Below are 576,716 nucleotides of genomic sequence, written 5' to 3'. Positions count from 1 at the left end.
ATACACCTATATATTTATAGCCAATTGATTTTCAACAGGGCACCCAAGTCCAATCAATAGGGACATAACAGTCTTCTCAGTAAATGGTAATGGAAGAACTAAGTAAATGAAAGAGGACTCCTACCTCACACTGTATACAAAAATTAACTCAAAATGGATCAAAGGCCTAGGTAGAAGAGGCAGGACCATAGAACTACTAGAAGAAACTATTAGGAAGCATTTTCAAGATCTTGTGGTCAGAAGTGTTTCTCAGACTCCACACCCAAAGCACAAGGAGCAAAAATAAATAAATAAATAAATAAACAGATAAATAGGAACACCTCAAAATTAAAAACTTTTGTGCTTCAAAGGACTTGGCCAAGAAAGTGAAAAGGCAGTCTACTCAATAGAGAAAATATCTGGAAACCACATATCTGATAAGAGTTTAATAAGCAGAATAAATAAAGATATTCTACAACTCAACAATAAAAAGAAAAAAAAACAATTAAAAAATGGTTAAAAAACTTGAATAGATACTTTTGCAAAGAGGAAGTACAAATGGCTCAAAAGCACATGAAAAGATGCTCAACATCACCAGCACCTGCTAGAACGGACAGTATTTAAAAACCCCAGAAAATTATAAGTGTTGGAGAGGAATGCTTATTCTCTGCTAATGAATGTAGGATGTAGAATGGTGCAGTCACTTTGGAAGGCAGTTTGACAGCGCCTCTGAAAGCTAAGTATAGAATTGCCATTTGATCCTGCAGTCCCACTTCTAGGTACAAACTCAGAAGATCTGAAAGCACGGGCACAAACGGACATTTGCACATTTATGTTCAAAGTGGCAAAGTTTGCAATTGTCAAAGATATAAACATTCAATTGTCCAGTGACCAATGATGGATAAACAAAATATGGTATATACATATGATGGAATATTATTCAGCAGTAAAAAGGAATGAAGTTCTGAAGCATGCAATGGCATGGATGAATCTTGAGAACATTATGTTGAATAAAATAAGTCAGAAGCTCAAGGGCAGCTATCATATGAGCTCACTAATATGTACTGATTATAATAAGTGAAGTCATAGAGCTAAAACCTAGAATATAGGTTACTAGGAAGTAAAATGAGGGCAGAGAATAGGAATGGATGCTTACTGTGGACAGAATTTTTATCTAGGTTGAATTTGAATGTTGGAAATGGATTGAGGTGATGGTAGCATGATATGGTGAGTGTAATTAGAAGCACTAAATTATGTATGTGATAGTGATTGAATGGGGAGGTTTAGAGTGGAGTATGTCGCCAGTAGGAAAGCTAGAGGATAGAACATGGGACTGCATAATACAGTGAACCCCTGGTGGACAATGGTCATGATTAATAGTACAGATATAAAAATGATCTTTCTTGAACTAGAACAAATGTAGATCACTACTATAAGGAGTTAGTAAAAGAGTTGTATATGGGAAAAAGTGTACCAACTGCAAAGTAATGGACTGTGGTTTCACAGAGATGTTTTGATATTCTTTCATGGTAGTAACAAATGTATCATACCGATGCTAAGAGTCAACAATAGTGGAGGATAAAAAGGATGGAATTTTTTTCTTTTGAGAGTAAGGAAAATGTTCCAAAGATGATTGTGGTGCTGAATGCACAAACATCACAGTAATGATAAAGTGAATCATTGTCTGTACACTTTGGATGGATTGCATGTGTGAATATATCTCAATAAAACTGCTTAAAAATTAAAGAAAAGCAATCACATACAATTCAGTGCTTTTAATCATAGTCACAATCTTGTGTTAATATGGGAAATTTTGAGTTCTAGACATAAAATAAAAAGTTCAACAACTCCAGTAAAATTTGCCACAATATGGTTCAAATTCAATATTTAACATTCATATTTGTGTGTGTACAGTTAGGTGTGAGTTTGTGTTGGTAGTATGAGTGTGTAGGAGTTTCGAGTGGCATGACTGTGCACAAGTGTGTTTGTGTCTGTGATGCATGCCTGTATGTACAAGTGGGTACAGGAAATTTGTAAGGTGTGTGGGTAAGCGTGTACAGTGATTGAAAGGAGACACCCCCATCCTACCCAAGGGCCTCAGCGGGAACACTTCCACAGCCACATTCCTGTTCAGCCTAGGGAGGTTTAAATTTCTCTCTTTTCACATGTCTGCAGAGTTACTACAGGGCCTAATTTGTACCAATGTGAATGAAGTCAAGTAAGCGCCTTCTTCCAGATGATTTGATAAATGAGACTCCATCTTGCTGTGACTCGTAGCTTCGCGCTGCTGTTACTGAAGAAGATATTTCTAAGGAAGAAGAAGGAGGCTGTTTATTACAAAACAGCTCAACCAGAATGCTCTGTGCACCTGAGAAAATAGTCTCAATGGGAACATGTTTCTCAGTTCAGTGACTTTTTCCACTGGCCGCGATGTGAAAATGAAAGAAAAGTAACATTGGTCTTGCTTAATATTCGGTGCAAAACACGAAGGAGTGACTTTTGTATCGATGGCGAGATGAACTGTCTCTTCAGGAAGTGAGAAGCCAGTGACTCTAATGTCAACTTTTCCTCCTGTTTCTGGTCCAGGTTCCACCCATGTTATATTTTCCATCTCATTCGGTAATGAGCATATGTTTTTTCCTCAGTGTCCTAGGACTGATCTTGCACAAAACTCTACAATTTGCTTCAGGTTTGCAAGAGATAGTTAGCTTTTTTTTTCTTTTTCCCTCTCTGTTTCATGCTATTTACGAAGTACAAAGGCAGTGATTTATTGCCTTCCTCAATATTTATCAATATTAATGAGAATGGTACGTGCTCATTGAATCCGGCACTTATTTAAGTTGAAAGAGAATAAAAACAGTACCATTCCTTCATTCCTTGATATCAAGGTGATTTTGACCTTGCAGAGAAAGTGATTTGCCTTAATTGCCTTAGTGAAGTTTTTGAGAAAGTAATCCATTTCAGATATATTCTTGTTAATATAAATAAATGAGGCTGAGTTCAGATATTCCATTATTTTAGCTGCATGGTCATTGTCACTATATTTTATTAATATTTCATTATAAAAATACATACCCATTGCAGTAATTTAAATGGTATAAAACTGTACTATCCAGTCTGGTAGCCACTAGCCATATATCATTACTGAGCACTTTAAATATGGCTAATCTAAAAGTTGAGATTGCTGTAAGTGGAAACCACAATGCATTTCAAATATTTTATATGAAAATAATCAATAACTGATAATTTTTATATTGACTACATGATGAGATACACTATTTCAGATATATTGGGTTCAATAAAACATGTTAAGATAAATTTCACCTGTTTCCTTTTTACTTTTTTAGTACAACTACTAAAATTTTAAAATTACACAAGGCTCATATTTATAACTCACATAATATTTCATTGGACTGCAATGGTTTAGAAGAATTTAAAGTAAAAAAAAAAAATCAATGATCCTTTTCTCACCTTTCCCCATCCCCAATCCTCTCCTGAGAGTTAAGATATTTCTTCCATATTTAGAAACACACTTGCATACATAAAATCATAAACTTTTTTTTTTTTTGGCATGGGCAGGCTCCAGGAATTGAACCTGGGTCTCCGGCATGGCAGGAGAAAAATCTGCCACTGAGCCACTGTTGCCCATCCCAAATCATAAACTTTTTAAACGTAAAAATGAAATAAAATTATACTTAGAGTTTTATAATTTGCTTTATAAAGTTCAGAATATATCATGGAAATCTTTTCACATATACACACTTTTTTCCCCATCGATACATAGAACAAAACAGATTTGCCAAAGGGTGCTATTTAGTGGCATCACAACATCTCCCTGAGTGGCCCCACCTGGCAAAGCGTGCTCTGTTTCTGTTGTGCTCTGCTGGGACCTGGGTCCCGTTTCACTGCAGGCACAGAGACTCAGCCACTTTGTCACTTCCCTTCCACAGAAGCTTGCCCTTGATGGTTCCTCCAGCCCTGGCTGAGTGGAGAACAGCTTTCCTTGCAATGCCTCTGCCTTGCCTCTGCTTGTCTTTTGTATTTTAAGACTGCCTCTTAGCTAGCCTGGAGTATTAAAGCTTCAGAGATGTTTTTGTTTTCAGACAAGATATCCACTATGGGAGTTTTTTGTTGTTGTTTTTGTGTTTTTGTTTTAGCAGTTTACCATTCATGCATGGGGCAGCATCCCACATTCAAGCCGCATGTGGAAAGGAGCGCCACCCAGGGCTTGGAAAGGAGGAGTTTCTGTAGGGCAAGTCTGAAACAGGAAACATTCTGATTGGCTGACCTTAAGTTTCCCTTTTACTTGGGAAGGGGTCTTACAAAGCGGGGGGGCAGATATACACTGATTCGTATGATAATAGCTTTTCCATGCTTTAGTTATCTCTACTAGATGGAAACTGGTTTATTACCAGGTGTTGCTTATCTGCAATGTCTGTAGGGTGTGTTCTGTTGTTCCATTTTCTCAGAAAACCCCACAGGTCCGTTGTTTTTTGTCTGCTGGAAAATCCTTCTTGGGAAGGAGTCCCTCCCAGAAATGCCCAATGCAGGCAGCCCATTTATTTCACTTAAGAGAGACCTTACAGTAGCAGCCACTGGGGGAGTGGTTCCAAATGCTAAAAATATAAAGCTAATCACATCAGCTAATATTATCACATCTGCTGATTAAATAAATGTCTCCTGCTTAAGGGAACTTGTATCTAAATATTTAATAAAAACAATCATGGAGAAACTTTGGACTCAAAATTTCGGAAATGAGGGTGAATTGAAGGGATTTTACTAAAAATAATAGGATTACATGAAATTTACAAACTTTGAGATCTGCATCCCTCTTGAAGCTCGTCTCCAGTTTTTGGCAGCCTACCTTGCACTCTAAAAGAAGTGAGACTGGACAATTACACTTTGGGGAATTAACTAGGATTGAAAACGCTGGAAGTAGGAAGTAATGAATGACTTCCACTGCAAGCCCTAAGACTAAGCAAGCCTACTACATCCTTGGTATTTAATTCAGAATTGAACATAGTAAATAGTAGTGATCCTAGGGTAATTTTTGGTTTCTATAGTTTAAAAATCATGATTTCTTTAAATATTTAAGTAATGCAACTTTATTAAAACACTGCTTTTGTCCAAAACAAGTTTCCTATGAAATATCTCTCCTTGCATATAAAAGCAACTAGAAGTTGACCCAATGTCTTGTCTGCTTCATACCATCTAATTGAATGCAGGTTTCCTCTTGGATGAAGCATGTTAGAGTGTTTGCTTTGGTCCCCAAGGCAAATGTTCAAGGACATTAAGTAATAAAACAAGATATAGGAGCAATTAAAATATGGATTTTAATTTATGAAATATTAGGAAACCAAGTTGAATGTTTATTATTGCAAACACTAATAAAAAGTTAATTGTGCCCTTTAGCAGTTAATTAATGCACAATTATCTTAAAGTGTTACTGTTTCTTCTGATCTAATTATAATTATATTGAGGTATTATAAGAAAAAAACCTCCAAAGTGTCTACAAAATAGCTTCATAAAAATCTGTATGCTTTGCTTGAAATGGAAGCCCTTAGCTATGTAAGTAATAGTAAATGAGTTAAGATTATACTCCAATTACTCTATAAGAGTTGATCATTTAAAATTAGTGTGTGCTGGTTGCATACACTTAGAGAGCTTTAAAAGCACTGCAATACATTAAAAGTATTACTTTCTATTGTACCTTTTATTCAATCATAAACTCGCATGTTGAAGCTCTAGCATTTAGTTCAATAGATGTTAAACTAATGCACTGGAATTATGTAAATCTGAGTAGTATTATCTTCATAACAACAGTTTCTTTTTGGAGTTTCCAAAACTTGAAAATACTTTATATGTAAAATATTTAAAAGTACTCATTTACTCTTTATAAGAAATGTAACTGCTACTATTACCATCATTCCACATCTATTCCATGTGAAGTCAGAAGGCATAACCCTCCTAGCCCAGAGATGTATTTTCTCAATTATTAGAGCTTCCAGTCTCCTGAGCTTTTATGGGGACTCATTATTTAGGCATGATTGAAGGGATCAATTACCATGTGACTGAGCTAAATCTGCCCTCCCCAAGGTCAGGGAAGTCCCGATATGATCTGGCTCAAAGCATCACTTGGTTGGTCTTTCTGGTGGGACCAGCCCCCATCCTAAGACTGCAGGTGTGGCTGGCTGCTCCCTGCCCTCTCTATAGCAAATGAACTAACAGGCATGGCCTTGGGTCCACCATTAAGACCAAAGACACTTCCATCACAGAAGTTTCCAAATATTCAGAGGTTGCTTCCCCAGGAACTGTAGACAAAGATCCTCCAGGGTTCTCATTATACCACAGTTAGCAGGTGCATTAATTAGCACAGTGCCAGCACATGGTTCATGAAATGCAAGATTTTATTACGACCTACTGCTGCAATTCTGAAAATGAGCTATGGCTATGTAACAGAAGAGCAATCCATTGTCCACAATTTCAGTATATTGTCAAAAGTTCACAATGAGGAAATAAGCACCCTAACTAAATATAAATAACTCCAAGTTCTGCATCCTGCCCCTTATGACAGAGGTACTCTAGCAGTGATGGAGGATATAGAACTGATGACTCCCTTTCTCAAGGCTATTTTTGGTCATACATCTTAGGGCAGGGGTTGCTCTTTACCCTTTTGAAAACGAATTGCTTTCCTTGCTTCTTCTACCTCTGCTCAGCTCATGTTCAATTACCTGCTAGCTCATTTAAAAGTTCAAGGGATGTGGTAAAAGATCTCCAGCTTATCAAATGCTCACTTTGCTACCCAGAACTAAGTGGTGCTGGAATTGGGACAATTGGACAGAAGATGAGCAGAAGGACATATGAGAGATCGGAGACAAACTATAAAGTATGGGCTGCTGTGGGAGTTTTACAGTTTCTCTGGCAGGAATTTGAAAATTAGCATTTATTCAAGATCTGAAAGTAAATAAATCACAAAATGTAAAAATTTAAGACCAGAACAGGAAATATTTATGGATATTACAGCTCCCAAGTTAACTGCAAAATTTACTAACCCTAATCCTAATTTCAGGATTTACTACAGGGCACTATTAAATACAACATAATTTTAAGGATGTTTCATGGCCTCAACTTCAGAATTAAGTTCAAGTGCATTTTTGGTTTTATAGTATAAGCTTAACCATGAAGAATCACCTTAATGAAGACTTTTCCAAGAAATATGAAAAAAAAATAAGAGTAGCAAATAAAAACTCAAAGAAATTTTATAGTCTTTTATATCTGCACACCACCATTTCTTCCTCTTTTAGTACCTGCCCTTCAGGTTTGCTCTGCAGAGTTGTTCCTTCCCCACCATTTTACTTTTGGCTAGTGGTTGAGCTCATGATCCAAACTCAGCCCATCTGACAGTCACTGTTCTGGGAATGTGAATCTTGAACTCAGAGCCTCTACGGCTAAAATGTAGTTGAAGCTCATTCACTGTGACTGCAGTAACCTAACACGACTACTGCTGGTGACCCTGGGATCATCTTAATTTTTCAGTGTTTTGATGAAAATACTAAACCTGACTGCACTGTATGGCAGAAAGTTTTATTTCTGTAGGAGGAATGCTCAGGTCTCACATATTTTTCTTGACTTGGTACGGAAATATTATTTTTCTGATAAAATATCTAATTGGAATGGAAATATTATTTTTCTGATAAAATATTTAATCTGCCTAAAATGTTTATTTCTCTAGACTTTAGCTGCCTTTGAGCATGATTTGATTTCTGTACACGCCAATATCATAATATCCTAGATTCTGAGCATTACTGGGTAAGGTTGGACCCATCCCTTTATTTCAGTATTTTTTGGTATGGTGGGGAGGGGCAGCAGGGTATATTTAGTTCTTCTTTGGGGAAAGGTCTGTCAGTGATCGGCATCATTTTGCTACCTTTCTCTAGAAAAGAGCACTGATGACAGATATTTTACTAATTTTTTTATTAATAATTCCAAACTAATAAAAGGTTATAAAATAAGGCAAAGAATTATATGGACTCATAGACAGATCCACTAATTGTTAACATTTTCCCCATTTGCTTTATCATTCTCTCTTCATCTCTCCACGCACATGCACACACAGACATATACTGCTTTCTCAATCATTTGACCATTTAGAGAGGTTAGCAGATATCATGCCCTTATATCTATAAATACTTCATTATATATTTTCTAAGAACAAGCACGTTCTTAAATAACTACACTATTTTTATCAAAAGCAGAAAATCTAATATCAGTGCATAGTATTATTTAATCCTCACTCTATAATCAAGTTTCACCAATCACCCCCCAAATGTCCTTTATAACTATTTTCATTCTCAGCCCAGGATCTAATTCAGGATCACACATGACATTTAGTTGTCGCATTTCTTTAATCTGCAACAATTCCTCAGCTGCTTTTTGTTTCATAACTTGGAAATTTTAGAAGTATACAGGCCAGTTCTTTAAATTTCTCAGATATTTTCTAATGATTAAACTCATGTTACGCATTCTGGGCAGGAACATCACAGAAGCAATATTGTATTTTTCTCAGTGCATCGCATGAGGAGGAAATGACATCAACTTGTTTTATTGTTGGTGTTGTTCATTTGATTAAGCTGGAGCCCACCAGGTATTTCCACTATAAAGCTACTATTTCCCTTTCTGTAATTAATAAGTAAGTTTTGGAAACATTTTGGAACTATGGAAATATCATATTCCTCATCAAACATTCATCCTCTAAAATGGCAGATGTTTTAAAAGCTTATATATAAATACTTAGATAAATCAACATGGCATGTAAGCAAATGGAGTCAAGTTTGATCTACTTGTAAAGTAGATCATATGGGATAATTAATTGATTGTGAAAGCAAATTTATCCAAAGCCAACACATTATTTCAGACCATTGCATAAAGGTAAACACATACTATGCATTTATATAATACACAACAGTATATGAAAATGTAAACCATCTTCAAATTGTTTAGTAATTTTGATGCCAGGATTTTAGAATATTACATTTTTAGTCCTCAGAGAGTAAGATATGTAAGACAAGAGGAAATGGGAGGGAGGAAATAGTTTAAAACTGACAAATCTGAGCTAAGAGAACAACCAAGGTCTTTTAATTGTAAGCCCTTACATCTTCTCTTAGATTATTTTTGTCTTTTGCTTGCTATATATCTAAGTAAAGGCATAGAAAAAAATGCCTCTCTGTACATTCTGCTTTTTAAATGATCCTAAACTGCCTGGAAAGAGTATATTACAGAAAACTGTTACAATATAAAGGGCATTTTGTGAATTTCCTTATTTTACAGGTGAAAAAATGAGGCTCAGAAGTTATCTGAATAAATTAGTTATATAGTAGTGGGAACGATTCTCAACTCCAACCCAGTTTTTTTCCTATGAGATGACCTTGTCTCTTAAAGACATTCACTTGATTACAACTCAGGATTTTAAAAAACACTGGGCTGAATTTATAGTGGTGTCGAGTATTCCTTCAGGTACTTATTTTAAATAGTGTGTCCTAGGCTCTGTATTATAAAAGCTTCTTTACTGGGATAAAGGGGCACAGGTGAGACCATTGTGACATATTCTTAATACCACTATTGATTACAATGATCTCCCTTTTACATGACGTATTTTCTGGTGCTAAGGGAAAATGTACACTCTACTGCTTGCTCCTTTTAATGGGAAACTGAATCCCCTGTATCTGTCATACAAAATCCTAACAAGCTTCCACAAATAGACACAGGCCACCTCAACTTCTAGTATTCGCTTCACTTTAGGAAAATCTCTTATGTAATCTTAGTTATTCCTTAAAATATCATTTGGCTTATGGCTGTAGAGCTCAAGATCCCCTCTGGAATCCAAGCACTTGTGAGTCTCTCCAAGTCCCAGTGATATACAAATTTATCTTTGAAATTGCACCAGAATAAAAATTTAAAATCCATATTTTACTAAAGCAACATTACTCCAATCATTTACCTTATACTCAATCTTTTCGGAAAACTGAAAGCCCATAGAGAGGAATCTGATTACAGTTTGTATCTCTTCTACTTTTCCAGTTGGATGAGACTTTTATAAATGTCTGAGCACCACTACCAATAAGGGTTTGTCATATGGTGTCAAAATGGTCAAACATAAATTTTATTTTGAGCTGAGCTTTAGATTTACTTGATTTTTGTTTTCTGGCCCCATTGGATTAAGTCTTCAACTCTATAGTTATGGTAATATATCTTCAAGTCCCATTTCTAAATCCACCAATAACATTGCAATCCAATTCTGCAAAAGAAATTATTAGTCAATGCTTATATATTAATCATTCATAAACAATAAAAATAAAATTGAGGGCAGAACACAAGTTGCCTCAAAGTATTGAATCAGCAAACCATCTGAGAGATTTATCATCAGGATTTACAATTATTTTTTCCTGATGGAACTGAGACTTGCCTTTTAGAATTAAAGTGAGATCACCTTTCTTGGGTCTTATAACCAAAAATGTATATTTTTGAAGTCAATATTTGGTACATGAGTTACATATATTTAGTATGATTTTCTCTTTTTATTTTCCTCTTCTGCATTTTTCCAGAGGTCTGTAAGAACAGAGTTCTTTTAAATACAATTATTGCATTGGTATTGTTCATTTATCTGAGTTTATTTCAGCCCTTAAAATTTCTGAAGGATGGATAAGTACCTTAAAAATAAAATATTCAGTGAATAAATTAAATCGAATAAAATCACCTGCGAACAAATGCCAAGAACCTAAGACATGCTAATCACTACTGATCAAGTTATATAGAATCGCGCTGAGATAAAGATTTTTAATGCTCCAAAGCACACCTTTCTTTTAACGAACAACATTACCAAATTTACAAATACCACACACATGGTCAAAATTCTTTGACTGTCAACAATGGAAAAATAAACCAGACTTTGATTTAATGAAAAATATATATATAGTGAGTTCTTATTTTCAAAGTCTAAGATGGATGGATTTGGCTTTAGAAAGATTGGGATCCTGGAGTTCAGACCCTGCATGTATGTCTTTGCTTTCTGTGCATCACTGAGCTCTGCTATTGGTTTCTTGCTCTCATTCCTGGGGTTTTCTCCACAATAGTCTGAGGAGGGACCAGCTCATGTGTTCACTGATCCCAAGAAAGATAGAGTGAAGCAAGCTCTTTCAGTATCTGTCAAAATCTCAAACGCGTTTATGTTTGGTCATATGCCCGCTCATGAGGCCAATAAGTGTAGAACAAATGGCGAGAACACTAATGGAGCCTGGGTTGGGTGGCCGTGATTTTTCCCAGAGGACACAAAAGGCATTGTGATGGACAATCCCAGCTTGGTCACATGGGATAAAGAATGGGCAGTTGTCCAATTGAAAGAGGGGGGACTGGGCAGAAAATAACAAAAGATATCCACTACACTCCATCTGTGATCTTCATTAAAAGCTGTATACTGGTTGCCACCTTGTTCTCATTAGAGTTTGTCATAGGTCTAAAAATGTGTCATTAGAATACCACGCCCCCCCACACAAACACACTCCCACACCTTACTGGGGCAACTGGCATTGGAGTCTTCCTTGAAATTGTGGTAGATCATGCAGGAGAGCTCGAGAGGGGCTTCCTTGTAACTGGTGGATTCCTCAGAACAGAGATCTTCAATCTGCAGAGTAGGAGCATTTAACTCGATAATCTCTACCTTCCATTTCTTTTAATGAGTCCCTGTGTATAGGGCATATGAGCCTGGGGGAATAGATCTTATCATCATCTCCTATCCTCACCCTCCCATCAGGGATCTTAAACCACCCTTCATAAGGGTATTGAGGAAATGACATGACTGTCAAGAGCTCACACCATGGTTGATTGACCTAAGGTTACACTGTCCCACTCTCTTCCTCATGCAGGCCAGTTTTTATAGCTTTTCAATTTTCCAGTAAATGTGAGGGTGAGTACTTCATATTCCCTGGCTCACTCAGCAAACGGTGAGTCTCAGCCCAGTGCTTTTCTCCTTTTCAACACTCATTCGATTGTACAGGAGAAACTTCTTGACACACTACAATGAATATGAAAACAACAGAGATTTTTAAAGCCTGTCCACCTGTTTTCCTTTAGCCTCTTTTGAAATTTCTTCTGTCCCCAAACTTGTAGGCAGATATGAATTTGGCAGTTGCTATAAAAATGGGAAATTATAAAACACACTGAACTACTCGTGACAAGATTTATCTTTGAAATGTATTTTCTCCACATTCTTTGCTCCAAATTAATTATAACTTCGAACATTTGGGTAGCAGATAAATTGACAGAAGGCTTTGCTCCCTCTGGTTGAAATGATCACAATATAGTGAATAGTTCTTCAAATTGTGTGACCCCAGACTGTGATAAGTAGAACTGTGCTTTTTATAGCAGAAAAGTACAAGCACTTCAAAACATCTTGGCAGTTTTTGAGACTGTCACAGTTGCATGACACCAATGGAGATAACTAATAAGAAAGACTTCTACTGAATGGAAAATATGAAGTAGCTTTAAAAAATTGACATTTGATCTTTGATAAGGCAGTCAAGCCAACTCACCTGGGACAGAACAGTCTCTTCAATAAATGGTGCCTAGAGAACTGGATATCCATATGCAAAAGAATGAAAGAAGACCCATATCTCACACCCTATACAAAAGTTAACTCAAAATGGATCAAAGATCTAAACATTAGGTCTAAGACCATAAAACAGTTAGAGGAAAATGTAGGGAGATATCTTATGAAACTTATAATTGGAGGCGGTTTTATGGACCTTAAACCTAAAGCAAGAGCACTGAAGAAGGAAATAAATAAATGGGAACTCCTCAAAATTAAACACTTTTGTGCATCAAAGAACTTCATCAAGAAAGTAGAAAGACAGCCTACACAATGGGAGACAATATTTGGAAATGACATATCAGATAAAGGTCTAGTATCCAGAATTTATAAAGAGATTGTCCAACTCAACAACAAAAAGACAGCCAACCCAATTACAAAATGGGAAAAAGACTTGAACAGACACCTCTCAGAAGAGGAAATACAAATGGCCAAAAGGCACATGAAGAGATGCTCAATGTCCCTGGCCATTACAGAAATGCAAATCAAAACCACAATGAGATATCATCTCACACCCACCAGAATGGCCATTATCAACAAAACAGAAAATGACAAGTGCTGGAGAGGATGCGGAGAAAGAGGCACACTTATCCACTGTTGGTGGGAATGTCAAAGGGTACAACCACTGTGGAAGGCAGTTTGGCGGTTCCTCAAAAAGCTGAATATAGGATTGCCATACGACCCAGCAATACCATTGCTAGGTATCTACTCAAAGGACTTAAGGGCAAAGACACAAACGGACATTTGCACACCAATGTTTATAGCAGCGTTATTTACAATTGCAAAGAGATGGAAACAGCCAAAATGCCCATCAACAGATGAGTGGCTAAACAAACTGTGGTATATACATACAATGGAATATTATGCAGCTTTAAGACAGGATAAACTTATATGTAATAACATGGATGGACCTAGAGAACATTATGCTGAGTGAGTCTAGCCAAAAACTAAAGGACAAGCACTGTATGGTCTCACTGATGTGAACCGACATTCGAGAATAAACTTGGAATATGTCATTGGTAACAGAGTCCAGCAGGAGTTAGAAACAGGGTAAGATAATGGGTAATTGGAGCTGAAGGGATACAGACTGTGCAACAGGACTAGATACAAAAACTCAAAAATGGACAGCACAATAATACCTAATTGTAAAGTAATCATGTTAAAACACTGAATGAAGCTGCATCTGAGCTATAGGTTTTTTTTGTTTTTGTTTTTTTGTCTGTTTGTCTTTTTTTTTCTTTTTTCTTTTCTTTTTTTTACTATTATTATTTTTATTTTTTCTCTATATTAACATTCTATATCTTTTTCTGTTGTTTTGCTAGTTCTTTTCCTAAATCGATGCAAATGTACTAAGAAATGATGATCATGCATCTATGTGATGATGTTAAGAATTACTGATTGCATATGTAGAATGGAATGATTTCTAAATGTTGGGTTAATTTCTTTTTTTTCTTTAATTAATAAAAAAAATTAATAAAAGTCAACATTCAAGGTACCTTATATTGTGCTCACCTTAAATAGTGTCGATTTGTGGTGATTTAAAGCTTGCTTGCAAATAGACCCCTGTGACCAGAAAACTTGGGTAAGGAGAAGGATCTTCTGAATTATTAAATGTATCATTATTTACCTCCACTTTTCCATATCCCCCTTCACATGTATGTTCCGGAAACAAATATTAATCTTTTGTCTAACATAAGTTTTAAATATCTTATTCAGTTTTCCATGCATCATGTAATTTTAAGGTGGTTTTCGTATAGCTATTTTTGGTTGGTATAAAGTCAAAGAACTTAATTTTTCATCTTCATAGTTTCAAACTTCAGTGTCATCTATAGGAATTCTACTCTTCATCCAAGGTTCTAAAAATATTCATCTGCTTTCCATGTCAGTTTTCTTTTAACATTATTATAATTCCAGGATTGATTGCGACGTGAGGTAAGAGATACAAATTCACGTTTATGTTTTTTTTTTTATGATCAGCTTTACAGTATCAGGGACTCGGACATCCTATCGCAGGGCCTGACAGTGTGTGTGGCACATGGCAGGCATTCGACAATTGTCAAATAAACAAATAAATGAAATGTATCTCACACCTAAGCTCCCTCTGGTATATATGAGTTATAAACTTGCAGATTTATAATAATCTGGTGAATATCAAACTAGAGAGCTGAATTTCAAGAGCATTTGTAATATTTGGTAAGAAGAGTTGCTTTTATCTAAATTCTAGCACATATGTACATTTTAAAGGCACTGTTTTGAAAAGCCACCCTTGGCTAACATGTTCTTAAAAGACAGCAAGGGTATGTGGCAAGCTTTTGAGTGACAATTTTGGGTTTGAATTCTACTCTTCCACTTCTTTGTTTTGAAATCTGGATTCAGTCACTGTTTTTCTAGTCGACTCCATTTTTTCCATTTTTGTTTCTTTTGTATGCTGGGCATAGGGGTCACATTTCATTTTTTTTCCCCATATGAATCACCTGGTATCACAGCACCATTTGTTGGATTTATTATTATTTATTTTTTCTTTTTTTGAGTGCATGGGTCAGAATTGAACCTGGGTCTCTTGCATGGCAGACGAGTGTTCTGCCACTGAACTACCTACGCATCCCCGTTTTTTCATCATTAATGTGGGAATAAAAATGCTTACCTTTCAGGATGATTGCAAAGATCACAGTACTGGTTTAAGCAAATCCGTTAGCGTAATACTCACCACCAAACAGCTATCCTGTTAGGGAAATTACCCTTTCCAAGTCGACGCTAAGCATCCTTCTCAAACTCTCAGAATTCGCGTTCTTTCCTTTACTATACATTAGCTTGCAGATCTTAAAATGTGTATTCCCTGGGTAAACTTTTTACGTAGGTCATTTTCCATCTCCAGAGTGTTTACCACACTCTGATCTATCATTATGCAGAGAGTGTAAAGAATCTGGCTGAGTTAACCACATGCACAGCCCGTGGAGTTACAGGGGAATTGCTATCAAATGGCCACACTACTAATGCAGTTGCAGGCAACTCTGAACCACGCTACAAATCCACACATACGTCTGAATCACCAGTTAAATAACTGCTTATCTTTATTCAGTATTAGAACATTCAGCAAGGTTTAAACCTGGCTTTTGGATTGCCCTATTTCAGTGAACCATTTGTATGTTCATATGTTCACATAAATTGAACTAAGCGGTTCATATGATACTCTCGTGCCCAGGGAAAAGACTGAGTGAATTACTTAATGGTCCGAAGTATAACGAAAATCTAAAGAAACTAATCATACGCTGGATAGCAATGATAGAGTCACTGTGGAGAGGACGTGCCAAAGAAATAAATTATGCACTAAAGCTTCTAAAGCTTTTTTTTATTCCTCTTGTTCCACTCCATGAAAAAAGGGCAAGTTTATATTATACTATAAAAAGCATATTGTAACTGGGAACAAACAATATGCTTACACACTTTCCATAAAAGGCTCAGCATGGTACTTCTTACATAAAATAGAATTATCTTTAGCAAAGTAATGAAATACAGTGAAAAGAAAAAAAACTGTCATCAGGAGTAAAAGATGCTGACTGAATTTCTGTCGCTTTCATTGCTCTAGATGTCAAATGTTAAATTTCAAAAGGAAATTTGACAAGATTAAAAGCTTCCAGAAGTAACTTAGGCAAACTAAGCTAGTCTTCTGCACATCTTACAAAAACCTCCAATTCCAAGCAAAATGTGGAGCCAGTTTAATTTTCATTTTCTGTGGCATTTCCTTCCCTTTTCAACTAAGTGTCCTTTCCTTACACATACTCAGAAACCCTTTCACTAAATGCATTTTTTTGAGTGGTAATTTGTTCTATTGCATTCAAGTTAACTTTTCCACTGAGAACTGGATGACTCTGCTTTCCTTTTTTTCATTAATAAGTTTCAGATCTTATCTTAATAAAGATTACAAGCCAAAATGGAACACTGACATGGGAAGAAATTCACAAGCATTTTTCATTCGTTTTTATTCTCTTTGGAATAAAAACAATAGGGGAGAGTTGAGAAGAATTAAAAAAAAAACAATTTTATTTGCAGAAATAATACTTGTTCATTAATGATTGTCAGATTATGACTTTTGTTAATATTTTACTTCATGTCCTTATTATTTATCACATTAATTCTTTAAGAGTTGTCAGAAAAATCAGTGCAGTTTTTTTAAATTCAGAAGATCAATTTAATTACAGTGGGATTTTGTGTCTCAACTTAAGTATTAAGTATTTCCAACTGAATTATCTGCAGTTAGTTACTGTATATAACTGGAAGAGTGCTTAAACAATGAACCACATGGGTTGAGTACATGGTTAATTGTAAACATAGGATACGTTTACATTGTATTCCTGTTATCTTTGCATTAGCCTAAGGATAAAGTTCACATATAGACTCCTTTTTATTAGAGAAGTCCATAAAATACAGGATTCCCATACACTAGCCCACCAACCACTTGCACTGGTGTGGAACATGTCACAATTGATGGTAGCACATTTTTGTAATTGTACCATTAACTAAAGTCCATGGTTTAACTTAGGGTTCATGGTTTGTGTAGTGTAGTTCCATGGATTTTGTAAAAAATGTTTCCTTCTGTTACCATCTATACCATCTAACATTTCCTCCTTTAATCACATTCAGTATGTATTTCAGAGCTGTTAATTGTTTTCAATGTTGTGCTACCATCATCATTATCAATGACCAAAACATTTCCACCCCTCCATACAGGAGCTCTGTATATTCTAAGACTTAGCTGTCCATTCCTTAGTACACTCCTGACCTTCACCCCATGCCCTGGTCATGTCCATTCTAGAATGTGACTCTATTAGTTCGCTCATTCTGATTGTGGTAAAATAGTACAAACATGCAGTATCTGTCCTTTGCTTTCTGGCTTTTTCACTCAGTATAGTTTCTTCAAGGTTCATCCCCGTTGTTGCATACATCAGGACTTAAATCCTTTTTACAGTTGAGAGATACTCCATTGTATGATTGTACCACATTTTGTTCATCCATTCATCAGTGATGGACACTTAGATTGCTTCCATCTTTTGGCAATTGTGAATAATGCTGCTATGAATGTTGGTGTGCAAACATCTGCTCAAGTCCTTGACTGCAATTTTTTTGGGTATATCTCTAGTTTGGGGTGTATCTCTAGTCATTGCTGAATTTTATGATAGTTCTATACTTAATTTTCTGAGGACCAGCCAAGCTGGTCTCCACTGCCGCTACACCATTCTATATTGCCACCCGCAAAGAATGAGCGTTCCTATTTTTCTGCATCCTCTCCAACAATTATTATTTTTTTAATAGTAGCCATTCTAATGGATGTGAAATGTTACCTCATTGTGGGTTTGATGTGCATTTTCCCGATAGCTAATGATGTTGAGCATCTTCATATGTGTTTTCAGATTATGTGAATATCTTCTTTGGAGAGATGTCTGTTCATGTGTTTTGCCTATTTTTAAGGGGTTAGTTTGTCTTTTTGTGGTTAAATTAAAAATTTAAAAAATATATTCTGGATAATAAACCCCTATTAGATATGTGATTTCCAAATATTTTCTCCCATTGTGTAGGTTGTCATTTTACTTTCATGATAGAGTCCTTTGGGGAACAGAAGTTTTCAATTTTTACCTTTTTTTTTCCCTTTTGTTGCTGTGCTTTGGGTCTAAAGTCTAAGAAATCATTGCCTAACACAAGATCCTGAAGATATTTCTGTATGTTTTCTTCTAAGAGTTTGAAAGTTCTAGCTCTTATATTAAGGTCTTTGATCCACTTGAGTTGATATTTGTACATGGTGAGAACAAAGGAGATCCAGTTCTCCCAGCACCATTTGTTAAAGAGACTCTTTTTTCCCCAGTTGAGTGGCCTTTCCTACCTTGTGAAAAATCAGGTGGCTGTAAATATGAGGGCTGAGGTTCGAGTTCTCAATTTGATTCCATTGGCCTATCTGTCTGTCCTTTTGCCAGTACCATGCTGCTCTGGTTATCATGACAGTAATAAATAAGAAGTTTTAAGATTGGAAGTTTGAGTCCTCCAACTTCATTATTCTTTTTCGAGGTGGCTTTAGCTATTCAGGTCCCTTTATCCTTCCATATAAATTTGATGATTGGCTTTTCCATTTCTGCAAAGAAGGCTGTTGGAATTTTTATTGGGATTGCATTGAATCTATAAATTGCTTTAGATAGTATTGTCATCTTAACAATGTTTAGTCTTCCAACCCCTGAACATGGAATATCCTTCCATTTATTCAGGCCCTCTTTAATTTATTTTAGCAATGCTTTGTAGTTAGCTGTGTAGAAGTCCTTTATATCCTCGGTTAGAGTTATACCTAGATATTTGATTCTCGTTTCTTTTGTGAATGGAATATTTAAATTTTTTCTCCAAGTGTTTGCTGCTTATGCATAGAAACATTTTGGGTATTGATCTCATACCCTTTCACTTTGCTGAATTTGTTCATTAGTTCTAGGACCTTTGAATTTTTCAGTATTTTATGTTTATATGATCATATCCCAAATAGGGAAAGATTTACTTCTTTCTTTCCAATGTAGATGTTATTTATTTATTTACTTATTTATTCATTGAATGTATTTTTGCCTAATTGCTCCAGGAAAAACTTCCAGTACAAGGTAGAATAACAATGGTGATTGTGGCATCTTTTTCATTTTCCTCATCTCAGAGAGAAAGCTTTCAGTATTTCACCATTAAGTGGGATGATAACAGTGGGCTTTTCATATATGCCTTCTATCATATTGAGGAAGTTGCCTTCTATTCCTAGTACTCTAAGAGTTTTTATCAAGAAGAGGGGCTGTATTTTGTCAAATGTCTTTTATGCGTCAATTGAGATGTTCATTTTTCCCCCTTGCATTCTGTTAATGTGATATATTACATTAATTGATTTTCTTACATTGACCCAACCTTGCACACCAGGTATAAATCTCACTTGATCATGATGTATAATTCTTTTAATATGCTGTCGAATTTGATTTGCTAGCATTTTGTTGCATCTATATTCATATGAGATATTGGTCTGTAGTTTTCTTTTATTATGGTACCTTTATCTCATTTTTGTTTGAAGTTAATGTTGACCTCACAGAATGAGTTACAGAGTGTTTCCTCCTCTTCAGTTTTTTTTTGGAACAGTGGGAGCCGAATGAGAGTAAAGTCTTGGAACGTTTGGCAAAATTCCCCCATGAAGCCATCACGGCCTGGAATTTTCTTAGTTGGTAGGTTTTTCATTACTGATTCAAGATCTTTACTAGTAGTTTGTTGTTGAGATTTTCTATTTCTTCTCAAGACAATTAAGTAGTTTGCGCATTCAATGAATTTGTCCATTTCATCTAGGTTATCTAATTTATTAGCATAAAATTGTTCATAGTGTCTTTTTACAGTCTTTATTTTAGCAAGATTGGTAGTAATGTTCCCTTTTTCATTTCTGATATTTGTTATTTTTTTTTCTTTGTCAGTGTAGATAAAAGATTTGTCGATTTTATTCATCTTCTCAAAGAACCAACTTTTGGCTTTATTAATTCTATTGTTTCATTTGTTTGTTTGTTTCCTATTTCATTTATCTCTACTCTAATAGTTGTTATTTTCTTCCTTCTGCTCATTTTGCATTTAGTTTGAACTTCTTTTTCTAGTTCTTCCAGTCTTGAGGCTAGGTCTCTGATTCCAAGAATTTCTTATTTTTTAATGTTACCATTTAGAGCTATAAATCTCCCTCTGAGCACTGCCTTTACTACATCCCATAAGTTTTGGTATCTTGTGTTTTCATTTGCATTTGCTTCAAGACATTTCCTAATTTTACTAGATTTCCTTTTGAATCCACTGGTTATTTTAAAATATGATGTGTAGTTTCCACATATTTACAAATTTTCCATTCCTTCCTCTGTTATTAATTTCTAGCTTTATTCCATTGTGGTCAGAGAATATACATTTCTGATTTCAATGTTTCTGAATTTATTGAGGCTTATTTTGTGATACAACATGTAGTCTATCCTTCAGAATGAGCCATGGGAACTCAAGAATAATGTGTATTCTCTCTTCATTGTGTGCAGTGTTTTATGTATGTTTGTTGGATCTAGTAAGTTTAGTGTATCATTCAAACTCCATACTTTCTTATTGATCTTCTGACTACATGTGTTATCCTTTACTGAGAGTAGTGTGTTAAAGTCTCCTACTATAAACTGTCAATTTCTCCCTTCAAATCTGTTAGTATATGCTTCATATATTTTGGGACTCTGCTGCTTGGTGCATGTGTAATTGTAATTGTTACATCTTCCTGTTGAATTGTCCCCTGTATCAGTATATACTGACCCTCTTTGTCCCTCATAACTGTTTTTGATTTAAAGTCTGTTTTATCCAATATTAGTACAATCACCCCAACTCTCTTTTGATCACTACTTGGATGGTATTTTTTTCCATCCTCTTATCCTCAACCCATTTGTGTCTTTGATTTTGAGGTGAATCTCTTGCAGACAGCCTATGGTTGCATCAAGCTCTTTTACCCATTCTGTCAATCTCTACCTTTTGACTGGAGAGTTAATCCATTTATCATTGGAGATTTTTGAAAAGTAGATTTGATCATTTAACTTTACATCTGTATCTCCTACTCTATATAGCATAGTGTCATGCATATAATGGGACAACTATTTGTTGAATGAAAGTATAAATGGAATGAATGAATATGGAAAACACAAAAGGCCTTGGTTACTTTGACAATCTTTGATCCAAACTAACCAGTATGACCCAGTATATCATTCTGTGGCTCCATCATTTGACAACTACATTGCCAGAGAAAACAATGAAGCTAAAGTGCCATGGGTAATTTCATATACTTTTTGCTCAGAAAAGCTATATAAAACTTTGTATCTTTACAATAACTCCCCTTTAATTTAGCTAAGATCACTATATATATATAATGTGTTTTATTATTCATTCTCTTCTTTCATGAGCCTAACTAAAACGCCTTCCAAAAAGTGCACCATTTCTTGATCCAACAACAAAACAATATAGGAATGAGCTGTAACTTAGCAAACTTTCTCTTTTGGAGAGTGGATAAAATGGACATAGTAGAATTGTTAGTAATTCAAACTTTTGAGATAAAAATATACTTGTTTGGGTAAGCAGACTGGGCAAGCATTGTGAGGATTATCAAAAAATACATTAAGGTCCTGGAGCATGTGACAACATGGATGGACCTTGAGAACATAATGCTGAGTGAACTAAGCCAGACACAAAAGGACAGATATTATACGATATTAGGACAGATTTCACTAATACGTACTAACTTGGACACGTAAACTCAGAACCTTAAAATGTAGAATATAGGGTACCTAGAGATAGGCAGAAGCTAGAGAAGGGGGAGTGATTCCCTAATATGTACAGAATTGTTAATGAGGTAGAACTTTATGTTTGGGAATGGATAGAGATTATAGTAGGTCGTTATGGGGATTATAAGTAATACTGCCATATTGTAGGTACATTTGATTGAAAGGGGTTATTTTAAAGTCATGTATGTCACCAATTAAGACTGCAAATATAAATGGCTTCTTGCATGAACTACTACAAATTTCAAAAAAATAATAGAGGGAATTATGGAAAAACATAACTACTGTAAACTATGAACTATAGTTAACAGTAATATTTTAATATTCTCTCACTAGCAGTAACAAATTTACTACACCTGCGGTTTAACAATAAGATAAGGGGAATGGGAAGATATGGGTTTTGTTTTTCATTCTTATTTCTGTTCTGGAGTAATGAAAATGTTTTAAAATTGATCATGTATGCACAACTGCGTGATGATACTAAGAGCCAGTGATTATATACTTCAGATGGTTTGTGTGATATGTGAATATATCTCAATAAAAGTGAAAAAACACATTAAATTTCATTTAAACTGAATTGCAATATCCTTTGTGGTTTTCTTCATTACAAAATACATAAGGTTTCAGAACCATCTTCAGCTTCCCACGTGCAGCCACAGTGGTGCCTGGAGGAGGCTGGGTGCCAGGGTTGACATGATGTTCTTGTCCCCAGTCCATGCTTGGTGAGACTTCCTGGTGTCCACATAGAGACAGGACCTTGTGATCCTTATTACCTGAGTAATATGAGCGTCCAGCATCCAGAAGCAAGAACTGTTGATACCCTGGTTGAGGTGCCTTCCCAACACTTTCCTCTTCATGCAATGTTGAGATATTGAAAGTCTTGCATCTGTTGGTTTTGAAGTGAAGCCATAGTCTCGAGGCTGAGAAGTGCTCCTCTGAGGGTCCTCTGCAGGTCAGTGGATGCTCCAGAGCCCTTGTCCTTGTAGTATCTGTCTGTTTTACTCACTGCAATTCCAGCTGTTCCAGACCTGATATTCGACCACTCTCCCCAGATGGGATTTGTTCCTCATCTTTGACATATCACTGAGATGTCAACCAAATGTGTTATGAAACAGGTTATAAACTTGTAAATGACAACTTCCCTTTCAATAAATACAGTAACAACAAAGAAGGAAATAAAATGTCATCATACCTTTGGCCACCTCCATACCTCACCAGTAGGCTTGATCTGAGCCTTGACCCTCCACACCTACAGGGAGAACTTCGGTAGGAACACTGTGTCCACCAGGACCCAAGACTGGGAACCTGATCTAGGAAAGGCAGGAAGCACGTTCAACTTCTCAGTACCAGAACAGAGGAGATAAATAGAGTAGCTGAAGTTCATTTCCAGTCAATCTAGGTTAGTTTACAAGTTCTAAAGCACAGCTGTTAATAAGAAACCCCTAGTAGCCAGACTGCTTCACTTCATACCCAGTCTCTGACATTTACTAGCTGTGTGGTTTTATTCCAAGTTACTTAACCTGGATGAGCCTCAGTTTTCACATCTGCAAAAGAGGGGTATTAATAGTGTTCTAGTTTGCTAGCGGCTGGAATGCAATATACCAGAAACAGAACGGCTTTTAAAAAGGGGAATTTAATGAGTTGCTAGTTTACAGTTCTAAGGCCGAGAAAATGTCCCAATTACAACAAGTCTATAGAAATGTCCAATCAAAGGTATCCAGGGAAAGGTACCTTGGTTCAAGAAGGCCGATGAAGTTCAGGGTTTCACTCTCAAGTGAGATGGCACATGGCGAACACAGTCAGGGCTTCTCTCTCAGCTGGAAGGGCACATGGTGAACATGGCATCATCTGCTAGCTTTCTCTCCTGGCTTCCTATTTCATGAAGCTCCCCGGGAGGCGTCTTCCTTCTTCATCTCCAACGGTCACTGGTTGGTGGACTCTCTGTTTCATGGTGCTGCAGCATTCTCTGCTCTCTCTGAGTCTCTCTCTCCAAAATGTTTCCTCTTTTATAGGACTTCAGAAACTAATCAAGACCCACTCAAATGGGTGGAGACATGTCATCCCCTAATCCAGTTTAACAACCATTCTTAACTAAATCACATCATCCAGGGAGATAATCTCATTATAGTTTCAAACATACAGTGTTGAATAGAGATTATTCTACCTTTATGAAATGGGATTTATATTAAAACATGGCTTTTCTTAGGGGGTATACTTCCTTTCAAACCAGCACAAATAGCATCTAGGTCAATGAGTTATAAGGAAGATTACATGATTTAAGATTTTCAACTTAGAAGCTGCCTGGCCCTGATTAAGAAGTATACAACTCTTTAATTAAATGAATAGAGTAGAAGGAATCTGACTTTTCTTGTCCCAAATGCATGGTATGGGAAGATATTCATCTTATATTTATTTAGTACTACAAAAAAAAATAACTCCATAAAGTATCACTTATCTGAAAACAATCACATGTTATTCTTTCAATGGTTCAATGGGGACAATTTTGTCATCTGGGGATGACTGCCAATTTCTGGGAACATTTTTGCTTGTCAGGACCCTGGATGCTACTGGTCTCTAGAGGTGGAGGCCAGAGATGCTGCTAAATATCCTGCAAAGCACAGGAGAGCCAAGATGTCAATAGTGGCAATGAGAAATTGACCCACCTATAGGGTCTACGTTGCTGAAATTTACTTCTATAAGCTTTGAATAATTTTATCCAGGTTTGGCAGGATTTTTTTTAAAAAAAGTATCCCACATTGAAAGCATTGTGAACATAATTAAATACAGAATAATTGTGACTATCAGAATGTTAATGGGCCCAGTCTGTGTCAGAGTTGCCCTTCTGTCTACTGGCACAGGTCTCCTTTCTTTCTTTCCTGAAATGCAAGTTAATACCGTGAGTTGTCGATTCTTATCTGCTATGACCTGTGCAAGCAGAGGTTTGAGCTGAATCGCATGGGCACCCATGTGGCAATGGCTGGAGGACTTTGTTTTACATGATAGTGTTGTACGTACAACCTGAAATGTCAAGATGAGTACTTTCTAAAGACAAGCACTGAAAACCTTCTTATAAACTCTTTGATAACGCTAATAATTTAGTAGCAAATTTGAGTTATGATGGTATGAGAGGGCTGTATAGAAAGAACAGAAATGTATGAAAATGGCCAAAGCATCACCCATAAAATATTTGTATTTCCTGCTGGTGTCAGCCTTGAGACCAGCAGTCTGCTTCTATGGTGTCCTGAGGCATCCTTACTTTCATAAAATTATCCTAGGACTAGTAATTGTTTTGGTCTCTGTCTTTTCAACTAAAATCTGTGGGTATCCAAGAGATGGAGACAGTTTATTATAGTGGAAAGAGATGGGGATCTTGGTGCCAGGAACAAAGGGCACAGGAATTTTATCTGTGATGGATAAAACTGATCTTTCTTCTCTGACCGAAGTAGGGCATATCTACTGATTCCAACCTGGAGCAGTTTTCACCACCCCAGTAGACTGGCTATGACGGACTTCTTCCCCTACTCTTGTGGACTCTGGGCAGTATAAGTGACAAAGAGATTACGTGCCCTTTCTGGACCCTTTATTCTGTACAAATAATACATAGATCATTTGCTGAAAGCTTCTGTTGTGCCTTGAACCTTGTGTCCTCACGACAAGCCATGGTGGGAAATGACTCCACACTGGATAACATGGTCAGGGTTCCATTCTAGAAGGTGAGTGTGATGAGTGTGACAACCATGTGAAGGAAGAACTGGAGGGATGCCAGACTAGGGGCAGGGAGATGGGTTACATGTTCGTGATACTAACCCAATGTGATTAAGGCCCAAACTCGGGCAGCTGCAATGAAAATGGAAGAGAAGAAATGGGCTGAAAAATCAGTATAGAAATAGAATTGCCAGACCTTGGCCATCAATAACAGGTAGGAAGTAGAGAGTAGGGCTGGGAGCAGGATGTGAGGAGGGGTGTGGAGGTGCCTCTGAGAGGCTGCCGTTAGGGGAAGAGGTGAGTGTTGACACCTCTCCACAACCAATGGAAATCAGGCAGAAGGACTTAGGGGAAAACTGCCAAGTTGAACGTTCACGGTGACTCCAGACATGACTGTAAACCTCACCCTCACAGAAATAACAAAGAAACTGAACGTCAACAACTTTGTTGCTTAACAGAAATGTCTGGGCTAGAAAAAAAATAAATACTGACATCATCAAGATACAGTAGTGAATAAAGTTGAGAGTTGTTAATTGACTTGTTCACGTCCCAAATCAGTGTAAGGCTGAGACTTAAGTCTCCTGACTTGACTGCAATTCCACATTAGACAGACTCCACCTTTCCAGGAACACTGACAAAATAGAAGTCTATGGGTAGAGTTGCGTTGCACCTTCATATTGCAGATATATTCGAAATTGGCATAGCTGTTGATCGTTTTTAAATTTTAACTCTAAATAACCCTATTTTATATGCAGCAAATGTCACATTTTATCTTACCTTGTTTCACAAATGCTTCGTAATTAAAATATTGCCTTATGATTATTTGTACTTGTAATTTAACATGAATGCAGTTCACTTCAGTAGAATAGTATTTAAATTTTTAGAGAAAAGAACACATTACTTGACACATCTGATGCTGTCATTTGTTTATCCGAGAACATTTCTAAGACATTTGTGGGAATGTTGGGGGCGGGGTGGGGGAGGTGTAGGAAGCAGGATGTGGAAACTTGGCCTTAAGCCTGAGTCTGATCCACTTGGAAGAGCTTCAACCCCTGTAAAACTTAGTGTCTCTGCATGAATGGAAATCAATTCAATTGACTTTTGAGGAACTTGTTCCTTTGCTGCATTTTGAAACCCAATACCAACTAATGTTCTAGAAAAAGGTCACTGCAAATACCAAAAGAAAAAAAAATTGGGTTTACTTCATGCACGAGGATCATACACTTCCAGATATCTTTAATTATGCAAGTTTTTAGTAAAATTTAAATTTTTCATTTAATCATGAATCTATTAATATACAAGTGCTCACTGTGTTTTCGAGTACTAAGAAATCGGTTCGTCCACAGATGTGTGAAGGATTTAAATGACCAGCAGCTATAATAGCTTTGCTCTTTTTCCCTCATGCATCTATAGTATGTATTCTTATTCCCCAGAGGACTTAAACAGTGTTTGTGAACACTGTAAGAATTAAACATTAAAATTCTCCTAAATCACAATGACAACAGGATAAAATATCTGCAATAATCCTGCTCACTAGATTAGGACAATATAACTTTCTTTATTCCATTAAAAATAAAGAGAAAACTCAATAACTAATATCTGCATGCATAAATTTATGTCCTTTAGTTTTTTTTTAAGTATTTACTCATAACTCGTGGTATTTTTTTAAAAATCAACTTAAGTGCTTATACTGTAACAATTTCAGGCTCACTAAGTTACTGTTAGGCATCGCTGTTTTGTGACTTCTTAATTGTGGTTATAAACATAATACAAACATATTTGCACATATATTGTGCTCTCATTTGGTAAAAAAATTAAATTTTAAAAAGCAAACAGGAAATGAAACATCACTTGGCCATTTATATATAAAGAAGCAAAATCCAACTGTACATCAGGATAAACTCTGGTAACCAGAAGACACTCACATAAGGACATGTGGTTTATACTTTTATCAAGTTAGGAACATATTATCTTCAAGTCTCCTTGGCATGAGAGGAAGAAGTTTCAATCAGCCCTAGAGAATGGAAAGTTCATGGCCCCAAAGTTTCTGCTGGCAGGACTGGAAGCTGTAGAAGCATCCAGGTATATAAAAAGAAGGGCTTGTCTTCTTCATGGTTCTCATCATCCCATCTCTCCAGGATAAGGCAGTGGATGGTTTGTTCTTCCTGTTAGCCAAAAGAACAACTTAAGAAGTCATTTTCTTGCAGAGTAGAGGGTGATTCTTCTCTTCTGAAGTCCACTGACCAGAACTGAATCAACAGATTATCCTGTCCCATCTGGCTGAGCCTCATTGTTTTTTCTCTTTTCTAGGGTTAAAACTATTAATCCAACACCTCTTTCTATTAACCAATGAATGGCTGAGAATGAAAGTAGAAAGAGGGAAAATATACTAAAATATACTGAGTGCTGAGGAGAAGCCAACTGAGCAAGGCATGCTGCACATTTCAAATTAAGGACCGTATTTAATCTTCATAAAAACCCTCTGTGATGAGCTTCATATCCATTTTACACATGAAGAGAGCTAGAGCTATGAAAGTTAAGTGGCATATCTAGTTTACACAGCTAATGCTGGGGACAGCAGAAATTCAAACCCCAGAAAATCTGGCACCAAAGTTACATCTTTTATGTGCGTGTGTGTGTGTATGTATATATATATATATATATATATATATATATATATATATATATATATATATATATATATATATATAAAAGTCACATCTTTTATGTGTGTGTGTGTGTATATATATATATATATATGCACTTTTTTTAACAAACACTACAAATAACTTTTATGCATGCTAGAATTTGGAAACAACAGTCCTTGTGCCTTTTTCCCAAACTTGGTTGTATGAATGTGATCAAAACTTGCATGATTGAACTTAACTCCCTTCTTTATCTAGGCTTGCAGCCATAAGCACTGCTAGTCAGTGACTGATGCAGCAGCTAGCTCTCTCGGTCAGTCAACACATGAACTACTTAATTTAAACAACTCATTCCCATCTCATCTATAAGGGATGTTCAGTTTTATCTGCAAGCCAGGGCTATCTAACTTTTGGCCTTCATGTGAACTTCATTGACACTCTTGTCAGTTTTAATAAAACTCTGTCCCTGTCTTTACTCTTGATTCATTCAATAATGACAAAGATACCACACGTTGCTACTGACCATTCTCCTTCTCTATCTGGAAGTATTTCTTTGGTTGTCTCTAAGCCTCATCATGAAGGCTGTGCTAACCCAGGTTACTTGCAAGGGCTCCATGATCTCCACTGAGTCACAGAATTTCCTTTCTGCAGTTACTCCCTGCAAGCTATATACAAATATTTAATAGCTTACTCTTCTCATACTTTCCTTTCCTAAAACTCTAGGTGAAATGCTTTGTATGCTTATACTTATTAACACTGCTTGAACTCAAAATACAATTTTAACTTGGCTCATTCTTACTTTCTAGACATTTATTAACCTTTGTATGTCTTAGATGAATTTATATTTAATTTGTCATAGAGGAAAAAGACACAGTTGTCTCATTTATACAAAGATCTGCCTAGAAATATTTTATGAAAAGCATCGAATTGCAATAAACACCACCAGCACTCCTAATAAGTAAAAGTTGATATGCAAGAATCATACAAACAGGACAGTTAGTGTGCAAAAATATTTATGAAGAGAATAAGGAAACTCATAGAAATATATTAAGTAGGCCAAACAGATATAAATTCTCCCTAAATTAAAGATTCAGTGCAAATTTAATCAAAATCCCACCAGGACTCTCTTGAACTTTGCAAAAAAAAGCCTAAACTACATGTGGAAGAGCAAAAGGAAAAGGATAATATTCTCCTGAAGAACAAAGAGGATTAAGATACTTGCTTTATCATCTATCAATAATTTTATAAGACTACAGTAATTTAGACAATATAGCACAATGAAATAAAAAAATACCTGCACATGAAAGAATATACTTTAGACCACTAGGAAATAATACAATATTCTATAAATGATTATCGAAATACTGGTCACTACAATGGCAAAAGTAAAACTGAATTCACACTATACAACATACCAAAAATAATTATTCTAATTGATAAAAGGCTTAATATGTAAAGCAAACATATATAAGAATTTTTAGCAGGGCATATAACAAAATATCTTAATGTCCCTGATAAATAAATTGGAAGTTCTGGAAAATACTCATAAATACCATGAAAATGTATAGAATCAATAAAATGAACTAAAAAGTTCATAAATTCAATTTAAAAGTTGATGAACCAAGAGCTTAACAATGGAGATCATATTGCATATAGCCAACCAAATATTAGAACACAGGATCTAAAAATAACTCTTGCTACTCAGTAAGAAAAATCAGCACCCCAAAAAGAAAAAATGTACAAATTATATTAGTATTTCAGTAAGGAAAAAAAAGGAACAACCAATAAACATATAGAAAGGTCATCTGCTTGTTTACTAATTATGGAAATGAAAATTAAAACTACAATATGACGCCACTTCTAACCAACTAGGTGACATACTAAATAAATACAACCAGGCAGACAATAGCAAATATTGGAAATGATGTGAACAAGAGAAACTTCATATAGTAGTAGTGGGAATGTCAAATTTCACATTTTTCTTAATTCCCCACAATTTCATTCCTAAGCTCATACTCTTAAAGTTTTACATATACAGCAATGTTCGTAGCTCTCTCTCTTTTTTTTTTACATGGGCAGGCACCAGGAATCCATCCCGGTGGCAGGCGAGAACTCTGCTTGCTGAGCCATTATGGTTTGACCAATGTTCATTGTTTTCAATGGAAAAAACATATAAATAAATAGGCCATTGACAGAAGAATAGATAAGTGAATTCCTGCATACTCATTTAATGGAATACTCAACAGGATGAAAACTTGCATTGTATAGCTGCCCTTATTATATGGAGAGATCTCAAAACTATAAAGCTGAGCAAGTCACAAGACTACACAGAATATGCATCTTGTACATAAAGTTCAAAAACATACACAAATGACAATTCCTTTAAGGGCCCGCCCATAAATGCTTAAATCCATAATAATTCAAGAAATGAGACAAGCTATTCAAAACTGAGATTGCCCTCGAGGAGAAAGAAAAAGGCTATTTTTGGAAAGGGTATTTGGGGGACTTAGTAAGTCATGGTAAATGTGGTTGGAACACAGAAATTCGTTGTTAAACTTTCCATATCCTGTATAGACACTCTCTATATTATTTGATCTGAATAAAATGTTTTGTAAAGAAAAGATACTTTTTAAAATCCAAATTAAACCTAAGCCATAGGTTTAATTTCTAACATTTTTAAATGTTATAAGGATCTAATCAAAGATTGTGCTTGAAAGTAAAATTAAAATCATAGAACACCCTTAAATATAATGATGTACTAATGTTAAGTCACTGCTTCAACAGATTGATTTTTTCTCGGTAATTGAGGATTGGGCAATGGTACTCAATGTTTATTAAACTGCTTTCCCCAGCACTTTACACAATTGTTTAATATTTGAATAGCTGTGATTAACAGATCCATTTTACATATGAAAAAACAGGGACATGGAGGAGCCCAGATTTGAAACCCAGCAGTCCCTGTCCAGAGTGGCCTTTGGCAATCCCTGCTAATTATCTTTCTTCTTTTTATTAGCATCTTTAATTTCAGACTGATGATGGCAGAAAAATATCAGACTATGTGAAGGAGTAATGTAAATAGATACATTAAACTTCCAATCAGAATACAAACTCACAAGCGCTTCCACAATTTCTTCAAGTATCTATTGCAATTGAAGTATTAAATTTCCTTTGAATCATTTACTAGGTCCCCTTATCCAGGAAAGAAACATTTTTCTATTTCCTAAAGAGTGCTTTCTCTTACTTATTTGCCTTGATACTTTAATTATTAATTATTTAAATTACACTGTAGACTTTTCTACATCTGACTGTTATACAAATAAGAACAACTTGACTCCTTGTTGGATATGTGACATTATTTCAGAAAATATCCTAGATCAAGGAATTCCTTTTTAGTAAAATAAAATATTTAAAGTTAAAATAAACCCTAGCAGCTACACAGAATCAATAGCATTTTTAGTATAAAACAAGTTTACGTACTATCAAATAAAACTAGAAAAAACAGAGAAGCGATAAAACATGTATACCAAGAACATTAAAATAAGGGCCATTGTTTCAATGAATCCCTATCTTAATTTAACAGCTTATTATTTTACTAGTTCAGAAAACTTCTCCCTATTGTTATGGCATATTTGAAATCTCTATGATTTAGAAACTGTTCCACTTTTGAAGTCTTTGATAAATTCGCTGATCTCTTGATACAAACAGGCATCATGATATTAGGCAATGTACTAGCTAAGTGTCATTTCACAAGTTACTAAATTACTCTGTGCCTCAATTTCACCTCTTTATTATGGGCATAATAATAAGAATCTAAAGTCTAACACTGTGCATTAAGCCTCAAATTTGAGGTTATTTTAGCAGCAGGTGTGACATTTTAAGGGAATATTATGGTTTGTTCTACCTATTATATTTCCTTTGCTACCTTATTATATTTCTGACTTCATCATTCTTTAGTTAAACCTTGGAGTTATATTCCATGAGGCTCCAAATAGGCCACAAATTGTTGGCATAAAACTCTGAAGCCTTGGTAAAAGTCTTCACTTGTTGCAGTGATAATTACGTTAATATATGTGTGCATGTGAATAAATACATAAATATATGGTAAACATGTGTGTATACATACACACACACACCTATCTATGTCATCTGTTTATCTAGTCCACTGTCAGATTTTCATAACTTTTTAAACAAGACAAAGAAAAAAACAAAATTTTTATATGTAAAACTCTAAAATTGGGATCAGGGAAATTATAAATTGGAATGGGAAGACACCTGGGTTGGGGCACAGAGGTGAGAGGTTAGGGACCAGGAAAAAAAAGAAATTAGACCCCACTGCTAAAACTTGACTAGTTGAAGCGAAATAGAACAGGTGGTTATGATGATGAATAGCAATAATCTTATCAAAGAGGAGAAAATATATAATCTCTTAAGAATGCAGAAGCAGTTATAGCACTTACATCTAAAGGAAATTTTTATGGGGCAAAAAGGGGACACTGTGAGAGCTATGTTGAATCTTTTTTTTTTCTTTTTGACAAATCTGAGTGAGTAAAGTACATCTTTGCTTTCCTTAGCTTTCCACACTCTCCCCTTCTCCTCTTGCAATGTCACTAATGTCCAATGCATGTATAACTGCCTTGACTAAGCAACATACTGGCCTCAAAAATATGTCCACATTCTAATTTCCAGAAGCTGTGAACATGTGACCTTACATGACTAAAGAGACTCTGCAGTTGTGATTAAGTAAAGGACCTGGGATGGGGGTAATATCCTGAAATATCTGGGATGTCCAATGTTATCACAAGGGTCCTGGAAGGGAAAGAGGGAGTTAAGAGAGTCAGAGCCAGAGGAGGTGATGTGACAATGGAAGCAGAGGTCAGAGTGAAATAACTGCTGGCTGGAAGATGGACGGAGGCACCAAGAGCCAAGGAATGCAGGCAGCCTCTAGGAAGCTGGCAAATACAAGGGAACCGATTCTCCCCTCAAGCCTCCAGAAGCAATGCAGCCCTGCCAACATATAGATTTTAACTCCCTGAGGCCCATTTTGGACATCTGCTCTCCAGAAATGTAAGAAAATATGTCTGTGTGGTTTTAAGCTATTAAATTTGTGGCAATCTGATATAGCAGCAATAAGAAATTTAGTACTGCCCTAAACTTTAGAATTCCTTTCTGTCCTTAAAACTGTGGGAAGGTTCCTAGATTTGACCTTCGTCTTTTCTTCTCAGCCATTTTGTGAAATTTTCCTGTATTCTGTATATATATATAGATATATAGATATACATATACATACATATATTTAATCTCTAGAATCTAATTTTGGATGATTTACCACCCCTCCAATACAGCACTCCAAATATTAATTTGTCACATTATTTCTTAAATTAGGACCCTATTAATCTTTCAATCTCCATCAATAGCACCACCACTTTCTAATCATTAAGGTCAGTAGAAAGAGCAAAGCACGTGTCTCCCTCTCTCCTGATAGCAGCTTCTGTTGCAAATCAAGTATGGATTACCGGAGAACCGGTGAGAGCAGTATTCTGTGAAGGGATTGTGGGAAAATGTTGCAATATAGAGAAGGATATTTGTGAGTATTAAATGACATAAAAATAGAGAAAAATAATAGCCACTTAATAACTCAGTATTATTGCCTTTGTACACCCATCCTAGTATCTCTACAAAACAGATTTCTAGAGGTGGCCTGTTATAAATATGCAAAGAATATGGGCATCTGGCAATTGCCTAATGATTTGCATTACTGAGTTCCCAGGCATTATTTTATAAAATGTTTCTATGTTTATGCCATAATTTTATTGCTCAGATTATGTGAGCAAAATAAATTTGTATCTTCCCAAAAGATTTTAGAGACAGATTCTATGTACTAAAGAATTATTCTTTCTTTTTTCAGTAAGATTTTAAAATAAATCATTCAAATGAGCTCTGCAGCATAATGCTTTTTTTTTTTTTAAGCTTATTATTTTTTTCACAAGCCCATGCTTGGATAGATACTTTTAAAAGATTGGAGCAGCTGAAAAGTATACAGGAACAAAACTGAAAAGAAAGCCTCTGCCAACCTCTGCCATGATTATGCCAACTTAATGCTGGGGTATCCAAAGGGTATTGTTAAAGGAAAAAAAAGCATGTAAGTATTAATTAGACAACTAATTCCTGTTTCTGCACTGAAATTTTTTAGTTCAAGGTCGTTTTCAAAGTTTGAGCCTATTAACTGCTAATTTTAGTCTTGAGGGCAGATTCCAGAAACTGGGGTTTATTGGCCAATGACTAACATTCATGACATTAAGTTGATCTACCAGGAAATCAAGTTCTCGCAGTTACCCAGCAGTAAGAGCTTCTGAGAGGTCCCTGTTAGTTTCCACGATCTAAGTGCACTGTTCTCGCTCAGGACTTTCTTTTGTTCTTAGGCAACTGATAACTAATAAGGTCATTTGTAAAAAACCATTTGGTTTCTGAATAAAGCAAGACTAACACATTTCATTATGATGATCTAATAATTTGCTTAAACTGTCCAATTTCCAAGAGTGATCTGCGCACAGTTTTAGCCATTTTCTGAAATTAGATAGCACTGAAACAATCATGTCAAGGGCTGGATAATTTTTAATAAAAATGATCAGAGCAGTTTATGAAATATTCTATTTTATATATTATGGTAACTAACAACATACTCAAATCTGCTGCTAATTTTTTTTTCAGAGCTTTAGTTAGCTCTCACAGATTATTTTCTCCTTACTACAATTCTGCATGAAACATCAATTATTTCAAGAAGTCACTGCTAGTAATGACAAGAAACAAGCACTGGAAGAGAATGTGCAAGCTGCCAAGGGTTTAAGGAGCTTTGGATGGGAGCTCGTTACATGTGAAGCTGAGATTTGGAGCATGGAAATACATGGTCCCGGATGGCTCTTCCTTCAGGGTGCTACTGACCCACTGGATGTGTGAGCTGAGGGACTGAGTCCAGTAACATAAAGTTCCAGAGGGAGGGAAGAGGTCTGACATTTACCCAGTTTCCATTATGTGTATACTACTGCAGATAAACACTCCCCACACCTCCTTCTACAGCTCTTACAAAAACCCCATGAAGGAGACTTTGTGTCCCTCTTTTAATTCGTAATGAGAAAACTGCAGCTCAAAACTTGTCCAGTAAGTTTTCCAAGGCTGTGGAGCTAATGAGAGCTGAGCTGCGTGCCTAAGGCAGGTAGATTCAGCGGGCGCGCTCTGCACTTGACAAGCTGTTTCCAGATTTCTCCCACAAGCTCCGTGAGGCTGTTTGACACTTTGACTTGGCTGTCCATCATTACTATGCCATTAACATGTAATTGCAGCCATGACACAATAGATCAAGACTCACATTTGTGGCATGTTTACTATGTGCCAAGCACTGGGTTTAATTCACGTTTTATAAAAGTTATCTCATTTAAGCTAATGACCTGCTTTCCTTGCCTGTGTTTCTGTCGATCCTTCTCAACCTGAGAGAGAACACCTTACTGACACCTTCATCAAATAATTTCTCAAGTCTGATTAGGGAGGGACAGTGATGTCGGATCTGTGATGAAGGAAGTTCAGTTTATTTGAAGGCTACAGCTTACAGCTTAATAGCTTAATGAATTACTTATAAAAGTACTTTGTATGGACATCAAGGATGAGTGTAGCATACTTTCTTCCATGTTTTCTTAAAAAGGAAATTCTACCATTAAGCAGATTTGGTGGGCCTTAAACTAGGTGGAATTGGGTAAGTTGTGACCATTATAGCTTTTTCACTGTTTCAAGGTACAACCTTATGTAACTCATTTCATTTCTTGATCTTCCCCTAATTCTGCCATCTACTTGTGGCTGCTTCTCACAGCAATCATATAAAGGAGTGAAATCATGCATATAAATGTTTATCCAGCCTCTAGTATTTTAGAATAACCTCTGAGGAATAAACTAGTACAGGAGGCGTTTCCATATAAGAAAGAAGATTCCTGATATTTTCTTCTGCACCCATTTAAGCTAAGTGTCAAGATACCTTAGTACAAACTTAGAGAACCCAGCAAACATAAGTAACTGGCCTGCAAAAGAGTCTGTGCTGGTTTGAAATGGTATATGTGCCCTGGAAAAGCCATGTTTCAATCCTAATCCCATTTTGTAAAGGCAGCCATTTCTTCTAATCCCTATTCACCATTCTGTGTTTGAAACCGTAATTAGATTATCTCCCTGGACATGTGATTTAATCAAGCGTGGTTGTTAAACTGGATTAGGTGGAGGCATGTCTCCACCCATTTGGGTGGGTCTTGATTAGTTTCTGAAGTTCTATAAAAGAGGAAACATTTTGGAGAATGAAGGAGATTTGGAGAGAGCAGAACAACATAGCCACGAGAAGCAGAGAGTTCACCAGCAAGCAACCTTTGGAAATGAAGAAGGAAAACACCTCCCGGGGACCTTCAGGATGGGAAGCCAGGAGAGAAAGCTAGCAGATGATGCTGTGTTCACCACATGCCTTTCCAGATGAGAGAAAAACCCTGACCCTGTTCACCATGTGCCTTCTCACTTGAGAGAGAAACCCTGAACTTCATCGGCCTTCTTGAACCAAGGTATCTTTCTCTGGATACCTTTGATTGGACATTTCTATTGACTTGTTTCAATTGGGACATTTTCTCGGCCTTAGAACTGTAAACTTGCAACTTATTAAATTCCCCTTTTTAAAAGTCATTTCATTTCTGGTATGTGGCATTCCAGCAGCTGGAAAGCTAGAACAGAGTCTTTCATGAGTTCCTACAAAGAGTCCGTAGAGATTTCATATTGGTTGAAATCAAAATGAGCAGAGAGAAGAAATAAAAACAGGGTCCCCCACTAAAACATATATTCCACTGAGGAAATGAGATTCATCCACACATTCAGAAAACATGCTGTGCTGGTTTGAAAGGATTTATGTACCCTAGAAAAGTCATGTTTTAATCCTGAACCAATCTTGTGAGATGTGACTCACCCAATTGCAAGTATTAACCTTGGATTAGAGGGAGATGTGACTCTATCCATTCCAGGTGGGTCTTGATTTTTTTTTACTGGAATCCTTTAAAAGAGGAAGCATTTTGGAAAAAGCTTGAGAATGAAGAGGGCAGCAGAGACATGAGAACCATAGAGTCCACTCACCAGTGACCTTTGGAGATGAAGAAGGATGATGTCCCCAAGGGATCTTCATGAAACAAGAAGCCAGAAGAGAAAGCTAGAAGATGTTGCTATGTTCATCATGTGCCTTTCCAGTTAGAGAGAAACCAGGAACTTCATCGGCCTTTGAGTGACAGTAACCTCTTGCTAGTGCCCTTATTTGGACACTTTTATAGACTTGCTTTAATTGTGACATTTTCATGGCCATAGAACTGTAAACTTGCAAATTACTAAACTCTCCCTTTTAAAAGCCATTCCATTACTAGTATATCACATTACAACAGCTAGCAAACTAGCACACATGCTTTGGCAATCCATCATGTGTTGGGAACTGAGCCATGGAAAGCACACAATCCCTGGTTCCTGCCCTGATCAAGGTGGCAGGGCGAGATGCCTCAGGGCTCCAGTCCAACACAGAAGCTTGGAACAACTAGCAAGGGCTGGCAGAAGTGTCTTTCTCAAACAGTTAAAGAATTGCTATAGTGGGGTAAGCACCAGATCAAGAAAAAAGGTTGTAGGACATACTGTACCATGCCCATCCTGTTTCCCAGGGAAGAGGGGACATCTGTATTCATTGTAAGTGAGGTCATTGAGATGAGAAGAATGCCCAGACAGGTCCAGGGAAGCCCCTATGCGTTGGCCTGGAACTGTTCTCTAAGCTCTGTATTGATTAAGCCCTGGAGAATAGCATGCGCAGAGGTCAACCTGCGATTTGCAGAAGACTGGGAAAAGTGTGGGCAACTGTGGAGGCCATACCACAGCATGGCATGCAGTACGATGGCAGGGCACCAGCAGCCTGTACCAGCCTCCCAAATGCTGCTCAATTATTCATATGTGCAAGTGCATACACTTTGAGGTATAAGGGGAAATGCTACAACACCGTCTTGATGGAGCAAAAGGTAACAAAGTGTTGTGGTCCTTCAAGTATCCATAAATTAACAACATAATCAGGGTAGACCACGGTGGCTCAGTGGCAGAGTTTCTGCCTGCCATGCTGGAGACCCGGGTTTGATTCCCAGTGCCTGTCCATGCAAAAATGAAATAAAAAACATAAACAATTGGCAGAAAGAAGGAAATCTTATAGGAACTGGCATCTTCGATACAGGAAAGCCAGGATGATAAGGGGTCTGGGATGCATAGAAAAGCATACTTTCTTCATGATTTGTGACTTGCCAATGAATATCCATTGCAATGCCAGAACCTATATGGAAGTGGGAAGAATTGATTCCAAGACACTTAATGATGGAATCTGGAATGTGACACAATGAGAACCACCTTTGTGACTCCTTTCTAATGGCGGTATCCAGAGTAGGGTATCCAAATGCTCTTCCCAACGGAAAATAATTGCTGGTACACTTGTCCCCATTCCAGTTTTATGTTTTCTGTATGAATGTTTGACTGCCATTTGCAATTACTTCAGGCTGTTTAATCCCAAGTCATCAGTAACTAGAATAATATACAGACAAACTCCACATCCTTCCCGTGGGGGAGAACTGAGTAGAAACTTTCTCTTGGATCTGTGAATATTTTATAACGTTTCATACACAAAGGTAAAGAATAGGGTGAAGTTCTCTTATCTCTCCTCATTGTAACAATGCTATACTCAAAACATCATCAAGGCTCCATTAAAAAAGAAGCCACAGTAAGTGGAGTTCCAGCAAATGGAAGTATAGTGTAGTGTAATAAATAGCATGTAACTATAGATTTACAAAGGAAGTAAGGGAGAAGAAAAGTTTTGATGAGTAGAACAGCGGGACTTCCTATAAGTTCCCTGATGCTGGGAACTTTTTTTGTGCTCCAATTCATCCAAATGCACCAAAATATTTGCCCTACGAAACCTTTTTAATATTTTCAAAAGTGCATTTTTGGTTCATCAATGCTGATACATGTTTACCTACTCATGTGGAAACTAAGGCCAGACCATTAGAAAGACAAAGTTATGTGTCTCTTTTTATATCTGAAGATGTTGTACAGATCAATTTTGTCATCCTCATTTCTGTTTCCAGGGATATAGTAAAACTGGCTTCAATAGTTCTCATGCTCAGCCAAGACTTCCATGGTTTAACCTGTAGAATTGTTCTCATAATAAAGAGTTCACTCTGTATGCTTACTTACCCTTACTTAAAGTCTCCGATGGATAATTATTTACCAGCTTTTTTTGTTTGCTTGTTTCTTATCCTCCCTCATGGGAAAAATCTAGCCTGGAATCACTGTTGCAGCAGTAAGTGCAAATAATAAACAAAGATAAAACTTCAAACCTCAAAACACTGCCAAGTTCTAAGCTAATTCTATCCCAGGAGGAAAAACAAAACCAAAAACTATCCTCAAAGTGAAATTAAATATCATGCTTCAATATTGACCTGAAGCTGGCTTGAAGATTTGTGTATTTGCCCCATAAGCTTTACTTTCACAAACATGGAAGAATACTAGTAAGAAAAAAGTGCTACTGAAAAACATTCACTCTCTAACCTAATATGATATTATGATACATCTCAAATCTCTTTGCTGTTATCAACCATATTTCCAAATTTGAGATATACATTAAACAATCTTATCCTAGATTTTTCTTTCATTTTTTGCAATATTATAATTAGATGTCTCTGAGAGTCAGAAGGATATGCTATCTGCAATCATATTTTGTTATTATTATGAGCTTCTTTGGGGAAGTTAAACATAATATGCATTGTAATTAACTAGGTTCTCCTTAGAAATTGAATGTAATTGAAAGAACATCAATACTATTTAGCAGATGGTAGCACTACTACATAGATGTACTAAAATACCATGATAAGCTCTTCTGAGGTGTACTTTGCTTATCATTAGACAACTTTCCTATGCAGTCTTGGTTTCTTAGGAGTTAAAACGTAGCCTAAAAGAATCTGTGCTTACACCCATGCTATAATACAATTACTGGTGCATTTGAAGGCATACCACGGGATGTGAAGCTGGCGAGAGTGAAGTAAAGAACTTGTTATTTATGTCACTGATGGCAAAGTAATGATTAGCTACCATTTCTTTATTTGATGTTTTGTAATTGATCCATGATTTTTGTCAACTTTTTAATCATTCCAGATTCCTTAGGGGAAAAAGCACATTGTACATAGGTTCCTTGCTGAGAAGTGAAACTACAATTGCAAAACCCTCTGGCTATCCTTGTTCTTTTATAATTCTTTTAGGTACTCAGAATTAAACTTTGTGTCTGACATAGGATTCTGTATTCAGCACTGCACATTTGTGGGAGGAAACTTTGATTGTAAATGGGGAAAAAAGGAATACTATTCTTATAATAGGATGAGTCTTCCATCAACCACAAGTTTGAGAACTCAGGTCTGCCCCATGTCCAGTCTCTCTCTATTAATTAACTTTACACCACATTCTCTGATCAACTCCACAATGAAACATGGTAATTGTAGAACTTTCATGGGTGATTGGTCTTAAAATTTCAAACCAGATAATAAATATTGATGAGTCCACCCCAAAACAATTTATTTTAATGATCAGAATTATTAATTAAACTAGGAATTTCTGTATTTACTCCCATCACCTCAATCTAATATTTTGTTCTTCTTCTTTTTTTGTGGTTTTACAGTGTGGGTAAGAATATGATTTGTACATGTGAGAGTGTGTGTGTGTGTGTGTGTATATATATATATATATATAAGGCATCTATACATACATATATATATATATATATATGGATCTGTGTTTGACTGTAAAACATCTGTAGACAACTCAAGGTTCTGTGAAATATGTGGCATCATTTATGACTCTACACAAGTTAATGTTTCATAAAGTAATTTCTCTCCAAACACAAGAAACATGAAGGAATCAACTTTGGACGACCCAGAAATCTGCTGCTTTGGGAATTAAATTTTTAGGAAGAGCAATGATTATATTTTACTGGTACCTAAACTTGAGCCAATTTAGCACTAACTCAGCTTCCTCTTTTCGCAGAAGGGGGTTGATAAATGAGCTTTAGCAGGATGTTACCACGTCACTCCAGGAAGGTAACCAATCAAACTAAAGAAGAATAAAGGAGAACTCTAAACCCATGCCTTCTAGAAACAAATCTATGGTGCTGATTTGAAAGTAATATCTGTGATATATGGGTTTTTGTCTTCTCTATTTATTTTTACCTTCAATTAAGAGTGAGATTTGACTCAAATTTATGTGTAGGTACACCCTTACATGAATAAAAGCAGGTTATACTGTTGACGGATTCGTGTCTCAGAAGGTGATCTGAAATGTTGTGTCACTGACAGTTATGGGTCAGGAAGCAACTGAGAAAGCAGCTACACTTATGGAGGAATCATTCATTTGTATGTTTGCCAGTGACCTTCGTTTATATCAGAGAAGAAAAGAAAATATTAGGGTCATCACACAATCTCTCAGTTCTTCTCTGTGAGTTCTGGATAAGATCTCCTATGCTAGCCATCATCAAATCATCTCTTCAAGTTTTCCCTTTTCATCCTATTGTGCAGAGATTTGCTCTTCTCCTAGGAGCTCTTTTGCAGAAAGCTGGGCAGTTTCCAAACCTGCGCCTCACTGAACTCCTCAACCCAGAGGACAAAATCCAGTGAAAAAACTTGGTGTACAAGAACACATTCCTTCTTTATACACGTGTTAAGGACACAGTTGGCATAACTACATGATGTGGTTGTGAAAAATATTTATTTTAATTGAATTGTTCATGCTCTACTCTATATTTATTCTCAAACTTCTAAGCCCAGAGTGATATCATCTCTATTTGTAGCCCTTTCTTTCCCTTCCTATATATTTAGCCATTAATCAGCAGTCAAAACTGCATCTCAAATCTTTCTTTGTATTCCAGATCCCAACATGCTGGTTTGGGGCATTACCCTCAGGAGGTTGGAGGGCCAGGCTGGCCTTCCAGTTGGGCAAGACCTTCAGAGCTTTTAATAACTTTGGGATATTTGAAAGTTACCTAATAATTCATTTATTCAATGTAATATTTATTGGGCAGTGATTGGCATATATTGTACCATGTACTGGGAATAAAATGAATAGATGAGGCATGAAACTCCCCAAAGCAAGTTGACTTAGGGGAAAAATGTGTCATTTGACATTTCAATATAAGATTTATGATGATAGAGTTGGACATAAAATTGGTGAGTTGGGTTTAGAGTACTGGCAAGGAAGAGTGGAGCAGAATGGGTAGACAAGATGAGGCCTGTGAGTCTTGCAGGGCATGGGAAAGAGATGCTTAGGGCAATGGCACCCAAGAGGGATCCCATAATGGTGATGGGGTTACTATAGTGGATAAAAATGATAAATAAGTATGACTTATTTTAAAATGCTGCTAGTTTCTGTGTCTATGCCTCTAGCCTTGCCTGCTCTCTCTGGTTCCTTTAGCTAGGAAATCCCAGGGAATGCTGAACCTCAGAGCAGAGCCCTTACGGGGTTCTCAGGACATTCCCTCTGTCTTCAGTGGTGATGTGAACTGGACACTAATAATTGCTGCTGATAGGCACTATGGAACAGTTGTCAGGATAATGATGTCCTCAGAAGCGACTAGTAAGTTTCACCCTTATGTTCTTTCACTATGAGGATCCACTTAAAATAACTCAAAGAAGGAGTGCACAGGTGGTTCAGTGGTAGAATGCTTGCCTTCCATGCAAGTTCGATTCCCGGACCATGTACCACCACCCCATCCCCAGAAAAAAACCCAAAAAACTCAGACTTGTTTTTAAGTAAATGAAGCAGTTCATCTGTGGGCATTCCATCTGAATTAAAAAGGACAGTCAGAATCCAATAAATCCCTATTTTTTCCCATGGTTTTCTCTAAACTGTAGTAGGATAAAATTGCATTGCTTCAAACTCTATCATGGCTTTACCAGAGAAAATGCTTTCAGCGTAAGCTTCTGAAAAGTTTGCTGGGGCTCAAGAGAGTATGCCTGTGCATATGGCTTCTCTTTATCACTCCCAGAACTGCCACTGGATTTCCATTTTAAATTATCCGGGATGCAGAGATCCCATTATTTCTGCACTATCACTTCTTAAAGATGTGAAATAGCTCTCATCACAGCTCTAAAAATAGAGCACCAAAAACAGAAGTAATGAAACCACAGGCATTTTGAAGTCAGGAGAAAAAAATTAAATGGTTTATTCTGTTCTTAATAAGGGCTATGTAAAATGTTTCCTATGAGATTGGGATCTATTTGTTAAGAAGATACTTTAGCCCATATCTTTTTTTTCCTCCTCACTACAGTTTATACACATACACAATATTTTTGTTCTTATTCCTTCTATTTTCGCAGATACGCATTATCTTGTTTCTACTCAACTTTTGGTTAAGGAGATCAGATTATTTTTCAACATGAAATGTTTTTCATGTATTTTTCACAAAGGCAATCAACTCCATTTGTATGACTGAAAATATGGCTAAAAGAGGCAATATATTTTAAAAATAAACTGTGCTGTACCCTATCCATATTCTACACAACTGTGAGAGAAGACTCTTTAAAACATATGAACATAAATATATGTATATCTATGTGAAGTTAGCCATTTAGAAAAGAAAGCTGCTATTTCAGAGCCAGGTCTGGGGAGGCGGTACTAGAAGGTCACTGCATAGAGTCACTTCCTTCCCAACTCTGCTACCAGCAGCCCTGACAGACCCAAGGGGAAGAGAAGTAAGGGAACGCTAATAGGGAGAAAAAAAAAGACACATGAAAGCAGGGACAGGTATGTTCATGCTTGAGCGATGTGATGTTGGGGTGATGGGAAAAATAATCTGATCAATAAATAAAAACCCTTAAAAGTTAAACTTTTTAATGCGTGTCCTATCTCACCTCAGACCCAGTATAAAAACGACTATTAGAGGCAAGGGGGTGCTCTACTTACTTTGTGAACCTCGACGGACCATAAATTATGTGGGAATAGAATAATGTTAAAATTTGAATAAATATGTTCAGACTTCTAGAAGCCTGAAACCTGGGGTTGAAAGCACAAGACTCAATTTACATAATAAGACATGGGGTGGGGTGGCGGGCTTGGGTCCTTACATAAAAATTTTCCTTTAAATTGTTTAATGGCAGTAAAAGGGGAGGTTAGGAGAGGGGATTTGCGCTTACTACGATATAGTTTGCCAGGTAGTAAGTAAAGGGCAAGAACTTGGTGCATTATTTATTTATTTATTTTTGCATGGGCAGGCTTGGGGAATCGAACCCGGGTCTCCGGCATGGCAGGTGAGAATTCTGCCACTAAGCCACCATTGAACTGCCCAGATACATCATTTTTTATGTGACATTTCATGCTGCTCTCATGAGTTACCATGCCCACCCCACCCACCCTTAAATCCCCTATTGACCTAAGAAAATATGGAGAAGATAATGAAAAGTCCCAAGAAGCAAACCTTCTTTCAAGACTGTGACTTCTTAGTGGCCAAACTACTAGTACCATTGTCTGCCTTACTGATTTTAAATACCACGTGACTTCTTGGCATGCATCCCTTTCTCCAAATGATCATTAAATAAACACAGGTCTGTGTGCCCTCACATGTGTGCAAAGAAAACACATTTTCTAGGGAGAGTAGTATTAGTTGCCTAAAGGCCAAGTAAATGAACAAAGGTGTAAGAGGATGGAGACATTTCCTGGAGAAGAATTGATGGAATAAATGAATGTCAAAGCTTGTATCAATTTATTTTGACACAAGTGATAACATCCTGCTCACTTCCTCATTTAAGCTGCTGCCTTCTCAGTTGTATGAACCAGAGGGTTACAGGTCTATTTGAAAGGGTAAACTATACACCAAAATGAGAGAAATCCACCAACCACACATTGGGAGCAGGACCGCCATTTAAATTATCTGCAGTGAAAGTGAGATGGTCCAAGAGGTGCTCATTGACCATCAGCCTTCAACTGTACAAGGCTAAGGAGGCTGTGCAGAAGCATTTATACCTATTAACACTAATGCAATAAAGAGTTTGCATCAAATATGCCAGCTGTACTGGCCCACCCTTGCCTGTGACATATCAAAATTAAAATCAGAAAAGAATTAAGACTTTCATTCTTTATTGTGCTTTACAACAGATGGGGCTATATCTTTACAACTACATCTAAGTCTATATAAAATTCCCTCAAGGAATACTTTCCTAAAAACATATTAGAGTTCTGTGACTAATATTCAGATGCAAATTAAGGACTTTAATTGTGTCATGCTCTGAAAGCAGCTCAAATATTTTTTGACCTAATTGATTTTGTGCATATGGTAACAATTACAAAAGAACTATGAATAACTGCTTCCAGAGCTTTCACTACTTTTCTTTAAAAGCTATACATTTTAATGTCATGGCACTTGGCAAATTGTCTTTAAAGTTTTTCTAAGATAACTTACAAATATTTGTTCCACAATGCTATGGAACAAATGATGTAATATCCTCTCCCCAATCACTTTAAAACTGGGTCTGTGATTCTACCTGCAAGGAATCTCCAGAAATGAAATGGCAGACATACTTTGAAGCCCTTTCTCCCACACAAGGATTTCTCAGAGTTTATGAGGGATTTCCTTGGAGAAAACGTGTGGCGGGTTTGTCCTAAGTTCATGCTGTGACTCTGACCCTATCGATTGTGATGCCTAACCCTGATTGTTGCTATTGAATCCCAATGCCATGTTCACCTACCATGGAAAACAAAAAATCGAACAAATTAACCACAAATGAAAATGCGACATAGTATTGTATATTGCTAAAATATGGATTTTAGCATATTGTACTGTAGCCTCTTGGCATTGGCCTTTATTGCCTTACTTCTGGGAGTTTGGCATCTGGTCTGTGACCTTTACATGCATTCATTGACCACTCTTTCCTCTTTCCTATTAAACACACATTGGGCAATATTCAAAATTTATGGGTGTCTCTTAGATAAGGTATGGGCTAAGGGCAGATTTGATGGCATGTTTTTATATGTCCCCCCCTGGGACACTGCAAGTTTTAAATAAAATATTTCTTTTACAAATTAATATTGGGATATTTTTTACAAATAAAAATCAGGGTTTCAATCAAGGGATTGGAGTGGGTTAATTCCTATCTCTCTGTAGTTGTAAACTCCTCAAGGAACAGAATTGTGGTTCAGAATCTTTCATCTTTAATGGAACCCAGCACTTGTTTCTGGTAGAAAAACAAAAATACCAGCAAAATCCAAGACAACCAACCTTAGCCACTCCCTTTATAGGTACAGAACTTCCTGGGATAGAAAGAGGGAAGAAATCATAGCCACAAGCACACCAAAAAATGCAAGTAATCTGCAGAGCACGTATTTTGCAAATCTTCAGTTGTGTAAGTCAGTTTGTTAGGTGTTGCCTGATGTGTGCTCAGCCTCTGTTGTCTTTCCCACCTGGAATCATCCTCCTTGCACCTCTGGGTGCTGTCCCGGGAATGGGATCTAGGGAAAAACCCTCAAAAGGAGCACATGCCCATGTGAACTTGGCTAGCCTGGGGGCACTGAATATTGAAGTGATTCCAGATTCTATGCATGCAGTCTCTTCCAACAGGGAGTTAGGAGGAAGAGACAAGAGCAAAGTAGTTATGCCACCAAATCATCACTGTCTTCCTTGGTCAAAGTTTAAATTAAAGATTCTGTTCTTGGAGTATGTCTCAGTTGCCTAACCTGTAACAACTGAGTAGATGTATTTATTTATAGAATAGTGGGAACGATTAAATTAGATAATGTAAACCAGTCATCACAGCCAGGTACGTAGTAAGTGCTCTTAAGGAGTAGCAGAAGCTTGAATTTAAGAGACCATTTGGGCTGCTAGAAACATCACGTTTATGTTCAGTTGAATTAGGAGCCATCTGTATACTATACACTTTGTTAAATAACTAAAATTGCAGCAAATTTCTATAAGATTTAGAAACTGTTATGACAAATGTGTTTTGTCAATTAATTGTAGAAGGAAAAAATCCAAGGATATGCTATCTAAATATTTGCTTTTTAGAATATGGCGAACTCAAAAAAGGACATTAAAGTTTTGTCCTAAAAATATTTATTATGCATATTTATATTTTATTTGTGTATATCATTGTGTACATTGTGCATATTTATTGTCTATAAGTTTGATGAAGACAGAAATACATGAGAAATATGATATAAAGAAGACACGTAACTCATTTTGGGTTTTTTTTCCCCAACATCAAGGTGAAAGGGGGATATTATTAATCTCTTTAACTACCCTCTGCCAAAAATGATTTATTACCTTATATTCATATAGCATACTCTCAAACTCTGTGTAAGTATACTATTCTCAAATATAAAGTAAATAACCTTTCCGTTTTGTCATACTATTTCACCTGCAATGGGAAACTTACATTCTTTTCCATGAAAAAAAAGTTCATGCACACTGTGGGGCTACTGGAAGATTCTGAAATATGCCTGTGTTTTTCATTTTCATTCTAAGAGAACTGTGATTCTCAAATCCCCTAACAAACTTTTGCATCCAACGAGTTGACTCTTTTAAGTAGTGAGTTTAGATTCTGACCATTTTAGATTCAAACATTAAAGGAAGAGTTAATTGAGGCCCTAATTCTTACAGAATATAGAAACTGACCTCAAATTAAATTAATGATGATTAACTTACATTATAGCACATATCGATTAGTCCATTAACTGGTCATTAGCTACTATCTGTTTAGACAATTTATAAGGTAAAATTTGCATTTATAAGACAAGAGGTCAAGAGGTCTGCCAATGCTACATGCAAAATGCCTATGTCTAAAGCTTTTGATTTTTAAAATATTTTTGAAGAACAATTTTGCATCCTCACCTTGCTCTACAGTTGATGACTTTATGAGGTAATCATTTAATTGCAATAACAAGTATTCTACAACTTGCTACTCTCCAGAAGCAAACGCAAGTTCTTTAGGGATTGTACTTCTTATTTTATGGTCTGTGGTATTACTTTTTGGTATCACTTGGCATTACTGGTTTCATGTATTCATCCATCACTTTTCTCCCTGAAATGGCTAATGCCACCCCTACTTCTGATCTATGTACAATAAGAGAGTATCTGAGTACTTGAAAATCTTGCTTCCCAAGTGGTTAAAGCAGTAATACAAGTTTATTTTCATTTATATTGATTAGCAACATCACTAGAACACAAAAATTTAGGTGGCCTGGTTTGTGGGAATTATTTGTCCTTGCTCCTAATGTAACCATTCATGATTTCCTTTTATCCATTCATGACCATAGCTTTCTAAAACACTCTGCAGAAATTCAGGATGAGAGAATAGTCACATTTACTTGGTATGTGAATTGAGGAATTACATGAGAATTGATTGAGTAGAAACTTATGAACCGAAATATGATTGGAATCAGACAGAAATAAGAAGTGTTGACAAGGAAGTAAGGAAATGGGGGAAACTCATATATTGCTGATGGTATTATAAAATAATTCAGCCACTTGGAAAAGTTTGGCAGTTCCTTATAAACATGCATTGACTACATAACCCAGGAATTCTACTCTGACGACTCCACTCAAGCAAAAGGAAAACATATTTCTACATAGTCGTATGCTTATACTAGCATTATTCACAATAGCCAAAAAGTGGAAATAATCCAAATGTACATCAAGCAAATGTTGTTTCATTATACATGGAATACTGTTCAGCAATTGAAAAGGAACAAAGTACTGAAACAAACTGCAATATGAATGAATATCAATAACATTATAATAAGCCACACACACACACACAGACACAAACAGATATTCAGAGAAGATGATTCTAAAAATGGTTTGGAGTTAGACTGATAGACTGATATAAGTGTTGATAGAAAGAGAGGAGTCATGGATAATGTCTACAGTTTGGTCCAAAGAAGAAGGTAGGCATTGAGCCCATTAAATGACACAGAGTGAACTGGGAGAGATACACCTGGAGGCTAGCAGTTAGAGGCACCTAATAGAGATCCAGGTGAGAAGTCACCTAGATAGTTGAATGAAAGAGTCTTGAGCTTTGGGGAATGATCAGGATTGGAAATAGAGAGAAGGTATTTAAAGTAATAAGAATTGATTTATTCTCATAGGAACAGTATATGTCAAGAGGAAAACTAAACTTAGACACCCATGTTAAGACAAACCAGCATTTGAAGGTCAAGAAAATAAGCCAACAAAGGAGAGGTGAGAAGGAGTGGAAAGTGAGGCAAAACCAGGGCTTCAGAGTGAATAAAGCAAAGAGGAGAAGTTTTAATGGAATAAAACAGACTGAATATACCTATAAAAAGAGTAGAAAACTGCTACATTTATTTTAATTGATTAATGTGTATTTAGTTATTTCTTACTGGTAAATACATCCTGCTAATTAAGCTTTGCATTTTGACATTATAATTTAGCAGCCGTATTTTCTCCATAACCATAATGATGGTGCCATAAAGTTGCATCTTCAGGAAATTAATTAAATAGTGAGACATGTTAGAGATGGGTTCATTTCCAATAAATAACCCCAGTTTTAGAAATGAATTATCATACCCAATGGTTATTATTGCAAGTGCTTGAAAATTCCAAGTAGCTATATCCAAAAATATCTCACCAGTCTAAAGCTTTTCAACAAGTTATCAACTCCATTATCTACATAATATATTCGAGAAAATGTGCGAGTGTGACATGCAGCAATTCCTGCAGAGAGGAAAAAGAATAAACGCTAGTCTCAGATGCACTGTGGAGTCTTTTAATGAAACAATTTGGTTTGAACGTTCATCAATTTAAATTTTTTTTCATGAAATTCTGTCTCAAAATGAAAACCACTGAAGTTTTAATCTTTCCAAGGCATGGATTTTTAGTTAGCTGCTATCTAAACATGAAATCAAGCAATGACCGTGGCTCAAAAAGCCAGTAAACACATATGCTCAGAGGAAAGAGACCCGGTCTTTCCTTTTGTTCAAGTCTTTGTTCTCTGTCTCTGGCATAGAATGTCTGGAATAATTTGAGCAACCAAATGAATAACAACAGTCTCTTATTATAACTCAAGGCTAAAAAGCAGATCTGAGTCCATACTGACATAAGTAAACAAATAAATAAGTGTGGGAGAAAGGATGTATCTTTCTTAAGGAAGAATTCCAGGTAATATATAGAGAGATCTTCTCCCAGACTCATAACTTAATTTCCTTCCCTGCAAAGAATACAGAAAAATAGAAACTCGACAGTGAAGAACCTGGCAATGCACAAACCTAACTTTATCAATGAAAAGTCACGGTGATGTCATAACCCCCTGAAATGATGCAATGACGTGGTTCTCTCATCTCTCCAATAATCTTCCCCAAAACCAGTAATCCAATCTAATTATAAGAAAATATCAGACAAATATAAATTGAGGGTCAGTCCACAGAAAATCTGAACAGCACTGTTAAAAACCATCCAGGTCATGAAAAACAAGGAAAGTCTGAGGATCAAGAGGAGCTTAAGGAGACCTGAGGACTATATGCAATGTGGTATCCTAAATGGGATCCTAGAACAAGAAAAAAAATCCATTCAAAAATTGGTGAAATCCAAATAAAGCCTATAATTTAGTTAATGGTATTGCACCAAGGTTAATTTCCTGGATTTGACAAATGCAGCAATATTAATGAGATTAATATTAGGAGAACTGGTGAAGGTCATATGGGAACTTTCCACATTATATTAGTAACTTTTCTACAAATACAAAACTATTCAAAAATAATAAAGTTTATTAAGTCTCCCTGGCAACGTGGGATATGACTCCCAGGGATGAGCCTGGCCCTGGCACTGTAAAATCAGGGAAAAGAATTGTAACAAAAGAAGATAGCAGCAGCTGAGTTCAAATAGAGTTGAGAGGCTATTTTGGAGGTTACTATTAAGCAAGTTTCAGTGAGATATTGTTATTTAACATGGTTTGCCCAACCCCAACCAAAACCAGTCCTGCCAGCCCTAAAGAACATCAAGGGCTCTATCTGGGTTTCTACCAAAGTTCCATGCACTGTGATTACTTTCCAGAAACCTACAACCTCCGGGTGGGTTCCTAGGACAGATAAGTCCTGAAACACAGAGGGGCCAGCTTTTCTAGAACACGAACCAGTTCCATTCTGCTTCTCATATTATCCATAGCCCTTTCCAACATGAAAACAATAAAATGGGCATAGCCAAAATACCCCTAAATATTGGGAGAAGAATCAGAGGAGAAGGAGTTGTAACCCAGAAGACAGGATTTAACAAATGAATAAGACTGTTGAATCATTATATTGATATTTCTTTTAGTCTCCAGTGTCTTGGTGCAGTTAGAAAGAAAAACCTAAATTTGTGGCGCTGTAACCCATACCAAAGACTGAAATCTGATATATAACCACTTGTTACAATACACTTTGAAATGTATTGCTTTCTTTGTATATATGTTATATTTCACAATCAATAAACAAAAACAAAGGCCAGGGATTTGAAAGCTATTGCCCAATATGGACTGCAAGTTTTATAAATAAAGTTTCATTGAAACACACACACATGCAAGTTTATTAAAAGAATATGGCTCTCATGTATTATAAAAAATGCTGTTTGGCAAAATAAAACTTTAATAAATGCAGTATATATAGTATAAAATAGTATTTTTAAAAACATTAATATTAACAACCTATAACGCCAGACTAGTTATGGTTTGAAAATATTATGTACCCGAGAAAAGCCATGTTTTAGTCCTGACCCAATCTGTGGGAGCAGCTGTTTCTTTTAATCTTGATTCAGTACTGTGGGCTGGAACCTTGATTAGATTATCTGCACAGAGATGTGATACACCCAATTGTGGGTGTGACATTTGAATAGATTGAGATGTGAGTCCACCCATTCCAGGTGGGTCTTAATGATTAGTTGACTGAATCCTTTAAATGAGGAAACATTTTGATGACAGTCAAATAAGGCAGAAGTCTCAGAGCTGACAGCCAGCAGCTATAGACACCTGGAGAATAGTTGCATCAGAGTCAGAGACACAGATGTTTAGAGATGCTTGGAACCCAGCAGATATCACCATGAGATGTTGAGCAAGCCAGAACCTAGAGAAATTTATGGGAAGCTGAAAGATGAAAGCCAGCCCCAGAGAAGCAAAGTGAGGAACCCCCACAGGAACGGAGGCTGAAGGCAACAGAGCTCAGGAGCAAGGGACCAGCAAGATGCCAGCCACGTGACTACCCACCTGTCAGAGAAGTTTCTGATTCACTGATCATCCTTGAATTAAGATATCTTTCACTGGATGCCTTAGTTTGTATAGTTTCATAAGTTTACAACTCATAAACTTGTAACTTATTAAATTCTCCTTTTTAATAGCCACTCCATTTCTGATACATCACATTCCAGCAGCTTGCAAACGTTGGTATATTCATAACTCGCAGGAAAATGACAAATGGCAAACTTTGAATAGAGGAAAAGTATTAAATATCAAAAGTAGAAATTATCCCCCAGAATAATATCAACCAGAAGAAGGAAGAAGTTTGTGGCTGGGAAAGCGTGCTCACTCAATACAAGAAAATGGCTTCCTTTAACAAATAGGAGTAGTATAATTATTTCAACTCAAAATGCTAAAAATGAAAGAAAAATCCATATAAGTGCTGTTATTAAAATTAAAATCTAGAAAATCATAATCATAATTCCTAATGTTAGGTTCTGTGGAGCCAAAGCCTAATCGCACCTGATTTATTCAGGAACTGCTCTTTAGGGAGAAAGAAAAAAAAAAAAACATACTGTAGCAAGTTAGGAAAGGTGAAGAGTCACGAAAGGATGTAGCCTCAGGTGAAGTCTAGGTTGGCTTGAGCAGATGACAACGCTGGAGCATAAATCACCTTCACATGCTGTCCCCACTTCAGAGCAAGGAGCTCACCCATTCATACACCCGATATCAGGAGCGATTGGTTGTTGCTTCACTTGGCATGTCACAATGTTCCTGACACGGTGGCGCCTATGCTGAAGGGCTGGTCTCCGGAGAAGGGGAGAGGCTGTAAGCTGAGCACAGATAGCACTCACAGCAGCAGGGCTACCGATGCCCCGGGGGGACTATGCAGGACACCCTCGCTCTCTGGAGACCCTCTCATCTCTCACATGAAGTTCCCCCCATCCAGACACAGCTTCTCCAAGATACTAGTTGGCCCCAAGGCTTAGGTTATGGCAACTTAGAAGAGGGTTCATGGGACAAATTACAACCCCTCTTGCTACAGTGGGTCCCAAAACTGTAACTGATACCCATTACCATCTTCTATTTTACACTTTTTATTCTCCCTTCACTCAACCAGCACTTCTTGTTGCCCAAGTGGCTTGTCTGGCTGAGCGACCCAAGTCACCAAAGGGTCTAAACTCTTGGTTGCTCTGCTTTATCGTCATTGGTTGTAGTACTTACCCATTTATCATTAAACCCAGGTATGAGAAGCCCCCAAATATGCCCCAGTAGACCATCAAAGACCCCAATATAATCTCCCCTGCCCCTATTATGTAGCACCAGTCCTATCTTGTCAACCCATTTCTGAGCTTGCAGTGTCTATTTCTACTACAGACATCTCCTTACCATGAAGTCTGCCGAGTCATACAGCCCAAGAAACAGAGCTGCCTGTGCCTCAGCCTTGCCCAGCAGCAGCAAATTTCTTTTGCTCAGGACTACACTAAAAACCAGAAGTCTTCCACATAATCTAATCATAGGTCAGAGGAGATTCCCTAGTGTGCAGCAGGTAAAATCTGAAGAGGTTTCATCAAGCATTGTGCTTCTTTCCTAGTTGCAAAAGGAGCTACGGCCAATAACTCATCCTATATATTTTAGGGGATCTTCTGACAAGCTCCTGAATCTTTTTTAGGGTTTATCTCCTACTCTCAAAGCATCTACAGTGTTTGCTTCTTCTTGCTCTTTGGATTAATATGACATCGTCAATATGGACCAAGCGCAGAATGGCCAACATGTCAAGACACCCTCAGTATGTTGTGATGATGGACGATGGAGTGAACTTCCTGGCAGAGGCAACCATCATGAACTGAGGACAATTTCCAGAAAAGAGAAGCCAGATGTGGCATTAGTAGCCAAAACCCAGAGCGGACAGGGGATGGGTGCACAGGCTAGTGTGAAAGGGACCCGGAAGGGCACCAGTTATGCCTACTCTAAATACCATCAACAAAAAGAAGCAAAAAATGATAAAACAATGAATCCACAAATTAAAATAGAGACAATATTTTAGGCAAATGACTAACAATTAATTCCACATATTATCAAAAGGAGAGAGACCATTTATTTGTGAGTCAATGAGCCATGATAAATCTCAGTTGGTTTCACTTATATTAATGCTTGTAGGACGTGGGTTGCATATAGCATCATTTTAAAGCCAAGAACTGGAATAAAAAAATCAGAGATGAGACAAACATTTGCAATAAAAAACTGAAACAATTCAATTTTTATTGCAAAGATTTTGTCTTGAAAATCCCTCTGCACAGATAAACTTATATTGTCAGAGTCATGTTTTAAAGTGGCTAAAATCCAGATCAAACACCTTTTTCAAGTTTAGACCAAAAACAGCCATGATGTCTAAATCACTGAAAGGACTGCTGGCATCCACCTTATTGGACATCAAGATCCAGCTTTGTGGATATTCTATTTGTAAATGTGAAGAGGATAAAATATAAAGGTGAAAGCTGAACTGTGCACATCTTCGTCAAAGGATACAATGTGGGTCCTCAGTAATGTTAGGACTAATGATTTTTACAGTAGTTTGCTGGCCACTTTGGTGAACTCATCAGACAATCTTTAGGAGCCATACTGAAGTAGGGATTTTGAGCGCAATTACAAAGAACAGGGCAAAGCAGGACTTGGTGTAAATGCTGGGTCACGGTAAGTGCTTTGGCCCATGGTAGATTGGCAGATGTGCAATTGTACAAATTTGAGCCTAGGCCTTTTGACACCTGTGGATTTCCACTTGTCCTTCTGTGACTCTGCCTTTGACCTGTGAAGACCACACCCCAGCTACGTCATTCAAGCAAGATGTGAGGCATGTGGAGCAGAGTTGTCCCGGGTATCTCAACCTGAAGCAGAGCTCCTCAGTGGAGCCTAACCTAGATCAGCCAAACCTCAGTTGACCTGCAGATCCATGAAAATAGATGGTTATTTCTGTGTGATTTCTAGATTTGGGGGTCATTTGTCTTGCAGCAAATATCAGCTAAGTCAGTCAAATTTGCCCATAGCCATTCTCCATACTGGTCCCTTGTTATGGATCTAAATTGCCTTTGTCCTTTCTTCTTTCTCAGCAGACCCAGACTCTGTTTAAGTGGCAGCAGCACCACTGGGCATATAACCAGCTTGGGACATATGTCCTCTACCATCATTTCTATCTGCCTAAGCCTTGAGCCTGGATGTGGCATCACGACTAAAGAATGGGGCTCTTTTCCTGGTATAAATTATACCTAGCCCTCCACAGGAATCAGTTGCAAAGTGAAGTATTAAACTGAAGATTTAATACAACACAAAAACTAATTTCCCAGCCTTTTGTCTGTGTGGAGACTGGGGAGTGTATAACTTTTAATCAGTTCCTATGAGGCCCGTGTAGGACATCTTGCTGTAGGCTCTAGAACACCTCACCGCATTTAATCTTTATAATAAATGTTCACATGGGTATTATCACTCTCAGAAGAGACCCAGAACTCAGAGAGGGTATACTATTTGCCAAAGGCCCATCTGGAGACTGGTAGAGATGAGTTGCAGACCCCCAGCCATCTGGTTCTAAGGCCCATTTTTAATTCATTATACTAGTATTTCTAACTCCACCATGATGCTGTAATGATTCAAATTTACAGAAATCTTTAATACATTGACTTGCTTAATCCGTATAACAATTGAGATAGAGGAGGACATATTGATCTCCAGTTTCTCTTCTAAAATGATATATATTAATAATGCATCACAAAATCTGGTTCCTAATCATTAGAAACAATAGTGATCCTGTTTGCTACTGCCAGGGCTTAGATCTCCTCACTATTGTTATAATATTGTTATTCTATAAATGGAAATAAAATATGTGAGAAGAAAATGGCTTTTTAAGGTGTCATCTTTTCAAACAAGGCTTCCTCTGCCCACCTAAAGAAATACCGCAACCTTCTAATTTTTTTCTATCCCTGAATTCTATTAATTTTTCTTTTTAGAACATTTCATTTATTTTACAATTGAGTATTGTTCACTGAATGTAGAACCCACCAATGTCATATTTTCAAGGATTTTAATTTGGTTGTAATAAAGGCAAGATCCCAATTTTACCTAAATTCTATACATCAAATAAAGCTTGATCCATCAAATAAGGCATACCCTTGGAATCTAAGGACAGAAAAAGCATTCACAGGCCTATATTGGGGGCTGTTTCTGGAAATGGGGATGATGTTGGGAACTGGGAAAACTCCCCTCCCTGCCTTGTCCCACTAGTCTTGTGGCTCTTATTTCTGCTTCTCTCTGGGCAGTCATCACACTCTCTGCTTCTCTGTATGTGTGGAATTGCTAAGGTTACCCACAATGGCAGCTCAGCCCAAAGAAAGAACACCAGATTGGCCACCACCATTGATCAGGTTGTAACTTCCCACGTGCTCATCCATGACCAAGTTGGGGAAAGGGGCAAAAAAGCACAGAAAACATAGGAATGACTCTTCCAGGGATTGTGGGCAAGTGAGTCCTCTACAAAGAACTATGAGCAGGTCTGACAATAAGAACATCCGAAGTATTTTGTCACTTACAATGTGATTCTCAGTTATTTGAATGAGCTGGAATAGACCCCAATAGATGATGTCCATTTTCCCTTTCTCACTTTACAGAGCAGGACACCCAGACCTTGAGAATTGTTGAGTGTCATTAATGTTCACACATTACTGAGCTTTGACTTCTTATGAAACTCACCTAAATGTCCTTGCAGCTCATAGATCTAAACTACCTTTGTCCCTTTGTTAAATAATATGAAAAATAAATTTTCAAAAATAGCTTTAGCCTTGAGATACAGTTTCATCAATAAATGCCTCTACCATTTCTGTCTTTGGAAGACAGATTCCCTCAGGTTTCCTCCATGGTTTAAATGAAAGAGTCTTAATTTCTTAATTGGTGAAAAAGTTTAGGAAAGTCAGCCAAATAATACCATAAAAGAACTCCTAATTAAGAAAAGGCAAGTGATAGCAACCTCAGACAAATGTATCAGAAGGACATGAAAAGTTATAAGCACACCCCACACACAACAGGTGAACCCTCAGATACTCTTACACTCCCAAACATCATTCTTTTGTGAATAAAATCATTCAAACATGGTATCTACATAAGTTTAGTTTGATTTTTTTCAACAGATGAGCAAAAATAACTGTTATGTGTCTCTCATTGGGATGCACCGAATTAAATTTCATTTCCATTTCTTCACTTTGTTATACATATTCCCTCTTTGGCACATATATACCCCTACTTACGTCTTAACAAAATCATGAGGGACACTTCAAGAAAATGAAAGGAAAGATGCTAAAATAACTTGCACTATATAGTCCTTAACATAAATCAACTTTAAAAAATTGTGTCCTGAAAAAAAAGCAGTCAAAAGCCTTAATGTTAATGCTACAGTGCAATCTGGAGAAATTGTTAGTGGCTAAACATGAACTCCACAGCCACTGTTTTGCTTTAATAGATCTTTGTACAAGCATCAAGATATTTCATTACCAATAGGAGAGTCCTATTTTTGTCCTCTGTCACATATTACTGGACTCTGAAGTTGTACACATACTTCAATTTTAGTTTACAGACACTACAAAACTCAAAACTAACCAGATGCAGCATATTAAATCTGTAGCTTAATATTTTTATGACAAATGAAGACATATATGATTATTAAGTTCACATTTTATCAGATAACATGAAGGAGTTTCCATGTATCTGTGATTTTGGTTATGTTACCTAATCTTCCTGAACTTCAATTTCCTTACCTGGAAAACATACTAACCCCAAGAGTTGCTGGCGGAGATGAATAAATTTCAGTGTTCAAAAAGCTTAGCCCAAAGCCTGGTATATAGTAAAATGGTCAACACAGCTTGCTGTGGTTATTGCTATAATCAGATTAGCATCAGGATATTATCATGAAAATCAAATGCTCTCCAGCAGTCAATATTTTGAAAGACTATTAGTTGTTTCAGAATATCACATTTGGAAAACTAATAAAACTAATTTGCTTTTTTCCATTTGGTGAAGAGCAAGTTTTAATCACAAATTAATGTATGGTTTAAGATTACTTGGAGGGCATCAACTTCATTAGATGTTGAACTCTTCCACAACGCCATGCGCTGCATTTACACACAGTAGATTAGAGGACTGAGTTTCTGCAAAGCGACCCATATAGCCGTAGTAAATGATCCGTCCACATTTTGAGTCATTGGTATAATGAACTTGCCTTGATGAAATGGTACTTCATATATCACTTAAGAAATTTAACAACACCAGATAAGCATCTACCATTTCCTTTCATTCCTATAACAGACTAAACATTGATTACACACCTCTAAAATGTGACCTTTTCTTCTCATTTGCATTATTCTGTGTTCTGTAAGGAACATAATACGTGAGTAGCTTGAAAAGAAAAATATTGTCAAAACAAGTGGCTACTTCATCTTGCTCTCCTTTTTTCATTTTTTCATGACCATCTTTGACTTGGATAACAAATCACTTCAAACACCCTATCAGCACTGGGTGGCCAATCAAGGACTGGTGGGGGGTCTGTATTCATTACACTAATCATCAACATCTTGATGATTCTCTCTCAACTAGATTCAGTGCATTTCTGACTTCCATTTTGCTCACTCCCATACTGAACGGCTATTTCATTTTTATGTACATATATATAATCTACCTCTACGGAAGTTTCAAAACTAAATAAGGCTGGTTCCTTTGTAGCATGAGCTACAAATTAAAAGCCTATCATTTTAGGAAAATAGCAAAACAATCATAAAGAAACCAAACCACCAAGTAAAAATCGACTCTGCAAACTTCAGAAAATGTCCTCAGCTACCTTCATTAATAAAATCAAAGAGAATCTAGTCTCAATGTGCTAAAAAATAAACAAAGCTTTTATTTATAGGCTAGGTTATCTTTTGTAAAGTGTACTATTCCCAGTCCCCATCCTACTTTTATAATGCATGAGGAATGTTTTCTGTAAGCAAAATTGAAGACACAGAGCATCATTCAGTAAATTGAGATTTGATGCCAATAGCTCTAGATACATCAAGAGTTTGGAGGCAACTAAATTCATGTAAAGTATATGACTCATTATTATTTATGTACATATAATGATTTGCTATCATAATCAGAAGCTCTTTATCCAGCTTTATTCTTCTTTAAAAGAAGAATTTTAAAAACTAATTAGCATATGTTTCTATTTGCTTGTGCATGCTTAAAATACAGAGGTACCAGATCAAACAAAGAGAAGCCTGTTCTTTAACTGGCTGAGAAGAGCAAGGCGGCATTATGTCTTCTCAATAGCCACCCACAGAATCAGAAATGGAAACGCATACTTCTGAATACTAGGATTCAAATTAGGACTCCTCGCTCTCTTCACATTTCTGGCATGTTCCTAACAGGTGAGGCAGATGCTTCAAGAGCTGGGGTTCTCAGTAAAACTCTTTCCATGTGTCAATCAAATGTATAACAAGACATGGAGAAGGGTTTTTGCCAATAATACTCCAGGGCATTGTGCTTGGCACAGATTAATACAGCATATTTTTCAAAGAACCAGCATCGAATTTGATGGGTATTTGGGCCTCAATTTTTAAAGATGTGTCAGGGTACTATTAGCCCTTAACTGCTAAGTAATTCTTTCATGTATTTAATGATAGCAATAAAGAAACAAAATAAATGGCAATAGAGGGAAAATTCATTCTTACAGTAGGATGTCAATTCTATAAATGTGGAAAGAATATGGAAAACCATCACTTTGAAGTCAACATAGTATGGCTGATACAGGGAAGAATCAGCAATGGTTGTGTTCATAACACTAGTATAATTGCTAAATAAAAGTTGGTTTGAGACCAGGACATTTATGCAGTTTCATATTTTCTCACTACTGACCAATTATTCATAACAAAAGAAACACCTTATCTAAATTGGCCCTCATATGCATTATCATTAATGGGATATATTGACAGCTGGTGCCTCCTGATTGGCTACCCAAAGAAGGACAAAATAACACTTATGTAGTACTCTGCTTCTCCCACTCCCCACCAATTGTATAATTTGAGATGACTCATAAGGAAAGGTTCAGATAAACTCTGACGGACAGACCACAATACAACCAGGTTGTATTCTTCAAAAATGTCAAGGTCATGAAAAGCAAAAGAAGTCTGAGAAACTTCCAAATTAAAGTCAGCCAAATTACAGCAATAACAAACCCATTGCAACTAAATGTACACTGTGATCTGAATTGGATATAGGTTTGAAATAAAAATGTTGCTATGCATACAGTAGTGGGGCAATCGGCAAACTTTGACTATGCAAGTAAACAGATAACATTAATCAAAATTTAATTTTCAGAATTTGACAATTTCATTGAGGTTATGCAAGAAACTGTCCTTGTTATTTGGCAACACATGGTGAAGTATCATGATCTCTGCAACTTGCTACCAAATGTTCAGCAAAATAATAATAATAATAATATTGTGCGGATAGAAAAGGGAAAAAGCAAATGTGACAAAAACGTTAAATAATAGGTGACCTGGACTAAAAGGGATATGGAAGTTCAAAGTAATTTTCTTGCAACTTTCCCTAAGTCTGATTCCCTTTCCCCACCAAGTTAAAGAATCGACTTAAACAAAAACAAATAACTTTTTGTTAAAATAACTTTTTTGTTTAAGCAATGAGAAGGCAAGTTGATGAGCATATCAGGTAACCATTTAAAATAAGTTAGCTTTTCATTCTATGATCCACCAAATTGGAAGATGCGGAAGGAATAGTAATTTGTACACTTTAAAAATAATAATGCCACCTCTGATGGTGACACTAAAATGGGTCATTCAATCTGAACTACATCCTGCTCCTAGCTAACGAAGCCAAAAGCAGCAACTATTTCTCAGAATCCCTTGTAGATGGATAGAAGAAATGCTACTACGGATGGCTGGCAGGGTTATGGAAACAGGGAGTTTTCTTTGCTGAATCTTTACTTGATGTCAACTCCCCAGCTTCCTGGAGGTCAAGAGGCAGCAGCAGCAGCAGCGCCTCCGTGGCATGACTTCCCTGGATGATATGAGAACTTCATTTGTAAATTCTCCACTTGCCTGTGTGTGAGTTACACAGCAGCAGCAGTTTCTTGCTTCCTCTCACGCTCTGGGGGCAGCATCACAGGTAGGCAGCGCTTCTCGGTGTTGTCCGTAAATCAGCTGTATCGCCAACACAATGCTGGGGACTTGTTAGTCAAACCCAGACCCACCGTAGGAGAAACCGGTGGCATGGCCCAGCAGTGTGTGTTTAACAAGCCTCCAAGTGATCTTGCTGAGTGCTAACCTAACCTAAAGAAGCACTATGGACTGTTTTAGGACTCACTGAGGACACCTGAACCAGAACCTGGGGTTTTCAGCGTCTGCATTGAATCTGTAAACTCCAAAATTCCTGTATTAAATTTCATTCTGTTAAAACCAATCAATCAGCAGCCAACCAAGCCATCAATCAAATATATGATCTTTGCTTATAGCAATTGTATAAAGTAGATTATTATTTTCCTATTTTAAAAAAACAACCTCAGAGTTTGCTAGCATTCAATTACCAGATACCTAAGTAAGCCTGGACTCGAGCTCTATTCTTTTGTTCTAACACCATACACGTGGTTGGCCAATAAGGAGAATATCATCAAGTCCACTGTGATTCCCACTTCAGCACAAGCCTGTCTTAGAATAGTGATAAAACGTGTGCGCTGGAAGTAGAAGAGCATGGCAAGTACAGCAGCAGACCAAACGTTAGCACTGGGTTCCCTTGTAGGCTATTGTTCAGTTTAGGATACAAACAGTCAAGCACATGAGTATCACTAAATAACTGGATATATCTGTCATGACCATCTATTCGTAGGAGTCACGTATACTCTGGAGGGACTCTGGCTATTCTTCATATCTGATGGTCAAACCATTTGCTTTAATTTTAAAAAATTAAATTGCATATGTTTAATCAATAAACTAATATGATTTAAAGTGAACCAGCTGGTTATTTCTAAAGACTATTTTTAATGAATGTCAACAAATCATTTCTCAACAGCCTTTACAATTTGTTGCTGAAATAAAGAAAATTAAAACTTAAAATGTGTGAGAAGTGATGTGAAAATAGCACAACTTATTTGACACCCCCTCCCCCCAATGTGGTTGATTGGAAAAATGAACCAAGAAGCTCTCCCTTTCTGGGGCCCAAAAGAAAGGCAAATTCAACTAAATGAAGCATTCATTTTATACCAGACACTGTATTACTTGGAGATGGAAAATTGAAAGGCATTTAAGTCCTTATATCCTACCCCTCCCATCTTCCCATCGGTTCAGAGGTGTTTAATTCCCATTTTATATGTGGTTTCTATTGGTACTAGATATGTCAGGATGCAGTGGGATGGGAAAGGGAGTAAATACTTTGAGACTCAATGCACCAAGATAACTGAAGCGAGGAGATTAAATAGATCTCAATATAATATGAAGACAGAACTCAAAAAAGCATTTCACTGGTCCTTGACTAGACCTTGAGCGCTGGTTTTGATGTACAAGTCAGTTCAGTCCTCATGATCTCCAGTAAGTGACTCCATGAGTCCCCATTTAGCATGGAAGCAAAAGAGAGCTCTTTCTCCATATTCATGCAAGAAGGTTTTCTAGCTTTATTCAGGTTCAGTGCAAATGGTGGAAGCTAATAACTTGATAAACATGAGCACGTATATTCTGACCTTGAATCTGATGACTGGCAGGCTGGTGGTCAGCCACAGCTTAGCTCCTAATATCCACATCTGTGCCTTCCCATGTTAGCCTGCTTTTAATTCTTACATTCATTAGGTATGATCAGTGTGATTTCCCTCCTGCAGACAATTCATCTGTATTGAAAATTGTTAGTAATATCCTAAAGTCCAACAATATTATCGTCACTGGAACCCCCACAGCCTTCTGATTCATTTCTGCTTTATTGAACTAACAAGCTGGGATGTAGGGACATCTGCAGCTCTCAGTGACGTTTATATAATCAGTGCTGACTTTCCCAGAGGGGACCTCAAACTATTAAAGGATTGTAACAGATTAGGTGAATCTGATGAGTGGAGGTGAAAGCACTTGCTTCATTTGTCCTTTTTGTTGCTACATGCAATATCAGGAATGCCAGCATTTCTTTGAGCGGGTGGCTTCATATCAGCATGATAGGCACATGAATATATTTATACACATTCATTTTTCTCTCCAAATATAACACACGCTCAAAGGACTTGATTCTTGTTTTTCCCTAAATTTGCAACCCTATACAATGTATTGAACAGTACATACAATGGATGCACGTCTGAGGAGCTTTGGAAGCAAATTCAGTTGAGCTGGAATTTTGGTTTTCCCATTTACTACAGTGTGCCTTTAGACAAGTTTCTTTTCTCCCAATACCTGTTTATTCACTTATGAAATAAGAATAGCAGCAATCCTTGTATATAACAAGCTGTATTCAGTGAGAATATGGATTATGGTTCTGTGTACACTAAACTCAAGCTATGGCTGGAGCAAAGCATGAAAGTACTTTCTGTGGCAAGAACGTATGCCTTAGATTTTATTATGAGAGAAATAAATGGATTAATATGTAGTAAATTCAACTGGATTAAATATGTAATAAATGCTTTCTAAATTATATTTTGCATATTTGAATCATAAAATCAGCAAATAATATCATTTGAAATATGGTCATTTATTTACTTAACTGTTTTTGATTGATGGTGACTCTTTTCCACTAAAAGTTTTTAGGGCTTTATTTTTGGACGTAAGAGTGTGGTAATTGAAGATTTCTGCTATGCTGGGTTTGTTTGTAGCTGACCCAACTGGGCACCAAGAGACTCTCGGAAAGTTAAGTACAATTTAAAAGGCACATTTTGAAGGTATCAGAGAGCTCACAAGACATCAGAACTCCAGGAGCCTGGGGAGTAGGAAAACACGATGAGGGTGAGCCCAAAATTCTACACAATATATTTAGTCAAGGATTATTAAGAGCGTGAGGTGAGATGTAGAAAAGCTGAGCAGAAAGCATAGCAGAGAATAGCAGCTACCCAGTGTTCGGGGACAATCTAGTAAGTAGCAGAGTCAGGGATGACATGTCAGGGATGACATGTCAGGGATGACATATCAGGTCTTCTAAGGCTGCCAGGACTCCAGGAGCCAAACCCTGGAGAGGAGGGAACAGGAGAGAAGTGAACCTGACTCTGACCAATTTCCCTCTTGAAGTTGTCCATGAAAAAGGGATCACAGAGTGAGAGGCTGAGAGGCAAAGATTGGCTCCCAAAGGTCTGAGAAGATACAATTTTTTTGCAGGTTCATAGTACAGGAAATGGAAAACGTGATGTTTCGGTCCAGGAAGATAAACAACCTGTAAATGACTGCCAGAAAATAGACTGGGAATTACCAAACCTGAAACCCACTCCTGGAGCTGTGTGATCCTTCCTTGCACACAGCGATGCCCTAAATTAACTGTATGCAAGAACCCAAGGCCGGTTTTCCTCAGAGAAATATAGCATCACCAAAGGCCACATTTTTCAGGCAAAGCAGACAGCATTTAATGCAAAATTAAGAGACTAACAAAGAAACAAGTCCAAGAGAAAAACGACACCATTAAAAACAGATCCAGCAATCACCCACATTTTGCAGTAAGAGAAAAAGACACTTAAAATATGATTCATATCAAGAAGCTAGACGATATGTTGGAGGAAAAATTGAAGAACTTTTATTCATTAAGACACCAAGAAGAGAGTAAAAAAGACAAGCCCAGGACTGGGAATACATCTTTGCAATATATAGCAAAGGCATATCCGGAATAGTTAACAACTTTAACAAATCATACTTCACAAAAAGAAACACCTAGTAAATCAATCAGCAAATAAAAAGATGCTCAACACCATTAATCATCCTGAAATGCAGATTGCATTACAAAAAGAGTGGATAAAATTTAAAGGACCACAATGTCATGATGGTGAGGATGTAGGAGAACAGAACTTGCGGCTTGCTGGTGGAAGGGAAAGTTGTTCCTAGCACTTTGAACAATCCTTTGACCCCATCTAACAAACGTGAATCTCTTGTTTATTCCACAGCCCAGCAATTCAACTACTATGGCATATAATCAACAGAAATGCACAGAAAGTTGTTCACTAAAAGACATTCAGGAATGTTCACGCTGGCATTATTTATAATACTCGAAACTCCAAATACCAATCAATCATAGAATGGATCATCAGTGCTATATTCATAAAATGGGAGAATATAGAAAAATAGCCATAATTTAACTGCCTCTACACAGAACACCCATGTTCCGTGGTTATTTTGCTCATACACACACAAAAATAATGATTACAAACAAAACGTGAATGTGCTGTGTTAGTATATTTAAATAAATTTTGAATCCAATAAAAGTTGATCATCAGGATTATTTTTGGTTGGGGTTTATGATCATAGTAGCCAAGAAGCAGTTTCTATAGTCCTGAGAATGTGCTATTTCTTCACAAAGATAATGACCAGGTGGGTGCATTCATTTTAACAGCATCAGCTGGTACATTCCTGCATGCGCATTTTCCTAGCATCTAACATGGGGAATTAGTCCCTGAGAACGCTTCAAGTTTGCTTTTGTGGTTATTATTAATTTACAATGGACTGAACTGAGCCACGAGTTTTTGCAGCCTGCCTTTAAAAGTAAATGCCATTTGTTTTCGGTCTATCCATGCTTTATCTCTTTCTCTTCTTACCCAAAATATAGACTGCTTTATAATCCCAACATTCTTAACAGAGCACACAATAGATGCTGCTGTTTCATTCATCCATGTTTGAGAACTGTTTTTATTTTTATATTGAAGAATTAGTATATGAATTGGATTTTTGAATATAGCCAGTTACGCAATTGGTTTTTCCAGTTGCTTGAATTATGCCATCCTACACTGAAGCTTTCCATTTGACTACCATTATTCATTTCTTCTACATAGGAAGTTTTTTCTTCTATAGAGAAGTTAATACATTCTACTAAAATATTACTGTTACTTATTTGCTTGTATTTTTAGATCTTCCAACAATTTCACAATGCTGTAGCTATCCTCTTGCTTTGCAACTTTCCCAACCATTACTGTAAAGTTCTGACCTACTTCACTATCGACATTTTGTAAGAAAAATGTGTTTATGCTAAATAAATTATCTTTAATTGCCAGCAAAAAAAAAAAAAAACTTGCAAAATGGAAGATACTATTGCCTTGTTCTGTAAATCAGGATCCAGGATGCCATATTTGGATCAGATTAACTCTGCATGCTGGTGCCTTGTCTGGGGAAAACAAGTGAGACTCAGACCTTGAAAAACAGCCAGTGAGTTCAAAACTTTACAAATAACTGTGTGTCAACACTCCATCAAATTTCTCTTAACCTTTAAAATCTGAGGAAGGGACCTTGGCATCTGATGATAGTAGAATACCTTGTGTCGCACCACCTTTCACACTGAGAACAACTGCAAGAAACAGAACCAAAACAAATAAACAAAATAGAAGATGGAGAATTACCTTTAAGGCAGTTAGTATTTGCAAAACTAAGATTTGTGAAAGAGAAAAACTGAGACATGAGTCATGCATTTGGCCCCATTCTCCACTCGAGGCAGTGCCAATTGGGAAGCTAGTCATTAAGAGACTTAGAAGAGAAGAAATCTCCACAGTCCTGTGGGACTGAGATAGAGGAGCAAAAAGAGAGCTCACAGCCACCCAAAAGGAGGGGACTGGCAAACTCATCGGGCTTCCTGATGAGTGCCTGAAGGATTCCACACTAAGTCAAAAGTGAACCAACAATCAGCACTCACCAATACTGGGAGGAAAAAACAGTTTAAAATCTACTCAATTCCCATGCGGATTTAGGTAGTTTTCCCCATATTTAACTGTCTATCTAAACAGAAGTAAATCCTTACCTCTATATTTTCTCACTTAAATAAATGGAATCCAATAAATTATAACTGGCCATAAAAGACAAAAAGATGTGACTGAGGACCAAAGGAAAGCGAGAAAGCAGAAAGTGGAAACACATATAACAGAGATGAAATGAAAGCATAGATCTACACCTTGAAAAATAATTAAAATGTTCAAAGTATTAAAAGACAAGACAGTATTAAAAGACAATTTGACAGAGAACTAGAAACTCTAATAAAGTATACAGTGAAATTTCTAGAAATAAAACTATACAATAATTGAAATCATTTGAATTGATTAATGGCAGTTTAGACACAGTTGGGGAGTGTGAAGGTAGATACATGAGAATAAAAGTAACAAGAATGAAGCACGAAGTGAAAGAAGTATAGACTATACCAAAAAGGTTTTAGAAGAGATATTGGACACAGAGAAAATTCTGAATAACTGTAGTCCCAGAAAATAAAAGAAAGAGAATGGGCCATAGCAACACCTGAAAATATAATAGCAAAACATTTTCAAAAATTATTGAAAGACATTAAGCAACAAATGTAAGATGTACTACAAACCCCAAGCCAAATATATACCAGGAAACCAAACCTGGATGCTGCAAAAAAAATCTTAAAATCTCAGAAAAAATATCAACTTCATAAAGGAATTAAGGATGATAAATAGCTGGCTTTTCAACAAGGAATAATGAGATCCAAAAGGCAATTATTTCTCAAAAGTGCTAAAAGAAAATAACATCCAATACAGAATTCTATATCAAGTAAAAACATCCTTCTAAAATGAAGTCAAAATAATAGATTTTTAAATAAAATCTGAGCTCATCTCTCACCACAGACTTTCACTAAATAATTTAAAAAATATCATCAAGTGTTCCCAGGCTGTGTCAGTTTCCAAGGATTTATGTACCCTAGAAAATCCATGTTTTAATCTTAATTCAATTTTGTAGGAGCAACCGTTTCTTTTAATCCCTATTCAGTACTGTATGTTGGGAAACTTGATTGGAGACAAGACTTGCCCAATTATGGGTATTAACTTTTGAATGAAGGGAGTGGTGACTCCACCTATTCCACGTGGGTCTTAATTATTTTACTGGAATCCTTCAAAAAAGGAAGCATTTTTGGAAAAGTCCTGAGATTCTGAGAGAGACAGAGCCTGCACAGCCAGAGACCTTTGGAGATGAAGAAGAAAAAAACCCTGGGGAAGCTTCATGAAACAAGAAGCCTGGAGAGAAAGCTGGCCATGCCACCATATTTGCCATGGGCCTTTCCAGTTGAGAGAGAAACCCTGAGCGTCATTGGCCTGTTGGAAACAAGGTATCCGTCCCTGGGTGCCTTAGATTGGACATTTCTGTAGCCTGGCTTTAGCTGGGACATTTCCATGGCCTTAGAACTATGGACTTGCAACTTCATAAATTCCCCCTTTGAAAAGCCATTCTATTTCTGGTATATTGCATTCCAGCAGCTAGCAAACTAGAACACAGACCAAAGGAAGATGACACGTAACGTCAGCTAATATAAGCAGAATAGCAAAAAGTGCAACTGAAAGGATAAATGTATGGGGAAAAGTAAGTGATTCTTGATTGCACAGAAAAACAACATCAAAGTACCATGTGGAATTTAAAGTATGCAATCATTTATTCAATACCAACAGCCTAGGAGTCATGGAGAGGGAAATGTGCTCCAACAAGGTTCATGCTTTGACCCATTGGTAGCAAAAGTACCAATTTAAATTAGACTTCAATTAATCAGGAAGACATGCTATAATCTCTCTAGTAGCTTCCAAAACAATAATTTAAAAACGTATATACTAACCTACAAGCTAATAGAGGGGCAAATGGAATAATAAGAACTAATAAATCAAACTCAAAGTCTGAAGGCAAAGACTTGTGAGCTGGTGATTTACTTGAGGATGTGGTCCCAGGGAGGAAAAGGACACATCAGGGTTGAGACACCAAAGGGGTAAAGCCACTCTAGGGATAATTACTGATGTAGGCATACTGATGGGCTATGAGGCTCCACCTTTCAGGACTGTCTGAGGAACCTTAAAGAAGTAAACTTTCCAACTGTCCACCATCCTCCACCTCATTGCTCAAGGTGCCCTCTGGTTAGCTCCTCTGCACCCTTGGGCTCCCCAGCTGTCTTGACTTGTAGCATCTAGGAAGCTTCTGCTCACACATTGTCTTAGCATCCCTCGGGCTGCCGTCACCAGGTAGCACAAACTGAGTGGCTTGAAACAGCAGAAGTGTATCGTCTCACAGTTCAGGAGGCCAGAAGCCTGAAATCAAGGGAAGAGTCTGTTCCCTGCCTCTCTCCTGGCTGCTGGCCACCCTTGGATTTCTCTGTCTCAGGAACCACGTGGTGTTCTCCCCTCTGTCCGCCAGTTTCCTCCTCTTTTAGGGACACCAGTTATACTGACTTAAGGGTCCACTCTGCTCTAGGATGACCTCATTTTAACTTGCTTAATTCCACCTCCACTGATCCTACTTTCAAATAAGGTCATCACGTTCTCATGTACTAGGGATTAGGATTTTGGCATCTCTTTTTGGGGTACACCACTGAACCCATACCAGGTAAGAGTAAGAGAGACACTGTGCGTGCCTGACTGCACCTGTGGAAAGCTGCTCAGTCTTCATGGATCTGGCCTCTGAGCAGCAGCTGGGGAAAGAAGTGGGGCTAAATGTGGAATAGGGATGCCACAGGCTGTGTTGTTCAGTTCCAGGTGTGAGTTCTAAAGAGCTCTGAGCCTGGATTTTCAGATCCCAGAGATCCTGTGAGCTACTGATTATTCTTTCAATAAACTGCTTTTCTGCTTAAACTATCCAGGCTGGGTGTCTTTTGCTTGCAGCTACAAATCCTAACAAATGGGAAGGACAACACTACAAATATTCAGGCATCAGCTCAACTTCAAATGACCAAATATTTAAAGGGAAATCAAGAAATAATTAAAATTCCCTAGCAGAGATCTTACAAGAGACTACAGCTCTAATTAATACTTGAATCTCATGGTAAAAGTCTGAGGACTCTTAAACCCTTTGAAAGCTGTAAGAATAAGTTATCAGTGAAACCAATTTTCTGAACTAGCACTATTCAGTTCAGATAATAAAAGAGCATGTTCTAGATAGTGAAAGGAAGATATAGTCAAACATCAGTATAAGGAAGGCAACTCAGGCTACAGAAATATTGTCATGGAGGCTCCAATCCAAAATGTACTCAGGCTTAAGCAATATATCTTTAAAAAGAAATATATATCTATATTTTAAAAGCCTTTTCAGACAAGAAAGCAACTTGAAAAATAAACACTTGGTTTGGGGTGGGGGTAGTTTTTCCAAAAAAAATTAGAGGAAAAACATGAATTTTTTCCCTCTGTTTCAATTGACGCTAAACTTTGAAATGGAGAGAGAAAAATACTTAAATGAAAAGATGTAATTAGAGCCACTTGCCATTTACTAATAAATTAAATGTCCAAATTGATAAAATAGCAATCCCATTTTTAGGATTATTAGGTACTAAACTAAAAGAACCAGCAAAGCAAAGTTTATGATAATTTAGGGAAAAATAAATTTCTTTCAGGAAGACTGGTGTTAGGTAGGCTCTACCACAAATGATAGCTCGTGAAGACCACAAATTAGATGGAAAATTAGACAAAAGGGCAACTGCGAAAGGTAACATCATTTAGACTACAGCATAGAAGGCTAGGTTTAGGGAAGAAATACTAGCAGTCTTCAACTATTTGCAAGATTGCCATGTGCAGGAGAAAGTGTCTTTAGATCATTTATGCAACAGAAACCTCTCTCTTCACCCAATTTCTGAGAGTCATTTTAGTGTCATGCTACCTGTGAAATGTACACTCTCATTCTTTCTTATTTCTCTCTCACCTTGAGGTTGGATTTTGATTATAAGAGCAATAATGCAGTGATGATGCTGGACGTGCTATAGCCGCGGAGTCGGCAAAGAACGAGACATACATTTGTAATCCAAAACAGCAAAGAAGGAAAACACTTCATTGCTTTCACGTGACAGTCTTAGAACTCACCAGACTGAGGATAAATCCAGGAGAGTAAATGCTTGTCTTTCAAGTAGTTACAATTTCCGTAATACATGTTACCCACATCCCTTTGGACCATTTTACTTTTCGTTCGCCCTCATCGCGCCTGATGTGGGCTACCAGAAATGCCAACCCATCTGCATCTCAGATGGGAAAGTAGTCGGTCCATCCAGGAAAAAAGGAAAATGTCAGGAAACCCAGAATGGAGGCTCTTAAACTGGGCCCCCTGTGGTTTTATCGGGTACATTTTTCTGCTATCTTTGGTGCTAGAGCTTCCTGATAATATTCCGATCATGGCTTCTGACTCATGTGGTATGCTAATTGACTTGTCAGCATGCAGGGCCCACTGCAGGGGTTTCTCAATGGATGGTTCGGTTTAATTATCCAGAGCACCGAACATATCATGACAAAGGGCCGATCTTGATATTCTGATCACCCAAAGGATGATTCCAGACCTGTCTCAGACCAGCATTTTCATGCTCAGCATTGAACGCTTTGGTCAATTATAAATACTTTTAATTGTTAAAATGGGAAGTTTTTAAAATAGTTCAGCCTGTGTCAAAGAAACGATCCAAGGTAAAGATGGCTTGTTCCAAGGCCTACTGCAGCAGGGGAAAGGGGCCAGAAATCAAGTCTGAACTCAACTACACTGAGATCAAGGACTGCAGGGTTTTTGAGGGTTAGGGGTAGGCTCGTGGAGGAGCACTGGACGATGTCATAGGGTCTGATCAGTGCAAGTGAAATACTGAGTTTGCAATGAGGACCATTGGCTTCAAGATGTTTTCTTTTGCAGCAATTAGGCCACCTGGCCATGGGAAGAGAAGGATAGGGAGATAAGGAACTCCCCAGTTATGCACCTGGACAGGGGCAAGGAAAGGGCTGGGGTGAGAAGGAAGTCAGGGACCTGGAGTCAGAAGAAGCCTGTCTAAAGTTTGGTCAGGCTAAGAGGAATGGAAGGCAGTCATTGGTCACCAACTTTGTTCTGGGCTGGGGTGGGGGTGGGGGGATTAGAAATGCATAAATGAACAAACTAGGTAGAATATTCTGCTTTATCTTCTAAATAAACTCTTAGATTTCATTATTTAATCCCACTTTAGCCATTATTTTTGAAAGGCAATTACTTCTACCTTTACTTTAGAAAATTAATATCTGCATTACTGAGGGGAGTTTCCCCTGAAAAATAAAATATTCTCCTCCAAGAGGGGAGATAGGTAAGCGCAGTGGGCACCTGAGCCCTTGTTCCAGCTGGCTTGAGCTGGGCTCACCTCTCCTCTAAGCAGCTGTGTGAGCTGAGGAAAATTAGGTGGATTCTGGATGCCTCCATTTCATTATGTGTAAAATGGGGATGATGTGCTATCTTGTTCTAACAGTGAGATATAATTTGCACATAAAGTGCCAAGAATAGTGCTTAGAGGAGTGGCCCTCAGATGTGGTGTCTGGACCTGCACCCCAGCATCATCTGGGGTTTTACTAGCTGAGCACATTCCCAGGCCCCAGGCCGAACCCACTGGTGCAAAAATCCTGGGGGTGGGGCCTGGCGAATTGTTGGAATAAACCCTCCAGGGGATCCCACTGTTTGCTAGTTTGAGAAAAGCTGCACTGACAGATACTGACCTTCCCTAGCTTCTCTTGATGCATGTTAGTTCCAGAAACCATTCGCCCACTTCAATCCCTACTCTGATTTCCTACAGCCAAAATGTGTAACAGCAAAAGAAAATATTTACGGATAAACAAAGTTTTTCTTGCCAATGGAGTCATGTCCCCCAGGCTTATTTTTCACTTGTGGGAGCAATGGGTAGCTTAGAGGTAGTTTCCATAGCAACAGATATTCTGCAGAAAGAGGAAGAAGAATATCGAAAATGCCCATGGAAATCGCAAAGATTTTTTTGGAAGAGTGTTTGAAATGCCTTAAATTGGCATGTTGGCTCTCATGCTAAGCACAGAGGTTATGGGTTATTTAAAGGGCTGTTGTAAGCACCTGAGGGCCATCGCAATCCTCATTAAACTTCCTCTAACCATAAAGACCTCTTTATTCTTAAAATGAACACGCTGTGAAGGAAGTCATTGCAAAACACCCAGACTGTGACACGCATTAACCTCCTATATCAACAGCATCTACTTTCACCAAACTCCAATAAAATGCAGGAATTCTCAACGGAAGCACTTTTCCTTCCGCGATAAAGTTTGTGAACCCATAAATCAAATCACTTTCCATCTGCACAACAAAACCTGAACCCAATTGATTCCTTCCCCACATTTTCATTGTGCTCCAAACGAGTAAACTCTCCATCAAGGAGTCTTGATAACAAGGGGTGGTCACAGGAAATCAAGAACTCAGAAAATGTGAGCCCTGCTCAAGAATCCTCTGCTAACAGAAGCCAGCAGGTGTGCTCCATATTTTGAGGCAATTCAGCTATTATGGATGTCTGTAAATGGAATGCTGGCCTCATCAGAGGATCCTAAAGCTTGCCCTGTTGAATTTTTAAGCCACCTCTTAATGATCTGTCCCCAAGGTGTGGAGCCAGGAGAACTTTCTTCAAGTCTCAGCTGTGCCATAATAATGAACCTCTCAGAGGTCTCCTAACACTTCTGTAAAGAATTAAACTAAGCTCTAAGGGCTCTGTGACACTTCCCCACTCCCACAGCTCCCCACGCCAGAGGAAAGGAAGCTGGATGTTCACAATCAATGACTATTGACTTGGGGAGAAAAAACTAAGGAAAAGATTCCTGATCCACCGTCTACTTTAACTGAGTAGCAGTCACTCTATAGGAAGCAAAATAAGGCAGCATACCGAGTTCTCCTCCAAGGATAATTTGTATTGGGCAGGATTTTGCTTGTTATGCCTGTTTATGCAAAGATAGCTTCAGAAACTTTGAATTGAGGTGACTACCCTAAGTGCTGTGCATGAAGCTGAGAGGGACCTGCAGAAGGAAAAGGCAGCAGCTCCTTTAGCAAGGGCTAAAGAATATAAAATCTGAGACTCACTGTTGTTTGAGGGATGGGATTTGACCCTGTTCATGTTGAAACGTTCAACGAAACCGTTTTTATAAATTTTCTGGGACTTGCTCTGGAGCCCATACTGCTGAGTGTAATCCCTGGCAGGTAGAGGATGAACCCACGAAATGATTAAAAACTAACTGGGTCAAAACAATCATTTCTGCCCATTCGAAAGTATCTCTTTCCATTTAGTTCTGGTTGCTTGGGAGAAAATGCCCACGTTATTTAAAGCCCTTTCACGCTCTCTCTCTGCAACATGTATTTCCTTTCTTCCTTCTTATTTCCAAGAAAGCTGCCAGGTAAAGAGGGAGACTTGCACATTGTAAGGACATGTGTGAAGTCCCTCCCTGTTCCCTCTGGTGTCCCCTCTAAAGTGAATGATCTGAAGATACTTCTGGAAAACCTGCTATGGGGTGTGCCTTAGAGCAGCTAATCCTGTCCATTAATTGGTGAGGGTATCACAAGGATACCCACCGCTGGGTCCTAGCCTTTTGTCTCCCACCCCCTGCAGTCTCCTTGTCCTCCTCTGAGGCGTCCAAAGTCCTTGCTCTGAACACATGAGAACTCCCAGCTGTTGTACTGACAATGCCACATGTGGGGCCTTGGGCTCAGGGCACGATTCCAGGAACTTTATTCAGAGATCCTCCACACTGGGCTTTCTGGGGCTTTCATGCCATTTGGAGAACCACATAGAGGCTGCACTACTACGGAGGGGTCCGTTACAGTTTCTGCCTCTCACACTCCCCCTTAACCAAAGGCAAGAGGCATGAAGTGAGCTGGGTCCTCTCTGCAAGCCCAGGTCAGGACGCCGCATCTCCGCTACCACCAGCTCCCGCTCCATATTCCTTCAGCACAGGGCACCTTGCCTTCTCTCGGCGCATCACCGAGGCTTCCCTAACAACCTTCTCCCATCCACCACTCTGCCCTGCATTATTACTCAGACCAAATCGTCATACTCTAAAACCTCCTGGTTTAGCTCTCAGAGTGAAAATGACAAGTTCGGCATTTAGTACACCCTGTTCTGACAAGCAAAACTCATTCATCTGTCAACAACTATTACATCACTATGGACTCAAAATATTTATTTTGAAGGGCAAAAGCTGAACACCAATCCTGTCTCCTTTCTTTTAATAATCCCAGTCCTTTCTGAATCAACAGCTATCTCTGGCTAAGTAGAGGGAAGATATGACAAAAATGCCCCCAAAGAAACACATATTAATACATTTCAGAAAGTATCCTCTTTATCTATGAAATCCCCAGTTCTTTCTCCCTGACACCCTCCTTGGCCGTCCCTTCCTTATGGACCCAGGCTGCTCTGCCATGACACCCCCTTTGCTTTAAGCCTGGACTTGAGAGTGCTTTATCCACATTTCAGGTAGATAAAAGTTCTAACAGGAAGGTGAGTGAGCTATTCCTCAACCCCTAGGGATGAAGATGGTGGGGGGGGGAGGGTCAGGTGGTGACAAAAGCACTGAGAACTCACAAGGTTCTATGCCCTTTACCTGTCCCCCTCCTAGGTACCACCGTTACCCACATCAGAGAAAACTGAGGAATCAACAGGTGAGATAACTCGGCCAAGGGCACGCATCTAGCAAGTGGTTGAGCTCTGATTTTTCATAGATACACAGTTGGCTAGTGCCGAGGGAAGGATGGCAAAGAGTGGCGACACATGAGGGAAGGAAAGCATGTACATTTCTCACAAATAAATGCATTTTTGTTTCCTTTTTTCCATATAGTAAAAAAAAATCCACTAAATATTGCAGGATTAAGTACTTAATTACCTAATTACTACCTTCCATTGGTGTTTACCCGTTTCAAGCATGAATATTTTGGATAAAACAAGATATTCATCAAAGGAGGAGCTTCACAGGTTGAAATGGGGAGGGTGACGTAAAGTCTGTGGGTAATCAATTTACCTCTTCCCAGGGTAACTCTGTTGAACCTAATTCTTTGCAGAATTCAGTACGACATCCCTCTTCCCTGCAATGTCCTCCTCGTTATCAAAAAATCTCCTAGATAATACATCAAAATGAGATTTCCAGGATTAGACTGAACCGTAAAGACCATCGAGGTCAGTTTTGGCCTTGATGGGGGCTGGGTGGTGGACACTCAGAAGTGGGCTGCGGTCCACCTGACATCTTGAAGGGCCACTCACCTTCCACCTCGTTCGGCCATCCAGGGATCCCTAAAAGCAGAGGTGCCACGTGGCAGCTAGCGCCCACAGTTCTTTGTTTTCCGAGGGCACGTGTTGTTTGGCTGGCACAGTGTTTTAAGCCTTTGATGTGCTGTTCTCCAATGTCTAACCCCCTCCTTCCCATCTTTATTTACCTGAACTGGCTGGTCCTGGCAGCCTTTCTATGGCCAGCCTCCACCCACAGCTGCTTCCTGATAAATTGGAAATTGAAATCTTGGGGTGTCGGCTCATACGTACAAGCAGCCCCCAGGCTCTGTGAGGGCAATAATTGCATCTTATTCACAAATACATCCTTGACCTTTGGTATGCTGCTTGGAACATAGTCAACATGCTACGAGTGTTGTCTCGAATTATTAATTAACTAATGGGACTAGGCTATGCTCTTATCAATTGATTTAAATACCATTGCATTAATTATCCTGAAGAAGCAGATGTGTTCTTACAGGCTTAATTTACAAGAAGGAAACCTTCTCGAACAGCACAGGTCTTGCTTTAAAATCTTAAGGTGGAGCTTGGGGGAGAACCAGCAGGAGTGTTTAGAGATGTGGTGAACTGTGGAATCAACAGCTTGCTCAGCCCAATCTGGAGTACTCACTCCCTCATCCGGTTTGTTAAAGATGTTTTTGGCAGCTTTGACAATTTGTTTTACATTTTAAACAGCAAGCCCACTCACCTTCCATTGTAAACAAAGAACTGTAATCACTTAATTTGGTTGTTGAAATGTATCAAACTTACAAAACATCTCCCCAGTACACAAGCAATTTTGACACAAATGTATAACTTAAAAAAATCAGTTTTCCTTATTTATCAATGTAATTCCCTAGAAACAGAGTCATCATCTGCCATTGTTTTTCTGTCATTATAGTTGAAAGTGACATTATAGCAAGCGTTTTGTTTTTTTTTTTTAGGCCCCTTGGGAATGTGGAGATAGTCACAAAACAGCATAAAATACAGTTCCTTAAAAACTAAAAATGCCAATATTTCATGAATTATTTGTATTACACCTAGCCATAATTAACAATAGAGGTGCATGAGTTAAGTGCCATATTTTAAAGATAAGTAATGCTTTTAACCAATCAATGCTCTTTGAATTGATTGTAACAACTGGATGTTAAAAATAACTTCTAATTACCCAAAGGCTAAAGGCAAGAAGCAATTTATCAGTTTGAAGTCATGTTCAATTTTTGTACTTCCTAATATACAATTGTGCCTTTTGTATTTGCAGTGATATTTGGATGAATGAATTCTCAAGGAAAATTGAAGGTATTGAAATGTGTGAGATATCTGGGCACTCCCATTATTTTGATATCAGAGTTAGCCAAATAGGGACATGACTCTGGTGAAAAGCATGCCCCTCTCATAACAGTATCCATTTAACATTATTATTATATCACTCCTTGTTTTCTAAGTTTTATATATCTTTTCTCAACAATTCTCAGCTTTTGCATACCAACCAACCCATATCAGACTTTACAGCAATTAAACCCAATTTTCCCACAAACCTAGTGGGTGATAAGGTAATTAAAAGGCCAGAACCAATATTTAGAATCAGGTTGGCTAGATTCCAGTGTCTGTGATTTTTTTCTCCTTGCCATATTGCTTTATTATACAAATCATTAATTCACTGTTTAGGTAATCATATCACAGGTAAATTATGCATTAAATATTTTAAACACTCTACACAGATTCACCATTTCACCATGTAGCAGATCTCACAAATGTCATTAGAAATGAAGAGATAGTTATGTTCTTTTTGTAATCCCCTATCATTTTAATTTTTTCCAGTAATTTAATTGCCACTCCTGGGAAAGCATGGTCTTTCCTATAAATACCATGGAATCACAGTGACACTATTGATCTCCAAAACAAATTTTCACTAAGAAGAAAATACAAGATTGACCCCAAAAACTCATCTCCTTTCTTCAGTTGGTATAATTGCTTAAAAAACAAACAAACAAAAAAGAGCACCAAAAACCTCATTTGCAATTTAAAGTGTGTTTCCCCATGGTTCTGATTCTCTGAAATGTCATATTCAGAGGTGCTCTATTTCATTCAATCCGATGGCTTTTCATAAGTAAATTCATAGGGATTGCAACAGTTTCTCAAAAAGTGAATTGAGACAAAATCCCTGATTGCATGGGACTGGGGTTGGGGAGCAAAGTTTTCTGAGATTACATTCAAAAGTTCACATGGGCATTCCAAATAATGACCATCCCAAGTATCCAAGAGGAGGTGAAGAAATCCTAAATTCTTAATCGCACGCCTGCACCATTCGGAAAGCATGGCTGCGTTTAGTGCTGCTGGGTCATCCTTACATCTCAATGTTAATGGTTTCCAATCATGAATCAGCACTTCCAGGTGATTTCTTTTCAGTGCTGGGTTAAGAACAATGATCATTCTGGGGTCCCTGTAGGAGCCTGTCCTCAAAGCCCTCCTCAATGCCCCCTTTCCCCTTTTGTAAGTGTAGACTTACCCTGCACTCTGCTCCCTACCTTTCCTTTCCTCTTTCTTCTGGCTCAGCCTTTTTGCCCATGATATGCCATCCACTTGAAGGATACCCCTTCCCCCTCCCTTGGTCTGAAAAATTTAACTTAAATGTTACTTCCTGGATGAAGTATTACATAAACCATGGCATTATATTACATGCTCCATTATTTGTGCTGGTAGTATTGAAAACATGGTTGGCAGAATCTCTTTCATTATACATGCAACGGTTGTAATTAAATAGTGAAAAGCTTAATGTCTTCCTCCACGGACAGAACATAAGCCCCTTGCAGGAGGTAGACCATCCATGACTTCCCATCGTTACATGTGTTTCCACCATCAAAATGCTCCTAATGAAATGTTTACTTATCTCACTGTCCTCATCAACATCCGCCATTACACTCTGAGCTCTGTGAAGATGGAACTACCTTTTCCATATTTTCGTCCTTTTGTCCTGGAGTATCTTATGGCCATTGGCACAGAGTAGATCCACAATGAAAATGTAAAGAATGAATGAATCTTGAATTCAACCCCACTCTGACTGTCTCAGTTCAAACCTTACTGATGTTCCGTTAGAGTATGGAAGGGTTTCCCATTTTCAGCACTTCTACCTTTGGGGTTGGATAATTCTTTGGTAAGGTGGGAATGGAGAGGGAAAAAGACTGTCCAGAGTATTATAGGATATTTAACAACATCCCTGGTCTCTGGCTACTAGATGCCAGTAACACTTCTCCCACAGTCCTGACAATCAAGAACGTCTACAGATGTTGCCTAATGTTATCCTGGCATCAAATCACCCCCTTGAGAACCACCAGCTAACATAATGGTCTGATACTTGTCTTCCTCTACTCAGTATCTGTCACATTGCCGCTGCTGAAATCTTTCTAGACTTAAAATTCCATTCATGTCTCTACCTTACCTAAAGACCTTGCACTGGGTTACCATGTCTGCAAAATTTACAGTTTGCACTGTAAATAATGATTTTGTCAAAAGCAAGTCTTGCAATGTTGGGACCGCACAGTCTCTGCCATGAATTGCCACACTGACCTTCAGCAAAGGCATTGACCTCCTTGGATTTCAAATCTCTAATTTTAAAAAATGGGAGAGTTGATTTGTAATAGTTTTCTGACTTAAGAATTCTCAGGTTCTTTGCATTATTCTGTTACTCACACACATTAATACTGCGTTCAGGCAACACTGACTACTTAGGTCTTTAAAAAATCACATCCATCTGCTCCAGGGTGGTTTCTAAAAATTCAGGGTTTGACCTAAGTGTCCTTCTTCTGAGGTACCATAAACCCTATGCAAAACTCTGCACACCATATTATTCTGAAAATAAAATAAAATAGAATGGACTATAAGCAGTATTGTTCTATGTTGCTTTAAAAAAACAATCTTTGGGAAGCAGTTCAGCGTCTTTAACCATAATTTCCCCCATCTGTACATTGGGGATTATAATGGATCTCATGTGGTGGTTGTGAGAATTAAGGAATTGACACAATTCCTTTGGCAACTAAGGGCTTGGTAAGTTCTACTGTATTCCACTAATTCTAAGACACTTTATATAAAGTGTGTATATATATATATATACACACATATAAATATTTATATATATATGTATGTATCTTAACATACCTCAAATTGGGATATATCTTGGAAGCAGTGACAAATGTGTTTTAATCTGCAGCCTTTTCTCTTCTTTTAAATTTCCTCTTTTATATTGACATACAGAAGATTCATTCTCCTTATAACCAATCTTAGTATTATTATTACTTTTTCAGTACACACATATGAGTTCACAATGTCCAACAATATAGGAACTCTATTTAATATATATTCATTCAATTACCTGTTGGTGTACACAGATGTTTCGGTGATGTGTAGACACATCTTGTTCTACTTTATGGAAAAAAGTAGTTTCATTGACCTTTCTGGGAACCAGCAGAGCTCACTTCTGGTTTATTAGCTAGATGGTCAGATTTAAAATCTCATCATAAAATTACCCTAGTTTGCATAGAATGTTCTTCAACTGTAACATTTAATTAATATTGTAACTCATCAAAGATGCCGTGTAACAATATATGTCACTATGCTATTTGACCAATCTCAAAGGAATACACAGTATTCAGATTTCCCATACCAGAGAGAGTAAGGTCTAAAGATGCTGCATTAGAACCTACAGCTATCTTTGTTTATTTTTCCCTAGACTGCTAATTATGCTCTCAAAATATGATTAGTTGAAGCAATTTGTATGCAAAGCCTATCGCATCATATAATGACTTTACATCTTTGTCATGTGGGTGCTCCTCTCATGCAACCTAACTTAATAAACCATCATCAGGAAAGATTATCTGTGCACACAGGAGAACAGTGAATGAAATTTTCTTTGGAAATGTGTCAAATTCAGAAACAAAATTAATGCTATTTAAAAATCAAATGCAATTTAATCAGAGTAGTAGTCATTCAATGGCCAGTAGCACGTCTCACTTCTGGCTGAACAATAGCATCACCGGGGAGCATTTAAGACATAATAATGGCCTCACCTTATACAAATTAATAAGAATATCTGAAGAGAAAATCTATGCATAATAACATCTTTCAAAAGCTGCTCAGGGGATCCTAATATGTAACTAGGCTTGAGAAGCTAGATGAGGAAGAATGGCATTTTCAGTGATAAGTTAAAAAAAAAAAACAAAAAAAAAAACTACCAACATATATAATAGTGCCTACTTTCTGTAGAAAAGGAACCTATTACCTGTGGAGTTAGGTTTTGAGGGAGACAAACTAGACTCATGTTTGCTGACTGGATCAATTGCTTGTTTAGTCTGCTCAAGTAGGAGGATTCAACCTTGTGGTTCAACTTTGACAACTCTTGAAAGAGAGAGATTCTTATATGTTCCCAAGAAAACTGAGTAAGCAGAGCATTTCTGTGATAATCCTTATGTCTGTACATTTCCAATAGTTTTTTTGTTTTTAAAACAAATAATGGCAAATAGGCATCATGTTGGTAGATATCCAAAACACAACAAGCCTTGGCTCATAATTACTGGATAATACTCATGATAAATCTCTGTTATAAAAACTGGTGTAAACCTAATGTTGATATAATTTCAGCTCAGAGAACAGAGGGTGAGTGAGGGCTTAAAGAAGCAACTGAGGAAGTAGGAATGAAAACATGTATAATAGATCTTGGATTTATTAAGAGGAGCCATATGGAAACCACATGGCTGAGAAAATATGGAAGCTATTTTACTCTGATATTAAATCATCTGGAAATTTACCACTTCAGACTATAGATACAAATATTGCCATAGGAAACGAATTTAATTTTATGGTTTCAGGACAAGGGAGAAATTAAATAACATGCACACTTACCACATTTTTTTTTTTTTTTTTTTTTTTTTTTTTTTTTTTTAAAGGAAAGACAGAGAGAAGGAAGGAAGGATAGAAGGAAGGAAGGAAGGAAGAAAGGGAAACATTTTTAAACATTTTCTTGTTTTATTGTATTCTGTTTCTCCGTTTTTGTTACATGGGCTGGGGCCGGGAATCGAACCGAGGTCCTCCGGCATAGCAGGCAAGCACTTTGCCCGCTGAGCCACCGCGGCCCGCCCTTACCACATTTTTTGAAATACCCAAAGCAGGAATGAGAACCAAAGCCACTTACCCTACTTCTCCAGATGGCATTGAAAGTCCAAGCACAGCATTTGTTTTCCTCTTGCTATCTGCTGGAAAGTAAGGAATGGAATCATGACATACATTTTCTACAGCCACACTGTATAGAGTACAGTAGATATATATATATATATAGTATAACATACCCTTAGCAATTGTACAAAAACACATACTTACAAAGATATACTTCTTTTGACCATTCAGAAGGAAGGAAATGTCTCTTTATGACAAAGGGGCAATACTGATTCTTTGTGGCATATTTGTCTCTACATTTAACTACCTCAGCACATTGAATATCTGGGGGGAAAGGCTGATCTGACCTGACCTCATTTCCTCCCATCAGCCCCTTCTGCTCCAGCCTCAATGGCCTTCCTGTAGCACTAAAATCATAGCAAGTTTTCATGCACTTAAGGGGCTTTGAACTTGCTAGGTTATGCCCTTACTGGTTCCTTCATGTCATTTCAGCTCTCAGCTCAGACACATGCTCTTTAGAGCAACCTTACCTACTACACGATCACTTTGTCCTGGTTTTATTTCATCCCAGCATTTATCACCTTACAATAACCTAGTCTTTTAGCTGGTTTCCTTGTTTAGCCTCTCTCCCCCAACTGGAACATGGCTGCCAAGGAAACAGGCATGTATTCTGTCCTACCCACCCTTGAATTCCTAACAGCACTTTCTGCCACGTGCATGCACCTGAGTAAAGAGGGCTCTCCTGCTGTGGTAGATTGTAAAATAACTGCAGTTGCTCCCCTCCCTGTATCCACTCTCTTTTCAATGTGATTTTTGCAGCTACTCCCCTTGGGGATGAGACGGGGACATGGAGGAATCTCCCCATTGCCTGAATCTGGGCTGACCTTATATCTTGCTTTGGCCAACAGAAGTCAGAGGAAGTAATGGTGTTCTCAATCTTCACCTAGGATTCAGGAAGCTTTGCTCACTTATACTGACTGTCAAATCCCAGGACGCCCTGGAGAAAGAGCCTGAGCTAGCCTGGTGGAGGACGAGAGGCTCCGAGGAGGAGAACTGTGCCCCAAGTCATAGCCAGACAACCCCTGGGCACAGACTGCCTGGCTGTCCACAGATGTCAATCTCCAGCTGGCCTGTAGACTTGGAGAGCACTATAATAAGTTGTTTAAAATGCCAAAGTTTTGGGGTGGTTTGTTTTACAGCAGCAGACTGCTGGCACAGAAATTAACAACTAGAAATTGGGTGACGCCCCAGCAAAAACGTAAACGTGACATTTGGAAGTAGCTGGATAAGTGCTGGGGAAAGTTTAGTCAGACCTGGGAAACTGTTGGCCAAAATTTTATTAGATACTGGAAAAATGGTGACCATGTTTTCTAGTTGCAATTGGTGACACTGTCACCTATGGTAGCTACAAAATAGAGACAATGTGCATAACGAATTGTAGGTCATGACAAGTTGTTTGAAGCAGAAATAGAAAATGTCACTTGATCTCTGTTAGCTGAATGTGATAAAGTACTGCAAGAGAGAGGCACTCATGGTAGGTCAAATATATCTGAACAAAAACCAGTTCTCATAGACTCTAATTTTGGCCAATCACAGCTGACATGCCTTGTGAGGGAGCTGTAAATGCTCAAATTGACTGAATTTTGTTTAATTTCGACATCTCATCCATCACTTTTGCTGACTGATTAAGCAATCATTTCATTTTGCATTCCAATCTTTTGATAATTATCCTTGAAAGCAAGCAAAATTATTTAACATGCTTTCTTGTTTCACACACACTTATGACTCTTTACACTTTAGCCTTGAAACTGCATTTACAATTTATATAATTTATTTTCACATAGAGTTTGGTCTGCTTACTTTTTACAAAGTTTATCAAATAGCGTTTTTGTCGGTGTTGCTTATTTGTTTGTGTATGTGTTTGGGGGGACGATTGCCTATTTGCCCAGTGATCTCACTCGGCTAAGGCATCTAAATGCACCTGACCAAGCAGTCCCTTGTTGCCTTTATGGAAATATGCCAAGCTACCCCCAAATTATCCCTAGCTTGTTTAGTGCTAGAGGAATTTTAAAGAAAAATGCATGCTCAAGTGTTATTTCATAAACAGCACCATTAAATTACATAGGCATTATAGAAAACAAATGATCATCTCAAAAATGGATAAAAAATATCGATTTAGGGTAAAGATGGGGGAAACACATGGAATGTAAAGCTTCAAAATGATGCATTTTTAATGTTTTGCCTATTTTTATATAACTCTGCTGCCCATAGATGTTCTATATGATATACACTAACGTATTAAAGAACTGCCTTTTGGGGGCATTATCATCTGTATAATAGCCCTTCAAAACTCAAAAAATATTTAAGAGCATAGAGCTATGAGAAAATATTTTATCTATTTAAATAGACGTGCTGAGTATACTATAAGCTCTTTTAAAATACATAATTACATTTTGTTTCCCTGAAACCAAGAGTTGATATTTCTGAGACAATGGGTTCATATTTAGGTGGATGGATTTCATTGTGTACACACTCACACCGAATGTTTAAGATTAAAGATATTTCTGGCTATTTTAAGAAATGAAACTGATTTGCTGTGAGGATGCCTTTCTATTTTAAATGTGCATATTTCTGAAAGGTGATCTTTAAAACATCTAAATAGTAATATCCATAGTCAGTTTTTGCTGGCTGATATAAAGCAGATAGTCGAACCTAGTAGGCTATTTTTCTCAAATATACAATAGATGTGCTAGAGAAGAATGTGGTTTCATCTAGAGGTAAAACTTTTTTGTACAGTATTTGTTTTGTTTGCTTGTAATGGCAAAAAAATTGCTCCTTCCTTTAGAACAGTGTCTCATTTACAATAGTGCCTGGTATATAGTATGTGCTCAATAAATATTTGCTGAATGAATGAATAAGAGGGAATGTCCAATCTTGTATGACAGACGAATGAACTATGAAAGACAAATAATAATGTTAAATGTACTAAGAATAAAGGAACAACACTAGAAATGGTGCTCGGGAGGCTGGGGCTGCCTGGGTTCTAGTCACATAGAAATCAAAATCAAAGTCAGTCCAAAACCATTGGCTTTGAGGTGGGCCACGGTGGCTCAGCAGGCAGGGTTCTCACCTGCGATACTGGAGACCCGGGTTCGGTTCCCGGTGTCTGCCCATGCAACAACAACAGCAAATCACTGACTTTGAACAAGTGTCTCCACTTACCTGAACCTCAACTTACTCATTTGTATCGGGAAGATCAAACTTCTTTGATGAGAAAATTCTAATTTTTGGTATAATATACCCTCTACAGATAGGATTCTTGTCAGATTTTATTTTTAACTCAATCTTTTTAACATTTTATCACATTCTATTTTCTATTTACTTCCTTTCCTAATGTAGAGTCTTCCTTTAACATGAGGATTCTAGTGTTCAAGTTAACACATATTTCAAGTATTTAGGCCTGGAAGAAACCCTGACAGATACTTCTTCCCTCTATTTATTTTGCATAAGGACTGAAACTGATAGTCTGAATTCTTCAAGTTCCCACATTGCATCGATGACAAAGTCAAGACTTCTGGTTTCCCATAAAGAGGAGCTCTTCTTACTTTCTGCTTTACTAACTCAATAGAACCAATTTTGTTATTTAAGATTTAGTTCACACTTTGCTTTCTTCTTGCTATTATTTGCTTTTGAATGCAATATGTTGGCAGACCTATTGCCATTCAATTAACAATTACCATCCTAGCAGAAAGAATCAAAAACACTTAGGAGGGGTGTATTATGGTTTTAATCAGTGGTAATTTAAGTTTTAAAAAAGTGCAACAATCACCAGGAGAAACTGGTGATAAACAGGTTTTCAGCATCTAAGTTAGGCTACCATCCAGGTGATTTTGAAATGTTTTTACCATAGCAAAATGTACTTTAAATTCTTAATTTTGTGCCTGTTACTCACAGGAAATCAAAGAAATAAAACTAAAAAACAGAATTTTCTCTCATGGTTTCTCTCTTCAACCACATACATTTCTTTGTTTTGCTGATATGGGATCTAAATCTAGCAAACGCATCCACTGCTTTCATTAATGTCAATATACTTTGTGCATTTTTCCCTGGTAATGGAAGTAGATTGCTGTTTCACACTTAAAACGTTTACCAATGGCAGCTATTTTCATGAATCCACAGCCAGACACCATGGGGAATGCTACTTTAGTCTCTAATCATGAGCTGAATCTGTCAAAGAAAATGATTAGCAGCAGCTGGGAGCAAACATTATTTGCTGCACGTGGTAGAGTCTCTGACATGCTGCCAACTGATCACAAGTGGGATTCGCACAATTCTTGGGACCAACAAGAGCTCAAGGAGAGTACCTAGCCATTTACAAAGACATCATATTTTCCAGCTAGCATTATTATTAGAACTGGACATCATTTATTACTCAATGTAGTGGACTGAAATATACATCCGAGTTTGGACACGGTTGTCTGCATTCTGGTGGGCACAGGCCCAGGGTGCATAAGACCTTTGAGGATGTTACTTTAGTTAAGGTGTGGCCCCACTGAATAAGGGTGGGCTTCAATCCAGATCCCTGGAGCCCTTTCTAGGCAGAGTGAAAGTCAGATGGAGAGAGAAGCCAGGAGAGTCCACCAAGTGCAATGCCACGTGATAGAAAAGCCAAGGAACAAGAATTGCTGGAGCCAGCTGCAGGATGCTGCAGTCTTTAGGGAGAAAGCATCACCTTTTTGACACCTTAATTTGGGACTTCTCCTAGCCTCAAAACTTTGAGCCAATAGTCAAATGGTGCAACCACTGTGGAAGGCAGTTTGGCGGTTCCTCAAAAAACTGAATATAGAATTGCCATACGACCCAACAATACCATTGCTAGGTATCTACTCAAAGGACTTAAGGGCAAAGACACAAACGGACATTTGCACACCAATGTTTATAGCAGCATTATTTACAATTGCAAAGAGATGGAAACAGCCAAAATGTCCATCAACAGACAAGTGGCTAAACAAGCTGTGGTATATACATACGATGGAATATTGTGCAGCTTTAAGACAGGATAAACTTATGAAGCATGTAATAACATGGATGGACCTGGAGAACATTATGCTGAGTGAGTCTAGCCAAAAACTAAAAGACAAATACTGTATGGTCCCACTGATATGAACCGACATTCGAGAATAAACTTGGAATATGTCATTGGTAACAGAGACCAGCAGGAGTTAGAAACAGGGTAAGATAATGGGTAATTGGAGCTGAAGGGATACAGACTGTGCAACAGGACTAGATACAAAAACTCAAAAATGGACAGCACAATACTACCTAATTGTAATGTAATTTTGTTAAAACACTGAATGAAGCTGCATCTGAGCTATAGTTTTTTTTGTTTGTTTGTGTTTTTTTTGTTTTTTATATATGTATTTTTTAATTTTTTATTATTATTTTTATTTTTTTCTCTATATTATCATTCTATATCTTTTTCTGTTGTTTTGCTAGTTCTTTTCCTAGATTGATGCAAATGTACTAAGAAATGATGATCATACATCTATGTGATGATATTAAGAATTACTGATTGCATATGTAGAATGGAATGATTTCTAAAGGTTGTGTTAATTTTTTTTAATTAATTAAAAAAATAAATAAATAATAGGGGGAACAAATGTTAAAAATAAATTTAGTTTAAAGTGCTAGTGGTAAATGAAAGCGAGGGATAAGGGGTATGGCATGCATAATCTTTTTTTTTTCTGTTATTGTTTTGTTTCTTTTTCTGTTGTCTTTTTTATTTTTTTCTAAATCGATGCAATGTTCTAGAAATGATGAATATGCAACTATGTGATGATATTAAGAATTACTGATTGTATATGTAGAATGGAATGATATCTTAATGTTTTGTCTGTTAATTTTTTTTAATTAATAAAAAAATTTTAAAAAAAAGAAAAAAAAAACTTTGAGCCAATAAATTCCTATTGTTTAAGCCAACCCATGACATGGTATTTGTTTTAGAAGCCGGAAAACTAAAATAATTCACTGTGTTTTATTCAGAAATTAAACATGTCTTATATTTCAATTGAACCTCAGCTCAATAATAAGCAGTAAACCACTTAATCAAGCATCGATCAATTTCAACGTGGTTCAGAGTAGTATCACCGTTGACACATGAAAGAAAAGATAAAGATGAGTAATGGGTCATGAAAGCTTGACTTCAGTTATAAACCCAAGCACTAAATAGTTTGTAGTCACCTGAAATCTTTGGTCATGTATCTTTCATCATTTCCACCCCACTCACTGTTTCAGCTCTCATCCTTCTTTCTGTTCTCTGAACTCCTTTAGTAATTACATTCAGTGCTTTAATTTTTAATTATGTGCTGCATTGCCTTCACAGAACAAAATTATAGCACATGAAAGAATCTTGCTAATCCTCTAACCTAACTTCCTCATCTAATAAAAAGTGTCCCAGAAATGGTAAGAGACTATTGCTACACCACACTACTAATATAGAGAAGAATAGGACCTAGACTAATCTAGGAATCTGCAAATTTGGGGGTAACTCCTCTCCCCAACCAAATTGTAAGGTCCTTGTCCACCTGGCAGAAAACTGCACATAAAGCAGATAATCGGTCAATACTTTGGCTGATTCTCCTTTGCCCTAAAGTACGTTCAAGTTGTAAGAAGAGCTGGGAAAGGCAATTTCAGTAGACATTATTCTTGTCATAAAACCCAATTGCAACAGTATACACCTAGAACTCAGATTTTGGTTTCTAAAACCATTCACCAATAAAAGGAACCAGAGCTTTTTGGAGAAATGCTGATTCTAGGACTGGGGATGGACATATATAAGGTGAGCCTAGAGTATCTTGTAATGTCAGAAAGGAAGAAGTACTAAAAACGAACCAAAATAAAAAACAGCAGAAGAGGGAGAAAAAGAAAATTACATTGAAGGATATATAAAAGGGACATAGGAGCCAACTGTCACAATTTCGATGACCAAAGATAGAAAGATTTGAGCAATAAAATAGTTGGATTTTATAACTTGTTGGCTCTGAACCCAAAGTACAAAGTAAATATCCATGAGTCCATTTTGATACAAATATTACATTGAGTAAATAAATGGAGAGATAAATCTGTGCAGAAAATTCCAAATAATTTATAGGAACTCTGCTGCCCTCAAGAAATCGGATTGTAAATCCCAACTGTTTAAATGTGGGATTTTATATTGCCTTCCATAGTTAACATAATGATTTCCTACCAAAGATTACAATGTGCAAAGGGAGCAATTAGAACAGCTTTAGAGGCGAGATGACAAACCCAACCTCAGCCGAGTGATCAGGGAAAACTTCAACAGTGAAAAGTCATGTTGACAGGATGTACCCTTGATAGGATGTGCTGAAAATGGTGCTTTACCTCTGTTTTATTCCCACCCACAACATACAATACCAGTCTAATCTCACGAAACCATCAGGGAATCCCCACTAGAAGGACATTCTACAAAATCCCTTAAACAAACCTAACCAAAATGTCGAGGTCATCTAAAACAAGGAAAGTCTGAAAACTTATCACAAGCGAGGCACCTAAGGAGACACGCTTAAGGGGGTGTCCTGATGGGATCCTCAGACAGAAAGTGAAAAATTAAAGAAATCTGAAAGAAGTATGAACTGTAGTTCATAGTAATATCTCAGTCCTGGTTCAATAAATGTGACATATGTGCCAAAAGCTTATAAAATGCTAATGATAGGGGAAATTGAGCATAGGATATAGGAAAACATTCCATACTCTGTTCATAATTTTTTTGTACATGTAAACGTATTCGAAAATATGAAGTTTGTTTTAAAATGGCAAAACATTTGAACAGTTTACAAAATAAAATGAAAATTGCTACTAAATACATGTAAAGATGTTCAATCTCATGAGTTATCAGAGATATGCAAATTAAAATCACAATGAAATGCCATTATACTTGACAATGCCGTAGGATGGTGAGTGTACATCACAACTAGAACGTCCATATATTGCTGCTCGGGTCATAAAATTTTACACCTAGGAAAATGGATTGGGAGTTACTTACCTATTTAAACACACAGTTTCCCTAAGACCCATCAATTCAACGTCTATTTATTTACGCAAGAGAAATGAAAATATACGTCCACACAAAGACTTGTACACACATGTTCATAGCAGGTTTAGTAAGAGCCCAAGTCTGGAAATTAGTAAGAAGTTTCTTATAAATTGTACTCAGGATTGAAGTGATAATTACATGTTGTCCTAGAAATTTTGCTATATGCATTGCCTTTCAGAAAATCAAATTTATATTATAACAATATAAAAACACAAAGATGAGAATTTCATGTTTTCTGTTGGGTTTGATATCATTTATTCATATCTTAAGGATACCTAACCTATTTTTAAATAATTTCTTCTTATACATTTCTACTCTAATTATCCAGCCATGCTCAATAACAGTGAAATGACTTCCTCAAAATCAGAAAAAGTACAATTTCTTTCAACATTCTCTTCAGCTCCTGGGGGTTCAAGTAAGATCTATTTCAAAGGATGCTCCTTGTGATTACCTGTTCTGTGGGGCATTTGAAAGACTTTCTAAGTCAGAAAATACCTTGCACTGATGGAAAATGGTTAGATACATGGTGCTGTATTATTTATACTTTTTATTTTATAATTTTATAGGAATATATTGTAAAGTTAATACATTGTGTTTAGTTTCTAATAATGCTATAATATTTACAATTGTGGCTGTTTTTATAGTCACTCTAAGCAATTATATAGACTTTACATAATGAATGAAAATATATAGAATTATTCAGTTATTTTTGTCTTGCTAAAGCAAAGCCTATAAATAATGGTTTAGTATTTCATATTTCAAACCAAATCTGTTGCCTTACAGACATGTTTTCATAATATTTGAGTAAAATAACATTATTATATCCACGCAATTATCAACTTTTAATTAAAAAAAGGTTTTGATGAGTTCTCTCACATTTTTATTAACACTCATGTAAGCCTATATCTGAACTTAACTGATGCCCCATATATTTATATTGCTAGTGACACTTTGTAATATTTCGATGGCTAATATTTGGCACTGATTTAAGATTCTGGTTACTGGCAATGAACGTAATCCATGAGACCTGCTTCTTATAGAACTGTTACTAGAAGATGTATTACTTTATTATTTAGATATTATTTATTGCATATTTCAAACTTTAAATTGTTTGAAGATGGGAATTACTTTTTAAAAATATCCTCCCACCTTGTCCTGCAGTCAAGCATGAGTAAATCATTTCTTGGCAGCAGCACAAAGAGAAAATAAAGGTCATAAGGGACACGGTACAGTTATTTGCTGGAATCAAACTGGTCTACACCATAGTCAAGATGAGTGCACACCTACAAGGAGAGCCTGAAAATGAGTTGCTTTCTTATCAGTGTAGTTCTTGTCATTTGGAAGTCAGGATGTCCTTAGGAACACTGACAGGGTCTCTAAACAACAGAGCCAGAGCAGAAGAAAAACACATGACTCCAAATTAATAAATTTCCATATCCCGTCCCCTTTCAAACTCAGGTATAACACCCTCTCCTTACATTTGAGCAAGGTGTGGCTCTAGGGTGCATTTTTTATCTCTCTCTATTTTTCTGTGACTAATCCAGCACCAAGCTGTGCCAATTTTAACTTTCTAAATATCTCTAGAAAACTATCCACAACTCTGTAGCTACAATCTATCTCTTAGCTCACATTACTCATTCCCTCTGAATTTCCTACACTGGAGGCATCTCAAACTGCAAACTCAATCACCTGATCCACCTCCTTAAAATAGGGACTAAATGCTCAATGGGTCAAAGGATAGAGACTACATTGTTATCACGGTCTGCAAAGTCTTGCATATTTGCCCTGTTTCAGTCCACTCTGTCTTCCTGCTTTCTGTGCTCACCAGTCACACTGCTATGTTCTCAGTTCTGCATCTGGGCCATGCTCTCTCCTTGCTACTTATAGACTGCATTATGGCAAAGATAGAAGCAGGTAGATTGGTTAGCAGGTTACCACAAATGTGCAGGAGAGAGGTATTTGGATTCTGGGTAGGTCCTGAAGGCAGAGCTTTCAGGATCTGCTGGTGGCGTATATTGGATTTGTGAAAGAAAACTGTACTGAGATAACACCAAGGATTTGGGTCTGAGCTACTCTAGAAGAGAGCTACCATTTACTGAGATAGGAGAGAAGGGGAGAGGTACAGGTTTGCAGTGGGCAGGTTTGAAAAGGGAATCCAGAATTAGTAATAAATTACTTTATGAAAACTGTTTTCCTCATAGGCAAAAGCACATCAGCATAGCGTTAAAAGCTCATGAGCCAAAATCACGCTTATGGGATTCTACATTGAATTCTTGATGCCACACTGTAAAGAATAAACATTACTTATTTAGTGGTAATTAATTTTAAGTCTTTAAAGTTGAATTACAAAGGCAATAGAGGGCCTGATACTTATTCCTTTTTTTTTTTTATTAGAGAAGTTATAGGTTTACAGATCAATCATGCATAAAATGCAGGATTCCCATTCCCACCAACAGCAACCTGCACTGATGTGGAACATTTGTTACAACTGATGTTAGCATATTTTTATAGTTGAACTTTAATTAAAATCCATGGTTTAACTTGGGGTTCACAATGGTAATATACTTCCATGAGTTTTAGAAATTTTTTTATTCAGTTACCATGTATGTAATCTAACACTTTCCCTTTTAATCATATCCAGATATGTATATTTCAGTGATGTTAAATGCATTCACAGCGTTATGCTACCATCACCACAATCCATCACCAAACATTTCCATCATTCCAAATAGGAATCATGAACATTTCAAGCCTTAACATCCCATTCCCTAGGTCATCCCCCCACCCCAGTTCTCTGGTAACATATCTTCAAGATTCTGACTCTGAGTTTGCCTATTCTAATTGTTTCTAATCAATAAGGTCATACAATGTTGGTCCTTCTGTGTCTGGCTTATGTCACTCAGAATGATGTCTTCAAGATTCATTCATATTGTAGCATGTGTCAGGACTTGGTTCTTTTTTATGGCTAATATTCCATTGTATGGATATACTACATTTTACTAATCCATTCATTGGCTGATGGACACCTGGGTTGCTTCCATCTTTTGGCAACTGTGAATAATGCCACTATGAACAGCAGTGTGCAAGTTGATCTGTTTGAGCCCCTACTTTCAATTCATATGGGTATATGCCTACTATTGGGATTGCTGGGTCATTGGTAGTCCTAAACTTAGCTAGCTGAAGAGCCACCAGACTGTTTTCAGGAGGGTATGCACCATTGTATGTTGTCACCAGCGATGAACAAGTGGTCCTACTTCTCTCATCCTCTCCAACACTTATTTTCTATTTTGTTACTAGTAACCACTGTAATGGGTATGAAATGGTATCCCATTGTGATTTTGATTTGCATTTCCCTGAAGTTTTCTTGTGCTTTCTGGCTATTTGTGCATATTCTCAGGAGAGATGTCTATTTAAGTCTTTTGCCCACTTTTAATGGGTTGTTTTATCATTTTGTTGTCCAGTCAAGGAATTTCTTTATATACTTTATTGGATATATGGTTTCCAAGTATTTCCTCCCATTGAGACGGTTTTCTTTCACAATAAAGACTTTTGAGGAACAAAAGTTTCTAATTCTGATGAGGTTCCATTTATCTGTTTTGTGTGTGCATGTGTGTGTGCGCGCGCTTTGGGTAGAAAGTCTAAGAAACTATTGCTTAACACGCGGTCCATTGTTTTCTATGAGTTTGATAGTTTTAGTTATATATTAAGGTTCTTGATCCATTTTGAGTTGGTTTTTATAGATGGTATGAGGTAGGGCTCCTCCATTTTTTTTTTTCAAATGGAAATCCAGTTTTCCCAGAATCATTTCTTAAAGAGGTTATTCTTTCCCAAGTAAGTCTTTGCCATCTTGTCAAAAATCTGTTGGAGATAAATGTGAGGATTGATTTTTGAGCCCTCAATTCTATTCCATCGGTCTATATACCTGTCGTTGTGCTAGTACTATGTTGTTTTGATTACTGTGGCTTATGTAAGAAGTTTCAAGAGGCTTTAGTCATTAGGACCCTGTGCCCTTCCATATAAATTTGATTGGTTTTTCCATTTTCGCAAAATTCGTTGTTGGAATTTTTGTCAGGATTGTGTTGAATCTGTAAGTCAATTTGGGTGGAATTGAGAACTTAATATCTTAATGACAGTTAGTCCTCCAATCCATGGACATGGAATGTCCTTTCACTTATTTAGGTCTTTTTAAATTTCTTTCAGCAAAGTTTTGCAGTTTTCTGTGTACAAGTCCTTTATATCCTTGGTTATATTAATCCCTATATATTTTAGCTGCTATTGTAAATGGAATTTGTTTCTTGATATCGTCTTCCTGTTGTTCATTGCTTATGTGTAGAAACACTACTTATTTAGGGATGTTGATTATATATGCTGACCCTTTGTTGAGTTCATTTATTAGCTCTAGGAGCTTTGTTGTGAATTTTTCGGGATCACTGTTAGGGGATATCATTTGCAAATAGGGAAAATTTATGATACTAATTCCTTTTGATGGGCTAATATCTACAGTTTTAAGTGGTTGTAGCAAACACAGTATTTAGTTTACCATCTGTGGTAGTTAGATTCAGTTGTCAACTTGGCCAGGTAAAGGCACCTAGTTCTGTTGCTGTGGACATGAGCCAATGGTACGTGGACCTCATCTGTTGCTGATTTACATCTGCAGTAGATTAGGAGGTGTGCCTGTTGCAATGAATGACATTTGACTTAATTGGCTGGTGCTTAAATGAGAATGCAACATAGCACAGCCCAAGCAGCTTGGCATTCCTCATCTCAGCACTCGCAGCTCAGTCCAGATCTTTGGAGGTGCAGAAAGGAATCACCCCAGGGAAAGTTATTGGAACCCAGAGGCCTGGAGAGAAGGCCAGCAGAGTTTACCCTGTGCCTTCCCATGTAAGAAAGAACCTCAGATGAAAGTTAGCCACCTTTCCTCTGAAGAACTAACAAAACAAATCCCTTTTATTAAAAGCCAGTCCATCTCTGGTATGTTGCATTCCAGCAGCTAGCAAACTAGAACACCATCTCTCTTGATTATGTTGATTTACTGTAAATAGCTGGGTGTTTGTTGAGAGTATCACCACCTCATACTTTACTAATTACAGTGAGTATCACTATTTCATACCTTACTTATTACAGTACTTCCACACTGGCCTGTCTTCTACCCTACAGTTAGTTTTCACTTCTAACCCAATTTAAGGAAATAATCCCTATTTCCTTAAACCCTGCTTTTTTGTAGATCATGGCACTAATAGAATTCTGGGCTTTATTTTATAGGTAGAGCTAAGTAGGGCATTTATATCTGCATAGAACACATCTTCTGCCTATTTTCAAAAATGTGCAGTCAACTTTTTTTTTTAAAGCAAAACGTTGTTTTGGTTTGCTAAAGCTTCCTAAATGCAACATACCATAAATGGGTTGACTTTTCCAATGGAAACTAATTAGATTACACACTTACAATTCTAAGGCCATGAAACATCCAAATTAAGGCATCAAGAGGAAGATACTTTCTTGGAGTAAAGGCTGCTGGCATCCGGGGTTCCTCTGTCACATGGGAAGTTACCTGGCAACGTCTACTGGCCCTTCTGCCCCAAATCTCTTTTAGTTTCGCTGGGCATTTTTCTTTCAGTTTCTCTGCACTCTCTCCAAAATGTCTCTGCTTTTTATCCTCTCATAAAAGACCCCAGGAAGGGGATTAAGATCCACCTTTTATGGGCTGGGTCACATCTGCATGGAAACAACCAAAGCAAAAGTTACCACCCACAATAGGCCTACACCCCAGGAATAGAGTAAAAGAACATAGGCTTTTCTGAGGTATGGAACAGACTTAAGCCAGCACAGATGCCCACCACATCCTCAGGATACCAAGCATGACACCACCTTAAAGTTTTCACTACTATTACCCTCAACACTTTCAGGAATATCTTCTCCCACTTGCATCTCTGACACCATGCCCTTACCTCCAAACTTCAGTCCTTTATCCTCAGTGAGACTATCCCCCTGATATCAAACAAGGGCCATGAATTCTTTTGCCCAATGTGCTCAATAATCAATTCCTGGGACATCGGGATTTCAAAGAGAGAAAGTGTTTATTTATTAGTTGTGCAGTAGGAGAGCAGATGGCCTAACAATCCAAAATCTGCCTCCCCAAAGTGCAATAATTCTCATAGTTTTATTAAAGAAAAGACAGGCAGGGTTTAGGATAATGAACATTGTGGCCCCAGGTGATATAATTATAGGTCATCTTATTTAGCATGCACAGATTGATTATATGCTTAGTCACAAAATACGCAAAAAATAATGGCAGAATGAAGTATAGTTGACTTGTACATTGAAGTCTAATCTATTGCACTTGTCAGTAATCTATAATAGATTAACCAGTTTGGTTAAATCCAGTCTCTGTAATCAGATAACTTTGGATATGCTGGGGTTAGCTCTGGGCTGACCCAAGACTCTTCATTAATAAACATTAGGGGCTGTCTTTAGCTATTACAAGACTCTAAAGTTGAAAAACTGGATAACTGGGTACAAATGAAGGTTAGTCACAAGGTTTTTACAATCACAGGGGCAGAAGATAAAGGTTGTGCAATAATTTTCAGAGATCAAGGCAGCCAAATTACAATTTAGACATTTCTGCTTTGAAATTCACTAGCACTGGTAATATGACCTACGAAATGTGATAGCACAAGTTGGTTTCATGGAAGGGATGAAGAGTTCATTCTTAGAAATGCTGAATTTGAAATGCTTGGAGACATCCTCACTGATATTTCCAAATACGTCCCATATAATTAAAAGGAATTCAAGGTATTTTTCCTATTTCAGCCTGGGTTGTAGGTAGAAAAGAAAGTCTCTCATATTTATAAGCACACGCATGTCCTCATATATTTCAGGGGTTTGAATTCACACTGTAACTTGGAAAAGCTCACATTGAGCAGTAAGTTTAAAGCTGTTCACAATTGGTATCATACCTGCTACCTTGCAAAAATTAATAAGATATTTGCAAAAAACAGAATCACTCCATCAACCCACATCTGAGGATTTTTCAGGATGGCTTCACCAGGATCAGCTCATAATTCAGAATTATAAGACATATGAGGAATAAAAGGCACATTAGCAGGAGTTTCCAGAAAAGGAATAGCAGATTCAGTACCCAAGAACTATGCAATTATTGGATTTAACTATTGAATTACTGGAAACAAAATTGTTCTTAAGGTATAAATAAATTAAAGAAGGATCAAAACATGAGAAAGGAACCAAAAATGTTATTTAAAAAAGGTAAAGCAGAATAGATCCTGACTTAGGTCTACAGCTCCAACAGTGAAGATATTAGAAGGCTTCAAGTCTTCAGTTACAAGAAAAACACTGAAAAAATTGAAAGGCAATGAGTTTTCTTGGATATATCAGAGAATTGAGTGTCAGGAGACCTCCACCCCAAAATGTGAAGAGAGATGAATAGAGAAAATCATAACTGAAATCAGCTTATCTGGAACAGAAGCTGCTGGAGGCGTACACTGCGTTCTAAAAGGGGGAAAAAGACAAAATACAAGAATAGATGGATTATGGAAGCAGAGAATGGAAACTCTAAAAAGAAAAATACAAAAGGAAATGCTAGCAATCACAAGCAACTTAATGTTAAAAGAAAAACTTTTCAACAATGATATATTCAGGATCTCACAGCTTTATTGAGTGATTCATGAATCAAGCAGCATCCCATTAAAAAACTAGAAGGGAGCTCCCCCAAGAGGATGGGAAGAGAAGCAAGTAAAAAATGTTCTGAATGGCTGACATTGTTTCTATTTTATATAGGGGGTTCTTACAAAGTGGGGAGCAGATATATATTGATTAGTATGGCATGCTTGTCCATTTTAATAAGCTATTGCTATTGAACCTAAAATGGTTTATTACCAGGTATTTCTTATCTGCAATTCTGTAGGGTGTGTTTCTTTTTCTCAGAAGGCCCCTGCAGGTCAATAGTTTTTGCTTCTAGAAAAGCCCTTTTTGGAAAGGGATATTCCTCTCCCCTTTCAACACCTAATACAGCTGACCTTTTTTATTTATTTACTTTTTTTTTCACTTGACAGAAATGAAGAATGCCTCTGATAGTTTCAACTCTTGACCACACATGCACAAGGAAAGAAAAGTAGCTGGATTGTATATCAGTAGACAATTCCCAACTAGAAATGTAAAAAGAAAAAAAAGAAAGAAAGAACAGAATATCAAAGAACTGTGGGGCAATATCAAAGGTAGACATAAGCTTAATAGGAATACCAGAAGGAGAGGAAAAGTAGAAAAAATAAGTGAACAGTAGTAGAGACATTTCAAAATTAATTGCAGGCACTAAAGCCATGAATCCAGGAAGCTCAAAAAACACTAAGCAGGATAAATACCAAAAAATCTATAACTAGGCATGTTATAGACTGAAGTATGTTCCCCTCAAAACATACGCTGAAGTTCTCATCCCTAGTACCTCACAATGTGACCCTACTTGGAAAGAGGGTCATTACAGATGGGATTAGACAAATTAAAATGAAGTGATATTAGTGTCGGGTGGTCCCTTTATCCAATATGATTGGCGGCCTTATCAGAAGAGGAAGCAGACAGGCAGAGGGGAAAATGCCAGGCAATAACTGAGACAGAGAACACCATGGATCGCAAGCATCCAGGAGAGAAGCATGGGACAAATTCTTCCACAGAAACATCAAAGGGAATGAGGCCCTGCTAACAACCCTGATTTGGAACTTCTATTCTCTAGAACCATAAGACAATACATTTCTATTGTTTTCAGGCACCCAGTTTGTGGTATCTTGCTATGGCAGCCTTAACAAATTCAGGTAGCACATTCTATTCAAATTGGAAAATAGTAAAGACAAAGAGAAAATCTTAAAATAAGACCGGAGGAGAGGGGGGTCTTATGGTGGTAGAGGTGTCTGCCTTAGCGACAGAGGATCAATAATAAGAACTACAGCCGACTGCTGGTCGGAAACCATGAAAGCAAGCAAAGAGTGGAGTGAAATATTGAAAGTGTCAAAAGAAAAGGAATTACACCAACCTAGAATTCTTTATTCAGAGAAAGTATCCTTCAAAAGTGGAGGAGGAATAGACTTTCTCAGACAGACTCAAAAGAGGGAATTCTTCCACAGCAAGCCTGTCTTGTAAAAATGGTAAAAAAAAAAAAAAAAAAAGTTCTTCAAGAAGGAAAATGGTATAGGTCACTAATTCGGATCTATGTTAAGAAAAAACAAGCACTGGAAGAGATATAAAGTAAAATCCTTTATTTTTCATATTCTGAATTGATCTAAGATAGGTGATTATAGCACATGGAGAAGTGGAATGAAAAGCAGTAAGTTTATAAGAAAAGGGAAGGAAGAATTAGGGATACCCTTTCATAAGTTACCTGGACTGCCACAAAGCAGTATAGTGTTATTTGAAAGTAGACCCAGAGTATGTGTAAATGTATATTACAAACTCTAAAATGTATTTTGCATACCACTATAACTTAAAAAAAAAAGACTAAAACATTTGGGAAATATGAACTTCTGAGGCATGAAAAAAGAAATCATTGAAATTAAAAGCTAAAGAGATGAGTTGAACAAAAGGTTAGACACAGGTGAAAAGAGAAGTACTGATTGGTTTATTAAATCTGCAGTTGTAGCATAGAGAGTCAGAGAGCTAGAAAGTGTGAAGGACATATCAGGCAGAGTGCAGGCTTTGTCTCCAGGGAAGACTTACAAGAGCCTAAGGTTTAGAATGTAACGTATCTAAGACTACGCGAGTGGCAGAAGCAGTACCTTGGCCCATTCTGGCTGTGAAACAGGCGAAGAACCCAGGCCAGGTGGGAGCTGAGCAGACCTGAGGAGACTCATAAATAGAGTCCAGTACACTTTGATTATGCACCAATTTGAAGAGACCACGATATATTCAACTGAAGACTTACAACGTGAAGCTTAGTAACAACTGAGCAAGCAAGCACGTTGGTAAACCTGGCAAAGCATAAAATACTTAGAAGATATAAGCCCAGGTTATGACACTAAAATTTGGAAAAATAATTACCATCTGCATTATGACATAATTATGGATTCAACTGTATTAGGCCTGAAGTATTTCATTCCTATTTTCACTGGTACAGTGTGAATTTTATGATGGAGTTTTACTGTATAGATGGTCATGAAGAGCAATTAATTGATTTTCAGATTCATATCATACTACCAATATTAAATATTTCAAATTATTTCTCAAGTATTGAATTTATATAGAAATATTAAGGCATCTAGCTCTAAGAAAGAGAACAAGTATATGAATGGTTTAAATGACATTTTTCTAGTGAGACAGTCAATCCTGTTCTGTGGGAGGAAAGCTCTCTGATCAGCCTACACATTAGCTAAACTCTCTGGACTCTGTTGCCATGATATGCTTCTACAGGAATTATGTTTGCTGACTTCTTTGTTTTATTATGTTTTATTTCTAATTCAGCCTAAATACTTACAGGGAAAATATGCATATACCCCACCCCCACCCCACCCCCAAAAAGAATACCAGACACCTGGAATAAAACATCTGTGGCAAACTTTCATACAGGTATTAGATCATTTCTAGATTTAATATTGTATGGCCAGAGGCAAAATGAGCATTTTCTTTGTGCTGGATTCTTCAGATACGCATTCAAGAAAAATGATGTTAGAGAAGAATGATTGCTACATTCAAGAGAGAGTTTCTCTATTACATATTTGTCAAGATAATCCGTTAATGAACTATCTGCTTGTTTTCTAATGTAGCTTTTATCATTTAGCAAATTTCTAGGAAAAAAGGTGTAAAAAAAGTTGTATTAAAATTTTAATGCATTCTAGTGCATAGATATTTGATTCTACAGCTGTGATGTATAGACTGATTATAGATGATGAATCTAATATGTGGATGGATTCCTGCATGTCAAGTAGTATACATGACACCTCAGGAATGTAAAACCTGTGAGAATCCTTTCCACAACAAGTTGAAAAGACCTTGAATCTGGAAATGTCACATAATACACAAGGAAAGACAGTCTGGAATGCTCCATGCTGCATTATTTTGGGGAGGAGAAACATTTTGATAAAATATTTTTCTTAAATTGCTTTTTATATGAAAAAAAATACTACCAATTACTGTTAGAGAAAATGACTGTTAGAAACAATGACTTATGCAAATCCTTTTTTCCAATTTCTTGAAATTCACCATTGTCTTCTGAAATTAATCCCCACATCCTAAATTATTAATTTAACCTAATATAAAAAAAGATATTCAGGCCCATCTTTGACTATAAACTAAGTAGACAATGCTGCAAGAAATATCTAGGTTTTACCACATTGTGTCAATTTGTCTGAACAGGTTGGGAAAATCCTGAGCAGGAGACGAGTCACAATATAAGTATTGCTAACAGATCTAGCTAAATATTTTAGAGAAATTCATGGATACAATGATATCTGGGGTGACACTCAGTCCTGTAGAGGCTTATCGTCAGTGACCATAAATTCTAAGTAAACAAATGTGAATCATGGTGAAACACAAAGAACCAAATTAGCCATGCAACTAACAGTGGCTGCTAGAAAACAGGCCTGAGCCCAAAGAAACCAGATTCTGTGAAAGCAAGACTCAAAAAAAAGTCTTTGCCAGGACTTTCCAGTGTCACTTACCCTTCGTATCCTCTGTGCTTCTGCCTACAGGTGTGTATTCAAAGTTCTGGTGACAAGTGTGAGAAGGAGCAGCTAAAATGCAGCAGTCTGCAAAAGCTGTGAGTGGGTCTCAGTTTTTTTTAACCTGTTGCATAAACTTGTGAACTCTTAAAGAGCAATTTGTAAAGCTTTCAGTGGCACAGTGAGATAAAACTAACAGTCCCCTAATGAATTGGAAATCAATAAAGCATTACAAATGGAAATACCTTCTTGTTAATATGATATAATTGTGAAGAACTTTTAGGCATTCAATTACTATTTAACACAAAGCCTGCAAGGATTTAATTAGGACACCCTCACCTAGTTGAGGTCAAGATTTGTTAGCATTGGATGTCTAATTAGCTTGCTTGCAGCTATCTGCTTTGAAAACTCCCTTGATAAAATCTTTACTTTAAAGATACTTTCTCCCAATCCCCACTGCAGCCTCCCGCCATCTCCCACAGTACAGACAAGAGTAAAAGCTGGTAAAATCCAAAAAAGCCAGGATCTGGGTTAATAATATTGTAGTACTATCAGATTACTGGTTTTCACAATATATTATGGCTATATATGATATCATCTTTTGGAGAAACTGGAAGAACGGTACTTGGGAGCTCCCTGTACTATATCAATTTAAAAATAAAAAGCTACTAAAAACATATCCCTATCTTCCAGAATTACAAGACAGAATTTGAATAACCCACAATTTTCTTTAGCGGATACAGTGATTCTTTTAGACAAGAATTGGTTTCATGAAGTTAGGCCAAATTAATATGGAATTTGAAATAATTCATGTAAATTCTGGCTCAGTTGATCCAAAATGAATTAAGATGATATGAGTTCAGGGTAGCACATTTAACATATCTTGGAGAAGATTTTCCTGGTTGTTTATATATCTAATTTACTTTAGGTCAGATTATGCTGTTTCAACATGCAGGTATAAAGCATCAGCCAGAATTAAAATCTAAAATAAACCCATTAAATTAGTCTTCTCTGCCTAAGGGAACAAATAGCCTTTATGTTCTTTGAGATTAAGGTGTCCAGAATTATTTCAGTGAAAAATACATTAGAAGAAATGATTTTATAACTGGCCAATAAGAACCAAGGTAGATTTATTGGTGTACCATAGCTAGAGTCTCTTGAAGGAATGATGAGCAAATTTTGCCTCCTGAAACTCAAATGCCCCAGCGTGTTTCAGAAAACAAGGGGCAGCAGCCACATACATTTCACAACTGCTCATGTACAATATGTATTTCTACATTAAAGGATACGATATGTATATTTTCATACTCAGCATACACTGAGCAAAATTTGGCCTTGGGATGCTTTCCAAAATCTTTAAACAATGACTTTTAAAAGAAGTGTCCTATTTGTCATATGACAGAAGTTACTGGCATAGAGGGAAAACGTATGCTTTCTAATTAAGTCTAGCACCAACAAGCCAAATTAGAAATGTACATCTCACATAGTCTAGGGGTGGTCATTTATAACATAGGAATTGGTCACTGACTTTAATAGTGCCAAGCTCTTACAAGTTTACTAGGTGCTACCATACTCACTTTGGTTATGTTTTGTTTTGTTTTTTCATTTATAAAATTTTGCCTTCAAAGCAATGCAACATATTGCCTCTTTTTTTTTTAAATCACCCATTCAGTTGTCATTTAGCTGTTGCTTCAAATGATATTTAAGGATCTAAGACACTATGGTAATATTTACTTTAAGTAGGAAAGCTTTTTGATGGTCAATGGAATTTTCAGATTGGACAGGAAAACCTGTCAAAAATCTTCTCCCAAGTCTCCACGTGCTCTCGTGCCCTGTCCGTATTTCCTCTGCCTATTCCACTACTGCAATGGGGATAGCTTACTAGAATCATCCGAGGCAAGTGGGTCATGGTGAGGGTAGGTTTTAACAGAGAGTTTCTAATATGTTCATTCCTGCTTCTGTGGGCATAAGTGGGTAGCTCGGATTGGCAGCAGAATAGTTAAAAAGTTACAGTGCTCAAGCATTCACATCTAAGTCTATTTGTGTGATTTGTTAGAATTGGATACCTTTCAATATTCTTTTCATATTTCACCCATTTCAAACTCCAACAGCCTTATGATTAAGTTTACTGCAAGCTATACCAACTGGCATTTTCCCTATTCTATGCCTATAACTCTAACCACCTCTCCTCTCAGGTATTTCCCTTTTCACATAAAGACTCCAGTTAATTCTATGTTTGCATTTATATAAGACAATAAAGTTGGAAGGGAAGACATAAGAGAAAGGGGAAAGTTAACTTTGATAAAGAAATGAAAGTAGTACTCTTATGACTGAATGATTTTTCTATTCATTCACCAAACATTTATTACTAGTTATCACTGTTGAATAAGGATATGCCAGAAACTACGCTAGGAATATTTAGTACCAAATGCCAATATTTACCTTGCTATCCTTTGGTAGAGAACTGTAGTCCTTTGCTAATCGAGTGATTTATCAACAAGTCCCACCTCTTGTCCTCTCCTCCTGATTTTTAAAACGCAATCAGTAGCTATTCCACGGATCATGTATTTTTAGATATAAAGATGAAAGAGGGCGTGCAATGGTGGCTCAGTGGCAGAGTTCTCGCCTGCCATGCCAGCGACCCGGGTTCAATTCCAGGTGCCTGCCCATGCCTAAAAAAAAAAAGATAAAAGAGAAGGGCACACTACAATATATGTTATTTTAAAATAGCATTACCCAGCGATCTTGTCAATTTTATAAACCTATTCAAAACTGGCTCTTCGGTTTCATTTTGAAAGAAAACTAAGGCACAAGTCAAATTACAGAAGTGAGGCATTAATCATCCTCGTCAAGGGGCCTGATACCACCTTCTCCAGCAAACCTCCGGCACTCACAAGATTCAAAGACCTTTATTCAGGCATTGCTGTCTCCACCACCAATAAGAGAGGCACAGGGAGAAGGCTGGGTCTGGGGCATCTCTGCCCCAAAGGGACATATTTCTTACTATCTCCAGTGGAGAGAAAAGGGAAGAGAAGGATAAAGGATTAAAAGTACAGATTCTGGAGTATACAGAGCTCAGTGGAGTTCTGGAAAGAAGTTTAAAGGCTCAAACCAGGAAGAGAGTCGCCGGGTATCTTAGATATCACTAAGATACTAATGGTGCCATTAAAGTACAGTGAATTCTTCCAGGTGAGGAAGAAAGAAATTAAAAATAACTTGCAGAACACAACCAACCTCCAGCACCATTCCAGAGGTGTCCTCAGAACTGGGGATTCAGCCACTAGCCAGGTGCTGCCAGGCAAACTGGGCTGCACCTTCCCTACACCACAGTCTGCAACTCTCCAGACACTGGGGAAGTACTCTGGAGAGTGAAGTGAGGACTCTGGAGAGAACAAGTGCCTTGAGGTAGGAGGGTGACTAAAGGCTGGAGAAGCCCACCTTTTAGGGAAGGGGTGACAGCAAGCTGGATTCTGTCAATGTACCTTTTCTCCCTATCCATCTGTGACAAAGTAGCAGTGAACCCCTTTCCAAAGTGTAGACAGTTAAACTATGTCATACTCTGGAAGACACTATGTGAAACACATTCATATAAATGCAATTCTTTCCCTTCAGAATGAATGGGCTTTAGCCAAGTTGGCATCATGGAAACAGCCATCCTGTTCTAACATATTGTCCCAACATAAAGTCTCCCAGCTAATTTGTGGAGATATTTAATAAGCATGAGGTTATTGTCATTATAATTGCTGTGAATTGAAGTCTCCACCTAGAAATGTAGTTTCACTTTGCAGCATTTTTTTAATTGCAAGATCTCAATGCTGTGTCTGAAGCTGACCCAACTCCTGGGAACTTTTGTCCTCTCCTCGTTTGCTCAGGACATTAAGAAGTATTTCTCGGGGGTGAAGAGGGAGTGTTGCATTTCACACTTACCCAGTAAGCACCGGTGTGCATATTGTGTATAGGTATTATGTGTTTGAATAAATAACAGGTTGAATTGATTCTACTCTTAAGACCATCCTATACGTCCCTTTGGCAAAGGTTTTAGATATATTCAAACTTAAGAGCCTTCAACAGGACATTTAGGAATACATCATTCCATGACAGAACCATTTATCAGCTCATTAATGTATCCCGAGTTGATCATTTCAAAGGATAAAATGTCAGAGTTCTTCAGTTTTTTTCTCTCCAATCATATTTTTTGCATAATTACTTTTTACTACACTTTATTTTTAGAAGAGTTTTAGACCTACAGAGAAATTGTAAAGATAGTACAGAGAATTCACACATAGCCCACACTCCCTTTCCCCTATTATTAACAGGTTATATTGGTGTGGTACATTTGTTACAATTACTGAGCCAATGTCGATACGTTATAATTAACCAAAGTCTACATTTCAATCAAATTTCTTTAGTTTCTAATAGCCTTTTTCCGTTGCAGGATCTCTTCCAAGATACCACGTTATATTTAGTCGTCATAGCTTTTGATTGTGACATCTCTCAGGCTTTCCTTGCTTTTAATGATCTTGATGGCTCTGAGGATGCTGAGCATTTCGTAGACTACTCCTCCACTGGGATTTGTCGGATGCTTTCTAATGATCGGATTGATTAGATTATGTCTGGGAGGAAGGGACCACAGAGGTAAAATGCCATTTTCTTCACTTCATATCAAGATACCCATTAAATGACTTATGTTAACGTTGCCAGTAATCACCTGGCTATGGAGGTGCCTGACATTTTTATCATTTAAACTTACTCTTCCCTCAACCTCCTTAACATGCTGTCCTCTTTGGAAGAAAGTCACTAGGCACCGCTATGGCTAAGGGGTGGGGAGTTAAGCTCCATCTCCTTGTTTGTAGATTATCTACATAAGCTATTAGGAATTCTTCTGCTCAGATTTGTTTTTCTTTTCTTTCTTTTTTTTTTTGCATGACCAGGCACCGGGAATCAAACCTGCATCTCCAGCATACAGATTTATCTTTTATCTCAGTTGTTTATTTTATAAGTCAGATAATAATCCAATGTTACTTTATTTTACAGCTCCCACTCTTCCAGCTTTGGCCACTGGAGCCCTTTCAGGTTGATTTCTGTGTCCCTTAGACATATCCAAAAATTGGGGGTGTTTTTGTTGGTACCTTGTCTTACTTTCTGGCACTACAAGATGCTTCCCTTGCTCCAGTGCTAGAATTAGTGATTTCTCCAAGAACACCTAGTTCCCTTTTCAGAGAATATTAGGAAGCCAAGATCGTGCTGTTAGGTGAGCTTCTTGCTACTGGGGTGTCTTTTTTTGTAGGCTCCTTTAGCCTACAGAACAGAGGTGTGTGCATATATTAACCTGTACATGGACGCTAATATATATATATGCATATTAAATATTTCTATAACATGTATCTATACTAAAATGAATAAGTTCTTCCTAATGTCCCAACTCCAATTCATTACCACATGGATCATTTTGCCTCGGCACCTTGCTATCTGTTACCCTCCTCCAATAATGAGATCCTGAATCCTGCCAAATGCCTTCCACCTGCTTAACTGCTCAATACCAGTATACTTGATGGAAGTATCAGAACTGTTAACCTGTACTCCCATAGGAAACAACTTTACTAGAGTACAACACTCATGTACAATTACTTTTGCACTTAATTTTATAGACTACTCATTTCCAAAGTTACTTAGGTCAACATCTTCCCTCATCCCTCTTCAATGAGGTTGTCCCATAATTTGGGATACAGTTAAACTGTTTTATTACATTTTCCATTCCATTCTGGAATTCCCCTGACATCCTAAATAACTTTCTTTTATTGCATACAGTGAAGTTCATTCTTTATGCTATAAAGTCCAATGGGTTCTGACAGCTGCACAGTGTCATGTATCAAAATTACGTTATCATAAAGAATAGTTTCACCACCCTAAAATTCCTCCTTGAGCTTTACCTATTCAACCACCCACCCTGTCAGACCCTGGACAACTGCCGAGTTTTTTTGTTTGTTTGTTTACTGTCTCTATGGTTTTGCCTTTTCCAGAATGTCATATATTTTCAGATTGACTTTTCTCACTCATTAAGACGAATTTAAGATTAAGTCATATCTTTTTCTGTGACTTGATAGCACTTTTCTATTTATCAGTGAATAATATTCCATTGTACAGATATACCATCATGTGTTTATCCATTCACCCAGTGAAGAATCCCTTGGTTACATTCCGTTTTGGGCAATTATGAATAAAACTGCTATGAACATTCCCCTTTTGGGTTTTTGTGTGGACATGTTTTTAAATCAGTTGTGTAAATATCTAGAAGTGTGATCAGCGGATCAGATGGGGACACGATGTTTAGCTCTGTAAGCAACTTTCAAACTGTCTGACAAAGTGATGTCAAACTCTCTGACAAAGTGACTTTCATTTTTCTTCCCACAAGCAATGAGCAAGTATCCCTGTTCTACTGCAGCCTTGTCAGCATTTAGTACTGCCAGGTTGTTTTTTTCTTTGGATCACAGCTATTTTCATATGTATGTGTGTAGAATTAGACCATTGTTTCCATTTGCAATTCTTATGACAATTGACATAGAACTTTTTTTTCGCGTTTATGTCCCATCTGTATATTCAATTTAGTGAAGTGTTAGGTTTGATAAGATTATAATACTAGGATTGTTTAATTTTTGAGTTTTAAGAATTGCTACAAAAATTATTTCATATTTCGAAAACATTTTCTCCATGTTTGTGGCTTATCCCTTAACCCTGTCTTTTGCAGAACAGAAAGTTTTAATTTTAAGAACGTCCTACTTACCAATATTTTCTTTCACACATTAGGTTTTTGGAATTGTACCTAAAAGGTCATCACCAAACCCAAAATCACCTAGATTTTTAATTTTCTTCTAAAAGATTTATAATTTTGCATTTTGCATTGCAGCGTATAATCCATTTTGGGAAAGTTGAAAGCTCTCTGTAGTTTTCTTGCTTTTTTTTTTTTTTCTTTGCCTATAAACATCCAGCTATAACAGCACAAACTGTTGAAAAGACTACTCTTTTTCCATTTAATTGCCTGTATTATTTTACCAGAAATCAGTTGAATATAAGTATGCACGTCTATTTCTGGGTTCTATTCTGTTCTGCTCATCTACGCTCCATCGCCAGTACCAATAATACGATTCATAGTGTGCCTTGAAACCCAGGTAATATGATTTCTCCAACTTTGCTGCTCTTCAGTATTGTGTTTTCTATTATAGGTATTTTGCCTTTCCACATAAACTTTATAATAATTTGTCTATCTCTACAGACTAGCTTACTGTAATTTTGATGCAACTGTATTAAATCTATAGATTTGGAAAGAATTGTTTTCCTAACAATATTGAGCCTTTCAATTTATGAACATGGAATATCTCTTCTCTATGATTTATTTCATTTGATTTTTGTAGTCATCTGTATATAGATCCTTTTTTTCTGGGGGGGGGGGGGACAGAGGGGCACATGGGCCAGGAATCAAACCCAAGTCTCCCAAAAGGCAGCAAGCATTCTACCAGTGAACCACCTGTGTACTTGGTATATAGATCCTTTACATATTTTGTTAGATTTATACTTAAGTAGTTTTCTCAGTGCTATTGTAAATGGTATTTTCTTCAAATTCCAATTGTTTATTGCTGGAATATAGGAAAGCAGTTGATGGTTGTATCTTGAGACCTCACTATAACTGCTTCTTAGTCCCCCAAAGTTTCTAGTTTATGTATGACAGACAAGCCATATACACACAAAAAAGATAGTTTATTTCTTCCTTCTTCTGTGTATGTTTTATTTCCTTTTCTTGTCTCATTGCGCCAGCTAGGATTTCTAGGACAATTTTGAATAGGAGTAGTGAGCAAAGATATCCTTGACTTGTTCCTGATCTTAGGGGCAAGTGTCCAATTTCTCACTATCGTATGATATTATTAGAGGTGTTTGTAGATGTTCTTTATCAAATAAATACATCCTTATGTTAAAAAATTAATGATTTAATAAATAACCTATACCTCACCCATAAGACAAAAATAATTACCCAAAAAGGATCACAAAGTAAATGACAAACATAAAATTTTAATAATCCTAGGGAAAAAATCTGTATGACTTGGGTCTGGTGATGAATATTTAGTTAAAGCATCAAAATCATGGTCCATAAAAGAAAATTGATAGGTTGGACCTTAATCAAATTTTTAAAGAGAAATTTATTCTGTGAAAGACACTCAAGAAAATTAAAAGGAAAGACACACACAGGGAAAATATTTGTAAAATCCACATTTGAAAAAAGACTTGAATTTATTATATAATGAATTCTTAAAATAAAAAAGAACCTATTTAAAAATAGAATAGCTAGAGAGACAATGTACCAAAGATGACAGATGTATGGCAAATAAACACATTAAAATGCTAGATATCATCTGGTATTAATGAATTACAAATTAAAGCCACACAGAGTCTACACGCTTATCAGATAGCAAATATCCATGGATTGAGAGAGATAGGATCTCTCTTTTACTGCTGATGGCAATGAAAAATGATATAGCAACTTGACAGTTGGCAGTTCAGCACAGATTTAACATATTACCCAGAAGTCATGCTCCTACATTATTTATTGACTGATCTTGAAACTTACTTCCACACAAAAATCTCCCTGCAATCATTTATAACAATTTCATAGTTGCTAAAAAATGGAAGAAAGATACCTTAATTGAGGAAATAATTTGAGCTACAAAGTAAATAATATAGTATTCAGTTATATTCCAAAGCACAAAAGATACAAGGCTCATACTGAAAAAAAATAACTGAATAAATGGATTAAGAGATACAAATCTTCCTTACTGAAATATTCTGAATAGTGCACGTAGAGGTAGAGCTTAACCACCCCTCTACCCCCTCCCAATTTCATCAAGCATGGGTGAGACTTAGTGACTTCCTTCCAAATAGAGTAAGGAAAGGGAAAAACAATAAAAGGTGCAAACCCAAGTCATGAAAGCTAGTGTCATTACTGAGGACATATCCATATTATGCACTCCTGATTTGAGGGTTGAAAAGGACATTTTTCCTCAGTGGTATTCTCCAAAATGCATGACCTCAAACTAATCAGGGAAAAACAGAAGGCAATCCCAGATTGGGGACGTTCTACAGGATACTCCTAAAGTATCCAGTACTCACATGATAGACTGAGAAACTTTCAGAGTTCAGAGAAGATTAGAAGACCTGACAATTAAATGTAAAGCAATACACATGGTTTGGATCCTAAAAGAGAAAACGGACATTCATGGGAAAACTGAGAGAATTCAAATGAAATCTGGACTTTAGTTAATAGCAATGTTCCAGCGTTGGTGTCTTACTTTTGATAAATGTACAATGGTTATGTAAGACATTAATCATGGGTAAAATGGGGTGAATGAATGGTTTAGGGAACTGTCTGCAGTTTCTTTACAACTTTTCAGTATATCTAATAGTATTACAATAGAAAAAGTTTCCTAAAAAAAAAAAAACCTGTTTCTGACTTAAAATAAAAAATATAATCTCTTAAGGAGAATACGTATATTCAGCACATGATAAATCAAACAAATACGCACTGAATGGAATGATTCTTTAGATTTCAAAGAACAGTGTAAATCAGATACCAGAAAGTATTTCTGACCTTCAAAACTAAGGAAACTATAAAAAGATTCAAAATTCCATTATCTTTACATGAACCAGGTTATCAAGCAGAATTTCTTTTATTGAAATGAGAAGGTGTTCCGTATTTCTTTCCTGAAATATTTAATTTTGCAAGGAAGGGTGTTCTTGAACTTAATTGAAAAAAAAAAAGACTTAAGATGTACTAAATCCATTAACTATTGATGTGCTTATTTGTTCTTTCATTCACATTGAGTGAAACTTTGAGAAGAAAGATTTTTTTCCAGGGTAAATAGTCAACTTTAAAGACATTAAAAATTGGAAACAAACAGTCCAAGAAAGCTACAGAATCTGGCTCATAAGGGGGGTGCAACGAGCACGGGAACTGAACATTGCCCAATCTCTCACTCTATATTACAGACATAAAAAAAAATCGATATCAACCAATGTTTAGACATACACATTATGTAAATGTAGATGTACAGAAACCATAACCCAGTACACTACATAAAAGTATGCTCTCTAATACAAGGACAATGCTAATTAATTTCTTTGAATTTTTAGTACCCAATAAATAAAACATAGTTCTGACAAGTAGAGAGGATATGTAATAACAAATATTATTCTGTGATGAAATTAGATGATCATTTGAATTACTTACACTGTAGAAAAAAGTTATAATATTCTATTTGGAAAATTAAAATTTATCTGTAATTTTTCTTTCTCATATCGATATTCTAGTATTTGGCATGAATTGTTTCTCATTAACAAAAACCTAAAAATGAAACCAGAACAGCTGGAATGCTGCCTCAAGAAATCTCTGTAGCAAAAATCAAAGGCTTGTATTTGAATTACTCAATGTAGTTTACTAATTATTATAGAACCTCTAAATTCACTTAATTTTGAACAGTATGAATTGCAACTTTAAAAATCCTCTGTGTCGGCCCCGCAGCAGCCGAGCCGCCCGCCCTCCTTCTCCCCTCTCTTTCTCCGCCGGCCCGCCGCGCGGCGCCCAAGCCCCGCAGCAGCCGAGCCGCCCGCCCTCCTTCTCCCCTCTCTTTCTCCGCCGGCCCGCCGCGCGGCGCCCAAGCCCCGCAGCAGCCGAGCCGCCCGCCCTCCTTCTCCCCTCTCCTCCCCCTCCTGCTCCGGCTGCTCTCCAACCACCACGGTGCCCTCTTCCCCCGCCTTCACCGTGCTCCTCCGCCACCAGCCTCGACAGCCTTGCTGCCCTCACCTTTCCTCCTCCAGCACAGCTGCTGGGGGAGTGGAGATAATACAGATCAGCTCCCGGAACCACGAGGGAGATCAAAGGGACAGCGTACCCCATCCTGGAACGGCTGACTATCTGGGAGAACCAGCTCCGGTGAGATCACCAAGGGGCACGGGCTTTCCTGGGTGGGACGGCAAGCGACCGGAGTCCCTCCCTTCCACCTTCCCGGGCCAGCTGGTAGAATTGGACAGGCGGTCCCCTTAGGCCGTGGCGGCTGGTGCCCCCATCACACGAGGCCCCTCGGAACAACTGAGATAGTTGGGTCGGAAATCCCCAGACTGCGGAGAACAGTGACCGGGGGATCCCTTCCAAACACGTGACTCCCCCGTCGGCTGGGAACAGTGCACTCTCCCGGGCTGCGACAGCTGGCGCCCTCCCGCCACGCTTGGTGCCCCGGGCCGACTGGCTAATTTGGCCGGACGCTCTCCTGTGCTGCGACGGCCGGCGACCCTCCCCGCGTTTGGAACCCCGGGCCGGCTGGCATTCTTCCAAGACGCTTCGGCTGCCGAACCTCCCCTACGGCGAGAGTTTTCCAGAGCTGAGGGACCCACAGCAACTTTCGCTGGTGGAACCCACAGACAGGCGTGTGCCATGAGCGCCACCTACTGGGCAGGATAGGAAGAACAGAACCCAGAGATTGCACAGAAAAATCTTTCAACCTGTGGGGTCGAAAACCCGGGGAAATCTGACTAAATGCCCAGACGCCAGCAGAAGATAACGGATCACGCTCAGAAAATTGAACACATGGCCCAGTCAAACGAAGAAACCAATAGTTCAAATGAGATACAGGAGCTGAAACAACTAATGCTGAATATACGAACAGAAATGGAAAACCTCTTCAAAAACGAAATCGATAAATTGAGGGAGGACATGAAGAAGACATGGGCTGAACATAAAGAAGAAATAGAAAAACTGAAAAAACAAATCACAGAACTTATGGAAGTGAAAGATAAAGTAGAAAAGATGGAAAAAACAATGGATACCTACAACGACAGATTTAAAGAAACAGAAGATAGAATTAGTGATTTGGAGGATGAAACATCTGAATTCCAAAAAGAAACAGAGACTATCCGGAAAAGAATGGAAAAATTTGAACAAGGTATCAGGGAACTCAAGGACAATGTGAACCGTACAAATATACGTGTAGTGGGTATCCCAGAAGGAGAAGAGAAGGGAAAAGGAGGAGAAAAACTAATGGAAGAAATTATCACTGAAAATTTCCCAACTCTTATGAAAGACCTAAAATTACAGATCCAAGAAGTGCAGCGCACCCCAAAGAGATTAGACACAAATAGGCGTTCCCCAAGACACTTACTAGTTAGAATGTCAGAGGTCAAAGAGAAAGAGAGGATCTTGAAGGCAGCGAGAGAAAAACAATCCGTCACATACAAGGGAAACCCAATAAGACTATGTGTAGATTTCTCAGCAGAAACCATGGAAGCTAGAAGACAGTGGGAAGATATATTTAAATTACTAAAAGAGAAAAACTGCCAGCCAAGACTCCTATATCCAGCAAAATTGTCCTTCAAAACTGAGGGAGAAATTAAAACATTCTCAGACAAAAAGTCACTAAGAGAATTTGTGACCAAGAGACCAGCTCTGCAAGAAATACTAAAGGAAGCACTAGAGTCAGATACAAAAAGACAGAAGAGAGAGACATGGAGAAAAGTGTAGAAAGAAGGAAAGTCAGATATGATATATATAATACAAAAGGCAAAATGGTAGAGGAAAATATTATCCAAACAGTAATAACTCTAAATGTCAATGGACTGAATTCCCCAATTAAAAGACATAGACTGGCAGAATGGATTAAAAAACAGGATCCTTCTATATGCTGTCTACATGAAACACATATTAGACCCAAAGATAAATATAGGTTGAAAGTGAAAGGTTGGGAAAAGATATTTCATGCAAACAACAACCAGAAAAGAGCAGGAGTGGCTATACTAATATCCAACAAATTAGACTTCAAATGTAAAACAGTTAAAAGAGACAAAGAAGGACACTATATACTATTAAAAGGAACAATTAAGCAAGAAGACATAACAATCATAAATATTTATGCACCGAACCAGAATGCCCCAAAATACGTGAGGAATACACTGCAAACACTGAAGAGGGAAATAGACACATATACCATAATAGTTGGAGACTTCAATTCACCACTCTCATCAATGGACAGAACATCTACACAGAGGATCAATAAAGAAATAGAGAACCTGAATATTACTATAAATGAACTTGACTTAACAGACATTTATAGGACATTACATCCCACAACAGCAGGATACACCTTTTTTTCAAGTGCTCATGGATCATTCTCAAAGATAGACCATATGCTGGGTCACAAAGAAAGTCTTAACAAATTTAAAAATATTGAAATCATACACAACACTTTCTCGGATCATAAAGGAATGAAGTTGGAAATCAATAATAGGCGGAGGGCCAGAAAATTCATAAATACATGGAGGCTCAACAACACACTCTTAAACAACAAATGGGTCAAAGAAGAAATTGCAAGAGAAATTAGTAAATACCTAGAGGCAAATGAAAATGAAGACACAACATATCAAAACTTATGGGACGCAGCAAAGGCAGTGCTAAGAGGGAAATTTATTGCCCTAAATGCCTTTATCAGAAAAGAAGAAAAGGCAAAAATGCAGGAATTAACTGTCCACTTGGAAGAACTGGAGAAAGAACAGCAAACTAATCCCAAAGCAAGCAAAAGGAAAGAAATAACAAAGATTAGAGCAGAAATAAATGAAATTGAAAACATGAAAACAATAGAGAAAATCAATAAGACCAGAAGTTGGTTCTATGAGAAAATCAACAAGATTGATGGGCCCTTAGCAAGATTGACAAAAAGAAGAAGAGAGAGGATGCAAATAAATAAGATTAGAAATGAAAGAGGAGACATAACTACTGACCTCACAGAAATAAAGGAGGTAATAACAGGATACTATGAACAACTTTACGCTAATAAATACAACAATTTAGAAGAAATGGACAGGTTCCTGGAAAGACATGAACAACCAACTTTGACTCAAGAAGACATAGACGACCTCAACAAACCAATCACAAGTAAAGAGATTGAATTAGTTATTCAAAAGCTCCCTAAAAAGAAAAGTCCAGGACCAGACGGCTTCACATGTGAATTCTATCAAACATTCCAGAAAGAATTAATACCTACTCTCCTCAAACTCTTCAACATAATCGAAGTGGAGGGAAAACTACCTAATTCATTCTATGAAGCCAACATCACCCTCATACCAAAACCAGGCAAAGATATTACAAAAAAAGAAAACTACAGACCAATCTCTCTAATGAATACAGATGCAAAAATCCTCAATAAAAATCTAGCAAATCGTATCCAACAACACATTAAAAGAATTATACATCATGACCAAGTAGGATTCATCCCAGGTATGCAAGGATGGTTCAACATAAGAAAATAAATTAATGTAATACACCATATCAACAAATCAAAGCAGAAAAATCACATGATCATCTCAATTGATGCAGAGAAGGCATTTGACAAGATTCAACATCCTTTCCTGCTGAAAACACTTCAAAAGATAGGAATACAAGGGAACTTCCTTAAAATGATAGAGGGAATATATGAAAAACCCACAGCTAATATCATCCTCAATGGGGAAAAATTGAAAACTTTCCCCCTAAGATCAGGAACAAGACAAGGATGTCCACTATCACCACTATTATTCAACATTGTGTTGGAAGTTCTAGCCAGAGCAATTAGGCAAGAAAAAGAAATACAAGGCATCAAAATTGGAAAGGAAGAAGTAAAACTATCACTGTTTGCAGACGATATGATACTATATGTAGAAAACCCAGAAAAATCCACAACAAAATTACTAGAGCTAATAAATGAGTACAGCAAAGTAGCAGGTTACAAGATCAACATTCAAAAATCTGTAGCTTTTCTATACACTAGTAATGAACAAGCTGAGGTGGAAATCAAGAAACGAATCCCATTTACAATCGCAACTAAAAGAATAAAATACCTAGGAATAAATTTAACCAAAGAGACAAAAAACCTATATAAAGAAAACTACAAAAAACTGTTAAAAGAAATCACAGAAGACCTAAATAGATGGAAGGGCATACCGTGTTCATGGATTGGAAGACTAAATATAGTTAAGATGTCAATCCTACCTAAATTGATTTACAGATTCAATGCAATACCAATCAAAATCCCAACAACTTATTTTTCAGAAATAGAAAAACCAATAAGCAAATTTATCTGGAAGGGCAGGGTGCCCCGAATTGCTAAAAACATCTTGAGGTAAAAAAACGAAGCTGGAGGTCTCGCGCTGCCTGACTTTAAGACATATTATGAAGCCACAGTGGTCAAAACAGCATGGTATTGGCATAAAGATAGATATATCGACCAATGGAATCGAATAGAGTGCTCAGATATAGACCCTCTCATCTATGGACATTTGATCTTTGACAAGGCAGTCAAGCCAACTCACCTGGGACAGAGCAGTCTCTTCAATAAATGGTGCCTAGAGAACTGGATATCCATATGCAAAAGAATGAAAGAAGACCCATCTCTCACACCCTATACAAAAGTTAACTCAAAATGGATCAAAGATCTAAACATTAGGTCTAAGACCATAAAACAGATAGAGGAAAATGTTGGGAGATATCTTATGGATCTCACAACTGGAGGTGGTTTTATGGACCTTAAACCTAAAGCAAGAACACTGAAGAAGGAAATAAATAAATGGGAGCTCCTCAAAATTAAACACTTTTGTGCATCAAAGAACTTCATCAAGAAAGTAGAAAGACAGCCTACACAATGGGAGACAATATTTGGAAACGACATATCAGATAAAGGTCTAGTATCCAGAATTTATAAAGAGATTATTCAACTCAACAACAAAAAGACAGCCAACCCAATTACAAAATGGGAAAAAGACTTGAACAGACACCTACCAGAAGAAGAAATACGGATGGCCAAGAGGCACATGAAGAGATGCTCAATGTCCCTGGCCATTAGAGAAATGCAAATCAAAACCACAATGAGATATCATCTCACACCCACCAGAATGGCCATTATCAACAAAACAGAAAATGACAAGTGCTGGAGAGGATGCGGAGAAAGAGGCACACTTATCCACTGTTGGTGGGAATGTCAAAGGGTGCAACCACTGTGGAAGGCAGTTTGGCGGTTCCTCAAAAAGCTGAATATAGAATTGCCATACGACCCAGCAATACCATTGCTAGGTATCTACTCAAAGGACTTAAGGGCAAAGACACAAACGGACATTTGCACACCAATGTTTATAGCAGCGTTATTTACAATTGCAAAGAGATGGAAACAGCCAAAATGTCCATCAACAGAAGAGTGGCTAAACAAACTGTGGTATATACATACGATGGAATATTATGCAGCTTTAAGACAAGATAAACTTATGAACCATGTAATAACATGGATGGACCTAGAGAATATTATGCTGAATGAATCCAGCCAAAAACTAAAGGACAAATACTGTATGGTCCCACTGATGTGAACGGACATTCGAGAATAAACTTGAAATATGTCATTGGTAACAGAGTTCAGCAGGAGTTAGAAACAGGGTAAGACAATGGGTAATTGAAGCTGAAGGGATACAGACTGTGCAACAGGACTAGATACAAAAACTCAAAAATGGACAGCACAATAATACCTAATTGTAAAGTAATCATGTTAAAATACTGAATGAAGCTGCATCTGAGCTATAGGGTTTTTTTTGTTTTTGTTTGCTTGTTGGTTTGTTTGTTGTTGTTGTTTTTTACTATTACTACTACTTTTATTTCTTTTCTTTATATTAACATTTTATATCTTTTTCTGTTGTGTTGCTAGTTCCTCTAAACCGATGCAAATGTACTAAGAAACAATGATCATGCATCTATGTGATGATGTTAAGAATTACTGAGTGCATATGTAGAATGGTATGATTTCTAAATGTTGTGTTAATTTCTTTTTTTTTTCTTTCCATTAATAAAAAAAAATAAAAAAAAAATCCTCCGTGTCATTTAAATGAAGAAAAATATGTAGAGAAAAATGTGGTAAAGCATGTACACTTTTCTTTCTTAAATATTTACACTCCTTTCAGTTAAGAATGAAAAAAGAACCAGCTCAGGATAAGTTGGAAAACTGAGAAAACATTATTCTGCTTCCTCATGTATAATCTACTCTTCTACTAAAAGAGTAAATTTGGCATTCTTCCAACTATCATGAAGATTGTCATGAAATTCTTGGACATAGCATTTAAAATTCAATTCTGGACTTCCAGAAAAATGAAGGAATAGGGACACAGCTGCTGGACCTATTCCTGTCCCCAAAGAAAACAGTCAGAAATAGTCCAAAATCAACTGTTGTGGAGCTTTGGAGACCTGGAGAGTTTGATACCACATCCAGCAAAGTATGGGATGAAGAGACTGAGAATGCATGGGCAGAGAAAGAGTAATTGCAAGTCCCCTGGTGTCCGTCCCCCACCTTTGAGGGAAGCAGCAGCAGCAGGTGGTCCAATCCTTGACTGGGGGGCTGCTGTGGACCAGGATGGCCCCTGCCTCAAGTACTGAGCCAGAGAAGAGGATTCCACTGTTCCAGCTCAGCTGGGTCAGGTGCTCTAGGTGCTAGTGTTTCCATCCTATCAGAGGCAGAACTGGCAAAGGGCCAAAACAGCCTGCCTTTGTATGGCTGAGGGGAATAGGTGGCTGAACAGTGCCTTCTTCTGGGCATGCAGGAAAGTTCAGTCTGGTAATGTGAAAGGGGGAAAAATGCTCTTTTGAGTCTTCGCAACTCTCTCCCAGGGCCCTCTGAATCTGGTCTGCACCCCTGCATGGGTATCTGATCCTGTTTTGGCTGGGAAATACTGATGAACCAATTGTCAAAGAAGAGCCTTAACCCAAACTCAGTCAACAACAACATCTGAACAAGAAAGAGAAAACCACCTTCAGAATAAACCAATCAAGATAATCAGAAGTCCAAACATCAGCAAAATCACAAGCCATATAAGAACTAAAGAAGAGACGCACCAGTCAAAGGAACAAATTAAAAATTCAGGGGAGATACAGAATCTGAAACAAGTAATCAAAGATGTTCACAGGAGTCTTCTAAATCAAGTTACAGGGATGGTTACAGAGATAAAGGACATTACGAAAACACTGAGTTAACCTAAAGGATATGAAAGCATCAGAAGAAAAATCTACAGATCACAATAGATGAAATTAAAACAACACCTGAGGCATACAACAGCAGATTTGAAAGGGCAGAAGAAAGATCCTTGAGCTAGAAGACAGAATATACAAATTCAAACACACCAAAAAAATAAATAAATAGATAATAAAACAGAGAAAAGAATGTAAAAAGTTGAGCAGGGTCTCAGGGAAGTGACTGATAACATGAAGCACAAAAACATGCATCAGAGAAAGAGAAGGGAAAAGGGCCAGAGAGATTATTTGATGAAATAATGTCCAAAAATAGATATCCATATTCAAGAAGAACAATATACTCCAAACAGAATAAATCTGAATAGACCCCACTCTAAGACACATACTAGTAAAACTGTCCAAACACCAAAGATAAAGAGAGAATTCTAAAGGAGCAAGAGAAACACCACCTACAAAGGAAGCCAAAACACTAAGTTCTGATTTCTCATCAGAAACCATGGAGGCAAGAAGACACTAGTATGACCTATTTAAGATACCGAAAGAGAAAAATTGCAAGCCAATAATTCTTCACCCAGCGAAGCTGTCCTTAGAAATTAGGGAGAATTTAAAATAGTCACAGATAAACTCAAACTGAGAGAGCTCATTAATAAGAGAACTGCTCTAGAAGAAAAACAAAGGGAATTCTGCTGGCTGAAAAGAAGAAACAGTAGAGAGAGCCTTTGTTTATAGAACCAAAGATTAGGAGTAAAGGTGAATTGGTTTGCTAAAGTTGCCAGAATAAAAGAGACCAGAATTGGAATGGTTTTTAAAAAGGGAACTTATTAAGTTGAAAGATCACAGTTCTAAGGCTAGTTTTAAAAAATGTCCAAACTAAAGTGACCAGTAAAAGATACCTTGGGTTCAAAACAACCTCCATGAGATAGCCAACATGAAGCATCAGGCATGCACACCAACGAAATGTTTCCACAGTGTCCAGTCAACTGAGACCTCTCCTGTCCCATTTCCCCAATTCCTTCCTGGACTCCCATCCCAGAGGAGCCATGGCGAGCTTAATGAAGTCATGGTGGAGGATACGGGAATCAGCACCTGTTGGGAAGGCTCACAGAACTCCCTTCCCCCCAGCAGAGGTTCAGTCTGTAGTAGGCTCACACCGAGGAGCAGGAGGAAGTGCAGCTGTCAACAATGGTTCAAGGTTCATTAATAACGGGGACTTAGCATTGAAATGTCTAAAATTAGACTGACTGCAATTACGTTTATGGTTTTTAAAAAATTATCTAGTAGTGACTAGGAAAAAAATAGGACCTGCTTGGATTATAGCATAGCAAAAGTGATATTTAGGATCCTAGAGCAGATTTTAAAGGATCAGAACCAGATCTTCATTAATTGGTTTTTTAAACATATGTCAAGAAGATTTGCCTTTTGGCAAGTTTGTTATGACGGATGATGAATGGATTTGCTCTGAACTATGTGTTTTAGTTTCCTAGCTGCTAAAACAGATACCATACAATGGGTTGGCTTAAACTATGGGAATATATTAGCTCTTGGTTTTGAGGCAAGGAGAAACCTGAAACCAGGGCATCAGCAAGGAGATGCTCTCTCCCAGAACACTGTGGCTTTCTGGGGCTGGTCGCCAGCAAAAGTTAGTCCTTGACTTTTTCTATCACAAGGCAGCAAGCATTGCCTCCTTTCTCTTCCGGGTCCCAGTGATTTCCAGCTTTTGGATCTTCCTGTGGCATCTTCTTCTGTGTCCCATTTCCTTTCTTTTAATTACTTCACTCACATTAGATTAAGGCCCACTCTCCTTCAGTGTGGGTACCTGTGCTGGTGTGAAAGAATTTACGTGCCCTAGAAAGGCCATGTTTTAATCCTGATCCAATTTTATGGGAGCAGTCTTGTTTCTTTTCATTGCTATTCAATCATGTAGGTTGGCAACTTTAATTAGATAATCTTCACAGAGATGTGACACAACAATTGTGGGAATTAACTTTTTGATTAGATGGGGATGTGACGCCACCCCTTCTAGGTAGGTCTTTATTAGTTTACCAGAATCTTTTAAAAGAGGACGCATTTTGGAGAGAAGAGAGCCGGGAGAACAACAAGAGCCCACACAGCCAGAGACCTATGGAGAGAAAGAAGAAATATGTCCCTGGGGGGAGTTTCATGAAACAAGAAGCCTGGAGAGAAAGCTAGCAGATGTCACCATGTTCGCCACGTGCCTTTCCAATCGAGAGAGAGAACATCATCAGCCTTCTTGAATCAAGGTATCTTGATTCCTTAATTTGGTGCCTTAATTTGGACATTTTTATAGACTTGCTTTAATGGGGACATTTTCGTGGCTTTAGAACTGTAAACCTGCAACTTAATAAATTCCCTCTTTAAATAGCTGATCTGTCTCTACTATATTGCATTTTGGCAGCTAGCAAACTGGAACAGCACCCTTAACCAATAACCTCTTCAAAGGTCCTATTTATAAATGGGTCACACCCACAGGACCCGGGGTTGGGACTTGAACATGCCTTATCATGGGGACATGATTCATTCTCCAACCCTGTGTTTCTTGATAGATTTTTCTCTTCAAATAATTGTGAATGGTCTGTGGAGCAACAATTCTTTAAAATAAGTAAATCATTTTTACTGTTTTATTCTCTATGTGGGAATCTGACTGTGCCATGCACATGTACAAACTTGCAAAGCAAAAAAGAAAATCTTGATTCATAGTTCATAAAACAAAAATAAATAATTTCAAATACTACTCTCAAGCTGAAATCTCTGGGATGATAAAACATTTTGAACATGGAGCTAGATTTTAAAAATTAATTTTTATTTACACTCTATCCCCATCAGACAAAAACTCCCCTATCCTCTGGTAGCCTCTAATCTACTTGCTATCTTAGACCCGGATTTTAGCAATTACTTTCATTTATCAGTTTGCCATTTGGCAAATAATGAAGAACAGTAACCCCCTGAAAGGGAAAACTAAATTTGTAGAGTCTGTTCTGCTCAAGTGATGTGGCCACTACATCACTTTGGTAATAAATTTGTAGAGTTTGTTATACTCAACTAATGTTGCCATTATGTGACCTTGATCATTAACTGTCGTAGCGTTTGTTATGCTTAACTAAGGTGGCCATGACGTGGCCTTGGTAATCAATTGTTGTAATGTGCACTGTAGCTGGGAGGACTGGCTAGTCTCCCAGAAAGAGATGTTCTTTGATAAAAAGAGTTATCTAGGTCCCAGGAAACTTCTCTCAGGCCCTAGCCAGTTCCCAATGGACCACCTGTGCCCGGTCTTGTAAGCTAATTGGAATCTGGCCACTACTGTGTAAAGATACCATATAAACTGCATACAAGCAATTAGACTAGAGAACCTCACAAGAGAGAGAGGCAGAATCTTTATCAGGAGAGAAAATGCTCTGCTGTGGATTTTTGCCGGTCAGACCTTGAAAGCCGTCTCGGAGATGCCCCAGCACTCCTCCTCGGGTGTTGATGCTGGCCCATCTGGGGATGTAACTACTTCTCATTTCTAATCATCTTTTAATTACTTTCCTAAAAGCTCTGTTTTTATAGAACTGAAGTCTGTGTTGTCTTTGAATCCGAGTCTATAAATTAAGTGGCCACAAATACCATGTTGCCTTTTGTGCAACACCCATTCCCCCCCCACAAAAAGAAAAGTATCATGACTCAGCAGTTCATGTTTTGCTTCAACTGAGATGATATAGGTTTCATTTCTATTACAGGTTAAATTGATTCTAATTACCTCTTGAGGGTATGGATGAGAGCACGGGTTCAAGTGTAGGTTTCTATGAGCAGGTAGTCAATCTCACTCATTCACTTTCTGTCATTGGCATTTACCTATAACCTGCAACATCTGCAAAAATGAGGTGGGGGAATTTTATCCCCAAACATGCCGTTTACATTTGGTATAACCTTGAGTGTTTTCCACCAACCGGCATTTTCAATCTGTAAACCCCAGGAAGGCTTACCTAAGAGCCGTGGGAACTCAGGTGATGGCAGTCCCTCCTCAAGCATAAAGATGCTAAAAGTAGTGTGAGCGAATAAAAGCTCTCCTGGAGGAGCCCAAAGAGCAATGATGTTTTGAGGTTGATCCTGAAAAGCCACCATTATGGGATTCTATTGCTATCCTTTATGTCCTGGCTCGTGGGAGGGCAATATTTCCACAATTTGTTGCAAAAAATGATTACCCTGTCACATAAAGAGGATTATGTTGTCAAGTACAAAATAAGCAGCAGGGCCAGCAAGAGGGATTCTTAAGACACACACACACACACTCCTAAAAAGTATGTACTCATTTGTTCAAGACACAAATTAGTAATAAATGAAAAAATAATAAATGATATGCATGCATTCTAGAGGCACTCTTTTCCAAATTGCTCTAGTTTCCGTTGAAGCAGCATTATCAAGCTAGCCATCAAGCATTATTTGCTGACACGTGCTCTACCCACCTTGGCACAGCCATATTAAAAAGCAGCCCGAATGAGATGTCTGCAAAGTGTGTCTAAGCTCGCAGATTCTGCTCTAAGCGCCAGCAAGCTGACGTCGAGGCCTGGCAGTGGCATTGAGCACGGAGGACTGCCTGGTTTGGGAGGGCATGTCTGCCATGGCTCTCCTTGTCAAGACCCCCGGAGATAACTGCCCCCACATTACACCGCAATACCTGTGGACAGTGACTCCTCGCACAGTGCTCCCCTCACCCTGCCACCCTGCAGGAAGAGAACAAGGCTCCCAGCGCCTCTAAGGGTCTGCAGAGAGAGGCTGAGAGCAGAGGACACCTTTCCTCTATCCTCCCTATATACGTGCCTTGGGACGTCCTTCTGGTCTCTTACGATTTCACTCAGCAGGAAAGGCGTCTTTCTGCCTCCATTCCTCCTGCAGTTCACTGACCACGGAGAACTTGCATGAGGCACTGCCCACGGGGTGGCCTCGCGCCCCACAATCCCAGCCATCCCTGGGGGCTGAGGTCCAGGAACCTGGAGATGGTCTCCATAGGACCAGGCTACCTTCCTCTCCTCAGAGATGTCACAAGATTCAGGCTTCTCCCACTTCTTGAATTGCTTTGCAAAATAACTGTGAAAAACATCTGTGACAGCCCATCAGACTATAGATTATAGGAGAAATGTTTAACCCACAGAGGTAAGGAAGGGCTTAAAGATGGGTGGTTCACCCATGTGGAAACTGTGGCAAACTGGCCCCAGCTAGGAAAAGCTGACTGAAGTATTCAGGGCTTTTTTGAAGCAATATTTAAATGATTTCAACCGAGTTGGCTACTAGTTATAGTTTGTGTACTTGGAATCTCAGGTTTGTGAGAAGCATGCAAATTCAAATCACAGCAACATACTGCAGAAATAGTATTGAATCAAGAAAGTAGTCTCTCGTGGATTGTCCCTACTGATCAATCTTTCTATCTGTACAACTGTGTCTTGCTGTATTAGTCAGGATTCCCCAGGGAAACAGAACTTAACGATTACTAAGAGCTTAGTTTGAATGATGTTTGTTTGTTTTAATAAATAAGATTCTTAACAGCCATTTCTACAATTGTCATAAGCTGGAAATAACCCAAAATGTACATCAAGAGTAGACTAAATTACTTTATCCCCATAATGTATATACCACTCAGCCATATTTATAGCTCTATAAATATAAGCATAACATAGACGAATCAAACATAATATGCAGCAGAAAAAAAAGCCAGATGCAAAAGCAAAGGGATGATGCCATTTTTTTCAAGTTCAAAAATAAGAACATTGATTTAGGTTGTAAAAAGTCAGAATCAGGGGAGAAAATGCCTGGAAGGGGACATTAGAGGAGCTACTGGAAGTAAGGTAATGTTTTGGTTTACTAAGCTGCCAGAATGCAAAACACCTAAGATGGATTGGCTTTTAAAAAGGAAATTTATTTAGTTACAAATTTACTAATTTGGGAAAGCACAGGGTAAACATTTGCTGGGCTCCTCTCCCGGCTTCTGGGTCCAAATGACTTTCCCCAGGGAAGTTCCCTTCTGTATCTCCAAACATCTGGGTCTGAGCCGGCTCTGAGCTGCATTATGCTGGGCTGTACTGAGTTGTTTCTCTTTTTCCTGACCTCTCCTTTTAAGTCTCACTCATTGTGGAAGGCACTCCCCTTAGCTGACTGCAGGTGTAATCGACCACAGACAAATTTCACATGCTGATGATTCAAGTCCACAATGACAGAACAACTGGCGACTACCACCTGGCCAAGTTGACATCTGAACCTAGCTACTACAAGTAAGAGTCTATATACTGATCTTGAGCCCGATGACACAGATGTTTACTTTCTGGAAATCATCAAATTGCAGAAAGACTTGTGTTCTCTTCTGTATGAACATTAAAATCCAATTAAAATATGATTAACAAAAATTGAGGTGCAAGCCCACTCTGTACAAAGTTCTGATTCTGAAACCTAGGATCAATCCTATTACCTTCTCTGGCCCTGTGCACAGGCCAGTAAACAAGTCACTCATTCTAGTAATTATGATATACTTTGAGGATCATTCAATTTAATAAATACCATAATTTCAGAGGCAACTGAGGTGCTCCTTTGGCTGTATCATCCTGTGCTGCTGTTGAACATACAACAGGATGCTGGTCCACCTTTCACCAGGCAGCTGTACATTCTCAAGTCAGACAAATCGGATGGTGTCAGGGCATCTCTAACAGCACGGATCCAGGATCCTACTCCAGAAGAAGAGAGTTTTCTTTCTTTCCCTTCCCCAGCTGCATTGGTCCATCACCTGTGCACTGAAGGCAATATGGTTTGTTGCCTTTCCCATAGGGACTTAAGGTTTTTGTTTCTTAGGGCAGAAAGATCCAGAAAGGACTCTAAGCTTTTCCTGCATGTGTGACCAAGCCTTTAACCTCAGACCTGTACCATCATAGGGGAGGCAAGCTCTAGCTTTTCTCTTTTTCATCTCTCCAGAAAGATCTGGTCAAGTCTGTGGAGGAAAGCCTGCAAATGAATAAAAACTGCCTCTGCAGTTGCCAGGGGTTCTATACTTTCATACCAGCCAGTGCATGGACTTGAGCAAGTCATTAAAAATTTCAGGTGCATTTCTTCCACAATCTGTCACAGATAAGTCATCTCTTATTGGAAGTACATGACTTTCCAATTTCAGGCAACTGGTGGTGGCCCTGCAACTATGGATCTGATAGTTGCTTTTTTGGCATGGGCAGCCTCTGGGAAACGATCCCGGATTTGATAGGTTTTTGAGACAGAGTGCAGGGATCTGGTTCCAGCTTTCTACATTTGAAGCAGAAGCCAGAAGTACCTAGAAATTGATTTTAATTTGGAGTTTGCCCATAGTTATACACACGTGGCCTGGAGTCATGTTCAAATCTTAATACCAGCAACTGCAGTGCCCCAGGACTGTGAAGCTGATCGATATAAAACTACAAGCAACATTACCTGTTAGAGAACTCAGAAACTAGATACATTTCTTTCTTCCAAGCTTCTCATTAAGCTTATCGAAAAAGATTGAAAAAGAAAGGCAATTGAGGGGGGGCAGCAGGGAGGCTGTGTTTCGTAATAGGAATGGCTTTAATATGTTAACGCCAATTGTTTAGAGCTATTTTTCATAGATTGAATGGAAGTGACTATGCATCTACTGAGCAGTGAATTAATTACCAGTCCCAGGAAAGATCATGGGCAGGCAAACACCTGGCTAGCCATCACCCTCCCCCTGGCAGAACTTCACATACGCAAGTATCTATCAAACTTCCAGGAGCCTTTAAAATTGATAATGCACATAACCTATGACCAAGTCTGTTTTCCTTCTTCTTGGCCAAGCTGCCAGCCTTACCCCTATTGGCCCCCTCCCCTAGCCTAACAACATTGAAACTACTCTTGCAGCTGTGGACAGCAGAGAAAAACAATTTCAACTGTAGAGAGAAGAAAAGAAAAGAAAAGAAAAACCAACAACTTTCAGTCCCTAACTGTTGTCAATATCAGTCTGGCCGCTGACCCACCCCCGCCCCCTTCTCCCACTCACCCAGGCTACCAGGTGCCCGAGATGAGGTCTCTCCTCCTCTCTTACAGCTTCCAGGGGGCCTAATTACTGCAAAGGAAAACATTTTGCACCAGGTGCTCCTACTTGCAACATCAGTAAATCCCTCATCCATCTTGGCGGAGCCAAACTGTCTTAAGTGCAACCCCAGGATATCATTCAAGCCACCGCAGTGAGCAACCCCTTTGCTATCTTCCTGTGCTTTTCCTCCAACCCACTCCCAGCCCTTAAAAAATTTTCCGTCCTCTGTTTCCATGGAATTGAGTTCCCCTGGCTCTCTCCTGCTATGCAGCCCCTGGATAAAGTCATCTTTGTCTGTTTCATATTCTCTGGGACAGTTTTTTCCTTGATACCTTCAATTCAGTTAGTCTATTTTTTAATATTTTCCCTGTAGCAATTCTCAGCCCTATGTAAGGAGACATATAAAATATACTTCTTTGTGGTAGTTAAAAATTTTTTAAACATTCGGAATAAAACTTGGCAGCAAATTAAACGAAAGGTAGGCAAATTGATACATAATATGTGGAACACACATGCAATGGAAAAGTGAATAAGTGAGATATAAATCAGTTAGACATACCACAGGAGGTAGCAGTAGAAATTAGCAAGATATGAATAATATGCACACTAGGATGTTTCCATTAGGTACATATGAATGCATATTTGTGGATAAATATATTCTGGAAACTGAGATAAATGTGAAGTTGAAATTTGAAAGGCAAATAAAGGAGCCAGGCACATAAACTAAGTGGAGAAACCATCGTAGGGAGAAAGAAAAGTCAAAGCAAAGGTTCTCTACAGGAACAGGCTCAAACAAGAACGGGACAAAGAAAAGAGGGTGGGAGATTGGCTTGAAATGACAAGGTAGGAGAGAAAGGTCTGTGCTTTGCTTAGTAAGACAAAGTACAGACGCTGCTTAAGGCAGATACATAGGACGCCATGACAGGGTTTAATGCAAGGGATTTACATGACAAAACTTGTTTGTTAAATTTCACTCTAAACTTTTTAAAAAGAAGTCAGAGGCTGGCACGCTAGGTTAGCATATAAACCCAAGCTCAAAAAACGTTACTCTAAGAAAACAACATTATTGTAAAAATAGAAACATCACAATTTCTAAAAAATAGTTAACGTTTTCATTAATCACCTTCCTAGCACTTGGTGGAAAAAGAAATACTTCACATAGATCCAAATTGGTAATCAATAAATTCCCACTTTCATATTAAATATTTCAAAAGATGGTTGGGTTTGGGTTCTCAAGTCTTTTAGAATACTTCTTAGGGTTCTTAAAATGCCATTTTGTTGTTTGTTTTTCAAATCGGACCATATTGTTAAACTTAGACACTTTAATAATCTAATTCGGTAAACTAAATTTCACTTTTGAGAAACCTTTAAAAGAAAATATGTACTTATTGAGAAATACAGAAAAATTCAATGATTCTAAGCATTATGAAGTTAACTTTTCCTGATAAAAATTAAGGGCATGATGTCCACAAGTCATATATTCTGTATTTTTGGCTTTCATGTATAACTCATTTCTATTGCTAGAGGTATAATCTTAAACCAGTGACATACCACAAATTGACAAATCATTTTCATAAATAGCCCAGCACTAGTCCTTTAATATTGCCTTAGAGAATTACAGCTTACTGTTCTCAGAAAAAAGAAAAACAATGTATATTTGGTACAGTGTAGTTATCTTGTTTTCTTTTTCTTTCCTTTTCGCCTACCAATGAATTCACACCTTTAAAATGCACAGTTCAGTGTTTTTTAATATATTCACAGAGCTGCGCAACCATCACCGTTATCTAATTACTGAATAATTTCACCACCCAAAAGAAACCCTTAGCAGTCACTTCCTACTGCCGTCTCACCCCAATTCTAGTCAATTGCTAATGTACTTTCTATCACTATAGATATATTTTTCTGAACGTATTTTATGAGTAGAGTCATACAATGTGTGGTCTTTTGTGCCTGGCTTCATTCACATAGCATAATGTTTTCAAGACTCATCCATATTTTAACATATATTGGTGCTGCATTCCTTTTTTTAGGGCTGAGTAATAATCCATTGCCTGCTGTGTTAGTAGGCTGCTGGAATGCAATATACCAGAAATGGAATGGCTTTTTTAAAGAGAATTTGATAAGGTTCAAGTGGACAGCTCTAAGCATATGAAAATGTCCAAACATTTTCCATGGCTCTCTCCAGGTTCTGGTTGAACATCTGCTGGGCTCCAAGCATCTCCAAACATCTGCATTTCTGTTCTCCAAGTGTCAGCATCTGTGTTAGCTCTGCTCTGAAGTTTCTGTCAGTTCTGTCATTTCTGGTTCTCTCTAATTTGTTTCCTATTTTAAAGGATTCCAGTAAATTAATCAAGACCACCTGAAATGGGTGGAGTCACCTCTCAATCTAGTCAGAAGGTCATACCCATAATCTAGCATGCCACACCTCTATGGAGATAATCTAATCAAAAATTTCCACCCTACAGTACTGAATCAAGGCTACAAGAAATGGCTGCTCCCACAAGGTTGGAGCAGGATTAAAACATGGCTTGGGTTTTAGTTTCTGTGGTACAGGATATTTTCAAACCAGCACACCTGCATACACCAAAATTTGTTCACCCATTCATCAGTTGATGAATTTGAGTTGTTTCCAAATCTTGGCTAATATGATAAAAGCTGCTATAATATTTATATACAAGTGTTTTACATGGATATATGTTTTCATTTCTGTCAGGTATATCCATAGGAGTGGAACTTCTGGTCGTATAATAATTCTTTAACTTTTGGAAGAACTGCCAAACTGTTTTCCAAAGTGGCACAAATTTATACTCCCATCAGTAATGAATAAGGGTTCCACTCTCTCTATATCCTCACCAAAACTTGCTACTTTCCATCCTTTTAATTACAGGCATCCTCGTGGGTGTGGAAGGATTTATCATTGTGTTTTTGATTTGCATTTCACTAACAGGTAAGTGTCGAACACCTTTCCCTATGCTCATTAGCCATTTCTTTGGGAAAAGGTCTATTCAACACATTTGAGCTTTAAAAAATTGCATCATTTGTCTTATTGTATGAGTTCTTTATATATTCTGGGTACTAGAACCTCAGATAGATTACTATTTTCCCATTCTTGGGCTGTCTTCTCACTTTCTTAAATGTATCTCCTGAATCAAAATTATTTCTAACCCTTGATGCATTCTGCTTTATTATTTTTTGTTGTAGCTTATGCTTTTCATGTTATTTTTAAGAAATCATTGCCTAGTCCAAGGTCATACAGATTGCTCCCTATGTTTCTTCTCAGATATGCCAGTTTGAAGTTATTATGTGGCCCAAAAAGCCATGTCCTTTAATCCTCACTAACTATTGCTGGGTGGAATCTCTTATTGTTTCCATGGAGGTATGACCCACCCGATTATGAGTGGTAATTTGTGATTAGATGGTTTCCATGGAGATAAAGCTCCACCCATTCAAGGTGGGTTTGCTTACTGGAGCCCTTTAAGAAGGAATCATTTTGGAAAAAAAGCTTTAGATCAGAGAGACACACACAGCCAGAGATCTCTGGAGATGTAGAAGGAGAACATCCACAGGGAATCCTTGTGAAACAAGAAACCAGGAGAGAAAGCTAGCAGACACAACCACACGCCTTTCCAGCTGACAGAGGTGTTCTGGACCCATCGGCCTTTCCTGAATCAAGGTATCTTTCCCTGGAGGTCTTTGTTTGGACATATTCACAGCCTTAGAACCGTAAACCTGCAACTTACTAAATTCTCCTTTTTAAAAGCCAATTCATTTCTGGTATCTTGCATTCCAGCAGCTTTAGCAAAATATAAGAGTTTATAGTATTTCCTCTTATTTAATTTTGTGATCCCTTTTGTGTTAATTTTTGTTGATGGGGAAAGATTGATGTCCAACTTCAATTTTTTGCATTGGAATATCCAGTTGTCCCAGTACCATTTACAGAAAACACAATTCTTTCTCCCATTGAATGGTCATGTTACCCTCCTTAAAAATCAATTGGCCAAAAATGCAATGGTTTCCTTCAGCGCTTTCGAGTATATTCTATTGATCTCACCTCTATCCTTATGACAATATCACACTATCTTGATCACTGGAGCATTGTAGCGCATTTTGAAATAGGGAAATGTGGGACCTCCAATGACCGTTCTGTGCCCCTTCCATTTCAATTTTATTCATATTTCAGCAGCAGCAGCAGCAGCCACAAAAAAAGGCACCTGGATTTTGATCTGAATTATGTTGGATCTGCAGATCAGTTTAGAAAAGATTGCTATTTTAAAAATATTACATACTTCAATCCATGTACATAAATATCTTTCCATTCATGCAAGTTTAACTTCTTCGGTATTTTGTAGTTTTCAATGTACAACCTTGCATTTGTTTTTCATTAAATTCTTTATTATTTTCAAAGCTACTTCAAAAGGAATTGTTTTCATAGTTTCATTTTTGGATTATTCACTGCTGTAGTAAATAGAAACCCAATTGAGTATCTTGCAACTTCGATTAACTTATCTATGAACTCTAATACGTTTTTGTGGCTTCCTTGGGATACCCTCTATACACAATCATGTCATCAGCAAATAGATATCATTTAACTTCCTCCCATCCAGTTTGGCTACCTAATCACATCTTTATCTTGACTAGTAGCTCTAGCTAGAGCCTCCAGTACAACTTGAATAGAGGTCGTGGAAACAGACATCATTGTTCTATTCCTGATTTGAAGTGAAAGTTTTAAGTTTTTCATCACTGAATGCAAAGTTAGTGATGAGTTTTTCATTAACACCCTTTATCAGGTTAAGGAGTTTCCCCCTATTCCTATTTTATGTTTCTATGTGGTTTTTTTCCCCCTTTCATGAGAGGGTGTTGCATATTGTCAAGTGCTTTTTCTGCTGGTATTTCGGTGATCATATTTTGTCCTTTATTCTATCAACAAGGTGTATTATATGGATTTATGTTCATAAGTTGAACCAACCATGCTTTCTCAGGAAACATTCCTTTTGGTCATGGTGCATAATACTTTTTATATGTAGCTTGATCTGGTTTGTTAGTATTTTGTTCAGGATTTTTGCACCTGTATTAAGAAAGGATACTGGTCTACAGCTTATTGTTTTTGTGGTGTCTTTATCTGGTTTTGGTATCAGGATAATAGTGGCCTCAAGTATTCTATGCTCTTCTATCTTGGGAATGGTCTGTGAAAGATTGGTGTTCACCCCTCTTTAAAAGTTTCCTAGAATTCTCCAGTGAGGGTGTCTTTATTTGTGGGAAGTTTTTGATCAATCAATGTCTTTCAGATATTCTTCCTTGAGTCAATTTCAATAGCATGTATCTTATTTAGTTATTTATTTTTATTAATTAAAAATTAACAACAAACAAAACAATAAGATATCATTCCATTCTACATAATCAGTAATTCTTAATATCATCACATAGTTGCATATTCATCACTTCTTAGAACATTTGCATCGATTTAGAAAAAGAAATAAAAAGACAACAGAAAAAGAAATAAAGTGATAATAGAGAAAAAAAAGTTATACATACCATGCCCCTTACCCCTGGCTTTCATTTACCACTAGCATTTCAAACTAAATTTATTTTAACATTTATTCCCCCATTATTTATTTTTATTCCATATGTTCTACTCTTTTGTTGATACGATAGATAAAAGGAGCATCAGACACAAGGTTTTCACATTCACAGAGTCACATTATGAAAGCTATATCATTGTTCAATCACCATCAAGAAACATGGCTACCAGAACACAGCTCTACATTTTCAAGCAGTTCTCTCTAGCCTCTCCACTACATCTTGAACAACAAGGTGATATCTACTTAATGTGTAAGAATAACCTCCAGGATAACCTCTCAACTCTGTTTGGAATCTCTCAGCCATTGACACTTGGTCTCATTTCACTCTTCCCCCTTTTGGTCAAGAAGTTTCTCTCAATCCCTTGATGTTAATTCTCAGCTCGTTCTAGGGTTTTTCTCAGTCCCTTGATGCTGAGTCCCAGCTCATTCCAGGATCTCTGTCCCACGTTGCCAGGAAGGTCCACACCCCTGGGAGTCATGTCCCACGCAGAGAGGGGGAGGGTGGTGAGACTGCTCCTCATGTTGGCTGGAGGAGAGGCCACATCTGAGCAACAAAAGAGGCTCTCTTGGGGGTGACTCTTAGGCCTAAATTTTAAGTAGACTTGATCTATCCTTTGTGGGGTTAAGTTTCATATGAACAACCCCCAAGACTGGGGGCTCAGCCTATAGCTTTGGTTGCCCACACTGCTTGTGAGAATATCAAGAATTCAACTTGGGGAAGTTGAATTTCTCCCCGCTCTAATCATTCCCTGAAGGGGGCTTGCAAATACTTTTCCACTCATTGATCAAATCACTCTGGGATTCATTGGGGCATCACTCTGGACAAACCAACAAAATCTCATGTCCTACCTGAGATTCCAAGTACTTATGACGTTCAATCAAACTATCTACATGAGTTATATTAGGAAATGCTCTAGTCAAAATATAAATTTTGAAACAAACATTTTTTGCTTTAGGCTCACACAGAAGGTGACATTTTAAAATATTAATTACCATCTATTTTCAGCACCCTGCAATAATGACATTCCTTTATTCTTCCTCACGCAAAAACATTTTTAAAATTTGTACAATGTACATTTCACTATTGTTATACACTCTAGGCATTCCTAGATTATACCATCTAAATCTTTAACATCTATCTTTCATTCTGATTTCATTTATGTCCCCAGCCCTCCTCCCTCTATCATTCTTACATGCAGCTTCATTCAGTGTTTTAACATAATTATATTACAGTTAGGTAGTATTGTGCTGTCCATTTCTGAGTTTTTGTGTCCAGTCCTGTTACACAGTCTGTATCCTTTCAGCTCCAATTACCCAATATCTTACCCTATTTCTATCTCCTGATGATCTCTGCTACCAACGACATATTCCAAGTTTATTTACTAATGTCGGTTCATATCAGTGAGACCATACAGTATTTGTCCTTTAGTGTTTGGCTAGTCTCACTCAGCATAATGTTCTCTAGGTCCATCCATGTTATTACATACTTCATAAGTTTATTCTGTCTTAAAGCTGCATAATATTCCATCGTATGTATATACCACAGTTTGTTTAGCCACTCGTCTGTTGATGGACATTTTGGCTGTTTCCATCTCTTTGCAATTGTAAATAATGCTGCTATAAACATTGGTGTGCAAGTGTCCGTTTGTGTCTTTGCCCTTAAGTCCTCTGAGTAGATACCTAGCAATGGTATTGCTGGGTCGTATGGCAATTCTATATTCAGCTTTTTGAGGAACCGCCAAACTGCCTTCCACAGTGGTTGCACCATTTGACATTCCCACCAACAGTGAATAAGTGTGCCTCTTTCTCCACATCTTCTCCAGCACTTGTCATTTTCTGTTTTGTTGATAATGGCCATTCTGGTGGGTGTGAGATGATATCTCATTGTGGTTTTGATTTGCATTTCTCTAATGGCCGGGGACATTGAGCATCTCTTCATGTGCCTTTTGGCCATTTGTATTTCCTCTTCTGAGAAGTGTCTGTTCAAGTCTTTTTCCCATTTTGTAATTGGATTGGCTGTCTTTTTGTTGTTGAGTTGAACAATCCCTTTATAAATTCTGGATACTAGACCTTTATCTGATATGTCATTTCCAAATATTGTCTCCCATTGTGTAGGCTGTCTTTTTACTTTCTTCATGAAGTTCTTTGATGCACAGAAGTGTTTAATTTTGAGGAGCTCCCATTTCTTTCTTTCTTTCTTCAGTGCTCTTGCTTTAGGTGCAGGTCTATAAAACCGCCTCCAATTATAAGATTTATAAGATATCTCCCTACATTTTCCTCTAACTGTTTTATGGTCTTAGACCTAATGTTTAGAGCTTTGATCCATTTTGAGTTAACTTTTGTACAGGGTGTTGAGATATGGGTCTTCTTTTATTCTTTTGCATATGGATATCCAGTTCTCTAGGCACCATTTATTGAAGAGACTGTTCTGTCCCAGGTGAGTTGGCTTGACTGCCTTATCAAAGATCAAATGTCCATAGATGAGAGGGTCTATATCTGAGCACTCTATTCGATTCCATTGGTCAATATATCTATCTTTATGCCAGTACCATGCTGTTTTGACCACTGTAGCTTCATAATATGCCTTAAAGTCTGGCAGCATGAGACCTCCAGCTTCGTTTTTTTTCCTCAAGATACTTTTAGCAATTCGGGGCACCCTGCCCTTCCAGATAAATTTGCTGATTGGTTTTTCTATTTTTGAAAAGTAAGTTGTTGGGATTTTGATTGGTATTGTGTTGAATCTGTAAATCAATTTAGGTAGAATTGACATCTTAACTATATTTAGTCTTCCAATCCATGAACACGGTATGCCCTTCCATCTATTTAGGTCTTCTGTGATTTCTTTTAGCAGTTTCTTGTAGTTTTCTTTGTATAGGTCTTTTGTCTCTTTAGTTAAATTTATTCCTAAGTATTTTATTCTTTTAGTTGCAATTGTAAATGGAATTCATTTCTTGATTTCCCCCTCAGCTTGTTCATTACTTGTGTATAGAAACACTACAGATTTTTGAATGTTGATCTTGTAACCTGCCACTTTGCTGTACTCGTTTATTAGCTCTAGTAGTTTTGCTGTGGATTGTTTTGGGTTTTCGACATACAGTATCATATCATCTGCAAACAGTGATAGTTTTACTTCTTCCTTTCCAATTTTGATGCCTTGTATTTCTTTTTCTTGTCTAATTGCTCTGGCTAGAACCTCCAACGCAATGTTGAATAATAGTGGTGATAGTGGACATCCTTGTCTTGTTCCTGATCTTAGGGGGAAAGTTTTCAGTTTTTCCCCATTGAGGATAATATTAGCTGTGGGTTTTTCATATATTCCCTCTATCATTTTAAGGAAATTCCCTTGTATTCCTATCCTTTGAAGTGTTTTCAACAGGAAAGAATGTTGAATCTTGTCAAATGCCTTCTCTGCATCAATTGAGATGATCATGTGATTTTTCTGCTTTGATTTGTTGATATGGTGTATTACATTAATTGATTTTCTTATGTTGAACCATCCTTGCATACCTGGGATGAATCCTACTTGGTCATGATGTATAATTCTTTTAATGTGTTGCTGGATTCGATTCGCTCGAATTTTGTTGAGGATTTTTGCATCTATATTCATTAGAGAAATTGGTCTGTAGTTTTCTTTTTTTGTAATATCTTTGCCTGGTTTTGGTATGAGGGTGATGTTGGCTTCATAAAATGAATTAGGTAGCTTTCCCTCCACTTCGATTTTTTTGAAGAGTTTGAGCAGGGTTGGTACTAATTCTTTCTGGAATGTTTGATAGAATTCACATGTAAAGCCGTCTGGTCCTGGACTTTTCTTTTTGGAAAGCTTTTTAATGACTGATTCAATTTCTTTACTTGTGATTGGTTTGTTGAGGTCATCTATCTCTTCTTGAGTCAAAGTTGGTTGTTCATGTCTTTCCAGGAACCCGTCCATTTCATCTACATTGTTGTATTTATTAGCATAAAGTTGTTCATAATATCCTGTTATTACTTCCTTTATTTCTGTGGGGTCAGTGGTTATGTCTCCTCCTCCATTTCTGATCTTATTTATTTGCATCCTCTCTCTTCTTCTTTTTGTCAATCTTGCTAAGGGCCCATCAATCTTGTTGATTTTCTCATAGAACCAACTTCTGGTCTTATTGATTTTCTCAATTGTTTTCATGTTCTCAATTTCATTTATTTCTGCTCTAATCTTTGTTGTTTCTTTCCTTTTGCTTGCTTTGGGTTAGTTTGCTGTTCTTTCTCCAGTTCTTCCAAATGGACAGTTAATTTCTGAATTTTTGCCCTTTCTTCTTTTTTGGTATAGGCATTTAGGGCAATAAACTTCCCTCTTAGCACTGCCTTTGCTGCATCCCATAAGTTTTGATATGTTGTGTTTTCATTTTCATTTGCCTTGCGATATTTACTGATTTCTCTTGTAATTTCTTCCTTGACCCACTGGTTGTTTAAGAGGGTGTTGTTGAGCCTACACATATTTGTGAATTTTCTGGCACTCTGCCTATTATTGATTTCCAACTTCATTCCTTTATGATCTTAGAAAGGGTTGTGTATGATTTCAATCTTTTTAAATTTGTTGAGACTTGCTTTGTGACCCAGCATATTGTCTATCTTTGAGAATGATCCATGAGCACTTGAAAAAAAAGGTGTATCCTGCTATTGTGGGGTGTAATGTCCTATAAATGTTTGTTAAGTCTAGCTCATTTATTGTAATATTCAAATTCTCTGTTTCTTTATTGATCCTCTGTCTAGATGTTCTGTCCATTGATGAGCATGGGAATTGAAGTCTCCAACTATTATGGTAGATGTGTCTATTTCCCTTTTCATTGTTTGCAGTGTTTGTCTCAAGTATTTTGGGGCATTCTGGTTCAGTGCATAAATATTTATGTTTGTTATGTCTTCATGTTGAATTGTTCCTTTTATTAGTATATAGTGTCTTTCTTTGTCTCTTTTAACTGTTTTACATTTGAAGTCTAATTTGTTGGATATTAGTATAGCTACTCCTGCACTTTTCTGGTTATTTCTATGGAATATCTTTTCCCAACCTTTCACTTTCAACCTATGTTTATCTTTGGGTCTAAAATGTGTTTCCTGTAGATAGCATATAGAAGGATCCTGTTTTTTAATCTATTCTGCCAGTCTATGTCTTTTGATTGGGGAGCTCAATCCATTAGCATTTAGTATTATTACTGTATGGGTAGTAATTTCCTCTACCATTTTGCCTTTCGTATTTTATATGTCATATCTAATTTTCCTTCTTTCTACACTCTTCTCCACACCTCTCTCTTCTGTCTTTTCGTATCTGTCTCTAGTGCTCCCTTTAGTATTTCTTGCAGAGCTGGTCTCTTGGTCACAAATTCTCAGTGATTTTTTTGTCTGAAAATATTTTAATTTCTCCCTCATTTTTGAAGGACAATTTTGCTGGGTATAGAATTCTTGGTTGGCAGTTTTTCTCTTTTAGTAATTTAAATATATTATCCCACTGTCTTCTCGCCACCATGGTTTCTGCTGAGAAATCTACACATAGTCTTATTGGGTTTCCTTTGTATGTAATGGATTGTTTTTCTCTTGCTGCTTTCAAGATCCTCTCTTTCTCTTTGACCTCTGACATTCTGACTAGTAAGTGTGTGGAGAGCATCTATTTGGATCTATTCTCTTTGGGGTGTGCTGCTCTTCTTGGATCTGTAATTTTAGGTCTTTCATGAGAGTTGGGAAATTTTCAGTGATAATTTCTTCCATTAGTTTTTCTCCTCCTTTTCCCTTCTCTTCTCCTTCCGGGACACCCAACACACGTATATTTGTGTGCTTTATATTATTATTCAATTCCCTGAGTCCCTGCTCATATTTTTCCATTCTTTTCCCTATAGCTTCTGTTTCTTTTTGGATTTCAGATGTTCCATCCTCCAGTTCACTAATTCTAACCTCTGTCTATTGAAATCTACCATTGCAGGTTTCCATTGTTTTTTTCATCTCTTCTACTGTACCTTTCATTCCCATAAGTTCTGTGATTTGTATTTTCAGAACTTCCGTTTCTTCTTTTTGTTCATTCCTTGCTTTCTTCATATCCTCCCTCAATTCACTGATTTGGTTTTTGATGAGGTTTTCCATGTCTGTTCGTATATTCTGAATTAATTGTTTCAGCTCCTGTATCTCATTTGAACTACTGGTTTGTTCCTTTGACTGGGTCAGATCTTCAATTTTCCTGGTGTGATTTGTTATTTTTTGCTGGTGTCTAGACATTTAATTACCTTAATTAGTTTATTCTGGAGATTGCTTTCACTTATCTTACCTAGAGTTTTCTTCCTAGATGAGTTTGTTGTCTATCTGTTCTTTGACCTTCAGCTCAGCTTTTTCTGGACCTCTAGCTTAGGTTTTGTTTAACAGAGGGTAATTTTTCAGTTCTTGTTTTCTTGTTTCTTGCCCTGTTTGTAAGGTGCCTTTTCCCTCCCCACCCTTAGGAGGGTCTACATAGGTAATATAGTCTCCAGCCAGGTTTTCCAGGACTAAACTGGACTCCTATCAGGGGGAAGGAGTCACCTGTGTCAGTTTTCCCTGAGGGCAAGACCCAGCAGGTTAAAAGACTTTCCTGTGAAGTCTCTGGGCTCTGTTTTTCTTATCTTGCCTAGTATGTGGTGCTTGTTTGCCTGCAGGTCCCACCACCAAAAGATGTGGCACCTTTAAGTTTGGAAGGCTCTCCCTGCTGGGGGCATGGTGCAGACAGAAGAGAGGTTGTAGGCTGGTTTTAATGGCTTCAAATTGCCAAGCCCTGGGTTCTGAATTCCTTAAGAGAGGGATTCCACCTGAGTTGGGCTTCGCCCCTCCCCTGGGGAAGGCCCAGGCAGGAGACAGCCCTGAAAGCAGTCCGTTTCTGCCTATGCCTGGGGCAGTTGCAGCCTGAGTAGTTCTGCCGCTGAATCCAGAGGCAGCCAAGCCTCCATAGAGACAGCCACAAAAACCTCCATTTCATCCCCTTTCCTCTTTTTTCAGTTAGCCCAATAAGCGACCTCCGCCTTGACCAGGTTTGCCTGGTTGGGAGCCTATTTTTAGTCATCAGAATTTGTTAATTAATGCGACAATTGGTGCTTGGTTGGACTCAGTCCCTGCTATTGTTAGAGTGTCTTTCCTTTCCCTCTGGGAAGCCGCCTGTGGGGGAGGGGTACTGGGCACTGGCCGCCACAGCTTGGGGAACTCACGATTCTGGGAGGGGCTCACAGCCAGTCCAGCTCGTCCAGACTGGGGTACACTGTGTGTCCGGTCACTATCGTGGCTCTGGGAGCTGTTCTGTACTGTTTCTGGTTATTTAGTAGTTGTTCTGGAGGACAAACTAAAACATGCACCTTGCTAAGCCGCCATCTTGGCCCCTCCTCCCAAGCACGTATCTTTCTTGAAATGTATCCATATCATCTCGTTTGTGGACCTAAAATTGTTTTTACTATTCCCTTGTAATATGGGAATAGGGCAAGGTAAAATGTCATGAGCCTCTCTGTTCTTATTGAGATTCAGCCAGTTTCTTGAATAAACACTGCTTGAGCTGTTAAGAAGTCTTTGACTAATTTCCAGAGTTCTGAAAAATTGATTTTAACAATTTTTTGCCACTCTTCTCACTGATTTTATGGCAAAGATTTCTCAAGTTCGTCCTCCATCATTTCTACTAATGTCACCTCTTGTCACATATTGACTGAATTAAGAACATGATTACAACCCTTTTTCCTACTTTTCTAACAGTCATGTTGTTCAACCAGAGCCTACTTTCCCACCCTCTTTGTTGAATAAAGTGATAGATGGTATTGTCTGTGACAAATGCTAAAAAAAAAGAAAATCATAGTATTTCCCTTGGTCAGACTTCAGAATTTGGCACATTTGATCAAGAAACCATAGAAATGGGATAGGATTTGGCATCTAGAGTTTTGAGTGGGCCAGCCATCTCAATTTGTGCAGGTTTTCTCTTTTTCTATAATGAAACTGTATAAAATGCTTTTGAGAAATAGTATAATTTGTCTTTTTTTACTTTCATTTTTTTCTAAGACCAATGCAAAAATGAATCAGATTATGCAATTAGCTTTATGATTCTCATGACATTTCCATTAAGAGACTTTTTTTGTCCTCATGAACTTTAGACTTCTTCACTTAAGACTGCACTTAATCTTTTAGCATCTTAAAATAATATGAACTGTTCCTTCTGGTCTTGACTTCAAAACAGTGGTCCAATCACTGAATGTTTATTTACATGCAATCCAAGTAAACCAAGCCTTTTCAAAGTCTCTGTGGAATCTTCATGATTTTCAAACATTCTCATAATGTGCATCTGGTCTTAGGACCCAATTGAGGTAAATGATTTCTGTCTTTCTGAAAACTATTTACAAACAAAACAATATTTGAAACTGTTACACATGAAATAGGCTATCCATAATCTCATAACAGTGTCACTTTTCAAAAACATTTTCCACAAAATCACTCAGAAACATCTGCTTTATCCAAAGTATATTCTCTTTGACAGGGTATAAATATTACTGGGAAAATTATTTTGAAAAATGAAACTCTTGTGTAATGGTGTTGAATTTTATTTTTGCTCAATCATATCTTTCTCTATGGTTCATTCTTACTCTAAACTTGAATTGTGAATTCAAATTTGAATTTGAATTATTTTAATTTTGGGTATGATTAATCATTTTGAATAAATGTCAATGCTCATCTGAAATTTAAGGATGCCTCCAAATACCTGTAGCCTCTTCAAGGCCTTATGACAAGAGGGGAAGGCTGAGGGGATAAAACAGAATGGAAAGAAAGAAGTAAGAAATTACGGTTATAATGCCTTACTTTTACAAGTTTTACAGGAATATGCAAATATCTTGAATGATTCTAAGGGCCTTGGATGCTGCTGGTGCAACTGAGAGTTCAGAAGCTTAGGTATCAAATAATCTGGGCCCCAGGCTTTTCTTCTTACTAATAGATAACAGAAATTCCTGTGGCCTCTTTATAATATGAAGAATAGTCTCAATTCAGTAAGGGATCTAGTAGATAAAATATTAATCAGCATTTCCATTGTTATTGACCCCTTCCTCCAGGTGGGGTGATAGAGGTGGAAATCCGTGCATGTCATGGGAAGGGGAGAGGGACACTTTCTATATCGCTGACCTCCTTCCCACATACAAGCTGCTGCTTTTGATGCTGATTAGATTTAGGAGATTTAGGGAAGAAACTTCAGATTTGAATTTTAGAGTTCAAAATGGTGGGAGAGCTCTTCCTTAAGTGGCACCATTGTAAATTGACTTCATTCTCTTTGGGCTTAGAAAAATATTTAAAGCAGATTCTATCTCTTTCACACATGGGTCTATGGATTCCTTAGAGCTCTTGCCCCAACACCCGGTGGTTGATGCTTTCCCCACCACCCACCATCCATTGGCACTCCCCTCTCTTGGGAAATTCACATCACACAGACTCTCAGTTGGGTTCCATCTTCTTCCCAGATGGTTTACTTGTTTAAGTGCGATATGGATCCATGATAAATATCACTCCCTATAGGACCTCACCTGGTTCATTAAAGACATGTATGCATCCCAAAGGGGTGTGGAATAATCCCTGGGAAGTCACCTTTCTTTGCTCTGCCTTCATATTCTTTTCCCCTTTGACACCCCCAGTTTCCAATTATAGGAGTCAGATTCCATTTCACCTTCCCCGCTAGAGAGCATTAAATGAGGTTTCCATGTGGCTCCATTGAAGCCTGGCTTTCTATCCTTGAGATACCCTTTGCACACACATGCACACATGCATATGTGCTTATACCAGTTTACTCCTTCCTCTGGTGTGTTGATGGGTGGGACACATGGCATAGATTTCTCTAAAGAAATCATCTTCACAAAAGTCTTTTCTGTATATTCAAAAATTCTACCCATTTTTGACACTTGAACCAATGGGGGAAGAATCAGTTCTTAGCACATCCTTTGGACATTTGCCCCTTGATCTGAATCGCAACTCACTTTATTATATAATGTCATTTATATCTGGTGTCTAAATCAAAACTTTCTAAAATTACAAGTTCACAGAGTCTGCTTAATTAAACAAAAAAGAAAAGTAGAACCTAGCAGATCAGTTGGTCTTGAATCCACCACTAAATTTGGAAAAACAGTTATGATGTTGTGATTGTTAAATCAACCAGTCAACCAATCAATAAGACTCCTTCCAGCTTTCTAGAGTAGCTCATTAGAAATATAAGTAGAAAAAACAAAACTTGTTTTTCATAGCTCTTCCACAGCTTAAATCAGAATAATTGCAGGAGCTAATTCAGGTATACATTTTTACTAATATTCAAATAGGATTTCTTCTTGCCATTTCACTCCACCCTCATCTTCTTTATCCATCCACACTTACAGAAACATTTCTTTCTTTTGGTGCTTTGTTCTAACTATCCATACTGCTAATTATTTTTGCAAGATTCAGAACATGACTAAAATCTAATCATGCCCTATCTCCATTTACTGTTGACAATCATCTTTCTCCACACTGCCTTCAGGCTTAATAGAAAAGGCAGATTGAGTTAATGAAAGTCACAAACTCTGAACAAAATAATCATTTTCCACCCTTTGTGAATCTTTAAAAAGCCAGTTTTGTCTGTAATAACTAAGGCCAAAAGAGGCTTTGTGCTTTATTCAGCATCTTATTTTCTTCCCAATCTAAGCTAATTTTTCTTAAAGTAACTACCATAAACAGTTCTCACTTATGCGTGAGTTACATGCAATGTTTCAACTGCTTGACAGAGTGGAATGTCTCTGTAACCCCCAAAATCTAGACTAATAAAATATACCCTCTCCTAGATAAGACTCTGCTAGGAATCTCTCTTGTTCACTTCTTTCATTCTTTTTATCTCCTCCAAACAGTCTTCCTTACTAGTTTGTTTCCTTCTAAAAAGATAATTTTCTGGATTAAATGACATTTTCTAATTTTACCTATGGACTCAATATAAACCAATAACTGCCTCCAAATATTCATTCTTTTATTGCTAAAAAATAAAACCCAGTATTTTATTTACTTTTTTTTTTTTTGCATAAGAGACACCTCAAACCCAGGTCTCCAGCATGGCAGGCCACGGCTCTGCCTGCTGAACCATCATGGCCCACCCAGACCCAGTATTTAGTTGTACACATTGCCACAAATGCTTTCCCTGCCTTGTCAATTAGGTGCAAGCTTCAGTAGCACATTCTTCCTGATGTGTAAGGGGGAAATGCTAGGTGATAATTAAAAAAGCAAACACACAAAACTTCCATGGGAGGATATACCTGCTTTAGAACCCTTCTTCCTTCCAGCTTGCTAGAAACTCAGTGTGGTAGCTGGAGCTCTAGCACTCATCTTAGTCATAAAATCACTTTAATAATGGAAACTGTGGTCCATAGCAAGGAATAGCTTGTTATAATTTTTAGAATACATTTATAAGTGGAAACTTGATAATCCTGCCTGGGCATTATAAAAAATACTTACTCAAACCAATAGCCAATATTGTTTGTATGAAATACTAACATAATTTATACTGTACCAAGGATTGATAAGAGTGCTTGTTATCTAAATTACTATTTAAGGTTCTTCTGGAAATTCTACACATTTTATAAAGAAATGATCTAAAAATCTGGTATAAGGAGATAAATTATTATTTAAATGTGATCATCCATCTTGAAAATGCACAATTATTTGAATAAATATTAGAACTTGTAAGAAAACCACTAGCTTTCAAATGACAAAAATAACTTACCTATTAATTTAGAAGATGAACTATTACATTCATAATAGCTACACACATTCAGTGTCTAATAAAAATTGGCAGAAAATAGATCCTTTGTGAACAAAAATACATTTTTACAGGGAATATTGCAGCTAAAACAAAACAAAATCACCTCTATGTGCTGACAGCTCCCAAATTTATACCTCCAGTCCAGATCTCTTATTTGTGTTCCAAGTTCTTATACACAACTGCCTGTCCAATCCATCATCAGTTTCTCAAAAATAATATGTGCCAAACTAAGTCATATTCTCCTAATTAAAGTGGTTCTTTCTTAATTCCCATTCCAGTAAATCATACCAACATGCTCTCGCATACCAGTTGTTTAAGCCTGAACCCTGGCTGGCACCCTGAAGTTCTCCCTACCCCCCAGGTGTCCCATGGCCCACTCTTTATGAGTCTACCTTTGAAATAAGACTAAAAGCTGTGTCAATACTGCTTTAAACCCAATCCTTCTGAGAACTGATGAGAGGGTTGGACCTTCAAGTAATAGCACTAGGCAAGTCAGTGCAGAAAAAGTAAGATGCATCTAGGAAGGAATGGCTTTAACATTTAGCATTTGTGGCTAAAAATGATCGTGGAAGTGGTAGCAAATACTGAAATATGAGATTCAAGATAATCTTTGGTACCGTCATATTCATGTCAGAATTCTTTCTAACAGTAAAAATCTGGTTGCAACCTAAAGATTTATCAGAAAGGGATTAATTAAATTATTGTATACCCATAGTCCAGAATACTCTGCTACCATGCAAATCAGGTTGTTTAAGCATATTTAATAACATAGAGAAGTATCTTATCATTTTGACTCAAACAATTAAGTATAATCATCCAAAATATTCCTTCTAAAGGTTTTAATGAAGATTCAGTATAAAATTTTAAAAGATATCTACTTGCCTAGCATTTCATCAGTCAACTCATAGTTGCGAACCCACCCCTAAAGGAGAATTTATTCTTAATGGAGAATTATTTCCTCTCCATGTTCTTCTTAGGAGCTACCATTCACTTTGTTGGGTTCTATTATAGATCTTTCATCACTTCTTCATGTGCATATATGTTTCTCCACTGGACTCATAAACATGGAAGAAAACATTTATGGTCCCTCTGGACCAGTTTTGTCTCATAGAAAACCTGATACTATTTCCATTCAGGTGTTGCTCATTTGTGACTTAGAACTCCACTAATTGAATTACCTTTAAGGGACAGTCTTGGAATTCCCTATTAATAGTATAAGTTTGTTTTTGTTTTTTTTTTAAGCTTAAACCATCATTAGAGATAAATGAAACACCAAAAAGAAATCCTGTAAAGTGATTAATTATATCTGATAATTTTTGTATTGCAAAGTTGTACCCACATTTGAACCTTATTCTTTGTGTTTATTACATAGAACACTCATCATTCCCATGTTAAAAGACAGAAAATGTCCCATAGTGCATTTCTGACCATAAGCAGCTCTCTACTAAGCCACCACTCCCTCACTTGCAAGAACCTCCTCACTCATCGCTCTCCTGCTCTTCATGCTAATTTCATGCTGTTCTCCAAAGAGAAGCTTAAGGCACATTTTAAAACACGAATCCCATAATCTCATTTCCCTTCTTCATACCCGTCAGAGGCTCGCCATTGTTCTTTGAATACAAACCTAAATTTTTAGTGGCAAGGACCTAGGGCTCTTCATACCAAAGAAATCTGCAGACCTCTGCTATCTATCAGAACCACAGCAGTCTTTGCTCTGTAACCTTTGGAGACCACCACTTGCTTGCATCAAACATCACTCTGCTGGGAAGACCCTTGGGGTCTGGATACTCATGAAGCTGGCTGAGGATTCCTGAGAACACTTGGAGACCCTTTCCATGTCAAAAGTGTCCCAGCCTCCTCTCTTGTGTCAGAGATACCACTGCTCACATACTCCCGTGAGTTATAAGGAATGAAAGACTAGAGAGAAAAATAGGAAATAGCAGTTCTCAACAGAAGAGATCTCTAACCAGAAAGAAAGAAAGACAGCTCTACTAAAGAGATTTTTGACTGCTTGCTCAAGCAAGTAATCTAGTTTTGCCTTCATGTATATAAAAGAACAGTTTTAAATGCAAATCGCCAAAATAATGGTGGGGCATGCGCATTATCCATCTCAGCATTAGAATTTCCCAGCTGCTCTTAGATGGGGGATGGATGGCAGGGAAGAGCATAAAGTTGGAAGATTTGCGAGTTCATCCAGGGTTGTTCATACAGTACAAGAGTATAAATTGGTATGAAATTGTTGTGAGGCAATTTTCCATATACTTCCAGGGTACTAGAATTGTTCATTTACTTTGACTCAACAGTTGCTGTTAGGAAATATTCTTTTAAATTAATCACAGAGGCAAAAGAAGAAAATTATTTATCAGGGTATACATAGAAGCATTACTTAGAAAACTTTGCAAATACAATTCTCATTAACTCATAATCTCAGGTGCACACACAATAAAACTGCTTTTCTGAAGTTGAACTTTATTTCTATTTTGAGCTTCCATTCTACCTGACACTGTAAAGATAATCATTCAATCCCGTCTCCCACTAGCTCATCCTCCACAACTTCCCTAGTGATAAATCCAGGTTCTAGCTGCCAAGTTGTTGGGAAGAGAAGTAATATATCCAAGATCATTATCAGCTATTCCTGTAGTATGGTCTAAGTCCCCTCATTCCATGTTGGTTGACAGCCATTGGCCCAAAGAGGTCGCCGCTATTTCCCCCAAGTCCCAGAAAGATCACTTTAGTGTCACTAATTATCAGTCTTTGCCACTTCAGGGCACACTGGATATCATTCTTGTTTTATATCATCCTGGGCTTCTAGAGAACTTATAAAGGCCCAAGGACTTGATGGCACATGTGCATCTCAGCCACTGCACTATTTATGGTCCTACAGACTTGGTCATCTTTCACCAGGACCTAAGCTTTAGCATCACAATGTCAACATTGTTTTTGTTTGTTTTTTTGTCCTGACTTTGACACAGTAAACACAGGAAGCTCTAGTGCCCATACAGGGGATGAAGGGCCAGAATTGCCATAGGCAGTGGTGAGCTAACATAACTTTTGTTGGCAGATTCTGAGCCTCTCTTTCCATCTCTGAGTTGAGTGCCATCCCGCTGGTAGTTTGAAATCAACCATGTACCAACCATGTTTCAATATTTGTATCATGAAAACTAGCCATCACCACAGAAGAGGACTTTTTTCGTTTCCTTTTGAGAGCCAGTTTACCAGCATGCCACTGTTGACTGGAGAGAAAAGTAAAGCAAAAAACAACTCATTAATAGAGTCAAGTATTATGCCACAGTCATAGCGAAAACTGAAATGCCCAATAACTGAAAATGAATTATTTAAATTGTTTGTTCCATGTGATGAAATATCATGCAGCCTTAAAATCTTATTTTTAAGGAATATATAATAACAAGGGGAAATGTTTGTTTTTATATTACGCTTAAAACAAAAAGAAAAAGATTCAGGTGTACAAAATACCTGTTCGTGCAAAAAATAATGACAAGAATTAAGCAAAAAATGGTAAACTTTTTTTTTGCATGGGCAGGCACTGCTAAACATTATTTTAACATGAGTGGAGGATGTGCATATATTTTTCCTTATTTTTTTCTTCTAAATGCAGCCTAAAGTTTCTACAATGGAAGCAAAGACTCTTCATAGCAGAAACAAACCAAGATTCCTATATGTCTAGGAGTAAATACAAATACTGCAGAGACTTCAAGTAAAATGAGACTTGAAGAAATTCCCATAGTTTGGGCATTTACAAGATGATTAAATACCTTCTCCAGAGCATTTCAAAGTGAAGTGATGTGCATGGTGTCAGTTTGCTGTAGATTAAAAACTAAAATAGGAAGCTAAATATGTTAGCAAATTTAATCCCTATTTCTAAACAGCTTGGCCATAAGAAGAAGTAGAAAGATAAGGCAGTAGCTAAATGGCCACACAGGCTAGGGGAGAGCTGTCCTTGTATATTCAGTAGGAGAAACTAGAGCCTACTTGGAAGCTGGGTGGCAGTCAGGAGAGCGGAGAACATCTTGAGCATGGATTAAAGACCTCAATTGCCTCTGTGAAGCAGACAGACAGACAACCTCAGAGTTCAGTGGCTGGTGGCAGGGTAGGTTTTTGAGGGGAATAACAGGACATAAAATATCTGCAGTGATGCACAGCCCAGGTAGGAGAATGACAGGCACGGCGATACTGCCCGGCACCTCAGAAGCCCACTGGGCTCATGGAAAGTGTCATGACACCAATCTGCTTGAATCTGTGAACATTCATCACTTCTATGGAACTCCAGTGACAAAGAAGCCGAGAGAAGTGCGCTGGGAATGATCCTTTATAAAGGAGTCCAGGGGGAGCCCCCAGGTGACATAACTGATGCCATCTCCACGGGGGTGTCATGAGCTCAGGTCATCAGGCAGCCCTGGATGCCTTAACCGCTGGGACATCTAGTTCATCCTTCCTTAGTTGGCAGGGATTTACTGTAAACATTAATCAGGGGGTAGAGTCCAGGCTACTCTGCTTGTTATGTGTATTTTTTTTTCAGTTCCTCATAATTCTTGGTACACTCAGAGAAGCAAAAGAGCACAGAGTCAAACAAACAAACAAAAAGGGCTGCTATTGAGTACTGAAATTAAGGTTATTCAGATGGAGCTGGTGAGTTTTCCTTAAGACCTGAGCAGATAAAGGGGGGTTTCCAGAAAGAAAGCGAACCCTAAAAGCTCTAATCTTGTTCCTCAGGGAGCTACTTGTCTTCTGAGCACCTTCACCATTACCAGGCGTCATGTGCAGTATGAGCAAACACTTAGGAAGTCTGGAAATTGAGTGATTACAGGAAATAAGGTAGAAGGTGCATAGCTTGTAAAATATGTAAATGTGTTTTCATTTGTAACATACAATAATTCACATAAACTATAATCAGGATTTTCCACTCGCATCAGAAATAAGACATGACCTTCATTCCATATCATCAAGACATTTACTTTGAATCGTAGGTTCCACATATATCTCCAAGGCTGTCTGGTTCTTTCTAATGACACAATCAAAGGTGTTTAGTGCATCCATCCATAAGAAGCTATAACCAGTCTTGATGATATGTCAGGCCGGTAGCTATTAAGCAGCGTCCAGATATACTATGGGATGGATGATGGCCTTGAAAGTATGAGGGGCTAGTACAGCATGCTATATATAATTTGCATTATAAATCAATTCTTCCATATCAATTTATGGGCTTTTCTATACCCCTTCTGTGATTTAACCAATAATGGACCCCTTGTGTTTTAAACAATAGACATATTCTGTGAATAAAAGTAATAAATGATGCATCAAACAGGAGAAAAAGAAAATACTACATACCCTTTACTGTATTCAAATCAATGTCGTAGCTTTCCGCAGATAGCTAGGACATTTCTCAGAAAATACCCCTAAAAGCAAGCACTTCTTAAGAGAATTTAATGATGGCAATATTTATCAACACATGCCGTGGCATTTTTCTAAGCACTTTATATGTATTATCTTATTTTGCCATCTCCTTAATCCTATCACATAAGCATTAATGTCACTGCTTTAAAGAGAAACTCTTATGCTAGAGCCTGCCATCACCTACCCACCACCCCACACAAGATTTTATTCTTCGTTCCAGTTTTAATAAGGCAAAAGTGTTAAATATTATAGTGTTCAGGAATAATCAGCCTTTTTATCCATTTAACCAGTAGGATTTTTTTTTTGCTTTCTCACATTATATTACAGAGCTTCTTTATAGCTGGAAGCATATTACAAACCCTAAATTGACAAGCAGCAAAATCTTTTGGTTTCATTTCTAATGTTTGCATGTCAATGTCATCAACTGGATGATAAAGTCAACCTGGTATGTCTTTTAATACAGAACAAAAATCTTACCAAAATTTGTTAGCCCTAAATATTAAAAATAAGAACATTAATACATATAACATTGACCATAAAAATGGTATGGTATTCTGTTTAGTTTTGATTTGCCTTCAGTGGATTCATCTACTTTCTGAAGTTTCATTGAATTTTAAGGTCCATCAATACAATTAAACGCACACATCATTTTCTAAGCACCATTAAACATAGCCATTGCCACTGTTGTTTTTTAATATGTTTGTAAGGAGAAACTTAAAGAAATATATTGCTTTGGTTGTTTTTTATTAAAACTCAGCATGCCATTCCCGAATCACTCTCCTGAGGAGTCCACGGCCAATATGTAACAATTTAGGCTTTAAAACAGTCTTGCAAATACAAATTAAATCTTGTCTTGCACAGACTAGAGGAGTTTTATCAACATTCTCAGTAGGGGACAATGAAGTTTATCTAAACTGGAGAAAAGTAACTAATGGACCTGAAAAATTAGAATTGACTCATTATTCTGAAATGTGGAATAATTTCTCTGAAGTTTTGTGAAGCAAAGTTACACCCTTTGGACCCAACCCAGTATGTCTTCCCCTACAGCGGGAGCTCAATAGAAGCCTCTTAGCAGAATTCCTCAATGCAACTAGTCTCCACTTGTATTCTGAAAGAAAGAAATATCTAAAAAGGAAGCTTTTCCCCAGAGGCCATTCCACAGAGTCATCATCTTTTTTTATATGTTCTTATGTGCTCTGAAAGTTCCCCTTGACAGAAAATAAAGCCATTGCTCAACTCCCTAGGACCGTTCATGTGCTGGTCCAAAGTTAACACTGAGAGTTTTAGTTTTTCTTGATACAAGAACTGTCAACTGTGTCTCCTTGCTACCTCACTAACTTGGCAGTCAACTAACCTGACGTAGATTCCAGGTCTCTCACCATCATGTGCTTGATTGGGGAAAATTACTTAAATTCTGTGAACTTCAATACTCAGATAAAAACATAATGCTTAATTCAGAAGGATGTTTGAAAGGATTAAAGTAGATCATGTTGAACTAATGTTATTTGTAACATATCATAATTACCTATAATTGGGAAGGCTGTAAAATAAGTCCCAACTTATAAGGGACAGAAATGCAAAGTTGAGGTAAAAAAATGAAAATGTTACACTGAAACAAAAATATGTGTTTTGACAATCAGGATAAAAGTGAAAATGATGATTTCTATTATAAGGTTGTCACAAATCATATTTTAAAAACTGGAATGTTGTTTTATTTCATATACAATTCAAAATTAGGGCCCTAAGTTATATAAGTTTTGGATAACTGGAATTAATATGTATTTCACATTCAAGTCAGCGAGAATGTGTTTTTAAAAGCTATCAAAGATTAACATCAATAGAAGTACAGGCACATCCAAGCAAAAATGTGAAGAAATACAATAGCTATAATTCCCCTGAAAATGAAAAACTATAATTGCCTTACACATATGGGCAATAAATACTATCTATAAGGGAATTACTCTCTGTCAGTCATTAAGTGTTTTATATGCATCACCTCATTTGATCACTCAGCCAACTTGATGATGTTTGTAGTGTCATCAGCACCATTTAACCAAGGACAAAACTGAAGTGCAGTGAATGTAGATGACATGTCCGAAGTTGCAGAGCTATTTCATAAGAAGCCAAACTAGAATTGGAACCTCACTCTCTGTTTAGCATGTGCCATCGGTCTTTAGAAGAGCTCCCTGCCTCTGCTCCTTCTGGTCTAGGGATGAAGCAGTGGTGTTCTATACTGGCTTGTAAGAAAGAGCCAATTGTTAAGTCATCAGGAATTTTGAGGGAGCTGTTAAACGCTGTTTAAAATTGGCCATAGTGGGGATATTTACAACAGAGAAACCAGAAACTGCTTCAAATTAGGGACTCCCTTTCCTCACCAGTACAAGTTGTTAAACATTTACCAGCATACTCCTGGATGAAGGCTTTCTGCCGTAGCTAGACCACACGTATGTCAGTGTCCTTTGAGTTTTCCATTATGCATGTCCCGACATTGTATTTCTTGGTTAGCCACACTTCACAGTCACCTTTTTTTTTCCTGCTTGGGACATTTAACCAATATTTGAGCTAACTGTATCTTATTCTAGATCTCAATATTTTAGGGGATGCTTGAGAAAATTGAAAAAGGGAAGAAATCTTTCAATCAACTGAATCTGAATTGCCAATCATCACTAAATTAAGTTTTTCCTCCTGCCACTGTCTGTTTTTTTTGCCACTGACTTTTAAAAAGACATTTTCTAGAGGAGACTCCTTTTCAGAAGTCAAGGTACCCTTTTCCAGGGAATCATTGAGAACAACGTCATCTTAACTTGATCTTAAATTCTGGAGTGATCATTGGGCTTGATCACTGGGTGTCTATAACAACGTGGAAAGCTATTGCTTTTTCTTTTATACATTGGCAGTTCATCTTTCTTCTAGGCACCTACAGGGTTATTACTTCTAGCATGAGAACGTAATTGCACTTGATGTGTATATAGATTAAAGCCACAAGTGTTTTTTATAGGGCCCCATCATCAATTTCCATGGCAGAATTTCTATACTGTCCAATATTCTCCACCCAAATTATATAGTGAACACTATCCAACTTTTAAATGCATGCTTTATGACCCACAGTATATTAACACGGATTAATCAACCAGTGAGAGACACAGGAGTTGCATATTTTAATAAATTAAATTATAAATTTATAATTAATAAATTAATGTTCCAGTCCATTAAAATTAATCTTCTCATCTAAGGAAATGTACAGAACGAGTACAGACTAACCTGTGATAAAAAGATGGCAAAAATATATAATGAAATCAATTTGCAATGATCTAACCACCTTCCTCTTTCTTATGCCCCTTTCCTTAAGATAAACTGGCTTTGGGAAGCATATACAATTAAAATGTTTCCTTAGTATTAGCAGAAAAATGAGGCCTTACAGTAAATTTCATATGGTTTTCAGTCATAAACACAGCAACAAGAAGATGGGAGATTTATAAGAGAAGAAGGTATAGAAAATTTTTTTCAAATAACAACAGTAAATAATGAATTTGTATAAACAATATGACCAAAAGCTGAGATTTGCTTAACTTAGTAATTATATAACTACTAAGTAAAATTGAGAAACCCAGGCCAAAGATCATTTTAAAAAAGCAAATATGAGAAATTTTTTTCATTAAAAAAACAAAATAAAACATTGCTATCAAAACTTAACTCTAAAGTCCCAAGACTACACATTTACATCAATTTCTATTTTATTCCTTTTGAGCTATAACTTTGAGAAAATGTCTAAAATATTGTTTGGCTTTGCTTTTTTTTTTCTTCCCATTCTCAAGATGCCGTATACACTTTAAAGGCTAAAAAAAATCATAAGCATGTTCACTAATTCTAATGTTATTCTCACATCCTTCTAGCTTTTATTGATGGCTAATTTTGATATAAACCACCATCTTTCCAGAGTAAATCCTTTTTAAATTCTCTGAAAAGCAAGAGACAGCTAACCAAACTGCACCATAAAATACAGAGTAGAAATAACACCTAGGATTGAAATAATATCTTCATTAGGAATTTTTTCTATTTTACATTTGATAATCTCTGTAAAAAAGAGTGTATTTTTAATATTGAAAAATTTAATGTACAGTTCTATCTTTGGGAATTTTGCTCTCAATAGAACTGATTAGTTCTACTGAATAAATCTATGCCTCCTTCTTGTATAGCAAGAGATATAAACTTTATTTTTCTAACATTCCAAAGCAAAAGGTTTTATCACAAAGGCTAGTGTCACACTTTTTGCAGAACAAAATGCATTCATTAAATTTTGTCTCCTGCACAATGAATCCGTTGTGTACATGTTTTCATCTATCTCAGGCCAAACGCTGGTGTACCCCAAACCCCACCCAAGATGGCATCTGTTTCTCCTCTAAGTTGAGATTAAATTTAGAATTACAAGTAGAATACGATTTCATTTTAATCTAAAAGTATTTTATTTAGGGATTAGATGTGTCACCAGTATAAGATGGCATATAACATTTAATTAAATCTCACATATGAGTACTTGTTAATTAATCTACAAACCCAATTTTATCTTTATTGATATAATGAATGTTATGCAAATAGAGTTATTTATTCTGAAAATATGTTTAACTACACTACTTCAAAATATTCAATATACAAAGCTACTCCTACAATTATGGTATTTTTACTTATCGACAGCAACTTGGTCCAGGAAAACCATGACAATTATATCATAATTATACCTAACAATTAGAGGTGTTTTGTGTTTTTTTTTTTTCATTTATCTTACTTAGTGTGTCTTAACATCATGGTGTGGATGGTTTTCAAACACATTAGGGAAATCTGGTCATGGTTGTGAAAGTTTATTGCAAACTGGTCATTTCGTTTCTAAGCACACCCATTGCTCACTCCTCACTAACACGCACCCTGTATTTCAGGAATTTGCTGCATTTTCTGGGTAGGGGTAGAGATCGGGCAGATCTGGGAAGACATGGAAGACGCCCCTGGCACACTTCCTGGTGCCGCCTTTGAGCCGTCCACAGGTAAGATTGCAGCCAGCCAGTGATCCCTTTGTGGGTGCCTGCCTCGTTCCAATGGGGAAAGACTGACTTAGAATCCTGTTCTCTAGAATGTGTCCCCCACATCTGCCCTACCCCCAGATTTGCCCTCTAGGTAAAAGCAGCCTGAGACAAGGAAAGCACTAAAGAAATGATTTAAGTTCTGTCAAGGAATACCAAGGAGAAGAAGTTCTGTTTCCTGCAAAGTAGAGTAAGCATCACAACTCCTGTGAGCAGCGAAACTTCTAAGGCCACCAGCAAGCACAAGCCCAGGACAAAACAAAGACCCAGAGAAGACAGGGGGGAACCTACACTTTGCATTCACCTTGAGCTGACCTTCCTGAAAGAAGGGCTGAATTCTGATGGAGAGCACCAGCTAACACTGAAGCCAACTTGCAGAGATGGTGAAAGGTATTCTTTTTTGCTTAGGTTTACACATGGTTTTGTCAGCTGCTGATACTCAAGAAAATGTGTCATATCAGCAGTTGAATGCAAACTCAAGGAACAGACATCTCATGGAATAAATCCCACAGCAGATACTTCAAAATATTAAAATACACCATGTGCAAGAGTATAAGTTAAAAAAAAAAAAAACAGGTGAGTGTGGTCCCTTAAAAGAAAGAGGATAAAAATCGAGAAAACATCAATAAAGACAGCCAGACTGTGGACATACCAGACAAAGACTTACAAAAATGATATTCAATACGCTCAAGGAGATTCAGAGAAAGAACTTAAAGGATATCAGCATAATAATGAACGAATAACATGAGAATCTCAAAAACAGACAGAAAAATTTAAAAGGAACCAAATAGAACTACTGGAGTTGAAGACCACAATATCTAAAATTTAAAAATTCTCAGGAAGGTTTTGACAGGAGATTGAAGTTGGCAGAAGAAAAACAATTAGTGAACTTGAAGATAGGACAATTGAAATGAGTCTGACTGAGGAGCAGAAACAAAAAGAGTTACACAAAGCAAAAATAGTCTAAGAGACCTATGGGATACTAACAAGTAAAACAATATATGCATTATAAGAGATGCAGAAGGAGGAGAGAGAGAATGGGGAACAAGGAATATTCAAGGAATTATGAATGAAACTTCTCAAACTTAGCAAAAGGCACAAATATGCTTATTAAAGAAACACAGAGAACACCAAACAGAAAAAAACTTGGAAAAAAACATATGCCATCACCTACTGGTCAGACTGTTGAATGCAAAAGCCAATGACAGTGTTCTGAAAGTGATGAGAGAAAAGCAATGTGTTAGGTACAAGGGAGTCCCAATGAGATTAAGTTACAAATTCTCACCAGAAACCATGGCAGTAAGAAGGCAGCAGGTTAAACTACTTGAAATGCTTAAAGAAAAGAACGGCCAATCAACAATTTTATATCCAGTTAGACTTTCTGTTAAAAATGGAGGAGAGATTGAGACATTCCCATATAAACAAAAGCAGAGGAAGTTCAACCTCCAGACTTGCTCTATAAGCAATGCTAAAAGGAGTTCTTCAAACTGAAAGGAAGGACAGTGGTTCAAAGCAGCATAAAGAATAAAAATTCTACTAAAGGGCAACTTTTTGGGTCATTATAAATACAGAACTAACGTATTTTTTATTGTTGTTATATAACTCCATTTCATACTTCTTACTAGGTGCTAAAATGCAAATTGCATAAAAAGTTATGAAAAAATCTATGGTTTTGAGCATATAATTTACACAGATATAATTTGTCACAAGTACAAAAAAGGTGGGGGAATGGGGGCATAGGAACAGCATATGTATATGCTATGGAATTCAAGGTGCTATCGAGTCAAATATGACTGTTATATATTTAGAATGCTCAATTTTAATCCCATGGTAACCACAAGGAAAATATATGAAAAAAATATTCAGAGAGAAATAAGAAGGGGCTTGATATGGTACAATACAAAAAATCAAATAAATAAAAAAACATGCACGAATCACTAAGTGAGGGACAAAAAAGGTATAAGATTTACAAAGACTAAATAGTGATTTTAAGTGTAAATGATTAAATTCTCCAGTCAAAAGGCAGAGAAGGGAAGAATAGATAAAAAAAATTCATGAGTCAAGTGTATTCTGTTTACAAGAGGGTCACCTTAAATTCAAAGTAGGTTGAATTTAAATCTACTTAAATTAAGTAGGTTGAAGGTGAATGGATGAAAAAAATGTACCAAGTAAACAATAACCAAGAGAGATCTGGGATAGCTAAACTAATATCAGATAAAATAGACTTTACAGTTTTTTACTGTTAGGAGGTACAAAGACAGTCATTATATACTGATAAATCAAATCAATAAGATGACATAAAAATTATGTATATGTATGCACCTAACAGAAGAGACCCAAACTATATGAAGCAAACACTGATAGACTTGAAGGGAGAAATAAACAGTCCTATGTTAATAACAGAAGACTTTCATACACCACTTTCAAAATGTATAGAATATCTAGACAGAATGTCAATAAAGAAACAGAACACTTGAGTTATATCCTAAACAAACTAGACCTAACAGACACATAAAATACAGCACCCAATACCAATAGAACACCTTCTCCGCGAATGCACATGGATCATTCTCCAGGACAACCCATATCTTTAGGGCACAAACAAGTCTCAAATTCAAAAATACTGAAATCTCACAAAGTGCTTTCTCCGGCTACAATAGAGTGAAGCTATAAACCAGTAACAGAGGGAAAAATGGAAATTTATAAATATTTTGAAATTAAGTACTCTGAAGTAACCAGTAGATCAAAGAAGAAATCACAGGGGAAACTAGGAAATATCCCGAGGCACCCGAGATATTTGGTGCTGCTTGGGTGCTGTGAGAGAAGGAAGAAGAGGAGGAGAAGTAATAGTAAGGATTTTTTTCAGCCATTTGTGGTAATAGAGGAGGATGCTTAGAAGAGCTTGTAGCAGCAAGGAAGTTTGAGCATGATAGTCAGGTTCTAGGAGTATTTTGAGGAAAATGATGAAAAGTTATACAGACTATTTGAAAGGGATGCATGAGAGAAAGACAGGAAACAAGGGTGTCTGAAGATTTCGAACTGAGCTATTAGAATGATGGATTTGTCATCAACTGAGATGAATGAATGCAATGATATAAATTACTGTACAGCAGTAACGAGTTGTCCATTTTATCAAGTAACAAAAGGCATCTTTGCACAATATTGGCCTATTTTCTTAAAAAATTTAAATGTAAACTATCAGTGATATGCTTTTATATAAAGCCATTGAAATTTCATCATTATTAAAACATAACAGAAAAATTATAGAGCATTTAATCAAAACAATTTCAATTAACCAAAAATAGCTACACAATAAAACGAAACTCCTTAAATTTCCACCCTATGAAACAATTTTGCCCAATATTTGCCAAAGGTTGCTGAAATAGTTTGTGGAATTGCTATTAAACTTCACATGCTATCAGTGAAATTACTGTTTTACCCTTTCAATTGCATTTAAGAAATAAGAGTATTTTCTGATGCTCACTTGACAGGTTTTGTGAAATCACCGAATCAGATACTTCACGGCAAATTCTTCACTATGAGCCCTTATAATTCATCAGAATAATCACAGAAATAATAAGAATATATTTTAAGTAGAAATCATTGATTGTGATTACATATGGTTAATTAAAATCATTGAAGTTTTAGATTCTAATCTAAATAGTATGGTAATTGAGATGACAAAACAAAAATGGATATACACCCATCCTTAAAAGGTAAGGTCAAAACTCTCACATGTCCTAATTTTCTTCCTAGGGCATGTGATTTAGTTCAGATCAGCTGAGGGATTTTATATAATTCTGCTTTGAAAAACGACTTAAAATTATAGCAAAAATGTTTAAAGCAAATTGAAAATCTTGCTTGCAAAACTTTAACACACATATGCACATGTGATTTCTAATCATAACTATGGGATAGCTAAAAAAAAAAGAGGATAGTAAGCGTTGTTAAGAGATTTTAAAACTCTCTAGATGTGGATTTGTATAGGACAATTAATACAAATGTTAACATATATAACATATATGCTATAATATTAGAACATTATAAAAAATTTACAGATGCAATTTAAATATATATTTAAATTATGTATGCATGAATGAATGTGTGTGTGTCTGTGTCTATTGCGCTAGCTAGAAGCAGCACTATTTTTAGAATTCCTAAAATTATTTCTATCCATGTATTTGATATTTATGACATCTTAATTCTAGTTTGCTTTTTAAATGCCTTCCATCTTTTAAAACAGTTTCTATGTAAAGACTTTGTGTATCTTTACACTTCATCATAAATCCATTTCTGTGCAAAGTCTTTACATATCATAAATCCAATATTTACAAACCTATTACTAGTTGCTAACATTTGAATCTGTTGGCTCATTCCTGAACCTGCTTTGTCAGTAGATGAATATATGTTTTTACATTTTTCATTAAGGAGTATAGAATTACGAACAGTTTGATATCAAGTGGTACCAAATACTTATTCCATCTATAACTAAAATGCAGATCCATTCAAGTTAGAGAACCTGCTTCTTCTGTGTAATATTAAAATATTTTCATTAAGGTATTGCCCGTATTTCTTTTCCTGGGAACTCTCCATACATACATGTTGTAAATTTTTCCTTGTTTATTAGTTATAATTTAACTTAATTTTTTTTCTAGTTTTCAGTGCCACTTTACGATGTATGTATAGGAAACAAAACATGTATATACATTTACATTTTAAAGTATTTTATGTTTATTGATTTTCTACTAAGCATGGTTTTACATATTTTATAGGGTATAGGGAAGTAGGTTTACAAATTTATAACATCAAATATTTTTTATGGTTTGAAAACATCCCACTCCAAGATGATTCAAAGTAGATATTGATGAGGAGAATGAAAACCCCAAGGTTTAAAAGATATTAAATTTTAAAAGCATGAAATTTTGTTTTTGTCCTACATTAGGAAAGCTATTACATAAACAATTAAATACAAATCTTGAAAATATAAATATCTTAAAAATAAAGGGAAGAGAGATAGTGAAATGGTTGCCGGCAAAGGAATAAAGATCACACTATGTGCTTTCTCAGTATGGCAAAGTGGAAAGGGAATGGCGCTGGGCCTCAGACCCTCATCTATTAATTGCATATTATTGAGCACTTAACCTCTCTGCTTCTTAGTTTTCCCATTAATAAAGCACGAGTACAACCTACTGTTTCCTATTCATGTTTGGAAGTCTCCCTAGGTCTTATAAAAACACTGAAATGGGTCTGTGAAAGTGGAAATAAACTTTGCATTCAACCCTTTCTTGTCACTAGAACCTCATATCATCTCTATGACAACTGGAAAGAAAGAAAAACAAGTCTTCAAAGCATAGGTTAACCCTCTCTTCCCACCCAAGATAAAGCAACCTCAAGCACATGTGCTGTGTAATTGTGCTTATGTGTATGCATGCACAAATTGACAAGTACAGCTTTTCCATAAGCATCTAAAGGCTCTGTTAAAAATGCTTTAAGTCGCACACCTGTGTGATTGTCTGAAAAGGCTTTAGCTATTGATGTAATTATCTAGGTAGAAGAACAGATCGGCTTTGCTGAATTAACGGGCTTCTAAACTCCATCTCTAAGTTTTTATCATTTCAAGGCTGTGTTGATTAAGATGTAGAAAGGTTTAAGTTTATTCAAGTTGGGATAATGAAACACTGACGTGAATAGATTGTTTATCCCGCAGTATTTAGTATTTCCTTCCTTTTCTTTCTCTGGGTTCTTTTTAATTCTTTTTCTTTACTCCTTACGTTTAATATGCCATTTTACAGAAAGTATTCATAGACTGTTTCAGAACCACACATGTAGCCATTTTATATTAATTGCAATATTTTGAGATTATAGTTTCATTATCTTTGAACCTGTTTTTGAGAGAGTAAAATGGGCATAACCAACACAAACTCTGGAGGCTTTGGCACACTATTGAGGTAGAAGTGCTATGCTCACAAAAAAAAAAAGAAAAAAAAATGATTCTAACAAATGGCATCCTATGAGTTCTTTTTCTCTTTTTTAAAAAATGTATTCTTGCATGGTGTCCTGAAGCGGTTACATTGAATCATGGTGTTGAATTCAGCTTTACAAATATATTAAAAGAAATTGTCAGGCATTTCACTTCATCTAGAAATATCACGAAAGGAAAAAAATTAAACCTTCACTAGCCAGTGCTGCACAAAGAGCAAAAGTAATTGAACCAGTATTACTGCTTTACATTTGACAAGCACAAAATTGTGCTATCCCTGAAAAACAAACTATGCGTAAACTTACTTGTACATAATTACCGTTGTATGGGTTCCTTTCTAGAAGCTATCATGTACCACAGTAATATTGAATAAGCACCTCCCTGCCTGAACATATGTTGTGTGCATTGTTTAAATATTTAACACCTGAGACACTGATGGTGAGTAAACTTTTGCTCTAGGAACCAGTGGAACGAGCCCCTTCGCTGGAACCCAGAGGTAGCAGAGGCTGCTATACAGGGTCAGGACCCACTGTCACCTTTGGATGAAATGCAGTGCACTTGCCTTGTGAAAGTTCTTCAGTGTTGATTGTGGTACGCATGGACCATGGGCCAAATGATTCCCAGTGTCTCCATGCACAGGAGGCAGTTTGAAAGTCACTCCTAACACGTTTTATGATAATTGTGAAAAACATTAAGTGGGCTTTTGGTTATCCAGAAAATAATTCTTTATTGTTATTTGGCAGGATAATTGCCTGTCCATCATTTTCCTGCAAATCAACAGACTGAATTTTGGTTTTCAAAGCAAACGATGAGGAGGAAAAAGGAGAGTTAGAAGATAACTAGATCAGCTGTTGCTTTGGCTTTAGCTCTTTGAGAGTTAATGAGATGGCAAGTAAAGCACTGGTTCCGTGACAGTCAGGGATTACCTGAGCATTATTCTAGCTGTATTTTTGATTGCCATAGATAGTAAGAAACCATTTTATATACTATTCTGAAATAGTGGAAAACCTTTTAAATCTTAATTATTATGTAAACAGACTATTCACCAGTTCCTCGGGTCCCTGCTGCTCGGGCTTTTCTGTGGTTCTTTTATAAATTATTAATAAAGTCTGTGCATTCAGAGAAAATATCAATGTAATTAAATTAAAGGGGGCTTTCTACACACTCCTCTTAATACTTTCACTCTTTAATAAATACTCTTCTCTATTTTATTTCCATTATGAGGTCCAAATTCCAGATCAAATAAGAGCAGGAATTAGCTTCTTTTATATGGCAAAATGACAATAGCTAAACATAGACATACACAGTCACACACACATACGCACACGTACACATACATTTAATTCAGGTGAGTAAGTATCTTTAAGTTAAATGCATTAGATTTCTCTAGTTCTTCTGCTTGGAAAGTTACCTTCTTTATCACAGTGGTTCTTCTAATTCTTCTATGTGTTGGCTGAAAATGTCAAGACCCTGGAAGGAGTCTGGACATGCTTCTCCATTTGCCACAGAATGTTTTATTGATTCAGCTATACAATTTTCCTTAACCTTTTGACGGAAGTGGAAAGATAAAATCAAACAGGCAACTGAAACTACATTGCCAAACTGAAGGTAGAATTTGGAGTCCCTTACCTGCATAAATGGATATTATTTTTGTAAGAGCATGTTTGAACTGCCAAAAAAAGCTGCTTTTTAAAACATCTGCTCTTAAGTTGCATACTTTCATGGCATTAAATATTTTCTTCAAATATATCGAGAACATTACTCATACAAAGCCTTAAATGATCATTAATCATAAAACACACTAAGCTTGTTGAATATGAATGAATCCTGTGGATTTATTCTATGCTCTACTTTGCTCTTTAAAAAATATTTCCCTTTTCAATGTAACTTTGGCTTATGAACATCATAACTGTTCTTTTCTATTGATATTTGGTGAACTGTGAAAACCTTCGCTTTAATATTTGGAGTCCCTTTCCATGAATATATCTTACGGGAATGTGTATTCAAAAGTTATATTTTGCATTTTTTTTTCAGTATATCTAAGGCCAAAATTTTCATATTTTCATTTTAAAAAGAAAGGTTAAATCTACTGCATAGAGTAGATAATGCTACTACTTTCCTCACCAGGAAATTATTTTGGCATATTACACACATAATGATTATCTTTTTCTATTACCATCCCATTCAGATTATTGCCAGTCAACTGATATAATCATTTGCCTTCACTATCTTTCAAATACTATATCCAGAAAATTAGGTTTTTCCCTTAAATCACTGAATGCAAAATAATGTTGTTTTGTTAAACGTCTGAATTTAGATTGTGACGCATAAAAAATTCAATTTTTAGAAAGTACTGTTAAATCTAAATTCACACAAAGTAAGAATTTTCATTATGCTTGTAGAAATTTTCCCTTAACTCTTTATTATAGTCACTTGAAAATAATACATATAGCTGTTAAGCCAAAAGTCAGGAAAAAAAGGAGCTGATATGCAATTAACTAGCTTTTATTGGGATAGAATTCTTATAGCTGAGAAACACAAAAAAAGTAAAATAGGGCTAGGGCTAGTATTAAAGCACCATTAAAATATTATATTAGGTGTTTAAAAATCACATAATTGCAATGCCATTTAAATGCTATTTATTATGCAAGGTTATAAATTCACCCCCAAACCTGATAATTATTGCATCTAAAATTACAGAGCAATTTCACTTATGAATACTGATATGAAATTTCTAAAAAAAAAAAAAAAAAGAGAGAGAGAGAGAGAAAACTGAATTTAAAAGTACATTAAAATTGTCAGGATCAAGTTGGGATTATCCAGGAATGCAAGGGATTTCACTACTAGACAACTCATTAATATAACCCAGCATATCAATAGAGCTAAAGAGAAAAATCATATCTCACAGGGACAGAAAACACACTGGAGAAAACTCAATATCCATTTCTGATACAAAAAAATAAAATAAAATGAACTGAATTAAAACCTCAGAAAATTAGGAATTGATTGGTGCCTCAAAAACACGTTACTTATTGAAACATTCAATCCTTTCTCACCAAAATCAGGATCAAGAAAATGACCCCTATGATATCTAGTACTATTTAATATTGTATGTGGGGTTTCAGCTAAAGCAATCGAATAGGATAAAGCAATTAGTCGTACAAAAATGAAAAGGGATGAAGCGAAGCTTACTTGCATTTGATATGATTATATATCCGGAAACCTCAGAACAGGCCTGACGCAATGGAAAACTGAGGCCATGATGCACGAGAGAAAGATCATTTCTCAGTTCCCAGAAGGGTGGGGTGGGGGGGCACGAGGAGTCCAAGGAAGCTCCAAGGGCTCGACCAGAGGGCGGGAGCACACAGGCAGCAGGAGACTCATCGGTTTGGGCCTTTGGCAATCGAAGGGCTTAGATTTCCTTTGGGAGTCGAGGACTGCCTAGTTTAAGTAAAGGGAAAGGTACTGGGGACCCCAGCGCCATGGGGGATGGTTAGTTTGTTACTTTTGTCACAGCTCTGGGTTGGGGAGGGAATGGTGGCAGGGGTGGAAGACACAAAATGGGGGAAGACAGTGGGAAGGAGACACTTGAGGGGGCGAATGGTGAGGGGGCGAATGGTGGGGGTGGTGCAGATGTAGCTTCCATCTCTGAAAAGTCTGTGCCCCACGGATAGAAAATGGCTTAAGGCCAAAGGCCAGTGTTGAGGCAATTGGCTTAGCCAAAGTGAGAAGAAAGCTAAGCCGTAGGTAAAACATTTGACAGGACAACTTTCTATTCAGTTTTCCCTGTTATTCAGATCTCATGTTATTGTGGTACATTTGTCACAATTAGTCAACCAAAATTCATATATTAACTACAGCCCATATTTTACTCATATTTCCTGAGTTTTTACAAAACGTTCCTTTTCTATTTCATCATCCTATTTAGAACACCACATTACATTTAATCATCATGTCTCTTTAAGCTCCCCCTGGCTGTGAATTCCCACATTTTCCTTGTTAGGAGGGAAGGGAGGGAGGGAGGGAGGGAGGGAGGGAGGGAGGGAGGGAGGGAGTGAGTGAGTGAGTGTGTGAGTGTGTGAGTGTGTGTGTGTGTGTGTGTGTATTTTTTTTTAAGTAATTGAAGCTAAGGGCAACATTATATTTGAAGAGATCGAGATTTCTTTTGCCATCATGTGATACTCAGAAGTCTTTGTGTATGTTTGAAATGCTTATGATTAAAAGTTCTAAAACAAACACCATCTTACTTTTATTTCTTTATTCCCTGACAAACTGTTTGCTGGCTCAGAGTTCATAACTTTTCAGACTGAAGAAGGTAGGGCAGTAACTTGACAGGAACACCAACAGAAGTTTGCCTTCTTTAGAGGGTAGTTAGAATCCTGGAATGTTTTACCAGCATTCTCCTCCCCCATCTGATGTAGCAGATCCTGCTAACAGGGAAACCTGCTGGAAAGATGCCACTGATACAGCAGAAAGAACACACGGCTTGGACCTAAACAGATTTAGCTAACTTTTTGTGTAACCAAGTCATTTAGTCTCAATAAAAATCTGCTTCCTTATATTAAAACTGCAGTTATAGTAGAGTTAGAGTATAGTAATCTAGAATAACCTTAGATTTTCATTGGATAACATGCATATGTGCCTGGTACATATTCGGTGCTCATAATATTCAATATTTGTTGAATAATTTTGTGCCAGGCATTAGGCTTACTGAATTGGATTCACTACTCCATTAATTACAGAACAATCTTTTCTGTTTCATTTATTTAAATTTTTATTAAAATAAAGACTGAGTTAGCTCTAAAATTTTATCACATTTCATCTTGATGTGAGCAGAACTTACTTTCTCTAGGAAGGATGCAATGTTTTAAATTACAATTGTTTTTTGACTGCTATAATTTTAGTTTCATAGCATTTTGTTAATTTCTATATCCAGCATATATAAATAATATGAATACCTATGAGATCATTCGATACTTCAGATCATTTAGTGATTAAAAAAACCAAGTTGTTTCCATTTTATTTCGGTGGTTGTGAATACCTATAAGACTCTTATGGATAATGTATTTTATTTGCTGAAAAGTGGACAAGATTGGGAGTCAGCAGTTTTAGGTTATGATTTTGGTTTTGCCAAACTTGAAAATGTCATGTCTTCTCTCAGGGACTCGGATTCTTCTTTGGTAGCAATAAAAATATTGTGGTCTTAGCATGAATATCCTGGAAAGAAGCCCAAGGACAGACAGTTACATGCAGGAGGCAAGATGTGGGGCCTCTGCTTTCCTGTCAGTGAGGCATTGTCCACAGGCAGCACGCTGGGAGGGGGCCTCAGCTTGAGGAGACAGTCTCAACTGAAGGGGACAGCTGCTTGCTGTTGGCAGCCAATATTCCCAGCAGCTGAGATCTAGGTATACTGGCCCTGAAGTAAGCATCTGGACATATTCCCACAACATTTGAGTCCTTCTGTTATTCTTGAATTTGTTATAAATAAGAACAAGTCAACATTCTACTGAAGACATTTAGATATACTTCTAGTGCAATACAGAGAATTGCAGACTCCTGATCAATGAAAACAGGAGTATATGGTAGAATTGTCTCTGTCCTCAGAGACAATTCCCTGCCAGGAGAAGACCCCCCATGAACTCCTGGGCTGGAGATCATCCTGAAACGTGTATACCTTGTAGTGACTTGATCTCAGCTCTGATCCATTCCACTGGCTGGGCCCATCATGCTGGCTGTATAATTCTGAACATTTTTAGCTGAAGTAACTTCTATCAGCATCACAGGTGATTTATGAGGGTGGACTTTTTACATGGACATGTTGAAGAGCTGTCAGATTGTGTTGATTAAATAATCAAGATCAAGAAGCAACTTGCTGGTTGAGAAAAAGACATTAAAGCATACAACCTTGGAGTGCATCGGCAATTTATCAATTCCTCTATGCATTAGTTTAGTATCCTAATTAATAAGGCAAAAAGGATAATAATAGTACCTACCTCATAGGGTTTATTTCAAGTATCGTATGAAATTAATTCACATAGGGCAGGTAGCAATGTCTGGAACGTGTAAAGCACAAAACAAACAGCTACTAGAATATCCTATGTAGATAACCCATATATGTGCACTGTAGCATAATATTCTAAAAAGAACTCTTCTTATAATTTTTTAATAATATTAGCACATAATAACACAGTCATACTCAATATATTTTATACAACTCCTAAACCGAAGGTGGTGTCATCACAGAGGGTTCAAGAGATTAAAGGATGAAGCCTGAGATGAGATTTACTTTAGACCCCTCTCTACCCACCACACTAAGACATGGGGTGAGGTGGGGAGGGGCTGAATGTTGAAAGAAGGGCACTCAAACCAGCCTGAAAGACTAGTAGTTTCAGAAGAAGTTTGAATGAGAAGGTGACAGCTAGACTGAGTTTTGATGAAAGGTGTATATTCTACTACCGCTCCATCCAATTACCATAAATTCAGAGGCTTAAAACAATGGATATTTATTATTTTATAGTTCTGGAGAATAGAAGTCTGAAATGGGTCTCACTGGTATAAAATCAAAGTGTAGGCATGGCTGTGATTCCTCTGGAGGCTCTAGGGGAGATGCATTTCCTTGCCCTTTCCAGGTTCCAGAAGGCACCTTGTATCCCTTGGTTCAGGACCCCTTCCTTCGTCTTCAAAACCAGCAACAGCAGGTGAGTCCTTCTCCTATCACATCATTTCTCACCAACCCATCGGCCACCCTCTTCCACATTTAAAGACCCTGTTAATTACATTGGGCTCATTCAGAGAATTCAAAATAATCTTCCTATTTTAAGATCACTTGATTAGCAACCATAATCCCATTCACAATCTAAATTCCCCCTTTGGAATGCGTGGTAACATATTCACCGTTTCCAGGGATTAGAATGTGGTCATCTTGGGGCTCATAATTCTGCCTACTGCTGGTGGCTAAATGTTAGTCCGAGGAGCAAAACAAGAGCAAGGAGGAATGCAGGCACTGACAGCTGGACCTATTTTTTTTTAATTCACAGTGATACAGATGAGAACACACACACTCACACACAAGCATAATATTCTCCATAGCAAGCCCTTTCTAGACCAGGTGCTTAAAGTCTCTTGAATCAAGTAATGTTATGAAAATGCTTTTTCTCTTTATCTCATTGTAAGTCATAGGCTATAATGAAGTAAGCTGATTTGCAAAAAAAAAATGAGAAATTGAGGACTTATTTTTCTCTTTGGTCTGTATAGTTTACTACTTACATTCTATTAGCATTTACGTCCAGTCTCATGTTCTTTATGAGACTTTACCCACCATCCTTACCAGAAAATGCATACAGAAAAAGTAAAAACAACACAATATTCAGCTTCCAGATTGCTGACAAAACCTATTTAAAGAGGGAAATAGAAAAGAAAGAGGGAAAAGAGGTTGTCTTTGGCATATCTGAACTAACACCTTCCCTGTTATGGATTTCATTTTTAGATAGGATTTTAGGGTAAAAACAGGATATTGTTGCTTTTGAAAAAACTCAGGATGTGGGGAGTGTTAAATAATAGTTTACAAATCTATAACCACCAATGCTAGACCCAAATCTTAAATTTAATTGCTATTGATATTTGGTGTGCATCTTCCTAGATATTTTATGTGTAACGTGCACACATTGTTTTTACACTAATTGTTTAAAACTCATTTTCTCATTTAGAAAGAGGGTCAGTGGGGAAATCGCTGTGAGTCACTGAACTACAAGTAGTTACCTACACACTCCTTCCTTTAGGAAAAGATTTTCTCTGTTACTTCCTTGACTAGATATTGACTGGCCCTTTCTTCTATGTATTGCTTCAGGTAGACCAGTCATCTAAAACATCTGGCCTTCTTATCTATCATCTTCTACCAATTTTTGCCAACTCTGTGAGTGAAATTCCCATGCCTTTTCTCCATGTTACGGACCAAGTTTTCAGCAAACTCAATTGCTTTTTTATCTTTAGTAATTTGTGGATTTTTTTTTTTAATTTCTACTAAAATATCCCAGGGGCATCCCCAGCAAAAAGGACCCCATGTGAATTCTAGTCCATGCTTGGCCACTACCTAGTTTTGGGCCAGGGTTTTCTATTTTCTCATCTAGAAAAAGGACTAATGAGGAGACCACTGTTTTTCCAGCCACGTTATGAACACAGGTTCTCTGGATGCCTCAAGGGCAACCCAAGAGTGAGGATAAGGATGAGGGAAAAAAAGATGAAAGGAAAATTACCTTAGTTTGCTTGTATTTTACAGGTGAAAATAAGACTTTGTTTTTCCCATAATGGGAGAGCTAAATTTTTATCTCTAGAATATACCCTAATTCTAAAATTCTACATCACAATTTCAAGAAGACAATAAAGAAATTCCCTAGGTAGAATATAGCTGTGGAACTTGCATAAAAGTATATCAAGCCAAATCCTAATTTACTACTCACTTTCATTATAAAAACATGGAAAAATCTATATGATACTCTCTGCATTTCAGTAGACTCAACTGCTTTTAATCTGATATTTACATGAACAAAAGTAAATATATATGAATATATTTTATGACTGGAGCACATTTACACCACTGAAGATATCTGTATCTCTTCTGGGAACCTCATTCTTTTTTCTGTCACCTATTTTCCCACCCTTTGGCTTTCTTGAATAAGAGTCATTTCTCTCAATCATGGCAATATACTGGATCAAAACTCCCAGAGCTAAGTTTCTATATTTGTTTTTAGGTGTGTTAGACTAGAGATGGTGGGAAAAAAACAAGATAAAGTAATTACCGAGTTCACGTAGCTAGATCCCATGCCATGTGTTTGGATGTGTGAGAGACTGTCTTACTGCACTGCAAGTATGCCTCTAGCAAGTTAATTAATCTCTAATGCATCCCTATTTTCAGAATCTCTAATATGCTTTTAGGAGAGTTAAATGTTATATAGTTTATATGTTAATTACTTGGCACAGTGCTTGGCATATAGTCAACTATAATTGGCTGATAACATTGAAAGGTATGCTTTCTCTATGTCAGCCCAAGAAAGTAAAAACTTACCATTCAGTCTCAAATTTTAAAAAGAGTGTATTTGTTTCAAATTATCATTGCTGAAAAAGGATCACTCAGAACTATTTAGGTGTTCCTACATCCTACACTGTTTAATATTATATAAAGTTCATGAAAGCGTATGTTTGCTCTCATTGTTTAATCATGGAATATATAATCCAGGCAAAATAGTATCAAGCCAAAGAATACTATGGGACAGATAATACTGTGTTTCTGAAGCAGTAAAGAAGAGTGAACAAACACAGTGCTGAAACTTCTCCTGTCTGGCACCCTCAGCAGACATGGCTAATATCATCTCTGTTTTGTAAATGCTCAGTGGCATTAGGGATTAGTTTCAGCAAAACGTTCTAAGCAGCTACTAACCAATCAACCACAGGTTCACACCTACTACAGTGTAATGTTATGAAAGGAGGCACATAAGTACATAAAAAATTTTAAAGGGTATATTTCCTTCAAATAAAAATAATAGAGCATAAAGGAGTAAACTAAAATGTTGATTGTGCAACTCGAAATACCTTCAGGAAAATACTTCTGAAATAAATCAGCAGTATAATAAAAAGAGGTGTCTGGAAAATAAATGAGATATTGAACTCATTTTTTTAAATCTATGATTTAAAAGAATAATTATGCCAAAACAGAGAGCAATTATGAAGCAATGAAGATTCATTAAAATACATATTAATCAAATACAGAACTTGGATGTGCATGTAAATTAATAACTAGCATGGAATGAACTTATTTAATATTCAAAGGTACAAAGTAAATTCCTAAATATTACAGTTGTATTTAACTTTCCTCAAGCCCTAAAAACAATTCTTGTAAACTATATTCTGATTTTCATAAAATGAGAATATAATTTCCTTTAAAGATACAGTTTTATAGCACATTTATCTAGTTGTTAGGCATTATACTAGAAAAGCATGATAATAGAGAGCCAGTAAACCTCAAAATAAATGATGCACTCATTTTCAAATACAGAATCCCAGAATACTGAGGCTAAAAACATATTTTTAAGAATTAACTGATAAAATCCTCTTTAACTCTTGCCTTTGTTCTTAATCTTTGTACTAATTCCCTTCATCAATTGATATTTTTATCTTACCTAATATGTATTTCTAGTAATTATCCGATATGTATTTTTAGAATAGGATAAGATATAAAAACAATAATTAAATTATTCTTTCTCTCTTTTTCATATTAAAATGAGGTTTAGACAGATCACTTGACTCAGCCTAGCACACAGCTAGGGAGTAAGAAATTAGGAGGAGGCCCTGCGGCCCTGGGCTTTTCGCATAGTTTATCTTCTGTCAGTTTGTATCTTTCAGTCAACAGGGAACTTCAGCAAACTATGTGCATACATTTTTCATCTATAAAATAAAGTCACAAATGCAAACTATCTTAATACAGAACACATATTCGTAAATAGATATGCATAAAGAAAAAGACAAGTTTCAAGGAAAATTACTTACAAAAAAGGTTGCTAAAATTAATTTTGGCTAAATTGATTAGGAAACCTCTTCTATACAATTGGACAAATTTATAAAAATAGGATAAGTACCATAACTTATAGCTGCATTGAAAATAGATGGAGTTTATATGAGGTCTCCCTCCAACTATGTTCCTTGAATCATTCATTAGGTTTTTTGTTTTCGTTTTTTTTTTTTTTTTTTTTTTTGCATGGGCAGGCTCTAGGAATCAAACCCAGGTCTCCAGCTGGGCAGATCAGAATTCTTGCCACTGAGCCACCATTGTACCACCCACCGCTCATTAGTTTTTTATTGTTGTTGTTTTTTAAAACACGGGCAGGCACTGGGAATCGAACCCAGGTCTCTGGCATGGCAGGCAAGAACTCTGCCAGTGAGCCACCGTGGCCCTCCCCACTCATTAGTTTTTAAGTATGTTAATGGTTTTTCGATGTAAAAGGGGACTTTGGTCAAATATATTTATAAAATACTTGGTTAAAAACCATTATCTATGTTCCAATGTTATATATGAATTCAGGTCCTTTAGCATGTGGACATGCTCCACGGGTCTCCCAGAGCCAAGGCTGACAGCTTTGTTCTGTTCCATTAGGTCACCAGGCCCATTCTTTAACAGAAGATCTCACGAAAAGCTGTGTTCCTTGGAAGATCTGTACAAGATGATGTTTTATATTATATTGTCTATATTCATCATTTATTACACAACGTGCAATGTATGCATTTTGTTTCATAAGAGGGATACCCAAACAACTTTAAAGGATGTGGATGTGCAGGGATAGACACACACTCTCACATGCATCTTCTGGATTGAACCTTTACTTTCCTCCAGAGAAACAAATCCCTTGAGTAGGTTTATTTTTATGATAAAAATGTCATTTCAATTTGCCCTCTGAACACAATAGACATTTCTCAAGGATGAATCAGATCCTGATTAATAGTGAAATATTGGAGGGCATTCTTGACTCTCTGCTTAGAAGGTGAAGATTTACAAGCATACTACAGGTAGAAGCATTTACTTGTGCTCCAAGGTCTTGATTGTACACTTCAAAAGAAGTCAGAATAAAAATAGGAACAGGTTTTTTTCCTTATGTAAACAAAAAGGACCAAGAACAGCCAAGACAATATTTAAGTAGAAATAGTTAGAATTCTTACTTTATGCCATTTAAAGACCTATAATAACACTATAGCTAGCAATCAAGACATTGTGCTATCATATATAAATAACATTTTCAAAGCTATAATAATTATGACAGTATGGTATTGTGAGAAGACTAGACAAACTAACCACTGGACTAAAGCATATGCCCATAACCATTTTATAGTACCCCTAAATCCCAAACTTTCAATGCCAATCCACAAATAAAATATGGTATATTCATAAGATAAAATATTACAGTTATGAATATTAATCAACTATATCAATATGGATTAACATAACAAATTCTGAACAAAAGAAAACAGACACAGAAGAACATACACATTATGATTCTACTGACATGAAAGGAAAAAGCAAGCAAAATGAATCTTGCTCTTATAAGTTAAAATAATGGTTCATTAGCCATTGGGGAGGGCGGTGCATGGCATTGGGGCCTGGAAGGGCTCCCAGTAGGGGGGTTCAGGATGCTGGCGATATTTTATTTCTTGATGTTGGTGCTGGTTACACAGAGAGGTTCAGTGTGTGGCAATCCATCAACCTGCACAATCATGCTATGTGCAATTTTTCTGTGCAACTCTTTATCAATTAAACGTTTTTAAAAAGGCAACCTAAAATTTTATACCATAATAAAAAAAAATTCATGATTAAATAGAAAATGGAGACATTTTCAAATATGTGAAAACTGAGATATCTCTTTGATATCTCATTGTGTTGTGTGTGCAAGTATGATACTGGCTACATGTTTCCTTCTCGGAGCACTATTTCTATATGGGGGTTTCTCATCTTGAGGTCTATGATATCTTAAGATCTACCCCTAGCAGCAAGGCATTCCTGAGCATCTGAGAAAGGGTTAGATGAATTTATATTCCTCCTAGTCTGTCAGGTCTGATGCCAAATTATCCTGGAGATTAGCTTTCATTACCTTTTCTCAGAATTCTTGCCCCTAGTTTCCTGTCCCTGCCCCCCACTGCACCCAGCTTAGACGTGGATCTTCTGGTTTATTTCCCAAATACAGTCAATACGAGTCAAGCTCTTACAAGTTTTCTGACTCCAAATAACAGAGGGATCTTAGAGCATAAAAAGGAGACAATGAATCTTAAAGCTATATTGGAAAACATTGTTTCTAAAGGCCAATAGTTAACATTTTGTCACCAGACATTGAAGAAGAATAAAAAAAGACATTCGGAGCCCATAAGTATAGAGCTAAAGTACAGAGCCCATAATGTAATCTAACAGAGAAAATATTTGAAAAACTGTTAGGTTAAAACGAAAAACAAAACCATTTACTTCTCAAAAATACCATTTTGTTTGTAGAGCAATGTGTATCTACATTTTCTTCACCCTTCCCATTCAAGACAAAATTCAAGGTATTTTCTTTCATAAGTAAAAGTTCGTCAAGATATTGACCCCTATGTAAGGAAGACATTGTCTATATTTTAGAACCTCATCTACTTCTTGAGACCAAAGGAAGAAAGATTTGTTTTGTCTAGCACCTAATTTTTCTGTAGCACATAATCTAACTCAACCTGTCTGTATAGATTATTTAAACAATCCAAACACAGGGAGCCCAGAATAAGAATGAGGGCCTTTAATCCTGCATAGCTTAATGTAATGCCTGGATACATCCCAGAGTATATTAAGCAGATAATCAAAGCGTATTGGCAAATTCCCTTGAGGGATGGGAGAAAAATATGGAACTATTAAACTTTACTGCTGGGGAAACCCCTGCTACTGTGTCTAACGCTAGGGACACCCAAATCCATAGGCCAAACCCCTGATCTTGAGGTTTGCTCTTGTGAAGCTTATGTATGTAGCAGAGAAGCTTAGCCTACATAAGTACGCCTAAGAGCTACTTCCAGATGACCTCTGTTGTTGCTCAGATATGGTCTCTCTCTTTCTAAGCCCAACTCTGTAGACAAAATCATTGCCCTCCCTTCTACATGGGACATGACATCCAGGGGTGAAAGTCTCCCTGGCAGCATGGGAGATGACTCCCAGGGATGAGTCCGGCCCTGGCACTGTGGGATCAACAATGCCATCCTGACCAAAAGGGGAAAAGAAGTATAACAACTAAGGTATCAGTGGCTGAGAGAGTTCAAATAGAGTTGAGAGGCTACTCTGGAGGTCACTCTTAACCAAGCTGCAGTTACACACTGCTACCTATCATAGCTTGCCAAACCCCAACCAAAACCATTCCTGCCAATCCTAAAGAATGCCTAGGGCATTACATATAAGATTCTACAAAGGTTCCATGCACTAGGGTAACTTTCCAGAAACCTACAACCTCCAGATGGGTTCCTGGACCAGATGAATCCTGAAATGCAGAGGGGCCAGCCTCTCTAGAATATCCCCGTCAGATATTATCGACCACCCCTTCCAACACAAGAAAGTTAGTATGGTCATAGCCCAAATACCACTAAAGAGTGATAAAGATCAAAGGTGATGGTGGAGTTATATGGAGAAGGTAGGTTTAACAAATGAGTATGATTGCTGAAGCATTATACTGATATTTCTTTTAGTTTCCAGTATCGAAGAGCAGCTAGAAACAAAAACCTAAAATTGTGGACTTGTAACCCTTACCAAACTCTGAAATCTGTTTGGCAACTAATTGTTGCAACATGCTTTAAAATTTATTGCTTTTTTGTATACATGTTATTTTTTACAAAAAAGAAAAATAAAGTCAATTGTGATGATAAAAAAAATGAACAGCTTTGCTGTAACAAAACCCTATCTATTCTCATTTACTTAAGAGGCAAGCCTTTGTTGCTTACCCCTATCAAAAATTAAAAGCTCGAATAGGGGAATAAAAAGACAATGACCCCTATGAAAGCGTGGTTCTGTTAAGGTAAATATTGCTGTTGGTATGAGGAAATAGAAGGCAGCCCTTTAAAAAGAAATTGTTCCTTTCCACTCTGATAATATAAGGACAAAAAAATCCACTATGGCCCTAAGCTTATGTGTCCTAAAAAACTACTGGAATAATTTCCTATATTACCTTAACAAACATTGAAATTGTCTCCTTAAAAAAGCATGTCTTGGAATTTTAAACTTTTCAATCAAATAAGTATTGCATGTGGTATTTAAAATAGAAAGTATTAAATAGTTAAAATGTAAATGAGATTTAAGGGTATACAATGAAATTAGGACCTCCATTTCTATAAGAATATATTAGAAGATCTAATCTTAGCCCCTGGTTACAAAAGGACATAAAACACAATTCTCTAAGTTTCATTTCACTCATCAGTGAGGGGAACCATGAAGAACAAAGAGAGGTTGCCTAAAGAACCGCTGAGCACAAGGGGATATGTTTGATTAGTCAAGAAAGAAGTGCCTAAATATGTCTAAATAAGGTTGCTAAATTATGTATAAGACTGGCTGTCTAACACGCAATAAATTCGCTGGTTAACCTCTACCGTTACAGAGATCTAAATTACTTGTACATTATCAGTTGTGGATTGTTAGTCAAATATATCTCAAAGTGGTATTATTTGTGGTCACTTTGAGGTATAAACCTCCAAGAGTATTAGATGAGAGACAGGTAGAATTTTTCATGAAATGCTCGAACATAATAATATACAGGCAATCATTGCTTGGTCTCTTTCTAGACTCAGTCTCCTGTTTTCTAAACCAGGATCACTGAATGATAACTCCATTCCTTGTACATCCTCACCAGAAGTTTATTTATAATATACAATCCAGACAGGCCAAAAATAACATAATAAGGTTTCCTTAGGTTAGGAGTCAGTACACAGCAGCCTCATTTATCTTCCTGCTAGTAAATCCCATCAGCATGTTTAAAGGAGATCAAATCTGCCAGTGTTGTCCCCAAGTAGAATGGAACGTACATGGAGACCACTTGCTAGCAATTTCTTCCCCACGTATATTGCAAATAGTGCTGCCATGATTATTCCTGCAGTACTTTGAGTGGTGTTAATGATGTTTTCAAGGGGTAAAATCATGATTTTCATTCACATATAAAATGAACATGTGCCAAAGATGATTTTATTTAACTCAATTAATTAGCAAACCAGTAAAATGTCCAGGTGATTGAAAGGAGAATTGAAACAACACGCCCCTATATGAGCAATCAGGAATGCAGACATGAATTTGTAAGTAGATGCAAAAGTAGGCAGCATTAACAGGACAATGATCACTTGTGTTCCAGAAGATTAAATTCATTTGTATTTCTATAAAAAACAGTAATTTATAATCAACTATGTATTTCCTATACCAAGAAGTTATAGCTCGGAGATAATGAATTAGAAACCCAGAAGGAGGAGCTAATCATAAAACCCAATAATTTTTTGTGTGGGTGTGTGTTCATTTCAAAATGTTTCACAATTATTTTCCTGACAGTGGACATTTTATTCAGGCATTAATTTACCCAGAAGTGGATTTGCTGGATCAAAAGTACTCCCACCTTCAGGTTTCATATATATTGACAGGTATTTTTCCCAAGTGTCAATTTGCACACTTGCCAGCCATGTAGGAAAGTTCTTTCAATTCTCTTTAAAAATATGAATTTCTTAGCCTCTGTTTAGAGCTATAGGTTGAATCTCTATTTTCAACCTTCTTCTTTATAGTTCCCATACATTCTAAATTATAAGAGCTATTACTTTAATATAGGAGTGAAATCTGTTGATTTGGAATTTAAAGCACAAAAATATGAAGATACGCAGCTAAAGATGAGATAGAGAAATTAAATCATAAGGGCTTCCATGCAGAGACCCTAATGGAAACATGGTTAAAGTTTTGGGGGCACAAAAGCCAGCATGGGTTATACAGAAAAGAAAAGAGAGAAAAAACAACTTTGTGCTTCTTCATGTAAACATATGGAGATTTTTATGTAAGCTCAGTTGCTATTTGGAGAAAATGATAGTAAAATACCTTTAAACCGGACAGGCTAAAGGAGTAATGAATTATAAAAAGCAGAAACAAACTAAGCAAAAAATGTTACATATAGTGCAAGACAGAAATAGCTAAATTAATATTATGATTAAATCTTGTTCATTGTTCATCAAGAAGTCTTTGTCGTGAATATATCCATTTTTTATCAATTTATATCATAAAGACATTACTAGAAATTAACTTATAGATGACAAACTGGAAAAGTCACTAGTAATGAATAAAGAATAAAGATAAATAGCAGAAACACATATACATGCACAGGAAATTAGGCAATTGTGGAAGATAAAAACACTATTGCTTGGCATTGACAAGGCTTTATGAAAAATTGATGTTAAGACATTAATTTCCAGGACAAGTAAAAGAGACCAAACGTATCTCATTTACATATTCTCTAATTCACTGAAGTTTAGGTAAATTTAATTTTTTAACAGTAAGTTTTATTGTACAAATAATTTCTACTATTAGTGAGCTCTTATTTCAACCCTTGTTTTAATAGCAAAAATATATTTGTGTGTCTTATTATAAAGCCATTTGAAACCTCTGAGAAGTTAGGAATTAACGAATGATTATGATTGTGAAATCATTACATAGATATTCCTTCTTACTTTCTATTACATTTAAATAGCCAGAAGGAAGTACTGAAATCATTGAGCAGCAACCCAGCTGCTTTGATAATGAATACATGACCATATAACCTTATTCTTGTGATGTTAAAACCATTGTGACTGGCCCTATTTATACCCCTCTTATCCTGTTATTCAACTTTGGTGTCTAATGATCACAAAAGATAGGCCTAATGTTTACTAATGAAGGAAACTGAGTCAACTCAGAACAACCTACCCCAATTCCAAACTATCTTATAAGATGATGTTAGATCTAACCAAAATTGGCCTAATTGACATGTGCAGTAGCTTAAACTGTAACCTATACCTCATAATAAAAATCACACCCATCATCACATTAAGGCCACAGTTTTCTTATTTACATCCTGTAACTAGGCATGTAATCAATCTGCACATGCTCAATAATTAGTTCCTCTTTAACTTCAACATCTTGAGCTATTACATTCATTATCCTAAAACCTGCCCATTCGTGATACCATAAAACCATCAGATTTAGTGTAGTTTAGGGAGACAGATTTTTAGGCCAATAGGCCACCTGATCTTCAGCTTAATACTGGTCAGCAATAAACACTCTTTCTCTCTTTGAAACCCTAGTGTCTCATGAATTGGTCATTTGAGCTCATCAGGCCAATAGTCCCCTGCTTTTGAGTGGTATCTCCTTCGGATTTAGGAAAATATATATACTTAATAAATAGACAAAGCTCAGAGTAATGAATTAGTCTTTATAAGAATATAAAAACCCAACATCTTTAAAGGCAAAAACTAATAAATAAGTGATGAAAAGGGAGTGAGGTTACCTGAACGGTGAGCAGAGATGTTTCAAACACACAAACATAGGTTATTAAGAAGTGTGATATGTCCCTGTGTCTTCATTTTGTTTCCAGAAACACAGAATCAAAAGAATGTTCTCAGTTCCTCTGCCACCACTCCCACCTCATCAAACATGATCATCTTTTTCTGATCTACTGGTTAGTCAGTGCCATGTTGGCCAAGTAGCAAAATCTGGTTTTTGGTCCATTGGGAAATCCAGTTATCGTAGTTCACCATACTTCTAATCACAAAATGCTCAAAATATCACGCCTTCTTGTAAAACACTAGCATATTGCTTAAAATGCCTTAAATTAAGCAAATAAAAGAAACTTTATTTAAAAAGTATAATGTTAACATGCGATCTCATGTCTTTTTCAGATCCTTTAACTTGTTTCAGAGCAGGAAAGTGTCTTACTCATCATCTTTGAGTCTCTAGCTCACAGAACATATAAGCATTAGAAACTTAGTTGTTGAATGAGCAAATGCACTAATTCTAACAGAATCCTCATTCCATAGTCTTTGAATAAATCACCTGGAAGTTCAGACTCTATGTGCACGAGCCAGAGTTAAAGAGGGATTTGATGTTTTGGCCATTTGAACAGATTCTAGAAAGTCATGATTAGACAATGGGGAACCTCATTCAGCAAAGCAGCAAGGAAGACTACCTATTAAGATCAGAAACAACCTTCTCTACCACAATAACTTTCAGTTCAAAGGACACTGGTCTTCTGGTATGGCCCAGTCAGCAGGCAATGGCTCACTCTGAAAGGCTGAAGAAGAGGAAAGGGAACAGAGCAATAATTTAAATTTGAATTGTAATCCATTCTCTCACAATCAATATAAAGAAGATTGTAGTATGTAACCCGTTAAGTGTTTAACTTGTGAGAGAAAAGATGTAAATATGAATTTTAAGACTAATAGATGAGCTCAAGATGAAAAGCTATCTAAAGAATCTCATATTGGGCAGTCATCGATAACTATTCAACAACAAAATAGAATCTTCCATGATCAGAATGACACTTTACCCTTCATTTCCTAGACTTACATAATTTGGGGGAAAGAAGGATAAGATAAGACTGTATTGGATGTCTGGATAAAACATTTGGTTGTCATTCTGGTGCACAGTAGGGAGTTGATAATTTTTGATCAATGAAGTGAAAGAAAAAAGTGGTGCCTCAGGGAAGTTGATCTAAAATAACCATGGTCAATCAAGGAAGTAGAGCAAAGAGTTACAAGTGGTATTCATATGGCTACCAGAGTTTTCCTAGATTCATCATTTTACTGCAAGTTTTTGCTATTATTTGAACTCTTAGGATTAAGCTATGTACTTCTTCCATGCAGAATGGGCTTTTTCATTTTATTAACTAAGAAACCTTATGTAGGTACACAACCTCAACAATTAAACAAATCTAGATATATTATAAATCCTACTGTTTGAGGATTATGGCTAGATATTACACAGTTGTCACCACAGCTTAATATAAAGCTCAGGAAAGAGGACCTTTTTATGTATTCAAGTCTCTTAAGTACTGAAGATCAGTAACATCACCAACATGGTAACCCAAAGTATCCCTTGGAAACACTCCCCTTAGAATCAACTAATAAAAGGACAAGTCTCACTTGCTTGGATATATGGTGTACAATAGAGACTAGAGAAGGAGTCTACAAATAGTGAATTGAACAAAGAGAAAAACACCAAAATCAGGTATGAGCTTTTCATCCCAGACCCTCCAGTCCAGACCCTTCCCCGTCATGTGGTCCCAGGCAGCCTGGGAGACGTGCACTAGCAGCACAGGCTGCGTCCCTCCTACCATGGATGCAGATCACAGAGTCACTCACAGCCAGCAAGTTAAACCCCCGCACATGGCCAGGCACAGGGACCCAAGTCCATATAGAGACCCAACACAAGCAGCTGAGGAATGCTACCTACAAAAGAGGTTCTAGGGAAAAAAGAGATCATGGCAGAACTGACGGCAAGAAGTAGAACACACTTAATCCACTCTGTTTGCTGGACCACACGTATATAAAATGGGTCTTTCTGGACTGATCCCAGTGGGTTCCCCAGGACACGGTACCCTAATGGGGTAAAACTGGAGGCAGAAAAATATCATAGAATAAAAAAGCAGGGGTGGGAAACTAAATTGCTATAAAGCAGAACAAGTTCCATGAATGAAAAGCATTATGAAAAGGGGACACTGAGTGAGGAAGAGAATTTAAACAGATCACAGGAGCTGGGGAGAAAATTCTGCCCAGAAACGAACAGTTCAAGATTCCCAGAGAAGAAACAGAGGAAGGGAAGCTTTATCTTAGAGGTGAAACAATTGCACATAAAAGGGCAATCCTAAAAAATTCTTTCAAATATCCAGGGCAAGAATCATGTGCAGAAGAGCTGAGAAAATTTGAACAGTTAAACAAAGGCTACTCTAAAGGTCAAGAATAAGTTGAATCAAACATCAAAGGAAAGCCTTACGACAAAGTCAATCAAACCAAAACCCTGGGCCAGAGGGAGAAACTGACCTTCAGAGACAACACATCAAAATAACTAAAGTCTAAAAAATAACTAAAGGCTGAGATATCAGCAAAAAAATTACAAGCAATATTAAGAAACAGGAAGAATGGCTCAGTCAAGGAAACAAAATATCAGGGGAGACACTGAATTTGGAACGATTAATCATATTCAAACAAATCTCCTAAATCAACACAAGGAAATGAAGGAAAATAAGGATAGAAATAAGCTAATGGTAGATTAAGAGCTAGAGGATATTAAGAATTCAATATGGAACCATAAAGAAAAATTTGAAAACTTAAAAAGCAGCATAAACTATGGGCATGAAAGGAAAAATGGCAGAGATAAAAAACAGGGAACAGGGAGAAGAACCAGTGAACTAGAAGATGATAGGACAAATCAAAATCATACAGTTACAAGGACAGAGACAGAAAAATTTAGTATTTATCTCAGAGACTTGAGTGACAGCAGCAAGTGTGCAAACATGTGTCATGGATGTCCCAGAGGGAGGAGAGAAGGGAAAAGGAGCAGAAAGAAAATATTTGAGGAATTAATGGTCCCAAATTCCCCAACTCATATGAAAAAAACAAATATGTGTTCAAGAAGTACAACATACTACAAATGGAATAAATTCTATTACACCTACTTTGAGACATATACTAATCAGAATGTTAAATGTCAAAGAAAAGAGAGAAATGTCAAAAGGAACAAGAGAAAAGTGACTCATCACATGAGAGGGATCCTCAATAAGACTAAATTCCAATTTCTTGTCAGAAACCATGGAGGCAAGAAGGCAATGTTATGATGCATTTAAGAAACTAAAAGAGAAAAACTACCAGTCAAAAATACTTTATTTGGCAAAAATGTCCTTCAAAAATGCATGAGAGTCTAAAATATTCACAGATAAACAGAAACAGAGAGTTAAACAACAAAAGACCTGCCATATAAAAATGACAAAAGGGAGTTCTTCAGGTGGAAAGGAAAAGACAGGAGAGAGTGGCCTGGAATAGTGTGAAGAAGTGAAGATCTTCAATAAAGACTACTTAAGTGATATATACCAAATCCAGTAGTACTGTATCCTCAATATAAAACTCTATTTTTTTAATTCCTTTAAGAGTCAGAATAAATTGAACAGGTAGAAGTCATATTTCCTGAGAATGGGTATGCAAAATATAAAGAGGGAGAATGGAGGTATATGAAAGAACAGAACAAGTATACTTTAGAAGCTAAATTGGTTTAATTTCATATTAGAAGCTTTTAACTGTAGGTTATGTAATACAAACTGCAGGGCACAAATGAAGTATTTTAAACTTATACAGAAACAAAAAAGAGATCAGGATCAGTCAGATACATCCCAAAAGATTGACTATAGAGAAAAGGAGACTGCAATAAAAGAAGAGAAAGATAAAAAAGATAGGACCTGTAAAAACCAAAGACAAAATGGCTGAATAAGTATTGATTTACAGTAATAACACTAAATGTTAATAGTTTAAATTTCTCAATCAAAAGACACAGATTTGCAGAATGGATAAAAAAATAAAAAGCATAATCCAAATATATGTTGTTTATAAGAGACTCATTTTAACCAAGACACACAAATAGGTTGAAAGTGAAAGGATGGAAAAAGATAATCCACGCAAATAGTAACCAAAGAGAGCTCAGATAGCTTTACTAGCATCAGACAAAATGGATTTTAAGTCAAAAGTTGTTTTAAGAGGCAAAGAAAGATACTGTATTGTCAGTTTTCTAGAGAAACAGAACAGGAGATATCTGTATATATAAGATTTATAAAAATGTCTCACACAATCATGGGGAAGCAAGAGTCCAAAATTCATTGGGCAGGCCACAAAACTGGCAACTCCGATGAAGGATCTCAAACTCTACAGGAGAGGCTGGCTGATGAAGCAGTGAAAATTCCCTCTTCTACCTTAAAAGTCTGCAACTGATTGGATCAAACCCAACTGATTAGATTACCCGGTTGTGGAGACATGCTCTTAGTTAATAGTAGATGTAATCGACCACAGATGCAGTCAACTGACTGATGACTTAATAAACTAGCCACAAAATATTCTTGGAATAACAGTTAGGCCAGTGCTTATCTGACCAGACAACTGGGCATCTGCGCCTGTCCAAGTTGACACCAGAACCTAACCATCACAATCTACCCTTTATTAACCTGGTAGCTATATACATCATCCTAAACCATGCTTAATTTCTAAATAGAACACAATAACAGACATATGTGTCACCTAACAATACTCAACTGCCCTGCATACAACCAGAAACACACTAAATCCCTCCACAATAGGGTACAAGTCCTTAGGTATCATTCATTCTTAAAACCTGTTATCCTATAACTTAAATACTATAAATTATAATATTTGATAACTTGAACAATCCAACTCATGTTATATGATATGAAGAAAACAAGATATTTGCTTTACATACAAATACAAACATACTCAATAACACAGGGAGGAAATATTCATACCATCACAGTCCTCGTTTCTGTAAGTGGTCACATGATTGTAGTTCATTTTTATCACTACCTTTTACCACTACCCATTCCATGCCCTCTTTATCCTCAGCAAACACTTCAGCTGGTCATGGTTCTTTGCCAGGTGGTATGACCCAGCCCTTCATTCCTGAAGTTCCTGGGCTAATGTTAGTCCTGCCTGGATTGAGTTGCTGCAGTTTTCCATTGACTTTAAACACAGGGCATGGTAGTACTAAGAGTCACCCTAGGGGATCTCCTGTATTCCAAGGAATCTTTGCTTTACTTCCATTTTGAAGTTGCAGGATTATTACCCCTTGATAGTCAGGATCAATCACCCCAGCCAGTATACTAATCCCCTTCTTTGCCTATTGATTTAGAAGCATGAGAGCCCAAAGTGGTCAGGTAGCAATCTTAACTTCAGTTTAGTGGAATCATTGTTGTATCTTATGGTTGAAACCCTCCTCCTTTTGAAACTAAGATCCATAGACCAGCAGAGCTTAAGGTTTTAAAGGACAGGAAGCAATTTTTTTTCTAGTGGATAACCAGGGTTGATAAGTCACTCCCATTTCTACCCCTTGATTCTTGGACCCATTCCTAGCTATGGGAGAAACAGCACCATAGAGTAGATGTTGATTCAGAGCATACATAGCCTCCCAGAGAACATTGCCCCAGCCCTGCAATGTATTGCTCCCTAGTTGGCACTATAATTGCATTTTCAAAAGGCCATTCCATCATTCACCAATTCAATGGCCTTGGATGATGAGGAACATGGTAAGACCAGAGAATTCCATGGCATGTGCCCATTCCTACACTTCATTTGCTGTGAAGTGGTTTCCTTGATCAGAAACTATGCTGTGTGGAATACCATGATGGTGGATAGGTATTCCATAAGTCCACAGATGGTAGTTTTGGAGGAAGCATTGCATTCAGGGAAGACAAACCCATATCCAGAGTATGTGTCTATTCCAGTTAGAACAAATCACCATCCCTTCCATTTCAAAGTCTGAGAGTCATTCATTCTTGGGGTTTCAGAAAGCAGCAGTCTCTCCCTTTCCAAGTGCCTATGTGGCATCCTTGCTCTCTACAAATGCTGAGGTAAGTGTTGCAAGACCGGGTCTCTCACTAGGAGGGTAACCTTTATCTTGACTCTACCCTCTCCAAACACTGGGATGGCACCTAGGCTCTCTTTCATCCCTGGGACACATGCTAAACCCCTCCAGAACAATAGGGTGGCAGCCAGGCACCTTCCCAGCTAACAGATGTATTCTGGACAACATCAGCCTTTCTTGAGTGAAGGTAACCTCTTGTTGGTGCCTTATTTTGGACATTCTCACAGCCTTAGAGCTGTAAACTTCTTAACATAATAAATTCCCTTTTTAAAAGCCACTCCATTCTTGGTATATTGCATTCTGGTAGATTTAACAAACCAAAACAGACACTATATATTAATAAAAGTTACAATCCACCAAGAAGAAATAACAGTCAAATATGCACCTAACTATGGTACCCCAAAATACATGAGGTAAACACTGGCAAAACTGAAAGGAGAAATAGACACCTCTATAATAATAGTTGGAGGCTTCAATATACCAACCACATCAATAGACTAACAAGAAAGGATCAATAAGGAAGAAGACAATTTGAATAATATGATGATTAAACTAGACCTAACAGATAAATACAGAACACTGAATCCTAAAACAGAGGATATACACTCTTCTCAAGTGCACATGAATCATTCCCCAGGACAGACCACACGAGTCTCAACACATTTATAAATAATGAAATTATATCAAGCATCCTCACTGACCATAGTGGAATGAAGCCGAAAATGAGTAACAGGCAGAGAAGTATAAAATCAACAAATATGTGGAAGTTAAATAACACTCATGCAATCAATGGGTCAAAGAAGAAATTATATGGGAGGTCAGTAAATATTGTGAGACAAATGAAAGTGAGAACATAACATATCAAAACTTATGTGATGCAGTGAAGGCCATGATGAGAGGGAAATTTATAGCCCTAAACGCTCACATTAAAAAATAAGAAAGCTAAAAATCAAAGACCTAACAGCACACATGGAGGAAGTAGGAAAAGAACATCAAACAAAACCCAAAGCAAGGAGAAAGATCAGAGCAGAAATAAATGAAACTATGAATAAAAAACAGTGGAGAACATCAAGAGTTTTTTTTTTTGAGACGATCAATAAAATAGACAAACCTTAATCCAGACTGACAAGGAAAAAAAGAGAAGATCCAAATAAATAAAATCATAAATGAGAGAGGGAATACTATCACTAATGTAATATCACTGATATGTTACTTATACATGGAAAACTACAAAACTTTGTTAAAATAAGTGCAAGCAGATCTAAGTAAATGGAAGGATATTCCATACTCATGGATTGGAAGACTAAATATTGCCAAGATGTCAATTCTCCCAACAAGATTTACACTTTCAACTCAATCCCAATCAAAACTGCAACAGCCTACTTTTCAGAAGTAGAAAAACCAAGTATCAAATTTACTTGGAAAGGTAAAGGGCTCTAAATAGCCAAAAATATCTTGAAAAAGAAGAAAAAAGTTATAGGACTCACACTTCCTGACTTTAAAGCTTATTGCAAAGCTACAGTGTCCAAAACTGCATGGTACTGACACAAGAATAGAAATATAGACTATTGGAATCAGAGTTCTGAAGTACACCTTCACATCTATGTCCAAATGATTATTTTTAAATATTTTTTTATTTTAAAACAGAACATACATACAAAAAAAGCAATATACTTTAACAAGTAATTATAAAACAGATTTCAACATTTGGTTTGGGTTTCTATTCTGCAATGTCAATGCTGCTACTCCAAGACACCAGAGACTAAAAAGAAATATCAATATAATCACTCAGTAATCTCATTCATTTTGTTAAATCCTGACTTCTGTGTCATAACTACTCCTTCTCCTTTGATCCTTCTCCCAATCTTCAGGGATATCTGGGCTATGCCCATTCTAACTTTTTTCATGTTAAAAGGGGGCGTTAACAATATAGGACAAAGGGACAGAACTGGCTGATTGATGTTCTTGCAGTGAACGGCCCCACTGGGTTCCAGGACTTACCTGGCCGAAGAACCACCTGAAGGTTTTAGGTTTCTGAAGAGTAATCTTAGTTTGTGAAACATTTATAAGATATTAGATAGAGCACAGGGTGCTCTTTAGGGTTAACAGGAATAATGTTCATTGGGGTCTGGTAACCCATGGCCATTAGTAATAGCTAGCTGAAGCTTGCATAAGAGTAGCCTCCAGAATAGCCTCTCAAATCTATTTAAACTCTCATCCACTGATTACTTTATTTTGTTATACTTCTTCTCTCCCTTATGGTCAGGAAAGGACTGTTGATCCTATAGTGTCATGGACAGGATCATCTCTGGGAGTCGTATCCTGCTTTTCAAGGGAGACTGCTGTTCTCTGGAATGTCATGTCCCACGTAGGGGGGTAGGTACTTACACAGTTGGGCTTTGAAAGAGAGAGGCCATATCTGAGCAACAAAAGAGGTTCTCTGGAAGTAACTCAAGCACAATTATATATAGGCTTAGCTTCTCCACTACAGAAATAAATTTCATAAGAGCAAGTCTCAAGATCAAGGGCTTTGGCCAACTGATTTTTGACAAGCCTGCCAAGGTCACTCAATTTGGAAAGAATAGTCTCTTCAACAAATGGTGGTGTGAAACCTGGATATTCATATGTAAAAGAAGGAAGGAAGACATGTAACTCATACCAACTACAAAAAAATACTTAAGATGCATTAAAGAACTAAATATAAGAACTAGGACTACAAAACCCTTAGAAGTAAAAGTAGGGAAACATCTTCAGGATTTTGTGTTAGGCAATAGTTTCTTAGACTTTACACCGAAAACACCAGCAACAAAAGAAAAAATAGATCTATTAGACTGTCTAAAAACTAAAACTTCTGTGCAGAGGATTTTAACATTAAAGTAAAAACACAACCTACTCAATGGGATTGCAAACCACATATTTGGTAAGGGTTTAATATCCAGGATATATAAAGAAATTCTACAACTCAACAATAAAAAGACAACCATATTAAATAATGATCAAAAAGAATTGAACAGACATTTCTGCAAAAGAGATATACAAATGACTAAAAAGGACACAATAAAAATGCTCAAAATCATTAGCTATTAAGGATATACAAATCAAAACCACTTGGAAATACCATTTCACACACCCAGAAAAGCTACTATTAAAAAAAAAAAAAAGACCACCACGAGTATTGGAGAGGATGTAGAGAAACTGGAGAAATGACCAGCAGCAGACAGTTTGACGGTTCCTCAGGAAAATTAGTAAAGAATTACCACATGACCCAGCAATCCCTGTACAAGGTACAAACCCAGGATAATTGAAAGCTGGGACTTGGCACTGATAGTCATAGCAAGTATTAGTCATAATGCCAAAATATGGAAGCCACCAAAGTATCCATCAACTGATAAATGAATAAACAAAATGTAGTATATACAGACAATGGAATTATTAGGCCATAGAAAGGAATGATATTCTGATACTTGCAACAACATGGGTGAATCTTGAAGACATATTGAGTGAAATAAGCTAGTCATAAAAGGACAAATATCATATGATCTCACTGATAGGAAATAATTAGAAGAAGCTAACTTAGAGTCAGAATCTGGAATATAGGTTACCAGGGGCTGACTTGGTGGGGGAGGTGGTGGTAGGAAATGGGGAGTTTATGCTTAAATTGTACATAATTTCTATTGGCATTGATTATAAAATTTGGTAACAGATGGTAGTGATGGGAGCACAGCATTGTAAATGTAATTAACAGCACTGAAGTACATACGCAAATGTGATTAAACAAGGAAATTTTAGATCATATATGTTACAATAAAAATTAAAAGGTAAAAGAAAGGATGATACAATACAATGAACCCTATTGTAAGAGATGAATTATAGTTAATAGTACAGTTATCAAAATGTTCTTCAATGCATTATAACAAATGTACCTCACTAATGTAAGGTGTTAATAATAGGGTGCTATATGGGAACTCTATTTTATGTATGATATTTTTGTGAACCTCTAACTTCTCTTACAAAAATAAATAAATAGATGGAAAAAAACTGAAGCAATTGCACAGAGGTACAGTGAGCTTCGGAGGCAGAAAACCCTCTAAAATGCTTTATAAAATTCTGATAATGCTTTTCTGAAACATGTCACTGACATGTCCATACACCATTCATGTTGAATATGTTAGTTACCCAATGGGGTGGGGGGGATCTGTGAACTGGACATAGTCTAGGTTCTTGTGAATTTCTATAGTTTCGGAGAAGCAATCAATCGTACATTTTTATTTTCTAGATAATGAAGCATGCTTTGAAATATATGAATATCAGAAGAGAGCCCCAAAGCAAAAAAGATACTGTTTAGTGAGGAAAGGATAGAATTTGGTGAGCAGGAAACTGTGCTTTCTAAGGCTATATAGGTAAGAGAACTGACCTGAGACTAACAGTTATTTCTGTAACTGCAGGGGACCCACCAGGCAATCTGAGAGGCAAACAGATTTGCAATTTATATTGACACGGTGATATGACAAAAAGTAAGATGTGAAATTATAGCCTTTCTTAGGATTCATCTACACAGGATAACCACAACCTATGATAAAAATTAGATGTAGTTAGCCTCAGAGGTGATTACTTTAGATATTGTGCAGTGCCCAGCATTTTGGGAGAAGAGACAGAAGAAAGTAGAAAGATCATTCAAGCACTAAATAGAGATGTTAAGAAAGGCTTACAGCAGATGAAATTATTATTCACCTAATGGTTTGCTATCTCTCAGATAACTGGATACACCTTAAAATGCAAATTGTTCCTTTCTAGATATTGGCAATGTTTTCTCTATTCGGGAGACTGAGGATAATTTTGGCTCTCTAAGTAGGCTCTAGCTTTCAAATCCCAACGTCCCATCTAGAGATATTCTGACCTGTTCCCACAGGTTCTCCACCTACAGTCTTTACTGTGCTGTACTATTCAGTTCTAAAGAGCCTAATAATGAACAGTCAACCTCTAATATAGAAAATTAAACCAATCTAAGACAGCGTTGTGAATAACTTGAATACAAAGTTACACAAACCAAAACAATACAAAGTTTATACTTGTTTCTTTTCTCCTTATCTACTTCCACGCTATTTTTTATTCTTATTTATCACAAAAGCTTGCTTTCATAACTATTGCATTCTTTTTTCCTTCTATGTGTCCAGAATTTTAAATGTTTGAGTTCATAAAAACACATGTGCCATATTTTACAAATCCTAAAACTTACTGATTTTCAGATTGAAAGATTCAATAGATTTAATAACATTTCAGAAAAAAACATGCTGTCAAATGAAAAGTAAGTGAAGGACGAAACCCAAATTTAGAGTCATAAAATGCAGAGAGAAATATTCTTCTTAAACCTGTTGTTCACACTAAATCAAAAGGTTGCACATAAATCCTGAGCTCCAACTTTTCAAAACAATAAAGAAGCTCTGTCCACACTGAGCTGTAGGCAAGAAAGGGCTCCAGCTGACCAGCTGTCCGCAGCGCCTCTCTTACACCTGGCTTATTTCATGCCTTTAAAGTGCCTTGTGGGATTTCGAGTATGTACCCTTAGGTTTAGACAGCCTATAGCTCTAAATCCAAAATATCTTCAATTAAAACTCCCCTTATCCAATTCCAAAATCATCTTTTCTGCTCCGTTCTCCCTCGACTACTGCTGTCATAGAAAGTCATGACTGTTTGTTACTTTAATCACCTCCCACTCAGTTGACCTTGAGAAAACGCACCTACTTTTTTAGAATCTTAAAATACACAATTCATAAAACCTCAAGTCAGTGCCAGTTTTGATCCTCCTTTATATAAGCTTAATATCTCCAAGGATCTCTTAGATATTGACATCTGGAGATGTTAGGAAAAAAGAAAGTTTAGAGCCTCAGTGTCAGTAATGATAAACTCACAGGAAACAACTCAAGTGTCAATCATCAGGAGATTGGAAAACTAAATACAGAAAATATGAATGCGGTTAAAAGAGGAAACTTTAGGTTATATGTTAAACTTTAGGTTAAATTTAAAAAATACATCTAAACAGTGAACCCTAATGTAAACTATGGACTATAATCAATAATATAGTTACAATATTGTTTCATCAATTGTAACAAAGTTACTATACTAATGCAAAGTATAAATAGGGAAAACGTCATGTGAGGGGGTATATGAAAACTATTTCCTGCAAACCTACAATTTCGATAATAAAAATTCATTAAACACGAATAAAAATGAATCAAATACAGCTTTGCACAACAAAAAATATAAACTTGGTATTTGTCCAAAAGACAAGTCATATACATTATATATATATATTTAGGGGGGAATATTCTATTTCTATAAAATTTTAAATATGTAAAACTGAAATTAATGTCATTTATGGATCTATGCGTATATAACAAAACTACAGAGTAAAGCAAGTTAATGATAAATGTTTCTTCTTCAAAGGTCAATGAAGAGAGTGACTTTAAAAGAATCAGTGCTATTTAATTCATTGAACTTAATAGGGGTTAGCAGGTATTTACTATTACTCATATATTTTGCAAATCCATTAAGCATAGTCATATACTTATTATGTTTTTGTATATTTATATACATACAACTATATGTGTAAAAACATCAATTTGTGTTGGCTGGTTTAGATCTGGCATTGGCTATTGCTCTCCCTTGAAATTGTTTTCTGCTTCATTCACTGTTTATGTAGCTCATGGAATGCAAAGCTTTTGAAATAGACGTTCTCAAACTTAATTGAGTTGGGAACAAATGCTTTTGACAATATTGCATCATATTCCTTCTCCAAGATTAATCTACTGGAAATTTGTCTATAAATTGTAAGTGTGTAAAAGGAAAGTATTTCCCTTACAGTCGCATTTGCCTAAGAGATGTCAAAATACAAACTGTTTCCATAAAATTATTCTAACCAGTTAACGTTGTTAAAGAAGAATAAACTTTGAGTGACCCCCATATACTAGACTGGTGTTGAACCAAGCTGAAAAGTTTTTCCTGGCAAATGAACCACGTGACTTGTACCGAATTGTGAGCGGACATTTTATGGATGCATCCCGCAGGGCTAAGTAAATTTGCAGGCCTACCTTAATCAGACCGTCCACTGTGAGACCTACCCACCCACTCACTGAAATGCTTCACTGGTAGGTTTTGAGGCTGACAAATAAAGCCAACTTTAAAAATAATGATCTTGTTTTGAACTGGATCTGGTTGCTTTGTGGTAGGATGTCGATTTAATTCAGGAATCCATTTAGATTCATACATGTGAGACAAAAACTGAAGTTACCTTTTGTTCTAGTTTGCTGCCTGCTGGAATGCAACATACCAGAAACAGAATGGCTTTTAAAAGGGGGAATTTAATAAGTTGCTAGTTTACAGTTCTAAAGCTGAGAAAATGTCCCAATTAAAGCAAGTCTATAGAAATGTCCAATCTAAGGCATCCAGGGAAAGACACCTTGGTTCAAGAAGGCTGATGAAGTTCGGGGTCTCTCTCTCATCCGAGAAGGCACATGCTGAACACAGTCATCATTTCTCCCTTGGCTGGAAGGGCACATGGCGAGCACAGCGTCATCTGCTATTTTTCTCTCCTGGCTTCCTGTTTCATGAAGCTCCCTGGGAGGCATGTTCCTTCTTCATCTCCAAAGGTTGCTGGCTCATGGACTCTCTGCTTGGTGGTGCTGTGGCTTTCTCTGCTCTCTCTGAATCCCCCTCATTCTCCAAAATGTTTCCTCTTTTATAGGATTCCAGAAACTTATCAAAACCTACCCAAATGGGTATGTCGTCACCTAATCCAGTTTAACAACCACTCTTGATTAAATCACATCTCCAGGGAGATGATCTGATTACAGTTTCAAACATACAGTATTGAATAGGGATTATTCTACCTTTATGAAATGGGATTTTGATTAAAGCATGGCTTCTCTAGGGTACACACATCCTTTCAAACCAGCACACCTTTAATCAAATATTTCATCCAATATTAACTCCCACGGTTGCAAATTGTTTTTCACAGTTTCTTAAAACAATTGTTCTGTCACTGATATTTTAATGTTAAATATATTACAGAAGCGGACTTTTTCCTATTTTCTTATTTTGCTTTTTCTGGTCTTGTCTACAATACTGGTGATTTGCAGATGAAGTTTGTTTTTTGTTGTTGTTGTTTTGAGTATCTTAAAAAACTCCCTTGTTTCATCCTTCATAGGAAAGAGTGCACATCATGAGTGTATCCAACTCAGCCAGATTATGTCAAACAAGGACTTGGGAGATGCTTTTCTATCCATCCTCCCCCTCCAGAAAAAAAAAAAAGTTGGAGTAGCATTTTCTTGCAGGAGTCTGGGGAAATGTGGTAAGCTAAGAATTTCAATTGTTTTCTTAAAGCGGCACTCTATCTTCAGCCCCAAAAAAGTTGAATACATCAGCCATCTGTCACTTAATGCCCCATTAAAAGGAACACAGTTGTGTTCAAAACATGTGGAAAACAAACAACACACTACTAAATGATAAATGGACCAAAAGATTGATTAGAAAGTAATTGAGATGAATGAAAGAAAACAGAAGCACAACATATCAAAACTTACAGGACACAGCTGAAGTGGTGCTTAGAGATAAATTTAAATTTATAAATGTCTATATTACAAAACAAAGATTTCAAGTAATAACTTAAAAACATCTCACTTTAAGAAACTGGAAGAAAAGCAAACTAAATCCAAAAGAAGAAGAAAGGAAGGGGAGGGGAAAGGGAGGGGAGGGAAGGGGAGGGAAGGGGAGGGAAGGGGAAGGAAGGGGGAGGAAAAGGGAGAGAGATTGGAGTGGAAATAAAATAGAGAACAGAAAAATAACAGAAAAAAAAACGATGAAAACAAAACTTTATTCTTGCCAAGTATTAATAAAATTAATATATATTTACCTACACTTACCAGGAAAGAAAGAGAGAAGACTCAAATTACAAAATGCAGGAATGTAATTGGGAAATAACTGCCAACATTGCAAAAATAAAAAGAAGGAGAGATTACAGAGAACAGCTGCCTGACAACAAATTGTTTAGCTTAGATGAAATGGACAAATTCTTACGGAGACGTAAACTACCAAATCCAACTCAAGAAGAAATAGAAAATTGGAATAGATCTTACAAAGTAATGAGATTGAATTAGTAATTTAAAAACTTTTAACAAAAAAAGCTCAGGCCTAGATGGCTTAACTGGAGAATTTGATCAAACTTTAAACTCTACCTAAAAATGGAAGAGGAAAGAATACTTACCAACTCATTCTATGAACTCAGTATCAACCTGCTACCAAATCAAAGATATAAGAAATCCATATCGATTGATTTGCATTGAGAGAAATGCAAAAATCTTCACAAAACACTAGTGATATAGATCCAGCAATAATATAAGAATGGTTATATATCATAACCAAGTGAGATTTATCCCAGGAATATAAGAATGTAAAGAACTCTTACAACTCAGTAAAAAGACAATGACTCAATTTTAAATCACGGGTGAAATATTTAAATACACAATCCCTAAAAAGATGCAAAAAATTTGCAATATGCATTGAAAGTTTTTCAACAACTTTAGCTATAAGATAAATGCAGATCAAAATGAAATGACATTATTTCACACCTGCTACCAAGACTATAATAAAGTAGAAACAACAACAATGCTGGCAAGAATGTGGAGAAACTGGAGCCCCCATACACTGCTGGGGGGCATGCAAAATTGTGCAGCCACATTGGAAAGCAGCTAGCTACTTCCTCAAAATATTAAACACAGCTACCACATTAACCAGCAATTCCACTCGTAGGCATACATCCAAAAGGAACAAAAGCATATGTTCTTACAAATACTCATACGTGAATGTTCATAGCAGCATCATTCATAATATTTAAAAAGTCTAAACAATCCAAAGGTCCAACTGATGAGCAAATTACTAAAATGTGGCATATCCATGTGTTGTGGATTGAATCATGTCCCTCACAAAAACATCTTCAAGTCTTATATCCCTGTCCTACAAACGTGAACCCCTTTGCAAGTAGGAGTCATGAAGGTCCTATTAGTTAAGATGAGGCCAAACCAAATGAGGGTGGGGTGGGGGGCTTATCCTGCATCACCAGAGCCCTTGAGGGCAAAGGAAATTTGGACACAATTAGGAGTAGATGACAGGAGACAGATGGCATGTGACAGCAGCAGAAGTTATGGACTGCCAGCACGTCACCACCAGACCACCCAGACTCCTGAGAAGGCATAAGCCTACTGAAACCTTGGGTTTGGACATCTAGTTCCTAAAACTTTGAGACAGTAAATTCTAGTTTTTTTAAGCCAAAAAGTTTGTGGTATTTGTCATAGCGGCCCTGGCAAACTAAGACATCATGCAAATATATATTATTTGGCAATAAAAAATAATGAAATACTGATAAATGCTACAATATGGATGAACCCTGAAAACATCATTCCAAGCTAAAGAATCCAGACATATAAGACTACATGCTTTATTATTCTATTTGAGTGAAATGTTCAAAACAGGTAACCCTATGGAACCAGAAAGTTGTGTAGTATTTGCACAGAGTTGGGAGGTAGTAGGGAATGACTGCTAGTTGGCACAGAATTAGTTTTGGGGGTGATGAAAATTTTGTTCTAAACATAGATTATGGTAATGGTTGTGTAACTCGAAATAGATAAACAATCTTTCAATTGTCCACCTTAAAAGGGTGTAATTTATGAAGGAGAAACAATAAAACTGTCTAAAGTTTGGAAGTAGAATAAGATATTAAATATGTTTTCTATGCTGTGTAACAAAATGTCACAAGTTAATTGGCTTAGAATAACATATTTATGAACTTACAGTTTCCACAGGTCAGGAGTCTGGGCAAAGCTTAGGTAGGTCTTCTCTACTGAGTCTCACGAGGCTGCAGTCAAGATGTAAGCTGGCCTGTATTCCTTCTGGAGCTTCGGACCCTCTTCCAAGATGACTTGTATTGGTGGCAGAACTCACTTCGTTGTGGTTGTAAAACTGAGGTTTCCCTTTTCTGGCAGAGGAAATTTGGACACAATTAGGAGTAGATGACGGGAGATAGATGGCACATGACAGTGGCAGAAGTTAAGTTATGGACTGTTGGCAAGTCACCAGCAGACCACCACAGACTTCTGAGAAGGCATGAGCCTGCTGATACCTTGGGTTTGGACAGCTAGCCCCCCAAACTGTAAGACAATAAATTCCAGTTTTTTAAGCCAACAAGTTTGTGCTGGTCTCAGCTGCTAGAGGCAGTCTCTTGTCATGTCACGCTCTCCAGGAGTTCAACAGCATGGTACTTTTCTCTTCAAGGACAATGGGATGATCTCTCTTTCAATGTTTTCATTTGATTAAGTCAAGTTCATGTAGAATTGCCTCCCTTTTGAATAACTTAATGTCAACTGATTTGGGGACCTTAATTACATCTGCAAGATCCCCTAATCTTCGCCATACTCCATTGACTAGAATCAAATTTCAGGTCCTGTTCATCCACTCCCAATGGGAAGGAATGAAGTCAAGGACATAAGGGAGGCCAAAATTATTGGGGGATGCCTTATCATCTATCTACCATAGGGACTAAAAAAAAATAGAGGTTCAATATTATAACAGACTATTGATCTTGACTCTTCTCACTGTGAATTTTCAGGCAAATAAGATGATAAAATGTATTCACCCAAGATATTGTAGCATAATGAAATATCAAAAATGAGAAACCCCTAGGCTCAGGATGTAACAAAAAACACTTGCTTAAATATGGATTTTGTTATTAAGATGGTACAAATGTCTCTGAAAATCAGTATGTCCTGTGTGAAAAATTCTGGGTAATTACGGAGTGAAATCAATTTGTCTCCAGAAGGAATTATGCTACTTTGGAAGGAAAATTAACAGAATTATTTACAACAACAAAGAAAGAAAGACAGTGTATTTAAGAGTAAGAAAATCCATTCATTTATGCACATAAAGAAGTGAGGATTCTTTAGAAATCCATGTAATCAGAGAAAATTTGTCAAAGGCATGTGCATAGATATGGCTTGATCAGGTTGCAGTATAAAACAAATCACCTGTCCAAACCATGATCTCATTAAAAAGAACGTTAAAAGGTACACTTATGCACACATATACACATACATATACATAAATACAAATATATATATATATATATATTTACACACACACACATTTGGGAAACAAACTAAATGTATATATAGTTTATAATAAAGTTGAACCTTACATGATAAATCTTATTTTTCAGATAAGAAAAAGAAACTTAAGGAGATGAGCTATCTTGCCTAGTACAGGTTTTACAGTTTATAAATAGAAATAAGATTAGATCCCCCAGATAAAAGCACCACCACTAATGATGTTTCTATTAGTGACTGTTTCTATTAGTCTCTTTGTATTGTATTAATCAAGTTGATTCTAGAAGATATGCTAATTTTTAAATTTTAATAGATAATTGCTGAGGAATTTTTTTTTTTTTTTTTTTAGGTTCATGGTCCAGGAATCGAACCCAGGTCTCCTGTGTGGAAGGCGAGCATTCTACCCCTGAACCATCCGTGCACCTGCTGAGGAATGTTTTTAACAAGGTAATCTACTTCATAGGTAGCAAATGGTTGACTAAGAAACAGAATGGTCAACGATGAGCTTTGAGTGACCCCTGTCTGAGGCAGGTGGAGTGGCGGGAGTGATGACCAGAAAGCCGAAAACCTTTCACCAGGATTACCACTCTTTTCTTAATAGAGAACATTTCACATCAAAAAATTTGTCTCTTTACCATTTCAAGGCATAAAAAGATCTTACAAAATGAAAAGCACTTAAAACCTTGTCTTAGACAAAGAGAAAAGCTAGAGGCCGAAACTTGAAACCTTGTTTTATAATAGACATGGTGGCTTACAATGGAGAGGGGCATTTAAAACATAGGAATGACTGTAGCCATCTTCATGGAGAATGAAGATTATTTGGGTGCATTTTGTCATCCAGCACCTTCACAACCAAGAATTGCCCACCATTGGAATTTTTTAAGGATACTTTAAGCCCAAACTTTCTCGGCCACAGTTTTGCAGCAGAACTTGAGCTGTTTTACTGCTCAGAAAAAAAATATTGCAATGAAAATTAAGCTTGAGAGGTGGAAAAAGTGTATCCCTTGAGTCTCTGAGTTCCTGAATTCCATTATTCAAGATTTATGTATAATTTATTTTATTGTATTCTCTGCTCAAATGCCAGCCTGTCAAACCTTCCCAGATCATTCTCCTCAAAAGCAGTGTCTAACAGTTATCTCATTATTCTGCTTTGTTTTTCTTCATAGAATGTATTTCCCCCGACACATTTAATATGACTGGTTTGTTGCCTTCCTTCTCTGATGAGAATGTAGGCTCCATAGAAGAAGTGCCTGTTTAGGGATTTATCACCAACGGCCCTCAACAGCGACTGGCATATTGTAACTGCCCAGAAATTTACTTAAGATAAAATTGCAGGTTGGGGGGTGGAAATACACATATATAAATGCTATTAGTTATATAACTTCATTGAACCATTTTATTTAGGCAGCATTGCCCTGGAATGGTAAAGAGATCAGTGATCTTCTCAGTTTAACACACACCACAAACAACCTGACTTCAGAGAAAGAAGATGCCCAAATTAACATTTCCACCAACTCTCATTTCCATTGTGGTATTTCTTTGACAATATACTGGGGATTTCTTTATAGAGAGGATCCTTAGCCCACCTGGGGTCAAAGGCTGCCTGCCATGTGAGCCTCAATATAAAAATTATTGTGCCATCAATGAAAAAATTAGCCCAGGTAATGAAACACACAGAAGAGTCGGTTTTCTTCAAGTCAGCACAGTTTTCCCACATCAGTGGATTTGGTGCAATAAAACTTACTAAAAACATGTATGAGATAATTTTATGTTTTCCTATAGCAATTCTGTATTTAAATATCAAAACAAAATAAGCACAAAATTCACTTTTAAGATTAAAGGGAAAATCTTTCTTTTGAGCTTAAACAGAATTCTTCAAACCTATTTTGCAGACTCACCTGAGGGAGTGACTTAATTGGTTGGGCAGGTTGGAGAAGCACTGCTTTGGCAAGAAGGAAATACAGCAGGTGATTTTTGGATTCTAATGGTAATAACTTTAAAAAACGTAAAATTGTTGTATGATGTCAACTCACTACATCCTTTCTCATAATAGTGGCACATACTCCGTTCTGTGACCACATAAGCCAACATGTCCTTTCTTTTGGAGTAACACCCATCTAGCCATCTCTTGAAGTGATATCCATTACAACCAAACATCCCTGACTTCAGCCACACATTGTTGGGTGTGCAGCCTTTGCCTATCAGAACATCCCAAGACTAGGGTCTGGGACATCAGAGGAACCAGTCCCAGATATACCAATCTGGAATTGATATATCGATTCAGGGAAAGAGAACACTTTCTCCTGCAAGTGTGGGAGATGTTAATCTGGAGCTTGGGCCAGCCTTCTTTCTTCTTGAAGAGAATGTGTCTATAGAATGAACCCAAGGAGAGCCCATGAGATGAGAACGAAGAAGTTTTGGTGGCCCAGAGTTCAGCTTCAGTTCCTGGAGTTCTGTGACCTCTGTGGGATCTTTCTAGTTGCATGAGCCATAACTTTTCATTTAAGTTACTTAAAATTATTTTAATTGCATTGCAATATAAGTAAGAAAGACATCAGCTAACATCTGTCTATATCTGTAATTTTGCTTACTTTTTACATTTTGAAATGCAGGTACATAAAAATTAAATCAATAACAGATTTGACCCTCTAATTATTTTTTAAACTTAATTTAGGTCTAATTCTATGTATTTTATAAATACACAGTTATGGGATGAAAGTCTATGTACCACTCACTAAAACATTTGCTTAAGCCTGATTATTTAACATACTTGGAATTAGCTCAGTGGAAAACTTATAAGATCATTCTGCTACTCCTGAAGGTACAATTTAATAGACTATATTCAACTCCTACTTTACAATTGTACTTAAAGCTGCTATATCTTTATGGTAGAATCACATTTTCACCTTATACATGCTAATCATAAACTCATTTTTTTATTCCATGTCGAGATAAATACAGATAACATTAAATCAGAGTAGGTTAACAACTGAATATCTTTTCAGCATAAATTCAATGAAACCAGCATAACGTACGTTATATTTTTGACATATCTTCAGTACAATCAGTATTCATACTATAATATATTGCCTGTATGCAGATAACCAACAGAGTAAATGACATGTTTTGAATTGTGTACCAAATGTTAAGATCATTTTTTAAAAGTTATAATACTTCTTGTAAAATTCACATATATGCCAAAATTATGAAGGTACATCACATATATTCCAAATGAGACATCAAAAATTTTGTATAATTAGAAATATTAAAATTCAAAAATTACGAATTTAGTACAGCTTATTTTTACACTAGGGCAAGCCTTTTCCTTATAGTTTGAATGTAAAATACATTTAATATAAATTATAATAGACCACTGTGTTAGTCAGGATAGGATAGCTTATGTCACAATAACTAACTTGACCAAAATCTTAGCAGTTCTGAACGGGAGTCAGTAAACTGTGGCTGATAGGCAGGCTGCCTATTATGTAAATAAAGTTCTATGATAATATCCATGCTTATGATTTACCTATTTTTATGGACGCTTTACTCAAATGGTAGTATTACATAGTTGTAAAAGAATATATGATCCTCAAGTCTAAAATATTTACTATGGGAGACTGAGAAATAGTTTGACAACCTCTGGCTTAGAACACTCATGTTCCATTTAAATCACAAGTTGGGCGGAGGCTCTAATGGTTTGCTAAAGCTGCCAGAATGCGATAGACCAGAAATGGAATGGTTTTTAAGAAGGGAATTTATTGAGTTGGAAGTTTACAGTTCTAAGGCTAGAAACATATCCAAACAAAGGCATCTAAAGAAAGATGCCTTGGCTCAAGAAAGGCCAATGGGTCAGGCACACCTCTGTCAGCTGGGATCTGCTGGGGTCTTTGGCTTTTCATTTCAAACAGCTTCCCCAGGGGCATGTTCTCGCTTCATCTTCAAACTTCTCCACCTGTGACAGCTCTGAAGTGTTTTCCAACATGGTTCCCTCTTAAAGGGTTCCAGTAAGTGACCCACCTTGAATGGGTAGTGCCACATCTCCATGGAAACCACCTAATCAAAATGTCCCACCCACAATTGGGTGGGTCACATCTCCATGGAAACAACTTAAGTCAAAAAAATCCCACCCAGCAATATTGAATCAGGATCAAAGAACAAGGTTTTGCTAGGGGTACACAACAGTTCAACTGGCACAGGGGGTCTGTTCAGTAGTCATTCAGGAAACATAGGCTGTAGACGCATTTACCGTCTCAAGCACGTCAGATCTTAACACCTATGTCATTAAAGATCTGGAAAGTCTCGGTAAGCAAGTAAATGCTCTGGTTTGAAAGTGACGTGACATGACATTTCCATTCAGTCTCATGGGCTAGAATGAGCCTCAGGGCTCTATTCAACACCGAAGAAGCCAAGAAGTACAATATAACCAAACCATACGCCTGGAAGGCAGGGATCTGCAAATAATTGGTAAGCAGCATTAATATCAAATTCTATCTTTATGATCACAAACTATTCAGCTTTCTATTCCTTGCATAGAAAGAATACACTCGTCTTCTCCCCAGAGCAGAGTCCAAATGTCCTATCCAGTCACAGGATCTAGATCTTGGAATTAGGAAACTGTCTCTCCATCAGATTTGACATGATCAAGAAGGCTATGAACTAAAACAGCAAAAGTATCTACTTTTGACAATGGGCAGTATCCAATGATGAAGCTAGGAAAGAAGGACAAACATTTTTACTTAGAAAGGAAAAGAATGGAAGATATCCAGGAGCCACCGGAGCCTAGTATTTCTGCACTCCTGCTTGTTAGTTGTCATGCTGGAAGAAGTCCCTACACTACGAGTAAAAAAAAAATGTTGTGTTTTGGTAACGGCTTTATTGAAATAGATTCCACATACCATACATGCAATTCACTTATTTGAAATATAAAACTCAATGACGTTTAATATGTTCAGAGTTGTGCAACCATCACCACAACCAATTTTAGAACATTTTTATTATCTTGAAGAGAAAACCCACACACTTTTGCTATCATCTCCAATTTCGTCATCACCCCTAGCCCTAAGCAACCATCTCTAGATTTCCCTACTCCAGGCATTTCATATAAATCACTTCATATAGTATATGGTCTTTGGGGACTAACTTAATTCAATTACAATATTTTCAGGGTTTTTCTAGATTGCAGCATATACTCTGACTATGTGGATATACCTCATTTTGTTTAGTTTATCCATCATTGGATGGACATTTTGACTGTTTGTATAGTTTGGCTATTGTGACTAATGCTTCTATAACCATTCCTATACGTGTTTACATTTTTAGGGACTATTTCCAGGAGTGGAACTGCTATATAATATGGCAATTCTCTTCTTTTTCTTTTTACTTTGAAATACTTTCAGACTTTCAAGACAATTTTAAAAATAATACAAATCCCAGAAGCAGAGAACTCCACCAGACCCTTATACTACTCTCCACCCTCGAATCCCCAGATCCACCAATGGAAACTTTTCTTGGTGAGACACCTCTTCTCCCCTCGCTGCCCAGGGTCTTTCAAACCCATTATTCTCTAAAGCCCCAACTACCTCCATATTCTTGAAGGTCCTTCCTCTTCCATTATCCACCATGGTAATAGTCAAAGTTCACGTGGTAGAATATGTCCCCTTCAAGGATCCAGGAGTTTTTTGGGTATGTTTTTTAAAATCTTGCTTCACACCTATTAAAGTTGGGGGGGCGCAGTGTCATTCATGTCCTAAATAGTCACAAATACTTTAAATCCAGGCTTATGATTTCCTTAGCAGTAAAATTTTCTTAAAATCTCAGTTTCTCATCGATTTTCATTAGTTTCATGTCAATAACCATATCTGCAGTTGTCTCTAATCATACCTCTTACAGAATTTACCCATATCCTCCTTACTGAGTAGCGTGCTCACTCCCCAGCTGCTACCAGTCTAATAACTAAAAATGTACACTTGTAACCCACTTCAGGAAATTATTTTTGAGAGGAGGCACCTTACACGCCTTAAGAATTCTGAGAGGTCATCCCGAATCCTGGGGTAGAGGCCAGTTCTATCAACTGGAGAAAAAGATGATCTGCCATAGGCCCTCCTCCACGCCCGGGCCCCTCCACGCCCGGCCCCCTCCACGCCCGGCCCCCTCCGCCCCCGGCCCCCTCCGCCCCCGGCCCCCTCCGCTCCCGGCCCCCTCCGCCCCCGGCCCCCTCCGCCCCCGGCCTCCTCCACTCAAGGTCAGATTTTAGTAGTCCTCCTTGCCCTTCCCTATCCTCCCTCCTTCACTGCCCCCACTTGACATTTTTCCCAAAGAACCATCTTTGAACAAAGCAAGTGAAGCTGAAACTTTGTTTCAGTTTCAGCTTCCTGAAAACCAATTCAATCCAAGCCTCAACTATATCTACTTACCCACTCTTTCCCTCTCTCATCTGCTCTAAATATTTGCACTTTCAGCCAATAAGATTCTGGGGGAGGAGCTACACTCCTGGTCCCCTTTTTCCTGAGCCAACCTAAGGATTACAAAAGGTACTTCTTTAATTCATTAAAAAATTTTAGCAATTGGTCGAAGTCATACCCTTGATTTGATCCATGCTGCGAGGCTGAGATCCAAGTATCCATTATCGTACAGAGGCCATCCCAGTTGTATCTTTCCCTTGCCAGTTGATAATAAAAGGCTGGTGGCTCTTCCAACTTACATGTCCTGTATGGATTCTACACTTTTCTGTTCCTGCCTGCAAATGGGCCAATCCTTTTTGAGCCCAACTGTTACTTTTTAATTCCTTGTTAAATGAAATGAGGCTGGCAATATATGATATTTGCATTCTATTTTCTAAGCACTTCTCTAGAGCTATAAGTTCATGAGGTTTATATCTAATGTTAGCCCCCTCTCCCTCAATTTATTTCAGGCAGGAGTTTCATCAAATATTTTTACTGCAGCATAACACAAAGAGCCATTCTGAGAGCCATCGATATCAGTTCACTTTCAGTCTGCCAATGAGCATATGTTTAGTTTCAGTACAGCAGAGCCCTTCTTCAGGGTTCCATTATTTTTAGCAGTCAGGATGGGACAGGTGTGGTCATCAGTAACCCCAATCTCAGTGGCTTCGAACAACAGAATTCTGTTTCTCCCTCATCACAGGCAATAGGAGGCTTTGCTCAGCACATATTAATTCTAAGCGTTATCAAAGGCGAAAAGGTTTCCGGGGGTGGGGGGTAGGGAGGGTATCTCCAACCAACAATTAAATGTTTTAACCAAAGAGACATAGGTCATTTCTGCCTACAGGGCCTTGCTAGTCACATGGCCTCAAGCAGCTGCAAGAATTTCAGGAAAGGTAATCAATCCCTCCATGTGTCATTTAAGGCAGAGAGTCAGAAATATATTTGTTAACAGTGTTAATAATTGCAATACTAGTCATCAGGATTTCAGAACCAATGATTAAACTGGAAAACCATTTTGCTGTAAAGGCAAAGAATATCAAGCAAAAGTGTATGCAGATGTACATGGATGAAAAATTATACTAAATACACTGAAACTACAATGAAACTTAAGTGGCACAATACAATGGAACATATATTTCTATTCCAGTTTAAATGTACAATTTCTCCCAATCTCTCTGCTGGAAAAATCACAATATAATATTTGACATATTCAGTATAGCAGAGCCCTTCTTCAGGGTTCCATTATTTTTAGCAGTCAGGATGGGACAGGTGTAGTCATCAGTAACCTTATGGTTATGACATACTACCTTATGTCAGGCAGAAAATTTCAAAATTCTTTTTTAACTATAAAGATCATTCATGATATTTTCCCTTTACTGAAATGCTTCGTATCTCAAGTTTGCAATGTCTGCCACACATAGCAAATAATATAGCTATAAGAGATTTCAAGGTCATTTATAACATAACCCTAAATAAACCTGATTGCTTTTAATAATAGTAACATTTCCATAGGTCCTATGTGCAAATGAGTTCATACCCACAGGAATGTGAATTAAAACTTGAGTACGGCTTTTGTGGAGTACATAATTCCAACCCCAACAGTTGCACTGCAGACCTCAAAGAGACATTCTTACCACATGCAGGGTACACTCATCCCATCCCAATATCCCAAAAGCAGTAAGTCATTTCAGTAACAACTCTAAATAAAAAGTCTCATCAAAATAAGTTATGGGTATGGTCCATCTTGGGACAAAATTCCTCAGTCTGTAGAACTGTGAAACCCCAAAACAAGTTATCTGCTTCCAAAATACAATGGTGGTACGAGCATAGGGTAGACATTACTACCACAAAAATTACAAGGAAAAGAACAGTCACAGGTCCTAAACAAGTCCAAACCTCAACAGTACAAACTCCAGTAGATTTCAAGCCTGAGAATCATCTATGGATTGAAGCTTTGGCCTCTGGGCTTCCGCTTTCTAAGCACTCATAGAGAGGCCATGCTCTCCCTGAAAACCAGGGTGTACTGTACTCCCCACTCTCTCTGACCATTAGGGTGGTGCTCATACGCTCTACAAATGCCCAGATAGAAGGACTGCCCTCTCCAAATGCTGAGTCAGAAGACCCACCCTCTCCAAATACCAAGGTGGAAGGCCTGTTCTCTCGGCCTGAGGGAGTCTCTTCTACCAAAATTTCTGCTTCACAGGTTCAGCCCCTGCATTCATCTTGCCTTCACTTCATTCCATCTCTGTCCCATTAATCTAGGCTGGCAGTACTTCTACTCATAAAAAAAAAAAAAATTCTCAAACACCCTGTCTGTTTTCTGTGCAATTCAAGGGGATCAAAGCCATCAGACAAAAGGCTCTTCCACAGAGTCTTCCTGGATAAATACATTTCTAGTCCTGATTTACTCTGAGATAGCTGATTGGATAATATTGAGCACACCCAGAGAACAGAGTTCACCTGTTAGGACCTCTATCTGGGAGGGCCCTGAAAGAACCACCTCTGCCTCTAGCCTCAGAGCCTGCTATCTGGATAGACCGAGCACTTTCCAAATCATCAATTGCTGGTCCCTTTGTGCTCAACAGTTCATACCTCAGTTTCTCTCTCCTCTCACTCATTTTACTAAAAGCAGCAAGGAAAAACTAGGCTGCATTTTCCTCACTTTGCTTGTAGCGCTCCTCAGCTAGATATTAAAGCACATTGCTTACAAGTTCTACTTTCCATCCAAAATCAGAACACAATTTCATTAAATTCTCTTGTCGCTTTATGACAAGGATCGCCTTTCCTCAAATTTCCAACACATTCACAATTTCCTTTTAAGGCATCACCAGAAGCATCTTTAATGTCCATATTTTTACCAATATTATGCTTGTAACAACATAATTATTCTAGAAGATGACAGAAAGTTTCTCTGTAGCTCTCTTCACAACAAACTAGATTTTTCAGTAAGTGTCTTTGTGAATTCTTCCAGCCTCTGCCCATTATCCAATTCCAGAGCCTCTTCCACATATTTAGGTGTTTGTAATAGCAGCAACCTTCCTTCTGGTACCAAAAAACTGTCTTAGTTTGCCAGGACTGCTATGAAAAATATACACAATAGGTTGGCTCAAATGATGAGAGTTTATTACCTCATGGTTTTGCAGGATAGAAGTCTATCACGGTGTTTGCAGGACTTGCTTTCTCTCTGGGTCTCCAGCATTCTGGCACACATGGCGATCTTTCTTTATGCCTGCTCCTGTGATTTCTGCTAACATTTGGCTTTCTGCTGACTGTTTTTGCTTTCTGGGCTGCTCCAGAAAATACTATGATATGGATTGTCTTAAACAATGGGAATTGTGTCAGCTTTGGATTCTGAAGTTTCTGTCAGCTCTATTGTTTCTGTCATTTCTGTCTCTCTCCAAAATGTTTCATCTTTTAAAGGATCTCAGTAAGCTAATCAAGACCCACCTGGATTGGGTGGAATCACATCTCCATCTAATCAAATGTCACACCCACAATTGGGTGTGGAGATAATCTAATCAAAAGATTCTAACCTACAGTTTTGAATCAAGATTAAAAAAAATGGCTGCCCTCATAAGATTGAATCAGGATTTAAACACGGCTTTTCTGGAGGAAACGATACTTTCAAGTGAGCACGTACAGTTTTAAGGCCAAGAAAATTCTAAACCAAGACATCATCAAGGCCAGAAGCCAGTAATCCTTGACCTCTCTGCCATATGGCAAGGTACAGGGCAATGTCTTCTGGGCTCTCCCGTCCCTTCCAGGTTCTGTTGATGTAAGACTCCTGGTTTCATATTATATATATATATATATTATATGTATATATGTGTGTGTATATATATATATATATACTTATATATGACTTTGGTTAACCCCAGTGTCAACCAAATGAGGTATATGTGTGAGTGTGTGTCTGTGTGTGTGCGTGTGTGTGTGTCCCTGCATTCATTTCATTTACAGAAGTCTCCAGTAATAGGATTTAAGCCATACTTGATTAAGTGGGTGACACCTTAACTGAACTAGCCTCACCAAAAGGTCCTATTTATATTGGGTTTATACCCACTGGAATGGATCAGATTTAAGAACATGTTTTTCTGGGATACAAACAGCTTTCGACCACCACAACTGACTACATATGTGTTTCCTTTGTACGAATTCCAGTCATCTGGGAAAAGGCCAGCCATGATTCAATTTAGCATCATCTACATAGGATTTTTTAAGATCTTAATCACAAATGATTCCACACCTGCCCTGCTAATGACACCTTAAACGGCCTATTTGCAAATGGGTTCACATCCCTAGAAACATGGGTTAAGACTTGACAATGTCTTTCGTGAGGTTACGATTCAATCCACAACAGCCTTAGAATACAGAAGGCAAAATGGCAGAATTATATATGAGTCATACAACTAGCTGTGGGTAGCACCACAGTTAAAAATCAGACATCCCAGCAGCAGCGTCAATACTTGAAGTTACATGTGATGCTTCTGTTTCATAAACTAAAGTCAAGGGCAATCATTACAAAATTAAATAAAATCTGAAAAAATAATCCCATTCATGTCAAGTAAAAGAAAAACTATTTAAGGTAACTAAAATTTTTAAGTTTTTTTTTTGAGGGAACATGGTACTAATAGAGTGATACTCAAAGCTAGGAAAAAAATGCTTAGAACAGACACATACCCACCTGTGTGTCAGATCAGGTTTATGAAAGAGAAGCTATTATAAATCATAGAAATTATGGCATTTTATATGGGAAAAAATGAGCATCCCTAGGAAAATATATATCCCTTGCTCATATTGTACACCCAAGTCAGGCCCAAATATACTAAACACCCCAATGAGAAAAGCTAATCTAAAATGTCTAGAAAATATATAGGTAATTATCCTTAGGATATCAGGGTAAAGAAGATTTTCTTAAATAAAGAGGCACAGTCATAAAGAAAATACTGTTACATCTACGCAATAAAATAAATCATAAACAGATTCAAAACAGAAGACACAGACAAGAAGTTCTTCCGAGCTTATTCAAGCAGCCTGTATAAAGAAATTCTAAAAATCAATAAGGCACAAAATATGTATGAGCAATTCACCTGAAAAGCGATAAACACCTGCAAGAAAATGTTCAACCTCACTAGTATTCAAGAAAATATGCAAATTAAAACCAACATCTCAAAGTCTTATACAGGAGAAATTTTAGTATATTTTGAGGAAATTGATCTTGAGAGAATCAACGGATTGCTTTATTAATGGCTAATATGACAAGGTGAGAGATAAATAAACATTCTGCTTTGATAGTATTTGCACACACCTTTTTTTTTGGCTTTCTTCACTACATTGATTTTTACTATAAATAGTTCAGAGATAGACAGCAACAGGAATGTAATCAAAGCTTGCCAGAAAATAATGTGCAGCAGTTTTAAAGGAATTTAGAGGCTTGTAGCCTCATCGAGCTGACAGCCCTATAGAAAACACACACCTACAAGAGAAATGCAACCCAAAGTAAGACACTCTTGGCAAATAATTTAGTAGGGTGCTAATTAGATGAACAACAAGAAGAAACATGCCAAGAAGATACGAGTATTTTAGATGCTGAACTGATAGAATCAAATGCTGATTATTCTCCTTTGAAATCAAGATGTTTGGGTAAGTCTGCGTAATCTATCACCCCAAATTCAGGAGCTTAAAACAATGTACTATTATTTCTCATAGTTCTATAGGGTAACTAGGCTCAGCCAGACACTTCACACTTGTTGCAGTCAGATGGCATCTCCCATGTCAGGTACCTCAGCCTAGATGGTTGGAATAGCCCATGGCCAGCCAGGAACACGCTCTCTTTCCCCATAGCTTTGTCATGAGACAAGTTTGGACTTCTTCACAGCATACTAGTCTCTGGGTTATCTACTTCTTACTTCTGAAGTCCCAGACCATCAATAGCTTTGCATTCTTCTGATCAAGCAAGTCACTAAGGACAGCCTAGATTTAAGAAGGTAGGTATTCGACAAGATTTCATCTCTTGTATAAGAATCACCATGTGATCCCAGGAAAGGAATCAAAGGCAGGTGGTTATTTTTAAGACCATCCACCATGCAAGATAGCAACAACATCCTGCACTTCCCATGGTATAATACAAAATCAATTCTGAGAGACCAGCGTCCACATGTATCAGCACCATCAGTGGGTGGATAGAACCAGAACTTCACACAGCTATTCAATGTAGGTCACAGGCACAGGCCATGGTCAATAAAAGACTTCGTCATGAAGGCCTGCATGAGAAAGGCACCGTGTTATTTCTACATCACTAAAATAACTCATCTTATGGCAGATCTAGTCAACTGGCTCTTTCAGGGAACCCTAGTGTTTACTGAACGTCAACCAACTGAAATCTAAGAAATCAAATCAATTCTGTAAAATCAAATTGATTAAATGATCTTCTGGGAAAATATGTGATGAAAGAAATTCCATCCTGGATGTTAGTCCATTCACATAGCTTCACTTTCCTCAAGTGAAGGTTAACTGTAGTTAAAGGTTAGTGTAGTAGTTAGGGTTCTCTAGAGAAACAAAATTAACAGGGAACACTTGCAAATATAAAATTTATTAAAGTGTCTCACGTGACCACAGGAATGCAGAGTCCAAAATCCACAGGGCAGGCTGTGAAGCCGACGACTCCGATAGAGGGTCTGGATGAACTCCACAGGAGAAGCTCGCGAACTCCACAGGAGAGACTCACCAGCCAAAGCAGGAAGAGAGCCTGTCTCTTCTGAATCCTCCTTAAAAGGCTTCCTTCCCGTGATTAGATTAAGCATCACTCATTGCAGAAGACATTCCCCTTTGGCCGATTACAAATGGAATCAGCTGTGGATGCAGCTGACGTGATCATGATCTAATTCTATGAAATGTCCTCATTGCAGCAGACAGGCCAACACTTGCCCAACCAGACAAACAGGTACCACCACTTGGCCACGTTGACACATGAACCTGACCATGACAGTTAGTTTTAATAAAAAAGCAATAAGTCAAAGTATATGTGTTTTCTTCTGATACTAAACATTTTTTTTCTCACATTGTCTTTCAACTGAACAGCTAATTATGCTTTCTAGATAATAGTATGTGGTATTGGCTGTCATTATCAATAATTTTTCAGCTGATTCTCTGGGTCATTAACAAAAATTCCTCAAAATCTAGCTCGGAATTTTTTAAATAAATTGTATTTTGTAATTTATCGCTAGACGTATTTATTTTTTAAAAGTGATTTACCAGGTTCTATCAGGAAAGCAATCATTCTTATAGAAAAGTATTCATAATTGTGATTCTTTGAAATCTTCTTTTTTTCAGAAGTTTTTTTTTCCTCATGAAATGTAGGCATTATATGAAGATTTTAGCCATACAATCTGGCTTTGAAACATCCCCATATTCTAGCTCTAAATACTGTCACTGGGAAATTCTGAGCTCAAAGTGCTGCTTGTGCATAATTTCTTCTTTCCTGTTCATCATGTGTCTCTTCTACATTATAAAAGACTGTCTTGCAACTCTTTCCTAACAATAGTTGACATCTAACTCTTTCCTCTAAAGCATCCCACTTTTCTCAAGGAATAAAATAACATCCAAAGTGTCAAAGTGCAAAGGATAACTTGCTCTATTCCCAGCATGAAGAATAAATCAAATGATCACATCACCATCTTTATGTATCAAATTCAAAGTTATTTCTCTAAAGAAATTAACTAAATAATGATAAAAGAAAGTACTCTTTCTCAATCTTTAACCTGTACTTATTTAAATGTAACCTTAACAAGTCTTCTAATCTCATTGCAGAAGCCAGAACATGCTATTCATTCTTTACTTTTCTTTGCAGCATTTTATTGGAAATCTTTAGTCTTATTCAACAGGCTAGAGATTTCCCTTTTCTTATAGAAATGTTTCTGAGAGAAGGAAAAGTCAGTGAAAGCATCTGAATATCTCTTTCCAGAATCCTGTTAAAATATTGATTCAAATGTACAATATGGAAAATAAATCAACAACTGAAGAATTGCTTAGAGCACATGTCTAAATTGAGAAAGTTATTTCTCTCCTAATGGGATACTGTGTAACCTTAAAATATTGGCTCAGTGCTACATTTTTGCCATGCATAGTTTCTATTATATATTTAAATGAAAATAATATGTTGTAGAAAAGGTTTTATGATCCTACTGAAATGATACAGATGCATATGTACACGTTTTTCAAAAAGTTTGTGGCAAAACATTTCCGTGAGCCATGTTACTCCATGACCTTACAAACACTTGATATTGCCCAACTTCAAAATAAATGCCATTCCAATAATTCATTCTAGTCAGATTTACTAATTATTACCTTCATGATCTGCAATCTTTGTATGTTAGAGGGCATCCATCTTTATTTTAATATAGAAAAAGTCAATACCCAAAGTTATCAAGAGTTTTGCACTGTTGGTTTCGTAAGTGTATTTAAATCTTCACACCCATATATATGCACATTATGTTTGCTATTAATAAGACTACGAAAATTAAGTCTAAGGATAATACCAAATAAATTAAGTCCCTTGACCTACCCATGCCTTCCACTTCAGAAAAGGCCAACCATAGTTCAATTTGTTTATGAACTGGTTTGAAAAGTACAAAGATAAGTGAATTTTTCACCATGATGTTGCAGAATTATCTTTTCATTACAAATACATGTATGCAGGTGTTTCCAGAAGAAGTTAAGCAGTTCTACTTTTAAAAATTTGCATTTAGGGCTTATCTTGGTCTTTGAGGTGATGAAAACAGCCATAGTTATAGGAACCACCATTTATTCAGTTAGAAAATAAATACCTTAAAAACTTGTTCTCATTTGAAACTCTTGTATTCCCAGGAAAAGGCATGTTCTTTTAATACCAGTCAAATCTTGTGTGGGCAAGCCTATTGCTTGCAGGGGGGACCCTTTGATTAGATTATTTCTGTGGAGATGTAACCCTGCCCATTCAAGGTGGGTCTTACTTTATCAGAGTCCTTAAAAGAGCTCATGGAGAAAGAGAAAGCTCAGAACTGACACAGAGAGCAAAGAGTAAACCAGACACAATCATTTAGAGATGTTAAACTAAGAAATAAATTGAGTTTGCCCTGAAGAAGCTAAGAAAGGTCCCACAGAAGCTGAGAGAAAGAAAGCTACTGGAATCAGAAGCTGAAAGCAACAAACCAGGAGCAAGGACAAGCAGATGCCAGCCACGTGACTTCTCAGAGGACAGAGCTGTTCCAGATGGCGACTGCCTTTCCTCCAAGAAGGCATCCTCTTGTTGGTGGTTTAATTGGACATTTTCATGGCCTTAAAACTGTAAACTTGCATCTCAATAAATATCCTCTACAAAATCCAGTCCATTTTTGGTATATTGCATTCTGGCAGCTTTAGCAAACTGAAAGCTGATCTACTTTTTCCTGATTGCTGAGGAGATGAACTTATTCCTCAGAAGTAAGGTTTCTTTTTCAGGAGCATGCAGAAAAATATTGACCTTCTTGGTGTTCTAATCCCAGGAGTAATTTCTTTCAGGCACCTTGAGGCTTAATTTAAATCAATGTTCTGCATCCAAAACTTGGTGATGAAAATTCTGAATCACTTGGGGTAAATATCTTTTGAGATTTTAGAAATTACAGTACTGAATAAAACAGACTGAAGGGGAAAAACATATTTCCCAAGAAATTATCTTTAATAATATTTATCCCTGGTGTATTCAGAGTTAATAAGAATAGAAGAAGTATTTCTTAATAAGTGAAGTAAATCCTTCATTTAGTTTTCTCTGCCTCATGTTTTATTTGTTATTTCTCCAGCAAAATGATCTTTCTTCTCTGGAAATACTCTATTTACTGCTTCATAAGCCTAATTCTTTATAACTTTGTTTCCATGACCACTTTAGAAATATTTTTAACAGTTGCTCCCAATGCTTTTTATAAATATATTTCTATATGGAACAGTCCATTTAATAATTTGATTATTTATCCCAGTTTCTTCCAAAAATGATTTACGGCAACTTTCAATATACATATAGTATAATATGATTAAGATCATAATGGTGAATCTAAGAATGGGGAAAACAGGTAAAAATAAATCAAACAGAGAATACAAGATGAAATCTGGCCCATAAAATGTTCCTAGAAGGGGCAGTTGATTTGCTGTTGATTCTCCATCAGTTGGTACAGTGAGGGAAGCACATCCACCCCCATGCTTCTCAGTCGTTTCTTAACGTAGGAAGCAGTTTGGCTTTTTATACTATTTACCTCAAGTCAGGATGAGATCAGTGAATGTGTCCGTTTTCCATGTCATATGGAAAATAAACACCAAATGAGCAATGGGGGAAAAAGCCAGAATGCATATATTATATCCTTATCCTTCTACCTGAGACTGTGTCAGTATTAGTCATCTCTTGCCATATATTAAATTACCACACATTGAATTGCTTAAAGCAACAACCATTCATGACCACAGCATTTCTGTGTGGCAGGAATCTGGGCATGGCTTAACTGGATCCTCTGCTTTTTGGTTTGGGGATGCCATCAAGTTGCCAGCCAGGGCTGGGGTCTCTTCTGAAGTCCTGTGGGAAGGATGGACTTCTGAGCTCACTGAACGTGGTTGCTGGTAGGATTCAGTTCCTTTTGGGATGTTGGGTTGAGACGTGTACTTTCTAGTTGGATATTGGCCAAAGGCTGCTCTCAGGTCCTTGCCATGTAGACCTCCCCGATGCGGCAATTTGCTTCATGGGCCAGCAAGGGAGAGAATCTGCTAGCAAGATGTAAATGACTATCTTATATAACCTAATCACGGAAGCACCATCCTATCACCTTTGCCTCATCCTTCTCCCCCCATCTATTGGTTAGAAGTCACTAAACCCACCCACCCTTACAGGGAGGAGATTGCGCAAGAGTCTATAGCAGAAGGCAGAGATCATTCAGAACCACCTCAGAAGTTACCCACCACAGTGTCATTACAATGGTGGAGAAAAGAAGTCAAAGACTTCAGTGTCCAGTAGCAGCTTTTGGAGGCTTTGTCCATGGTCAGGAGATGGTTTTCACACAGAGGAACATTTGTTTCTACAGAGACAATTAGCATGTGCTGGGTGTACCCAAATCTACAGGCTTTTCTGTTCATGGGCAACATTAGATAGCTGGCTGCTGTCAGGCAAGCATTCCTAAATTGACCTGGTTGAGGCAAGCATTAGAGTTCAGGGAAAGTTTTTCATAAAATGGTCTTTTAGGTAGCGATGAAAGAATAATCAGAGATGTGAAATTTATTCCTCTCTCCTCAGAGATCCCTGAAGAAATTTAACCCTTGACCACACATTTTTTGCAAATATTGACTGATGGAATTTACCAGCTACAAGATAAATAAGGGTCATGCAACAGTTTGATATGTACTGAATACTAATCTAGAAATGACTTTAGCCTCATATCTTGGTACAGCTAGATGGCTTATATTAAACAGCCTGAGAGTTGTGGGCTGAATGTGTGAAAGCATTGTAGCCAGCCATGTACCAGAACAAGGCTACGTGTCTACTGAAACTTCAGATCTCAGCAGTTTCCCTGGCTAATTGTCCCATATGCAGTCAGTGCTCAACCTACTCCAAAACCAAAGCATACCCTGGTGTGGAAAAGAAAATTCGGGGAGTTGCCTCTGTGGATTTGAGGCCTAGGACGTAGCGGTGTTGCATTTACTATTGTCCTATCACATATCCACTGGGAATCAGGCACAAGCCTAATGCTGGGGAAGCTGGAACCATTTTTCTGAAGCAGTGGCAATAATAAAGAGTGTAGGCAACTTTAGATTGGGTAACTGACAATCAGAGAGTCGCATCTACTGTAACAGCTTTATTGAGATATAATTGACATACAACAAACTGCATATATGTAAAGTTTTGGCGTAGGTGTCCATCCAAACCCCATTCCTTATGTCACCTTTGCTAAATAGGAACAACAATAAAAATACTGAGGTAGCATTAAGGTCAGTTATGAGTTTAAATAGTAGCAAAATGTTCATATTATCCTAAAGAAAGGTGGGGCTAGGGGGTGGATTATAAAGAAGGGAAAAGGAAGTGATAATTGGCTTTTACCTGATGGAGCTGTCTCATTGGCTTTTGAAAAGCAAAGAAATGAGTAGGACTGTTAGCAGCCTGTTAGCGGCATGTTCTTGACAGTCAGAAACCACCTTCAACTCTGATTGCGGTAATGACAAACCTGAAGAAACTCCTCCATTTCACTGCATGCATCTTAGTATGGATGAATACAAATCCAGTTATAAGAATCATGACTTGTAATAGAAATGGGGGGCAGGGAAATTCTACCTCCCAGGTCAAAACAAATATATATATATTTATTAACTAAGGATTTGTTATCTGCTCAACCAACCCTCAATGGGGGATAGCAGATCTAGATAATTGTCTTGGTGGAGTAACCTGAGGACAATAACTAAAATATTTCAAATTAGTAACTCTTGCCACTCAGTGAACACAATCCCAAGGGTGGGTAGAAAGTACATTCTAAGAGGCTTGAAAGGAGACCCTGGAGGTTACTGAGATGCTGTGGTAGACACTACTAAAATGGCAGCTTAACTGGAATTTGGAAAACATGACTACAGAAAGTATTCTGTGGTTGCATCCTCTTTACTTGAATTCATAATTGGGATGGATGTCATGTGTGAAGAAGGCCTTTGTCCTACATTCTTAATCATGTTTTGTCCAAGTCCACCTTTCACCTAGTTTTAACTGAGATGCCACCTGGGAATCATCACAATTGCCCAAGACCTGTTCTGTGGGAAATATTAATTAATATAGAATTCCAGAAGGACAAGGAGATTAATTCCCTGATTAGCATTAATGGTTGAAATAGGGGTATCGATCTCCACTAATTCTATTTCTTAATGGCCTTATCAAGCCAAAAGGCAAAGCAGATGATTCACAGATACTGATTGTAGAACACTTGGAATTCAACTAGGTAGCCCTATCAACAGCCTCACATAGCATTTACAAAACAAAAACTATGCCAAAGGGCAATGGACCTCTTGTTAGGAGTATGCAGTAGACTCAGCTAATGCTTTCTTTTCCATATCTATTTCAGAAAGCAGTCAAGAGCAATTTACATCCACATGGAACTGCCTCCTAATTATATAAGCCGTATTTCCACAAGGATATTTAAATTTTCCAGTATCCTGTCACAAGCTAGTATAATTGAATGTGGTCTTGGTTAAGATAAGTTGGTAATGTTGATGACACCATAAATGCCTCCCCAGAGGAAAGGCACAGGAGGATACAGGGACTCTGCTCACATGTGCCATACAGCTCAAATTCAGGGCCCGACTCGGTCTGTGAAAATTGGAGAAGTCACAGGAGACAGAGCCACGAGAAAACTTTCTTCACACCAGGAGAGAGAGTTTATAAGCTGATCTGGCTCCTACCAGTATGCAGCCTGGAGACAGGAAGAGCTATTTGAGTGATGGTAAAATCTCACCCCCCTTTGGGGATACTGTTGACTCCCAAACACTAAGTCACACACACAGAAAAATATCTGAGATTGAATTGTGCCCCGACAGGAACAAGAAAACAAAAGGTTTATAAAAGGCTGTCACTCAGGCAGCGCCTCTTGAACCTGATGACCTGAAAGCAACTAGGAGTGTCAGCAACTAGGACACACGCAGACTAGCGCCTTTGGCAGAAATCGATATTGCTCCTCAGTGGAGACGGTGGGGATTTGGGACTTGAACGTGGTCTGATGCAATTGCTCAATATGGTCATTTAGAAGCATAACTGTAAGCTTGTTGTTAGGAAAAAATCCTACTGCAGGAAAAATTCAGATAACCCTGGAACCAGAAGCACCTATCATGATTTAGATTATGCCAAAGAAACATGGACATGAGGAGAAAGCACCTCCATAGAGTTCACAGGTAAATGGAAAAGGTATACCCAAGTGGACACTACAAATAGGGGTTAGGGAGAAGTTCACTGAATTTATGAGCAGATTTCTTCACTCCCTTTGGGATCAATGGTGGGCTGCCTCCCCCAGGAGTTCCCTGCTGTGATGGCTAACTAGTCTGAACCCTTTATAATCCTCTGCTGGTCAAGCAAAATAGCTGCTAGGTTTATCAATTGGGTTTCCTAAATCTAGGGATATGAAATTGTTTGGATATCAGTTGTTATATATTTCGCATGTGGTAAATCCTCAGTGGAAGGAAATTTGCCAAAATGACATTTCAAGCTTTATATCCTGCAGAAAAAGATTTACTAAACTGAGGAAAGACACTAGATGGAGCTCTCTTTCAGGAGACTGACCATGTGGCTGGCAATCAATTTAGAAACCTGAGAAGGGACATTTGATTTACTAAACTCCTGGAACATCATGCTTGCCAGCAGCTCTGGGAAAGAGCATGCATCCTTACCCAGAGGACATTTTATACCAGTGAGATTAGATGTATTTAAAACAAAATGATACTAGGGGCAAGATGCCACTAGAACTATGCAGGCCAAAATAGTAGCCCAAGCTACATGTGACAGTTGAGCCCTTGAAATGTGGCCAGTCCAAGTGGAGATATACTAGACATATTAAATTTTTAATCTGATTTCAATGACTAAGCACAAAAACAGAACGTGAGATCTCAATTTTAACACTGATTTTATGCTGAACCAATATTATTTTGATATATTTCGATAAATAAAATGTTATTAAAAGTAATTTTCCATTTCTCTTAACTTTTCTTAAGCTAAGAAAATTTAAAATTACAGTGGAATACAGTGTATTTCCACTGAACAGCACTCTTCTAGACTGATTATTTTAAATAATCCTGCAGTTTGTAGAATGTAGACTTACAGCAAGAAGGCTATAAAAATAGTAAGAGATATATATACTGACAGAACCCCAAACTTAGGTACTCTCCTGTGCTAACTTGACTTATACACACTCGGCTCTTATCACTCTAAAAGCAAAATGTTTTCCAGTGAGAAAAAGGTACCTAAACAGGTACATCTGTCAGGTCCAGGGTCTCCTAGATGCTGATGTAGAATATACATTGCACCTGCCTCATGCCTTCTGTTCATCACAAAATTACTCACACCAGGCAAGGTGTATTGTGTGTAAATCTGATTGACATACTGAGCTTGTATGTCTGCACCAGGGTTGAAACAATTTGTAACATATTTTTCAGCAAGAGCTGCAGGACACTGTAAATGCTATGTCTTGGAAAGCAGCATTGTTAGGTCCCTGCCATTTCTGTTCCTCTTCTGTGGTATTTGAATTGGATGCAATTCCATAAAACACATCTGTGAAGAGACCAATCTTGAATTCTGAACCTGAATGGCTTTACTGCAGTTGCTTCCAGCATAAGACTTCGGTGCTAACATGACTTCTCGCCATAGCTTTTGGTTTTGGAAACCTAATTCTTCATGCAAGAAAGTATTTTCTGTAGAAGGGATGGCAATTGTTTATTAAAAAGGAAATGAGGCTGCTTATTAAAAAGGTAATAGGACATTTGTTCAAGTGGAATAGAAGTCAATGAAATTGTTGTAAAACCAAAGGAATTAAGACAGTTTACTCAGGAAGTCAAGAAGGACCTAGCCTGTTTAGAAAAACATGGACTTCATCTAACTCACATGGGAAAAGTATGCATTTGAAAAGAAGACACCCACACACAAAAAAAGAAATCAGACTGACTATGCTAGCTAAAGAATATTCCTCAGGAAGAACTTTAGATCTTAAAAGCCAATATAGAAAGGAAAGGGTAAAAAAAAGAAAAATGCACCCAAGTCTATCTTCTCATACAAACCAAATCAGACAAGTATGTATGGCCCATTGTTCCTAAATCAAAAGCATTGATGAAGATCCAACTGAAATTTAACAGAGAAAGAGGGGTTGTGTCTCAAACATTAGACTGGATCAACATCTCCATTAAGGTACCAGAACCCAGAAACCCACTCAAGGGAGGCTTCTTAACTCTGCAAAGGGACACTCCCCAAGTATTAAAATGCTCATGATAAGCGTTTACATAAGATATAAAAAGATGTGATAGACCATCCTCAAACATCATGAGGGAACTTCAGAGTGATACCTTATTTATAGGTGGAGATTTAAGTACTACTTGTTCCTCTACATACTCTGAATTGGTGAAATTGGATTTTGACAGAAAACATAGCAAAGATGGGTATCAGCCAGGGCAATACAGATCCAGTCAAGACCTGGGTTGATGCTGACCTAATGGGACAGCACATTCTGGATGCGATGAGGGTGGACAAGATATAGGCGAATGTACATATATGAATGGTGAATTTTTCATAGTTAGAATTTCTGGATTTCCTATCTCTGCCAAGAGTATGTTTTAAAGTAAGTGTCAGGGAAAAAAAGTCTGGGTCAGAAAGCAAAAGAAAGAAAAGGACTCAGTTCCAACAGACATTAACTAGCCCTTCATGTAATATTTCTAAAAACAGTAAAATTGGAAACCAGATTCAGTTGTTCAGACCACAGTGAGAATTTGAGAAGAGGTTTTTGTTAAGGAGAGAGAGAGAGAGAGAGAGAGAGAGAAGCAGGAGCAAGGTGGGGTGCAGTACAGAAATAAAGGGAAAGAGATACTCCAGACAGGTTGATGTTCAAAATATTTAAAAACCAGTTAGAAAGAACTTTGTTAATTCAAGATAAAACACTCACCAAGCAAACCAGACAATAGACTCTAGCAGTTAACGGTAAGTGTGCCTATACCATCAGCTGAGTATAACCATCCTTTAAGGTAGGAAAAAAAATTACGCATAATAGAAGTCACAATAAACTAATAATGCTTCCTGAATTAAGACATATATACACGCTTATGCTGAGACTGATAAGGACGTTGTACAAAAGTAGTTGCAAAAAAGCAGATTATACAGTAAGCTTTGAAAAATGTTCAAAACAAGAAAAGAAAAAAAAAAGAAACTTGGCCTAGGTCTAATTAGGAAAAATTAGCTGAGGGCTAATTGAATGCAAATCAGAATAGTTTGTTTCCTTCACTAAAACAGAAGGCCAGGGAATAATAACAAAAGGAACATTGAGGTTCCCAGTCTATCCAGTCTGGGGACTGCTCCATTTAGTCATCTACTTCTTAAACCAATCTGATTGACATAGAACTGATGTACCAGTTTTATGAAATGCACTAATTTTAAATGTACAGCCAGTGACTTTTGACATGTGTACACACAAACCTATGTAACTATCACCACAATCAAAATATATAAAATTTCCATCACCCCCAAAATGTTCCCTTTTACCCTGTAAAACTCATCTGCCTCAAGCCTAGTCCTAGGCAAGACCTTATTTGCTTCCTGTTATAACAGACCATATTTTAGATTTTCATGTAAACATCATCATAAAATGTGGATGTTTTGTATTTGTCTTCATTTTCCCAGCATGTTTTTGAGCTTGATGCATGTTACTGTGTGTATTTTTTTGTACACTGTCTGGAGGGTTCACAATTCATTCTTTTTCCATGTGAGTATCCCATTATTGCAGCACTATTAGTTTAATTGTTTGTTTTTGCTGGTTTCTTAGTTTGTTTGGGAAGTGCATGGACTGGGAATCGAACCCAGGTCTCCCACATGGTGGGCAAGAGTTTTAACACTGTTCTACCCTTGCCCACCCCCCCCAACTCATTTTTATTAGGTAGTTTTCTATTGCATGGTTATATTGGAATTTGTTTATCTATTTACCAGCTGTTGGACACCTGGATTGTTTTCAATTTGGAGATATTATGAATAAAGCTTCTGTGAACAATCACATAGAAGTCTATATGAGCATAACTTTTCACTTCTTATGGGTAAATTTTGAGAGATAAAACTGCTAGGGCATATACTAAGTTTATATATAAGTATGTATACTACTTTATACTGTGTACAGTTTGGGAACTACTGTTTCCCAGAGTAGTTTTCCATTTTTTTCTCTTTTCGTTACTGTGGTTTTTTTGTTTTTTTTTTTTAATAATTTCTTGTTTTGAAATATTTTCAAACTTAAAGGTCACAAAAACATAATACAAACGCCATAAAGGTAACTCCAAGATACCCCTTTCTCAGGTCCAATTTTAACATTTTTCCTCATTTGCTATATCATTCTATCAATCTGTTTTGTGAATGCTTGATTGTTGATTGTATTTTTCATGCTCCTTGAATACTTAACACTGCCATATATATATTCTAGGGACAAGGATATTCACTTATGTAACCACCTTAAGGACGGTTCTCAAATTCAAGAACTTTAACATTGATTCAAAGCTTGCAGTCTATATTCAAGTTTTTCCCCCCAACAATGTCCTTTTGTGCCTTCTTTCCCCTCTCATTAGACCCCTGTCCAGGATCATGTATTGCCTTTAATTATCACTGTCTCCTTAATTGCTCACTTTTTTAAATTATAGGAACATATAACAGACAAACTTTGTCATCTCAACCACTCCAAAACATACTATTCAGTAGGATTAATGACATTCATAATATTGTTGTACCCTCATCAATTTCCATTTCTAACTTTCCCATCTCCCCAAACAGAAGCCCTACACCCATTGTGCATTCATGTCACAAATGACATGTTTATATAATACTTGTCCAGAACTACTGACTTATTTATTACCTTTTATTCATTTATCTTTTAGATCCTGCAGGAAGTAAAAAAAAAAATGCAGTTACAAACCAAAAATACAATAGTACTGGTGTTTATATTTACCCATGTCATTACTCTCACTGAAGATCTTTATTCCTTCATGTGGCTTCAATCTGTGTCTACTGCCCTTTCCTTTCAAGCTACAGAAACCTTTTTATCATCTCCTGTAGGGTCAGTCTAGGTCATGAATTTCCTCAGGTTTTGTGCATCTGGTAATGTCTTAATCTCTCACTAACAATAGAAAGACAGCTTTATAGGATACAGGATTCTTGGTTAGTAATTTTTTTGCTTTCAGAATTTTAAATGTCTTCCCATTGCTTTCTTGCCTTCATAGTTTCTGATGAAAAATCATCATCTAATCTTGTTAAGTAAAGAGATTGAATTGGTCATCAAAAACCTCCAAAAAAATAAAAATAAAAACCTAGGACCAGATGTGAATTCTACTAGCATTCAAGAAAGAATTAGTATCAATCCTGCTCAGATTCTTCAAATAGATTGAAGAGGAGGTAAAGCTACCCAAATACCAAAGGTAGGCAAAGATATTACAAGAAAACAAAATTACAGACCAATCTCTTGAATGAATATAGTTGCAAAAATCTTCAACAAAATGATTTCAAGTTGAATCCAGCAGCACATTAAAGAACTATACACCGTGACCAAGTAGGTTTTTTTTTTCCAGGTATGCAAGGTGGTTCAACACAGGAAAAGCTATTAATTTAATCCTATACATCAATAAGTTAAAGAAAAAAAAAAGGTATGATCATCTCAATTGATGCAGAAAAGCCATTTGAGAAAATTCAGATCCTTTTTTGATGAAAACACTTCAAAGGATAGAAATAGAAGGAAACTTCCTCAACCTAATAAAGGGAGTATATGAAAAACCCACAGTTAACATTGTAGTCAATGGGAAAACACTAAAAGCTTTCTCTCTAAGATATGGAGCAAGACAAGGATGCCCACTGTCACCATTGTTATTCAACATTGTACTGTAAGTTTTAGCTAGAGCAATTAGGCAAAAAAAGAAATAAAAGACATCCAAATCATAAAGGAAGAAGTAAAACTGTTTGCAGATGACATGCTCCTGTATGTAGATAATACAGAGAAATCTACAGCAAAGCTACTAGAACTAATAAATGAATACAGCAAAGTGGCAGAATACAAGATCAACACCCAAAAGTCTATAGTGTTTTATACACTAGCAATGAGTAATCTGAGGAGGAAATAAAAAATTTCATTTACAATAGCAACCAAAAGAATAAAATATTTAGGAATAAATTTAACCAAGGGCATGAAAAACCTATACACAGAAAACTATAAAACACTGCAAAGATAAATGAAGGAAGACCTAAGTAAACAGAAGGGCATACCATGTTCTTGGATTAGAAGACTGAATAAAGTTAAGGTTCTACCCAAATTAATTTATAGATTACTTCAATACCAATTAAAATCCCAACAACTTACTTTGCAGAAATAGAAACACCAATAATCAAATCTATTTGGAATGGCAGTGTGCCCCAAATAACCAAAAGCATTTTAAGAAAAGTAAGTGGGAGGTCTCACATTACCTAACTTGAAAGCATATTACAAAGCTACAGTGATCAAAACAGCACAGTACTGGCATAAAGATAGAAGTCCTGACCAACGGAATTGATTTAGGTGCTCACAGATTGACATGATCATGTATAGCCAGTTGATCTTTGATCAGTTTGTCAAGTCAACTCAACTAGGACAGAGCAGCCACTTCAACAAATGGTGCTTGCAGAACAAGATACCCATATCCAAAAGAAGAAAGAGGACCCCCATCTCATACTTTATACAAAAACTAAATACAAATGGATCAAACCTAAACATTAGAGCTAAGACCATAAAACTTTTAGAAGAAATGGTAGGGAAATATCTTAAGGATCTCATGTTAGCAGGTAGTTTCCTAGACTTTACTTCCTTAGGAAGCTAAAAACAGAATTGCCACTTGATTCAGCAATCCCATTGCTAGGTATATATTCAGAGGACCTGAAAGCAGGAAATGAATGGACATTTGCACACTGAGGGTTATAGCAGCATTATTCACTGTTGCTAAGAGATGGAAACAGCACAAACATCCATCAATGTATGAGTGGATAAACATATTGTGGTATATACATAATAACAATGAAATGTAAGACAGAGTAAAGTCACGAAACATGCAAAAATGTGGATAAAACTTGAGATTACTACGTTAAGCAAATTAAGCCAGAAGCAAAAGGACAAATACTGTATATGGCTTCATTAAATTAAATAACTATAATGATCAAATGCAGAGTTAAAGTTGAGAACATAGTTTTAGCAGGAGATATAAAGAGGGCAGAGTTTGGCCACTTGATACTGAAGGAGTACAGAATGTTCAAGGATTGATTGTAAAGATCCAGAAATGGATAACTCAATACGATGTGGTGGTTGCACTAGCACTATATTGTAAGTGCAAAGAATAGAGCTGGTGGTGAGTATGGGTGAAACAGGAAGCCTAGGGGCAAGAATTACACCAGAAGGAAAGATAAAAGATACAAACTGGGTTTGTATAAAACAGCAAACCTAGAGTGTACGATGATGGTGATTAAATGTACAAATATAAGTTTATACCTGAGGGTGAACCAGTGTAAGATGTTAAAAATGGGTTAGTACATGGAAAAAATGCAAGTCATGCAAAGTAGGATCTATAATTAACAACAACATTGCACTTTTCCTTCATTAATTGCAGAAAGGGCAATATACCAAAGCTAAATGTTAATAAGGGGGAAAGAGTAAAATGGAGGGCTACGGGATTATTGTTTTTGTTGTTGCATTTTTTCTTCTCCCTTTGTGGAAGAAATGTTCTCATATAGATTGTGGAAGTGAATGCATAACTATGTGATTTTACTGGTGTGCTGGTTGAAACTGTTATGTACGGCAGAAAAGCCACCCACTTTTCCTAATCCAATCTTGTGGGCAAGACCTATTGTCTAGGGTGGAAATTTTGATTAGATTTTTCATGGAAATGTGACATCCCCAATTGTGGGTGTGACCTTTTGATTAGATGGTGATGTGACCCCACCCATTTAAGGTGGGTTTTTATTAGTTTACTAGAGTCCTTTAAATAGGAAAAGATTTTGGAGACATCTCAGATGCAGACACAGATGTTTAGAAATGCAGAAACCCCGGAGATGCCAGAAGTTAAGAGAGTCAATAGAACTTAAGCAGGAACAAGAGCTGATATAGGTGCAGACATTTGGAGATACTTGGAGTGCCGATAGAGAGAGCACATGCCTAGACATGGATGTTTGGAGATGCAGAGCCCAGCAGACATCGTTATGTGCCTTCCCATGAGATGCTAAGCAAGCCAGAACCCAGAGTTTTGCCCCAGAGAAGATAAGCGAAGGGCCCAAAGATGCTTAAAGAGGAAACTGCTGGAATCCAGAGCTGGAAGCAATGGAACTGGAAACAAGGGCTGGCAGACACCAGCCACATGCCTTCCCATGTGACAGACATTGGCCTTTCTTCAGAGTCAAGGTCTCTTTTTCTACGATGCCTTAGCTTGGACATTTTGAAGGCCATAGAACTATAAATTTGTAATTTAATAAATCCCCTTTACGAAAGCTGATCCATTTCTGTTACATTGCATTCCAACAAGCTTTAGCAAACTAAAACAAATAGGAACCACTGATTGTACACTTAGGTCAGGAGAGCTAGAATGATAAATGTAATTAGTGCTGTTGTAGGGCTGATAGACATTAGTGCTAATGTAGCTATGGATGGTATGATGCATGAATAAAACTGCTTAAAAATAAACAGAAGTGGATTTTTGGAGCAGGCGGGATGGAGTGGGAACTTGCTCTGTCCACTCCATGCATCAACCTGGTGTTGCAGTACTTCCAGGAATGGTGCACAAAAAAAAAAAGAAGAAAAAAAGCTTTTTAAAAAAGTTAAAAACAAAAAATTAAGTGCTGGAGAACATGTGAGGAGAGAGATATACCTATATGCTGTTTGCTGGGAAGTGGAAAGGTGTAGCCCCTCTGGAGGGCAGTGGTGGCTCCCCAGGAGACTAGGTATAGGGTTGTTACATGAACCTGAAACCCTGTTCCTAGGCAAAGACTTGGAAGAACTGAAATCACGGACATCCCTAAAGAGAGGGATGGAAAGATCAAAGGTTATGGTAGTGTTATACAGAGAAGATAGGATTTAACAAATGAATACGAATGCTGAATCATTAATTGGTATCTTTTAGTCTCCAGTATTTTAGAGCAGCTAGGAGTCAAAACCTAAAATTGTGGAATTGTAACCCAAGTCAAACTCTAAAATATGTTCTACAACTAATTGTGATGCTGTGCTTTGAAATGTATAGCTGTTTTGTATATATGTGATTTTTCACAAAAAAAAGGATAAAAAAAGTCGATTGTGGTGATAAAAAAGTATTTAAGTCTTCTAACCTCCTATATTCTGGTGCAGCTAGAAGGAAAAATCTGAGAGGATCGTATGGTAGCCCATGATAAACTCTGGGATCTGTCCTGTAACTACTTGTTGAGGAGTGCTTTGAAAACTATTGCTTTTTATTTATTTGCTTTGTTACTAAACAATAAAAAAATGTTTAAAAAATTAAAAAATAAAATTTCAGTGATGAAGAGATTTCAAAGAGAGTCAATAGGTCATTCTGGAGGTTACTTTTAATGTAAGCTTTAGCCAGATATTTTAAGCTATGACAATATGCCAAGCCCTAATGAGCAGTATTCCTGAAAACCCTAAGGAGTGCTTTGGGCTCTATCAAAGCCTCTATAAAAGTTTCTCGTAGTAAGCTTATTTTCTCAGAAACTTAAGGCCTCCAGACTGATTCTAGACCAGAGAAGCCCTGAAACCCAAAGGTACCAGTCTCTCCAAGAACATCAGTCAGTTTCATCCCTCTACCCCATAAAGTCAACACTCCTTTCCAACATAAAGAAGTTAAAATGGTCATTGCCCAGGTATCTCTGAAGATTGAGAGAAAGGTCAAATGAAAGGAAGGAGGTACATCTGAGAAATTGGAATTTAACAGATGACTGACTACTGACTCATTATACAGATATTTCTTTTTAGTCTCTAGTGTTTTTGTATAGCCAGAAGGAAAGAACTGAAGTTGTCAAACTATAATCCAATAGCCCTGGTCTTTAATAATGATTCTATGACTAAAATGCAAAAAGAAAAACTGAAAAAAAAAGTAAGTTGCTTGTGTTTGTATGGATCTACTTAGATGTTTTTTTGAGTTCCACTGAATGTGAATATCAATACTACACAATGTTCTAGTTAACATTGGTAGTATTGGAGGTAGAATGGAGTCTATCTCCATTCTAAATCTCAAAACTGGTTAGATTGCAATAGTAGGGGTCAATAAGAGGGAAAGGTAAGGGATATAGGATGTTTGGGATTTTTATTTTTATTTCATTTTCTGGACTAAAGCAAATGTTCTAAAAATGAGATTGTGATGATTGTATAACTATGTGATAATGTGAGCAACTAACTGTCTACTTCCAATGCATTGTATGCTGTTTGAATATATCTCAGTAAAATGACATTTAAAAAACACTGAAACTAGACAATGACAAAATTAAAATGATACACTAAAAATATCTACTTAACACAAATGAAGGTAGTAATAAAGGAAAAAAGGATCAAAATCAGCATATAGAAAATAAAGACCCACATGGCAGACGTAATTATGATCAGGTGGAATTTACATTAAATATAGGTGAATTAAACCCTACAATTTAAAAGCAGAGATTGACAGAATGGATAAAACTGTGATCCAACCATATGCTGTCTACAAGAGATACACTGTATATTCAACAGACAAATACGTTGAAAGTAAAAGGATGAAAACAGATATAAGCCATGTAAACAGCAACTATAAGGGAACCAGAGTGTTTATACTAACATCAGACAAAACAGATTTTCAGACAAAAAATTGCTATTAAATATAAAGAAGGCTGTTTTCTAAGGGCCAGAGGGGTAACTCATCAAGAAAATACATAACAATTATAAATTATAAACAGAACACCAAAAAGCACAATGAAAAGCTCATGGGATTAAATAAGAGTTCAAGTCCTCAATAACCCACTTTAAGTAATTAATAGAAAAACTAAGAAGAAGGTCAACCAATAAATACAAGACTTGAGCAAAAATATAAATTACAACTCCAAGCATGTATATTAAACTCTGCCCAGCAATGGCAGAATGTACAATGTTCTCAAGTACACATGCTCCAAGATAGACCAAATTCTGCAGGTAGGCCATGAGACATAGCCCAATAAATTCAATGCATTTAAATGGTATAAAAGATGTTCTCCAACCACAATGAGTGAAGCCAGACATCTATAATGTAAGGAAACAAAAAAAAAATGTTGAAATTAACAGTCTTAAATAGCAATTGGACAAGAAGAAATTGGAAGGGAAATTAGAAAATACTTCAACATGAAGGACCATGCAACACAGCAAAACTTATTATGTAATACAGCTAAAATAGTGTTTAAAGAAAAACTTACCTGTAACAACCTATATTTAAACACAAAAAATCTAAATCAATACCCTAAAATGCTCCTTAATAAGAAGGGCAAAATGAGCCCAAAGCCAACAGAAGGAATAAATAAGGACTTGAGTGGAAATAAATGAAAGAGAAAATAGAAAAACAACGGATATAGGGTTTCTTTTGCGGTGATTAAAATATTCTAGAATTAATAGTGATAGTTGAAAAACTTTGTAAATACACAAAACAAACCCACCATACTGCATACTTTTAAAGGTGACTATTAAGGTATATGTCAATAGAATTTTAAAACATAAGTAGTAAAAAATATATAATATCAATATAACAATATTGTTAACTTAAAACTCAAATAACATTTGAAGCCTTTCCATGAATATGGTCTAGTAATCACCCTTCTGTGTAATATTATCATCTAGTTTTAACTACGTTAAAAAGGAGGAATTAAAAACATTTTGAATCATTGTGCCGGCAGAAACTGTCTAAATATTTTTCTGGTCTTTTAAAGTTTCCTCATCAATACCTAATTTGACAGCAATTTTCAAGTCATTCTGCTTTATAGAGCATTTCTAAAGCCTTTAATTTAGTTTAAATTGAACAACCAACCTTAAGCTCATTTCACAGAACTTTTTGGTATTTAATTAAAATGTGTAATAACAGTAACAACTTCAACTGGCATCAACTGTTGTGAAAGTAACATAACACTTTTGGCAAGCACACAATTCAACAGGTTAGAGTGGAAAAGTGAGGGCAAGCAAAGCGAATGGTGTCATGGGCACAAATCAACAGGCAGCATGAAAACAATGGAAAGCCAAGTTTATTCTGAGACACTGGTCAGTGGAACTTGTCTAAAATGACTTCTGCTATTTTATACCTGATCATTGGTGACGTGTGTGTGGATAGGTGAGAAGCTCACTGCACATGCATGCAGCAGCATGGGCTATTAGTGGGCTGTACGTTTAGCAACATAAACAAACTTGACTAGTGTTTATATATCTCTGTGAGTCAATGTCTTCAGTTGGGGTTAGAGTCTTCTTCATTCTAGTACTTAACTACAAAAAGATGATTATCACAGACATTTGACAAATATAAACATCATCATCTCTACAAAACCCCACTCTATGCCTCCACCAAGAGACCGCTGGTCACTGGCTATTAGGCCAGAAATGGTTTCCCTCAGCCATGAGGGAAATGCAAATCAAAACCAGTATGAGAAACCATCTCACACCCACTACAATGGCTACTATTACCAAAAATGGATAATTACAAGTTTAGCAAGAATGTGGAAAAATAAGAACACTTTTACATTATTAGTAAGAATGTAAAATGGCACAGTCACTGTGACAGACAGTTTTGAAGCTCCACAGAAGGCTAGAATTAACAAATGAACCAGCAATCCCACTCCTAGCTATGTGGCAAAAAAAAAAAAAAGAAAAGAAAAGAAAAACAAAAAGTAGAGACTTGAACAGATATTTGCACACCAACGTTCATTAAGACATTATTCACAATAGCCATAAAGTAGAAACAATCCAAGAGTCCAACAGATGCGAAATGAAATATGGCCTATTCATATAATGGAATATTATTCAGCCATAAAAAGGTATGAGGTTTTGATATATATGACAACTTCGTGAACCTTGAAGATATCATATCCCATGAAATAAGCAGACACTGTATGTACAAAACTGTATGATCTCACATATGAAATAAGCAGAATATGCATATTACTAAAGTTAGAATAGAATGTAGGTTACCAGGGGTGGAGTAGACAGGAGAATGGAGACTTGATGTTTAATCAGCATGGAGTCTCTGCTTGGGTTGATGGAAAAATTCGGGCAATGCATGATAGGGATGGAGGCATTACTTTGTGTATGTAATTAACATTACTGAATTGTGTATTTGAGAAGGGCTAAAAAGGGAAAGTTTACTCATTACCACTGACACATACCCATATAACCGTACAACCGAAAGAATAAACATTTTTGTAAACAGTATGCTGGAGTTAAGAGCGTAATAATAATAATAATAAAAATAATGTTTCTTGAATTGTACCTAAGGTCCACACTAATGCAAAGTGTTAAAAGGGAGAACAGTGTATATAATGGGATTATATGAGAACTCTACTTTCTACATGTTTCTGCCAACCTACAATTACACCACTTTTTCTAAAGCACCATTTTTAATGGTCTAAAAAAAATCTTGTCCTTGTTATTTTCCAGCTAGGAAATAGCTTTCCTCATCTGTAAAATGGCTATAAAGACAGACATATTAGGCAGAATAATAGACCTCTGCCCCAAAGATATTCACAAGGGATTAGGATGTGAACGAGTTATTTTGTATTGCAAAAAGGACTTTATGGATGTGATTAAGCTTGAGACTCAAAGATGGGAGACTATCCTGGATTTTCCAGGAGGACCTAATCTAATCACATGGTCCCCAAAAGACAGGTAAGGAAGAAGCGTGTGTCAGATGTGACATAAGAACTTGACCTACTGTGACTGATTTTAAAGAGGGAGGAAGGGACTACAAACCAAGGAATGTGGGCAGCAGCCAGAAGCTGAGAATGAATCCTAGCTGGCAACTAGCAAGGAAATGAAAACCTTAGTCTTAGAGCCACACTGAACTGAATTAGGTCAATCATCTGAATCAGCAAAGAAAAAATTCTTCTCTAGAGTCCCCAGAAACAAACTGAGCCCTACCAAAACTTTGATTGTAGACCTATTAAACCTGTACCACGCCTCTGATCTATCATAGAACAAATCTACAATGTTTTAAATGCTAACGTTGCAGTAATTTGTTATGGTAGCAATGGAGAATGAATGCAATGGACTCAACCTCATAGAATTGTGATAAATTTTAAATGTTGTTTATATAAAAGGCTTGCACTTAGTTCTTATAAGTCAATGAACTTTCTATAGATATAAGTTTTAAATAGATTATATGCCACTTAGTGGCAATAGTCAGGTCTAATTTATCTTGGCATACATAGTGCTAAGCAAGAAGCCATATTATTGGTAGTTGCTAAAATAATTTTTCCCATGATTAAATAAACAAATTAATGAATGTCTATCAACGAAAGTACATTTTTAAATACTCTGGATTCTGAGCTAAATAATTATCAGGACACATGGAAGTAGTTCTACTAAAGTCAAATGAAGAAATAATATTAAAAAGTGAAAAATCTATTGTAGCCAGGTCAGTCCCTGCTAAGGATATGGCCAGTGACGAATTTAGGAATGGAAAGTGCTGAACCATAATTAAATGTGCTGCCACATTTATTAGCTGGACCTTCACATGGTCGTTGTTACAGGGGAGTTATAATATGGCATTTATGGAACCAAAACATGTCTTCTACATTCATTGCTGATGTGCTTGTGGTATTAGAAATATTCAGAGTTAATCCATTTTCCTGTCATTCTGCTCAATAACACTTGGTAGAAAAAAAGGAATAACCAACAGTTAATGTCTATAAATGTCTTGGCAGTCGGTATTGAAATTGTTTCAAATTGAAGGTTTGTGTTACCTCACACACAGGATACTCATCAGGGATTATACCAAGGGATATTAGAATAGAAAGAGGCTTCAAGAACCTGAATTGAATTACTAGAAAGCCTGTTTCTAACACATTTTTTCTAGCCTCTATTTTCTTTACTTCCAATGATATCCCCAGAGTTTCAACAGCACGCTGCTGTTTTTTTTTTTTTCTGCTTTGGGAAATGTTATATTCACTGCTTTGGGAAATGTTATTTTCTCTGAGTCAACTAGGTTTGGATTATTGCTTGGCTCAAGGTTACAAACAAACCTTTTCATATATTGACAAGATCCACCTAAGACAGGGGAAGACAAAAAAGATCTTTGTAAGATATTGTTTCACTTGAGATATGACTTAAAGTGTTTGAGAATAGATAGGAAAAACTATTTAGGGCGGGCTTGCAGTAATTGCATTCATCGCAGTGTGGCAGACTCTAAGGTAGTCCCCACCATTTCCACCTTCTCATACTCACACTCTTGCATAGCCCCTTTCCTTGAGTGTGGGCCAGACTTGTGACTTGCTTCTAACCAATAGACTACAGAAGTGATGGCACTTACACGTTTACAACAGATAAGACTGTTACACTTATTACACTCTTACTCTTAGTGACTTTGAAGAAGGCTGTTGCCATGCTGTGAGCTGGTCTATGGAAAGGGCCACATGACAAGCAAGTGGGGGTGGCCACTATTCAAGAGTCCCAGTCCCATAGCCTACCAGGAACTGAATGCTTCCCACAAACACTTGAGCTTGAAAGAGGTTCCTTCCCCAACTGAGCCTCAGATGAGACTGATGCCCTGGCTGAGAACTTAATTGAAGCCTTGTTAGACCCTGAAATAGAGGATCCACTATAACCATGCCTGAACTCCTGACCCACAGAAACTGAGATAATCAATGAGTGTTGCTTTAAGTAATACTAACACAGTATTTGAAACCAACCTTTAAACTGTGAAGCCTGAAAAAAGGTTCCTATTTTAAGTTGTCAGCTCATATTTCTCCATTAAAGTTTAAAATACTAAGTTATAAAATAATGACATCAGTTGACTCATTATGATATACAGCCACACATGAACATATACCAGCTTCTGGCTAAGGGTGGAAGTTTGTCTCTCTAGGTGGTTTCCAGACTATATCTGAAAATTAGTTATATATTCAAATTGGGTACCCAGGTTATATAATTTGCTATAAATATTTCTCATCTATGCTATATCCAGTCACCAGCATCACGTAAATTCACCTCCCAAATGTCTCAAAAATCCTTCTGATTTTCTCTAAATTCCAACCCTCTTCCACGCACCATCATCTCCTACCTTTCAACTGCATCAAATTTCTTCTGACCTGCCCTCCTTGCTCTCCCAGTTCCTATCTTCTTTGTTTTCCACCTATAGCCACAAGTCATATTTCCTATATACACAAGAAATATCAACCAGATCCTTTAATTCCTTTCTACAGCCCTGGGACAAAGGCTAAACTTTTCATTATAGCTTACATTATGCTCCAGATTTTATTTCATACACCTACCTCTATGAACCAAGCAAACTTTACCTTCCTAAGTGTAGGGGCCATGCATGTCTTTTATTGTCACCCAGCAAGCTTAATTAAAGCCTGAAAAAAATTGGCAGTTAAGAAATATTCGTTGGATTCAATGAGCTATTTTTGAAAAGAAAAATGTGCTTCTTTTGAAGATGCATCTCATTTCATTCGAAATGTTTTGGAGGGGGGGAATGCAGAATGACTGTATAATGGATACGGGGTCTCTTTGGGGGCGAATAAAGTTCTAGAACTAGATAGTGGTGATAGCTGCACAATGTTGCAAATACATTTAATGGCACTGAATTGTACCCTTTAGAATGGTTAAAATGGTTAATTTTGTTGTGTCTATTTTACTACACACAAAGAAGCCAGACACAAGAGTTTAAAAATGTATCTCAAAGACATCATGTGTATTTATTTAGGGAAATTGGTGTCTACCCTTTATCAAACAATTTTTGGCAATGATCTAACAAGGTTTCAGTGTTAACATGTATTCATTCTTAGATATGCAAACACATATGCACAAATTTCCTTACATATATGCACAAAAGGGAAGGAGAAGAGGCGAGTGGAAGCAGAATACAGACACAGAGCCAAGGTAGTAACTGTCCCTGTAATTTTATCTGTGCCCCAAAATTAAACCCGATGCAGGAATTGGCAGGTACAGTGCAGCATCATGATGACACGGTGGTAGACCAGTAATCCGTGTCAGTGCCCTCGCCACCACAGGAAGCTTAAGTTTCGCCCCTGTGTGTCGGGAGGCAAGCCCTGCCCACCACCAACACTTAAGTGATGGGACACTTGAGAAGTGCGTTTAAGTGATGGGACACTTGAGAAGTGCGTTCAGATTCTGAGTAGGTTTTTTTTTTTTGAATGACAAATATTCCTCCAAATCCCTCCTATAACAGCATTCTGTGGTGTATAACAATAGATAAGATTAACAGTAGAGTTTGTATAGGAGTTTGAAGTTTGTTTAGGAAAAGTTAGAGAGAGATATTAAACAATGTGATTTTAAGTGCTTCAGATTATAAAAATAAACTGTGACTTAAAATATTCCTGTGCTTTCCCAAGTTAAACTGACCCCCTCAATGAGTCTCTAAGGAGGATTGAACCTTAGTTTCCAATCCTTTCGATTTTTTGAATCTATAGACATTTATTGATCTCCTAGTCTTAGCTCAGCCTTAAGAATAAAAGATCAAGGAGAAGTAGATAATTGCCTGTAAACATGTCCATTGATGTGGCCCACGTAGGTCTTTTGGCAGTTGTTGACATTCTGTTGACACTGTGGAGTAATCCATTCTCTTTCTGACTCCAGAGTTAAACCTATTCTTAGCTATTCATAGTCTAGGATATTTAACTGTAAATACTAAATCAATTCTTTTTCCTTTTTACTTAAGAATATATGCCTTTTGAGACAATCCCTGCACATCTATAAGTGAATCTTACCAAAGGGTTTATACTAAAGTACGATCTTTAATTACTTTCCTATACCCTTCTAAAATACTCTTTTCACCCAGAAAAATCTTTTCAGTTCTATCACCAAAGTAAAGCTATTTTTAACATTTTTTTTGTTTCAATTATTCTGGAGATTATACCAATAACTTTAGACGAAGTATTCATACTGAAATTTTAAACACTGTATCAGCTATCCCCAAGGTGTTCAATATCTTCAGTTTGTAATCCACAATCCATATTGTTCCAAATCACCACAAGCAACTGCAATTGGTACAAACAAAGTAAAAGTAATTAGGGGACTCACCACTAAGAATCAAGACTGAATCAGAGGTTTGCCAGTGACCATGATCTGGCCTGATTTGTCTTTCTTCTGTCTCTTAATACAGGGGAAGAATTAGAGCTCAACTTGCCACAACACCTGGGCATTCATGATATGAGACCTTACATGTGAGTGAAGAGAACCTCGCTTCCCTCCCAGGTGTGGGACGAGGAGGCCCTGAACCCCCACGCAGCCATGGGCACTGCTACCCTTCCTGGGCTGGCAACTAATAAGAATCCTGTTCCCTTGAAGCTTGGTATAGCGTCTCTTAGGTCAGTCACAGCTCAATAGCCAGAATGCACTCAATAGCCAGAATGCACCTCATATTTGCAGCTTGACTGGTTTCCCTTAGAAAACTCAAGGCCAGAGAAAAACGTTGACAAAGCAGAAGTTTCATTTTTGGCAAATTGATGATATATTCAGGGTTTTAATGTCCTAAATTAGAAGACTGAACCACATTCTATACCAAGAACCATGATGAATATATCAAAAACAAATCAAGGCACAAGGTCCTAGATTAAGGATAGGATAAGAAAAAAAGTCAAAATAATTAATAGTGAGATCACTATAACTGCAACGCTTCTGAAATTTGAGATCTCAGCAAGCTGTTGTGAAATCTACCTGGGTATAGGAAACATTCCCGATTCCACATTTGTAGGCTGCATGAACTTAATTACTTAACCTCTTTCAATTGCAATTATTTTGCTGTATTAATTAAAATAGCAGCTGTATAAAATAAAATAGCAGTCTCACAGGTGATAAGGGAAAAATGTGATGACATGCTTAAAGAATTTAGCTCAATGTTTGTTATTGCATAAGGAGTCAATGAATATAATCTTTGCTTTACTGGTAATTGCCTGTGTTGCTATAAAGCATTCTTCAAAAAATAAGATGATCAGAGGAGTCCAGAATATGTCTATCCCTTAAAATAGAAACTATAGCTTGTCAAATTTCTGTTTGTTATTAGCATATGTGCTTGTTCTGTTGACATACACAGAGATGGAAATAGCCTAACAGGTTTTGTAATTGTTTTTGAATGACACGTACATGAATATAACTTCTGTGTTTAAGATTAAACAGGTAACACTTTAGTGACCCAGCAGCTTGCCTAAAATCAGGCCATTCTCATGGGTTCAGGGCAGGGAAATACTTTTAAGTTTCATACAGTCTCTTTCAAGTGAGCTTGTCATGAAATGAACATGGCACATGCAGCACTTGGTAATCGTCATGGACCCTGAGGGAGTCAGTACTTCATTAATTGAGATATTGCTCATGGGCTAATGCCTGGTACATCTTCATCTATATGCCTTCATTTATTGAAAAAAAAAGTGCATCCCTTAAAGTCGGAGCTATTCTAAATTCTAGGAAGAAAACATAAATTAAGCATGGTTTCTACCTTTGAGGTAAATTCAGGAAAAATGTTTCACAATGTAACCAACACTGCCATTCTTCGGACTCTCAAATGAAATTGTATAGATTGGAGGGGGATTGTGTTTTTACTTAAGAAAAAAGCCAATGATGATGAATACAGTATAGCTTCAATATGTTTACATGTGGTGTTTCCAAATTAAATGTAAGACTACAGACACCTGCCTTTGTATTTATTTGACATGTAACACCAGCCTTTCATGCTAGAGCACAGAAAATACACTTTTTAAGTGCTTAATTTGATTATGTTGAATGGTGTCTTTACATACTACTACAGATTGAATCTAGAGCAATTTTAGTTGGATCTTTAAGGCAATAAGATAATTTCTTTATCACATGTTTGACTAAAGGTCTCATTGGACATTATATTTTGCTTTTTGAATGCTGTGCTGGTTGGGTTCTGGGGTCAACTTGGCCAGGTGAAGGTGCCCAGTTGACTGGTCAGACAAACACTGGCCTGACCATTACTGCAAGAATATTTAGTGGTTTGGTTGATAAACCGGAAGGCTGGTGTATTAAATCATCAATCAGTTGATTGCAGCTGTGGCTGATTACATCTCTGATCAACTAAGGGCGTGTCTCCCACAAATGAGATCATCCAATCAGTTGAACGGTTTTAAGGAAGAAGCCGCTTTCACTGCTTCTTCTGCCAGAGAACCTCTCCTTTAGAGTTAGATGAGATCCTTTATCAGAGTTGCCAGCTTCACAATCTACCCTATGGATTTTGGACTCTTCCATTCCCACAGTTGTGATACATCTTATAAATCTCATATTTACAGATCTGTCCTGTTGGTCCTGTTTCTCTCAAGAACCCTAATTCAAATGGATATTAAAAATCTAAAATTTCTTAGAATTATTCTTACATGCTGGTTATGTTGCCATATCATGTGACTGGCAAAAAAAAAATGAACTTGTTGCATAAAATAATGCATTTTAAATATTTGAAGGAGTCATAAATAAAAAATGATGTTTTAAATATTCATAGAATACCAAAACATTCAGTGTTTTGTAAAGGGTATATTTAAAAAAAAGTTAAGTAAATACATGACAAAACATTGTTTGCAGCATGTCACTGTCAGAGTTCAGGGAAATAAATAAGTGCTCAAGAAAGAGTGTCACAAAATACCCTTCCAGCTGCTCTTTCGGTAAGACTCCATTTGCACATTAATTCAATCATTTATTTAATGAATTTTCTTACAGTACCTACCATAGCTCAGGCATTGCAAAGTGCCGTAGGAACTCACAGATATGTTTAATAAATATTTGTTGAATCAATGTTGGTTAAATGGAAGAACAAAACATAACATCTCATTTCTAGGTCCTTGGAGTCCAGAGGAGAATGTAAATAAGAACCAGTCTTTTAACATATAACAGTGTGTCATCATCCAGTTTTATGGAAAAGTTGTTAAATTTTCTCTTATAGATGGACTAGCTTATAATAAATGACTGGTATGTTCTTGGAATTTACTCTTCTCAAACATAATGGAAAATGTATAGCGGAAAAGGGGAGAATTACTTTCCTAGCATTGTGATTGCAAGTGCTTTGCTTGCTGTGAGGGTGCTCTCTACATCACCTGCTCTCTCAGATAACTTTAAGGCATATGGGTGATTAGAAGTTTACTCAGAGAGACCTCAAGTCACACCTTGGGGAAGTTGAGCTCCATAGCTCCATCTGGTCACTCAGAAATTTGGTTCTGAAACTCTATTAAATGATGGAGGTTGGAGAGTGAGCACTCTCAGGTTTTGGGGCATTTCTCTGTTCAGTCTCTTGGAACGCTTTCAATGTAATCATTCCCATCAGCATTCCAATGTACTCTATAGTTTCTTCCTGAAAAAATAAATCTTATAACCCAATACCCCCATAGTTACTGATCTACCCTCTCCTTCCCTTTACAGGTAATTTCTTAAAAGAGTAATTTATAGATGATGTCCCCACTTCTTCAGCTTAAATATCCTTTGCAATCCACCCCAATCTGGCTGCCAAACTCAACTACTTTGTAAAATCCAATTGACTTTTGTGTGTGTGTGTGCATCCTTATCCTACCCAACATCTCAGAGCATTTGATTCAGTTGCTCCTACTCTCCTACTTCAACTGTCCTCTTGGCTTATTGTCACCATCATACACTTTTCTTCTCCCATAATGATGAATTATTTGTCTCTTCTTTCAGCATTCTCTTTTCGTACAGCTCCCTTAAATATTTGATTTATTTCAAAGCATAGGCCAGGATCCTCTCTTCATTCCCTATTCTCTTTCTAGATGATGGTAACCATCCCCTGGTTTTAAATACTAATCATATATCCGTAGCTCCAAGTTTTATATCGCTAGCCCTGATGAGCTCCAAGCTCATTTAGCCAAATGCCTATTCACCTACTGGACATGGAGATCTTACAGACAACTCAGACTCACGCCTGGGATTGTCACCTTCATCGTCTTCCTCCATTAAAAGCACTTTCATCTAGCAAAAAAAAAAAAAAAAAAAGAAAGAAAACAAAAGCCAACCACAAAAAATTAAGCAAAGCCCAAAATAAGAATCATTCTTAAGTTTCCTTACTATCACCCAGCCACTAATCAGAAAATCTTATTCTAAATCTCAAAAGTATTTTTAAATACTCTACTCTCCCCACTCAAAAGGTCACATTCTTAGTCCAAACTCTCCTCATCTCTCACTACTGCTCTTGCCAACTATATCATGCCTCATTCCTCACACATCAGACAGATCAAGATTTGACATGTGGCTCATATATGCCACTGAACTGCCTAAGCCCCATTATGAGCATCCTAGTACATCTTGTCCCTACAACACACATTAGGTGAAATTGGCCCTGTTCCTCCAAAATCATCCTATGCCACCCCTCTTTGTGTTTTTGCTACATTAAGCCTTCAATTATATCATCTATTCAGCAAACATTTATTGAGCATAAATGTGTCAGGTTCTAAGTATTGGAGAAACTGCAGTAAATAAAATAGCTAAAAAGTTACAGCCTCCCTTCATGGAGTTTATATTCTACCTTCCAGAGAGTGGCAGTCTCTTTCCTTCCTTGGGGACTTCACACAGGCTGGTGCTCAGCCCTGGACTGTTTTCCTCTGCTCCCTTCACCACATCACCTGCTAATCTTCCTTCTAGGTTCAGCATGGATATTACTTCCTCACAAGCCAGTTTAATCTGTGCCCCTTTCTTTACTATATTACTATATAGGAATTACCATGTATGGCAAGAGGGATGGTATTAAATTATAACTGTAAGTCGTTTGGTTCGTCTCCTTTCATGAGGTAGAACGTAATTATTTTTTCCTTCAATGTAGACTATGCTCAGAGAATCAGTCTTAGCAAATAGAATGGGGGAGAAATGCAGAGTGGATTCCAAAACTACGTCATAAAAGGCAGTGTGGCCTTCTCCTTTCTTTATGTCTTGAGTCGTTCTTTCTAGTTGAAGCCAACTGTCACATCATGAGGACATCGGACAGCCCTATGAAGAGGGTCTTGTGGTAGGAAGCTGAGTTCAGCAAACATCTAACAAGGAACTGGGGTCTTCTGCCAAAAGTTATGAATGAACCATTTTAGAAGTGGGTCCTTCTGCCCCTGTATAGCCTTCAAATAACTTCAGACCTAATCCACATCTTTTTTTTAACTTTGTTTTTCTTTTTTCTTTTTATGTGTTTCTATTGAGATATTTTCACACACCCTACAATCTATCCAAACAATCAGTGGTTCACTGTATCATCACATAGTTGTGTATTTATCACCATGATCATTTTTAGAATGTTTGTGTTACTCCAGAAAGTGAAATTAAAAGAAAAAAGAAAACCTCAAACATCCCATACCTCTTACTCTCCCATTTATTTACCACTAGTATTGCAATCTGTCCATTTAAGACTTACAGTAGAGGTAGGTTAACTAAGACAGCATAGTATTAACAGATACACACACACGCACATACACACACACACATATATATATCAGTGGAACAAAACAACATCCCAAAGTAGATACATACAAACACAGATAATTGATTACATATTTTTGCAATACAGTTATACAATCATTATTAAAGTTCAGGGCTACTGGTTTACAGTTTAACACGTTTGGGTATTTCCTTTGGCTATTCTAAAACACTAGCTTCTAAAAAGAAATGTCTATATATTGAGTCAGATGTCACAGTCATTTGTCAAATCTGAATTTCTCAGTTACACCTCCTTCCTCTCATTTGATCTTTCTCACAATCTTCAGGGATAACTAGGCAATGACCATTTTAACTTCTTCATGCTGTTGTATCTCAGTGTTTATCTAGAACCAACAGTCAAGCAAAGGAGAGTCAAGCAAAGAGCCAAGGACAAAATCAGTGCTCAGTATGTATGTTGAATGAATTAAGATCCTTTATTATCTAATTCCATCAGTCTTAGAAGAAAGCATTTAAAGGTCAGTTAAATATTAAATTACTTTGTAAGTGCTATGAAGGAAACAATGGGAGATATAGCTAAAGATGTATGGAGAGAGGACATAAGTTCAAAGCTCTCACTACATATAATCCTTTTGAGACACTTTATTTTGATAAAAATTAACATGCAAAAAAAGGAAGTTTCCTCTAAATAAATAAATACATTTCTAACCCCCTTAAAATTCCAGGTATTGGGGCAAAACAAACCTGAGAGGGTGTGCATTTTGGGGTTCTGCCACCTTTCTATTCAATCTCAGTATATGCTTACCCAGTGATTCACAATGTCCCCTCCTTGGTATGCACCCAGTAAAAACGCATACAAACATTTACCAAATGACACTTACTAGTATATTCGAAGGATAACTCTTTCTGTAAATTAAAATCCAAAAACAACCAAAATGCACAACAGTAGCAGAACGACTCTACCTTCATATCTATTCATAAATGAGATTTCATAGAGCACTGACAGTAAGTAAATTAAATCATAGATAACAACATAAACATATATCAGAAAAAAAGAAAAAGACCACAATGTTGAGCAAAACAAGCCAAACACAATGGAGTCCTTACTGGATGATTCCATTCATATAATTACTAATAAAAGAGGCAAAACTGATTAATGATGCTAGAAGTGAGAATAGAGGCTCCAGGTGAATCGATAACCACTGTGAAGAGTTCCACTGGCAATGCCCTGCGGCAGCTACCTGGATGTGTTCGCTGGGTGAGCATTCACTGAACTGCACGGTATTATTTGTGCATTTCTCTTTCCGTAGGTTATGCTTCACTATGACGCTTACTCCAAGAATTGAATAAAGAGTGTTTGGAATTTCACCCTTTGACTTACTAACCAGTCTGGGCTTGTAAAAACCAAGGAAGAGAAATGGTAGCATTTTCTGCCAGGTAATTATTGTATACTTAGAAAAATGCCTAATTATACATTCATCTGACACATTAGAATAATTTCAGAAAGACTTGGCTAACATGGAAACTGTGTGTTTAGAATAAATAATATTCCATTGGCAGAAAAGTAAACACCCAGGACTATGATTAAATAATGTTAATACAACTACAGTAAAGAAAAGAAATAAAAAATGTAAACAAAGTCTAGAAATACAACATTTAATTTCTATTCCAGGTATGAGATTGGCAAGAACAGAAATGTTATTCTGTTGGAAAAGTAATGCTGAGGAGCTATGAGGGTCCTTGTTTTAAAAATGAGATTTAAAATGATAAAGCTGTCTTTGTATTAATGAGATGGCTAAGAAAATGCCAAGTTAAGATTTTGATCACAGGTATCTAGATACAAAAAAAAGTTTTCTTTGTCTCAGTTTTAGGATCTTGGAGTTACTTATGCACATACTCCTTATTTCGTACTTTTTTTGAGAAGTTTAGTCATGTGTATTCATGGATGAGAAGTAGGGCAAACTGTATTTTTAATAACATAGTAAATTAGTTCTGACTCTGCAAGCCAGAATGGGCATATTAACTTTCAGAACAAATGCTAGCCCTTGAAACTTTTCAATCATAACATTTAAGATGCAATATAAGATATTTTGACAAGTAACATGAGTTATAGTACTATGTCCTTTCAACCTGAGAGTCAGGCTTAATAGGCAAGATTAAAACCCTGAAGACTATCATTTGAATACATTATGTTAAAGCTAATATGACCAAGCAGTTCATTTAAAACTTTTTACTACCTTTGTTAACTCAATTTCACTGATTCATTAATAGGTCCATATATTATTGTTAGAAATATTACAACAATACATAATACAGTTTTCTGCTTTGTCATTTGTAGTTTTGAGATAAAATACGTTAAAATTCTTCACTAATGTAACTTCCCTCTTCCCCCCCTTTTAAAATAATTTTCCTTAAGCTATTGTGACAACTCTAGCAGAAAACCGGAATTTTTACTGATTCTCTCTCTAACTTAAACATTCGAGCATGTTCCCATGGTATAACTGTACACAATTTTTTAATAGCTAAGTTTTATATTTTAGTGTTCTGGGAAAAGTCTCTCAAATAAATGGGAGTTTCCTCACCAGTCTGAAAACAACTTCATTTTTCTTTTCTCAGACAACTAACTCTAACTTATGGCATCTGATAATCATCAGCCTGAGTGACAGCCTCTGCTGGGGGAGGGGGGCTGGAGAGGGAGTTGGACAGATGGATGCATCAGTCAGTCATGAGCACCGAGCACGACCCCTTCAGATTCCATTTCACGACTCACTTCACGTCCAGAGCTGAATTTGCATGAAAATCAAATTCATAAATTCAGCCACAGCTTTGATCAGGAATTCTATGCTTGTTATTGTTCTTTCTGAATTGCAAAATCATGGCAGATGGTGGTGTTTCTTGAAATCGCCATTGATTCTTGTTTCCCTTCTTCACCATCACAGCTTACTACTAGAAAATATTTAGCACCTTCATAGGATCAGGCCATCTGAAAACTCAAATTTTCCTTAGATATAATGATGTCAATTGATACATGAAGAAACTAAAGCTGTAATTTGAATCAGGCTTCTGCTCCTCTGATTCGAAGTTCAGTTAATTTCCAAAAGATCAATATATATTTTCTGAGAAAGAGAGCTGAATTGTGGGGAATATTGTAAACAATGAGAACTCCTTTTTAGGAATGAGCAAGGGACAATAAAACAATTAGCATACATGCACACAATTGCTAAATTATGCCTTTATATTTGATATCTGTATTTATATATGTATGTGTGTATATATATATATACACTGTTAGAAAATTATAGAGGGAATCAATTTACATATATGTGTAAACTCAATTTGTATTTTCTTTATAAGATTTGTATTTATATATTTACTTATGTACCTATAGATGATAATTATAAAGATTAGCTAGAAGATCATATCAGCTGAGAACATGGAGTTGGAAACTGATAAACACCTAATAGCTGTGTGACCAAAGATTTGAGTTTAACATTTTGAAGTCTCAGATTTCTTTGTTAGTTCTCTATTCTACATATGGGATTGGTATGTGGATTAGATCATTGAACGCCCATAAATGCATAACAGAATGCCTGTTAAATGGCAGTAAGTTGCTTTTATTAAGTCTCAAAAGAGTCTCCCATGAATACATATAAGCTCAATAGCACATGCCATGTACCAGGAAATGGGTCTGTTGCTCTAAGCACGTAAGCATCTAGCTCGTGTGTCTACCTTAAGAGGTTGGTGCAACTGATATTGTTGGTTACAGCCAAGGGCACAAATGCTTAGGGGTGAAGTGGCCTGCCCAACATCTATTAACCACGACTAGTATAGAGTGCATCCACCATGCCCCCCACATATGGGAAGGGAATTCCAATTTAAGTACCATTAAAAGCCCTAATTCAAGGACTTTGCAAGTATGTTTGTTCTAATAGCCCAGTCTCCAATTAACCTCATTTTGATGATTTCCCTTTTCTGAAGACATTTGTCATAAGTCATTAATGTTTCAATTCTGATACTGTTTGCCTAGGTCTGTGTAAGTCAATCGTGAAAGCACAGAAAGAACCTTAGCCTTAAGTCTCTTTTTCCTGACCTATGACATACTCTACAGATAAATTTAAAAACAGTGATCACCATCACACGCACACACACAGGGTTAGACACCTGTTATTTGGAACTTGAACCACAAACCATCCGATGATCTGGTATCTCATTAACCAATTGTACATTTCTAGGCTAGGACCCAAGAGACGATTCAGTACAATTTATAAAGCACTGCTTTTGCCTTCAGTATGAGGCTGCACACCAAGAAAAGAAACAAAATGATCTTCCTCTGCCAGCTGTTACTTTGAACTAGATGGCCAACTACTAAGAACTGCCATCCCTCAGTCACACAGGAAGAGAAAATGAATTTTTGCTAAGCACAGTTATCCTTTACTGTTAAAAAGTTACCCTAGGAATTAACTAATTGCCACTATATGGCACTTCCAGCTTCTAGCTCCAACTCATGGCTTTCTCTCTGTTTGACTTCCACTAATCAACAACTCCAATAATCTGTATTAGGGCCCAACCTCATTCATTTGGGCCACACCGTAACTAAAATGACATCTTCAAGAGGTCCTATTTACAACAGATTCACACCCACAGAAATGTGCATCGAGATCAAGAATATGTCTAAACTGGGGTACATGGTTCCATTTGTCACAATGACAAGTATGATTGTTAATCATCTTCTCATTTCCTATTCTTAGCCTATATGATCTGCTTGGTCTACTAACACCATTCTTAAAACGTGGAAGCCTTCTTTATATAGTTGTGTTACATATATTCACATATCATCTAGACAAATACATACTGTTCCAGGAATATAAAATATATATTGTAAAGTTGAAAATCAACAATGGATAAAACCTCCTTCCTGCAATTACAATGAATAACTCCTAGTCATTTTTGTTATTGGTGTCAGATATTTACAAATACTTGCTCCTCAAGTGTTTGTAAAACAGATTGGACTGACGTGGGGGATACACTAAGTTTTAATGATGCCCGATGCAGAAGTTTTAACTTTTAAACTAAAAGTTTAGTAAGTTCTCCTGGCTACCTCAGGTTGGCCAGTTGTCATTTCAAGGATTTAGCATGGGTTTTTCTCTGGAAGACGTGCCAGTTTGGAGTTTCTTACTTCTCCTACCCTTATACCATTCGGTCTGAAGTTTGGAAAGGAAGGCAAATGCCAATTCCACACCAGCAGATGTTTTTAAATGTGTAAAGTCCATGTGAAACACTTAAACTGTGATATAATTAATATATTTCAAGTGCACTAGAGACTACACAAATACATGGAATATGGTATCCATTACATGGAAACCCTCTGTCTTAAAATACTCTTACTTGGTTAGAATGTCCACTTAATTCTAAGCAATTACTGGGACTGTAAAGAGATCTGGCTCAGAAAGTCCACTTCACAAAGACACCGTTGATAAATACTGGGCAAATAAAGAAGTTTGGGGAGATCTTTAGTTTAAAAAAAAGTGATCAGGAATTTTGAGTTTTCTAGTGAAAAATATGCAAATACAAATGGGTAGATGGGAATGATTTCATATTCAGGCTTTATAGTTGGTTATAATTTAATCGTATTTATATTATAAGGGTTCAGTTTCCTTAAACTTTTATACTATTACTGTAGAATAATATACAGTTTGAATGATTATACAAGTGGGTATGTTGTAAACACTGACTACAACTAAATCTAACAAGTCATGCTGACCTCTGAAAATAAAATCAGAAAACTTCCATTTGACATAAAAAGAATTGAAGCCCTAATTTTGAGAAATGTTCCATTTCCATCTTCATGCAGCTTTATGATTTATGACAGTCAGAGTTTTCAGTTAAGATAGAGAATTGACTCCCTAGGAGTTATTATGTAGTGGAAATGAAATTTCTTAACCTATTTAGATGAATCAGGTTGTACATTATCTTTCACACTGATAACTTACTACCTTCATTTCAATAACTACCGCTGCTATTCTCTGCTTACGGAGGAGAAGAGATAAAAAAAAAATCGTTATTCTGCGAGAATGGCAAAGTATCCCGTATTTATTATATTGAGATAAAAATCTGCTTGAAGAATAACTTAAAAATACATAGTAACTCTATTCCTGAATTATTTTGTATTTCATTGTGATACATAAAGGTGTGGGTAAGAAAACGGTTTATTATATTCCATTTCGTTTATTAGTGCTATTTCCATGCACAATTGAGGAAAAAAGGAGGGTTTTGAAAGTGATATAAAGAAGATCAAATGTCATAAAGATTCATGAACTTTCACAACAGTCACCTTCTGATTTAATGAACTGCTCCGAGGACCAAGTCTTTTACTAGTAGTTATGGGAATTCTCTTGTGGGAAAACTACTCCACATATAATTAGGCCATAATTGAGGGATCCCCCCACCCCACCCTTTTTATATTGTCCTTTTTAGTGATTTCATGCATATGCTATGTGATTGTGGATATGAAAACTTTGGAAAGGTTATCTTGAATTACTCTAATAAAAAAATCAAAGTAAGTTTTAGCTTTCCTCTCTTGATTTCCAAGTTCCTGTTGAGATTGGAAAATAAAATCACTTGCATTGTAAAACTTCCTATCTTAGCTGAAAAACTCAACCTGTCATAAATCAAAGCCACATGCAAATGCAAATGGAACATTTCAAATTAGGATTTCAATTCCTTTCACATTATAGCACTTGCTGATGCATAACCTTCAGAAATATTTTTTTTCAAGAATTTCCAAATGTGACAGGAGTACAGCATCAAGAGGATGTCGTGTGTATGTGGTATGCTACAGTCAATATATCAGCTGACCTTACACGATCATCACAACTCAAGGTTGGAAGGAAACTTAAACTCTCTTACTTCAATCATCTGTCCCTCATACTTGAAGCATCTCCAAAAGAGAGGCAGGCTGGAGCTTGACTCATGGGCTTTAAACCCAGCTTCTCCCTTTACTAGCTTTCAGCATTGGGTCAGTTAACCTGTTAGTGCCTCGGTTCATTCACCTATCAAATGAGAAGGATGGTTATAGAACCTCTCTACTGTTTGACTATAAAGATTAACTAATCTATTAATTGTAAGACTTTTAAAATGATGCCGGGAACCCACCTCCTCGCTCCCCACAGTGACTCTCCCGTCTCAGCTAGGACACCTCAAGGGACCCCATCATGCTTGGTCAGCACAGGTTGGTGATGTCTCCCTCCAGCTGAGTCGGCTCTCTCCTTGGACTGTCTTCTTGCTGTCCCAGTCCCAATCCTTGGGATTTTAGAACAAAAGGACTTAGTTTCAACACCCTTTAGACTTATCTTCAAATATTTGAATTCAGGATGGGCTGCAGAATCAGACAGCTTTATTGAACCTAGCAAGCTAAATCCTTGAACATCCTGTTTTCTTATGCATGGAAAAAGAAAAGAGAGATTCTAGCAGTACCAACTTCTTAGAGCTGTTGTAGAGCCAAATGAATATAAGTATTATATAATTATATCAGTTATATATAATATTCACTGTTATATAAGCGTATGACATATGACTCAACTGTGATGATATTAATAATCATTAGGAAGAAAATGATGAGCATGCTAGATTAAATATGCCATAATCCCCTCATACCTGGACAAACTTCTCCCGGCTTCTTCGGATATCCCTGACTAGCACAGCTTTGACATGACTGCAGAGTTACCTCATGCCTATAAGTTCCAAAATGCTTTCCATTCAAGTATAGATCAATTTTGTTTCTGTAGTTCTGACAATGAAATCATCTTGGTAATATACTTCTTCTATTTCATTGACAAAAACATCTTTGAAAGATTGCACATCTTATCAAGATCTGCAACTTTCCCTGGTTTAGAAACACTTTAGTCAATTATCTAGAAATTTCAGGCAGAGACCTTTATTTTCCTTAGTCGCAATTGCTTATTACCTTTCATGTTATGTTACTGCACTTGATTTATTTTTTTTATCTTGAGAATAGACATGGTTTTCTACATGCTTCCTCCAACAGACATTTCTTTTCATTTTAGGAAGATTCTCTTTTCATGTTGCAGTCAGCTATTCTCCCTGAATTGCTTATATGTTTACAAGCAGTTCTGAGGATGTTGATAAAATATCCAACTCTCACCAAAAGAACTATGATAACCTTTTAACTACATCTTTGCCTTCATCAGTTTTTTTTTTTTTTTAAGCAGCTGTCAGTCACCTTCCTACAACAAATGTATTCCATTAATTGGAGTCTTTTTGCACAACCTTACCTTCTGGAAGAGATGTCTTTTCAAGGAGCTCTATTGCTTTAGCATTTGCTTTCTAATGAAATTCATTTCTTTTAATTCAGTCCCTTCCAACTTACACTTCATCCATCACTACCTAAAATTTACCCAATTTGCTTCATGGCCCTGTGAGGTTCCCTGACACCATACTGGGTGTGCTGGTCACACAGAACCACCACCGCTGCCCACACTCACCACTCCCAACATACAATTTAGTTCATCTTGAGAACTCTTCCTTATTCTGTGATTCCTAGCTCAAACAGGATCTCTTCTTTGAAGTATTTCCAGTTTTCCCATTTCTACCCAGGCCACCGACTTCAGCACTTTACTTCGTCATGTATCACACTGGATGGAACCGAGGTGTTTTCCTGCCTGTCTCCTCCATTCATGACATCTTTAAGGACATGGTCTCTCTGTGGCTCTGTATCTTCAGTCTAGTGCTGAGCCACACAGAGGGAACATACCCTAGCATGGAAGTCTGGCCGGCTGAAGTGAATGAATTCCAATCCAGGTCCCTACAAGGTGACTGAGCAGCTTTCTTACATGTGTCCCAGCAGCTGTGTTGTAAAATTGTTTTGAAGAAAACATTAAAGTGCTTAGAATAGTATCTGACACTGAGTAAGCACTCAACTAGTGACAGTTATAATATTTTTAAATAATACAATATTCTTAAATTTGGGTGGTAGTGTTCATAGTTGAGAATATAACATGAATTAAAAGTAAATTTTACCAATTAATTTCCTAGGTATTTAAATTTGTTAAATAACAAAATAGGTTAAAGTTATTCTATTTCAACCACTTTCTTCTTTTCAATTATAAAAGAAATGGAAACACCCTAAATCACAATAAAAAATACCTAATAATGCAAACTGCAACTCAGAAGGAGAGGACACTGCAGCAGGTGGGGTAATGAACCCCAAAAGCCCATAACCTACTCCCCACAACCTGGGACTCCGTTGTTTCACATTGTAAAAGGGACTTTACACACATGATTAAATTAAGGGTCTTGAGAAGGGGGCCATTATATCAGATATGTGGCTGTGTCCTATATAATCTCTTATATCCTTATAAGAGGAAAGCAGGTTTGGAGATTTTAAGAGGTGAGAAAGAAAGCAGAGGTCAGAGAGGAGAGATGAAACTATGCTGTGGTCTACAGAGAAGGAGAAAAGGGCCATGCACTGAGAGGTTTAGGTGTGTTCTAGACACTGGAAAAGATGAGGAAACATTGTCCCAGGGACCATACAGAAGGAATGCAACCCTGTCAACACCTGGATTTAAGAATTTTTGTCTTTTAGAAGTCAAAATAGTAAGCTTGCATTGATTTAAATCACTGTTTGTGGTAACTTACTACAAAAATAAGAAGCTAATATATGCAGAGAGAGACCTACAACACCCAGACATACTCGGGATAAGGATTTCCTTCAAAGTAAATGTATAGTATTGAACTTTAGGGTGTCCATTTAGAGGAAAAATGCTGACCTTGATAAAATGATATACGGGATGAAAGAAAAGTCAAAGTTGGGAGAGTATTATAGTAGAAGAGAACGAATATAAGACGAGGAACTTTTTAATATCGTAAATGGAATAGGAATATGAAGTCATTACAAAGATACTATTAGAGTTGATGTCCTATGCGTCAATATAAGAAGTTTACATTTTATTCAAAGTGTGATGGAAAGCCACGGAAGAGGCAAACTAGTATTCCTTACCACTGCCACAGAATGGACAATTATATAAGCAAATGTAGCCATGTCACATTTCAATACAATAAAATGTATTTCCTGAAGTAGAAAAAAAAATTGAATAGGTAAATCAAAAGCCCATATAACACACCCAAATCTTTACAACCGCACTTAACACTTAGTAACCAATTAGTGTTAGTTACTAGTTTTTTTAAGCCATGGAATAAACATTTGCCTGTAAAAATAATGTTTCTGATCTTCATTGAAAAGACAATTTGATAAATTTTCAGGTAGAACAAGCAGAGGACACTCACTTTTAATTATAATCCACAGACTTCTTTATATTTAGGTCTTTAGTTGTAATGCAATATAGTTTAAATGGCTGAAATTATGCTTCATTTTTCTTTGGAGACTTCAAAAGCTTTTCTTTTATTAAACCTGCATATGTAACTCTGAAATTTCTTGCTTGGCCTATTTATTTTTCATTCAATATAAAAATAAATGTAAGGGGTACATGGGTGGTTCAGTGGTAGAATGCTCACCTTCCATGTGGGAGACCTGGGTTCGATTCCTGGACCATGCATCCAAAAACAAAAAAATAAATGTTAAAAAATAAAAATTAACAAAAATATATATAAGACTTTGCCTTGCAAATATTGCATCATTAAATATTTTTATTTTAAAAAGCCACTAGAAATTAGCAACATTGTTTTCTTTATTCCTGGGGTATAAGAATGAAGTTCTGTGTTGGAGAAAGAATTTAACTTTATTTTGAAACACTTTTACACTTAGAGGAAAGTTGTAAAGTTATAAACCTCATATAGTAAATGTCAACATACATCTACCCACCCAGATACTCAAATTATCAGTTTTAATTTTGCCACATTTGCTGTATCATCCTACCTATCACCTATTAGTCTGTTTACTTATCAGTTTACTGAACCCTTGAGTTTGCAGGTTGTATTTACCATGTTACTTGACCACTGAATATTGTCATGCACGTTTCCTAAGGACAAATACATTCACTCATGTAACTACCTTAAGTGTGGTTATCTAGTTCAAGAAATTTAACTTCGATATAAAGCTTACAGTCTATATTCCAGCTTCTCATGTATCCCAATAAAATCCCACTGAGAAGTTTCTCTTCCCTTGCTAGATACCATCCAGAACCATATACAGCATTTAATTTTCATTGCTTTCTTTTTTCTTTTTTTTTTATTTCTTTTTTCACATGGGTTACAATTCCATAATTTTAGGTTTTTACTCCTAGCTGCTCTAAGATACTGGAGACTAAAAGAGATATCAATTTAATGATTCAGCACTCATACTCACTTGCTAAATCCTATTTTCACTGTATAACTCCACCACCACCTTAGATTTTTTCCATCCTTTTTAAGGGTGTTTGGGCTATGACCGTTTAAATTGTTCATATTGGAAGGGTCTGTCACTAATATGGGGTAGGGAGATGGAACTATCTGATGTTCTGGAGAGGCTGGGCCCTCTAGGTTTCAGGACTTATCTGGACCAGGGACCCATTTGGAGGTTGTAGGTTTCTGGAAAGTTATTCTAGTGCATGAAACCTTTGTGGAATCTTATATATTGCCCTAGGTGTTCTTTAGGATTGGTTGGGATGGCCCTGTTTGAGGATTGGCAGGTTATAATAGGTAGCAAGGTCTAACTGAAGCTTGTGTAAGAGCAACCTCCAGAGTAGCCTCTCAACTCTATTTGAACTCTCTCTGCCACTGATACTTCATTAATTACACTTCCTTTCCCCCTTTTGGTCAGGATGGAATTGTTGATCCCATGGTACCAGGGCTGGATTCATCCTTGGGATGTTAAATTGTGGAAATATATACAACATAAGCATTCCCATCTTAACCATGCCCAAGCATACCATTCAGTGGGATTAGTCATATGTCCTAATATTGTGGCAACCTCACCACCCTCCATTACTAAGACTTTTCCATCTCCCCAAACAAACACTACCCCCCACTATACATTAATTCCCCATTCTCCCTGCCCCTGCCCACCTGTGTAAGTTTTCATATTCTCCAGTATTTTCTTCATAGTAGCCATGGAACGGAGATTTAATATTCTAGGTCTATCACAATCTTGTCTGCTTTGATACTGGCTTAACTTCAACAGCACACACAAGCTATACTCCTATCTCCCTCTATTTCTCACCTCTAGGTAGGTCTTGTCACAAGTTATGCTTAGCATTATGAATTCAAAACCAATTTATCATTACATTTTAGGCATTTGCCTTTTAGATCCTTTTTTGGAGAAACAAATCAAGAAACGATCATACTGGCATTTATATTTACCACTGTTGTTATCCTGACTGGAGATTTTTATCTTTTTATTCTACTTGGGCCTCTCGTCTGTTGTTCCTTCCTTTCAATGTGCAGAACTCTTTAGCTTATCTGGTAGGGCAAGCCTGGTGGTGATGCACTTCCTCAGTTTTTGTTTATCGGCCAACATCTTCATCTATCCCTCCTTTTGGAAAGGCACTTTTGACAGATAAAAAATCCTTGGTTGACACATTTTTTACTTTCAGCCTTTAAATGTTGTCCCATTGCTCTCTCACCTCCATAGCTTTTGATGAGTTATCAGCACTTCATCTTTTTGAGGCTCCCTTGTACATGACATGTTACTTCCTTGTCTCTACAGCTTTCAGGATCCCTTAACTTTGGCATTAGGCAGTTTGATTACAAGATGCTACTGCATAGATATATTTGGGTTTATCCCACTGGCCGTTCGTTGAGCATCTTGGATGTGTACATTCACGTCATCTGTCAAGTTTGGGGAGCTGTCGGCCATTATTTCTTTGACTTGTCTCTCTTCCCTCCTTCTGGGATTGTCACACTGAGAATATCGGTGTGCTTCCTAAGGGTCCCACAGGTTCCTCAGGTTCTGTTCACCCTTCTATGTTCTTTATTCTTTCTGCTTCTCAAATCTGATGATTTCATTGGTCTCATCTTCATGTTCTCTGGTTCTTTCTTCTGCTGGTTCTGATCTGGTATTGAACCCTTCTCTAGGGAATTCTTAATTTTGATCACTGTGGTCTTCAGCTCTGCTGTTTCATTTCATTATGCATCAATGCTCTTTCCATGTTCATCTACAATTTTCCTCATTTCCATTATTTCTTTGTCCATTCTTTCCTTTAGCTCTTTGAGTAAATTTAGGACCATTTATTTTTGAAGTCCTTATCTGGTATGTCTTAGGTCTGGTCCTCCTCACTGATGATTTCCTATGCTCTTATCCTCTATGCCTGGGCCATAGCTTCCTGTTTTTGTATGGTTTGTAATCTTTTGTCGAAACTTGGCTAGTCCTGTTGCACAGTCTGTATCCCTTCAGCTTCAATTACCCATTGTCTTACCCTGTTTCTAACTCCTGCTGAACTCTGTTACCAATGACATATTTCAAGTTTATTCTCGAATGTCCGTTCACAACAGTGGGACCATACAGTATTTGTCCTTTAGTTTTTGGCTGGATTCACTCAGCATAATATTCTCTAGGTCCATCCATGTTATTACATGGTTCACAAGTTTATCTTGTCTTAAAGCTGCATAATATTCCATCGTATGTATATACCACAGTTTGTTTAGCCACTCTTCTGTTGATGGAGATTTTGGCTGTTTCCATCTCTTTGCAATTGTAAATAACGCTGCTATAAACATTGGTGTGCAAATGTCCGTTTGTGTCTTTGCCCTTAAGTCCTTTGAGTAGATACCTAGCAATGGTATTGCTGGGTCGTATGGCAATTCTATATTCAGCTTTTTGAGGAACCGCCAAACTGCCTTCCACAGTGGTTGCACCCTTTGACATTCCCACCAACAGTGAATAAGTGTGCCTCTTTCTCCGCATCCTCTCCAGCACTTGTCATTTTCTGTTTTGTTGATAATGGCCATTCTGGTGGGTGTGAGATGATATCTCATTGTGGTTTTGATTTGCATTTCTCTAATGGCCAGGGACATTGAGCATCTCTTCATGTGCCTCTTGGCCATCCGTATTTCTTCTTCTGGTAGGTGTCTGTTTAAGTCTTTTTCCCATTTTGTAATTGGGTTGGCTGTCTTTTTGTTGTTGAGTTGAATAATCTCTTTATAAATTCTGGATACTAGACCCTTATCTGATATGTCATTTCCAAATATTGTCTCCCATTGTGTAGGCTGTCTTTCTACTTTCTTGATGAAGTTCTCTGATGCACAAAAGTGTTTAATTTTGAGAAGCTCCCATTTATTTATTTCCTTCTTCAGTGTTCTTGCTTTAGGTTTAAGGTCCATAAAACCACCTCCAGTTGTAAGATCCATAAGATATCTCCCAACATTTTCCTCTAACTGTTTTATGGTCTTAGACCTAATGTTTAGATCTTTGATCCATTTTGAGTTAACTTTTGTATAGGGTGTGAGAGATGGGTCTTCTTTCATTCTTTTGCATATGGATATCCAGTTCTCTAGGCACCATTTATTGAAGAGACTGTTCTGTCCCAGGTGAGTTGGCTTGACTGCCTTATCAAAGATCAAATGTCCATAGATGAGAGGGTCTATATCTGAGCACTCTATTCGATTCCATTGGTCGATATATCTATCTTTATGCCAATACCATGCTGTTTTGACCACTGTGGCTTCATAATATGCCTTAAAGTCAGGCAGCGCGAGACCTCCAGCTTCGTTTTTTTTCCTCAAGATGTTTTTAGCAATTCGGGTACCCTGCCCTTCCAGATAAATTTGCTTATTGGTTTTTCTATTTCTGAAAAATATGTTGTTGGGATTTTGATTGGTATTGCATTGAATCTGTAAATCAATTTAGGTAGGATTGACATCTTAACTATATTTAGTCTTCCAATCCATGAACACGGTACGCCCTTCCATCTATTTAGGTCTTCTGTGATTTCTTTTAACAGTTTTTTGTAGTTTTCTTTATATAGGTTTTTTGTCTCTTTGGTTAAATTTATTCCTAGGTATTTTATTCTTTTAGTTGCGATTGTAAATGGGATTCGTTTCTTGATTTCTCACCTCAGCTTGTTCATTACTAGTGTATAGAAAAGCTACAGATTTTTGAATGTTGATCTTGTAGCCTGCTACTTTGCTGTACTCATTTATTAGCTCTAGTAATTTTGTTGTGGATTTTTCTGGGTTTTCTACATATAGTATCATATCGTCTGCAAACAGTGATAGTTTTACTTCTTCCTTTCCAATTTTGATGCCTTGTATTTCTTTTTCTTGCCTAATTGCTCTGGCTAGAACTTCCAACACAATGTTGAATAATAGTGGTGATAGTGGACATCCTTGTCTTGTTCCTGATCTTAGGGGGAAAGTTTTCAATTTTTCCCCATTGAGGATGATATTAGCTGTGGGTTTTTCATATATTCCCTCTATCATTTTAAGGAAGTTCCCTTGTATTCCTATCTTTTGAAGTGTTTTCAGCAGGAAAGGATGTTGAATCTTGTCAAATGCCTTCTCTGCATCAATTGAGATGATCATGTGATTTTTCTGCTTTGATTTGTTGATATGGTGTATTACATTAATTGATTTTCTTATGTTGAACCATCCTTGCATACCTGGGATGAATCCTACTTGGTCATGATGTATAATTCTTTTAATGTGTTGTGGATACGATTTGCTAGAATTTTATTGAGGATTTTTGCATCTGTATTCATTAGAGAGATTGGTCTGTAGTTTTCTTTTTTTGTAATATCTTTGCCTGGTTTTGGTATGAGGGTGATGTTGGCTTCATAGAATGAATTAGGTAGTTTTCCCTCCACTTCGATTATGTTGAAGAGTTTGAGGAGAGTAGGTACTAATTCTTTCTGGAATGTTTGATAGAATTCACATGTGAAGCCGTCTGGTCCTGGACTTTTCTTTTTAGGGAGGTTTTGAATAACTAATTCAATCTCTTTACTTGTGATTGGTTTGTTGAGGTCGTCTATTTCTTCTTGAGTCAAAGTTGGTTGTTCATGTCTTTCCAGGAACCTGTCCATTTCTTCTAAATTGTTGTATTTATTAGCGTAAAGTTGTTCATAGTATCCTGTTATTACCTCCTTTATTTCTGTGAGGTCAGTAGTTATGTCTCCTCTTTCATTTCTAATCTTATTTATTTGCATCCTCTCTCTTCTTCTTTTTGTCAATCTTGCTAAGGGCCCATCAATCTTGTTGATTTTCTCATAGAACCAACTTCTGGTCTTATTGATTTTCTCTATTGTTTTCATGTTTTCAATTTCATTTATTTCTGCTCTAATCTTTGTTATTTCTTTCCTTTTGCTTGCTTTGGGATTAGTTTGCTGTTCTTTCTCCAGTTCTTCCAAGTGGACAGTTAATTCCTGCATTTTTGCCTTTTCTTCTTTTCTGATAAAGGCATTTAGGGCAATAAATTTCCCTCTTAGCACTGCCTTTGCTGCGTCCCATAAGTTTTGATATGTTGTGTCTTCATTTTCATTTGCCTCTAGGTATTTACTAATTTCTCTTGCAATTTCTTCTTTGACCCACTTGTTGTTTAAGAGTGTGTTGTTGAGCCTCCATGTATTTATGAATTTTCTGGCACTCCGCCTATTATTGATTTCCAACTTCATTCCTTTATGATCCGAGAAAGTGTTGTGTATGATTTCAATCTTTTTAAATTTGTTAAGACTTGCTTTGTGACCCAGCATATGGTCTATCTTTGAGAATGATCCATGAGCACTTGAAAAAAAGGTGTATCCTGCTGTTGTGGGATGTAATGTCCTATAAATGTCTGTTAAGTCAAGTTCATTTATAGTAATATTCAGGTTCTCTATTTCTTTATTGATCCTCTGTGTAGATGTTCTGTCCATTGATGAGAGTGGTGAATTGAAGTCTCCAACTATTATGGTATATGTGTCTATTTCCCTTTTCAGTGTTTGCAGTGTATTCCTCACGTATTTTGGGGCATTCTGGTTCGGTGCGTAAATATTTATGATTGTTATGTCTTCTTGTTTAATTGTTCCTTTTATTAGTATATAGTGTCCTTCTTTGTCTCTTTTAACTGTTTTACATTTGAAGTCTAATTTGTTGGATATTAGTATAGCCACTCCTGCTCTTTTCTGGTTGTTGTTTGCATGAAATATCTTTTCCCAACCTTTCACTTTCAACCTATATTTATCTTTGGGTCTAAGATGTGTTTCCTGTAGACAGCATATAGAAGGATCCTGTTTTTTAATCCATTCTGCCAGTCTATGTCTTTTAATTGGGGAATTCAGTCCATTGACATTTAGAGTTATTACTGTTTGGATAATATTTTCCTCTACCATTTTGCCTTTTGTATTATATATATCATATCTGTCTTTCCTTCTTTCTACACTTTTCTCCATGTCTCTCTTCTGTCTTTTTGTATCTGACTCTAGTGCTTCCTTTAGTATTTCTTGCAAAGCTGGTCTCTTGGTCACAAATTCTCTTAGTGACTTTTTGTCTGAGAATGTTTTAATTCTCCCTCATTTTTGAAGGACAATTTTGCTGGATATAGGAGTCTTGGCTGGCAGTTTTTCTCTTTTAGTAACTTAAATATATCATCCCACTGTCTTCTAGCTTCCATGGTTTCTGCTGAGAAATCTACACATAGTCTTATTGGGTTTCCCTTGTATGTGACGGATTGTTTTTCTCTCGCTGCCTTCAAGATCCTCTCTTTCTCTTTGACCTCTGACATTCTAACTAGTAAGTGTCTTGGGGAACGCCTATTTGTGTCTAATCTCTTTGGGGTGTGCTGCACTTCTTGGATCTGTAATTTTAGGTCTTTCATAAGAGTTGGGAAATTTTCAGTGATAATTTCTTCCATTAGTTTTTCTCCTCCTTTTCCCTTCTCTTCTCCTTCTGGGATACCCACTACACGTATATTTGTACGGTTCACATTGTCCTTGAGTTCCCTGATACCTTGTTCAAATTTTTCCATTCTTTTCCGGATAGTTTCTGTTTCTTTTTGGAGTTCAGATGTTTCATCCTCCAAATCACTAATTCTATCTTCTGTTTCTTTAAATCTGTCATTGTAGGTATCCATTGTTTTTTCCATCTTTTCTACTTTATCTTTCACTTCCATAAGTTCTGTGATTTGTTTTTTCAGTTTTTCTATTTCTTCTTTATGTTCAGCCCATGTCTTCTTCATGTCCTCCCTCAATTTATCGATTTCGTTTTTGAAGAGGTTTTCCATTTCTGTTCGTATATTCAGCATTAGTTGTTTCAGCTCCTGTATCTCATTTGAACTATTGGTTTCTTCGTTTGACTGGGCCATATGTTCAATTTTCTGAGCGTGATCCGTTATCTTCTGCTGGCGTCTGGGCATTTAGTCAGATTTCCCCGGGTGTTCGACCCCACAGGTTGAAAGATTTTTCTGCGCAGTCTCTGGGTTCTGTTCTTCCTATCCTGCCCAGTAGGTGGCGCACGTGGCACACGCCTGTCTGTGGGTTCCACCAGCGAAAGTTGCTGTGGGTCCCTCAACTCTGGAAAACTCTCGCCGTAGGGGAGGTTCGGCAACCGAAGCGTCTTGGAAGAATGCCAGCCGGCCCGGGGTTCCCCAAACGCGGGGAGGGTCGCCGGCTGTCGCAGCACAGGAGAGCGTCCGGCCAAATTAGCTAGTCGGCCCGGGGCACCAAGCGTGGCGGGAGGGCGCCAGCTGTCGCAGCCCGGGAGAGTGCACTGCTCCCAGCCGACGGGGGAGTCACGTGTTTGGAAGGGATCCCCCGGTCACTGTTCTCCGCAGTCTGGGGATTTCCGACCCAACTATCTCAGTTGTTCCGGGGGGCCTCGTGTGGTGGGGGCACCAGCCGCCGCGGCCTAAGGGGACCGCCTGTCCAATTCTACCAGCTGGCCTGGGAAGGTGGAAGGGAGGGACTCCGGTCGCTTGCTGTCCCACCCAGGAAAGCCCGTGCCCCTTGGTGATCTCACCGGAGCTGGTTCTCCCAGATAGTCAGCCGTTCCAGGATGGGGTACGCTGTCCCTTTGATTCCCTCGTGGCTCCGGGAGCTGCTCTGTATTATCTCCACTCCCCCAGTAGTTGTTCTGGAGGAGGAAAGGTGAGGGCGGCAAGGCTGTCGAGGCTGGTGGCGGAGGAGCACGGTGAAGGCGGGGGAAGAGGGCACCGTGTTGGTTGGAGAGCAGCCGGAGCAGGAGGGGGGGAGGGGGGTAGAGAGGGGTAGGGAGGTCGGGCGGCTCGGCTGCTGCGGGGCGCGTGCGCCGCGCGGCGGTCCGGCGGAGAGAGAGAGGGGGTAGGGAGGTCGGGCGGCTCGGCTGCTGCGGGGCGCGTGCGCCGCGCGGCGGTCCGGCGGAGAGAGAGAGGGGGTAGGGAGGTCGGGCGGCTCGGCTGCTGCGGGGCGCGGGCGCCGCGCGGCGGTCCGGCGGAGAGAGAGAGGGGGTAGGGAGGTCGGGCGGCTCGGCTGCTGCGGGGCGCGTGCGCCGCGCGGCGGTCCGGCGGAGAGAGAGAGGGGGTAGGGAGGTCGGGCGGCTCGGCTGCTGCGGGGCGCGTGCGCCGCGCGGCGGTCCGGCGGAGAGAGAGAGGGGGTAGGGAGGTCGGGCGGCTCGGCTGCTGCGGGGCGCGTGCGCCGCGCGGCGGTCCGGCGGAGAGAGAGAGGGGGTAGGGAGGTCGGGCGGCTCGGCTGCTGCGGGGGCGTGCGCCGCGCGGCGGTCCGGCGGAGAGAGAGAGGGGGTAGGGAGGTCGGGCGGCTCGGCTGCTGCGGGGCGCGTGCGCCGCGCGGCGGTCCGGCGGGGAGAGAGAGGGGGTAGGGAGGTCGGGCGGCTCGGCTGCTGCGGGGCGCGTGCACCGCGCGGCGGTCCGGCGGAGAGAGCCAATTTGACCTTTTAATGTATTTCTGGAATTTAGACCCTGAGGATCTTCTCCTTAAGCTTGTATCCAGCTAGCATTATAACAGCTTTCCTTGAATGCCAGACTCAAAAAAAAAAAAGGGAAATGAGACTTTCTTTTCCAGTCTCTACAGATTGATCTGTGCAAACATTCTCTTTCAGGGCTTACCCATACAATGAGTTTAGAGAATAGCCCCAGGCCAAAGGAATGCAACGTCCCTAAACATTTCTGCACCTGTCTTATTTTGGACATGAGTTTGTGGCCTCAGGAATTCCCTCATTTATATGGTTCCCAGTGTCTCTTCTTCCTAGGAAACAATTTCCTCATGGTTCCAGGCACAGCACTATATGTCCCTGGCAGACACATCTTAACTCTTCTCTCACAGTGGAGAATTCAGTTAGCTACCTTCTACATACAAGGCAAGTTCTGGGACAGAGTCCCTCAGGCCAGTATGAGTCAGACATAGAAGCTCCCACATGTACATGTGGGTTACTCTGCTCCCTCTGGACTGGGCCCAGGAATCTACACTGGGAACACAGTACGGCTCTGCACTGAGCTGCTGAGATGTTAGGGAGGGGCTAGCCAGGGTACCACAATATACCATTCTTTTTTTTTTGCATGGGCAGGCACCAGAGATCCAATTTTAGATTTTGTATCACCTGTATATATCCATTTTCTATAAGTTCTCATTTAAAAATACAAAACTTTTCTAAGTGTATCTTTTGTATATACCCACATATAATCTATTCTATTTCTATGTGTGCTTTGAAAGACCAGTATGTTTTCTACCAAATCTAAACTATGATTAATTTTTGCATGGTTAGATATAGGGAAATGTTTTTTGTGTGTGCACATGTATTTTTCTTTGTTCTTGATTTTTTTTTTTTTTTGGGTGTTGGTCAGGGGTGGGGGGCGGCACATGGGCAGACTTCTGGGAACCGAACCCAGGTCTCTGGCACGGCAGGCAACAATTCTGCCACTGAACCACAGTTGCACAGACCTGTTGCTTCATTTTTATGCATTTGTCATTAAATATAGTTGACAACATTCTTTATATAGAATTTTTTCATTATTTTAGGGTCTTCCACATTGCTCTTGGAAAACAGCACCTAACAAGCAAAGTGAAATGGAATGGATCTGCTCATTATACATCAAATCCTTCTAAACAACATAAGATTGAAGTTAATTTTATGCATTTTTAGAATCTGTGGTAGTTAGATTCAGTTGTCAACTTGGCCAGGTGAAGGCACCTAGTTCTCTTGCTGTGGACATGAGTCAATGGTAGGTGAATCTCATCTGTTACTAATTACATCTGCAGTTGGCTAGGAGGCGTGCCTGCTGCAATGAGGGACGTTTTGACTTAATTGGCTGGTGCTTAAATGAGAGAGCACAACGTAGCACAGCCTAAGCAGCTCGGCATTCCTCATCTCAGCACTTGCAGCTCAGCCCAGGCCTTTGGAGATGGAGAAAGAAGTCACCCCGGGGAAAGTTGTTGGAACCCAGGGGCCTGGAGAGAAGACCAGCAGAGACCATCCTGTGCCTTCCATGTAAGAAAGAGCCTCAGTGGAAAGTTAGCTGCCTTTCCTCTGAAGAGCTAACAAAATAAATCCCTTTTTATTAAAAGCCAATCTGTCTCTGGTATGTTACATTCCAGCAGCTAGCAAACTAGAACAGAATCCATGCACCCATTTGGCATATATTATAGCAACCCAGATGGCATTAGAAAATAAACAAAATCTTCTACATTTTTACTGCCATTATGATCTCCCTACCATAAAATTGAGTCAAGAAATAAAAATATTCATTGTGCAGTAAAAACACTTATTTATAATTGTGAAGATATTATGGAAATTGCTGGCTTATCAATTGTAAGAGGAACTGCTGTGTTTGTCTGAAAAAAAATGACTGGCCAACATAAGCTCGGGCATTCTTCACACTCTGCCATAGGCAAAAATAATCATGGTAATATTTAATAGGTGCTTACAGTAGAGAATTTTTATAAATAAACAAAACACTCCACAGACTGAGAATGTTTAGGTGATGCTGAGTGGCTTTGTGCTGGCTGTCATTTGAAAAACAGAGAAGAGATAACCAGCTATTAAAAACTAAAATTATGTTAACATTTGGCTCATGAGTTTGTAGACAAAATCAGTTTCATGTCATCTAACAACATCTGACTTCAGGCAAGGAAAAGATCGATTCTCTCTGTGATGGTGGAATGCTAAATCAGCTCCTCAAAACTGGTCTGCTGAGATATTGAACCATAAATATCCACCTGCCTGCCAATATGATCTTCCATCTCAAGCATTTTCACTAGTGCTCCTGTTTTACTTCCACTTCTTCAAGTGAGGATGGAAGGTTTGTAGCATCCATTTACTCCACATCCCACAAAGAGTAATGCATTCAATCATTAGTCTTTTTAAATGTTACAGGCATTCTTTTCAAAGGTGCTGGACTCTATAATGTCTAAGTCCAAACCTTAGCTAAATCTAGCAAATGCCAGAAAGTTAAGCTATCTGAAAGCTCATTAAAGTCCTAACTGATTCTTGCAAACCAGAGTCCTCCCCTGTGATTGACTGATTGATTTAATTCTCTGCAGTAAGTATTTAGACATTGAGCTCCCAGGATTCTTAAGTTTAAAGTAGATTTTGTCTAATCTTGAGAGAGCGGGATGAAAGAAAAAAAAGTGTCAGTGGTTTCCATGTTCCCTTTGGATGTTAAAAATCAAATGAGAGCTGATCCCCTCTATGTGGAAGGGATTAATGGAAAGATTGTGCTGCAAGATCCCTTGGGGACAATCAACTCCATCTCAAGGACACATGTGTCACCAAAGACAGCTTACGGTAGTTGCACTGATCAGCATGAGCTCCCTGCCATTACGTCAAACCTGTCCCTGCTGCTACAACTCTCAGTGCTTCTAACAGTCCAAACTCTGTGTCTGCACACCCCAAACCTCTAACTTCTTGGTTACTCAAGAAATGTTTGGCTTTTTAGGGGAATTCGCAGCTCTATGGATTTGTTAATGCCACTTCCAGGGAACAGGTGATTGGTATCTCTACAAAGTTATCTGTGGCACACTCCTTTCGGGGGAAAAAAGAAGCATCTTAGTGAAACTGGTCAACCTGATGTACATGTGGAACAGAACACCTAGTTCCCACTGCCTGGTCTGTGCCTTGTTGTAGGGTGCAGGCTCATTATTCAAGCAACAGAGACCCAGCCCTTTCATTACTTCCCTTGGCGATAGGTGAAGGAAGTTATTTGCCTGATCAGAACTATTTGCATTAATTTTCCAGGACCTGCTGGAAGGGACACCTTCCCCCCACCCCCTCCTCGTGGCTCCCACATTCCCATAGACACTTAGTTCTCTGGAAGAGGTGATTAAAATAGGCAGTGAAGAAACTTATAATAGCTGTAAGTGACTAAATCAAGCATCTATAAAAGGTCAAGACCTTGGTTTTCTGACACGCAAAGCCCCAAAAAGGACCAAGAGGTCTCTTTAAAACATATGAAAAGGGAAAAATGTTAGGGGAAATAAGGATAAAATTTATAGGTAGTCAGATGAGTGCTTAGTAGGAATTTAATTGGAACTCTATGCTTGGGTTCATTTAAAGTTTGCTTACTGTTAATATAAATAGGAATTGGTAGTTATGTGCTCTGCTTTGCATTTCTAATAAAATTGTCATAATGGAAGGGCCATTATGATTTGATTTCCCCACACGCAGAAGTAGCCTTTCCCCAGTGATTAATAGTTTGTATGGTCACAATTAACCAAATTGAAGCCATGGTACTCAGGACAAAATGAGCAATCCCTAACAGGCGACCCTAAAACCCATGAAAAGACAGCGACACAGCATGCACCGAGTCTACTTAGACACTTAGCATGCAGATTAAGGCTCATTCTGTGGTCACCTTAATAACACACAATGCTAGGAGCATTCACTTTGTTCTTTTCACCACATCTAAAAGCAGAGGCGCACTGGTGCCAGCCTGTACCGGCTCACAGGCGCCAATTCGGTGAGTTTCCTTTCACCTCCCTGTTCAGCAAAATCAAAGTTGGAGCTTGGAATTGGCCATGGGGGTAGTTACTGCACCATGGAGCTCAGCAAAAGCTACAAGTCAGCCTACGAAAGGCAAGGAGTATTCCTTTCTGTTTAATTGAACAAATATGAGATGTATTTAATTTTTCAGAGTTCAACATGATTTTCTTGAATTTTCCGAGTCTGATTAAAAAGTGGGTTTAGCATTGTGCCCTATAGCAGGAAAAGGCAGCATGACTACTAGTAAGTAAAAAATAAATAAATAAATAAACTGGTATATAATAAAAGTCCTATTTTTATGAACTTTTACTGCCACAATTATGTGAGTAAACCACATTTCTTTTTCCTTCGTTCCTCACTTTATTCATTATCTTACCACCTATAATCTATCCTGCCTGAAAACTACTCTCTCAATCCCATCTTTTTCTGTCTCCTATCATCTACCATAATTTATACCTGCAGCACTTCTAGAACTGCTGACTACTTTTACCGATTATCAACTTCTCGTTTTTCTTGTCAACTATGCACATTCAACGTATTTATTAGACGGAAGGTACTCTTGGAGACTGGCGGCCAGTTTCCCACTGAGAGCCTAGTGCATGAAGAGACCAGCACCTGTTAAGTCCGCAGTGGTGGATGAGGTGGGAGCCGGTGGGCAGCAGGTGGAACAGTCATGGGCATAGGCAACACGTGCTGCAATGTCTTCCCATGCCAGGTGACGACTGCCTCAAAACTTATTTCAAAACCCAATCCTGTTAAGTATTGTTGTAATTGTCACTCCACTGAAATGAGACTATGATGTTTGATATTGTCACACCACAAACGGTGGCAGGGCAGAGAGGTAAACCAAGCACTAAGCTTTCCTCCCTACAGTCCTCATTAACTCTAGTGATGCAGCTGAGATGTGCACACACGCAGCTGAGAGCAGGCAGAGGCTATCTCAGCACATCAGAACATGTTAGAAAGGAGTTTTACCAATCACAAGGATGGTTGACTGCTTTTATATAAAACATGGTAAAATAGAGCTTGAACTAAGCAGAGAAGTAAAAAGGGAGCGAGGGACAGAGGTTTATATAGAGAGCTGCTTGTCTAATCTGGGATCGGGATAATTTTTCAGAGTTCAACATGATTTTTCTTGAATTTTCCGAGTCTGATTAAAAAGTGGGTTTAGCATTGTGCCCTATAGCAGGAAAAGGCAGCATGACTACTAGTAAGTAAAAAAAAAAACTAAACTGGTATATAATAAAAGTCCTATTTTTATGAACTTTTACTGCCAAAGCCTTTATCACAGCCTCTGCTTCTAGCATCACATCACCTTTTCCTGACTCTTCCTCTGTCCCTCTTAATAAAGGGGTGATCTCCCTATGCCAATAACCTTAATTTAACCACATCAGCAAAATCACAGGCTACAGGATTAAAAGAAGATCTATCTGGGGGGCCATATTGCAACATACAAAGCTTTATTTTCTTTGTATTAAGAACCCAGCTTTTGATACAGGTGATCTACTCGGGTTGTGCCTATAGTTCAGTTTTTTACCTTTGCCATCTTTATGATCAGATACTGAGCCTGATTTTCAGTACATTTTCCCCCAAGGCTGCAGGAACATGTCCCTCAAAGATGTCAAAGACCTCTGTCCCGGTCTGAATCTGTGGTGGACCCCAGAAAAGCCATGCCCTTTGATCCTCACTCAATATTGCTGGGTGGGAGGATTTTGATTGTTTCCATGAAGATGTGACCCACCCAATTGTGGGTGGTAACTTTTGATTAGATGATTTCCATGGAGGTGTGTCTCCACCCACCGAAAGTAGAGTTGCTTACTGGAATCCTTTAAAAGAGGAAACATTTTGGAGAGAGTCCCTTTTTTGGTAGAGTCACGTGAAAGCCAGCAGATGCCGCCATGTTCGCCATGTGTCCTTCCAGCTGAGAGAGAAACGTTGAACATCGTCGGCCTTCTTGAACCAAGGTATCTTTCCCCAGATGCCTTAAATTGGACATTTCTATAGACTTGTTTTAATTGGGATATTTTCTCAACCTTAGAACTGTAAACTAGCAACTCATTAAATTCCCCTTTTTAAAAGCCATTCCATTTCTGGTATATTGCATTCCTGCAGCTAGCAAACTAGAACAGCATCTGACTTTCAGAACATGTCTTAAGTTGGCAATTTCAAAGCTGTCAACTATCTTTTTTTTTAAGTTTGGTCAGAAACAATCTTATACCATTGACTTCCTTTTTAAGAAAGATTTCCTTAGTCTTCCAGGGCATCATCCTCAGCTAGTACCTTAGTCCAAGTTCTTCATTCTAAGGACCACCACCACCTACTTACCACTAGCTGCAACCAGCAACACGGTCACTGTCACCTTTATCCAGGTGAGCAATACAAGCCCTAAATCACATCAAGGGCCTGTATTTTAGAAATACCTCTAGTACATGTTATCTTAGCCCAGAACCTTTAGAAAGCAGAACCCAAGGAAAGGATTCAGGTACTAAAAAGTTGGACAGTACAAACTAAGAGCAGAGAAAGTGAGAGGAAAAGAGAGAAGCAAAGGAAGATGCTCTGCAGTGAGATAGCCTCAGCTTCATGCTGATCCAAGAAATGGCACCTTAGGTCACAGGCTTGTTCACTCCGCTCTTAGAGATTCTCCAAATGGGTTCCAAGGAGGAATTCCACCTTGGGAAGGAAGACAGAGGAGTCATTTACCTGCCTGGCTCTCTCCTGCCTCCTGTTGGTCAAGGTTCACCCTTTGTTTATCTAATGCCCTCACATTTCCAGACCCTTTGACAGCCACACAGAAAGCCAAAATCTCACACCCTGAAGGTGACATTTCATCCAATTCCAGAAGTCTGGCTTAGGTCAAGATGGCAATCAAGACACAGAAGGGAGAATTTGTAGAAGACTGAAATGGTAGATCAAAGGTATTTCTGCAGGAAGTCCAGTTTCTACTCGGTTTTAAGTCTATTCATGGTTTCCCACCAACATATACAGTTGCCATAATTCAACGTGGGCCTCTGTTTTGTCCACAAGAAGTATAAATGGAGGTATAATTCATGCCCAAGGGACTTAAGAATTCAAGGAGAAAGCATTTATAAGAGGAGAAAAGAAAAAAGAACAAAGGCGGCCTAGTTTTAAGCGGCACATGAAATAGTGTGGGTATAGAGTAAAGGGAGCAGTGAAAAGTCAAGAAATCAATGACGGAGAACTTTCTGAAAGATTTGATATGTTTGAGTCTAAATTTTTTTTTTTTTAAAGCCAAGTCTGCAAACTTAGCTTCTGTCCCATGCATGTCTCAGGACAATCAAATAAAGAAAATTTTCAGGCTTGGCTCCTTTCCATCACATTATATATATTCTAATCCACTCTTGTTTCATCAACATGACCAATTATAATCCAAACAGTTCAAACTCTCCAACAGGGCCACACATCTTTGAGCTGCACAAAGGTTGGCATGGTTGGGTATATTTAAACTCTGTTTTGATCAATGAAATAACCTACTTGTTGCAAACTGTTCTAGCAGTCTAAAGCATGAAAAAAAATGCAGTTGGTTCTTCAGATATTTTTAATGGAATAAAAACTTGGAAAAAAAGATTGGTGATCGGAAGAAGTGAGCATATCAGGGAGAACACTATTTTCACAAATCTTAATGGAAACATTTCATTCCCATTAACATCATACATTTAATCCAAGAGCGAATTGACATGAACAGAAGGTTGAATTTATACAAAAATATTATGCCAGTAACAGGCACACTGCTTCCCAGAGGTATTAATGCATAACGACAAGTACTTTGCAAAAGTAGACACAGATGATTTAAAGATTCTTTATTACATTGCTTCTTTAAGATTTCAACCAAGTGGGTTTTATTCATGTTTTGAATGTATAATATTTCAAACCTGTAACAGACCATAAGCAGATAAGACTCATTCATTAGTGGAGCATATTTATTATGAATGTAAATAGCTTAATATTGAATAGAAAATATTTTGTGCCTTTTTTTTTTTTAATAGAAGCACTACACCCATCACCTCCCTATAAATAAGCTATAAATCAGGACTCCTGCCTCAAGATCATACGACATATTTCTGGCCAATTAATTACCATTGTAAGCCAGTATCATCAACAAAAAAGTCACATGGTAACTTATCATTAATTTAAATAACATGCCTCCAAAGATTAGACTTCTTCGTATTTCCTCCATAGAAACTCACTACACTACACGGTGACATACTGCAATCGGTAACACGTATGATACATGGCAGCATTGTAAAATTCCACTCTGATATCATTTAGCTCTCTGAACTTTTTTTATCCCAATGAGAAACACACCAGTCTTCTTTCCCATCAGTTGGTGGCCTAAAATTTGACACACGGTGCAATAATGACTTAAATAATTTGGGAGAATTTCATTGATGGAAATGCCTAGGTTTATTCCCCACAGATGGATGAACTTAATTAAGGGTCACTAATGCTTTAGTGTGCATGTTTATTGAAGTTTGTGTGTATGTGTGTGTGTGCAGGATATTTGTTTCTATTCCCAAACATTTTTTTGTTCTCTGCAATGACATTTTTTTGGATCTTAAGTTGTCCTCCCATATTGGTTTAATAAGTTCATTGTCTACATTTTTATCATTTTTTTTTTTTTGAGAAGATTGAATCAAGGACTGAACCTTCTAGGAAATTTTTCTAGAGCTGGGATTCTTAAACATTTTGGGTCAATGGACCGTGATGGCCACCTAGTTAAGTCTAACTCCATCTCTGTATAATACTGCTTTCAAGTTGTCAAGATATTTTTTAGAATTATACAACGTATTTTTATTATATTAAACAACAAGCCTTAGTGGCAGGTCTAATAACTACTCTAAATTTCTAGAGACAAGTATAGTATTTTATATCCGTAACAATGAATATGTGACATGAATATATCAAATTTCCATCAGAATAAAAGCACAGGTCCAGTTAATAGTTCTGTGGTTAGTTGTTAACAGTTGTAACTCATTTAGTCACTGGCTTTTAAATAAAGTAAAATACACCTGCTCTGAAGTAATATTTCATTAGTTAACACATTTTGTTTGGAGCTATAAAACTGCTGTAGCTTTAACTAACCTCTTCTGTAATACAATTTACTTTTCCACGTATATATTGAGAGCTTACTGAAATGTTTGCTGAAATCTACAGATTTCATTGTAGATGAGAAAGTCCTATGAAATGGTAGGAATCCAAAAGAAAAGGCATTTCAATTTCATGTGTTCATTTTTCTGCATGTGTGTGGTCTGTGGAGGATTTAGCTGCCCTTCAAAAAAAAAAAAGCCAATTTTCAAATGTTGAAGGCTTGAGGCAGAACGTATGTGATAAAGTAACTTCTGCTTAAAGCAAATTGTAGTAAACATGGTAAAGAACTGGATAAACTGTTCATAGAACATTTCCATAGATACATGCTTCTATCCCAAAGTAAATTTATTCTGCCATATTAGCTTAATGTAACCTCGAAATTATACATGGATCTAATATTATCGTGTAAATTTCTGTAAGTACAAGTTAAACTGACAGCGTTATTTGTCTTTTAAAATAAATGTTAGCTCTACAGACTCCATTGCCTAGTTTTCTCAGTGTTGGCCCCCAAGTAACTTGCTTACTCATAAAAATCATTTAATTTATATATAATTAGATATAAACACTACTATCCAACCCAGCTAGTATACCAGTGTGGTCCAGCATTTGGATCATCAAGACATATTTCGGGTGAACCTACATCCACCAAATCAGCTCCTTATGTCAACTCAAGGAACACTAACTTTCACACGGATAGGAGATTCTATTAAAACAACACTGACGAGGTAGTTTCACAGCTTTTATTTTTATATTTGAAACGTAAAAGCCTATTTTAATGCATGCCGGAGAAGCTTAGTTTTATTGAATGTGGGACATATGTAGAATATACCTTTGCAGTCTAACATCTAAAATGAGTAAAAAGTAAAGCAAAGGCTGTAATTGTTGTACAGTCCACATCATTCCTGGCTCTTTTAATTTCGTTAAGCATAGTTGACGACTGGGCCAATCACAGACAGCATATGAAATCTCAGAGAACGTCCATGTGTCTGTGAGCACGTATGTGTACACGTGAGTCGTGTTGGGGGTTTACGTGGGAGTGGATGTGTCTATCAGCGGATGGGTGGGAGTGTAAGGGACGTGGGGTGTGTGCATGTACAGGAGCATGCAAGGGAGACCAGTTAGTGGGGGTGCATGGGAGGGGTACATGAGTAGCAGCAGAAGGGGACATGCATGGTCATGCGTACATGCCCTTGAGTGTACAAACAGACCTATGTGTAGACATGAGTATGCATTTGGGATTACATGTGACGACTGGTGACTATGGGAATGGAAGAGCATATGTGCCTTCGGGTAGGGGTATGTTCTACTCAGAGTGACTGGGATGGGGGAGCATATGTGGAATGCCACATAGCAGGGGTATGACAGGGACCACACATGTGGGAGTACACATGGATATATGGGGGGACACCCACGGGTGTACATGTGCATGGGGTGAGTATTGTGCACACGGGACATCAGCAGGGACGTTTTAATGCAAGCTTAGCACAAGGAGGGAAGAGGCGTCCCTGGGACAAATGCAGAGGCAAGAGGTGGGACCTCATTTGGGACACTGCATGTACCACAGAATATCAACTGCTCCACAACTTCATCTGAGCCTGGCACTTACCATCCCATGACATTTTTACCTTTACGGTCCTTATTTTAGCTTCTAAGCAATGTTTCCTCCTTTTATGATTATGAGATGTTACAGGTTCAAGGGATTCATATTTACTTCAAACCCCCAGAATGATAATTGGATATGCAAAGTTCAGAGAAGTTTTATTTTGTTACTTAAGACACTTTTCTTTCAGATTCTAGTAGATGTGTCTGTCCCTAATGATGTGGTTTGGGTTGGGGAACACTGACTATTAGGTGTCTAGGAATAAAAATAACTGCATCCCGCAGGAAAAGAAGCTTTGGACAATGTCATGGGAGCAAGTAGGGGAAACAGAAGCCAAATGAGCTTCAGATTTGAGAGGATCGCGTTGGGCAGGAGACATGAGCACAGGCTACAGATAAAAAGGGCCCTGTGGGTTTTTCATGGTAGAGGATTGAACCAATCACACCCACTACTTCAACTCGTATTCCTTGCTTTATTCTACTCACTTCACTCTTGTAAACTCTGGAATCTTGATTTTCTGCCCTAAATTGTCTGGCTCCTATTTGTGACTTTGAACTCTGGGTCTTAAGCCAAATCTCAGTTAATTACAGTACAATTGCCCCAATTGCAATTTTAGAATATTTTTATATCTCATAGGCTGAGACTTTTAAGGATATGTTAAGCTAAACCATAAGAAGAACAAAAGGCAAGGCTCAAACCTAGACCCGTTTGCTTTTCAAACTACTCTTTGTCCTATATGATCTTATCTAAGATCATGGCTTTAAATATCTGAGTTTTGTTTCGTACACTGTATGGCGGGGGTCACATTTCATTCCTTTCCATGTGAATATCCTGTTATTGCAGCACCATTTGCTGAATCTGTTTGTTTTTGATGGTTTGTTTGGAAACTACAAGGGCCAGGAATTGAACCCAGGCCCCCCCGTGACAGGTGAGAGTTCTCCCACCAAACTACTCTTGCACTCCCCATCTCCCGATTCTTGACTCCAGATTTGTATCTAGTGCTAGACTCTCTGAACCGCTCATTCAAATATCCTCAAACTCAATCTGACATCTCTAAATGAGTGTCCAACTGGCATCTCAGATGGATTTTTACATATCCAAAGGGCACAAAAGAATGTTGAGTAAACAATCATCAACTGCTTGCTCTAGGCGCAGTCATCTAAGCTACTATTTATCTTTCTGATGATGTCGTATGTAAACACACACACACGCACGCACACACGCTCTGCAAGACGCAGCCCTCTAAGATGGCCCCAAGTGATCCTTTCTCCTGGTACTTAAATCCTTCTGTAATCCCCACTCCTTGAGCATCTTGCTTCTAACAAATAGAATGTAAGCTCTGGGGGATGTATCACTTTTGTGATAGGTTACAGGAGATGGTAACTTCCTCTGCGATAGCAGGGTCTCATTCTTGCATGCTTTGATGAAGCAAAACAAAAGAAAAGCCTACTGGCAGAGAACTGAGGTCAACTCCCAACCAATAGCCAGCAAGGAACTGAGGGCTCCCACCCAAAACCCCGTGTGGACCTGATTCTTGCCAGCAAGCATAAGTGGGCTTAGAGGTTGATCCTTGCTCACCTGAGCCTTCAGATTAGACCCCAGAAATCTGGCTGGCGCATTGACTGTGGGCATCTGAGATTTCTGAAGCAGAGAAGCCACATCTGGGTTACCAACCCACAGAAACTCTGAGACAATTGTGTGTTTGAAGGTACCGAATGTTGGGATGATTTGCCATGTAGCAATGGATAAACCATATTTGTTAATTTTCTAAAACACTAATGTGAGTATATTCTATGAACTACTCTATCTATACCTTTCACTTATTTAACAATTATTTATTGAAGATTAAGTGACATCAGTGAGAAATTAAATGAGTTTACAGTTAGGTACCCAACATAGGGTAGCTGCTATTTTATCAACAGCCTTAGTTCTGCCAAAGTCTTTCTTCCACCCACACAATTGCTGCATCTATTACAGTGGCTTATTTTACCACAGGGGCTCTGGTGACAAGGGGACCTTGTTTGTTGACCACCCAAATGCATTCCTGCTTCAGGGCCTACTCGCATTGCCTGGTATTCTCTTCCCACAGACATCCACATGGTGTGTTGCCTCAGTTTACTCACTTTAGTTCTGATATCACCTCTCCAAAGCCTTGCCTGCTCACCCTATCTGAAAGAACACTGTCACTCTGTTCTGGTTTGTTAGATGCCGGAATGCAACACACCAGAGACAGATTGGTTTTAAATAAAAGGGAATTTATTTCATTAGTTCTTCAGAGGAAAGGCAGCTAACTTTCGTCTGAGGTTCTTTCTTACATGGGAAGGCTCAGGGAAATCTCTGCTGGCCTTCTCTCCAGGCCTCTGGGTTCCAACAACTTTCCCTGGGGTGATTTCTTTCTGCATCTCCAAGGGCCTGGGCTGAGCTGCAAGTGCTGAGATAAGATATGCTGAGCTGCTTGGCCTGTGCTACCTTGAGCTCTCTCATTTAAGCAACAGCCAATTAAATCAAACATCATTCATTGCAGCAGCCATGCTTCCTAGCCAACTGCAGATGTAATGAGCAACAGATGATGTTCATGTACCATTGGTTCATGTCCACAGCAACAGAACTAGGTGCCTTCACCTGGCCTAGTTGACAACTGAATCTAACTGCCACACACTCCAATGCTCTTTCCCTTTGTTTCATCCCATGGCTTAGCACTATGGAGAAAGCTAACAGGAGCCACAGACAGCCAGGGGCTGGGCCCCCATGTGCCTCTGGCCAACAGACAAGCACAGAACACCGGCATCAGACAAGGCCACCCTGTGACCATGACAAACCAAAAAACACAAGTTCATTTCACAGGCACAAACAGAAAACACAAAGTAACCCGTGGAAATACCAAACCCTCCTCTCTCCCAGCTGAAGGGAGTGGCTCCTGCTCTTTCACTGATCACAGCCTTGGTCTCAGTCCAGATTTCATGCCTAGACAAGACAAGGGGTCACGCTCACAGAATGACCTCCAGTTCTGGGAAGCATCCCATTCAGGGCAAAGCCAAGTTACTCGACCCAACCTCAAATCCTATTAGTCCTTTCTAGCAGGTTACTGAGACACCCCAATACTCTCCCAAGCATGTTCTTTGTGGCCATGAGTAATAAATCTGACTTTGTTTAACTAAAGGTACGTCCTTTGTGGTCTTCAGTTGGAGACACTGATGTTCCCTAAGATTGCTCTTTATGTATTTATTGGTTATTTTTAAGCCCTGAAAAGGCAGAGACCTTTTGGTATATGTTCACTACTACATTACCAGTACCTAAAACTTGCTTATATATTAGATGATCAATATATTTTTGTTGAGTCATCGAGTACCCCCGCCGCCCCCAGAACAAAGCTGTGATCAAATAGCACCAATTATGCAATAATTGGGTACAAACAGATTTTGGGTGCCCCTTGATCTCTTTTGGATAATGTCCCATTTTAATTGACTTGATATTGTGACTTCAAAATTAACCCAGGATAGATTTTTTCCTTAGGTATAAATCTATTTCAGAGAATCTAAGGAATGTATCTTTTCCTCATTAGCAGACAGTAAAACAAGTATCAACTTAAAGCAAAATTGTTGTTTTCTTCCAGAAACAAATAGAATTACGAACCAAAGAGATACAATTCATTTCCCAACTAAAACTGAAATAAGGTCATAGGATTCCACTATCGATCACCACCTGCTTTCAAACAGGAACTACAAGGTTGTAATTATCCTGGGTTTGCAAGTTTCAAACACTTTCTATTGCCAATATTGGCAATTTGGTGATGGATGGCTTTATGACTCAAAAGGGCTTAGATGCATCAATAACCCTTTTTCCTGAATCTGCTTCATTGCTGATGAAGTTCCAGGCTTTTTCCTCAAGATCTTAATTTAAGCATCAACCCTACTGCCTTCAGAGATCTTCATTAAAATCTTTGTTATTACAATGTATTTATTTAGTTACACACTTTCAATACCTAGATGATTCTAGCTCTTGTTCTCTTAAGGTTGCCTCTGTTTTGTTTTAAAGTTGCCACATCACTTTCTAGAAAACAGAAAGAAGTGGCTCTGGGTAAATCACAGTCATTTCTCTAAAATAAGACATAGATGAGCAGGGAAGGGATTTAAGATAAAAAGCATTTTAAGCTGACAGGTCATGTAAGCCTAGCCCCGGGATCCAAGCTGCAGTGCTCCATTTTCTGTCACTTTTACCTCCCCTGGATTTTACTCCCTTTGCAACATATTGTTCTTTATCCTTAAACATGGCATGGCAACGGTCAGAAAATAACAGTGCAAATAAGTACAGCCATCAAGGGTACCTAATTGCTTGCATTTTTCCCTGACACTAAAAATCCAAACTTGCTAACCAAGAGACTTAATGCTATCGCAAGAAATTTCTTGAAAGCTCAGTTATTTCCCACTTCATTCTGGGTCTTTAGTGCATTATCAGGATTCATTCTAGAAAAATAAAAAAAAAACAAAAACAGAGGTTCGTCTTTGTCTTTTTACATTTTTGGTCTATGGGTTACTTCTTATGTACCCCTAATAGACATCCTCATGCATCTGGATGTATCTCTCAGATGGTATAAATGATTTAGGTTCTGTTATTTCTCCTACAGTTCCTGTAAGCACATTGAAATCCTAGATGTCTATCACATGTGATAGCTAGGAGATGCTAGAATAGAGAGTTTTTAGCTCTGCCATTGTTGTCTTGAATTATACCAGGAATGCCAGACCATCTGTCAGACAAGTGCTGCCAAGAAAGAATATTTATCTGGCCTCTCTGTCAATTTATTAGGACTTAGCAAGCTGGCCACCTGCCAGCAGCTTCAGAACCAACCTTCAGGGGGATGACTGCTGAGGAAATGACTGAAATAGGACAATTTTTGTCTCCTTTTCATTTATCCAATTTCTCTGCATCTGACTTAATGAAAGGGTAACTAACAACTCCCGCTGCACCTCCACACTCATTTGTGATTCCCTCTCTTCCTTTCAATCACTTTCTTCCTGTCAAAATCCCATCCACCCTCCATGGTCTAGCAGAAATTACAGCCACTGGTGGGCTTCCAGTATCACTTCAACCCTCTGTGTTCCTCTTGGCCTTTGGCCTAACACAGTTATTAAGCATCGCATATCAGTTTCATTGCCAAATACCTAATAGATTCCAGGAAATGGAGCTATGCGCAAAGTTTTCTGTGACTTTCCAGTTTTCTAACACATTGCCTTGCCTACGATCCCCACTAAGGAATTGCTGCAAAATTGCAACAAACAGGCAAAACTCAACAAGTTTGAGGCTGGTGACAATGACCTTAAGAATTTGAGATTCTTATGGGGACAGACATTGAAGATACAAATATAAATCATCTGACACTGGAGTCAAACAAATCCCATTTCAGTGCAGCAGGTGTATTGCCAGTAAGCCATGGGGGAGGGCATGGTAAAACTTCCAAAGATGTTTGAAATAAGATGTGTACAGGTAATAACTGAATTCCTTCAGTATTTCTCTTACATGCACGAACAGAAATAAAGTCAAGTTGAAGAAGAGCCTCACAAAACGTTCCTATGTTTACTAACTCTAGCGAGCAGAGAATGAGTTATCGTTTATTTGTGTCCTCTTCCCCGGGATGCTCCTAGCCATCAACTTTTGGTTGAAAAACACAGCTCCAAGTGTGACAGACTGATTTTGGCACAAGGAAAATAAGTGGAAGGAAGACAGACCTGAGATATCAAGTTTGTCTTAGAAAAACAGCTTTTCAAACGTCCCCCGCCCCCAAACATGATTATTCTAACCAAAGACTGGGAGCTTCTCTCTGGGATTCGGTTCATCGTTTCAGAGAGAACATGGGAAGCAAGAAAGCAATCAGTGGAAGGCAAAGGATGGTGAGGAAACGCAATGGGCCCATTTTGAGGTCAAACTGGGGTAAAGGTCAGGCACCCAGAACAGCTGCCACTGAGTAGCTAGTGTTGTCAGCCTCACCCAGAGTCCAAAGGGTTCAGCAGAGGCCAGCAAACAGGCCTGCTGAGAAGATTGACCCATGGTGCATGGAATGAGATGAGCTCCCTGAGGACATGTGGCTCCGTGTTGAAAGCTCATAGGGAGCTTAAAGAATTGCTTAGGTATGGATCTGATTTGATAGGTCTAGGATGTAGCTTAGAGCTTTGGATTTTTAAAGGATCCCCAGAAGTTTGAGAACCATTGCCTTGGAATGTGATTTAGCACCTAGCATTAGGGACAGTTGTCCAAAAGTTCCCGAAAACAGAGAATCCAACCCACATCACAAACCACTGGATATCCGATTTGCATGGAAAATTGAGATGTGCTACTGCGTAGTTGACAAAGGGGTAAACCTATCGCAGTCAAAAAAAAAAAAAAAGGGCATATTGAAGGGGAGCATAAAATCCCATGCAGAATGACGATCAAGCATGGAGCAAACACAGAAAGTGCAGCCAGGAGTTGAGGACCAGAATAGGACTTAATCCAAGAATGCTCAGAGATACGGGAAGAAGCCCTTCTAGAACAGCACTGGGAACTCCTGTTCAGCCCCTCACTGGTGCAACACAAGCTCACTTTTTGACCAACTTAATAGAAACGAACTGTATACATACACCAGTCAATGTGCCTACCAGTCACTTATCTAACACTACATTATATATTTCTAATTTCTAATTCATTAAATATTTCTAACTTCCTATCAGCTTATAAAGTCCGAAATTTTAGGTATGTTCAGTCAGATATATCTGAACCTTACATAGGGCCAACCTTCTGAAAGTCACAGAAAAGTGTCATTCATAGACTATTATACTGGCCACACCTGGATGCATATTATACCTTGCATTACACAGACACGGGGACTGTCCCACAGAACGGACCACAGAGATAAAGGTCACTCCATGTTAAAACACTGCTTTATTCCATTTCATCCTAGAGAAATGCCTTTTTTAAATGCAATTTTACTGAGATATAGTCCCATACCATACAGTTCATCCAAAGGATACAATCAATGGCTCACAGTATCATCACACATTTGTACATTTAACACCAGAATCTTAGAACATTTTCATTACTCCAGGAAAAAGAAAAAGACAACCCAAACTATCCCATACCCTTTACCTCCACACCTGGCATTGGTTTGGTACTTGTTACGACTGATGAAAGAATATTAAGAGATCATTATTAACTAAATACCACAGTTTGCAATAGGTACATTTTTCCCCATATACTACTCTATTAATGCATTGTGATAGTTTTTCTTTTTTTTTCTTGTAGTTCATGGAAGAAACTATTTTGTATTTGTACTATTAGCCTTAGTCATCAGCCACCACAAGACTGAGTCATACACCCCATGGTTTAACCTCCGGCTTTCCGTCTGGTGACCTAAGACTCTTCCCTATCGAACACATTCACACACAACTGAGCACTGCTAATTATACTCACAACAACGTGCTGTCATGAGTGCCACCCATTCGCATTCATTTAAATTCAACCTGGTCAGATATTCTGCACATCTTAAGCAACCAGTTAAGATGGATAAACCACTTATCCCTTTCGCCCTAGAGACATGCTTTTTAAAATAAAAATCTACATTTACCCCTGAATTTTTCACGTCAAAAAAAGAAATAAATAGAAAGATGTCCAGTAATGGTCAACATGAGCTCGCACCCACAACTGAGGAGGAAGGTTAGAGCTCTGCAACAGAGACTTCAGTTTTAGGAGAAAAAAAATTAAACACTTTAAAAAAATGCATTTTAGTATCACAAAATAAGCTGACTAGGTCAGCTCAAACTGTAACATGAAATTTACCAAGGAAATTCACAGTGATCTATCTCAGAAGCAAGGAAAATGTATGGCAAGAGCGGACAAGACAGCAGTCGACACTTCCCACAGGTGAAGTGACACACACCTGCTCCCAAGTTTTTTCACCTGGGAATTTCCATTTTTTCTAGAAATTCCAAGGACTTTGATATTCTAAACATTTTTAAGATCTTTTCAACATGCCTCATTTAAGTACCACCCCACCCCACCCCCACCGCTGTTTTCCTCTACTTTCAAACATTTGCTTCTCCTCTGAGCAGCAGCAGCTAGGTTTCAGGACCTGCAGGGCAGGCTACGAGGCAGCCCTCACTTTCCCAGGCCTCTCTGGAGGAAAGGCTTGGCGTCCCATGGAGGATGTGTTTCTATAAGACTTTCCCTCTATACAGGGAGTGGGGCATAATTCTCTGTGTCCCCTTCCCAGACGGTTGCTCAAACGCAGACATTTGCGAGTGGACATGCATTCAGCTGAAAGCCCACGCGCGGTCCACGAACCAGCAGCTGCGGCTCTCCGGGAAGCAGGTTAGAAACGCAGCGCTTGAGGGCCGGACCACCTGAATCACACACTGCGTTAACAAGACCTCTAGTGATACCCCTGCGCTTAGAATTGGCAAGCTCAGTCGGTCCGCTCGCGGTAACTAGCCCTTTCGGTTTCTCTGAATATTCACCATTTGCTTTTTACATTTTTAAAATATTGCAATTCACTTTTTACTCTTAATTTCACAAACAGTGACTCCTGGAAAAGATCACAACAGACCATGCAAACAAGCAAATGAATAACAGATTTCCCAGCTGTTCTATTTTAATGTCTTATCCTTTGCTTGTCTTATACTCTCCAACAGCTTTAACTGTATGTTATGCAAAAGATTTCTCTTTTTGCATTGCAACCCTCATCTCTCAATATTTAAAAAAAAATTCTTGCTGGATATTTCCAACGTGATAGACGACAACAATTAAATAAAAATCCTCTGGTCTAAAATCTAATTTTCTTCCATCTTCAAAATGCAGTGGTTTAGCATTACAATAAGAATGATCCTTTCAACAACAAAAAAGGCTTTGCAGGTGATTATCATGATCAGACTACTTTGATAAACTGAAGAAAGAGTATAATTTTACTTCCCTCCTTGAGACAGCCAACTTTTTTTTGAAATAAAAGCTCCAAATTGTATGTTAAATCTCATCTTACTTCTTTGCAGTTCATTTTAAATGGTTTGGTTTCATTTTGGTCTACACTGTACATACAATATAGCAATTTCCCTGCAAATTCTAACATTAGGAATTCAATTATGTTTGGAAACACAATTGGAACTTGGGTCTTATCTTAATTACAGTAAAAAAAAAATACTCTGCAGTACACAACTTCAAGAATCACTTCCATAGTTGCAGGCCAAATGCCTCAAGTGAAAAGGCTAATTCATGTTCACGTTATACTAGCTGGGCTTAATTCCCAGGAGAATAACAAACCTGCTACATTCTACAGTTTAGAAGGTCCTCAACTGGATTGAATTTCAGCCTGCTCCATGAACCAGGTGTTCATAAATCTCCAAAGAGGTACCATTAACTGGAAGTGAAAGTTGAATGCTCCATTATCTCTTAAATTCAAGTTTCAAAATACACACAGGAGAGTGAAAAAATAATTTATAAAAGTCATTTCAATTCATAGACCCTTGAAATCTATGAACTCTGAATTCATGATCTTAATCCACATCTCAAACCAAGGATAAATAAATCCAGCAGTTACATTTGCCATTGATTTTAAAAACCCCTTGCCCGTTTTGTAGCTCTTTCTTTGGTTCTTGATAGTTCTCCTGGGCCAGTTGCACATTTTGATAACAGACCTTGAAACTTTGCCCCTTTTCCTGAAATCAACACTGAGATGACTTACTTGAGTATAAGTGCCGAGGTCTGGGCTCCTGCAGTGACTCTGCTTCCTTTCTGCTTGGAGGCCATTCACTTTGGAGGGCCGGCTGCCCCCCCCCCCAGGTGGCTGCTGCGTAGACACGTGGCCACTTAAATAGGGTATGTGCACGTTGCAACTGTATGTTGTCACTCAGGTGCAACTTGACTCACCTGGAATGTCCAAGGCACACCTGAGTAAAAAAGGCAAGCCTGAAAGTTCCTTGCAGTGTGAAGAATTGATGAGATAAACCTGCCAGGAAGTTGTAATAAGGAGACTTTGGATTCGGTGCTGTCAGATAGATAAGGCTACTTAGCAAAGAATCATCCTGAAAACTGAGCAGGCCAGATGACCTACAAAGCTGAGAGACAATGCTTCCTTTAATCATTTCTTTCTGAAAATAATCTGCCTTTGCAACTTTCCATCAAAGTAGATTTAAAAATGTCTTTTATAATTCACTTGTGGCCAAAAAGAAAACACATGCATGCATGCACACACATATAGTATATAAACACGCACACACACTCATATATATATTGTTTTATATAAATATGTCTTAGTATAGCCAGAGGAAATTTTCTTTGAGTCTCAAAAATAATTCAGGTTTAAAAAATGCTTTGTCCCCTGTGACACACTGAAAAGATAAGGGATCTGTGAATAATTGCAGTTGCAGTCAAGAATGCAGGCAGGTGATATGACTGTAGAGCTTTCAGCATTGGTTACAGATTCACGGGGCAAAGCCAGCATGGGTGCAGAATAGGTTAAAAAAAAAAGCTGCATATAAAGAAAGATGTTCTTAAAAACAGATTCAGAAACTTTAGAGCTCTAGAAACTGCAGAAAAAAAATCGCAATTATATCTTTGTGCCAATTATCTTAAAACAAATAGCACCAACAGCAGCATGAAGAGTCCAGAAGGATATGGCAATAAAGACTATTTACAACAGCCAAATCACAGGAGAAGGAGTGAAGGTGGAAGGGATCCATTTACGTTGAACTGAGCTGTGGTCAAAAGTGTTGGAGTGTACAGAGAAGTATGTTTCCCATGGAAAACTATGGTTGTTCTTCCTCTATGAGGTAACATCATCCTAGGAATGTCCAGAGGTTAAGCATTTGTGATTAGTTGAACAGCAGTGCAGATACTTCAATTTACTTGAAACCCTGCTGACTTGGTCATACGATCTTTTGTGGCCGCAGGTGTGAGCTGCGCTTGGGAACCATCACCCAAAGGGCAGATACAGGCTCAGCCAAGCCTCAAAGTAAATAATCGTAGAACTTGATTGTAATTCATTGAATGAAATAAATATCCATGTGTCTTTACTGACATAAATGCATAACTGAATAAATAATGACATGGTGGAGAACAGACAGCTCTTCCTTATAGAAAAATTCAAATTAACAAATGCAGGAGGAATGAGGGAATTATCAATCCACCATCAGGCATGTCCCACAGCAACAATTGCAGGCAAGCTCTGTGGATGGTTGCTAAAATCCTGGGTGAAAATTTGAGGACAAACAGGATATTATTCTTGTCTCAAAGTAACTTTACAGAGAGAAACCCTGACAGACATCCCACTAACCGAGGGTTCAAGGCCCATATCACAAGTAAGAAGGACATACTGATAGCATGTACCCCATGTTTTGAGATGGCTATGCCACCATGCCTGAAGTATTGTTGTCCAAAAATGCATATGGTCATTTTTTTTTTTTTTTTTACATGGGCAGGTACCAGGAATCGAACTCGGGTCCTCTGGCATGGCAGGCCATATGATCAATTCTGACAATGGGAAAATATCAGGAAAAACAAAATGGAGAGGCATTCTGTAAAAGAAAAGTATTCATCCGAAGTGCCAAGGTCATGAAAGACAAGGTCAGGCTAAGGAACTGTCGCAGACTGGGGGACATAAGACACATAGCAACCAAAGACAATATGGGATCCTAGAGTGAATCCTGGGATAAAAATAGGGCATTAGGGGGAAAACTGTATCAATTTTCTGGTTTCCATAATTTAACCAATGACATAAGTTGCTAACATTAGCAGAAGCCGGTTAAAGGGCAAATGTGAACTCTGTACACATTTTTGCAACTTTTTTGTATGCCTAAAATATATGTTTAAATCAACATAACAGTTTGAAAATGATAGAGACCTATAGCATTTTCATGAGGACCTTATCTTTTCTTACACTACTTGCAAACCAGACCTGAAATGCTACCGAGATCTTTGGTTTCCCTCCTGGTACAAAGATGTGCTAATTCTTCTGTGGTCGCTCCTGGTATATGAATTGGCACATCTGCACATGTAAACAGCCAGGTCTGTTGATGAGTGCAAGTCTAGCCAGATGACTCATAAAATGCATTTACTGTGAATGCAGTCACATTCTTTAGACATTACAATAAGTAAAAGAAAATTACTGATGAATATACTATGCAAAATGAAATGTTAATTGCCTGCAAATGTTATTGTGGGTAAATTGGTATTGCACAAGGGCAACATTTTTAGCACTAATGTATATAATATGACTCATTTAAAACACATCAGTACCCCTAAAATAAAGTTTAGTAAATTTAGGGCATTGAGTAATTGACTTTAATTAAGGTTTTTTAATTAGCTACTTGCTAAATAGGTTTATTAGTCATCACAAGATAAATCCCTAAAAGCGACATGTAAAAACGTAGAATTTACCACATAATGGACAATCCTTCCATGCTTATTACTATCAAGAGGGGTTGGGTATATGATAGATAAGCTACATTTTGCTTAATGTTTGCTTTGAGGTATTTTATTGTTCTATGTAAGTAGTTAATGTCTATTTAAAAAGAAAAACAGTAGTCAGCTAGCTGCAGAAAAAATAACTGGAGGACTATGTTTGTACTCATTTTAATCAATTAAATGAAAGCAATCACCTTCAATCATCCTACATGCCAAAGTCACACCCAAATGGAGACATTTTGACTCCTGTGAAAGACACAGCAGGGCTATTGCTTTCCAGGTCTGCACTCAGTGCAGTGAAGCAACTTGAAGCATCCAGGCTAACAAGACAAAAAAAGTTTGCACTGAGACCCAGGCCCGTTCAAGATAGCAGAGTGAGATGCTTCTGAGCTCCATGCCTCACCCCAGTCTCCACAGAAGCTTTGAGCAACCAGCAAGAACTGGTACCGACATCCTTCCTAAAGCTCCACACAATTGTGAAAGCACTAAAGTATTAGGGTAAGCAACAAATTGAGAAAAGGGTGTGCCCTGCCTAGTCCTTCTTCCCCAGTACCTATCTGCTTGGTGCAGAGCAGGCCTGAGCTCCCACTGCAGATCCCTGGACACAGTTCCAGAAGCGTCAAAGCAACCCTCATGCACAGGCTGGGAGCATGCATGGCTGGCTCAGTCTGTCCGGTGGTGGCCTGAAGGAGTTGCTGTCCCAGAACTTGCCCTGCTTGTAAAAGGCAGCTCACAGAGTTCTCCTACAGAACGTGGTACAGCAGTCAAGCCACGCTGCCTGGGGTAAGGGATTGCTGGCTGTAGGGCCACGTGCCCAAGCTGAAGACTAGATGCAGACACAGAAAGGGTCAGGGAGGCCCCTAAGAGCGATTCTCTAAACTCATTGTATGGGTAAGTGTTTTCTTTTTTTCCTCCTTCTTCTCTTTCTTCTTTTTTTTGTTTTTGTTTTTGTTTCTGGTTAGTTCCTTCCCATCAAGGAAAGCTCTGTCATATATACCAGCTGGAAACAAACTAAAGACAGAAACCTCAGTGTCCAAAATCCAGTAACAACACATTGTTAAAATATTGAAAAGTTCAGGTTTCAATAAAAGGTTCCAAAACACAGAAAGAAACAGGAAATGGTGGCCCAGACACAGAAGAAAATTAAATCATTAGAAACCACCAATGAGAAGGACTAGAGCTGGAATAGATCAGACAAAGATTTGAAAAAATGACCCAAAATATGCTCAAGGAGCTAAAGGAAACAATGGGCAAAGAAATAGAGGAAATCAGGGGAAAAAAAAAACATGAACATAAACAGATTATTAATAGAGAGATGGAAATTGTGAAAAGGAACCAGCAGAATGGAATACCACAGTAACAGAAATTAAAAATTTCTTCAAGGGCTCAACAACAGATTGGAGCTGGCAGAATAGTCAGTGAACTTGAAGACAAGAGAGTTGAAATCACCCAGTCTGATGCGCAGAAGATAAAAACAATGAAGAAAAGTGAACAGAGCCTGAGGAACCTGTGGGACAACATCGAGAGTCCCAGGAAGAGAGAGAAATGGGCAGAGAAGTATTCAAAGAAATAGTGGCTGACAATCTGCCAAATTTAATGAAAGATATATATATATATATATATGTACATACACATCTGAGATGCACAATGAACTCCAATCAGGGTAAACCCAAAAAGGCCCACACCATGGCATATTTACTGTAAGCTTTCTATCAATGTTAAATTTCTTGAACTTAAAAACTGTATTTAGGGTGGATACATGAATGAATATCCTGATACATAGAAAATGTACAAAGCATATCAAGTACTCAAGGAGCATGATGTATACATCTACACTCAAGTGTTCAGAAAATGGATTGATAAATATACAAATAGAAGGATAGATTGATAAATTGATGGATAGATAGATATCATGATACAGCAAACGTGGCAAAATGTTAAAATTCATTGATCTAGATACCTTGGGGGGTAGGAAAATGTTTGAGTTCTCTGTATGGGGTGCTATTTTCGTAACTGTCCTGTTAAGTTTGACATATTTCAAAATTAAAAAGTTTAAAATTAAAAGAAAAGAGTTCTCTTCCTCCACCCCTTCTTTCCTCCCTCCTCCCTTGCCACCTGCTTTTCCTTCATCTACATTCTCTCTCATTCTCTCTTTCTCTGTGCAATTCAAGGAATTTCAGGTAAAACAATTTTCAAACCAAACAAAACTAATTAGAAAATATAATCCACCCCCCACCAAGCATAGGGCCTGGCATTTAACAACCACCCAACAGAGTTTACTGAGCACATAGATGAAATAAATAACAACTAAACATGGGTTGTCAGACTTTCTAAGTTCAATGCAAACATTCTAAGTTCAATGCAATACTGAAACCCCCTATTTTTTCTTATTCAAATACACTGCCTAAATTTCTTATGTTCAAACTACGCTCTGTCTTAAAATTAATCAAATTCAGATAACAGTATTCCTAATTGTGACCACACTGTGTGTGCATCTTACATAAACTCAAAAATAGAGGAATTTTACATCAGATAACTCTCAAACAACTAGCTTTCAATGTAATCTAATGGCGTAATACTGAAGCGACATAAGCAAATGTCAGATTATGCAATACTTGTTTTTAAAATATGGAAAGTGTAGTGGAGGTGAATGTTTCAATAAGAGCAAATAAAAGAAACAACTGGACAGTTGTTAGAATTGTGCCCAGAGAACAAAGCTTTTAGTGCAAACATTTGACTTTTGTATTGTTTATTTATGGTTTGTAGGACACATTAAAAAGGTTGGGTTTAGTATTGATAGAGTGTTACAAAAGACATTTTGATTAAAGAAGATTTATTGAAATAAAGTAGTGTGTGGGAGGGGATAATTTGTTTAGCTCATAACAAAAGATGCATTTAGACTTTACTAGCAGCCTGCAAATTCTTAAGACAAAGGTAATAATTCATCTTTGCAACAGCCTTCCTTTTTTATGGGGAGGATGGTGGGGTCAACAGAAACTGACCTTTCAATTACATATGAACAGAACAACCCATTTTTAGTTGTCATTTATTTCATCTATGTGTTCAGTAATCTCTATTGGGTGGTTGTTAAACACCAGGCCCTATGCTTGGTGATGGGATTGAATGCTAAACAGGAAGAGACACACCTCCAGGCCTCATGGGGTTAAGTCTGGTGGAGAAGGCAGACAAGTGCTGTGAGACATTACAATAGGAGAATTTGACCTAGAAAGGGAGATCTGGGAAGTTTTGCTGAGAAAGATTATGTTCAAAATGACGGGAATGAGTTAACTAATTAACTTGATAAAGAAAGATTTCATGAGCAGAGAAAAAGCCAACACGAAGTCTATTCACTGGGACCAGGAAGGAATGGAAAATAAGGGGAATTGGCTAAAAGAATATCAGTGTGGAAAAAATAGAGTGGGGTCAAATTATGATTAGGTTTAGGTTTGGGATGACATAATTTATCATACAAAATAGAAAACTGTTGACTGTCAAATGTGATGCTAATTAATCTGGGATGATAAGGATAACCCACATGGAATCTATTGTCACCATGGCCATTTTACAATCTTGTGCCTTTATTTTAAAGACTAGGGAAAGCTTCTAAAGAGTGATAATGAGGGGGAGATTGCATTTAGAGAGCTATACAGAGTAGAGAATGGATTCTGGGGTTAGAGGGTGCACGGCTGATATGACTGGCTGCTCCATGTTCTATTCAAGAGATGACAATAGTTTGAATAGGGGAGTTTGGAGAAAGAGATAAGAGGATTGTTTTATGATTTAAGGCACAGATAGACAGATCTAGGTATGAATTGCATAGGGAGAGTGATCAAGAGGGAATCCTGGCTTCAATTCAACCCTTGACATCTGGGTGGGTGCTGCTATTCCATGAAATAGGAAACACTGGAAGAGACCAGCAGCAGGGGATCGCAGACCAGGTGCATTGCTGGGCTGAGGCTTACAGCATGAAAGATGGAATTAATCTTTGTGTCAATGCAGTGGGTCCATAGAATGTACCAGAAAGTGTATGCCAAAACCTCCACATGGTACTCTGCAAGGATATATCACTGTTAAACATTCAATTGCCCTTGGCAATGACTTGGGAGCGAAAACCTATCTTGGGTCTTCAGTAAAGGTCTCCATTAAAGAATAGAAATGTCATTCACAGTGGAGTGGAAAGGAGTCAGGTGGTATCAAAGAGTCAAGAAATGTCCCCTTCATCTTTAGCTGTGATATTAGTGCTTTGGGAAAGGTGTAGAAATTGTACTATTTGGGGAGGAAGGCAATGGTACAGATCACTAGGCAGGAGGACCCCTTGGAATGGAATGATTGGTGGAGTCAAGGAACTGTGATCACTGCTATCCAAGTGAATTCCACTTTCCTGCATTATAATTTGTTTCTGTATTCCCAATACCTTTATAGTGGTTTCTTAAATGCTTCAGTCTGGTTTTCCCTATATTGGGTAAGTTAGTGGGAAGCACTGAGCTGCAACCAGATGCAGCTAGTCATAAAATCAAAGATAACTTACTTAGCTTAAACTAGATTCTAGTTTCCTTACTAGAGTAATAGTCCAGTGTAGGCCAGTTGACTGAAGTGACTTACAAGGACCATGTAGAACATGAAATAATTATTTCAGGGTTTCTAGAAAAATCAGGAAAAGAAGGAAGTTAAAAGACCTAACTTCCTACAGTCCTGACATGGCAGCCCAATTATTTTGGGGTGGGGTATTAAAGAAATGGTTGATATCTGAAAGCTGAAGGAATTAGACCAAGGTTTGCCATGGTTTCAAACCTAGGAGTGGGAGATTCTATACCTTCCTGCATACCCGCTCCTTTAAAGGAAAAGCACTCACAACAAAAGGCAGTTGGGTGTGCGTACCTATAATTTGCTTTGGCAACTTAATAGCAATTTGGTTTATATAACATTATTACCACAGAAAATAGTTTCCTTTAAATTATGAATTTCAAAAATAAGATTAGCTGTAAGTTTATAGTTTAAATTCTGTAGCTAAGCTTCAATTTCATGATAAAAGTTGAAAGAAAAGTAGAAATTGCCACAAAGAAATGTTTAGAGGCAGTTCACCACTGTATCAATTTCATACATCATGAAATTTCAACTGTGGTTAGGCCAAAACTTACTAAAATTCCACTAAAAAAAGGCATCAGGAAAGATAGATTTTCTTTTCTTTTATACAAATCACAAATAGATGAAGTATGTATAGAAAGAAAATGTGCTATCATTCAAAAACCATCATCAGCATAACCATCAGTAGTTCTTTATTTGAAGGATTCTGCCTAAAGATAAGATCATTTTGGCCGGCACTGTTTATTTCAGTTTCTCATTTTTTTTGTTGTTTGAAAGATAAAATGGGTGTTTTGTTATATTTGACTTATTTCACAAATTACAATCTCGTTCCAGCAGATACTATTCTCTACCAATTTATTTGATGCTATAGATTTTCACTGTTTGTCAAATATCTTCAGCAAAGGAAAAAAAAATTATTTCAGAGTCTCTCATTTCCCATAGTCATATGTAACCACCTTCTTTAATATACCTTTGGAAGCAAAAGTGATTTGCTGCTCAATTAAAAATTAATTTGTTCCTACCAAAAATATTGGGAAACATGAATGATTTATAACAGCTCATTTTGGATGAAAACATGAATTCATCCAACAGAAAAATAATTTACCAAAAACTTTGCCATATGAACAGCTTGGAAGAGATATGTTGGTTCAATGGACATAAAAGTCATCTTCAATAGCAGCACATGTACTAAGGAAACCATCGTATCAACAGCAAAATGAAATGCATCTGGCATGGCTCAAAGCAATGTGGTAAGAACTGGTCTTTCTGCTTTATGGTTTGATAACATGGATAACTGTAATTTAATGACTGTTCAAAAATAATGGTTATAGCTCCAAATTTCCAGAGAGGCAATATGAAGGTCCTGAGGAAGTCAAGGTATGAGAGTTTCCAGTCCCTTCTCAGGAGGGGGCTGTTTAGCAGGAATCCAGAACCATGGGAGAGGTGGGGAGGAAGTGAGGGCCAAGTATAGGGATGATTTACATACAAGTGGTTATCAAGGGTTGGAAGTGGGAAAAGGGGTTCACTACAAAGAGGTAGCTTAGAGAATTTTAGAGGTGATGGAACTTCATCTGGCTGCAATGACTGGCTATGAAGGCATAAGAGACATTTAGAGTTAATTAATTCAGAAAACTAGAAATAAAAGTTCTAGAAGGAAAGAAGTAAATGGTGGCAATAAATTTTGAAAGGAAATGGTATAATGTCCTATAACTGAGAATTTATTATTTTTCTGAATGATACAGCCCACTGAATGGACACAGCATGAATGGAACTAGCAAGGCCAACATCAGGAAATTGCAGGTCTCCAGGAGCAAAGAAAATAGGGTAACCTCTAGAAAGGGAAAACAGCACAAATAAAATACAAAATAGAAAGGTTTGGAACTCCTGAACAGTAGCCCTACAATTACAAGACAATAGAGCCGCTTTTAATAGAACAAAAAGACATGCCATGAATGGGAGAAAATATTGCCAAATAATTTATCTGACAAAGTATCTCTATCCAGAATATATAAAGAACTCTCAAAACCCCAAAGTAAGAAATGAACAGCACAGTGAAAAAGATGAACGAAAGATTTGAACAGATATTTCATCAAAGAAGATATACGCATGCCAAATAAGTACAGTACAAGATGGTCAACACAATTAGAAATTAGGGTTATGCAAACTAAAACTACAATGAGATTTCACTACATGCATATTAGAATGGCTTTTAGAAAAACAAAACTAAGCGATGAAAAAACTGACAATATCAAGTATTGGTGAAAAAGTGGAGCAACAGGAACTCTCATTCAGCCATTTGGGAAAACAGTTTGGAAGCTTCTTATAATTCAAACATTCCCTTACCTTATGAACCAACAATTCCAATTCTTAGTACTTACTCAAGGGAAATGAAGATGTAAGTTCATGCAAAAACCAATATGTGACTATTTATAACAGCTTTTTCATAATTGCAAAACCTGTACACAACCCAGATGCTTTCATAAAATGGAATACTACTCAGCAATAAAAAGGTATAAATTATTGATACACACAGCAACATGAGTATGTCTCAAATGTATTCCCTTAAATGAAAGAAGCCGAATCCAAAAGACCACATACTGTATGACTCAATCTATATGACATTCTGAAGAGCTGAAGTGTAGGGATGATTTACATATAAGTGGTTATCAAGGGTTGGAAGTGGGAAAAGGGGTTGACTACAAAGAGGTAGCCTGAGAGAATTTTAGGAGGTGATGGAACTTCTCTGCATCGTGATTGTACTGGGGTACATATTGACTCTAGACATTTGTAAAAACTCACAGGGCTCTATACCAGTTTCATAAACTGGCATCATGCAAGTGTTGTAGCCGATACAGCCAGAGACACAGTGGCAATCCTACTCCACCTTTCTGAGGCCCCTAAGCCTCAACAACCAGGAAATTAAAGTTAACCTGGAGAGTAATACAGGATCCCAAGCCTTTGGCTCATTTTAATCAATAATTCAGAAGCAAATCTTGGAGATGTACATAACTTTCTCATAAGGCAGGGATTGGTGGTATCATTTTTAAATCTTTGAAATGATGTCTGTCAGTGAATTGAACAAAAAAATTTTCCCATGTAGATCTGTAGAGCTACGTGTAACTTTTCAAAATAAAAGGGAAGAGGAAACAAAACTTTATATTCTATACAAGATCATGTGGACATTTATCATCACTAGCATCCATCCCAGGATGACACTTGTGATAAAACATTTAGCAATGACTTAAGCATGTGCTTAAGGCCTAGTCTAATATAGAGTAGACTGCAGGAGAGTAGGGGAGAGGGGATCTGGGCTGTTATCCTGCCTTTACTGCTTATATGTGCTACTCTGAAAAAGAGGTAAGAAAAAAGGAATTTGGACAAGATGATCTCTAGCTTCCCTGCCAAGATAAAATGCTATGATTCTATAAATAAGGATTTATTCCTTAACCACCTTTTTCCTGAGGCAAGGTATAGTATACTTCATTCCTCCCAAATTATAATAATTATATATGTGTTTAGGTTGGCCAACGATCTATTAACTAATAATAATTTATCCAATTAAGACAGTCAGATTTGAACTATATCTGTTAATTTCCCAAAATATGCAAATGTTTCCATAGGCTCCAGGGAAGCTATCGTTAAACCAAAAATCCAGCTCTCTTACTATGTTATATGTGAACTGTTTCATATTCCTCTCTTCTCATTCTTTCTTACACTTATGAGTGTGTTCACACACACACACACAACACACACAGACAGTTGGATTCTGAATTATTTCTCCTACGTTACGATAGAAGACAACTAGGACATATTGAAGGCATCTGATAGATTCATAAGTTAGCTAATATTTGGATTGGAAAGATAAACAATCAACTGAATATGTTTTGATTTAGGATATGTCCAATTCATCCTTCTCTCACAAGGAACATATGTTGATGAATCAATCAATCAGAATTAACTCATGCTGTGGATTTCTCAAAATCTAAATGAAATGTCCTAGTCATAGCTGTCTATTCTTGAGTCAAAGACCATAAACTTAGGACTTTTTAAATAAAACCAAATCTTTTAAGGAAAAATGGTCCATCAATTAGAGATTGATGTTCACTTACAGATAATATGAAAATGATCTAAAACACTAGGTCACTCAAGACAAAGAAGATATCAAAATTCTTAATATTTTTTCTAAATCACTTCAGTGCTAAAAACTCAGGCTTTGGAAACACTAAGATCAGTAGTATGGGGAGTGAAAATGTGCTGGAATTTCTAGTCACCAGCTTCACCATTTACATGCCACTATGCGTGTCCTTTGAATAGCAACTCATATATCTGCCCCTTGGACTTGTCATCTGTAGGACTGAGCTATTCACTTAAATAATGGATCCGTGCTCTCCAGTTCCATGATGGGCTCCATTACAAGGCGCTTTCACAACTGAGAGGCCATACCATCGGATGAAAGACAAATTTAAATAATCAATATGTTTGTTTGTGTTTGTTTCTAATAATTTCCTAAATGTGTTTTAAAAGACAACACTTAGGAAAGGATTAAAAAAGAATGGGACTATTACCTAGAGAGGATAAGGCCCCTTTTGGTTGCATCATTTCTATAAAATTAAATGTCTTTTATCACTGATGACCCTATTTGATACAGGCAAATCTTCAGTGACATCCCAACCCACCTGTATTTGCATACGGAATATGTGATTTTAATAAGATTTGGTAGGTTTAGTCTTCACAAAAAGAGAATGTTAACTACATACTGTTTTCATTTGAAATCACACACAAAATAATCTTTTTGTTGGTTTGTATCACAGAAGAGTGCACTATCTTCTTTCTTGTAGCATCTGTGCTTTATGAGTTTTATGCTCTTTGGCTAAATTCTCTGGAGAGGAAGGAGGAAAAAGATTTCACCCAGTTTCAATATACAGTAATCTTTCAACAAACACTTGGTTACAGGCAAATCTTTGTTCTCTTTATAGCTAGTATAACTTGCCTTTACTTATAGCAACCAATAACATTCTTCTACTTTTCCCCCATTTTTTGTCCATTTAAAAGGAAAAATAGATGGTAACTGCAGTTTTAATTCATAATTCATGATAATCGCAGGATGTACCAAAGTGTTTAAAAAAAACATACACAGCAGAAGGAAGGCATGCATCTACACATCAGTATAATCCCCTTATTTTAACTTTTTTACAACTTCTTTTAAAATAGTCTGCATTTTGTTTTAAAAATGCATTTTATTAGGAAAAAAAGGAAAGAACAGATTACATATCAGGTGCTGAAAATGATGGCATATGATGTATCAATGTGTCTTGATGCCAATGTTCTGTTCTCTAGCAGTGCAGACCACAGAGGACCTTGCGGCTTCCCCATCTATACACCAGCCTATAGTACAGCTACCAAGTAGGTTAATGCTGCTATTAAACTTGTGAAAGATTCAGAGCTGTGATGACGTTTACATTCAGCCTTGCATCAAATAGAAACTTCCATTTCCATATTAAATCCTTCCCTAGCCACCAGAAGTCTTTGGATTTAAAAAAAAGGAAGCAAACTATATATTTACCAAGATGGTTTCTTTATAAATGACTATGTTAATACATATCCTCAAGACTTAGGCATTTGCAGAAACATCGGTGTGTGTGCCGTACTGTGAGAAAGGACAGGAAGTGTTCGGAAAGATGGTTAACAAGGAAAACATGGAAAATAAGACAGCTGGCATGCTGTACTTATATATTTCCAAAATGTCCTGGTCCGGATAAACTAAGGAAATCCAGTGTTTCCTTGGTAGGCACATGGAAGGTGTGAGTATAGATGGTAAAGTGTCCTTATTGTAATTGGATTAGGAATTTAAAGGATAGCTCCATGCAAGCATCTTATTTATACTGCTTCAGAATTAATTCCTGGAACAATTCCCGTAATACTGTTAACAATTATTTGATCTCCAAGTGGGTATATACCCCCTAATGAGAATGTACCAGTTAGCAGCTTAGAGTGAGTCTTGGTACTTTATGAGAAATTGGCCCCAGCATCCTAGCTAGAAGTGAATAGAATGACCTTTTACAGTATAGATCACACAATATCCCGCTTTCCCCTTGAAGTCAGCGTTCTTTAATCACTGTACTAGCTGTGCAGAAAGGGGATGTGGTTGTAGCTTATATTCCAAAAAGTGTGTATTGAAGGTCAATTCACAGGAAAATGTGAGTCTGAAAGAGTATAAATTTGAGAATGGAAAATGGAGCTCTACAGTTCAAATGGTCTCATTTCATAACACATAAGAAGATGCTCCTTGGAATATAGTTATAGGGAATCAAAGAAATTTGATAATAGACTTTAAACAACAGAAGCATAAACCCGGAAACACAACTGACATAATATTTCAAGATTTGGGGAAAATATTCTCAGAAGTATACTTCATATTATAAATGTAAATAAAAATACATTTTTTGCAGTGATAAAAACTATGGTTTTTATATCAGCAAGCTTAGTGGGCAATGCCACACTCTCTTTGGGAGAGTGGCATTAGTTGGTTCTTAACTACTGTCATTAGTAAACAATGATACAAATAAAACAGCAAAATGTTCTTTAAAAGGCCAAATAGCACATTATTGACCACTGCACTCTCTAAATCTTATGACAAGTGAATTGTATTTTCACAGCAGAACTTTGATACTCAAAGCCAAATGTATACAAAATGATTTTAAAAAGCCAAATAGAAAAAGAGCAATCAAATAAACCACCACCAACAAAACATCTTTCCGCTCTCTTGATGTATTGTATTGAATGTCATACAGTGAACGGCACAGGAGCTTTATATACTTGGGCCACTGATGATAGAAACGCAAGCCAAAGAGGATCCTAGAAGCATTTCCAGGTCTATGAATAACACCGTGGGAACAGTAAAAGAAACACAGCATATGTTCTCAAATAAAACAAGGGCATTGTCATTCAGTTTTGATTTTAATCTCCAACAAAACTTGTGTATCACATGGTTAAGAGACCAGGACTACAGTTTTCACATTTAAAAACCATAGTCATCAAGACAGTTAAACTTATGCTTGAGATCATATGAGAACAGTCAGAAATTAACAGCAATATCTAATCCCTTTTTTACATAGAATGAATGCTATGGGATACATGTCAGTGGATGAAGCCTCCTGAGCCATCCCAAGACTGGACTTGGGCAGGACAGCAGTGCTGCAAATTCGTTGCCTGTACATTCAATATAAGAGCTTTTTTTTTTGTCCATTGAGAGACCCTGGCTATTCAAACAAATTGTCATAATTATAAGTTAAATCAATCGTAGCTGCCGATCAGAAGAAGTACTCTTTCGGATTTTCATTGACTGCATTTTGTGTATTAAGCTCACTTTTCAAAACAGCCTCAGCACTGTCTATATTCTCTGACCTTTTTGTCTCATTTCTTTTGTATAATCTTTTCTGCTGATAAATGCGAACAGCTATGGCAGTGATGCAAAGCAAGATAAAGATCACAAGAGCTATCAAACCTAGTGAGAGAAGAGAAAAGAAATACAATGTCAGAATTTTTGTCTGAATAGAAACTGAGTTAACTTCATCATCACTAGTAAGCCATAATAAAATTACTTCCTATTTAAACCAAGCATCTACTAAATCATAAATTGGAAATATCCAAGCTTCTCTACATAAAGTTGTATCATCATATTGAGTTTCATTCCAAGTTCAATCAAACTTATAGGTTCAGCTCCATTTATTCTTAATGCGTAGTATGATTAGACTTTATTTAGTGAGTTCATTTTGGACACATTCCTACATGTCTCTAAGACCACATGGTCACTTCATAGTACTACATTATTTCAATTATTTTGAAACATAGAATAGTAATACTATTGATTTAATAAAGTTAATTGATTTTCAGTAATTTGTCATTCCACTGAATAGCAGGAATAGGTTATATATATGAATAATGGTTCTAATAAAAATATATACATAGAGATCATTTCTATATGTGGATTATTGATTATTTGAAATTCCCAGTTGTGTTTTACGTACTGCAATCTTTATGTCAGTGGTTCTCAACCTTGGCTTTACATTAGGCCAGCTGTCCTGAAAGTGTGGGGGCCCCTCTTGGGGGAGGGACTGAACTCTCTGAGGGGGTCTGCAGAGTCAAAGAGATTTTCATAGCTATTTCACTGGGTGGATATTTTCACTCATGATGAAAAACAAGGTTTGGTAAAATCCACAGGGCCTTAGCCTAAATTAAGGCAATGATATCAAGCTAGAGCAGCTGTCACTGAATTTATAAAGCATGCCATTGTACTTCCAGGAAATCACAGGGAAGAGAGAAAGCAAAACAAAACCAGTTTAAGAATCTTCTTGAGGAAGCAGTAAAAACTTCACTGAATTAAATCTTGCCCCTCGAGTAATGGTTTTTTAATATTTCGTGTGATGAAATGGGAAGGGTGCATAAAGCACTTTTGTGGAAGTAAGATAGTTCTTTCCAGGAAAAGCATTTGTGTGGGCATTTGAGTTGTGAACTGAACTAGCTGCTTTATCCTTTAACTTGAAACAGTGGTAGCAGGCAGGCAGACTATGGTTGTTTGGATTTAGGAATTTGGCAGATATTTTGTCTAAAATAGCCTGCCACCTCCTGAAAAGCAAGTGACAGTATGTATTGCTAATGATAAAATTCAAGCTTTCAAATGAAAATTAATTTGGAAAACTGTTTTCTGTCACCGTGAGTTCGAGAGCTTGCCAATACTCAAGGTTTTCTGATGAACTTGGGGGCAATAGTAACTACTTGGTTTTGCAGATGAAAACAGATACCACGGAAAAAGCCTTTTGGATCAAATCTCATATTGTAAAATTAGGACTCTTCACTCCAGTTTAATGTAGATGTGCATAACTGTAATGGACTCCAATCAACTCAAAGCTTTGAAAGTTCTTCTCAGTCACAGAGGATTCCTGAGCACATGTTGTGTTATACGGATTCACCGTGGCCAATGGAACCATTAAATTTGACCGACTTTAGCTAGGTCAGGCTCACATGAGAATGGCAGCACTTCATTCCCGATATATCTAATATAAATGTGGTAACCTGAATTCTGTACTTGAAATCTAAAGGCTTTACTAACAGCTTTGATTATTTTTGTTACTATTACTAGTCATATTAATAAAACTAACTTTAATCAGTTTATTTTACCTCTCAACTCAGAACAATAATAAGCTGAGACGCTATAAACATTTCTTTTTTTCTGGCTACACCTAGGTTTTAAAAAAGAGAGTCTGTCAATTTCAGGTTGAAAAACTAATGAAGTATGATCTCGAGAGAACAGGTCACTACAATTCTAAAATGAATATCACCATTACATTGAACCCAGCAGGATAGTCAGATAGTCAAAATCATGAGATGTCTCTGAACTTGTTTGCATCACAATGTGATTGATCTCTTTTAATTTGGGGGTGATTTTTTTGTCAGGGCTTATTGTGTCCTACAAAAATCGTGACCTTATCTGTTACGTCAAGATAAAAAGATACAGTGAATAAAATAATGTCAGCCATTGCATTTCATGACCTTGCTGCCTGAGATACCATAGGAATGTGTTTTAGAGAGGAAACTATATGGCGTTCTCTGCCTTAATCTGTCCATCCAGATATGTGTAGCCTGACCAGAAAGCCGCCACAATATGTAGGTCACCAGTTTACAATGTCTTATCAAATCAATTCTCCTATTTTATACTATCCATTTTGTTTGTAAATGAGGAAAAAGGATCATCCAAAAGGCAGAACATAGGAAGAATAGCCAATTAGAAGAATCTTAAATGATTCAGTATTACTGCATTGTGGATGCAATTTCTGGGTAACTAGACAAAGGGATAAGAATCCTACTGACAGGAGGACAATATACTGTGATTTAGTAGAGAAATTTCGTGTGGTCCCAGGCAAGACCTTCTGTGCTTAAATGGCCATTAGCAGCCACTCTGCTTCTCAAGTTGAGTCACTGCAATGACCAGAAGCAAACGACCACTGGTGCATAGAACCTGGAGAGTCAGTCCATAAGCCCTAAGACCTCTACATCATCTTTTTCTGCCCAGTGCACTATAGTCCAGTGAGAATTTCACAAGTGAACTACGATTTATTCCCATTCTACAATAACTTATCACCACACCTTTCCCTTTACTTTGTAAGTCTGGCCATTGATCTTTGCCCAAAGCAGTAATATTCTAAAGATTCGATCTTTTGATCTAATATTGACTTTACTAGACAATCACTCTCTCTCCCTCTCTCTCGTGTGTGTGTGCATGTGTGTGTGTGTATAAAACTGTATCTTTCTATCTATTCTATTAGTTAAAGGTACTGAAAGAGCACCATTATGAGACTGGGACAAGTGTTGGACTAGGAATCCCAGCTTGAAATGTTGAGTACACTTTAAATGTATAACTGCAAATGAGTTTTTGACATGTAATGTATTTCTTTTATACATGCATATATTAACTACTCTTCCAACAGGGTTTGTTTTTTTCTTGTTAGGTGGTTAAATGGGGATCTTATTTTATGTGTCTTTCATTTATACATCATTAATTTGATAGAAAGAAAAAGAACTGATAGCAATGAGGATGTGGACATCCTCACAGACAATTGATTCATATTACTGTATAATATCCCAACACTCTTAACTACTTGGAGGAAGCTGAGTCTACAGGCACACGGGTATAAAAACTAGAAATCAAGTATCAGGTAAATAGCCTACATAAATTACCCATGTATATAAGTAATCATGCTATTTTGGTGCAATATAATAAACTAATTTGTTTACTTTTGAATGTCCACATTGTATAAGACTATAAAAAAAGACACAACAGTGAAATTTCAATAATCTTGTTAGTGGTGTTCGTAAGCACATTAATCAGGAAGCAAAATGGCATATATTTGGAATTGGTTTTGAATAAATTACGTCTCAGATAATACCGTTTTCATTGCCAGGAAGACTACTTTAAAAGTTTTTTATGTTAATTTTGCAATAAAAATAAATAAATAAATAAATAAAACTGCATATCGCTTTCAGCTCATAAGCCTAATATTTGATAAAAATTCAACTAAAAGTGTCATGTTCATGACAGGGATAACTCAACCAGGCACCCATCCATCTTACTAAGCACTAAAGCAATATAAAATATATGCTTCTAATATTGGCCTTAGATTTTCTCAGTTTTTTACCCAAACCCTTGCAGAAACAATGATATGTCCAAGAAACCAAGAAAAATTATATTTCCTCAAATATATTATGAATGCTCTAGGGAATTGAGATGGTATTTCCAAGCTAAATCACATTCACGGTTGCACAGCTAAGCAACTCTTCTTTGAAAGCAGTCAGTGAATTTGTCAATTATTTATACCGAAAACCTCCTAGGCACTGGGAATTTGATGAGATTCTATCAGACAAGCAGTACAAATAACAGGAGCATCCCATTGGACTTCACTGTTCAGTGCCTGACACTTGGAAAATATATAGTGTCTTCATATATGCAACAGGATTAGTAATGATAAGTACTCATTCATACTTCCTATTACCTCCAATTACTGCAGAGTCACTTTTGATTGCATTAGCTATGGGCTCTTTGTCATCTATTGTTCCAGCATGATCTGCAGTGAAAGGACAAAAAAGAGGTGGGGGTGATATAGGCAAGTAAAAAAGGAGGCATTTTGAGAAATTCACAAACATTTTAACCAATACATAATTACAGAGATAAATGTGGATCTCTGAAGTTTCAAACTTAAGCAACATCAACTGCAGTGTCCCACATAAATAAGAAACTGGGACTCTAGAAAAGAAATGGGAAAGAAAACTAAACTTTAAACACAAGTAATTTTAAGAAGCCATCTCCAGAATGTAGCATAACAGCAACATCAGAAATTGCAAACACCCAGTGAATATGCCATGTCTGGGAATGGGTAAGGAAAGGTGGTGAGCCACCTGCCAACGAGTGGGTCCTTTCCCTTGATGTGGCATCAGTGCCAGTCTGGCCAGCACAGCTGGACTCAGTCACGTGGCCTGTAACAGTGATGGGCTCCGGGTGGCTGGGGTGCAGGGCAGCCTTCAGAGGGGCCACATGGCTGAACTGCACAGCAGAGAGGCAGCCGGTGAAGCCCTGGGTGCCAGCCAGCACTGTCTCCTGGTCAGCATCGCTGTGATCTGTAAATCCAAAGAAGCACCACGATATTAATACTAGTGCACACTGCAGGTGGGCAATGGACCAGGAATGGAATATTTGGAGGCTCTTAATCCAATAGCCACAAATAGATAGCTAATAAATTCCTTTTTTCCTTTGCATCTATTCCAAGAGTCATATCCATGAAGGCTGTACACAGCTATGGGTGAGATTGCTCAGGTTAATGAGGTGGGTTTTTAAAGTGTGGCTAATTAAAGGTATGATTAACTCTCTGGAAATCATTAAAGCGTCCATAAGAATGTGTCAGGTTAGGAATTGGTGAGGGTTCCTGATACTTAAAATTTTAAGATAGATCATTAAAACACACCTGTGATTTAATGGGGCTTCTAGGCAATATTCAAAAGGTCACAGTGAAATGCTTCCTGGAGGTGGAAATTAATTCAACTGAGCTTTTTGCGATGTCAATCATAAAAATAACAGAAGCTAGAGGGAAAATTGAGCCTCTGGAGTTCCCTTGTCAGCTGTCTAACCTGAAAAGCTGACGAAATGTTTTCTGATACTCTTGACCCCACCCAACCTTGCTGGAGGGATAATATGTTGTAGTAGCAGACCCACAGTTATCAGGGTCTCTTGTACAGCAGTAAGAACTTGCATGGTACTCTCTTTTCTCCCTGTTCAAAGATCTCCTGTCACTCAGTAAGAAGTGACATCTGTGCCACGTAAAAGGAACCCTCCACCACACACACAATATTAATCAGAGTTTTGTTAATATGGAACTGCTATGGAACAGAGATTGGTCTCAATGACAGAATGTTAAGGCATCATTTTACAGGGAAGAATATTCATATATACTAGTTGCTTGGCAAACTCTAAAAAGGGGAGTTATCTGTAGAGTTTAAGGTTGAAATGTATCAGGCAAAGATGCATCCATCCACCCCCTGTGATCATAAGTGGCTTGACTACATCTCTCCTGTACTGCCTGTACACGGGCACAGATAAAATTTGCATCTGTGGCTCTTTAAGAAATGAAAAAGTTACCAAGTATTTCGTGAATGTTTATTGTGTTTTGGGCATTGTTCTGAAGAATTTGCATGTTATCATTTAAACCTTAGAGCAGTCATAAGTATCTTGTCCTTGTTCCAAGGATAGGATGTTAGGTTAAGATTCTTAGCAACTTGCCTGAGGCCACCTAAATGCTGGCATCATGCAGTGACCCCAGATCTGTTGGACTCCAGACCACAAGCTTCTTTTATAAATCAGCCTCTTTCTGATTGACATATCCTCCCCTTCATTCTGCTCAGATCATCTGCAGTTTTTTTTGTATTTTTTTGCATGGGCAGGCACTGGGAACTGAGCCCGGGTCTCCAGCCTGGTAGGCAAGAATTCTGCCACTGAGCCACTGCCGCACGGCCCAGTGCCACTTTTTTGACATGAGTTACCCTTTAAGTAATTCTGAGTAGCTCTGATCAACGCTGTCTTGCTTTAGCCAGCTTTTTGAAGGACACTTCCTTTTTTGCTTCATTTTCGTTCACATTTTATGGCTAGTAATAAAATACTGATTAAATGCATCATATTGTGAGTAACATATTTCCTGCCTAAAAATAAAATTGCAAATCAGAGAGGTTACATTACTGTCGGTTGTTAGTGGGGGAGCTGGTGTTCATACGTAGGAGTTCTAATTCCAGAGGCCACGTTCTTACCGTGACTGTCCTGTCAGCACTGAAAAAATCGGCCACAAGCATCTAGAGGGCATGGGTGACCCTCAGCATCCAGGACCACGTGGTTTCCTAGGAGATACTCCTTTAATGTGTAAGAACCAAGCAACTTAGTTTCACCACCATAAGTGCCTATGGATGCACATTTTCAGATACGGGCATTTTTAGAAAAAAGACAGCATTGATGATTTAGAATTATATTACGTTAATAAAAAGTAAAAAGAAAATATATTTCAATGCCATCATGGCCAGGACAGTGCTTTTCACATTTCTACTGTACAAAATGTCTATAGAAAAATACTAGCTTTAGAAACAAACAGAAATAACATAAATAGCCAAGAGTCATTTCTCTGATACGAGGCAACTTTTACAAACCTTATATTTACAAACTGAAAACATTTTGTCTATTTGGAGATTTTCATGTGAAAAAAATGTTGGCTTCAAGCTCTAAAACTTAAAATGGATAGGTACTCAAGTAATGTAGTAAGAGCTAGAGATAGAAGGGACAAAATTTCTGCAGTTCAAGTAAAGAAGAGAGAGAGAAAATGGAAACAATAGCTGGGTGGGAATTTTGGAACGTAATAACGTTATGAAGATAGAAATGAGACAGTATGAAAGAGTGCCTCCCGAACCGAAATTTATCTTGATGAATTAGAGGGTTTTTAGTGTTTAAGAATGACTCGTCAAATTTATTCCAGCAACCTCTGGTTCAATTGCTACTTTTTAAAAATGTACAGGATTCCCTGTGATTTTGGAATCAGATTATTCCTCGGTGTGTGTGTTTTCTCATCTATTCTGCATAGAACTTGGTAAGCCTTTTCAATCTGAAGACAAAGTTTTTCTTTAGCTTGGAAAATATCATATATTGTGCACACACTTACTGTTGTAATGCCATCTATTTTATCCTTTTGAAATTCCAATTATTCACGTTGTCTCCTCTCCATAGTCTCTAAATTTATTTTACTTTCCCTTCCGAATTCTCTGTCTTAGCACATATACCTGTGTGGGCCAGAATACTTCATCTACTTGATCTTCTAGTAACCAATTCAAGTATCAACAAATATCATTCTTTCCTGCTGAAGCCTTTGGTTTGGAAAAATCACATTTCTTATTTCCTTAAAGTCTTTTTTTGTTGCTTTACTAGAATTTCCTTAAGATGCTCTTACTACAACTCATTCAAGTTTGGTCAGTCTCCTTGAATTGATTTATTTGAATAGGGATGGTTCTAGTTGTTTTGTTTGTTCCCTCCTTTTCTTGCTTTGAAACCTCCTAAGTACAGAATTGGTTTTTGGACTGCTTGCTAGTTCTCCTCACTCACTGATGCCCAGAGAATGTAGACACCTGGGCCCCTGCAGGCCAGCAGAGCATCACCAGGAAGCTTCTCCTCTTCACCCAAGCTCAGAAGAGAGAGCACTTGCCCAAGTTTCTGGTCATCCTCAGCTCCTTGGGAAACAGGGACAATGAAGAATTGATGTTTCCCAACTCTGGCTTTTACCTCACCAGGTCCAGGAATCTCTGCAAACCAACCAAGCCTCCAGATCCATACCATTCCGGGAACCCTGAGGCTCCTCTAGGCTGTCCCCCAAGCTCTTCAACCCAGAGGTTAGGAATAGCACAACAGCTTTCTCATAGGGTCTCCTTTCCTACTGGGCCAGACCAACAACCTCTTGGTTCAGAGGGCCAATGGGTTGGAGTTGGAATTGGGAATGGAAGGGAAACACAATGGACTAGTAGCTATTGTGTTAGTCTCCCAAGAACCAAGACCAAACAAAATTAATAGCTTTATTAACTTGTTCATAAATAAAGCTTGCCTTAGAAATACATAGTATCAGATATCTGCATTGACAACTGTGCTAAAAAAGCTAAGGAGCAATATATATATATATATATATATATCTTTCCTGTTATCTGATGGGCAAAACGATAACAATGTAAGATTTAGAAAACAGAAAGCATAAGAATTGAGGACAAATGCCACCTGCTTCACAGGAATCTTGATGAGACAATCATGATCATGTTTTTGATGTTTCTGGTCATAAAAATTCTTAACTGACTTAGAATTTGGGTAGTCTTGCCTATTAAACAATTTGCCTCATTTGTATTTTTCAACAAAAAGAATGAGTTCTAGTTTTGTAAAGAAGGAACCATGAAAGCAAAAATGAAAATAGAGGACCAAGGAACTAAAATTTGTGAGAAGCATCTTTCTATTACACAGAAAGAAGACTGTTTCTGAAAAGAATATGACAGTGAAAGTATGAACAATTAGAAGGGGTGTGTCATAAAATTTCTTCTGGCTCTCATAACCTAATGAAACTCAGAAAAAAAGATAAGTAGTTCATAATGGACAAATCTATCAAAAGGGGTCACATTTTTAAAAGGGTCTTGATAGCTTTAATCCAGAAAAGTGGTATCAAAGAAATGTGAAGATTTGCCAGATAATGATACAACAAATCAGAAGAGAAGCCAGAGCTACAGTCCAGCCACCTTGCATTCATCTCTTTTGCTTCCAACATAACTTGTCTCATCTGAAGTGCTATTGACAAGATATTTATAAAATCATAGTGTCCTTAAGTAATCTAGTTAAACTCTCTTTTATATTTCTTGGTTTTGAAACAGAGTTTATATAAAGAGTACCTGACAAACTGGAGACTGTTCTTAAAGCCCTTTTGAGGAGAGAGAGGAGACATCCTCTTCCTTCTGACCACATACTTTATTTACATCTGGCCTAAATGGCCACTGCAATAACCTGAGTGTACTTCCTGGCTCTGCCGGAGAGAGGAGATAAATGATCCCTATGGGTCATTGCCTCTAAATATACCAAAGCTAATGCTCAGCAAGAGTGAAAATAATCATCAAGTTCTTAGAAAACTTTTCTAACAGAAAAAGTAATACATGAATGGAACTTAGAAGTTAATAATGAGTTTGGATATAAAAAACAAGGGTAAATGGCCTATTAATTGTGGAGGAATCTGAATCACATTGATTTGATGCAACCTGGCTCTTCCCACGACCCACATTAAATACCAACAAATTACCGTGGTCAATGTCCCTGTGTCATTGCATAGGTGATATAAAAATATGTAGTAATTATCAATTTCATTCAGCCTTTTAACAGTAATTTTTCTATCATTTTACAACAGGTTAAATCGTATTATTATTTAAAATTTGGCCACATTTCTCCATGAGAGGTTTTATACAATTGTGAGATTATGAAATTATCTTTTTTTCTTCACATGGTAGAATTGCAATCTAATAAAAATTGATTGCTATAAAAAACAATTTATACCTGCATATTTCCTTTGATTGATTACATGTTAGAGAAATCTTTTTTATATAATTCTGAAGTAAATATTCTTCCCAAGAGAGCTGAATATAAGCATTGGTTAATCATTCCAATTTGGCATTAGAACTTACGTACACTGTGAAAAAATTATTTAATAGAGAAATGATATCAGGCTGTCTGCCTATTCAGAAGAAAGACTGGAAAGAAAGGAATTACTTCTCTCCTTTCTCTAGTACTCATTTCCACAAATGAGGATGAACTGTAGAAACAATTTTTTACTCTAATCACTTTAACAAGCATTACTAGCAGATATCAAGCAAGAGGGGGTGATTTTTAGGTAACAATATCAAATTGCATTCTGATAGCATAGAAACCATCTCTAATCCCTTATTACACTTAATAGACAACACTGTCAGAATTCAAATTTCAGTGCTCTTACTCAAACTGCCCTATGGGCTATGTCAAGCTGACCTGTCCAGCATCTCTTTGCAGAGACCTCCCTCATCTCAAAGGCCTGTATTCTCTCTACTGTCAACCCCTTCCCCTCTTTTGTTCATGCAAATAAATTCACCCACTTACACATTGGCATCAGTGCCTACCATGGCTTAAATCTGGTGCATGTATATTTTAAAGCATATTTCTAATTAAAGAAATAGACAATTGTCTTCTCCTTTATCTTTTAGAAATTGTTTTAGTTTTATCATTGTATAAAGATTTCTACACTTGGCAGCTTGCAAGTATATAATTTGGGATGTGTGACGTTTGCTTTTATCATTTGATATTTTTTGAAGTATAAGCGGAGTTGCATGTCTTATTCCATTTGCCAAATGAAGAGATATGTGACATAATTTTAAGAGGGGTATACTTGCTCAGAGGATTGTATGTGCTTCCAATAAAATTCCTGTTTCTACCTAGTCATTTGCTCTATAATTAAAATAAGGTAGTACATTTTCAGCATCATGGATGTTCCTTCAGTTTGAGACACTACACTTCTGATCTATGCTCATGTATAATGATAAGGAGAAAAGCTATTTTTAAGTTGATAAGAATGAGCAGTTCAAAATGATATTGCTGAGGCAGGGCAAGATGGCAATGCAGGGAGGTGTATAACTTAGTTTGTCCTCTAGGGAAGCTAGTAAAATAGGTAGGAACTGTCTGGAACAACTGTTTGGAGACATCCATGACTAGATACACATTGTACAACAGTCTGGAAGGGGTGGAAGGGCTGAGATCAAAAAGCACATCTGTAAGTAAAGTCTCCCATACTGTGGAAGCTGGTGCCTCTTCCCTCTCAGTGGCAAAGCAGGCTATTTTGGAGACCCTTCCCCATGAGAAAAAGAAGCAGTCTCTACTAGGAGCAAGGCAAGGAGAGAGCAAGCAAGCTCCTCGCAGATTTAATGAACAAATCTGAACTGCTGAATATAAGCTCCAAGCACAGAAAAACCCAGAGCAGGCCCTGAGGTCTCTGCTGGCAGTGAGGAGGCAGGGCTGACAAAAACAAAAGCAAAACAAAAACAGAGGCTTTTGGAGTCAGGGAGCTCAGAATATTTAAAAAGGGCCTTGTCCCTAGAAAACCAGAACAAAGAGTCAGCACTTGATTGGTGAAACCAGGGAGCTAAGACCTGGTTCTGAAAAGGGTTCTTTTTCTGTTTTTAACTTTTTTAGCAGCCAATTAAACAAAGCTCTAGGCATTTTCAACTGTTAATACTGACCCAGGCAAGGGCAGAGTTCAGATATCTCTGAGAGACAATGTAACTAGTCGGATGTATGAGATAATTCCAAAAAGGGTGTATCTTCCACAAAAAAAGGAGGTGGGGCAGAGCTGAGCAGAAGTGGTGGCTCTAATTCAGAGAATTCAAACCCTAGGGGTTGGACAAAAGAAATACTTTAGGTCCACCTTCTGCCTCAGCCTCCTCTCACCCACACTCCTGGCAGGGACAAGGTCTCCTGAGAATTAAAGGCACTGCAACCCTTTACACCTGTGGGGAGTGGCAGGCTGACAAGTGCAACCTACTGGGCATTACAGGAAAAGCACAGAATTAAGAGGGTTCACTGGTAAGACAGGCAACCTGCTGGGTCTCATTCTCAGGGAACTTTGACACTAATTATACCTTTTTCTGAACCTTGGGCCTATGTTGTCTAGGAAAATCTGTTTGGAATCCATCCTATTTGGCAGGGCAAGAATGAGAAAAACAAGAGCTGAAAACTTTTGATCAGATAAACAGAAGCTATGTAAGAAATCTAGAATAAGTTGAACTGAAAGCCAAAGAACAGATAGAGAACAAAACTAACAAGAAAATCCTAGGTAAAAGAGACAAAACAACCTCCAAGATAAACTAATCAAAGAAATCAGATACTAGATATCAGCAAGCAATCATGACTCATACTAGGAGGAAGGCAGACATCCCCAGACAAAGGAATAAACTAACACTTTAAATGAGATACAGGAATTGAAACAACTAATTAAAGATCTTCAAAAAAGTCTTCCAAATTAAATCAAAAATCAAATTAATGAGGTGAAGGAAAATATGGCAAAAGTAATGAAGGATATAAAGAAGACACTATGTGGTCATATGGAAGAAAGCTAAATCTTGAAAAATGGCAGAACTTATGGGTATGAAAGACACACTAGAAGAGATGAAAAACACAATGGAGACATACAACAGCAGATTTGTAGAGGTAGAAGAATGGATTAGTGAACTAGGGGACAGAATATCCAAAATCTTATGCACAAAAGAACAGATAGGGAAAAAAATGGAAAAATATGAGAAGGGGCTCAGAGAATTGAATGACAACATGAAGCACACAAATGTATGTGTTATGGGTTTCCCATAATGGGAAGACAAGGGTAAAGGGGCAGAAAGAATAATGGAGGAAATAACCACTTAAAATTTCCTAATTATGATGAAAGACACAATATTACAGATCCAAGAAGCTCAGCATACCCCAAACAGAATAAATCCAAACAGATCCACTCCAAGACACTTACTAATCAGATTGTCAAGTGTCAAAGACAAAGAGAGAATTCTGAAAGCAGCAAGAAAAAATCAATCCATCTCATATAAGGGAAGCTCAATAAGACTATGTGTGGATCTCTCAGAAGAAACCATGGAAGCAAGATGGCAATGGTATGCTATATTTAAGGTATTGAAAGAGAAAAACTGCCCACCAAGAATTCTATATCTGGCAAAGCTGTCCTTCAAAAATGAGGGAGTTGAAAATATTTTTGAAAAAAAAAAAACCAGACACTGAGATAGTCTGTGAACAGCAGATCTGCTCTACAAGGAATACCAAAGGGTTAGGGGCAGGAAAAGACTGGAGAAAGAGGTTTGGAAAAAAGTGTAGAAATGAATATCAATAAGGGTAAAAGAAAGAGAAAAAAATAAGATGTGACATATAACATCCAAAAGACAAAATGGTAGAAGAAAATACTGCCTTTACAATAATAGCATTAAATGTTAATGGATTAACTCCCCCAATAAAAAGACATAGACTGGCATTATGGATAAAAAAACAGGACTCATCTATATGCCAACTACTGGAGACTCACTTTAGAACCAAGGACAAAAATAGGTTGAAAATGAAAGAGGAAAAAGCTAGGGCATGTATGACACCAGAAAGAAAGACAGAGGATAAAAACTAGGGTTGTAAAATTTAGAAAAATGTGGAGCAGACAATGATGGTCATTAAATGTACAAATATAAGAAAGTTTTTACATGAGGAGAACAAATGATATCAACACTGATATGTGGGAAAGTGGAGTGGTATATGGAAAAAACACAATCAATGCAAACTAGGGCCTATGATTAACAGTAACATTGTAATATGCTTCCACTAAGTATAACAAAGGCAATACATTAAAGCTAAATGTCAACAAGAAGGGGGGGATATAAGAGAGGAGCATGGGATTCTTGTTGTCATTGTTATTTCTCCTAATTTTAAAATTTTTTCTTCTTTTTTTCCTCTTTTTTCTTTTCAGAAGAAATGGAAATGTTTTCATGTTGATGGTGGTAAATGCATAACTTTGTGATTATACTGGGAGCCATTGATAGTTTACTTAGGATGAGTTGTATGGTGTATGACTAAAACTGTTGAAAAAAAAAAACAGAAGGATGAAAGTGCTGGAGAAAATTGAAGCAAGAGATATGGCTAGCCACTGTTGGTAGGGAAGTAGAATGGTGTAGCCCCTCTGGAGGGAGTATGCAGCCTCTCAGGAGGGCTACCTCCAGAGAAGGCTAAGTATAGGGTTGTTATATGATCCTGAAACCCATTATTCAGTATATACTTGTAAGAACTGAAAGCTGGGACACAAATGAACATCTGCACACTGGTGTTTATCGTGGCAGTTCTCATTATTTGAAATGGATAGAGGTGACCTAAGGGTACATTGACTGATGAACAGAAGGGTGAACTCTGGTGTATCCATGCAATGGAAGACTGAGTGGCTGCAAGAAGGAATGAGTTGTAGGGCATGCAACTAGGTGAATGAATCTTGAGGATATTATGTTGAAGAAATAAGCCAGAAACAAAAAGACAAATATTGTAAGGCCTCACTAACATAGACTGACTACTATAATGTGAAAACTCTGAGAATTAAATCTGAAAGCATGAATTAATAGGGGATAGAACATGGGCAGAGATCAGACAATGGACAATTAAGGACTATGAAATGTTCAATAAGTCTCATTGTAACATTTCCTAAATTGTAAGCTCTTACAATAGTCACATTTATTCCTGAATTCCAAATGTTATTTCTAAATTCTGAGAAGCTGAGCCCTTTGTGTATAATCTGGTCATTCCCTGGAACTTTGGGTATCTGTGTGACACCTGAGACTCAGAGTTAGAGTTCTGAAACTCTGAAAGTCAGTATTACCCCATACAGCAACTGTTAAAGAAGCTGAACAAGAGATCAGACTTCAATTAGAGATATGAATGAAACTGATATGGTTATCCTTTGCAGGAAAAAGTTTTGTAAGGGCAAGCCAAATGATCGAGGGCTTGACTTATTAAATTGGGAGTTCCTAATGCTTGAGAAGACATCAGGAATTCCCCAAGTGGGAAACTTTAGTATTTCCACATTTTCCCCCAGTCACACAAGGGGACTTTGTAAATGCTTTTTTATTTTCTGCCCAAATTACCCTGGTTGTATCAGGGTATTACATTAACCTGTACAAAATAACAAGATCTCATTCCCTGATCAAGTTTCTATGTAATTATGTTGTTTGAATAAACTGACCATACAGGTTAAATTAGATAGTATGCTACAGAAAATAGAAAGGTTGTAACAAATACACATCTCTTCCTTCAGTCTCATGCAGAAGTTGAAGTTTTAAAATACAGTCAATATCATTCTTTACCCTGTATTCTGATTTGCCTTAGTCCTAACCATATCAGCTTCAAGGCAAATCAGAATACAGGGTAAAGAATGATATCTCCTGCAAAGGAGAAGCTAAGTGTACTTATAATTATACTTAAGCATCACTCCTATAGAACCACTTCTGTTGCTCAGATATGGCCTCTCTCTAAGCCAAATCTACAAATAAACTCACAACTCTCCCTCCTACATGGGACAGGAATGTAAATCTCCCTGACAACATGGAACGTGTCTCCCAGAGTTGAACCTGGGCTTGGCATCATGGAAGTGAGAAAGCCTTCTTGACCCAAAGGAGGGAAAGAAATGAAATAAAACAAAGTTTCAGTGGCTAGAGAATTTCAAATGATCTAGAGGTCATTCTGGAGGTTAGTATTATGCATTATATAGATATTCCTTTTAAGTTTCTAGTGCATTAGAATAGTTACAAGGAAATACCTGAAAATGTTCAACTTTAACCCAGTAGCCTTGATTCTTGAAGATGATTATATAACCATATAGCTTTCACAGTGTGACTGTGTGATTATGAAAACCTTGTGGCTTGCACTCCCTTTATTCAGTATATGGGCAGATGAGTAAGAAAATAAAGACTAAATAAATAAATAATGGTGGTGGTGGGGGTATTAGCTTGTTAAAGTTGCCAGAATGCAATATACCAGAAATGGAATGGTTTTTAAAAAGGGAATTTATTAAGTTGCAAGTTTATAATTCTAAGGCCATTAAGATGTCCAAATTAAGGTACAAACAAGAGGCTACTTTCACTCAAAATAGAACACCTCTGTTAGCTGGACACCTCTGTTAGCTGGGAAGGCATGTGGCTATCTTCTGCTGTTCCTGTGGGGTTCCTCACTTGGCTTCTCCAGGGCTGGGTTCCATCTCTTGGCTTCCCTTGGCTCTCTCCAGGTTCTGGCTTGCTTAGCAACTCATGGGAAAGCAACTCATGATGTCTGCTGGGCTCTACCCATGTCTAGGCATCTGCTCTCTCTGCCAGCACTCCAAGCATCTCCAAATATCTATGTCTCTGTCAACTCTGAAGCAACTGTTCTCAAGCACCTGCATCTGAGGTTTCTCAAAAATGTTTACCCTTTCAAAGGACTCTAGTAAGCTAATCAAGACTAACCTTGAATAGGTGGTGTCACATCTGCATGAAAACAACCCAATCAAAGTTTAAACTCTAAATAATAAGTCTGACCCTACAATATTGGACCAGGATTAGAACATGGCTTTTCTGGGGTACATAATAGTTTCCAACCAGCACAGTGGGATGTTCAGGTGTTACTTTTTATTTTTACTTTTTTTTTTCATTTGGAGTAATGAAAATGTTCTAAAAATTGATTGTGGCGATGAATACACAACTATATGATGATACTGTGAGCCATTGATTGTACACTTTGGATGATTATATAGTCTGTGAATATAGCTCAAAAATGCATAAAAATGATATGCTAACCTTCTGAAAATGACTAAAGCCTCTGTAGGAAGGCTTTGAAGACAGCCTATGACCTTTTAATTTTTTAAATACTCAAAAATAATGGATTAATTCATTAAATCATTTAAAAATTATTTTTATGTAATTTTCTTACTTTTCCTGTTCTAACTTGTCTTGCTCTCTTAAAACTTTCTTTTAAAATAACCTGTCCATCAATTTAAGAGTCATTTCACAATGACTCTTAAGTTTTTGCAAAATTCACAGTGCTCTTAGGTAATCTAATTCCTCTTTCTTCCTCACCTCCAGGCACTGAAGCAAGTTTCACATCAAGTATTCCTGCCACCTTGGAATTGTTCTTAGAGCTCTTGAGCAGACCTCCTTTTCTTTGTTGACAACAGAATTTATTTACATCTGGCCTAAATTTCCTCTTCCAGAATCAGAGTATAGTTCCTTGCTCTGCTGCCTCAGTGGAGAGAAATTCTCCACTTCTAATAAACCAAAGCTACAGCTCAAAATGGATATAAAGGACCCTAGGACTTAAATGAATCATAAAACTCTTCTAATGTACAAAAGTATCCAGGTACAGAACACAGAATTTAATTTTACAGTAAATTATGAATAGGGAAACCAGATGTAAGGTAGCCTGTTGACTACGGAAGGATCTGAACCAAGCTGCTTGGCTGCAAACCTTGTTCTTCCCACCACACCTTTGAAATTCCAATATGTTATTATTGCTGTGTTGGTCAGGGTTCTGTAGAGAAACAGAACCAGTGAGAAAGATCTGTAAATATGAGATTTATAAAGGTGTCTCATGCAACCCTGGGAATGGAAGAGTCCAAAACCCACAGGACAGGCGTGTGAAGTTGGCCGGCTCCATTGAAGGTTGTGGATGAACTCCATAGGAGAGGCTTGCTGGCTGAAGAGGTAGTGAAAGAGTCTCTCTTCTTCCTTAAAATACTTCAACTGATTGGATTATATCATTGTGGAAGACACATCTTGATTGCTTGCAGATGCAATCAGCTGCAGTTGCAATCAACTAACTGATGATTTAGTATACCAGCTTTCCAGTTTATCAACCAGCCACGAAATATCCTTGCAGTAACGGTCAGGCCAGTGCTTCACCAGACAGCTGGGCAGAATCATTTGGCTAAGTTGACACCAGAATCTAACCATCACAATTGCCAATTATTGGGTCCTTACAGATTTTAAGAGGAAAGGAAGAGAAATAATGATTGTAAACTTCATTTGGCCTTTGAACAGGAATTTCTAATGACTTCTATTATGGTATTTTTTTTAGAACTTGGGCATATCTTCCCATGAGAACCTTTATGTTCTTTTGAGAATATGTGATGCTATATAATTAGGGTTTTTTGTTGTTGTTCATTTTAGGTGATAGAAATGTGATCCAATAAAAGCTTAACTAAAATAGCAAATAGCTGTATGCCTACACAATTTCTTTAAATAGTTTCATTACTATATTACTATAATATTATAACATTGACCGACTGTCTTGTTCTTTAAAAAAAATTAGAGTTGTAATTTGCCTACATTAAAAAAAAAAAAAAGGCAAGGGGTAGTGCAATGGTTCAATTTCCAGAGCCTGCCCATGCCAAAAAAAAAAAAAAAAAATCCAAGGAAATAACCATTCTGCTGCCTTTTCAGAAAAATAAAAACCAGAAATAAAGGAAATGCTTCCGTCCTTCAACTTTATCAGTACTCAATTCTTCAGTTTAGGAAGACTCATGGATTGTTTTGCATGTAACTGCTTTCAAACCATTGTTTTCGTCCTTTAACTTTCACACTTTAAAAGACTTTGTTTTATTTGATACTTTTATTACCATTTGTTTTTTAACACAACAAAAGCAAATCAACAGAATACTAATTATACAAAACTTTTCATAGAAACTCAATTTAACCAGAGTACATGGCACTCTATCTTGGAATAGTGTTTTTAAAGCACATATCCCTGCATCAGATCCAAAGCTAGAAACAAAAATAAGAAACCCAAAGAGTTTACATCTAAATTAGATGTATTCTTACATCCCTTGTAGTAATCAGTGGAAAGAGTAAACTGATTGGTCCTCATTAAGTAAAAATTCTTAGAAATTGTAAAACGATAGAAGTATTTCAATTTGGAGGGTAATTTGGAACTATTTTATTTTAAGCAAAATAGGGTATACATTATACTCAGTTGGAAACATGAGAGCATTTTGTTATGCTTGTGTGTTCATTAAACTGTCAGCTCTTTGAGGGCACATGCAGTGTCTACCTGGCTGAGTGGCACGCTCTATGGACATGGCAGGTGTGCTAAGTACGTGCTGTATGGATGGACCAATGAGCCAAAAGCGTCATGCCAAAATGAAAACCATGCTTGTTAAGTGTGGCAGCCATGAGAGGATGCCTTACAGACCTCCCACTACACAGAGTAACTAACCAGGGGCCACACCTGCTGGGTTCTGAAATCGATCCCCATGGCTCATGTTAACGCCATGCTTCCCCTGGCCTGTTCCCAGCCAATGGCTGCTGATGGCAGAGATGCTAAGGCAACCCCATTCCTGACCCCAGCGAACTTTGGCTCGAGGACTCACCAAGAATTTTTCCAAACCTTTCTCAGACTGCACAGTCATGCAAGACAGACACTTCTATCTAACTTTCCCTCTCTCTCTCTCTCTCCACTTGGGTGCAGAGTTGCATAGCTGTCTGATAGTTCTGCCAGCCTTAATCAGCTTCCTTCCCAATTTTCTTATCACAGATGTTTCCCTTAATGAAATCCTCACATGTTTAATCCTGTCTTGGCAATTGCTTCTTAGAGAACCTGGACCAACACAATAAGTAACTTCAAATTGAGCAATTCTCTTTGGAAAATTAATAGCTCCCTTTAAAACCATCATGTTGATCCATATTACATACTACATTGAAATATTATATACTACATATCATTTTACCATAAATTCATATACCATATTAAATTTGACCATAAATTATTAGAGTTCTTTAAATTACAAATGATTTGAATGTAGCATTAGTCCTTAGTCAAATCCAAACCTTTGGCACAGGCTAAAAATATTTTTTACTTATCTGATTAGGAGAATGAGTTGATTCAGACCATAATATTTATTGCTGAATTTGAATTTGAATTTTTCAACATGAGTCATAGGCATTTGATTAATATGCAATTCTTGGATGAAAATATTAACATGTCTAATTTCCTCCTAATCTCCTCTATTCATTTATAAGAAAGGAAACAAATATTTATATAGAGAGTGTTATAATTCTACTGTTATTATTATTCAACTATGTTATTACTCTACTGTTTGATCAATACAAAAATTCAAAGAATGCAAATCATTTCCTCAATTGTTTTTAGACTATATTTTACATATTTCTACTTGCAAAGAATATTTTCATCAGTAACTCTGGCATTAAATTTGAGGATATTATTCTTTCAAAACTATGACTTTGTCAATATTATGCACCATTGTTAAAATTTTCTATCTTGTAATATACAGTTTTACAGACAAGCCCCCTCTCCTCTGATAGACTGAGGAGCTCTCAAGATCAGGAGCTGTTTTATTTTTCATACTATTGGCCACAGTTTCTGATATGATAACTTGCACATAATAACTAATATGTCTCCTGGATATAAGTGAGTGCATGGCCAGCTACCATTCCACTCATCTCATGGCATTTTACCCTACCAAACTGCAGCTCTGTTTGAGCTTGGGGAGCAAGGGTCCATTTGAGACAAGCAGTTATACTTTCCTCTGATGCTATGAATAACAAGGAGGGTTGCAGGCCAAGGCTAGCTTAATGGAGGCCAGAACAGGGAACAAAGTCCCCTGTGAGCCTGATGCCCAGCAAGGAAGTTTGCAGGCAAACGGTCCTACTGCAGAGGACTTACTGCCTCAGGTCGGTCAGGCCAGGGCTCTCAGGCCTTGGCCAGCAAATGCACATTGTCCACCCCACCACTGAGAGCCTTAGGGAAGGCGACAAGCCTTAGAATTAGGACTGCTGGGTTTTGTTGTCATTACTGCATGCTTGTCTGTTCAGATTTTAAATTCTCTTTGGATTCCTGTGCTATACCATTGTCATATATGGAATAAAAATCTCTAATACTATGAAAAAGATATCCAAAGTTAAACAACCAATTCATAAAGATCAGGGTCTTTATCTTTATAAAGATATAGCCTGAAATAGCTATAAGTATTTCACAATACTGAATAAGAAATGACGGTGTATTTTCTTTGTGGTTTTAGCCATTGTTTCTATATACAGGAATTTGAGGCTAAAACTGATAGTCAGGTGCATAGATTTGAAAGTGCAGATTGTCCAATCTGCTAATAAGTCCTCAGAGACCAGAGTTTGAATCTATTTTAAAGCTACACAATAAAATAGAATAAAATAGAATCATCACTTCATGCCAAATATGTTGACTATATATGCATCCTTACAGCAAATAATGTGCATTCCACTGTTAAACAGTTGAATTTATATAATAAGTACTATGAGAGTCACTTGGAATTTTTCAATTAAGCTGCCGAATAGTTAAACAGTACTCGGCACATTTTTTTTATGTGCACTATCACACACTGGGAGAACATTACAATTCATGATATTTCCCCCTGTTTGTTTGGAGAAGAAGAGCACATAAATTTTATGCTCACCATAGTACTTGAAAATCTATAAATATTTATAAACTTAACTATTAACCTTCTCAAGGGCCAATAGTTGATCATTCACCCATAGGTTTAATCAAACATTCTCAAGACTCTAATATTATGTATGAGGAATGTAAGGAATGATTAATTGAGGTACAAATAACTGAAAATGTAAAATAAATAAATAAATAAAATATTTCATTTACTGTCTTGGGCAAAATATTCCAGATTGGTGGCAAATATCAGACCAGGAATGAAAAACAGATTACAAGAACCTCCCCTTCACTATTCACCTCCACACAATGTAAAATATCACTATTATTTATAATTTATCTATTATCAAAAAGAAAATTCCTTTTAAAATTCATTCCCCCCTTTCAATTTTAGTCCCCGTTGGTAAGCGTAAAAAGTGTGAAAAGGATTGCACGCATATTTTGTTGTTAAAACAGCATTAGCATGTTCCTATTTCACTGCCATTACCAAAAGTAACTGGCAAATATCAATAAGAATCGTAAGACATTTAGATTGAGTTTTAGCAAGAGTAGCTGGCAATGACAACATCTCAACAAGACAGACAGGATCCAAGCCATACTTAAAGCATGTTCAGTAACTCAGAAAAAGGAAACCACTTGCTTTTGCCTTCCATTTCTTTTAGACCTAATTCTAGTTTTATCATGAGATGAAGGTTTGTAAAGTGGCAGCTGGATTAATGTATGATTTGCTATTTAGGCCTTTACTGTTTGATCGTTTTGAAGAGAGAACAACAGCATGTGTCATTATGCTTGATTGACACTTGGCAGAGAATAGCGGGACATGGCAATCCATGGTGGAGGCTTGCTCGTCCTGCAGGGAGCACCTACCCATGAATACATACACCGCTGAGGAATTATGGTCTTTACTTTGAAAATCACTCACTGCAAGATTAATATAGGACAAAAACTGTTTTTCAGCATGATGAATGTCTTTTGGGTTTGGAACCTGACTCCAATGTATGTTGATTTAACCATACGAGGAAAGGGTGTTTCTTCTACTCACCTAAAATCCTGCCCAGTACAAGCGATTTGACTGCACTGAATTCTGTACCTGAGGACAGGTGGACTTGCCTCCGTACATTCTCATCAATCTACAAAATTGTTATATGTGATGCAAACATCAAAATTGGTGGCCATTTTGTTGAGAAGAGGACATGCAACAAAGGAAGACAAGAGAAAATGATAAAATAAGTGCTTGTTAGGTTGGCCCCAAAGATTTATAAAAGAATGTGTAGGGCCATTTATAAAGGTCCATGTTAATTTCTAAACTATTTCTTATACTATCCTCTGATACCACTCCACCCCATCTTCTATCAAAGACAATTTTTGCTTTCTGTGACTTATGTCACTTTATTTTTTCTCACTTTATAAGGAATCTATATTGGTAAAGACAACAAAACGACAGAATAAGTTATTTTTCACCTCAGTACTTAACTTAGTTTTGGATTTTTACTTGAATCAGGCAACTAAAAAATGTTCTTCTCTATTGAGGATCCAAACATTAACTCTTTTCTTCAAAAGATAGTGTGGTGAATAATTCCACTTTTTTCTGCTATAATTCAAATAATTTTTAAAAACTTATTCTGATATTATAATAATCATTTCCTATGATGGAATTTTTGCTGCATTTTTACCCATCTGACATAAACTATAAACTGGTATCATGAAGTACTGATGATTTTACCAGTAGTATGCTATTAAAAACAAGACAGCATTTCCCTACTGAGCAAAGATAAACAAATGAGAAAACCTTGGAACTTTAAGTAGTCAAATAATTAATAATATTTCAGACAGTTTAGCTACTAAAAAAAAAGTCACAACCACATTTGATGGTATGTCTATGATCTGTTGAAAAACAGCTTTGAAATGATGGGTTTGTTTATTATAGCACTTGTCAAATTTTTGCTTTAGCTATTACAGGCTAGGGAATCAGAATCGTAATTGTTGCTGCAGCTGAATTTACTATATTACCTCAATGAAGATGACGCCTTCTTCTCTGTTAATTTCTATGTGATGAAGTTGCCCATCAGCCATGTTTTTAAAATCAAAGCTAATGACATCCAGATCCTGAGATCTATTTAGCTTGTATCTGATCTGCAAACTTCCTAACGTGGAAAAAGAAAGTGATAATTTTAGTTAAAATTGTATTTTTTAAAAACTACCTATAAAGGCTTGAGTCCTTTTTTTTTGCTGTTTATTCATCTCTGTTGACAAAATTCACCATAGTTCATTTAGACATTCCCTATCTTCACAATTCCTAGCAGATTCTAAGTGAAATTGCACTGTTTTAAAAATCAAGACCAAGCATGTTGCTAACGAACAATGCTTTTGCTGCAAATTTTCCATTTTTTTTCTTTCCTAAAAAATCAGCACAGAGAGTAAATATGTGCAAATCTCTGCACGAGCCTCCAATTTTGGAAAAAAAATTAAAGCCAATATATTATGAAATGTCAGGCTGTGAAATATTGCAATGACATCCTGTTCTATCATTTTTCATTTTTAAAATATATCTCCCACTTCTAAAATATAATGGACCAATGAAATTGTTATAAGCAAATGCAGTTATACTAAAGATGAGAAATATCTAAATCGTCATGATCAAAGACTTTGGAATGAAATTAGGGGAAAATGAATGGTTCTAAACCAAACTCACTACTAGAATTAACACTACTCACTTATTTGCCTGCAGAAATGCCTCTTTACTCCACAGGACATCCTCTTATTTAACAAAGAAAATGTCCTAAAGTATAAATAAGCTACAAGCTCATTTATACTTTAGCACTGTTAGCACCAACAGGTTATCTTACGGAAATTTCCTTATACATAGTGCTGGTTTATTAACACCCCTTCAATATTCTTCTACTTTGCTTTGAAGGAAATGTTTGCAATTACAAGTAGACACTTTATTTATAAGTGAGACACAAAACTGATTGTGGTTGCTTACAAGCAATAGGAAAGAACTTCAATCAATAATAAAATACATCAAATAACTTACATTAATAATAAATAGAATTTCACATCAAATATTCAAATTTATCAAAGTTATAAAAGTACAAATGTATCTTAACAATTTCAGTAATCTTCTTAGATAAAACATAGGATTATACTGACAAATACAAAATACTTTTATTTTTAAAAGGCATGCTGGTTTTTCTTGTTGTTTGGGTTCTGAGAAACAAGAACATGGGAAATATTCACATTATCACTGACCTAACGCTACATCAGATTTCTCTCTCTCATTTAACAGGCACTCACCATTTTTGGCAATGATAACAGAAAGATATTCCTTATAAAAGGAGCTCATATAAAGCAGCAAGCTTGGTGTTCGTGTTGTTCGGAAGCTAAATTTGATCATTTCTCTGCTCAGCTTCATATCACCGTGAAATGAAGCGGCATGGGAGCTGGAGTTTTTACTTAAGGAATAATTTTCTTGAAAATTGTAAATCACAGATGAACCAGATCCAAAATATGCAGAAATCTCTGAAATGACATGCATGTTTTGCTATATTAAAAAGAAAATTAAGTACAAGGATCTCATTAATTGGCATTTTAAGATTAAAAAAATAATAATAAAGAATTTCACTAATATAAGAAGCAAGCCCAAACCAGAATCTAACAACATGGAAAATTAATAGAGCTCTAATGATGGTCTTTCAAATGGATTTATCTTAGAATTACATTAATTCATTCACTAGTATAACTTAAAAATTGAAAGCGTGATGCTCTCCTCTCTGAGTTCAGCCTTTTTTACCTTTGCTCCCTTACTTTCCATTTTCTTATGCAAATCTGAACTCCCATCTATTGTTATCCAGATAGAATTCACTTATCTTCCATAGCAGCTAGGAAGGAAGGCAGTTTGAGGGGCCCTCTCACCTTCCAGGATCAACAGGCAGACTTCTTTTCTTCAATGCATGCACACTTTCTCATATTTACTGTGTACTATAAAAAGAAAGCTAAGGATGCGAGGGTGGTTCAATGGTAGAATTCTCACCTGCCATGAGGGAAAACTGGTTTCGATTCCCGGCCCATGCACTTTCCCAAATAAATCAACAACACAAACAAAAATTCAACAAATGGTGCTGCGATAATGGAATACTCCCATGGAAAAAGAATGAAATGTGACCCCCACCATACAGCATACAAAAAAAAAGCTAAGCTAAGCTTTGGATAGGCTTTAGTACTAATCTGAGAAAGGAAAATAGGTATTTGGTAGCAGGAGCCAAAAGAAGTATGTATCCAGACTCTCTTAATTTATTCTATTGTGAGTATAGTGTGTTATTTGATAACAGACTAATTTTCCACATGTGCACACACACACACCCAGCACATACCAAACACATACATATAAAAATGAGGATGTCTAAAGTGTGGGATGGAAAGATCAAAGGGAATGGTGGAGTTATAAAGAGAAGGTAGGGTTTAACAAATGAATGTGATTGCTGAATCATTAAATTGATCTTTCTTTTAGTCTCTAGCATCTTAGAGCAGCTAGAAGCAAAAACCTAGAATTGTGGAATTGTAACCTGACCAAACTCTGAAATCTGTTCTACAACTAATTGTTGGGCTGTGCTTTGAAGTTTATTGCCTTTTTGTATATATGTTATCTTTAACAAAAAAAGGAAAAAAAAAGTCAATTGTGGTGATAAAAAATACATATTTATTCCTTCTATCCTCCTATGTTCTGAGCAGCTAGAAGGAAAAATCTGAGAGGATGGTATGGTAGCCCAAGACAAACTCTGGGATCTGTCCTGTAACTACTTGTTGAAGAGTGCTTTGAAAACTATTGCTTCTTTCTTTCTTTGCTTTGTATATATGTTATATTATACAATAAAAAAGTTAAAAATGAGGATGATGGCGGATGAATAACTCATTAGTTTGGGATCCCTGCACCTTGCTTTTCTTCATTCCTTGAGAGGGCCAGCTGTTGAATGTGCGATGATGCTTAATGGGTAACATAGCAATGTCTTGACAACTTCAGCATCTCAGGTTTTAAAATCATTTTATTATCTATAATATAATTTTATATGCAACACAATATGCAGATGCAGAGTAACATTCCTAATTGCACTTAGCAAGATGGACTGGAAATCATTTAGATTCAGAAAATGAAGACTAGTTCTTACAAAAAAGTGGTCACAACTGAGTTCTAACGTTAAACGTGAAAAACTGCCTGGAATGGTACCAGCAAAGCTCTGTTATCACAGGTTGATTTAAAATTATAACATATTCCTGATACGATTTGGAGGATTTGAAAAGTGCATTTTTGCTAACTTTTCATGAACTAATCCTAAATACTTGCCACACAAATCAGGAGTTGCTTCAAATTGGAGTCAATTTTTGTATTAGGCTTCTTCAGGAATAGGTTTGATAGCCCAGGGACACTTAACTAAGGTAACTGAATTTAAATTGGATGCCAGCCTTCAATGCAGAACTATGAAAGCATAACAAATGTTTTACAGTCAGAAAACCCTGACCAGAACATTCAATACCACTCTCAGTTTCTTCTTTCTTCCATGCTGCAGTTCAATGAATGAGACAAGCTGAAAAATATTCTGCTGTTTTACATCAGCAACCCATTTTCAGTATATCATAGACCAAAATGACTGTATTTTATTACACGTCAATATTTAATGGAAAAGTCCTTTCTACTCTTGGCCAAAATACTTATTTGGTCAAAACAAAGAAAAAACACAATGTGTTCTAAATCTCCTTGCATTAGTTAACATCATTATCAAAAATAACAATCATGCCATTAATGATTTTAAAGTAGAGAACTGCCCTATGGGACAAGTATTTGATGGCCATATGGTTTAAAAGTATCAACACCAAATAGAGTTGGGCAGATAACACTTTTGGACATCTAGAGACAACTACTACAGGATTTATCAGCAGTAGCCACTTGCTTTTCAAGAATTGAGTTAAATATCTCAGTGGGGTGATATGATTAACATTAAACAAGGACTTTGCAAAAGAAATCCAGAAATGGAAATCTAGCTGTTTCAAGAAGTGACACAAGCAAAACAATGTCTGACATTTTATTCATACTGGATAAGTGTTCCCCTTGACATCCCATATCATGACTTACCACTGGAGCAGAACGGTCCTGCATATGCCGAGAAGGTACAGTCACAGGAGAACCCACTGGGCTTTTCTCTGCATTTTCCTCCATTGTGGCATAACCTTCCGTAGCTGCTGCAGTGTCCTCTACAACCTGGTTCCACTCCTGGAGTCACCTTGGCCCTTTCTTCTAGATCCAGGGCCATCCCATTCAAATGCAGAGACCGAATGCATCCCAGAAAGCCTCTCTGGCGGGTGGCTGTTCCACCTAGAAGGGAAACACTGCAAATGGAAACATGTTCCTAGGTGTTTTATTCAGGACTTAAAGACCATACAAAAATCGAGGCCTTACAGAGAAGGGCAAAAACTGTGGTTTGTCAGAGGTTTTATCAGCAAATATAATTTTGCAAACACAATTTATGACCAAATATTAAAAGGCTTCAAAAGGGTTTTAAATATTTGTTTTCTAAAAAGGATTGATTAACCTTTAATATCGGAGAGGTTTTTCTATTAGTCTCTTCATTTTCAAGAGCAGAATTAAGGCTGGATCTTACTTTCATTCAAAAGAACAGTGACAGATCTTGATATTTTTATATAAAAACCAATCTCTTTTGCAATTTTAAACGAGCATATATTCACAGATGAGTGTAGTGTGTCCTTCAGATTGAAGCCTAATCTTACTGCTGATACAGCTTTAATTTAGTGAGAATTATAAAGAAATCTTCGAGTTCTTCTAACTTGGCTATGCATTGCTAAGGCATTTTGGCTGATTATTCGTTCATCAAATAACACAAGGATTGAGCTGCAGACTATTTGCTATTGTCTGGCATTTTTCTCAGTGACTTTCTTCTAAAGCTGGCCCAGTGCCCATTGTTTTTCACTTGGAATGATTCTCAACAAAAAGTTCAGAATGAGGATTGATGAAGAAAAAAGAAAGAAATTGGAAGGAGTAAAACCAAGCCATAAAATCTTACCCAAGCTCTACCCTGATTTTCCCACTCTCCTCTGAGACCACACTGATGTGACCTTTCCTGGATGATATATAACAACATGCATTTACCAAGTCACCCTTGCCGAGATTTACAATATTTGGGTGGGGTCAGATCCCTTATCCCAAGGCAGAGGTTCTCAAACTTTAAGTAGAACAATCACAAGGAGAGCTCCTTAAAAATGCAGATCCAGGGACTCATTCCAAGAAGTACTAGACATGGAGGGTATGAATTCGAAAGCTCAACAAGCCTCACAGGTGATTCTTATTCAGATGATCACTTTCCCACTGTTTCCTAAACTCTCTCTTCGGAGGACTGTAAACTCTAGGTGAATTGTCACCTAATCTTCTGTCCTGGAATTCTATAAATTAATGCTCAGTACTTGAAGTGGGAAGACAGAGCCCTCATCTGAACAAGATGGGCAATTCTACACAGAGGTAGTTAGATGGTCACAGGGCCTCTAACAAGAAATTTCATTTCTGCACAGATGATGCTTTATTTTACCCCAAGATCTTCTAACTGCTGTGTGCTCTCTTCCTAGAGCATGTTCGCTTCCTCTGTGGCCGCCTAGCTTTGACTAGCTCCTAATCTAGCCCTCATTATTTAGAATCACCAGCGCCTCAGAGATTAAACAGCTTTTCTTTTTTTTTCAGGGCCAAAAACTTGCCAGGAAGATTCTAAATAAATAGGTCCTTGTCAGTCTATCAAGCTTTCCATTTTAATAATTTACCCTGCATATTGCCAGTGTTGCTATATTGGAACACACACTCGGCAAGAGCTGCTTTAGTCACTGCTGTGTCCCCAGTACACAGAATCTTACCTGACACCTAAGGGATTTTCAATAACCACTTAATTAAATCATTCTTTAATTAAACTGAATTATATCATGGAAGTAGGAGATGAGGGTTTGGTGCTTCAAAGGTAGTGGAGGGGAAAACATCCTGCCTATAAGGGTGTTTGGATCTCTGAGATGGAGAAGGACAAAACCCAAAGAATATTTATGAATAAATTAAGCACATAATTTTGGATAAGAAATACTATGAAGAAAAAGATTAGAAGAATTCCTGAAAATTCTCAATTTCTGGGGACTGCTACTATTAAAAAAATCCAAATTTATAGAAATAATGTATTCAAACTACTTCAGTTTACATAATCTGTGCCTTCTCAATGAAAAACACAAAAGTCTTAAGGGTGTGGGTCATATTTTTCTAGCTATAAATTCAGATGCATTCTGGGGTTGAGCCAGATGTATTTCAATTCCAGTTTATGTATGGATGGCAGGGGAAAAAGGAGTTGACTCCTTCCTAGAATTTCAGATGAGCTAGCAAACTTCTTGTTCAGTTCCTCCTACCTCTACTCAATCTCCTTCCATTTTTAAAGTCTTCCTCCTTCCCTTCTTATCTCAGGACTTTATTTCTTTTTCTTCCAAGTCAAAACTACTATACGTCTGAGCCTCATGGCCTACCTATTCTCTCACTCTCCAAACTCAACTCAATCAGGGAGTGTCAAGGGCTCAGAGTCAAGTCTTCAGCCAAGATTCTTTTGGTATCCTTGGAGTTTATTTCCTAGATAAGGTCTGCAACCTTGATATAAGCCTTGGTACAGGACCTCCTTGGAGGAGGCCCGGCCAGGTGCTGTGAAATCCAGATCAAAGGTGTGTTCCTGGGATATTTCTTCAGTTTCTGTTATAGAAATTAAAGTATTAAATCACAGCTCTTACGCATTTGCTGCTCTGCAACATCAAAATTCTTTCTTGGTTAGGGACTTATCTCAGTCTGCCAGTGACATGATAATCACCAAGTTACTTAGTGATGACTGAAAAGGGTCCATTTTCATCTGATTCAACTTGAGTTTTGTTTGATTTGTTTTGTTTTGAATGATGAAGAATTAGAGACTTAGAGAAGTTCAGAAACTTATCCAAGAGAGCAGCTGAGGAAATATCAGGAGAAACACACTTAAAGGCAGTTAGAATTAGAATCCACAATTAGCCCTACATTCCAAGGAAGTCCCCTTGGTTTGCCACACAAAATATAGTCAAAGAAAGAAACCATCCCATTTTCTTCACTCAGATCATATTTAGTCTGAACAGCATTTCAGTTCTCCAACATGTAATTAAACATAAACATTGGTGTCTTATAAGCATTGAAGATTTCCCATTACATTTCTTAAGTTAATAACTTTTTATTTTAAGGTACAACTATTCTGGAAAACATGGTTAGTGTAAATAGGATTGGGTCCAAGAGCTTAACTAAAGATTTCAATGCCTTTTCAGAGTTAGAGTAAGTCAAATTAAAATGAGTTGCAATTTGATTAATTGATTTTGGATGTATTTACTCAGCCATCATGTTTAGAACTGTCTTCCAATTAATTTTCTAGCAATTTACCTCCCATACCATATCAGCTATAATGAATTCCAGAACTTCACAAACACAGTGTTTCTTGTGAAACAAATGCCTAATCTTTCTATTCAATTGAATATAGCTGAGTCTGTTCACTCATATAACAGCTTGAAGATATTGCACCTAAATAATTGAACTAGGCGCTGAGTAGAGACTGACTTAGCCTTTACCTGTTGGCCCAATCCTTTGATCACATTCATCACTTTCATGAAGTTAGTCTAAGGAACAGATGTTCTTGTCACAGGGTAGGAGCTGGCTCTTTCCTGTGCCAATTTCCACTACTTTTGTGGCAGAAAAACCTTTGAGTTTAATTTGTTAATGGCAAATTATTCATAGGCTGTGCTTCAAAATTATTGAGGACTAATTGGGAAGAGCTGCATAATTTGTCCAGGCACATAAGGGAAAGAAAGAGATGAAGATTCCTAACCCTTCTCTATGAAATGCAAAATTACAGAACGTCGTCTGGCACAGAGCAGGGGTTCTCCCTGACCACAGCAATGTGGCAGATAAGTAAGACTGCTAAGCTCCTGACCATGAATCAGCTTGAGAAAGGAAAAAGAGAGGATATACAGCCTAGGCTGGGGACCAATTCATGGGATTGAGGCAGAAAGGTGGTCTGGTCTTCTGCATAGAATGCACTGCCAGCAGCTCTCTGGTTGGGCTCCGTTGAAGCTTATTTTAAAGAAATGAATTGTTAGTGGCTTAGCTGTATTCTCTAGTTTCAAGAGATCCCATCTGAGATTTGACTTCAATTAATAGTCTCTAAGGTTTATTTACTGGACATTAAAAAGTACACTGGGGGCTTCTTAAGGTAATCATCAAAAAGATGCCTGAAAAAGGGGGACCTCTTGATCTTGAGCCTTATCTCTTAGTGACATGGTAAGCTCTCCTGGGGAAAGATTTAGCCCTGCAGAAATTTTGGAGTTAGTAAACACAGAGAGTTGTGACACTGGGAACCTAGCTAGACTTTTGCCATGGAATAGTCTTTGTTGAGCACAGTGATGTGAGCACTGGGAAGAGAAGGACACCCCCCCATGTGTAAACAGCTCTCATGGTTGAAAGAAGCATCTGTTCTTATATTAATATAACAGTGATATAGACAGAAAATCCAGTTGCTTTTCTCTGAACCAAACTCAGTGGTGAGAACATGCCACTATGGTAGCAGCTGCAGGGAAGAGTGGGTCTGTTTAGACTTCTCAGATGTGCACTGCCAGCAGCTCTCTGGTTGGGCTACGTTGAAGCTTATTTTAAAGAAATGAATTGTTAGTGGCTTAGCTGTATTCTCTAGTTTCAAGAGATCCCATCTGAGATTTGACTTCAATTAATAGTCTCTAAGGTTTATTTACTGGACATTAAAAAGTACACTGGGGGCTTCTTAAGGTAATCATCAAAAAGATGCCTGAAAAAGGGGAAAAGAACATAATTAAAACAAATGATATTACTACCTTAAAGAGAAATGTGACCTCTTTTGTACTATGCTTTGGTAATGGGGAAATCCATTTATTACCAAAGACAATCAGAGCAAAATAAAAGCTATTCAAATAAAAGGCTGTTTGACATTATCTTCTCCTTAACATGAGTATATTTTAGACTATCAAAAATATATGGAGGAGGTGGCTCAACAGGCAGAGTTCTTGCCTGCCATGCCAGGGACCCGGGATCCATTCCTGGTGCCCACCCATGCCAAAAAAAAAAAAAAAGAGAGAAAATATATGGAAAGGGGAAGAAAAGAAAAAAGAAATATATTTAAATTAAGAACTTCTAGTCATCAAAAGGCACCATAAACAATATGAAAATATAGTCCACAGACAGAAGACATTTGTCATAAATTTATCTAATAAGAACTCATACACAATAAATAAAAACTTCTTAATATTTTATTTTTAGAAATGAATATATCCCAATTAAAAAAGGACAACAGATTTAAACAGCTACATCGTAAAGGAGGATATTCAAATGGCTGATAGAGATTTGACACCATCACCTAATGCTTAACATATGCAAACCTTATGACCCACTAATTCCACTCCAAGATAGACACCTAACAGAAATGCAAACACATGTTCACCAAAAGACTAGTACAAGATATAACTGTAAAATACAAATCCTTGAATCTACCCAAACAGCATATAAGTATTGTGGTTTAAAGATGCATGTATCCTGGAAAACCATGTTCTTAAATCTAATCCATTCCCGTATTTATGAATCCAATGTATGTAGGGCCTCTTGATATGGCTTTTTCAGTTAAGGTGTGACTCACTTCAGTCAGAATGGGCCTTATTGGAGTCCTCTATAAGAGAATGGAAATCAGACCAGGAAAGAAAGCCATAGAAGTAAGAAGCTGAAAGCAACGAAACCTAGAAGAGAAGGGAGAGGTCAGCAGACACCCTCATGTGCCTTGCCACATGGCTAAAGATCACCACTGCAGTTTTGGGGAAGAAAGCATCACCTTGATGATGCCTTGACTCACACATTTTCTTGGCCCCAAACTGTAAGTTACCAAATGTCCATTGTTTAAGCCAACCCATTTCATCAGTTATAAGTGGACTATGAAACTAAAACAGATTTTGGTTATTAGGAGAGTGGGGTGCTGCCATTGCAAATGCTAAAAATGAGGAAACAGCTTTGGAACCAGGCAATGCCAGAGGCGGGAAGAATTGTGAGGCACTTAATAGAAAAAACCTAGATTGCTTTGAAGAGACTGTTGATATAAATATGGATGCTAAAGCTACTTCTGAGGAGGCTACAGATGGAAATGATGATTGTGCTATTAGAAAATGGAAGAAAAAAGACCCCTGTTTTAAAGTGACAGAGAATTTGGTAAAATTGAGTTCTGATGTTGAATGAAAGACAGAATTTGAAAGCGATGATCTTGGATACTAGTTGAGGAGATTTCCTAGCTAATTGTATTAAAGTGTGGCCTTGTTTCTCCTTCAGTTTATAGTAAAATGCGATAGGAAAGAGATGAGCTGGGAACCAAACTCCTTCACACAATGAAACCAGAAATTAATGGTTTGGAATATTCTGAGCTTCTGGAAAGTGAGTCAACAGAAAACAGTGCTCCGTGTGAGGGTTTAACTGAACATGGATCCTGTCAGCCATTTCAGTGCAAGATTGGAGGTACAGTTATCCAGGAAAGATCTATGGAGAGTCCCACTGTCAGATCGGACCCCTGTGTACTACATGCAAAACTGGCAAGTTTATTGTGAGTTCTGTATGAAGGAAATCACTGCTGAGCTGGACTAAAAGGGATAGAAAAAGGACAGATTGAAGGAGAAATCACTTAAAAGGCAGAACCATGGAAACTGATGTCTGGACTGAAGACATCTTCTTGGGTCAAGAGAGTGGACCCACCCATGTGTGTGGAAAGGGGGAGTCTACCCCAACATTTGCAAAAGGTGGGCCTTCTACCCCATTGTTCAGGAAGAGTGCTACCACCACGGTTTTCTCAGATGCTCTGAAGATTGCAAAGGGTCTGGCTACCATCCCACTGCTTGACAAAGGTGACCTTATACCCTAGGACTGCAGAGAGTATGGCTGTCACCCCAATGTTTAAGGAGGGAGGAGCCTTTATCCCAGTGTTTCAGGAGTACATGGCCACTGCACAAGCACTTGGAAAGGTGGGAGCTGCCACTCCATCAGGCCTGGAAAAAAACATAATTTCACAGATGATTGTGAGAACTTGAAATCTAATGGTGTATACCCTGTAGGTCCCTCTTGGAATCCATGACCGCTGTGTGCTTTCAATTTCTCCCTATGGAAATGTGAATGTTTATCCTACGCTTGTCCCTCCTTTGTATACTGGAAGCAGATAGCTTGTTTGCTAGGTTCCACAGGTATACCATAAAAGGGAATTTTTCCACAGTACACTACACCTATAACTGATTTTGATGAGACTTTCTACTAAACCTTATATGTGTAATGACTTAAGGCTTTTGGGATATTGTGATGGAATGAATTACTTTGCATGCAGAAAGAACATGTCTTTCTGGGGGTTCAAAGGGTGGAGTGTGGTGGTTAGAAGCATTATGTACCCAAGAAAAATGTCCTTAAATCTAATCCATTCCTGTGGACCCATTGTAAATAGGTTTTGACAAGGCTACATCAGGTAAGGTGTGACCCAGCTCAATCAGAATGACTCTTAATCTTCTTTCTGCAGTCCTCTAGAAGAGAATGAAATTCAGACAAAGGAGAGAAAGCAACAAAACCCGGAAGAGAAGAGAGAGACCAGTAGATGCCAGCATGTGCCTTGTCATGTGGCAGAGGAAGGATCATCAGCAGCTGGATTTAGGAAGAAAGTATCATTTAACAATTCCTTGATTTGGACATTTTCTCAGTTTCAAATGGTAAGCTAATAAATGTCCATTGTTGAAGTCAGCCCATTTCAAGGTAATTGTCTTAAGCAGCCTCTGAAAGTAAAACAATAAGTAAATACATCTTTGTACTTGTTCTGTACCAGAAAGTCTCCAAGTGATCCTAACATGCAGCTAAGTTTGAGAGCCTTAGAGCCTTGATATGCTTGGAGTTCAAAATTAATCTTTGCATACGGCATTTAGGAAACTGCCCACTCTAGAGACTTGATAACTATTTGTAGATTGATCTCATTCACTGCAAATGACTTCTGAGCCTATGTCAAGATGCCCCACTTCTCCTTCAGGTTCCACTTCACAAAGAACTGAAATGGAGTTTGTCACTTTTAAAACCTGCCAGTAAAAGAATTAGATTGGACACAAAAATTGCAGAGCTGGTTGAATGAAAATCAATTCAGAGTTAATTTAAGAAGCTTCTATGAAAAATGCTGACTTTATAAACCAAAACAGAAAATTACCACTGTCACATTTCAGCTTTATATATGATTGACTCTTTTCTCCCCATCATTTCTGTAGTTGGAGAATGTCTGTGGCTCTATGGTGACAACAGTGACTCGAGGACATTGAGTTCTCGTGGTCAATAAGAACAAGGTCATGTGTTCAATATACCCTTTGGCATCATGTCACTAAACTTACCTTTTAAGGTCATAAATAGCACCTCCAAATAGGATTATTTAACTAAGATTTGTCATGAGTCACACTCATACACACACACACACACACACACAAGAGAGAGAGAAAAAAAGAATGCGCCAAAGTAAGAACAAGAATGAAGAAAGATGGGCTGCTACTAGAGGTGAATCATCATTTTTATGAAAATCAGGATGGTGGTTGGGGTTTTTGGAGGTGAAGAGAGTGTGTTTATTGCATTGGTGCTAATGGTTTTTAATCCAAGGCTTACATTACATTAACCTCGATTTTTCTTCATTTATTCATGCAAGATTTTTGCTCAGTCTTCTTTCCTCATTTACTTTGGATGGCATAGTGGATAGAACCTGAAGTTTAGATTAGTTGAAGATAATTGTCCTGATATTTGGAACAAAAGGGATTTTTATAAGTTTCCTATTTCACTGTTCTTTGGTATGAATTAACACTAGTTGAATCTCTGAAACACTATTTATCATTTTCTTGTTCTTATGTCAATTGTCACATATAACTGTCACCCAGCTGAGTCACTTTTTTACTGTGCTTTCTTTTTTTAGTGATTCTGCTCAGAAAGTAAAACAATAATTTTCTTGTCTCAGAGTGAAACTCTGAGATGGGAACACCCTTTATAGTTGGTCTGAAGTGGAGAGCCTGAAGCAAGCAATGGAGGAAATGCATTAGATTCTCTCATATTATCTCATTCTGGTAGCCACTTATGAGAAATCATCAAAATCTTCACTTTCAAAAAGTGTCATGTCAGTAAAAAAATCATCAACACAGGCATGGCTAGGGTAGCACTGTGAGGTGGAAAGTATAATTTAAATCAACATTAATATATCTTCAAATATCCATAACCTTTTATTTGTAGGTAAAAGTGTTTTAAAAATGTTTTTTTAAAAAAAGTGTATCTCAAACAGACATAGTTCCACATGGTATTGAAATCTCCAATGTTTCATATTTGTAGCATAGTAAAACAACGTTATTTGGGTTTTGAAATATTCTACAATATATTTTATTTTTATTTTTTTATTTTCTGCTACACTTGTGTTTTAGCCCCCACATTCAGTCTCTCAACTATCCACTGGTTGGGTAAACTCACTCCTTGAACATCTGAAGCTCATTCCTAGTACTTTGAGCATGTAGAATGCATTCCCTTCAAATGTTCACAGAATTTCCTCTCTGCCTCATTTGGCATCTATGCAAATGTTATGGTCCTCAGAGCCCACCCAACTCGAAACAGAAGCCCCCACCCAAATTACTCTCCTTACTCTGTGTTTTAAATTATAGCATTTATTGCTATCAGGAATTGTATTATATGTGTATGTACACTTACATACACACATAAACATACATATGCATGTATGGAAATTATTTTTTGTTCAATTTTGCTTGTTTACTTATTTATTGACTGTCTCCTGTCTTCCCCACTGAAATGTATGCTCAGGAAGGCAGAGATCATTTTTCTCTTAGTAAGTGCTGCATTGAAATAACCATCTTTATTATTGACTTTGTACTAGTTTTTTACTCTACCTTTCTCTAATTTGCCCTTACTTTCCCAATTATAATTTGTCTTTCAATGAATATGTCTACAGGGAAAAATATCTTCATCTACAATTCTTTAAGCCTGATTGGTTGGATAGTATACTTATAAATTAATAAATTAGTATTTTAGATTTATAATCACTATTTTATTAACTTGGTTGGGGGCCTTTCCTGAGAGTGTGGTTCACTCTTGTAGAGATAAAATTAAACAAGCTCTTGAGCCAGCACATCTGTAGATGCAGGCAGATGTTGCCTTCCAGTACCTCTTAACAACCAATCATCTGCCTTTACCCAAGGCTGCAAGCCTATTCTAAACCTGAATTCTTTTCTTAATATCCATCACATTAAACCATGGCAATTTACTCAGTTACCAGGAGGACATATTATAAACAGCTTTTTATTAATAGAAGATGTGACCTTTTGTTTCAGTGATTTTTCTTTCTACCTTCATTTTTAACATTCATGGAATTTGACTAAAACATAATAAAGATTTTAGTTTTAAAACTCCAAGGAAACACCTTCATCCTTGAAGAATCGGAACAGATTTGGGAATACCAAACTCCTAAACAATTGTCTCAATAAAGATGAAATCTCTTTGGATACTTATTAAAATTATATCACATGATGGATGGCACAAGACTCAAGAATATTCTAACATAGTTGCTGATTTCATAAAGTTGCTGATTTCATAATATTCTATCCATTATAGATTCAGAAATCAAAGTATGACCATGATTCCCATCAGGTACAACACAGAGTGACTCTATTTCTATGAAGCTGAAATTCATACATGAATGAAAGGTCATTTACAGACAAAATGAAGCATATTTCACTGAAAAAAAATTGAGGACTGTTTCAGTTCTCACAATTTCAAAAAATAGGCTATTTTAAGCTATTGACAGATTTTAAATTGCCATGCTTTTTGTCAAGGCCATTTCTCAATTACTGTAATTCAGGAAATATTTATGTCAATTTTCTGACTGTGAGTGTTTACCATGTTATTAAAAGAAAAGTAGCATATTTCTTTTCATATTTTCTTTACTTTTTCCTTACCCTTAAATAAGTCAGCTGAATAGCCATGAGATCACAGTTAGATTTATTACTGTTCCCGACTCATAGAAGCTTTTTATTAAATATTCATTGGGTGAAGGAAAAAATGATAGAATGATGCATAAAGTCATTAGAAGTCCTAAATGTGTATTTGTAAAATATATAAAAAATAAGCTTCATCTTTTGCAGTGGGAGAGAGCTAGTGAGACAAGATGATTAAGCAGTAGAAGGTGTGATGAATTTAACATACAACTCCAAAAATATTTGAGATATAATTTCTGTTAATTTATCATTTGTCCTGCTTCATAGTAGTGCTGTGCCCTTATTTACATGACAAGGTATGAGAAGTGATCAATTTCAAAGATAATCCTTTGATCTTCAAGGCCCATAGGTCTCTTTGCTAATTACTTTACAAGTATATATATATATATATATATATATATATATATATATATGACAAAATATAACAAATAAACCCAGAAGGTTTATACTATCAGGTCTATAAATGACAAGTGAGTGGGGTCAGGAAATAAAGGAACATCTGTGGATATAAACATAGAATAAATGACAAAGGGCTATCAGAAAAACGAGTAAAATGAAGGAAATCAGGAGAGGAATGGTGAAAATCAAACCATGGATTCTACATGCTGGGCTCCTGAATTTTCGTTTTTCTTCTATTGGTCTGTTTTTGAAGAGTCACTGCTTGGTATTTTCTGGAATTACAGGGAGGGTTCTCCAACTCCATGGGGAACAGAGATAAACATTTCAAATAACTCACAAAGAGCACTGATGTAAGAAAATAACTGGAACATATCACATAATCTGTAATATCTGAATTTGGGAATCAGTAAAATAGGTTTAGGAATTAGTCAAATGCAAATCCAAATCTCATTTTCTAGGTGGATTTCTGAAAGCAAGTCACTTCAACCGCTTAGACCTCAGCTATCTCATCTATAAAATAGGAATAATAATAATATCTATGTCAAGGGGTTGGTTATGAAGAAGAAATGAAACACCTGGCACAGCCTAGAATACAGGTCCTCAATAAACGATGGTCTGTTATTCTGTTTGTTGTGGTGATTATCATTATTTCTATGATTGATAGTATTTTTTTAGGGCCCATGTCTGCAATTACATTACACAATTAACAGCAAACTGCCTCAAAGCAGAACTCACCCACAAAGAGTTGACTGTTGAGCTGTAAAAGGATGTGCCCATCAGCTGGGGCAGGTTGAGTCTTTTGAGAGAGCTCATCCACTTGAATGGATGCCTCTTTGGTGTTCCTTTCGACTCGAACGTGGTGCCACTGGTTGTCATTGAAGTGACCAGGTGACTGCACAGAGATTTCAAGAGGCCCATTGCCCACATCAAATGAAAAGGTCACTTCTGCAGGAGCTGGAAGCATTAGATATAAAAGTTGTTCCAGATGGTTCCTGAGGCCACAAGCTGAGTATTTAATATGCTTAGAAATAGAACTATAACACAGTGACCATTAAATGTAATGTTTTGCATTTTATGAAAGGGACCAATGGCATTGATACAAAAACAGATCCTCTAAGGTGGGATGAGATGGAAAAATACACTTGTATTTCTGAAAAAAAAACCCAGATTTTAACAAATTCATCCTCAGGATTAATTTTTCACATTGGTAAACAATAAGAATATTTAGTCAGGGCAAGAAAACTAAATAGTATTGGCTTTTACTATACAAACAATCTTTTACAGCAATTCAAAGCTTAGATCCTTTTAAAAGCATGCAATATAGAGTTGCTATTAAGGCATTAATAGCAGTCTGTGAATATGTCAAAATAATATTAGTGGTTGATTTAATTAGGTCATTTTATAATTAAAATTTTTAACTATTTGGATTTAAGGCTTTCCTTCAGTTGGTTCTGGAGAAAACTAATAATTTTCACACATCATCACATGTTACATATCAAATATTTTCTTATAAAAAGGCAAAATTGAAATTATAGAATTTTTAGAAAGGGACAGTATGTAAAGAGTCAGTTGATAAATTAGAAACAAGGGTACATTAAACATTAAAGGAAGAAGACAGGCCACGGTGGCTCAGCAGGCAGAGTTCTCACCTGCCATGCCGGAGACCCGGGTTCAATTCCCAGTGCCTGCCCGTGCCCCACCCCCCCCCCAAAAAATTAAAGAAACAACAACAAAAAAATGAGTTAAAGGATTTACTACTAAATAATGGAGTGGCAAAGACTGCTCCGGAGGAGACTTACAGCGTAGCTCTATCCTTATAAAATCAGTAATTCCCAGGTTTTCTAAAAATACCCCAGATGAAGCTGTCGTCTTAAAAAAGAAAGACACATCAGCACTAGCTTCTCCATGGAAAGTAGGAAAGTGAAGGTATGAAGCTTCAGTATTGAAGGAAGCTGAATTCCAAAATGACCCTGTAAAAAAAAAGAAGAAAAGAAAAAGAAAAAATCCAAAAGCTAGAGCATAGACTCCTTAAATAAAATGAGTAACATATTTACACTTTCTGTTTTTAAGGTTAAAAATGTCGGAAACTTTTTCTTTTTTCTATTAACTTTAAGTAGCAGATGTGATCTAAGCGCATGGGTTGGAATCCTGGGCTTCCTTCCAGCATTGCAGGGAAATAGTCTGAAAGTTGTATTCTGTATTAGAAAATATCCTCAACCTAATCACAATCCTGCTCCAAATACTGATGCAGGGTCTTTTTTTCCCCTATAATTTGAAAAATTTTAAAACACTCTGAATAACAGAAACCCTAAAGAAGCTCAGAGTATTTTCTGTTTGAATACTTGTACTGCTGACAACTTAGGGAGTCTCATGTCACACTCTCAGCCAACTGCTTTCATTAATGGACTGTGAGATTCTTTTAATCCTTGGCATTCAAAATAGTCACATCAAATTAAATCGAAAAAGACTACTTATTCTGTACTATGCTGATATTCTTATGAAAATACTCTTTTCATTCAAGATTATCGCTTAATGTTGCTTTTACGGTAAAGTAGATAAAAAATAGATGTGAAAAAAGTTGTAGTGACTACATAGTTCATTATAACTGCTGTCAAATACAAGTTCTTATCTTCACTTTTCTTTTCTTTTTTGGATATCTGTAACTTTCCTTTTGAAAAAATACTGTGAGCTTTACATGGAAGAAAGCATGGAAAATAAGATATAAATGCTGTGGCATGAAGTGACAGGAGTGAAATCAAACTGGATATGTGTGGTTGATAAGTAGCATTATCAGAAAAATGAACTCTGCATTGCTGCTGCCAACAGCAAGTTCCAAACACATCAAGTATAAATATACATCTTTAATTTTAAGCAACTGTCTCTGTATGTACTAACACTGGATAAAATTCTCCTACCTAAATTACCTTCCTGGAAGAAAGATGTATTGATCCTCTGAAGTTAGAAAACAGCCATTTCAAAACAACAGTTCATTATGTTAGCAGAGAACAGATATACAGCTAGAGTTAAAAATCACAAACTTGACTGTTTCTGTATGCTCAGATTTTAATTTATTTATATAAATTCTGCAAAAACCAATGCTTCTATTTGATTTTTTCTGATTTTCTTGTGGTCCTGATTCAAGAGTCAATTCCTTGTTAGTTTGTGGGTAACTTTAGGGCTGAATTTATTCAGCTGAGAATCTACTTTGAGGTTTTTTGTGTGTGTGTGTTTTTTTTTCCCTCTAGAGCCAAATGAAACTACATATTATCTAAATATGTCAAGCCTATTTCTCATTTTCTTTTTACAGCTATTTCCAGGCTTAGATATTTTGATCTCTAGGCAAGAATGCAAGAAAATACAAAATATTGGTCAGGGATAACAATGTATTTGGGTTCTTAAACATTCTTATCAAACATTTTTAGAATTAGATGCCATTTTTGTTGAAATATTGTATATGAAAATTACAATAAAGCTGTTAACTTTAAATTATTGAACTTTAAAAATCTTACTTATTTGGTCTAATTGGAAATAGGAACATTCAGAATTACTTAAGGGTCTAAATTAGATGAAATTATTATAACATTTCATGTGTTTCATTTTTATAATCTAACTAACCCAGTAAAGTATAATATGGATAGCCTTAGGGAATTGCTTTAAACAGAGGAACAATTCTTTGAATTGCTGCTTTCTGCGCAATGCATGCTTTTCAAGTAATGAAAACAATATATTACCCTAGGTGCTCAAACACTCTTCCAAATATAACAGTATCTATTTGCTAGTTAGCAAACCTTACAGATTGACAACAGGTATAAAGTGAAGTAAGGACATTTCGTTGGATTAGGGAATTCTTACTAATTCCTAACAAGTATAAAGAAACAAAGGCCGATATCTCCATGATCAAATAATGCCATTGGCATCTATCGTGGCCCTTGACAGATTGTTTAGAAGCATCCAAGGCAAATCCGGCCCACTTCAGAAAACAGGAGGGGCCAGAGGCAGAGCAGACCCCAGCAGGCAAGCCCTTGGCAGAAGCTGGATATATCCTTTGAAGAGAGGATTTTATGCCTAGAGTGGCTTCAAAATCCCTAAACTGCATGGTAGCAAGCAGTTGCTAAATGAATTCTGGTCGGGTGAGTAAAACCCCTTCTATTATCACAAACAAAAACTAACCACAATGCATTTCTTTAAATAGTTAATTAAATACTTATTAATAAATATGTTTAATTAAATTCAATATAGGGCACTGTAGATTTGAAAAGAAGCCTTGGAGATGCTATCTTTCACCTCTCTAGAATTTAAAAAAAAAAAACTGTAATGGATTAATAAGATCCATTTACATAGAAGAGAAAGTTATACTAAATCTTTAATTTTATATATAAAGAAAAAAGAGCCCATTCAAGAAAATTAGCTTATAATATGATATAATTTTGAATTGGTTAAATATGTGTTTTATTAAACTTATATTTAAATCATGAATAGATTATCCTTTTTTAAAAGAGCAGACTTATAGAGACAGTGGACTAATGGTTGCTTGGGCTGGGAAGGTGGAATGATTGGGGAATGGCTTCAAAGGGGTGTGGGATTTCTTTTCAGGGTCATGAAAATTTTTAAAAATTGTGGTGATGGTTGCATAATACTGTGAATATACTCAAAGCCACTGAGAAGTCCACATTAAATGGGTAAATTATATCTCAATAAAGCTGTTAAAAAAATAAAAGTGTTTTAAAAATACATTGCTTTTGGGCAGGCCATGGTGGCTCAGCAGGCAGAGTTCTCACCTGCCATACCGGAGACCTGGGTTTGATTTCTGGTGCCTGCCCATGCAAAAAATAAACATTGTTTTTAAGACAATATATTTTGTTTCAGATATCAAAATGCATGGCATGCCCCACTATCTTCTGAAAAGTATATAAAATAAAATTAAACATTGAAATGATGAGGCAACAAATAGTCTACTAATCAAATGAATCTTTGCAAACATCTAAGAATCATTTAAAAAATAATTTAGATATATTTTAATTAAAACTTCTATTTTGAGATCATTGTAGATTCACATACAGCTGTAAGAAGTAATGAAGAAAAATCCCAGGTACCCTTTTCCCCCAGTCTGTAGTTTAACAGGTTCTTTTGCAGAATTAAAATGGTAACATCTTACAAAACTATGGCACAGTAATAAAACCTGGATCTTGATATTGATATTGGGTAGAGCTATAGAACATCTCCATGTCCACGGGATTTCTCATACTGTCCATTTACAGCTACATCCTCTTCCCTCTGGCTCCTGCTCCCTCCCCCTGCCAACCACTCATCAGTTCTCCATTTCTATAATTTTGTCACTTCAAGAATGTTCTACAAACGAAGGCACACAGTATGGAGCTTTTTGAGATTGACTATTTCCTCTTGGCATTAAGCTCTGGAGATTCACCCAAATTGTCACATGCATTAACATGTCACACGTATCCCTTTTATGGCTAAGTAGCATGATACAGAGTTATCACCACTTAACTATTTATGTTGAAGGACATCTTTCCAGTCTTTGGCTATTACAAATAAAGCTGCTAGGAACATTTGTGCACAAGTTTCTGTGCGATCACAAGCTTTTAATTCTCTGGGATAAATTGCTGGGTCATATGAAAATTGCATGTGTCATTTTTAAAGAAATTGCCAAATTGTTTTGCAGAGTAGTTGTCTTATTTTATATCAACACCAACAATGAATGAATGGCCCAGTTTTTCCACATCCTTGCCAGCATTTGGTGTTATTACTATTTTTTATTTTAGCCATTCTGACAGGTATGTAGTGGTATCTCATTGTGCGTATTTTAATGTGCATTTTTAATGTGGTTTCAGTGTGCATTTGTTTAAAGGCTAATGATGTTGAATATCTTTTCATGTATTTATTTTATATTTGTATATCTTCACTGAAATGTCTCATCATATCTTTCATCCCTATCTTGATTGGATTATTTGTTGCTGTTGTTGTTTAATGTTGACTTTTGAGAGTTCTTTATATGTCCAATGTGTTCAATATGAGATTTACGAATATTTTCCCCTGTCTGCAGTTTAACAGGGTCTTTTGCAGAATAAAAGTTTTCATTTTGACAAAGACCAACATATCAATTTTCTCTTGCAGGGATCATGATTTTAATGCCAAGTCTAAGAACTCTTTGCCTAGCCCTAAATCAAAATGCATATAAAATGTCAACAATCCCTTTCTTAAGACTGAAACTTTTAAAAAAATTCAAAAGCCAAAGTGAGAAATACTTTAGTTATCAAATACATCTTCTGAATATTTGAAAATTGTTTTCAAAATGAGCTTGAAATTATAGCTTTTAACAGAAATAAAATTCTAAGATTAATTATATATTAGGTTATCAGAAGCAGAAAAAAAAACAGTGAGAATTCACTGGTTCCTCATTTTAGCATTACTGCATAATTATTTTCAACTTTTTATGAACCTCAATAGAAATCTATCTATGTAAAGTGAAAATGAAGGAAATGAAATCTGACTGGAGATGATTACAGTTTCAGGTTATAGATCCATAGTTGAATAGAATAAAACTGTTTATAGATTTTTTTTTCATAGAGTAAACAGTGTCCCACCCCCATGTACACACAGTAAGGTTTGGTGTGACAAATAGAAACTGAAAATTCTTCTTATGAAGGCAGAAGAGAAGCTGTTTCCACGAACAAAGGATTTTATAAAACATTTCTGAAAAAGATATTATTTATCACTTATTCTTGAATTAGTTTTGTGAAAAGCTGTTTTGCTATTAATAGGAAATGCACAGACCTGCATACAGACTCTATCCAAGGACACACCTGCAAACAATTTTATTTTAGAAGTAAATGGAAGAACAGGAGATTGGAATAAACTTCTAATTACTTTTAGCCTGGGTGAAAGAGGAGATATATATCTCCTCTCTCTCTATATATATATATAGTAATAAATCAAATAAGTGGCATTCTTAAGTTTGTCATTGTGTTACCCATCATTCTTATAAAGGTCAAAGTAAACTCGAAAGAGGTGGGGAGTTTTTAGACTTTGGAAGATAGGGCCTTCCAACTGAGGCATTTAACTTTGAACTTAGAAATGGTGATATTTTAACAAAGGCAATTTTGATATTTTCAAAATTCAAGGTGAATCTAGGGTGCACGGATGGTTCAGTGGTAGAATGCTCGCCTTTCATGCTGGAGACCCGGGTTTGATTCCCGGACCCTGCACCACCCGCGCCAAAAAAAATTCAAGGTAAATCTGATCTGAACAACCCAAATTCAATTCCCTCTATTAACACACATAATCATGCAATCAAATTTGAGGTCATTTACCCATTTGCAAAGAGGAATGACCATCCGTAGACCAATTATCACCAAATGTAGTTATTCAAACTACATGCAATAGAACCACTCTGATCTGAGCAAAACAAAATAAATAAGTATCCAAGTCGAATTAATTAGATGCCTTTCACTGAATATAAACTTATGAAAATGGAATTCCTTTACTTGTGTTGTCAAAGACAAAAGTAATTTGCAATTTAGATTATTGCAAGTATTTTTCAAAATATTTTGGCATTGCAATTGACTATAAAGAAAAGAGCTTTTAATATCTTTCTATAATTATTCTCTTATAGCCTTTGTTATAGACATCCCTATTTATAAGTGGGTACTTCTAGATATTGACATATTATAGCCCATTTGCAATTTGGCACATTGAATTTTCTGCAGCATGGAGAATACCTTTATATATTATTGAGTTAAAGTATTTAATTGGACCATAGTTACTGAAATTAAAAACCAGTAAATTATTGATGATACACTAACTGCCTAATGATTCCCATACATAGGACTAAATTACCAGTGCTTTAGTGATTGGGTTTAAACGTATATGGTTTTCCAAAACACATATAAGTGAATAAGTATCAGCTATAATGCAAAATGTGAGCACTAAGTACTGTTTTGCATTCACACCCAATTTCCCTAGTAACTTCATTGTCACTCTTAGATGACTATTTCACACCTTCTCTCTCCTCAAACATCCAACATCCCTGTTCTCATTCTTAAGTTTTCCTAATGCCTTTCTCTGAGAAAAGAGAAGCAATCAGAAGTGAACTTCCATTAACTCCCTCCATAATGCCGCCTCACCTTCCTGTATCATCACCACATGCTCTGCCTTCTCTCCTGTTACAACAGGTTGGCTGCCTGCACCCCCAGGAGCTCAACTGGATCTCTCCTATCAGCACAAGCATGCTATTAATTCTCCCATCTTAAAATCTCGCTCTTTTTTAGTGATCCTACTTTCTTCTCTACTTATCACTAGATGTTCCCATTTTTCTTCTCTCCTCTCACTGTTTCTTAAATCTATTCCAGGCTTTTATCTTATCCCCCAACACTTCCCTCGAACTGTCATTGTCAAGGTCATTAATAATGACCTTCACATTGCTAAATTCCCTTGTTGGTTTTCTGTCTTCATCTTACTAAAGCTATCAGCAGTACTTAACAGAGTTGTCTGCTCTCTTCTCCTTGAAACATTTTCTTCCCTTGGAGTCCAGGACCCTAGCACAATTCTAGTGTCCTTCGTTACTCATTGGCGGTATCCCTCCTCTTTCCCTCCCACCCTGTCAGTTTTGGAATGCCCCCAAGGTACTGTCAGTAGATTTGTAATGCACACAGCTCAGTCTTATGGTTCTAAATATGCTAAGGACTTACAGATATATATATCTCAAGCCTGGACCCCTTAAACGGCCAGTCCACATCTCTGCCTGAATATTTAGTGACATTCCAACCTTAGTATGTCCCAAAAGGGAACTTCTTATTTTCTTCTCCAATTATCAACCCCAGAATAAAATCTTCACTACCTCAACTAATATCAACTCTAGCTCTCTAATATTAGGCCAAACACCTTGACGTCATCCTCGACTCTTCTTCCTATTGCAACCCACATCAATTCAGCAGCAAGTTATATTGGTTCAACCATGCATATGGTCCAAGCCATCACACTCACACAATCAGGTTGGTGACATGGGGTCACAGCTGGTCTCCTAGCTTCTGGCCTTACCCTGTTAAATCTCTTAAGAACACGAGTTAGAGCATGCCAGTCCTCTATTTTAAAAATCTAATCTCAATCAGGCTAAAAGCAAAATAACTTTCAAAGTCCTACAAGGTCCTACGTGATATGGCCACCAGTTTCTTCTTTTTCCACCATTCTTTCCCTCCCACTCTGGTCCAATCAAATAAATCATTTTGTTGTTCCTTGAACATGCCAATTATGTTCTCACGTCTGCGTCATTATGCTGGCTTTTTACTCTGCCTATAGTCCTCTCTACAGATAAACACACGCTTTGCTGCCTATTTTCTTTCAAATCTTTATTCAAATGTCACCTTCTTAGTGAGCCTTCACTGAACATCCTATTTAAAGCTGCCAATCCCACTTCCACTCCTGCCTCTGCTTTATTTTGCCCCAACAGCACTTATTCGCATCTAACGTACCATGCCTTTTACTTAATTATTTATTCTCTGTCTTCCCCCAAGAGAATGTAAGCTTCAAAGAAGCAGGAATTTTTATCTAATTTGCTTACTGCTCTATCTCAGGGTGAAGGGGTAGGTACTCAATAAATATTGGTTGAATAACGTTAACATTTTCTTCTCATACCAGACATCAGAAAACTTCAAAGAACTGGTCCCAATATGGTTCTATTAAATGTATCCCAATAAACCCACTCGAATTCTTTGTTATACAAGTGAAAAGAGGGAGGAAAGATGCGAGACCTAGGAGGACAGGAGGAAAGGAGAAAAAGGAGGAAGGGACAAAAAGGTGAACAAACTTTAGCACATTTTAAAAAGGAAACCCAAGGAGATAAAAAACAAAATAAAAGGAATTCCTTGATAGTAGGAGACTCATCAGGCATGGAGAAGCTTGCAGAATTACATTATCTAAACATCTAACAAAAGAAATTGATCTTCACTTTCTTTTTACTGGTTTAGATGTAGTCTGCCAAATGGAAGAAAAATCTATCAAATGGAAGAGAAATTAACCAAATCACAAGTCAATATATTTTTCCAGTCTAAGAGTCTAACTTTTGCAAAGTTATTTATTGCCAACATGCACCTTTGATTATTTAATGCATTCTGGGCACCTTTGATTTCTCAGACAACTATACCAGTCGATGCAGACAAAATGAAGAGACTAATTTCAACCACTCAAGAATTTCTTGGTACAAGAAACTGAAAACAGTCTCTTCTGAGTATGTAAGTTTGAGGGGTGCTTTGATTAAACGTAAATTCCTGATTCACTGATTTAACTAAGAAGAAACATCTTCAGAAAATGGGTTAAAAATTCAAAATACCAAAGAGTCCAACTATTTCCTTGTTAAGATTAATTTCTGAGGACAGAAACTAAGACCACGTTTACAACAACTCTTTTAACGGCATTTAAAATGTATATATACATTTTATCACAACACATCTAGTTTCAGGAAAAATTATCAAATGCACCACATTGAAAAATATCCTTGTTAAATTACTGACCTTTAAGAATATTTAATTATTCCTTCAAATATTCAGACAAAAAAGTAAGGTACCTACTGTTTGGACTCTGATTTCTCCATAGCAACATGCAATGTCAGAGGATAAAAGAGCTCTGTCTGCAAACTTCTTAGGGAAAAAATAAATATCAAGCCTTTTTTTAAAAAAAAATATGAAGGCAACAGGCAGACATTCTTAAAATAAACAACTCTGAGAATAAAGCATATGAGTCCTTTGTGGTGAAAATAAACTTAGAAACCCACTTCACAATGACATATTGTCAATCAAAGATGCGTAGACAAATTCAATCAGAAACTGGAATACACGTGATCTGGAGCTGGAGTTGGGGAGGGGAATGGAGAGCTCGTACTTAACTGTTACAGAGCTTCTGTTTAGGGTAATGGAAATGTTTTGGTAATAGATGGTGGTGATAGTACCATAACATTGTGAATGTAATTAACACCACTGAATTACCTCTCTGAATGTGGCTAAAAGGGTGATTTTAGGTGGTATACATGTTGCTTACTAGAATAAAACTGTTTTAAAAAAACATAATCAAAAGTAAAGCGATAATAATGCTTTCTACTCAACTGTAACAAATGCAAAATGTTAATGATGAAGTGGGTATTTGGGAACTCTGCTTTTCTGCTCAATTTTTCTGCTCAAGTTTTAACTCCAATTAAAAAAAAAAGTGCTTAGAAAACCTATGGAAGTCAAGGTAACTGGATCTGTATGTACAGACAATAATGGGATAAGATGTGCAAACCGGTGAAGGCTAGCATACATGACCCAACAAAATTATACCAGTTCCTCAAAGGGTTAAACACAGAGTTAACACAGAAGCCAGCAATCCACTTCTAGACATATACCCAAGAGAATGAAAATATGTGCCACGTAAAACCTTTTACATAGCTGTGCAAAGCAGCATTATTCACAACAGCATACAAAGTGGAACGGATGCAAAAGTCTCTCACCTTGTCATAGCTAAACAAAATGGGGTAATAGCTATACAATGGACTATTATTCAGCCATAAAAAGGAATGTAGTGATATGTGCCAAAATGTGGATAAATCTTGTGAACATTATGCCAACTGAAAGAAGCCAGTCACAGAAGACCATGTATACATCTTCCTTTTATGTGAAAAAAAAAAACAAAAAATAGGCACATTTCTAGAGATAGAAAGTAGATTAGTGGGCACCATGGGTGGAGCGAGTAGTAATTGGGTATAGGGTTTCTTTTGGGGGGTGGTTGGACATGGTCTCAAGTTAATGGTATTGGTCTGGGAACATACTAAAAAGCATTGAATTTAAGTAGGTGACTTGCATGCATGTGAACTGTGTCTCAATAAAGTAAAGGAAACACACACTAGCCAAATTTGTTTTAGCATTCCAAGGCGACAAATATTCTCAACAATGCACAAACTCAGAAAAGGCAACACTCATGAGCCTTTCTGGAGGAAAAACAAATAGAAAAGTCTGAACTGCAGTGCAAAGCAGTAAGAAATAAACTGAAATACAAGACACTGAAGAATGTAGTGTTTCAGATAATAGGACGAGCAGTTAGCGATAAGAAATAAACAACTGTAAAAAATGTAACATAAGCAAAAATTGGGAGGTAGGGGAAGGAAAGAAAAACAAGAGGAAAGGACAAATGAGTGCTAACTTCCCATTTTTCAGAGTAGACCAATACTGTCTAAAATGGAAAAATTAATTGAATAAGCCTACTGACTCTAACCTTTTAAAATTTTCCCAGCCTCTTTAGATTTTAGTGTTCTCACTTGCACTGAAGATGTACTTATTGAATAGGTAAAATAAGCAATTCCTTTGCCTTTTATTTGGTTTCTTCTCTCTCCCTAAATTTCAATAAATATGTTTTTTACAGATTTATTTCTACATCTCTTTCACCTGTTCATCTTTCTGGAGCAATGGACCCGGGATAATTCTGCAGCCTGGGGGTGATTTGGAAATATCTTGAGACATTTTTGGTTGTGACACCCGCTGACTACAGTGGTTTTACCTGTAATTGTAATTTGTTATTTTACTTATTCCCATTCCTTTACCAGTTTTTGTGGTTGCTATCTTATGTTAATTGAGCAGTTTATAACATTGCGGTAACCAAATGTCTACCCTTCTTTACAGCTTACAGCTCCCAGTTGTTTAGCTTATTTACATTCCTTTGATTTATAACATTGCCATAATCAAATGTCTACCCTTCTTTACCATCCCTAACTTACAGCCCCCTTTTTCTTAGCTTTTTTACTTTCCTTTGATTTACAATACTGCTAAAACCAAATGCTTACCTTTCTTCCCAGCCCGAATTTACAGCCCATTTGTTCTTTACCCCAGCTAGCTGTTATCAGTTTCCTAGTGTTTCTGGGGTCTGGGCTTCACACTCCCTGTTAGGCACAACTGCAACACTAAATAATGTCCTGTCTCAGCCTTTTGTCTGAATCTCATAAAAACCTTGAGCTCTTTAGACACCGGGAGACAGATTTGAGCCAGTGGTGGTGGGGGGGGAGGGTTTCCTGTCTCCATGCTGATGGGCCTTGCATTAAAGCTCTTCCTTTTCTCCAAATCCCAATGACATGGCATTGACTTCTGTGCACGTGGGGCAATGAGACCTTGTTCGGTAACAGTAGCATCTCATGGGTTGAGACCAGGGGTGCTATCAAATGTCCTAGACTGCACAGGAAGGCGAGTGCATTAATAAGGAGTTACCCAGTCCCAATATAAGAAAATTAAGTTTAGCTTTCATACAAGATGGTGCAGCAAAGGGCTGCAGGACAGCTCAAACTGGTCTTGCAGGCAGGGAAGGAGTGCGCCTCTGATTAAAGCCTAGAAGTGGCACCAAATAGGTAGAAAGTTTAAATAAATAACAGCTGGGGTCATCGAAATGTAAAGCACAATCTAAAGTGGGAATCTTCCACTGGAAATCTGAATTAGTTAGACTATCCAGATAGGCTGTAACCTCTGGAGAATACAATCAGCAGAGAAACAGGGGAGGGGCCTGCATGCTAGGGTTAGGGTATAAATACCTGTGGCATTCTATTATTTGGTGCACCTGCCACCATTTTTACACGTTCTTGCAAGATCACGAATAAGTTATTTTCATCTCCACAATCGGGTGAGAGTGCCAAGGTTGAGAAACACTGGTCTTGAGATTTTTGGCAACGTCTAGAATATTACTCATATGATATTAGAGATTATTTTTGGGTTCTGTGAATTTTGGAGATTATTTTTACACTTTCCTTTGACATTTCTGTATTCCTCAAGATTTTTGTGATGACTCTGTATCAATTAGGTCATTAATATTTAATATCTAAAACCAATGGATAAATGTATGTATGTGTATAAAATTGCTACAAAAAGAGAAATTGTATTGCTGAGAATTTTCAGGGTTCCCAGTCTCAAATAAAAATCTTTCAATGGCTGTAAAAAGAATTTTTGTCACCTCACATTTATAAATTTTCTTGAATATATGTTATTAGTTAGTAATGCAAGTCCTATTAAAAGAACAACAAAAACGAAACAGCAAAACAAATAGGCTATAAAATATTTTCCCTGCAGAAACGGATAGCATTCAATTTTATAAAGGCATTGTTTTTATTAAAAGAGTGAAAGCAAAAATTATTAACAGTAGATTAAAAATATACCTATCTGAAAGTACTTTCACTGCCACAAATTCACGTACATTGATGAGAAATGGCTCAAATGAAAGTACATGCTCTTTATAGGATGTGTTTTTAATCAGAATCAGTACTTTAATATAATCTAAACTGCTTTCATGAAATCGTATATTTACTTATCATTTAATTGCTTATGCCATCAAAGACTTATTCTTGTCTCTCACCAATAACTCAAAAACTATGGGTTGCTTGAGATATAGATGCTGGATCATTCTCAATTTTTCATGAACAGCCATTTATTGATCATCTTTCATGCAATAAGTATTGTCCTAGATGCCAGCAACACAACAACAAATGAGCTAGGGCTGCTGCTCTTGAGAGGCTCAAAAATAATTAAAAGGCAGCATGAGAAATAGACCTTTTAATACACTCAGCACTCTTTGAAAGTGAAGAAGGACTCAGTTCTGTAGAGGTCTGTGGAAGGCTCCATGAAGGAAAGACTTTAATACAAGCTTTAAAGTGTTCAGCATGGGCTGCCAATTCCCTGATTTTGGACTTCCAGTTTCCGAAGCTGAGAGACAATAGATTTCTGTTGTTAATGCCAACTGGCCTGTAGTATTTTGTTACAGCCGTCCTGGCAAACTAAGACTGATTCATAGGCTCTGAGTGCTCAATATGATGTTAGCTGGCAAATGCTCATAGATATCCTTTAAAACACCGAGGAAGTTACCACTAGGTCCAGGTGGGCTTAGTTTTTAATCATAAACAGGGTGTTGGATTCTGTCGCTTACTATTTACGTAACTTTTCCAAAGAGTTATTTCCATATCCATAAACGAATAAATTCATTAGAGATCATACTGTTTACTAAGTGGTATCTCTGAAGAACAACGTTAAAAGGCAGCTTTATTGTTTATATCATTTGGACTGTAAACACCTAATGAGGTTATCTATGGCTTCTGACATCAAAAAATAAGAGAAGTAAAGAATTTCAGAACCACTTATATCAAAAACCAAAAGGTAAAGAAGAGCCTGAAAAATGACAGCGTCAATACATTACTGGCAAACTCATCTCTGGGAGCAGCAGATAACATTTTCATTTTTAACTGATAATTTGTCCTCCTTTTCAAGGTCTTTGTTTTATCCCCTATATAAACATGGGTAGATATAGCATTTCCATCATCTGTAGTCTGTGTGGGGAAACCAAAAGACTATTCTCACCTTTCCGCTTTTCAGTTCAAAGGAAAATTTGAAACTCCTTTATCTCAGTGAATAGTCTAGCATTCAACCAGTTATTCAAATGTGAGAGCTGGGAATCATCCTCACACACTTTCACCCTCACCTTCCCATGTAAATCAAATTGGATTTTCCTCTAGGTGATCTCCTCCTTGAAGACCCATGCCAGCTATTGCTTAGTTCAAGCTCTCATCATTTATCCTTGTCTTACCTCCCAGTCACTTCCCTGATCTTCCAACTGGGTCATGAGGATAAAATTATTTCTCAGCCTGAAATCATTTAATGTCCATCCCTGCTGCAGACTTAGGAGTGAGGTCCACATGCCTTCCCCTGCTTACAAAGTCCACCATGCATGATCTCATGTCTGTAAGCCCCCCCACCCCTGCCCAGTCTACTCCCCCTGAAAAGAAAAACAATGTCCCTCAAGTCTTGCAACCTCAGGGGTACTGATTTCCCTTTAAAGAAAAGGAGGCATTCATTATCACTGCTTTCTGGCTGAAAAAGTTAAAACAAGCCCTTTATGTGGAAAATAGTTCTTATGGTTATGGCCTCCTGTGTGGATGAGTCCCAACCTCAAAAATAAATTAGGAGAGAAAAAGCCCAAGGAAAGCTCTTAAATTCTGTTTCATTAAGAAGTCAGAGATGAATTAAGAACACTCAAAATACTTGAAAATATTTGTAAATTCTTATCGCTAATGTTGTTCCTCTCCCTCTATATTCCCATGGTGACAGTTATTCAATATTCTGAGTCAACTTTTCTCCATCTTTTCAGCACTATTGACATTTTGGTCCAGGTGACTCTTGGTTGCAGAGGGCTGCCTTGTGCATTGTGAGTTGTTTGGCAGCATCTCTGCCCTCTGCACACTAGATGCCAGTAGCCTCCCTCTCTCAGATGTGACACCAAATTGTCTCCAGATATGGCCAAATGTCTGCTGGGAGGCAAAACAGCCTTGACATTGAGGACCACGGCTCTAGGTGAAAAGAAGCTGTGTGCTTTGTATGTTCATGGCAGTGAGGCTGGGGGTAAAGGATAGACTCCCTCATGACCTCAGCTGACGCATCCCAATGCCACGGGTTGTGGCAAATGGAATGAGGAGGACATGGAAGCTGACCTGGGCCTCTGAACGGCTGAGATCAGAGCCAGCAGTGAAAGGCGCACCTGAAAGGCAGAGAAGCTTCTCTCTCGCCATGCAAAATTGTTGCACTTTGCTGAATGCATCCTGAGTTTACAATTTCATCACCTTGCACATATTTTTTCTCTCCATGAACTATCCTATGTCATCTTCATGCAATTGTGTAAGTTTTATTGGCAGAGCAGGAGGTAGACGAAGATAAAGCTCAGGGACGGTACGTAAAATGGCAGACAGTTTTTTTATAGTGTATATATAAACTTTTATAGGCCAGGATCATCTTTGCTTTTAAACTAAAGCAACTTCTGCTATGTAATCTCCATAAATCTACTATGCTGCCAAATCATCTCTTCCTGGGTTGAGCCCTTAGAATAAATTGTTTTTTAGAGTATACTTTCAATGTAAACAAATATTTCTTCTATTTCCAACTTAAGTTCTGAAAATAACTAAAAGCATAAATAATTAATGCATTCATCTCTAACCTATCTGATTTCAGAGGGGTGAGCAGACAATCTATGAATAGGTACATATGCTCATTGCATTCTCTACTGAAATATATTTTTTATGTGAAACTATTTGAATTTTAAAATTCTGGTTTACAGTGTAAATACATTGAATATGCAAAAGTGTATGTACTGTTAATTTAAAATAAAACACAAAATACAGGAAAAACTGGGGGAAAAAAAAGAAACCCACAAGATTGAAAATAGCAATATAATTGATTAAACTAATATTTGATTCAACTGATGTTCTGATTTTACCCTGGGCCCCAAATCAGAAACTCATATACATTCTTAACAACTGTGAGGCACATTGAACTTTTTGCATGTTGATGATGGCATGTAGAAATTCAGAAATTCTGGAATGCATTTATGAACCAAACCAAATGAGATACTTAGTCCCTTTCTCTTAGAAGTTCAACAGGGTTTGCCTTCCCAGCATTTATCCCAGGGTTTTGCACATTGGGTACTTCATTAGTTGACTAATGAAAATAGTATATCAGACTTTACCATCAGGTTTCACAAAAATACTTCAAGTAATTGGTACATGATAGAAATACAGTGCTTACATGATACCACTTTCCTCAGATACTTTGCAACACAGTCTTTTTTTATAAGTTGAAATAAGTTGAACTATAGATAACCAGCATAGACAATATTAAAAAAAAAATCAAAACGTCATTAAATAGCCAGTCATTCCCTACCAATGTAATAATAGAAGGAAAGAAAGCTTTTCTTGCTACTACTTACTGTCTCCCTGGCAGATTAGAGGGCCCAGTTTATAAGCTGCTTCTGAATGCAGTCGGCCCATGTCTGTAATCACTATTTGAGTGACTGGTAGATGTTCTTTATAGGAAAGGAATCCAGTGTCATTGGTCCTGAAAAACAGTAGCAACAATAAAACTCTTAAAATTATTCTGATTAACATAATCATAAAAGAAACAACAGTCTTAATTGCAGTTCCAAACCAAGATATCTGGGTGAAATTTTCACATGCAACAAAAAAGGATCAACTTGCTTGTAGGAGCAATAAAACACAGTAAGTTTATAATATGCCTTGCAGACAGAATATAGCTGGTGATTTTGGAACTCTGTAGGCTATTTTCTTCCCTTAAATCCGGATGGTTTATCCATTTACATTTAATGTAACAATTAATATGGTGTTCCTAGGTCTACCCCTTTGCTATCTGTTTCTTATTTTTTCCCATGTGATTTCTTGTACCTTTCCTCCTTCTTTCCCATCTACTTGAGGTTTACTCCATATTTTTCAGTATTTCATTTTATTTCCCTTATCAGAATCTACTTAGATTTCATGTCATATAACTTCATACAAAAGGTCAGAAGTTGCAGCAGGATAATTTATTTAGTGCCCCGACATGCAAACCGATTCTTTGGGCCATTGTTGTAACATATTTTAAATCCATATAGGTAGAAACTTCATAATACAATTAGACAGTTAGTCAGATTTTTTTTTCAATTAGGAGAAGAATTTAAACACTGACTTTCATGTTTACCCACACATTTACAATTTCCAATATACTCAATTCCTTCCTGAAGCTCTAAGTTTCCATCTATTGTTACTTCTCTTTTACCTACAGAATCCCTGTTAGCATTTCTTATAGTTCAGATCTACTGGCAACAAATTCTCTCAGCATTTGCTTACTGTGAGAAGGTTTTTATTTCAACCCTTATTATTAAAATGCATTTATTTTCTATATAGAATTCTAGGTTGACCTTTTTATTTTCTTTCTGCACATTAAACAAATCATTCCATCTAACTTCCTCTGCTCTTGATGAGAAGTCAGCTTTCATCATTTTAACCCTATTCCCCAAACACAGTGTCCTAGTGCCCCCCACCCAGGTCAGCTGCTTTCAAAACATGTATCTTTTTCACTGGTTTTTGGCAGTTTGAACCCAATGTGCCAACTTGTGGTTTGCTATGTGTTACTATGCTTGCGATTCTCGAGTCTGTACTTTGATGTCGTATTACTTACCTACCATGACATTAAAATTTACCCCAAAATGCAGTGGCTTAAAACAACAACCTTCATGATCTCGAAATTTCTGTGGGTCAAGAATCTGGAGGTGGCTACACTGGGTGCTCTGGCTCAGGGTCTCTCAGAAGGTTTGCTGGGGACTGAATCACATACCCCACAAAAAATATGCTCTTTATCTTAATCCTCATGCCTTTGGGTGTGGCCTCATTTGTACACAGGACCTTTTGAAGATGTTATTAGTTTAGGCGTGGCCGTTTGAATCAGGGTGGCATAGGGTCTGCTGAATGTGCTCAGGGACAAAGGCGTATAAACATGTATCTTGCCACTGGGGTTTCCTCCTCTGAAAATTCAAAGGTCCCCGCCCCTGGCAGTTGCTCTCCATTTACTTCAAGTAGATTTTTTAATAAATATGTTTTCCTGAGCTTATAATTTTTATTTGTGGGGGATTGGTTCCATGCAAGCCATTTTAACAAAAGCAGAATTAAATATGTTTCTAAATTTTATTTTTAAAAGTTATTTTTAATTAATACTATATTAATTAAGGAGACAGTAGAAAGCTATTGATTAGATTAGGTTATTTTTATTAAGTATCGCTATTAATATTTTAAAACACAATATTACTGTGAAGGTATTTGTACGTGAAGGTAGTGAGAAAGAAAGAATGGCCTACAAAGGATTTAGGCATTTTGGAAAATTCAAGTTTTGACTAAAAGAGACAAAATTCTTCATACTTAATTCACAATGCTAAAATTACTGTCATGACTCCATACTGATTCTATATCGGTATCTCTTTCTAGGGTATTTTTTTAAAAGTCAGTTTCATGAGATAACATAGTTTTGATCTCTGTCAAGTAAACAAATGAAATACAGTGTACTTCAGATTGTGAGTTAAATTAGTAGAAAACTGATCATGGAAATCACAACATATCCTGTAACCAAAATCAATCAGATTTACAGCCAGATGGACTGTTAATATTTTTTTAAATGTCTGTAGTAGTACATTTGTTTATGATATGAGGTATACTATGGTGTATTGAAACATGAATCTGAAAATCTAAAAACATTTTTACTTTACAAATCAATCATTTCAACTCTAATCTCAGATACAACAAAGATATGTTTTATTATTTTCAGATAAAAGATACCATATATCATAAGACTTTTCTCTGAGCTTAAAATAATATTTTAAAGTAAAATTTTAAATCCCTAAAATTATATAAATGGTTCTTTTCATATTATGATGCAAAGAACATCAGTTCTTTGTGGCATGTTTTGCCTTTATATTTAAAGATTTTATAGGCAAATTATTGAAGAACTGTGCTTTGGCAATTACTGACTTTAAACATATTTTGTGAACAAGAGAATGCCTAATTACTTTTAATTTTAAAAATGATAATTGACTTCTAATGAAGAGGACTTGTGACAGATGTTTCTATTTCACCATATTAGAAAAATAAAATATACATGCTCTGTAGCCCATTGCACAAAGCTGAAATTTAAGAAATATATATTGATCTGAACATTTAGGATTCAGATTAATTGCACGACACTTCATCAAAACATACTTTCATATATTCTACCCAACTATATCTGCCTAACTATACGTATTTTGAGTGAGTAATTAAAAATAACAATAGCAACACCCAATGCTGTCTTGCATAAGGAAATCACCATTCATTCTGGTCGGCATCACAGTTGCAGTAATATTGAGAATCAATGCAGCTCCCCTCTAATCCACAGGTACATTTTTGAGGATCAGGCAAGGAACCTCCCCAGTAAGTTTGCGTTTCGTTGGTTCTTCCAACCCACCAGCTCAGAGGGGTTCCATCTGCAAGACAAGTACCAGTGTAACATCTGATTTATATACCACTGCCTTCCATCCGATATAATTCCTTCCCTCCCAGATCATCACAAAGAAAGAGAAAGGCTGATTTTATATGATATTCTGAACACCACCCAGGGTGATATTTCCTTCAGAAAGCTTTAAAAAATATTAAGGCTGAAAAAAATGACATTTTACTTTAGTAGGAAATAAACCAGCAGTTTCTATTTGATTCAGGCATGACTTTAAGTAATTTATCAAGAAGAGTCCACAAATGCAATCTCTTAGAAAAAAAATCTGGAAGCAAATTGGCATTGAAATATAAAACAGAGGAATTAGCATTCAGAAACCAAACTAGTTTGAGATCATAAAGTGCCCATTTAAACAATATAGAATGTTGCATAAAGTCACTGATTTATCTTAATATATGTATTGGCTAAAAATATACTAGCTGTTTATTAAACATTTGGCATAGCATGCCACTCCCTCGTCATGATTTAAGGTTTGTTTGGAAGAATGTAGTTTTTCTTCCATTTAATGGGTTGGCTATTTATCTGAAGACTACAGGAGTAACATTGAAAGTTTTACAACACTGAAAGTTTTTCATGCCTGAAGCGAATATTATGCTCAAAACAAAGTTTCTCTTAGCTAAATGCATCTCTTCTCCATGAGATGTTCAGCTACTCCTTCTCAGAAATAAGATTAAAGACAAAGCTAAAGAACTAGAGCAAAGAATGGGTAGAACATTTAGACAAGGAGATTTAGAAAAGAAGGAGAGGTGTACAGTAATCTACCTTAAAAATGGTAATAATACCAACAATAATTAATGTTGTTTTTCTTCTCACTGAAGAATCAGCCCATGAGAAGAACAGAAGCAACGTTAAAGAGAGAAGGAGGATGAGAAAGAAGGAACTCAGGTGAGGGAAGAAAATACTCTGTATTCAATGAGTAGAGCTCTAGTAGGTGAAATGGTTCATTGGAAATGAAGCACAAATTTTGGACCAAGAGTGTAAAAATTTCTGCAACATCCATATGACATGATATTCAGACATGAAATACATTTCTTTTCTGTCTTTCTATGTTACTCCAACCTTCTTATGACAACTAAGAGGAGCATGCATGAATGAAGTGGCTTTATTAGGCAGATCTCTTAGAACCTTCTCTAATTTTTCAAGAAACCCCCCAGCCCCATATTGCTGTCAGCAAACAGTGGTGTTGGGGAATGGTATGAAGGTTGCATAAGCAGAGCTAATTTTGATTATGCAGTTCTGATATCCAAACAGAAGAATCTATATCTGGCAGATAGACAATAGAGAACCTAAAGCTTTTAAATGGAAGCGGTGTTCCTTAAAGGCTAACGATGTGCTCATAAAGATTAACACATTCAATTACATATTAGCCAGGTAGAAGATAGGGAGAGATGGCAAGCTGGGAGGCCAGATGGGAAGCTCTTGCACGAATGCGTAGAATTGGATAATTAAGGCAGAAGTAGTGGGGACCAGAGATAAGCAGGAATAGTCGACATAAGGAGATGTTCTAAAGAGAGAAAACACAAATCCAAAACCAGAATCTAGGCGCACGCCAGTTATTAAAAGTAAAATAAAAGGAAGACTTAAGATGGTTTTGTGATTTCTACTTGAGCTACTGGATAAACTGTGTTTCTAGCAGCCTATTCTGAGAATAATTTTCAATTATTCCCAGAGGCTGGCTGTTAGCAAGCACCATACAGAACAGCTAACTTCAGAAAACCAAGCCATATTTTCATTAGCTCTTTTCCATAATAAAACAAATCTTATGTGTTGCTTGCCCTTTGTAAGGGATAAACATTGCATTCATCAAGTATCAGAAAGAAGCCCTTTACCATTACATTTCTCTGATTAAGTCATCTGATTAGGTGACCAGTTATCCATACAGTTATCCGATTCAGGCCAGGAAGATACTCTGAAAGTAATCAAGACTTTGAACAAAGTTCAATGTAAATGGACCTTGTTCTTTTTTTTTTTAGGCAGAACTCTCTGTGCCTTCTAGGCTGTGATATGTTTGCCGAGTAGAAGGGGATAAATTACATCCTTGGCAGAATGAAAATCACAAAAGCAAGCTGAGTCGAGGGCACTATGCCATGACAGATGCCTCAGTTTACTTACCCTGCTTCTTTACAAGTCGGGACTTCTTGCAGTAGTAAGTAAGCTCCTGCTCACAGTGATCCGCATGGTTAATTGTGGCCTGGAGCTGCTCCATGCTGGCCACATACTGGAAAAACCCAGCATATGGGTTCTCTGGACTAGCGCTTTTGACTCTTGTTAAGTCAGAGCCATTGTGTTGTATGATGGTCCAGGCAGTTTCTTGTATGCAGAAATGGGGGAAGAAAGAGAGGAGACCATCACTAGTCTGCAAAAGTTAAAATAAATAAAGAAAATCAAAATCACCTTTTATCCTACTCATCAGACCTCTCTGAGAGGCAGAGTTAACACAAATGGGGTTCTTAAAAATTTAAGTTACAGTGAATTAATGCTTTTCCCTGAAATTTGTATTATTACCATGCTTTTGCAGTGATTTCATTTTATTTCTTGCATATAATTTAGCCAATGATTATGGTGAAAAATATTAAACTAATTATTAAATTTCTGTGCTGTATTTCACTTCATCAAATCTGCTAGTCTATCTTTTTGAAGATATCATATTTTTCTTCAAGAAAGAAAAAAATGCTACCTATTATCACTGTAAGACATTGTTGGTTAGCATATCTGGAAATTCAGGGATGTCACAATGTGGAAAATATGGTCATCTTAGAATTAGCGAAATAAATTTAAATTACATAATGTAAGCAATGACTTTTCTACTCTTAAAAATTATTTGCTGTTCTAAGAAATGATGAATATGCAACTATGTGATGATATCAAGAATTACTGATTATATATGTAGAATGGAATGATATGTTAATGTTTTTGTTTGTTGTTAATTTTTTAAATTAATGAATAAAAATTTAAAAAAAATTTTAAAAATCACACACAAAAAAAACTATTTGCATTACCAGCAAAAAGAAAATCAAACTTTTATGGCCTGCATATTTATCTCTTTAATCAACATTTAATTATGAGTGGGCATCAATTTATTTTAGAATCAAACGTACAAATATCCATTTCAATACCATATGACCTACATAGTTAAACAATAAGTCTTTTGAGCTGAACATATCTGATACAGCACCAGTAAATCAACTAGCACAAAAAATAACGCCCTTGCTTATCTATTATAACTATCATTATAGGTACCTGAATGTTTATAAACACACCCAACATATTGATTACCATATTCTTTAGACAAAATAAAAAGCCCATAGTGTAACAGAAGAAAATCCTATTGTGTCTATAGTATGAAATCCAGATGAAAAGAGAACAGATTAACCAATAGGCTCCTGTTTTAATAGGTAGGAAAAGATGGAAGTCTACTATATATGTGCTATTAAGTTCCATCTGTATTACAAAGGAATAGCCTAAATGGAAGGAAAACAGTAACAAGCAGAGCTTTTTTTCTTATTAGCTAATACATTCACATGGAGCAACAACATGTCTGACACAAACCTAAGATTATTTGCACCAAATTTCAGTGGGTAAGTCAGACTGGAAATGCAGCAGGCCACTTCACAGAGCAAAATACTAACCGTTTATTAGGAAATTTACAGACCAGAAAGCACAGTCCTGGGCGGCTGCAGGACATTCAGAGTTGAGTACCATGCCGCCCAGAGGGTTATAAGGCAAGAACAAGGAAGGCACAGAGCCAAGGTGAGATTTGTAAGATCATAAATGTATGTCTTTGAAGTTACTGATACGTAGCAGGGGTTGCTCTAGTATACATAGCTATCTCGCTTAGGAATGTGCAGGCTGCTTCAAGATGTATTTAAGAGGTGGAAGGTGTGGTTTGTCTTTTCTAGGATTTATGGCTTCTCTGGTTTATGGCCTCACAAACAGAAACAATATAAGCAGATGTACTATGAGAAATTCCATTCCCTCTCGGTTATGTAGTGTTTTGAATCCAGAGGCTGCTAAATGGGACAGCAGACAAACTTGACATCCAGTGTGGATCGTTATCTTGACATAAGCCAATAGCTGTTGCTTCTTTTTCCCCTTGCAATTAACCTCACCACCGAGTTTTGTCAGAGAAACACTTTTCTCAAAGACAGCATGATATATAAGCCAATGAAATAAACTATGGATGGCCAGGTGGAAACCCGGTGTAGCAGCCATCAGGAGATCTGGGTGGCAGGTCTGCACCTTTAGGAAAGTCAGGCAAAATCTGAGTTTCCATGTCCAGTCTTGGAAAATGAAGGGGCAGAACCAGGCAATATCATAGGTCTGAAATTAAACAATTTTAGCCAGCTCAATATTGGCTCTTAGAAATTTGTAGCTAATAACCAGGCAAATCTGTTAGCCTGGCCTTCCTAGGCCCTGCTTTTACTATTCAACAAAATCATTCACTTCTTCTTGTGGCCTATCAGTGGCATGCATGAAGATGCTTAACTATGGCTGAGAAATGGGGCCCAAGTGTGGATAACAAACTTGCTCGAAGCCTGTGTCTCTTTGCCTCCTGGGTCACAATGAGGGGGACTGCCCTGCGCTTTCGCTCACAGCTCAACTACTCAGGTGCTGTGAGAGAGTCAAAGCCATAGTGCATGCCCACCTTAAAGGGCAGAGCATAGCAATGCTTCCTTTTGAAACTCTCACATTTCAATAGTATATTTTCTATAAGCAATTCTATTGTCACTGAAAAGTTAGGACTTAAGTGATTATGATTACTGAATCACAATACAGAGATATTTCTTTTTACTATCTAGTGAATTTTTCTAGACCAGCCAGAAAGAAATGCCTGACATTGTCAAACTGTAATCCAGTTGACTTAAACTTTGATAATTACTGTGTAACTATACAGAGGTCATTTTGTGACCTTGTGATAGTAAAAGTCTGATGACTGACACTCACTTGTACTCCCTTTATCTGTTTGTTTGTTTATTTGTTTTTAGAAACTTCTAATTGCAAAGGAAACCCCCTAATACTTACGGAGGAACTTGAATCAGCTGAGAACTAACCATTGACTCGTTATCATCAGTTTAGTTCTAACACAGTTCTACTCCTTTACATTTGTAAATTCTTTCTGCCTATACTTGCTATTGAGCTGGAAAAAATCCCATCTCCCCTTGTTTCTGCTTAAACTTGCGGTTGAAATAGTAATGACTCCATCTCTCCTTCTGTGAATCCATAAAAACCTTGAACTCCTTCCACTGGGGAGACAGATTTACAGGCTGATGCCCATCTGATCTCCTGCTTCACACCTAGCAATCAACTCTCTCTTTGAAAGCCCGGTGTCATGGACTAGCTGTTCAGTGCATCAGGCAGAGAACCCATCGCTTTTGTCTAGGTCACTCTTTTCTGATAGAAAAAGTGCCATCAAGTATGAAGTTATACAGATATCTCACTTCTCAGATAATTTAGACCCCAGGGCAAAGCAGAGACAATGAAATCATCACAATATATCCTGAGCAGGGGATATAAGTGCCCTGGCAACCACGATACAAATCTCATCTGCTTTACTAGGAAGAGAATGTCTCACAACCCTGAGTTGAGTGCCTCTAAACTGTTCTTTCAGGCATAATATTTTACCTGACGTTTCTACAAACACCTATTTAGAGGCAACAGTTGTAAAAGAATAGATTTCATCACAATTTTTAATCAGATTTTGTGTGATATATTTTATCAGTCTTCCCTTCTAGTCTGTAAGCTTTCTGAGAACAGGTAGATAGCTTCTGATTTGCTAACCACAGTAGCTCAAGCATGTAGCACAGGGCTTGCTTGGCACAAGGCACAATAAAAGATATTTGGTGATGAAATGAGGGAATGAACAACTAAACAGATGAATGAATGAAAACAATGCATTGCCTAGGCTGGATCACATCCTCTGGTTACCTGACTGTGATTCCTTGGACCTTTGAGCCTTCTATGGACTTTGAGTTATTTTATAGCTGTGGATTGTAGATAACTGAGAGCAATGCAAAATAGGGTCTGAAACCACAAGAGTCTGAGATGCTACCATATTCACAAGTTAGCCTGCCACAGCTTCAGTATCAAGATATATTTTGTACCGAGGTCTAGATATAGCTATAGATCTGTGCTACCAGAAACATGAGCCCTCTAAATCAGGGACCATTTCTTCACAGAGAATCTTAGCAGCACTGACTCCCCACATTCCAAGTTCCCACCGGCCGGCACAATGATGACCAGATGAGCTCTGCGTGCTAGACTCACACCATGTAAGGATAAGGCCATTTAAAATAAAATAAAAAAACTTAATTATCCCTACTGAATGTAAGGGAAGAGATTTCCTCCTCCCTCCCATCTCTTAGTACTTATTTTAGAAAACCTGTAAGTTCTCTCTTTGTCATTTTAAACTGTAAACAAGAAGGATAGTGCCCTTATCTCCCAGTTTCCTGGAAAGTTCCATAAATTCCAATGGGTGGGAGGCACAAATTGCAAACCAATATCTGAAATATCTTGAGCCTATATATGAAACAGATTGTATCCTCTCAGCCATGTAAAAAAGGTGAGCTCTCTTACAGTCTTTGGAATTTCTTTGAGGATTGTCTATGATACATCACATTCTGGTTTAATACTCAATCATGTTCTGGTTTAATACTCATTTGAGAATAAAGTTGTTTTTCTTTCTCTTCTACCTTTCTGGAGAGGTATTCTGGGCTGGGAAGAACCCGAAAATTAAGTGATTTGGAGTTTATATAGGGTAGCTGACACATCTTCCTCTTTCCCCACAAAAAAGAGAGAGGGGGACTTTGGCTCTGAAATGTAACAAATCTTCTCTGAAGAGAGGATGGGCAAGTCCTTAGGTTTTTATAACTCTTAGAATATAAGCAAATACATCTGGGAGAAACAAGCTTTTAAATCTCTAGAGCAATTCACTGTCTCTAACTACTAAAACATATTTACAATTAATCATCCTTTAACACAGGTATTTTTTGCTTGGAAAGCAAGATACTGTCTCCTTCCAGTAAGTATTTCCTGTCTATAGACAATATCCAAATTCCAAAACTCAGCAGAGCTCTACTGACTCCCCCCCCCCCCCAAAGGAAGAAGCCAATTTTGTCTCCATTTGCACACTCATTTTAACAGAACTGAGTTCAGATATGTCTGCTATTTGGATTCTCCTTTGAATTGGTTATAACATTCTATGAGTTTCCTCATTAATAATGACCTAAATGAAATCTTTAAAACATATTCATTGGCTTTTATTTTGCTATCTGTACAGGAGTCATGATTATACTCACTAGGGGTGTAACTATCCTTTACTAAATGCAAGGAATCATTTAGGGTAAGGAGGCACAAGGAAATCAGAAAGAAGAGATAGCTGAGGTAAGCAGAAAATCTACAAAATTTAGTAAAAGTACAGGAAAGTATTGAATGATAGTTTAAGTCTATCTTGGTCCATCCCTGAAGAGATTTCTAATAATGTGAATTGTATATAAAGCAACTGAGTAATTAAGAACTTGATTTAACTCAAGCTGACAGTTATTTTTTTGGGCCTGATAACAGTGCAAAGGAAAACATGCTGTTTAAGCAGTACAGTGGCAGAGCTTGCCTTGCTTCATGTTTAATAGCTGAGGGTGATAGATGTGATAAAGGCTGTAGGAGCAGATACAGCTGTGTTAAGAAATGTGGAGGAGGTGAAAGGAAAGAACAGCTAGCATTCTGGAGCCAAAATGCACACAAACAGGCTGTAGTTGAATAATGACAGTTAGCCATTAACTCTCATAGCAATTAAGGAATCCTCTGTTATTGAAAATTCTAAAGTAAAAGTAATTATGTTATCACAGGTCTTAACTTTCCTAGCTTTCTCCAAGCATGGTCCCAGGAGCCTCTATCTCAGAATCAGCTGAAACACATTAATAATGCAGTGGCCTTGACCAGAGTCTCTATAATTACAAGGTCAGAAAAACTAAATCCTGGTAGCTTGCTGGTGGTGCAGCAGGAAGGGGCTGAGTGCAGACCATGGTATGCTGGTTTGAAACTATTATGTATGACAGAAAAGCCATGTTTTAATCCTGATAGAATCTTGTGGGGGCAGCTGTTTCTTTTAACTGCAATCCAATACTGTAGGGTGGAAACTTTTGATTAAATTATCTCCATGGAGATGTGGCTGGATTTGACTTTTTTTTTTTTAACTTGTTTTCTAGGATGTGACCTTTTGATTAGATGGAGATGTGAGTCTACCTATTCAAGGTGGGTCTTGATGAATTTACTGGAGTTTTTAAAAGGAGAAACATTTTGGCGAAACTTCAGAGCAGATTTTGAGAACAGATGCTTCCAAGCCAACAGGAGACCCAGACATTTGGAGATGAAGAAAGAAAATGCCCCTGGGGAAGCTGTTTGAAACAAGCAGCCAAAGACCCCAGAAGTTGCCGCCCCCATGCCTTCCTAGCTGACAGAGGTATCTGGATCCATCAGCCTTCTTGAGCCAAGGTAACTTTCCCTGGATGCCTTAGTTTGGACATTTTAATGTCCTTAGAACCGTAAACTTACAACTCCTTTATAAAATAAATCTCCTTTATAAAAGCTGATCCATTCCTGGTATCTTGCATTTTGGGAGCTTAACAAACTAATACACATGGGATATTCATTTTCACAAACATTTGAAAGCACTCCACACCCCACGACCACCACCACATATACGCTCACACAAATGTTCTTTACGAGGAGAACCGTCTTACACTTGAAAGTCTTTGACTACAAAAAATGCAATAAATTTAGTGTAAAAACAAACAGCCTTGCATATTTCAAAAGCGACAGCCACTGGGATTCATATTATCTTGGGTAATATTAATAATTATTATTTTTTTTACATGGACAGACCTGGGAATCAAACCTGGGTCTCCGGGATGGCAGCTGAGAACTCTATATGCTGAGCCACCATGGCCCGCCCTGAGTAATTATTTTTTAAATCATCTTTAGAATACTCTGTCTAGAAGGAAATTTCAGTCTTTAACGTAATTTAGGAAACTATCCATTCAAAACAGAGATTTTTTTTAGAATCTTTTAACTTTTAGTGCTTAGTGGTTCTAGACACATTTGGAGTCATTCTAAGACTGATAACTGGGTTTTTTTAAAAAGTTTACACATTTGAAATTCGCTATTCAGCATTTAGACTGTTTTTTCACAACTGTTATGCATAATTTGTGTAACTAAGGGACACGTTATCGGCTACAGGACAAGAGACAATAATAAAAGTCATCCCTTTTTTTCAGCTGAAAAACTTTCAAGCTGGGAGAAAAGAGGCCATGGTTTTAATATCTTGTCCTATTCCTAAAGAGATTTGTCAGCATGAGCCTTGGTTGCCTTCTTTGCAAAACAGATCAATAAGGAACTTTTCATGCTACAGTATGTGTTTATCACAAGCATATACACTGGGGTTGTTCACCGTTGTTTGAGTATTCATTCTGGAGCTGGGGAGACATTTGGGCTGTCTCCTAACTTGATTTCTAGGTCTCTTTGCCCTCAACATCCTGCTTTGCAGGTGGCTTCAGATATCCTGAACTTCTTCTTTTCATCAATATTTTTGGTAATATTTAATAAAGCACCCTTAGCCTCTTTATGCTTCCATTCACTCTCTGTTCTATTTTATTTTCCTTTGGGCTCTATGACCCATTTGGTCTCAACTCACAAACCAGGTTCATGGAATGGCTTCTCAGTGTGCATATTCACTTGCTCTCTTAGGGTTGTTATGATACTTAGGGGACTACAAATTTCTCTAAAGAATTTACCAACATGCATCTTCTATAATAAGGTATATTGATTTTTAATATAAAATAAAGATACAAATGTTTATTTAATACTCCTCAGAAAATTAAAAATGCATATTAGTTTAAACATTCCTGAATTATTGAATTATTATCCGTAATAAGCATAATATATATGTACACATATATTTAGTTATTAAAGCTTTAAAGACTATAGATATTTTTCAAATTAGAAAATATCTAATTTTCAGAAATAAAACTTTATTAGCATGTCTACATGAATAATTTAGGAACAGTTGTGGGAAGGTAGGATTTCCAGGGAGACAGTTGCACTTTTTTTAAAGTCACACCCACAATCCAACCTACACAGACTAGAAAAATAGGGAAATTGTTTTGACACCTGAATTCACACCTTCCATTTGCAGTTTTCTTTTTTCTCTGTGAAATCTTTTCGCACTTATTATGTTTAATTCTCACATAATAGAGCATGCTTTGTGCTCTAAAGTTTGAGAACCACAGGTCTAAAATAGCAATTCCCAAACCTAGGTGCGCTTAAGAATCACTTGCAAATGTTTGATTGATTGACTGATTGATTTTAATGGTCCCACCCCAACCAGAGTCAAACCTCCTGGGGAGGCTGTACAGGAACGTGTACTGTACAGAGAGGGGTGCCTCATTGAGGGGACAGGCCTGTGTGAAGGATTCAATGCCTTAGGTTGCTTGGGTTTGGGATGCAGTGTCCTCAGTGGCTTTGAGCACAAATGGAAGTTAGCGGCTGTGCTGTGTTCAACTGTATTAAAAATCTTTAATGAAACATTCTACAGTAACTTCCCCAAAGCATCTGTTACCCAGGTTTTACCACTGCCCTGCAGTTCTTAGAATTACACATTAAGTCACTATTGTTTCCACGTTTGACCACCTTCTCAGCGTTTGCATTTGAATGTGCAGCAGACATCTCAAACACAACCCATCCCAAACTGAACTGATCTTCCTCAAAGCTTCTCCTACCACATACGAAAGAAAGACAACCCAACCACTGCACTTGCCCAAACAGAAAACTGTGGGGCCATTTTTCACTCCCTTTCATTTTCTCAAACCTCATCCACAGTTAGTGAGCAACTTTAACCTCCTTCCCTGAACTATGCTGCTCTTACCCAGTGCAGCAACCGCTATCAGCTCTCTTCTGGATTCGTGCACTTCTGACAATGTCTCCTAATGACTCTCTTCTTTCTACTCCCGCTCCTGGGTAGGCATTTCCCAGCACGGGAGAGATTGTGGTCCTATGAAAGGTATTCAGATTGCATCACACCTTTACTCAAAACTCTCCAGTATCTTCTCCCTGCCATTCAGAATAAAAACCAAAGATCTTACAACATTGGGTAAGACTCCATGACTCTTCTTCTGTCTCTGACTCACCACCTCTTCTGCTCTCATACTCTTCTCCCCCTTACTTGACACCCTCCAGCCAAACTGAGATTTGTTGCTGTTTTCTCTACCTATCTGGCAAGCTCTTGTCTTAGAGTTTCACACATGCTGTTTCTTCTACCTGGAAGGTTCTTTCCTCCAGATTTTCAGATAGCTGGCCCTTTCGGCTCCTTCATATATTAGTTCAAGTTTTGCTGTTTGGTCTTCCTTGATTGTCCAATTTTAAGTAGCAAATCCTCATCTCAATCACCCCTGCCTTAACTTAATATCGCCTTTTTCTGCTTTCTTTCCATAAAACTTTGACTTTCCAACACAGTGCTGTCCAGTGGAATTTTCTGCAGTGATGGACACGTTCTACATTTGTGTTGATCAATACATTCACTACCGGCTAGCCATTTGTGGTTACTGAGAATTTAAGACATGGCTAGTAAAACTGAGAAACTGAACACAGCATTTTCTTTTATTTGATGAATTTAAATATTTAATTTTGAATTTATTTAAATTCACTGAGTTTATTAATTAATTTCAATTAGATTTGGTTTAAATAGGTACTTGTGACATAGTGGGTGGCACAGTTCATTTGGAATCCTTTTTTTCTTTTACGTAATCCAAAAAATGTTTTCTTGATGAAGAGATCAACATTCCCTTTTTTGTCATATTTCTATTCAATTGCCCCAGCACAACTGGTTGAAAAGGCATTTTAATCTCACTACATATCAATACCACCTTTGCAATAAATTAAATGTCCATGTATGGGTGAGTTTGTTTATGTATTCTCTATTTTGTTCCCTTGTTCTACTATTTATCCTTAGGATACCAACACACTGTTTTACTTAACATGTACAATATGTCTTTATATCCAGTACAGTTGAGTCTTTCAACTTTTTTTCCAAGATTGACCTGGTTCTTCTTAAACCTTTGCATTTGCTTTTAAGTTTTAGAATTTGGATCCCAGTTGACACCACAATAAAACAGCCAAACAACAAAATCCCTGTGGGAATTTTATTATGAGTTTACACCAAATCTAGCTAATATGCAATGAAGATTTACATTCCTCCATTTTTTTAGGATTTTAATTTATTTCAAGAGCATTTTATACTTACCTGTGTAGAAGCCTTCTGACTCTTTCATTAGATTTATTCCTATATATTTCAGATTTGTAGATACTTTTGAAAAATACAATCTTATAAAATTTCATCTTCTAATTACTTATTGGTGGTACTCAGAAATACAATAAATTGTTATATTAACTTTATATCCCTGATCATCCTAAATTTTAATAGCTTATATTTAGATTGTTTAGAATATTATAAATACATCATCAGGTCACCTATGCATAGTAAGTATCTTAGTGCTTCCTTTCCAATATTTATATCTTTTATCACTTTCTCTTGCTTTTCTTCACTTGTTAGGAGCTCCAATACAAAAGTGAACACAAGTGGTGTTGGTAGACCTTCCTGGTCTCAGGGGTAAAGCTTCCAACATTCCATTATAAAATACAATATCTGCTGTAGGTTTTTTGTGGATAACTTGTATCAAATTAAGGAAATTTCCTTCTATTGGTAATTTTTTGGGTCTTCTTTTTATCATGGATGGATGTTGAATTTATTGTACTGTGCATCTTAATTCCTATATAAATCTGCATAAGTCAATGATTCAAGAAGAAATAAACTTTATATTAATGGACACTTAAAAAGTGAATTTTTTCAAAGCCTTCACATGTATCAATCTGCTCAGAGAAATAAAGTCTATCCTTTCTATTCCAGGACACAACAGAAAACATTTTATTACTAGATGTTCTACACAGACACCACATGCATAGTAAATAATGACATTTTGAATCATCACCATTAAACTATTTTTAGTGATTTATGTTCAATCTTCTACCGATACACATTCTAATCAAGTTGCAAATTAGGTCAGCTTTCTTTTTTTTTTCATTTTGATTTTGTGTATTAAAGCATTCATGCAAATTTAACTATTAAATGAAAGTAGATTAACTCACCGGTCATATTGCAATATACAAGAAATGGTCCCAAAGGGCCACTTCCATCTGAATCTATATAGTAAAACCCTGAAGTATTTCCTCTGTGCTTATAGGCTTCACATGACTGCTCATAGATAGCTGTAAAAAAACGGATTATCATAAATGGAATAGCATGAAATGAGTCTCTTAAATTTAAATTTGGACACAAAATACTCCAAGTCTTGAAATGTAGTGAGTACACTACCAAGCAGGAGAAAAGATAAAAATACTTTAAAAGACAAACCCACTCTCCTTTTTTTTTTTCTCTTTCGTTAACATGGGGGAAGTTAGATTAGATAGAAAAAAATAAGAATGAGGTTGCAATTATTTTTATCACCGTAGGAAAACAAGATTACTTCTCAAAAATGAAAAACTGGTTACTTTTTACATTAGGAGGAACAAGGACAGAGAAGGTAGGTATTTAAAATGTTAAAGTACATATGATTATAATGTGATATTATCTTGGGACATACATTTTGCAACTTCTCATTTTAGCATCACCTTGTAATAAGCTAACATCTGAAATATATTAGCGTAATCTTAAATAAGCTGCTATCATCTAATAATTATACAATAGGAAAGTTTTAAATAATGCTGTAAATATACTTTTTTCTCATGTGAAATGCCCTATAGGCAAAATTATTTTTTTCATAAAGCATACATGATTGCAAAGTTCCTTATCAATAGTGTTTTAAAGTAACCTACAACAAAAAACTTCTCAAATGCTTCGAAATGAGAATTAAAGATCATTGAAATTCAAAGCAGAAGAAATATTTATATGAAGTATGCCCCAGTAGCCTCATGTATTCTGACCTATAATTGGATGCTTTTTATTATAAGATTATATTTGCCGCATACAAGGTTTTATCCCCTATGTACCATGTCCCTTCTCTTGTTACTTGGCCAAATGTACCAGTAATTTCCATTAAACCTTTTATTCAGTGAAATGAGAAAGAAACAATCCTCATGTCCTTTTCTGAATCTATTTTAAAATTTGAAAATCATTTTAATGAAAATTTAGATATGAAATAATGCAGTTAATTTGTTCCGTGATACAAAAAATTTCAGATAATCACACAAATGTACTTCCCCACTGTACAATCAGATGGTTTTGCTTTGTTCCAACTACATACTGCATAGATGGAAATATACACATGGATTGTTTCCCAGAAATATTTGTATTTTGTGCCAGTGACATGGCACAGGCACAAAGTGGCCCGTTAAATGAAGTGGCGTCTAAAACAGGTTCCTTTATACATTCGTACATGTACACATGTAAATTTATTAATGCCTTGGAAGAGCTTGGCAGGACATATACACACATTTGGAGGTAGAGGCTGGTATTGGAGAGGACACATATGGGATGGGGAAAATTGGGGGGAACTGTGCTTTTTGTTTGACTTTTTTTTATGATGGATGTTAAATGTATTATTTGTGTAATGAAACCTTTTTAAAGACCCATCCCTGTCCCTCCTGTCCCCATGCTAAAGGCAGTGATGGTTTCACTGGGACAAGCTCTATCATCCTGGTCCCGTCTCTTGGAATGATTACTGGTGAACACCGTCAGTGACATTTGCACCTTCTGCTTAAGAACCTAAATTACCTAACCTGATTTTGGATCAAATTGTGGGCCCCAGATGGCAAGATCTTTTCTTCTAAATTTACCATTTGAGTCTTCCCACAGAGCTAGCTGTGACTGTACTTAGATCCAGTTGTTCACAGCAATTAAACACGAATACTCATTTTGGGTCTGCGCTGAGTCCCACACTGGGAATGATGAGAGTGCTGTGACCAGCAGGGTGACCGGGCTGAGTCACATGGCCTCAGTGAGGCGTGGGTTTAGCAGCCCCAAACAGCCTCCATGATCTTTTACAAGGCTCTCCAAATCCCTGCCTGGGGAATGACTCTGGCTGCGGTGGGGATAGCACTCAGAGGTTGGCACAGAGCTGCTTCCGATCATGCCCTCCACTGCCCTCAGTCAGGGTTTCTGAATCTGCTGTGGCGACCCCAACCTGGGCACGCACAGCTCCACTCTCAGCTGTGCCAGGAGCTTAAAGTCATGGGCTATAGGCCCATGTGAGGGACTGAGAGAGGAGAAAGTGATGACTTTGTATGCAACACCCTTGCCTTAAGTCAAGGCTGCAGGAGAAAGTACTAGAGAAGCCGCGCAGAAATATCAGCAGTAATATGGGGAGAAAAGGAAAGAGAAAGAGAAAGGGCATTTCAGCCTTCCCATAATGTATTCCTCATGGATACTGAACTAGTGACAACAGTATGGCAGGGGTCTTACAAAGCACATGCAAAACAATTCTTCAGAAAAGATGCATAGTTTATACTAGAGAAAAGGTGGTGGTCTTAGAGCACGATTGCATATATCCTCACTTGCCTGGACTTGGGCAAGTTGACTAATTTCTCTCTGTTTCTTCCTGGGTAAACTATGGATCATAATAGCACCCACCCACTGCCATGAGAATTAAAGGAGTTAATACTTAGAAACACAAGATGAGTGCCTGGTATTTAGAGAGAACTCAGTAAAATTAACTATTATGATTAAAATCATTTTATACCACCCTCATCCTCATCACTCCCCATCAAATAGGTTGCAAGAATGTGTAAGGATTACCTAGACTCTTCTTAATACCTCAACACCTTAATGCCATAAGCCACCCTCACCCCAGACCACCCACGGTTGGTTCTGAGAATCACTCTGTTTAATTGTAGGAACAGTAAAACTTTGGTAACTGATCACCTATGCTTTAACCTTTAGAAAGCTTAAGCTCATTTCAAGGCAAGCATTCTGCACTTTACTTGGTTTCTACTCTTAGCTACTTTTTGTTTTCCTTTGCCAACTGGCCTCCTCTCTCTTATGCTGTTTTATATTATGTTTTTGTATAAGCAAGCTTGACTTATGAAATGAGGTGGTTTAAAAACAAACTAGAAATCAACTGGATGCCAAAATTCAGGGTTGCACGTTCCAATACATCCACCTACAGTGGCACATACATACAGCACAATGAGAAGGGAAACAAAACAAGGAACTGAGGACAGAGGTTAGAACAAGCAGGTGTGCTGGGCTTACAGTTATGGCAAGTAGCTCCCCGGTAGCCAGTGTGTGCACAGGTGCAGTGGAAATTGTCCCAGGACTGTGTGCACTCACCACCATGCTCGCAATAGTTGGGCAAACACCTAGGAGAAGATATGATCACCATTTTTCATTTTCAAATATCATACAATATCAATCGCTTATCTAAAAACATGATCGTATGAAAGACGGTTGTCACCGATGATGCAAAGAGCAATATCAAAGTGACTCTTTTCTTCAGTCTGTCGTCCCGGTGCTTGAATCTCAGAAACAAACCTCAGATTGATAAGATCACCAGATTTCAACCTATGGGTCGGGCTGTTGTGACTGCTTAATTTTCAGTATCTCCCATGATATCCAAACCCTAAGGGGCATAATACTGATTCAATATGTCACCAGAACTATCGACTGCTCACTTGAAATAAAAGTATTTAAGCATATTGAATTATTACATTGTGTGAATATTAAAAAGGAAGAAGGAATAAAGAAAAGAGAAGGAAAGAAAGAAGTGGGAAGTAGGGACATTTTTATCCACTTAGCATGTACATCCAAGAATGCCGAGGGACACATCATGTAGACCCACGAATTCCAAGCTGGGTGCCGTGGTGCCCCAAAGTACCTCATCAGACTGGCTGGGGCCCCCACAATATTCTAATTTTCAAGAGACATCATGTCTTTGTGACAGAGTTTTTCCAGTTGCTTGATAAAAACCAAGTTCCAAATGAAATCAAAGTGGAACGAATAATGAGGGTGGCAGTGTCCAGACCAATCCTAACCTATGAAAAATTGTGTAGTGTCCAACAGATACCATATCCAATTGCTAAGTAATCATGGTTACTTGAAACTGAAACAAAAAAAGCATTTTTATTTTGAATTACTTTTTCAAAGGGTGTCTGAGTTGTTGGGACAGAAATACTTACTTTATTTTGACATGAATCATTTATGAAACAGAACTAATAGACATTTCTTTTGACTTAGAGGCATTGCAAAAAAATTACTGAGACTGGGAACTTCTGGAGTGGGTGCAAATAGCTGTGGTCAGATTATTGATGACTTGTAGAGTTTAGAATGAAAGATAAGTGAGAACAAGGCTTGAAGTGCTCTCATTCATTTCAGATTAAAATAAATAAATAAATTACAAAATCTGCAAGGAACATATCTGTGATTGAGTTATTAATAAAATTAATCATGGGTGCTTACTATTTTGCTTCTAAGATTTTCTTACATTGTAAGCACGGTAAGACTTTGCTTATAAGGTTTCCTAAAAAGAATGATTATTCCTAGTTATAAAAAAATAGATGTCCACTGCATGAACATCAAAAATCCAGGACAGAATGAAGAAGAAATATCATTTACAATCTTATAGTATCGAAATTACCACTATAAACATAGAAACATATATACATGTATATGTATATATTTTCATTAAGTATAATGATAAAGTACATTATAGTACAACTTGCTTTTTAAGAATACAAATGTAATAACAGGTATCTTTCCATACCAATTAAGTCTATATATTTTCTGCATTTTTATAGATTGGGAGTAATTCATTAAAATGCATTATGATTTATTTAATTTAATTTTTTAAGCATTTCAAGTCAATAGCAATCTAGAAGAAAGATGGAATTCTTTAAAAAATTTAAACAACAATGATTTTAGTTGGTAATCAGATACAAAAAGAATAAGCAGGCTATTTTTTAATAAACCCCAAATCATGTTTCCAAATGGAACAGATAGAAGTTACTTTGCCTAAAATTCTAAGGAATGAATCTTTATTGTATTATGCGTGCTCTTTTTATTTCATCTACATTTCCCCAAAGACTGACTGAATCCATTTTCCTTAATTTTTATGTCAGACTTGACGTTTCACACATTTGAATTATAATGTGAAAGTCTGAACTGTGGTTTTTGTTTAAATTCATCATATAGTACTTATGTTTGATTGCTAGCAACCTATGGTGCATGGTGAAGCACTCATTCTAACCAAGTGTTCTGCATAATTACACGTTACAGTTTTCTTTCTGCTAGTCATCCCAATACAAAGTAAAATAATCAATCAAACCATTTTCTCTAGCCTTAAAACTTTACCTTAGATATTCCCATCATTATTTCCATTGCTTGTGAACTTGGACAGAAACTTCCAGCAGACATAAAACTGAAGGATGTCTAAGGCTTTGATTTATACCGATTTCCTCACCATTCTGATTTCCTTTTTAAAAACTCACACAATGGATTAGCTCAGCTGGAATTGATGACACTGTAGTATAGTCTATATAACACTGCCATATTCTGGAAAATTAAACAAGCTAGGTACTCATTGGTCCTCAGATAACGGTGACCACCTGAATCCAAATATCATATTGTTCCTCAAAACCATGAAATCAACAAGAAGCAAAACGAAGCAACAACCAACCAATCAGTACACACGATAGGCCTTCAGTATTACACGAGACAGACAATACCACCATCTACGAGTCGATCAGTGGTAAGTGGAGGAATAAACACCACATATGAACAGCAGGGAGGAGAAGCGAAGGCTCAGTAGAGGGGAAGGGAGAATGGGTGAGGGGCTGTGGGCAAAACCTGGGCCCTGTAGAGAGGAGACGAGCAGCTGTGGGAGAGGGAAGCTTGATGGGGGTTGCAGGGTGGAGGCTGGAGGCCAGAGACCCCAGACCAGGTGGGGAGCAGCCGTAGGAGAAGAGAGATGGGGGTCCAAGGCCAGGACACCCTGGGGATGGCTCCAAAGCTGCGGGCAGGAGGCTGGGCAAACTGGAGGGAAGCATAACGCCTGAAGAGGTAACAGTGGGCAGCGAGTCCCTGTTGCCTGTGTGTCATCTGAGACCAAGGTCACACCAGACTTTCATCCTTCCTGCCCTCTAGGAAGGGTACTTGATGTCTGTGGCCAGAGTTGGGATGGCTGTAATTATGGACAGTGTCACAGTGTCTGTATTCAGAAGCCATTTAATCCCCAAATCAAGCCCATAAGGGACACTGTCTACATTCTGCATTTACTTATTATACTTCATTATAGAAAGAATTGTTTTCTCTGCAATTATGTCAAAAAATAACATACGTATTTTGATAAATTATGCTTTTCTAATCTATCACTAAATATGATTATATATTTTTTCTAGACATGACACTAAATTTCAATTATTGTTCAAAATAGGATCAACAGATACTACTTTACCAAGATCTACCAGATATAAATACATGAGTGACATGCTGGGAAATTTTTTCCAATACATAAAAATTCCTTTTAAAGCACAGAATTAATATATTCATTCAAAATATATATTGAGTCCCAAGCTACGATGGGGATTAAGTTTATCACACTAAATAAAAATTGCTTGTTTTAAAATCTGGAATGGCCAACACATTCCTTTTAACTCAGTAACTAAAGTTAACAGTCTTGTTGCCCAGGTCCTAAAAACATTTCTAATTGTTATTAATAATCATTATTTTAAAAGTTGTTGGGCTGCACAGGTGATATCATTTGCATATTTCACAAAGCAGACATTTACAATAATGCTGTACTAATTACTGCAGAGAGTCAGTATTCTTACAAAAAAGGAATTACGACAGGTCACATAATATTCGCTTCCAAAACAGGCAAAAAAGTCTTTTGCTGGACTTCATTGCATCCCAGAGATAAAGACACACACACACACACACAAAATGGGGTGGGAGAGGGAGATATTTACTGACTCAAGAGAAGGAGATATATCTTACAAGCCACTCTCTGAAATTAGCAAGATTTAGATGGTGATTTTAGTTTGGCTCTTGAATGAATGAATGAACATGGGCTCCGCATTCCTTGTGTCCTGGGGATGTAATGGAGTGGAAGGAGGAACAGCGGGAAACGTGGAAACAAAGGAAATAAGAACAAGGGTGCTGACACCAACAGGATGCCCTGCTCAGGAGCCAAGCTTCCTAAACCAGCCATATCTTGGAATGGCCAACAGTGAAGACGGTTAAAGGAAGGGCCATTTTAACGAATTTTCAAAATAGTAAAAGCCACAGTAGAAAACTTACAACAGAGCCAGACAACCGTAGAAAATCTAGCAGGAACACTATCTGTGTTCTTGTTGAACATGTTGGGAAAACCAAGTCAGCAGAGATGCAGTTAACGTGCAAGAATGCCCAGGAGATTGGGGCTAAGTACAGGGAAATCAGAGCTTGGAGAAAGGGGAGTGCTGCCCCTTCCATGCACTCATCTTGGGCAGTCCACAGGACTTGGAAAAACCGACGGTTTAAATGGAGCATAATAAAGCCAGGTCACTTGGTTGAGTAGAAGTAATGGGGAAGTATTAAAACATAATGCACTTGATTATTTTTATACCTTCATTAATACTCTGGTCCCAAGCTTTACCAGAGAAGGAGTTAATTTTTCATTTTCTCCACAGTGAAAATGGTGATGAGTTGTTGAAGGTGTACAAATAGCAGCCAGTTATGTTCCCCTGCCTCTAAAATAGTATTCAATAGGCGGCAAGAGCCAGTTTGACAATCAACTGCCCAAGTCTCTGTTCATTGGCATCTAATGATCAGTTTTACTGTTTGGGTGCCCTTATCTGTTGCGTTCCATGATGCATTCTCATGTATTTATACTCATCTATCATTGTGGCAGTTTCAACATTTTTTTTTGTGACTTGTGTAGCATGAGTACATATAAATAATATACTTGTATAACTTCTAAGTTTTATCACTTTGAAATATGAATACAAAACTAAACTTGTATTTGCCTTATTTCTACTGTGAATAGCATCCATTTCCCCTGGAACAGAACAGTGGGAAAAAGGGAGAAAACCTGTTCATTTTTGACTATACATATACATACATACATATGTAACTTTGGGGGAGAATCATATATAAAATGTGTAATCACACATATCAATTTTAATCTGTTTGCAGACTTGAATCACAGTGTGAAAATAAAGCTGAGAGATGATCTTTACCTGTCTGTGATGCCACATGAATCTATCTGAAGGTCACTGAAGTTCCCAAGGACCCTCTGCTGGACTGCTATCAGGTCCACCATTTTGCTACTGATAGAAATGTGCCTCAGACATCCCTGAAATCCACCAAATGGGGTTTTACATTTGGATTCAAAGCCGTCATCAGGACAACCTGATCAAAACAAAACAAAACAGACCCAGGATATATCATTGTGCTTTGGGATACAGTATCATAGAGTGCTTTGTTTTTAAAAAGTAATATGCATTTGCTTATTTTCTATATTAAAAGGGAGAAGAATGTCCACTGCAATCATTAGTTTGATTTAATTTACAAACTAAAGTCATATCAAACTACATTTTTCTCTTTATTCCCTCAGGAATCACAAAAAGTCGTTACTGCTATAATATCATGCGCAAGGATCTAGCAGGATCCAAATTTTAAAACTATATATATTAGCTTCAGAATTATAACAATCAAAGGATGATAGCCAGCAGAGTTAAATTATATATAATTTAAACACAGGAGCTTAGTCTTATGATTGTAAACTGAAGAGCACAAAGGATGAAAATAAAAAACTGCAGTTAAGAAAATATAAATCAATAATAGCGAAATAAGTTTGTGTTAAAAGCTCACAAGGAGTTATTATACTGACTTGGAATAAAATTACCAACTATTTATTTAATTAACGACATCACTTTCCTGCACATAATAAAAGGTACATGTACATGTATTTTAATAAATCATAATAGTTTAATATCAAAAATATTTTATTGTTTTATTCTTTGCCTCATAAAAGGATGGTCTACTTATATTGACTTCTCTAATCATTTAAATAACAACCCTTATTTCCTGGAATTTAATGATGTTCTAAATGTTTCTTCGATCCAAGTGTAATAAATACTTTCATGGAGAATGAACATGTATTTTATTCTTATGTATTTCTCATTATCCTTTTTAGTCTTTATGGTTGTCAACCACTATTACAATTTCAAAGAATAAGAAAGGAATCAGCAACACTTATCTCCTCTAAAATACTTGCTAGTTTTCTACCTAGAAAATTTCATTACAATTAAATGCTTTGAATGAGGATGTTTTCCCTTAATGCTTTGTTTTCCTAAAAAACAAAAATACATTTCCATGGCAAGCAAAGACCAACATTCATATTTTATCTTTTGTAAAGGCCTTCTTAAAAATAAGGCTTCAGGGTGGGCCATGGTGGCTCAGTGGCAGAGTTCTTGCCTGCCATGTCAGAGACCTGGGTTCGATTCCCGGTGCCTGCCCATGCAAAAAAATAATAATAATAATAATAAGGCTTCAGATTGTTTTATTCTTCTAGACTGTCAAGTTGATATTTGACGGTGCCTCTAATTCTCTTTTTTCTGTCCTTCTTTTTTATTATGAAAAATGACAAACATACAAAAAAGCAATACATTTACATTGCAACAGATGTCAGAGTTTGGTATGGGTTACAATTCCACAATTTTAGGTTTTTACTTCTAGCTGCTCCAGACACTGGAGACTAAAAGAAATATCAATATAATGATACCCATTTATTAAACCTTACATCTCTGCATAACTCAACCTTCTACATTGATCTTTCTCCCAATATTTAGGGTTATTTGGGCTATGCCCATCCTAAATTTTTCACATTAGAAGGGGCTGTCAATAATGTGGGATAGGGGGTTGCAACCAGATGATGTTCTAGAGAGGTTGGGCCCTCTGCATTTTAGGACATATCTGGTCTGGGGACCCATCTGGAGGTTGTAGGTTCTGAAAAGTAATCATATGCATGGAACATTTGTAGAATCTCAGATAAAGCTCTAGGCGTTCTTTAGGGTGGGCAGGAACGGTTTTGGTTGGGATTTAGGAAGCCATGACAGGTAGCAATGTCTAGCTGAAATTTGCATGAGAGTCACCTCTAGAGCAGCCTTTCAACTCTGTCTGAACTCTCTCAGTCACTAATACCTTATTTGTTACATTTCTTTTCCCCTTTTTGGTCAGGATGGCATTGTCAATTCTATGGGCCAGGCTCATCCTTGGAAGTCATCTCCCACATTGCCAGGGAGACTTGGTATGCCTGGATGCCACAACATTCATATTTAAAACCAGTATCAGACACACTGAAATACTGTATTTTAACCTAAGGGAGACTTTGAGGTTATAAATTTAATATATCAAGAAAAACGATCAAAGCTTTTTTGCATGTCATTTTAATGTACCTGGTACTACACATATTTCAAAGGCTTAAAAATCTTCTGTGAAACAGAATGCAGTTACCGTAATCTCATTATGTTTTCTAGATGACTTATTAACCAATTAAAAATGTTAGGATAAGGACTGAAAGGTTAGTAGTTCATTAATAATTTGGGGACAACTATAATATGCCAGGAATATAAACAACTCTGCTAATATCCCTGTCTCCAGGTAGTGTTTCCTGACACATCTCAAACTATTTCGGAATCAAATAGATTGTGCAGTATGCATGTTGAGAACAAAACTAAGTGAAACCACAATCACAAAGAAAGGTCATGGAATGTTACAGCGAGCACATCATCATATCATGAGGTACTCCTTATTTCTAGCTACAAGGTTCGATAAACAAGAGAGTCAAAAACAAAGAAGGGTTCAACCCAGATTAGGCTAATTACTCTATCAAAAGAGGTATCTACAAGTTAATATAATGCAGCCTCAGAGAGGCAATCAGCACTGAACCCATTTGAGATGAAAGTTCTAAAATATGAATGTTTCTGGAGAATACTTAATGCTGAATTAATGGATGGATCAAAAGGCAGTCAGAAAATTAAGTACCTCTGAGGATGACAGATAAATTATCACTGCATGTCACTGTATCAGAAGTAAGAAGCTGGGGCTAAGCTTCATTGCGATGTCCTTACTGGGTGGATAATGGGTGCTGTACACAAGGGGTAAGTAGTCCTTCTGCACCCAGTTTGGGATCCTTGGCTTATGCAATAGCACAGAGATTCCATAAGAGAAATTTACAGGAGGGTGACACTCAGCTAACCTCACTCTGTAGAACCCAGATTTAAATTTTACACTCTGTAAATGAGAATAGCCGAGCAAATGCACCACAATGCAATCTGAATTTCTGAAAAGCACTCATTCCAAGGGGGAAAAATAAGCAAACAAAAGAAAAGGGATGAACAGATCATTGAAGCTGGCTTGATAAGTGTAGAGTGCAGCTAGCTCAGGAGCTCTGCTCTCACAATATCAAAGCCATCCTCAGTCAGGCAGAGGGTGGAATTACACCCAAGCTGCTGGAATACACCACTCCCTTGCAGTGGAGCAGCCCAGCTGGGTGAGATGAACTGCACTCTGATAAAGACAACTAGAAATTCACAGTTGAAATTAGGGACTAGCGAAGGAGAACTGATGGGATATCCATTATCGCATCTGAAGAACTGACTACCTGAGAAAAGGCGCCCATATTGTATGATCATGCATGCTGTATGCTCTCACTTAAACGAAATACCTAGACTCAACAAATTTAGAGACAGAAATAGATTACAGTGACCTGGGGCCAAGGGGTGAGGGAGATGGGGAGTTATGGCTTAATGGATGCAGTTTATTTTTGAGGTGATGAGAACGTTTGGGTAACACCTGTCGGTAATGGAGTATGATACTGTGAATGTAATTAATACCATTGAATTGTACACTTGAAAGTGGTTAGAATGGGAACTTTTGAGTTGTATATACATCACTACAATAACTTACAAAACCAAACAAACAAATTCTAAGGGCAAAGGGGACTGTCACTGTACATAACAAAGGGTTTTCTTGGGTGAACAACCATCCCAGGCTGCCCAGGACTGAGGGAGTTCACAGGATGCAAGACTTTCACTGCTAAAGCCAAGAACAGTTGGTCTTCCCACTGCTAGTACCACACAGGCAATCAGGGCCCCTGAGATAGTCCTTTCCTTTAGGGGACCCTACTCTGGCCTTACTCCTACTACGTCACTGTCCATGTTCCCGGGGGGACTCAAGGGGAGAGGTGATGTGCCCACTTGGAACACTGTTCCCTCCAGTCCACTCCCAGAACACAGAATTCCCAGCCTCAAGGCTCTAAGCAGGCTTCCAGGGGAACAGACCATCTCCTGAACACAGGACCAGGCCCTGGAGGCACAGGCCAGGTAAAGGAGGGAAAGATGGGGCAGCGTAAGACCCCTGCTTCCTCTTGGACCCTCGTTCCCAGCGCTGGAAATGTTAGCGCAGCCAGGATTTTGCACAGTATGTATTTATTGAACAATGGAATCTCATGTCAAGTTCAAATATATCCTGGCACGGATGGACAGCAATTGGGATGACCGAGGAAACAGAGGCGCTTAAGAAAACTTGAGATGCTTTATTTCAAAAATGCTTTGAAGTTGGACATTTATTATGGGAGCTTCCATAGCGTATCATTTAGGAATACCTTAATAGATAGCAAATGATAAAATACACAAAGGAAAGGATCAATCAAGGGATATGATCCTAGGGGTACAAATAGCCATGGTGATCTTCTCCTTCTTAAACTGGGCAATGCATATACAGATGTCTACTTAAAAAAAAAAACCTTCAATACACTTTAAAATGTATATATGCTGTAAGATGTTAACAACAGAGGAAATTGGGTGTGGGGTACAGTGATTCTCTGTATCATCTTTGCAATATTAAATCCAAAACTATTCAAAAAATAAAAATTTATTTAAATATAAATACAGTATATCACATGTATCACAATAAAAACAATCAAAATTGCAGTGTGCATATTCCACTATAAAATGATATTATACTATGAATAAAAGCAATCACCAGAGAACACTTTTTACACAAAATAGCCTGCATCGTTAAATCTGAACATGTAGGATGTAAAATAGTTTAAGAATGATGATTCTATTTTTGTGATTTACAAATGCTTTCATCCAGTCTTTCATTTTATGCCTGTGTTTTTTTCTTCCTTATCTCTTTTTAGTGCTTTTGAATCTTTTCCTTTGTAGTGAAAGCTCTTGGTTAAGTTGTTTTATAAATATTACTGTTTATTAAAGAATGTGTTCCCATGGAAGGCCATAAAGTCAGTCATATATTTCCAAAGGTTTTATAGACAACCTAGTTCAGACATTAAGAAATCTCAGGAAAGGAAACAATTATATCTTTTAAGATTGTTGGCTTTATGCTATCTTTTACAGTAATGGTATACATAAGGTTTTTGCTTTGTTTGGTTTGCTTTTAAGGTCAGGTGAACTGATTCATGTTCTCTGTGCCTATTGTCAATTCCCAGAAAGAATTTGTAATTTATTGATTACACCCACACACTCACAATCAAAAACTGCTATAGTCAAAAATCAAAGTGACCAACTTCAAAGCATTTTTTGAAACAAACCATTCATACAATTTATGAGCCCAAATCATCAAGTTTGGGCTACTTTCACCAAATTCAAAAGTGATTCTAGACAGGAGCGGGCCACAGTGGCTCACTGGCAGAGTTCTCACCTGCCATGCCGGAGACCCGGGTTCAATTCCCGGAGCCTGCCCATGGCAAAAAAAGAAAAAAGTGATTTTAGACAGAAGCAACTATTTAAATGCAAAATAGCAACAACAATAATATACAACACACATAAAAGCTTAATTAGAAATAAGTCTTACCACTGACTGTTGCAAAACTTTGCATTTCTAATGGTGAAAGAACATTTTAATTTTCCAGTAATAAAGATTCATTCTGTTTCCAAGGCTTCCTTTTCCAGGCTCTTAATCCAATCAAATATCCACTGGGCAGGAAATGCTTCGTTTGTTTTTGGTCTCTAAGGGAAATGGGCTGGTGTTGAACACTGATGCTCTGATTTTATCAAATGCATCAGTGCATTATTACCAGCAATGAGAAGCGGTTGCTATGGCCAATTAAGTTAAATTATTCGTCCATTGGCATAATGTTACCCTCCTGCATTGGGGAGGGGGAAAGCAACAGGATGATCTAGAGAAGCTAATAGGCATGATGAGGAAAATACTGCAATAAAATCAGGCCATAAAATTAAAAAAAGACATATAAGGACCATTTAACATTAGGAAAATATAACAAGGTCTGAAGGTAAGAACTGGAGAGGGTGGCCTACATAAACTCAATCTCATTACAGAAATCATAAACTTAAGTCCGCCTAGTTGTATTGCATTGTAGGTTACAATTTGTCATCTTGACCCATTCAACATTTCCATGCTCAGAAAAAGGGAGAAGGTATTCCTTAATATTAACATGATAAAACATTATAAGAAAAAAAAAATGATGACTTCCCCCAGATGTAAGGGTATAAACACAAACATGGCTCAACTGCCCATATGGCCTGACCCCTTTCCTTACCTCCAAAATAATAGGTGTCACCTGAATAAATCTGTTCAGGTCCCAGGAAAGGAGCTGCAGCAGCCACTTGGCCATCCACTGTCATACCCAGGTGATTCCTTTTAGCAGATAAAGAGACAGAATGCCACTGCCCATCGTTTAATCCAGCTCCTGGGGGAGATGAAACCAGTTAAAAGTGGTATCTGTGCAGTGAACATGACAAAAAGTTGGTTTAAGACAGCACTATCCATACCCCTCAATCAAGTATAACATTTACATCTATTAATACCAAGGAAATGAAAAGGAAGGTAGAAAAGGCAATCTGTTGGGAAATCAGCACCTTCTATGTGGAAAATAGTGTCTTGTTATCTTTCTTTCTTTGAGGCTTCAATAGAAGAGAACAAAATCCTTAACCCTGAACACTGCTGAAAAGCCAAAACCTGCCATTTACAGGGCACAGACAGATTTTCGGCTTTTATTCATGTCATTTTCCTTTAAAGGGGAAGAGTGTGGGAAGAAGTACAGATATTTTCCAAAATTCTGGATTATCCATAGTAAAATGTGTTATCTATTTTTTTTTGCACTTTTGCATATTCATCTTCCATACTAGTCTAGAGGAATAGTTAGTCAACCATATCAAGTCAGTCATTATAAAAATATTTGAAGAACCTATTAATAAACACTGAAAGTTAGAAAATAAAGAAAGGTATAAAATCATATACATGCAATCCTAATTTTTGTATGAATGTGGGAAAAGACCAAAAGGAAATATTTTGACATATAAACAGCAATTTGGGGATGAGGGAATTGAGTTTGCTTTCATTCATGTTTGCATTCTTTCATATTTTCCAAGTTACATACCCACACAAGCAAAAACTGCTGTGGTTAAAAATCAAGGCATTGTTATTGTTTCTATAAAAACACTCTCTAGTCTCTCCTAAAGTGGTCCTAGTCTTACGAATTCATGGTGTGGCACCTCTTTTCCCTCTTAAAGGGAATGAAGCCCACAAGGGACTCTGTTAGAATCACGAGCACATGCATTGTAAGCCTGCAGCTTCTCTGATACACATTTACCAGTAAGGTTTACATCGCTGACATACAATCAACCCTGTATGATTCCGCAGATAAAATATAAACACAAATACACGTGCTTTATCAAACCCAAAGAGCATGGGCCCCTTTTCTGATACTATGTGCAATTTCTTTTTTTCCCAGCTATTTTCTTTCCACAAGCTTTCAGACAGAAAATGCTTTGAAACTCCCTTAGGGAGTTACAGCTTTTTGCCCTGAATGTATTTAATATAATGCAAATCGCAGCCTAGGCACTGAAGCTTATTTTTACTTTATATCCATGAAGCAAAAATGATTTTGAGAGACCCAACTCTGGTTTGGTTTGTCAAAGATAATAGGAAAATACCTGCAAACTGAAATATGAAGATTGGAAGAATGTAGGTTAGATACTTTTAGGCACATTTTCTAAGAGTTGATTCCAAAATAGACAACTGAAAGAAGTGACGTAATCCCTGACAGTATGAGATTGGACTAAAATAAATGAAATGTCCCAGATTTGTTTTCTAGTCCTTCTTTTAGGACACATATACAGTGAACACCCATCTCTACAGCTTTGAATTATGTGGACACACACTGCTCCCTACTCTCTGCCCCCCGGTCCCCAGCATGTCTCCTACCAGTTCTTACTCAAAGCTCGGATGTGCTTTGTGTACATAATTAACTTGCATTTCTTTTATTTTAGCTTCTCCATTAGACTAGTATAAAGCATTTCTTATACTACCTTTGAGATGAACACTTGATTTTCTAATCTATTGTGGGTTGAAACTTTTATAAAACATTTTAAAAATGAATGCTTGGAATTTTGATAAACATAGAAATCAAATCCAAGCCCAGTGACCATGTGCTTAAACCAGAAAGGCTTTATTGCTATAAGAGTTTCCAGAGAGTTTCTACTCTCAATTATATTCTTATCTTGTGTTGGATCGGTGACAAATATCTCACTGAACCAGCGAGAGTCCAGAGAGCACACTTGGAGCAGCACTGCTCTAGGCAAACGACATCTATTACAAGCGAGTTGTGGAAACAGCTCTCTCAAAGCTCCCCACAAACATGACAACATCACATTCAGCTAGCTGGTGAGAAGGGGGCAGTTAACTGAGTCAAATTACAAAGTTAACTGTCACTTGTGACACCAACTGCAAGTTTGGAGGTTCCCAAAACCACCCTTGGGTTTGATCATTCACTAGAAAGACCCACAGGACCCAATGAAAGCTGTTATACTCAAGGCTGTGGTTTATTACAGGAAAAGACACAAATTAAAATCAACTAAAGGAAGAGACACATAAGGCAGGGTCTAGGAGGTTCTATACCTGAAGCTCCCTCCCTCCTCTCCCATGGAGTCAGGATGCATTACCTCTAGGTATCTACATGTGACAACACGCACAGTGTACCACCAACCAGGGAAGCTCACCCCAGCTTCAGAGTGCAGAGTTTTTATTGGGGATCCATTACCTATGCATCACTGATTGATTAATTTTTCACGTGGCTGAGAGCCTCCAGAACTACTGCTACCATGTGACCCAAAGTCCCCAACCCTAAACCACATGGGAGGCCTTTCTGGCAGTGGTCATCTGCCACCCTAAGACTGTCAGGTGTGGCCAGATCCCACCCAGAACAAGGGTATGACATAGATTACCTCCCAGAAGCCAAGGAAAAGGCCAGACCTCCCCTTGGGCAATGCCAAATTCTTTACTGTATAATACCAGAAACTTCTCTCTCTCTCACTCTCTCTCTAAGAGTGACAGAGACTGAAAATATTTTGTGTCATGAAGGATGTTATAGGATCAATATAATATGTTTTCTAATTTAGACTAATGTAATAGTGTTAAATATTTCAAAAATGATAGAGGCTGGCATCTTTTTTAATCATTCAAAATGAATATTTGCAAAATTGTGTCACATTAAAATTTTAGTCTGATAATTTAAACATCTACACAATTCAGTTCTTTCTGAACACAGTTTAATCTGATTCCATAGTAAACTATAACAACTCTGACTTTTTCAAACATCTTAGGTAATCTATATCTTCAGCAACTAAGAAAAATTCACCTACCCTTATATAATGGAAATATTTAGTATCATAAATAAAGTAAAATAAGTCATAAATAAATACTTGATTCTCTTTGAAGTGTCATTACAATGCATTCTGACTACTGATTTAATTATCGAATACCGTATTTGTGAAACATTGGTGAAAAGTCTACACCTATGGGAGAACAAACTGACCATGCATCGACCTATCATTTAAGTAGTCGATTTTCAAGTACAGTGCATACTTGCGTCACTGAAACTAGCAAAAATTAATATTTTAAGAGAACCTGGAAAGATGGGGGGAAAGGGAATTGGTAAATAAAGTAGACTTGTATTACCTGAAATGAAACAAATTTGCCATATTGACGTTCAAATTTAATCTAGTCTCCTTACCATTAGTTAAGGAAATAATCACACTAAGTCATAGGATGTTATGATGGATTATATTACATATGGGTTTACATATTAGAGATTTTAAAATGATTGGAATACTGTATATAGTCTTAAACCTGGTAATTTACTAAGCATTCATTCCTGGAAAACGGATGGAAATGAACGTGCTTTGTGGGACTGACAAAAGTAATATTGTAGTGAAGCAGTTTCTTTAAGACACTGAGTATAAGAACTTAGGTTATGAATATAACCACTTCACATAATGTCAAATACATCACAATAAACTACACATTAATGGCAAGCTTACATTTTTAGACTATGGTTTGAGGGAGCCTATTAATTATTAATATGATATTGATTAATTTATATTCTTTACAAGCATGCACATCTACCACATTTTTAGTATTATGTAAAAAGTTGTAACACAGGGTGGTACAGTGATGACTTAGTTTAATTCTTGCCTGCTGTACCGGGGACCTGGGTTCGATTCCCAGTACCTGCCCATGTATTAAAAAAAAAAGAAAAAGTTATAGCATAGTACCTCTTCGAAAAAAGATAGTTTATACTAAATTTTCATCTCCAACCTTTAACCTGAAGTGATATATGAACCAACAAACACACACACACACACACACACACAAAGATACATAAAGAATAAGTATCTGTGTATCCATTTACATGCTTGTTTTTCTTAGATTTGGCATTGTAACTTTCCTTTCCTTTAGCTCCCCACCCTTTCAAGTCATATTCTTTGAATTTTGGTCATAATTAATATAGAGAGAGTAGTAACAATGGAATCTTTAAAGTGTTTTTAAAGATCATTTATTAAATTAATATAGCTATTTTCCATGATGTGACTTTTATCTGCTTAAATTGGATGTTATTCTCTCTTTGTGAAAACGTGATGAGATCCCTTGTCAGGAGCTCTCTAATTATAACGAAGACACAAAAATATCGCTCACTGAAAGTGCTGACCTAAATTGGGTATTAATTTCCCAGATACTAATATAGTCCCCTTAATTATATTACTTCTAAAAATTAAAACTATTCCCTGTAGTCTAGAAGTGAAGAGAATTCCATTTGGTGTCCAAACTGAGACACTTTGCATAAATCTTTGCATCCCCCCTGAAATGTATCCAACTCTGCACAGAAAACATCAGCAAGTCAGTTTGACTAGATATTTGGGTTTTGCATTGCACGCTAATATAGAGATAGAGATACAAACCCAGCAAGACCACTCCCCTTCTCGCCGCTCTCAGACTCTTGGAAAAACATAGCCCCTCTCCTCCCTCTTTGTCCCAACTACTCAACTTTATCTGGAAAATAAAATCAACCAGATAGAAGCTCTAGCCCTCAATCTATAAATCCATCCAGCAAAAGCAAAATGAAACAAAACAAAATCCTCTGAGGGAGAACCCTTCCTTCCCCACTTCCTTCTTCCTCTAAGAAGGAAACAACAAAAAGACAAAACAAATTGGTTACCATCTATGCTGGTTTGAATTGTCGTGTACCCCAGAAAAGTCAAGTTTTTAATCTTCATTCAACATTGCTGAGTGGGATCTTTTTGATTGTTCCCGTGGAAATGTGACCCACCCAATTGTGGGTGGTAACTTTTGATTAGATGGTTTCCATGGAAATGCGTCTCCACCCATTCAAGGTGGGGTTGCCTACTGGAGCCCTTTAAGAGGATGCCATTTGGGAAAAAGCTTTAGAGCCAGGAGAGCCCACACAGTCAGAGACATTTGGAGATTAAAGAAAATGCCCCAGGGAAGCCAATGAAGAAGTTGGGAGAGAGAGCTAGTTTATATTGCCATGTGCCTTTCCAGATGACAGAGGTGTTCTGGACCTACCAGCCTTTCTTGAATCAAGATAGCTTTTCCTGGGTGCCTTAGTTTGGACATTTTCATGGCCTTGGAACTGTAAATTTGCAACTTACTAAATTCTGCTTTTTAAAAGCCATTCTGTTTCTGGTATATTGTATTCTAGTAGCTTTTACAAACTAAAACACTATCTGTCATTGGTCAAGAAAGCCAAGTGGCGATTTGGGCCCACTGTAACAAAAAACATGCCCAACAAAAACAGAAACAGGGTCTTCTTTCCAGGAATAAGGCAGACAGTAGAGAAGGATTCTGCTTCCTTCTCTATTGGAGGTATATTGTTATACCTCCAATATAGGCATTATCATCCGCACATTTCGAAGGTAGTAACTGAGTTTACAAAAGTTAAATGATTTGCTTGAATACATACATCTCATAGATGAAAGAGTTAGTATTCAAACCCAGCTCTGCCTTTTCTATTGTGCCCTGCCACATTCAGAAATGAAAATGGGCTATAGGAATCATCAGTGGCCAAGATGATGTCATGTTTCATAAGTCAATCACTCTCCAAGTATCTCTCATCATCAGGACACACTGTTTTCATTATTTCCTTACACATATAGCAAAACCAAGAAATGCAAAACTGATAGAAGTACCACAATATTTCCTATCTCCTGAGGATTTAGAATAATTGAAAAAAAAAAAAAAAAGAGTACCATTCCAGAAGGGTAGATCATGGTTTAATGGGATGCCATCAGGAGGTTTACAGAAAATGCAGTGGAGGTGCTTTTTCAAACATCACACATGCTCAAGGATATTTTGAAAGATATAGTTATGACTCTAATACAAATACAAAATGAACATGTTTGAAATATTTTCTTTAACTCATTATTTACTGAGGCAACCAGTAAAATGTTAGAACCCAGTCAAATGGCAATCCAAATACAGATTTCTTCAGGAGTGGGGAAGGGAAGTCAGTTGACTCTACCAAAGGCAAATATCATTTGCTTGTCCACCGCAAGGATCAATTGCATCTCCCCAGTTATCTAAATTTACAGATTTCAACTGTTCAAAGACTATAATGAAAACCCCAGATACCCACAGAATTAAATAAACCTAGTAAGTGTGCTGGGCAAAGTCTAACACTCCATTGAAGACACCCAGCAAACTTCTGATCCATTTCTAAGTCTAATACATTTCCTCAGAATATACTGATTTATCAGGAGCAGGTGGGGGTGGAGGGTTGAGAGGAAATTTTTATTCCCCCAGAACTATAATTTTGGTTAATGAAGATTGCTAGTGTTAGAGCCATATTTAAAAGGAAATAGGGCTCAGTTGCCTCTAGGGGAGGATAATGATAATCTTATTAACTCAAGTATTCATTTATTAAACAAATATTAATTTTTGGCTATATGCAAAATCTTCTGGAGAGGGAACACAGAGATAATGAAATCGTACAAATCCATGTGTTTTGCCTGTGGGATTGCATTTATTACCTGCTGTGATGTCAATGGGTGATTTTCCTGGCTGGTAGAGATTCAGTTTAAGTTTCCCATCTCGAAGAAAGAGGAGGAGACCTCCTGAAAGAAGTTGAAGTTCACTGAATAGCAGGAGCCCTGCCTTATTCCAGGTTCGAAATTGAAAAGTGGCAGAAACCTCACCCCCTCCGGAAGTGCCTGGCAGTGCTAAGTAACTCCTGGAGCTCAGAAAAGTCACAGGCACTGATTGTGGTTGTGAACAAGAAAAGGACACGTTTCCCTGAGGATGAAACAAAAGAACAAGCTTTCAGAGTGACAATCACATCACACTAGTAATAGATGTCCGACTATTCACAAAGGCTGTTTATCGACCTCACACCATCTTCAATTTAAGACAACACAGACAAGTTTGTTATCAACATGATAACTCAAGTCCTTGTCATTTATCTTAAAGGTTCTTCAAACCCAGTGATATTACGGTCAGACACACCTTTCCCTGGGTTTCCTGGGTGAATATATATACCTACAACTTTGTCATTACTTGTTTCACAAAAAATAGGATCTGTGTTTATGTATTTTACTATATCATGCTTTTATCACTAAATAATACCTAATGGAAATCCCTTCAAGTTATTTAGCATAATTCTAACACATTCTAACACATGAGTGGCTGCATAATATTCTATTATGTGAATGTTCCAATTTTTACTCAATTATTTCCCTGTTAATGGATATTCACTTTGCTTCCAGGTCTTGCCTCTTTCAACAAAGCTGTTATAAATACCTGCATGTTTCTACAGACACTGGTATTTTTAGTTATCTGGAAGAGTGCTCTAGATGTAGAACTACGGTACCCATATGTTTCAATAAATGCTGACAGATTGTTTTATAAAAAAAGTTAAAATTCTCCACATTTCCTCCCATAATATATGAGGATATCCTTTTCCTCACATCCTTGCCAACAAGAGGTATTATATGTCTTTTTAAATTTCTACTGGCTCATGACTTTGACATCTCATTCTTGTTTATCTTGAATTTACCTGACTCCTGGCAAATTTGAGCATTTTTTATTAAAGTGGTGCTTTCCTAGACTTATTTTTCCAGGAATGGTCTGCTCCTATCTTCTGTCTACTTTTCATTTTCTTTTCCTTTTTTTTTTCTTATGTTTGTCTTTTTCTTATCATATGCCCATTGTCAGAATATTTGACACATATTCTTTCTTGATCTAATGGTTTTACAATGGATCTTCTTAATAGACTGGAATTGCATTATATAATATCCATTAAAATACTCTATATGACAAAAGTATAATGCTACTGGAGTAAGATACATATTTATGGATTTAGAACAACTTTAAAATCTGAATTATTTAGAAATAATTAAGCAGTTTCCTTAACATGATTCAGAAATGAAGATTCTTTTAGTTTTTACTTAAAATAATACTTAAATTTTCTAGATACAGAGTTGAAAAGTTGATTAAATCAGCTTTATTTAGAAAAATGCACACTGATATTAGAACATCTTGGCCAAACAAAAATATTTGGTTACATTCTGATTCTGTTCAAAGTGGATCACTTTTCATTGTAAACAAATAGCTTGGTCCAATGAATGAAGTGGCAAAAGATGAAGAGTAAACCGGACTGACCATAACATAAAGGCTATTAAAACCTTGTAAAAATGGAAGCATTTTTTACCAGTGACAGTTTTGTTTTTCTCTTCATTTGGCCAGCTGCCTGCTTCCCTACAGAGCGGCAAATCCCCTTGCCAAGGAAGAGTGTGTATTAGTTACATGAGCAGTTTCTGGAAATTGATCTTGTGTGCAACACTTACATATACCCACACCTATCTATCACCTATCTGTATATGTAATCTAATATTTTTATTTTCTTCTAAAATAATTTTTCGTATCTAAAATCTCACTAGATGCTCTACTTATAGACAAGCTATCAATTTATGCACAGAATTAAGTATAAAATACATCACAAATAATAAATATTCCCACGATATGTTGGGGATTTGGTGAGAGTGAACATGAACTTAAATTTACATCGTTTGAATTTTGCGAGATGAAAGAAAATTTTTTTTAATGTTTTAAGTGGGTTATGCTGGAAACTATCTTTCCCAGATTCTCCTTCCTTGTGTGGTTCTGGGTAAAAAAAAAAAAAATAGCCAGAAAGGGAACCTGCGTGATGTGACAGTTGGGTGTCAGGAGTAGAACACAGACTCTTATCTTCTGAAGGTCCTTCAGAGACCATCCCTGGTCAAGGATGGTCCTGGACTGCTGGTCTGTTCCATCTCGCCCTTGCTGCCTTCCTTCTGCTCTGCTTCTTCTCCCTGACTGCTGGCCTCACTGATCGATGGCAAGCCCAGGACCACCACCAGATGCCTGGCTGGGAACCCACAGAAGCAGGAGCTACCCAGGGGCAACCACTTCCAGAAGCCAGAAGTCTCTCAAGAGGGTCCTTCACGAGCTGAAAGTGTTTGATTTCTTGGATTCCCCTACAAGCTTCAACTTGTCCACCCACCCTAGTGCTTCAGGCAGAATTAATGATTTTGATCGGATCTTCCAACTTCCCCTACCAGACCAGCCCTTTCTTAGCACCTCTAACAACTGTGACAATCCAAGTCCTACAATCAATCTCATATTCACAACACAAGTAATGACAGCTGCTTCCCAGATTGAGCCCTGAGTAGTACAGTTATATTTAAATTCTGCCACATTTTCATAGAATTAGAATATAATGCAGCCTGACCAAGATTGCCATTTGGACAGATGGGGCAGATGCAGTGTTGTAACAGCCTATTAGTTTATTTTATTTGTTATGAATGACCATGACAAAATACAGGTTTTTCAAATGTCCCTCTAATATACACGATATTATTCGATTCTAGGAACTCTGTAATGTTTCTCTAGTGAGTTTATCAGGGAATATCTAATTAAGAGATTGACAGAGCAAAAGAAATTGTCTCCTGGGACTAATAATTTTGCAATGAAATTAAAATATCAACTGTAAGTAGAAATTTGCTTTATTGCACATAAAAATAAAATAACCATGCCCTGTGAATTATAACTTCTTTAAACGGACTCAGTCACTTATATGTACAGTGCCAATCAAAGAAAACTTTCCAAGTAATAAAAGTAATCCTTAAAACGTGATACCAAATGGGTATCCAATATGGAGTGATTTCATTGGGTGGAGAAAGCAGAATGGCTTTACTTCTTCTTTTCAATGGAGACTCTCTTACCATAGTGGTGATCTGTGATTGGCGTTGCTTGGCCAAATCGATGATATCCACTCCATTATAATAGAGATTTTCTAAACACCCATGAAAATTTTTGCGTGAGAATGACACTGATTTTCCAGGTGCTGGGATCCCTCCAAAGCTGATCTTAGAAAGAAAAATGGCATCAATAATATTGTTTAGTAATGTTCTGATGTCTGCTTAAATATTTACGCTTAGCAAGGTTAGCTGTAATCATCACAGATGAATTTTCCATCACTCTATCTACACTGCCTTATTGTTCATTTCAAATGGATATCTAAAAATAAAAGATGAAGATTTTAAAACAAATTTATATGCATTCAGTTTTCATTTACGCTACAGCTTGATTACCCTTACAGGTTCCTAATCACACCTGGTTTTGATATGCATCGGTTGATGAAGAAAAATACATTTTCATGTCCATGGTAAATCTTGATCTGCTTATTAGTTGTAATTGATTATAATATTTTCTTTTATATTTATTTCAGGCACACAGTGATATTTGTGCATCTGAGTCAATCGGTAATTAATTAATCAGTCAATGGGCTTGTTACTAAATTTTCCCCAGAAATCTACAATTGTCCAGAGATCTATTTGTGACACAAAGAGATCCTGTACCACACATCTTATATTTACTTGTGGTATTTAAAGATCTCTTCATGGAGACGTGTTCCTACATGTGGCATGACTACACATCTGTGGTTAAGAAAGATGGTCTTGATCTGTAATAACAAGTTAACATATTGTGAGGGAGAGGACACCTTGGTACCTTATATCCAAGCCTGTGACTGTTAGCAGGTGAGTTAGGTCACCTTGGGAAAGGTTTCACCAGAACCGTCATTTACTTTGAATGCAGCATTCTCTGTGGCATATTTTTAGGGGAAGAGCCATGCCACATCTCCATCGTAAAATTGCTATGAATTAAAATGCACTTATCACACCTCATGATCGAGATGCAGGTGGTTGAATTCTCCCTGCGCATGGAAACGATGCTTGTGTTCATCCAGCGAAATGTTGACGTGTCTGCCCCAGCGCTGGAGGAGAACCGAATGCCAATGCTCATCATCCAACAAACTGCCCAGGGGGAGACTGGTTAGGGCCTGAGAGGGGGGCAGCTTAGCTTCACCTTAGAAGAGGAAAAAAATAAAAACACCATAATTCCCAGCTAAAAAAGAAGAGAAAATGGTTTATATTTGTGGAACAACATAATTCATAATAACGTCAACTATTTCCTCCCATGCATTCCATCCCAAACACTAGTATGGCTTTATCTGAGGCTTGATTATAATATCCTTTGGAACTTGATGTCATTTCTCCCACCATTAATTCGTTTTATTATTATTACTCATTGCAGGCTCATTTTCTATGTAAATTTTATCTTTGTTATAACCTCATTATTTTTATGACATCAATATTTTTCAATGACCCATCCTTTTTTTTTTACGATGTTAAAAAATAGCTATGTAGTCATATTGGTGCTGTATAGAAAACACAGAATGAGGTCTTAGCCAATTTTCCAACTATGAACTCTTTTTGCATGAAAATACAATATTATATTGTGTGTCTCTTTACACCAGCCTTTAAATTTGAGAACAGTATATCTAAGCTGTTAAAAGATAAGCTCTAAAACATAGTTAACCTAAATGACATCAGAATAACCAGATTTTCAGGCATCTAACAATAGTTTTACCTGAATTAATAAGTAAAAAGAGTTTTCCTCTTCTTAATTCCAGTGTGATGTGGTCTCCATTTTGCCCCTCTCTGTGGAGTAGAATGCCGTCACTCTGCATGGTTTTAAATTTCAAAGCAATAATATCTTTTATTGGATTCATGGATTTTTTATTAAATCTGTAGAGAAGTGAACTTTTTCCATCAAGATCAACCACCTCTGATTCTAGAGACAAAGATATTAAAAAGTCATTCAGAGAATAAATATGGTCATTAAAGTGTTTCAAATATAGAGAGAGCATTATGCAAACTCACACACCCACATATATAGTTCAGCTCAGCCCAATCATTATAAGGAAAAATACGATCACAAAATGTCTAATTCCATCTCAAAATGCAGGACTGAATACATTTGAGCCTTTACTGACCTGTTTACAGAATTCATGATCTAGAAACACACTTTAAAATATTCCTAATTTTCTCTTATTTTATTAAAGGTATATTTCTTCTCACTCCATAAAAAAAAAAATCAGGAAAAGGTTTAGAATCAATTCCCACATTATAAAACCACTTTGCATATTTCACCATCAATATTTTGTTAGTCACGTTCTTAAAATTTATGATAACTTTCATTGGAGTAAATGCCTTATTAGCATCTGAAAATGTGGTTCTGATATCTCAAAGTTCTTTCATATACACTAGACATGACAGAGGTTCCCCCACTACAAATGCACATTATTTAGACTCATCAAATGACACTTCAAGTATGTATTACATGACCTATGTACTTTATTTTATTTTATTATTTGAAAAAGTAATGGTATTTACGGGCAATGCTATTTTCTTTCTCAAGGGCAATGTTGCAATGACATTGATTTAATGACATGATGAAGTCTGCTTTGCCGCCTTCATGTCATCACTGTGACACTGACAAGTTTTTTTCAACTTTCTGCCAATGTCTTACCTACCCATTGTCAAGATCACTTGCATTCAGTTCATCTGAAAAAAAGATGTCATGTTATACCACTAACATAACAATACATCTGTCAAAATCCCGGAACAAAAGACACAAAAAAGAAATGATAATACTCAGAAAACTTAACAGTGTTTTCTACACTTCACAAGACAAAAACTAAAAAAAAAAAAAATAATAAGAGCAGGAATGGGGGCAGTAATTACCTTTGAAAGTGCATTTATGTAATAAATGAAGAGGTTAGAGAAATCCTATAAAATATAAAACTATTTTTTACTTGTTAGTTGACTTCTTCCAGCCAACGAAATGACATTATAGTTTATGCATCTTGTTTCATTTGGCAAAATTATTACAGCTACTTGTATGCACAAATATACATTTCATTCAGATTATACATCATATTTATGGCAACCATTTATATTCACCATCATTTCCCCAAATTTTTCATCTATTTTATGCAGTTATCTTTTGAAAATTCAGAGGTCTGATGTTCTCACATCTTGTTCACGTGCTTATAAAGAATTCATTTACCAAGGGTACATGAATAAACATTGCAGTCTGTCTAAAGAATAATGTGAACCAAACAATTATTGGCCAAGCGTTTCCAAAGATCCCTTCCCCAAACTGGGGAACCTTTGATTCTCCAATCACATTCCCTCTACAAACCTGACCAGACTGCTATGCCGTTGGAGACAGCCCATGAGTCAGTAAACAAATCCACAGTGCTTGTCTCTGAGTATTCCAGAACTAAGAGGACCACTCACAATTCAGCCCACTGGGTACTCTTTCCAGTGCCAGAGGTGATATATAGTTTGCCCGAGGCAAGGAAAACAGCAGCTGCCGCCCAATGGATGCCAGATGGCTTCAGCTTGGCCGATCCATCAGTGAGCCAGCCCTGAGCATCTGGTGGGGCTTCCTTGAGTCAGGGTCCCCAAGAGGCCAGTGCGGGGAGGGAAGGGGAAAGGGGCTTCATCTGGCATTGCAGCAGCATCACTGTCGAGGGGCCTCTGCTACCTCTCATGCTAGCGTGTCACTCCCTAAGGGGCCCGGGCAGCATGAATCTGAATGGATCACTTCCATTTGATGATGCTCTGTTGGCACTGCCTGAGTGAATGTTCTGATGAACCAGGACCTGACATGATGGGGATTTCTGGCTTCAAGCAGACCTGGGGACTCTCATTAATCCTTTCGGTTACCATCAAGGCCCAATAGCTAGCCAAAAGTTGGCTCTCAAAGGGAAAGTAGCATTGTGCTGTTTCTGGAAAGTAGCACAGGGTCTGTAAATTCCTGTGGCTCCTCACTTCTTCCAAAGGGACAGTTGGTATGGACCTCGGTGGTAGAAACCTGTAGCTCAAATGCAGGTCCAATCTCCAACATTCCCAGAGCCAGGGCAGCTAAAATGGCCACTTTGAACTCCTGCAGGGTCTGTTCCTACTCTGTTCCCCATTGGAAAGTACCTGCTTTCTGTGTCACCCAATATAGGGGTATCAGGAAGATACCTAGATGAGAAATAAGGTGGTATCAATTTTCAAACTGCCTGATCTGCCACTGGGCCACCATTTGGAGGTGGGTGGCTTTAGTAACAGTAGTTTGTCCCATGCCAAGTTAAGGATCCACTGCTGAGCTCTGGCCCATATAATACCTAAGAGAGTGACCTACTGGGATGGGCTTTGTATCTTGTCAGAATTGTGGAACTATCGAAGCCCAGTTAGCAGTGCATGCAATCCCTGGGCAGTCTGCTCCTCGCTCTGGCCCACCAACACATGTCATCAATATAATGGAGCATTTGGAGTCCTTCAGGCAGGGGTAACTTACTCAAACCCTGTTCCACCCACCGGTGGCAGATAGGGAGGGAGTTTCCTCCTGCAGCAATACAGTAAAGTAGAGTATAGGTCTTGCCACTGGAGGGCAAATTGATCCTGATCCTCCCTAAGTGGGATGGCAAAAAAAGGCATTCTCCAGGTTACGTCCAGTATGTATGAAAGAATTTTGAGATACACCAAGCACCAATGGAGGACATAATGGCTTCCACCAGAGTACAATGACTGGGTCCACAGTGACAAAGTGGGCACTTCCATATTCCAGCACCCATAGTCTATAGTCACCCACCACACTCCACACGCCTGTTCAAATGGCTACACTGAGCTAGTATAGACAGATGGTGGAGCAGAGAGCATTCACAGACAGAAGTTCTTTATGAGTGCCATAGTGTCCTTTTCTCCACCAGGGAGGTGGTACCCATCACTGGACCACATGGTGAGGAGGTGGGAGCTCTGTCACTTGTTCAACCATGATGGTCAGAGTTTATTGGGATGAGGGAGCCAAACCCTTGCAGTTGCCACTGGGAGGTATAGCAGGGCAGGAAGTCCATCCCTAGAACGTATTCCCCAGAGGTAAGCACAGGGGTGGCCAAAGGGCCAAGGGGACAAACACATGGTAGCAGTAACTCTTGTCCCCATCGCCACGTGGCATGCCTGAAACCTCCCAAGACTATTAGCTGCCCCCTCCTTGCCATGCCCCAGAATAACAGTGACCTGGACACCTGGATTCACAAGTGTCCAAATTGTACACACACAGGGGTATTTGGCCTTTGGTCTTCAGAGGTGGGTGGGGTCCTTGAACACAACCCTAGGCCATTTTTAATTTGGTCAAGTCTGGGTGGAGGGGTTCCTCCCCAGGCGGGGACTCTAAACGGACAGAGAGGAGAGCTGCAGACTCCTCCCCCTTCTCTCCTGTGCGTATCTGGGGATTGTGGTGAGGGGTTTGGACAGAGGCAGGTTGTTCGTATTGAGCCTGTGGCCCTTCTTCCAGTTTATATTTTTCCCAAAGTTCGGCACTGGAGACTCCGTCAGTGGTGTCCCCTGGGACCTCTTCCTCTAGTAGCCACAAGAGCACAGCTCACCAAGTGGGGGCCCTGAGAGAAAGGGGTAGCAGCACACCCATCCTGCAGGTTCCATAACCCACCAGGTTAACAGGCATGTGCCCACCACCTGCCAGACTGGCTCCCCTGCCAGGCATCTCAGCAGCCGCTCCCCTAGCATGGGGGAGCCCCTACCCCAAGCAGGGAGGGTATAATAAAACTATGCATTCATATCTCCCAGGGGAAACCCAGGAGCAAAAAGCAGACTCAGTTTTGCCACCCCACTCACAGGGGCTCTTTCCAATAAAATCATCAGCATCGCACCATGAAATGGTGTTTTAGTTTACTAAATCTGCCAGAATGCAATATACCAGAAATGGAATGGCTTTTATAAAGGGGATTTATTTAGTTACAAATCTACTAATTTGGGAAGGCATACCCATACCAGGGGCTTCTCTCCAGGGTTCAAACAGCCTTCTGCAGAGCGTGTCCTTTCTGCACCTCCAAATGTCCGGCTCTGAGCTGGCGATGAGCTCGTCTCTTCTGGCTCCTCCTTTTAAACCTCACTCATTGCGGAAGACACTCCCCTTAGCCAACCACAGAAGTAACCAGCCATAGATGAAATTCACATGATGATTACTGAAGTCCACAGCAACAGAACTGGGCACCATCACCTGGTCAAACTGACACCTGAACCTAACTACTACAAACGGGAATGTGGTGAGGAGTTAAAATCTCTCTGGAAGGGGTGGAACATCCATGCGCCAGCACTCAGTTGTTGCAGTGTGACCACAGTCTCCTCATTACTCCCAGGCTTAGCTGGAATTCAGGGAAGGCCACCCAGAGTGGGATATGCTCATCTGATCCCCGGAAGGACTTAGTCATGCAAAGGCTGTGGCTGCAGCATGTGACATGCCCGTGTCCCTGCTTCCTCCTCTCTGCAGAGTAAGAGTCTGTAGAAGGATGGGATTGGCTGCATGGTGGCTGACACTCTTCCACTCAGCTTGGTTGATCAGGGTGGTATTTGCACCTTCATCGTAAAGTCAGGACTGCCACAGCAGGAGTTGTGACCCGGCTTCTGACCATATCTATCTTCCATATCTCGTGTCTCCTTCTCTATAAAGTTTGCACTTTTGTTTTCATCTCCAGTTCCCCATTTTCAGTCCCAATAGCCTCCTGAATGATGACCAGCCTCACAGTAACCTCAAGATCCATTTGGGTGGCCTGAGCGCGGGTGTGCCTGGATAGCAACAGGAACAGACAGAGGAAGCCATCGGCCAGGGCATGTTTGGCAGGCAGTGGGAGTCTCAACCTCACTAATCTCAGGGTGCAACCAGCTAGTCAATTCCCTGGTATTCATGGGAGGATTTTCAAAGTCTCAGTAATTATTGTCCTTTTCCCAGATGATAAATCCAGCATGTCCTAGGACCAGCCATGGGGTGGTTCTTCTACTCAGGCTGGTGGGGCAGGGGAGACTCTTCAGGTTAGCCCACAAAGTCATGAGTCTCGTGTGGCCTAGGAAGCTTCTGTACAAAAGGAATATAATAGCGACAAAAAGAGCAGCCAAAATATCAACCCACTCCATATGTCCCTGTGCACCCCGTTTGCTGTGCCAAAATCCATGAAGTGAGTTGCTACCTGGTGCATCATGGGGACAGAGGCTCAGCCATGACAGAAATTTTCAGCAAATATCGCTTCATTACTCACACAGCACAAAGGATCCAAAAGAGCAGGGGAAGAGTTCCTATCAAGGCTTGTCTCTCAGGGAGGCCTCAAGGTCAGTGGATGGCAGCTTCACTTACTCCCCTTTGTGTAAGAGAGGAAAGACAAATCTGTGCTGATGAAGGATTGAATGTTTATCCCAGGGCGCAGGGAATTTCTGCCCTGATAAGCACCTTAAATTGCTTATTTCCAGTTTCTGGGTTTAAGTCTGGTTGGGCCTTTTCATCAGTCCAGCATCTCCCTGGGATTGTGGAGTGGAAACAGACTGAAACATCATCACTCAATAGAAGAGGGCACAGGGGTTAGGAAGGGCTGGGTGAAAAACACTGAGCATGTGTCCACGACATTCCTATCGTTATTCCTTGTCATATAGCTGAATGACTGTTCACGGTAAAAAAGTAACTGTGTTAAATACAAATCATATGTTCTATGATTATTAGATTATAATAAATTAAGAAAAATCCGAATAAGAAAGATTTTAAGTGCTGACTCCATTTGGAGTAATGCAGTTATCTCTGAGTTAATGTATCCCTTAAAGGGGATCATCATATTAATGATTTTATTTATTTTTTACATCATAGAAATAGGTGAAGTCTACTTCTGGAATTAGATACCAAGAGAATTCTTTCTTAATAAAGGTTTAGCTTATCTTACTTCAGCCTGCTTTTTCTTTTTTCTCTACTTCGCTATTGTTATTATTACATTATAATGGCAATATTCATCTTCCATGGCACCTAAAGCTTCTGGCCTGGGATATTTCTATCAACAAAATGGGGTGTGAAAAACATTACAGGTAATTGACGCCTAAAGCAATGGGATACGATTCCATCTCTTAAACCGAAGCCACTTGCCATTTTCTCTCGCCGTTACATATTGTCTACTTACTTAGCGTAGACTGCTACTGTGCGATTCATCACATTCATTCAATAAATATTGATTTGGCCTCATCATACGTGAGGCACTCTGCTGGCTATTGAAATAAAAGGGTGATCAGTACAAACGTGGCCTCTCTCCTCATGGAGCTTACATTCATTGGAGATAGCCAATAATGCTGTGTAAATAGGAGAAGAAAATATGATAGAGATTAACAGAACTACTGCATCTCTTTAGTTAAGGTATTTGGGAAAAGTTCTTAACTTTTTAAGGTCTCTAGAAATCCAAGGCAAGTGCAGATCCTAACTGGTAATCATTCCACTCTCCATGGTCACCAAGTCCTATAACTTATCTCCATAAACTAGAATTACTCCTGGAATGCTCAATTTCAAGAGGCCTAGTTGCCTGATCAAAGTGTCTTGAAAGCAAGAAAGCAGAGAAGTAGGAGAGTCAATCAGGCACAACCAGAAATTAAATCACAGATTTCCTGCGTGTGTGTGTGAGCAATGCTTTTCAGAAGACACTGACATAATTCAGAAAGTGAGTCATACTGTCCGTACACGAAAACTCCAGTTACATGCACACAATATACCACTTCTCGTAAAAGAAAAAAATTTCAGGATGACTCCTACCACTATGAGTATAGATAGAAGACTCACCTATAATATAAGTCATTTCCATAAAAAGTTACTTACACAAACACATCTGCTGTATGCAAAAAATTCAATTTTAAACAATAAGCACAAAGCCCTGAGTCATGAAGCTTTATGCATAAAAACATACAAATGTGAAGCTACATGAATTCTAGAGGTTGCCTGCATTCCTTGGCTCACGGCCTCTTCCATCTTAAAGGCCAGAGCATAGCATTTTCAAATCTCAATCTCGCTCTTCATTTCTCCTTCTTTCCCAACGTAGCGACAATTCCTTCTTTCCCTAACTTTGACCCTCCTGCCTTCCTCACACAAAGGTCCTTGTGATTACATTGAGAACCTACCAGGATAAGCCCCCAACTCAAGATTTTAACTTGGTCACAATTGCAAAGTCCTTTTATCAAATATTTCAAGGTTTGGGGATTAGGAGGTGGACGTCTGTGGTGGGGCACTTTTCTGTCGGCCAGGACAAGAATTAAGAGCTGTCTAATAGAAAATACTCAAATGTGTTGCCAGAAAGTGTGCCAGAAGTGATACTGCCAAAATGAACGTTCTGCTTGCTTTCTGCCACAAATATTTATGCAGGGCTCTCTGTGAACACAGTGAAAGGCACAGCATGAAAACAGCATTTATTTCAAGGAGCCTACTGTCTGGTGCAGGAAGGTGTGATTATTCCTACCAGGGTTCAGAGCTTCACAGGTCTGAATCCTAGATGGTTTGGGTTTTGTTTTGTGTATGCTGTATGGCAGGGTCACATTTCACTCTTTTTCCACATGGGTATCCCTTTATTGCAGCACCATTTGTTGAATTTTTGTTGGTTATTCTTGGTTTCTTTGTTTGTTTTTTGGGGAAGTGCATGGGCCGGGAATCGAACCTGGGTCTCCCGCACAACAGGCAAGAATTCTACCACTGAACTACCCTTGCACCTCTCTGGATGGTTTTTAAGACATGCAGGAGAAGGAGTCCATTCACTTTAATCTCTGAGAAGGATGTCAATCAAATTGCAGAAATGTTTTACTTCCTTGAACTGTGAACTGTTTTTCCACCTTGGCATATTTTCTATGCAAAACACACTCTACATTGTCATTTCTCCCACTTTCCTTGGTGTTCTCTTCTGTATTTTACTCAACCCATGTTCCAGAAATGTGGAGCTCCTCAGTGTTTTGAGGGGTTGTGGTTTGTAAAAGCAATGCCCATCTAGCCTACCCCAATGGATTACTAAGTAAAATATATCCGAGTGCACGGTTTTATAAATTGAACTTCATGGTCCAGCCATATCAGAGTCAACCAGGAACAATCCCTTGGGGTCTCCATAAACATGCAACCTCCTGGGCTGTGGCTGAAGCACACCAAATTAGAATCTCTGGGAGCAATATACAGGAATCAGAGTTCCTGAGTGATTTTCAGGGAGACAACAGCTTGAGGGTTATCAAGAAAAACAAGTAGGTTGCAGAAACCCATTCTCTGAAAATGAAAAACCTCATTGCACACTGAATTGCATATGGAAAATGAAATGCATATGTTTTATTTATTTGTCCTGGAGATGGTACTTGGAGACAATTGTGGCAGTGGCAGAGACACGTCCCTGTTTCTGGAATAAATTCACTCTGTGAGTGAAACTATGAATAATTGTATTATTGACAAGGTCAGACAGATTTAAAAAACTCAAAAGAGAGAGAAATTGGAATAGAGAATGCATGAACTGGAAAAGAAATCTTTGAGTATTAGAAAATTGACTTTCTTCAAAGGTCAGAAAAGAGTTCTTCCTGGAAAACACAGTGGAGTGTTTCCCTGTTAATATAAATAGGGCAAGAGTTTTACTGTGAGAGATCAAACGAACAAACCTACAAATAATATATAGATCTGTCATCAACCACCAGAAGGGTTTCAGCCCACACACTTCCTGGCTAAACAAGAAGGCAGCCTTACTCACTGAGCAGACTACTTATTTGAAAATCATTATCCATGAATTGGGCCATAAGGGGCACAATTTTGATTTCTAAGAAACATGATCGTACTCAGTCACCATTGAACTACTATATAATGCTGTATCGACCCTTGAAATCTGCATTACTGAATTGGGTTTTAAAAAAGATAGAGAGGAAACACCAAACACTTGGGAAATCAACTGCAAACAGGTTTTACTATATTTGCACGGTAGCATAAAAGAGCACAGAATGATTTAAGGGACTCGAGTTTAAAACAACTGAAATGAACATAAACAAAATGGAAAAAGACACAGAATCAAGTGCCGCCGATAACCACAGGGAAAAGGTGACATTACTATCACGCTTTTAAATAGTTTAAGTTCAGTGATACCACTTCCAGGAGGTTATTTGAACAAACATGATTTCTGCCACTTAAATATCAACCTAAATTAACCTTTTAAATAGATTTAGAAATAGAAATTATTAACATCTACTATGTCAAGGACACTTGAACACGTTATTGGAGGGTGTATGTTACACTGCTACCTCTAATATTTATTTGTAACTGCTGTAATGTCACAGAAGTCACATAAATCCTGAATATCAGTTTCCTTATTTGGAATATATGGAGAATAATCCCGGCCGCTCATACTACGCAATGATGCTATGGCTATCAAATTGAAGTATCAAAAAAGGCTTAACTTTCATTTAGTGTAGTAGATGCTACTATGATTTTATTAATAACACCATTTGAAATACTGTGTTCATCTTAGAGATATTTCTTGGCTAACAGATTGCTGTGAAATGGTAAATTCATTGTGAGTTTCATAGGTAACTCATTATTCAATTTATGTATTTAGTCAAGGCTAATCATGCATTTTTTCTTAATTCGTTCATTAAACCAATAGTTGTTGAATATTTATTGTGCCAAGTGCTGCATAGGAGATGGTGTTGAAAGAGTGAACACACCCTGCCCTTCTAGATCCTGCAGTCTGAAGGAAAAGAAAGACATCAGATAAATCATCCCATGTGTACAGATTTATGTACAAACTATAATTGGAGCATGAAGGAAAATAACAGAGTTGTATGAGATCTTCTAACAGAGAGATACAAATAACGTTGGCGATTCAGGTAGGTATCTCTAAGGAAGTGATGTTTCAACTGAGTAGGTGACTACATATGTAAAAGTCTAGAGCATTGAGAGAAGGAGAAAGTGAGGGAGAAGTGGGAAATGGCGGGGGGACAGAGGGTGAGGGTTGGGGAGGGAGGGCAGGAGACAGTGGGTGGGTGATGACAGTGGGACATAAACGGAAGTGGTCCACGAGACTTGCATTACTGGTAGATCTCCTGAACCAGGTGAAGGCTTGGTTTCAGGTTTTGTTGGGAGAGGTCTATTCTGGTTTTGTCCTAAACCCTAAGACACAACAACTGGTTCTTGGGGTGGTCTTTACTTCTAAGGCAAAGCAGCTCTGGGACTTCAATTAAAAGCACACATTATTTACCAAGTCCCTGTAAACTGAAAGAAGTTCAACTCTTCCCAGGTGTTAGCTGAAATCCCTGCTCTGTTCTTTAATCTCCCAGCTCCTGCTTTCTCCTTGGCTCCTTGGAATCTCATCCTGGGCATGTAAAGGTGAAGAAACAGCCAAGGATTTGAGGGGAATTTTTATGCAGGATTTGAGGTTCTCTGTCTCTAACTCCCTCCTTTTCAGGATTCCGTCCTCAATTTCTAGTCACGATGGCAACTTTGAACTCTGACCTCTAGGATCCTCAGACAAGTAAAGCCTGGTGATATTCTGCATGAGCACTAAAAGATGCCCTGCCAAAGGTAATGTGTCCTTAGGGGAAAACCAGTAAAAAGAGGCGCTTCCTGACCTTGCTTCCCTCTTGTAAGAATGGAATCCTTTCCATTGTCCACCTGCTGTGGATTGAACTTCAGAACCTCAGGGCAATGTTTTTATATTTTATCCAGCAATAACAAGTGGGAAGTGGGTTAGCTCAATAAAACCTGCCCTGCCATGACTAGTACCCAAAGACAACTCCTCTATTTTAATGTGAACTTTGTAATTTCCTTCATAGATTCATTTATTTGAGGTTGCAAAATGGGCATATTCTAATTCTATTATTCCTTCTTTATTTTATTAGCTGGTAATTATTGCCATACCCCTTTTATCAAATATAATCTATAATTTTGTCTTAAGCAGTCTGTCTTTAAACAAATAAACACAATAGTTTAAAACTTCTGATTCACTCAGTTTCCCTGTGCTCTATGCCTGAGCTTTAACAGGCTGAATATGCACTAGGAAAATAAGCAAAGCCTTCGTAAGCCTCACCAAATCCACCTGTACTCATTCATTCATCTAACCAGGGGACAATTAACAGGAAGGGAACACCTGACAACAAAGCAGTACAACATGTGCCTAGTATGATGGAGAGCGTGCTCCAGGAGTAAGTGGTAACTTTCTCTGACTGAAATGTGGGGTGTAAGAAAAGTCATCAGAAACAGTGATTTCTAAACTGAGAAAGAAGGAAGAAGAGAATTATTTAGGGAGAGCTATAATGGGTGAGTATGTGGAGACTGCCCCAGGCATCATGCAGAGACCCTAAGGCTAGAAAAATCAAGAATCCATGGCATGCCAAAGAAGCTGAAATTAGATCTGTATGGCTGGGCAGTGGGGTGTTTTTATTCTGTTGGGACTGGGGAAGGAAGACTCATGGCTTACAAAATGAGGATGTTTATACCACGGCCAGAGAACAGAAGTTTAGCATCTATACTGAAAGCAACTGCCTCATCTACAATTAAAAGGCATTATCTCCATTGCCACTTCCTAAGGGCATCTCAGACATGCTCATTTCACCTAGTCATTTCTTTGCCTTGCCTTTATCATTGTTTGCCTTTCTTTAGACTAAGCAGACTAGTCTTTACCTTCAAACATTTTCTTTCTTCCACCAGTTATTTCCTTACATAATCCCTTCTCCAGATCCATACACATGCTCAGAGCTGCTATGGCCAAGACATCAGAAATTCATACTTTCCTTTTGATCCCACCAAATTTAGTTTCTACTTCTATCATTACACAGGAAACAACTTCAACTTTACTGAAGCAGAACATGCTGTTTGATATGGACTTTCCATTTATTTGATGTTTCTTCATAACAAGTTATTGCTGTAACTCCTAGGGGTAGAGGACAATACAATTAAGTGCGATTCTCACAATGGTCATTTGTCCTGTAATGTTCACAGGACCAGACTACCCCTCCAGCTTCAGCAAGTACATGCATTAGCACATGGTGGGTCTGGCTTAAAATGCATACTGCTAGAAAAATAATATAAAAGACTCACCTTAATTATAGTGGAAATGCATGTTCATTTTTGAAGACACAAATGGTTGTTCAAGCATAGGATTTTATACTCTTAATTTTATTAGGAGTCAAAAAGTAAATAACTTTATCATTTACTAACAGTAATATTTTATGTTTCCATCCTATATCGTCAACCAATTTCAGCCCAGAGGCTTTGGAGTTCCAATTTTCCATTGAGCCCTTGAGCTCAATGATTCAACAACTGAATTAATTATCTCTCCTTTTCCCTTCCAGAACCTGTATTTTCTCTAGTAAATGGCACTAACTTCCAGATAGTAGCTCAAACCAGATATCTCAGCATCCCCTACGTCCCATTACCAAGCTCTCTTGACTCAATAGCCTCAATATATTTTGAAGTTGTCCCCTCCTTGATTGTTTTTCCTCCATTTGGGGGGCTCCATTGTCACTTGCACAAATGAGGGCAAAAGCTCCCTAATTGAGCTGCTGCTTCCAGATTTAGCCTCTAATGACCATTCTCAAATACAAACTGATTAGCCAAACAATCTTTTCTTGAACTTGACAGGGATATATCACTTCTATTTGGACTATCTTCCTTCCCTACTATATGAAAATGTCTGCATTTTAGTTTCAAAACCTATTACTGCAAACTTTCTTAAGCTAATTTCAATTTATTAATCATTTTTATTCTTCATACCCTACATTCATGCTGCAGTATTTTACATGTAGTTTATACAATGTTTATGACATTGCATATGGACATCTTTATTAAGAAAATATACATTACTTTAGAGACTTTTTCTGAAACCCAATTCATAATAGAGTTTTCTATTAACAATTGCCTATCAATAATTTAAAAACGAATAGTATGAGATTCACACAGTCGTCAAGAGTACCAGCTTCAGAAAGTGATAAAACTGAATTTAAACCCTAGATCTAACTGAGTCTGTGCGTTCCTGTAGAAGATTCCTAATTTCTCTAAGGGTCACTTTCCTCCATGTCAGGAGACCATGTGCACATTCTTTGGTGCAAACACTACTCGAGAACATCTTGGTGCAGGCAAGAGCTCAGACAGAAATTCAGAGGCCTGCCAGCCCAATGCCACTAATCCTTTTATCAGATTCTGGGAAGATAGCCTTATATGTTTGGAGAAGAAATAATCTGAGTTTGGGTGTAGGCTGCTCAGGGGAGTTGCAGACAAAAATCTTGTAGCTGGATGACAACATCTTGAGCTCATCCTCTGGGATAGGAGAAACTAATGGTTCCAGATAGTTCTATGCCCGTAGCCCAGAGCAAGGAAAAGCCTCATTCGGCAGACAATTCTGTTTGTCTCCTCTTACCTCTGCATAAAAGGGGTGTCTGTGCACCTACTTTGCTGTGTTCTTAGGATTAAATCAGAAAATGCCCAAAAAGAATAGTATCTGACGCATAGTAACTTTTCACTATGACAGTTCTATACTATCATGCTTCAGCAAATTAATATTCTGCAAGGTGGATGCTATAATTAGATAGAAAATGTAGGTATGAATGTAGTGTAATTGAGGACTTCAAGTCTATTTCATCAAACGGATTCCCATAAGGTACTCGTATCTAACCCATTCTTGGCTTCTTTTCAGATAATCTGTAAGAGTATTTTTTCCACTGTTTATCATTTTTTTATCTTTTAATAATAATTGGATACTACACAATATCCACTTTACATGAATCCTGTCATACCATTTTACTGTGTGTGTTTATATTTGAGTTTAAAACCAGGCTGGCTATCAGTACTGCTACTTTAATCATGGGCCAATGAAATAAAGTTGGCAGAGTTAGTACGTGGGTGATGTGCTCACTCTAAGAGACTATAAATGAAATCAGAGCACTACAGACAAATGCATCATTCTCAGGAGTGTAGATCAAAACAAGTTGTGGGTTGGGGAGGAGAGGGGCTAGAGTTATCATCAGGTACAAGTATCAGAGAACACAAAGGAACCACCTTGGCCATCACTACCACATAGACGTGATGAGAAGTGCTTTAGTTCAGTAAAGCAACATCAACAGTCATGTTAAATCCTAGACTGAAGGGGCAATAGATGTATGATAGTGGACACATTACCTAAGTTTTTTAACGTTCACTTTCCCTTCTCTTAAATGGTTGGTAGTGAGGATATAGAATATGCTTGCAAAGAATAAAGAATTATATCTCAATAATTATTACCTATTATTATTCTATGTTGAATAAACATTCAGCAAAGTGGATGCTCTGGGTAGGTAGAGAATATAGCTATACATATGGTGCATCTTGAGTTTTGTTCGCTTACTACTACTCTGTCAGGTGTCATGTGCTCTGCTAAACTTACAAGTGAAAAATAAATAAGACTGTTCAGATTCTCTATTCCAGAAACTTTGGGGTAGGATAATTTTTAGAAGGATGATTCTACTCCAGTGTGACAAAAGTGAAATAAGGAGTGAACACATAACAGGGGCAGCTAAGCTGAAATGTTGAACTCAAGAATGCCAGCAATAACTTGAGCAGAAATAAGACAACCCCCGGCTCATCTGTGATTCAGCACCTGGAAGGAACTGATCATGGGCTTGAGTTCTGGAGTTTGGCAGATTTGCCTGCAAACCCAGTGCTGCCACTTCCTATCTTATGGGGCTCAGGCAACTCGACTTCTCTAGGCTTTAACTTCCTCTATCCCAAAATGGGAAAAGGGTACTTTATTAGTTATCTAATAACATTTATCTGGGCTACTGTAGTAGTCTGAATTATAGACTGCTTTGTAGAATGTCAAGAATATAACAAGCACCCAAGCAAACTTTGCTATTTCTAGAATCATTAAAATTATTACTATTAACAGTATTACTACTGCTATTAGTATTCTTACTATTGCTATTAATACCAGTTTTATTACTCTGTAGTCCCCGAAGGAAACAAAAGTTTCATGGTGGAGGTGGGCCCTGGGCAATCTGTACACCATTAGCTCTCTATTCTGTCGTTGTTTAGATGACTTCAACAAGTCCTTTGACCTCTTTGTGGCATGTTTTTCTTTTATGTAAATAAAGTACACCAGAACCTAGCTTGGCTTATGTCATATAATGACAAAAATAAGTGTGAAGAAAGATTTAGTGATTACACCATGATCAAGGGGGATTTACTCCTGGTAGCAAGGTTGGGTCAACATAAGAAAATCAATTAAAATAATACACCACATTAACAGAATAAAGAAAAACACCACGTGATCATCTCAATCAATGCAGAAAAGGATTTGACAAAACACAGCACCCTTTCTTGACAAAAACACTTAGGACTCGGCGAATAAAAGGAAACTTCCTCAACATGATAAAGGATATATATGAAAAGCTCACTACTAATATCTTACTTAAGGTTGAGAGATTGAAAACTTTCCTTCTAAGATCAGGAACAAGACAAGGATGCCCACTGTCATTGTACTGGAAGTTCTTGCCAGAATAACTAGATATGTAAAAGAAATACAAGGCATCCAAATTGGAAAACTTTTTCCTATTTGCAAATTATATGATCCCATATACATAAAATCCTGAAAAATCCATTAAAAAGCTCCTAGAGCTAATAAATAAATTCAGTAAAGTGGCAGCACACAAGATCAACACCCAAAAATCAGTAGTGTTTCTACACATAAGCAATGGACAATCAGAAGAAATCAAGAAAAAATTCCATTCACAATAGCACTAAAATAATTAAATATCTAGAAATAAATATAACAAGGAGGTAAAGAGCTTGTACACAGAAAATTACAGAACACTGCTAAAATAAATTAAAGAAGACCTAAATAGATGGAAGGATATTCCATGCTCATGGATTGGAAGACTAAATATCATTAAGATGTCAATACTATCCGGAGTAATTTATATACTCAAAGCCACTCTCAATAAAAGTTCCAATAACTTTATTTGCAAAAATGGAAAAGCCAATCATCAAATTTATATGAAATAGTAAGGGTCCTAATGGGAGAAAATATTTAGAAACCACACATCTGATAAAGGATTAATATCCATATATAAAGAAACACTTCAACTTAACAACAAAAAGACAAACATCCCAATTTAAAAAAGTGGGCAAAAGACTTGAACAGACATCTTTCCAAAGAAGATATACAGAAAGCACATGAAGAGATATTCAGATCATTAGCCATTAGGGAATGCAAATCAAATAATAAGATACCATTTCACACACATTTGAATAGCTACTATTTTAAAAATTCAGAAAATAAGTATTAGAGAGGATGCCAAGAAGTAGGAACAGTCATTCATTGCTGGTGAGAACATAAAATCGTGCAGCTGCTATGGAGGGCAGTTTGGTGGTTCCTCAGAAAGCTAAGTATAGAACCACCATATGAGCCAACAATCTCACTACTAGGTATAAACCCAAAAGAACTGAAAACAGGTGCTCGAACAGATTTTTGCATGTCGCTGTTCATAGCAGCATTATTCACAATTGCCAAAAGGTAGAAGCAACAAAAGCTGGTCCATCAGTCAGTGAATGGATAAATAAAATGTGATATATACATATAATATTATTCAGCTGTAAAAAGGAAGGTAGTGACAACTGATATGTGTGACAACATGGATACACCTGAAGACGTGATGGTGAGTGAAATAAGCCAGACATAAAAGGACAAGTATTGCATAATCTCACTAATTTGAAATACTTTTAATAAGTACATTCTTAAAGTCAGAATCTAGCATATAGGCTACCAAGGGATGGGCTAGAGATAGGGAATGGGAGGTTAAGGCTTAGAATATACAGGGTTCCTATTTAGAATGATATGGATGGTGGTGATGATAACACAACATTGTGAAGGCAATTCACAGCACTGAAATAAATATATCTAAAAAGGGAAATGTTAGATTGTAAAAATACATATTGAATATAGATTAATATGTAGATTAGAAAGGAAAATGTTAGATTGTAAATATGGTAACAGCAAAAAACTTAAAAAAAAAATCCATGGAATTTCTGGAGTCTAGTCTTATGCAAGCTTCAGTTAGACAATGTTAATTGCCATGGTTTGCTAAACCCAAATCAACATCACTCCTGTTGACTCTTAAGAACACCTAGAACTCAAACTGAGACCCTATCAAGGTTTCATGCACTAAGTTTGCTTTCCTGGAAACTATAATCCCTGGAGCGTTTCTAGGTCAGATAAATCCTGAAACCCAGACAGACCAGACTCTCTAAGATTGTCAACTAATTATATCCCCCTATCCTTTAGTATCAACATCCCTTCTCAACATGAAAAAAATCAAGAACAGGCACTGCCCAAAGAGCCTTATAGATTGGGGAGAAGGATCAAAGGAGAAGAAGGAGGTAATACAGAGAAAATAGGATTTAACAAACTAGTATGACTACTGAATCGTTATGTTAATATTTCTTCTAGATTTCAGTATTTGAGAACAGCTAGAAGGAAAAATCAGAGATAATGGAAAGGTAGCTCATGACAAACTCCGGGATCTGTTCTGTGACAACTTGTTTAAGTGTGCTTTGAAAATTATTGCTTTTTTTCTTTCTTTGCTTTGTATATATGTAATATTTTACAATAATAAATGTTAAAAAAAAAAAAATCCATGGACCCCAACCCAAACCATTCCAAAACCATTCCTGCCAGAATACCTAGGGTATTATGTAAGATTCTACAAAAGTTCCATGCACTAGGGTAACTTTCCAAAACCTACAACCTCCAGATGAGTCCCTGGACCAGATGAGTCCTGAAATACAGAGGTGCCAGCCTTCCAGAACATCAACTAGTTCGATCCCCATTCCATATTATCGACAGTGAAAAATACCCCTATGGTGAGAGAAAGATCAAAGGTGATGGAGTTATACAGAGAAAGTCAGGCTTAACAAATGAATATGATTGCTGACTCATTATACTGATAGTTCTTTTAGTCTTTAGTACTTTAGAGCAGCTAGAAATAAAAACCTAAAATTGTGGAATTGTAACCCATACCAAACTCTGAAGTCTGTTCTACAACTAATTGTTGTGATGTGCTTTGAGTTTATTGCTTTCAGGCATATATGTTATTTAAAGAGAAGGAGTACAAGAGAGAAGATAGGGTTTACCAAATGAATATGATGGCTGAATCATTATATTGATATTTTTGCTGGTCTCCAGTGTCTTGGAACAGCTAGAAGAAAAGACTAAAAATTGTGGAACAGTAACCCATACCAAACTTTAAAATCTGGTCTATATACTTGTCAAAATGTACTTGGAAATGTGTGGCTTTTTTGTATATATATGTTGTATTTCACAATAAAAAAAAAAATCCATGGAACTACACTACTCAAACAGAGAACGCTATGTTAACCATGGACTTGAACTAACAGTTCAATTACAAAAATGTGCTATAATCGGGTGTGACATACGTTCCACATCAATGCAAGGGGTTGGTGGGGGGGTTGAAAACGGGATTCCCGTCTTTTATGCACGATTGTTCTGTAAACCCACAAATTCTCTAATAAAGGGGGAAACTATTTAAAGGTTAAAAAATGGATGTTTACTATAGGAAGAATGATACAGTAGAATCGAACAACCCTGGGAATTCCTCAATTCTTCCATGTACGCGCTGTGAGACTCACTGAATCTCTCCAAACCACAGTCTGTTCATTTGCTAATTGCGGATTATGTTAACTAACTCATTGTTCCATAATAAAAGAGCATTGAACAGGAAGGAGTGGCTTGAGGTGAATTATCAATAACTCTTAGGTACCTTTCCCACAAAAAAATATAATAAAATATTTCTTTAAGAGGAGATTAAGTAAAGCCTGTGGTTTCTATTTTTTTTTTATGTGAAAGCATTTCAGAGAAATTTTATATTCTAGCATAGGTCTTTACATTTCTATTAATTTAGGCTGAGGGCATAGAATATTTAAAAGTGAATTACATGGCATGTTATTTTTAGGCTGGAGAGGACAATATTCTTTGGTTTCATAACAGATGGCTGGTTACATTAAATAGACCACTATCACTTTTATTCAATTCGGGGCACCTAAATGAGCAGTCATCAAATATAACCCATGGCGGGGGGTGGGGGAGGGAGTTCTAATATTCGAAAGTTAGACTCTAGTCAATAATGCCAGGTTTAGATAAATGCAGTCATACGCATCTGCAAACACACATCCACATCTATGTTTGTGCGTCTGTCTAAGTATCTATCTATATAGCAATCCTCTGCATCAAATGCTCCCATCTCCTAACTGAACTATAAAAGCTGAAAACTAAAATCAATATTGGCATGTATGGGTACACACAGAAAATCCTTCGACAAAATATTACCTGCTAATGTGGCTAAAAAGTCCATTTCAGTTCAAAGTTTGGCTTTTAAAACATCTCCTTGCTGTCTATTTCAGCCGGGCTGGGTAAACGAATACTTACTATATGCACAACCAAACACCTCGACCCGCATTCCAATCCTGCCCCTGGGGTTCCACTCTACAGGGATGAAGCGCAGAAATCTGGCTTTGATAGCAGGCCTGAGTCTATAGGATACAACAGTGTCTGCATTTGCATTTCCTGAAAAACCCTAGAAAAAAAAGGGAAAGAAAGAAATCAGTAGAGAGAAAATATTTGTTTCACTTTTTTTTTTTTTAATATGGAACGCTTCATGCATTTGCGTGTCATCCTTGCTCAGAGGCCAGGCGAATTTTCTGGGTATCGTTCCAATTTCAGCACATGTGCTGCCAAAGCGAGCACTATTTGTTTCACTCTGTCATATACAAACTTGGTGAGCAATTAGGGCTTTACTTTCGAAAGACAAAATTGGCTGCCTTCTTGAAGGAAACTACATTAATCATGAAGCGACAATCCCTTTCTGTCTGCGGAAGTTACCACTGCCTAAACCCTTCTTTCTCTCTCCACCACCCCTATTAAACCAAATGTCAATGACCATAGTCTACTTCTATGAAGAAAATGCAGATTAAACGTCAAAGCGTGCCATGTCTGTAGCCATTCACGTTGGGTTGGCACACACACAAAAAAAAAATTCAAGGAAATATCCTTCTAGTTTCAAAAACTATTATCTCATTCAGCACAGAAGGCGCTCACATCATTGAGGAATGGAAGAAGTTGTGACGTGCTTTTGTTGCTTCATTCTCTCATCTCACTCATTAGCATACCTGAAAATGTCACCCAACACTCAGCACAAAACTACTGAGAGCCTGTTTTTAAACATTACCAGTAAACTGCTGAATGCATGAATGACATAAAAGGGGGGAAGCTGGAAAGAATAATAATTTTGAAAGACCTGTAATTCCACTTATAGACTCTAGAATTTGAAAGCTAGAGGGATTTAGGGAATAATGCTAAACATCAGCTTCAAATTGCAGATGAGGAAATTAAAGAGCAGAGAGGCGAAAAGAGTCTCTGGAGTTTGTCAGGTTTGTAACCAGGAGCTGTGTTCTTTCTATGATATCAGGATGCATTTACCTAATGCAAAGCTCATATAAGGCGGCACCAAAGTACAACATCTCAGCAGCTTTGATTTTCTACTACATGATATGTGGTAAGGGGAGACACCTGCATGAAGCAGAAGAAATTGTTTTCAGTGTTTTTAACTTCATTTTTATGCCTTTATTTTTCTTTAACTATCGGCTTACGTAGGACAAGAAAGGAGAAGATGCAGCTACATTGCAGGCCCATGATTGAGTCTCTGTCCAATTACTGGAGCAACAAATAAGGGAAAACTCATGTACAGTACACAAGGCAAAGGACAAATACACTGAAACAGTACACAGGGTATTATTTATTTTTTGTTATGCTCTTGTTTATTACTGTTTGTTTATTTTATCCCACTGGACTACAAGCACCATGAAAGCAGGGACCCTTACTGCCATTGGCCCATTTCTCCAGAATACTGATTGGCTCAAAGTGGTACTCAATAAAATATTTGTTGGACGTGTGAGTTTTGGAAAGTCTGGACTTCAAAAAAATAATAATAATAATGAAACAAAACCAAGTTAAGCAAGTTTCCCAATGAGAGGCCTCTCAGAGCAGGTCAAATGTCTCCCACAAGGACAGTTAATTATTCAGCAGGCCACAAAATCCCCACTTTTCTTTTTTTCCTGCAAAGTACATTCCTAGGCTAATGCTCTTAGAACATAGTGAGAACAACATTTAACCCCAAAGGACTATTTGGACTGTGAAAATCAGAACCTAACCAGAAAATTCCATTCTCCTCCGTGGGTTGAAATTGCCCATTGCAGACTTAGTAAGAAAGGTTAGCCGCATCCTCTATCTCACTGCCCAGTGCCCACCCCACTCCACTTCTACAGCACCACCACCTTCATTTCTGTTGAAATCATAAATGCTTGCCTGAAAATTTGACGTCCATTTATTCTAAATCTTTCCTTAGAATGACCGATGTAGCTCCATGAAGAGCAGGGTTTCCCATGCTTGGATATACTTAAAGCAACTAGGGCTCAGGCCTTGGGCATTGCTTGGTGTCTGAGTTGAGCATGTGGGTGTGTTATATGTGTATGTGTGCACGTGTGCATGTATTTACAGCCTTCCCAAGTCAAGGTAATCTCAGCCAGGGTTGAGAATCTGATTGACAGACATTCATTCCTAGCCAAGTTTCGTATACATTTTATTCCATTTTCCTGGTTGCCACTGGCAGGTTAATAATATCCTTAATTTTGATTTCTTGCTGAGTGAACAGCTGGATGATTATTTAATTCAATTTTTTAAAAATGAGTTGAAGTCCATGGTTTAGATAAATACCACTATCATGATCTTAAGGCTTTGGGAGTAAAGATACAGTGTGACAGTGACAACAGACAGGTCAACGGAATGGGGAGAGGCAGAAGTTGGCAAATGGGGAATTCTCACTTTTTACCCGATTCACTTCTGAGTTATGTGCATTTTTGAGAACATGAAGAAATATAAGATAAATGGCTTCTATTAGTAATGAAAATACCTTGATGGGCATATTCAAAATCCTTAGCAGTCATTTCTTATCAAGGCTGAGCTTTGAGAGAAATGGTGAGGAGGAGGATATGGGGCTTTCACTTAACACATTTCAGGACTTTGTTAATTGTTAATGGGTCTGTATTAATTTTATAATAATTAGTAAAATAAAGTAAGACAAAGACATAGGAAGTACGTATGGTGGCAGAACAGGAAATATCATTTAACAGTACACTACATAACAAATAACTTTTTAATACTCATGTCACTTGAAAAATATGCACCATTACTAGTAATTAAATATGTTAAACTGAAAGTAATATTGTATTCTTTATTCCATGTGTTGGAACTTTTTGTGTGAAATTTATAAGATAACAGAGTCTATTTTGGTGTCCAAGATTTAATGGGAATCTTTTCAGACTGTTTGTGAATGAGCCATGGGATAGATGCTGAACTGTTTTATAAATGAGAACTCTGATGTATATTATTAAGTTTAAATGGTATTTTCATTGCCTAGGAGACTTTTCCCAATTGGCTATGCAGATTTTTATTTTATACCATAACAATTCATGAAGTAATGTGTGGATTAAAAGTTTCCTCTCTCCTTTTTTTAAACAGTTTTATGACAAGAGCATTTATGTCTTCCTTTATATTACATGTTCTGAACTTCAGCATGTGTCAGAGTTACTTGAGGTGCGTTTTAGAAATGCAGACTTCTGAGCCCTATACCTCCCTCATGAAATCTTGGGGTGGGGATCTGGAGTCTGCTTATCTAATGAGGGCCATGCTAATGTATTACTTTAGTCTTTGACTCGCTCTTAGAACATCCTTCTGATTTGTTGATACATCCTGCTCTTTCCTCCTCCATTTATTATCTCAGAATTGCTCAGAGAGGCAAAGGATGGTGGGAAGAATTCATTAGGGTTAATCTTGAAAGAGAGGCATCCAGAGCACATGGGTTCTAGGCTGTCAGTCTCAATGTCTCCACCAGGGTGGTGCACAGCTCAGGGTCAGAGCAGCACAGGGCGCTATTGGGCTTTATTCGCATCAGTCCTGTGAAGGAGCCATTAGTATACCTGCCTTATTTGTTATTTTATTTGTACCTACTTTACAAGTGAAGAAAATGAAAATTATTGAGGTTCAGTTACTTGCCTAAAGTCACACACCTAGAAACTGGCAGAGCAAAAATTTACTTCATGGTTTCTCTGACTCCAAACCCCATAATTTATCTAAGCACCCAAAAGGCCCCACTCCAACAGAATGTGAAAAGAAGCAACTCATCATTGAGGGAATTTGATATTTAAATAAAGCTTTTTTTTCCTTTTTCTCAAAATGTATATTTATACATTTTTTATGTAATTAAGAATAAAGCAACTTGAGTATTGCTCAACTGGGACTCATATTTTTGGCTTTTATAGACAAAAGATTATTCTATTAAGCTTTACATTTTTTCAAAATTATCTAGGTAAAATAAAAATAAAAGGAATATGCAAGAATCAATGGGATTCTTGAATATAAATAGAAACCTAATAGATAACAGTGTATAAAGAGATATATCATCAAATATGAAATATCTAGACATAAAATTAAACATATGTGCATTACATGGTAAAATTCATAGACCTTCCATTGGATTTCTCTTTTCTTTTAGACTTGATGACTTTCAAAACTCCATGAGGTATTCATATATGGTACAGAAATTTATTCTAAACAATATAATTCATGGAGTTAATGAATTGAAGTTTTTTGTTTTCATGGGCAGGCACCATGAATTAAAGTTTTTGACAGGCTGTTTTAGTATTCACAAAGTGATTCTAAACTTTATGCACAGGTGTAAAGCATTAATTTATTTTTCAAATATTAATTGAGCAACTGTCCTTTGAAAGCCAAGACAGATAAAGGAAGATGCCCATATGGCAGTCCATAAGGGGCTCTGAAACATTGCTGTAATAAGTTAGAAACATGGGGCCAGTTATACGTGGTTAACATAGCAGACTTTATAACTATATAAAAACTGGTCCAGAGCCCATCAAAATAAACAGCAGTCCTAGTGGAAATAAAAAACAAAACAATAAACAAAAAACAGACATGAAAATCTTCTTCTCATTACTATATTCTCTTATTGTAAGAATCTGGTGACTTAATGTGACCTACATAGGATCTACTGCCAAGAACAACTCATTCTGATGGTCACCGGACATGCAGACACCAAACGCATCATAGAATACGCTGTCTAATGGATATCATTTATTTATTTTGAGTACAGAGATACCAGCTATAAATCTCTACCATGTGTATCTCCCAAGAAGTTATGTAGTCTTGAAAAGTGCAACAGAAAAGCCAAAAAAATAAGAACTACTCAAAAGTGGGAAGTGGTTCGCCAACATTAACTCTGATAGAATAACTAGTTAGAGCAAAATAACAGATAGAATGCCTTTTAAACATATGTCGAAGAACATATGTCACTGTATCTATATATGTTGATTCTATCTTTAGTGAGTATGCATGTCATTCTCATTTATGATAATATAGAAACATCAATGAAAGTATAGTAGTTACATTGAATAAAAAGTTTTGTTCAGTTGTAGAATAAATCTTAAATTTTAAAATAAAAAATAATACATTTTTTATAATATACACTTGGTTTCTCCCACCCTCCAGAAAACACTCAATATGCTTAAAATATTTTTTTGAAGAGGCAGCAAAGTTTTAGCAACAGCTCAATGAGGCACACGTACCAGTTAATATGTTAGATCCTGTGGTGACACAAAGGTGTGAAAATAGTGCCCAGGCCCTTTCAGCATAAAAGACCTAAAATTCTCAAAGAAATAAACATCAAATAGCAAGAGGTAAAGATGTGAAAGACAAAACCTTGACTCTGGTCTATAGCGATCACTGAGACACAGAAATAAACCATTACGTGGAAGATACGTGGACAGGTCATTCATTACACGTGAATTTACTCAATGGTAAATATACGTACAATTTTGTGGAAGACCAATTTTTTTTCTTGATTTGGAAAATAACATTAAATTAAAAAAATAAACACTTATGGTAGTCAAGGACTAATTCTGAACAGTCCTCCTACTAGAACACTGTACAGAATTTTTTTTAAAAAAATAGATTGAAGAACAAAAAACACAGCTAGGCGGGCCACGGTGGCTCAGCGGGCAAGAGTGCTTGCCTGCCATGCCGGAGGACCTCGGTTCGATTCCCGGCCCCAGCCCATGTAAAAAACAAACAAACAAACAAAATATAATAAAACAAGAAAATGTTTAAAGATGTTTCCCTTTCTTCCTTCCTTCCTTCTCTCTGTCTTTCCTTCCCTTCCTCCCTCTTTAAAAAAAAAAAAAAAAAAAACACAGCTAAGTGGTAGATGTTCAATATCTGTGAGAAGAAGACAATCTACAGAGATGAGCCCTGCACTTGAAGCTCTTTTCTCTTTGTAGACAATTAAAGGATTCTTGAAGAGGAGAAACTGAGGAACTGAGAAGCTGAGCAGAGCTTCTGACAGCTTCACAGGGTTAGGGACAATATTTTAGTTCCAGAACCCTGAAAAAGAAAGAAGGAAAAAAAAAGGGAAGGAAGGAAAGAAATGAAAAGAAACATTGATCTCTGCCTCAAACCACATGCAAATATCAATTCCAGGAAGACTGTAGATCCAAATATGAAAGGCAAATAACACTACTAGAGGAATAACTTAGCAGAATAGCTTTACAACTTTGAGGAAGGCAAAAATTTCTTAAACATGATACAAAAAGCACAAACCATTGACAAAATGACATGTATTAAAATTAAGAACTTCTGTTCATTTAAAGATGCTTAAATAGTGAAAAGGGAAGCCATAGATTGGGAGAAAATATTTTACAGTATAACAGTACCCAAAATACAGAGAAAACTACCAATCATAAGGAAAAGAAAGACAAAAGCTGCATGTCAGTGACTACTGTAGCTATGAAATGGTATTCAACCTGATTAGTAATGGGAGCAATACAAATTAAGACCAGATTATGGGGGTTCTGCACACCAACCAGAAATGGTTAAAATTGGAGGTAAAAATAAAAAGCCAAAATAAAAGAAAACTGGCAATACCAGGAGTTGGCCATATGTAGAGCATATGGAATTTTTCACACTGCTGTCGAGAGTGCAAACAGGAAAATCTCTATGAAGAAAAGTCAAATCTACCCACATTTTATGATCTAGCAATTCTACTCCAGGGAATGTACACAACAGAAAAACAGGCACTTATGTACGAAAAGACATGTGCGTGAATGTTCTTAAAGCTTTATTCATTATAGTCCTAAAGTGAAAACAACTCCAACGTCCAAGTGCAAAATAGATGAACCAGTGGGGATCTAGACATATAATGAAATTCTCTAAAGCAATGCAAATATCCACTGTACCTATATACAACGACAGATGCTTTTCACAATATAATCACTGGCCAAAGGAGTCAGATATAAAAAGAGTAGATTTCATGTGATTCCTTTTGTTTATGGTTCAAACAAGCAAAATAGCCCTATGATGTTAGAAGCCATGACAGAGATTGATTTGCAGAGAGAGGAAAGTAGTAATGATCAAGAGGGGTACAAGAGAAGGTGTTTGAGACACTGTAATCTTCTTGCCCTAGATAATATTTAAAGGTGTTTTACTTTTTTGATAATCCAGCAGGCCATAGACATATCCCTTAAGTTTTTTTCTGGATGTGTTGTGCTTCAGCATAAAAAGTTAAGTGAAAATATCCTGCTAACTATGGAAAAGAAATGTGACCTTAACACTTTAAAAGAAAGTTCAGTGAGGACTCTCGATTTAAATGCTGCATATATTTACCCAAAAGCAAGAAGGGAAGATTTTGAAGAATACCTCATTAAAATTGTACTTTTCACTTTTATGATTTTCTATAGATCATTAAGAACACTAAAAGTACCTTCAACTTCATATTTTAGATATCATATAATTTATCATGCATTATACCATAAAGAGCTCTGTTAGCATCTTTCATTTTACCATTAATATTACAAAAAATAATGGCATTCTTATACCATTGCTATTAAAATAACTATTGTTCAGTGCTGAAAGAAAACCACTGAATTCTCCACAAGGGACATTATAAAATTTAAAGTGAAACGTTTCTCACTTCCCTCTACATTCTTTGAATGTTTTTAGATAGTCATTCTAACATATTGATTAGTCACCATAGTGCTTCAAAATGCGGGTTATGTATTAAACGAATTAGTAATAGTTGACCCAAATGGAAACTTCAATATGCATTTTAGAAAGTTAAAAATCAAGTCTAAAATACAAAGCTTGGGTAGAGAAAAAGCGGCCCTTACTGTTTCTTTTTGTTTTAGAATCAAAGGCTCTCATTTCAGTCCCTGAAGCTATGTGCACAATATGTAACTAATGATTACCCCATTTTCCTGTAAACCCTCACCTAGGCTTTCATAGATGCTAGATGCTGGGAGAAGCTCTGTCACCTCTGAGGCATGCCTAATTGGAACACAGAACTTTGGAAGACACAGAGGTTAATGACCTCTAAAGTGTTCTTCGTAAAGTTATTGCCAGCTTAAAGTTTTACCAAGTACTTTTAGAACACAGAGACAAAAATACGATGCAGTATTATCTTGGGGTTATTTGACTTTCAGGTTCCGTATGATTTGGTCACACGATCAAAGTTTAATTACACAGAAAGTCAAAAGAGAATTACTTTATCTAATAATATAATAATCAAGGTGCAAAAATGTGCAGGTTTCTTAACCGATTTTTCACCAAAGAGACCAAACCCATCTGTCCTCTGGGGACAGAAGGTGATATAAATGCAAAAGCAGACACCGGCTTAGAGAGGGCAGAAAGAAGCTGTTTTTATTTCAATCAATAATAACACCTGCCTAGTTGCACGGGCTTTTGAAACACTGCCAGGTGTTCCAAAACAACAAAGCAAACCAGTAAATGACTCACGTTCTCTTGGGTACCTTGATAAAGAGAAATGGAAAAAAGAATACAGAAAATTTAAATTCCTAAGCACATGTGCTCCATTTTTAATGCTAGGATGTCTGAGATTTGGGAAATATTTCCTCTACTAGATAGAAACAACAGAAACTTGGGGGCATTTAACTATTTACATTACATTCAAAAAAATATATCTTTTACTATCAGAGACAACTTCTTTCAAGCACCAAGAACTATTACCCAACAACAAATGAACGCTGTTTTCTCCCTCTGTAAAGGGGAAAATTAAGGATGCGCATTCACACTTCGGTGTGACCTGGGGAAAATTAGACAATTCTGCCTCTACCATTAATAGCTAAAGAAACGAGTCAGATATATTCTTAAACCTCAGTTTCTTCATCTATAAACTGGGAATAGAAACATCTACTTCCAAGTCTGATATGTGCATTAAGTAAGATAAAGGCATTAATATTTCCCTGGTTCAAAATAAGCCCTGATAGGGTGACAGGTAGTTTAGTGATTAGAATACCCACCTTCCATGCAGGAGACCCGGGTTGGATTCCCGGACCATGCACCCCACAAAAAATAAATAAATAAAAATGTAAAAATAAGCCCTGATAAAGTGCTGTGGTGGCTGCTGAGTTGCATAGAAGGGACACTGCCACAGGGAGCCTGTCTCAGTCTGAATGGCATTTTTTATGTTAAAAATTGTGGGTTTAAATCTGAGTTGTCTAGCCCAATCATCAAAAGAGAAATATCAACTCCTTCAAATGTACTTTAATCAGGTGACAATTCCATTTAGGAAACAAAGCCAAATATTTATCTGACCACCGTTTACCATTTTTTAAATCTCAAGACAAAAGGTGTCAAAAAAGACACTTCCAAAGAAAGTCACTTAAAAAAACGTTTTAGGGTACACAGGTAGTTCAGTGGTAGATGCTCATTTTCCATGCAGGAAACCCTGGCTCGATTCCGAAAAACAAAAAAGTTCTCATTTCCTAAATGCTGAATTTTATTTCCTTTTAGCTAGTTTGTTTTTGAACATCATGTTTGGAAATTACACTTGAGATGTTGTAGTTATAGTCATGCAAAGCAACAAGAGGCTCTTAAATGTCCTTGTCCATGTGGTTCCTGTTTTCAAGGTGAATGAGATTGGTCAATTGATATTTGCAAAATTTTTCAAAAATACGTAATCAGCTGAAACAGAGATAATTTTTATAGGTATTTGCATGCATCCACTGAAAGCAGTTTATAAAACATTGCAGGTGGTTTTAATGATATGGTAGATATATTTTAATTTAAATTCTGCCTGTTTGAATTTTAAGAAATGACAATCTTTACAATGTATAAAGGCACTATTGATAAAATGCCTAGGTGGTCTCTATAGATAACGAAAGTAAAATGAATGAATTTGAAGGGAACTTCTACTAGCATTCCAATGACACACTACTGGGCTTATAAAAATGGCCTTATGTTTAAATTAAAAAAAAAAAAAGAAAAAAGAAAAGGTACACTTTAATGAAACCAATAGTGTGAAGTCCATCACTCCATACATTCAATTTTGCTCTGATCCTTTCCAGAACAGCCACAAATTCTTAGGTCTTGGACGTAACCATTATGAATGAAGGAATAGCAGAAACAATGCCCTACTCTGGCTTTGTTCCCTCAGTTAGGAAAGCCACAACTCTCTGAAAACGGGAAATAGCATGCTGTGTGGAATACACAGCTTCAGCAATTGCTCAGGGACTCAAATCCTCAGGCTATGGCAGTGGATGAGGTGATATTACAGAGCCCATGCTCCGAGAATGGGGCTCTGGAATCAACAATCTTTAATACTAATCCTTTCTTTTTAGCTTATTAGCTTGTCTTTGGAACATTATGCTTCTTATTTTCCTATGAGAATAAAGCAAATGTGCATTCCTAGTTAACAAGTGGAAATTTGAAATCTGACAGAATTAACGATGTAAATGAATTATTCTTCACTTTTTTAGGTTCTGCTTGAAGAACACCTTTGCTTTTTAGAGAGCCACATTGAAATATCACAGAATGAAAGGTCAGGATGTCTGGAATCTGCTTTGAGAGAATGCAGTGGTGGGGGTACCAACAGGGGAGAAGGGATGGGGCAGGATGGATTGGCTATGGGTTGGTGGTTGTTGGGGCTGGAAAGAGGTAGAAAGGGGGTTCATTTTACTATCCAGTCAACTTAGGTGTATGGAGTGGTGTGGGGGCCAGTTGTGAAGATGAAATGAATTAGGAGTATAAAGAGCTCAGTACACTCAAACAGTCCTCTGCTTATCTACTACAGTTATATATTTTTTACATTTCCTGCTGCCAGGCAAGAAACTTACTTATTTTTATGTATATAATTAATTGCTCTTGCTGCACCACAAAAAAAAACCCTGCTTTACTTAGTAATCAAGATTGTTTAGTGCATGAAACAATAATCAGTTTCTACAAGCCATGTTCTTTAGATATATGTAAAAAAAAAAAAAGTGTAATTTGGGAACTCTTCACATACTACAAATGTTTCCAAAATTATTTAGAAATTGATGATATTAAAACATTACAATTCCCAGTCTGACTTTGCTGAGCAATTATACTGGTCAGATCTACACACTACAGGGAAGGAACAAATACAACACTTGTGGCTTTAAAGAGATCTCTAGAACAGTTCAACCTAATGCTACATTTGAGAATGAAAGTCATAAGCTACACAATTCCTTCGTTAAGAAGCTTATTTACAGCTTCAGTCAAGAAACACGTTTTTATTATACGTGTATATAAATTCTTTATCAAAATGTCTTTGTCAGAAGTCCTTCGTCTCAAAATATGGGTGCTTCTAGAGCGTAATCTCAATTCCTGTACTGTGGTGTTTAAGCTCAAAAGATGTCTATTCATTGTGTTAAACAAGTTCACAGATTATTTAATGCTTACAAAAATGCTACCAGAGTCCGATATAAAAACACCAAATGTTGAGCAACTTAAGAATGAATCATAAACCTTCCCGAACACCCACATGTACTGAGAGAGTCTATTTCGACCCTCCCCCACGCCTTTGAGGACGACGTGACTGAAACTGTCTACTCTCTATCAGGCCATACAAACACAACGTATTATTAAGCATACTGACTTACATTAAGATATGTTGCATATCTAAGCCCATTTGATTAGAATAATTTATAATAAAAATTTTTATAAGATACCTCCAGAGCCATAAAACTCCAGAGCCTTAAAAAATGACCCCTCTGGCACATGCACCTGATGGAATATTTTGTGGGTATTTTTTTGTTTTTTTTTTTTTTTTTGCTTGCTTCTTATTTTTTTTTGCACAGGGAGGCACCCAGAATCGGACCCGGGTCTCTGACATGGAAGGTGAGAACACTGCCTGCTGAGCCACCATAGCCCACCCATGATGGGATATTTTGAAGCAGTTAAAATGGTGAGTTTGGCAAACTATTGAAAAATTAGTGTGCTCTCTTCATTTCTTAGGTATAATTCGTGATTGTGTGATCAAGCATACTCACAAGTTAATTAAAAATAAGCATAATAAGAAAAGAACAAAGGTGACACATCAAAACTTTTTAAGTGATGAGATTATAGATTTCTTTTTTTTTTTACTTCCTCAAATTAGGAATTTTTAATGAGATGATTATAATACTTAAACATAAAAATGTAAACAAAAAAGGAAAAGCAAATTATTTCATTCTTTATTCATCTTTTCTTAGAGCCTTTTTCTTTCACCAAAGCTCCATTTGTCCATTCCAATTTCCTGGACATTATTAAACATGCAGGTTCTCTTGACTTCCTTACACTGTGAGTTCTAGGAACCTTATAACAATATCCCCAAACCGAATTTTGATTATTGGCAATCTTCTAGTCACTCAATTCTCTAAATACTTCATAAATTCGCCTTCTGAGAAATCATCTCTTTTTTATTGTATTCCAGAATAACAACAAAAATAGATAACTACTTTTGAGTGCTTTCTACTTTACAGACTCCATACAAAATCCCTTCCTATGCATTATCTCATTTCATGAGCTTTTTATGAGAGAGATGTTCATAGTTCCTCATTTTAAACATGAGGGAACTGGAACTTAGAAGGTGAAGTAACTAAACATGCTAGCAAGAGGAGAGAGGACAAATAAACAAGAAAAGGAGAGATGCTTGTTAATATTTGTTGATTTATTTTTTGACTGCTCAAGCAAATAACATGCAATGGATTGGCTTAAACAACAGGACTTCAACATCTCATGGTTTTGAGGCTAAAATACAAGTCCAAATCAAGGCATCATCAAGACTTCCCAAAGACTGTGGCACTCTGGGGCTGGGTGCCAGTGAGCCTTGGTCCTGGGCTTTTTTGTCACATGGCAGTGCACACAGTAGCCTCTCCTGCCCTCTTCCTTCTCCTCCAGGTTCTGTCGACCTTCAGCTTCTTGCTTCCCTTGGCTTTCTCTGCATCTGTCTGAATTTCATTCTGCTTATAAAGGACTCCAGTAATAGGCTTAAGAACCATCCTGATTGAGGTGGGCCATAGTAACCTCATCAACAGGTCCTACTTATAATGGGTTGCCACCCACAGGGCTGGATTAAGTTTAAGAGTATGTTTTTCTCAGGTACATCTAGGTCCAAACCAATATAATGCCCAACATTATTATTTTAAATACCAATAAGATCATTTTGCTGGTATTTAAAGAGCTGGCAAGGCAGAAGGCTAGATAAGACCAAGTGTTGGCAGGAATGTGGAGATATAGGGACCCTCATGAATAGCTGGTGGGAGTGCAGACTTGTGTTGCAATTAGTTGAGAATACTGGGGTACTCAGTAATACAATCATTTATATGCATATGTACTGTTACCTGGTGATTCTGTATCTACATCCCAAAGCAATTCTCACACACGTGCATAAGGAGCAGGCACAAGTATGCTCTTTGCAAGGTGGTGACTGAGAGTTGAAAACAACCCAAGTGTTCATGGCTGGGAAAGTGGATCAGTAAACTAAGGTAGATGCACAGTGTGGAGTATTATGCAGCAATTAGAACCCATGACTGTGGGCGGCGGAGAAGGGAGGCTGTCAACATTCAGTGTTTTAGCAAGTCCTTTAGGTAATTCTAATGCATGCTCAAGTTTGAGAACCTCTGTACTACATGAATTCCAGTGTTTTCTCTAGCATAAAATGTTTCTCTCTGATATATATGTATTTATATATATATATATATGCATTATATATGCATACATAAAATACATATTTGTTATTTTCATAATGCTGTGATTGCACCCATGACATTTTATTTATAAAATGACAGATTTATGAATTGACTATAACACTAGTATTTTATGATTATTATTTCTGGCTATTTTACTGCTATCATTAGATAGATAACAGTTGCTATATTTTCCATTCCTAGAAATGCATAATAATGAAAATAAGCCTGACGGCTCCACAGCTGTCTGTTGTATGCACATTCCAAAGTTTCTTTCCTCTACTATTATATGCCTTCCACCCTCTCCTCCCTGAAATGAGGTAAATAGCCACCCCCTCTGTGGGTCCCATCCCCAGTAACATTTAACCCTTTATAATTTGATCTCCCTCCCATAATTCACTGACTTTAATAATACAATGATCACAATCATTCTTCGGACTGTCATATCCAATAGCTATTTTTCAGTTCCCCTTTGTTCATTTCTTCATCCTCTACCATCCCAACCCCACCCATGGATTCTCTGCTGGGAAACTGTTCCCTGCTCTTTGAACTCCTCCTAGCTCAGCTATCACCTCTTGCTCAAGTCTTCCCGTAAGCCCATTGAGAGTCCCTTAGTTTCTCCTGTAGTCCACTGAGTCTATGATCCTGATTAACAAAATAGAAGCTGGATTACAAAACCCTGTTTGCACATCAAATTGTGATAGCCTTTACAAAAGGGAAAGCACCTTATCCATTATTGATTCCCTGTATATATCTCAGCAGTTATGACATACCACTCAATAAGTATTTACTGAATAAATGAAAGAGTATTTGATACTAAACGCTCAATAAGCATTCACTCTTATTACATATGCCACTATCGGCTTGGAATAGTCATTAATCCTAGGTGAAAAAGACTCAGTGACAGATTAAGCACACCCTTCTCCAGCCTCCTACTCAAATTCCAGCACAGTCTTGCATCCCCAGTCTTCCCCTCCTGCTGTTTTCTTGTATTTTAAAGAAAATATATATCTTTCTATATATCCTCTACAATCCCATTAAACTGCTGTTGGTAGCCTCCCAGTTTTTGTCCTCTCTGCCTATGCTTGCAGTAAACCTGGAATGCTGTCCAGAGACCACTCACGCTGAAACTGCGCTCTCCTACTTGCATTATTCCAAATGCCTCAATGCTATAAGTCTTTCTGCTCCCCTCAAACACTTGTGTCTAAGTCCTTTAAAGTCCTTTAAAATTTCTCATTGTTTCTTGTGTATTCATTTATGTACTGATTTCATTTTATAAAAATATTTTCTGGGTTGGTTTTTTCTTTTTTTCTTTTTTTTTTTTTTTTTTGCTGTGTGGTCCTGGTTAGGCTATCAGAATTCCAAGAAATGTGAATGACTTTTCTGTAAATTAGAAAGATGGTTCCTCCAGTCTCCGCAGGGCAGTTTTGGGGATTCAGTGATGTGCACATGGGTCCAGTAATACTGATGGATATGTAATATGCAAGAGGCAAAGGACCCCAGTGAGAAAGATGAAAGCAGCCCCTGACTGCTGACAGCTGGGGGCTGGCCTGATTCTGACAGCCAGCCCCGTGTTTTATTATTGAACCTCATAGGACACTGACATCACACAAAGTCACTCTGTGACTGAGGGAGTGAGAGAAAAACAAGATCACTCTTAACCATGTCTGAACACAGACCAAAACTCAAACATTGGCCAAACCACAACAAATGACCCAATGCTTTGGGTTGATATGAGTGATTCTTCCTTTGTTCCCAATTTCAGCTCTAGTCTTGTCCTATTCCTTCTGCCTCCAGGACAAAAATTAAAAAGTAAAGCAGGGTGCACCTCTCCCTTGTTGTAACGATTAGTGAGCCTGAATGTCTCGGACTGTGGTGTGTGCCTGCCAGGCTCTGGCTGGTGGGCAGAGACAGCAGCTATTATTGCAGTCAAGATAGCTGCAATTATTTGTTGAATGACTCTCTGCCATGTGGATTTAAAGTCAAAGTCCTCCCTTTTACGCTTTTAGGTATGTAAATGCCTAAGAAATGAGTAATCAACTTTTAAACGAATGAATTCTACATCACAAAGTCATTTATAAACACACTCTATTTTAGTTAAGCGAGATCTTTTCTTAGTTGTGAGCAAGATTGCTTTGTGTTTTACACTGTTCTATCACACTCTATTTCCATAACCTTTAGCTTGAAAAAGGGGTAACTTCAGAAAGTCATGACGTCCCTAAAGCCTGAACGTAATACCTTCCAGTGGACTTCCATTTACGGTCATTATGGTCACTCTTCAGGGGGAGAGATGTGCTGCCATGAGAAGCAAACTAGTTCAAACTTACAACTTTTCCTTGCAATGGAGGAATGTTCTGGAGCTCTCGTCTCACTGATTGGCTTCGTTGTTCTACTGAGTCACCAATGGCGACAATTTAGCCATCAAGTTAGCCTGCCATCACTGTGAGAAAAGTATAGTTACTATGGCCTGTCTAGCCCAGTTAGCTCTGATTGGGAGAGAAGACATGAAAGGATGATTTAGACCTGGAGCATTTTCCATGGTGGGAAGACGTGAACAATGCCCCCTTCCCCACAGTGGCTGCGTTCTGCAGATGAGCCAGCCACACTTAAAACATCCACTCACTGACGCTGCTCAGGGCTTTGTTGGTAAAGATATTGTTTTAATTGAACTAAATAAACATTTTGATAGATACCAAATATAAGTTTCATTTCAACAAGCGTACTTTATTTCAAAATATATTTCATATTGAAATAAATGTAAATTTTCAACACAAAAATTACTTAAATATGTTAATAAATTTTTGGTGAAAGGAGAAAGCAAGAAAAATAGCCTACTCACAAACCCATCACTCTAAAACTTAGAGGAAACTTGGGTTATTCCCTCTTGGCCATTTGCTTAAATTATATTCTTATTTCTTAAATCATCTTATAATTGTAATTCAATACCAATAAGGACACTGTCTTTACATTTTTTTAAGTTAATTAGCATTTGAGGACATATCTGTGTGGTTTTTTTTTCAGATTCTCCAAGCATTATGTGCATGTAGACTTATAGACCCAACCTTATCAATTTCAGTGAAAGTAAAAGAAGTAGCATCTGCGATTTGCAGAATAAACTTCATTTAAATAGACATGATTTAAATAACTCATTCAGGTCACCTTGCAAATAAGTGTCTGCAAGTCACCTCGCAAATAAGAATATTCCTGACCAACTCCATTCTGCCACTAGCATCAGAACCTCTCAAGTTGAATGTCAAATGACAAAATGAATTTCAGAAGGTACATATTTCCTCATGAGTTTTCAGATGTTGTAGACGTCAGAGCTTGCTATAAAAAAAAATCACGCATAAGTTTTCTCTCTGTTCTGTTTGATTTTTTTACTTGGTGTGCCTGTTCATCCCAAGAAAAAGTACATCCAGAGGAAAAACTGTCAGGGGTAATATTAGACATGCTACACTGCTCACAGTCTAATAGCGTTTGTTTTGGTCAGGAAAAATGAAATAAAGCAATTGTATTGACTACATTTTCTCTGACCTCATTTAAGCTCCTAATGTTTACGCTATTTCATGCTACTTGATAGCTACAAAGGTTCCCTGAAGAGGCATGCGGGGCTTCTAGGTTTTTAGCTGCACTTTCTCAAAGCAGAGAGGGCTGAAGTCTCTTCTTAGCAGCTGATGATACAGCTGAAAACGAGCTGCCCTGTTTGCAGCAGAGAAGTCTCCCAGAGAACTCTCCACGCTTCCACTTGGAACCTCTCACAGCTGCTCAAGCGGCCAGCCCTCCCACCACCTCCGCCAGAATGTGCGGATGCTTCCCCCCTGCCAGGAACATCCTGACCCTCGTCTTCTCATTGCAATCCCCGTAGAGGCCCCCTCTCAGGCCTTGCCCAACCCGCAGTTAAGGGAACCCTGTATTGTTTAACAGGCCCCTCAGCCCCACTGGGCAGTGAGCACTTGGGACCTCAAGGGACTGGGCCTCATTCAACTTTCTATGCCCGCTAGGAGCCCAGTGCTAGGAGCCCAGTGCTCGGTGAATGCTGACTGAATAAATAAAGGAATTGCAGGGGACAGCCTGAGGCCACGGGAGAAGTGGGTCACTCCCACCGTCCCAGAGATAAATTAGGGGTGGGAGAAGGAATAGTGTATAAGGAAAGGTTGGTTTGGTGATATTTTCACCCTATTTTGTGGTTTGACTAATACTACCTTTGAATTTTATACAGGAATTAATCACATTTCTTATCTAGGACATATCAGGCTTCTCAGTCAATGTTAACATTGTTCTCAATTGTGGAGACTCATCATGGCAATAATAAGGCAATAACTGATGATTCTGGGCTCTTTTTTTTTTTTCCAAAGGGAAACGAGTTGTAAGGTAGTTGGTAAAGAGGGTACATTTGGTAAGAAATAGGTGAGTCTAATGATGTGGCCGCAAGGAAAGAATAAAGAAGAGCTCTACATCAAAATGAGATTAGACAATTAGGCTTGTTAAAGCCATTTCACAGGCTTATAGAGATTAAAATCCTTGTGATAACACTAATAAGTCTATTATGCTAAGATTCGTTTTCTCAGATGAGGCAGGAAGCAAAAGTGATCATAGCCTGGCAATGCATAAAGCAGTTCCTTCTTCCTAGCACTGCAGCTGCAGAAGCCTGCTCTCCTCTGAGAATTCTCTCCATACTGTGGGAAACAGGGATATCTGTATAAAAGGAATGGGCCTGTGCCCAGGTATTTGTGCATGTGTGTAAACTTTGAAAATTCAAATTCCACATCATTTGCTATTTCAAATGAGAGTTCCTTCCAAAGGATTCAGAATTTTCTCTCTCATATAAAATATATATATTACATATATTATAAATACAATCGTTTTGCGTTTGAGACACACTTCCCAAATGTCAGTAAGATCTAGAGCAGAGCTGACAGTGTTTGCTAGAAAATAAATCTCTGTACTATGCACTGTGCAAATATTATTTTTCAACTTCCTCAAGGATGTGTTCTAGCCATTTTGACTTGTCTTAGAGTGTCATCTTTGAAAAAAAAAAAAAGTAAGTCTGCAGTGTGAGTTTCTCTACCCTTACTTCTCTAGTAACTGTCTTCTTTTAGGACTCGTAAGTACTGAATGTCTGGATTCCTGACTTTACAACAAGAACTTTGATTCCAGGGTTAATGCTGGTTCTCCTTTTGGATGTGTTATGTCTAGGAATATCTCCTTAACATAGCTCCCCATTTAAAATCTGTTAGGATCCTTTTCTGATGACAATTCTATTGAATAATTTGACACATCATATTATTTAGTGACTTTGAAGACACAAGCCAAGTCCAGAGAAACAATGCTATTCAAACTTGAATGTGCAAATTACCTGAGAAACTTGTCAAAATGCAGATTCTGGCTCAGTAGGTCTGAGGTGCTGCATTTCTAACAAGCTCCCCAGTGGAGACCAGGATGCTGCTGGTCCCAAAACTTCATTTGAGCAGGAATTCTATGGAGCAGGGTCATCCAGACTTAGCGTGCATAAAAATACACTGAGGTTTTGTTAACACATCACTACTGCACCTGTCCCCAGAGATTCTGATTGGGCTGGTCTGGGGTCGGCTCTTATTCTGCATTTCTAACAAGCTCCTAGGTGATGCTGATGCTGCCCTTTAATAGATCAGACCTTAAATAGCATACGAGGTCATCGAATTGAGCCACAGATGCCAGTCTGACTTTTATTAGGCCATGAACCAATTATTGGCATAACGGGACATTTTCAGATCAATAAACATTAGTGTGCTTTAAAACATTACAAAGAAAAGCAATTTCTACAAGTCAGATAAAACTCGAAAGACTGCCACTGGTGGGAAAGAAAATTGGAGGCAGGTTGATTTTTCAGGCAGAATATAATAAAAGAGAGGCAAACACAGCAACATTTGAGGCTATTTACGTTGGAAGTATTTGCCATATCTGACTCTTTATCATGTGAAAGGAGGCACAGGTAATCTCTGCTTCAGCCAACAGTCAGTGGGAGTTAAGGTCTACCTTAACAGATAAAAGCAGTCAATGGAGTCTAAGAGAAATGCCAGACCCTATACTTTGCAGACTTAAGGAAAGCAAAGTTCTGCAGCTCAGTCTCAGAAGTGGTCCAAAGAATACAAATTAGTTAAGAAAGCCAAAGGGGAGTAAGAATTGGATAAAAGTCATAACTCTAGTTGCTTCATAATGACAAGAGCAAATAACCTTGATGAGTAAGCTACCTGTTGAGTTACAACCCAGATTTTCTATTAGGATTGCTCTTGGTGATGAGAAGGAACAATGCCGCCTTAACACAAGTAGAGATTTTATTTGGTCCTGTTATGTACGTGGCCAAAAGACAGAGGGTTGGGCTTCAGTTCATGGCCAGAGCCCCTGGCTGAGGGAGCTGCATGTGGTTAGAGCACTGCTAACAACAGAGATCTCTTAAAGAAACAGCTCACCACTCTGGGGTTCTAAGGGAGAGGAAAAGGCCCGGGTAACGGAATATGGTCCAAATCCTAGTCTTTGGAATGTGGCCAAGACTACATAGGATGAACGTACAGACAAGAAAAAAACAGATGGATCCAACAGATTAGCTCCAACCAATAAGATAGGACCACGATAGCAAGAGATGTTAGGGACCCACCAGTATCCCTGAGGCCTTTCAGACCTCCAGACTCTAATTGAATTCCAGCCTCTAGTAAGACAAATGCTTGCCTGAGGGTTTTAGTCAGTTCCAAGAGCAGATGGTTGAACCTTTGACCAGTGACTGACCAGAGACAGGGGTCCGGTACCCCAGCCCCCTGCCACTCTGCTGGATACCTCTGAGAATGTGATGTACACCGGTCCTTTGAATTCCCTGGTGAGAATAAGCTCCACTTGCCCAAAGTGAGAGCTGGCTTGATAATGCACCTTTTATTAGTTGCTTTTCTTTTCTCTCTGTACCTCCCTTCCCCTTACTATGGTTTCTTGGGATCACCTTCCAAATAAACAACTTGCACTCAAATTTTTCCCTTAAGTTCTACTTCCTGGTCAATCCAAACTAAACAACAGTGAGTATGTGTTACGAGTAGGCAAATTAGAAAGAATTAGAAAATCCAAGCAGGTATAATAAGAGTATCTGATAACAGTCTGGGTCACCATACTGAGATAATGAGGTTCTCTTAAATGGCACTGTGGAAGCAATGGATGAAAAAAAGGCTGCAAAAAATGCTACAGAGAAAAATTCCCACAGTGGTGATTAGAGATTAGTTACAGAAGTAGAAACAAGAAACAAAACAGACAGAGCCACTCACACTGATATGTTTGTTTATCTGTGTGGTCTATATGACAGTATTTCTTGAATGCACACAAACAGAAAACACTCTCCTGCTCATTATGACTGGGTACTAATTTCCAAACATTTGAATTTCTCTAGTATTCAGCATTACACATTTTCTTTCTTTCCTTCATGACAATCTATTTGTACTCCTTATATTCTGTTACATACTAGGTTATGTTTTCAATGTTATAATATTTTGGCTTATATTCACATATATAATGTTCATTTTATATGATGTTCATGTTATATATATACACACACACACATATATATATATAACATTTTCCCCTGTTTTAGAATTACATTAAATTCTTTCAGAATTACTACATGGACACACTTATTAAATATTATTAATTATAATATTTAATTATTAATAATATATTATTAGTATTATTAATTATAATTTGAAGCACCGAGAATGAACAGTTCTATATTGTCGGCAGACGCACATGTGGAGACAGATTCGTCCTTTGGATTCAGGTACTGCCCCAGCTGCATGATTTGGAAGTTTTCTTAATCTCTCTGATTTCAGTTTCCTTGTATGTAAAATGTCAATAAATAATATTTCTCCTTGTGTCGGTTTCAATGAGAGACATGGTGATGTATATAAAATGTCTAGAACAGCTGCTGGCACAAATAGACAATAAATTAATATGTATGTATTTGCATGTCAATGGAAATCATTAATCATAGTATTAAACATGAGCTAACTTTCAGATCTCTTAAATTTTCCCTGTTTACTCCATTTTTGCATTCCCCTTAACTTGTGTGACTTGACTGGCACATTTATGAAAACCCCAGCAGTCCATTTAATGTTTTCTTCATTTGTCCATGTTTTAATCAACAGTCTATGCAATGTACATTCCTAAAGGTTTCAGAACCACTTTGTCATTGACCCAAATAAGAAAGAATGTTATTTTTGCTGTCTGGAGGAAAGCAGTTTTTGTTTTGCAATCAAAACTAATGTATACCAATGTTCAGAAAATGCTGACTTTCTAGGAGAATGAATTCCTGGCAGTGAAGGCGGCTGCTGCATTTCTGAAGATGGATGAAATAAGCAGCAAATCCTACAGTGAACTCTCCAGGTAAATGTCTCTGTAATGTTCCTGACACCAGAAGATGCTGATTTAGCTAAATACCCAGGGTGGGAACTTGTAAAGTAATTGCTACATACCAACACTTCAGGGTGATTGCTGTGCATCCTCTTAAGTCAGTTTCAATACTTCTTTTCTAGATTACTTCACAAACATTAAATATGAAGCTCCACAAGGCAATTTCTTTTTTCTTAGTAGCGTAAAATTGATCTTACCACATTTTATCACAAAGGCAGATTATAAAAAAACAGAAATGCAGAAATATTACTTAGTATATGGTTTTTAAATATATAAAATGATCATTTATCTCATACTCACAAGTGTCAAAACAGTGAGATAGCAAAATCAATTATTTTAGCCCTAATGCAGGATAGATGTTGGTTCCAAAGGATTTACAAAATCAATCAATCAGTTTTATGAATAGCCGTCAAATTATATAGTGTGATTTGAAGACCAGAAATGAGCGTCTCTCAGAATATCATTCCAGTCCTCGGCGAGATGTCTGATGGTGTCATCTAAATGCACACTGCTGCCGTGTGCCTTAATGGCTATGCTTTTCAATTTTGTGATATCACCTTTTAGAATATACATGCTACTTGGTGGGTATATTCGTTTTGTAGGGCTGTGGAACAAATTACACAAATTGAGCAGCTTAAAACAACAAATTTATTATCTTGCAGGTCTGGAGGTGAGAAGTCTGGCATATGTCTCACAGGACAAAAATCGAGGTGATGTCAGGATTGCATTCCCCTCTAAAGTACAGCCTTCAAGGATTAGTCCTTGCTCTTGCCAGGATGCTAGAGGCTGTCCACATTCCTTGGCTCCTGGCTGCCCTTCTCCATCTTCAGAGCCAACAACACCAGCTCAAGTTCTCTTCACAGCGCTCTGACCTCCATCCATATCCCTCTGAATCTCTTCATCTCCTTCCCTTGTTCACTTTTAAGGACGTTGGTGATTACACCTGGATATCCCGGAATAATTTATTTTTTTCAGGTTTTTAGCAACCATAATTCCACCTTCAACTTGAATTCCCCTTTGCCATGTAAAGCAACATATTCGCAGGTTCTAAGAATTAGGATATGGATATCTTTGGGGGAAGGTAAGTTTTATTATGCTCACACATTGGGATGTGTATCATTAATGCCACGCATTCACTTATATCATCTAAATATTTACCGAGCACCTACAATGTTTCCAATACGAAGTTAAGTTCTCGAAAATGAATGCAAACAAGGTAAATATGGTCCTTATCTTTGCGTTTTAGTCTTACAATTCTTAACTCAAGACAGTCAGACACAGACTGACTTTTTTTTTTTTCCGAGTTTACCACTGAGAAAGCAAAAGACAGTTTCCGAGAGAAACATTTTGCTTGCTTCATTATTTTGCCTGAAGCTCTTCTACAGATGTATTATAAAAGTTATGGAAAGAATATACCACAGCTAGTGGCACATATAGTATATCTCAGACACATAGTAAATTAAATCTATTGAGTAATTCTGCAATAATCTGGAGTAAGCATTGCGACAAATCAACAAAAAGCATTAGAAATTCTTCTAAAATGATCTTTAAAGATTTATAATTACACTCCAGACATAGAAGCTGTTCCATACTTTGTAAATTGCACCTGTCAGGAGTCAGAATAATTCACATGTATATGTTCACTCTATTTCTGCCGATCTTTCTTTAAAATATTGTAGCTGGTGAGTAAAATCACTGATTTAAAAAAAATTTTTAAATACACATTTCAAGCACAGTTCAAATATTGAAAAGTTTATCTCTCCTGTTTCCACTTTCGAATTTTACCTTATAGTAAGTTTTAGGGGGAAAAATAAAACTGTTTAAGTGTATAGACGCTGGTTAATTATAATACAAGGAAATCGCATTTGGAAATGTATTATTGGGTATGCCTCTGAAATTATTAATGGACAAATGTAGGTCAGGACAATGCTCTTGAGGCCACTGAAGCTTGGCTAACGTGACCACTTCCAAACATTGGCAATGGGAGTTTTTGCAAGAGGGGTGAGGGAATCTACTGTATTATTTAGGAAGGTATAAGAGAGGTTAAGCTATTCACCAGCTACTCTATTCCCCATGAGTGGGCACATCAGTCACAGCCAAAGCTGCATGCTCCGCTGGTCAGGTATTGCTTAGACTAAGCAAGAGCATGGAGGGGAGGAAGAGAAGATATGACCCCCCTCCCCTACCCCCCACCTCATCCATCACCTTGCCTGCTAGATTATTTTAAATTTAGTCCTAGGTATTGTATCGTTTCATGCACAAATATCTCAAAACGTTTCTGTTTTAGTGTTCTCATTTCTAAAGCAAATACCATACAACAGATTGGCGTAAACAATGGGAACTTATTGGCTCATGGCTTTGAGGCCAGGAGAAGTCCAAATCAAGGCATTATCAAGGCAATACTTTCTCCCTGAAGACTGGCGTTCTGGGGCTGCCTGCTGGAGCTCCTTGGTCCTGGGCTTCTCTGTCATATGGCATGCATGCGGCAGCCTCTCCTGGCCTCTCCTTCTCTCCCAGTTCTGTTGGCTTTTAGCTTCTGGGTCCTCTCGCTTTGGCTTGGCCTTCATCTGTCTGAATTTCACTCTACTTATAAAAGAGTAATAGGATTCAGGCCCATCCAGGGTCATACCTTAGTTGAAGAAACTTCATCAAAAGGTTCTACTTACAATGGATTCACACCCAGGCATAGATTAGATTTAAAAATATGTTTTTCTGGAGTACATAACACCAAACCACCACAGTGTCTTAAAAGATAAGAATTCCCTTTAAACAAAACTACAATTTAATTATAACACTTGGACTTTTGACAATTGCTCTGTAGTATCATCATTATCCTGTGTCGATTGCTTCTCTCTTAAAGTGTGTGTGCCTGTAATGTGTGTTATATAATATTGTTGAAATGAGGATACTAAAAATTTCTATACATTTCATTCTATTACTGTTTCTCATGAGTTTCTTTTGTTCTATAGATTACCTCTTCTTTTCATTTTCTTCTGATTTGTTTATTGAAGAAAGCTGGCTATTTGCCCTATAAAGTGTCCAAAAGTTTCATGATTGGTTCCCTATAGTGTCATGTAATATGCTCTTCCATTCCTGTATTTCCTATGTTTCCTGTAAACTTGTAGTTAAATCTTGAAGCTTGATTTGACTTAGGTTTGATGTATTAGCAGGAATCTTCAAAGGACACATTCCTTCTTCCATCAGGAGGTACGTAACACCTGCTTGTCCCTCTTTATAAGAGGTAAATCAGCACTGATCATTTCAGTAGGGGTTGAAAAGGCGATGTTCTGATTCTTCAATTTCTTTATAAAATCTAGAATACTTCTATAAAAACAGACTTCTTCTCATCGAATATTTGCCTATATTGAAGTTCAGTTTAAACAGAAAAAAGCAGCATAAATACTTGAGTTTTCCTTTTATAAACTAGTATTCAGAACAAGGAGTTGATTCTTTAACATCTTTCAGTGGTGGTGGGTAAGAACCATGATTATTATATAACATGAATATTATATTAACATGAATCCATGATTTTTTTAAGTTTTGATCAGGTTCAGTTCATTTCAGATATTATTTTTATTGATGAGCTGATTGTTCAACTTTGGGAGGTGGAATCATTTTTGAGTTGGCTCCCAAGTCCTTTTCACATGACTCTAGCTGTCTTTGATAACATCCTAGCTTTCTGATATAAATATTACAGATTTATTCTATACATTCGTGCTCCAGATCTGGATTGAGTCATTTCCCCAAGGAACCCTAGCTCTTTTATTGGGAAATGGTATTGGAATCCACAAACTGAGTGACAGGGGTGATCATTGTTGCTGAGTTTGTCATAGTTTCTTGACATTTTTAGTAGACAGAACTAGGATATGGGTATTAATTTCCTTTAGAAGAAATGTATCTGAAGATTGTACTGATCTATCCAATTCAAAATTGGGATTGCAGGGTATTCATTCAACCTCTTTGATTTTGTATTCCTTTCACCTTACACTGAAAATTTCGACTTCTAATGGCATTAATGTAATTATATAGTGCATCAGAATATATTTGTGTCACAATACAATTTTTTAAATAAAATAATTATCATTAACAAAATATGGTTATTGAACATAGTTTAAGACTTTTTGACAACAGGATATATTATAGTAAGAATACATAAATTACTGTGTTCTAAATGTTCTTAAAGTAAGTCCCTTCTGTGTGCTTATGCCTTCAATGTAATACACAGGTTTATTTGTTTCATTTTACTTTATTATTTTTAAAAATGGCTTTTTCATTTTGATTTTAATTTTGGTATACAATTATTAAAGCATTTACATCATTCAATAGTCATATCTAAGAATCAAGGTTTAATCCAAAAAGTCCAGCTTCTATCCCTGTTCCATTCTTCCCCCATAGGTAACCATTTAAAAAAAAATCAACCTACAGTTTTAAAAATATATGCAAATATGTAAATATATGTGATTCTTTCCATTCCCTTTTTTCAAACAATGGTAGCATAACCTACCCATTGTCTTCATTTTATCTTTGCCAAGGTAGTAAAAGAAATATGAGAGGTAGAGGTTAAAAGAAATATCAGAGGTAGAGGTGCATCGAGTGCTAATCTCTTTAAATGGACTTCATTCTGCAAGGGTTATCCAGAGGAGAATGATAATCCCTTGAAGGAAGGGGAAACTGAGTCCTGGATATCCTACTACATTTTGGAGCAATTCCGATCTGATTCCTCGGGCATCACTGGCCACCTGCATTCTCCTTCTACGAATACAATGTCAGGATTATGACCTTCTTATGGAGAGATCTCATGCATGTCTCTCAGGGTTTCATCTGGAAGATTTGGGGTTGGGGTGCTGGGAGGCTACTGTGTGACGAGGTATGCATTCACCTCCAGGACTCATCCCAAAGGCAAGCCCGTGGGCTCTAAATTAACGTCCCTGATGGGTGTTAAATTGTGGAGAATGTAAACTCACACTAAACAGGTTACTTTCATTAAAGTTGTTATACAGTATCAAAAGTTAAGTCCACAAGATAAAATACATCTTGGAATGGGGGGGTAGTATGAAAGTATCAATAACTTTCTGAGAATGTCTTATGAAATAGCAACTGTGGGTAACTGATTATGGGCAACAGCGAGATGATGGTAAACGCCTAACTCAAAGGAAAGTACCTGAATTCATAATAAATCATAATTTTCTCTTCGCATTCCAAGGCACACATACAAATGTTGGTGGTGTGGAAGAAACACCCATTACGTGACTTCCTGAGCACCCATTGGCACCATCCTCGGCACCTGTAGGCATCATCACAACCTTTATATAGTTCTGGCTGCTCCAGATACATGTCGTTCTGTTCAGTCTAGTGGTGAGAACAGAGTTCTTCGGCTATTTAGAATTAATATCTCTGATCACAAATAACCAATTGATGGATGCTTACAAAGGAAAAATAACAACAGTTTCCCTAACCATATTCATTTTCGAAGGCACCTCTTATTTATCTTATTGTTACCCTTTGCATGAGTGGAAAAATATGGAAAAAAATCAGAAAGAGCTCTACAATATAAGAGGCATCTATTATTTCCTTTCTAAGTATAACAATACAGATTTAAAAGCAATCTCGGAGTCTGAAGGAAATCCTGGGAATGCAATTTCTAATGTTTTTTTCACCGGTGAGACTGAAACCACTTATGAACCCCAGAGAGGCCTGGAGTTTCTCAGCACAGACAAATTCTCATCCTTGTCCTGACACCCATGCCAGGTGACACATATCTGATATCTCCCCACTCGCACCTGATTCGCATTGTAGGTGTCACAAACCCTCTAGTTATTTTATCTTTTTCAAAATAAAATAAATTGCAGTGTATAATCACTTAGTTCTAAATATATAGGGTCATTTCAAGTACATTTTCCAGTATAGTATAATGGACCTAGAACCTTTTGAGATACTGCAGCAAGCCTGTGTTTCAGTTGATAAAATATCTTTCTCTAAAACAGTATGCATAACAACACTACACAATTCTGATTTCTTACATCCAGCATTTGAGCAAATATCCTTAAGTTAGATAAATACACTCAACGTCAGATACTTCCCACCCTGATCATCAGAAGCTATTCCATTATCTAGATGTTCAGCATACCTTGTAAAATCTGAACTTAAGCCCAGAGAGATCCTTCACATATCATTAACTCAAGTACTGAACAGGAAGTCAGAATATTACACATCCATGAATCAATTTCGAGAAAGGATGAGGGCCATTGTTCTGGTCAGAAGCAGTTAAGATCAGTTAGCACTGATTGAAACTGATGTGTGAATATAACTACTAAATCAGAAGTTGGATATAGGAAGTTGCTCAAAGACTGTGCGCTAGCTTGGTTAATTTCCAGTTTCACTGGGAGAAGAGCACGGTTAACAGATGCATTGCAGATGAATGATCAGATAGCACCCAAGTCACCAGGGCATGACCTCTGCCTGCAACGTACAAGGTAGAATGGCAATAATAAGACAATACTGGTGAGAGAAAGAATGGTATATTTTGGAATCGGTTCAGCTAAACTCAGAAGGGGGAATTCAGCTAAAATCAGAAGGGGAAAAAGGCAGGATGAAAAACCAACTCCAAACCCCAAGAAAATTTAAATGAGAAAATAAATTTTAAAAATTAAAATTTTAATGAAACACCAAATTATAAATACAATAAGGAGGAGGAGAGGAAAACTATCGAACCTCTAGAATGTAGTGAGGTGAAGTAAGGTGGAAGAGTTCCCATTACTTTCCTTCTGTTCCAGGACGTGTGAACTGTCCTGGGATGCTTTCAACAGTCACTTCTGATAATCGTGATCTTTGCATTCTTCCCTCCCCTTTCTTGGGTCATTCTGTGAATGGGAGTGATTTGTTAAGGGCCAGTGAGTGGGGCTTAGACTTAATTGGATCCTATAATTAAATGGTGCACCCTAGAAATGATGCAGAGTGAAAGACATCTTACACAACTGGAACTTCAGAGTCCCAAGTATCCTTCAAGACTAGGAGGGAGGCTCTGAGTCTACAGATGAAGAAACCGGGGCTCAAACACATTTTGACTTCTCAAAGGTCACCAACCAAATAAAGACTCTTTCACTACGCAGAAAATGGTTCTGATTCCTTGGGTTTTGCAAGCCTGCCTCTGTAGCACTGACCTCCTGGCCAACTGGGGTGAGAACAGCTGTGTCTGATTCCCCTTCTCACTCCTACATGGGAGACAGGCTTTGCAGGAGCACAAAATCACTCAGGAGCCATGATCTGTGAAGCACCCTGAGGAAAGTATGTGAGGGACACCTAGAAAGGTGGGGACCATTGATAGCAGAGGTCGTGGAGACCCCCATGGCACCTGTCATGGCCAGGGCCCCACTCAGGAGATCTGGCTGCTACTCAGCACTTGCCTGATATTCTACTGCTGTCTTTCCTTCCTTCCAACAGCTTAAACTGTGTCATGTGGGGCCCTGGTTACATTTTAAACATAAGACTCCCTCAATCCTGTCACAGAATGGTCCAGGATAGCTAGAGTTAAGAGTTTGGTCTCTGAATCTGGGCAGCTGGGATTTCTAATCCAGATTCCACCAGTAAAAGGTGGGTACTCATGAGAGTTACTTCAATTCTTGAGACTTCAGTTTGTTCTTCTATAAAATGGAAAAATGATAATGCTTTGTATGATGCCACAAACACCTGAAATCCAATTTAGCACTTTGATATGATTTCCATATCAATAGGCATTTTCATACACGCTCCCTTAATTCTAGATAATTTTCATTTCTTCCATATAAAAATAAGCCTACAAACAAGAAAGAGAGAGAGAGAAAAGACACATTTCATCTTTTTTTTTAATGAATGGCAGCAGCATACAGTCAACTCTGCCTGCTGCAGCTAGGGTCAGCTCCCAAACTCAGGTCCTTTCCTCACACCCATTGCAATCAACTCAGCAACTCTGTTTCACTATCCTTTTGGATCACCCATAAGAAACCCTAGACTTAAATGACTTTCATATACCCTTCAACACCATCTCCCTGTCCACACCTTGGGCCTTAATCATTTTCTATGATTGCATCATCTTTGAAATTATAAATGCTTATTTTCTACTCTTTATCCATGGGACACTGGATCCTTTCAGCTCTCTCGTGCCCATTCGTGCTTCAGCCTCAATAGTTCCATTCTTCCTTTGACCCACCTATCTCCCATCAGCCTACCCTGACCTCATTCCTCCCCCACATAATATAAACTATATAGTACTTCTCTTCTCCATGCTCTTGGCAGCCCATATGTGCCCTTGTCCTACGGTCCCATACAGCATCCTGCAGATTCCAACCCTGGTTTAATCTAAGCATCTATTTCATCTGTTCCTGCAAACAGGAAACTGCATAGTGCCGCAGAAGGCCAAATGGCATTGGATCTGGGTGCCCGAGTCATTGTCTCCAACCTCTGCTGGGCTCTCAGTACAACTTGGGGATTCTTTCCCTAGTCAGCACCATTCTCACATCTTCCCCTTTGCTCAGAGTAAATAGGTGACTTTTTACCACAAAAGGGTCCTTTCTACAAACTTAAGTTCAAACTCTCTCCTTTTTTCCTTCTTCTTTCAGTGGAAAGCACATCTGTCAAGGTAACTGTAACCTGAATCTTCTTGCTCTGTCAGCTACTCTCAGGAAATACCTTTATGCTCAATTTCTGGACCTCCTTGGGATTCAAGTCTCAGGTTATAATCATGTCTAAGACATTCCACTTGAAAATCCTTGTGTTGTCTAAGTTCTTTGTTCATGCATCCCCTGGCCCCCACCAGCAATTCCTTGCCTCTTCCCTATGCATCCAAACTTCTGGGAGTAGTGTTTTCCACTTCCTTTCTCCCCTTCCTTATCGTACTTCTCTCCAAGAACCACTGCAGTCAGTAAACATTTACTGTTGTCTTTTAGCTGAATTGTTAATGATGTCAGATGTATTATTACTTTTGCTTTTTTTTTTCCTTTTGGCATTTAACTTTGAAAAGGAGTTTTTCCTTCTTTTCCTCCCTTCTCCCCTCCCCCTCCTTTTTTCTTTCTTTCCTTCCCTTCTCTCTTTCTCTCTTGTTCACCACTCCCTCCTCTCCTTCTTCTGTGTTTACTCTACACACAAACTCTTTCAGGCATGTATATTTTTCAGATGAAGTATAAGCAACTTGCCCAAGATCAACACAGCTAGGAAGAGGTGGGGCGTGGGTCTGAACCCACACAGGCTGATGTCTGTGCATCCTTAACTGCCATCCACAGCTTTCCATCTCTCCCACTGATTGCATGCTATGGCTCCAGGACTCAACACTGGCCTTGATTTGGTATTCCAACCATTCAAGTCACCTTTGGAAGAGGCAAGAGAAGTAGAGCCATTATTTCCAGAGGGCACCTGAATAAATGCATATAGAAAATGATACAATGCACTAGTAATATTTGCTACCCTTCCCCCAAATGATCAGATCCAATAAGGTTTACTGTGTTTCCAAATCAGGATCTTTGGGATGGTGAGTTTCATTGGAGAAGAGGAAAGGAGAGAATGATTCACAGAATCAACACAGGCCAGAGGTAGCCATACTCCCTGATGTAATCCAATGTGAAAAGTTGCAGAAGTTTTCCCACATGGCACAGGTATCCAAGAAGAATCTTAGTGCAATATAAAGTAGGGTGAGAGAGAAGGAATCCATTTCATAAATATGTGCCTGTTCTAAGTACATGAAATGTAGTTTCATGTTGGTAAAAAAGTATTTAAAAAGATTGTACCATAGCCAAGTATGCACTTTATTCAGCTTAGATTGAAAAAATATCCAAAGATCAAGAACTAAAAAAGCACAAAGTGAGAATAGTGTGTCTGTGAATTCAATGTTATATGTGGTTGTATCCTAGCTTTGATTTGGGGGTAAAGGCAACAGGACAGAGCAATATTTTTTTTTCCAAGTTAGAGAAAACTTTAGTAGCTGTGATCTTTCACATGAAGATTTTTAGGAAAGCACAAATATCACCATGAGTTAAATTAAATTCATGTGTTTATTTTGATCTAAGGATCAAAAATCTATTTTAATAGTGACATTTTATTTTTTAATCTTTTATTATTTTAGGGTGCAAAGATGGAACAACTATTTTCTTAACAGCTTTCTATAGCTTTCAGGACAATTTTCTGCAACTTTCCACAAACTCGCTAAAATAAATACAAGTGCTTTCCTGATACTGATATTCCCCAGCCCACCCCCAATTCATGATGACTCTGACATATTGTAATAAAGCTATAGCTCCCTGAGGTTCTCTTTTCACTGCTCCAGCAGTTTTTCTCTTCTCTTTCCCTTATTGAAAAAGAATCCTATTATTAAGTACTTAAAATGTTCAAGGCTCCAAAAGGGAGACAATCTTTCAGTATGAGAGATTAATAATAACAATAAGAAATATAAAATGCAAGATGGGAGTTCAAAGCCAAATAATAATTTCATTTGCAGAGTTCAAGTCAAATATTATTTCTTTTGAACTGAAGCTTTCTGATTCATAGACACAGCTCTGCATGCTACATCCTAGGATTTTTGCTTCCTGTTTTCCTTCTTGCATGCTCACAGCTACTTCCAGACAATTGCCTAACACTGGAATATTTTCCAAAGCATGACTCTTCGAAATCACCCAAAGGGCTACTCTTTGTGAATTTTAAAAATACTAACAATTTATGAGAGTTTATTTGAGCAATTTACGATTCATGCATTGGGCAGTCTCCGAATCACATGTGTCAAGGAGCCGTGCTGTGGGAGTGTAAGGGGAAGCGCACAGAGGACAAACGTGGAAGCAAGGCAGGACATGTTCTGAATGGCTCCAAGTTGGGGAGCAGATATATATTGATCAGTATGGGATGCTTGTCCATTTTGATAAACCATCTCCTATTGGACTGAAACTCCTTTGCCACCAGGTGCTTCTTATCTGCAGTTCTGTGGGGGTGCACGCCATTGCTCCATTTTCTCAGATCAGCCTCTGGTGGTTGTTTTATCTCCTGGGAAATCCTTCCTCAGAAAGAAGCAACTCCTGGCAACACCCAGTGCAGGTAGCCCTTTTATTTTATTTAGCAATCCCTCCTTTTAGTCATTTATCTAGTAACCTCACTGAAAACTTGGCCAAAATACTCTAGTTACTACTATTGATTTCTTTTCTTGTCCGGTGATTGAGTAGCCTTGGTCACTCGTTTGGTTCCTTGATTCCTTTTCCATTTTTCATGTTTGTTTCCTTTCTTGATTGCAGTGAGGTTTGTTGGGTGGCTATTCAATTACATTTAAGATCCTGAGAGTGGGGTTACTTACTCAGTTGAGTGGGTTATGGGTACAGCCCTCTCTCCCGAGCAGGATGTTTATTATTTTTATTTTTAATCTCAGCCCATTAGAGACAGTCCCACTTCTATCTCTTTTTCCTTTTGATTAGCTATCTTAAGAGCAGTCATCTGTCCTGAGCATAACAAGGAATCTGAACAGAATCTTGAAGAAGAGTTTGTACAATAAGAAATAGAAACACAAACTGATAATCACAATTAGAAGCATAAATCCAAAAGGTACCGGTTGTCTCATATTCTATTAAACCAAGAACCTAAGTCAGGAAATAGGTCTGTCAATTGAAATGTCTGAGTCCAATGGGTATGACGAAAGTTCGTAACTTGGTCCTTTAAAATCGTCACTGCACCAGACTTATTAATATAAAAGTAAAACAAAACCATGCAATTATCTGCAGTTTACAAAGGGAATGCAAAATTGCTCAGACAATGAATTCGAGCAGAATCTCATCACCCAGAGGAGCGTGCTATAGTTTTCTATTAAAACACAAAATTTCTCTCCACAATCACCCTCCTTTTTGATCAAAGAAAACCCCAAGAAGGATTCATCTTGATCATAACATAAAGCTGGTTTCATTAGATTTGGCTTGATTATTTTCATAAGGGCAGTAAGAATGGGGATTTACCATATAGGCCTTTTTAAGTTTGCTTTGCTGGTAGTTTCCAAAGGAACCTCAATTGGAATTTTAAAAGCCTCTTGAGGTTAGGAAGCCAAGGCAAGAACTTGACACCAGATTTACCTGCAATACCTATGGATTTGGGTTAATTTCTCTTTCTTGAGTTCATTACATGGTTCCTGTGCCTGCCAGAAAGTGACCTTCCTTACTGACCTGTAAATCTGAGAACCCTGGAGCCAGGTACCAGACTGGTTTTTTCTAAGAGAGTTTTATAAGCGTTGGCTCCATAAAGTCAAACTTAGTTCCTTAAAAGTCTCTGGTCACGTCCGATTAAATGAGAACCATTCTCACACATGACATTCCAGCCAAAGCTTTCTATGCAACCAGCGTCTCCAATTATGTCCTGTAAACAAGGAGGACTGATTCTTATTGTAAAGTGCAAATAATTACTTTACAGTAAAAATTAGAACATTCAATAAGAGTTTCCAAATTCTGGAGGGATTAAGCAGGGAGAAAAAGATAAATGTTTTTTGAATGATAGACAGCTTAGAGGGAAAGAGTAAGAGACTCCTTGTATCTAGAAAATAGAACATTAAAACATCAGCAGTAATCTAAACAGAGCCTATATTCATTCTCTACCAGTTCATTCAGTCCTAGGTAATGAATCCTTGTTCCCACTCAGTCTTGTGTTAGCCATCTCATGACCCCCTTGATTTCTTTACCAGAATTCTGGAATCTTGATTCAGTCCAGTGATATAGTCTCAATGTCATTAGAAGCCTGTGCCCCAGAGTACTTGGCACAGTCCTTTCCATGGGTCTCTGAGGCAATTACTTTTGTTGAAGGTAAAGCATTCTGGCCAGGATTTGATTGCATGTGTTTTCAGGAAAGCCTCAGAATAAAAACTATCCTTTGACCTCTGGGTGCTGCAAGAAAGCAGAGGGCACAAAGGACACAGTGGTTCCTTTCAACCTGAACTTCTCCCTGCCTCTGGAGGCTGTTGGGGTCTCCTTCAGATGCCACCAAAACCGATAACATAAAACCTTAGACAAGCTATTACCTGGGGTAGTTTATTTGAACAAGTTGCAATTCATGAATCAGATAGCATCCAAATTGCATATAGAAAAGAGCTCAGCTCTGTGAACATTTTTGAAAGGAGAAAGTTGTAGATATTAATACAAAGAAGAGATTTTAGACAATACCCATTTAGAGGGGTGGACCACAAGGGCATCTGGGATGATGGAGAGATAAAGTCATCTGGCTCAAGGCCTGGTTCTTATGACTAACAGATTTTCTTTTAGGCATTTATTCGAAATATCCGATGGATGTCCCTGTCTCAGTGCATCCACAGACGTCTGCAGTGTAAGGCAGCAGAAACATTGCCAGAGTATTGTATTTTTGATGTGAAGTAAGTAATTACAGATGTGTTTTGTTTTACTGTAATAGTATTATCAATATTTATTCCGAACTACATCAGCAAAATGTATGAAGTTCCTATCTCCTAGGAATTCTCTCTTGATTAAGAAATGGCCATACTTTTTTTTTTTAACTTCTTTTTATTGTATAATATAACATATATACAAAGTAAAGAAGGAAAATAGCAATAGTTTTCAAAGCACTCTTCAACAAGTAGTTACAAGACTACTATACCATCCTCTCAGATTTTTCCTTCTAGCTGCTCCAGAATATAGGAGGCTAGAAGGAATAAATAATTTTTATCATCACAATGGACTTTTTTTTCTTTTTTTATGAAAAATTACATATATACAAAAAAAGCAATAAATTTCAAAGCACAGCACAATTAGTTGTAGAACAGATTTCAGGGTTTGGTAAGGTTACAATTCCACAATTTTAGATTTCTACTTCTAGTTGCTCTAAGATACTAGAGACTAAAATAAGTATCAATTTGATGATTCAGCAGTCATATTCACTTGTTAAAGCCTATCTTCTCTGTATAACTCCACATTCACCTTTGAACTTTCTATCCAACACTTTAGGGGTATTTGGGCTATAGCCATTCTAACTTTTTCATGTTGGAAAGAGCTGTCAATAAAATGAGATGGGAGATGGAACTAGCTGATGTTCTGGAGATGCTGGGCCCTCTAGGTTTCAGGACTTATCTGGTCCAGGGACCTATCTGGAAGTTGCAGATTTCTGGAAAGTTACCCTAGTGCATGGAATTTTTGTAGAATCTTACATATTGCCCTAGGCATTCTTTATGATTGGCTGTAATGGTTTTGGTTGCGGGTTGGCAAGTTATGATAGGTAGCAATATCTAACTGATTCTTGCATAAGAGTGACCTCCAGAGTAGCTTTTAAACTCTATTTGAGCATTCCCAGCTACTGATGTTTTATTAATTTTCCCCCTTTTGGTCAAGATGGAATTGTTGATCCCATGGTGTCAGGGCCAGACTCATCCCTGGGAGTCATCTCCCATGAGAAATGGCCATACTTTTTAATAAATATGATATATAAAATATGTGTTTGAACCATAGCATTTGAATATTTATGTCATGGGTATAATTCAGAATAAGGGCTAACATATAAATAGGGTAAAATAGAATGAATTAAGTTTGAAATTCAGTCTGTTAAGGTAATACAAACCATGCAAGGTAACAGCACACTCTTTTAAGTCTTTAGAAATGAAACCCTCTAGAGATGGTTTACTGAATACTGGAAAAGTACGGTGAGTATGGGGGGCAATTGGCAAACAAGGGGCTTTTAACTGTGGTTGGAGGGCCCTGACTTGGAAAAGATGTGTTGAAGCTTGTTTGACAAGAATGTCTTAGATAAATGAAGATCATGGCCAAGAAAAGAAGTATCAAAGTTCAAGAACCCATGGTGAGTGTTCTAGGAGCAAAGATTAAGCATCTGAGATTGCATGTGCTGTGCACAAGGAAGGTATCAATGGAATGCGCCAGGTTTATCACTGTAATAAATTAGTAACATGCTCTTCTCTGAGCCACCAAATGAGTGTGACAATCCCATCCCAGAAGTGACAACAGCCATACATTAGAGCACATGTACTCTTTCAGCTGGTCCTGCACTGTGAGCCTTGGCACTCGACTACAAAACATTTGATATGGAACAGAGTAAAGCTACTTTTCCCACACAGACAGCAACTATAATACTTATTTTGCTAAAAAACAAAAGATTGAATCCATAATTTACTAAGGATAACATCATTCTATCTACTTACAGCAGATTATGTGTCAAAATGATTCTCAACAAATGGTTTGATCTTTATTGATTCCTTTCTCTCAGTCCACTGAAATACTGTTCTTTGCTAACTTTGTACACTCATGAACTTTAGCAGGAGGGAAGAGAGCTAAACATTAAAAAAAAGTGTATAATAGTGGTACTGCTTAACATGAATTTAGGTGGGAATTTCTTACCTTAAATCTCAATTTTCTCTGTATTAGAATATCATTACTCTATCTTCTTTATGGATTATTGTGAAAGCATGTAATCTAAAAACTGAGAGCAACTTAGAGATCACCAGTAAGATCCTAGATTCTACCTGTAGCCCTCATTCTGTAAGCAAAGGAAAAGAAGCTCAGAGCTGGTATGAGACTTGTCCATGGGGTTGTACTGGCCATTTGCCTGCTCAGAACCATGCATCTCCCTTTCCTTCCTCTGTGCTAAAATGCGGAGGCCTGAGACTCTAGGCTCCTGTTCAGCAAGGTTCCAGCTGGGCACCAAAGGGAGAATGATGGGTGGAAGGAAGGAAGGAGCCAGGGTGTCTCTTCCCCTCTTAGCTCTGCCTCAGATGCTTCCTGGCAGAGGATGAAATATTTTATATGGCTCCAGCTACCGCTAGGCACCACCTGCTTCCATAATCTTTTATTGGGCAGCCCTGCCATGGTTTTAGCCTTGACAGCACAATGCCAGCCTCTGAGCTCTGGAGACACCAGTTTATTATTATCCCTCCAGCTCTAGTGGTTGTAGAAACTACTTGTTGTTACAAAGCTCGAGGTGTGTAGCCATCCCATGCTTGGCTGCTCCATCTCGTGTAGCCAATTTCCATTAATGACTCCCCTATTAAAGATGCCCAGAGTAACTTCAGTGGTTCTGACCTGACCACAACTGATACAGAGGCTAACTTTGGACTAGAACTAAGGCTTTGTGTCTACTCTATTGTAATACGGTCAAAGGTTAGATGTTTGCTGCATATGTAAATTCCATCCATCCATTATATAAGTATAAATATTTATTTTTAAACTAAAAAGGAAATATTGAATATAATATATAATGCTTCTTATAACTTCATAGAATATACCAACAAATGTTACAAGATTGTGTCATATGCCAAGTAAAAGGAGATAGCCATTATCAATTTTTTTTAAAAAAAACCTAATAACCGGATTATTTCCCATCAATTGTTCTCTGTTCTGTTTACTCCAGGTTGCCTTATCCCATTTAAAATCCCATAGAAATCTTGTTTATATCTGTCTTTCAATAAAGAAACATATATTCCATTCACTGCCCACAACCTTACCCTTTACAGCTCTTCCTCTTCCCTCCTTAAGGCACACACCTTACTAACAAATGACAGTTCCCAGTTCACCTTGAAGTAACTGGGACTTCTGGAACTCATTACATAATTGGCCAATATATTCTTACATCATTCATTTTTGAGGCCACATGCTATGCCACTGTTTGGAGGTTCTACAATCTACTTAAGTAAGGACCTACTGCTGGGAGATTAGATCAATATCGTTGTACTAGTACAGGCAATGCGGCAATGAATACCCTTGCATGCATTTCTGTTTCAGAATGTAAGTAAAACTGTAAAGCAAATCCCTAGTGTTTGAATTGCTTTTGTGTGTGATTATATATCTAAATAGACTTAAAGCTTTAGCCAGCATTGTTTTGGATCCCTTTCCTTCTATGCACTAAAAACATTCATTTCCCTCTAAAAAGATTGTGCTGATTTATTATGCCATCAGCAGAGCTTGAGCGGGCCTATCTCCTCAGGCCCTAGAGGAATGTTTTACAGTGATTTCCAGTCTGGATCATTGGAGTTCTTCTTCCAACTGCTGAACTTATACACAAAACATTTAGACGTTTAGATAGCATAAGGGATATTAAGCCCCATTTCTGGGATCACAGCCTTGCTCCATTCACCTGCATAACCTTGAGCAAATAACCTCATCATGCCTCAATTTTCTGATATGCAAAATGGGCATAATAATAGTACCTAACTCATTGGATTATTGTGAATAATAATTGAAAAAAATGTATGTAGAGTATGTAGATGCTAGCATCTACATATATTAAGCATCCAGTAAGTGTTCATTCTTCTTGAATACTTTCCTTTCAATTTAATTTTTAAATTAATTATTCTTGTTAAACAATAGTGTCTAGCATATATTAAGCATCTGGCATATATTAAGCATCCAGTAAGTGTTCATTCTTCTTGAATACTTTCCTTTCAATTTAATTTTTAAATTAATTATTCTTGTTAAACAATAGTGTCTAGAATACCATGGAGTTTGTACACTACTTAAATAATCTTTAAGAAAAGTCATGACATCAAATGCATAATTATAAAGATTAAGCAAAATATTATTTTGCTATCTACCATCTTAAGTATCACTGTAGTTTCAATCATTCTAATGTTACAGCCTTCTAGGAAGCATTATCTCGTATCTGTTTTAATTTGCCTTTCTTCAATATAAAGCCTTGTTCTCTTATTAATTTGTAAGAATGCTTTACGCCTACGCTATCCTGAAATTTTCTATAGTGGAAATGTTCATTATGTGCAGTGTTCAATACAGAAAGCACTGGCCTCAGATTGTGTGCTTGGAAGATGGCTGGTGTGGCTGAGGATCTTTACTTTATTTCATTTTAATTTAATTTCAAATCCAAATACAATATGGGTCTAGTGGCATAGCTTTAGATATTATGGAAATAAGGTCTTTGCCATTGGAAGGAAAGGGTTAACATCTAGCCTGTAGCTTTTCTTTCTAGCCTTGATTCTTAGTCAAATCCTTGTGGCAACATTAACTGGATCTAAGACAGATGCTAGTTTTGCTGAGTATGTTTTGTACTGAACTAAGCATCTGTACATCGTTGTCAAGTTTATTGAGTAACCCAGTGGCTCCCACACTTTGCAGCAAATTGTAATCACCTGGAGATCTTCAAACATTCCAATACCTGGGCTGACACCCCTCGAAATGATTGAGTCAGGCAGCAGGATTTGAATGGGCAGTCAAATTTGAGAATCACAGATGCAGCTCATTATTGTTGAGTAACCTGGGGTTGATACAATGTAGCTGCGCCAGAGGAGACTGGAGCCAGGCAAGTGTCCCTGGGGGTTTACATCTCTAGAAAGATATGAAAACTGAAGAGTCCCTGGAGCGGATGGCTTTCCTGCTCTGTGATGGTCTTACCTTCTCACCTTGTCTCTGGTGACCATCCACATCCACTGAAGTTAATGGGGCGATTTAGAAGCTGCTCAGCACAGCTGAACCTTCTCTCTGGGCTCACTACGTGTGCTGTGCTGCTGCCTGTCCTGTATCCTTTCCTTAAATCGAAGTAAACTTCTGCCAGGGAAGCCTCCTCTACCATAAGTAAGCTGATTTGCGATCTTAACTCAAGACCACCGCTGCCGGTCAATCAGAGTGGGCACCCAAGCATATCAACAAAAATTCTATTTGTCCTTATATTCTTTCATTTAATTTCTGTTTATTCTATTTTTTAATGTGGGTTTCTAAATATTAACTAATTTGGAAATACTTTCCTCCATCGCATCTGGTTTGTTTTTTTAGCTTAGAAAGACATACCCCTTCCAATATTCCATGTTTATCTGTACCTCTCCTTGTGTTTTCTTTCAATACTCTGTTTCTGTGTCTGTATTGTTTTTGAATATTTAATTCATCTGGAATCTATTTTAATGTAAGAAGTGTGGCAAGATTGCAGCTCTACTGAGTTGTCTAGAAGGCTACACCTTACTATGCCTGATTGACTCACATTTCCTTATATATTTTCAATGCTATATATATTCCTATATGTATTTGGGCTTATTAGTGGATGTTCTATCTTATTCCATTGCGCTTTGTGGTTGTTTTTTGTTTTTGTTTTTGCTTTATTATTATAAACAAAAGAGAAGTTGTGGGTTTACAGAAAAAAAATCCATAAAAGCACAGGGTTCCCATTTATTCCCTACTATGAACACCTTGCATTGGGTTGGTACATATGTTACAATCAATAAAAGAACATTTTTATAATTGTATTATTAATTATAGTCCATGCATTAACTTAGGATTCACTGCTCGTGTTATGCAGTTCAGGATTTAAAACAAATTTTTTTTTAGTAACAGATATACTATGTTTTAATGTGCCAGCATTTACATATTTTAATTGATGCAGATTTATAATATTTTCCTCCATGTAGCTTCTCTTTCCTGTTATTCTTGCCAATTATCATGGCTATGTTTTTGTACATAATTTTTCTATGTGAAGTTCAATATGACCTCGTATTTGTGAGTTACATAAAAACACAAGATACAAAGTGTTTTTAAAATATATACCTTACAATATTGTCTTCTACTCAAGAACAGACATCATTGTATTTAGTCAAGTTATCTTTCAAGTCCTTTAGCAATATTCTAAATATCTATTTCCAAAATCTGGTTCATGTCTCAGTTTTTTTCCCTTAATATTTCTTCTTTTTTATTGGTTCTCTTTTAAATTGAGTGGATATTCCATTTTCATTGTCTATGTAGTTATTTATATTTAGGAAGATAAATTATAGATCTTTAAAAACTGATTTTATTGTGAGATACTACTGAATTGCCATTTTAAAAAAGTTAATCAGATGAGTCTCTTGGATTTTCAAGGGATATAACTGGATAAACTCCAAATCTTATCTCCGCCTTTCTACATTTATGTATTTTTCTACCCTTTTCTTTGTTTAAAATATGATTGATAAGTTCATATTTAATATGACAATATTAAGAAAGAGAGTCTAAGATATTAGTTTGCCTGGGTCATAAGGAACAATAAGGAAACACTTGAAAAAGGACTGAATTACTTTCAAGAGTAATTCCTCTATGGAACTTCAGAAAGTCCAATTTCGAAAATATAAAACCTCTCATAATTACAGAAAAATATTCAAATATCACCCCCTAGGACTGGGGAATAAAAAAGATATGATATCATATCAATGGCAAGAGGGAGTAGAGATAAAGATAGTGAGGTTGTTGTCACTAACTGTTTCATTGTATAATGTGAGACACAGATGCAAAGTGTTTTAAAGACATGCCAATGTCTGGCTGATGATCTGGGAATGATCTTGAATGCGGACATGCACTCCAGAGAAGATCCCAAATCAAATCCCCTCAGCTCCGATCTCATTCTCTTCAAACAATTGTGATGTTGTTCACTTAGAGACAGATCAATTGGCAGAAAATGAACCAATATCATCATCTATCTTACATCTCTGCACAGGTATATCGACAGCTCGTGGGGGTTCATATATATATTTTCTCATATGTTGTCTATAAAGTCCCACCATGTTTGCATGTCTTAGACATTTGGAGAAAGCACTGACATGATGTGTGCACAATGGGCACAAATGGAGAGTGGTAAAATAGCCCTCACTACTTACACAGAGAAGGTGCCTAGAAAACTAACTGTTTGGATTCATGACTGATGCCACATTAAAAATGAAATGCAAGAGGTGCCTGTGTAGTTCAAGGATAGAATTCGTGCCTGCCATGCAGAAGACCCAGATTCAACCTGAAGCCCATGCCCCCAAAACAAAGCAAAAGAAAACATTGTGAACAAAATCTCTATGATATGCATATCACGTATCTGCCTCTGTGAGTGTGTATGGATAGGTATAGACATAAATATATACATAGGGAGACGCACAAAAATTAAAAGCAGCCACCATTTAGGAACTCCATGTACAACTAGGTTAATCATTTACAAAGGGGTGGAGGCCTCATAGTTGAATAGAAATGGAACAAGGTATTCCCTGAAGATACAGCATAAAAGTATAGAATTTCATTTAAAACGTCGTCTTGGGAGACTTCCTGTAAAACAAGATGGCAATGTAAGACTCTCCAGGTGCTGTTTCCCTAACTACAGAATCTTTGAACTAGCAAAAATTGGCAAAGCCATCTTTCTCTAAATTCCAGAAAAGAAACATTGCAGTAACTGGATAAGTACAGAATCAAGAAAATGCAGCTTTAAAAATGTTAGGAGGGGGAGGTGCCACAGTGGCTCGGTGGCAGAGCTCTTGCCTGCCATGCCAGAGACTCGGGTTCAATTCCCGGTGCCTGCCCATGCAAAAAAAAAAAAAAAAAAAAAAAAAATGTTAGGGCGCCCTTGGTGTCCCCTTCCCCACTCCCTCACTGGCATGGTATGGAGCGATCCTGCTCCATAGGAAGCCTGGTCCTGTTCCAAAGGGGCAGAGTAATCCCTATGGATCTACTGGGGTGCATGTATGCTGATGCCAATCTATTTGGTGGTAGCCTGAAAGACTGAACCAGAAACTCTTCTCTAGTTTGCCATCCCAGAACTTACCCTGAAGGCAGAAGCAGCTCCGGGAGGAATAGAACAGGAAAAGAAACAAGTTAAAGCAACTCAGGGCAAAGGACTATCAGCTTTAACGCATATAATAGAGCACCATGGGGCGGGAAGGGGGGCGGGGAACAGGGGAGGTCTATTTCACAAGGGGAAGAGAAGGCTTAGGGACTCCTATACATGGGGGAGTTCCTAATGCCGCAGCTGTCACAAGCCCAGGACCATGCACAGACTCAGAAAACTCAAAGAGGACCCAGCTTCACATTTCCCTCAGGTGCTAATCTTCATAAGAAGGCTAAACTGCGAAGGGAGCTCCAGCCAAGGCACAGTCAATTTGCAAAGACTGTGAAAGGTGGACTTCGCATGGGTCTATATGCTTTTGTTTAAATTGGACTTGATCAAATTTAAAAACCTTTGTGCATTAAAGGACTTCATGATGAAAGCATAATGACAATGTACTGAATGAGAGAAAATACTTAGACATCACATATTGGGTAACAGTTTAAAATCCAGAATTTATAAAGATATCCTTAACTCACACACCAAAATGACAATCCAATTAACCAATGGGCAAAAGACTTGATTAGCCATTTCTCCAAAGATATGCAAATAGCCAAAAAGAACATAAAAAGCTGCTCAATATCACTGACCATTAGGGAAATGTAAATTTCAATGAGATTCCATTTCATATGCCCTGGAATGGCGACTATTTGTATAGAAAAAAATACAAAAAATATCAAGTGTTGGAGAGGGTGTGGAAAAATAAGAAACTTGTTTCCATTGTTGGTGGGACTGTAAAATGGGGCATCTGCTGTGAAAAATCAAATGGTTCCTCAAAAAATTAATTATAAAATTATCATACGACCCAGCAATCCACTTATAGGTATAAACCAAAACAAACTGAAAGCAGGGACTCAAACAGACGCTTCTCCACTGATATTCATAACAGCATTATTCAGAGTTGCCAAAAGATGGAAACAGCGCAAGTATCCATCAACCAGTAAATGGATAAACAAAATGTGGTGTTTGCATTTAATGGAATATTATTCAGCCATAAAAGGACAACAAGAATGAACCTTGAAGACATCATGTTGCGTAAAATAATCCAGACACGAAAGGATAAATATTGTATGATCTCACTGATATGAAATAATTAGAATAAGAAAATTCATAGAATCAAAATTAGAATACAGGTGACCTGGGTCTGGGGTGGTGGTGGTGGGATGGGAAATGAGGAATTATCACTTAACTGGTACAGAATTTCTCTTTGCGGTGATGGTAACGTTTTGGTCATGGACTCTAGTGATGGTAGCACACATTGTGGATATAATTAACACCACTGAATTATGAATTTGTGGATAAATGAAGAAATGTTGAGTTCCATATATGCTACTGGAATACAAGATTTTTTTTAAAACCATAGCACTGTACAACATAACCAGTAAACCCTAATATAAACTATGGACTAGAGTTAATAATAAAATTATAATAATATCGTTTCATCCATTTTAACAAAGGTACCATACTAATGCAAAGGGTTAATAAGAGGGAAAACTGTGTGGATAGGGTTATAGAAAAGAACTGTCTTTTCTGCATGATTTTTCTATAAACCTACAACTTCTCTAATAAAAAAAATTTTTTAATGCCATCTGGAGATGACAGTTGATGCCGTATTGAAAGGCAGAAGGAGCTTAAGGTACTGTCTAGACATTTGCACAAGTACCAAGGCAAGAACTGCAGTGCTGTCATCTTGACAATTTGACATGTTGGCATACATGTGATTAGTACTTTTGTACTAAGCTCCAATAGTTTTTGTAAGCTTAGGTCACTACAATAAAAACTCAACATAAGAAAGCTGCCCCTTGCTAAAAGAGGAGAGTGCACCCTGTCCCAGCACAGATCCCTCAGCTCATAAACTTCTTCCCACCCGTAGCTCTGCCTCCCCAGCTTTCCTTTTATAGCCCCCTAGGCGCTTATTTATTTGACTTGAGCCAATGCACATTAAAATCTTTCCCCTATCTTTGCAGGCTGCATTCCTAACCCCATGTGGCTTATAGAGTTGACATCTCAATCATTCACAGTGATAAGAGCCTGAGTTTTTTTGTGACAGGTGATATTTCTCTGTAATTGACTCTACTACGTTGCAGCAGGCTCTGTGTTAGACACCAGCCAAAGCCAGAAATATGACGTTAGACACTTCAAATTATAAAACAAAACAAGAGTATACTAACTTTAGAAACACATGAAGGGTTTTTGTTTGAAAAAGTCGATCAAAAAAAATAAAAAGTAGATTATTCTTGTGTTTAACAATCATATTTATTTAAAGGATTCATAAGATTGACACTATCCCATTCCTTGCCCTGGTAGTCTGCAGTGTAAAACAATCTTGGGCATGTCAGGAGATAATTTGTATAATTTGGGTGTAAAGTTCCTGCTCTTATTGATCTACTTAAAATAATTTCTAAGATGTTTGTTTCATGCTGTTTCAGCAATCATTCTTGAGTGAGTGTAAATTACATCTTACATTTACATTTGCATTCACTTACAATAAACTGACAGAAAAGATTCTTAAACATAGAAGTTTGAGGGATTTTATTTTGTCTTCAATTGGAGAGGGATAAATTTAGTGGCTTGCATTTTCTCAATTTCATATAGTATTTATACACTATCCAGTAAAGTACTTTGTATACTTTACATTTTATGGACATTGGAATATAAATTTTATTCTGAAGAAATATTTTAATGTGTAAGTGTTTAAAAAATCATATATCTTTCAAGTTTATGTTTCCATTAAATATGTGCATAACTTTATAGATAATAAATAAAATTATTTTGTCTTTCTTCTTAAAGATTATTTTTAAACCGTCTCTCATAGATTTATTTGTATAACCTGGAATAGACTGTGAAGCTCTTGGAGGAAATTGGTTGGTTTGGTATACTAGGTACATAACCCATAAAGCTAGAAAACTGGGTAAAAGAAAAAAAGAAGTAACTGCAAGTTAAGAAAAACCTATTTTTAAAGTGTGACCAAGAACTATATACCTTACTATGCAAATAAGTTAAGAGTCTTCTGTGACTAAAGAAATGTGAATCAAATCTATCTGTGTCATTTCCAGGTGGAAAAGAACAAGGCATCATTCACCGTGTTTCATTTTGTCCTGCCCTGGCAATTACAGTTTCACAAAAAGGGAGTTCCCTGTAGAGTGGGACTCTGAGTGACTACGTGGTAGAAAAGAATATTGAAGCCAACCTGTAATGAACAGGTATCATGAATACACACACACACACACACACACACACACACACACACACACATAAATATGCCACAGAAATTTGGGGCTTATTTTTACCTATAGCGTAACCTACCTTAATTCTGTACCTTATGCCTGATCATGGTGCCTGTTGCACAAAGTCTACATTTTGATCTTTCTTTATCATGTCCAACATTATATACAGTCTTTCCAAAACCTGGCTGTCCAGCATGACCAGTGATCTCACTGGGCAGTCTACAGGCAGCAGAATCTCTAGATATCCCCAATGTCCATGCTTTCATTCACACTTTTCCAGCTTCCTGGAATAGCTTCCTTAATCCTACCATAATCTAAGTCATCATGTTTTCTTCCAGACTCATCTAAGCCCTGCTTCCTTGACAAACTCATTTCACAGTGAGCTCCATATTCTGTCAATTTACACAGCTCGAGGAGTGTGAACTTCACCTTTGCGTGCTCCCATCAGTCATTCTCTCGTTTGCTGTGGTGTGCCATATCTCTTCCACGGCCTTTACATGAACTCTTACAGTACATTCCAGAATTCTTTTACAGAGTTAGGTACAGAATAGGAGGTCCATCTGTTCAAATCTATTCATCCACTCCTCCACTCTTTCACCATTTCCCTTAACAAAATTCATGTGCCAGACAGGGTGTTGGATGGTGGAAAAGCAAAGACGAGAAAGCTAAAACCTATTCCACAGTGTGTTCAACATATATATGAGTGAGGAATATGTCATCCTAGCAGTAAGCTTACTAAACTAGTATATGACACAAGTGCATTGATGAAAAAGCAGATGGAGTGAGGGAGTGAGTCCATTTTAGTTAGTGTGATCAGAGCAGTATTCTCCAAGAAACTGCATTTCATACATTCATTCACTTTTCCAATCATTCATTCATTAAATAAATATTTAGGGTTTGGCTGCTACATACAGGGCACTCTTAAGCTTTGATGAAGCTGCAATAAAAGGTCGGAAGGTAAGGTATATAGAGAGGGAGCTCACATTCCAAGAGGAAAAGACTGAGTAACCGACAACTACAAGAGATTGAAAGACTATATCACCTTGACAGGAGTCTCACAGATGCCAATTGTCCCTACCTTTACTGTTTGGAGTTAGTGGGGATATTATTCATACTACTCTGCCTCTCCGAGCACCTCACATTTAATAAGAGTAAGCAAGGGGGAACGTGACAACCCCATGTTTGATTTTCTCCAATGTGCTTATCAGAAAAACAAGAATTTTCATGGTTGTTCTATCACTTCTTTAAAAAAAGTTCAAAAACCTAAATCTTAATTAGCACAATTAAGTATTAGTATGCATTAGCCATGACTTATCTAGTTGAAAATCCAATGCTTACTTCAGAAAAATGTCAAAGATAATCCAAACATCTAGTTAAAATAAACACCTCATTAAGCTTTCACTGTTAGTGAATCATAATTACTGCTCATTTTAACCCTAGTTTGAATGGTTTTCCTAGAATTAGCTCAACCCTAATATTCAGTTTTTCTCACTCTTGTACACTGCTCAAACTCACTTTGCATTTTAAGGCTGCTTTTCTCAAAAATGTTTTCAGGCAACTTTTTCCAGGCTCCCTGTTGCTCTCTCTAGAGGAAGAGAATGGCTATTTCTTCTAAACTTCAATTTATACCAGTTAACATGTATTGAATGCCCACCAAGTGCTTTAGAGATACAAAGGTGGGTAAATCACAGTCCATTTCTTCAATGAGTTTATAATATATGACTGAGTTCTAGGAGGTTTCAAAAAAGAGACAATTGATTTGTCAAAGAAAATTATCATTATGTGGTGAAATAGGCTTCCAAATTATCTGTGTGCTAAGAACAAAAGCTTCATTGAGTTGCTCATTTCTTCTGGTTACACCAACTCAGAAAGAGAGGAAAAAATAGTTTCTTGATTCCAGTGTCTTTTTCCTAGATACATAAAATCCAAACCAAGATTTCTCTACACTAACACAGAAATCCTTTCTTTTCTATCTACAGTCTACCTTTCAGCTTCCTTCTTTCATCAGATGTTTATATACAATCAATCAACTACAAATACCGCACATTTTATTACCACTTGCCTCCTTTCAAGTCTCTCTTTCACAGGGGGTACACCCTGTCTATAACACACAGCATTTTATACACTTACAGACTTTAAAGAGAGTGGAGAAACGGTGAGTGTGTATTCTGAATATTATACATAAAAACTTCTAAATACTATATATGCACTATAAGAACATAAGAAAATATAATACATTATTGAAAAAAGAGACTTTCAGAACTCTAATAATAATTGGAGGAAATAAGAGCCACAGACAATGCAAAGCTATCATATTATTGAACGATGCTTAAAATTCATTTTATAGGTCTTGTTTATTTCTTTGGCTCCCACACTATTTAATGGATTAATAGGTTTTTTTTCAATGCCTTAGAATTTTGAAATAAATTTACCTTTGGTACTTTAATAAGTTATACTGTAGTATATTAGCAAATAAATGTTTACTGTACTTTTTCTTAGAAAATGTTTTCAAAGTAATTCTGAAGATTCTGTTTCCTTACTCATTTAAGAGATTTGTTAATGACTATAAATCATACTCTGGGGGATGATGTCTACTGTTAAAGAAACATACCCAGATGCTGTCCTCTTGTCGGTATTGTTTCCAGTTCCTCCCGCTATCACTGAACATCAGGAGGTAGCTGGTCACCCAGTCAGAGCTCCCGTAGCCCCCTTGGGTGGCCACTGCGGTGACCTCCATTCTCTCTCCAAGGTCAATCTGCAACCACTGGTATTTGTTAGACACAAGTGGAGACCAGCCACCAGCTCCTTTTGTGAAAACAGAAACACAGGTAAATTAGTGAAGACAAAAAGGAAGAAGAATTAGTTAACATCTATGTTACTTTAGTAGCATAGAAATGCCAGTAAAACTGTATTCCTCTATGGACCTTAAGTCAGATTTCCAAAATGTGAAAGTTCTCATCATTATAGAAATAATACTGAGAAGTAAGAATTTACTAAAAATGGATGGAGCCTACATTAATTATTCTCATTACTAGGTTTTATAATCTCCTGACATTTGGGAGAATTGAAGGTCCCAATGAGTGTTTAAAGTGCTTCATTTGGAAAATGAGGGCTCATAGCAACACGCAGAACTAGCTTATTAACTGCCCAGATGCATGACTGGGTACTGCTTTGGCCCTCAATCCCTTTGCCCAGTGCTGGATTTAAGATAATACCTTCACTTCATGGAGGAAACAGAAAACTACCTTTGTTATCTCATCATGTTTGGACTCCTTAGAGAAGGTGGTACCACATTAAGCACTGGCTCATTAAGCATGGTCAAAGAATAATCCCTGCCCTGAAGGTGCTTACTGTCTTACAGGGGGACTAGACATTGAAAAGCATATTTGAAACACAATGGGAAAAAATGCTAATGGTTACAGCGTGTGCAGGGGACGATAAAAGAGATCTAATGCATTGTGGACTGGAGCCAGCTTCTGACAGCATGTGAGAGCCAACTGTTACATTTTCAGGGACTTTGCAAACTGGTTGTTAAACATAGCTATCTTTGCAATTGACCATAGTGGGTGTATTTATACTATAGAAATTGGCAAACTCTACGAATCAGCCCTACTCTACCTCCCACCAGTCACTTTACCAGCACACCACCTTATTTTTTTTCCTATCTGGGGAGGAAGAGTGAGAGTGTGAGGATGGGAGATGGATGGGCAAGGGGTGCCATCAAAGATGAAGTTGTACTTAAGTGCTCAGGAGAAAATAGGTGTCTGTCGGGTCTTCAAGAAAGGATGGAGAAGAAGGTATCACGCTTAGTTTTGCTCAACACACATCTGAATATTATAGATGTAACAGTTTTATATCTTGTTAGGATATTTCTTCCTTACAGTTTAATACACAAATGCTTTATTTTTGGAATTTATCTTAATATTGACTTTGCTGATCATGCAAGTAATAAATAACCATGGTAAAAGTCACGAGATAAGGTTCAACAATATTTTTAATCCATATTTCTTTAGTAGTATCTATCTTTTAAAAAATCAATAGTCATTAATTAATAGCCCAAACAAGAATTGTAGCAATGTTTTCTTTCTCTTATTGTTTTGCACCCACTATAAGGCTCTGATGATAAGTTCTGGAATTTTAGATGGAGATTACCACCCATTCCAACATTATTCTTGACAGTTGTGCTCTCTTGAGTAGAGCCTTCTGCACAGCATCTAGAGCAAAGGATGCCCAGCAAAGGTTTGCTATTATGTTGGTCCATTCTGAGACGGGAAGGGACACACTATCCTTTCTTGATAGTATCAAGCTAATTCCTGTTTGCAATAGTAGAGCATGATTCCCAAGATTACCAATTACCTTATCTTTAGAACTAGGTATTTTTTCAAATGCCTTCCTTCTTGGAGTAAATCATGCTTCAAAAATCCGTCTTGCATTCCCTACAACACGCAGCACAGTGCTTCACCCTCTGTTTTTGTGGCAGAATATTTACAAATCCACAATTTTGTTGATATGCTTTTGCTTTTCATTTTCTCTATATTTGCCCTTGAAGAGCCTGTGGTTTGGGCTAATAAACAGGTAGTAGGTAGAGTCCCTTTGATCATCAATAATGTCTACCAGTTTAGGTTACTCCAGAATATTCTCATCTTAAGCAAGAAGGTTTGTTGGGTAGACACTGGCCCTGGATGAATTTGGGGTATCTTGGCATCATTTTTCTAGCATAGCTCTGCTGTCCACAAGGGGCACCTCCTACTCTTACAGTCAGTTGTCTACAAGGGGGAGAATTTGGCCCTGAATGATCTGAAGCACGCCTAAAAAAGTACCCGGCTGCAAACAGCCCAAGGAACTCTTGAACCCTCAATGGGATGGCACCCATAGTGGTGCATTTAAATCTGTGCCGACTCTTCCTCCATGTTTCATGTCTCAGATGCAATGGCACATCACCCCTCCTCCTTCACTTACTCTACTGTGGAGTCCCTTAATACTGATTGAGTGAAGGAGTATTTTGTGGCACTCTGTAAAGGCACCGTTATTGAATTCTCAAAGCAACCTATTTAGTAAATGATGAAACAAAGGGAAAGAGTCTGAACTCCCTGACCAAGCCCGCATGGCAATCAGGAGGCAGAGGTGTTCTTGGCAGGGACACAACAGCGCTTCTCATATTGTTATGGTGCGTAAATGGGAATTAGTAGTTTCCAATGGACATAGAAAGGAAGGCACTAATGGAGATTTGGGGAACTTTAGGAATTAGCTACCAGTTAGTAGAGGCAACTTTTCTCCCTCTGGTTGGCAAAGGACCTTGCTTTGAAGTGATCAATGGGTGAATAGTTCCCTCCACTGTCCTATATAATCTTGCTATTCTCTATCAAAAGTTTGGAAGTAGAATGTTTTTCTGATGTTAAATAAGCATCCTCAGTCCTCTTACTGCTGCAACTGATTATCTCTCTTCATTTTTATCATTTATTGCAAAGTAAAGAGGGAAAAGGTGAATGAAGTGACCCCAGCCAGCAATCAGCTTAACGTGGAAGTTCTACATTTGGAATTTTATCTACATCTGCTTAAACCTCAGAGACAATACTAATTATTTCACTTCTTGCTCTCTCTAGTTAATGTTAATGGTCTAAGGTCAGTGATGAGGGTCTATTTCTTAATCCAGAATTTCATAATATTTCTCTGGCATTTTGACACTCCTTTATACACCAGTATTTAAGAAGCGAACATGTAAAAAAAGGCACAGTGAGAATAAAAGAATCAGCGTAATTCTGGTGAGTTAAAATTGGATCATCAATTCTCATCAGGAGAAAAAGGAATCTCTCACTGACCGCTCCCTTTTCCCAGCATTGCTTACAGTTGCAGCTGCATTAACCAACTTGAAACATTTGCAGGTAATTGACCTTGAACATTTCAATCTCTTACCTGTGACGAAAAGGTACTACTGGTATGCTAATTAAGCTATACCATTAATGAGGCTCGCTGATAGAGTAATGGAAATTCAGAGGCTCCATAGGCTTTACCAAGTCATTGCAGCAGACTGAGTCGGCCTCAGGGAATCCAAAGATCCCTGCAAGGTTTCTAAAGCCCTGCAGCCCTATCAACACACACGGTATAAGGGTCTGATGGAGGGTTATGTTTGTTCTCATTTGCAGGCAAATGTTGAAAAGTAATATGGAAAATGTAAAAATACATTTCTTGCAGAACACGTAGGTACCACAGCCTACCTGTAATGAGTTGTGAGGACAATAGCGACAGGAAATGCACCTACATTTGGGGTTAGACTCCACCAGCTATAAGGCTACTGTCAAGCCACCTCGATTTCTGGACATGGTTAATTCACAGCACTATATGAAATTCCAGCAAGCCATAAAGTCTCAATTTCTACTCAAATAAAATGTGATTATTTATTTATTTATTTTGGGTTTTTTGGGGTTTTTTGGTTGTTTTTTTTTTTGTATGCTATATGGCGGGGGTTTCACATTTCATTCTTTTTCCATGTGAGTACCTCCTGGTCAAGCATATTTGTCCTAATGGTGCCTTTAATATGAAGATATAGTGAACATAGACCAATACCCCTGAGACGAAGGACCATCTTTTCATAGCTCCATCGATTGTGTCGTCTCTAGTGCTTCACCCACAAAATATAGACAAGAGCCTTGCACTCCCAGCTCATCTTCTTTCCCAGACCACAACCCGCCTTTCCATATTCCACCCTCCTCTTTCTCCTGCCTTGACCTCTTCAGTGAGCCTTGGTTTGAAAAATTATCATAATTCTAACCAAAGAGAAACATCTCTTGACTCTTCAAACTGTAAGCTGAAAAGTCATACTTAATAATAACAACTCTCCCCATTCATGAGACCCTTAAGTGTCATTCTATTGCTATGTGAATTAAATGAAAAGTTTCTGTTGCATTCTCCCATACGCAGCAACATGTGGGTAAATGGTAGCATTACTCTCTGAATTACAAAACAAATTATTATTGCTCTGTAAACAAAAAGTTACAATCACAGCAAAGTTGAGCGCTAAGGAAGTTTAATTACAGAAGATCACAAAACACAGCTTCATTTTTAGCTATTGCCTATCACTTTTTTTTTTTTTTTTTATTTTTTTTTTTAGACAGAGAGAAGGAAGGAAGGATAGAAGGAAGGAAGGAAGGAAGGAAGGGAAACATTTTTAAACATTTTCTTGTTTTATTGTATTCTGTTTCTCCGTTTTTGTTACATGGGCTGGGGCCGGGAATCGAACCGAGGTCCTCCGGCATAGCAGGCAAGCACTTTGCCCGCTGAGCCACCGCGGCCCTATCACTTTTTTTTTGTAAGCTCTATGGCGGGATGTCACATTTCAGTATTTTTCCGTGTGAATATCCTGTTACCACAGCACCATTGGTTGAATTTTTTGTTTGTTTGTTTTGCTTATTTGTTTGTTCTGGGGGACCAGGAACCGAACCCGGGTCTCCCACATGACAGGCAAGAATTCTACAGCTGAACTACCCTTGCACGCCCCCCACGCTTATCACTTTTAAACTTCAGATTCCTGAGGAATTTGCTGTGGATGGTAAGGGAAGAAAAGCCAACTAAAAATTATCCAGTATCTACTGTATGCGAAGCACTCTACCAGAAATTTTAAATTCCACATTAAACTTATTTCTTAAAATTATCTAAGGAGATGAGATATGCTTTAGCATCTCTTTTCCTTTCAGTTAAAAAAAAAAAAGATTTCCAGAGGCTAAGTAAATTTGCCCAATATTATGCACATTATTGTGGTATAAGGTGACAAATTACTTGTTGTTAAAACTGTTTTAATCTTTGTGAGGAAGTAATTTTTAAAACTTTCTTTTTTATTCTTTACTTTTGGACTCATTACCATGGTGGTTATTTGATTCTAAGAATACATTTAAATAACTTATTCAGCGTCATTTGATTATGAATAATCGGGTGAATTATGTTTAAGATCCTTAAATACAACCCACTAGGTACCACCAATATTTCTTTTTGGCCAGGTAGGCACATCTTATAATTTCAGGGAAGTAAAAGAAAAAAACAAAGAAAGAATCCTAGATGGAGCCTTAAATTACAGAAAAAAATCACCTCTACCTCCTAGTAATATTTAAAATGACATGACAACCATCCTCGGTGACCATCAATGAAGGCAACATGTCATGGTATGTGAAGGATGGAAATACCAGAAGGAAAGAGTCATGGCTCTTTCTTAAGATTGAAACCATGGGACACAGATAATCAAGGCATGATATGCAAGTGAACATAGTATTGAATGATGGTTCTCGCCACCATTAGGGCATTTGCATTCTAAGAAAATAATTGGCTTAATTAAAATTGCCATAAAGAAGTTTCCCTCTAAAATAATTACTTCTTTATGAATGTAATTTCATCTGGATTTCCCCAAGAGTCTAAGTTTGCCCAGGCCATTGTGATTTTGACATTAAACTACAATAATGAAAGGAAACAGAAAGAGCATTTATTTGGCTTCCTTAAATGGTATGCGGTATCTCTGGGACTGGCATTTAAAGTCCTTTAACAGCTTTGTATTTTTAACATCATAGTTCATTTTGCTGTAAGGAAACAAGACTCTGCTGATGCTGGGTATCTGGCTGGTCTTCTCTCATATACATGCCTATATCTTGGCACTGTCTCCTCTTGTCACAGTGATTGTTCCAAGGATGGGTACGTGAACTGAAACAGGCCAATTGGGACTTTTGGAGCTGGAGGAGCTATCTTCATGCCTGAGTGAAGCCAACGTAGAGGGAAGCAGAGCTGAGAGATGAAAGGAGACCAAGTTCTGATGCTCCTGCCATTCCTGAGCTCACTTGTGCCCACAGTGCATTCCCTGTGATTTCCATTTATGTGATTCTTTAGCTAGCCCCTTCTACTGGTGCTGAACCCACTCAGGGCCTCTGCTTCAGCAATTTTCTCCTGCCTCATTATTTTTTCCTTCTTTAATGAGTCATTTCTATTAATGTAGAGCATGCTACTGTTTTTGCTATCTCAAAAGAAAAAGAAGAAAATAGTTTTTCTTAACTCCAGTCTATTTTTTGCTTCTTTTTATATTAACACTCTTCAAATAAGATGTCTATACACTATCCAATTTTTTCCATCCGATTCTTAGACCAACTCCAATCAGACTTTCACTTCCTCCCACTCACTCGAAGTTGTTTTTGTCAAGGTCACCAATGGACTCCATGTTACAAAATCTAGTGGTCAACGGTTTCAGTCTTCATATTTACTGACCTCTCAGTGACATCTGATCATTCTGACCACACCCTATGCCATGATAAATTTCATTCACTTGGCCTCCACAAAAATATATCCTCTTGATTTTCTTCCTAGCTCACTGGTTGTTCCTTCTCAGTCTTCCCTGCTAGTTCTTCCATTTATCTTAAATCATCTCTTAAGGATGAAATACTCAAGGATTCAGTCTATTTTCCTGTTTCTTTATTATCTAAATTCACCCACTGTTACCCTCACAGCCTCATAGATTTGCACTTTATCCATGTGCAAATAATTCCCTAATTTATATCTCTGCCCCACATCTCTTTCCTAAACTCCAGTCTGAAATAGCCAACTCTCTACTTGATATCTATAACATTTCTAAAACTGAACTCCCATTCTCCCCACAAATCCTATTCTACCCCCAGCCTTCCCAAACCTAGTTTGTTAAGATCCTGGAATGCAATGTACCAGAAACAGAATGGCTTTTAAAAAGGGAATTTAGTAAGTTACAAGCTTACAGTTCTAGTGCCCAAACAATGTCCAAACTAAAACATCAACAAGATGTTTCCTTCACTCAAGAAAAGCTGATGCCATCTGGAACACCCCAGTCAGGTGGGAAGGTACGTGGCTGGTCTTTGCAGGTCCCTTGCTGCTGGGCTATTGCTTTCAGCCCCTGTTTCCTGTGGGTTTCCTCACTTGATGTATGGGGACCTTCACTTTGCTCCTCTGGGATGCAACCCTGGGCTCTGGACTGCTCCACATCTAACGGGAAGGCACACGTGATGTCCACTGGGCTCTGCATCTCCAAACGTCCAGGTCTCGTGTCAGCTCTGTTAGCTCTGAAGCAACTGTCCTCCAAGCATCCACATCTGCTCTGAGCTTTCTCCAAAAATATTTCCTGTTTTAAAGGAGTCTAGTAAACTAATCAAGCTCCACCTTGAATGGGTGGAGTCACATTTCATCTAATTAAAAGGTCACACACTGGGCATGTCACATCTCCATGGAGAAAATCTAATCAAGCGTTTCTGCCTTACAATATTGATTCAGAATTAGAAGAAATGGCTGTACCCCACAAGACTGAACCAGGATTAAAACATGAGTTTTCTGGGTATATAACACTTTCAAACTGGCACTTTCAAGACACTTTCCAGTTTACAGAAATTCCATCCTTCCGGTTTCTCAGGACAAAAATCATAGTGCCAATCTTTAACTCCTTTCTTTCTCTCATGATATGCTACCAAACCAGAAAATGATGTTGGTGCTACTCTACTCTCAAGAATCTGACTATTTTTGCCATGCTCACTACTCTTTTAGATCAAGCCACATTATTCTAGCCTGGGTTCTTGCAATGGCCTCTGAACAAGTCTCCCTCTTTCTATCTTTGCCCACTTTAGACTCTATGCTCAATGCTACTGGTTTTTAAAAGAATGTTCCTTTTAAAATATCATTCCCATGCTCAAAATACTGCATTCACACTCACTTTCGCATGTAGTGAAAGACAAAGTCCTTACTACCCGTCTTAAATGTTCTATAGTACCTAGTCCCCTTAAGCCATTCCCAACCTTTCTCTGACTGCCTCTCCTGCTCTTCCTTCCAGCTCACTCACTTCCACTGACAATGGCCTACTTGCTGTCCTTTGAGGGAAAGCAGTCTTTCTCCTATGTCTGGTGCTTTGTCAAGCTACTCTTTCTTCCTGGGATGTTCCTTTTTGAGACACCCTGAGCTAACTTCTTTATCTCCTCAAATATTACCTACTCGCAAAGACTCCTATCTCCTGACCTCTTATATTCAAAATATCTTCCACCCAGCACTCCAGCTCCCATTCATCTTATCCTGAACTCTTTTTTCATTTTTTTTAGCTGAAATTGCCATCTTTCAACAGCATGTATGATTTTATTTATTATATTTATTATTTACCCTCTGTCTTGTCCCATTAGAATATAAGCTCTATGAGGCTAGGGAGCTGCACCTGTGTTGTTCACTGATAAATCCCAAGGGTGTTGAATACTGCCTGTCCCAGAGTAGAGGCTTAAGAAACATGTACTGCATAAATGAATGAAATAAATCTATAGCCATATGGATATAATAAGACTGCCTAAATGCAGGCACCAAACAAACAACAAAGCTGGAACTGGAGCCAAGCTAAATAAAAGTCCGGGACACTTCTCTTTACAGCATAGATTTTTTATGGGGTTTCCAAAGAGAAGGTTAGGCACTGCATTGGCTGAGATACATGTATTCCTCTGGCTGAGACACACACACACACACACACACACACACACCATTTGTCTCACAGTTATACCACTTAATCCTTGTAAACTACATTTCCTAGATGTATTTACTGCTTTGCTTTGAAATTTTTGAGACAATGAAAAAGAAATGCATTTTCACTTCATCTCCCCAGCAATGTTCTAAATTAATAACACCTCACTAAATTATCTTAGATTTGAGTTCTTTGTTGTGGATCAATTTCCCCTCATAGCAAATTGGCAGACTGGCTCAGTCTTCTTGCATTGCCAGATCAAACATTTTCTGAAATATTTAATAATTCATTGGATTGAAAAGTAAATATTTACGTCCTCTCTCTGTTCAGGTAGTTTGATCTGCAAATTTCATTTGCACATTTTTGTGACAGCCAATTTCCTCTGGAAAGCTAGAACCGAGTTACAAAAAATACCAAATTCTGTACTTTAATATTTTTCCACTGCAGCAGATTTCATTTCCTCCAAATCAGCAGTTTTGTTAAAAAGAATTTTAGCACAAGATATGTAGAAATTCAGATGACAGTAAAGATTCGTCCATATTTTGCTAAGTCCATTGTACTACTTTTCTAAAAATTTCTATTTAGATCTATTACAGTGAGGCAGATCATTTCAGTAAATGACCTCATATATCAGAGAGAGCAGGCTGACAATGTCCTAGAGGTTTAAAATGCATGATTTGCTCCTCTATGTTCTTTTTTGTATCTTCCCTAGCCAGACTGACTTGATAAGCAGCCATGAGCCAAACAGTCCCCATAAAATCCCACTCCTTCTGGGTCAGCAAACTGATTGCACTCCTTTATACCCAACAGACATCATTTGTACATCATGGTCGGAAAAGCCAGCCATATTAGAGAATAATCAGGGCATAATATATCAAGGAGGTATAAACTGCAAAACTAGTTTCTGGGATTTGATTGAGTTGAATCATTTAAGTATTTTCCCAATTCGCAAAAGTGTTAGCACGTCTTCACAGAGCATCCAGCTTCCATTTATTAAGGGGTATTGACCACTGGATTTAGGTTTTGGTGAATTCAATCTTGGAAGCACATACCCTGTTTAAGTTCCTGATTTATTCCTCTTTAAGTGTTATTTCATTGTGGAAATTTTAATTTCGCAGGCAATGGAAATAATTATTATTGATGTTATCATCTTTGAAAGGGTGTAGAAATATCAGCACAGTAGAGGACTCAGGTATAGGCCACTTCTGCTTTTCCTGCACATCCGCTGAGCTGCAAGTCTCCTCTCTGACTTTAACACAGATATGATCTTATCACTGCTCTTTGCAAATCTCATCAAAGTTTTGATCTGCTGGTGCTTACCCTTTTGATTCTTAGTGCTTTTTACTTATTTAGTTTTCAATTCTTATAGTCATGCCTCTAGATTTGGGACAGGGAGGATAAAAGATTCAGAGAATATGAAATTTAAAACTAATATAATTTGTCATCCTCACAGGGATTTAAAAAGATAGCAACTTTTTTTTTCAAAAAAGAATAAGAAAGTCCATGGAAATTTAAAATATATAGAATTGTGGAAATTTATTTAATAAAAAAGAGGGAGCTGGATAAAAATGGAGAAAACCTCCCAGTTTTATTGCCAAAAAGAGAAAAAAAATGGAAAATTCAAGAAATAAATTCAGAAAGGCTACAGAGATGTCTCAGAACACAAATATGGGAATTTTTTTTCTTTTTTGTTAATATTTAATTTTTTTTTAAATATGACAACAAACTAACTAACACAAACATTCTTAACTTATGATCATTCCATTCTACTACATCATCACACAGTTGCATATTCACCATCATGATCATTTCTTAGAACATTCGCATTAATTCAGAAAAAGAAAAAAAAAGACAACTGAAAAAAAATTAATACATACCATGCACCTTACCCCTCCCTTTCATTGATCACTAGCATTTCAATCTAAATTTATTTTAACATTTGTTCCCCCTATTATTGATTTTTATTCCATATGTTTTACTCGTCTGTTGATAAGGGAGAAAAAGGAGCATCAGACACAAGGTTTTCACAATCACACGGTCACATTGTGAGAGCTATATCATTATACAATCATCATCAAGAAACATGGCTACTGGAACACAGCTCTACATTTTCAGGCAGTTTCCTCCAGCCTCTCCATTGCATCTTGAATAACAAGGTGGTATCTACTTAATGCATAAGAATAACCTCCAGGATAACCTCTTGACTCTGGAATCTCTCAGCCATTGACGCTTTATTTGGTCTCATTTCACTCTTCCCCCTTTTGGTCAAGAAGGTTTTCTCAATTCCTTGATGCTGAGTCTCAGCTCATTATAGGATTTCTGTCCCATGTTGCCAAGAAGGTCTACACCCCTGGGAGTCATGTCCCACGTAGACAGGGGGAGGGTGGTGAGTTTGCTTGTTATCTTGGCTGGAGAGAGAGACCACATCTGAATAACAAAAGAGGTCTCTTGGGGGTGACTCTTAGGCCTAATTTTAAGTAGTCTTGACCTATCCTTTGTGGGGTTAAGTTTCATATGAACAAACCCCAAGATTGGGGGTTCAGTCTATTGCTTTAGCTGTCCCCACTGCTTTTGAAAACATCAAGAATTCAACTTGGGGAAGTTGAATTACTATCAAGAGAAAGCAACAAGGTAAAATCTTCAGATTGAAGAAATCCATCAAGGTCTGAGCAGAGTAAATTTAGAAAGACACCCCTTCTCCCCACCTAGAGATTCCTGCATAAAGAATCTAAAGGTCAAATTTAAAGAAAAAATCCAAAAAGCTTCCAAGGAGAAAAAGAATGTTACTTTTAAGGGGACAAGTGTTAGATTTTGCAGCATAATTCTCAGCAGCAGCATTGGATGCTGAGAGTCAATGGAGAATAAACATCCACATGGATAGAGAAAATGCCTTTGAATTTAGGATTTATGTCCCCTCAAATTATCAATCAAGTTTTCAGGTACCTAAGGTATTAGAAATGTATTTCCCACAGACCTTTTCTGAATATATTACAGGTGGATGTAAGGCAGGCCAAAAAAAATAATTCAGGGAAGAGGAAGAAATAGAATGACATAGAAATAGAAATAGAGGATCTACCCCTGGAATAGACTAAGACAGAGAGAAAAAAAATCCCAAGAGGCAGCCGGATCCCAGAAAGGATTCAGTACGTATTAGTCATTTTTAATGGCATGATTTTAGGAGTATTGTTCAGAGTGGCTATGTTTCATTTGTCAACAAGGGTGGGTAAATTTTAGAAACAGAAAGGTGGGGGAGGGGGAGGGAAGCTGTTTAGGTAACAGTCCTAAAATATGTCATGATTCTAAGTAATTGTATAAATATGTAAAAAGATAATTAATTTGACTCTGATTCTTAGAACATTCTTCTCTGAATAATGGACACTTAAAGACTCAGGATTCCATCTTCCCCTTTACAGACCCAGCCTTATCCTGTGGTCTCATGGCCAGGAATATTTACATAACTATGATGGTGATAGCGCTGGTTTTGGACATTAACTGAAAGAACCACCCTATAGAAAAACAGTGGCATATTTGATTATTTTTAAAAGAAAGGACCATTATATAATTCACGTTGACAGCACAAATGTAGTAGAATTCAATGGTAGAGATGGGAGAAGGCAGAAATAATTGAGGAGCATAGAGAAGATTTGAAAGAAATGCAGAGGTGCTGACATCCTCGTTTTACATACCTGGAGTTCAGAGCTTAATGGGCCTATAAATAGAGTTTCACGTATATAATGTATGCAAAAGGAATGGATTAGATGATCACAAAAGAGATGTGTGCAAAAATACATCTTTTATGTTTTCATTCTCAATCATCAGTGGGAAACTCAATCTAGTTGCTTCTAGATGTTAAAGTACCTACAGACTAACCCTTAGGCATATTTGGGTAACAGTCATCTGCATGTCAGTGTTCTGGTGTGAGACACTGTTTATCTTATCTAAGCTTCCTCCTCTCCTCAGGAGACTCCACTTCCTCCACCTCGTCTCAGGCTCCCTGCACAGCCTTCACATGCAAGAAAAGTCACAAGGAGGGAATGGGAGCTGTGTCTACTTGATTGCCTGCATATGGGGAGGGGGGAAGCGTTCAGAGACCACCGCACCATGAGCCCAGCTGGCCCTGCTCTCCTCAGCCGGCCCGTTCTACAGGGCTGTGGACCCCAGTTGCTTACGTGAAACTCATTTATATGATTGATGCTCTCACATCACAGACCGGATCCAAAGCTACGCCTAATTGTGGCACATCTGACTGTATTCGGTCCATCCACACCTCAATGCACCCCTCAACATAGGTGGATTTTAGTCATTCAGATCCAACAAAATCACAGTCAATGTCTTTCTGCCCCTCCCCAATCCCTGCAACTCCCATGGAAGTATCCTAGACTCCTCAGCTCGAGGTTGAAAAAGAAATAAATAAAAACATGGGTATATTATTTAGAATTAGGAAGGTAGCCTCTGATACAACTAAAATCAGAAATCAGAAAAAAGATATTTCCTCCAATGAGCGGGAAGGGCAGGGACAGGGAGATGTTTACGATTCATTTTAAATCCCTTAGCAGATGCCTAGAAGTGATTGCAGGTCTAACTGGGAATCAGCTAGAAGGAGTCTCTGTAGTAGCAGAGAGACCCCAAGGTCACTGTACATGTGTTCCATCCATTAGCCAAAGAGAGCCACGGCCAGCTTCAGGGAATTTGAATAGCAGCAAGAAGTGCCATGGAGCTCAGTTAGCAAGGGATGATGGTCTCTGATGAGAAAACAAAGGGTAGGTCAGCAGTGCATTTGGCAGTGGGTGTATACAACTAAGGGGCACTAGGATGGACCCAGCTGCACCTAGCAGGTCTGAGACCCAAAGATCTGATCAACCATCTTTTGTGGACACCAACACAACACAACAACTAACATATGCCAGGGGAATCTTCCACCCCATTATACATCATCTGAGTTCCTCACATACTAAATGCCATTTTGGAAAAGAGTTAAGGAAAAATTAGGAAACTTAAAAAAAAAATGAACATTTACCTGGATGAAAAAGACATGTCAAGGGAACCTACTTTATCCTGCAGAGACTGGGGGTATTTAAGTGATCTGACATGTGAGCAATATATGGGAAATATTCTCTGGGTGAATAATCTTAAAACAACACTCCCCCCCACCTCAAAGCAACACTCACTGCTGCTGAAGTTTTGACAATCCTGTGGTTTGTGTTTCTATGTTATTTCTCACCAACTTACATAACCTTCAGCCTTAGAGGTTTGAAGCTGGCCTGACAAAATTAGATAAGCCTATATTTCATATCTGAATGGTGGATCTACTGCAGTGTCTTTCTGGCTGTTTTTTAGGGGCCTCACATGTCAAAGGTTGCTGCTTATGCCCTTTATACGAATCATTATTTAGTAAAGCGATAAGCAGATTCTCAAAAATAATGCCCCCTGCGTGTGTGTATTTATAGGGGGTCAACTAGAATTGATGGATTTATCCAACTCAGAAAGCATTTTGTCATAAGTAGCATTGGATGCAGTTATGTTTGCTCTCTAGAGCAGAATCACTCAACATTCACTGGGCAACATAATGATTTTTTGGTAAAAACTAGGGAGACATGAGCATAAACATATATTATCTATTGCCCTTGATACATAGTATGCTCTACAATAGCACAGTGGAGTAGGAGGCAAACAGAACTTAATGTCTGAGGGCAGCAGATACAATATCCCCCTATGCATATATTCCACTCTAGAAATTCTTTGGATTGCAGACCCTATTGCTACACAAATAAATTGCTTCCTCTAACATTGAATCACTTTGCCTAACTCCATCTGCCTTCCAGCCTATGAACAAAGGAGAGGAACACACAAGGGTTATGAGTTTATGAAATATTCACTTTTGTGAGGTTTTATATCAAAGTCGTGAAACATTACTATTAACTTCGCCAGGGATTAGCATGCTTTCAGAACTTCTGCAATGATCCTCAATTATTACATGCGTTTTCAATTATTATGTCTTGAAACAAAATAAAGTTTCACCATATTTAGTTTTTGGATACTGCGTCGGGCTAAAATAGTGAGGAGTACAAGTAGAGGCATATGTAACAAATTGCTGCTGCTGCATGGTTTTCCCATCAAGGCCCTTTTTATTTATAAATTGATTTTTATCTCCTGCCATTAACTCATAATTGCACTTGTCATTGTGTGTCCTAAATTGAAAAATAAATATTTTGTCAAATGAACTGCCATTGATTATTTCGTACTGGAAAAAGTAGGCAAATATTTCCCTGGAATCACCAGATAAAAAAGAGCCACTGTTTTGAAGGAAAATGGTCAAGTCCATCAGGATGAGAAAGTTGAAGTATATGCAGCAGAGAAAAAAAAGAACACATCACTGTGCTCTGTTTATCTCCACTTTATTCTATTTAGAATGCATAATGGAAAGCTCTACATTGTCCTTTTTGATAAAATGCAAGTCTCACAAAGCAGCCTCATTTTCACTCAGACCAATGACGCCTTTTGTATGACTGTCATGCAACCTCTCCTAGTTCCTGGTTTCTAGTGTATATTGATCCATTGAGTCATAATAAAGTAGTGCTTCCAGCTGGGAATGGAAGTTAATGCAAACATTTTCTGGATCAGGAAAAAGAAAAAATAAATAGGGCATACTTCTGCCTAGCCAATTTCAAATAGCTTCTGGCAGTACTATGACTCTAACTCACATGTGTGCATTTGCACATTCACTCATTACCACAAAGGAGAATGAAGCATCCGAGGAGAAGCAGTCCACTGCGTGTTCATGATGAGAGCTATAACAATTATAAAAAGCTAATACTTTTGATAAGCAAAATGGAGAATAAAATACCAGCATGTATTATTATAGTACAGTTGATGTTGGTTTTTTTATACCTTCTGTCCGAGTAATTTTGTAACCCAGAGATTCCTAGCAAGATACTTGAGAATAAAAAAATAAAAGGGAATTTGTTGCTATTTAGAACATACCTTCAGAGTTTAGAATTTTGCTTTCAAATAAAAAAATTAAGAAACGGTCATTTTAGGGAATATGAATATAAGCTTTGCAGCATCAGCCAAGCTCAATATCAAACATAAATGTCAAAAACCTTATATTTCCATTTAATGACATCAATTTTTCCTTCAACAGATGTATAACTGTAGAAGAACACTGTGTTGTGGTATGCGTCTTTCATGAAGTTTTAAAGTCTATCACATTTGCAAAATTACAAAGCAGTTTCCTAGATAGGAATTTTTCAGCGTTTTATGCTCCCTTGAATAAAAATGGGAGGAACAATATGACAGTTTGAAAATTATATATAAGGGGAACTCCCAAATGTTTTGATAGTGAATTTTTGATACACATGATTTTTGAGGGATAATGTTTTCCAAGGCAAAAAGAACAACATCTTTTTTTTTTGCTTTTGCTACGATGAGATCCTGTATCTCTGCAACATCCATTTAGGTAAAAAATGAGCTGAGAGTGAAATCATCAGGAAAGGTGGTTAAATTGGAAGTCATGACAAGAATTCTGTCACCTAGGGCAAGCCCCTGCTACTCTGTCTCCATGTGACATTGCAACTTCTTGTTTTGTTTTTTATTCTTTACACCAGCCCTTTCTAGCATCCCTCACATATTTCTCTTTCCTGACTCTTGTTAAAGTTAACATGGCTTTTTTCTTTTACTCTATATATTCAGTGGTCTCTGTCTCTCATGTCTATAGCTGTAGTGAGGTCTTCTTGGATGGAAGCCTGAATCTTTACCTCTAGCTCTGAATTTCCATATCCTGAATACTGAATGCTTCCTAGGTAATGTATTCAGGGATAACCCATATATATTTCAAACTCAAGATTCCAAAAATGGGTATACTATCTCCTGTCAAAACCAGATGGCTGCATCGTTTCAACCTTCCTTTCACTTACACTAAAATTCTTAAAATGATTTCTAATTCTTCCCTTTCTATAAACCAAATAGAAATAACCAAATCTGGTCAATTTTATCTTCAAAGTGATTTTCATTGTAGCTCTTTCCTTTTCAGTACTCTGGCCTTAATTCGGGACCTTAATATTTCAATCATTTAGTTTCAAATATTAGTTTTTATATTAATTACTAGTCATTGGGGACATGAATTTAAATAGAATATCATCTCTAAATAAGAAATATTATATTCACCAAAGAAGGTGGTAAATGGAATGATAGGCATAAGATTGTAAATTTGCACAGAGAAGTATATAACCCAGACTGAAAAAGTCAAGGCAATCTTCCAAGGAGAACTGGCATCTACACTGACATTTAAAGGACTAACAGGAATCATCTAGGTGGAAAAGAGAAAATAAAGCCTTTATTGGAAAAAAAAGAAGGTGCAACATCTTGGAAATGAGGAAGAATGTGGTATGCATTGGAGATTGTCTGGATCAAAAAACAGCTGGAACAAAGACATAAAGTGGTAGGAACAGGGCAAGAGATGAGGCTGGACATCTGAGCAGGGGTCCCATCTCAAGGGCCATACAAGGATATGCCAAACACTGGAGTTGCAAACTTCCTGAAGGAAAACAGGGGCCACTGGCAGATCCTAAAGAGTGATTACATTGTCAGATGGGCAGTATCAAAAAGGAATCGAGATTCAATTGGTGAAATTGGTGCAAACGGAAAGATGATTTTGAGGGGTGCTATATTAATCAGGGCTAGAAATTCTGCAGCGTGAATAAGAGCAGCATTTTATTAGCATGCAAACCCCATGAGAGTGAATAAAATAGAAGAAAACCCTCTGATTTTATGGGGTTTGCATGCTACGACAGAACTGGGCACATAGGAAGCGCCCAATAACTATCTGTTGAGTGAATACAAGCATGAAAAGACACAAAAGCATTTGCGAGAGCTTAATAAGGAACTGGCAGGATATAATAACCTGTGGATAGCCCCTGATATATTAGATGTTGGGATGGTGAGGAGAAGGGGGAGGGCAGCATCAAGGATGATAGCTGGGAAACTTGCCGGATGGTTGTTACACAAGTAAAGACTCATTAGAGGGAGGAAAATTTAAGATGCTAGAAGATATCATACCGAATGACCAGGAATCCAGAGGAAGTTCAATAGACGTAGGTCCTGTGTAGTAACACGTGTTAGAAAAGAGGGGCAGCTCTTAATGAGGGCAATGAGAGTGAAGGAAGCAAGACCCTCAAGATTTGGGGAAGTTTATAGGCTTTGAGGAGGAAAATACAAATGTGTGTTTGTTTGATGGCGTATACGTTCGAGAAATACTTAATATTTACTTCGTAAATAACCTCCAATCTATTTCCCTGCCATCTCCCAGAGTTGTTTTGGTAAGAGCAGGTTGAATCATTTTTCTCGCCATAAGAAAGGCATCCTTCTCATCAGGGCATTAAACACAGCCCCAATCTGCCATTGGAGCCTCAGATAACAGGGACTGTTTTATGAAACGTATTCTCATTCCATACAATTTCATCCCCCCTTCTCTCCCTCAGCCTGGACCTTCTTTCCTCCAACTCAAATGCCACATGTCCCACAATTTCTTCCTAACCTTTCAGCAGTCGGATTCGATTGCCCCGTCTTTAGTATTCGCGTCACAGCTTGCGAGCGTCTTTTAGTAAATTTGAATCGACTTGCCTTAAGCGTAATTGTCTATTAACCTTCAAAAATATAACTATTAAAGCGAAAAGATAAAAAAAGAACTTAGAAAACTGAAAGACTATATGGAAAAAAAAAATCAAATGGTTGAAATGCTGAGGAAGTACAAAGGCCAAGGATCGTGCGATTTATTCTGCCTCTCATCACCAAGCTGCTGCAGTGAAAAGGGAACAAACATACTCAGAGACTCAGGCTTGATATTTCCTTCCTGCGGCCCAGGGTGGGGCCCATGAGTGCTTCTGGGGCTATCTGACTTCCAGGCCACTGCTCCTCCAATGCCTCCAGGCTCTCCTGAGGAGGGACATGGGGTCGACAAAGGCCTAGAAGCGTCTGCACAAATACGTCCTTAGGGAAAGTGCCCTCTGGCAGGAAGGCTTCAGGACCCCACACCCCTTGGGCAAAGGTTGCTACCCCAGCACCCAGAGTCTCGGCGCTGTCCCTTCAGAGGATCAAGAAGCAGCCAGTTCCATAACAGTTAGGGAAATGCGCTCCCAAGGGATGCATTTGCGTTCCTGCTTTTTGGGTAACAGACCTGTCATGAGAAACAATTCTATTTCGATGATGTCCTTTCTTATTTTGGTGCTGCAGACGGCTACACATTATTTTTGTCACATCATCTGATTACTATGAGCACCATTTCTTCATGTTCTTTACCTGAGAGAAAATTAAAGTGGGTTTCTTGGGAAAGACACAGAGTCTCTGCCATTATTAAATTTAAAACAGAATAGACTTCCGGGGAAGATGGTGGAGATCCTGGACACAGTCCTTTCATCGAAACAACAATCATACAGGCAGGAACTGTCTGCAACAACTATGGAAACTCCAGAGGCCAGAAGAACACATACAGCGTCAGGGGAGGGCTGGAGGAAGAGGCAGGCAACCATGGTGAAGAACCATCAAGGCTCTCTCCACAAGGCAGCAACAGTGCCCACCCCCCACCCTTATGGCCCACCCACACAGGGCCCAGTCCCTGGCTAACTCACTGGTAACAGAAGGGATGTAAAAACCCTCTTTCCCAAAAACAGGGGTAGTCACAGCCAATCATGGGTCATAGCCTTTCATGAGCAAAACCGGATTGTTGGGTCCCAGCTCTGAGAGTTGCTGTCATTCAACCCACCCTGGGCAGGTGTGGAGGTGGTAGAGATTTAAAGATGCTGCATTTCCTCAGAACTGTGGGGAACCATTAGCTAAAGGACTGGATTATCAGGCAGGCCAGCAAAACTCAGCTTTGCAGAGCCATTGGAGAGGTTTGGGCACTTCCTCACCCCCTTCACAGGACACGTGGGAGCTGACCTGGGTCCCCTGCCTGGGTCCCTGGCCCGATTTTGTCCGGGAAAGATCAACTCGGGAAAATCCTCTCTAGAATGACCCTCCTTCCAGAATTTCTCTCCAGGCCAAAGCAGCATGAGACAATGAAAGGAGGACAAAAAATGGTACAGGCCAATGGCCTGAGACAAAGACCTAATGGCTTCAAATACCCAGGAGAATGGGGCTGTCTCCTCAGAAACAGAGGGGACAACCAAACTTCTGTAAGCAGTGGAAATCCAAAGCAACTAACAAACAAAAGTCCAGGACAAGGGAAAGAAACAGAAAGACAGGGAAAACCCTACATACTGCACTTGCCTCTGGCAGATCTTCCTGATAGGAGGGCTCAAGTTCAGGAAAATGTTCATCTTATCACCAGCCAGTTACAAAACCAAGGAGCAACATTCCAGGAAGTAGAATACAAAGTTACATTTTCACAAACAAGAATGTATGCTGCATCACAAGAGAGTCCAAGACAAACAAACAAACAGGAAATGATGGCCTATCCAAAGGAAGAGGATAAAGATACAGAAAACACCAAAAAAGAAGGCAAGAATGTGTATATAACAAACAAAGCCTTTAAAGAAAATTATCTTAATAATGCTCAAGGAGATGAAAGTACAGAAAAAGAACTAAGGATATCAGGAAAACAGTAAATGAACAATGTGAGAATCTAAGTAAACTGATAGAAATTTTAAAAAGGGACCAAACAGAACTAACAGAGTTGCAGATCATAGCAAGTGAAATGGAAAAAATACCCGGGAGGGTTTCAAGAGCTGGGAGAAGATAGAATCAGTGAACTTGAAGACAACATACTTGAAAAGAATCAGGCTCAGGAGCAGAAGGAAAAAAGAAATATTAGAAGTAAAAATAGCCTAAGATGGCTATAGAAACCATCAAGAGCACCAATACATACATTCTGGGAGTTGCAGAAGCAGAAGATATGATCCTATCTATAGAAAACCCTGAAATATCCAGAACAAAGCTCCTGGAGCTAATAAGTGAATTTGGCATAGTGGTAGGGTACAAGATCAACACCCCAAAATCAGAAGAGTTTCTATACATAACCAATGAACAATCAGAAGAAGAAATCAAGAAAAAGAATTCTATTCACAATAGCAACTAAAAGAATCAATTATCTAAGAATAAATCTAGTTAAGCGTGTAAAGGACTTGTACAAAGAAAACTACAAAATATTACTAAAAGAAATTTAAGAAGACACAAATAAATAGAAGGATACTTCATGTTCATGGACTGGAAGACTAAACATCATTAAGATTTCAATACTACCCAAAGCAATAAATAGACGGCCATGCAAAGAGTACTCAATTGGGAAAGAATCTTCGCTTCAATAAATGGTACCAGGAAAACTGACTCTCCAGTTGCAAAAAAAAACAAAACAAAAAAACAAGAGAATCCCTAACCCACACCATGTACAAAATGGATCAAAGTACAAAATAAAAGAGCTCAAACTATCAGCCACTTAGAAGAAAATGTAGGGACACATCTTCAAGACCTTATGCTTGCCAAGGGTTTCTCAGTCTTTACACTCAAAGCACAAGCAACAAAAGAAAGAAATGGAAAAACGGGACCCCATCAAGATAAAAAACTTTTGTTTCTCAAAGGTCTTTATCATGAAAGTAAGAAAAACTATGCAATGGGAGAAATATTTGGAAGCCACATATCCAATAAAGGATTAATATCCAGTATATGTAAAAAATATTTCAATTTACACAACAAAAAAACAAACAACCCAATTAAAAAATAGGGTAAGGATTTGAAAGAACACCTCTCCAAAGAAGATATACAAATGGACAGAAAGCACATGTAAAGATGCTCAACAACACTAGCCATCAGAGAAATGCAAATCAAAGTCAGAATGAGATACCATTTCACATCCATTTGAATGACTGCTATTAAAAAATAAAAAACAGAGAATAACAAATGTTGGAGAGGATGTGGAGAAACAGGAACACTCACTCATTGCTGATGGCAATATAAAATGGTGCAGCCTCTCTGGAAGACAGTCTGGTAGTTCTTAAATCTAAGAACTACCATATGACCCAGCAATTCTATTACTAGTTTATGCCCAAATGAATTAAAAGCAAGCACTTAAACAGATATTTTCACACCAATGTTCCCAGCAGCATTATTCGCAATTGTCAAAAGATGGAAGCAGCGCAAGGATAACACACAAATTCATGAAGCATTCCATATTTAAAAAAAAAAAAAAGATGGAAGCAGTACAGTGCTCATCAACTGATGAATGGATAATTAAATGTGTTATATACATACAATATTCAGCTGTAAAAAGGAATGAAGACCTGATACATCTGTGTGACAACATGGATGAATCTTGAAGATATCACGTTGAGTGAAATACACTAGACACAAAACAACAAATATTGTATGATATCACTGATTTGAAACAATTAGAACAAGCAAACTCATAGAGTTAAAATCTAGAATACAGTTTAGCAGGGGATGAGGTGTGTTTAAGGTAGAGGAAGTTAAGTCTTAAAATGTACAGAGTTCCTATTTAGCAGAAATATTTTGGTAATGGATGGCAGTAATGGTAGCCCAGCATTGTGAATGCAATTAACAGCACTGAAAAATATATCTGAATTATAATTAAAAGGGGAATGTTAGACTATATATTTGGTAACAATAAAAAAATTTTTTAAATGATCCATGGAACTAAACTACATGAATAGTGAACCCTGAGTTAAACCATGCAGTTTGATTAACAGCATGGTTATGAAAGTGTGCTATCACCAACTGTAACAGGCGTAACACATCATTGCAAGTTGTTGGTGATGGGGTAGTATGGGGGGATATGCACAATTGTTCTGTAAACCCACAACTTCTCTAATAAAAAAGTAAATAAAAATTCAAAGCATTATTGCGTTGTGTTGTGTGGTTGTTGAGATCAAACCGACATGGCACTACGACCAGGCTCCTAGATTTACTACCTATGTGACTCTTCTAAGCTTCATTTTCCACCTCTGCAAAAGTAAGAATATACTATGCATTGAGTTGTTGTGAGGGTTGAATGAGATACTGAGAAGACTATAGCATACCAGCTGTAATCCTAGATTTCAAATAAATGGTTATTATTGCTATATTTATTATCAGATAGTCTTCCCAGAACCATACTGCAATATTAATAAAGTTAATCCTATTTCTAGAGTTGAAACAAGATAAAAGTATGTAGGACATAAAATGAAATTAACTTTTTAATGATACTTGAGTTAACTGAGCCTACATGTCCTTATAAATTGCTGACGTCTAAAATCATACCATGTAAGACTAGAAAACATTTTCTACTTCACTGTTGCTCAAGCTCTCCATGGTGAAGGCCAAGATTTTAAAATTTCCAATTCATCAAGGACTGATACTTATATAGTATACATTAACAACAAATCATTAGAAAGACAGTCACATGTTTGAATCACTGGAATGTCAAATTGCTATGAAAGCTTCTGAAAACTTTCTCAATTTCTGTATTTCCCTTTCACCTCGCTTAGTTCAAGGACCCTTCTTTGAGTAGCATCGAACTTGTCCAATGACTACTTTCCAAAGGGACTAAAAATTAAGTCAGAGCTCTATAATGAGAGTTGGTTGGTCCATTGTCATTTCACTTAGTACTATGTTACTAATGTTCTGATAAATATGAATTATAGCACACAGAATTTACAATGCTATGATTGTCTTTGCTAACTTAAATATTCACTGCAACTTAGCCACTAGATGTCAATATGTCAATAAGTGAAGGTCTCATAACTTGGAGCACAGGGTAGAGCACAGAGGTGTCAGGAAATAGAAAACGTGGAATGCTGTCTTGATTAGATCACTCAGTGGAACTTTGTAAAGGGGCAAGACATTTCTCTGATTTTCAGGGAATTTTTATTTGTAAAATAAGGGCTTGTCTCATGTTGAGACTCAGAACATCAAACATTACGAGGTTCTGGAAGGGCTTTGTAACCTACAGAATCAACAGACAGTCAGTGTCACGACACGGTCATTCTATATGGTGGAACATTTCATAGTATTTATTCAATAAGCAAAATCATTTCTATCATGAAGAAAACTGAAAATAAACAAATTAATACAAATATGATAATAATTTAAGCTTTAAAAGCAATGACAAGATTTTATGGCATTTCTGTTTAAAATTGATGCCTTAGAGGCACAAAACTATAAAAACATGAATAATTTGTTGAAGATTAAAAATTTAGTAAAGAATTTCCATTAGTGGCTAGCTTGTCTCTGTGAAAGAATACTGTAGTATGAGAGAATAGAGTTTATTTATTTTTGTTAAATCAATAACTAAAAATCAGGGCCGGCCATGAGGGCTCAGCAGGCAGAGTTCTCGCCTGCCAGGCCAGAGGCACGGGTTCGATTCCTGGTGCCTGCCCATGCAAAAAAAAAAAAAAAGAAGAAAATTAATAACTAAGGGTCAAATTCCATACCATTGGAATATTTGAACCCACCTTTACAAAACTTTCATGAGCTGGTCTGACATAGAAGTGAGGCTTGTCATTAGTTGGACTATGATTGGTCTAATATGGCCAAGCTCAAAGCAATCACAATAAATTAGATAGTTTCTGAGATAACTTTAGAAGATAAAAGGGTTATAAGAGCTTTGACTTTCTAGTAACAAAGAAAAGTGGCAGACCTTTGTAATGAGCAAAATTCACATTTCAAAGGATTTTAAACTCTCTTTTTGTGTCATGTCTTTTCTAAGAAATAGCTCTGATTAACTCTCTCAATTCTTTTGGGAATGTCTGAAATGTGTTTTGAATTCCAATGAATAATTGAATATTCGCTGAATATTGATCTAGTATAATGTCTTAAAATAATTATCTTTAAATTATTGTGGTTTATGAATAGATTACCAAGTGGTTAGAATTTGTATTTTTGGACAATCTCAAACTTTGTAAACTCTCATTATACCTTTTAAAATAGGAAGGAGGCAGAAATGAGACGTATATATAGAACGGAGGGTTATGATGTTTAGGACATTTCTAATTCGTAATTAAAAGTATGGAAGTTCAGTGATCTCTGAGCAGCACAACAATTTAGATAGTTAAGAAGGTCCACCTTCTTTAAAAGCTGTAAATGGCCATCCCTACTAACAAAGGATATAGAACTTGTTTCCCTAAAGACTAAGGAATTCCCTAATGTCATAGATTGATTATGGCTTTCAGTGCTAGATCAGACACAATGTTTTCATGCAGAGAAAACTACATGTAAAGGGAATCACCAATGTCATTAAATCACTGTCACCAGAACCCTCATTTTATATCCTAAAAGTCTGACCCAGAATGACACACACCAACCTTGAACCTGAAGTGAAACCAGGGACTATAGCTAATAGTACAGTTACAAAAACGTGCTTTCACCAGTTGGAACAAATGTACCACCTTAATGCAAGGTGTCAGTAACAGAGTAAAATATGAGAACCCCGTATTTTATGCATGATTATGCTGCAAACCTACACTTTCCCTAATAAAAAAAAGTGTACAAAAACACATTAAATTTGAAAGTATAAAAGGAAGTGATCCGTGATTGCTAACATGGAATAATGGTATAATTCAAAGCAGGGACATAGTTCCTCCTAGCCACAGAAACTTTTGGTAAGAGAGAAAAAAAACAAGGAAGCGGTTTCTGTAAAACAAAAACACCAGTATAAGGCACACTTTTATGGAAACTTCCAGTACTCATGCATGTAGTTTCTGGCTGTGAACTACTAAAGTAGGGCTAAATTGAGGCATCTATTTGTTATGTTATTAGTTAGTTAAATGTTCTTTAAATTCTAGGCATCAGTGGCTTACCAATCAAATACAGGCCAGTCACATAAAAGGTCTCATACAGAAAACCAGCTTGTTTACCAACATATACACACAAACTTAAATGGAAAAGAAAATCTGGTTTTCAAGTGAATATTCTGAATTGTCCACAATAAATATTTGATATAGCTAACCAAAATGTTTTAGGACACTCTTGCATCTTAAATAAGAACATGATAAAAAGAAAGTGATAGAGCAATTCAGACTAGGAGAAACTCAATCTCAAAGGTAAGCCATAAACTAATGCATTTTTTAAAATGAGAGGAAAAAAAGTAAAAACATGGACTGACTCAAAGAGGAACTTGGTGTATCTTTAATTTAATTACCGCATTTAGTTAGTAACAGAAAATTTTTATTTGACAAATATTCAATTCCCTTACAGATTATTTGCTAGCCTGTCTGATTTCTGTGAATATCTGGGAGAGTTTAAGCCAGTGGCAACATATCATGGAGACATGTTCTGATTAATTGTTTCTGAGAGTCTGTCGTGACATATAGTGAGTTATGAAAATCCTCAATAATTTCCCCTTTTTTTAAAACAGCAATAATGCTCTGTTTCAAAAGTTATATTTTAATGGATTTATCAAGCTATAACTCCTACCAAAAACAAGGAAGCACTGTTTAAGACTCTGTCAAGAGTGGTTGGCAACCAGGTTGAAAAATTAAACATTTTGGTACTTGAAGCACAACAAGGTATTTTAGCCAACTGTGTCTACCTAAAGGCAAGCAACAGGAATGCTGGGAAATAGCACAATACAATGATTTTTTTAAAAATACAAAAAAGATATACACATATAAAGTAAAACCTGGGCAGTGTATGGCAATACATATTCATAACATGAATAGCATGGCTTCAGACAATTGAATAGAGAATTGAAGCTGAACATTGCTATACCAATCAAATGACAAATGTGACACCTGATATGTAAAACAGAGCCATCCCCAGGGCACCACGTAAAATTATTATCAAGTGGTGAAATAACAATATAAGTTAATTTTATTAAAATTAACACTCTTCCTATCAGCACAATAACTTATACTGAAAGTTAAAACAGTAGGAATGTTAACCCGTTCAAGCAATCTGATTGGTTAAATGTTGCTGATGCTAAAAGAAATAGTTTCCAAGAACTTTTTTCTACACATTCATAAATACTCATCCTATTGAGTGAAACCACATTTGAAGACCAAAAATGAAAAACATGTTTCCTCACTTAAATTTGATATATCTGGCATGTTGCTATAGAAACATCTTGGTCTACTATTTTTTAATGGAGCTTGGTATCTTAGGAAAAAAAAGAAGGAATAAATTGGTAAAATTTTGTATTTTTCAAATACAACAAATAGAATTAGGAAAGATTAGAAATTTTGTGACAATATTGGTGCGTCTCATTCTTTTTGCTGTTGTCTATAAAGAATGATACAATAGCAAAAAGAATACATGTACATTGTAGAAAAAAAATTAAATACCAAAAGGTACCCAAAAAAGAATAAATACTATCCTTAATATAGTGGATGACCTGTGATGGTTTGTAATGTTATGTACACCAGAAAAGCCATGTCCTTTTAATCCAGTCTTGTGGGGGCAAACCCACTGTTGGGTGGGACCTTTTGATCAGGTTGTTTCCATGGAGATGTGACCCAGTCTATTCAAAGTGGGTCTTAATCCACTCACGGGAGTCCTTTAAGAGGGAGATATTTTGGAGAAAGCACAGATGGCTGAAGATAGAAAACACCTTGGGGGATGCTAAGAGATGAAAAGCAGAGTTTGCTATGAGAAACTAAGAGAGGACCCACAGACACTTAGAGAAATGCCGTGGAGTCGCTAAGAGAAGACCAACAGGACACACAGAGAAAGCCACTGGAATCAGAAGCTAAAAGCAATGAACTGGAATCAAGGACCAGCAGATGCCAGCTGCATGCATTCCCAGCTGACAGAAGTGTTCCAGATGCTGGTGGCCTTTCTTCAGAGCCCAGGTATCATCTTGTCGATGCCTTAATTTGGACATTTTCATGGCCTTAGAACAGCAAATTTGTAACCTAATAAATTCCCTCTGTGAAAGCCAATCCTTTCTTGGTATACTGCATTCTGGCAGCTTTAGCAATCTGAAACACAGCATGCAGTCATTATGAAGACTTTAGAAAACATCCTTTCAGCATATTTGTACGCAGAGATAAGTATCTATGCTATTTGATCCTTAATATTTAATACAAAAAAACCTTAAGACTATGCCATAATACAAAACGAATTTTACTTTTCCACCTAAAGTAAAGGAGTATTTCACAGCAGGTTATACATTTCACCTGAGGAGTAGGTGGAGCTTTGTGGCACACTATTTAAGATGAAGAACTGAAAGTTAGCTTAAAATCCAGTAGTTAACTAGTCAACAGTACCATGGAGTGGGTAGGGGGTGTATTCTCAGTGTGATGTTATTATTAGGGGACAGAGGGTTTAATTTATGAAATCCCCAAATTTTAAGAGACTTTATGTATTTTAGAAACTTGGAGGAAAAAAAAAAAAAAGGAGACCCGGCCCAAAGTGAGAACAACATATCCACCAGCAAATACACAATCAAAAGAAAAGCTGTGGGGAGGCCAATGGTGGCTCAGTGGCAGATTTCTCACCTGCCATGCCAGAGACATGGGTTCAATTCTCGTTACCTGCCCAGGCAAAAAATAAAAAGAAAGAAAAGCCAGGAATAACTCAGAATTCACGGGCTATAACTACACAACACCTATGTATTCTACTTGTGTTGAGTGCTTCAATGTACTAATTCATTTTATTCACAATAAACCAATGCAACAGAAACTATTATTTTCCCCATTTAAAATGGAGAGACTGAGACCAAGGAGGGTAAGTCAATGTGAACAGTTACAAAGCTGAGGTTCAATTGGACAAAGGACTAAACAAGGTCTAACTCAAGGCATGTTCTTATTCACATCAAATGCTCCCTTGTCTTCAAGGAGTTTACTGCTTATGAAGGAATAGGATGGTGCCTTATCAGGTGGCATGGCATCTGTGTTGAGAGGAACTAAAACAAAACTCGCATTGAGGAAGTTTAGGAGATGGAACACAGTGCCGGCTGAATGATTAGGGAAGCAGGAACAGCTCATGTAGATTCTGAAGTGCAATTTTGAAAGGTCAGAATGAAAGGGTGGAGCCTTCCAAGCAGAAGCAATGACATGAGCAGATAAAAATGTACAACACATTTATCAGAGTGGCAGTAATTGATCTGAAGGGAGTAGAGGAGGCTTGGAGAGGGCAGTGGTCATTAAAGCTGGTGGTACCAGATCATAGAAGGTCCTTCTTCCAAAGCTAAGGAAACTTAGCTTTCAAACTTTTCATATCCAAAGACCATGCAAGGTGCTGTTGTTTTTGTTATTAAATGATCCACCTCCCTAGTTATAATGGGTGACAAATTTAATAAATGTACCCACTGTCTAATATGGGTAGTCATCTTTACAGCCTCCAGTATCACTTTCCTCACTACCTGCTACTCCATTGCCTACCCAGTGCCACATTGCACGTTTTCATTACAGCAGCAGCCGCTTGCAGAACTAACCTCTATTAGTCAGGATGGGTTCAGTTAAGGTATAGTGACATACGTTCATATGTTAAGAATGTTTGGGTTCGTATGTCGTTTTGTTTGGTCAATAATAATAATAAAAGTAACAAACAACCCCAAAATCTCAATGGCTTAATGAAAAAAAAGTTTATAACTTTCTTTTATATATATATACACACACACATATACACACATAATTTGTTTTCATAAATGAGACAATAACATAGATACTACACTGAAACTTTCTTTTCACACCAAAGCCAATATCTTGGAAATCTTCCGCTGTCAGTACATACAGATGTAAAAACACGTAAACAGTATAGAGGGTGTTTAGAATATAGTTAGGTTCACATGTCAGCTTGACCAATTGATGGTACCCAGGTGTTCTGTTGCTGTGGACTCAAATCATCAGCATGTGAAATTCATCCATGGCTGATTACATCTGCAGTAGGCTAAGGGGAGTGGCTTCCACATGAGTGAGGTTTAAATCAGGGGTCAGAAGAGAGAGAACCACAGCAGCAGCCAAGCAGAGCTCAATTCAGAGCTCAGAACTAGCTCAGACCCAGATGTTTGGAGACAACAAAGGAATCGAAGGAAAGGCAAAGGAAGGAATCACCCCAGGGAAAGCCTTTAGAACCCTGAAGCCAGGAGGGAGGGCCAACAGAAGTTGCTGTGTGCCTTTCCACATGACAGAGGAACCCAGATGAAAGACAGCTAGCAAATGTAAATTTGTAACTAAATAAATTCCTTTTATGAAAGCCAGTCCATGTCTAGTGTATTGCATTTGGCAGCAAATGCAAGTGGAAAGTATTAAGATTCTCCCACTTTTCTCCTGACCTCCCATTTTCACTCTCCAGAAGTAATTACTATTAAATTCTTATGCATTCTTTTGGAAATTCTCTTGCATATTGATAAATGTATTTATCTTGTTTGTTTTTAAGGAAATGGGATGATATTACACAAATCATTCCAGACCATGCTTTTATATCAAACACTGTTTCTTATACATTTTTGTATTACAGTATTTCTACCTCTATCTCATTCTTTCTAAGAGCTACTAAGCATTCCATTATATAAATGTACCATAATTTATACAACCATTCCTCTACTGATGGAAATTGAGGTTATTACCTGTTTTCTTCTTTTTTCCTTTTTTCTTTCGTTTTAAATTTTTACAGGACAAAACCTCTCCCTCCCCCACCCCAACCTCTACTCTAATTTCCATTGTTACGAATTTGCTATTTCTAGATCTCTTATAAGTAATATCATATAATTGTTGACCTTATGTGCCTTGCTTGTTTTACTGAGCATAATAGTTTCAAGTTTCTTCCATATTGCAGCATGTCTCATAATTTCATTTTTTTCCTATGGCAAAATGCAATTCCGTTGTGTGTAGGAAGGAAATTTTGGTTGGCCATTCATTTGTTGATAGACATTTGGATTGTTTCCAGCTTTTGGCTGTTGTGAAGTATGCTGTTATAAGCACTAACTACAAGTATCTGTGCTATAAGCACTAACATACAAGTATCCGTTTGTGATCTTGTTTTCACTCTCTAGGTAGTACCTAGAAATAGGATTGCTGGATCACATAGTAAATCTGTATTTTACTTTTTAAGAAATTGCCACATGGGTTTCCATGCTGGCTGAACTATTTTACATTCCCACCAAAAATACACTAGAGTTCCCTTTTGCTGCATCTTCTTCAACACTTGTTATTTCCTGTTTTGTTTTGTTTTTTAAACAATAATAGACACTACTGTGGATATGAAGCAGTATTCACTGTGGTTTTAATTTGGTTTTCCTAAGGGCTAATGATTAATGTATTTTAGGCACACATGTGGATAACCAATTTTAGGGAGGCAATTAAAAAAATGGAGATTATCTACAATTTTAAACATACAAAATAGAAGTATTTTAAGATTTCTGATAATATTAATGATTAATTAAGAAGATTGTATTGTAAACTTTACCAACTTATATCAAGCTTGATGATGCTTAGCTTGAACTATATGGTTGGCTTCCATAGTCAGTTGTATTATTTAGGGTTCTCTAGAGAAACAGAATCAGCAGGAAATATTCATAAATATAAAATCTATAAAAGTGTCTCACATAACCATGGGAACATGGAGTCCAAAATCTGTAGGACAGGCAGTGAAGCTGACGATTCTAATGCACGGTCTGGACAAACCCCATAGGAGAGGCTGGCCAGCCAAAGCAGGAGGAGAAGAGAGGCTGTATCTTCTGAATCCTCCTTAAAAGGCTTCAAGTGATTAGATTAAGCATCACTCATATCAGAAGACACTCCCCTTGGTTGATTTCAAATGGAATCAGTTGTGGATGCAGCGACATGATCATGATTTAATTCTATGAAGTGTCCTCATCGCAACAGACAGGCCAGCACTCGCCCAGCCAGACAAACTGGTACCACCACCTGGCCAAGTTGACACAGGAACCTGAACATGACAGTTGGTTTAACTTTTTACTATTGATATTTACTAAGTAAAAAATCTTAATTTACATTTATGGGAATCTTAGTTTTCCTGAGATACCACATAATGGGTTGGCTTAAGCAACAGGAATATACTGGCACACATTTTTTGAGGCTTGGAGAAGTTTGAAACTGAAGCATCAGTCTAATGATGCTTTCTCCCCTAAGTCTGTAATACTCTGGTGTTGGCTTGCTGGCAATCTTGGGGTTCCTTGGCTTGCTCACATGTCAATATTCTCTCCTTTCTCTTCCAGGTTCCATTGGTTTCGGGCTTCTGGCTACTCCCCTTGGCTTTCTCTTACTCTTGCTTCTGGTTTCTATCTCTTCATAAGGCCTCCAGTATCCTGGATTAAAGTCCAACCTCACTCAGTAGGGCTACATTGTAACATCTTCAAACAATCCTATTTAAAATAGGTTCACACTCACAGGAATGAAGATAAGATTAAGAACATGTCTAAACTGGGGTACATAATTGAATCCAACACAATAGTTCACTAAGAAAAAACAGATTTTATGACTCTGTCAGAGAATTCTGGACCTTTGCATCAAAGATGGGGAGACAAGAATGGAGCAATGGTTTCCTTTCAGCATAAAATCAAACATTAAGAAAACCAGCATATACAACTCAAAAGCTAGAGGCTTGAAAATATATTCACTTTGGGATATTTATTCTTAATCCACTTATTTTGTGGCATATGGTTCTGGAAACAAGTTATTTAAAGAATGTAGATATATGTTATAAATATTCACAATAACATACTTATGGCTTTATTTTGTTGAGCAATAATTATCAAGTACTGGGAACAGGACTTGTCGGTTCAGATCTCTTTCCTCAGAGTTCAATTTTTAAAAGGAAAACCTAACATCTTTTCCTCAACATCATATTTTGACTTATGATAAATTCAAATTGACGGTGTAAGTGTTTGTAACTTGTTCTCCAGGTCTAAAGGCTTATAAGTGTTTAATAATTTGCTCTCTAGGGGCAAAAATTCCTGATTCATAGCCAATTTCCACGTTGTAAATATCCCTGCCCAAGCATATTTCAAATTACCAATGTGACATTACTGAGTGCTGACCTGGGCAGAAATGAGCACAGTTGGTTCTCACAAACCAACAAGTTATTGACCACATCCTTGAGATAAGTTACGTGAGCAAGCAGTTGAGATCATATTGCATTTATGAATCTCCCAGTTATAGCCTCCAGTATGAAAAATGCAATGGTTTTTGTTGTTGTTGTTGTTGTTTCTTAATTCAATCTAAATTCCTCTCTTTTAGCTTCTATCCTGTCTGATGTAGAAAATCAACGTAATCATTTCAGAAGAACGTGGTCCAGTTCATGGGTTACTCAATCAGTTCAGAATTATATATCACCATCAGGTTCAAAATGCCACAGGGACCAGTCTCCCTTCTCCTCTGCCTTGGAGTTAGTTCTAGGTTCTGTGGAGAGGAAACCCACGTCTTAGTCTTCTGCACGGCAGGTAGATGCTCCTGAGAATCAAGCAGCTCTGCTCTTTGACGAGCTTGGCAGGAGGTTCCCGATCCCACCAGCTGATGCTCTTCCTCTCATCTGTGTGAGACTTTGCCCATGGCCACCGTCCTACTCCTCTAACTCATGCATTTATTCACAGCAATTGTTGGTTCTCTCACATGTCATCTGGGGCTGCTGTGGAGTCTTTGTCATGCCACCATCTCTACTGTGAAGCAACAAGATGATTTAGGGACATCTCTTTGGGTGGGCAATCTCCTCTCCAAGCAGCCACTCCCAGCACACTGTTTATTTTAGTTTTTTAGGGCTGCATAAGAAAGGACCACAAATTGGTACTTTTGGTGTACTGACTCAGTGACTTAAAAGAAATGTATTGTCTTACAGTTCTGGAAACTCAAAATCAAAGTGTCGGCAATGCCATACTTCCTCTGAGGTTGGTAGGGAAGGATCTGTTGCGTGCCTCTCTCCTTTGCTGGAAGTTGTTTCTCAGCAAACCATGATGTTCTCTGCCTCACTTCTCACCTGGCCTTCTCCCCTCTGTCTGTGTCCAGTTCTCCCCTTCTTATGAAGACACCAGTCACATGGCATTAAGGCCAACCCTACTCCAGTCTGGCCTCATCTCAACCAATAACATCTTCAAAGACCCTATTTCCAAATGAGGTCACGTTCACAAAACTGGGTGTTAGGACTTGAACATAAATTTTTTTGGAGGGAGGACACAGTTAAACCCATAGCACTATTCAAATCTGAATGTGAACAAAGAGTTTCAACGAGACCCCAACTATGGACTTGACTTGAGACAAGGCTTCTGGGCAAAAGTCTTCCATGCTTACTCAAGTCTAGCCCTCTTCTTCTCTTTCTCTCCTCTTTCTTAAGATAGGAGAGAAAGGGACTCCTTCAGCCTGCTCATTTCCCCTTTACTTCTTTTCTATTTCAGACCTAAAACTTTGTTTCCAAGCCTGCAGTGATCCTTTTTCCCTTAAGCAGTGGGTGGCTGATACCTAGCTGCACTGGGAGCAGAGATAAAGGGCACAGTCAGGAGATCATGTCCAGGAGAACTACCCACATCATCCCTGCAACAATAGAGCCCTTAAAGCAATTACAGTTGTCATGAAGAAATGTTTCTCTTCTCACCTTTCATTACAGGAATTTATTCGCTCACTTTCCCAGCATCATTCACCATCCTTTAATGTAGAAAAGCAGAATCCAGTGCCTGAGTGTTGGGCACGACACAATGAAAAAGAAATCCCCCGCCGCAGCCCTCCTGCGGTCTTGGTTCAGTAAAGAGTGGAGGTATGTTAATACCTGCCAACTCTCCTCTGTGAATTAGAAGATTCAAGGGTCTATTGAGCTTCCCTTCAGTCTGGATCCAAGACATTTTTCCAGTTGACTACATGGTGCACCAAATGATCTATAATACAAGGAAAGGTGTTTTCTCCCTCAGTATGGGCCATCAAGTCTAGCCAGACAGAGAGTGATGAATACTTTGACCTCAAATATGCACAGGACCGAATGCAGGAGCAGAATTACAATTCAAAATGTAAAGGATTTCTTTCATTGACTAAAGCAGGCATCTTTTAGCATTTGCTCATAATATTTATTTCTCTACAACCATTGCCACTAATACGGAGTTTGACAGCATCTTTTAATAAAGGGAGTTTTGCAAACAGCTTATTATACTTTTCTCCCGAAGCATAATATTAATAATGAGATGAGTTTTTATTAGTAGTAGTGCAACTTTGAATTATGCATACATATTTCTGTTCATTTCCATTGTGGAAAAAATACTGCAATGATCACATTAGGGAACACTGTTTTGTGCTTTATCCAGAAAAATTTATTGGATTAACAAAGTTCTATTTGAAAAATAATTGAAAGTTTGGCAGAGTCACACTACTATTAGAGTTTCATAACATCATTTGGGGGAGGGGATTAAGAGTGAATCATTCGCTCCTCTAATTAAGTTGAATATTTACAGGTTCATCCAGCACTTTTCTTATTTGGATGCTTGTGTGAAATCACCACATGCAATGTTTCAGGCATCCCAGTTCATACATGTTTTCATTCTGTACTAAAATTTCAGTCATTCCTTATATCTATAACATTGTTCTGAATTTCTGTTTCTTACATTTGTATTTCAGTAATGCTTTTATGGATCAATGAGCATTTTGTGTATTTATATTAAACATGGACTTAAATGGCATGAAGTACTAGCAACAAAGGAGTAAATCTAATAGATATAAGTAATAGCCTGAAAACTCGGTAAAGATAAGTTGGCCAAGAGAACCTGTGCCCTGTTGGCAAAGGGTAGCCAATTCAATTCATAACTCATCTTGCAGTTTGATTTTGGGAAAGGTTTGTGAACTATTTTTTTCATTCCTGTTCCCTTGAAACTACCAAATTATCTGCTCAAACCTGCAGAATATTAGCTGAGAGCAGGGGACCTAGAGGTAGCAAGTCTTAAGCAGGCACATGACAAGGTCACAAGCATTCTTTAAAATTTATTTTGGTGATTGATAAAAGCCTTAAAACTCGAAGATCAATTATGGGTCAAGTAAGATAACCCTGGATAGAAATCAAGGAACTGCATTAGGGTAGTAGCAATGGAAACAAAAAAATAAATGTAAGAGAAAAAGAGATTGAAAGCAAAGAATACACAGAATTTTTAAACTTTTTCAGTGGGAAACAGCAGCAGAAAAATAAAAGCCAACTTGAAATTTTTTAGCCATGATGATTATAATAACCACCAAAAACCAGAAAAGAAAAATAATTATGAGAAGAACCTGGTTTTTATTTTAATTTTAATTGAAGATAAAATGATTTTTGGTTTATGGAAGATATCTAAGCAGGCAACTGGAAATTTCCAGTAGGCAACTGAAAATACAAAAAAGCAGACTGTTAGGATTCTTTCTCCTCCCACACAACTATAGGAAGTCTCTGCCTGTGCCTTCTCCTGAGGCCCTCATGGCAGAGCAGTTCACTTAGAGAGAACTTGCACAAAGATAAGGTCAAAGGTGAGGCTTTGGAAAAACCCACACGAATATTCTAGTTTTGGCACAGAGTCTCTGACCTTATTTTTCATTTTCTGTACAGTCAAGGATTTTATATAGTCCATTTTATCATTTATATTTTTATATGGTCAATTACATAATGAATTTTGCATACCTCCTTTATAGTTTATATTACAATGTTAATATATGCCACCAAAAAAAAAAAAAAAGAAAAAGAATCAAAGGGAGACAACACAGGAAAATAACAAATTATACTCAAATCAATTAAATGTGGGTTTAGGTTAGTTTTCTACTTAAATTATTAGACATCTGAGGCCTTGAGAATTTCCCCTGAGCAAGTAAATCTTTGATACTAAGTCCTGTTTGTGGAGAAACAAAAGGAAGTTTTTATAAGATCATAAAATTGCTCCATGTCTTCTCTAATAGGATTACATCTGCCCTGCAGCATTCAAAGGGGTTGCAGTTAAAAGTCAAATATGATAATGTATGGGAACTAATTTTAAAAGACAAAACTACAAATAGCAAAGTTATAAACAAATGTAAGGTATTACTAATACCAGAGCAAACGACTCATCCAATGGCGCCTTAGTTTCTAACTAATTGTGAGAACAAGAGGACAAAGCAGGCCCCTGACTCTCTTTTCTGAGGCTCTAGTGTTAATTTCCCAAGCCTCGTTCTGACATTTTCGGTAATTATGAATGCTATAAACTCCCTTCCACCCATAATAATTTTAGCATTTAAAAGCATTTTAGCATATTTTATCATACACACACCCACAAGCACACACATAAATATTCTCTTTATCATGCTGCAAATCTACTTGCATTTTATATAGATAAAGCCAAATTATTAATATATTATTAATATATATTTTAATAACCTTATTTTTTAATTGTAGATTAACAGGAAATTTGTGAAGACAGGACAGACAGTTCCCATACGCCTCTCACCTGCTTTTCTTTAGTTACCATCTTATATCCATCTGGCACATTTGTCACAGCTAATGAACCAATATTGGTACATTATTATTAAATAAAGTTCATGCTTTATTCAGAATTCGTTAGATTTTACCATATGCCCTTCTTCTTCCAGGATCCTACTCAGGATATCATGTCTCCTTAGGACCCTCTTGGCTGTAAAACTTTCTCAGACTTTCCTTGTTTTAGATGACCTTGACTGTCTGGAGAACTGGCCAGGTAGTATTTGGGCATCCTTCACTTTGTGGATGTCTTATGTTTGGGGAGGAAGACCCCAGAGGTAAAATGCCCTTTTCATCACATCAGGGGTGGAAATGGCCAGCACGACTTATCACTCCAATGCCAACCTTGACCACCTGGCTGAGAGTCTGTGGGTCAAGTCTCTCTGTAAAGGTTCTCTTATTCTCTCCCTTTCCCTAAAGTACTCTCTAGAAGGAAGTCGCTATGTGCTCTCCACATTGAGGGGTAGGGAGGTATTCTCCACCTGCTTGAAGGAGGAGAATCTGTACAAATTATTGGGAATTTTTATGTACAGGAGTCAGCAGTTCCTCAGTGATGAAGTAAAAGTTTAAGTGTTTGCATGCCAGATGTGATCCCAGAGGGTGGGAATGGAATGCAGGAGAGGATGTGACATGAGAAGGAAGGAAGAGCAATTCAAAGATGAGCTTTCGAGTCAAAGATGACAGGCTCCTTGCCTCCAATTCTATCCAACCTCCTGAGCAGCTTTTACGAAGACTATCTTAGAACTTTCCACCCTGAGGACGACAGGGGCATGCTTGAATCCATCAGTTCTCATTCTCTATTGGGGAAGCTCAGCGTCAGGGGCAGGTAGCACTCCCATTTCCCACCACCGGCATGGATGATGCCCACAGGACTCCAGGGACAGGCATGGTAAGTCACATCGGAGGACACATGGGGCAGGAAACTACAGGTAGGCAGAGGTAGGTGATACAGCCCAGGTGAGACTCGGCTATACCTGTGGAGGCTGCACTTGGTCCTTGCAGCGCTGGCTAGAGAAAGAGGTGGAGCCGAGGGGATACAGGTGGTACACAAAAGGTGTCCAATACGTAACAGCACATCTTTCATTCTAATAGTGTAAAATATATGAGCAAATAAAAATTTTTTTAAATGTCTTTCCATGCTAGCTGCTCTATCCTTCAGCTGTATGCTTCCCTTCCCCTCCTGGGGAAAATGCTCAGGATAAATAAGGCATGTTATCAAAGAATGAGTTCTAGGCCCAGCTTTTGCTTTTCTTTGGTTATGCAACCCACCATGCTTAGAGAGCACAAGCATATTTCTGCAAGAGGGTGCATTCTCATTCTAAGAAGACTCTGAGCCTCTTCACAAACACATGCTAATATTTCATTTAGAGGATTTTGCATTGATATTCATGAGACATACTGGCCTTTAATTTTTCTTTCTTGTATGTCCTTGACAGGGTCTGGTATCAAGGTTATACTGGCCTCACAGAATGAGTTGGAGAGTATTGTGACTGTCTTCTATTTTCTGGAAAAGAATGTATATGAGGAGTGTTATTTCTTCCTTAAATGTGTTTGGAAGAATTCACAGTTGAAGCCATTTTAGTCTGGAGTTTTCACTGTTGTAATTTGAAATTATGGATTTAATATCTTTAATACACAGAGGAACGTTTAAATTTTTCTTTTTATTTATTGCATGCAATTTTGCAAGTTGTGTTTTTCAAATAATCTTTTTCACTTCATTCACATTTAACGTTATTGTCAGGAAGTTTGTGTGATTTTTAAAAATTATCCTCATAATCTTTTCTTATGGTGATTAACTACACATCCTTTATCAACTCTTGATTTTATTTTTTAACTTTTTTGTGACATAAATATAAAATGTGCTAAATTCATAACTTCAAAGCTTGATCAATATTTACAAAGCAAAAACAACCATGTAATCCAGAAATATATCTCTAGCACAACCACAAGCCTTCCTGTGTCTCTCCCCAGCCAAAAGGTAAACATTATTCTGTTTTCTAATAACTATAGGTTAATTTCCCAGATTTTTAATACTATATAAACTGCATCTGTTACTCTGATGTCTATTTTATTTCACTAAAATTATGTTGGTGAGATACATGGATGCTCTGAATGTAGCAATAGTTTCATTCTTATTGCTGTATCATGTTCAATTATGTTTCAATACCACAATTGATTTTTTTATCCTACTGTTGACAGGCATTTGGGTTATTTCTAGTTTGGGTTATTATCAACTTCTGCTAAAAGCACTGAAGGGTTTGTCTGTCGGTGAAAATACACAAGCACTTCTGCTGGGCACATACCTCCAGTGAAACTGCCGGGTCAGAGTGGGCAGCAGACACAAACAACTTTTCAAAGCCAATACACAGTAGCTGTTTGTGCTCCACCAGCAAAGTCTGCAAACTCAAATGTTACCACATCTTCATCAACACTTGGTATTTATTTGTCTATTTTATTTTATCCATTCTGGCAGGCATTGACTTTTTCTGCCATGTGGTTTTATTTCACTGCAGCCAGAGGACTATGAATTTTAATCCTATGAAATTTGTAGAAACATTTTTTTCTATGGCCCAGCATAAGTTTAGGAAAATATTCTGGGTACACTTGATAAGAAAGAATGTGTATCCCGCAGTTGTTAGAAGCAGTGCTCATTATAAAATATGAATGACAGATTTGTATGTTTTGCCAAATTTGTTAATTTTGCTGTACAAATCTTCTGCATTTCTGCTGATTTTTTCCCTGCTTGTTCTATAAATTACAGAGAAACAGAGCTGCATTAAAAATCCCTAACTATAGTTTTCATTTCTACTTGAATCAATTCTTTCTCTTTTATTTATGTCCGTTTTTCTTTCTATAATATTGAAACTCTCTTATTGGATACAAAAAAAAAAAAATGGTGGGCTCACCTCCAGGCACTTCCCTTCCCTTTGAGATCTTTGTCTCTGAAGTCTTGGCTGCCTTTTAGCAGTTAATACTTTTTTATTGTTTTCTCCTGTTTTACTGGTTCATAGAAATGCAGTTAACTTTTCTATGTTAATAATATATCCAGCCCCCTTGCAAGGAAGCTAACTTAGAGATCATCAAATCCAACCTCATACTTTTATAGGAAAGAGAAAAAAGAAAGAGAGAGGATGTCATTTCCTCAAGGACACCCACCATTTAGCATTATTATCTAGATTTTTAAAAGTCAGTATTTTTATCATCATACATACTTTGGCTTGGCTACTTGGTGCAGTCACTAGGTTTGCTTTATCAGTTTGATTTGGAGCTGAAGAATGTGGGCTACAGGACAGACAAGGACAAGAGAGGATAAGATAGAGGACACAAAAAGACACTGGATGAGGGAGAGCAGACTAGGGTGGAGCATGCCCTGTAGGAAGGGGCCAAGAAGGAAGAGCAGTACGAAAAGAAAGAAGGAACTGAAGGTCAGGTGGCTAACCATTTCACATTAGACTGACTGAATAAAGAGAAGTGTAGAAGTGATTCTATATTAATCCCAGCAGTGACAGCAAACCCTCTTCTGCTTTAATGAATAGAGAATATAGATATATTGAGAGATAGAAGATGTAAATTTTCATTCATTTTTATCTTACATTCTCAAGGACAGTGTACAAAATACAATCTATTTTGCACAAGGTACCCACCACTGACCATAAAATTGATCTGTAACTTCATTCTCCAAATATTTATCCAAGTGTTAAGATCCTAACATTTAAGTTGTGTTTTTTTTTGGACTTCATTTCCTAGCAATTACAATCGTTAAAAAAAAAAAAAGTAGAAACACTTCAAATGAAGTCACCAGATTACTCTAGTTTACGGACTTTGTCTATGGAGATATGAAGATGTTTTATCTTTATTTCAATCCGATAATGAACAGAAAGTACAGTTACAATTCTTAGACTCTATTTTGCTTTATGATTAATCAGGAATAAATCGATTGTTCTTCTCTTAGTGATGTGGGAGCCTGAATTTCCTGCACTTACATCTGCATAAATTAGCATATGGATTTGGTTCTGTGAGATTTGCTAGGAAGGAGTCAGTTGGGCAGACAAACAAACTCATGTGGTATCATCCTTTTGTAATTCACATAGCCACACCACAGTGTCATGACCTTTTGCATTAAGTCCAGTATCCGCTCACTGATGCTATCTCATGTTTATCTCTATTTTTCAAATCAGGAAAGTGAAGCATAGAGGTCAAATATCTTGCCCATCTTTAAGCAAGTATGTGATACTAGTGAATTAAATCCAGGAATGATTAATCGAACCCAGATATGTTTGATACTAAAGTGGCTATTCTTCACCTAAAATTTTATGATCAACTGGAGAGAATCCAAAAGAGAAGCAGAGGGGAAGAGCCAGGGGTCAAGGGCATTAGGGGAGCTTATGTTCTGTGAGGGTGGGAGTGACCTCCAAGGATCTGGCTATGCAGGAATCTAATTGGGTGGAAGTACTGCCATCTTAATGTTAAGAGCTGTACATATGTGGGTTAAAGGTAGGCTCCAATCCTAGAGATACATTAGGGTGCAAGTCAGGAAAATCAGCCAGATGTGATACGGCTGTTTCAGCATCAGGTTTGGGTTCTTTGCAATTCAAGTAATGACACTTCCAGGCATATCAAAACCAGGGTGTGAGGCAGAAGAAGTTGGTACAGGAGCAAATAAAAAGTCTGCCATCTTTTGCCCCAGCAAATGTCTTCTGGTCCCAGTCCAAGAATCTCTGTACCCTTCTCATTCAGCCTTATTAACATCTCAGGCACACTTTAGAGCCACGTCCCTGTGCCACCCAGGATCCCCTTTCCCTGAGCTTGCATTATTCCAATCCTGTACAAAAGTTCTCTCTTACTTTTCTCCTTAAGAGGAAAGTGTTGCTGTTTAAATATAATAATGCTATCACCTTAAAAATTATATATAATAAAGATTTTATGAAATCTATCTAACAGCAGGAAATATTCAACTCCAAGAAAACATTCTACTCCTTTTTATCTCTGGGGATCTGCCCTATGAAGCACTGAGGTATATCAGGTGTGCCTTGGAAATTTACTTTGGATATTTTATTTTAAGCATTATAGGCATTTGTGAGCAAGCACATTAATTTAAGCCAGTAGGAAATGCCAATCAATTCTGTATCGTATGTTAGAATTGTTCTCTTTAGAGGTAGATTGGAGAATAGAAATTATTTCTGTCAATTACTCAACAATGTCAATTTATCTACAGAGAAATGCTTGATTTTCATATCAAATTTTATAGGAATGGAGAAAACACTGCTTTACAAGCATTTGCATTAGAACGCTCAGCTGCAGTTAATAAAATTAGACAATGGGACAACATTAGTCAAAATATCCTATTTACTAGCAGCATAGGAAATATTTTGATCTTACAGAACAGATGAGAGAAAACTAAGTATTTATCAGCTGCAGCACCAATCTGCTATGTAATTAAATACATGCATATATACGTATATACTTCCACACATATAAATACTCTCTTTCTGCTGTGGACAATTTTACTTATTGCTTCATTCTTTCACCTGAACCCAGGAGTATATCAAGTGGCATTTATTCATTACCAAGGTTTCCCCAGTACCTGTCAGAGAAAACTTTAATTTGGTTTATATTGCAACCAAAAGAACCATCTTACAAATGTGGTTTCTTTTTATTCTATCCTAAAAGAACATGTGCTGTCAAATGTAGAGGCTGGTTGAATTCTTAAATTTATAATGGTAAAAATCAACCTACATTTATTTTTTTTGGGGGGGGGTCTGGGAATATATTTAATTTTAAGTTAAAATTTAAGCTGCACCAAAACTCTGACAACAGAAATAGCGTACAAAAGCAGATTATTTAATTCCATTAAGTCACCAGTATTCTCAGCCATCAGTCTTTGTATGTTCTTGTTATTTACCCCTGAGTTTTGATTATTCTTCCCTGAGCTTTCAGACAGAGATGCATCTCCCCAGTGAAAAAAGAGGTAAATCATTTGTTTTGAAAATGCTTAAACAGCCCTCCAGGGCATCATTTCATGAAAGGAGAAGTCATTTACTCAATGGTGCTCAAGTGGCAAAACTAAGTTAATCAACTTCAAAACAGTAAAGTTTTCTTCCTTCATATTGTTAGATTCAGAATCACTATATTTAATAGTAGCCTTTCCATGATAGCCTTCCCCCACTGTTACAGCCCTAGCTATTTTCACAGCATCACCAATGGACTCTTCATCCCAGAGGTAGACAGCAGTGAGTGGTCTCTGCTGCCTGCCCATTCTCTCCTGCCTGTCCATTATTTAACTCGAAGTTTTCTAGATTCCATGAGGTAAAGCTCACTCTGCCTTGGGTCTTTAGGATACTGGTATCTTCCTTTACTGGTTTCGTTACACATGATCTGCTGACTCAGCTGAACACCTTGGGTTCCCCAATCTGATCTGAATACCTTAAGGAACGTTTCAGTACTGGAGATAATATATAACCTTTAGTAAATCACTCAAAATCTGACATGCCTTTGTGAATTCTTCATGTAATTAATAGGGAGAAAAAAAAGAAAACAACTAAGTATAAAAGAAAAAAAGTAATCAAGTAGGTTGACAACCAGCAAGAGATAATTAAAACGGTTGTTTTCTTTCTCAGATTCATTAACATGCAAATGAGATTCATGAAGTTTGATATTGTGTTTCACCAAGAGCCAAAGAAATGGATTAAGAATGAAAATGAGTCCCATTGATGGAGACACCAAATGGATATATAAATCAGTGGAAAATATGATTTGACCCAATTAATAACAATTTTTTATGTGATTTACTGATTCTCAATAGACAAAGATAAAAAGGAAAATTAAATATTGTATCTCTTTCTGTTGGCCATACTCTGTGAAAGCCTTTATTACTGAAACGGAGTGGAGGGAAGAGATATAAATTCTGCTTTACTTTAAAAAGGAATCTGAGGATGGAGACTCATTCTACGACCAGTTTCATGATAAACAGCAGTCCTCCTGGGAGGACCACAGTGTAGGATTGGGAACGGCCCTCCTAGGCTTAGAAGAGCACTCTTGCCTGTTAGTCACTTAGGGCTTCAAGATTGTAAGTACGGAGATACTTTCCAGTGTGACCAATTGTTCTCACTACAGGGAAGTAGAAGTAGAAGACAAACATCATCCACACAAATGTATTCAAGCCCCCACGCGATACAAGGGTCCCATACCTTGCTCTCCATCCCTAGTCTCACCTTCAGAAGCTGACAAAAATTATGTCACTTAAATAATATGATGTGATGGAAATTTTTAAATGAACGTAAATTTAAAATCATGTCAAAGTGTTATATAAACATCGGCATTGTAATCAGCACTGTATGTGATATGTCTGTGCTGCAGATGGCAAAACAGACACCACGTGCAAACACACCTGATCTCAAACACTGAACAGCATCAATGAGTAAAATTAAAGGAGAGGATTGACTCGACATGCACTATATGTAAATATGTAATATATGTACATATTTTTCTGTATGTATGTGTTTTAGGTACATAGAGATTATGATTAAGCATAGGATAAATGAGTTATACTCATTTAGGGGGAAGGAAGTGAGTGGGATATAGACGAAGTAAGATTACCCATGAGTTTTGATCATTGTAGATACTGGATGAGGAGAAGTGGATGTTCATTCTGCTACATGTACCAGCTTGAATCTGTTGTGTGCCCCTAGAAAAGCCATGTCCTATAATCCTCATTCAATATTTCAGGGTAGGATCTTTTTATTGTTTCCATAGAGATGTGACCCTCCCAATTGTGGGTGGTAAGTTTTGATTAGATGGTTTCCATGGAGATGCATCTCCTCCCATTCAAAGTTGGGTTGCTAACTGGAGTCCTTTGAGAGGGAACCATTTTAGATAAAGCTTTAGAACCACCAGAACCAACAAAGCCAACAGAACTGACAGAGTTCTAGGAAAGCCATTGAAGAAACCATACGAAATGAGGAGAGAAAGCTAGCAGATGTCACTATGTGCTGTTCCAGCTGACAGAGAAACCCTGAACGTCATCGGCCTCCTTGAACAAAGGTTTCTTTCCCTGAATGCCTTACTTTAGACTTTTTCATAGCCTTGCCTTAATTTGGAAATTTTCATGGCCTTAGAACTATAAACTTGCAACTCAATAAATTCCTCCTTTTAAAAGCCATTCCAGTTCTGGTATATTGCATTCCGGTACCTAGCAAACTAAAACACTATAAAAGTAAACTCTAGTACATGTTAGAGATTTTCCTTAATAAAAGGTTAAAATTTTTAAAAAATAACAAAAAAGAAAGGATTGGCTGATAGGATAAGAAAGAAGGTGATAAGAAATGGGTGAAGCACAGTTTTAATAGTAACATAGTATTAGTATCTATTTTTAATGGTTGTTAAAAACGTTTTCTATGTTAGTATAGCCAAGCCTCTTTCCCTAGAATGTATGTGGAGATAAATTTGATTTTTTTTAAAGAACCATGGTAATGTCAGTCTCCAAGTGTACAAAGTTTTTAAATTCTCTCTTTTCTACAGCAAGTTGGCATTTAAATTTCTACACTTTCCTTTAAACATATTCATGCAATCAAACACAATTATCTAAGAGAAAGTCAATCATATGAACTGAATATTCCTAAAGGAGCATGAAAGCTTTATTAAATTCCCATTCCTCAATAGGAAGGAAAATCATGACAGCCACACTGAAAATTAAACAATGCGATTATCATTTTTTAAAAAACTGGCATATTTTAAAGTTATTTCTTCTTGCAAGTTTCTTTGTGTAACTTGAAATAGGGGACTAATTAAATGTTGGGGACAAATGTAACCATAACGATCATACGCTGTTGTAGAAAAACTTATTTTATATGATACATAAAACACTGCCACTTGGAAGGAACTCAATTCTTTGTATGTTGAAATGATGAGTTAGGATTTTCAAGTTGGATGCATTCCCTTGTCATTTTAGAACTGATACTACATATCAAATACATCCTAAAAGTTCTATCATTTGCTTTTTTAGAATTTTACTTCCTTCTGCAAAATGCCACTCATAGTGATTGTATTAAAAGCAACTAATGAGGTTGACCATGGACTAATCAGAGGGAAAAAGCAGACTTACCGTCTCTCCGATTCAGCCTTGCAAACCCAGGACCATGGCTACTGGACAGCTCAGACGAACAGCTGAAAGATGCTTGAGACAAGGTCGATACCAAAGGCTCGTCACAATCATCTGCCAGCGAAAAAAATGCCACATCGGGTTAATGTGCTGCTGACAGTCATTCTTGGCATCAATAGACAAAAGCAAACAACAACAACAAAAATCTTGATCCAAGCTCGCTAACAATATGTACACTGCTTGCATACCATGTTCTACTAGAGGTTCTAGTAAGTTCAATAAGAAAAGAAAAAGACTCAAAGACAAAAGAATATGGAAATGGAGAAGAAAAATTACATAGAAATTATAAAATAAGATACAATCTTGAAGTAGAAAAGGTGACCTTAAACAAGACACAAGCTACCTAATCATAAAAAGAAAAATTTATAAGTTTAACTATATTCAAATAAAGAACTTAAGGTTGCCAAGAAGACTCCATAAGAAAGTTGAAGAGAAAACTCATAAGTAGAACACGATTGCAGTACATAAGAATCAGTGTACAATTAGTATTCCATATTAAGGAAAACAAAACAAAAATAAGCAAAACCAAAATACTCCTTTAAATCAATTAGAAAATACACTTTAAAAACGGCACTAGGCAAGACCCAAGACTTCACAGAACAGAACCTGTATAGAATTGGTACTGAAACTCATCAGTAAAAAGGAACTCAAATTAGGATTACGAATGGATACCATTTTATCATATGCAATAGGATTAGCAAGATTGAAGTCTGACAATGGCAATCTCTGCAGAGAATGTGCAGCAAGAGAAGGTCCAACACACCACTAATAGGAGTGTAAATTCCAGCAATGGCTTTTAGAAAACAATTTGCCATTAGCTGGCGAATTAATTTTCCCCTACTCCCTGTTCCACCAATCCCATTACTACATATGTCTCCCTGAGCAGAGTTTCCCCATGATGTACTAGCAGTCTTAAGCAGCTTTGTCTTCTTAGTCAAGGGTGCAGTATAAATACTATTAACTTCCATGTCCCTTGAGAAGAAAAAGTTGGGAAGCACTGTTCTAGAGAAACTCCTGCATTTGTACACCAAGAGACACATACAATTTCTAGTAACATTATTTATAATAGCAAGAATCATTAATAATCCACACACTCAATCTCCAAAGAATGGGTAAACAAATCACCATGTGTTTTCACAATGGAATATTAGACAGCAGAGTAAAGAAATACAGCCACATAAAATAAATGTCTAAATTTTAGAAACAGAATTTCACTGAAAAAAATCTACATTATGGAAGACTATATAACACATGTTGATAGTTTTGAGAATCTTAAAAACAAACTAAGCTACATAATATGTTCTTTAGGGCCATGTGTGAATTTTTTTTAACTACTTTTGAAAAACAAAGAAATGAAAAGCATAAAACTCAATAGAGTGATTACTCTCAGGGAAGGCAGAGTTAGAGTAAGAGAAAAGTTCAAGGTAGATGGGATGGAATTGGTAATGTCCTACTTCATGTTGTAGGTGACACATCCATAGGTTTTCACTTTATTATTACGTATATATGAGAGATATACACACAGACACGCACATTGTTTATATACATATATATGTATATATCTATATATATATAGATAGATAGATATTTGTGTTTGACATATTATTTTAAAAACTAAGAATATAACAAGAAGAGGGGGGAAAATATAAGAATAACTTCATGTTTATTTTAAGATATACAGACATATTTAACTCACTCAGCTAATCTTTAATTCTATTTAATCTTTATTTTTATTTTATTTTACACAATTATTAAGTTGTTTCCAATTTTGCTGTAATCAGGAAGATATTTCTCTCATATTGAGTACTTGGCATATATGGGTTTCTAAAAACCATGCAGGGTTGATTTTTAAAATCAGCCTTTAAATAGTTTTAATAGACCATTTAAATTAAATAACCTAGGTATTATCTAAATTCATCTAAAATCTAATGAAAAACATTTTGCCTAAACATTGTTCTTGAATTCTTTCACAAAAAGCTGCTTTGATGGGATTTTATTTTTTAAATTGACTCATTTTCATTCAAAGCCTGCCTTCTTTCACAACTTAAATTTTTCAGATAAGTTTTAAGACTAACTTGATAACTGGCCCCTAGTTCCTGCCTGTCTATTGCTTGGCTTAAGTACTGGCATGAGCCAATCTAGTTTTAATTCTAATGTTAAGGAGTGTAGGCATAAAAAAGACACAAAATCCATGGACTGTTGAGGAAGTTCTGATCATACCCAACTACCAGCACCAGCCCAAATTCCACAGCCTTTAAAATGCTATATGGGTTCATGTTTGCATGTACAAATGAGTATAATTTCTACCTGTGTGTGCAGGAGGTGGGCACTTGTGTGAGTGTGTGTAGACTAGAAACAGTGTGATTTTTTTAATCAAGTTTAAGTGTGACCCCAAAAATGATGTTTACCTGCTATTTGCAATCAATTATGCAAGCAGATTCAAACCGATACTTTGGATGTATAATGCCTCTCTAGTGTAATCACTCTAGAGGGCATATATTTATTGCTCATTTGATTTTTTCAACTATAAATTGAGAATCGATATCGTCCCACTTTTACCTTTAAAAGGATGGAATTAAAATAACAGAAACAGCACCGAGTCCATTTATGGACAGAGGGACATGCAATCCAAGAAGGAGGAGCAGGCAGAGCAGATATGGTGTTTCCTGTGTTTAGTAATTCTAGCTGTTGGCCTGAGTGGGGGCTACATGGGGTTATTATTCTTTAATATGAGCATATACAATTTCCCATAATTTGTTGTATGTTTACTTAGCGATACAATGTTTTAACACTGTTTCTTTATAAAACTAATAATAACCAAAACTCATACAGTGACCACTCGGTCCTAGGAACTTATAGCAATTTCACGTCTAGCAATCAATTTAGCCTTTCCCACTCCTCATTGAGATACCAATAGCACTACTAAATTACAAATGAGATAACTGAGACACAGAGTTTGGTTAATTTGCTCATCTCACTGCCAGTAAATGGTGGAACCAAGATATTAAAAAAGTGACTTAGGGTCCAGGGTCCAGTATATAAGACTGAAATGACTGTAATTGTTGCTTTAGCTTTGGAGTATAGGAATTTCATCAGATACCATAATGACATGATTTAACATCTCCCGAGCAGTTGAGTACCCCGACTCCAGGGTGGCCAAGTTCTGTGTTTACTGTCAATTTGATTTTCACCAGGGGTGGAAGTGAGGGGTTTGGACAGTAATAATGAATCTGGAGTAAAAGGGATCTTTCCTTCTATACATTAGTGGAATGGGATTTTAGATTAAGTATTAGTGTTCTGTGACTTTAATTCCAAGAAAACCAGTTTCTGAGAGTTTTCTCAGATTCTATCCTTAGAATGCTAGTTCTGGACTAGCAAAGCAGAGGACCCTATTCTAACCCAATGGTTCTCAACTGGGGGTGATTTTTGCCCCCAAGAGAAATTTAGTAAGATCTAGAAGCATTCCCATCATCAGAACCGGGGGATGCTTTTGGTGCCTAGGAAGTAGAGATCAGGGATGCTGGAAAACATCCTACAGTGCACAGAGCACACTTCACAACAAAGAACTATCTGGTCCCAGATGTCAAAGTGCTGAAGTTGAGAAACCCTATCCTAGACTTGGTTTAATAGCAGCAACTGAGTGAACTAGTGTGAGGGTCTGAGGCTGCACGTACCCTGGAAAGTCTGTTCTTAAAGTTAACCCATTTCTGTGGGTTTGGACCCACAGGATCTTTTGGTGAGTAGGAACTTCAGATGTGACCACTTCATTGAGAGCGGATCTTAATCCTCTAATTGTGGTCTGTTATAAGAGAATGAACTTCAGACAGAGAGAAAGAAAGCCACAGAAGCAAGAAGCTGAAAGCAAAGAAATCTGGAAGAGAAGGAAAGGATCTGCTGACACCATGTGCCTTGCCATCTGACAGAGGAGTCCAGGATTGCCAGCAGCTGGTCTTCAGGAAGAAAGTATCTCTGGGTGATGCCTTGATGTGCATTTTTTCACAGCCCTAGAACTGTGAGCTTGTAAGCTAATGAATTCCCATTACTAAAAGCCAATCCATTTTATGGTAACTGCTTTCGGTCACCTAGCTAACTAGAACAACCAGCCTTTCTCTCAGTGAGAATGCTCCACTACCTCTCAAGTGTCAATGATTATTCGCTCTAATTACAGCTTTGCAGAGTACTTATAATCATCATTCAGAGAGTACAAGTGTGTGTGTGTTTATCTATGTATAACCTGAATATAGGCTTTTAAATAAGGAGGTTTTGAAACCTGACATAGCATGCTCGTATAGCTCAAAATATAATTGTATATTTTTAAATTAAGTACTGCTTCAGGGCATCACATTCTCCTGGCCCCTTCATTAATGGTCCCCAGGCAGCATTTGAGGTAAAAGAGGAACAGGGAGGCCAGAAGACCCTATTTACTCGTTAAATTTAATAATATGGTCACCAACATTTCATGCAAAGCTTGTACTTTCAAAATGGTGACAGGGCATGTTGTCACCCTGCATAATTATTGTTTTCTTCTGTTAGAGGAAGAATGGAACATCACTTCCACTACCATATGATTCTCTAAATTACACTAAATTCTATTGGACTTTTAATGTTAGGACATTCTCTCTCTCTCTCTCTCTCTCTCTCTCTCTCTCTCTCTCTCACACACACACACACACACACTCACACACACATCTAGGGCTTTCAAACCAATATCTCAGAAGTCACCATTTACTTTCCACATGTGAGGAAAATTTACTGCCTCATTAAAAAGACAATGACAAATTAGTTCTCTGGCAAATGGTGTATATGAAAAAACTCAATACTCTCATAAAAAAAATAAGCAAGCAATATTGAAAGCATTTTAATATAGCTCCATCAAAAGTAATTTAATTTAATTTTACAAAGGACTTGAATGCATAATTCTCATAACTAAGTAAAAGCTGTTTGGTTTTTTAATAAAATTAATTTGGTTTTCTTAATCTAAAATATTGCCTGAACTAAGATAATAGCTATGTTTATTGGGTGCTTCTGTTCCCAATACTTTATACGTATTAACTCCTCTGCTTCTATATCCTAGATCCTGTTACTGACCCCACTTGACAGTTGAGGCAAAAAGGACTCAATGTTCAACAATCTACCTGAGGGCGCACAGCTAAGAGGTGTAGGAAACGGTGAAAACACGGTTTGAACCCAGGCAATAAGGTTCCAGAATTCCTATTCTCAGCCGGTACATTGTTGAAAGAATTATTGGTAACCTAAGATATATTTGATTAAAACAGAATTCAGACTAATCTTCAGCAGCATTCAGCTTAGTTGGCACTTCTTCTGTTATTTGGAAGACCTGCCACAATCGGTGGGAATCATATTTCCCACAGGAATAAGGTTTGGAGAATAGAAAATAATGGAACAGAACGAAGCAGAACATAACAGAGTAGAATAGAAGAAAACACTTAGCAAGCATGATTAAAATCTTTAAAAGTTTCCGGAGACCAGGGTTCATTTCCCAGTTCCTGCCAAACCAAAAAAAAATTTAAAGTTGCTACACTCTAGAGGCAGGGGATGGACACTTGACAGGCAGCTTTGGAAACACTGGAATCCTGTTCCTTTCGGAAACAGTCTGTTTAGACCTAGTTCAAATGGCCATTGACAGACTTGGGATTAAGGAATGGTCTTCCCTTCAAGAAATCTCTTTCTTTGAAGGAAATATTTTATTGCAATCTCCATTATTGAAGTTGTCATACCGATAACATTTGAAATTAAGAATTAATTCAGAGAGAACGTGTGGAGTTAAGTATCAAACACAGCGTGTACAAGACAAAGTTTCATCTAAAACTTCAGACAATGGTGTGATTTTCTAACCACAAGCCTAGCCCGGGTCAGCGCCACAGATTTTTCAAACCTGATCTCAGGTCTCACTGTCTTCACACCCTGGCATGGCACGTACCCAGTCCCTGAGACACACCTGATTCCTGCCCCGTGAGCGGTTCCCAGCTCCGCCAGCTCAACCTCAAGGCAGCAGCTGCCCCACCAGCCCCGTGATCCCCCAGCAGATCAAAGGAGAGCCACCAAAGCATCCCCTGAGAACTCCCAGGAGACCCAGGTACCTCTGGAAAGGACTGTCAACCTCCTGATAACCAAATATCGCGGATCAGCTCCCTGCGGTCTCCTCTGTGGAACACACACCTCCAGAGCGGTTCAAAACCTGTCTATGGCTGTGCTCCACTTCAGGACGATTTAATTTCTCTGGGGTGCAGTTTAGCCTGGGGCAGGCTAGTTGGGAAACCAGAGAAAGAGACTTACAAATGAATTCCCATCCAACAGAGCATTTTGTTCCTTTCTCAACTATCTTTATGCTTTTCATCCTGTTACAGGGGGACGTTTAATGATTTAAGATAGGTTTTAGCATCTCTGACATCAGATGGTGGTACCGCTCACCGCTTTCTCCCTGTGCGGCCACACTGATGGCGGTGTGGGGAAGGAGTTGATATTCTGGAGCAGGAAGGAGAGTCAAAGAAAAATGAGGATGTAACGGGGCTTGAATCAAATATAGTTTTTTGAAACAGCAGGCACCGAATATAGGTTGATCCTGGCTTTATCGCTCATCGTTACCTAAAATAACATTTCAACTCAATTAAATATTACTGAATCTAGGCAACTGCTAAATTCTCCAGCTCTTTGGAGCATTACTCTGACTTTGACATGAAAATTGACATTCACTTCAAGACACTAGTTTTAAAGACATTAAATAAGACAAACAAGAGCTGCTAACTGACAATCAGCAACTGAAATCTAAAAAGTAGCATGTTGCTGCAATTCAAAGTAAGGAAGTTTTTATCAGTGTGTTTTTTAGAGCTAAACTAAAGGCGGGGATGATTTTCTACCTGTCACTTATGCAGAAGCCTGTATATTTATGTATGTTTTTCTCCTAAATAAGTCATGGGTGAAGAAATTAGATAGATGGATAGATGATAAATGATAGATGGATAAATAGATGATTACATAATTTTATACTGAGATAAACTACAGTTTTAACACTCTGTGACGATAATGGGATAACCTATCCTTTAGAGGCAAAGCTAGCTTCTGTGCACCAAATTAGAGCCTTAGCTTGAATAGTTTTCCAAATTAATCTGCACAATTAGTGGGAAGGCAGTTAATGACAGCACAGCCAGAGGCCAATTGACTTGAGAGGTTTAAGAGCAACTATTTAAGGTCAAGATAGGAGGACAAACAGACCTACAAATCCACCAACTAAATCAACCTAAGCTGAAGGAATGGAAGGAATTAGTAAAATAGGACAGCTCCAGGAATCTGCACATATACTTTTTTTTTACAGTACTATGGCCATGTGAGACTGTGAGTGCTAATTTGATATTAGGAATAATGCTGAAATGGTCATCATCACAGAACAAGCCTTTCTTTGTTGTATATGTATACATGTAGGATAGATACTCAGGAGAAGCATTAGTGGGTCCAATTTTTTTTAATGTATTAAAGGCTGTTGAAACATATCGCTACTTCCACCCCCATTACAATAATATACATTTACTCCATCATATACAACTTAGCTAGAGCAACGCATTTGAACAGTAAACAAAGCTATAACGGCTGTGTATGTATATCATTGAGCAAAAGGAATTTTCTATATGTTGTTATCCATTTGCACTTTCTGTAGATTGTCATTTACAATTTTTTCCTCTATTTTTCCAATCAGGAGTTTGAGTTAAATTAGTTGCAATATTTTATCAACGTGTGGTTAAACACATTTGCTTTAAATGGTCTTCCTAGTTCTTTGCCCCTAATATTGGTTATTTTTTTAATTAGAGAAGTTATAGGTTTACAGAAAACCATGCAGCATATACAAATTTCCCACACAGCTCACACACACAGTTTCCGCATTATTAGTGCTTTGCATTAGTGTGGTGTCTTTGTTACAATTAACAAAGCAATATTATCATAATATTACTACTGATTATAGCCCATAGTTTACATCAGGGTTTACTGTTCGGTTCTATGTTTTGTTTTAAACTTTTATTCTGGTAATATATATACAACTTAAACTTTCCCATTTTAGCCACTTTGAAACATACAATTCAGTGTTAATTACAGTCACAATGTGGTAGTACCATCACTATCATCCATTACCAAAACTTTTCCATCACACAGAAGAGAAACTCTGTACCAGTTATGCATTCATTTGCCATTCCCTATCCTCACTCCAGCCCGGGCGTACTCTATCTACTCTCTGACTCTGTAAATCTGCTTGTTCTAATTATCTCACAATACAGAGCTCACACAATATTTGACTTACAATGTCTTCCAGATTCATCCATGTTACTGCAAGTATCTAAGTTCATTCCTTTCTATAACCAACCAGTATCCCATTGTAGGCATATATATATATATACATATACATACACACACACACACACACACACACACACACACACACCACATTTCGTTTATCCGTTCTTCGGTTGAGGAACATGAGTTGCTTTCATCTTTCAGCAATTGCGAATAATGCCGATATATAGACATCAGTGTGCAAATATCTGTTCAAGTTACTGTTTTCTATTCTTTGGGGTTTGTCCAAGAAGTGGGGTTGCTGGTTATACGGATATATACCTAGAAGTAGATTAATGGGCTGTATGATAATTCTAGACTTAACAGTCTGAGGAACCACCAAATAGTTTTCCATAGTGGCTGCACCATTTCATGATTCCACCCAAAATGAAAAAGCGTTCCTGTTTCTGCATATCCTCTTCATCACTCCATTTTCCATTTGTTAACAGCAGCCATTCTAATGGGTGTGAACTGGTATCTCATTCTGGTTTTAATTTCCCTGATGACAAATGATGTTGAGCACCTTTTCATGTGCAATTTACACACTTATCTTCCTTCTTTAGAGAAATGTCTATTCAGGTCTTTTGCCTTATTTAAACTGGGTTGTTTGTCTTTTTATTGTGAGTTATAGGATTTCTTTATATATTCTCGATATTAAACTCTTTTCGGATATGTGGTTTTCAAATATTTTCTCCCATTCTGTAGGTTGTCTTTTTACTTTCAGGATGTAGCCCTTTGATATACAAAGTTTTAATTTTTATGAGGTCCCATTTATCTCTTCTTTCTTTTGTTGCTCATGTTTTTGGGGCTAAAAAGTCTAAGAAACCATTGCCTAACACAAGGTACTGATGATACTTCAGGGTGTGTGTGTGTGTTTTAGGAGTTTTATAGTTTTGTTTTTTTAATTTAGATCTCTGATCCATTTTCAGGTAATTTTTGTATATGGATATCCAATTTTTCCCCACACCATTTTTTGAAAAGACTATTCTTTCCCCGTCATGTAGACTTGGCACCTTTGTTTATGTCTAAACTCTCAATTCAATTCTATTGGTCTATAGGTCTGTCCTTGTGCCAGTAACATGCTGTTTTGATTACTAAGATTTGTAATAAGCTTTAAAACCTGGAAGTGTGAGTTCTCCAACTTCTATTTCAAGATGGTTTTGGCTATCAGGGCCCCTTACCCTTCCATATAAATGTGATGATTGACTTTTTCATTTCTGCAAAGAAGACTGTTAGAATTTTGATTGGGATTGTCTTGTATCTGTAAATTGCTTTGGGTAGAACTGACATGGTAATGATATTTAGTCTTCCAATCCATGAACATAGAATGTCCTTCCATTCATTTATATCTTCTTTAATATCTTTGTTTTTTTGTTGTTGTTTTTTAGTTGTCTGTGTATAAGCTCTTTAAATCCTTGATTACATTTATTCCTAGGTATCTGAATCTCTTAATTCCTATTGTAAACGGATTTTTTTCTTAATTTCTTTTTCAGATTGTTTATTACTAGTGTATAGAAACACTACTGATTTTTGCAAGTTGATCTTATACCCTACCACTGTGCTGAATTTGTTTTTTAGCTGTAGGAGGATTTTCCCTACAAAGGATCATGTCATCTGCAAACAGAGAAAGTTTTACTTCTTCCTTTCCAACTTATCCGCCTTTTGTTTCTTTTTCTGGCCTAAATGCTCTGGCCAGAACAGTGGAAAATAACAGTGGTGACCGTGGAATCCTGTCTTCTCCCTGAACTCATAGGGAAATTTTTCAGTCTTTCACCATCGAGTTCAATGTTAGCTGTGGTTTTTCATATACATCCTCTATCATTTTGAGGAAATTTCCTTCTATTCCAGGTGTTCTGTGCCAGCTGAGATGAACATGCAGTTTTCTTACCTTCCTTCCATTAATGTAGTGTATTAGGTTAATTGATTTTATGTCTAACCACCCTTGCATATCTGATAAATCCCACTTGATCATGATGCCTAATTCTTTAAATGTACTGTTGAGTTTGGTTTGCTAGTGTTTTGGTGAGGATTTTTGCATTTATATTCCTAGGAGTTATTGACTTGCAATTTTCTTTTTTTGTGTGGTATAGTTATCTGACTTTAGTATTTGTTTATGCTTTTTTTTAATACAATGGAGTAGTTTTGTTATTGTTGTTGGGTTGTTTGTGCAAGTGTGAGCATGCTTAACTAGCAACTGTAATCAATCTCTTTGCTAGTGATCTATTTAAACAGAAATGACAAGGAAGACAATATATATTGTAAACAGAAAACGAGCTTTGGATCCAGGGAGATCTGTCCTTAGATTTTGACTCTGATTCTTCTTAAGATCTGAAACAAATTGGTTCAGCTTCATACATAATCCTTTTACATATATAGAAATATTCCCTTCAGAATAAAACTGTCAGAACTTCATGGTATAACCTCTATATCATCTATAAAGTACAGAGTTTGTACTCAAAATCATTAGTCCTCCTTATTCTTCTACTTCCCAATACTACTGAACAAAGACAAATACCTCATAAATGTAATTCATATGCCTGCCTTTAATGCACCTTGAAAATCCGTTAGTGAGATAAACTGATTCAGAACACTTGCAAAAACAATCCATGTGTCAGGTATTTCCCCGGCCGGGGGAGATAGGAGTTACCTGGACTCTTGCCCTCGGACATCTCACACTCAAATCCTTTGGTTTGAGCACCGCTTACATTTCTTTCTTTGTACTTTCAAGATTTTGTCTTCTGTGATAATTCCAATTAGATTCATCACAACTTCGGTGTGGGGGAGCCCACTGTGTTTTTTCTGATGGAGGATATGTTTGCTTCTTTGTTTTGGGGTGATCAGGAAGGACAGGAAGGGATATTTTCTACAGTGGACCTTAAGGACCCACAATTTATGGGCAGTTGGAAAACAGCTGTAAAAGCAAAGGACCCTCATAAATAGGAGAGAAACTGATACACTGCATCAAGGTAAAAATCTTCAACCTTATTTAGGATCATGGGTGTCACTGGGTTCCCCACAGGTAGGCCATGAAAACCCGACTATTAGAGGTCAGGTCTGCCCATGTACTTCCTAAGAATGAGGAATTTAAAGAAAATAAATTCACATCCTTCAATATTTTCATTATTAAGCATGAACAGGGAAAATAAATCACTTAAGCACTTAACTTCGAAAGAACAATGGAAGAGACATAAGGAAGGCATAAGCAAGGAATTACTTGAAATGAAAGCATAACCCAGTGAATTAGAAAGCACAACAACAAAAAAATAATTAAATAAATCCAAGATCTGGTTCTTTGGGGGAAATAAAAACACATCGAACGTAGTACACAAACCAATTTTATGGAGGAAAATTTGGAAAGCGTATAAACATATAAAATTATAATTAAATAGGAGATTATCATATAGAGAGATGAAATTGGAAGTATAAATGACTGTCTCAAATATATGAAAAAATTCACGAATTTTTTTCATTTGTAAAAGATGATCGCAAATATCTAAGAAACTGTATTATAGAAATTAACTCTAAATGAGATAGAAAAAGTAAATAGACCAATTTCCACAGAAGAAACCAAGAAAGCTGTTAAAGATCCATGCCCCCTCCTCCCTGCAAATCATGATGACGGGTTGGTTTCATGGGGAATTTACCTGGCTTTACAGAACAGGTTACCCACGGCTATTTAAAATGTTCTAAAGCACAGAGAGAGAAGTCTCCAAATTCTTTTCTTAAAGCATACGTGACAGATTCCTAAACCTGATAATGGCAGCAAAATAAAAGAAAGAGATACACATTCCACCTATAAATATTTGAGCAAAAACTATAAATAAACTTAGTAAAATCTAATAATAATCTAATAGTAGATAACCACATGGGTTTTATAGGAAGGATGAAAGAATGATTCTGTTTTCAAATCTACTGGTACCACTAATAGATTAAAGGAAAAATATGCCTATGTGAGAAATACTGAAAAGACATTTGATTATATTCTATATTAATTCCTGATTTAAAATAATGAAATAGGAATAAATGACCCCTCCTTAGGATGATCAGAAATATATTTATCTCAAGACAATTTAAAACAATAAAAGCATTTTGATATTCACTATCACCAACATTATTTAATATTGTTCTCGAGACTCAGCAAAAATCATAAAGCCAGCAAAATTATGCATTTTTTTCCTGGTGGAAAACCAGACTATCAACTTGACAGCTATGATAAACACTAAGAAGATTCAATAACAAAATTAATATTTGAAAGCTAAATAGTTTTCCAGGACGCTGAGTGAAAATAGCTGAAAAATAGAATAAGAAGATGGTACAGGCACTCTGGAAAAGTTTGGCAGTTTCTTATAAAACTAAACATGCAAATACCATATAAACCAATAATTGCACCCTTGAACATTTATTCCAGAGAAATGAATGTTTATGTCTGTCATGGTCAGGTTCACGTGTCAACTTGGCCAAGTGGTGGTACCTGTTTGTCTCGTTGGGCAAGTGCTGGCCTGTCTGTTGCTTATGAGGACATTTCAATAGAATTAAATCATGAGCAGGTCACCTGCATCCACAGCTGATTCCATTTGTAATCAGCCAAGGAGCATGTCTTCTGCAATGAGTGATGCTTAATCTAATCACAGGAAGCCTTTTAAGAAGGATTCAGAAGAGTCAGGCTCTCTTCCTTCTTTGGCCAGCAAGCCTCTCCTGTGGAGTTCGTCCAGAACCTCCATCAGAATCGTCGGCTTCATAACCTGCCCCGTGGATTTTGGACTCTGCGTTCCCACAGTTACATGAGACACTTTTATAAATTTTATATTTGTGAGTGTTTCCTGTTGATTCTGTTTTTCAAGAGAACCCTAACTAATACAATGTTCATGCAAAATTCTGTATGCAAATTTTCACAACAGCTTTATTCATAAAAGTCAAAAGTTAGGAATAGTACATTTGTTTCTCAACAGGTGAGAGCTTATGCAAACTGCAATACTCCCATACTATGGAATACTACTCAGCCATAAAAAAGGAACCAACTGCTGATACGTATAACAACCTGGATAAATTTCCAAGAAATTATGCTGAGTGAAAATGTCAGTCCCAATAGATTATAAACTTAGGTAACATTTCTGAAAAAAAAATTAGAAATGGGGGACAGATGAGGATGGGAGAGGAGCAGGAAGGAAGTAGCTGGGATTATAAAAGGGCAACATGAGGATGGTGACTATTCTGTATGACTGTGGTAGTGGATTCACCATCCCATACACAGCAAAGCTATATAGTCTTAAATAGAAACACATACAAGTAAAACTGGGGACATCTGAAAAAGATTGGTGAATTGTATCACTGACAACATCCTGATTATGCCATTATACTAAAGCTTTGCAAGACCGTATGACTGCGAGAAACTGGATAAAGGGTTGTGGGATCTCTCTGTATTAGAAGAACATGGAAAAATGTCATCAATAAACATAAAATAAGACTTGCATAAGTGAAATGATATGAGCCATGTTATTTAGAAAGATACAATATTATAAGGATGCCAGCTCTCCTTAAATTAACATATTCATTTAATGTTATCCCAATAAAACAAGATATAATTGCAAAGCTCATGGCAATTCCTTATAAAGCTAAACATGCAAACTGCCTTACGACCTGACTATTGCACTGTTGAGCATTTATCCTAGAGGGATTTAGCCCAAAATTTATGAAATAAAAGATTATGAGTATAGTCCTACTAAATTTTTTGTAGAGACACTTTAACTATAACAAATACCAGTAAAATCACCAAAACCCAATAAAAATCAGCAAAGATCCTGAACAGAAGTTCACATGAAAATGTAAGAAATTTTTTTAAAATAAGAATGATTAACGTACTCCAATAATAATTAAATGTCAACCAACAGAGACTTTGGGGAAGATGGCAGGTTAGCACAGCTTGAGATTAGCCCTGCTCCACAGAAGTTAGAGAAGGGACAGGAAGGCTACTGAGGCAGCAATTCAGGACCGCGGCTGACCTGGGAGAGCCTTCTGCACCACATGTGGCAGCCCTGGTTGCAGAGTCTGAAGAACTGAGAGGCAGAAAGCCGGAGCCTGGCGCAGAGGCACAGAGCCCATGGGAGTGAACAGATGAGAGATGGGCACTGGAAAGTAAGCCAGGCCGTGTTCCTTGGGTGCACTACCCTCACCAGTGCAGCCCTGTGGCCAGCGACTCACCCCACACCCTATGCACCTGAACCCCGTCACCTGCTCCCATTCCCTGCGCTCCAGGCACCCCCACCCCACCAACCCTCAGTGCACATGCCTGCCCCACACCCCCACCCCAAGTGCAGCCCAACCCACCTTTCCTGCACCCCTCCCGAGCACCACCTCCCCCTTCCTGTTCCCTGCAGGCTGTTAACAGCGCATAAAGGCTGCAGGCACTAACCTCCATACCTAGGCTAACCCCCTACCCCCACCCCCGGCCCCAGGCCCCCTCCCCGCCCACAGCCTCACCCCGCCCTCCCTGAGCTCAGCGCTTCCGTTTACGGCATTCCCAGGCCCATGCATGCACTCAGGTCCCCAGTCATTCAGCTCTGGGAACAGCACTTTATAGCAGTCCTAGAACCACGTATGTGCCCAGCCCTCGGTCTCACTACCCACCTCTGAGAAAGTGCAGACCCGCACAGCCGGGTCACACTTGCCCCCAATCCATGAAGGTGTAATGACAATCTGCTGCCACAGCTCTACGCATGTGCACAAAGGGCCCCATGCCTTAGACCAGAGCACACCAGGGTTATGTTCCCCAGGCTGGCGCACCCACACAGTTACATCCTCTCTGGCTTTTGGGCACCCACATTCACAAGCACCAGCATAACGTCCCCATGCCTGCCCTGTACCCATACCTGCCCTGAAACAAATCACTGTACTGAGTGCCCCACCCCATGCCCTGCTCCCTGCTGTACAACTTTCCTGCAAACACAAGCCTTAGACTACTGAAAGAAATTAACTCCCAAAGTAAATCATTCAAGATATCTACATGCAATGAAGACAGCACATCACTAAGAATATCACAATGCAGACAGATATAGTCCTGCCTAATGACCAAATTAAAACACCGGAGGAGACACAGACGTTGGCACAACTAATCAAGATGTTCATACAACTCTACTTAATAAAATAAGCAGAATGGCAAATGACATAAAGGAGATCAAGAAGACACTAGAAGAGCACAAAGTAGAATTTGAAAGACTAAATAGAAAAATAGCAGAAATCATAGAGATTAAAGACTGTTGACCAAATAAAAAATGACTAGATGCACGCAACCCCAGATTTAAAGAGAAAGAAGAAAGAATAAGTGATATAGAGGGCAGGGTAACTGATTTAGAAGTCTCAAAATAGCAAATGGCAAAAAAGATGGAAAAAATTCAATGGGAACTGAGGGAAATGACAGACAAAACAAAGCGCACAAATATAAGAATCACTGGTGTCCCAGAAGAAGAAGAGTAAAGGGCTAGGAAGAGCAGTTCAGGATATAATGGGGGAAAATTTCCCAACCCTCATAAAGGACATAAATATACAAGTCAAAGAAACCCAACCAACTCTAAAAAGAATAAATCCAAATAGGCCTACCCCAAGGCACATACTAATCAGTCAGTCAAACGTTGAATAAATCCAAATAGGCCTACCCCAAGGCACATACTAATCAGTCAGTCAAACGCTGAATAAATCCAAATAGGCCTACCCCAAGGCACATACTAATCAGTCAGTCAAACATTGAAGAGAAGCAGAAAATCCTGAAAGTGGCAAAAGAAAAACAATCTACTACATACAAGGGAAACCAAATAAGACTGAGTTCAGTCTACTCAGCTAGCACCCTGAAGGTGAGAAGGCAGTGGTGTGATATATCCAAGATCCTGAAAGAGAAAGACTGCCAGCCAAGAATTCTGTACCCAGTCAAATTATTCTTTAAATTGAGGGAGAGATTAAAGCTTTCACAGGCAAAGAAGTCTGAAAGAATTGGTCAACAAGACCCTACAAGAAATACTAAAAGGAGTTCTGCCAGCTGAAAAAAATAGACAGGAGAGGGAGGTCTGGAGGAGGGCACAGAATTGAGGAGTACCACTAAGTGTAATTTAAAGAATACAAAGAGTAAGAGGGAAAAGAATATATAGATCTGACAAATAAAATTTAAAATAATAAGATGGTAGAATCAAGAAATGCCTTTTCAGTAATAACTTTGAATATTAATGGCCTAAACTTACCAGTTAAAAGATACAGATCAGCAGAATGGATTAAGAAACATAATCCAGCTATACACTGCTTCAAGAGACTCATCTTAGACACAAGGATACACACAAAAAAGTGGAAGGATGGAAAAAGATCTTTCACATAAGTTGGAACCAAAAAAAAGCAGTAGTAACTATAATAATATCAGACAAAATAGACTTTAAATGTAAAGACATCATAAGAGACAAAGAAGGCACATATCAGGCAAAGGTTTGATTTCTTGTATATACAAATAAATCATACAACTCAACAACAAAAGAACAATCCAATTATAAAATGGGCTAAAAATACAAATAGGCATTTTTCTGAAGAGCAAATACAGATGTTCAAAAGCACATGAAGAGACGCTCATTCTCACCGGATATAAGAGAAATGCAGATCAAGACTACAATGAGATACCACCTCACACCTATAAGAATGGCTGCTATTAAACAATCAGGAAATTATAAATGTTGGAGAGGATGTGGAGAAACTGGGACACCTATGCACTGTTGGTGGGAATGTACAATGGTGCAGCCATTATGGAAGACCATTTGGCGGTTCCTTAGGAAACTAAGTATCGAGCTGCCCTATGACCCAGCAGTAGCACTACTTGGTATATACCCAGAAGAGCTGAAAGCAATGACACAAACACACATTTGCACACCGATGTTCATAGCAGCATTATTCACAATTGCCAAAAGATGGAAACAAACCAAATGCTGATCAACAGATGAGTGGATCAACAAAAAAAGACAAAATGACGTCCTGAAGCACATGACAAGATGGATGAGCCTTGAGGACATAATACTGAGTGAAATTAGCCAGACACAAAAGGACAGATACTAAATAATTCCACTTCCATGACCAGCATAAAGGTATAATCAGAGACTTAAAATCAGGGACTTAGAGATACATAGACGCTAGAGATGGGTGACCCATTAGCTAATGAGGTTGAACTCCACTGTACAGGAATAGGTAGGAGTGAAGGTGATTTTCTAGTGGGTCTAGAAATAATGTTACTGTATTGAAGATGAACAAAATTGAAAGGGGTTGTATAGACCTACGTGTCCCACTGATGAACACTAGAAATATGAATTAGTTCTCACAAGAATTATTTCAAAGATACACTTCTGGTACAAAGAGTGTTTAAGTCCAGGGTATAGGGGGAAAACTGTTATTGCATGCTATGAGCTATGTTCAAAAGGAAATCATCAGCACTACCACAGCAACAGCAGAGGTAAATAATAGGATGAGGGACGTGAGTTAAGAGGAGGTTTAGATTTCCTATTTTGTGAGGGTGTGTTTATTGGTTTTCTTTCTGTTGGGAACAATGAAATTATCTAAAATTGAGAATGATGATGGACTGTGAACTTTGGGCCCTCTACATGATGCCGGATGAATGCAGGTGGCTGAAGGACACACTGACGAAGAAGTAGATTGGTGAACAATGGTATATATTTATCAACAAAGGTTGTGCTGCTACAAAAAGGAACAATGTCGTGAGGCATGCAACGATGTGAATGAACACGTAGGACATTTGGTGAGACAAAATAAGCCAGAAACAAAAAAACAACAATGGTATGATCATCTTTAGTAAATGCTTATAAGAAAACAGAGGCCTAGATTGTAAGCTTTTAGAGCAGACAAATTAAGTCTGGAGTGGTGATTATTATTTCTGGATTCTGAGATGCTGTTTTATATATATATATATATATATATATATATATATATATATATAACCTTATATTTAGAGATAAGAATGAAGCCAAATAGGTTGGGGTTAAAGTATTTCAGAACATAGGGGTAAGGAACAGAATCACACATACTCTTTGAGACCAATGGAAGAAAGGTTTATTTGATCTAGAACTGAAATTTTCTGTAGTGCATAATCCAATTCAATCTATCAGTGTAGCTCATTTGAACAACTGAAACACAGAGAGCACAGACTGAAAAAGAGGTCCTTTAATCCTGTACAGATTATTGTAATGCCTGGAAACATCCTAGAGTATATTAAGCAAATAATCAAAAAGCATTGGCAATGTCCCCTGAGGGAGGAGAGAAAGAATATGGAACTATTAAACCTTATCATCAGGGAATCCCCCGATACTGTATCAAAATTTAGGGACACCCAAATCAATAGGCCATGCCCTCAATCAGGAGGCTTACTCTTGTGAAGCTTATGTAGGTAGCATAGAAGCTTAGACTACCTATAGGCATGCCAAAGGATTACTTCTGGAGGACCTCTGCTGCTGCTCAGATGTGGCCTCAGTCTCTCTAAGCCCAACTACGCAAGTGAAATCATTGCTTTCCCCCCTACATGGGACATGACATCCAGGGGTGAAAGTCTCCCTGGTGACATGGGAGAGGACTCTCAGGGATGAATCTAGACCTGGCCCCCTAGGATCAACAATTACATCCTGACCAAACAGGGGAAAAGAAGGGTAATTAATTATCACTGGCAGAGAGAGTTCAGATAGAGTCAAGAGGCTACTCTGGAGGTTGCTCTTACACAAGATTCAGGTAGACTGTGCTACCTATCATAACTTGCCCACCCCCAACCAGGACCATTCCAGCCAATCCTAAAGAACACCTAGGGCAATTGATAAGATTCCACAAGGGTTCCAGGCACTAGAGTAACACGCCAGACACCTGCAACCTCCAGATGGGTCCCTGGTCCAGATAAGTCCTGACACCAAGCCCAGCCTCTCCAGAACATCAGGTAGTTCTATCTCCCTACCCCATATCAGTGACAGACCTTTCCAATATCAAAAATTTAGAATTGCATAGCCCAAAACAACCCCAATGAGAGGCATGGAAAGATCAAAGGTGATGGTGGAATTATACGTAGAAGATAGGATTTAACAAATGAATATGAATCCTGAATCATTAAATTGATATCTCATTTAGTGTCCAGTATTTTAGAGCACCTAGCAGTAAAAACCTAAAATTGTGAAATTATAACCCATGTCAAAGTCTGAAATACGTTCTACAACTAATTGTGGTGCTGTGCTTGGAAATTTATAGCTTTTTTGTATATATGTTATTGTTCACAAAAAAAGAAGGAAAAAAAGGCTATTGTGATGATAAAAAGTATTTAAGCCCTCTAGCTTCCTATATTCTGGAACAGTTAGAAGGAAAAATATGACAGGATCATATGGTAGCCCATGACTAACTCTGGGATTTATCCTGTGACCACTTTTTGAAGAGTGCTTTGAAAACTATTGCTTTTTTATTTCTTTGCTTTGTATATATGGTATACTGTACAATAAAAAAAGTTTTTAAAAAAAGTCAACAAAAAAATGTTTTTTATCCAGATTTCCAATCATCAAAGTTGTCTATTGATGTACAATTTTGTCTAAGCTATGGAGAAAGTGGCCCTTACAAATGACTGCTATCATGTACGTCAACAGAATTCCTTTTGAAGATAATTTAGGGTGTCTGTCAATATTTGAAATTAGTGCAAAGCAAATGCACATATCTGTATTCTACGCACACAAGCACACATATGCAAACACACAATCTCTACCACTGATGCTCTCTCCGTCTTTTCTACTTTGGATGATTTCAGACTTGTGCACATATCTTGAATCAGTTCCTTTTATATCCAAATCTAAACTACAGAACTGCCTTTTTGACTGAAAAAAAAACGACTTGTAGACAGAAAATGTAACTAAATCAGAATAAAATTCAAAATAATTCAAATAATAGATGGTAGAATATAAGATATTATCTAAAAATATCAAGGATTTTTGTCAGGCGTGGGATGGGAGAAATCCTAGTACATGAAGAGGTCTAAAACTTAGATACACTTTTTAAAAGCAGTTTAATGGAAGTATATTCACACATCACACAATTTATGGCTTGCAGTTTATTCACAGAGTGGCTTATTCATCTCCAGAATCAATTTTAGAACATTTTCCTTACTCAGAAAAGTAATAAGCATACCTCTTATACCCCCTTATTACTGACACTTAGCAATGGTATAGTACCTTTGTTAAATGATGAAAGAATTTTAAATTTTACTGTTAACATACTCCAAAGTTTGCATTAGGTATATATTTTTTCCATTTATCACCCTCTTGTTAACACCATATAATAGTGACGTACGTCTGTCCTAGTTCATGAAAGAACACTCTCATATTTGTATTATTAACCCCAGACATCATCCACAACAAGGTTTACTAAGTTATGCAGTCCCATGGATTATCCTCAAGCTTTCCTTCTAGAGACATGCACGACCCTAAACTTCTCCTTTCAACCACAATCACAAGTATAAAGAAATGCACTTTCCCAAATGAGATAAAGCATGCTTTGAATTAATAAAGATGAAGTCCAACCTAAAGAAACACTCATAGAAGGGTAAAAATTGATACATAAATATGATAATACTGCAAGTAAACATAACAAATGACGTTTAAACATTTGGTCCAATCTTAATGTTTAAAAATAAGTGTTCACCAAATATGGGGTCTATCACATTAACAAACACATAACAGCATGCGTCAAGCAAGAAAAAGGATGAAAGAAGATGGAGAAGATTTCACGTAGAAATAAATCTAATAAGGTTCTGCCTACACTTTCTGTTTCAGTTTGCTAAAGCTGCTGAAATGCAATATATCAGATATGGGTTATTTTTGTCAATGGGGATTTATTCGGGGACAAATGCACAGATCTAAGGCTATGAACATGTCCAAATTAAGGCATCAAGAGGAAAAACCTTCTCTGAGGAAGGGCTGCTGGCATCTGGGGTTCCTCTGACACATGGGAAGGCACATGATGACAACTGCTGATCCTTCTCTCTTGGGTTCAAGTTTCAATGGCTTTCACCAAATGTCTCCGGTTATTTCTCTCTCTGTGCGCTCATGAAGCGCTCCAGGACAGGATCGAGACCCACCCTGAATGGGCTGGCTTACATCTCAACTGAATCAAAAGGTCCCACCCACAATAGGTCTGCTCCCACAGGAATGGATTAAAAGAAAATGGCCTTTCCAGGGTACCTAACAGCTCCAAAGGACCACACTTGCTCTACACTTACTTGCTCATACAACAAAAACACTTCTTTCTGCAAGGAACTCTATGTGCTCAAGCATCGTTGTCTATGTGATGCCCCCTTTCTTTACTGCAAACAGCAAAAATCACCCGGACTTTAAGTGTGTGACACGACAACTAAGTCAAATGGCAATGGAGTCGTGACTACAAACAAAAGAGGCTCAAACGCACAGTAATGACATTTTTCTTTTCCTTCACTTGTTTTGTAATAGGATCATGTAAAAACAATTGAATGACTTACTATAGACAATTGCTTGTTTTTCCCAGCCTGAGGAGAGTAGCAGGGAAAGAAACAAGTCAGTGGCTGCAGTACTCGTTTCCTATTGCAGCTGTAAAAGCTACCAAAGACGTGGCATCTTAAAGCAACATAAATGTATTATTTTTACAGTTCTGGAGGTTAGAAGCCCTACATCAATTTCACTACTCAATATCGAGGCATTAGCAAGAGGGAAGATCTGTTTTCTTCTTTTTCTAGCTGGATGAGGAGAGGCCATCACCATCCCTTGGTTCATGAGCCTCCCCGCTGTGACCTCTGCTTCTGTCTTCCCTTGAAGCCTCTTCCTTCCACTTATGAGGATCCAGTGACCCAGGGTCATCTCTCCACCCCATAACCCTTCCTCTAATCACAACCACACAGTCCCTTTTGCCGTGTAAGGTAGTGCTTCCAGAGTTTCACAGATGAGGGCGTGGGCTGGACATCTTTGTGGGGCTATCAGTCTGCCCCCCACGACTGTAAAATATAGATTTAGATCTAAGAAAGGATTTCTCTTCCAGATGCTGCGGTTCAAAACATTGTTCATTTGCAGAAGTTTGGGTTTAACAAATGAATGCGAGGGCTCAGATTTCTCTTAGCTCATTATACTCATATTTCTTTTAGCTCATTATACTCATATTTCTTTTAACCTCCAGTACCTTAGAACAGCTAGAGATAAAAACCAAAAATTCTGGAATTGTAACCCATACCAAACTCCACAATCTGTTCAACAACTAATTGTTGTGATGTATTTTGAGATTTATTGTTTTTATGTATAGATGTTATTCAAAGAGAAGGCGTATAACAGAGAAAACAGGATTTAACAAATGATGATGACTGCTGAATCAATACACTGATATTTCTGTTGGTCTCCAGTGTCTTGGAGCAGCTAGAAAAAAAAATGAAAATTGTGGAACGGTAACCCATACTAAACTTTAAAATTTGCTCTATAACTACTTGCTAAAATGTACTTGGACATTTATTGCTTTTTTGTATACATATTTCACAATTAAAAATTTTAAGCTAATTAAATTAAGAAAAAAAAAGTCCCTGCTTTCAACTATGTTTGTGGTTGAAAGATTCAAATATTTGAAAGATTCAAATATATCTTGGATATTTTCTTGTGCAAGTGGAAGGCAGCAGAACTTCTGACTTACCTCCACTGATCAGTATTTTTGCTGATGTCACAATATATAGGTCAAATGAAATGTTTAAGCAATGTAACAGATAAGTTGTCTGCTCTAGAACATTATCTTTCTCAAATAAATTGGACAAAAACCCTTTAAAAAATATTGTCCACTTGTTAAAAGGTAGTTTTGAGTCTGCTGTAGCAACACACACATATTCTTTAATATTTTGACTAAGCCATCTGAGTTCATGGAATCCACATATAAAATTATAATTTGAGATTGGCAAGGCCGTATCATTCCCAAAATTATGCAAATGATTATCCCATCCTCACCTCAACACACAAAGTGGAGAAACACCCTTCCCTCCTTTCAGAGCACCTACGTCTTCAAGTCTCAGCTCTAGACGCCCACCCCACCCTCCAAGACACTTCTCCTGACAGCCCCACCCCTCCCTTTTCTTCACACCATCCCTCCTTAACCTGCACAGGCTTCTGTTTCGGCATCTCTCGGGGATCTTCGGGGTCTCAGCTTGTGCGGAGGAAAGTGTCTAGAGGAGCAGCCTCTGGATGTTACCCGGCACCCCACACAGAAGTCAGAATACAAGGGAGTTGTAGTGGTTACAGGTGCAGCTTCCGGAGTCACCTGCCTGGGTTCTGCCAATCATTAGCTAACCTCAGGCACCTGACTCCCTCTGCCTCCCCATCTCTAAATGAGGAGAGGGATAGTACTAAGGAAAGCAGAATCATCTGAGAGTTCAGTGAGTCCACACGGAGAGGACTCTGTGCCTGGTACGAGTTCTACATAAGCGTTTGCTATTATTTCCTTGAGTAGAATATGTGTTTTTTACTGTAAACTTAAAAAAATTCAGGAGATGCACTGGAATAAAATATAGCTAGCAATCTCTTACAAAATGTTATTATAAGAATTTTCCCAGGAGGAAAAAGGTAGAGAGGGCAGCTTTTGAATTTCTCAGCTACATTGTTATCCTTGCTTCTAACAAAAGATGGCACCCGATTAACAACCTAAAAAGGAAGGAAAACGACCGGATGAAACTTAGTTTGCCTATTAAGGGAAAATGTTATAATGTTCCAAAAGGTCATCGTTTTCTTTATAGCTCTTGATCTTTACAGTTATTTCTTTCATTTACTTCAGACTTCCATAATTTAAGGCTGTACGTGATACAGAAATCAGGCAGCAGGTAGAAAGGAATCCAGAGAACAGGGTACCTCTTTATTTGGACATCTTTGATGATAGAATTAGAACGTTCAAAGAAATCAAGCAGGGCCTGGCTCTCTGACATGTGCATGAACCAACAGCCATGATGTGCTCCTAAGTACATGCTATTTCTATTAACTGCTGTTTTCAACCTGAAATTGTCATGTTTTAGACTTTGATTTCTGGAGGAAAAATTGAGTAAGCCTCAAGTGAAATCTTATTCCAGTCATATTTGGTGATATCTCAGCATTGCTGAACAAATACTCCATTTTATTACCAAATGCTTTTGAAAGTTTTTATTTCTCTCTCAAAATACACATTTAAAGATGATGGCTGAAATGCAGCATAGTGTTAAGAAATTTTTCTGCCACTAGATTCATCTCAAGAGGCAAGACCACAAAGCTATTTTAATAAACAGCTATTTCTTATGAATGGTGGAAAAATACAAGGCAACTAGATCAAAAGTTTCCCTGAGTAATAACAGATGAAATGAGATGGGCACTATTTCCATTTCATTGGCTAAGATTATTTGCTTGATTTCATAATCAATCAAGAGACAAATCCACCTGGCGTTGGACGTTCATTTCCAGCACATTTTTTGGCAGCTTAGCTAAAAGCTGACAGAGCAGGTGGGAGTTAGCTCAGTAGGAGAACAGGCTGACACCTGTTCTGAGCACTGGGCACTCTCCCTTTCCAATAAGGCCACATCCGTGCCAGGAAGCCACTGGTATTCTACACACACTTGGCCATTCCCTATGCCTGAGTCCCCTAAATGTAGGAAGCATCATGGCGTGGGCCTCTCTCTGTTAGAAAGACAGCCAGGTACATGAGGCCCCTTAGTTGGCAGAATTCTAAGATGCCCCAAGATACAAGTTACCTCCATGTAATATATGCTTTGTATATCCCCTGAGTGCTGGGGGGATGCTGAAATATCACTCCTGCGATTTTATTATATGGCAAAAGGGAGTTTGCAAATGTAATTAAAGTCCTTAATTTAGTTGACTTCTACTTAATCATAAGAGAGATTATCCTGGTTGGACCTGACCTAACCAGGTGAGCCCTTTAACAGAAGATCTAGAGGTGAGAGGCATGAAGCAATTGGAGATTCCAGGAAGCATGGGTGAAATTTCTCCGACTGTTCTTCAAGGGAAAACAAAAATGCATGCTGGAGGGGGCCACATGGCAGGGAAGGTGGATGGCACCTGGGGTGCTGAGAATGGCCCCTGGGTGACAGCTAGCAAGAAAGCAGGGACCTCGGCCAGTAGGAACCGAATTCTCTCAACATGTAGGCTCAGATAGGATCCCCAGCCCCTCAGTGAGACCCTCATCCAGGCTGACATCTTGACTACAGTGTTGGGAAACCCTGAGCAGAGAACTCAGCTATGCCATGCCCAGATTCCTGACCTACAGGAAGCGTGAGGTTATAAGTGGGTATTGTTTTCAGCTGCTAAACGACTGGTAATGTATTACTTAGAAACCAAATTATAAAACCAGCCTCTTCACACCTCCTTCTGGGCTCAGAAGAATTTGGGGACTGTGTGTGCTCTGCCACTGCTCTGCCTCTACATTTTTCTTCAGAAAACCTATTTCCTATTAGCGCTACCTTAACACCAATCACTTGTGTGCCAGATGTCTTGAAACACATCTCTGAAATATCTCACTTTCAAACTGCTAATTTTGAACCTTCGGGAGAGAAAATTTATAGTAGTTACTTTGATTAAATGAAATAACTTTTACCAAATAATTAGAGTGGTCATGGAAGAGAAAGAATTCTACTTACCAAAATCTGATTCATTGTTATGTATTTTGAATACTAAATGCATCAAAATTAAATACCCGAGCGCTCACTTCGGCAGCACATATATTAAAATTGGAATGATACAGAGAAGATTAGCATGGCCCCTGCGTAAGGATGACATGCAAATTCGTGAAGCGTTCCATATTAAAAAAAAAAAAAATTAAATACCCGAAGTACCAATACTGTTCATGATTCATATTACAAGACACATTTCTATATAAAAATTTATTATTCATGAAACATCTCAAATTTTCTTTAATGTTTTTGGCCATTTTAAGCTATTTTTCAAGGATTCAGGCTTCTATTGCCAATATTGGACTTAGGACTGTAATTTTGAAAATTAAAAACAAAATTGCCTTCTTTTTGGAAAACAAAAATACCAGAAAAATCAAACTAACCATGACATAGGAAAATCCATTGTCTCAAACTTCCAATGCTATAGGATGTGCCCTTAATGTTTTAGATCCTTTTGCTCTTTTTAAAGCTGCTGTCACCCTACCAATGTCCAAATAACATCCCTTTTTACCTAAAGCAAATATTGGTAATTCCTTTACTTCCAGTTCTTTCAGTATATCAGTACATAAGAGTTCACATAATATTTGCAAATAACACTGTATTGATCATGATTGGTAATTTAGATGCATGTATTATGTCTCAAATTAGCTTATAAATTATTCAAAAATAGAAAACACAAGTTTCAAATCTTTTGCACATGCCATCACGATCCGCTTTTGGCATGAAAACACAATTTTTAAAAAATCTTTGTTTTCATGTCTGCAGGTGAACATTTTCATGTTAGTTCCCACACAGTGCTGCTGAGTTGACCGAGGTTTTGCTTATTTGGTGACCCCTAGGCACTGCGTTACCAAAGACAGCCCCTCCTTGACCCACTGCCTAAGTACTTTGTTGCCATATGTCTTAGAGTCTAATTGCCTACAAATGGACTCTCTGTTTAAGCAACTTCAGCATTGGTTGGCTAATAGGATCAACTGATCCATGCCAATGTGCCAATGATATTTTAACTGGAGCCCTCTAGGAAAATTCTATTAGCAATAACAATGACATGTGTTGCATGCATTTTTCAGCCACTTTAAGTTCTTAAAACCCTGTGAGGAAGATATTATCTTCACTTCCTAGATGGGAAATTGAAGGTCAGAGAATTAAAATTTCTTGCTGAAGGCTTTGGGCTTCTTCTTTCTCAGTTCAATCGCTTTACTCTTAATGACTATGCTGTGCTGCCAGCACAACTCTCTCATTTTATTACCTGACCTTTTAGAGATATAATAGTAAGTATTTGAGTATATTGCCCACTATGGACATGACGTGGGATTAAGTTTCCATGATCAGCAGCAATGGAATATGCTCTCTATGGTGAGATTTATTTAAAGCAATGATATTCCAGTATCATCTGCAAAAAACTGGCTTATTTAACTTTTTGCATATAAGGCAGCATAATAATATTAAAAATCTCTACCAGGTTCTAGAGAACATTGAGTTACAATCAGTAAAGAGCGGAACGAAAAGGAAGGGGTAGACGTCGGGATGCTGGGGAGGAGGAAGCAGCAGTACTTCATGACTAATAAAAAAAAAGGATGAGAGCATCAGAGTGATAAAAGAATATCCCTCAGAGTCTTCAACCATGGGTGACTGGAAAAGGTTAACACATTCAACATAAAGAGGGTGGAAGAGGGACAGAAGAGCAGACACAATTTCTGAGTTTCTAGTTTAGCATCCAGTCTCTCAGGTATTGCCTTTGCCAATCAAAATCAGAAAGGGCAAGTTATTTTTTCTTGAATAAGGCAATCAGAAAGCAGCGTGCTGGAGGAGGTTACGCATATAACCGAAAGCAGAGGGAAAGACAAACTTCTGGGATTCTTTTGGTATGATAAATGTTAAAAAATTTAAAAGATAACGATAGATGTTTCATGGCCTCGGAATACATATTTCAGCTAACTTGGAGGAAGTTTCAGTGATAGATGGAAATCAAGATTTTCCTATAAAATTACCATCTTATTCCTCAGTTCTAAGGATTTAATTTCCATTGTAAATTAAGTCATAACATGTACATATAAAATGACAGTTTGTTTTTGTTTGGGGGATGCAATATAATAAAATTAAACATATTACTGTGGTTGAATAAAAATATATATGAGTTATCATCTTTTTTATGATTCATTCAATACCTCAAGTACTTTGCAATGTAGGGAATTTATATAGATAGGGTTCACATTCTTAGATAAAAGAATTTTGAATATGTTTTTGCTGCTTTCAAGCAAAATTTAAATGAAATGAAATAATAGTGTATTCCAGATGCTGAAATCAAAAGACCAAGAAGTTACCTAAGTACTACCATTTATTAAAATGGCTTTCTAAAGAGCAGTTGTTTCTGTCACACTTGAAATTCTGATGTTTGAAATATTAAAACACTTTTTTTTCATACTCTGATTTCACTTATAAATTAGTAAAGGTCATTTCTTTACAGCTGGGCTGAACAAATAACTTCAGATTTTTCTTCCGAGCAGTGTAGTTTTTTAATGTAACAGTTCCCACTGGAGAGAAACTGGGAGTCTCAAATGTTTCCTGCCATGGATTTTTAAATCTCAAGATTGCATAACACTACAAACACACTGGAGAATTAAAGTTCTCTGGAGGGGCAATTACCTCAGCTCTTTTCAGCTCTTCTCGGTACTTGGGCTTTCAAGTATAAGGTCAATAATTCAATAGCATTCATATATGGCTGCTAAATCCCTAGACAGAGCAAACGAAATGGATTCAAAATGACACAGCAGTTCCAAAATGTTCAATTAGTACCATCATAATGAACTGTTCTATTTCTCTCGCCTCCTCCTCCTCCTCCCTCTTCCATTTCAAGAGCAGGGATTATGCATCTTTATATTCCTATCTCTAGCACGTTTCATACATGGCAGCCACTTGGTAAATGTTTCTTTAATTAAACTGAACATAATTCGAAGAGCACATTGTAAAATTTTAATCAGCTTTTGCTCTTCCATTTTATCAACATCTTCTTTGTACATATCAAATGATGGATCATTCAATCCTGAATGTATTGGATCTGAAGCATTTAAACAAGTGTTTCAACTCTATTCTATAAACCAAATGGGTGTGGTGAAGGAGGTAATTGAGAGTGTGACACAGGGACATGTCATATTTCTCAGTGACAGGGGAGAATCCTCCATGAAACCTTCAATTCAGGCTATAATTTTGCTTCTGCCGAAAAGCAAGGACTGTCACTAGTATTTGACAACACACAACACCAGCAAGTATCTTGCACATGCCTTCTTTCAGAATGATTTTACTCAACGTATCAGTATGGCATGAATCTTCCTAAAATATTGCCTTGTACATATCATACACCGTCTCGAAAAAAAATTCATGTGATCCTTTGCAGAGTGGTTTGGGTGCAGAATGAAAAAAAAGTAAATACGAATGCACTCAGAAGTCTCTATTCAGAAAGAAAGCAGCTACATGCAAAAAACCTGTCAAGCTCTTCAGAAGACATTAACACCTTTCATAATAAAACAAAAACAAAACCCATCAACTGGAATTGGCTACTCCTTGCTCTCATGTTTCTCTACTTTCAATCACCCAAGATATTCTGACAGTCTGGCATGTCCACAGGGAACAGTTGCCTGCTCTTTATGACCTGTCACTATCAGTGCAGCTTCTTATATCACCAGCTTGATATCTGTTCTCTGCATTCCCAGGTGAGACTCACACCACTCGTCATTCTCATCCTTCACACAATCAAGTGTGTTAACTTTGCAAAATGCAAATCTAATCAATACCTCACAGGTGCACACCTAACCCATTCACAATAGGTGATCCTTTCAAAGTTCTGGGTAGAGCAGTTCTTAGCTTTGCATACAGGCTCCCCATGCCCTTGCTGCCTCCTCACTTTAACTTCTTCTCCTCCCTCTCTTCACCTCTGACCTGTTCTGAACCACTTACAGAGTGATGGAAAGCTCCATGCTTTTGTAGGGCTCCTTCCAACCGCTATGTGCTTTCTTTTCTTTGCTTTCCTGGCTCTTCTATTCTTCCTTCAAAAAATCAGCTTTCCAGGACTCCCATTCCCTGACATTTTGTCACTGACCACCCAAATGCTTTGTACTCCTCCCTCATCACGCTTGCCACCCTGTCCCATGCTCTTCTCCAGAACCAGCCACTGTCAGAGCTGAGCTTCGGGCCCAGGCTGGGTTGGTTATAACTAGCCAGTCCACCATGAGCAGCAAACAACACTTGTCCAGTTTGTTTTAAAGGAAAGCCAAACATTAGGCATGAGAGATGGTCACAAAAGCGTTATGTACCTGAGGGTCAAAACATGGATTCCAATTAGGGAAGTTACTGATTCAGAGCATGGTAACAATTTAAAACCAGTGATGCTGAAGGTGTGGGTAATAACAGGCAATGCATGTTAGGGGTTTACTGAAGATTTGTTGAGTCAATAAATGAATATAATGAAAAGAGTAAAGTGAAAGTCCAGGAACTGTGCTCAGAAACTAAATTAAGAAATTCACTCTAGAACCAATGAATCAATGGCCTATGAAACCACCTGTCCTTAGTTTCTTTCACTCATGTAACCAGGGAGATGGGAAGAAAACTAGAAAACAGCTCATCAATATAGCCATATCCAAGAAGCTATTATTAAGATGATACCCTCATTGCCTTGCGGGACAGAACAAATATTTGAAGGTATAGTGTTATCACTTGGTAAGCAACAAGAAATATTGAGAGCCCCAGACCTAACTATGAAGACAACTGGACTACATGCACAGGGATCAAAAGTCAAAGAAAAAATGAGGTACAAAGTGCCTGGATGCCTCTGATAGTCCTCTTTATAAGAAAGGGGTTGGGATTAATGAGGAACTTCATTTAAGGATGCATGAGATACTTCACAGAATCATGTCTGTTCTCTAGGAGACTGGTTTGTGTTGCCTCGGTGCTAGTTAAAACAATAGAAACAGATTTCCCCTTCAAAATTGTGAATGTGAAGGGGGTCTTTTGTTGTTGTTTCTTTTTTTCATTCTGATGTTGATTAAATATAGGTTACATTCCCTGATTCAGGAAGGAGTAAAAGAGTTGAGTGATGTCAACCTGTTTTCTTGAGATGTTGAAATTTTTCTCAAAAAGATCGAAGCAGTTATCGAATTTTTTTAAAAAGGAAGATGGAAAACTCAAAGATGCTAAAAGGAAATCAAAGGCAGTATCAAGGGAAGAGCAACATGGCAGTTCTGAGTTTCATCCCCTAAACAGGGACTCCAGGCCTTCTGGGGAAGATATTGGGCTCGTGGGTACACCAGGAGATTTGCATTTGCAGCAGCCCAGCCAAGGCCACAGGCACAGAGCTTCCGAGGAGGACAGATACAGGGATGATTGGTGATTCTGTGCGGAGCTGTGGAGATGGCTCTGTGTATAACTGACAATGCCAACTGATGAGTGAGTTGGTTTCCTGGAGGGTGACAGATGCGCTTCTGAGATCTGTCAAACTTGGCAATCTCTACCCACCACTCTGATTCATGTCTGAACAAATGATGCTGCTAGAACAGACACAGAGCCATCTTTAAGTGTTATAAATTCTTAGGCAAGAAAGGGAAGGGTATAAGGAGACAGCTGTTGTTTTTAATTTCTCCTTTTAAAAGAAATTTGGACTTTTGCAAGAAAAAGTGAGACAAAGAAACCGAACACGTCCGGACGCTGACTTTTGAAAATGGCTTAAGATACTGTCATCTTGGAAAATTAAAAGAATCATAAAGTAGCAATATTCAGATACAAGAAGCGGATACAGGTAGATTAAGAGAATTAAAAAATAAATCAATGCCCACCAAAAGGTTCAAAATAGAGGAATGGTTAAACAAGAGTAAGTCCATTTGATGGGTTCCTATGCAACCATTTTAAAAGACAAATACAAAGTCTATTTAGCCACAGGAGAAATACATCAGAGAGGATGAAAAAAATACATATGAGAAAAGATTGGGCCTGAACAGATGCTGCGTTGTGAGTGAGTGAAATAAAATATGGCAAACATCTGGCCCCGTTCCCAAGACTTGGAGGGCATTTCACAAATTTATAACTGGACAAATTTTAAACTGACTTTTAGAAAGTTATTTAAATGATGGGTTTTTTGTTTATTTGTTTTGGGCTAGACATATGTACCACAGTAAGAAGAGAGAGAATCTGTCTACTCTGAGATTTACACTTTAGGAAGTAGGAAAGTTCCAAAAAAAAATACACTGCAAAATCAACTTTTGAGGAAAGTATGTGAAGAACACACAGAACAAATCACAATGCAACTGGAGCTCGGTAACGTAAAGGCAAAAGTAAACTGATAAATTATTTGTGAAAACAGCTATGGGAATGTAGGTGATGAAGAGGCAATGATAATAAAGGGCATTAAATGAAGCATCCTCTAACTCTGAGACATGTTAGAAGGAGTCTTTAAAACAGAGTGATGCACTGCAGGAAATGACTTTGTTTCAAAGACGTAAGACTGTAGGGCATGCCACAGTGGCTCAGCAGGCAGAGTTCTTGCCTGCCATGCCGGTGACCCAGGTTTGATTCCCAGTGCCTACCCATGCGAAAAAAAAAAAAACTATTGAAAACCAAGGGGAGGCATATTTTTGTATCATTATGATGCACACCTCTAATGCACATCCTGGCAGAGGCAGACTAGAGAGCCCCAGGTACACAGGTAGCTCCCTTATGTCAGTCAAGTGGTGGGTCCTAAAGGATGCGTACGTTGAGTGTGACCCCAGCATACCAGTGAGCTAGAATTCCTTAGGTGGTATGCTGGTGTGAATCCGTCATGGACCCCAGAAAAGCCATGTCCTTTAATCCTCATTCAATATTGCTGGGTGGGAGCTTTCTGATTGTTTCCATGGAGATTCAAGGTGGGGTTGCTTACTAGAGCCCTTTAAGAGGGAACCATTTTGAAAAAGAGCCACAGAGCCCATGCAGCCAGAGACTTTTGGAGATGAAGTAGGAAAACGCCCCCAGGGGAGCTTCATGAATTGAGAAGCCAGGAGAGAAATCCAGCAGACTTTCCCATGTGCACTACCAGCTGAGAAAGAAATCCTGAACTTATCTGCTTTCTTGAATGAAGGTAACCTTTTGTTGGTGCCTTAATTTGGACATTTTTTATAGACTTGCTTCAGTTGGGACATTTTCATGGCCCTAGAACTGTAAACTTGAAACTTAATAAATTTCCCTTTTTAAGAGTTGTTCTGTCTCTGGTATATTGCATTCCAGCAATTAGCAAACTGAGCAGGTGGGGACTTCACTCGTAATCTCAGTTTCAATCAGCAAAAGCCGTATATCTACTGTTGAACTTTGAAAAATGTTCCCCAAAAGAAAAATGATAAGCACTAAATTCAGTTAGTCACAACAGGGAAAGAACCCAAGCAAGTAGCTCCCCAAATACGGGGAAAAAGAGAGCTTTATGGGAGAAAGAAACAAAGATGGTGGAATGTCTCAGCCAGGCAAGATTACAATCTTACAGAAAGAAGTTGGATTTTCTTTGTAACTTGAGTTGTAACTCAAAGAAGGAATTTAGAGAGAGTGGGTTAGTCTTTGAATACCAGAATGTAAGGGGGGATGGGTACAGTCAGTGTATCTTCATAGTAGAATTTTTTAATAGTACTTCACACAGTTTAATGACTGTCTAACACTTCACTCAGGCAAGTAAGGAAAAATATGTTCTTAAAAGGCAAGGGACAAATCTTGGATAAAAGCAGGAAGATTATCTTGGAATTTATCATTCCAGGGAGAGAACGCTGATAACAGACATATATGTGTTCTGGTACTCAGGAGAGACAACTTCAAAAGTTCATGGAAAATAGACATATTTCATTTCAAAAGCAATGGATTTGAGTTCTTGAACTTGGGTCTGACTCTCAGCTCTATTCTTAATTTACTCAGGAGCTTTGGAGGCATTCTCTGAATTTCAGTTTCCTAAGTCTTAAAAGAGCAAGAATAACATCTGCCTCACAGGACTGTGTGAAAGGAAATGAAGAAAGTTATTTTCCCTACCTTAGTGTCTCCTCTGTGGAGTAAAAGAAGATGGCCACCTGTGTTGGGCATTGCCGGAAGAAGACCCCTTTCCGAAAAGCGATTTCCGGAAGACAAAAACAATTGACCCGGAGGGGTTTTCAGAGAACATGGGCCACAACCCTACAGAGCTGTTGATAAGCCACACCTGGTGATAAAAGTAGTTAAGGTCCAGTAGAGCTACCCATCAGATTGGACAAGCACACTATACTAATCAATGGATAGCTGCTCCCCACTTTGTAAGACCCCCTACTTAAATTGGAAACTTAATGTCAACCAATCAGAACATTTCCTCACCTGCCTCCGTATTTGCCCTATATGAGCTTCCTTTTTCTATTTGCTTTACTTTCTGGATGGGATGCTGCCCAATTCATGAATTGCTCAGTGAAGTTGTGGAATCCAAATTGCTTGAAAACATTTTCTTTCATCACGACAATGCCCAATGCTAAAGGAATGTGTCCTTATCTAACGATAACATAGATCACCATGTCTGCTAAGCTATGAGCTATAAAGTTCTCACAATAACAATCATAAGTGTGTAGAACGAGGAGGAAGAAGAGAGGGATGAATTGAAAAAGTGGTGGAGTTTTACAGGAAACTAGAAAAATAGAATGTGTGTGGGGCGGGCCACGGTGGCTCAGCAGGCAAGAATGCTTGCCTGCCATGCCAGAGAACCCAGGTTCGATTCCCGGTGCCTGCCCATGTTAAAAAAAAAAACAAAACGTGTGTGCAATTAAGCAAGGAAAGTCAAAGTTTAGGACCAATCAATGTCTGTAAAAATCACTAAAGGCAATGAAAAGAAACGTTTGTCTACTTCTGTAGGCAAAAAAAAAAAAGAACAAGGAAGCTGCAGGTTTACTCTTTGATGAAATTAATAATGAAAAGAAAAATAGAACGCTGTAATTTTATTTTGCTTCTACTATCTGTAAAGGAGAAAGGCCTGTAGATGGGAAAATGTAAAGTAAACGTCAACACAAATGAACTGAAAACTGAAATGGTTGGAGTGGAAAATTTTTTTCTGAGAATATGGAGGTAATTTGGATGGTGCCATGGAGATGCAGACACAAGGATGGCCTAGAAAGGGGCAGAAGCTTTTCCAACTTTCCATTTCACTCATGACGCATTTTTTATGTGCCTGTCTATTTAAAGATCTCATTCCAAAAATTATTTGATGTAGCTGGTTATTACAGTCATTGTAAATAAAAAAGGTGAGGGGAGGAAGAGAAGAACAAGACAGAGAGATAATAATTGTCTGATATAATCAAAATAAGTCAAATCAAGTTTGAAAAAAAAAGATAGCAAAAATGATGGTCTCCAAAATGAAAGACTTTTTTTAATCATTAAAATAATAAATGATACTGCAACTTATCTAAACTGATTCTATTCATCTCCTCTTTCTTGGTGTTTAAATGGAAAAAATGTACAATACAAGCTATCAGTGTAGGTTTTGGAAAATCTTCTATCTACTCTCAATAACCTTTGGCACCAATTGCAAATATTGAAATAACTCAGTCCTGACTCTACTTACCAGGAGTCAGGTAAGTAAATTGCCCACAATTTAAGGGCAATCCTCTAAGAGCTCGCCTTTCAGTTACCCATTGCAAGTTCGGAAACCCAGGTCACCTGCACTTCTGACCAACTGGCTACAAATTTGGGGGTTCCTACCCCCTGGGGTTCAATAATTTGCTAGAACAACTCACAGAACTGACTACGTGTGCTATGCATACAATCAGTACCTTAATTATAGTAAAAACACACAAATAAGAAGAAGCCAAAAGAAGAGGCACTTAGGGCAAGTTCTGGGAGGATCTCAATCAGCTTGGGGGGCTTAGCCATGTGCAGTCAGAACACGTTACCCTCCTGGCACAGAGATGCACCTTCTAATTGTGGAGGTTCACAGGACCTTTGAGCGTCCCAAGTTTATGTGCGGTCTCATTATGTAAGCATGATTGATAGAATCAGTGTCCCTGTGGTCGAATTTAATCTACAGTCCTTCCCCTCCCAGAGTTTCAGGGAGTTGGGCTGGTACGACCTGGCTCACATCCCCAGCTCACCTAATCATCTGGCTGGAACTGGAGACAAAAACCAGACAAGTTTTCATTATACTACACCATCCTTCAAGGTTTCCTTTCCACACTTATTGATCATCCTTGCACTGTGCGAGGTATTACAGATAGAGAAATGAAATGGAAATGATCCCTCTGCCTTCCAAAGATTTCACAGTCCTGTAAAGGAGTACCCCCTGCCCCCACCTTTTTTTTTCTTAACTCAGTTATTATACTTCATGATCAGGGCAGGACTAGGTGAACTCAAGGGCCTATGGAAAGTCTATTAAGAGAATGATGGAAATGGAGGTGGTGTGGTCAAGAGAGACTTCATAGAAGAAGAAGGTGGCTTCCATTGGTACAAGGTTTCCAGGAGGCATTAGGGAGAAGCGATTGAGGGCAGTACAAGCAAAGGGAACAGCAGATGCAGAGCCCAGGTAATAGGGGCTAGGGAAATCCAGAGTGGGGATGGGGGGAGCAGGACTGTGAGGGAGGGAAAATATTAAAGGTGGACCCAGGTAATGGGGGCTAGGGAAATCCAGAGTGGGGATGGGGGGAGCAGGACTGTGAGGGAGGGAAAATATTAAAGGTGGACAAAGTAGAAAAATCAGCAAATATAGAATATGAAGATACTAGTTTGGTATGTCAATAAGTGTGAACTTATTGCTAAAACATCTAACAATGAAATACAGCTGAAAGGCAAAATTTGCTTTTTTAAAAAAAATAAACACCTTAAAATTAAATATGCAGTGCATATAGCAAGCGTATCTAAAACTGCATTAATATTTTAAAATATTCTTTGTTATGGTATGGAGGGGCTGGGAGTCATGGGAAGGAGTGAGAGAGGAAGGAGACAGCTGCTTCACCAGCCTTATCAGCCAAATGAACCCTGGCAATCTCTAGGGTGGCAGATGTCACAGCCAGATCATCCTCACATCCAGGAAAACGAAAGAGGAAAATGATCACAGGAGGCTCAATTTTGCTAACTCAGAAGAAAAGAGAATTTCTTGGCATCTTCTCTAGAGAATGTTCCAGTGATTAATGATACAGCGTGCATTCTTTTTATGCTAATCTATTTCATGTTGTGATTATATATATATATATATATATATATATATATATATATATATATATATATGGAGAAAGAGAGAGAGAGAGAGAGAAACCATTCCACAGGCAAGCACACAGGGAGATTTCCAGCAAATGAATGAGGTCATTTACAAAGAGAACCAGGAAAAAATGAAGTTGGCTCATTTTTACATGTTAAGCACAGCAAATCATTGTCACCATAATTTTATTCTTCGTACTTAAAAATCTTTATCATATTTTTATTAGCCTATTTTTTAATTCCCTTAGGAGAGATTTGACTATGAAAAGTCTTGCTTTATTGTGTTCTGTTTTGTGATAAGTTCCTACAGGTTGCCATGGGTTTAAGAAACCAAATGTTATTTTCGATGTTTGTTCTTTGTTTTCTTAAATGCATCCTAGTTCTTTTCCCAGATTATTAATCTTGTGGGTTTTTTTTTTTTTTAGTTTTCACAAAGATAACATGAAAGGTTACAGTTCTTTTCCCAGATTATTAATCTTGTGGGTTTTTTTTTTTTAGTTTTCACAAAGATAACATGAAAGGTTACACTATAGTGTCTAATGAGATCTAAGTGGTTGTGTTTTTGACATTTTAAAGGCGCATGAAGTTTTCTTAACAGGAAAGCAATGCATTTCCATGTTAAAGTACAACAGTTCAAATAAGTACAAAAATCATATACACAGTGGAACAAAAGAACCTAATTGTGCAGCTTTACAACCTTGAACAGAATTCCCTCACCACCACTTTAGACAGGATTGTTTTCACACTAGCAATGTTCTTTTAATTAAGTCCTAAACATCTAAAACATGGCAAATGTAAATATGTATTGTAACTCTTAATTATGAGAGTCACTAACAGTCATGCAACTTTCTGTCCGAAGATAGATTCTCTTTGTTTAAAATCAGCCAAATTTGAGAGATAAAAGTAAATGGTACGGAAAATGTTAAACTTCATTTATAATACCTATCTCTTAGTAACAGTGTCACTTTGCTAAATTGTCTTCTAAAGTTAAATTATACTTCAATTCATCTGGTGGCTTTGAAGCCAACCATTTTCTGCCTTAACTGTCATGGTCAGAAAGGACTAATACCCACAGACTGAAAGAGGTTGAGCTAAATTGTTGGGCACTCCGAAGTCATCATGCCATATCCCAGAAAATAAAGCATTTGGAGATCACAAAAAGACAATACTGTCCCACTGTTTGGGATGAGTTTAAGCTGGATCCAGTGAGACCTCATGCTACATTTTAATGCCACATACTGTTATAAAATGACACTGGAGATTATTCTGCCATGGGTAGCAAATAAGAAACAACCTTATTCTATACCCTATCACTACTGAATTCAGAAGGTCTCACCTAGGGCAATGTTCTCCTAGTTTCCCTACCAAGATGGTCTACAATCTCTACCAATAACCTCTAACATGCATGGGTGTGTGCTCACACACGTGCACACACACACACATGCACACACACACATGCACACACAAAGGCAGTTTTTCTGCTTATCTTATCAACTCATTTCCTGCAAAGATCATTTTAAATTTATTTCCTTCCTTCTACTTGGTTGTCTGCTGATCAACAGATTTTAAAAAACAAACACACATGACAATTTTTGACAACTGAAGGTGAGACTTGAAGATGTGAGTATATTTGTATTCATTTCCACCAAAGCTATTAACCCAGAAAGAAATTTGTCTTGCTCAAATTTTCTAAGAAATCCCTCTATTGGGCAGGAAACAGTGGCTCAGTGGCGGAATTCTCACCAGCCATGCCAGAGACCTGGGTTTAAATCCTGGTGCCTGCCCATGCGAAAAAAAAAAAGGAAGGAAAGAAAGAAAAGAAATCCCTCTTTTGAGTCTGGAAGAGCAAACAATTGGTTTATATTAATGGGAAAATGGGGGAGAGGGATCAGATCTCAGCTGGGGCTCAAATATCAGTTCAAGGTCATCTAGGGACCCACCAATTCCAAGACTTGGGACTGATTTCCAGGAGAGTTTTAAGTGCCCTTATTCAAAGAACATTTTAAAGAAAGTCTCTGTGGGTTATAACCGCAAAGTAAGTTAAATAATGGAATTACAGGTTATGATCTGTCAAAAAAACTATAGAATAAGTGTAATTTAGGAAGTCATGTGAATTTATGTATTTGCATGCTGTTTCTAAACTAATATCAACTTACAACCCCATTTGTATGTTCCATAATTGTCAGTGGAAAAAAATAGTTACAGAAGCAAATATGTTCTTTATGACTTAGCGGCAAGTAAAATCTTATTCTAGAACACTGCCAAGTAATGAGAGGTACTTAATAAAAAAAAGTAATTAGAGGTATAGGCCAACTGATATATATCATATCATTTTTTTCCTTCTTCCTTTGTGATTTAAAAACCATAAAGGTAGATTTCATCATGGCTCTATTAAATACTTATGACATTAAAAAATTTTATAGTTACTAATTTTAAACTACTTAAAATGTCAAATGTTTTCAGGCTTCACTCACTTTTCCAATTATTACACTGAAATGACTCATTAAATGTAACATAAACAGGCTCATTTTTACCTCCTGTTATGCTACTTCCCCGGTTTTATTACCAGACTACTACCTTTCCATGAACCATGACGAAAACTCATTGGGAGAAAAAAGAAAAACATTACCAAAACAAGCACATACTCGTCCTCTACAGAATACCAATTTTCCACAGGCACACTGAAGCAATATCAATAGTTGTCAATGGATGTTGCTTTTATAGTTTTTACTATTACATGATACTGTAGTTTCAAGCACCACGTATGTGAATATATTGGGAAGAGATATTCTGGCAGAAACCTCATTCTCCAAGAATTACCTGGAAAACAAAAACATCTTCACTCACACAATAGCATATCAACTTTTCTCTATCAACACAGAACAACTAAACCCCAGGAGCAGTCAGCATTTTGGAAGGTCTAAAATCATAAATAAAAGCAAGGAAAGCCAGTTTCAGAAGTCAAATAAATACTATATACCTACATACATTCATACATACACACCTAATTAAGCTCACTTTCAGATGACTACAGCTTTAGAATTCATAGAAGAAATTGGAATACTGAAGTTCAAGATGTCAAAGTTTTTCCCCCAAAATAATTAAGAAAAAAATCCAGTGATCAATGACATCTTTGTTACTTAGAAAAACAAATGACTTTAACTTACAGTTATAGGGAAACTCCTTACCTGTATTTCTCAATGAGTTTTAAACTTCAAAGTCTTCAACTTACAATGTCGATCTTTTTTTATATAACTGCTAATCTAATTCTGTCTCTATAGATTTACGTGTATTTGCATTTTATAGAAATGAATCGTACAATGTAGTACTTTGTGTCTAGTTTCTTTCACTTAGCATTTTTTTAATTATTGTATCTTTTTTTAAATAAGAGCAGTTGTAGGTTTACATAAGAGTTATATAAAAAATACAAGGTTCCATTATACACCCTATTGTTGATAGTTTGCATTGGTGTGGTACTTTTGTTACAATTGATGAAAGAATATTAAAATATTACTGCTAACTATAATCCATAGTTTGCATTAGGTGTGTTTTTCTCATATACCACCACATTTCAATACTTTGTAATTATGATGAACATTAGTTATAGTTCATGAAATAGCATACACACACTTGCAGTAATAACTGCAGGCATCATTCACAAAGTCCTATGTTTTATCCTCTAACTTTCCTTCTAGTAGCATACATGACCCCAAACTTCTTCTTTTCAACCGCATGCGCACACATAATGCAGTTGCATTAATTATATCATCACTATTCATTTCCAAACATTTATAATCAAGCTAATTAGAAATTCTGTACAAATTAAGCATTAGCGCCCTATTCTCTACCTCCATTCTATCTCCTGGTAATCTGTATTCTATCTCCTGGTAATCACTAACTCTGCAAGATTGCTTATTATAATTAGTTCATATCAGTGAGATCAGGTAATATTTGCCCTTTTGTATCTAGCTTATTTCACTCAGCATAAGGTCTACAAGGTTCACCCATGTTGTCACATGCATCAGGACTTCATTCCTTCTTACAGCTGAATATGCTATTGAATGCATATACCACATTTGCTCATTCATTCATCGGCTGATGGACATTTGGGATGCTTCTATCATTTGGCAATTGTGAATAATGCAGGTATGAACATCAGTGTACAAATACCTGTTCATACCCCTGCTCTTAGTTGCCAGATAATATGGCAATTCTATACTTAGTTTCCTGAAAAATTCTATACTTAGTTTCCACAGTGGCTGCACAATTTTACATTCCCTCAGCAGTGAACGAGTATTCCTATTTCTCCACATCCTTTCCAACTCTTGTAGTTTTCAGCTTTTTAAAAAAATAATGGCCATTCTCGTAGGTTATGGAATGATATCTCATTTTGTTTTGATTTGCATTTCCCTAATGGCTAGTGATATCAAGCATTTTTCATGTGCTTTTTTAGCAGTTTGTATTTCCTCTTTGAAGAAGTGTCTATTCGAGTCTTTTGCCCATTTTAAAATTGTGTTCTTTGTCTTTTAACTGCTGAGTTGTTGGATTTCTTTATATATTCTGGACAGTAAACCCTTACTGGATATGTGGATTCCAAACATTTTCTCCCATTGAGTAGGCTGCCTTTTCAACTTCTAGACAAAGACCTTTGAAGCACAAAAGTTTTTAATTTTGAGTAGGTCCCATTTATCTGTTTTTTTCCCTCATTGCTTGTGCTTTAGATGTAAAGTCTAAGAAACCATTGATTTCCACAAGATCTTTAATATGCTCCCCCATATTATCTTCTGAGAGTTTTATGGTCTTGGTTCTTATATTTAGGTCTTTGATCCATTTTTAATTCATTTTCATATAACATTTGCCATAAGGTTCCTCTTTGATTCCCTTGCATATGGACATCCATTTCTCTAAGCACTATATAATGAAGAGATTGTTCTGTCCGAGTTGAGTGGAATTGGCAGCCTTGTCAAATATCAATTGGCTGTAGAAGTGAAGGTCTATTTCTGAACTCACAATTCAATTTCATTGGTCAATATACCTATCTTTATGCCAGGACTATGCTGCTTTGATCACTTTACATTTTTAATATGCTTTAAAGTCAGGAATTGTGAGTCCTCCAACTTCATTCTTCTTTTTCATGATATTTTTGGCCATTTGGGGCCCTTTACTCCTTCATATACATTTGTTAACTGGCTTTGCCATTTCTACAAATTTAAGTTGGTGGAATTTTTATTGTGATTGTGTTGAATCTGGAAATCAACGTGGGAAGAAATGACATCTTAACGATATGTAGTCTTCCAATCCATAAACACAGAACGTCCTTCCATTTATTGAGATCTTCTTTGATATCTTTTAGCAGTGTTTTTTGGTTTTCTAGTTATAAGTCCTACACATCTTTGTTTAGATTTATTCCTACATATTTGATTCTTTTATTTGCTAATGTAAATGGCATTTTTTTCTTGTTTTCCTCATCAGATTGATCATTACTAGGGCACAGAAACTACTAATTTTTGAGTGTTGATCATTCTGTTCTACATATATAATCAGTAATTCATACCATCACATAGTTGCATATTCATCATCATGATCACTTCTTAGAATATTTGCATCAGTTCAGCAAAAGAAATAAAAAGTCAACAGAAAAAAATTCATTCATACCATAACCCTTACCTCCCCTTTCATTGATCACTAGCATTTCAATTTATTCCCCTATTATTCCCCTACAATCATCTTCAAGAAATATGGCTACTGAAACACAGCTCTACATTTTAGGCAGTTCCCTCCAACCTCTCCATTACATCTTTGACTAACAAGGTGATATCTATTTAATGTATAAGAATAACCTCCAGGATAACCTCTCAACTCTGTTTGGAATCTCTCAGCCATTGACACTTTATTTTGTCTCATTTCACTCTTCCCCCTTTTGGTCGAGAAGGTTTTCTCAATCCCTTGATGCTGAGTCCCAGCTCATTCTAGGATTCTGTCCCACGTTGCCAGGAAGGTCCACACCCCTGGGAGTCATGTCCCACATAGCCAGGGGGAAGGTGGTGAGTTTGCTTGTTGTGTTGGCTGGAGAGAGAGGCCACATCTGAACAACAAAAGAGGTTCTCTTGGGGGTGACTCTTAGGTCTAATTTAAGTAGGCTTGACCTATCCATTGTGGGGTTAAGTTTCATATGAACAAACCCCAAGTTGGTTTCAATATTTGTAGGTATTTTGTTGAGGATTTTTGCATCTGAATTCATTAGAGAAATTGGTTTGTAATTTCTTGTCTTATAGTACTTCTGTCTGACTTTGGTATTAGGGCAATGTTGGCTTCATAGAATAAACTACATGGTGTTCCCTCCTCTTCAATTTTTTAGAAGAGTGTGAGTAGGATTGCTATTAATTCTTAGAATGCTTTGTAGAATTTCTTTGTGAAGCCATCGGGTCCTGGGCTTGACGTCATTGGAAGGTTTTTGATGACTAAGGTCTCCTGTTTCTTCTCAAGTCAGTGTAGTTTGTTGACCCATTTCTAGGAAGTTGTCCATTTCATCTAAGTTGTCTAATTTGTTGGCATACAGTTGTTCATAGTAGCCTCTTATGAACCTTTTTACTCCTGTGGGATCATTAGTAATGCCACCTTTCTTCATTTCTGATTTTATTTATCTGCAGCTTCTCTCTTTTTGTCTTTGTCCGTCTAACTAAGAGTTTGTCAATTCTATTGATACTCTCAATGAACCAACTTTTACTTCAGTTGATTCTATTTTTTATTCTCAATTTTCATTTATTTCTGCTCTCATCTTTCTTATTTCATTCTTTCTACTTGCTTTGGGAGTAGTTTCTGGCTCTTTTTCTAGTTCCTCCAGGTGGGCAGTTAAGTCTTTGATTTTAGCTCTTTATTCTCTCTTTTTTTTTTTTTGCATGGGTAGACACCAGGAACTAAACCCCGGGTCTCTGGCATGGCAGGCAAGAACTCTGCCTGCTGAGCCACTATGGCCCTTTATTCTTTTTTAATGTAGACATTAGGGCTATAAATTCTTCTCTCAGCACTGCTTTCACAGCATCCCATTAGTTTTGATATGTTGTATTCTCATTTTCATTCATCTCAAGATACTTACTGATTTCCCTTGTACCTTCTTCTTTGACCCAGTGATTTTTAAGAGTGTATTGTTCAACCTTCATATATTTGTGAATTTCTAGTTCTCCACCTGTTACTGATTTTCAGCTTTGTTCCACTGTGGTCAGAGAAAGTTGTATAATTTCAGTCTTCTAAAATTTAGTGAGACTTGTTTTATGACCCAACATGTGGTATATCCTGGAAAACGATCCATGGGCATTTGAGAAGAACATACATCCTGCTGTTTTGGGGTACAATGTTCTATATAAGTCTGATAGGTCTAGTTAATTTATCAGATTGTTCAAGTGCTCTGTTTCCTTATCAATCCTTGTCTAGTTATTCTATCTATTGATGACAGCTATTGCTGTAGAGACATCTATCCCTCCCTTCAATTTTGTCGATGTTTGCCTCGTGTTTTGGGGCACCTTGGTTAAATGCATATATATTCATGATTGTTATTTCTTCTTTCTGGATTGCTCCTTTTATGAATATATGGAATCCTTCTTTGTCTTTTATAAAAGTTTTGCATTTAAAGTCTTTTTTTCCTGATATTTGTATAGCTACCTCAGCTCTTTTTTGGTTTCTATTTCCATATAATTTCTCTCTCCAGATTTTCCCTTTCAACCTATATGTGCTCTGTGTCTCAGGTGAGTTTCTTGTAGACATCATGTATATGGATCATACTTTTAGTCCATTTTGCCAATCTGTATCTCTTGATTGGGAAGTTTAATTCAATGTTATTGAATAAAGGCAGCACTTACTTCAACCATTTTTGTCCTTTGGATTTTATATATCACATCTTATTTTTTCTCTCTTTTCACCCTTTAGTTACCCTTACTGATAATCTTCATTCCTACACTATCCTCCAAACCTCGCTCTCTGTCTTTTTCCTTTCAGCCTGCAGAACTATCTTAAGTATTTCTTGTAAGGAAGGTTTCTTGTTGATCAACTCTCCGTTTCTGTTTATCTGTGGATATTTTAAACTCTCTCTCATTTTTGAAGGACAGTTTTGCCAGATAACGAATTCTTGGTTGGCAGTTTTTCCCTTTCAGTACCTTGAATATGTCATACCATTGCCTTCTCACCTCAATGGTTTCTGATGAGAAACTGACACTAATCTTATTACAGTTCCCTTGTAAGAAATAAATCCCTTTCCTCTTTCTGCTTTCAGGATTCTCTCTTTATCTTTGGCATTTGACATTCTGTTTAGTATATGCCTTGGAGTAGGTCTGTTAGGATTTATTATTTGGAGTACATTGCACTTCCAGGGCAAGCACATAAGTCGTTCAGAAGAGTTGAGAAATATTCAGCCATTATCTGCTCAACTATTCTTTCCCTGTTTCCTTCTGGGATACCCATGGCTCATATGTTTGTGTGCTTCGAACTGTCATTCAATTCTCTGAGACTCTGCTTAATTTTTTCCATTTTTCTTCAATCTATTCTTCTGTCTGGCATTTCTATTGTTCTATCTTCTAATTCACTGATCCTTTCTTCTGCTTGTTAAAATCTGCTATTGTATGATTCTAGTGAATTTTTAATCTCTTCTATTGTGCCTTTCATTCCCATAAGTACTATTACATTTTTTTCATACTTTCAAATTCTTCTTTAGGCTCACCCAGTGTCTTCTTAATATGCTTTATCTCTTTAGTTATATTTTACTTCATTTCCTATAATTGAATTAGGAGAGTTATTTGAACAACTTTGATTAGTTATCCAAATTCTGTGTCTCCTCTGAATTTTAATTGTTTCTTTGGCTCAGCCATATCTTCCTGGGTTTTAGTACAGCTTCTAATTTTTTCTTGATGTCTAGGCATTTGATTGTCTTTATGAGTTTTCCCTGGAGGTCAGTTTCTCTCTCTTGCCTAGGGTTTTGCTGTTGATTGGCTTTGTGTTAAGGTTCTTCTTTGACACAAGTTTCAACTTCCTCTATACCTTTAGAATTGCTTGTGGATGATCAGATTTTTTCAGCACTTTTGTCATCTAATTCTTGCCTTGGGTATGTGGTGTAATTTTTAAGACTGCATTATTTGTGCATTGTTTCACCCCAAGAGAAAGTTTCCTTTCCAATGTTCCTTCTCCAGAAATCATGATTTGTACTCTTGGTCGTTGTTTTGCCTCTAATATTTCATTTACTCTCCTTTCCTTGCCTCTAGCTGCTTTTGCCTAGAAGGCAAATTCTGGAATGAGGGTCATCCTGGAGAGGACTTTTCCAAGTCAGTATTTTCCAGCCAACACACAACCAGGTACCCAAGAAAGGGGCAGGGACCAGCTCCAAAGAGCCCTAGGGAGAGTGTCAGGAAACACACCAAAAAGCCTTTTTACAGCTCCCCAATATTGCATCTTCCTGGCCTGCCTAGTAGATAGTGCTCTTAGGCAAACTTTTCTTTGCAGCCCTAGCCAGGTCCTGTATCTTTAAACCCACACCACCATTGCCCCTGTCAGAAAAAGGGTTGAAATAATAGCCTTTGTGGTCCCTGTTTGGGGCAGACTAAAATAGTGGTTCAGAGTCAGTACTTAACCATCTAAATTCATAGATCAAAAGCTGTGATCAGTACTTGGCCATGCCCCACCCTATTCTTGGGAGGTGAGGCTTCCATATCACTCTCCATCTACAGCAGACAGCCAGAGACTGACCTGAGGTGGCTCACCTTGTGAGTGAGCATGGCACCCACGAAGCCATGGAGGCAGTTACTCACAGTTCCTTACTGCTGTTTCTCAGCCTTTCTCCTGCTGTTCCCTGGATGCTGTACAGTGCTCCCTTGGCTTCCAGCACCCCGGAACAGTTGAGTCAGACAGTTTCTGCCTCTTTACTAGCTGTTTTTTATAGGAGGAATGAGGCTTGTAGCTCTCTACTCACACATCTTCCCCAGAAGTTACAGAGATCTTAATGGCAAAGTATTCTATTTAAGTTGATTTAGTTACTTGAAGCTTTTTGATTAATTTATTCTTCCTTTAAGAAGGACTTTCAATGATAACCACCAGATCTACTAATTCTCCATAATTTCTATCTGCATTTGGCTTGAGGAATTTATTTCTCTTTCCGATATTTTTCTTTTTAAAGTGGCCAAAATCAAAGCAACCTTAGCATTTGATGCTCCACTAAGGACCCATTTTTGAAGCTCTGTTGTTAAAGAGTACTTCTAAGAGTTTCAAACTAAAATACCTATCAAAATAATCAGCCATATATTCTATGAGAATTATGACCCCCACCCCACCCTCACCACCTCATGCCACAGCTCATTCCACTGCATGAATGTGATTTATTTATGAAACATATTCTAGTTAAGCAAATACTCATTGGGAAATAGCTATGGTTCTAACCAAATACTAAACAAGTTACTGAGGCCAACAATTCCAAATCAGTAAAAAAAGGAGCAAAATCTACTTAAAGCTAAGCAATAATTTAAACACTAGGCCATTGAAAAATCAGATCAAAGCCTGCATTATTTAATATTTCATCAGAAATATTCACCTATGAATCTTAAAATGCATAACTGGAGATTTGTGTAACAATGTTGGATGATTTTTTTTGTTGTTCTTCCTACTGTTTCTAGAGACTGGCCCATTCTATAAACTTTCAGTCATGAAAGAGGAAAGGAAAAGATTTATAAGAGGATAGCGAAGGAATTCTTAGAGAAATTATCATTAATTGGCAATCTAAAAGGTCATACAATTCAGTTGTTGATGATATTATGGCCCTGATCTGATTGAGGTAAAAGAGATTCAAATCCCAAATGCAGTATGGAATTCAGAAAATCGTATTTGTGAAACAAAACTTAGATTCACTGTAGAAAAGTTTCAAAACCAATGTCACTATCCCTAATCAGATACTCATGGTGGCTGGTCATTAACCTGTCACAGTTCTTGTTCAAACACCCAGAGAAAGTACCATTTCAGTAAGCACCAAGAGACTATGCTAGGTTGTCTTTGATTTGGAAATTAGTCTTTTGATAAGACTTTGAAATACTCATTAGAACTAAATAGAGTATTATAAAAAAGAAATTATTTTAACATATGGCCATTTATTCTGAAAAAGTTGTTATTATGGACTATTAATGAAAATAACATTTTTAAATATTATGCCCTATCACATATTTAACTTAAATTTAAAAATAAATTGTAGTAAGCATCATAATGTAGATAGGAATATTAATTCTTAGAAATTAGAAGTGAATATAATTTCAAATGGATAAGAGTTTTACATAAAAATTAATTGTCCTGACATGAGTATGTGAAATGCACTTGCCTAATTATTAATTCTCAGTGGGTTCTGCTTAATGAAAATCTACTTTTCAACTCATTTTAGAAAGTTTGCTGTTTTCAGAATTTTGGGGAAACTGCTGCTTTCAAAATCACTGGGTCAAGAACACTTTTCTAGTAAGATCATTTTCCCAACACAATCACCAATTCAAATGCAAGTTTCTGACCGGGATGGAGTGGGATACTTTACATTCATGCAAGTATGAAACAGAAGCAGAATTTTCATTTAAAATATCTAAGGTACAATTAGTTACGTACTTGATTTAACTTCATATCCTGATAGGGCTACTTGGGAATGAACATGCTCCTTTAGCAAACAAAATTGCTGAAACTTTACAAAGAATTACAAATAATCCATGCCCACTGAAACAAGATTTCTGAACAATAAAATCTTTAAGAAGAAACATATGACAAAGATACTAACTTGGAGGTTTCTTCTGTATGGTTCTTGGTATTAGATTACCTTCAGTACCCAACTCTCCAAGCACATGTTTATGTGCAAAAACACTAACTATATTTTATCATAGCTGTAAAATTATGTACCATCAGTATCTTCCCATTACCTTACATTGTATATGATTTAAATTGGTGTTCAAAAATGTTCTCTCTAAAGGGCAAGATAGTAAATATTCAGTCATTAGCAAGAATGTTATGTAGTTAATTATTTAACAAGAGAAAAGTAATTTCCACAACAATTTTATTAATGAAATTGAAAATATAATAATAATAGAGTAAAAATTTTGTCATATAGGTCTACTAATGAGAAGAATAGATGACATCAAAATTTTAATTTCATATAACTCTCATCTCATGAAATACTATTTTGATTTTGATTTCTCAAAAACATAAAAATGTAAAAAACATTCTTAACCATAGGCCATACAAAAGCAGTGGGTGGGCTGGATTTGGCCCAGGGGCCGTAGTCTGCTAACCCCTGAGCTAAATATTATATTATATTATAATTTATATTATACAGTTCCATAACTCTGTTATCATCAAAGAGGTAAAACAATGTAATCTTGGTATACAGATTGGCCCCAATGAAAGAAGAGTTTACAGATTCAAAAATTAACTTTAGAAGATACTAATAATGTTTATTACTTAGGGCAAGCTAAGCGATACTAGGATTCATGTGAAGCTCTTGAGTTTGATCCCTCTGATGGCCCATGAGTTTCAATATCCTCAGAGCCAGAGGCTACCCTTCCTAGATATGATTGGAGATGCAATAGGGAGTGGGGAGAATGCACCAAATGGGTACAAACACATCAGCACCACTATTCAAAAAGTGAATCAAATTGCATGCTCGTCTTTATATCTTTATGCCCGAAAGTCAGCCATTTATGCATTGCATCACATGGTTATACTTTATCAGTACCTTATTGTTGGAGTTCAGTTAATTTTTGCTATGGAAAGGAAATTTAGGGGGAAAGGGATAAGGGGAAGCTTCTAGAAAATATTAAAAGACTGGCAATTTGGACGGGCCATGGTGACTCAGCAGCCAGAGTGCTCGCCTGCCATGCCAGAGACCTGGGTTCAATTCTGGACGCCTGCCTATGCAAAAAAAGAGAAAAAAATGGACTGACAATTTGAGAATCAGTCAGGTTGTATTCATGTTTAATCCAAGAGCCTGCGAGTGTAGTCATCTACATTAAGTAATCAACTCTCCATCTATTGTTGATTTCAACACATTCTTTAATGTTTATTTCAAGGCAGATATCAAATGCATCCTGTATTTCAATTAGAGAGAAGTGAGAGTGCAGCCAGAAGTTCTAGTTAAGACACTTATAAGCTATTTGGTGATAATTATTAGAGTAAAGTCAGTACATCTGAGGTAAGAGGGTCTCCATTGCACCTCTGCATGAGGAAACAAAATCGAAACTCTGACCTGTTAGTTCTGTTCCTTCTTCTGTAGAGCGTCAATCCCACCCCCAACCATGCCTTAATGTGCAGAAAGAAATTGTGGATTCATAAGAGTGGTTGAAAAATAAAGTAGGGAACTAGAAGACAGTTCACCAGGGATTGGGATTGGGGCGGAGAGTGGGGAGTTACTGCTTAATTGGTGCAGAGTTTCTGTTTGGGTGATGGAAAGGTTTTGGTGTTGGATGGTCATGATGGTAATACAATATTGTAACTGTAATTAATACTCCATTAATTAATATAATTAATACCTGACTTGCATATGTGAACATATTTAAAATGGGAAACTTTAGATTGTATATAAGTTACCAGGATAAGAATAAACAAACAAAAACACCATAGTACTGTACATACAATACAAAAAGAACCCTAAGGTAAACTATGGACTATAGAGCAACATAATTATAACAATACTGTTTCATTAATTGTAATAAATCATCACATGAATGCAAAGTGCTAAAAATAGGGAAAACTGTGTGAGTGAGGGTAGGGATATACGGGTACCTTAACTTCCTGCATGACTTTTCTGTACACCAACAACTGCTCTAATTACAAAGAAAGTCAAACAAATGGATAAATAAAGAGATGTCTCCTTGCTCAGTGCATGTCTCTTAGTAGCAAGTCAGGAAACCAACAACAGCCCACATGGCTGCTCAAAACGCAAACTCTTCTGTCTCTAAACTATCATCAAAGGAGTGACTCTAGATAGTAACAAATTCATCTTGACCAGAATGCAGACAAAAAAGACCTGGGTCTGATTCCCCACTTCTGAAAGGTCAGACAGGACACCTGCGCGTGAGGAATATGGTCCTTCCAATGTATTTCATCTTTAGACAGATGAGGCATGAGCAGGACCACCAAAAATGAGCAAACACATGGGTGTAGCACTTTATACATATTTATGCACACAAATACACACAGATAACACACACCCGCATACACGTGTGCATGTACATATCAGGCGTGTGTGTAAATATGTATTGACACAGAATCCTTCTAATGTAAAATTTTCTGTTGATTAATTAGCTGAACCAACATCCAAATTGAAGTACACCTAATCCCTGAGCTATTTGGGGTTTGAGAGTCCATCCCCTGAAAGCTTTTACATGGCAGCCTTGAACTCAGTAGAAGACAGATTTGCTCCTGGTGAACCAACTGTAAATAAAGGGAGAAGGTCTTTGTGTCCACCTGACAGACCTTTAATTTTTTTTTATTTATACTTAGTGCTCTCTGATTTAATATTGGTAATCCAGACTGATTCATTGTTTGTTAATACAAAAAAAACCTTGTCCAGAAGAATTACTGGGGTTATTATAACACTTTAAAATGGTTATGCTGATGGTTTCTTTTCCGTACACTCATTTGTTAGCAAACGGTCATCCACTTTTATTTATTATTGCTCTTAAAAGGATAAAACATATGATGTCCTCCCTATCACGACTTGAAATGAGACATAAAACTTGTAGAACTTGCTTCCTTCCAAAAAGAAAATACTACCCAAACATTGAGCAATAAAAATAAATTGGGAGACAAAATGTTTTCTATTATATCAACTGCTACAAATCATACTGTCAAAATGATATTAATAGGAAATTACCCAACACAACTTTAATGATAGGAGGTCCCGTAATCGCATTTTTGACACTTGATGAACAGTCAACTCCCAGCATATATGGCATGTAATATATGGTAGCCAAGAACTTCAACTTTAATATCTAAATGTTCCTAGAGATTTAAAATTGTATGGGTTCTCTAGGTTTATCAAATGTTTAGAAGGGCATTAAACTACTTCCTGAACAAACCAAGGAGACAGGAAGGATTAAAATTAAGAAGACAGGACCAGGATTGAAATTTTAATGTCAACCAGAGGCCCAGCCAGAGCCAAGCAGACATAAATAGTATACTCTCACCAGAACCTCTCAGCAGGTCACTTTCCTTTACTAAGAAGATACATTACAAAACAAAGCTATTTAATATCTTTCTGCATCTTATAACTTTTATTGGACTTTGAGAAAGCAGACAAACAAAACATAAATAACCACTAGCCCAACTAACCATAGGGATATTTTGTAAACCCAACCACAGGCAGTGTGTTGGAAAGACACAACTGCAGTCCAGGCCAGACTGAAGCTCTGCTTTTCTTAAGGGAAGGATGCTTAAGTGATGTACTTTACATTGTTAGAGTGACCTCTAGTGCCTTCCCTTTTTGTTGAACTGCAGTTGTTGGAGGATGGAATTACTTTATTACACCTTTGCTACAAAACTTACTGTATATATTGCTACTGGTGTTTGTTTGTTGCAATGTGCGTCAAATGCCATAACTACAGGATTCAAAGATTTCAACTATGTGAAAATATGTTCATTTTGTTGACTCCGGGGATTCTTATACTTCCAAATTAAAATGAGATCTGAAGTCTAATGCAGCCTCTGGAGTCAAGTTCTCTTCTTTCAGAGTCATAGATACACTGTGGCGTTACGTGAGTGAATACTGAATGGAAACAAAAAATCAGTAGACCCGCAGGTGAATGGCTGTTGTGCTCATGAAGGTAAGTTCATCTGGGATGCTCTTTCCACATCAGAGCCCATTAGCATAGTCAAGTCATGTGCTATAGCCAATGCCACAATACTGCCTGAAGTGTGTTCCTCAAATCCAAACCTGGCTGTCATACAGCAGTGACATAAACTGTGAACAGACCTGCTAATCCTTTCTTGAAAAGCAGATGAACTTTTTCTTTAAAACCCGAGAAAGAGATAAAAAGTTACATTTGCAGAACTTGGTTACCCTTCATTGAGGATGTGGAAATCCTGCTTTTTAGAAATGGTAATCCAAGTAAAACTTGTGAAACTTTTTTCTATCTCTAATAAAAGGAGGATAAAAGGAAGTTCTGTCAAATTGTTTTGGATGATACATAAGTTACAAATAAGATCTTAATAAATCTTCCCTAATCAACTAAAGTCAGAATCAGAACACTTTAATAACAAATGTGTGAAGCTAAAAATGCAACCAGTTAAGTACACTACTCTCACCTATTCACCTGAATGTTTTTCCTTAAAGCAAAATGTAGGAATCAGGCGCCTGGATAGAGAAGCGCCCGGTTTCAAGCTTTAGTAGTGACTGAACAGCTCTTAATACTGAGATTCGCCTCGACCAGTTCTGCTCCTGAATCCTGCAGCACATTTCAGTTACTAGTCTGCCGTCTAAAGATATATAGCTACTAGCCTGCCAAATCCCGAACTTCGGAAATCTAAGCTAATACAGCATAATATAAAGTCTGCCAGTTGTTTTCCTGTTAGACATAATTCCAATAAAATTCAGTCATCCTAAAAAAGGAAGAAATGAAGACATTCACAGGCTATTTCCTGGTTAATATGCTAATTTAATGTGCTAGAACTTGAGCTTTCTCAATGAATATTTAGAGACCAGAGGATAGGATTCTGCTCAGCGACAAAAAAGAGAAATGACACTGTGCATATTTTGACCATTTTGACCAAGAAGAAAGGACAAGGGTAAACCCAGTCAAATAGCCAGGATATTTAAGCAATACTTCATTTACAGCAATATGCTTTGCAGCAATTCCAGTCGCAATTACTAATTATATAAACAACAGAATCAAAGTTTTGCAGAGAGCCCCCTGCAAGTTTTAAATCATTCCCTGTATACTTACAGGAATTCCCAGCTACGACTCGGCTCCAATTTTGAGTAGCTAACAGAAGTAGTATCTTGAGGACAGCTGCGGCGGGAGACCCCATGTCAACATTCACTGGGACACCCCCCACCCCCCCAAATCCTGAGTTTCTCTCTGCGCTTTGGTCCTGTTCTCAGTTCCTCTCCCAGCTCGGTCTGGGTCTTCAACACCTCTCTCTCTCTTTCCGTGTGCAGAGCCCAGTCTCCTTCAGTGAAAAGCACCCAGCATCTTTTCTAAGGAGCAGCCACACCGCCGAGGCCACGCCCACCCCTCGGAGCAGCGCCCCCCTCCCTGCCCCCTCCCTATTGCACAGCCCAGCTCAGCGATGCTGCTGTGGGCCATCTCGGGGCTCCCTCCCCTCTCCTATTCTCCAGTAATCCTTAACCCTTTTCTCCCCACTGGAGGTGCTGGAAGGGGGAGGAAGGAGGCAGAGAAGCCTCCTGATTCTCTCGAGGTCTTGCGTTTGGCAGAGCCAGTCAACCCACTGAGCTGTGACCTGAATATCCTGGGTGGGGGTAAGGGGGGCAAAACTGCGTTATGTTTCAAAACAAAAGCATAAAACAAGACAGAGATGGCTACGCAACATTGGTAAATTGTAGCTCAAACCCTCCTCAGGGAGAATACTTGCGGTTATTGTTTTTCTGTTTAGATAAAACCATCCTTTTCAGCGACGGTGCCAGCATTTTATTATGGAAACTCCTAACATGGAAACAGACAATCCTGCTTGGCAGATATTTCAAATCATCTGGTAAGAGTCTGGTAAATTAACATTTCTTATTTTAGTGCATCAAGAGTACAAATGCACAAATTAGCAGCATTGGGTAGGTTTGTTTTGATGAGTGCACCATGCTGTGAATATGCAGTAGCATTTTACAACCAAATTCTTTAAGAACAATTCCCAAAAGGCCCCCAATGAAAAATGAGAGAATATTGAAGAAAGGGAGACTCCCACTCACACAGACACTCACACCAACCCTACACAATATAAAGATGTAATTCAATAAACCTAAGAGAGAGATGGGAAGTAAGCTTAAATTCAGAAGATCAAAGACTGCAGAAAGATTGCTCTCCTGGTGACTGATCCCGGGTTACTGCTATTTCATGGATAGCATATTAAAATATTTAAATGAAGGAGTTAATATCACATAAAGAGAAGTATATTATGTGGTGTCACAGTAACTTAATAATGTACTGGATTTTATAAGAATGGGAATCCTAGAGTTCTCGGGCACCTGATGGGGAGTACATATTGAAAGAACCACAAGACTTTTAATACCAATGTTCCTTGCTAGGGAATTAATGGATTAGGGGGAAAAGGACAAAAGCATCCTTCTGCAAAATCATAAGAGCTAAACACATTTGTTTGGCTTTTGCCTGCAAACAAAGCAAAATAGATATCTTTACCTTTCCTATTTTACAGATGAGAAAACAAGAACAGGGACTTTAAATGAGTTGACAAGGTCATTGAGTTAGTAAATAAAAATGGACTCCATACCTCTGACTCCATTTTACTGCCCCTCAGATCAGAGTATGCCCCCTTCCTGATCTCTCTCAGGGGCAGAGAAACCCTGAGGCCCTAGAAAAAAAAGGAGCAGGAGAAAAGAAGGGGGTTACTTGAGGTCTGCTCTGTTTTCCTAGGCCTACAACCCTGAGTATGTTATTTTCAAAGATATTATGTTAAGCAAAAGCAGATACAAATTGACAATTTAGGTTAAGTAATTTTTGAAGGGGGGACTATGTTTTATTGACCACCTACTATATGCTGTATGTTACCTAATTAAATTAATATAGGAATCTTTTGAGGAAAACATCACTGTACCTATTTTTATAGATGAAGAGATAGAGAAGTTAAGCAAGATATGCAAATATGACCGAGGGTAGGAGAGGCAGCTGGGCTTAGCATCCTGCTCTGCAAAACTCTGAGTCCATTTTCAATGACTTCACACTGAGAAACAGGGTCTCTGGTACTGTATAAGATAAATATTGTCTTCCTATTAAGATTCTTTGTTTTATTGTTCCCATAAAGCATTAGGGGATACATTTTCAAAAAAGGTCTGTGCACAAATCGAACTGAAAAATAATTGAACATTTTGATGGCAATAATACTTCTTTAGGACAAAGTGTATATTATCTTAACAGTCATTAATGGTGGATTTTTTTAAATAATAAATTTCATTTTTAGAATACTTTTAGGTTAACGTAAAAATTGCATGGAAAAAAACAGAGTTTCCATACACCCCCTCAACAGTTTCCCCTATTATTATTATCTTGCATTAGTTTAGTATACTTGTTATGATTGATGAGCCAATATTGATACATTACTAGTAATGAAGGTCTACAGTTGACCTTAGGGTTCACTTCTCTGTGGCTTTTGACAAATGCATAATGTCATGGAACCACCATGACAGGATCATGTAAAATCAGTCCAAGGCTATGGAAATGGCCTGAATTGGAGGCTGGCACTAACAGAAGACCCTGAGCATCTCATTCACTGCAAAATCTGCCCCAGCCTGATGGCCACAGAGAGGTAGTAAGCTGCAGAGACCTCGTGACACAATGGAGCACTGGGACATGTTTGGCAGGGTGACTGCATAAGGATTCAGCTTTCACTGTTGTTTTGACTAAGTAGCTCAATGACTCTGCTCTTCAATTCCATTATTTAATAAAAGAAAAAAATAGGAATATTAGCTAGTCAAGAAGTCATTGTGATCTAAGGTATGACAGCCTCCCACTGAGAGCACAGAACTGCACTTAGTTACTCACTGACCTCTAACTGGGGAGAGCCCCAGCTTAAACAGGCACCCCTGGGCTCTGGCAGATGGGGTTCAGGGTCTGCTCCCTTGGGCAAGCTGATCCCTGGTTCCTGGTTTCCTCACCTGTGCACTGAGGGTGGATACTGCTTCAACCACCAGTCTGAGACAGTACCTGTAAATGGCCCTAGAAAGCACATGATCAATATTGCAATAATTGTATGACTTACTGTCCACTTTGCACAGATGAGAAATCTAAAACAGAGGAACTGTGACTTGCTAAAGAGGCAGGACCCACTGGTGGCAGAAAAGGTAGGTCCCAAGACCTTCCGGCTTGTGGTTCATTTCTCCATCCCTACCAGCTGGTGATGAGGTCAGAAAAACAAGTCCAAATGGGAAAAATCAGAAGACTGTAGAGACACATTTCTGTGCTACTGATCCAGAATTCATGAATCCCTTCTCTCTATGTATGTATTTGGGCTTGAATTTTCCATCCAATTAGAAAAAAAAAAAAAAAAAAACTGCCTGAGTCTGGGCTTTGGCATATATGTATTTTAAGTTATACTCTGCCCAAGAAAGCATTCTAAGTCAAATCAAAATGCTGGAATTTGATAAAACAGACTTTTCATTTTCTCTTGATACAGCGTACCAGAGAAATGAGTCCCACCAGGGCGGTACAGGGAGGCTTTGAGAAGAAAAGATCATCCACCGTAGTGGAAACAGTCACATCAAAAGACTAGAAAGAGGGCGGGTCATGGTGGCTAAGCAGGGAGAACTCTCACCTGCCATGCCAGAAACCTTGGTTCAATTCCTGGTGCCTGCCTAAGCAAAAATAAATAAATTAATTAACTAAAATTTAAAAAAAGACTAGACAGAAATTAGCATATAACTCTCTGATTTTTTTAAATTCAAATAACAGCTATTTTGATCTATATTTCTATTTTAGCATGTTTTCATTTCAAACCCAAGTAATCTTTTCTTGTTATTTAAAATTTTTTTCTTTTCTTGTTATTTTTACACTACGATTTGATTTGTCTTGATATCTTGAAATAAAATGGGTATTTTTTAAACTAAAATAAAATAGAGGCAATAACATTTTTTGTCAAAAGCTCCCCTGCAAATATTTTTATGCTGAATTTAAACAATGTTTTCTTTACTATAACCAGTAAACATTTTCAAAAGTCGCTATTCTTTGGATGAACTGTATTGTGTGTGACTATATCTCAATAAAATTGCATTTTAAAGAAGTAGTTATTGTCATTGTTAGGTTTGAACCCTTTTAGGGTTAATATTGTATTAAGGGTCTTTAGTTTTATATCTGTATTACTAAATTTGGTCAAAGGACTTGACATTCTGTAACATCAATGCATTTTTCATAAGTGAAATTTTATATTGTCACAAGTGTTACTGTTTTTCTTTTTTAATTAGTATGGTTAATTAAATGACTTTGATAATAATACATGTACTGAGTTCTGTAACATTACAAACACCCAAATCTCTAGAAATACACTTTTCCTATTAACATCTCATCTGACACAACCTTTTCATAGTAAAGATTTAATTGGTAAATGAAGATAAAAATTATAGCTAACACCAGATGCTCTTTTCAGAACAGTAACAACAAAAGATATGCAGATTCCTTATATTGTACTGCACCTGTATCTCCTCTCCCTTAATATCATTAAAGAAACTTTGGAATTCTTGCTAACCTAAACATAATATGCAGGTATATGTATATCTGAATATGTATGTGAATATGTATATTACATACGTCGCATAATTCAACACAATTTAAAAGGAAATATAAATTACTTTCAATAGCAACCATTTGCTATTTTAAATATAATTCTGATTAAATTGTTAGGTAGTAGACAGTGAATTCATTGTCATGATTTTTTTTTAGTTTTCTAATAAACTTTTCATTTAAAAAAAGTTTTAGATTTAGAGGAAAATTGTATAATAGTACAGAAAATTCCCACGCCCAGTGTCTTCTATTATAACATCTTGCATTAGAATGGTATGCGAGTCACAATTAATGAACTGATAAGGATCTATTATCATTGAAGTCCATACTTTATTCATACTCCCTTAGTTTTTACTTAATGTCCTTTAAAAAAAGAAAAAATTCCTTCCTTCCCGATCTATGTACATTTCCTTTCCTCATCTTACTGCAGTAGCTAGGATATTCAATGCAATGTTGAATAGGAGGCATTTTTGCCTTGTTCCCAATCTGAGGGGAAAAGCACCCCTTTTCTCACCATTAGGTATGATGTTAGCTGAAAAAAATCTTGTTGATTTTTTTATCAGGTTGATGATGTACCCCCCTAGCCCTAGTTTGATGAGGGCTTTTAGCACAAACGAGTTGAATTTTGTCAGATGCTTTTTCCATGTCAATTGATATGTTCATATGACTTTTCTCCTTTATTGTGTAATGTGGTAGATTACACTGATTTCTGAATGTTGAACCAGACTTGTATGCATGGAGTCAATCCCATTCGGTTGTGAAGGATAGTTTTTTTATATATTGCTGGATTCACTTTGCCAATATTCTGCTGAGGATTTTTACATGTATGTTCATGAGAGCTGTGGGTCTGTAGTTTTCTTATCTTGCAGTGTCTTTATCTGGTTGCACTAAAGTGCCTGATTATTTTTATTTTTTATGTTTGGCAGCTGAGTTTCTTAATTCTCAGCCATCCCTCTCTGTCCTTTCCAGCTACATTTGGGCAAGCTGATAAGAAAGCCCTGGTGCTCTGTCCTTTGGCCAGAGTGAGAATTTTCAAACATCACGAGGATCTCCACCCTGACCTCACCCCCAACCACTGTAAAATCCCTGAGTCAATCTTTTCCCGCTCTCTCAAATCATTTTCATATCTGCTTTGGAGCTGAATGATAAACCTTTACATACTCTCTTGGTGTGTATGTGGTACCATCTGAACCACATTTTACCTGGAGGTCCATCTAGCTCTGTGATGTTCTCACAACAGCGGTTCTAGCTTAGGGTAATTCTAGCCTCATAAAGTGAATTAGGAAATATTCACTCCACTTCTGTATTCTAGAAGAGGCTGTGTATTATTTGTTCTTAATTCTTCCTTAAATGTTTAATAGAATTGATCTGTGAAATTATCTGGGCCTGGTGCTTTCTTTGTTGGAAAGTTACTAATTATTAATTAAATTTCTTCAGTAGATATAGACATATCCATTTTCTCTATTTCTCCTTGCGTTTTATTTTTCGGTATCTATAACAGTTGGTGCTTTTTTTTCTTCCTTTTTTTTTTAGCTTCTTGGATCTGTGGTCTTGCATTTATCATTTATTTTGGAAATTTTTTCGTGATTATTACTTCAAATATTTATTCTGCTCTATTCTTCTTTTCTTCTCCCTCTGATATTCCAATTACACACACATTATACCTTTTGAAATTGTCCCACATTAATGTCAGATATTAGTAATATGAGAAACTGGGGCGAGTAAGGGAGAAGGGAGAGTGGATTTATAGGAACTCTCTGTACTGTATGCACAATTTTTCTGTAAACTTAAAACTGCTCTGAAAAATAAAGTCTGTTACAATTTTTAAAAAAGCGATGGGCTATCAAGTCCAAAATTAGGTTATACCCCAACAGCCTTGTATCCTCTACCTTGCTTGCACACACACTCTCGGTCTTGCAGTCTCTGCCTCTCTGTCTCTCCTGCCCTCTCTCTCTCACCCTCTCTTTCTCCCACACTTTCTCTCATTTTCTCTTTTCCACTTTCTCACACATTTCGAGGTGCTCTATAGCAAAGACCACTATGCCGAGAAATTGAGGGTGGACTCCAAGCAATAACCAACATTGAACTGAAGCCCTTGGTTCAACAACCCATGAGAAACTGCATCCTGCCAGCCCCTATGTGAGAGGGCTTGGCAGCATAGCCTTCTTGAGATTATTTCAGCCTTAGCAGTCACCTTGACTGCAGCTCTATGAGAGACCCTGGGCAGAACTCAAATATATCACACCTGATTCTTGACTAGCAAAATAAACAAACATATACAAACATTTATGCATGTTGGAATTGTTTTCATTTTGACCCATACTACATATATTTTCTGCTAATTGCTATTTTCACCCAGCCATACACTATTCATGAAGGTTAAAAGTTATAGACTGCATTTTTTATTTACAGAAAACAATATGTAAATACTGCAAATGTAACCATATTTGCCCTCATCAATATAATATCCCTTTGAATGGATCTATTCTAATAATTCCTTTTCCATTTTATTATTTTTCTATTTTATGTAACATAAATAGTTGGTGTTTTCATTTGAAGAACAAATGAACACCCTATATGTGTGCATTTTACCCACTAGCTTTAAAAAAAAGTATATCAAAGAAGTTGATTTCTTCCAGCTAGGACCAAATATGGCCAGCTATGGTCAAATCCTTGGCCTAAAGTTGGATGAGATTGACAAAAACAACCAATTCAGCACTCTGGAAATCAAAGATTTATAGCAATTTGAGAAAGTATAAACTTGGAAAACTGCTGACTTTCCCTGAAGTACAGGTAGAACTTGTTTTCCTGCCTGGAGCTGCTGCCACCCCTCTCTCACAGCCCGCCCCCTCTTCCAGCCCACTCAACTGGGCTTAACGGACCTGGACCTGGAAAACCGGTGGCTTCTCTGCTGTGATTGAAGGGCTCTCACTTGATCTGGAGCAATGGATGACGGCCATTGCAGCAGCATCAGTGTTGGATGTGATGGTCTCGGAGGTGGGCCAACCGTAAGGGCTAATGGCTCTGTGGACCTGAAAAGTTGTGTTTTTGGCTACAGTACTCATATTCCTGGTGATGGCTGTGCACACAAACATAGGAGCCAATAAATGGATCAGAAGAAGGCAAAGCTGAATGAGGCTTGAAGTTTGAATTTACCTGTCCATCTACTATTCTCAGTAGAGAAAGGAAGACCTACTGGCTCAAAGCGTTTGAGCATCCTGCCCAACCACAGGCTGAGCAGTAAGCTTTGCCGACACAGGAGCAACTACTAGAAATCCAGGCTTAAAAATTAATCAGGGAGAAAAACTAAGCAGATATTAGCAGGTGCATATTGTAGGGGAGACAAATTTCACAGGCTTATCCCAGGCAATTTACAAATGAACAAACAAAATTCAACATCAGTAAATTTCAGGTCTAAAACCAGAATTCAGAGGTGTTATAATGTAATGTACAGTTTTCAACAAAAACATTGAGAAATGAAAAGAACCGGAAAAATATAACCTGCACAATAGAAAAATAAGAAGTCAATAGAAACTGTCTGAGTATCCATAGACAAAGACTTCAAAGAAATTAATAATACTCAATAAGGATATATAAATTATAAAAACTACCAAATGAAAGTCTGGATTGAAATATACAACAATTCTTGAACTGAGTGAAAACTTCACTAAGACAATCTTAACAGAAGATTTGACATGGCAGAATAAAGAACAAGTGAACTTGAAGACACACCAGTAGAAATTATTAGATCTGAGCAATGGAGGGTAAAATAAAACATTGAGGAACAATGAACAGAGCCTCAGAGACCTGTGAGACAACATCAAGCCTGGCAATAATTGTGTAATATGAATTCCCAAAGGAGAGGAGTCCGAGAAAGGGACAGAAGAAAACTGAAGATATAATGGATGAAAAGTTGCTGTATTGGATGCAAAACGTTAATAAGCACATTCAAGGCACTCAATGAACCTCATGTAGGATGAAAACAAAGCGATCCACAATCTAGAAATGCTGTAGTCATATTGTTGAAAGAAATTCAAGGAGAAAACCTTGAATCAATAAGAAAACAAGTGCTTACCTGTGGAGGAGCATTAAATACAATTAAAGGCATATTTCTCTTGGAAACATTGAAGGTTAGAAAGCAATGGACTGATATATTTAAAGTGCTGAAAGAAAGAAAAATCTGTCAGTCCAGAATTCTATGTCCTGTTTCTTGAAGATGATCGTATAATGACATAGCTTTAGCAATGTGACTGTGTGATTGTGAAAACCTTGTGTCTGAAGCTCCTTTATGTACAGTATGGACAGATGAGTAAAACATATGAATTAAAAACAAATAAATAATAGGGGGAACAAATGCTAAAATAAATTTAGTAGATTGAAATGCTAGTGATCAATGAAAGGGTAAGGGGAAACAAAGGCTAAAATATATTGGGTAGACGGAAATACTAGCTGTCTGTGATCGGGAGGGATGAGGGGGATGGTATGCATGAATTTTTTTCTTTTGTTTATTTTTCTGAATTGATGTGAATGTTCTGGGAAATGATCAGGGTGATGAATGTGCAACTATGTGATGATATTGTGAGTTATTGACTGTATACCAAGAATGGAATGATCATATGGTGGAAATGTTCATGCTTGTATATTGTTATGTTTAAAATAAATAAATAAAATTTAAAAACCTCAAATTCCTAGTTCTCAAACTTAGAGATTCTGATGAGGTCGATTTAGGGTCAAACCCAAGAGTCTGCATTTTTAATAAGCATTCCAGATGATTCTAACACAAGAGGTTCACAGATTCACTCTGAGAAACACTGCTTTAAGAAGAAGGGATTGCTTTCCCTTTAGATTCTTCATTCACTTTAATTCAACTGCTCATTCTTTGTTTTAACAGCAGTGATACAAGCTCAAGGTCAATATTAAAATAAAGATTTAGAAAAATGGCTGACATGATTAATTTTAGTTTGTATTTATGTTACCAGAATAGAACTGCCCAATACAAAGAGCGAACTCTGGGAATCACTACATCGATATTTCTTTTGGTCTCCAGTGTCTTGGAGTAGCTAGAAGAAAAACCAAAAAAATCGTGTAACTATAACCCATACCAAACGTTAACATCTGCTCTATAACTATGTGTTTAAATGTACTTGGAAATGTATTGATTTTTTGTATATATGTTTCATTTCACAATTAAAAAAAACCCATAAAAACAAAGAATTCTATGTCCAGAAAACTATCCTTCAAAAATGAAGGCAGAATAAAGACATTTCCAGATAAACAAAGACTGAGAGAATTAGTTTCAATGTAGTCCTTCACACTCATACTGAAGGAAAATGACACCAGATGGTAACTGCTAATTTCTTTATTTCTTCAAGTAGAAATAAAGAGCACTGGAAATGGTAAATATAAGGATAAATATATGACTTTCTAAATATAATTTTTCATGTATCTTCTTTAAATATCATGAGATTGTATTAAACAATAAAAATAAGGATGTATTGTGAATTTATAATATCTATAGCTCTGTCTCTAATAACACCAAAGAGGAGGGAGGGAATGGAACTATATTGGAGCAAACTTTCTATATTTTAATGAAGTTAAGTTGTCATTTAGTAGATTATAATCATTAAGATGCGAATTGTAATCCCTAGAGCAACTACTAAGAAAAAACTATCTTAATATAGTAAAAATTCAAAATAGGAATCAAAAGGGTACAATAAAACATATGCTTTAGAAAAAATAAGGCAAAGAGGAAAAGAAGAATAAAAGTAGATGTTTAGAAACAAATAACCAAACAGCAAATGTAAATTCAACCAGATCAATAATTTCATTAAATGTAAATGGTTTAAACATCCCAATTTAAAAAGTTGGATTTTTCAATGAGTAACATAACTATATATGACTTAGAACCAAGTATGTGGAACTAACTAAAGTAGGAAGGTCATCTATTTTTTTCTTTGAATTCTTTTTGTCTGTTTTGTTTGCA

The 576,716-nt window shown here is 37.4% G+C and overlaps 1 protein-coding gene, 1 long non-coding RNA gene and 3 other non-coding genes across 6 annotated transcripts; 2 read left to right on the top strand and 3 right to left on the bottom strand.

Annotated features, from left to right (window-relative positions):
• The first annotated feature begins 25,683 nt into the window (after positions 1-25,683).
• On the top strand, positions 25,684-35,724 carry LOC143660373 (uncharacterized). The gene is made up of 4 exons (XR_013163990.1): positions 25,684-25,864; positions 32,982-33,359; positions 34,263-34,434; positions 35,004-35,724. It is a non-coding gene; the product is annotated as an uncharacterized LOC143660373 (long non-coding RNA).
• A 259,794-nt stretch (positions 35,725-295,518) lies between these two features.
• On the bottom strand, positions 295,519-566,432 carry CNTNAP4 (contactin associated protein family member 4). Of its 2 annotated transcripts, XM_077133653.1 has the most exons (25): positions 566,219-566,432; positions 511,994-512,104; positions 465,700-465,893; positions 416,225-416,372; positions 396,526-396,729; positions 395,777-395,961; positions 394,818-394,961; positions 391,590-391,851; positions 384,803-384,952; positions 378,456-378,627; positions 373,495-373,601; positions 370,395-370,514; positions 359,316-359,513; positions 357,021-357,177; positions 354,103-354,230; positions 338,142-338,312; positions 337,078-337,296; positions 324,935-325,174; positions 322,105-322,329; positions 320,821-320,954; positions 319,853-319,940; positions 302,166-302,384; positions 301,763-301,834; positions 297,621-297,720; positions 295,519-295,633 (listed from the first exon to the last, which is right to left on the bottom strand). In XM_077133653.1, the coding sequence occupies exons 1-25, from the start codon at positions 566,301-566,303 to the stop codon at positions 295,519-295,521; spliced, it is 3,948 nt and encodes a 1,315-aa protein (XP_076989768.1). In that variant the 5' UTR covers positions 566,304-566,432. The 2 variants fall into 2 exon arrangements, with proteins under 2 accessions (XP_076989768.1, XP_076989767.1); XM_077133652.1 differs by lacking the exon at positions 295,519-295,633 and having other exon boundaries at positions 296,927-297,720.
• Positions 404,435-404,505, bottom strand: TRNAN-GUU (transfer RNA asparagine (anticodon GUU)). Its single transcript has one exon. It is a non-coding gene; the product is annotated as a tRNA-Asn (tRNA).
• LOC143660449 (U6 spliceosomal RNA) lies at positions 416,436-416,542 on the bottom strand. Its single transcript, XR_013164050.1, has one exon. It is a non-coding gene; the product is annotated as a U6 spliceosomal RNA (small nuclear RNA).
• Positions 538,110-538,216, top strand: LOC143660512 (U6 spliceosomal RNA). The gene has a single exon (XR_013164107.1). It is a non-coding gene; the product is annotated as a U6 spliceosomal RNA (small nuclear RNA).
• Positions 566,433-576,716: the final 10,284 nt, after the last annotated feature.

The sequence above is a fragment of the Tamandua tetradactyla genome, chromosome 16 (genome assembly GCF_023851605.1).
Source record: "Tamandua tetradactyla isolate mTamTet1 chromosome 16, mTamTet1.pri, whole genome shotgun sequence".
Taxonomy (NCBI): Eukaryota; Metazoa; Chordata; class Mammalia; order Pilosa; family Myrmecophagidae; genus Tamandua; species Tamandua tetradactyla.
The sequence above is the reverse complement of the archived record's forward strand: the minus strand, read 5'-3'. Positions and strand labels throughout refer to the sequence as shown.

Coding starts and splice junctions, on each gene's coding strand:
- CNTNAP4 (XM_077133653.1), bottom strand. CDS start 566,303: ATGGGGTCTCCCGCCGCAGCTGTCCTCAAGATACTACTTCTGTTAGCT. Junction 302,385..319,852: donor TGTACTGGGCAGGATTTTAG/GTGAGTAGAAGA, acceptor TTGGATTTACAG/ATCACAGCGATGCTGACCAG. Junction 295,634..297,620: donor AAAAGAAATGAGACAAAAAG/GTCAGAGAATAT, acceptor CAAGTTTAATAG/CAGCATTAACCTACTTGGTA.